At 44.9% G+C, this 576,716-nt stretch overlaps 6 protein-coding genes, 1 long non-coding RNA gene and 1 pseudogene across 10 annotated transcripts; 6 read left to right on the top strand and 2 right to left on the bottom strand.

The window, feature by feature from the left end:
• The first annotated feature begins 41,490 nt into the window (after nt 1-41,490).
• On the top strand, nt 41,491-58,724 carry LOC139057474 (uncharacterized). Its single transcript, XR_011512813.1, has 5 exons — nt 41,491-44,227; nt 45,138-45,243; nt 46,659-46,776; nt 49,165-49,277; nt 58,601-58,724. It is a non-coding gene; the product is annotated as an uncharacterized lncRNA (long non-coding RNA).
• Nucleotides 58,725-70,772: 12,048 nt separating this feature from the next.
• Nucleotides 70,773-74,828, bottom strand: LOC135908071 (uncharacterized). Its single transcript, XM_065439806.2, has 2 exons — nt 73,429-74,828; nt 70,773-72,329 (listed from the first exon to the last, which is right to left on the bottom strand). Exons 1-2 carry the CDS (start codon nt 74,371-74,373, stop codon nt 72,285-72,287), a joined length of 990 nt encoding a protein of 329 aa, XP_065295878.1. The 5' UTR covers nt 74,374-74,828; the 3' UTR covers nt 70,773-72,284.
• A 107,804-nt stretch (nt 74,829-182,632) lies between these two features.
• On the top strand, nt 182,633-369,999 carry LOC135902940 (uncharacterized). Of its 2 annotated transcripts, XM_070535798.1 has the most exons (5): nt 182,633-182,798; nt 241,139-241,188; nt 360,169-360,552; nt 362,704-363,077; nt 367,469-369,999. In XM_070535798.1, exons 3-5 carry the CDS (start codon nt 360,186-360,188, stop codon nt 369,410-369,412), a joined length of 2,685 nt encoding a protein of 894 aa, XP_070391899.1. In that variant the 5' UTR covers nt 182,633-182,798; nt 241,139-241,188; nt 360,169-360,185; the 3' UTR covers nt 369,413-369,999. The 2 variants fall into 2 exon arrangements, with proteins under 2 accessions (XP_070391899.1, XP_065289347.2); XM_065433275.2 differs by lacking the exons at nt 182,633-182,798; nt 241,139-241,188 and having other exon boundaries at nt 360,092-360,552.
• Nucleotides 370,000-375,922: 5,923 nt separating this feature from the next.
• On the top strand, nt 375,923-376,093 carry LOC135902968 (U2 spliceosomal RNA; annotated as a pseudogene).
• Nucleotides 376,094-378,481: 2,388 nt separating this feature from the next.
• Nucleotides 378,482-478,555, top strand: LOC135902942 (centromere protein I-like). 2 transcript variants are annotated; one of them, XM_065433279.2, is made up of 16 exons: nt 378,482-378,606; nt 408,512-408,643; nt 410,018-410,136; nt 414,962-415,066; nt 421,394-421,489; nt 422,870-422,962; nt 428,318-428,410; nt 440,215-440,277; nt 446,716-446,839; nt 449,635-449,708; nt 456,999-457,181; nt 457,778-457,854; nt 461,052-461,205; nt 466,382-466,506; nt 468,023-468,311; nt 478,352-478,555. In XM_065433279.2, the coding sequence occupies exons 2-16, from the start codon at nt 408,544-408,546 to the stop codon at nt 478,484-478,486; spliced, it is 1,830 nt and encodes a 609-aa protein (XP_065289351.2). In that variant the 5' UTR covers nt 378,482-378,606; nt 408,512-408,543; the 3' UTR covers nt 478,487-478,555. The 2 variants fall into 2 exon arrangements, with proteins under 2 accessions (XP_065289351.2, XP_065289349.2); XM_065433277.2 differs by lacking the exon at nt 378,482-378,606 and adding an exon at nt 404,249-404,420.
• LOC135902941 (neprilysin-like) lies at nt 383,688-391,547 on the top strand. The gene is made up of 3 exons (XM_065433276.2): nt 383,688-384,245; nt 385,587-386,011; nt 389,058-391,547. Exons 1-3 carry the CDS (start codon nt 383,948-383,950, stop codon nt 390,999-391,001), a joined length of 2,667 nt encoding a protein of 888 aa, XP_065289348.2. The 5' UTR covers nt 383,688-383,947; the 3' UTR covers nt 391,002-391,547.
• Nucleotides 396,920-400,857, bottom strand: LOC135902963 (endothelin-converting enzyme 2-like). Of its 2 annotated transcripts, none has more exons than XM_070536634.1 (2): nt 400,664-400,857; nt 396,920-399,567 (listed from the first exon to the last, which is right to left on the bottom strand). In XM_070536634.1, exon 2 carries the CDS (start codon nt 398,618-398,620, stop codon nt 397,412-397,414), a length of 1,209 nt encoding a protein of 402 aa, XP_070392735.1. In that variant the 5' UTR covers nt 398,621-399,567; nt 400,664-400,857; the 3' UTR covers nt 396,920-397,411. The 2 variants fall into 2 exon arrangements, with proteins under 2 accessions (XP_070392735.1, XP_065289374.2); XM_065433302.2 differs by having other exon boundaries at nt 396,921-399,567.
• Nucleotides 478,556-536,292: 57,737 nt separating the features above from the next.
• LOC135902943 (general transcription factor 3C polypeptide 3-like) lies at nt 536,293-539,856 on the top strand. The gene has a single exon (XM_065433280.2). The coding sequence runs from the start codon at nt 536,359-536,361 to the stop codon at nt 538,945-538,947; it is 2,589 nt and encodes an 862-aa protein (XP_065289352.2). The 5' UTR covers nt 536,293-536,358; the 3' UTR covers nt 538,948-539,856.
• Nucleotides 539,857-576,716: the final 36,860 nt, after the last annotated feature.

The raw sequence follows: 576,716 nt of genomic DNA, 5'->3' as shown, positions 1-576,716 counted from the left end.
ACTAGCTCTGAGTACTAAACTTACGCCAGAAATATTAATGAGAGCGTAGCGAATTTGCTCAGACTACACAAATCCGTATCTAAAGTACAGGCCAAAGGCACCTTGCAGCGATTTACGATCCTCCCATTTCACGAATCAGCCCAATCAACAGTAACTCTGCATATTTTCTTATCACATCACGCCAGTTTATCTGCCTTCCTACGTTCAGCCTCGCTTCCAGTTCACCGCTTTGTTACTCGTCTACTCTATTGGTCTGCGCAATACTTGTGCTCCGCATTTCCAGGTCTTGAGATAGACTCGAATTTATCTCGAATACATGCGGTTCAGTAGCTTTTTTTTTTAAACTAAACTTATCATTCTTCGTTAGACCAATCATTGCATTGTCTTCAGTTTATTCAGAAGTTTCCTTGCGGTCACCCAGGCAACGTAAATTTATACTGGTAGCGTGCACTGATTATCTACCTTGTTTGTCGAAAATAAGGGTGACATATTGTTGATTATGACTTGAAAATGCCTTCCGTGTATAATTTTTTTTTATTCACTTCTACACTCGCAGCTCCTCCTACGCCTCCATAGGCAATCGGTCAATACGTTTTCTGCAGATATCGCGTCGTCTAACGTGGACATTTGTTTGCTCCTTTTCTTTCAGTCACCCACCACGTTTGTTTATTATATACCTCACTTTTCGTGCGTCCTATAGATGATTACGTGTTCTATGTTTGTTTGTTTTTTTGCCAAAAAAGACAAGCCCGTACGCGGCCTAAAAAAGAAAAAAGAAAGAAATGTAAGCGAGAGCTCTTGCTGATAGAAACGTCGAACAGCACGACATTCTTCTCCTGGCTGCTTCTTCGGATTCTCGCATCTACATTCCTCTCGTCTCGAGACAGTACCAATGGAGATGCAATAACATTCTCGCGAAAATGCAACGGAACATAGCAGAGAAACGGAACAAGTGAAAACTCGAAATTAACACTGAATAACGTGTGCTTTCTTATTTGTGTGTGCTCTGTGTATTTTGCGTCCATGTTTATTGCTGCAAACTGCTGCCTTACTTTGGAAGCAGCGTTCATAGAATTTTCTTTTGATTTATTGTTCACCCATGTCTTCTTGATTCTCGTAATATATGGTCAATACAGGACGAATGGAAGAGAGCTTGAGAGGGTGTAGTGAACAGGTGTTCTCGGTTGACAGGGAAAAATAAATAAAGATAAGTTTGTTCGATAGCGCGCCTAAGCAACGCTTCCGGTGCTTACGCCCGGCGGCAGCATAGGAAGTTATTCGTAAACAAGCTTAACACACACAAGCCATCGGTGACGCGGAAAAACAACAGGCACGCTTGTTTGCTGGCTTTATGGCAGAGAGGCGTACGTCGCCTTACTCGTTACGACACACGTCGCGACAATGCATTCTGCCATATTCGCCCATGAGTGCATCGCGCAAGCCATAATTTATGCACTTTCGTTTTTATTTCCCCCCGATATCGCGTTCCGTTAAAAGACTGCATGAAGGTTTGACCTACATATACCGTACACTGCAGCCACTCGGTTCTTGAACAAAGAGGTCAGCTTGCAAACGAGATGAAGAAAAAAGTGTAATTTGTGTTAGCAGCAGTGCACGTACGAATAAAAATATTACAAGCCTTAACTAAAACAATGCCGCCCGCAATGATTTCAGCCCAGCTCCTCTTCGTTTCCCCTTATTAGGTAATATCAACTCCGTGGCGTCACGCGTAGTGCACGGTTCTAGTTGAACACAGTACGCCGATGCGCAAAGGAGTTATTGATCGCGCTTACGGTGGGGAACACAGGGGCGAAACCCGCATCGGCTTTTCCTTGCTCCGTAAAGCTGCCAAGCGTAGTTGAATAGGCGCAGCTGACTGAAGCTCCTTCGTACCGGCGCTTGATATCTTCCTCTGTTTAGAAACTACGGTCTTTTTCTTTCAGCGATAAACTGCGTTCTACGTTGACATAAAATTCATAACCGGCTATCGTGATGCGAAGTGCAGGTATGAACACTGGTGACGTCCTGCTTGTATAACTGTTGTTATTGTGCTGTATTTTTCTTTGTCTGAGTTTGCTCTGCGCTTCTGTACCGTGGCTGTCTCCTGAATAGCGAGTGCTGCATTGCTTGTAGAAATTTACTTCAGCGCTGCCGCTTCTGCTGCATCTTCTTGTTTTTATGTGACTTGTTTTCAGGATGTAAATTCTAGAGTGTTTTGAGCTAGCTAAGATATATTTCTTTAGTGCATATTCACTACGTGACAGGCATCTCATCATTCGTTACACTGGGTTGAAAGCAGGCGTCAGACCTATAGTTTTCCGACAGAAAATATTTTGTAAAATCTGATCCCTTCTGTGACCGACAGTTTTAATATTTCACAAATCATATCGCACCACCGCCTTTCTGGCCTTTATAAACAAGATGCAGGAGAAGAAGGCTGAAAGAAAAGTTGTTTGCTCTCCCGTAATTGAGAGTGGATGTAAGCCTGAAGTGGCAACAAGTAAAGCAGATTGATTGGAGATGATGCCAGCCACAAGCTTAAAATCGATGTAGTGCATGTTCGCAACGTCACACCCCACCACACCACACCGCACCTTGCCACACTGTGCACTGGCCCATACGGACGCTAACTAGCTAGAATAAAACCGGCTGACCACCGCATAACAGGCAGTGACAGACTCCAAGGAGAGCGAGCGCACTGCCTAGCGAAAATAATGAATTAAATTCTGGGGTTTTACATGGCAAAACCACGCTTTGATTATGAGGCACACCGTAGGAAAGGGTGCGGGGGTGCGAGGTTGGAATAATTGTGACCACCAGGGGATCACGAACGTGCCCCCAAGGCACGGGACACCAGTACTTCTGCATTTCGCCTCCGTTGATCTCGCGACTTCGTGCTTAGCAGCGCAACACCATAACGGCTAAGCCACCGCGGCGTGTTGAAGCGCCGGAATGAGGCGCCACGCACCGTGGCGCCATCTCTAGAGGTGACGAAAAACCCGCGCCGTGGAACTCGCGGGCCGGTGGCGTCAAAAGATGACATGGAAGTATATGGGGCCTTAATATGCCTTTTCGAATTTACCGCTTGAGCGATATTGGGAACAATCATAAGGAAGAACTCGGAAGCAATATCATTTGTAACTTGTTTGGCACTAACTAGCGTATGTAATGCGGTCCCGTACAAAGGGTTGTGGTCCAGAGACCACTCTTTTTGAAGTTTTGGTTGATTGCCCGAATGATCCCGTTTTGTTTTCACAAAATGATGTATTACATGCGCTATACCTTATATTGTACTTTAAGTTGATACCACAGTTGTAAGCGTGCCCACGGGTGCATAATTTCCTTGTGAACTTATCTAATTGGTTGGTGCATTTTTCTTCGTATGCCTGGGCACTGCGCATTGCGTCGTGGTTGCTTAGGTGAATCAGCTGTGGGCAAACCAGCTCCTATTCAACGCCCAATAGAAGCCCAGTGCTTTCTCTTTGATGTATGCGTTTCTACGCCGGTTGAAGCCATTATCGACTCCATCGAAGAATTCATTGGCGCCGGAGGATTGCAGTATCTGCCATACCACGGCGGCAACAAGTTCTTGGCAGCTGTCCCCTACGCGGCTAAGCCAGCCAAGATGGCGGCAAAAGGCTCGCTGCGGCTTGCCAGCAAGGTCGTACCACTGGAACGCATGGGCACGCCAGTGGTTTTTGTGACTACGTATCGCCTTCCACCCTGTGTTTGTGATGACGCCCTAATTGCTGCACTTCCAGCGTATGGGAAGTGCCTAGGCATTTCCTACTTTGTTTTCAAGGACAGTACGGACGTCGGCAATGGCAGCCAACTGGTCAAGTTTGACATGGTAAACCCTCCACCGAATTTCATCATGGTGATTAGCTTTCGGGTAGTGCTCTGGAATATAAAGGAAGAGTGTGCACATCGTGCAGTGCAGGAACTCATTTTGGGGCCTCCTGCACATCATCTCGATGCGTCCAATGTGCCATTTTCGACTACGTTACTACAAAGTGTAATACGCGATGCAGTGTTACAATGGCGAGCACGCCACAGTTGACTGTGTGCTACCACCTTCGTATGCTGGTACAGTGAAAGCAGCATCGCCCAGCCAACCACCTCTTGAAGACAATACATCTGAGGAGGCAGCACAGACGCCAGCCACCGGTCAACCAGGAACCACAGGAGAAGAAAGTGCACCAGATGCGCCGACGCCAGCACCGCCCGATGCCAGCGATGCTGCGTCTTCTCTCGCCACTGATGAAGAGAGCAACGATACGCTACCTGCCACAGTTCCGTCATCTCCCACGGGAGACAATTAGGAGCCTGCGTTAGATGCCCAGTTTACGCTATCACAGCGGGAAGGGCTTCTTACGTGTGCTACATCACTGAATGCAGCGATGACGCAGATGTACGCCATCTCGGCATCCCCGAACTTTTGGCTGATCCATCGAGGATCACTCCGCTTTTCAATACCAGGACAGCGCGTGCAAGTGGTACCAGCACAGCGGTGAAATAAGAGACGGACCTACTCACAAGCGGCGTCTGAAGCCGCCAAGAGAATGCTGTCTTCAGAGAATTATACGTCATTGGAACAAACGGCGACACCCTCCCTGAAATGCAAGAAAATGCCATGAGACACCGCTAACACGGGCGTTGTCTCCTATTTGGAGACGTACTAACGATAGCGCTTTACATCACTTCTGCTACCCGTAAGCGCTACTTTTCTTCTGCTCCCCGCTACGAAGCTGAGGCAGCGTTGAAGGAACGATGTTTGGCGCACACATCGCGTTCCCATCCCGGCACGAGCTTCTTCAACTTTTATATTTTAGGAATCAGCTTGCTTCCAGCTAACCAGTGCGAAAAACACGAGCAGTGCCCGTTTCGCGTTGGCTGCTGTGATGCTATGTAACTTTTTTTTTTACTTTGCTTTGTTCTGGCTGTTGCAATGACGTATGATCCCGATTTAGTGCCCGACTTATCTGTGACATCATAACATCATCATTTCATCATAATGACACCTAACGCACAAGGGTTTCGTAGCAGAGATAAGCGGAGAGAAGCGATTCATTTCGCTCGCAAGAAAGAAGTCGATTTCCTCTTTCTTCAGGAGTGTAACTTAAGAAACAAGCGGGAAATTAAACTCATTTGTGGTGAATTTTCTGTAAAAGCATATTTTTCATATAGACTCTGGCAATGTTGCAGTGTAATAGCGGTCGTTTTTCGTAGGGCGCTTCTACATGGAAGTCATCGCTTATTTGGTTTAGAAGGTCGTGCAATAGCTTTTGAATTTTTCTGGGGTGAGAGGAAAGTTCGGTCATTGAAGCGCAGGATTGAGCTTGCCGTGCATAGTTACATTTGCTAAGCTGCTGTGCACTGAGAGTACATGTGATCTACCTGATGATGATGAGTACCCAGGTAGGCCACTGCTCCTTTATTGGCTGGGCAATCACCGTCGAACGCTTATGCCACAGAGTACAGGCAACTTGCTTCCGACAGTTGTAACGCTAGAACCACAGTATGCGACGGCTGCGCGCTTACAGAGTCAGCTTGTCCAACTAAGAAATGCAAAGCGGCGTGCGACACTAGTTTCCAAGCATTGTGAAATGTTGTGTGAGACAGCTGTATCTCCAGGGACAACTACTACACAAAAATTGACAGCCGTGATTTGCCGTCTCAAGTGAAGCATTTTCATTGGCAATATCAGTGGGGCATTCTACCTATCGAAGACAGGCTTGAACCCTGGCATTGGTAGCGAATGATAAATGCATACATTGCGCACGGGGACCAACCCGCGTGTAGTAAAGGAGTACGTTGTAGCACGCGCCTTCTGGAAGCTCGTTGCAAGATTGTTAAAAATATCCATCGTGCGGCCACCACAGCGGCGAGATCAGTTTGCGAGTCTCGTCTAATACAGCGCTAGCTACACCTTGTGGTGCTTTCGCAGCATTGCAGAACGAGCTCGGCAGATTCGTCACCTGAACAGGTGACACAAAGAACCTCGACTGGCCCGAGAACTCAACGTGCACAAGGCGTATAGAGTGAGGTAGATCTCACCTATATAATGAGCGTACACCTTTATAAGTGAACATGCTGGATGGACTCTGATCACCAAAAGTAGCCCGAGACTGTACTCAACGTCGTTACTGCGTATAAGTTCGCCGTGCACCTTTCGCAAACCGGTGAGTACGCTACTCAGAAACCTTTGCGCACGGTGGCACAGAACAAGCGTGCAAACGTTCGGAAGTGGTTGCGTAGACGGCATCGCCAACAGAGTGTCCCTTCTAGCGGGCTCTTTTGTCTAACTCTATAGTGCAGCAGACCATGTCTAGGCCACGAGAGTACAGTTGCGACGCATCTGCACCAAAGCTAGGTGGATGCTGTGTAGCCCATAAAGTGGAAATGAGCACCGCTGAAAATTTTACCTATGGTGATAAAGTGGTAGCATGACATTATTCTGCAAGGGAATGAGTTTGGGCGTACTGCAAACAGGCCACAGTAAAAAGAAAGAAAAAAAGATCGAAAGTCATCAAACATAGTGGGATGCTTGCAAAAGAGATGAACTGATTATGAGACACTCCATATAGTGGGCGTTCCGGATTATTTTCTTCATTGTACAGTCACCAACAAAAGTTTACGGTCAACGAGATCTCAGAAAACGTTGAGTTTCTGAACAACCTGTAACAGTACTCAGTAAAACCAAACATCACAATGTTGTTCACATATGATGCTAGATGCTGTAACTGCAAATGCTATAGGCTGCGTTGTGAGGCTGCGCAGATATTGAGCTTTTTTTTTCAGATCTCGTGTTCCACAAAATTTTGTGTTTTACTATACCTGAATGCAAGCACACGAGCGTTTTTTTTTTTTGCACTTTGCTTCATAGGAATGTAGCCGCCGTGGCCGGGATCAAACGCACGACATGGAGATCAGCAGCTCAACGCTATGTTCACTAAGCTACCGCGATGGGTCTCCCGCCACTGGTACAACGTGAATCATGCCATACACCTCATTGCCAAATTATTGAAAAGTGCCCTGGGGTGCGTTAGCAAAGCGTTTGGAATAGTTGGCGTGTTCCCAATGTAGTAAGTAGGAATTGAAAGCCATCTTCGGTACTGTGTAGTGTGTTGGAAACGAAATCCAACTGCCATTGAAATGTTTAAGTTTTGTGCTTTGGAACTGACGTAGTAAAGTCAGCAAAGGCGGCCACCACAAAACGTCGTTCTTTTGATGACATGACCATTGACTTGACCGTTGTACCCTACAGGTGTGGAACACGATGCGTAAACAAAGTGCACCGAAAGAAAGCGGTAGGTGTAGAGTATTTCTAAGGAGACAATAAGTAATATTCAAAAACAATGATATTGAAAAAAACGGTGGTTTTTTTCGGACACATTCTGTGAGAAGTGGCGACCATAACTGACGGGTCGCAGGAGGAAATTAGTCAGTAATTAACAAAAACCGAATAATTACTTTTAAAATATTTATTTTAGGTTGGCTCATCCTAAATGGGAAATTGAAGCAGACTCTCGGTTCAATAAGGCCATAATAACGTTTCGATATGGAAAAGTGCGTTTAGACGCGGAACTGTGACACGACGAATTTTGGCTATCAGAGCTCGCAGATCCGTAACTGGGAGGCTCCAGAGGGTTCAAAGCCACTCTTAATTAAATTACGGGGCTTCACATGCGATGCCACGGTCTGATTATAAGGCACGCCGTAGTGGTGGACTTCGGAAATCTGGACCACGTGGTGTTGTTTAACGTGCACCTTAATTTAAACACACGGGTGTTTTCGCATTTCACCCCAGCGAAATGGGGTCCGCCGTGGCCAGGATTCAATCCCGCGACCTCGTGCTTCGCAGCCCAGCATCGTAGCCACTAAGCGAGCATGGCGCGCGCAATGCCGGTCCCCTCGTAACGACTTTCTGCATACGTCACCAACGGGCAGCCAGCGCGTCGCGTATCCTTTCTCTAAGCTTTCGCAGCACGTTTGCTGCTCACCGTTGGGCGACGTATGACCTGTGAAGAATAGCGGAAGATGTGTTGTGCATGCATTATCGTATTAGCTGACGGGGCATGCTGAACTTGTATGAACTATGAATTTGTAGACAACTAGAAGTCTGCTAATGTTTTGCAGATGTGCTCTGCGGTGCTTTCCAATCAGAAATACAGGTGATCTCAAAGGCCATAACTGAAGGGGCTTCATGGTAAAAAAAATTAGAGATACGTGAATGTTGCCGTGTTTTGTGTGCTTTCGCCTATACGACAAGGAAAATTTGGCTCGTGATTATTTACTTTTGGGCAACGCGGCAACAATTTCTCCAAGAAAGCCCACCGTGTTACTCGTTACGCAACATCCCCAGGTCTGTCTCAGGCTTAAGCATGGAAAAATTCTGGTGTCTTCGTGCCTGTTCCTCGAAACTATTGCTTTTACATAGAAATGCATGTTAGTAACATCAGCCGGCAAGGTAATCACTTCTAGATAATGGTCTTTTCCTTCGGTCGAATTAATTGCGCCAAATGTACTTACTTTATATTTACCAGTGACCATCCTTAAACGGCTAACAAATATTCTATGTTAACTTCCAGGGGCAAGGCGCACACTTCCGTATTTGCAGTTTCTCGAAGTATACCGCTCGTTCTGTCCGTTGTCTGTTGACAGCTCAGCTGGTGTAATCACATTGTATGCGTGACACGAATTGTCACGCATACAATAATCAGAAGAATAAGAATGGGCTGGGGTGCGTATGGCAGGCATTTTCAGATCATGAACAGCAGGTTGCCATTATCCCTCAAGAGTAAAGTGTATAATAGCTGTGTCTTACCAGTACTCACCTACGGGGCAGATACCTGGAGACTTACGAAAAGGGTTCTACCTAAATTGAGCACGACGCAAGGAGCTATGGAAAGAAGAATGATGGGTGTAACGTTGTAACGATGGTGAAACGTGAGTTAATGACATCATGGTTAAAATCAAGAAAAAGAAATGGGCATGGGCAGGACATGTAATGAGGCGGGAAGATAACCGATGGTCATTAAGGGTTACGGACTGGATTCCAAGAGAAGGGAAGCGTAGCAGGGGGCGGCAGAAAGTTAGGTGGGCGGATGAGATTAAGAAGTTTGCAGGGACGACATGGTCATAATTAGTACATGACCGGGGTTGTTGGAGAAGTATGGGAGAGGCCTTTGCCCAGCAGTGGGCGTAACCAGGCTGATGATGATGTTAATGATGACGCGAATTGTATACTACTTTGTAGAAGGCACGTGGGCACCAGCAATTACGCTGGGATTAGCGACGAGTCATGCATAAAAGCGGAGGCAGTTGACCCACCGGTCAGGTTTTCGGCAATCGCCAACTGCGCTTGCCGCTATCGCTGTGCTTTGAGTGTAACGGGTCTTTTCTTATAACACATTCTTCCCAGTTAAGTGTTTCATGATTCACAGTTTTCGATTCATTGTCCCTCGCCTTCATTACAACGTGGCAATTGTTTCATTCAAAACACTTCCTTCTAAGCGCCACCACAAATTTTTTATGAAGGTTAGCTTCACCATTTATCGCCTGAAGGTCTTAAGCAGACAAAAGTAGCAGCAAATTTTAGACAACCACGCCTGAATGGCCAAGAAAAATTTTTTTATGTATTTCGACACAGCGTTCCTGAGATCTGGCATGATTACTACCTGATATTTCCTTGTCGACGTATTTGTGCATTACCATTACGCCGCTGGGAGCAAATAGCCATGTTTTATCTCGGGTTGCTCGATGACATTTTACTTGCTTACTAGGCAAGATGGCATGACAACATTTTCACGATCACGAGATCTCGCATTTTGCCAATAGCAGCTTCAAGGACTGCTTAAACTATTGGAAGAGCACCGGCCTCAAGGCTCGAGGTTTTAGGGGAATCACTGCGTTATGTCCTTGTTGTATATACGTATGGTTTGAAATGGTTATCGTCATCACCTGATAACATTCTTGATTGTGCTCTGCCCTTTTTTCCTCTCTGCATTGCAGTAGGCTCGAACATATTAGCTCAGGGCAACCTCTTAGCCATTTATTCTAATGAATTATGTCTACCTTTTGTCTCATGAGTGTAAGAGAACAAAGACTCACTCGTGGCACATGTAGAATAATTGGAAAGTAACAAAAAAAACGCAATATGCTTATGTGGTATTTTCAAGAAAAAAATACTTACCAGCAACATAGAACAAATAAAATTGAGCTCTCTCCATAACCGCAAAAAAGAAACATTCATTTATTAAAAATAGATTCATGTACCTATTTCGCTCTAATTGATTAGCCATAAGAAAAGTAATTTCAGGAAACTTTCAGCCTGACGTTGGTTTTACCAGTAACCGTTGTATACAAGATGTCGTCGGCGAAGCAAATGAATAAATAAATATATTGTTCTCACAGCAAATGTAGTAAATGTATGTTTAGCAGGTAAGTATAGATAAGAAACATAGCGAAATCTCCACATCAACAGAAAACAGTAAAAAAACAATTCATAGTTTAATTTCGCTCGCTCAGTGTGGCATTGTTATTGGCGCAATTGGTGTTACCATTGTGCTTGATAGCTGCCTTGGTTTTACTCTTCTAATATCTACTTCCTTATGGGGTTGCAGCCATATTTCGCACGGGCTGTTTCTCGATTCACGGCCAGATTCATAGTAGTGTTTTGGTGTACACGTATTTTGGGCCGATCCTGGAAGGATATGATTTTGGCAATAAGGAAATTGAATCTGTAGGTCATGGTAAAAAATCTTACTGCTTTTTGAGAACTTGAAGTGAAAATAGCTGTTTTAGCACTACTGCGTGAATGGAGTAGCTGAGCTTTTTCTGTGTCACTAAAAAGGAGGATGACGACACGCTCGTTATTTTTCGTTCTTTGCTGATTGACTTATCTAACTCTGAAAGAAAGTTCAATAACCTTTAATTTACCTCATTTGGGAGATTCTGCAGCATCCTTAACACTGAATGCAATTAACGTTTTTGCAAGGAAAGTAAATTGATACTATAATCTCCTAAAGTGTCAAACTACACCGCATGACTGCGCATAATGCTATTCAACTATTTTCAATGATTTTCTCATACATGGAAAGTTTGAAGAAAAGGCTGGTTAAGCTGAGTATAAGTGGAGCGCGTAGCTTTAACAACATTAATTTCAATGCCCTACGCACATGCTAGCGACAGTTAACGGAGCCGAAGAAAAAAAGTCTAGTCTTTCGCCTTCGACGAGAGCAGAATCGCGTTCAAACGCTCGACTACATCACTTTTACAAAGGCAGCGATATGCACCAGTGGGTTTGACGATTTCAGAGAAATCAATTGCGATATCGTGTCCGCTATTATTATCATGTCCGCTAAATAAGAAACGACAGAAAGGCAGAGAAGTGAATCAGGCAACTCAGGCAAAGAAAGAGACGCAATTAAAGAATAGAGAAAAAGAGAAAGAAGTACAATACGACAGTTAACCATGACAGAGAAGACATCGAGGGGAATAAAGGAAGTGCTGCAGTCAACAGAGCTCACACGACCGTTCGCAGACGCCGACTCCGAGTTATGTAAATAAACTCATCTACTTGCCGATTGCGCTGCTGTCACGACGGGTCACTCCCCTGTAGCTGGCTACAATAAGAAGCAGCGGGAATCCTTAATGTCTTTTCGGGTTCACTCGACTTCTATATTTGGCCTGACGTTTTTTTCTTCATTGCCCTCTTTGTATGTACTCTCGGTTGCACTGTTTTTCTCGCGTTCGTTCTAGTTTTCAGACGATGTCGTCAGTAGTTTATTTGTATGTTCTTGTTGTTTATCTCCCAGACTACTAACCCTAGCTTTCAACTCAGTCAGCACTGTCCAGGTGTGGAGCTGAAAGCGAGAACAAGTTAACATGAAGGTAAATGTCACGAAGTGTAGCAACCGGCTTTGTTTCTACACTATAAGAGCTTTGAGCTGAATCTTCCTTACTTCTCCCTTTGTAACCTTTGAAACGGTACAGATGACAGATCCGAATGCAGCATCAGCAGTATGCCATTAGAGAGAGCACACAATATGTCGTAGGCGCTTGCATTCAAGTAAAAAAAACATGGACAGGGTAAAGCTTCCGGCTGCAAACTGTGCTATAGAAACAAATGCAATGGCTCATTCAGCCCTCGACGCGGTATACGAATATGTCCTTTTCTCCTGCCGATTCCCCTTTCGTTCTTTTTTCCCATAAACCTTCCAGTGTAGTTTTTTTGTGTGTTTCGCTTTGCATTTCCGCTCGGCAGGCCTCATTACCAATCCCGCGACGAGCGATCATTATGGCGCACTGTCATTTCAGCCTACGCCCATAAGCGCACGTGCTGCCGTAACAAGAGCCATTGATTGACCGGAAACGTTTGAACCTGACGCCACCTGGTTCACTAGGGTCATGTGGCTGCCTTCCGGATGCCTTTTCGGTGTTTAGATGTTCTCTTTTGACCGCTCCGCGGCGCCTTATTTGCGTTTCTTCGGCCTGCAACGGCATGCACTTAGCACCACTTAGTAAATGTAAGGTCTGCAATTGCAAATCAATAGTGGCCGTCATCAGTAGGTCGATCGCACATCCAGTTGTCCCAAAATAAATTTCATAAATGGGAACTAGACAATACAATCAGGTATGCGCAGTACGCCGTAGCGATAAATTATTGACCTTTGTAATGTCCTTTCATATCTGAATTATAGTTTGGTTCACGCAATATTCCTCTTCTACTCTCGTCCTCAATTACTGGTCGCCGGCGCTCGCGCTGGAGTTGACAATATAAGCGCCCTCTTCGCTGCTTCTATTTCCTTTGTGTCAATTACTCATCTGCGCCTGTAACTTTTATGTGATCTTCCGCAAATATTTGTATTTCACTCCAAGTTCTTGGTGTTGAACCTCAGCTCAGGGGCCCCCAAGAGTACGGCGGTTGGCGCACAGTTAGTGAATTACAAGGTCTTGGAAACAGCTCATGGAATTTGCTCTGAAATTCCTGGATTCTAGCGAAAACACAAGAAAGATTGAAGGAATGCGAAGCTTGTAACCTAGTTTGGCCCAAATGGAATAGCCAGAAAGCGTCAAGGAAAAAGATCATGAACCATTTAACTATGTGACGGTCGTTGACTGGCAAAGCTGGTTAGCACACGACACGGAAGTGACACATAATTTTGAACAAAGGTTCGTGCTAGTTGATTATCTTTATGGGTGGTCATGTTGACGAAAGGTGCGCACACTCATTTATTGTCTTGATCTGTGGTCATTGTTTCACGCGCAACTGCAATAACATTCTTTGATAATGTCAAATCGATGCATGTACGCCGCTGGGTGGTCGGTTGGGCCGGATCGGTGTGGCATCGCAATGGATATGTCTGCAACACGGAAGTAAAGCGCTCCCTTTTAGGTACCGACACATCCACATTGAAATCACTGACAGTGACATCAGGGGCAGTGTCATCGCAGCTAATTCACGCAAAGTGAGTAGCCATGAACCTTACGGGGCTACAAGTCACTGCATTTTTTGCTTGCTTACGGGGTATGAGCCATTGATGATGACCGTATTCGACAAGCTGTTCTGTATGTTGTATGTGTGAGTAGAAAAAATCTAAGCACTGTTCGCTTCACTTTTCTGAGTGCTTGTAGCTTCTGCCTTATGGGGCCTATGAGCCGTTTCATTTCTTGCATGCTTACAGGGCATGGATGCTGACATGGGCATGAGCCATTGATGATGATAAATTTTGTTCGCGAAGAAGAAAAATGCATGGAACCCTAGCCATGTACGACTTCGCTGTAAAAAGTGAAACGTGCGCAGGCACTAGCGCTACTATAGTTCGAAGGGCACGTTTTCGAGAGCACTGTTCGAGCAGACATTTGGCGAGATACAGCTCTTCAGAGTTCTGTGGACTGGGCTGAAATACACTTACAACCATTTTCGGTGGCCCGTCGCTCGTAACGGATCCTAATTTGCAGGAAGAAACGCTGTGCTGCCATGCTGGCATGGAACAGGCACGTGCGGAGGTTGCCCTTTCTCAAAAGCAATATAGAGAAGGAGAAAAGGAAATGCGCAAGCAATCTTTCATGCCATTTTTGCGAATCTTGTTTGGAATACGTCTGCTAATTACTCCATACTTGTCGTTCCTACTCACACTGGGTGGTAGAACTTTTTTCTTCTAGTTGAGGAACGGGTCCACAGCAGAAAGCAAACATAACTCAATGATCCAGTGGAGGTTACGGAGCGTGTGACTTCTTAAAGCAACCACGAACCTACAGAAGATACAGGAAGTTTGCGTGAGTGAACAGTGTTGTGGTGCATCGCCTTTCTTTATCGCTCCGCTCCTCTCTCCGTAGGCTAGGCTAAACGTAGAGCCCGCAACAAATCTCGAAGTGGAGAATATGTGGACCCGCTAAATTTCATGCGTTAGATGACTATGTGGTACTTCCTACGTATTGTTGCCAACTTTCGATTGCCCTATCTGTCTGCCGTAATCTGAAACTGGTTTGCAATTATTTCCGAAAAGATTGATTTCTGTTATTTTTTCCTGCCTTTGAAGTCACTATTTGATCTGTTTTACAGTTGACTAAAACTATTTATCCGTGCTAGGTTACGTAAAATTCTGTTCAGGAGGACAATACCTGTACAACCTATCACTCCCTCCAATGGTGAGATCGGAGATGCGTTGGACACAGGTTGGGCCAATGATCCTGACTGTCTGCGTGCATTTTGTGCACGAATAAGAGAAGTTGTGATGTCGATAAAATTTCGTTGCCTTTAGGAACTTGTGCTTTCACTTGCTATGAACCTTCCCGAGGGCATTTTGCATTAAGCACTTATTGCGTATCTGTCCTCGCTACGACGTACAACGGCCCTCTCTGCGAACAACTTCGAACCGACCGGACTCGATACCGTTCACTGAGACAAAAATACTCGGACTATGGGACAACGGTCACCGGTCCACAAAAGCGATTCATGCGCTAGTACAGTTCTTGAAGTGCACCGGTTTGAGATACCGGTTATACTATCCCTGTGGATCTTCCACGTACCCATACATAAGCTCACTCCTCACACTCTTCCTCTTTTCCTCTTTCTATTCCCCCTTCCTTCAGCACCTCTGAAAAATAGCAAACCAGATGCATGTCATGTTAACCTCCCTCCCTTTCCTTTCCATAACCTTCGCGAAATGCGAAGGTTGTGGGTTTGGTTCCCACCTGCGGCAAGTTGTTTTTTCATCCACTTTAATTTCCATTACTTTATCATTTCTTTATTTCATTTATTGGGCACAAATAATTTATCCTATGTTGTCCTTGGTGTCAGTGTTTGTTGGCTTCTTATGATATGACTAATATATATATATATATATATATATATATATATATATAATTGTTGATTTATACAGCGTGCCCCAACTACCATGTACCAAGGTTTCAGAATATGCGCATGCAACGTAGCTGGACAGAGCTGGACAGAACCAAGGTAATGTCGTCCGTCGCTTGGAGTTAATCAGATAACTTTTTCCACTCCGCCAGAATACCTAATTAGTCTTAATTATTCAAATTCTCAAATATTGTAATCAGAGGAATAGTGGGAATGAGAAGATTGAAGATCAATATGAAAAACTCGCCGATACAACTGTCGGTTGCTCAATACGTGCTACATATAAGTGTTTGTCAGAGCGTGAAAGAAGCCCGGGAATACACGCCGAATCGCCGCGTGACTCGCCACTCGAGGTACGTGGCATCCGCATCTCAAATTACAAAAAAATAAAACTGAATTAGGGTGCATACGTTACGCTTTACCAAATCCGGAGTGGCAGCTTACCACTGTCCTTGAAAAGAAGAGTGTACAATCATTGCATTCTACCGCCGCTAGCATAGGGGGCAGTAACCTGGAGGCTAACAAAGAAGCTCGAAAACATTTTAAAGCCCATGCGAAAAGCGATGAAATGAAAAATGTTGTGTACAACGTTAAGAGACAGGAATAGAGCGGTGTAGATCCGAGAGAAGGTGGGAGCAGCGGATATTCTAGTTGGCAATAGGAGAAAAAGAATTGAGCTAGGCCGGCCATGTAATGCGCAGAGTAGATAACTGGTGGACCATTAGAGCTGCAAATTGGGTTGCAAGGAACGCGACGTGCGGTCTAGGATGGCAGAAAACTGGGTGTTTGTAGGATAGCAGAAAACTAGATGGATGAGCTAGCGCAAGAGAAGGGTAATTCGAGATCGAAGGGAGAGGCCTTCATCCTGCAGTGGACATAACAGGCTGATGATATTACTACTGCTGCTGCTGCTGCTGCTGCTGCTGCTGCTGCTGATGATGATGATGATGATGGTAGTAGTAGTTGTTAACGTGAATATATAACACAGTTCTCTTGTTTCAAATAACCGCTACACAGAAGTTACAAAACCCACTAGAAATGACGGCAAGCGAAGCTTCAATTCATACTTACGAAAAGTTTCAGTAGGTTAATGGCTTGGCCTGGTAGCAAGATGACTTCTCTAAGCCCAGCCTGCAAACTTCCTAGGCAACTAGACATCGCGCGCATTACGAAGCTCGAATTCTTCTTTCCAATGAGACTAGGAGGACGCTGGAGATGCAGAAAAAAATGAATGCCGAAACGCTATCTGCATTGCTTCACATGTGTATACATTAAATAATTACCTCAGTGCAGACTAAAACGCCTACCTACATCCAAACAGTCTACACAAATCGATAATAAGCCGGGCAAGCTGCAGAGGCTTCGAAGATGGCAGTTACGGGAGTGGCGTCATTGCATTCGGCCATCCTATACGAATGACTAAAAATGGCCAGGCTTAGCTTGGTTAGGCCAAGTATGCGTTGCATATTGCGCGGTCTTTTTTTTTTTTTTGAGGGCGAGGTATTGCTTGGCGGCACTCGATTTTCGCGTCACGCGCCGGCGCAGCACCCCTAGCGGGGCGAGCGGGAGTCAGGTGGTGGCTGCGGCCACGCGCGACCGCGCGAGTTGGGGTCCAGCTTTTCCTCCGGCTGTCGTGACGTCACGTCACATGGTTGCGCTCAAGGTCAATGGTGGCTGCCCGGCCGCGCCCAAGGGCTGAACTGAGTGATTTCAATATGCAACGCATAAAAAGCCCTCTTGAATCATTGGTTGACTCCACCGCGAAGTACGGTAACGCTCAGTCGATCTCGCGTGGTCTACTAGCTCACTGCGTCCGACGCTGCATCGCCTGTTCTCTGGTAGGACAGGAAGCCGGACGCGTTTCATGGGAATCACATAGACTCTGTCGAAGAATGTATGACAATTAGTGTATGGTATCAGTGTATGACAGTCATGGGATGACAATTAGTGTATGGCGACGAGGGCACGATGACGACGGAAGGACACTAACCACATGGCGAAGCTGGAATAACGACAATGGCACCAATACAACAGCATGTTGACGAGAGTGTGACAGCGATTTACTCACGATGACGCAGTGACTAAGATGTCATGACAAATGTGGCGTATTCGTGATTCAATGAAGTTAGCATCATTATTATATACTGACAAAGAAGGACTGACGTCGATGAATCGACGAAGGCTGTGTGATGGGCATGACGATGATCGGCCTAAGATGCTAGTTAGTTAGACGGACGGATGGACGGACGTGTGTAATACATGCCGATGCGCAATACATCAGCGGCTTCTATGTACGTAAGAAGAACGGGGACAAGACCTAGCTCTAACTCGATCGCCATCATTTACGCATTTCGGATTGCATGTTTTTAGCGTTACGGTTCTCTTTGCAGGCATTTCTTGGCCTCATAATTCATAATGTTTTCTAAAAAAGCTGTAAACGGAAGCTCACAGTCTGTGTCCAAGACAGCCACGAAATTCGCTATGGATGTTTCACTGACCATGCACATCAACAAATGCATCATTCTTGGCTTATTGGATCTCCACCAACTCTAAAACAACCGGAATCGCTTAAAGAAAACGTCGCTGTTTGGAAAGGACATGAGACGCCTCAGTTATATTGAGAAGCAAAAAAAGCCACTTCATCTTCTCGCGAGATAAACATATAGTACAGATACGGAACACTGGAGCACAGATTGTTTGGGTTAGGGAATAAATTTAAGTAATCACGTCGTTTACTGAGCAGTATAAACATCCATTTACCTTAAAGTTAGCCCGTGGAATAACAAAAGACTTTCGAATAAACAAAACAGTGCGTGAGAACGTTTCAAATGATGACATCATAAGAAACGTTCAAAAAGAAACCGTCTATGCCCCATCCGCTAATTCCCTAGGTATTCAGCAAAATTTGATATAATATTCACTCCCCACACATAGCACGATTATAAAAATATAAGTTTAGAAACAGATTATTGGAAGTTTAGGTTTGGGCTAGTTGGCACAGCACTTATACGAACAAATGAAAATGAAAAAAGGACGTAGTGATTTAAATTATTCGAGGTGCACATCAAAACAGCCCTTCAAGGGACACAACAATTTAACCCTGTAAAATAAAGGCAATACACAAATTACCCAAATCAAATGCAAGTAGGGAGTAACATGGGCACGATTCTATTGCTTCTATTGCTCAAGTAGCTTTAGTTTACTGCTCTTGGCACCATTATATTCTCTCTTGCATAGAGTATGAACGTAAGTGTGCAGTATTGCGTAGGAAGGCAAAAACGAAAGCTATAATTTCGGTCAGTAAAGGGATGTTCGTTCTTCTTCCTTTGGCCCACTGTTTTCGAGCCGTGCGGCCGAAGACCTAGGAAGCAGCCACGACACCAACGAGTAAATTTCAGGCACGTTTCTCGGACGCTATACAAACGCTTAGAGATAACCTTCCCGAAATGTATCGTCTCTCTGAGACGTTTCCAAGGGCATGCTATTGCCGGCGTGTAGAATTCAGACAAAGGCAAGAACAAGAAGAAACACCGGCAAACATCAAAGCACCAAAAAACACAATAACAAACTCTACAAAGGCGTTCGGTTAGTGCTCGCGGGCGAAACGTCGGCAATAAGTACGTAGGGTGTGCGTGATAATAAAGCCATAAAATGCACCCGACACGATGATCTACGCTTTTATGGAGTCTCTTGCTTTTTGACACATTTGGATGTTTTGGGCTGTTTTCTGGATCCTCTGGAGTGCACTCGGATCACGCGTAAATCATGTCGAGAAATTTGTTCACTGCTTTTAAGGTGTTTCCCGTGGTCCTTGAATATCTGCACGGGAAGTTCGCCTCTAGAAAAAGAATGAACAGAAATATGGTCATCGTGGTCATCTGTAAAAGTACTAAGCTTCTGTAAGGACATTCTCTAAGAGTAGGCGAAGACCTCGCTGGCTTCACAAGAACGTCGCTAAGAAAGCATGAATAAGTCCTACTTGTGCTACTCTGCTAGTGCTCATTTTATGACGTATGCGTTTGTTTAATGGGCGTAGTAAAGAACTCTTTCTGCTTTCTGGGGAAGAGGGACGACTTACCTAAAACTGAGAAGTAACGTGTCAACTAAGACATAGTGGTGATAATATGCAGAAAAGTTATAGTGCTTCAGTCCATAGGCTTTCAATGCAGGCGTGGAGCCCGTCTCCAATTCGTGCAAGCAACCTCTCTTTCTCAAACACCTTTCAGAACACAAATGATACGCGAAGGGGCGAGCATGCCAGCTAAAATCCGGGCATGCATGTTTCTGCGCGAATGAGCTGTGACTGACTTGTAAGTTGCGGTCTGACCTATTAACGAATGCCCAGCCTTTTTCTTGCTGAACGAGGCTTATCTGGAATCAGTTCGTCCCTAGCCAAGTGCGTAACAGCAAGCCACAAGTTTCAAGAAAAGTATACCAGTTCCACTGCTCGTAACCGCGCAGGCTCACAGGCGCAGTTTGTGTCTTTTTCTTTTTGCATTGGTGACTACTTATGCGATGAATAACTACTCAATAAAACTGTAGACGTTTTATCCCGCCAAATAATTGTTTTAACTGAAATAATGGGACAAGAAACGCAGCAGCTAGATGTTGTCTAAATAGCTGCTGCAGCTTACGTCCACTGGCCCTCCGAAGGGATCACATGGAGTTGCAAATGAATCTCACGAAGGTGCGCACTACTTCCAATGCCAATGTTACACGTGCTACAGGATATTATAACCCCTTCAGTCGGCGTCGCCCTCATTGGTGGGGTCAAGGGAGGCCGGGGGTTTTCGGGACAGTCGGGATTGCTGCTAATATATTTAAAGCAAACTATTGCCAATCAAGTGAAAGCCAGTAGGTAAAAAAAAAACCTGTGGGAAGAAAGGGAAGAAAGGCTGACACGAGAACGCACGTATGGGTTCCGCTCAATGATAAGTTACATGACAATACCACTGCCACGTGGTGCTATTTACTCTGAGGGACACTAAAGTTTATCTCTCTGCATTGTTTCCGTCAAGATACTCTGTTTCCAGCAGTAATCACGCTGCGATTTGACTTTCGCTAGGAGAGAGACATCGCACACACGCAAACATGAAAGTATCCTGGCAGGAAAATTGGCGCCATCATCCGTCTTATTCCACGCTAGCAGCAGAAATGGTGACGTCCGTATTCCTTGCGCAATGTCACCGAAAGCCTACAAACTACAAAACACTTCAAGTTGATGTACCTTGTAGGAGCACCATTATTAGTCTGGGGTGATCAGAACCTCCAAACTCCTATTCAAAATTATTTATACACAGTTCGTCATTCATGCTCTGCTGACGATACCAATGTTGAAGAATATAGCATAAACGGAAAGAAACGAAAATATAGTACGTATATTATACGCACTGTGACAATTAGCGTTACGCGAAAAGTATTGCAGGTATCTGGATATCCAGGCCCGCTTGGGGTGCTTTGCGATCGTTAAAAACTCGGAACTAATACGCGGTTTTACACTAAGTGGGCGAACGAGTTTGCGCAAGCCTAGCAATTGTGTTTGACGTGAGTCTGTGGACAGCGAAGGAAACAAGCAGACGATCACGACGTTGACGACAATCGTGTCACGGCGTCGTCATAACGACATCTTGTTTTTAGACCACCCGCCGTGGTTGCTCAGTGGCTATGGTGTTGGGCTGCTGAGCACGAGGTCGCGGGATCGAATCCCGGCCACGGCGGCCGCATTTCGATGGGGGCGAAATGCGAAAACACCCGTGTGCTTAGATTTAGGTGCACGTTAAAGAACCCCAGGTGGTCAAAATTTCCGGAGTCCTCCACTACGGCGTGCCTCATAATCAGAAAGTGGTTTTGGCACGCAAAACCCCAAGTATTATTATTATTATTGTTTTTAGACCGGGAGGAAGCGTTACAACTTGTTCCGGTGCGTCGTTGTAGCGTCTTCGTATCGTTCTGCTACGAGCACGGAGTTTCCTACAATTATGGCTACGAGGGAATGACTGGTGAACGTGTGCTCCTCTCGAAACCGGTGACCTACAGCAGAGCGTCTTAAAGCCCTAAGGTTAAACGTTGTTGCTTAAAGAGTTGGCTGCCACGGGGTCAGAATGGGCGAAGAAACAAACGGCTTCTAGGTGGCATATATATCCTAACAGTTTGGCATATGCAGACTACTATACAGCCAATGCACCTACGAGAAGCAAAATTTTCGTGAGAAAACTAATTAAATGCTATAACACTGTTCCTCTTATTTGCCATGATTTCCAGTATAGCGATCACGTGCCAACCCAGCAAGGCGGCATGGCTTGCAACGCTGCGTGATTTCGTAGAAAGCAGAGCCGGCCACTCTAAGGCATTTAGGACAAATGTATCTGCCTGTATATGTACAAGATGTATTCATTATGTCATCGCTGTCCTCTAAGTGAAGTGTTCGGAAGATAGCAGGAGCAGCAGCAGGCGCAGCAGACACGGTCAGCACAGATCGGGCGCGTTCCTAAAGAAAGCGTCACTTCATAGCGCTGTTTCACATGCCCCGGTTGCTAATTGAAAGAAAACCTGTCACGTGAACTCTTAAAAACGGTTGCACCCTTTGGGGTGTATATTTGGTCCACAACGGTAATCGTCATCCGCCATGCTTGCGTTTGCTTTTTTGAAAACTCTGCGCTTGCATCGTTCATGTCGAGAATGTTGCGTCACGCTGACAACGAGCAAGGCATTCGTAACTAGGAAGTACCGGGCTTACACCGCTAAACAAATTAAAAAAAATTATGGGGTTTTACGTGCCAAAACCACTATCTGATTATGAGACTCGCCATACGGTGGGACTCCGGAAATTTCGACCACCTGGGGTTCTTTAACGTGCACCTAATTCTAAGTACACGGGTGTTTTCGCATTTCGCCCCCATCAAAATACGGCGGCTGTGTCCGGGATGAGATCCCGCGATGTTAAAAAAATGTGGGCAAGACAAATGAGTATTATTATTGTGGGACAAGATAAACACAAAAAGGTGTAAATTAAAAAAAAAATTGTGTTTTATGTGCCAAGACCATGCTCCGATTATGAGGCACGTTGTAGTGGGGGACTCCGGAACACCTGGGGTTCCTTAACGTGCACCTAAATCTAAGTGCACGAGTGATCTCGCATTTCAACCCCATCGAAATACGGCTATCGTGGCCGGGATTCAATCCACGACCTCATGCTTAGTAGCCCAACACCATAGCAAATAAGCAAGCACGGCATGTTAATATTTCTCTTATAGTGTATGCGTATTTTGGAACTGAAAGTGAGAGGATAAAGCAGTCATTCGCATCGCATTCTAAGGATGATAAAGCCGCAGTTCATTTGCCTTTCTTACTTACGGCTTCTCGCACGGGTGAGACAAAATCTGGCGGCAAATTTTCGAAAACGTTATACTTGTAGCCGAGAATGAAACCACAGTCATGCGTTTTTGCTAGCCAAAGACTTTCACACGGCAACAGTCCGGTCTTTCGATAGAAGGGTGTCCAGACGTCCCTGACTCGAACATCGACCGAGTTGGGAACTCGCCACGCATCAGCAACTCTCGCCGACGCCTCCAAGTCAGCGAATCGATTTTGAAATATCCTAGCCGTCTATTCAATAAATACGTGAGACAGATTCGCGAGTTCCATTCTATCAAAGCAAATTCACCAGCAGCAGGAAATCTGATGCATTATAGACAGACGATATGTATCTCGTATAAGTTAATGGAATTGTTCAACAATAGTCAACAAGATGATCCGCCATGCATAGTGGCGACCAGATTACATGAAGCAGAAAAATGGATAATTCAGTGATCCAGCGTTTCACTGCATGGTGCAACTCACACTGGGCTCTTATGCGACCCCTACGGCTACAGGGTGGCTTGCAACACAAGGCGCGCCGCACGTAATAAAGCTTTTGGCGCCGCCGGGGCGTTGCCATCTCGTCGCGTCATGAATTTCTTCGTCTTTTTTTCTGTTTACGGAGAACTGAATTTATGAGATTCAAAAAGCTTTCCCACTAATAGACCAAGATTTTATTCAGTCACCCCAAAACATGACGTAAATAAATATGTCCGGCCAATAGGTTCTAAACAATGTTGCCTATACTGAAGCCCCTCACGACTACACTTGTGCCGTATTGCGCAGGCAACCAGACATTTGGACAGTATTCGCAAAGGATAAGAGCTTTCTTTTCTCTTCCAGGAGGCGGGGCAGAGACAAGGATCCTTTCACACACCATTTGATAGCACCTGGTTGTGCTCAGTAGTGGCGCTATTTGCTGACCAATACGTGATGAATTTACCTTGTTGTAGGAATAGTCTATTATAAATATTATGCAGAAAACATCGTCACTTTAAGCTAACAACGCAAAGAACCAAACCACGGAGCGAGAGAGAGTGACAAAGGAAAATTGATTCGCCATAGCGGCCCTGCGAAAGTGGGATGTCCGGCGTAGCGGTTCAGGCCCGCCACTACAACTGCTGACGGGGACATGTAACGCAACGCCGGGTTTGTCGCTCGCACTGACTCTCTTGAGCAAGAACATTCGGTTCCTCCCAGGCTTGAAGCTTGCACAGAGATAATCAGTTTCGGCAGCACACCACCGCTGGTCGTATTGCCGTTTCTTTTCTCGTTGCCGCTCCTCGTATTGACGCAGCTCCTCGGGAGTCCTATCCGTTGCCTTCCCATAGCGGTGCTGCAAGAACAATGAAATCAGTTGCTAGGCTGATTCTCACGTATATATATGAAAGGCTAAAGACGTCACATCCCATGTCACAAGTGCCGTTGCCACGACGAACCTTTACGGGCAAACAGTATGCGGTGAGCGCTACGTGCTTCGCATTGTTAGCAGCAGTGCCTTGTGACTTTTCGCTTCAAGGGCTGAAGGTATTTTGTGTGCGTGTGCGTGCGTGCGTGTGTGTGTGTGTGTGTGTGTGTGTGTGTGTGTGTGTGTGTGTGTGTGTGTGTGTGTGTGTGTGTGTGTGTGTGCGTGCGTGCGTGCGTGCGTGCGTGCGTGCGTGCGTGCGTGCGTGCGTGCGTGCGTGCGTGCGTGCGTGCGTGCGTGCGTGCGTGTGTGTGTGTGTGTGTGTGTGTGTGTGTGTGTGTGTGTGTGTGTGTGTGTGTGTGTGTGTGTGTGTGTGTGTGAGAGAGAGAGAGAGAGAGAGAGAGAGAGCAATCCGTGAAGAAATCCCGACCACCTAGAGGCTGAAAGAGAGCCATAAAACAATGATTTGCATTCCCGAGTCCGAACACCGGCCATCAGCCAATCATCAAACAGCAGCCACCGACCACCAATCGACCTCAAGAACTACTGAAAGAGCCAAAGAAAGATTCCTTGGACGGGATATATCACTGACTTAGTTGAGGGCTTTTCTTTATAATAAATGTAGCAGTTACCATTAGACCGAACCTCCGTAGCCATATGCTTGTAATACTCTATATCCAAGTAGGCGCTTCATTTTTCTTCCCAAACTTTTCGTCATCGTCTGCCTGCATTCTACTGCCTGTGGCCTTCTTCTACGCAGTACTCGTGCAAGTGGCATAACAAACATTGCATATAATATAATATAAGGTGCGTACCAGCCCTGCAAAGATATATTTTCCTTTCACTTTCTTCTCTTTCTACAACAATGGGCCTGCCTGTCCAGATGAGGAAAACCACTGATGAAAATTTTTATCCTTTGAGGCCAAGTATGGCTCTCCTTTTTTGGACACTTTTTTGGGTATATTGTAGTTCCAATGATAAAATACCGGGTACTTCAGAACTGCGGCTTGCAGGCGTAAATTCAATTTATTCGCTTTAATGTCACTCCCATGCGTGCACGTCAGCGTCACTGTGGTTCACTTTATTTCCCTGGCTGCGTGGTAAGCATCTGATGTAGGAAATTAGGTGCGCTCAAATATCACAGGCTCAGTCGTCCGACCAAAAAATCAGCAAGGTCTTTCCTGACCGTCATCACATTAGATAGGTTGGATGAAAACTGTCATAGGCAATAAGAACTCAACGTGTACTGAATTGTGCATAAGCTGAAACGTATAAACTAAAGCTTTCCTAATGCGCTTCACAAGTATTTGAACAAGCAAGGTGGAGGTGATCATGAGTCGAATTATTCCCTTAAGACAAATCATGCAGCTAGCACACCATCTAGTAAATAGTCTATTGCCAATTCCTCGAATTGGAGGCATTTTTTATTAAGAGAGTATGGTCCAGAAATTAGACGTGCTATAAGACGATGCCAAATTTCATGCGCCACTTCTTCTGACAACAAACATTTTCGTAACAAGGAGCCACCAAGATCCAACATTTCTAAGTTTCCTCGTGAGAGTGACAACGCACGCACCAAGATTTCAGTTTAAGTGGTGAAGCAGCGCAGAAAAATGAACGCCTATTGTATCCGAGGTGCTCCAGAATATGTTGGAGTGAGCCTTTCACATATACAGAATTAATTGCACCTTCGGAGTGAACTGCTACAAATGGAGTCATGCGGTGCCGCTTGGAACGGTAGTTCGTGTGTTGCCTGAAACGTGTTTAAATTTGTTGCGCAGCTTTTCTAGCGTTTCACTTGGCATATGCAGGAACCTAGCGCTCGCACTTAGGTTCTCATAAAACTTTAATATTTCGCGGTGATTCTGTGTCATGCTGAAATTTAAAAATTTTATCTGCGGCATAACGATGTTAGGTAAACGGCTTAGCTTCAGTCATTTCTCTGAGCAGATAAATGAAAGAGGGAGACAAGCAATTATTTGATACCTTAAGCCAGTGCAACACTTGTTAGAGGCCAACATAAATCGTCTCGGTAACTCTCTCAATTGCATGAACAGCTCATTCTAGCCGCTACTTTGCCAAACACTACTTTGTTGACAGTTCGCTCAAACTCAATAAATTCAGTCCATGCAAATGGTTTCTTTCTTGTTGAACAGTTTAGACGACGACAACTAGGGGACTGTTTGCTTCGAAACCTTAAGACGCGAGTAGTGGAAGGACGCGCTCGGGGTCTTACGTGGTTGGCGTGGGATCCGATAATCCGGATTATGCCATGTCGTAGTTCTCTACTATTAACATGATGGAAATGTGCACTCATTCCTTCAAGGTACACTTAAACCGCTTATGGCTAAGACCGTGAGCCTTTCGGCCTAAATTGCACCTACTCTCCTAAGCCACATAATCCACAGGTAGGTTCAAACTCCGTAACACCCTCTTTTAGTGCGCCCTTGTCGTACAGACCCTTGGCGATCAATAAAAGCCGCTCTTCCCCGCAGCTTAGTCTTTCTTTTATTTTATTTGAAGACTTTTTTCGAGCAAGGCGTTTCTTATTTTTTTATGTACGCAAGGATTTTGGCTGTTTTCTATATACTATATTGTGCTCTATTTTCCTGTCTTTCACCGATGCTAATATGTAGCTTGCGACGTCAGAAGATAACTCATTTTACTAATCCACTCCACACATATATTGCCTAAACGACAATTGCTTTAACAGTTTAGAGCTCCCATATAGATGGTATATTGCATTAACTTATCTAGTTGTTCCGTCATCACCTATTCGAGTCCTTGCGCAGTGTTGACTTTCTTACCGAAAATTCACAAGAAATCCTTTCAATTTTGGTGAGCAAACAGATATTCACCCCAATATACTTAAAAAGCTGACATCCCGGGTCTACTAGAAATGCCTCACACCTGTTCCGATATGGGCTGGCTCAAACATAATTGCTCTATTACCATCATCATCACCAGTCTATTTTATAACCACTGCAGGACGAAGGCCTCACCCTGCGATCTCCAATTACCCCTGTCCTGCTCCAACCGATTCCAACTAGCACCCGCGAATTCCTTAATTTTATCGCCTGACCTAGTCTTCTGCCATCCTCGACTGCACTTCCCTTTCCTTGGCGCCTATTCTGCAACAATAATGGTCCACCGGTTGTCTAACCTGCGCATTACATCAACTCCCCAGCTCCATTCTTTTCTCTTAATATCGACTATACCCGTTTGCACTTGATAAAAACCACTCTCTTTCACTTAGCATTATGCCTAGCATTCTTAGTCCTCAGTCCGTAACTCGTTCTCAAGCTTCTTTGTCGATCTACAAGTTTCTGCCCCATATGTCAGCACCGGTAAAATGCTCTGCTTGTGCACCTTCCTTTTCAATGATAATGGTAAGCTTCCAGTCAGCAGCTGAATATGTGTGCCGTATGGGCTCCAACCCATTTTTCTTCTTCTTTAAATTTCCTCCTCGCCATTAGAGTTCCTTGTGAGTAATTGACCTAGGTCAACGTACTCCTTCAATTACTCTAGAGGCTGATTGGCGATCCTGAACTCTTGTTCCCTTGCCCGGCTATTCATTATTGCCTTTGTATTCTGCATATCAATCTTCAACCCCACTCTTACACTTGCTCTGTTAAGGTCCTCAATCAGTTGTTGTAACTCGTCTCCAGTGTTGCTGAACAGGACAATGTTATCTGCAAACCAAAGACTTCTGAGATATTCGCCGTTGTTTCTTACTCTTAAGCCCTCCAGTTTATTAGCTTGAATACTTCTTCCAAGCACGCAGTGAATAGCATTGGAGTGATTGTGTATCCTCGTCTGACTCCTTTCTGTATAGGTATCTTCCCACTTTTCTTTTGAAGAAGAAATGTTGTGGAATCTCTGCAGATATTTTTAAAGATATTTACGTAAGTGTTCTGTACTTATTGATTACGCAATGCCTTTATGACTCCTGGTATCTCCACTGATTAAAATGTCTTTTGCGATCTATGAAAGCCAGATAGAGAGGCTGATGGAACTCTACGGATTTCTCGATTACCTGGTTGATGAGAGGGATGTGATCCGGTCTAGAGTATCCCTTCCTGAAGCCAGCTAGTGCCCTTGGTTCACTGAAGTCCGGTGTTGTCCTTATTCTATTGCATATTACCTCGGTGAATATTTTGTATAAAACTGCGAGTAAGCTAATGGGCCCATAGTTCTTCAATTCTTTAACCTCTCCCTTTTTGTGGATTACTGTAATGGTGGCACTCTTCCAGTTCTCTGGGACCCTTGATGTCGATAGACAGTTCCTATAAAGGGCCGCCAGTTTTTCAAGCATTTTGTCTCCTCCATCTCTGAATAAATCGACTGTTATTCCGTCTTCACCTGCTGCTTTCCCCCTTTCATGGGGAAACCTAACCTCATCGCTAGTTATAGAAGCAATCTCTGCAACCTGTTCGTTACTGCTACGAATGAAGGTAACGTAGCTCCTCTGGTAAATGTACAGGTCAGTGTAGAATTCCTCGGCTGCTTTTAGTACGCCTTCTGGAGTGCTGATGATATTACCCTTCTTACCTTTCAATGAGTGCATGTTGGCTTGTCCTATGCCAAATTTCCTTCTCACTGATATTATGCTGCGTCCATTTGTTACTGCTTCCTCTGTTTTTCTCACATTATAATTTCATATATCCCTTATTTTCTCCTTGTTGATCAGTTTTGACAGTTCCACGAATTCTCTCTGATGTCTTGAGTTGAACAATTTCATTCTTTGTCATTTCTTCATTAAGTCTTTTGTTACTTGGAAGAGCTTACCTACTTGTTGCCTTCGGGCCTTACCTCCCACTTCAATTGCTGCCTCTGAAGCCAGCCTTGTTACGGCTTCATTCATTACCTCGATGTCATCTTCTCTCTGTCCTAAGGCTGCATGTTTGTTTGCGAGTACCACTGTGAATTTGTCTCCTTTTAACCTTACTGCGTCTAGGTTGGGCCCATTTCTTCTTCACTAAATTTACTTTTTCTCTCTCCAAATTGAGGGGAATGCTGGCTCTCACCAACCTATGATCACTGCACTTTACCCTACGTAACACTTCTACATCCTTCACTATGCTGGGATCGGCATAAAGTAGGGCATCAATTTCATTTCGTGTTTCACCATCAGGGCTTTTCCAGGTCTGCTTTCTTTCACCACGCTTCCTGAAGAAGGTGTTCGTTATTCGCAGCTTATTCCTTTCCGCGAATTTTACCAGCAGCTCTCCTCTAGCCTTCCTAGAATCGACGCCGTAGTTGCCAACTGCTTGTTCATCAGCCTGCTTTTTTCCCCACTTTTGCATTGAAGTTGCTCATTACTACAGTATGCTGAGTTTGCCCTTTTCTCATCGCTAATTCATCCTTTTCATAAAACCGATCTCCTTTATTGTTATATAAAAAGCTGTATTTCAATGCACAAGATATGACTACCTAGATGCACTTTCTTTTGGCAGTAGTATTTTAGTAAGTTGTCATATGATAGAAAGCATGAGTTACTAGTGCATACTTTTCCAATCTCGTGGTGGAAAAGTTGCGCAAAGAAGTGATTGATTTTTTTCGCCCTAATGTGACCTAATTGTTCCATATCTCACACCTAAATTCGTAATTTTTCCTTTATGAACATTTACATCTCCGTTTTGCGCACAACTAGTTATCTTATACTTGCCTTAAAATAAATTATTCGGCATATTGGCGTAAGCTAGGTTGATTAAATATGACTCATAATATAAGTAAATTCTGTTTAGTGTTGTATAAGAGCCAGATGCGCGATACGTAATCGTGATGATTCAGTTAGTGTACTTTTCGTTTCTCTTGTGGACAATGTCAATACACTTTTTCGGATAAGAGATTTACATTCATCCCCACCTCAGTGTAACTGTCAACACCACTCCGAAGAGAAACATGAGCGTGCTCCTGCGTGTTTCAAGTTCATCCTTATAAGAAGTCAACAGACACTACAGGAAATAATTAACATGTAGTGTAAGCGTATGACCCGCATTTGCCACAGTACAGCAAGTTTTTCAAAGTCCATGAGGGAAACGGCGAAACATTTCCTTTGCTGTCATAAACGATAGATCAGGTCGCGTTTTGTTTGAATTATTCGAAAGTCATTGGCCGAGTTTTTTTTTATTAATTCTGTAGCTGCGAAAATTGTTTCCTCTCTGTGGTAGCTGCGGTGTCTCCTAAGACGATAAACGCGGGAAGAATTTACTGGGACATGCTCAACACAGCTTGGCCGAGCTTTAGATGCGCGTAAGTACCTTAGCACATTTGAGCATTTACGAGGGGATTCAGCTTCTCGCTTTCAGTGTATAAGGGTAATTTCGCTCTTTGTTTATACTTTGCGCACTGCCTCTATGTGGGTGGGCTCTCCTCACAACTAGTGTTGTTTTGGCGAGTGTTTTTTTAATAATCTTGTAAACATGGGTGTGAAGCAAGCCGTTACCTATATTGGTGGATAAACAATGTACACAATGTAATAATACGAGAACGCTAGATAGCAAATAAAGTGCATTTAGGTAATAAATAAAACGCTGTTAGAAACTAACAAAAGATTTTGTCCACGGACACGACAAATGCATTTCGGGCAGAATTGCACAGTTGCAATTGTATAAAACAAAAGAAACAAAAATTGGGCCGCAGTGTCATGCACGAGTATGCTTCTATTACGCCAACGACAACTAGCTCTTTGAGATGATGTCACCTGTGTCGCATTGCGCAGCCTGGGTGCACGACAGCACAATGGCAGTTGCCAGTTTCTGTTGCGCTGCGGACACAATGAAATAGGCAAATTTATAACACTTGATTAACCAAGTCATGAGAGTTTCGCATCAGGTAGAATCACACATTTCGCAGGCGAACCAAACCTATATAATTTATTTGGTGGCCGCATCAAACTTCATGCTAAACGTTGTTTTCTTTTATTCGTGCTCGTCATTCTGAGAACCCGTTACTGGCCGCGTGTAACCTCCAAGTTTAGGAAAACAAGGCTGCCGATTAAGGAGCTTGGTGACCCATCACTCAGGAGGAGCATGAATAATTAGACGACGCTTGGATACAGCCACCAGCGGAGTGGTCGGAAGACTCGCTTTGTCCCAACGTCGCGAAGCATAATTGATTGATCAAATCAGCATTAGAAGCCGCTTTACAGGTTTCAGGCTTACCTGTTTTATTCTTCATGCGTTTCTTGTACCATTTGTTGTAGTGAAGAAGACGCGCTTTTTGCTTTGCATTCTAATTTTCCTCTTTCGCTGCCCTTACATTTTTCCGCGCTTCTTAGGGTGACCTACCTGACGCCTTATTCATTGCAATCTTTGTGAAGCGCCTGAAGGGGCACCTTTCTGAACATGAGGAAGAAAACGAGCGAGACTGGGGCTCCGCGAACAGATGAAGAGGAAGTTCACTAAAATGGCGGATTTACCAGACCGTGTGATTCTTATTTTCTTACAATCTTCTATATATTTGTTGATTAGTATACGATCCGCTGCGGTGGCTTAGCGGCTATTGTATTGCGTTGTTAAGCCCGAGGTCGCGGGGATGATATCTCGGCCGCGGCGGCCGCATTTCTTTGTGGGTGAAATGCAAAAACGCCCGCATCCCGTTCACTGGGGGCACGTTAAAGAACCCCTGGTGGTCAGAATTAATACGGAGTCTCTCACGATGGCGTTCCTCATAATTAAATCGTGGTTTTGGCATGTAAAACTCCAGAATTCAACTCAAATCCATTACGTAGAATGGCGTGATGTATGCATGACGTGGCGGCCATGGCAGCAGAACGGGGTACCGGAGCTCGAAGTGCTGAAAATGAAACTTTGGGAGGTAGGAGGCTGTCGCCGACATAGGATGCGCCACCCTCACGAAGTGTCCCGACTGCAATGTACAAAACATCAGTGAGGCCTGTGGGGCAGGGCGGCAGGCTGTCAGCCGCTCGAAGTTGCCACTTTATTTTTTTTTATTCTTCAACCGTACCTCTGGAAAGCGTCCTTCAGGGTGCACGTACACCCGTGCGTGCCTCGAGAGACGCTCTCTACCCAGATATGGAAAATGAGCCGGGGTGAAGCACTCTCGGGACGCGCGACGCCGCGCTCCCTGTTCTTCTTTATCTTTGTTTGCCACGAAATAATAAGCTGTCACTGATGAAGTGCACTTTGACGTTGACGAGCATCAAAAAACAAAGTTGGCCATGTCGAAGTGCAAACACTAAGCCAAATTGAACGCACACCTAGCGAGAAAGCTTCTTCAGTGCACAACAGTAAAGGCAGGCGCCACCGCCGGCTGACAACTTGCGCTGCTTCTGCAAGAGGCGTTGGCGGCGTCGGCTGTCATGGAGCTCATCTCACGCGTTGTTGTGCGCGTGCGTCGATAGCTGACGGATTCTTCATAGCCGGGCTCCAATTTCTCGCATGTGATCCTCGAATCGTGGAGTACCAAGATGAGGCGCTTGAAGGATGTCAATCCCAAGGCACCGAAAGATGTCTTCGCCGCCCGTCCTCAATGCTAATGACGTCAAGCCGTGTGTCGTCAGAGGTTGCCGGCAACACGTCAGTGCAACCGACGTTGCCACGCTGATCCGTCAAATAGCCTGGCCATTTATTTTGCTAATTTGGACGCTTTTCCTCTCTTTTTTTTTTACTTATTCTCTCTATGGCTTATATGTTTACATTATTTCTTTCTGCAGTACCTAGATCTACGCTCACATGAATTAATTTTCAGGACTTGATTTTCATGCGTCGGCATTTTACTTTGGCTCTTTTTTGTCGCCTTTGCTACTCTGTTGTGTTTACCTTTACATTTCTCTGAGCTTCTTTGTCGATTCTTTCACTGCAAGCTTGGCGCCCACAAAGATAGTGCTGGAGAAACGTGTCCAACTCAGATGAAAGAAACGAAGTGAACCATTCGTTCAAGCAAGGCAACTAATTAAGCCGGAGGAATTGTCTGTGTACACTTGCAGATAGCGTAGCTTTCTTGCACGAGTGTTCGCTCCGACTTGCTGTTTGCTCCTACTACTCGAATGCTTGCTCCTACGGCGGGTAGCTCCGACCTGCCGTATGACGGGGTCGTCGATGTTATTGTAATATTAAGCATCGCCACCCAAACCATTTGGAGTCTGCCTCTTCTCGGTTTTATTTGAGCCATGTTTTTTCCTTTGCTATTGCATATTGCAAGCGTATGCACGTCACGGTAAACATAAGCTGTCTATCGCGTAACAGACAGAGAGCAAAGTGGCATATCAATGCATTCATCTGTCGTTCTACCATATCGACTCAAGTATATTATTTGTATTTCTAGCACAGCGCAATAATTGAAAAAATAATGCATACAATGGAAAAAAGAAGAGCCTAACCACGTACTACAGTGCAGCGTTCAAGCTTCGAATTCTAGCATACGCCGAAAAGCATAGGGAACGGGAAGCCGTCTGCATCTTCGGTGATATCGACCTGCCGTGGTGCGACCAGAAAGATTTGAACATCACGTAGCTTTTGAGCTCATCTGCTCCTAGCCCTTTGAGGGTCGATTTTTTTCGCCATGTGCGACCACCCAGGGTCGATTTTTTTTTATTGCACATTTAAATTCTCCAGAGGGGCCTATTTCGAAAAAAATTCACCGTAATTTTGCTAGGGTGACCGTAAAGTGAGAAAAAAATGTTTTCCATTGGTATATATGTACTGTTTATTCATGAAAAACAACAAAAATAGCAAATAAAGTTATAAGAATTAAAAAAAATTGGCGCATAGTTATATACAATATCCACACGAGAAAAATACACAACAAGAATGCGCACACGAAAATTTTTCGCAAGTCTCAAATGTTCATCTTGCACTAATATTTGGTCAGCGTGTGGTAGTCCTTGAAGCATCGCTCCACACACAGCGATTTGTTGCACTCAGCGCACATGTACCTTGTCTCCTTGCGATATTTTTGCTGCCGAGTGGTGTTGGCGCATACGTGGCACCTCCTCTGGGTACTGCTTCCCTGAGCAGCCGTGGGAGGAAACTTCTGAATAAAGTGCCAAAAAAGGAAACGCATGCACGGTGGCATCCTTCATATGCGGGCCCCTGTGAGTAAAAAACGAGCAAGCAACAGGCGGTCACCGTTCGAGTGACAAGAACGAGATAGCCATCAGTTTTGCGTGCGAAAGAAGCCGAAACCGCATGCGGAACAAAACCAAAACTAACCGCCGCGCGCCCGCGAGGGCACCAATGCGCGAGCAGTAGCAGACGCTCCGGAGCAAAAAAAGAACTATACAACAAAAACCGAAAGAGAGAGACGCGAGAAAAAAATTCTATGTATTCCCACATAGTGGCAGCAGATGCCAGGCAAGAAAAAGTTAGGAAATTGGCGCGCGTTTTAAACGTACAGACGGCGTCGTAAATATACGGCATCGACCATTTTCAGACCTGTTCGCGGCGCCGTATATTTACGGCTTCGACCCTCAAAGGGCTAGATCTTGAACGCGTGGCCTAGCAGTGTTTTGAAACGTTTTCACCAAAGGCTCACGTACAGGCAGTTGTGATGCTTGGTATGATACTGAGGATGACTGCCGTTTTAGAGATGCGGACAAGCTGCGTGCTATAAGGGCCGATAGCGTTACGAATGAAGACTGCTATCAAGCGCTTTCGTTAACAGACGTCAGAAAGCATGCCGTTATGTTTACAGAAATAGATAACATTTTTCTTGCTAATGAAGACCGTAAATTGAACGGTAAATGACTCATTCGTGTATAGGGGCTGCCTGCTGGCGAAATCGTGAAGAAAAAATGTGGGACCAGCAAGAGTATGTACAGCACTTGGAGCGCCACGGAGGCGCTACCACTGGCGTACGTGTCAAGCGGACTCCAGTGTAGGCATTCGTACGCGGCGACTGTCAGCAACGCATCGTAGAGGACATCAAAAGTTGAGTTTTCTCCCAGCTTCCCCAGCTGCGAGCACCGTTTCTTTGCTCGGCGATAAATACCTACAACGAATAAATGCAAGTACCTAACGATCTTGGTCTAGAAACCTTATTTGAGCTAGCTTCTGTGCAAAGTTAAATATTGCTTTTATAGCCTTGTGAGTGTGAAATATAACTTGGCACCCAGACAAACGTTGAAATTCTCTGGCAACATTAAAACAGAACATCCCTATTAAAGAACGGAGGTAAACGAGAAGAGCGAGTTTTACGTGTTGCTTATTAGGCAACAGTACTTTAGGATACTTTTATATTTCGTTTGCACTATAAAAATAGAAGTGTGTCAGGCCCAATATTGACTGTAATGTTTTCGCTTGAAACCAGAGCTCAGAAAAACAATAAAACTATATTATAGGCGGTTCCCTAACGCGTTACTCGGGCTGACAACTCTTTACATATAAACGAATACGGCTACAATGTGCAGGTCATGGTGGTACTTTCATTAGGTCCTGTGCTCCATTTTCTAAATTTTGGCGTCGAATCAGAGTTCCATCGAAGACAAAAGACTATACTTGCCACCAGGGATCTTACATTATTCTATTTGAAGAATTTTCGTGAAGAAGCGGAAATAATCGCTGTGGGTGCAAACGTGGGGCTTACTCGGTGAGGCACATCACATTTTTTTTTTTTGATGAGGCATCTTTGAATTGAACCGGAAGTTAAAGGCCAGTGTTCGTGCGCAGCAGGCCTCTCCAAAAGGCGAAAGCACTTGATCCCTGATTTGCTTCACTGCTACGAGTATGAGATACTTGACAGTTTTCAACCTTCATAGGTAACTCCGCGCTGCGACTCGCGTTGTACTATACCACATGGCACCCCACAGTACTATAGCCTCTGTCGTCCTTTCGCAGCCAAAGTACACACATTGTGCAGTGATAAACAGACTAAAAAAATGAGCATGTTATGTCTCTTATGGGATAAAAGCAGATACCAGTTATGTATGCCGTGGACGTGTGAAACACAACCACCACCTTCAAGAACTGACAGCAGCGCTGTGCCATGGAGCTCACGGCAGATGAAGCCGGGCCGGTCCAACAAAGCTCCACGGCTGGGAATGGGTATGTTGACTTTGCATTTACGGCCCTAATTTGGCACAAAGGGATAGGGGCAAAGACTTTCTTATTCGCCCTCCTGTCTCTTAAAATTTTTGTGTCACCGATTTGATGCGCAAAGGCTCTAAAATAAAAGACTCATTTTGGCAAAAATGCTATTTTGGTCTATATTTAGATCTTGGTAATGAACTGGGGTTCTCTGTAGGAAAATTGGCAAAAAAGCGGATAAAATTGGGAACCATAACACCTTTCGCCATGCAAATGTTAACCGAAGTAATGTGCGTTTTCATCGCCAAAAACTATTTCAGTTCCACCACTGCAATATTTGGCTCGCTCTTCGATTTCGCCTCGTGGTATATTCGTGGGACATACAACCCTAATGAATTTTAAATAGATGGTGCATCCGCAGCTTATGTTCGACACAATGTAACAGGCGCAGTATCAATGTAAATGTCTCCACGCCATTTCAACGTAAAGAACATCATATAGCATTCTCTTGTATTGCGAATTCTATAACAATGATAGCTTGACCACGACTACTTGAAGACAATGGAAGGACGACGAGTGTGTAATGAAAATGACATGACGAATAAGGAGTGACGATGACTGCCGGAAGAAGGTGGCGTGACGACGATGTTCGGGACCACGACTGTAGGACGCCAACGAGTTGACGACGAATGTATGACAGTGACTGCATAAAATGGTGGAGTTATGTGACAATGATGGTGAGACCACGTCGGCATGACGATGACGGCACATGTCCGGTGACACACGCTCACCAGCAAATACCTACAGAATATGTAAACTGCACTATCTCCACGATCGGTCCACCACTGTGGAAGGCTCCAAAGGCGCAAACCTTGGCAACGTGTAAAAGAGCGAATGGTTTAAAATTTCGCTTCGTAGAAATCTTGAAGAGGCCTGGTAATATAGCACATTATAATTCCTAGATGCTGCTGAAACTAGCCACTGATTCTCTCTCCCATGGTGAGCTATGTTTTCTCGCTGCGTATTGGCCATTCTTCAAGCACACGATACCACCAGAGGCTATAGCGGCAGCGGACTTCAAACATTCAGGGCACGCATACACTTCGATTGAAGGGTCCCCGCCTAGAGGCTCCTATCTCGTACGCACCAGGCACTGCACCTACTCGCACGCAGTAGCACCGCTTTCGTTATTTCTTTTGCAATATCCTTGTTACTTTCTGCTCTATTTCCATCTGACTCGAACTCCACTCCGCCTTCTCTTTCCCTTTGCCCTCGCAGTGCCTTCCAGTCTCGGCCCATCTGAGGTAGCTATTCATCCGTAATCCGTCATGTCCAATAGCATTCGTGTTTACCTTCAGGTGGGAAGCTGACAGTGCCCTAGTTTCTTTTATGTAGCGCACCATGTTTGTTTCCTTGTGCACTGCTTTTTGGTTGGAGCGTTCTTCTAAAGAAATAATATGTAAGTGGAGAGGCTCCCCTCTTTGTCAGTGTGCAGAAGTAAAATGGAGGCTGAAATCTTCTGCGTTCTTTTTTGTATACGCATTTCTAAGACCTGCTTACCACGTCTCTCTGGCAAGATAGTGGCTAGAGTTTTCACCTGAATAAGCCTGTTCATAACTGTTTCGCCAATTTCGCATGATATTTCTGACAACTTAGAGAATTCCAGTATGGCTCATGAATACGGGCATGAACGAGGTGGCTTGGAGCTGCAAGTGCATCGCTGTGGTTTTCTTTTAAATAAGTAAATTTAATTAATAATTATTAATTATATAATTAGTAATATTATAAGAAGTAATTATAAATAATTATAAACAGAATAAATAAATGATGTATTAATGAAATAACATACATAAGTACTAAGTAATTATAAATAATTATTATTCCTAATAATTTTATAATTAATAATAAAATATTAACTAATATTTAGCTATTCAATAAATAATATTTAAAAATGGAATAATTGAAATAATTTGTAAATAATCGACCATTGCAACGAAGAAACACTGGTCTCTTTGACAGCATATTTTATTTTTTGATGCATCCTTGCTCGCCATCCAGAAAACAGCATGCATGACCAATGGATTAATAATGCCTAGATTAACCATAGCCTCTAGAAATTACTTTGTCGCTTATGTTTGCGCGTTAAAATATCTCTATGGAGCTTACGCCCCAGAGTGCGATATTATTTTTAAACTTACAGTGTTCGTCCGATGCTGTGGTCATGCCAGCAAGAACTATTACCATCAGCTTTAGGCCTGACCACCCAACTACATCGACATCTGCAGAACTAGCTGCTCTTCGCGCTGCGCTTTACTTCGTCAATCGGGAACCACTTCGACAATGGTCACTCTTCAATGACTCAAAGGCAGCCCTACAATCTGTACTATCAGCTCTACGTCGCGGGCTACTCGAACAGCTCGTATTCGATATTAGATGCCTACTCCACACATCACATAGGAAAGGACACCACGTGACGTTTCAGTGGCTGCCAAGTCACTGCGGCGTCATAGGATACGAAGACCTAGATAATGCCGCTCGGGCAGCTCTTGAAAACACACACGAAGAGGCCATATCACTTTCACGGTCCTACACAGCCAGCAGACTTCGAGCGCTTGTACAGGAGATCACGCTCTCTCTATGGTGCACACCAAGCAGCCAGACCAACCTGAGCAATCGTCGATACCACCTGCCCTGAATCTCTGTATGCCAACTGCACTCCGCCGAAGAGAGACCACTCTGCTTATGACTAGGGGTGGCTTTCACGGAATCTTACTCATTTCCCATTGGAATGGCCACCAACGCTATCTGCAATGCCTGTCCTTGCGAGGAGACGCTAGAACACATTCTGTGCGACTGTCCTGAATATAATGTTCAGAGACAGACCATGGCGTCCACTATAGCGCACCTTGACAGTAGCCCATTGTCATTTGAAATGATTTTCACATATCGTCGACAGAAGACATCGCAGCTGAAGGTGACCAAGGGACTACGGTTTTTGAAAGAGACGGGCTTGGACAAGCGGCCGTGACAGTGAGCTCACGTACCACGCAAGAGTGACGGAGTGTAACTATGTGTGTGATGTGCTATGTGCTCTCTCTCTCTCCTCCCCATCTTCATCCCACCATCCTGTTCCCATGTGTAGGGTAGAAAACCGGTTCAGCTAAACTTTTTAACCTCCCTTCCTTTCCTTTTCCACTTCCTCCTTCCTTCTTTTAAAGTACTTTCAAAGCGCTTCTTTCCCATTTTAACTGGTGCTAAGTTATCGCAGACAAAACATTTTTTACGGGTGGGTACATGGCGCAACCATCCGATCGTTTTTGCTTCTTTCTCAGTGAGGAAGAAGCAATACTTAAATTACTCGAACAATAGTTGCGCACAGTAAAGGAGCCATATTGCGTACGTTGAAACTGTGCAGACAGACAAGGAGAGGTAAAGAATTCCAAATGTGAACAAAATGTTTAAATAACGTGCCAGACCACCGCGCAGGATACCTAAGCAGTGCTTAGCCCACAGCCAATGACGCGAAAGAATAATTGAGAACGCCTGGAGAACGTAGAATCGCTGTGCTGCAATAGTTTGTACGCGAAGTCGGCGCGTTGTTTGTTCGAGCAAATGACACAGGGCAACGCAGCAAAAATTATTTCCTGCCAATGGAGGAAACGATCAAGAAATAACGTAATATGAGAACACTATTTCATTGACGCTCGTAAATAATTCTTGCGAAGATTAAAGCTCGAAACGTATAAGGTAGAGCTCGTTATTTTTCGCGCAAACTTCTGTTTCCTATTCAAATCCCAACACCACCAACGAAGCGACAGGCCATCAAGGCAGGCGCCGCTTATGACGGCATTGAACTTTCATTCGGCATTCCCTAGCTATGGGGGTCGTGTGCCGTCGGAGCACTTCGTACAGCGTGCCCTAGACGCTTCCTGCCGCATTCCTCTTCGTTCGAGAGGAACCATCATTCTGGCAGAACGGCATGCTAGACAGTTCGTAAAATAAACTGAAGAGATGGCGCCCAGTTGGCTTTAGCGAACCGAGCCGCTGGAAGCACCCACTGAGCCCAACTTCCGGTTACGGTTTCAGGTTCGCGCAGTTCAACGCTCGTACAAGTTACGCCCAGTTCTTGTAAATTTTAATTTCTTTTTTGTTTGCTCAAACTCCTCCGGTGAAGTACGGCTTTGGCCCCGAATTTACTAAACATTTGCGCAGAAACGTTGTTTGCGCCACAGGATTCCAAACCAGCGATTCATACTCAAAAAACAATTTGAAATGTGAGGTTAGATACAAGGAGAATATTTTTTTTAACTCCATCGGTTTAATGCGAGACAGCTTTACTGCAAGTACCTAAACTGAATAGTTTCGCTGAATATTGCCTTGGGATTCTAGGATGTCCCATGTCTCCTTTCATTTTTGTGTGTGTTTGTATATATTCGTGCATATGCGAGAATCATGCAGATCTAAAACGCTTGTCGTAATCTACTATTTGAAGCTGAGCTTCAGTGAGGCACTCAACGAAATACAATCTAGCTAATTTTTCTGTATATAATTGTTTTTGTTCATAACCAACATTTCTTCTCGTTGAATTCCAACATGTCTTCTCACTTCAGTAATAATATTCCATGCTTAAATGCAAACGGTGAAATACAGTCGGATGGCACAGTGTCAGAAGCCAAAGCTGTAATGCCACAAAACTGAATGTGGTTTATAAGGGCTATGGAAGGAAAAACAATAGGGAGGAGTGGATGTAGACTAAGGTGGGGCAGCTATGACAATAAGACAGGTATGAAGTACATTTAAAGGTTTTATATCCCTATTGAAAAATTTGTGTGAGAAATAGAACGAGATGTATGCATGTCGCACAGATTTGACGAGAAATAGAACGAGATGGATACATGTCGCACAGATTTGACGAGAAAAGAACGATATGAAATGCATATTGAACGAACTCGCAGAGAAAACGGGCGAGATCTGTGTGATGCGCTACGCAGACATTTACGAAGTGCACGAGATTTATGCGATGTGCGATATGAATGCATAGAGCTTGAGTGACATGTGTGCGATGAGTTGTGTAGACCTGACGAGATTATGTATGACGTGTGTGAGGTGGCATGTGATGTGTACGCACTGTAGTCGTATGAGCAACTTGATCTTTGAAGATGACTGAATTGTATAAAAAGTGTGTGCACTTAAGTCGTAGTGCATACAAAAGCTCATTAATGACAGTCAGATTTATGAGCTGTTCGTAGTAAATGCAAGAGTGTGATCAATGTGCTGTATGATCACATTGAATCATTCTGACGCATATATACCAGCATAAACTACAGAGGAAATAAGACGTTCAGAGCTCAACTTCTGGAATTTCATCCCCATCAAAGCTGGTGTCGGTACTTTTGATGCAATGATTTTCACTTGGGGACATATTCTCGGATGAACACTTATGGCGATACTACTGCCTTTGCATGACGCATTCCTCGACCAGCCAGTAAGCACTGGATAGCACAATGATATTGTCAAAAGCTATCAGCAGAGTTTGAATCCCTAGTACAGAGAGTAGATCTGCCTAAGATTTTATTGCAATATAGGAGTCAGGTACCATAAAAGTTTCATAATAAAATGTTACATGTTTGTTTGTGCACGCAATAAAATAATCTGGCAATGTGATTATAGCACTTTGGAGATGCTTCAAACAAGGACGAGTTGGCAAAGTTTATTGCAAGCAGTTTGATCAGTGATAAATTATGTATGCACTTTGTCACATCCTAATAATATTGCTTGCATCAGATATATCAGTCAGAGGTAGTATAAGGGCGAACTTGAACCTGCATATTTTCCAAATAGCCAAGTGCGTCAATCACAATAGTGTCAAATACTAATCTGCTAAGAGCATGTTAGTGCCTGTTTATGTCCAATTGTAGAAGGCAAGCGTGCGATTGGCCATGCATGCCCACATATAAAAATAAAAAGCAGAACCACAAGACAGTATAAATAGGTTGGTGAACAGATAGCCAAAATAGCAGTCAAAATCCATCGCACTTTGTCACAAATAAATTAAAAATATTGTAATTAAATAACAATCTCTAAAAATGTCATGTGATCAATTGTGGTAATGATCACAGTTACTGCTGTGAAAAATTATTTGCACTAAGTGTTTCACAACTTGCTGAGAGGGCTTGACCTAGTAAAAAATCCTCATATGTGCACAGCAGTGGCAAAAAACGAGATGAGCGTCGCATCTTGGTGACCATTATCTCCCTACATACTACACAAAACTGAATTTGAAATTAAAGGAGAAATAACAAAGCAGTTCGTGTGCCAATGATGGTTAAGCGCACTGCAATGCCTTGCCATGCGTTGAAAGCTGACCTCCAAGCAACCAAAATGTAAGTGACCCTACATTGAAGCAGCGTCTCTAAATGACGAACGTGTATCGCATCCTGGCATTCGCAGACGCAGTCACCAAATGAAAAACACCTTTGCAAATCGCAATAACGACGAATGTCACACGCGTGCGCACACAGACAGAATGCGAGCAGTTTCCGAAAGCACTCGCGAAAGACTGTACGGACGTTCCTACGCGTTCCACGCATATCAGAAGCGCGCGCGCGCGCGCACACACATACACACATACACACACGCACGCACAAAAGGCGAGCAGTTTCCGGAAGCACTCGACAAAGACGGCACGGACGTTTTTACAAAAAAGCAAATCCCACCGGCGTGGCACCATTTCCCGATGCACAAACAGCACCACTCATTAACAGTACACATCCGTAGAACGGCGCACAAGCCGGAACAAAGCGCACACCACTCGACGCCAAATCCGTCGTCGATTACGCCGCTGAGAAACGAACACCTTCTAACATTCACAAACCAAACGACGATGTGCTGCGAACTTCAAACAGATTTTACGGCCCTGTCCGGTTGATAGGGCTGCTCCACAGGCTGTCCTCACTGTTGAAAGCAATGTCAGCAAAGTTGTTGAAAAAGGCCGCCTAAAACACGCAAAAACATGGAAATAATACGCCTCTACTACCCACGCTACTCATGCGATCACAGTTACCGGAACCACAGACGGCGAAGTAAACAAACGACGTCATTTCCCTTCATTTCGGACCGAAGTAGTTTCTCAGTTGCGCGAGTCTTCCTTTCGAGCAGGGCGCGACTTGTTCCGGGGACTGTGAGGGCGCTGCGGTCGAGCTCTGCACCAAGTGAGCGGCGCTGCTCTGCTGACATGTGCACGTTACTTGCGGGTGTTTGCGCTTCTTGTGCTGTAGCCGATTTTATTTTCTCATTGCGTGTGCCTTGTAACTGTCCTCGGGCACGTGGCTGGCGGTCGAGGTCTTTTGCGTCCGGTCCAAGTTTTGCGCTCATGGAGACGCCAGTACCGGCGACGTGTGGGTCACCAAGCGTTAACATTGCGTGTGCACTTTGGTTTGTAGGCCCACCTTTTTTTCCATCTCACTTTCTTCGGACGTGCACTCTCAGGTATGGTGTCTGTAGAATATTATACTTCAGCTTAAACAACAACAGAAAGAAATAACGGCTGCTTTATTCAGCGAGCACCATGTAAATGCCGAGTGCCGCGACTAACAACCATAACTGTGCCAGGCTATAGCAGACGACGCTCGGATGCTTGGCGCGGAGGTCGATGGCAGTGCTGCGGTGGCGGGAACGGCAGCGGGCTGCATGGTGCGCATAGCCGAGGAATTGGGATACTTAAAGAGGACTATAGGCCATCGCTCCATAGGCGTTGTTGCGGCGGGCGGCCGATGTGGTGCTGATCGTTTGATCATATTTACGCGGTGCTTAGAGAACATGTGCTCCTTTTTTTTTGTGTGAATTAACGATCACTAAGCCCTGGGGCCTGTGCAACGCTATTAGCTCGCTGTATGTTTCTTGCGGTGCGCCGTTGTTGATTATCGTAGTGCGGTCAATTCGCGCTTCTTTGTCTCGCCGCTCCCGCATCGGGTCACAGTGCACGGAAGAATGTGTTGATAGTTGTGCTGTCGCGTGCTGTAGTTCACCGCAATTCAACACTACGCTGGACGGACTGTTGGTGCAGTCGATGCGGCGTGAACGGACACAAAGGAGCGCTCGCCTCAGACGGTAAGTCCGGCGCCTTGCGCCTTCTTATGGTTCATGTAGTGTACAGTGCTCACGGAATGAAACGCGTCAATTTAGGGCTTAGTAATGCGCATATATTCGTTTTCACCGGCTGTAGTTCGTGTCACATCGACGTAATTTTGGTGCGTACACGTACATCGGAGTCCTCGTCACCTTTGGTCACCAAATTCCTTGCGACATGACATGGTCCTCTCGCGTACTTTGCACGTTTGCAAGGCTTTACTAAATGCTCCGTGTCGCGTTTCATTCCGTGAGCACTGTACCTTGTCATGCGCAGCAGAAGATGATTAGTACAGCTACAAGAACAATAACAGTGATTTCCTAATGTTCGTTCGATATCGGAGTGCACATTTAGCAAAAAGTTTCACGAAAATTACCCCGAGGTTAATGTTCTAAGTGCTTCATCTATTGTTTATTTTCTTTTTGTTATGAAGTATGCTAGCGCCGGGTCATCGCTTCGTCTGAACGGGCAAAAAAATTCAAGCAGGAAATGTCACTGCTTCTATACGTAATTTCTCAGCAAGAAATCGTATAGACAATTCTAGAAGTACGTTGATGTGTTGCGCAAATGTTTTCACAGCTAACGTTAACGCGCGACGGCATCCAAATGATCTGACTCGTGAGAAGATTTTAGCTTGGATGCAAGCTTTGATGCTTATAGGTTGTCGCCAAGGCAACCTGTATTTCTTGTGTTTAGTGTTGTTTGTTTTCGTGCCTTTGACACGTTGAATAACCGCCTGTGATGTAAGAATGAAATATTTAATTTCTCTAAGCGGATGCAGCTTCATGTAGCTGGCTGTACGAGAGCTTTCCCCAATTTGACGCGATGTTGTCAAATCACAAGTTTGCAGTTTCAGCAGTGATTACAATAAACTGAACATTTATTGTTTAGGGATGTCACAATTTCCTGAGACGGAGGCATCTCTGCACCACATAGGCTGCGGCACTATGCAGCTTGAACAGCACGACAAAGCATCTGATCTGCCTGCTTTGACAAGGTACGTACTAAACGGTCACAGCCATTTATGTGTTCTAGGGTCTGTTCGTGTATTTGGCACCTGTCAACTTTTCTGAGTCTCTCATGCAATTTATAAATTCTTGCTATTCTACAATTTTACTAATGTTCCATTAAGTAATGAGAACGAAGTTTTATTAGTGAAGATGTTCTAAAGCTGCTGAGAAATGGGGTGGCATAGGATTGCGAAAATGCACGTAAAAAATAGTCCTGGCGCTTTGCTTTCTTAATTGCTAGCAATGAAAAATCCCTAATAAAATTAGCAAAGGGACACATGCTTTAGGTAAGTTCATTAAGATACGTTCCAGAAGCAGGCTAAGTTTGCAGCAACAAAAGCACTGAGAAAAACTCGCTGATCTAAAAACATGTTAGTTTCTGCTTTTCCAAGTGTGCTGCTTGTGTACAGTGTGTCAAGGTAAATAATGGTTAATAATGTATGCATAGAAAAGTGTGGATGCTGAGAGAAAGCTTTAGGAAAGTGCGTGCTGTCTTTCCAACACAGGATTTCTGTCTAGAATTTTTGTAAAATATGAAGTGCACAGGCTGGCAAACAATGTTCAACACTTTTGCTTTAGATTTTAATGTAGCCAGTTCATTATGTGTCCCTAGTATAGCTTAGCGTCAAGCTTCAAGCTGATCTCTGATGTCACATCAGTTGCAGGATGCAATAACGTGGTATCACATACTGCTTGTTACGCATGTCAGTAAACCTGGTGCAGTTGTCACAGGTGAGAGTATAACTGAAAGCTGCGCATTCTTTGCCCTTCTGCACATGATGTGGGATAGAGTTTGAACTATGCTATAGTGGCACCATCTCCCTCACCTTCTCTTCCTCATTATTCTGTCAACTTGCAATAATATGCACAACTTCTAGAGGCTTGATTATGGTGTTGTCTGCTGAACTTGGCTGATGTGAATTTCAGTAGTTTGGGGTACCCTCAAAGCTATGCTGTACTTTTCATGCATTTTAAAATGGTCAGTTTGACATATGTGATTGGCTGTGGCATTCTGAGAGAAACAAGGCCTCTTGTGAATAATGCATATATGCATTATTAGCATTTTCTAATACTCTTTCAAGAAGCAGCCTACAGGCTGCTCCCCGAAGAAGTGACCACCTTTGCTTACGCTACGTGGCAGTCTGGTCCAGTTTACTTAACCTGTCTGCCATCTATGCACGAAAACGAGGAGAGAAGCGAAAAAAGGGACCTTCGATTTATGTTTTTGCACAGATGGCTCATACATTGCACTTTTCTTATCTCGCATGCTTTGTTAACTCAAAGCTTTCTATGGGCGAATATCATTTCATTCCTATTTATACCTAATAAGAATTACTTAGTTCACAGTGTCACTTTTTATATTATACTTTTGTGAGACTAAGCTCACTTGTTTTAATGCAAGTGTGGCTGGGCCTGCAGAAAGAGTAAGCAGACTACTGTGTTGCTGATCAGTGCTGATCTCCACGTCCGAGCTGGTCCCACAACATCCAGGCACCACTGTGCTTTGCTTCATTGACAAGGTAATATGATATAGACACCTTGCACCTCAGTATCAGTTTTGAGAAATATGCTAAGACACAAGGGTTGGCCTTGGTGATAAATACACTCGTGTTCTTTTTTTTAAGCGTTCTTCTTGCAGTGTTCCTCATGTACATGTTTTCAGAGGATGCTTAAATGCAAACTGCCATGGAACTTGTTTATGCCTTAAAGTAGCACTCTTTCACCAAGAAAAAAGCCTTATTTAATGCACAATTCATAAGAAAGGTGAGGAGGTGACAGGACATAACAGTCTAACAGCCATCCAATTTTACTGCTTGCAGAGCAATATAAAGTGAGAGGTGAAAGGGCAAGAACAGATAAATCCACAATGTATGTTGCTCACACAACTGCGAAAAGAAGCATGGCTACTATGACACTTGTTTTACAATGATAAATAAGCAGTCTTGCTATCTGATAATCCACTGGAGGGCGAGCCAACTCGCAGATTCTCTGTAACACATGTAAGGAAAGGCTCACAAATCTTGCCAGCCCTATGCTCGTAACACATTGCCACAGTTGCATAGTTTTCAAACAAAATAATGCAAGTGAGCTTTGCACCACCAAATGACCTGAGCATTCAGTTGACATGGTTGCAGATCCAGTCATTTATACATTGGCCTGTTTTGTTGACGTGGTGTCTACTGCACGACAGTGGTATTTAATATCCATCAACACCCCTGTGCTCGACGTACTCTTTCTTTCATGCTTTTTTTTCACAGGTAGTGGAAGATTACTTGATTCCAGAACAATTAGGCTTGTTCTGCACATGATAGTGAACTTTCCAGTCTTATATTAAGCATGGAATTGGGTAGGAAGATGTGGTATTTTTTATAGTGCCCTGTTGCATTCAGATTGTGCAGAGGCTTCAAGCTTGTATTGACAAAAATTGGGATGAAGCCATAAGAGGAGAATTGTAAAAGTGTAACGAAAGCCTCCTGATAGATATGCTGAGTTGTGCTGCTGTGGACACTTATTGGTTATCCCTACTGGGTAACGCTGTTAAAGTTATGGATGCTTTGACACTGTAGGGCCTACAAGGTGGCTAGCATTACGGAACACATTAAAACAACTGTAGGGATGCATGTTGTGCTATTGTATCATAATTGGCCCAGAAAGTGACCACCTTTGCTTACACTATGTGGCAATCTGGTCCAGTTTACTTAACCTGACTGCCATCTATGCATGAGGAGGAGAAGGGACTAAAAAATGAAGGGACCTTTGATTAATGTTCTTGTACAGATGGCCCATACATTGCATTTTTCTTATCTTGCAGGCTTTGTTACTTAAAGCTTTCTACGGGCGAATATCAGCATTTCATACCTAATAAGTATTGCTTTGTTCACAGTGTCACTTTCTATATTTACCGTATTTACTCTCATAATGATCGCACTCACGTAATGATCGCAGCCCTGAATTTTGTCGTCCAAATTCGATTTTTTTTATTTCCTGTGTAATGATTGCACCCCTAACTTGCTGCAGCGATATGTCATGTGCCAAGTCTAGCTATTAATGATCGCGCTTACCATCTGTCGAATGCTACGCGAACAACTCTTCAAGATAAACCAAGTGGTCTGCACGCACCAAACATTTTTAAGCAGATGCTCGTTTTCATTCCTTTCATTACTTTCCGCACTTCCATGACAAAAAAGCTACAACCAAAATTGCCTTTATTATGTGTAGGCTTTGTAATGGTTGTGGTCAACAGCAACAAAAAAGATGCCTTTCGATTCTTCTCATCTGCACTCGTGGGCACGCAACAAATCACGAGCGGCAACAATAGCAGCCACGTTTACACTGATACGTTAGAAGTGTACCCTATCCATACGCCGACACTTGTAACACAGCTAAGATATTTGCCCACCCTTAGCACAAACGTGCTGTATTAGGATAGTAGTGAAGACAAATGCCGCAGTTTCTGCAGCATGCCCGCCGTGTCTTTCTATGTCACTGGCAGCTAAGCGTGCCCATCTGTTTCTGCCCCCTCATAGTGGACATGGCGACGTTATTGCCACAAACTTACCGATATTAACGACATTATTCATTACTGATATGGAAGAAACTTTCAATGCAAGTAATGTACTCGAGAGAAAAAAAATCGCGTTTGGCGCATTTGGTGTTTTCAGCTTGCTATGCTGGCCGCCACTTTTGTTTCGGTGTCCCGCACTACATACAGTGGCAGCCACTTATTTCTTGACCTATTGCCATCCCGCAGCAAACGCGGGATGAAAAAAATTCTTTTTGCGGGAAATTTAACCGGCATAATGATCACACACCTGAATTTGTGACCATTTTTTTTTTACAAGAAAATGCGATCATTATGCGAGTAAATACAGTACTTTGTGGCACCAAGCTCACTTGTTTTATTGCAGGTGTGGCTGGGCCTGCAGAAAAGCTGTAAGGAGACTGCAGTGTTGCTGATCAGTGCTGATCTCCACGTCCGAGCTGGTCCCACAACATCCAGGCACCACTGTGCTTTCACAAGGTAATATGTTGTGGACACCTTGCACCTCAGTACCAATTTTGAGTTTGACTTGATAAATATTTAAGAAGACACAAGGTTTGGCCTTGGGGATAAATACACTCGTGTTCTTTTTTTTGAAGTGCTCTTTCTGCAGTGTTCCTCATGTACATGTTTTCAGAGGATGGTTACACTCCTTAAATGCAAACTCCCTTGGAGCTTGTTTAGGCCTCAAACTAGAACTGTTTCACCAAGAAAAAATCCTCATTTAATGCACAATTCATAAGGAAGGTAAGGAGGTGACAGGCAGTGTCTAACTATCCAGTTTGACTGCTTGCCCAGCAATATCAAGCGAGAAGCGAAAGGGCAATGCTAACAGATAAATCGGCAATGCATGTTGCTTGCACAACTGCGAATGCGACACATGGCATGGCTACTATGAATGCTGATATGACGATAAAAATATTGTAGTTTTTACATTAGCCGGTAAGCTTATTAATATTTTGCACCAGCAAACAACCAGTTTGGTAGCTGTAGTTGTTGCACTGCTTCAGGAGTAAGATATTCTTTTTAATGAAAATTGAGTAGTGCTGCGGTTAGCGAAGCTATTTCTGCCTGTACAATAAATTAGGCATTTTTAAAGAGGCGGCATATAACAATTGTGTTGCTGTGCCACATAATTAGTAAAGTGAGGGGAGGTTTAAGTAAGCAAAAGAGGAAGATTAACCTTGTCGTACAAACAGATCCTTGTCTCAGCTGTCGTCACTGTGATGCAACGGCTCCCAGATAACTGGGGGGGGGGGGGGGGGGCTAAAATTAGCCTTAAAAAACTGACGCAATAATACAAAAAGCCATTGAAGAGTGTGGTTGCACCTATGTTTGACCAGTGCAGTATCGGGAGCAGGGCCAGACAGCAGCTGAAATGTTATGTAATAGAAGCTGGTCATATTGAGTGCTCTAACATGCTAACAAAAACTGTCATTTAGTTTCTATAGTGGTATTAAAGGTGCATTAATCTTTCCTATAAACAATTCTGCACTGGCATCTATGCAGTGTTTTCCATCTGCATATTCCGCAGTGCGGTAGCAAAAAGCTGTGAAATCTGTGTATTCACTTGCATGAGCTGGTTATGCTTCATGAATACTTTGTTTAGCGCAAAACGACACACACAAGACGACAGGACAAGGCGCTACTCTCAACTGACATAATTTTATTGCGTCACTCCTTTATAGACCGCTCAAACCAGAGGAACATGCGCAGTGAGCACAATGCGGTGAAGCCACCACCAACATCCGATCCAAAGAGCGCACTCATGTGACAGAATCCAAAAAACCAAATTCAGTGCTTTACTAGGTTAAGGAAGGCACACTAATGCACTGTGACTCCAGTGACTTAATGAAAAATGCTTCCGATAACTCTCGGGCGGTGGTGTCACGGCTCTTTTTCAAAATCGTGGTATCACGAAACATGGGTTTGCATTTGCATGTTTTACAATGCTGAGCCAAATGGGAACCTGTGCCTGTTGGTATGGATCGCTCATGTTCTCTAAGGCGCTCGTTAACACAGCGGCCTGGCTGCCCTACATACACTTTGCCACATGACAAGGGAATCTTATAAACGACACTGACGCTGCATTCTACAAACTTCACGTGGTTCTTTTCACAATCAGGTTTTTTACTTGTTTTAGAAATACGGCTGCACGACATTGACAGTTTCTGAGGAGCGGAAAACACTACCGGAATTTGGTATTTAGTGGCGACATTCTTTAGATTGTGAGCCACTCTGTGGCAATACGGCACAACTTCAGGCCTCTTCTTTTGTGTGATGCAGTTACTTTTGTGCCGCTTCCCTTTCAGTTTCTGAAGCAATACCTCCGAGACTGACGTCACCACCACATTTGGGTAACCAGCAGCCTGCAGCCTATTTAACTGTGCAATGAAACTCATGTTCGCAGAGTGATGACAAGATTGCATTAAGGAAGATTCTAAACACATCAAAGCAATGGCGCGTTTCACAGTCTTTGAGTGCGCAGACGCGTAAGGTAAAAGTTCCTTACGTGCGCGTGGCGAGTACATCTGACAGGCGTGGCCTGTTTGTAAGGATAGCTTCAAATCTAAAAACTGGAGTTTACCGTCCCTAGATAGCTCATGTGTGAAAGTTAAACCTTTGCCATTGTCATTGAAAAGTGTTAAAATATCAGCTACCGTCACGGAGCATTCGTTGTTAGTCTGTTTTATCACAACAAGAAAATCGTCAACATATCTAACAATTTGAACCGAGTCATTGTTTAAGGCACTCTTAAGAGCGCGGTCGACAAAAGATAAAAAAATATTACAAAGAGCAGGCGCCACACATGAACCAATACACACACCATTTTTCTGGATAAAAAGGTTATTTTCGAACAGGATAAAAGTTGCACTTAAATAAAATTCAAGAAGGGACATGAAACTTTCCGAAGATAACCCGGTGGCATTGCAAAAATCTACCTCGCCACTTTCTTCGATGCACATCATCACACTGCGAAATAGCTCATCATGCGGTATAGAATCGTAAAGATCTTCGACGTCAACAGAAAAAATGTTGGCTAATGAATGGTTGTCTTCCAGAAAGGAAACAACATCGAAAGAATCCTTTATGCCATAAGGATCGTCAATAGTTAAATGATTAAACTGTTTTTGCAAAAAGCGGCTAACCAAAACCTGCCAACAGTTGTTTTCACTGACTATTGTACGGAAAGGCACATCCAGTTTGTGCGTTTTTGCAGTGAAAAAACCTCTAAAGCAAGTAGCTTACATTGTTTTACATCTTTCACAATCTTGGTGAGGCCTATGACACAGACACACAAATATCAGGGCCCACTGATATTTGTCTCCTGATCCTGCTGTTCTGGTCAGTCACATAGCTTTTGCTGTGTGCCGTGCAAGGATGCTTACGTTCTGCATGAAGAATGGACATGTTCCTCAAGATGTGGCGAGTCTCTTCGGGAACGTCAGGCCTTCCGTCGGTCACGTGCGGCGAATGTGTCGGATTCTTCGTTCTGAAATTTGGGGGCAGGTACGCCTTCTGTACGACTGGTTGAGAGCTGTGTGCTACTCGCGCGATGCACCTATTGTGGCCTAGAAGAAGTTTCGTTTCTACAGACTTCTATTAACTTGGACTACAGAATTCTGGTGGACACAGCTGCTGCTACTCCTCCGGTCCAGACTACCGTGCAGAAAGGAAAAAACGCAACCGGTCACCGCTGGTTTCCAGGTACTCGGTGACGTCAGGCTTCCTGACGAAGTTGCTGCATTGCTAAAGAATGGGCCGAAGTACAGCACGGAACCAAGAATTCCTGCACATGAGCTACTGGCTTTGAACAGGCGCATCGCAAGGAAAGCAGAACTAGAAGACCAGGAGTGGTGCCTCCTCGATAGGGTGTACAACCTTCGTAGGACCGCCACTGGGAGCGCGCCACCTTCGACAGCTGTGATCAAAAGGACAGTATCTTTCTTTAGAGACAATGAACTGCGGCTGTTACTGAGTGACAAAGAGGGCGGGTTTGTGATAGCTCCGTCTGCTGTCTTCGACAAAAAAGCCATTGAGGCTGTCAACAAACACTTCATTCTGGCAAATGAGAAAGCTCAGAAGGTAAAACGCAAAGCCATTTCTTTGTTGGAAAATATAGGCCTCACCAAGATTGTGAAAGATGGTAAACAATGTAAGGTACTTGCTTTAGATGTTTTTTTTTCACTGCAAGAACACACAAACCGGATGTGCCTTTCCGTACAATAGTCAGTGAAAACAACTATTGGCAGGTTTTGGTTAGCCGCTTTTTGCAAAAACAGTTGAAGCATTTAACTATTGATGATCCTTATGGCATAAAGGATTCTTTCGATGTTGTTTCCTTTCTGGAAGACAACCATTCAGTAGCCGACATTTTTTCTGTTGATGTCGAAGATCTTTACTATTCAATACCGCATGATGAGCTATTTCGCAGTGTGATGACGTGCATCGAAGAAAGTGGCGAGGTAGATTTTTGCAATGCCACCGGGTTGTCTTCAGAAGGTTTCATGTCCCTTCTTGAATTTTATTTAAGTGCAACTTTTATCCTGTTCGAAAATAACCTTTTTATCCAGAAAAATGGTGTGTGTATTGGTTCATGTGTGGCGCCTGCTCTTTGTAATATTTTTTTATCTTTTGTCGACCGCACTCTTAAGAGTGCCTTAAACAATGACTCGGTTCAAATTTTTAGATATGTTGACGATTTTCTTGTTGTGATAAAACAGACCAACAACGAATGCTCCGTGACGGTAGCTGATATTTTAACACTTTTCAATGACAATGGCAAAGGTTTAACTTTCACACATGAGCTATCTAGGGACGGTAAACTCCAGTTTTTAGATTTGCAGCTATCCTTACAAACAGGCCACGCCTGTCGGATCTACTCGCCACGCGCACGTAAGGAACTTTTACCTTATGCGTCTGCGCACTCAAAGACTGTGAAACGCGCCATTGCTTTGATGTGTTTAGAATCTTCCTTAATGCAATCTTGTCATCACTCTGCGAACATGAGTTTCATTGCACAGTTAAGGGGGGACGCGGGTCTTGAAATCGCGAAAAATGGTCAAAAATGGCAATTTTCAAAAATTGCGTTTTTGAAGTCCTTAATGTCCCAACTATGCCTCTACAAAATATTATGGCGCAATTCCTACTCGAAGTATAAAATAAACGGTAATTTATAAACGTCGGTGAGCCGAAATTGAACGCCAAGCGCGAAGATTTGCCTCATTTTCAAGCTGCCGTAGCTCCGCGCGACGCGTACCGATCGGCGCCATCTTGGTCTCGTTTGAAAGCTGGTTTCCCGCTCTCCATTCTGGCGCCCCTCGGCACGCTGTAGACCCTCGTGCAGCGGAGGGATTGGCACCCGTTCTCAAGCGGGAAATCGTCGCGAGACAGCCGCTGATTGGGTGAACCGGGCGCCTCCTCGAGGCGCAGCCCTCTGATTGGCCGTGACGTATGCTTCGCCTTCCGCGGCCGCGTTGTCCGACTCCTTCACGTCGTCTGCTTTTGCCTGGACGCACGTCATTTTTCGAGCTCCTCTTTGTTTCCTAGTATTTTTCGTTCTGCCTTTTTCTTTATCGTTCTTCTAGATATTTTGGCTATTGGGTCGCTTCTTTTAACCACGAATTTCTTGCTTTTGCGTGCCTGGTGGCTTTGTTCCGCGTGTCACGATGGCGCGAGACGCGCGCTTGAAAGCAAGCACGCGAAAAGCAGTCGGCAAAAAGAGACGCGCATGGAATAAGAACAGCGCTACATCGTCGAGAACTACAGCTTCGGTGATGCCGCAAGCTGCTGTGCCCTTGGTGGATGCGGCAGGACTGAGCTCGCCAACAACAGCTTCGCCGGTGGACGCGGCTGAACAAACCCCGTCGACGCTAGCTTCGCCTGTGGACGCGGCTGGACAGTGCCGATCAGTGTCAACTTCGTTACCGCAAGTCTGTGCAGTGCCGGTGGATGCGCCTGGACTAAGCCCGTCGAAAATGCCAACTTTTGAGACGCTGCAAGTCGCTTCGGATTCCGTGTCGTCGGAAGCGGCCGAGCCGGCTGACCTAAGCCTAACGTTGACTTCGGCGTTTCCGCACGCCGCTTCGGTGCCGACGGACGCGGCTGAACCGAGCTTGCGTGCTCAACGCTTCGACACGGTGTTTTTCACGGAGGCGGAGTGCGCGGGGCGCGAAAATTACGCAGACAACGTTAAAACTTCATTGGCGAAGCAGTCCGCGACTTCCCGCAAGTTCGAGCTAATGAACGTCGGCACAGCAAGTGAAGATGACGATCGCGGCACAGAGTACATCATCGTTGATCTCTCAGTGCTAAAGAAGATGTTTGTGTCCACAAGCTGCAGCAAGTGTGGGATGACCACTCTCCAACTCGCAAAGTGCAGTGAGAGAGAATACGGCCTAGCAGTGAAGTTGGAGCTCACATGCTCAAATTGCGATTTCGCCGAGCGGCACTTCTCGTCGCCACGAGTGCCCGGGAAATCCAACATCACGCCCTTTGAAGTCAATTTGCGGGCAATGAAGGGAATTCAAAGTATAGGCAAGGGAGCGACTGCCCTAGCAGATTTTTGTGCCACCATGAACCTCTCTCACCGAGGACTTCACCACAAGACTTTCAGGGGGCATATGGACACCATGGTGAAAGCTTGCCAGGCAGTAGCTACTGCTACAGAAGCAGCAAGCGTCAAAGTGGTGAAGGACATGTACAAGAACTTCCTGAATCCACCAGGAAATGTAGATGTCATATTTGATGGCACATGGAAAACACGTGGTCACAATTCAAATATTGCAGTAGGCTGCATCATAGAGCTATACACTGGCCTAGTACTGGACCATGTTGTGCTCTCGAGGTACTGTCGTGGGTGCCAAGGGGCACCTGATCCCAGTGATGATGGGTACGGTGACTGGGCTATGAACCACAAGTGCATGAAAAACATCGACTGCAATGCCGGCCGGATGGAGACTGAAGCAGCTATCATTTTGTTCAACAGGTCTCTGGAAAAAAATGGGTTGCGGTACACAACTATACTTTCTGATGGTGATAGCCGCACCTTTCATGCATTGACCTCAGGAGAAGTGTATGGATATATATCCATTGAAAAGAAAGACTGCTTGAACCATGTCCACAAGCGGATGGGGACGGCTCTTCGCAACTTGGTGGAGAAGAAGAAGGCACAAGGAGAATCTCTTGGCGGAAAGGGCAACCTCACCCAAGATAAGATAAAGAAAATTACAAACTACTATGGGTATGCCTTGCGGAGCCACAGCCACGACGTTGCAGGCATGAAAAAGGCAGTGCATGCCACGCTGTTGCACATGACCTCGACAGATGAAGCCCCAGACCACAGTTGCTGTCCTCAAGGGGTTGATTCGTGGTGTGCCTTCAATCGTGCTTTGGCGAACCAAGTGGAGCCGTCACCACACAAAAACCCTCTGCCAGGCCACGTTCGCACTGCTCTTGAGCCAATCTTTGCAAGGCTGGGCGACGAGGCCCTCTTGGAGCGCTGCAAAGATGGCATGACACAGAACGCCATTGAGTGCCTACACTCTGTCATTTGGAGCCAAAGCTCCAAGAACACGCATGACTCTTTGCTGGCTGTTGAAAGAGCTGTTGCAGAAGCAGTTTCTCGCTTCAACCAAGGAATGGCAGCAACCAGCAGAGCTGTTGCAGCACAGCTTGGTTACAGTCCTGGGAGCTGCCTCATTCGTAGGAGCCTTGAGAAAGATAAGCAGAGGCTGTGCAGGTCTGATAAAAGTCACACCAACGCTGAAAAGGTGAAGAAGAGGATGGCCAAGAAACACAAGCCTGACAGAACCCAGGACTACTGCCCAGGACTTTTGTGAATGTGTGGCAGATTCATAGAAAATAGCAGGTGACTTTTTGAGCTTTTTTTTTTGTCAAAGGCCAACGCAATACAGAAGTTTTCACAATCTTTACATGAACAGATTTCTGTGAGTTTGGTGTTATTGTGTTCAGTAATGACTGGGCTGCATGCTAAAGCATTAAATTTTTCCATGTGATAGGTAAACAAAAGTGGCAGAGTAAGCAAAACTTTGAATGCAATTTTCTCAGCTTTGCTTTTTCGATCAAATGCCTTTGCCTTACGGAACTTTTCATAATGTTTGCATCAACTGATTTTATTGAATTAGGTATCATTTTTTTCAGTGAAACCTCAGCTGCATCCTAAAGCTTTCCATTTTTCATTAAACCAAATAGACTAGCAATTAGGTCAGGTGTAAGCTAATTACTCCTGCATTGTTTTTTTCTTCCTACTTTGATATTCATTCATGACCTATATGATGACTTTTAAAAAATTTCTTTAGCTTTAGGATGTGCAGTAGGTCCTTGGAAATGACAGCTATTCTTTAAAACTAGTTTTTTTAATTAAGAAATTACCATAATGGCCCGTAACAAAAGACCTATGTGGGATAAGTTATTTTGCGATATCTTCATTTCTAAATGAGATATATCAAATCTGAATATATATTTGGAATCAGCATTGAAAGATATATCTGCATGCGAATTTTCAGGAAGATACGTTAAGAAATAAAAAAAAAGTTTTCAAGACCCTCATCCCCCCTTAAATAGGCTGCAGACTGCTGGTTACCCAAGTGTGGTGGTAACATCAGTCTCGGAAGTATTGCTTCAGAAACTGAAAGGGAAGCGGCACAAAAGTAACTGCATCACACAAAAGAAGAGGCCTGAAGTTGTGCCGTATTGCCACAGACTGGCTCACAATCTAAATAATGTCGCCACTAAATACCAAATTCCGGTAGTGTTTTCCGCTCCTCAGAAACTGTCAATGTTGTGCTGCCGTATTTCTAAAATAAGTAAAAAACCTGATTGTGAAAAGAACTATGTGAAGTTTGTAGAATGCAGCGTCGGTGTCGTTTATATAAGATTCCCTTGTCATGTGGCAAAGTGTATGTAGGGCAGTCAGGCCGCTGTGTTAACGAGCGCCTTAGAGAACATAAGCCATACATGATCCATAGCAACAGGCAAAGGTTCCCATTTGGCTCAGCATTGTAAAACGTCCAAATGCAAACCCATGTTTTCTGATACCACGATCTTGAAAAAGAGCCGTGACACCACCGCCCGAGAGTTATCGGAAGCATTTTTCATTAAGTCATTGGAGTCGCAGTGCAGTAGTGTGCTTTCCTTAACTTTGTACAGCGCTGAATTTGGTTTTTTGGATTCTGTCACATGAGTGCGCTCTTTGGATCGGATGTTGTTGGTGGCTGCACCGCATGGTGCTCACTGCGCATGTTCCTTTGGTTCGAGCGGTCTATAAAGGAGTGACGCAATAAAATGCTGTCAGTTCAGAGTAGCGCCTTGTCCTGTCGTCTTTCTTGTGTGTGTCGTTTCGCGCTAAACAAAGTATTCATGGATTCGCACCAACTAGCCCGCCAACGCATTGTGCTGGTTATACTTGTTCATTTAATGTAAAATACTTGTGGAAAAGTATTAGACTATTTCAGTGGTCTTGTATTGCAATTCTGCAGCCATTTCTATTCTTTGTGAAACACGAACATTTAACAGAGACGAGAACAAGACAATGCGAGGACGAGCACTTGCTTTCAACTGCTGTGGTTAATCTTGAAATATCAATTTACGTAGGTAGAAAACTCATGAGCCTCCGTGTTCTCTTTTTCCTGTTTCTCTGTGAGATGTTCACGCTTTACACACAATATCATGCAAGAACCAGCCAACTCAGTTATGCAGTGGAGCTACCTATTGTGCATGTCAGTTCCAATGGCTTGTTGTAATCTAACAGGGCCGGCTGCTTTGTTTACATTTTTGTGCAGATGCATACGAGCACTGTTTCAAAAACGCCGAACACTGTGGATACGGAGGCAAGGAGGCTGAAGGACCTGAACAAGCACCTGGCCACGATGCTTCGGAATACAAAATAAAGATGGTTTGTGTTAATTGTGGGCCCTAAAAAGTGTCCTCTTTGTCTCTGAGCTGGCACATCGGCCGACTCACGTGATCGAAATTAATCGCTGCAATGTTGGCAGAATGTGTTACTGTGTGGAACTTCACCAAAAATATTGCATGAACAAAAGAACTCATTCAACACAAATGCGAACACTTGTAGAATGCAGCTAAACAAGAATGGTGTCATTTTGCATAGCTGAATGAGAACATTTTCATGTAGCATACACAAACGAGAACGATATCGTTTCGCATTGCCGTGCGAGAACTATCTCGTCAAGCACAGCTATGCGAGAATAATCTCGTTTAATATACCCACACGAGAACGATCTCGCTCATTGACGATGTCCACTCGTACACATGTGATGTACGACGTCGTCGAGTCTACGGAGCAATAATAGCGTACAGAAGTTCTCGTGAAATTCTCATACATATTTTTTCAATAGGGATGTGCTGTGCTGTACTCTCACATGCCCTTTCTCGAGCATTGCCACGAACGGACTGGTACCCAGTACCAGGGGCGTAGCCAGGGTGTTGTAGGGAGTTATGGGGATTCAGCGCCTCACCCCCCCCCCCCCCAACTTTCATGCTGTGATACACTTCCGACCAAAACAACCCCACCGCAGCAAATCATTCAGAATTTTCTCTAGAATGTCTTTTTCACAGTCGAAAAGACATTTGAGCGCGAACATTGCAAACTCGGTCTAGGTTTCGCGGCAACGCCCATGCACCGGGAGTCGCATCACGCAAGAAGTCCCACCCAAGCATAAAGTTTCAAGGGCGTTTTGATGGCAAGTGGGCTCGCCGTGGCATCTCGCAGAGGCAGCAGAATCTACGGGGCGCATGGATTTCAGTTTGGAAGCTTTATGGGTATAAAGTCCTCAAACTTTTGATGCGACAGATGCCTTGAGATTTCCAAAGATGTGCTTTTGATTTTCAATTCCGCAACTTTGTGGGTTTAATGTTGGTTTAAACATTTGACGCCAAAGGTGCATCAAGTTTTCTAAGGTCACATCCGAGCATACAACGAGGCAAGCCAAATCAATACACTATAAGACAAGTTGACAAAGCACGCAGCGAGGTCTGATGAGATGAAGCGTTGTGGTGGTTCATTTGATCCATGTCACAGAAAAGAAGATCAACATTTCACCTGAGCGGGAGCATCCGTCCAGACGCTAAAGCCAGCAAAAGTAGCTACATCCTTACATATTTTTCGCATTTGACTTTTATTCTCGTGGGCACATTAGGGCTCTTAAGTTTTCTTGTTCTCGCTACCCGCGGGCGGCCAGAGCCTGCCAGAGCGCAGGGGTTTTTTTCGTGTTGCTCTGATCACCGCGCGGTACACTTCGGTGCGCGTTCGTTTTTATCTGGCCCAATGGATTTTCGCCTGGCACAGATTTTGACGCTTTCTGGATAGCAGACAAGTAAAAGAAACAGTGGTCGCTCGATGGATTGCAACGCGTTCGCTTGAACGCAACCTCTCCGGAAAGCCTTGTCTCGCCGGTGTAGGATGCCGAGCAGTATGCGTATGCTTCTCTGTTGACCAAGCACCTCACGTTTTCTTTTATATTCCATTGGTGGCAACATTAGGTGCCAAAAGTAGGCATTCGATGGCGGCCAACGTGCTTTCCATAGCGTTTTTTTTTTATTTCGGTGCTCCGGCCCCAAAGAAGAAAAATAATGATTGTTGTGGCTCAGCGAATTACCACATGGTGAAAGTTCGATTTCGTTACTTCATCTTCTTTTGCGAAAAGTAATGGGCCACGGCACGCTCCAGTTGACGGATATTCTTTATATATTATTGCAATAGCAATTGTATGGACACTCCAGGCACATTCCTGCCGTCGCCGTCACCCTCATGTTCCGTATAAAGTCCAAGGACGATAACATAGTGACCGCGCGCCGCATGCTGCATGTGCGAATGAAAGCTAGGGGGTGGTATGGGTGAGCCGACGATGGGGGCTCAGTCTTGTGTGAGCAAGGGAGAAAAGCGGAGAGGAAGCGCGCCGCCTTCCGTCCCACGCGATTATCAAGGGAGAGTGGAAGGAGGGGGAGGGGCGGTCATTAGGATTCTGGGATCTGTGAATCTGTGATTGTCAATCATCTTTATTTGCCTTGTTTGACGCATTATATAAAGTATTTTTCTTAGATGTGTAGATTTATTGGAGATTTGGACGTATAATTAAATATCTTGTTGCGAGGTTTTGTGTATACATTCATAGAACTTTGTTTCCAGTGACACTTTTTTGCCCTTTATCAAGCTGTATCTTCGCATTTGTATATTCAATTGTATCGCCACATTTCTAATGTACGAGTGCGAGTCAAATGAAAGTGACCCAATCGATACTTCGCAATAATGAACGGATCATTATCTACGAGGCATGCGCATAGCACACAGGCATCTCTCATTTAGAAAAGTGACACGCAGATGTGAGGATAAATGTTCTTTAATACACTGCATGGGTTGAACATGGTTGCATGATATAATGGATGCTTCAAAAGTTCAACAGCGCGGTGTCGTTAGGTTTTTGACATCCCCCTCAAGCTCGCACCACCCCTCATCTTAACTCTTTCTTCGTTCAGGGCATTCATTGAAAATCTGATCTAAATATGCCAACCCTCATGTAAAACCCCAAATTGGGTATTTGGGGTAACAATAAATAAATAAATAAATATAGTTCTAAGGTTTGTGTGATATTTTCTGCACCTAATAAATAGACAAAAACATGGAAGCATTGATATCCGTTATTTCGGACACAATATTTGGGAGATACGAGTGTATTCTTTTATGAAAAGATATATATATGAATTCTCCTGTCAGTGCGTAGCATTCAAAAATTTTTCTGTGGCATCTTTGAGAATAGCAAACAGTTATTATTCATGTGTTTGATCCCTCGACAAATTTTATGAGGAGGTGGCCGTGCTGCTACGTGAGCCCCCCCCCCCACCCCCCACCCCCCCCTCCCCGAACAAAATTTGTGGCTCCACCCCTGCCTTATACCCCTTCACATTCACCCAAGGATGTGGTGTCGTAATGATAATATATTTGAGAAATTCAATGCAGATGTTGAATGTAATGTTCTATTCTAATAAATATATATGTACTTTAGGGACATCGATGGGAAGATAATATAATACGTAATATAATACGCAGAACATAGGCGCGCTCACGGCATTCCATTGCCAGTCTTGGGGCCCGGCTTGCTTTCTTATCGGGAAGGGACCGACCACTTAAAATTGCCGATCGATGACTGACACCAAATACCAGTGAGTTACGCTGAGTATGTTTTGCTTTGAAACTTTCCTATTCTTTTGTATGCCATGGTCTCTAAGCTGGAATAAAATCTATGTACATAAATAAGAGAGAGCGTTACGCCTGTTCGCGAACAATTCAGTTTACGAAGAACAGCGCTCACCCAATTGAACCTCGTTTCATGAACACCACCTCGGGTTATGAACAGGAGAGTAAGATGCTCCATAGAAATTCGGGTAATCTGCTGTCAGCTCAGCTATTTTTGTTGTCTTTCTGCAAGGCACCCTCAGGTGTATTTAGAAGCAGCGTTCGCACGACGTAGTTTGCGAGCTTGGGCAGGAAACAGGAAACAGGAAAAGACGACACTCGTCTTTTCCAGTTTGTCTTCACTGTGTCCGTGTCAGTGCGCTGATTCACCAGCAAGGTATGATGATCACTCAATAAATAGCCCAACTTTCCACTTTACTGAACGTTGTACCAGGCTCACGAACATCCTTCTAGTGACGCTGGAATGATGTAACGTATCCAGCGGCAAATAAACGAGACATAATTGTTGTGCAGTTTTTCCTCAAACTTAAATTCTTTTTGCTAAACATATTGCTTTGTATGTTGGGAGAGACGATGCAAGCCATTCAGATGCTATCTTAATCGATGCCTCTACAAGCCATCGGGAAGACCGGCACCCGACGTTGCTGCTCTGAGTTGTGCAAGGAAACGCATAGCGCACTTGTTTTAACCTCTTAATACAAAGCTTTCGTTTCGAACCCTCCCGGAAATTCCTGCCCGGTGCTGCAGTATTCCCTAATATCTCCAACTCAAAAAGTTCTTGCCTTCCCAACGGTGGTACGCAACCTCAGTTCCCCAGCACAGTATAGCCCTATGCTATTGCCATAAGGCCATACCCGAACAAATACACCTATCGTGTCAACGCCAACTAGATTTTTAAGATGATCGCTGCCTGTGTCACGTTCTCTAGCGCGGATGCGCAAGGGCCCGTGCGCGGGTGCCAATTTTCATTACACAATATACACGGGAAGGAAAGGGACAAATGCACGGATTTGATTAATCGCTTCGTGAAAGCTCCGCTTCACAGAAATCCGCTGTTATTTTTTTTTAGTTCTAACTATTTGGTTTGTTTGTTTTAATGATTGAACACGACAATCTACTCTGGTGCCCAGTTTGTTGCTTCCTGCTGGCTGCATGTTGACGGGTTTGCAGACATTTCCAGAACAGGTTTAAAAGTATCGTCAATAGTGTATGCATCGCGGCTACCCATTCTATATTTAAGACCTACAGCATGACAATTGTTCACCGTGACAAATGGTCCTCCAACTGCAAGAAAATAATGAAAATATTTTACTTTGAGTGGAAATAATGCTCTCTCTCTCTCAGAAGCTTTCGTTTCCTGTCTTACTAATGCTTCGTCAATATTTTTGGGAGGACGAACCTCTTAAGGAAAAGGGATATGGTGGCGCATTAAGCGTGTGGAAGTTAAAAAGCTCTACGTGAAGATCCGGAGATAATTAAACAGGACGAAATAGACAACGCGCTTTTGGCTACAACATCCTAAAATATGGCTACAAGATGTGTATGTAGAGGAAACCTAGAAGTAGCTGATGCCATATTATAACACGCATGTAATCTAGCTCTGTACTATCCACGCATTAAAGTCGTCTCAGCACTTAGTTACATGCATTAAGACCTACTGTAAAGCTTTGGTGAGCTGAGTTTCCAGTACTAACATGCTGCTTCACGAAACCTTTATTCATATGAGCGTTCAGAAAATTACGCTCTCCTCTTCGTTCCATTTTCATTCCTAAATTGAGGTATGATTTGATGGAGCTGGTGCGCTGAATATGCGGTAACCTGAAAAAGCGAAACAGCTTATGATAGTGGGCTTCTCCAAAAAGCAGCAGTTATTGCGATGAAACAAGCTTTCGGTACCAGTTTAGTACATTTGGCACATGCTAGGCTGACTGTCCGAGATTCAAGGACATCGATTAGGTGCACTGAGAGCACCTAACACACACGCTGTGTGCACAACATTACGTGTAGGCTGCCGGCTATACTCTCGTATGCAAAGCCTTTCTTTCACTGCTGAGCCGGTCTTTGTGCATATGTCGGAAAAGTCAATGTTTGCTTCCCGTAACGACGGAGAAACGCCGAGACGTACACACTCACAAAAAAAAAGGCTATAAAGGCTGAAAACATCATAATTTTGCATTACGCTGAAGGAAGTTCCTCCGGTTTACTAGGTGAACTAAAGTGACAAAAAAAAAAGACGAGGAAAAGTGGAGAAGGCAGGCTTTCCCCTGCTCCTATTTGGAGCAGATGCGAATCTTCTGACGTAGTCAGCATGAGTCAGCGAAATAAAATAAGGGCAAGGAACAGTGAAGGCGGCGCAAAAGCGACAATGATGACACTGACAAAACCAAACTATAGAGAGACAAAGAGTACCGTTAAGAAACGAAGCGCGTAGGTTTGTAAAATCTGGCACAGAATGAGACATTGGACAGGTTGGGTCTCTACTTCTCCCGTTGTTCTTAAACGTGTTTCAGCTTCTCGTACCGACGCATCCAAAGGCTGGAGTGACTTGTGCGGAAACGCGGGAGAATCGTGCATGTTAGGGAAGGACGATTTCCAAAGAAGGAGGTTAGCGGTGCATAGAAGGCGCGAAAACATGAACGGAAAAGTAAACCTACGGCGACAAATATGAAAATTTCTCGACAGTGCTACACACTCCGTAAGTTTTCTCTCCTCATGTGCTCGCTGAAGGCTTCTTCGAATTGCAGGGCTTAGTGATGTACTTCAGCGCCTTTGATGTTTATTCTTATTGCACTTTCTCTAATTTTGTTTTGTAGTTCGTTTCTTTATAGAGAGCTGTCTTTGTTAAAGAGACGCGGTCACGAAAGGAAGAGAAGATAAAAAACTATAACATTCTGTTTAAAACAATTAGAGGGTTTAGGTGCCAATACCATGATTTGATTATGAAGCACGTCTTAGTGGGGGGACTCAGGAATAATTTGGACCACCTGGGGTTCATCAATGTACAATGAACTCTAAGTACAAGGGTGTTTTAGCATTTTCCCCCTATTGAAATGACGCTGCCGTGCCGGAATTCGATCCCGAGACCGCGTACTTAGCAGCCCAATACCATGGCCACTAAGCAACCACGGCGGGTTTCAGATTTTCACCTTCTAATAGTCCTCTCCAATAAATATAAATAAATAAATTAAGTTTCAAGTTTTCCACCTTTAGTACTAGCGTTTCCTCAGATGGAAAAGTGTTTTTCTAAAGGGACTTTAATTTCTGAAGGGATGCTGAGATAACATTTCTGACAAACACTCGGGCCAAAGGTCCACTGAAAGTACTGTCGACATTTATGAAACATGTTCACAATGTGTACAAATGCTATTGAATCCGCCAAATGTATTACTTGCACTATTATCATTAGCCTGAATTGATGTTTATAGTGCTGCAAGTCCTACTGTGCTGTGCGGTGACAGTATGCGGCGACATTGACCGACTGTGATTGTATGTCTATGCTCCTTTCTTTCTTTATCTCTACTTTGTTATCACTTTACCTCCCTCTCCCCGGTCTCCCCAGCGTAAGGTAGCAAACCATACCTTCCCCTCTGGTTAACCTCCGCCCCTTTCCCCTCTCCTCTCTCTCTCTATCTCTCTCTATTACCGCAATGCATTGTAATAGTTGCGTTGACAATGATTAGAAATATTATTTCCTTTACATGTTCAAATTTGTTTTCTCTGTCTCTCTCACACACGCCCCCCCCCCCCTTTTTTTTAAGGGCAGAAGGCGCATACAAGAACGTGGATAGAGCAATGGTATAAGCGAAATCAGCAAAACATGTAGAATTCGACACAAAATCCTCGCGTAGCCGAGCTAAGAAGCATCAAGTATTGCATTGAGGAGTGAAACTTGAATGTGCCAGAACAAAGTCTACTTGCGGTTCTGTGGTAACGACTTCGTGTCAGACTAGCGCAAATAGCTGTTATATAGTAGGTCTCCGATTGCGTCAATAACTACTTATAGCTTGAACTTTGCGGCTACAAAATCTACTATAGAAGGACACTCAGGAATACTTTTGTGGGACATTGGAACATGAAAAATCAGTTTTGCAACATTTGCTACCCCTGGATGAAATTTATGGAACCATCATGAGAACTAATAAAATTGTTCGTTTTACTGTGTCGCAACTGCATAGTGGTTTATCGAGGAAGACATAGTGGAAGGCTGTAAATTGATTTTCACCAGCTGGGACTCTATACGGAACACTCAAAGCACTATACACGAGTGTAGTTCCAGCCTGCCGCCCCCGAAATTAAAGCTGCCGCGTACGGTACTCGAACGCACGACCATTTGCCGAGTGTGGCAACCCAAAAGCCACGAAGCCGTCGCGGCGAGTCGTTACGGGAAAATGGAGCGTCATCTTGCACAAAACAGCGTCCTATCAATCGCCTGACACTTGTAAGGTGTGTATTAAAATTAAATTCCTGGGTTTTACGTGCCAAAACTGCAATTTAATCATAAGGCACGCCGTAGGGATGGGCATTCGAATAGCCTTCACGCCCTGGGGTTGCCTAACGTGCATCCAATGTACGACAAAAGGGCGATCTTTTTTTTTTCATTTCACCCCTATGGAAATGCAGCCGCGGCGGCCGGCATTAAAACCCCACGCCCTCGGGCTTAGTTGCACAATGCCATAGCCACGGCGCCACCACGGCGTGGGTATCTGTTGCAGCTAGCGTCAGCGCAGAAACTTGGAGATCTTGATCGCGACCGATGCCTCAGCTTTCCAAACACTGCGTTGTAGAGAACGTGGGAAGAACGCAATAAACTCAAAACTTCTTAAGGTACTTTTCGATCCCTTTATCGCCGAGTGACTGCAGCTCAATATCGGGCAATGCAAAAAAAGAAAGAAAAACTCGACTATTGATCAGAGAAACAAGAAATGACTGGAGCAGCTCAACAGCGATAGCTGCTCACCCATGTCCAGGCGCTCGAAAGGTAGTTGTGATATGCTTGCGCCTTTCCTTACAACGACGAAGGAAAGATTGTAAGGCCAATCCACACCATGCCACGTTGTCCAGCGAGTGATGTACGACCAACCGTCGTGTGTTCCATCAGCAAAAACTTCCAAAATCGCTCCATTGCCGTTTTGAACAGACCGGAAGAAAAAAGACCGACGGGATGGCTGGATCGATCGACGTTTCGACCCCACCACGAGAGATGCCTTTTGTGACCGGAAGGACGTCGATCGTTGTCAGGCGCGTCTGCTCATTCGGCCGCAAACAGTTCCGGGATGTCGATCGAAAAGCGAGGATGCGGAGAATGGACACCACTAAAATACGTGTTCTGCATTTTATCCAAGCGGGCGTGCCGCGCTTGCTACGTTTGTGCGACTGTCGGGCAGATAAAAGCGATCGCAATTGGTTTCTTTATTGTCGCGTAGAATTTAGCCTCGTCTCCTTCGCTCGCCTTCTGCGCCGCCAGATCTGCAGCCATACTTCTAACCTAGTCGATGGCGCAACGATACCCTCTCGAATTCACCTAGCAGCCACAAACTTGCTTTTATTTCCGGGAAACAGCACCGTGCTCGTCACCCGAAGGCCTGACATGTGATTGTGGGAGAGCAACGGAAAACAAGTAAAATAAGACCCCGATGAACAGCCAATCCAATCGCAGTGATCAGGTCAATAGATTTCGCCCACCCTTCCATCACGGTTCACTTCAGCCAGCAGTTGTCCTTTCTTTCCGTTTGTTTTACCTGCGGTTCCCATTGAATATGCTTTAGAATGCGTGTTGGCTTTATCATGTCATTCGAATAACCACATCGGGAGTTTTTAAAGCAGATCTTAATTTGCGAACTATACCGGATATTCCTCTACGTGGGTGCTCGGTGCTGTTCACTGGCTGAATAGCACATTCATTAAAAATAACGATTGAACTACGTGCCTAATGGTGTGATCAAACTACGGTCTGTCAGCGCATCATCCGATGCTCCAGTGAGTGGTTCACATTCGCAAGTGTACGTCTATCATGCGAATGCCAACGAGCTTTTTAATACGCAAGCATTCTGAAGCTACTTCCCTCAGAAATCTGTCCGACCGTCTTTCCGTTATGCGCGGTGGGAGGCGCTTCATAGATATACAGGGGGTCCTTAGGGTGATATATGAGAGTGCCTTCTGAACACATGGGAATACCGAGATTTATGATTTTGATTATCTATACATGTGTACAGGGTGTCCCGCGTAACATGAACCAAACATTAAATTATCCAAATGCCACGTAGCTGGACAGAACCAAGGTAATGTTGTTTGCGGTCGCCTCGAGGTACTCAGATTATTTTTTTTATTCCGCTAAATTAGGTAATACGGTTTAATGATTTAATTAACGGCTCAGATATTACAGTTAGATGGAAAAGTGTCAACGAGAAAGTTGTAGAGCAACATAAAAAATGGCTGTGCCTTAGGTAAGGTTAAGCCCAGGATGCGAAGCATACTAGCCTTTATTTTAGTTGTTGAACCACTGTTTAGCTTGGTGAACTGCTGTTGCTTGGCTATATTTGGTTCGGCTAGACGAAGAAACAACTCATGCGTTACTCTGCTTCACCTTGGACGCCCCGCATTGGACGCGGTGAGCGTCGAGCAACGCAGCGTTCGGCGCGGCAACGAAATGTGCGCCTGAGCAAGCGACGCACGCCTGAGCCTTAGAAATAGCTCGTTTCTAAGGCAACACCGCATTCACTAGAGGCGCTTTTGTACCGCTTTGAAGCATCGTACTCGTGGCTCAGTGGTAGCGTCTCCGTCTCACACTCCGGAGACCCTGGTTCGATTCCCACCCAGCCCATCTTGCAAGAGTTGAGCCAAAGCCACTTCTCCTCTGTCGTGACGTCACGGTGTCACGTGGTATTCAAGGCGACACCGCCGCGCCTGAGGAGCTGGGTTGAGCTCTCGTAATATGCTTCGCATAAAATCCCTCGATGCAGCTTTCTGTTGCTCAATAGGTGCTACGTAAGTGTTTTCCCGACCCTGAAAGAAGCCCGAAAATACACACAAAATTGCCGCGCGACTGGCCACTCGAGGGACTTGTCGCTTTCCTTGTGTTCTGTGTCCCCTCTCACGCTGGTTACATCATCATGGAATACCAGCTAGCCCGGTGTCACACCTTGCTTCAGTTTTTCTTGGATGCTGCAAACTAACGCAAAGAAGACAAGGGCAGGGTAGGAGAAGTTGCGGGTTTCGCCACAATGAATGATGTGCCATTTAAACAAACGAAAAAGCTACAATGCACTAAATTAGGGGGAAAGAAAGAGCACACACTCTTTATGAAGGTGGCATCTAACCGTCAACAACACGACGTCAGTCGATTGTGGATGCATTTGGAGGCTTTTGTTTCTCTCCTCGGCGCCTAAAACAGCTGAAGGTGAGTTGGGTGGTGGAGAGCATGGCAAAAGTGTGACACAACAGTGATCTTCCTTTTTCTTGTATTTACGTACGAAGGTTGTTGAGCAGGGCAAAAGTGTGGCACAACAGTGATCTTCCTTTTTTTTTGTATTTGCCTATGAAGGTTGTTTCGTTCTAGATGCCCAGTTGCAGTTCCCGTAGTCTAGCTGTATGTGACCCGGTAGCACAACTATTAGGTTTATTAGTGTTCTTTGAATATGTTCTTTAGACACCTGCCTGATGGGCCCATATAACTTTTCCACCTAGTTCATGAAAACAAATTTACGACAGTGCTCGTGCACTGGAAAAATTGCTTACTATGTTACTGGGTGCATCCTTGGAAAACGCTGTCAGGATTTCATAAGTCCGCGCTTGTTGAGTGTTTTTTCGAAGGCCGAAAAAGCAACCTCAACACTAACGCACTTTTGTGCATCCACTGTGATGCATTTTTGTGTACCAGTGTGCGTGCGTGCGTGCGTGCAAGTGTGTGACCAAACGAAAGTGAGAAAATAATCAAAATAATCCAATTAGCCAAGTTAACACAACTGAGAATTGTCATTCAGGGCTCTGTATTTCTGAATTTTTCAGACAGTGCAGCATTTCGGTAACTAAGGAGCAACCTCACCGTGACTGAAGAGTTTATTGAGAGTTGGGAGAAGGGGAAGTTTCTTGTGGAACATCAACAGGATCCTTGGGAAAATGATTTGTTTGGCGGGCGCTGGTTGAAGTGCTCTTGCATTTCCCGTCAGTCGTTAATCCCCGAGATGACTTCTCCGAAATACACGCAGTGTAATTTCTGGCATGTGGAGAGCACTATCACTCGTTTGCGCATTGTTCCACAAAAGTCTATGGGCAAGGCACAGTCGTCCGCGCGGTGTTGAGAAGAAAGTAGCCTCCGTTCAAAACTGCACTTACTGAGCTAACCTCTTTGCGGTTGTAAATGTCACGTGTGTGCACAAACAACGGAGAAGCAAGGAAGACATCTTTGAAAAATGGTGTGTAATCACACCTAGACAGAACTCATGTGTTTGTGTGGCTCTGTGATGTCACTGGTATTGTAAGTGATGTATGGTGTTGTCGTATCCGAGATAGGACGTATGTGCATATCTGCGGGTCTATCACATCACTGATTACTTGCCTCGTATTGCCATATAAATTGGTCACATTAGTGCATTGTTGCTCTTTGACTTTATTGCACGATGCCATGAAGATGTGTTCGGAGAAGTCGGCTACTGCGTGTTTCGTGTTGTACACGTAAAGAATGCGATCGAGCCAAGTGTCAGTCAACACAGAGCCCCGTTGCTTTATTTGCTTCACTATATATACGTTGTGGGTAGGAGAGGGAACACGTTTAAGATAGCTTTCGAGGGCATGTTCGTTGGTTCGATCGTTAGTGGGCATGCGCAGTAATGCCGAGTTGAACATGATGTGCATGTCTTTATAAAACACGATACATCCTCTTTTCTGTAAAAACACGAAAGTGAAAATATTATCGAACGGTATTACGAGGGGTTACGAACATTGCTTAAAATTGCTGTCGTATTGGAGGCGCTGTGGCGGTCTTCTTTGCCGTGTTGATCTCCTCAAAAGTGGACTTGTCTCATTTGATATCGCCGGTGCACCTCCGTTTGACGACGTATGTTCGTTTACAATGCCGTCGTTGTCGCTTTCGTCGTCCGTGGAATCTCCGGTAGATGACTCCATGCTGAAAGGTTCGGCTGTCGCAAGAAGGTGCTGCCGGTTCCGACGTAGAATTTTGCCGTCTTCTGTCTCTACTCGGTAGGACCTTGGTTGCTCCGCTCGCATCACTCTGGCTTTGGTATCCCATCGGTCTCCGCGCACTCGCACGACTTGTCCTTTCCGTAAAGGAGCCAGGGAGCGTCTCGGCTGTTCCGTCTGTCGATGCTTCCTCACGGACGTGCTGGGTACTTCCGTAAAATCCGGCAATGGCGTTCGAAGCCGTCGACCAAATAGCAGTTCACCCGGCGATCTGCCGTCTTCCAGCGGACATGACCTGTAACTGAGCAATCCGAGCCAGAAGTCCTCTCTTCCTTCGGTTGTCTTTTTAAGGATTCTTTTTACCACCTGAACCCCTTTCTCGGCCAAGCCATTTGAGCGTGGAAACCGCGGGCTTGAAGTGACATGCTTGAAATCATATCTTTCTGAAAAGAGCAGAAACTCGCGGCTGGAGAATTGCGGTCCGTTGTCAGTGCACACTTCTTTTGGTATGCCGTGTCTAGCAAATATTGCGCTTAGTTTATCAATCACACCGGCTGCTGACGTGTCCTGCAACTGCTCAACCTCGGGAAAATTAGACAACGCATCATACGCACAAAGATACGATTTTCCAGCGTACTGGAAGATGTCAACACCAATCCTACACCAGGCATGCGCAGGCACTGGGCGGATAAGAAAGGGTTCGCTGTGTTGCTTGTAAGCGTGCTTCTGGCATACTGAGCATTTTTTAATCACATTTTCGACATCAGTGTTCATACCGGTCCAGAAAACCAAACGACGCGCACGTTCTTTGCACTTATTTAGTCCCATGTGGCCTTCATGGATTCTTCTTAACATCTCTTGGCGCATGCTGGTTGGCACCACGACCTTGCACCCTTTTAGTAGCACCCCGCTTACGGCTGACAGTTCACTGTCGAGATGCTTAAGCCGTCCCTGCACAGGTTGGTTCTTCTGAAGGCACGTGACGACACTATGCAAGTAGCTGTCATTTCGCGTTTCTTTTGATAGGTGCTCTAACGTGGCATCGCTTACAAGTGACGATACAACACCTACGGCGTGAATCTCGATGTCTTCTTCTGCTTCATCCTTTTGCGGTTTTCCTACAGAGGCACGCGACAGCAGGTCTGGCAGCACGAACTGCTTTCCTGGAACAAAATGCAGAGTGAAATTGTATTTCAGTAAACGTAGAAAGAAGCGCTGCAGTCTCGGGGGCATGTCAGCAATTGCCTTTTGCGAAATATTGATCAGGGGGCGGTGGTCTGTTTCGAGGATGACCGTGCGTCCATACACAAAATGGTGAAATTTCTCGCACCCGTATACCACAGCCAACGCCTCCTTCTCAATCTGTGAATATCGTTTTTGAGTTTCGGTAAGTACTCGCGAAGCATACGCAACAGGTTTCCAAGCGTCCCCGTAACGCTGTAGCAATGCTGAGCCGATGCCATTTTGCGATGCATCCGAAGCTATTTTAGTGTCACGCATCGGGCCGAAGATAGCCAGAACTGGCTGGCTACTTAAGGTTGCACAGATATGGTTCCATTCTGTGGCATGGTTATCGGTCCAATCGAAAACACTGTCTTTTCTTATCAGGTCTCGGAGTAACTTAGTTTTTTCTGCGAGGGCCGGTACAAACTTCGCGAAATAGTTGACGACACCTAGCATTCTATGAACTCCTTTCTTGTCCCTCGGTGGTGGTAGATGTAGAACCGATTCGACAGAATCAGGGCTTGGCCGTATGCAGTTTTCGGAAATAACATCGCCAAGAAAAGAAATTTCTGGCACGCCAATTTCACATTTTGAAGCATTGAATGTTAACCCCGCCTTACGCGCGGACTGAAGGACAGCTCGTAGCCTTTCGTCGTGCTCTTTTCTTGAAGAGCCACATACTAGGATGTCGTCGACGTACACACATACACCAGGAATTCCGTCAAAGATCTCGTTCATGTACCTTTGAAATACTTCGGATGCTGACGCTATGCCGAAAGGAAGCCTGAGGAAACGATAACGCCCAAACGGGGTCGAAAACGTGCAGATTCTGGATGTTTCTTCATGTAACGGTATTTGATGAAATCCAGATTTGGCGTCTAGTCGTGAAAAATATCGTGCTCCCGCAAGCTCGGCTTCTATGTCATCGCGACGAGGCATCTGTAAGTGCTCCCGCTTGAGACCTTCATTAATTTTCCTAGGATCCATGCATATACGTAGCTGACCGTCCTTCTTCTTCACGATAACTAACGGACTTACCCAGTCTGTTGGCTCTTCCACCTTGGCAATGATGCCTGCCTTGAGCATCCGGTCGAGTTCAGCCCGCAGTGGTTTCAGCAGCGCCAGGGGTACTCGTCTAGCCATCTGGACCGTAGGTACGGCGTCTTGTCGCAACACCATTTTGTGCAGCCGCTGAAGGCATCCGGTGCCGGTGAAGACGTCGTTGTATTCCTGCATGAACTCTGTAGTTCCCTTTGTCGTCATTGCATCAACCGACCTGACGAAGAGCCCCAGGCGCTCGCTTGCTTCGAGACCAATAATCGCGCGCCCCTTCTTTACAAGGAAGAAGTCGACTTCAGTCGCCGTCTTGCCAACTGTGACCTTCAATCTGGCTACCCCGAAGTGCTTGATGATTCCTCCCCCATAGGAGCGTAGCACTGCATTACTTTCTCTTATTTGTGCCGCGGGCTGTAATACGCGGTACATACCATACGGCAGAAGGTTCGCTTGTGCGCCGGTGTCCACTTTCAAGTTGATGCGCTTGCTGCCGACTAGTGCTTCTACTACCCAGTCACGATGGCTTTTGACAGTATCTACCGATACGTTGAGAATCGTGAAGTCTTCGTCGGCGTTGACTTCTGCCACTTGCCTGTTGCTCTTGCATTGCACCGCAAAATGGTTCTTGCCTCCGCATCGTCTACAGGTGCGTCCAAACGCCGGACAATTCCTCAAGCCGTGCTCCCGACCACACCTACTGCATTTAAATACTGGGGATGCAACAGTTTCCTTTGGCCTTGCTTGGATATGGTCAACTTGGCGCTGTTCGCGTGCCCAAAGTTGATTTTGTGCATCTGACAACTCGGCGGATTTGCATACCTGCTCAGCTTTCGTCAGTGTCAATTCCTTGTCTCTTAGCAGCTTCTGGCGCACTTTGTCGTCGCTCGTTCCAAATACAATTTGGTCACGGATCATTGAATTTTCCATTACGCCGAAGTTGCACGATTTCGCCAGGTGCCTCAGGTCCCTTGCGAATGGTTCAAAGGGCTCACCTTCTGCTTGGACTCGTCTTCAAAATAGGTACCGCTCATGTATTTCATTCACCTGCGCTGCGCAGTATTCATCGAATTTCTTGATGACGGTCGCATAGTCCATTCTTTCGGCGTCTTCAGTGAAAGTGAAGTTGTTGTAGATTTCCAACACATCTTCCCCTCCCAAACTGAGCAGTAGGGCAGTCTTCGTGCTATCATCCCGAGGCTTGTCTCTTGGCACCGAGGCTGCTAGGAAAAGCTCGAATTTTTGCTTAAAAAGCTTCCATTGTTTGGCAATGTCGCCACTCAGGCGTAACGGTTCAGGAGGCTTTAAGAATTCCATCACGGGTGGCGGCGCACTTCTGACACCATGTTTCGTGTTGTTCACGTAAAGAATGCGATCGAGCCAAGTGTCAGTCAACACAGAGCCCCGTTGCTTTATTTGCTCCACTATATATACGTTGTGGGTAGGAGAGGGAACACGTTTAAGATAGCTTTCGAGGGCATGTTCGTTGGTTCGATCGTTAGTGGGCATGCGCAGTAATGCCGAGTTGAACATGATGTGCATGTCTTTATAAAACACGATACACTGCGCTTCGAGAAATTACAACAAAAGAATGCTCGACAATGCATTTGTAATGAAGCTCAATATTGTCTTGGAAAGACGTGCACGTTGCTTGTCAAGCTTTGAAGTGAAAGTATGATAAGGAAACCGATGGGCATGACAATTTATAAGATTGCAACCGTTATTTAAAGTACATTCCCTACATCTTCAACAAATTAGGACAACATTGAAACAAGAAATCTGGGGTTTGACGTGGTGATACCACATTCTGATTATAAACAGTGCTGTAATGGGGAACTACTGATGAATTTTTACCGCCTGGGTTGTTAAGCGTGCACCTAATGCACTGTGTGTGAGCTTTTTTTCCATTTCAATCCTATTGAAATGCGGCCTTCACGGCCAGGCTACGATGACCTTGTGCTCTGCATTTCGTAGTCGTCATGAATGTCAGTTTCATTACAGCGCCGTTTAATGGTAATGTTTGTTTTCGGTTTCATCTGCAACGACGTTAATAAGAGATTAGAACATGCATGGCAAATATAGGTCTGTCATTTTTTCTAGACGATCCTGCAGGATATACCACAGCAGCACATCGTGTTTGCTGAGATGTCGCTTTCTCAAGGATATAATGTCAATAAAAAGAAAAACATAAATAGACGCACGGAGCATAGACATAAGTAGACACAGCCGCCTATGTCAAATCTCCGTTGATCTATGTTTCTAAAATCTGAAGCGTATGCAGCCTGTGTTGTTAATATGTGCAGCCCGCGCGGCGAGAGACCGAGGAAGCAGCAGCGGCCACCAAAGCTGGCAGGCGCGCGCTGCAGCTCAGGTCAGTGTCAGAGAGAGAGAGAGAGAGAGATACGTACTGCGCGCCGGCTTTAAAGAGCGAGAGTGAGGGTGATGTTCCGTCGCAGTGATGCCCGGTCCCCTCACGCAACACTTAGCGCGTTATTGAAGCTTCGTGAGTGGTCCGTTCCGCAACGCGCTGCATCGTCGAGGCGCACTCGTGATGTGACGACACAGCCAATGGGAATTAAAATGCTGTTTCTCTGCTCCAGAGGGCAGACGCTGGCTTTGTCGCTCAATGGGCCATTTGGCGCTTTATCTTCAATAAAAAAAGTGGCGCCTAGCGCTAACTTCCCGATCAGCTCATTTACTGCCACTGCGGCAAGTTCTCCCTGTTGTTGGCTCTACCATCTTCTGAAAAGCAACTTCTTGAGGGCAACACAACATCTATTTCTTTGGGACTACAGTGTTGCCAGAAGCGGCCTTCGAAATGCCCACAAACGCCATCGCTCTCCGAGTCTATGTAGTGCACCGAAGACTGTACAAGTTTAAAGTCCAAATTTTGCGGTGCAGCTCATTGATTGTTGTGTCCCGCATCCAAGTACACCTTGGACGAATAGATGTTTTCTTCACTGTTTGCTGATATGTTGAACACAAAGACGAGGATATGAACTTCTCAACATTATTACAACGACGGCAGCGCCATTATGATGACAGTGTGACAGAAAGGACTGATACATGCAGGAAGCCAACATTGGAGCCTCTAATTCTTGTGTGAGTAAAACCATTGTTGCCATGTCAGATTTATGTCTATTGCTGTCTGAAATGCGGTACCAAAAATGCTCAGTACTAATGCGAAGAGAGGTAAATCCCCATTGTGTGCGCCGGACCGGCCGTACTTCTGAACAAGAAAATTTTTGTCTGTGCATCGCAGCTCATTGCGGAACTAAGTTTTGCCTTTGGAGTGTTAGGTGCACTTGTAGACACAACTTTTTTTTTTACCAAACACATTGTGCTAATGACTAACCTAGAGATGCTTAAGCATGCCTTACCATGCTTCTAGAAGTATTGGGGTAATGATAGTGCGGGATTTCTCAAGCGAATTACCTGATTTACAAAATACATATATCGAAGCTTCTTGAAGCCGCGCGTGCGGCATAACGAAAAGCTATTGCTTGTTTACACTTTCTCGCAGTGGTAGCAAAAACACTGTCCGCTCATATTCTTTCCGTCATCCTACGCCGCGTTTCGCACTTCGCCATAGCGGAAGAGTGGGGAAATTACGAACAGAAGTAATTATTGCTAAAGGTAAATTACCGAAGTGTGTAGTACGTAAATTAATTACTGGCAGACATAAGCTGATTCCTTGAATGATACGGCTTTATGTCGTTACGTCCGGCCATTTTTTCCAGCTTAAACACATGACACCAGTAATTACGCTGCAGGTAGCTGCAAATTATCGCGATAATGGCAGCGGTAATTATACCCTCCACTGAAATATCTCTCACTTCGCATTATTCTTTGGGAAAGAGCAGCACCACATAAACAAAGAGAAATATTAAAGGGGCATTGGAATGCCGCTAACACCAGTCCATGATTGAAGCCCAGCTTCATTGCGTACAATGCAGTCCGCTCTTTTGCTGGTGGCAATTATTCTGGTTGCAATTATCTGGTTGCAATTATTCCTGGCAGGAACATTTGATAATCAATAATCACCACACTTCACGCTATATGGCTCGCTGGTTCATTTGATTACTTCCCGGCTGTCTCTTGTACTTTTTTTCACCCTGACACTATAGTCAAAACAAGTATTATCCTCCGACAAGGCTTTGTGTGCATAGGATTTGACAAGAGGCCCCGCTGTGTTAAATAACAGATGCGATAAATGTATCTAACACATGTGGGCATGCCACTATACATAGTCACATTTATGGCATCTCAGCAATCCCCGAATCCTTGGTTCACAGTTAACCCGCCGTGGTTGCTCAGTGGCTATGGTGTTAGGCTGCTGAGCACGAGGTCGCGGTATCGAATCCTGGCCACGGCGGCCGCATTTCGATGGGGGCGAAATGCGAAAACACCCGTGTACTTTGATTTAGGTGCACGTTAAAGAACCCCAGGTGGTCCAAATTTCCGGAGTCCCCCACTACGGCGTGCCTCATAATCGGAAAGTGGTTTTGGCACGTAAAACCCCATATATTATTATTATTTGGTTCACAGTTTTGGCTTTGCCGAAAAGCTTATCACACTCATACGCTTTTGTGCACTCATATATTTATTAATTTATATTTTTCCTGGTCTTTCAAAGCAGTGGCAATGAATACTAGCAGGAAGAACCAACATTGCTTGCAATCAGGCTAACAATATAATTTTGCTTGCACAGTGTAATAACTGCTCCACTTTAATTCAGGCAAATAAATGAATGAATAATTACCAGCGCATCTTTCTTGTTTTTGTTGAATGCCTGTAGTCGTTCCCGTACGATTAATTTCTGGCTGTGCTCAGGAAGTAAGACGACGCTTGTTATCATTTGCCTACCAGCACAATTTCTCTTTTTCCACCATCTCCTCTTGAACCTTAGATAATTTGCCTTTAATTAGGAAACTACCAACTGCCTATTAATATCCGGACATGTTTACCTGCGTATTTCCCTTCGCGTATTGACAGCATGGGCGATCATGAAACAGCGCTGTCTTTCTGCTGGAGAAAAGTAAATCCTAACAAAAAGTCTTTCGGATGTCTACTTGCTCTTCATAGAGATGTCTGTCAAGTTTGCTTGTCTTAAAGATAACTTTGTATGAAATAGAAAACGCTAGCTGTGGAACGACACTGTAACCTTCTGCGTAACAAAGTGAATCGTTCATCGTGACAACATTTTTATATCAACAGCTTTATGTAATGGCAAAATTTTTTCTTCGATAGTAAGATACGTTTCTTTGAATGCAATCCACCCCTCTTTGCTGGCATTTAATTATTCTTACTGCAAACATTCATTTGCTATCAGTTACTGTAACCGCAGGCTAAGAGAAAGGGCGAAAAAATATTACGGCTCATGGGTTGAACTTGTGGGCGCAATTCAAGAACAGCCATGCGATATTGACATCCGCGAACGCTGTTCCTGTTCGCCTCGCAGAATTACAAGGCCCGCATTCGTCGCCCACTTGCGCAGCACTCTCGTACGTTTTAGATGAAATGACAACTACCAAGGCAATCCCAGAAGCAAAATATTCTTCCACGTGGATTTATTACAGTGGTGCTGTTGTGCGCTAGATTCTGGCGGTTTGTGTGCATAGGCAAAAAAGATGGTGGCCACCCGAGAGCGAAAAGAGCTAAAACATAAAGCAAATGCGTATTGCCGGGTATTCCCCAGCTGCGTTTAATCGCGAGAAATGTCAAAACGTACTGTTATTAAAAAATATGGTAATAAAGAAAGTAAAATCGGAATAGACTTCGTTTATTAGAGATTGCGGTCTGACGTCATGGGCTCTATAGACAAACCACGTAACCTCATCTCACTTCACTTCCACCCATGCAGAGGGTAGGCAGCGTGCGGTGAGGACTGCGGAGGAACAGCGCGCCTACAAAGAACACCGTCGTGAACAGAAGCGGGAGTGTGCGCGGCGAGGGTGGGCGACACGTAACACGAACGGAGATAGTGCCGCAAACGCCAAGCGTATGCACCTTTAGTTGGATCACCCCCACCGACTCCACTCCCATCGTAATTATGGGGGCGTTCAACATAGACGCGTCTCGGCTGCAGACGGAAAAATTGGAGGACGCTTAAGCTTCGCCTTCAAGAGTGGAACGCGACAGCGTTCCCGTTGACCCGCCAAGGGGTGTAAGACATGGGGCTACGGCGCAGAGACTAGGCGCCCCGCATCGGACGCGGTGAGCGTCGAGCAATGCAGCGTTCGGCGCGGCAACGAAATGTGCGCCTGAGCAAGCGACGCACGCCTGAGCCTTAGAAACAGCTCGTTTCTAAGGTAACACCGCGTTCACTAGAGGCGCTTTTGTACCGTCTTGAAGCATCGAACTCGTGGCTCAGTATTCCTTCGTCGGCTCTCGTGCGCGTCGGACGCTGGGATCATGTGCTCTCTCCGAGCGGTGTCAGCGGCTTCAGGCCGTGGTTCTACTGTATCTGATGAGGATTACAAGGTTATTCTGCCCCAACTGCCAACTGGAAACGCTTCCCTGAACACTGTATTTCTTCATTGCGATGTGTCTGCCAGGCCCTACCGAATCAACGATTTCGAAGAAGAAATTGAGCGCCTACAAGTAGTCAAGGATGTAGCATCGATCGGTGCCTACCAGATGAATCACGTCTGGGCGCTAACGACACATTCCATGGCCGCAAAACAAGTGCTCGTAGATGCAAAGGAACTGCGCATCAAGGGTAAAAGATGCCTTGTCATCGACCCCAACGACAGTCAGGTGAGAGTCAAACTTCACTGGCTTCCTTACCATATCAGTGACGACGCCGTGCGAAAAGCATTGGAACCATATGGGAAAATTGAAGAAATGAGTAGAGAAACGTGGCTGACTGGAAAATTCAAGGGAGCGCAAACCTCATCTAGATCGGTGACTTTGAGACTGAAACACGGATTTACTGTCGAATCGCTTCCGCATCAGATTCGTATTCAGGGCAGCAACACTCTTGTAATTGTGCCTGGACGACCACTCCTGTGTCTGCGATGTAAAAAATCGGGCCATATAAGAAAGGATTGTCGTATCCCGCGGTGTTCTGCATGCCGCAAATTTGGTCACGAAGCTGACGACTGCAGGAAAACTTACGCTGCCATGACACGGGAAGACGGCGAGAACGACGACACAGATGCGCTCATGGACGAGGATGAAGCTGTAGAAACTTTACAGCCTCGTAACATCCATCTTTCCTCGTGGGTGCCTGAGCCTGCAACACCAACCACGAAAAAAGAAGCTGAGGCCGACTCTCCAGTGAAGCCTGTATCACCTGTTGTCGCTGTAACAACGGATAAAATCTCGGGGAAGCCCGAATAAAAGTGCAGTGTAGTGCTTCAAGTTGCGTGCCCTTCAGTGCCTGTGGAGACGCCGACGGCGTCTAAAGTGAGCTACCCAGCAGAACTAGAACGCCTCGAGACGCCCGTGGCGTCTGACGACGCAATATCTGCGACAGAAGCAGGGATTGCGGACTTAGGAGCGGAATGTCCCAAGACGCCAGAGGCGTCTGAAGCCCCGTACCTTCCAATGGAAGCGGAGACGCCAGAGGTGTACCATTCCCTGGAGTCTGAGCCGGAGGACGCAAGCAATAGGGCCACAAGGATGCCTGAGTTTGGTTCGGACGAGGATGAAGGCACATCAGGGAGCATTACAGAGATGAGAAGCATGGTGCAAAAAGTAAAATCGCAAGCGGCCATGAAGAGGAACCGTGTTACCACGGCTCCTCGGATACCGCCCGTGGAAAAACGTCACAAGCGCTCCTTGTGAGCCGGGAAGACCACGCCTCAAAGGTATGCATCATTGGCCGGAGTATCGGCAGTTTTATCACTATGGCTTACTTAAAGCTAGCAACCTTTAACTGCGTGAGCTTGGTCGCAAGCAGGAGGAAGCAGTGGTTTCTCAATCTTCTACTGCAAGAAAATGTTGACATTGCGTTTATTCAGGAGACAAAACTTTCATCGAGTGTGCAGTTGGAAGAGATGGACCACTTTGTTCGTAACCATTACTCGTTTTATTTTTCGCCTGCTTGTGGTTACAGCGGAGGGACGGCAGTTTTGGTAAAGAAACACTCAGCGGTACTAGTGTACCCCGAGTGGGACAAGGACCGAAACGGCCGTGTATGTAGTGTGGATTTGATATACCGGAATGAACCATACAAGCTTGTTTCCATTCATGCTCCGAATGACGCACCGCTACGAAAAGAATTCTTTTCAGGCCTGAGGCAGTATCTTGACTCACCATGCCGTACCATATTTGCCGGAGACTTTAATTGTGTTTTACGTGCTTCAAACTGTTCGAAAAAGCGATCGCCAGATACCAGCCTAGCAGAGCTCAGGAAGCTTTTGAGAGACTATGACTTGCAAGATGTTACCGAGATTGCGCCAGGAGATAATGATGGTTTTACACATTGGCAAGGGGACTGTCATTCAAGGCTTGATCGGTTTTACGTGTCTAGTGACCTCTCATCGTACAACGTGCGTTATACAGTGCAACCTGTTGCATTCTCAGATCATGCATTTGTCACAGCCGTATTTGAAGAAAAGAAAATAACAAGAAAGAGGCACAAAGAGTGGCAGTTGTGGAAGCTGAATGAGAGTCTGCTGGATGACAAAGAAATATTCGGCAGCATTAAGAATCTAATCAAGGAAAAAACGAAAGGAGGACAGGTAGATGCGATATTGTGGGAAGAGATAAAGGAAGAATGTAAGATGTTTCTACTTGCAAAAGGACAGGAAAAATCAGCACTGAAGAAGAGCGAAAAGCTGAGCTTGCTACGAACTCTCAAAAATCTAATCGAAGCCGAAAACTGTCACCCGGGTACCCTCACGGAGGATATCAAAGAGTGCAAAGGCCAGCTGCTGTCAATCTTGGAGAAAGAATATAAAGGCGCTATGATCAGGTCTAGGACGGAATCACAGCAAAGAGATGAGGAACCGCTCAAGATTTTCAAGACAAAAGAAAGACAGCGCGGCATGAAAAACAGAATAGAAGCAATACAGAGCGGGGACAGTATTCTCAAATCACAAAATGACATCGAGACTGCCTTCACTCAAGCATACAAAGGCCTCTTCGAATACGGAAGTTACACATGCGACCGTGAACTCTTGCAAAAGTATGCCTCAACGTTAAACTGCATAGATGACGAGACAAAACAGCAAACAGATGAGTGTATATCAGAAAGCGAAATAGAATGGGCCATACAGCAGCTAAAACCAAGAAAATCGCCAGGAGTAGATGGACTCAGCACTGCCTTTTACAAGAAATTTTCACCGGAATTAGTCCCAATATTACGAGATGTGTATGATGACATTTTGAAACGAGGATTACTGCCTCCATCTATGCGACGAGGTCTTACTGTCTTACTGCCAAAGAAGCATTCAAGGCAAGTGCCGACAGTGAGCGATTTCCGCCCCATTAGTCTTTTAACGACTGATTACAAAATACTTGCTAAAATTATAGCTAGACGGCTGGACTTTGCCCTCGGAGCAGTTATAGGCAACCATCAATCTTATGGCATCAAAGGCCGTCGCATCAGTGATAACCTGCACGCTATGAGGATACTGTGCGAAGCTACCTCCGTTGGTGGATCCAGGGCAGCGGTTTTGCAAGTGGATCTGAGCAAGGCTTTCGATAGAGTAACACATGACTTTCTCTTCAACTTGCTTAAGGCCTGCAACATTGGGGACCGACTCCTAAAATATATTGGTGTCTGCTACAGACAAGTGACGACGCGACTGGTAATCAACGGACAAACAACTCCCACCATACAGCTCAACAGATCCGTTAGGCAAGGATGCCCCATGTCACCAGTTCTTTTTGCTCTGTACTTAGAACCCTTGTGCCGAACAATTCTGAACGACAGCAACATAACAGGCTTCAGTTTCGCAGATACTTCTCTGAAAGTCCTCGCCTACGCCGACGACCTTACGCTTGTGGGTGCCTCCAGAGAGGAAATCCGCCAAGGTGTGCAGCATGTCATGGACTTTTGTAAAGTTTCTGGTGCTAAAGTGAATCGAGAAAAGTGCGCGGGTGCATGGCTAGGTGCCTGGGACTTAAAACCAACCACCTTCCTAGAGGTGAAGTGGAAGTCTGAAATCATCAGCTACCTCGGTGTGTGTTTTAATACTGCCAACCTACAGAATGGACAAAATACAATTCGAAGTGGTACCCTCGCGGCAAAAGTGCAACAGTGGCATGGGAGAACGGTCCCGCTTATGAACAGAGCTTTTGTGTGTAACACTGTGTTCTTTCCAGCTATATGGTACTCAGCGCAGGTGATGCCCTGTTTGCCGTCTCAGGTGAATCGAGTGCATAGATTTTGCGCAACATATATTTGGGAGTCGCGGTTTGAGCGCATGAGGCGCAGTAACTTATTCTTAAGTAAGGCAAAAGGAGGCTTAGGGCTGGTAAACGTAGAGGTAAACCTCAAAGTTCACAGGTACCTTTTTTTCAAAAACCAAACCCATCATATTATACGTCATTCTTTCAAACAATTAGGAGGGGGGTACTTAAGCGAGTGGATCGAAGGTGCCCAAGGAGTCCCACGAGCCCGCACCCTAAAATTCTACAGGGAGGTGGAGCAGGCAGCTCGCTTCTTCGAGCAGCGTTTTTCTCAAGAGTATCTAAAAAATGTAAAACGGAAGAGTCTGTACTGGAACACTATAGATATGCTATTCCCACCACCCCTATATCGGTCTCGAGTTGGAAGCCAGCTGGAGTCTGACGTTTTCAAGCGTCTACCAAAATATCCTGTAAAAACAGCGATTAAGGATTTCTTTGTTAGGTTACATGTCGAAGTTCTACCTGTAAAAACATGGCTACGTAACAAGGGTTTCTTCGTGCCGTGGTCAACGGACTGCCCTCTCTGTCCTTATCCAGAATCGTTGCAGCACGTATTTTTGTTTTGTACAAATGCAGTACTATTTTGGCACAACATACGAATTGTGTTTGACGTGCAGATATACCCAAATTGGGATAACGTTAAATATCTGACACTGGCAGATGACAAAAATAACAACAGTGCTGAAACCCTGTTATTGCTAGGTTTGTATGCAATTTGGAGATCCCGAACTGATTACGTCCTAGCACTAGAAAACGCAAAACCTGCGTGGACGCACTTTTGTGATGCTTTTGCGTATACAAGTTCGCTGCTGGGCGGCGAAGATGAGTTTAGCAAGCGATGGCAGGTGTGGCAGAAGCGCCTGCAGCAAAGATGAATACTCATATAGATGTGCAATTCGCAGTGTATGTGTGTGTGTGTGTGTGTTAGAAAAGCTGTGAAGAAAGAACGCTTCCGTGCATGGTACCTGCTATGGAAATAAAAAAAAACTCGTGGCTCAGTGGTAACGTCTCCGTCTCACGCTCCGGAGACCCTGGTTCGATTCCCACCCAGCCCATCTTGCAAGTTGTTTTTTATTCATGAAGTACCTGCTCGGATTTATCGCTCACGGCCAACGCCGCCGACACCGACGCCGACGACACCGGCTTTTCTGCGACACGAGCTCCTTAACGCTATCGCGTTAAAATGGTTCGTGGCGTTTCTCTTGAAAGTTTCGGCGTCCAGTCTTACACAAACATCAGCGTTCCCACGACGCAGCGTCGGTCATGTATAGACGTCACATTACCAAATAACATTTCTGGTGTCGCCGCCGAGCTACTGGCCGTATATCATAGTGATCATAAACCGATCGCCACATTGGTGGAAAAATAATAAATCCAGAAAAGCAAACAAAAGAAGGTTTAAAATAGAAAGCATTAGGTGCTCAATTTAATAAAACAACAACAAAAATGTGAAAACAGAACCGTACTTCATTGTGCTATGTGTCTTCTGTTTTCAATCAACATTTATTACCAGCATATTTATCACCCTATATACAGCTCCGCTGGTCATCCGCCGTCACAGATTGGAATGGTTCTGAATTTTTCTGCTATATTTCTGGTCCTTGTATCCTCGTTTTCTTTCTGCCGGTGCGCTGGAAATGCTGATGTCAAGTATTTATTTACCATAATTTTCACCATAAACGAAATGCAACCCACCGCCATGCCCTTGGCACGGCGAGTGGAGGAATGGAAACGTGCGAATGATTAGGGCACCACTAAGACAAAATACTTAAACGTGAAAACCTGAGAAAAAGAAATCGCAGTTCCACCCGAAAGGTGAAGCACCGATTATGATAGCAAATTAGAAGATAGCTGTACGAAGTAAGGATAGTAGTTTTATCGGCGGTATACACTTGAAAACATTTGCTTACTATTTAACAATGATAGAATGTGTAAGCGGGAGTCAACAAGGACGTAGCAAGAAAGACACCCAGACACAGCGCTGTCTTTGCGTGTTTGCTTTTTTCTACGTCCTTGTTCAGTAGCGCTTACCCATCCTATCATGGATTTACACCAACTAGGCCGTCAACTTGTTTTAACTAAATTACCAAGAACGGTGTCACACCCGCACAGGTAAAGGTAAACGCGTCTCGCTCAGTGAGGTGGAAACTGTCTGTGAAAATACTGGACTTAGGAGCCAATTCACCTCCGTGCATCTGTCGCTTCAACGCGAACTAAATGTCTAAAGCAGAGCGAATACGAAGCTACCGACACTATGCGCACTCTGCAAACATAGCAGATCGCTTTGAAGATGCGGCCCGCGAGGGCGCGCACTTTAGCCACGTCGCAGATTGCTTTCGAGACACACGAGCGCCAGCAACGCGCCCTACGGCGTCCGCCAAAGGCGTCTACTACGGCGTCAGCGATTCGCGTGGCCAACGCCGTAGCAGACGTCGCAACGTCTCCCCTCTGCACGGAGCGGCGGCGAGCAGGACATCCAGACACCCTGGCAGCCGCCGGAGAAGGACGCCCCTCCTCCCTCGCCTGACCTCCCTTGCCTCGCGCGCCACAGGGAAGGGCATGCATCCGGGACGCGTGAAGCTTTCACTCATATGCTTTCACTCATACGCTTTCACTCACACGGAACCTCACGGTGACGGCACCGCTGAAATGCGCCTGAAGTGTCCATATAAATGCTATCGCAATAAAACGCACATAAGTACTTATACTTCACATGGAAATAAATGAGTGCATCTGGTTTTCTTGGTCGTCTGTGGTATCTACAAGAAACAGCAGATTAAGGAAGAATGTTTTAATGATAACTGACTTCGACTCTGAACATGTTACCACTGACTAAAATACCTACAAATTCAAGGCAAGGCACATGTATACTTCATTTAAATCTTAAAGGTGAGCGACTTGCGTGACCATAGTAAATCAAGTGCGGGTCATAGGCAACTGCAAAAGTGGCATTATATATTGTCCTGTAGTGCGCCATTTATCTTTGTAGTCCACCTTGTTTCTGGTATTGTATGCGCCTGTTTCATAGAAAAATATGTGAAGGAAATCATTCAAAAGCAGTAACCTAGCACTGGTCTTCAAATAAAAATAAACATTAAAATATTCCTATGGGAGCTTTATATTTACGGCTATGTGCCCATTAAAAGAGACCCCAGGTAATAAACATTTACTCCACATCACCCTTTCACAGCGTCTTTCATTGCCAAGGTGTAGCATTGGACCCTTATATGCAATAAAACACTGGATCAAGCAATCGAACGAACAAATAAGCAACGAAGTTTAGATATTATCAGAAAAGATTCAAGACCTGCTGAAACTATGGATGGAGCGCCTCACGGTCCCTACCCACACACCACATTCGCAGTAACCGTTGTGTGGTGGCGTTATATATCGAACGGACACACACTTGTCAACTGACGTGCTCTCGCGACTCGATTCCAATATGGATCGCATTAAATCTGTGAACGCTTAGTTGAAATCGATCGGCAGCCACTGTTGAGCTTCAAAGTGCGGAAGTATACCTTAAGAATAGCGACCACAAAGTGGGAAAACGACTGCGTGCCGTAAGCTACCCCAAATCCCCAGGGCACCTTTTGTTGCCTTTCGTGTAATATTGCTTCTGAAAGGCAAACAATATGTTGTGCATGATGCCCGGCGCCTAAGCGCAAGCCACAGATGCGAACTCCCCTGTTCAGTACCGTATAGGCTAGCCACATCTCAAGGTATACTTATACGGCTGCTGGCATAGAACAAAGGGCTGGAGATCAAAGGTTTTTCGTGCGCCCCTATTCAGCAAGCCTCCTGTTCTCTTCTCGCCGCAGCGCAACATGGTGTTTCACAAGTCTATGCTTTGCTTTCTTCTATCTTGCTTTTTCCTTTTCTTGCTATAACAGCAAACGTTGTTCTGGTGCCAACTGTCGCATCTCGCTGTGATCTACACCAAACTGTGGCATTGTGATTCTTTCAGACTGGCCCTAGCAAACTCCTCAGAATGTATCATTCTTTCTTATTATTTTTTATTTATGTACATACTACAGACCATGGTTAGGTCAAGGTAGGAAGGGCAGAGTTATACAAAGGCAAAATCTCAGCAAAAAAAAGAATAACATTATATAGCACCAATATAACAACAGAGATGTATAGAGCAATTAAGTAATATAACAGGGAAATATAAATTATAGTAGGATGGAAAGTTTGTAAAAAATTATAGGTTGCATTCATTGGGGTAGTATAAACATGGTTAATGAATTCCAATCTTCTATGGTACGTGGAAAAAAAGCAAAATTCTGCAGATCGGTCTGTGCAAAAAGCGGTGATAATTAATATTTGTAATAGAATCCTGCATTTGTTGCTGGCATTGGGCAAAGATACGGTTAATGGTCCTGTCTGAATTTATTGCTACGAAGTAATGAAAGAAAATGTAAACGAGAATTTCGCATTATCCACTTAGGTTGATCAACGCCGTGGGCGCGCATAAATTCTGACGGGGAGTCAGTAAGTACAAATTTTGAATAAATAAATGTGACTGTTTTTCTTTGTCTGTTTTCGAGCTTCGTTACATTAGATTTGTTATATGACTCCAAAGTTATGCAAGCTTATTCGAGCTTCGGCCTAATTAGAATATTAAAGCTTAACAGCTTAACGTTAGCAAGGGCGTTACGAACATTATGCCTGAGATAACGCAGCTTACGGAAAGCGAGTGAACAAATGCCTATGTGAGTGTTCCAAGTCAGGCTATTAGTAACTCTTACTCCCAAATACATTACAGATGTTACTTGCAATACTGATGAGTCGAGTTAAAACGCATCCTCAAGTGGGTTTTTCCTGTTAGTTACTCGAAGAAAAACACTTTACTCCGTACTCAGTCATGTCCCACCACTTGCACCATTGCTCAATATTAGTAGTGCTATGGTGCAAGATACATTGATTGCTAGCAATAATAATTTCGTGGAATAAAACACAATCACCGGCGTACTATCAGATTTGTATAACCGGGCAAACTTCGGCTATAATGTAATTTATATATACTAGAAACAGCAGTGGCCCTACAACGCGCCCTTATGGCGCAACTGATGAAATTGGAAGACAAACTGACTGGTGCAGACCAAGCGCAACGCATTGTTTACGGTTAGTTAAATAATCTTGTACTCGTGAGTACCATTATCATTTGAAATCGTCTGTGACCCTTGACCTTTTGTAAAGGACCACATTACATAAACTAGTTACTTCGGAAACAAGTTAATAAAAGATATAGCTTCCGAGTTCTTCCTAATCTTTGTTCACAATATCACTCAAGCTGTAACTTCTAGTACACTGAAGCTTTATATGTCATTTCCAATTGCAACATGCAAAACGTACCTACAGGACACCACACAGTTAACTGTCACCTTTTGGTGGTGAGCCAGGGTTGCGTGTGCTCTTTTGAACGCTAGCGGTCCCTGAGTTCTGCGGCGTGGGTTTCGTGTGGCCTCGAGAGATGGCGCCACGCTGCGTGGCTCCTCCTTGAGGCGTTCTTCTTCTAGCTGGGCAGTGCGCTTTGTCTTCCTGGAGTCTTTCGTTGCTTGTCATGGTGCCTTTAACCCGTTTAGTTCTAGCTGGGTAGCATCTATATGGACCAGTTTACAACAACGGCGTGGTTCGGTGTAATGTTGCGTGGGGTGGTAGGGTGTGCCATTGCAAACGTGCACTACACTCATTTTACGATTGTGGCTAATATGATCCCCAACCAATCCGCTTTGCCGGTAGCAATTCCATGCTTACATCTACTATCGATTATGGACGAGACAGCAATATTTTGCATTCGATACGCAGCTGGCACAAACATATGTGCCGAGGTTTGAGGCGGCGAGAGCAACTCTAATCGTGCAGTGAATTGGAGGAAAAGATAATAGCGTAAGATTAAGTGCTATGTAAGATGAGGAAAACAAAAAGCAAGAGGGGAAGGACTAGGCAACACATAAACAATTGGGTCAAAATAATTTGTAAGAAAGAACTACGCAGGAAACATCGCGTGAGATAGCCGCAAAAGCAAAAATTTCGCCGACGATTACCATACTTCCTAATGCGAATTTCCTGCGTAGCTGTTTAGGTACTGAATTATCGATATATTGCGGGAAAAATCTTGATTCTGAACCACCGGGTCCTCTCGCCGGCAGCGCTAAGCCTCTGTTGGGGCAGCTCCTTTACTAGCTGTGGCAGACGAAGCACTTCCACCGGTTACGTGGCTTGTTGTGCAGAAAGACCTTGCGGGCACTATTTTGTATTTTTTATATTGTCACGTGTTAGTAACGGTGAAGAACGACAATGTTGAAAGAGTGAGTTACAAATCTAACTCTACTGGACGAAATTGTGCCCAGAATATCAAGTAGCACTCAAGCACCGTGATAGCGGCGAGCGGAGTGGACGATCGTCGAAAACCTGACCCGCGTGCCTAGCGTGTCGGCTTTAATACATTACTGTCCGAGGTTCCAGTGTAAACGCTGCTACCCGCGTGGCTTCTAAAAATTATTACACAATTCATGTCGCGCATACCATCAAATTACAAAACGCTTTGGTGACAACAGCGAATGGATAGAACTATCAATAACATTCGAGAAACTTGTTGTGCACGCAGGCGCTTCGTGCGTCCAGGCATAACGTTTAACAGTTGTTAGCCGGTGAAAAGCAGTAACCAATAAAGATGAAAGAGTGAACAGACGACGCTCGGTACTCTGGCGCCATCTCGTAGCGATCGTCGCGAAACACGTCTTGCGCGGCATAGAGTTTCCTACAATAATTACAAGAAGGAAATGTGACGCGGCATTCGTTCAGTAATTATGGGAATGATGGGAAGTACATGGATTTGTAAGATCTTCGTGCTTGTGGATTCAGACATCATAGCGGCTTTGATAGGCTTTATATGACTTCAGTGTCGTAAATTTCAGAGCAATCCATACTTTTCGAAGTGCTGTAGATGTTCGGAACACGCACAATCACTCCTTATTGCGACGATTGAGATTGTCGATGTGGCCAAATCGACACGCACCAAGCATCTCAAAGCACTTTCTTGCCCGTGATAAATTCATAAGGAAGCTTTGTCTGCTGTCGATGCAAGCGTCCGCGACGCGACGTAAAGGTTTCAATATCAGGCTTTTGTGCTGGAAATCCTGTGCTCGAATCCTGCCGTTCGACAATTATAATAATGTTTATCAATTATTTATTACACAGTACTTTGCTGAAAATTACCAGCAACAAAGTAACAAAGCCGTTTGAAGGACGACGTTCAGGCTAATGCATGTACTACCCATAGTTTCTACAGGGGCTCCCGTAGACACTAGTGCCACAGTTCCTTCTAGTTATTATTGTATGAAACTCTTAAGTTTTTTTTCTCCCTTTTTTTTCTCCTCTTCTTCTTCTTTATCCTTTTATTCCCTTTACCCCTTTCCCCAGCACAGGGTAGCCAGCCGGTACTTACACTGGCTAACCTCCCTGTCTTTCCTCCTCTTTGTCTCTCTCTCTCTATGTTGCGCAGCACTACGTTTTTCGTCTCACGCTTTAACAATACTCTTTTCCTTCTCCTTTCGCCTCATGGGCTCGGCTTTCCCCCTCCTGGCGTTCTCTTCACTTCATTCGCTATGGCAGCACATACAAAATCAAGGTTTCACCATCTACAATGACTTCACTCTTCCTACCCGGCTAGGAAATAGCGTCAGTAGGGATACATCCCCCGACCTCACCTTAACTCACCGCATCACTCAGGCGACGTGGCAAAACCTTCAAAACAACTTGAGAAGCGACCATTACATCCTTGAACTCCGTGTAGATTTTAAGCACAGACCGTTAGCCACGAAACCACTAAGGCTTACGAATTGGACAGAATTCAGAAAATCTCGCTGCAACACTAATGAAGAAACCATTATCGACATTGATCAATGGGCGAACGCCTTGCAAGCAGACGTAGAGGCCCATACCACCACTCTCCCGCTAGACACACCCTTGGCCACAATTGACTCCAAGCTACTACACATGTGGGAAGCGAAGCAAGCTTTACTTCGGAAATGGCTAACAGCACGTTACAATCGTAAACTCCGAATCCGAATCGCCAAATTAGACTATCAGATCCAACAATATGCTATCAAATTGGCGGCGCAGCAATGGACTCAGGTTTGCGAAGGAGCGCATGGTACTCTCAGCACTAAAAAGACCTGGCAACTGCTCCGGCACCTGCTTGACCCCACCATGTCTAGGACGCACAACAACCACCAGATGAATAAACTGCTGCATGAACATGCAGCCGACCTGCCGACCATGTTCAGCAACCTGGCTTCCAAACATATGCCCCCTTCTACGCAAATACCCATGCCTGACTGTGCTGGTGAACCCAATGAGGAGCTTTGCAGCCCCATCACAGAAGCGGAGGTTCGACATGCCCTCAACCAAGTGCGAACCACCACGGCACCAGGCCCAGACTCTGTGACTAATAAAACGCTTCGAAACCTCGATGAGCTATCCATAAGCAAACTCACCGAGTATTACAACCACTGTCTCGAAGAGGGAGAGATACCCCAACAATGGAAAGCAGCCAAAGTGATCTTCATTCCAAAGCCGAATAAGCCAATTCACATTGATAACTTCCGTCCAATTTCTCTGACTTCATGCATAGGGAAGATCTTGGAGCACGTAATCCACCTACGCCTCTCCAAATACATCGAACATAATCACTTGTTCCCTTCGGAAATGACAGGCTTCCGCAAATCTCTTTCTTGTCAGGATGTCATGTTAAGGCTCAAAGAAGACATTATCGAACCGAGCGACGCACGTGACACACAAGCGTTGCTCGGCCTCGACCTCCAAGGCGCCTTCAACAACGTGTCCCACTTGGCCATACTACGCGAACTTAGCAGTATAAACTGCGGGGAGCGAATCTACAGCTATATACGCAGCTTCCTCACGAAGCGCACTGCGACGCTACAATTAGGCAGCGAACAATCTGGCCAAATAAGTTTAGGAAGCACTGGCACGCCCCAAGGGGCAGTACATTCTCCCCTCCTCTTCAATTTGGCTATGCGACCTTTAGCTTTCACTCTCAAGAAGATTCCTGACCTCCGATTCACACTGTACGCGGATGATATTACGCTGTGGATGACCGGAGGTTCTGACGGGCACATCCAAGACACCCTCCAAGCCGCAATTGATCAGGTCGAGCAAGTGGGTCACGAGTTGAATCTCAGGTGCTCCCCCACCAAATCACAGCTTCTCCTTCTACGCCCCACAAGACGCTTCAGGAGTTCACCCCAGAATATCCAACTCACGATTGAAGGGCACCCTATACCCCAAGTAGACAGGATAAGGGTCCTAGGATTACACCTCCAATGCAACCGAGCAAATCAGCATACCTTGCAAACACTACAAACAACGGTAGATAATACGCTCCGCCTGATAGGGAGGATCTCCAACAAACACGGAGGGCTTCGAGAGAAGGAACTAATTCAGCTAATCAAGGCTTTTGTCTTAAGCAAAATCACCTTCGCACTACCGTATCTCTCACTCTCTAGGCAGGAAGAGGATACTGTGAATTGCTTGATTCGCAAGATACACAAAGTCGCTCTTGGTGTGCCAATTAGAGCATCCACACAAAGGGTGATGGCCACCGCCACACTAAATAACCTTCAAGAATTAACCAAAGCCCATCTATCATCACAATACCATAGACTCACCACAACTGAAGCTGGGCGCGAGATCCTGAGACAACTTCATCGTGCTCCACCATTCAACGAGAGCAGGCGACATCAACTTCCTCCGAACATACATGGCCAATACCACATCCAGCCCCTACCCAGAAACATGCACCCCGAATTTCACGTCAAACGCCGCAAACATCGAGCCAAGGCGCTACAACGCAGCTATGGACAGGCTGAAGGAGTGTACTATGTGGGCGCTGCAGCCTACACCCCTAACCATCGTTATGCTGTAGCGGTCGTAGACAACCAGGGCAACACTGTTTGTTCAGCATCAGTCAAGACCACCTCGGCGGGTGACGCGGAAGAGGCCGCCATTGCACTTGCCTCGGGGCTACCCGATTGCGACGTCATTATTAGTGACTCTAAGACTGCTATCCGGAACTTCAGTAGCGGCTACATTAACAACCTCGCGCACTCTCTGCTTGTAGCTCACCCACCAGAAAAGGACATCGCTCTCGTATGGGCTCCAGCACATCAAGGACTCCATGGCAACGAAATGGCACATGCCGCTGCTCGAGGATTCACGGACCGAGTGGCCGCAAATATGGGCCTAACTCTAAAACCCAATGACTCCCAACAACACAACAATAAAGACACACTCGTCACATTCCATGAAATTTGCACACATTACAGAAACCAACGCCTATTGTATCCACCTCTCTCTGTGTCTAGAACGCGCCAAAGAGAGATACTGTGGCGACAACTACAAACTCGCACTTTTCTTACCCCGCGCTCTTTGCACTTATTCTTTCCCGCCACATACCCGACACCCAAGTGTCGCTTTTGCCCTGTCCCCATAGCAGATCTCTCCCATATCATGTGGCAATGCCCCATCAAAACTCCCCCCCGCAAGCTCAAACCATTAATTAGTAGCGAGGAGCTGTGGGAGACTGCCCTACGCAGCTCCGATCCCACCCTACAGGACCGAGTCCTGAGGTGGGCTGAGGAGGTAGCGGAGGCCTACCACGACTGGTAGACGGACTTCTAGCCACATAATGTGGTGATGGACGCCTGCTGGGACTGGACTACTTAGACCTCCCTCTCTCCCCCCCCCGGCTCCTCCCCTTTCTTAAAAGGGGAATAAAGTTCATTCATTCATTCATTCGCTACTGCGCTCAGCGTTACACCTTTATCCTTTCCTGCAATGCTTGTTAGCTCAGCTATGCCGACGCTCGCAGGTGGAACGGGCGCCTAACCGCTGTGCTTTAAATGATCTATATTGTGCGTATGCAAATACGCTTGTTCGCAAGCAGTTCATCCTAAAACATTAAAAATATAAGGGACGAATTTGTTTCGACTTGATATAAAAAGTATTCCGCTTGGCTTGGTGCGTGTTAAGAAACAGCAACGTATCGACCTGGACAAATGAATAGGATAAACATAGCATAAAAGTTTTCAGGTCTTTATGCGTCCTTTGTGTAAAAGCCGTAAAACACTGAAACATTGGCTTCCGATTTCAAGCAAGTAGTGAGAGATATTGCGAAAGGGATCGCGATATTTATCTGACCTCGTTCACCCCTCGTCTGCGCGATTTTACTTATGAATGTACTATTGTTGATGGCATATACGATCATAAAGCGATTTTTATATTAATTTCTTGACCTGCAATGAAAGCCCGATATGTTTATTCTACTTTTCGCATGACGTACGTGCTTTGACCGAATTTTTCACTGATCTTCTTAAAATCTCCATTATGAGTTTTGTCTCGTTAAAAGCCCAGAAATTAAAATGCAGAGCTCCCTTCCGATATACGGAAAATTTTACATTTATATTACATTTACAGATTTACCGAAAGCATTCGATACTGTTTCACACTCTAAACTATTAGAAAAGCTCTTCGTTATTTTCTACTGCCATGCAGTAGGTAACTAGATTGCTCTTTTCTCTCAATCGGTCTGAATACGTACACTTCGAATCTTTCCAATCCTGTATTTCTAGCGTAACATCTGACCTGCCCAAGAAGCTCAATCTTGGATCTACTTCTCTATTTAATTTAGATGAATGAATTTCCACGTAATATTCCTGTTAAATCTGCATGTACGCTGATGATTCGAATCAAACTTCTAATGATGACGACATCCTTAACGATTCATTTGTATGACTTCACTCGTGATACGAGGCTTGTTAATTACCTAAACTGTATTTACCGTCTTCTTTCACTTATTAGTTTTAATTGTTCTCATCTAGAAGATGTGTAGCATGATAAACACTTCGACTTTATGTTCTTGAAGGATCGTTCTTGGTCACATCACATTGAACAGATGTGCATCGGCGCGCCAAGAAAGCTAAGATGTATACCTGCAACGTAGTGTACTTCTGACTCCTCTTAGCACAAGGCTCCTTGCTGATACAAGGCTACTTAGTCGAATACTCGAATATTGCCATTTAGATAAAAATTTGATATCGACAAAATTTATTCTATGTGTAAGAACGCTGTGCGCTTTATATATCGTTGCTACGACAGGAATATCTTACCTAATTCTCATCTTGCCACCCTCTCTCTCCATTATCACGTCGAATATTTGAGGTATTACCATACACTGATTGCCTTTTCAAAATTTTCTCTGCTTAGGAGTTGCACTACGCCCACAAAGGCCTACATCCACTAGACACAATCATGAGTTGACTATGTCTCATTTTGATCACCAGGCCAATGCGCTTAAATACAGTTCTTTTTGTCCATGCCATAGAAGTGTGGAGTGCCTCACCAAGTGATTTTCTATCTTCATCACTTGCTGAATTTCTCTAATACATTGTTGACCACTGATATATATCAGTGGTCAACAAACTATAACTATAAACAAAACTATACACAAAACTGTAAACAAAGGAAGACGCAATAAATCTTATTGCATCTTCTTTTGTTTGTAGTTTTTTCCTTGTTTGTGGACATCTGCATGTTCTACTCCCCACTCCTGCAGTATATCCTTGCGGCGCTGCACCATGTTGAAATAAATAAATAAAATAAATAAATAAATAAATGTAAATATTGACAAATACAATATAAATATGCACATAGCCTGTTTGAATCACATTTCATAATGTCAACTCCATCGCACGCCACCACACGAAAACGGCTGGTGAACTCCTGCAAATAGCATCGCTGTATAAATTCGCTAGCGCACGATTGGCATTGCGCGCCTGCCGTGTACGTGATAGGCCAGACCCATTACTTAATGCTGGCAAAATTTTCTACATTTAAGCAATATAGACTAGAGAGAGATAAGCACTTAACGTCGTAACGAACAGGTGCACCACAGCGCTTTCCGTCAAACTGAGAACGATCAAAACCCGTAGGACCGGAATGCGCACCAAGGCTCTGGTCTTGAAGTTGTGGACAACGAAGATTTTTATTCCGAGGCGCAACATCGCTAATCTATGAAAGCGCCGACTTTTCACTTTACTGCATACTTCTTTGAAAATTCACTCCAATCCGCGAGCACCAGGCAGTTCACATTTTTCAGCCTCACGTTTTTAGTGGTGGATTTAGTGAAGCACTGCCATGTAAGAGGAAACAGGAAATGAGAGCTGCGTTATCATTGTAGTTGTTGATCACTACAACTACCTGTTCTGCTCTTCTGAAATGCAAGTGCGCTTCCCGTTCTGATTTGTTTTCATGACTCTTTGATTTCTAAAGAAATTTATTACTATCGACTGCATGTGGCACAGGTAAAAAAATTATGTATCTTATGATAAACGTTCTAAAGATGCGGTATGGAGACTGCACCTCAGTCTGATGACATAGAGATGGCCATAAAATAGCGGGAAAAAATTGTAATCGGCCAGCAGAATCAAGTGTCCGTGGCCTACATGCCAATAAACTATATGCAGCTTGAGGTACTTCAGTTTATTGAGACTTTCTTTTGTTTTTCTGTGTTACGTTTTTTACAGTTTCACCCGCTAGGTATGAAAGAAATAAAATGGTTATGCTTCGATGTAGCGCTGTTATGTTTTCCACCTAATGTACGAGATAGGAGCATAATGCGATGTTAAATATTACAAAGTTGCCTACGTGAAGCATGTCGACCTACCTTGTGTGTTTGACTAAGAGAATGTTAGCTGGCCATATGCTAAAAATTGCGTTTTGAAAGTGATGGTCAAGTTTACGTGATCACAGTGTTATAGCCTCAATGGAGAAGCTGACTTCATTCCCTGTGATAACGTTTATACGATGCAGCTTCTATGTGTAAAGTGACTTCTTCTTTACCCCCAATCAGAAACGTATTCTGGGAACCAGATGTATCATTATAACTGCTGATTAAAAATTGCTCAGTAACAAATATTTTTATGCGTAGCTTATTATCTCAAGTTACATTTGCGTGTCTTCCTATTCATGCGCATATTTCACTCCCTTTCACCTGGCTTTCTTTAGTGTTCATATTCTTGTCTTTTTTCTTTTTTGAAGTGCACGCCTTAACACAGTCTTAAATCGCAGACCTTAACTAACTTTCTCCAGGAGATAAGATAGTAACTTCGAAGTGCTGAACTCGAGAAGTGAGGTCACAAGTCAGCGATGCGCTCCGTATATATTGAACTATTTCTCTAGAAAAGGACGCGTGTGGCCATTGCACCATAATGCTGCCAAATAAAAAGCATTTGAATCAGGTACTGACCACAGTAGCTTCCATCATGAACCATTCTTGTCAGGTTACTGTAGAATAATTACGTCTTGACTATCTCCATTATATATACGGAAACATATTGTGCAGTGAGTAATTGTCGGTTCTCTCTAAAGGTGTTCCACTTTTACTGAACATTGTGAATATCCTACACGTGTACCGCAGTCTAGTCATTCGTTACCCGCATAACAACAATCGACTCTCGCTTTGAGTTCTTTTCTTCTCTCTCACGTTCTTGTTCGTTTCACTTGGATTCTCCTCTCAAGAAGGTATAGAGCGCGCTCACGTTGTCATGTTTGAGTCTGGTCTCCATGGATACGTCAGTTTCAGTCAGGGCGTTTTTGATTATCTGAGTCGTGTTTGGTAACCAGTTCTCAACGTTAACTATCTCCGAGTACCACTCTCCTTTGGCGGCGTGAATAAATCAGCGGCTGCAGAGCTCCTTTCAGTTGTGTGTATATTTTTGTTTTCGTTTTCTTACCTGTTGGCTTTTCTTTTTCATTCCACGTGTATTCTTTAGGTGGTGCAGCCTTTTCTTTGACTACCTGTAATCTCCATGCACGGTCCCACGTTTACGGTAACAAAAGTTGAGGCGAAGTAAATCTCACTCGCGGAGTGTCGGCGCGAATGGCACTTTTATTCTCGAAGCATCGCGCTTTCAAAGGTTCTTCCTGGTTGTCGCATGATATTTGTCCCGCACACAAGAAAAAAAGACAAGGAGGGGGTGGGGGAGCCCAAATAAAAGCGATGTAAAGGCGGACGAAGGAAAACAAAACATTTAAAAAATATGGACTTATCTCTTCCGCGCTGCTGCCACAAATCGGGTTGTATGGGCACTTCATCCCCGCACTTGCTCCAGCTATACAAGTTTTTTTTTGTTTAGCTGCACCAAATTTCAAGATATTGCTGGTGCCAGTTAGCAAAGTTCTAACTTCTAGTTCTAAGTTACTGGATGAGGCGGCCGTTACTTTTACGAAAAATCAAAATGAATTAGTGAATAATTATCAAAATCACGCTAACAAGCCTTTTAATGAATTACTTTTCAGTACATATTTACAAATACGAGTTGCAGCTAGTGAGTATGCAAGGCCTATCCACTTAGAACGAGATCTTCAGGATTACGCCAGTTTCGATTTGTTAATTTCCAAATGTCCGATGAAATGCATTGGCGTTCCGGTTACTTTTGGGATCCAGTGCATAAAACAGTGCTTTCTTAAGAACGTAATTGAAGCAACAGTGCACATTTACCTCATCTTTGACAGCGCATATCCCAAAACCAGTGTCATGCTTATCATTCGTTCCAAGTCGATATGCCTTGCAAACTCGCCACCTAAATTTCGCAGATTTAAATACGGGCTGTAATGTAATTAGTAAAAAAGGTTGCTGGCGCGATTATGATAATTATTCGTTATTTCATTTTCATTTTTTCTAAATGTAATGGCCGCCTCATCGAGAAATTAGAGCAGAGTTTAGAATTGTGGTATCTGCGGCAGGCAATATTTTGAAATTTGGTTCATGCAAAAAGGAAAGCACCCAATATAATGCAGTGACATTTCTGAAGATTATCACTTTTTGGTGGAGATCTGCCTTTGAAATTTCCGATTTATTTATATGCATTCGGACTCTTTTGCTGCTGCTTGTAAAGGTGACAAAGAAACGTGATGATCGAAACATGATCCCATATTTGTATTGGTGGTTGCATATGGTAGCCCCTTCACCTCCCCTGGTTTTACTAAAGACATGCTTTTTGCTATCGTTGACGGCGACCTTCAAGTCACCTTGAAGCAGAAGCCAGATCCGTCGTGCGGGCATTCAAAGAAAAACATCAGTGAACTCAAACGAGAACATCAGGGCAAGTTGCCAGAACAGAACGAGATCCCCCTCCCACATGCCATCGTTTATACAAGACCGCATTACATACGCTAGGTACTCCCAAGCAAGTTCTAAAAATTTTTCCCCCGTGTTCTTCCTAATGTTGTTCACAATATCACTCAAGCTGTAACTTCTAGTACGCTCAAGTTTTATTTGTAATTTCAATAGCAACATTCAAAAGGCAGATACAAGGCACCCCATAAACTTCAATTCTGGGGAATAGAATTTGCTGTGGATCCAGTGCGCTCGCCGAGCTGCTGAGTGGCCTGTGCGCCGGAGCCGTCTGGAAGCGCTGTTTTAACTGCATGGAGCAAAAAAAAAAAAGTTAAAGTATTACGTCACGCAGCCAGCCTTGGCAAGCGAACGCCCGGTGAAGCGATCCCTACGCTCAGTGGCGGTGCAGCACGTGGCCTCTTGCGTGGAGAACACGGAGCAAGAATCGAGATTTGCGGAGAGGTTTGTTCGCGTCTCCTTCAGGCGCTTTTCTTATTCTAGCTGCGAAGTGCGCTTCGTCTCCCTGGTGTATTTCGCTGCCTGTCCTGCTGCCTTCAGACGGTTTTCTTCTTCTTTAAATCAGTGCACAATATAGCGTGGTGCGGTGTGGTGTGGTGGGGTGTGCGGTTGAGAACATGCACTATACCAGCTCTAAGATTGTGGCTAGTATCACCTCCAGCCAATCTGTTTTCCTGGTTGTCATTTTGTGGTTACATTGACCCTCTATTACCGCAGAGCCAATTTTTTTTTTTCAAACCGCTTGGCACGCGTTAGCTAGGACAGCTGGGGCACAAGGCATACATATTGTACCATGTCAAGTTACAGCCATTGCGACACCTCGTAACCAGCGTCGTTGTTTGAGTTGTTTTACTTGAGATAATAGTGCGCAATAAAGTCTGATAGGCTGAGGAGGCCATTCATCTGCTTATTGTGCTGAGCCGCAAAGCAACAAGTTCTTCAGCGAAATTTTCTGAAATGGCTTTACGTGGATTGTTAAAAGGATGTGGTGCTTTAACTGCACAGTATGGGTTAAATGATATGAAATGTGTTCTTCAAATGACGTTACTGTCACTTATAACTTGAAAAATACACCTCGTATTTCTTAGATTCCTGATTGCTTCATGATTTATACTGGTGCACATAACATAGTCAATAATGCGAAACGTCAGTACCCTTCGAAAAAAAAAGACAACACTATCACACTATCATATAGCCATCATTAATGATTTCCCTGAGTACGGATTCTCGTTCGCCGCTGACATCATTGCAGATTTGATATAAATGGTCATGTACGCGTCGATATTTGCAAGATATGCCTTCAGTCAACAATTCGGAATAAAGGCAAATTCCAATTATCCTAACTGCTAAACAAACTGCTAAACGAATGAAAAGAACTTGTGCTAGCAAACGTGAGAGATATTAATTAAGCAGCACAGACGCGTTCTTTATCAGAATATTTTCTGCTTTAATAGTTATTTTATCATTTCAAGAGCCATGTCTGGAAAGTATGTCAACGCTCTTTCTTTTTCTTTTCAATCATGCTTGAAACCAAATGAGCCATTCGTTGAATGTACATCATACTTGTACATAACGAATTACACGAGATTACTAACTTGTACTCAAGGGCATTTTTTATCCTTTTTAATTTATTGAATAATTTGATAACTCGGTAAAGCTCACTTTAATTAAATCACTTTTTCAGTAAGGAATTACATGCAGCCAATTACGTTTCTGACGATAGAAGCAATCAAAAGCGAAGGTGCTTTGAGCACACAATGGGGTTCTGAGACAAAAATCACAACTACAAACAACTGGCACTATTTATTGCATTGAGCTCACAGGTATGACATTTCAAGTATAAACAGCAAATCTAGCTTACAAAGAATTTTAATTCAATTTTGAAGTTCGTGCAAGAGATGAATCGGAAAGTGTAGCGCCAATCAAGGTAGTCTTCAGCGAAGGTCTTATTTGTGAAAATTGTTACTCCTCTAGTTTTCGCGAGGGATTTCGGTGACGTGCAACATTGGCTTGTCTCGCCGTTGGGAAGAAGTTTCAGCTCTGCTTGCACTGGATGTCTTGCACCGACAGCACACGACACGTACGGATTTGCGCACACGAAGACTACGTGCAAATGTATTTCTGTCTACGGATGACTAGGTTACCGCTGACGTGGCCGGCAGTCGCAAACCTGCATGGTGGAGACTGCTTGAGGCAACTTATCTAGGTACCATGCAATCGAATATTTTCTTTTTAAGCATGTTAGAATTCTTGGGGTATTTCACGCCCTTTCCACGTGACAACTATGTATGTTTGTAACTATCGATGCATTTATCTATGTTCGTATCTAACCATCTCTTTTTTTTCATGTCTTGGTCACTGAATTGTCCGTCGTGGAAAGGGTAGTGCATCGAGCTACTGTGCTGCGAGAACAGGGTTCGAAACCAACCATCAGACGAACTTGGGTCCCTAAGTATGTGGCAATGTGTATAAATTTGCCGCAGTTCAATGAACGCCTTTCACGCTGACATAAGTCACTATAGATGCCGGACTCGGTAGGTACCGCTGTCCGAGGAAACTCTTTGTCATCAACTTGGAACACTCGGTATATGCCACTCCGTCTTTGTCGGTCTTCAATGTACCTCTTCGATGTCAAGTTTGGTCAACGAGTATGTGCGAATACGTGTGTGCCGATCTTAAATAAACTTCTTTGATGACAACTAGGGCAACTAGATGTGTGCCACAGGAATGTTCCACTCTGCACTGAAGAAACAATATCTTAAACAGCTCGGATGCGGAGTGGTATCAAACCTACCTCGTAAGGGCTCCTCATAGACTGAAAAACTACGACGCTTTGATAGGCGGTGCCACAAATTCACTGGCTATGTGCCACTTTTCAATGGACATCTCTCACGACAAAGCTTTAACGAGCTGTGCTATGATTGCACTGGATATGTAGGGCTCTTCAAAGAACCTCTCGCCATCTCGTGTCACTGAGTATATGCCACTGAGTCTATGCAAAGCTAGAGAACAATTCTCCGCATTGGCAGGCATCGGTCCACCACATTTCTCGTCTCGGAGGTCACACGTCAGTTTCCCGGAAGTGCCAGCAGGTGGCGCAGCAAGTTGAAAAAAGCGCAAGAAAGAATCCCGGTTGCCGCATGTCACATTTCTCAGCGTTCGCACACCACGCATTTCGGAGACCATGCGCCGGCTTCGCAGTGGCGGGGGCGGTGTTATATGGCGTTGTTATATGACGCCAGAAACGGCATCAATAAATTGTATCGAATGGCTGTGAAACAAGAGACGAAGATCAAAAGAAACGCATATCAAAAAATAAACAACAGCCAGCTACAATGGCCTCCATGAGTGAACCCAGTAGCCTCAATAACTTTAGACCATTTGATTGCCTCGATCTGTGCCCGTACCTTTCTGAACTTTACTATTGCCGATATATAGATCAATTACGCAAAACCTAAGTATCGAGGAAACGTTGCAGCAGTACATTGATGTGGCTCACTTCATTGTTGGAAAGTCTGTTATCACGCCAAAGCAAAAACCACCCGTAAATGAGGTAGCGATGCCGTCAGTAGGCATGACGTAAAAAGAGCCTGGCTAGTTTTCTCGCCATACTCGAGGTCAGCACCGCCATCTTCCCTTGTGCAGTCGGTTTAGCCCCGTCAACTTGTGCACTTCTAGGATCCGCCTGTGGCGTCATTCTCCGGCAGGTTCAGAAGGCGTCAAAATCAATCTCCTCAAGAGGACGAGGAAAATGAAACGGCAGTTTGTAGTCTGTCCATGAGCACGATGCTTCAGAGCGGACAGATAAACCTCGCAAAACGTGTCAAACCTCTTGTCCTGGTCTGTCATTCCTGCTGGATAAAGAAAATGCATTTTCGGATTTTACGTGCTACTACCTTGGTCTGTATATGAAGCACGCCGTAAGGGGGCAGTCCCGATTTAGTTTGACCTTCTTCGGTTCTTTGACGTGCACCCATTATAGGGCATATACGGGTGTTTTTGCCTTTCTCCCTGTTCGGAATGTGGCCTCCACGGCCGGAAGTGATCCCGCGATAGTGTTCTTAGCAGCACAACACCCACACTGCTAAGGCACCCTGGTGGGCGTTACTGCAGGCTAATCGACACAAATATTGATAGTAGGTAAGGAGATGGGGCGCTGATTATTTTGCTTTGGAAAGGAGAGATTTCGAAGTAATCATTATGCAGATCGAATGCACATTTTGAAATCTGTTTGAAGAGAAGCTTTCGGAAAGCGTGTAATGATGCATATGTTCAATATTTGTCCGTTTTCTACCTCCTTCTATGGCGTAGAGAAAACTCGCGCATGTGCATGTGTCACGCCGCTTTTACATATGGTTTTGATTATGCTGGATTGGAGAACCTACAGAGAAATACACTTATTACATGCAATGAAATTACAAAACATTACTACATGGGAATGAGGGAGTTTCCACACCGTCACTATAGGCTAAACAGAGCACCAGCAGTTACACTTAGGCAATTACAAACAGTCTTCTTATTCACCTGCACAAATAAACGAATGGTATGACATTGCAGACATGAATATTATATGCAAAGCATGCAAAAAGAAGATATGCACGCTTGAACATCTGCTCTGGGAATGTGGGTCGTTCCGCCCTGGCATTTCCCGGAATCGGTTTTTAAGAATGATCAGATCTCCAGATTGTATCCCTCAAGTCCTGGCTGTCCAGTACGCTCGTGATAGGGCTAGGAGGCTGGATCTCCCACTCCCAACAAGGGACTAGCCAGGCAGGTGCCAACACCTTGTACAAGACCAGAATGAAGTTTTTTTCTCCTCCTCCTCCTTCTCCTCCTCCTTATCATGCACCCGTGCTTCGCTATTTCCCACACAAGGGGATCACCCCAGAAAGCTAGTTGGCGTAGGCATGACAAAACCGTGCGTGTGATTGTGGCCTAATGGGGAGGCAAAAGAACATCCTCCTAGTTAAGCTACAATCGTGCGTATATTTTTAGAGAAAGGCTTACTGTATATCATTTGTGCCGGTGAAGTGTTTGTTTTGTGCTTGTCTACGATTGCTTTGGCCGCTACGGGTATAAGGTATGCACGCGTGCGTTTTATATTTGCGAAAAAGACCACAAAGGAAAACAGTGGTTGTGGCCTAAAAATTTGCATCGGGGTGCTGTTATGGGGCACCGAGTTTCAATCCCCCTATCGGGTCGGTAATTCCTTTCTTTTTTAATTGTGGGCTTTTTCTAAAGACAAGTAACGCAAGGCTCATACTTTTCCATAATATAAACTATTCCTACATTAACATTCCACACGAAACATGTATCTGCAAACCATATTATGTATTATATTACCCTGCTCCATATTACCATAACCATATTACCATGCTCGAAAAGTGCGTGAATATCAATACAGGACGGCAGGATACAGCAACCTTTTCTTTTTCCTTGCGAAAACCATTCGCCAATGGAACCGTTTACCGGCTGGCATTACGGCTATCTCCTCTAATTAATAGTACTGTTTCGCTTTGAGCCTGGTCACATCATCTCATTGTTAGATTCGAAACTGTTATTCGTTCGCAGCTGCCATGCTTCGTGTGTTTCACAGTGTGCCCACTTTTCACCTATGTTTCCAAAGTGTTCTTGCGTGAAATACCCGTTTGGAGCGATGCACAATATTTCAGCGTTTACATGCGTACTGTGTTTGTTTTCGTTTTCGTTAAAACCACTTTTGGGTTTGAAAACATACTTGTGTACTGTGTCAATGTATGCTATTCTTTTTGCTAATTTTGTTGATGACTATGCTTTCTATTGTTTTACCGTATACTTGAATTTATGTGTTATGTTATATCTATCACCCCTCCCTCCCTCACTTAGTCTCTCTAAGACAGTTATTCAAAGCACATCTCGACTTACAGCTACATGGAGCCACCTCTTTCCTTAACTAGATGAGGCCAGCGCACGCATTGCACCAATGTCTAATTCACTGAGTATCCGTTATCCTAATGAAAAGGACCCTGCCGCGTTTTCCATCGCTTAAATGCAATCATAATGAAAAGCCGCAAGAAGGTTAATGGGGTCACACAAACGAAACTCCGCGAGCTGGGGCACCCACTCCCATCAAGGTAATTTCATTCTCATGATTTCCTCATCTCCGTAGCTTTTAATACTAGTCGCCCCGCAGGTCAGACATCATCCTTGTTGGTTATTTTATACAGCGCCACTTACATCCTGAATTTAAGCTTCATTTTTGCTATTGCCTTGTTTTAATGGACACAACATCAAAGTTCCTGAACCAATTCCCATCGAGGCTTATTGCAACAATTCATTGGGACTCAAGAGAATTAGAGGGGCTGCTAAAATTGTAAAATATTAAAATTAAATTGAGGAAATGATTTAGGGTTGAGTAATTTCGCACGTAATGTTGCGCTGGGCGCGAACATTGTCATGTGGTCCCATCTGAGTTAAGGTGCAACAGAAATCAATTAATATATCCTGTTATTGACAATGCAAGTGGTTTACTCGCTTGGTCAATTGACCAAGTATTCAGCAAGCGTACCGAAGAAACAAGTGGTAGGTGCTGTCATTGACCACATGGCTCCTTAGGTTATGCTAATGCCGTCGCATCAGCAACTTTTTCGTACGTTTGTCTGTGTGACTTACGATGAACGCTTACTTGCCAGCATCCGATTGCCTAAATGTAGTTCTCCTAGTTTTCATCAACTTTCTGTTGCATGAGAAGTAAATGACCAGCTTCACCGCACCACGCCAATGGGCAAGCACTACTCCTCCTCTGTCGCTATAATCGTTATTTATGCAGTTTATCGTCATCTGTCGCTTGTTTGTTTATTTTTGATAATTGATTTGAACATACTCGCCGCCAGCGAAGGGCAAAAATAGGGTTGGGTACAAGTCATAAACTACAGAAGAGGCAAATATGTTCATAAAAATGTAAATAAAACCCACCGTGGTTGCTTTGTGGTTATGTCGTTGGGCTGCTAAGCACGGGGTCACGGGATCGAATCCCGGCCACGGTTGCCGCATTTGGATGGGGGTAAAATGCGAAAACACCCATGTACTTAGATTTAGGTGCACGGTAAAGAGCCCCAAGTGGTCCAAATTTCCGGAGTCCCCCACTACGCCACGCCTTAATTAGGTCGGGATTTTGGCGCGTAAAGCCCACCATGTAATTATTATTATGGAAAAAGTATTAACATGGTATTAGGCTGTGTCGCCAGGCAGTGCGGCGAAAAATCTATTTGATGAGTGAACGCACATTGTCAGGTAAAAAATTCCACAGGTCAGTAGCACGTCCGGAAAAAAAACTATTTAAGCAGCTTCGTGCGAGCGAAAATCTTTTTCAGTTCGAGTTCATGGTATCTGCCTGTACGCGATTGCTTACAACCACATAAGTATTCGCTATATGAAAGCCGACATGAAGAATTAAGAATATTGTATACGTAGATCAATTTCATGACGGGCAGAAAGTTGTGATAAGTGTAATGAAGGGAGCGCAGATGACGGGGAGAAGTACCTATCGTGCGCACGGCATATAAAGCGCACAACTTTTTTTTGTACTGCATCAACTTCTTTTATATTACAATGGTTGAAGGCGAACCAGACAATTGAGTCATATTGTAGTATCGGCCGAATTAGCGACTTGTAAAATAGAAGATTAGTCTCTTATCTGGCATATGGCATTGTGCGCTTCACATGTGCCAGTTTTCTTTAGTATTTTGTTAGCGACCGTGTGAACATGGTGAGTCCGAGAAAAAGTGCTTCTGAACACGACACCTAGATATTTATAGCTGTATAAATGGTTTAGAATGGAGTTGTGCGAATAACAAAAGAAGAGAGGATGTAGTCCTGTTTCTAAATGACGTTGCAATAATCTTACACAAGTTAGTATTCATTTGCAAAGTCTCACATCAAGCTCAAAACTGCGAATGAATTGTCCAGGCGTAGGTGGTCCTCTGCCGTTTAAATTACGTCGTAAATGACACAATCGTCGGCGTACAGTTCTAATTAAGAGGGTAAATTATTTGCGATGCCGTTTATATATATGAGAAATGACAGAGGGGCTAAAATTTAGCCCGGGGGTACACCGGGGAAAATTGTAAATATAATATCAAATGAACATCAAGGGCAGTGTTACGCGTAACATCGCCTATATATATAGTCATAATATGCGATTAGGCACGTACGCATTTTATTTATTTATCTTCTGAAATAATTAAAGTGCTTAGTGATTAAGAGGCTTCAAATGTGATTCCGCTTCTGGAAATCACCACATAGCACACGACTTATCCTAATACGAGCCACATTTTAGGCCGCTTTTGAATGATGTACAAGCGGACACTGCGATGCTGAAAATGTGTTCTGTCAGTATTACTAGCCGCAGTATTTGCCACAATTCACAGTCTGTTTACGAGCCTGTCTCCATTCACATCGCGGAGCTGGTTCTTGGTTGGCCAGTCTTTCACGACATTCTCGGACAGATCCACTGCGAATTTTGCATAATAATCTAAGCTTATTCTGCAACGGTGCCATCCTGGTAAAATTGAAGAGAATGCTAAACGAGTGCAGAAACTTTAAATGTATGGACACACTCGTAGCTGTTGTAAATTAGTACAGGTAATCCAGAAACGCCCCTTCGAAGTAATTAAGTCGACTGATTGAAGTCGAATGAAGGAATATTCTGAAGAGAACTCTGCAGAAGCGCTCTTGCGCACCCCCCCCCCCATCGTAACTATGTATTTCATTCATTTTGTTTTATCATGCACTGCACCCAGTGGCTGATCCTAGCGATAATGGCTTGTGACAGAACGCGGTGCATAAGTCATGTCCGAGCCAACTACGAAAATAATTCCAGCAGAACTCATCTTGCAACGAGTGCAAGCGTTAATGTTAATGAGGTTAGTATTGAATCCATATAACGACACACTATATTGTTGAAGACAGTTTTCTTCAAAATAGGTAGTGGTCATTCTTCATTTCCAGTGTTTGCAGTTTTTTCTTACCGATTCTACAAATGGGGAGTCTCTGGATTATCTCGTATTTTGGCGTTCTTAAAGGCCGTACGTCGTCCTATGCACCCAAGGTCATTGACCCCTACTCTTGACGCTGTCGTTACAAAATATTTCAAGTCTCTTTAGAGTCCGAACGCCTCTTCAACTGACTCGGGAAGTCAGGCATCGGTGGGTCTCAATATATTGATATTAATGTACTTCCTAGGCAGCAGAGCAACATCAAAGGGCAGCAGTTCTGCTTCCTTTACGTTCTTCAAACTCGAAATATGATAAAGCCCTCTTAGATTGCAATTTCTTATGGCAAGGAAGGATCTGTAACCAGTTTCATATATTTTCGTGATTTACCTCGTAGCTGGGCAACGTGTCGCTGCTCTGTTTTGCATCTGATGACTCTGAGCACGCGCTTTTGTTTCGCTAGCGAGAACTATGTTTCAGGGGCTATAGAGCAGAATGCAGCAGCGCTCGAAAATTGTGCGTTAGAACAAGATTTAACGCTGCCGACTCCAAAATATAACTCTTCGCAGAGCTATCGGCCTGGAAACTAGTGGTACCCGCTGTCGGAAAGGTTTCCTTTTTATCTCACCAATAGCAATGGAGAAGCAAGAGTGATGTGTCAAGTGCTACATAGCATACTGCAGCAACCCTCCAAAGGGGGAGACTAGGCCAAGGATGATAATCCCATTTAAAGGAAAATAAGAAGGAAGGTTCAAAATTATGATATCGCTCATCAATATGAAGGTCGAGAAACTTATTTCGCTTACGGAAAAAGTGCAGAGTATAAGCCTATCGCATCAGTTTTGTCTCGCATTTTCACTAAAATGACGATGGTAGTAGGTGCACGTGAAAGTTAAATTAGGGCGATAGAAATGAATTTGCGGCAGGACGATCACAATTGATCCTTTTCATATCTGCAGTTCTTCAAACTGCTGATCGTTGAAATCCCAAAACATCTCAACACACACTTTAACGCGCTTTCCGGTAAAGAAAAGATAAAGGGAAAAAGTGACACCGAACGTGATGGAAATGCAATAGACATGTGGAGCGAGTTTTCAAGTGGTGACGGAAAGGGCGCGGGCCTGCTGTTTTCCGAAGAAAAAGCTATCGATGCGAGCAACAGTAAATGAAGGCGGGGTGGCGTCTCTGTCGAAGGCAGCTGACGCTCGGCATCCTCCACCAGTTGTCTTCGAGGGCAGCCAGGAAGCCGAACTCGCCCACGTTTTGTGGGCGTCGGGAAAGTGGCTGCTTGTTTCAAATTGGGTCGGAGTTCGTGAAGGAGGATCGCTGAACGGATGACAGTTGCAGGCAACGCAAGGCGTATCCCCAGCATCCCGGCACAACGCCGAGAGTGCGCCTCTTTTCTATATCTGTGTTGCTCAGGGAGTACACTACAGCAACGCTGCTGCATACACTGCGCAACATGCCATGCAACATTTCGGGTTGCTCCATCAAGCTCTATTCCACGTAGTTTCGCGCTGTTGGTTGAGTTAACGCCCCCATCCCCCATAGCATTTCCCCCCTAATAGATGACATGCTTCAACATATCGTGTTTTTCTTCCTTTGTCTTGGCTTTTCTTTCAGTTGTGTTCACCCCTTTTTTATTGACGATTGCTTTCTCAGACAACTGCGATCTGCATTTTCGCCCATTTCATGTTAATGACCTGACAACCATCGAAACTGAGTTCCGAAGTATTCACTATGACCAGCTCTGGGCTGTCCGGTTGGCGGAGGACGCAGCTACGGTTGAAGGCCTGGCCTGCGTCTGATGGAAAGTAGAGCTTTATGTGGCTAGCTTCCCAGCCTATCCATTCCCCTTTCGAATCCAGCAGTGACTTTTCAATAAAGATGTTTTATATATATATATATCTCTCTCTCTAGCTAAGAAAATGAACTGTGCCAACGCAATCATACCCCTTACATGTATTTGGTATTCTGATCGCGTATCGGGTGATATGTAAACACAAATTATTTGTGTGACGTATTACGTGCAAAGACTACCGAAGGTATAATATATGGAGCACAAATTCATTGACGTTTAGCAAGGCTCTGCTGTGCTCAGAACGATGCCTAACCTACTGGTTTCTAAGATAACTTAAACGAACAGTGAAAACAAGACAAACTCTTAAAGGAAGCTGGAGGCTTCAATTGATAAGTACTGTTCGAACAAGGAATGTTTAAAAGTCCCCTTGTTGAAACATTGGCTCCAGAACGTTCCTTGTTGGACAACTGCTCAATACTTTCAACTATGACGACATAAAAAAGGTAGAATATTGGCTAATCGGTGTCGAAGCTTGAGACATTAGGACTAGTATGGTTGATGCACGACGGCAGTTATAGCTGGACATCGGGTCTCTTGGAAGATTTGACCTATAAAAGATAGTTAGCTTTTTGGCAACTGGTCTTGTTAAGATGACAATGGTTGTTCTTAATGTCCATTACCTTCTGCACTAGAAGTACAAGCTGCAAGTCACATAATACTTTACCTTTTATTGATCTGCAACCATGCTTAAAAAACAAGCACTAGTTTGCGAGGACCAAAATTTATAGTTTTCATATTGGCTTAACAAGAGATATTTATAGAGCTGAAGTTTAAACAAGGGCACTTCTATTCATCAGGACCCGGACGAAGGCAAAGCCTCTCATCAAAACGTTGGCTCAAGAGATATATTTTGTTCGAACACTGTTAATCGCTCCAAATCTCCATCTTGCTGTAAATATCTTGTTTAAATATTAGGCATATATGTTCGAAGTGGCGTGCTTATCGAAAGAATTGCATTTAGTACAAATTGTATTCACGCTCGGAGTAATTTGAGAGGAGGAAAGCTTACGGGGGCTTAGTTCGGGGCATTCGAAATAATTGCTAGATACGTGCGGTCGAAAGCGATATTTCCACTCGCAATTGTGTTTGTGATTCTGCAAGGCCGAAGAAGCCGGCCGGATCAGTTAATCTTTGATCACTCAGTAATTCAACTTCTTTAAATGGTCGTGAAATAAATTCAGCAAAACGAGAGCGAGGTAAACGCGGCATCCGACATTTCGACAAGTGGACTTGCCTTTTTCTAGGCAGCATATGTTTTCCTTGGCACAGTATATTTATAGGCTGGGTTGCCCTAAAGGGTTCATGGAAACAGATAATGCCACCTCCTCCCTACCACCACCATCGCCTAGGCCCCTTCCTCTAAAAACACACGGACGGCTGATCACACGGCCGTGTGACTAGCCGTGGGAATAACATCCGTTTCTTTTCAATTCTGCTCCGTCGCCGCTAACACACCATCCGTAGTTTCATCACCCACCCGCTTTACCCCCTCTCCCCTTTAGAAGAACCCTATCTGCATATATTGTACCGAGAAAATCATATGTCGCCTTGAAAAAGATAAGTCCACTAGTCTAAATGTTGGCTCCCGCGTTTACCTTGCTCTTGTTTTGCTCAAAGTCTTGAACTCCCATCTCCAGCCTGCCCTGTTTAATGCGTGAAACAAATTGACATTGGGAGGAAGAGTCTCATGCCGACTGGCGCAATCCATACCTACAACATTTGCACTCTTCTTGCGTTCAATCACTCCAGCACAGGTCATGGTGTGTTCGATAATCCCGTAGCTCTGAAAAATATTTCTGCTTTCACACCCCACTATAGGCTTGCAGGTTCAAATCATAATTTTTCTTGTGTTCATCTGTAAAGCTTCTCTTCTTTCTGCGGCTGATGTTCATCTCAGTGCATCAGCGATACTAATGCATTGCGTGGAGTTATACGCAAGGTGCCCCAACGATATTTCGTAGTTTTTTTTTATAGTTTTCACCCATAGCAGTGTTATGTAATTAAAATGATTTCACTGGCACGCATACCACATTTCGTCATTAGTCTTCTCTATGGCTAAAATAAAAGGAATAAATTGCTACTACCATTCCGAAGGGACCTGTTTACCACATTAGCAAACTGGTCACGTTTGGTTTTTGCCGTTCTTCATGTGAAATAATATTTTATAATGAATACGCAACTCGTGTGTATAACGGAACACTAGAGCAAAAGCAGAATGCGAAAAGTGGTCACCTCGCGGTATTTCAGATTTCAAAGTGCACACACACCAACAGCTGTACTAGCACGCTTTCATAGTCTTCCCTAAGTGACGTAATCTAAAGGAAATGCCGTGAATCTGCGTTTAAATACCAAAACGCTTTGTAGAATGCAATTACACAGCGTCTACAAATCGCAGTGTCTGCTCGTTTCGAGTAAACGCTCTGTTCTACACCCAAGGCTTCCAGCCATAATTAAGCGATACTCGGTTCCCTGGTTTGTTTCTCGCCCACCGTACAAAGCATGCAACCCTACCTGCCGAGCTCGCACAGCCTTCCTCATAACTCAGACTGTGTTCAGGAACTCTGTATACTGTTGGCGACGCACGCAGGCTACGCACGCACATGATTACCGTATATTTTACGCGCTGCCGAATCAGGCCCCTTTTTTCGTTCCCAAATTGATCTGCACCCATGATCTCGAAGCGAGAAAATTTTTTTCCACTATTTTTTCCGCCTCCAGCTTGTACAGCCTGGAACAGCCTTCTTAACTGCGTCCAGAAAAGCAAGAGAAAGAAAAGGCATTTCAGGGTAAGGGTAAGCGAAGCCGAAGGCCGAGAGCCCTCTTGGAGGTTTCATTAATCACGAAACACTTCGGAGAAAACTTCCCAGGACCTATTAAATTAGGCCAGGTCTCCTTCTGAAGTGCTTTCGGCGTTATTTCTACTTTTCTTTTTTTTTTTTGCCCGGACTGGAATAGCCAGAAATCCCGTTGCCGTCTAGACATGCTATCCTAAATTTCTTTTTTTTATCGTCCCAGAAGGCACGAGACTCTTCGAAGAGCGTATAATTTATTGGCCTCTCTCTGGCATTCGCCGCTAGGAACGGTCTTCGCTGCTATCCCGTAACAGAAGAAGGTGGGACGCCGGCAAGCAAACCTGCAAAACTAAATTAGATCCCTCCAGGTACAAACCTTGGCTTTACTTTAAGTTATCTTCATATAAGTTATGCTGGCGTATGTGTCGCCGAAATGTTTGTGAAGAAAAAGCGGCGGTGAAGGAGTCCCTGCATCAGCAACTCTTCTGATAATGCTATATCTTGTTTCGAAATTCTTAGCACGGTAGCCGCAAACAAACTTCCAATTAAGGAAAAATTGATTGCTGCTAAGGACCATATTTTTGTAGTCTGAATGGAGCCTAGGTGTACATGATACTTCCGCTGATTTCGCCAATGTCTTCCCTTTTTGGAAGTTTTTTTTAGCTCTTAGTGCCATGTATTTTCTTTTGAACCACATTTGAAGGTTATATATATGTCTATATAGCAATAAAAGCAACAAACTTCTTAAGCTCCAAATACACAGCACAAAGTTCTATACAGATGAAAAAGGTGAAAGCAAGTTGCACCACACTGATTTTGCACAAATACGCGTATGCAGAGTCACAAACACACAAGAGGTCGTGGTGCAGTCTGTGATAAGCAGGTAAACAGATTAACAGTTCCGCAATGCATTCTCGAGATACAGTTCACGCACATAGATATAACAATCAAAAGTGAGCGTCAGCACAGAATACAAAATAGTATAAAACAGAATATACAAGTGCTCATAAATACAGATAATGGAAGCAAGTTGTAGTTACATTGTATTACTGTTCTTTGTTCTGTCGAGTACTCGTTAAGCATGCCTGTGTAATAAAAATTTTTTTTTCGAGTGCGTTCATTGAGTTCATTGCGTTACACTGTGTTACTTTCGATGGTCTCTAGGCTACAGTAATTTTGTGAGTGATAATATTCGGTTAGCATCAATGAAGTCTAGCGCTTGTTCTGTCTCCCGTCTATGCGTCGTATGCCTGGAGCATTCGAAGAGTAGATGGCGAACATCCTCACTGTCGTTGCCACAGGAGCAACCTGAAGATGAAGCCTATTTTGTGCTATATAGAAGATGATTTGTGTGGGGTGTCCCAAGACACACTCGCTGAATTACTGTCTTGGCACTTTTCGATAATTCTATATGCAGCTTGTATTTAGGTTTGAAGTTCACATTGTTAATGATCGATTCCTTCGTATTTTTATTAAACAGCGTCCACATAAAAAATTTGCTCTTTATTATTTTTATTGTGAGTCGCGTTTTCATTGGCGATAATTATTTACTCATTTTCTTGCCTCTGATTTGAATACTCCTGCCATTTGGGCGAAACATCAACCAATTTCTGCTTTCAGCCGGCCCTGGGCAGTTGTACCTTGTAGCCAACCGAACAAGCACACAAAAAAGCAGCATATTTGAGCAATTCCTCTAGCTCTTATTTGCATGACTGCAGAAGGCCCTCAAAGCGAACACTACCATATTAATGAAGACGATGATTATTTTGTCAATGAGAATGACGACGGTAATAATTATAATGATGTTTATGATATTGGTGATTGTTTAAAAGATGAAACATACTTGCAATTAGTCGTGCGTAGGCCAAGAAGCGGGTGGCTGTGCGCTTAGTTAATATCTTTAGAAATCGATCCCTAGAAGGCACATTCCCCGAGAACAATTTGTTTGTTGTAATCCACGCAGTGTCGTCTTTTTCTGGCCACAGTAATAAGTGCTGCAGCCCCACTAAATACACGCAGAGACGTCATCAAGCTCACAGTGTGTGCCGCGCGCAAAACTCCGCACAATATGCTAAGTTCCAATACTGCACGTTAGAACAGTGGTTGGAGTGCACGTTTGTCTTAGTTATTATTACGGCGGGGCCATAAGTTGAATCTCCTGTGGCGACTTGAGCGAGGCTTTGTTTTCCTTTGCCTTCAGGCGGGTTTGATTGAAAGGGTTGAGGAGATGGCCAAAAGGTGACGGCTTGGTGATGTGAACAATGGTGTAGCGGAAATGGCGGATGGACAGACACAGCCAATCACGTTTCGAGCTTCTAACTGTGGTTGGACTACAATTGCTTGCAAACACAGCCGTAATTTATGTACCTGGCTGTAGTTTAGAAACTTGCTCCTTGCTCCCCGTGGTGGGAACTGCAACGGGTACCTTAGGAGCTATTGATGGTTGTAAAGCTGACTGTTAGTCCATGTTGTCTTGTATAACTGAATTCAACCGAGCGTTGCACGTAGTACTGGCCTAGTGTTAACACATATTACCGTTTTCGGCCTAACTATATGAGAAAGTGTGATCGTTGCCTTAGCAGTACTACTGTTATTGTAATCTTTGTCCTATTGTTCTAAATGGGCAGGAGACTTTCGCTAGCTCACTTGTCTCTGAAAACACGGGCAAGCATCATAAGTTAACTGCAATAAGTATGCCGCAAGCAAAAGAAAATGTGTCGTGATGATTCAGGTGCTTGGAGCGTTATTATTAAGACATGAAATTTCTCGATATCGGTTGGGGCATATTGTTGTCATGGAATTTCTTATTATCACTTTGTAGCTGAAGAGATTGTAATCATTCCTTGTTGCGGATAGGACAGGAGAGCAGAAATTATGGAAAGAGCGCAGCATTATGACGCGTTCGCGAAGTACGTTTCATCGCCGGCATGACGGCATCTTGATGATAACATCGTGTTTTGAAAATCTGTTGCTAAGCTGGCCGCACTACGGCAGTGCCCAGACCTTGTGAAAGCTATTTTCCGGTTAATGTTTTGTTATGAATTTAGCGAGAACTGGCTAAACACGGCTATAGCTCTGGAACGGTTTTCTGCGAACGTATGACTAAGGATAAGAAGAATCAAAATATGGAGAACGCTTAAGCTTTGCCTTTAAGAGGGGAACGCGAAAACATTGAAAGGTCCCTGACTGCTTCTCACACTTCCCGGCAACTGCAGCCTACGTAACCACAATGTTTACCGGGAAACACTGGCACTGAACGATATGCACGGAGGGAGGCTTTCTGGCAGAAACATGGCTTTTTGTATGGGCCGCGGATTCGGAGAAGTCAGCCCCACCTTCATGGTATTGCAAGGAACCGGGCGTGCCGCTCTATACATGGTAGAAACGCTGGAAAAGGGGTTTGCGTTTGAGTTTCAGCGTAACCGAGTTATGTTTTCTCCTATATTCAAATTACAATCCTACGCTATCACATCTGTAGGTTTTGTTTTAGTCGTACTTTGCAGTTTTTCAGATGTATTTTATATTCAGGAATTCAGTCAGTTCTGTAATGTCTTCGCGCTACACAGAGGGCCAGCCTGGTTGGGTATGTGTAGTTCGGAATGATTTGTCGCTCACAAGATGGTCGACGCGGGACGAGGGACGCCAACGCCAAATTTTCTGCGACGCGGGCTCCTTAACCCTATCGCGTTAAAGAGTAAAGCAATCGTTACAAATGCAGCCCAAGCATGGCGTCATCAAGCCTCATCTGATGCTGACTTCAAAAAATCTGTTGCTCCTATACAGTGATGAAAGAACTTATCTTAGTGGAATCAAGGGATAATACCTTTACGAGTAATGCAGTAAAGCTGTTCATGTAAGGCTGTGAGGTACCACTGTTGAAACGCAATGTGTTATGTTCGATGTCAAAAATTTACAGACGGGAAGATCTCAGACATAGCTCAATACATCCATAGCCGTACTACGAAACAGCATATTCGAATGTGCACTTTGTACCAGCTACGCGCACAACATATTATTCTACGCTTTCACTTGCTCCAGTTACAAGACTCCTCAAAATTCAAAGGTTTTCTCAGATCCCAACGTAAGTAAATATTTATTAGAGAACAGGGTAGGCAAATTTTCCGAAAAAATCGATTTTTTGTTTTTGTGTAATTTAAAATCTCTATTCTTTCCTTAACATGGCCCAGTGTTTCATTTGCGCGTACGCGAAATATTTGCCTCAAAATCAACATTTTTGGAAACCTAGGCAGCATCCAGCCACGCCCCCTTTGACACATGCTCGGGATCTTTGCCTCTCCTAAACTGAAAAAAAAAATTTTCACCGCCTATTTTTTGTCACGTTTAGAGGAATGGCTATCACTCAACTGGCAACAGTGAAAACCTAGCTAGCATATTTCACTTAGCCAAACGAATCCTAAGACGCAGCTGGATCACTCGCAACGCGGGGTGTTTTGCTCGTGCTTTGGCGTGTTTTCGCGGACAATCGAATTTATTTACCCTTTGGTGCAGGTTATACAGCGGTAATGCAATGACGAAGCCAAAGAAGTGCTTTAAAAAACGTTTCTTCCGCAGAAACCGGCATAAGTGGAACTCCAATGAGGCCAATTCTCTACAACACAATCCAGGAGTGGGCGCCGCGGCCACCACGTGAGTGTCTGCATCGAAGCTTTCGCGCTCGGCGCAATGCTCGAAGCAGAACGCCGGTGTTTCAGCAGCTCTCGAAGCCTGAGCTTCTCCAGAAATGTCTCCATGGAAAAACGCAGAACGCGAATGAGGCGTTCAACAACATTGTATGGGAGCACGCTCCAAAGAATGTCTTTCTTGGCCTGGGGGCCGAATTAACGGGGCCTACGACAGATGATGCGGTGGCCAACGACACCAGAAAAAAGCTAAAGAGAATACAGGACATTGGGACAAATGTTGAAATCCTATGGACACCGGGGCACACCGGCGCGGATGGGGGAAACGCAGCCGCTCACGCTGCTGCCGCGCAAGCGGGTGGGCTTGATTACTCGTACAGCTCCCCACACTCCATTTCCTCGCCAAACCCCGTGGACCAAAATCCATACCTAAAGATATTGGCTGCAGGCTCTCCTAGCAGAGCACTCATGCATTACATTCGTACTAAAATAAAAGCAGACAGTAAACGGAGACTATTAGAAGCTACACCAGTACATGTGTTTGACGACAAGGGCGGGCTTACCCGCACGGAAGAGGTTTTCTTGAATAAGGTTATGGCCAACGCTGCATACACACCACACATACTTGAGAAATGGCACCAACCCAGACAAGCCACGATTGCGAAGACTTACACCCGATGTACACATTGCCAGGAGTCATGCAGAGCAGACTTGCAACACCTCATTTGGAGCTGTGCAGCTTTTTCACAAGGGAGATCCAACATTCAGCATCTACTACACGGAGACATTAGAACACTAGGAATTGCAATACAAACTAACCGTGAAACACAGAAAGCCATTGCGACATATGGCAGACAAAGTGGCCTGTTTCGAGTAGTGTAGAAGGGGTCGATCAGCCCATGTGAGAGCGGCGGAACTGAACATGCACCTGAGGCTGCATAAAGCGGAAGATCCCAGACTGAGATGAAGAAGTGTTTCAGCCAACAGTCTGGGTACCCATATTCCCTTCCCTCCTAATCCCCACCAGCGGCCTAGAGCCGTCCCCTTCCTTAAAATAAAGGCTTTATTCATTCATTCTTTCTTGGCCTCAAGACGCTGAAAAAAGCGACAGTGGATGCTGTGCTAACTTTTAATGACCGCAGCATTGGTCGAGCCAACATTTTGAGGTCATTCGGAGTTTCTCAAGGACGGTTCACAGTCCAGTGGTTGCGCGAAGTTGACCGGTGGCGACTGTACTTTGCAAAGAGGGCTACGTGACTGGTCACTAAGCAGGCCCGGAAAACAAGGCAGCTAGCACAGAAAAGAAGTGTTGACGACGGAGGGGTCTACCGGGCTAGTGGCTATTGAAAAAGTGCGCCAGAATTTGTTTCTATAGTCCTACATTGCAATAAAGCTCTTTCTTCCAATTCAAAGCCAATTATCTCAAAACACCAAATTTTGCTGCATTTGATCCTTTTTTTCAGAAACTACAAGCGCTAGGGCGATAACATTTTCCAGATATTGAGCAAACATTACAGAAAGTCTACTGAACCAGGATTTTAAATATTCTTGTAGGGGATTTTTGTTTACAGGCTATTTACTGAAGATTTTGGCTCCAAAATTTGGTGGGTCCAGTAAAAAAATGAAAACAAAAAATCTAATCTCTAAAAAAAGATAATCCTGGTTCAGTAACACTACCTAACATTGCTGATTACAATGCCACCAAGATTAATGTTCTAAACCCAGCAGATCACGAGAAAAAGGGTCCCGAACATAGCCTAATATGCATGGCTAGAATAGGACCTACCCTGTCCCCTTAATGGTACCATTCTTGATGATGTAGTGGTGTTATTGTTGCATATAGAATATGCTGCAAGACTAAATACAAAGCATCAAAACGATGTTGTGAGTGGTCGCAGTTGCATAGCAGTGACAATTCTATGAGCATGACAATTGCCTCAAAATAGGCGCAGATATCACAGTTGTTCTGCGAGCAGACAAAGCAGCATCATCTACTACAATGCTTTACTCCCAGTTTAGGGTAGCAAACAGGACACTCGTGTGGTTGACCTCCCTGCCTGTCCTCTTTTGCTTTCTATCTTTCTCTCTCTCTCTCTCTCTCTACACAAATGACCACGTGCTTCCTCTGCTGGCGTTAACCGTCGTGTGTGTGTGTGTGTGTGTTAAAATTTTAGTGGTTTACATAGTGTCGTCACGCACTCGTGGCGTTTATGATATGTCGGTTTCTTCTAGTGCAACTGACGGATCAAAACTCGCTAGTGTGCCGTGCCCATGGAATAGAGTGTTCTATGCCGCTTGCCGACACATGTGTCCATGACGTAATGATTTCAATATCAAGCTTGTGCGCTAGCGGTACTTCGTTAGAATTCTGCCATTGGACAAGGTTACTAATATTTGTTTAATTACTTATGACACTCTTCTTTATCGAAATGGCCGAGTTTGCAATGTCACCAAGCTGTTTGAGGCCTCAAGGATGAAGCTTATGCAAATTCACGCACCACCCACCATTCCCATCATGGCTGAATGCCCCTGCTTACAGCTCCCATAAGCACTAGGGTCACAGTTTCCTTTAGCAATTATAGTATGAGACTCGATGCTTAAAATGACGAACTCGTAAACTGCTTCTTCGCTGCACATTTCCTACATAGCGCCACCAATCTCTTAAACGCGTTCGGTGTTAGAGGCGAGATACCAACGTTAAAGTGCCTGGAACTCGGCAGGAGACCTTCCCTTTAATATATGAATGGCTAAATAGAACCTGAACACGTTATATCGGCCCATAAGCTTCTCTAAAACACACCAACCTGTTACTAGCATAACAAAATTTATTTAGGAGGTTTTTTGATATACTTTATTTTCTTTCACTTACACTCAACATTTAGACACTATTGATACGCGTCGCAGCTTTCTGTGCGTACGCATGTCCGCATTGTTGCCTCGATAATTAAGCATTACACACTCCTTTACTTATTGTGATATCACTGTATATATGTCGAATACTGTGCAGCCGGCTTACTTGGTGTTTGAATTTGGCACAGCTTTTGAGCAATCTAGTGCATAGACATCGAAATTGCATGTCACTAAAGTTCAGACATTTGTTGCGAAGAAATACAAACATTTCATGCAATTACATGTTGCGGTTCCTGAAAATAAACACGAGCATTTCATTAAGACTTCACTGAAGCTACGCTGCAGATAGGTTCGAAGAATTGCAGTGGATCTACTTATTTTTCTTATCTTTGGACTGTGCCATGTCGCATGTTTGAAATACGAGGCTCTCCAGGAATCCGACACTGGCAATGTACGAATGTTGCCACTGATAAAAATAAAGAAATGCAGAGGTGGCATCGAATGGGCCCTTAACCAGTTCGCAAACTTTGTAAGCCACTTCGCAAAATGTGATATTTACGTTTCTGTGCTGTTTGTCTTTCATTTTTTTTATTTCTTGCGTCGTAGTTTATTTTCCTGAAAACGTACTGTAGGTCTTCTTTGACGGCTCGTGTTGCACTAATACTTGTACACTTATTTTACTTGTACTTCTGCATCGTCTTCCATTGGACCTTGCCCATTTGCTTCCCTCTATATAGTGCTAAAGCCTTGAGATCCTAATATATAGAAGAAAAGGAAGATTTGTCTAGCGAAAGATCTATATAAAAAAGGCATCCATGAGTAGCATAGCTCACAATTTTGTGACGCAATGCCAAGTTTTCTTAAAATGTTGGGAGTTTTTCAACCCAAGAGAAAAGAAAGATACAACAGCGGAGCTCAACAAACGCTTGTGAGCGAAGGAGGCCGTGATAAGAGACAGAGCGGTGAGATGTCTGCGATACGTAGCCGCATCACACGCCACCAAAAGTGAGCGACATGTTGGCGGCCTATAAGTTCTATAAGCACAGGTAGGCCCATGATAACCGGTGGGAGACATCTTCACGGTGAGCCAGTCGGTGATGCTGAATTTGCGACGGGCGCTCTTGTATACTCGTGGCTTGTTATAAATTTCGCCAATTCTTGCCTGCAATTGTTGCACATATTCTCATTGTTGGTTCTAGCTCATGCTTCATGTTTATTAGCTCGGTCGCAGTATGAACTCGCTTCCATTTAATATATATATATATATATATATATATATATATATATATATATATATATATATATATATATATATATATATATATATATAACTTGAGTTCACATATTTACACAACGGGAAGACGTATGTCGAATGCCATGTAAACTACTAGCTCCACCCATAAGAAGAAAGAAAGAAAAAATTCACCGATGATTACAATAGTCCCTAATGCGAAGTCTGAGCGCAGCTATAACGTGTTTTCATTTCGCGATATATTGAGTCATCGCCCCGATCGCCGCACCGACTGGCAGACCCGCGACCTGCGGCGCTTTAAATAGACCGGCCACACAATTGCCGCTTCCCAGCAACTGCAGCTTATGCAGCCGCAACCTTTACCGGGAAACGCTTGTGGCAAACACTGCACGCGAAGGCGAGCTTTGTGGTTATTTTTTTATTTATTTATTTTTTTATTTATTTATTTACTTACTTATTTGTTTGTTTGTTTATTTATTTATTTTGCTTTCTCACGGACGGACGGCGCCGCCGCTGCCGTGGATGCGCGGACGTAAGCGCCCTCTTCTGGTGGTGCTTCAACGTGGCTTCCTCCGCTTATCTCCTCGCACGCTCTTCGCTATCGCCGTATTCTGCTTTTCTGTCCACTCTTTTGCCATACTCTCCTCTTCCGCTTTCCTGCTCACGTTTTCTTCGCTACCGCCTTCTTCCGTTCCCCGCTGCAGTCCGCGTTCACTCGGTTACGCCGACGCTCCATGGAGGAACGGGCACCCAGGAGCTGCGCTTTAATAATAATTAATGCTTTCCCATTCATCACAGAACGTGGTGCGTCAAAAATAACGCCAAACATAGCAATGCCCCCAGCAGATTGAACAGGTGTAGCAGAACGCAGCAATCCTAAGTGAACCAGAGCCACGCTGTATATACGGCTGGGTGACGAACCTACTCAGAGCTTATGTGGACGTTTTTGTTTGCTTGTTTGCTTTGCCTTGTTTTTCGATGCGACTACTGTGCAGAACCAAGAAACACATGTTCTCTGCTAAGAGAGAGAGAGAGAGAGAGAGAGAATGAAGAGGAAAGGCAGGGAGGTTAACCAGATTTCTCTGCTAAAATTTATGCACCGTCAATGAATGTGATAAGTTCTTCTCCATTACTAAACCAAGACTGCCTGACTCGCCGACACACCGCCTTCTCCTAGATGTTTTGTTTTCCTCTGAAACATACCCCACAGCGTAGAAAGCAAGCCCACACTTCCATCATTCTCGTTTTATGGACGTGCAGGCTTTCCTACGTGCATGTAAATAACTCTAGAGTGCATGAGTAAGAAAAAAAAACGAGAGAAAGATGTCCCGTTGAGAGGCGTCAGAGCCAGCAGAGGGAAGTTAAAGCCGTTTGTCGCAGTATACAGTCTGCGTAACCGAAACAAAATAGCAACGTGGCGTGCTTGCCCTTGGGTTATATATGCACGACGGCGACCTGGAGGCACAGTCGCGCGGAAAGTGGGAATTGAGGGAGAGAATAATATAAGGGACAGTGAAGGATTGAGAGAAGGGGACGTAAGTTAATTTACGCTCTGCACTGCTGGGGGTGCCAGCCAATGTGGGCAATTTGTTCGTCGCTGTTGTAATACTTTGCTCGTTAAGCATCGCGGCAGGACGAACTCGCTAGACTGAGCGACTGCGTCTATGGGTGCCCTGGCATACCCGAAAGGCGTTGGATAAAAAAAGAAAGTACAATGACAATAAAGCTTCAAACAATCAGTTCGGTCTTCACCCCTTTCTGCTCACCCTCCCACTTCTCCTACCTCCACCTTTCATCAGCCGATGCTACAGGGAGGTAAATGCTATGGTCAACATAATGGAGTGCGAAACTATGGTCATGCAAATGAAGGCGCCCTCAGTGCTTCGCAAGCCGTACTTAGAAAAAAACACACACGAAAAGAACAATGACAAAGGCGATTCGCAGCAATTTAATTATGACACCGGAGCTTCGTAAATCAAGCACCTCCTTTCCCTTGAACCCCTACATTACCAAGGCCTGCGGTGGAGCGTACGCGGCATGTTCTTTCTATTTTTTACGTGTTGTCGTGGTTACGATGTGCAGAATTTCGTCGGCGCGAGTGGTTCTAGATGACTATGCAGTCGTGCAGATGCCACCCGCCGGGCTTGACACTGCACAGGCAACAAAGTCATGTTTCTTTCACTCTGGTTTGGTACTATTTTAGTAGCTGGGCACTGGTAGACGCTAGTAGACAATGTACCCGTTAGCAGTTTATTAGTGTTTTTTTTTAACAGTTTGTCCCTCGGCACGAACTAGAGCCAGCCGTTGTTCAAAGCGGTTCCTGTGTTCATTCTAGTGGTCAATTTTGAATCGGTTTCAGATTCGGAAGATATGCCATGGAAGGGCTCAATGCAAAAGTTAAATAGACGCAACACCTCAAATGGGTGATACTTGGAAACAAGCTGAAATTCGTAAAAACGTTTTAGTTTGCCCCCTTATCGCTATTTCCAGTATATATTTCTTTGCTGAGCAAAACGTAAAAAACCTGCGAAATCCACGATGGATTAGATATGAGGAATCCAGAAGAAAAAATAAAGTGTGCGATTTGTATCTGACTGTACTTTTCTCTAAGTTCACGTGTTTTGTCCCTCCTGCTTGCTGTCGACCTCCAACTCCTTATTTTTCCCTCTCTCATTGTGTTCTGTTAGGAAACCTATAAGAAAATCAATAGCTTTATGTGCCTTTCTTTTCTTTTCTTTCTTTTCATATGAACTGATCCCATAGATTAAAAAAACGTGCAGAGATCCGCGAAAACATTGTTATCGGATTGTCGCATATTACTTGTCATTTCAGTAGGCATGGTATTTACTATGAAGAATTTTCATGGCCTTTGGGGCCCATGTTGTATTCCCACACTAGTTGTTTTCTATATTACGTGCATTTCCATTGTTTGCAATCTGTGCTTGCCACTTTCAAGTAAGGAACGTTATGCCACACTGGTACTGGCTGCCGTTTGAGACGTAGAAGGATCATGAGTGCTGTAAAAAAAAAAATAAAAATGCGCGGAAGAGCCTTCACGATCACCGCTCGAAACCGCTGCGTCGTGGTCAACACGATTTCTCAATTTTTCGAGGCATGTCGCTAAAGCAGGACGCAAAAGTGATTAACTTTCTACTAAATTTCTCTGCAACATCTTTAAAACTGTCGCGTGGATTATTCGCTACGTTTTGGGTAATGCAGGCATTTTGGACTACTTAATGTAAGTTAAAGTGGCATAAACCATTTAGCAAAACGTCTCCCGTATCTCTAGGTCCTATGCCTGTAAAGAATAAACTGCGAATGCACCAGCAGTGTGTAGTGGGCTTTTATTTTTGTAATATACTTTATAAGAATGAGCCATTACAACTGAAATTCTGCGTTTACCTTCATATCCAGAGCTGGTAAATGCAGCACGATTAAATAAGTGCTCGAGTAATGTGATCTTTGTAGCATTCAAATATCTACATTATCTACGTTATTATCGCTGCATATTTTCTAGGTCTCGGCGCTCTTGAAGTAAGAGCTAAGAGACGCACTTATAAGCATGTTAACCCGCTGATGGCAATTACGTGATTATTCTGCAGGTCAATTGCTACGCTTCCACCTTTTGGTCTATCTGAAAGCTACTACATACCTTATACATAACATAAACTTTAGGTGAATATGAGTATTTAGTAATAATTTTCAGAGTACACAAATAATCTACGCATTTTAAGCTTTCGGATACGTCGCCCATAAAGCGGCCCTTATTTCCTTACAATATGAAATTTGACGTCTCTGGTCACCTCAGACAGAGGAGAAAACTTTCAAGCGTTTCTTATAACGGCTTTGAACGGGCCGAAAAGGCGTGTTTAGCAATTTTTATTTACCTCCTAGCCGACACACGCACACTGCAAAATTTGGCTGCATATCGCCCCTGTTTCACAGCATTTTCTCAACCTATCAATTTGGTGAGTTACATATTTTATTCTACAGCATGAAAACTTGCGCATAGTTGTTTCGAAGGTATATATAGTCGCTTTCACAAATGCCATGTAAAAGCAAAAAGAAGAACAAAAACATGCATCTTGTGAGCCCACTAGAAATCCTACGAAGACCATTGTGCTGTGTACCAGTGTGACTGCGCCAACGTGAAGTACACCGTTTTGTCACTATGGTCACCGAACCTACTTGTCCTACAGGCCGTTTCGACCCGCTTACGTGTAGCTTTAAATAATTAGGTGCGTTCTCAAAAGGTAACTTTTAAAGCAACCTTTCAAACTTTAATGTCACTAAGTTGTCGCTAATTGTTCTGTCTTCTCGTTAAAAGAAAGTTGTCCGGTCGCTATCTGGAGCAATTTATCGCTAAACAGGCAAAACGGTCGATAAATGTAGCGACAAAATCGCTAAAATTGCAGCACTCGTTGTCAGCACGTCGAGCTCACTTAAGAAAGAAGAGTCTGTAGACAACACAGTTCACAGAACACCTGCGTCATGAGAAGGAAATTATACGAAACAGACGAAGCTAAAAGTGCAATATATTCGCGATTATTCCAGAAGCGAAGTTACCTGCCGATAATGCAAGTAACAGACTGGCAATAATATATAAACTAACATCATGTGGTAGAAATGTAACATATTTCAATTGCCCCAATAGGGCCCAATAAAGTCAGCTTGTTATTCTGAGTGTCTCACCCTAGCAAAACGAATGAGTTTGTAAGGTTTCATCTGACGTATGACAATGTGAGAAAACATAAGCCCCCATGATTGCATAAGCTCATTCTTGAAGAGCGTGATGAGCCACGCAGGCTACATGCGACTTACTGATGCTTGTCTATATTAGTGCGCTCGCCAACTTTCTCAACCAAAGGCCTAGCTGTTCCCATTGGAAGATTAAATTCTGCATTTTCGAGCAACCGGTGAGTGGGACGCTTTCCTAAAATATGCTTCATACTTCTAGTGTGACGCGTGATTCACCTGTAATAGTAGCTCAGTGGGATTCCTCTTACACGCTTAAGGTTGGAGAGAATTGAAGCAAGTTGAGAAGCTCAGAATACTTCTGTCTATGACACTTGTTTTTGTGCAGCGACAGTTAGAGAGGTTGAAGCAATGTACGTGAAATTTACCGAAATTGCCCATGGCATGACGTCTTAGTCGTTTTTGCGATTGAAAACCCATTTCGTGTGTGTGTGTGTGTGTGTGTGCGTGTGTGTGTGTGTGTGCGTGTGTGTGTGTGTGTGTGTGTGCGCGCGTGTGTGTGCGCGCGCGTGTGTGTGTGTGTGTGTGTGTGTGTGTGTGTGTGTGTGTGTGCGCGCGCGCGCGTGTGTGTGTGTGTGTGTGTGTGTGTGTGTGTGTGTGTGTGTGTGTGTGTGTGTGTGTGTGTGTGTGTGTGTGTGTACGTGTGTGTGCGCGCGTACACTGCCTCCATGCATTGATTGCTGGATGTCATTAGATCTCATTAGTTCACTGGGGCCATCGCGGAGAGAAACTTTACTGTGGATAAAGCTGACTGTTTTCCTTTGGCACCTTGCGACAGTGAAGATCTTAGTTTTAGTGCACGAGTTTCAAACGGTAAGTGTCTACTCAACTTTAGATCTGAATAGTGAGTAGTGTATTAGTAACTTCACGCCATGTGTCCCATTGCAGCGAGTTAGCAGACTCATCCAGACCTCCAACATCGCATTTTACGCACATTCTCTAGTATAGTTAAGACCTCCGTTAAGAAACTATGGTGGCATCGCGCAGGTTGCAGCAGATTGTAATATCGCAAGTGTGCTTCAGAATGCGAACATTACCTCTTCTAATCTGTTGTTTTTAGCGTACCACCTGAAGTATTGCAATGCAGCTGCGGGAGTCTGTATTTCTATGAATAACTTTTGACGACCAAAAGTTTGGCATGGTATGACACAAAACCCGCAAAATCACTGAGCAGCTGCCATTGACGGAGGACCAGCAAAATCATGACCTTTGGGCCGCCACTTATACTGCCTTGGTACTGCAGAGTCTTCAACATTTACCTTACATTTGCATTACTACGCATTATGTATGATAAAAATGAATCTCAATCATTTCTCCACTATTAGGCCCTGCGCAATATGCTCGTAGTAAATAAATAGCACCCACTACTTACAAATGGTTTGTAGCGCAGCTTTTCATGTGAGAAATGTTTCAGTTTTCTGACTCATGGCACCAAAAGTTGCATTACCGAATTAAAAGAGGAAAGATTGTGAGAAGCATTTGAGGTTTCTTGAATAAAATCCATTACCCGTACAGCTCCTGCGTTAGGTCATAATAACTTGGTCCCCTCATTCTTAGTAACTTTGCAATTAGCAGCGATTAGAGCAAAATTCAGAGCAGTCTTTAATGGCTAGATGCTCTTCAGCATCCTGCTCAGCTGGAAACCACTGCAAGAAACGTAGTTTCTCTTCATCATGGGGTACTATAGTGAACAATGGAAACTGAATTCTTAATTCGCTGTTTACACTTTGAAGAATAACTGAAAAAGATTGAATTGGTGATACTATTTATTCACAATTTGGTACTGCACTCTTCCTCTGACTTACGTAAAGCTAGGTGACGAATCACAGTTAGGGGACCATCTGGACAGCTACATGTTCTTTTCTTTAGCACGGGTTGTTGGGGATCAATGGAATTCATCGTCCCGGCACAAAGTATACTTGTAGATGTCTGACAGTTGTCTCATATTAGTCTTCATTTTTACCTTTCCACTGAGGAAGCACTTAGTAGAAGACGTACCTAACAAATACGAATGTCCTGCTTAGATGTCTGTACTACACGAAACGGAACACTTAATTTTGTAACTCGGGTATTTCTGGGAACAAATCTCAATAAACTCCACCATTTTAGTGCAACAGTCTTTACCTTTATGATATATATATATATATATATATATATATATATATATATATATATATATATATATATATATATATATATATATATATATATATATATATATATATATATATATATATATCCAGTTCTGGTGATATTCTATGGATTCGCGCACTTTATTTTTGTGGCGTAAATTCTCTGTTCATACTGTCTCTGTGCTCTCTGTGTTCATACTGTGTGAGACTTTCTTGACACCTAACTTACGCGTCCTTTGAACAAAGCTGGAAGGTCGAAGTACAGCATAAGTAATTGTCGTAAAATCATTTAAATTGTGTTTTCACAAAAAACCTGAGGTTGTGCAGCCAGAAATTAGTAGCTTAGTTTGCTGATACGCATTGTTCCACTATGATTGTTAAACCACACGTATGCTAAGAAATACAAACAGTGCAAAACATTCACGCGAAAGCAACGCCTCTTGTACAAGCTGCGTGCCCCCAGCGACAAAAGAAGCAGTGGCAGCCGAAAAAGCATGCAGTGTACATAACCAGAAATAAAGATAGATGAACGGGCCTGTGTGGCAGAGAGGCATTAGAGGAACTCGGCATGACGTTTGGCTTTGTACTCCTGTGTACTCGTAACGTCCTTGTTTCTTTCGTGCTACAGCTCTTCTTCTCAACTGATGCAGCTGAACAAGAAAATTTGTTATGCGAAGCATATTACGAGGGCTCAACCCAGCTCCTCAGGCGCGGCGGTGACCATGAAATCACGTGACACCGTGACGTCACGACAGAGGAGAAGTGGCTTTGGCTCAACTCTTGCAAGACGGGCTGGGTGGGAATCGAACCAGGGTCTCCGGAGTGTGGGACGGAGACGCTACCACTGCGCCACGAGTACAACGCTTCAAAGCGGTACAAAAGCGCCTCTAGTGAATGCGGTGTTGCCTTAGAAACGCGCTGTTTCTAAGGCGTGCGTCTCTTGCTCAGGCGCACATTTCGTTGCCGCGCCGAACGCTGCTTTGCTCGACGCTCACCGCGTCCAATGCGGGACGCGTAGTCGCTGCCCTGTAGCCCATTGTCTTACACCCCTTGGCGGGTCGACGGGAACGCTGTCGCGTTCCACTCTTGAAGGCGAAGAAGTAATGCATGAGTTGTTTCTTCGTCTAGCCGAACCAAATATAGCCAACCAACAGCAGTTCACCAGGCTAAACAGTGGTTCAACAACTAAAATAAAGGCTAGTATGCTTCGCATCCTGGGCTTAACCTTACCTAAGCCACAGCCATTTTTTGTACAGTAGGTGTCAACTACAGAAATGGCTGCACTGCCTGGAAATGTTATTTCCTAAGAGTAAACTTTCCCCTTCGGAAGATATATTTTAATATGAGATTTTCACTCCTTGACAAATTTTGGGCGAAATAGAAGAAGCTATTCTTCCACCACGGTCCATTAAAAGAAACAATGATAGCTATTTTTTCAATAAGAACCTTGACCAGCTCACGACCATGTTTCCTGTATATGTATAATATATGTTGGATGTTGGCATATTAGATACACGAAATATGTAGCAGCAGAAAGCAACTACAGGCAATTCTACAGTACTGCCTGATCTTTTTTGCAGGTCAAGAAAGGCCACTGTAGGCCTTCCTCTTCATCGACACCGTAGCGGATAATTTCTATATTACGGTACTGTTTATGGCATTCCTATTTGTAGTTATTTCAATCAATTAAAATCTACACTCGCCCAACAAAGGTAACTTGTCTCTCCAAAAAATAGTGTTCATATTGAACACACATAAGGGTGCACGCATTCTTTCGAGCATGAAAACACTGACAGGCCTAAATTTGCGAACATATTACGCAGCATATAAGCCGTCTACTATGCACACAGTAACATTGAAATATTCTCAGACTCACTCACTGATTTTCTCACCCATGCAAATGCCACATTGCAAATGTGGCGTACGAGTTCGTGCCAAATAAAGTGTATGATGGCGGCAAAGAAGTGTCGGAGTAATCCCTCAATGTGTTTCTCTTCTTTTAGTTTTCCTCATACGCATTCTCTAATTTACTTAGGAGTGGCTTGTCGGGCCGGTTGGTACGTGGTACTTAAGTACCAGAACCCTTCCTGTTCCTTTCCATATGTCCCACCTTGCAGTTTTTTTACTTATCCTTTCCGTTTTTTTACTTATCCTTACAAATATCTTTATGTGCGAGCAATCTTAGTTGTTGTAGACAAGAGCGCTGTCAAAGCGTCATTTATTCGGCCTACCGTGACATGAGTGATCTGCTGCGTTCCTCGGGATCACTAGATGAATCCAGTGGCTAAAAAACAACCGCTCCACACACAATTTTTTGCAAATCCTTTTTTTAGCGTGATTTATTTTCTGAGCAAGACAAAAAAAAAGCTAAGGGATTTGTCTTCGTGCCCACCGGGCTGTCGCAAACTTGAACTCAGAAACGCAGATACTTTTAAGTGTGCCGTCCGTCAAAATCAACACTGAGCTCCGTTAGAAAGAACTACTCAAGATCTCATTTGTTTTTCTTTATTTCCCTTGATATGGAGCCAGCGTCCGGGACCAAACATGGCCCTGCCTCGGGTTTACGCCTCATTGTACGAGGCTGGAGCATCTCAAAAATTCTCACGTGACAGCAATAACATTGTCAGGACAAGCTTAGTAATGAGACCTCCCCGTTTTTGAGACAAGCGATGCATATACTTTAAAAGCACCGGATTCGGTGTCGTGTATTCTGCATGAGGATGCTTTATTTCGCTCTTTGCTTTTCCTTCCCTGTCAAGTGGCTTCCTTCTGGTCCTTTGCGCCGGAAACTCTCCCAGTGGCATGATTGTTTACAAGCGTCAAGTACAAACGGCCTTTTTATCTGACAGCATGTAATGGCTGAGCGTCAGAATTCTGGCAGCTATCCGACATACGATCAAGACGGTCTTACTCAAGACAAGCCACAAGGGTGCTGTCGTCTTCGAAACATTTAAAGAACGTTCACAAGGTTATTAACTGAACTGTTAGAAACCGGATACGAAGAATTTCATCCCAACGTGCGCGAGCACCTAGGGAGGTGTAGTACCGTCTGTGTGCGCCAATACACTAAAGCATACGAGAGCTTCGGTTCTCCTGACGAAAGCATAAACTTTATGATTCGCACCAATTCCTCTTTTTTTTTAGATACCTGCATTTCACTAGCCTGGTGGACAGTGTGAATAGTGAGGAATGCGGTATTCCTGAGAAGACGGAACACCTCTTGTGAATCTTCCCGCGATTTAATGTACAGAGAAAATCGCTGACAGACATCTTGTCAAAATTTGCGTTGGACAATTAACTGAAAAGGTTATATGGGGACCTTCGCCTGATCCTCATCATTAGCCTGATAATCTGAAGGCTGTCAATGAATTTTTGGATGAGAGCGGACTGGACAAGAGACTTTGAAGAGTCTTGGAGCGTGCAAGATTTTCACCACCATCTTCATCCTTACAATCAACGTCTTCACTATTCTTTTTTTACACCCTTTCCCCTTCCCTCATCGAACGAGTAGCAGGCCAGGACATTGATTCAGGCCGACCTGTAAGCTTTTTCTCTTATAATAAATACATATCCCCTCTCTCTCCCCTCCCCTCCCTCTTCTTTTTTAGGCATCACACGATGTTTGTGAAACGAGTTCACTCCGCCTGTCGATACCGTTACTAATCCGTCTAGCTCCCCGACATTCTGACACCATTATGACCAGCCTGTCAGAAAAAAAGTCGTGGTCGCATATTGTTCAAGTCTCTCGGAATTAAAAAAGAAAAGATGATTCTGACCATCGTGTTTCTCTATGCGACTTCATTAGGACAAAAGTAGGCCTAAAATACTACCCCGTGATCATGGTTTGGCACAACAATAATCGCGGTGTGCTTTCTTTCATAAAAAACTGTCATAGATGCATTTCTAAGGCTTCTTTGAAGTAGATAGTTTGGTTCCATCACTTTGTTATGTCTCTCTTGTGCCAGGGTAATCCTTATGGAGCATCATAAACCTTCCCTTGCGCTGGAGCAAAGGACTTTGCGGTTCGGTTGGCATAGAATTTGCAGTGCTGTGCCTGAAAGTAGCGCAAGACTCTGGCTAGGAGGAAGCGCTGGGTGCACGTAAAAACTCTCACCGTAATGCGCGTGCTCATTTCTTATTAAAGGAGCACTTATTTAGCAGCAGGAATATAAAGCCACTTTTCGTAGTTCCTGCATATTACCGGCAGCGTATTCACTGGCCTCCCGAGGTCTCAAAATACATTATTCACCAAGGACAACGGTGCAGGCAGCGAGCTAATGGTTGTTCAGCGCTGGTTGGCGACGTTTATTAATTTATTTATACATACTGTCAGTCCCAATAGCGATTATAACAAGAGGGCAAGTACAAGGCAAAACTATAAATAATAAAAAATAAAACGTTATACAACCAAACCCTCCCAATTGCGACTGTAAGGCATACAACCAAATCTACAAAACTAAATTGCGCAGACAAATGGCATTGGCACTTCGCTTATATGAAGACAAAGGCAAAAACATAACACTGTTTCGAAATTGCGAGCCTAGCAGATCACTTTCAATTAGTTTAGAGAAACGAGCTAAGGATGTGCTACTGGTAATAGAGGGGGTCAGGTTATTCCATCCTCTGATAGCCAGGGGAAAAAACGAGAATTAGAGGGCATCTGTATAGAATTTGTAAGACGTAAGAGTATGGCAATGTTTCTGGCACTTAGTTCTTGCTTTGGATTGCTTAATATAACGGAACGAGTCTATATTTAGGTGGCTGTGTAATAGTTGGTACATTACCTTTGAGCATGCCAATTTCCCGCGGTTTTTTCTCGTTAGTGTTCTACCCTTCTTAAGCAGTTCTGTGGGAGAATCTATTGTATTAAATTTGTTAAAAATGACCCTGAGTGCTTTTCTTTGAACTCCTTCGAGCTTGTTGGTTACTTTTTTTTTCGTATGTACGGAAACCACGCAGTGTTTGCGTGTTTCAGGACGGGTCGGATAAGGGTATTATAGGCTTGTAAATTTCTGTCTGATGGTGCTAGCTGTAATCGACTATGCGTCGAATATGTTAATCCCATCGTAGACCTTGTGACAATATGACACCTGGGTACTTATGCTCCTTAACTTTAGTGAGGTTAGTTGAAATAATGATATAATTAAAGTTGGATGAACGGTTTTTCTAGTTATGGAAAACAAAGCCGACTTTTTTTTCTTAATGTGCATTTGTAAGTCAATACGTCACATTGAAACTGCCTCTAAAGCTGTATTTAAGGTTTTGTGGTCATCACGGGAATTGATTTATTTGTACAGAATGCAGTCGTCTGCAAACAAGCTGCATCCCACATTACCAGATGAAGGCAGCTCGCTTACAAAAGTAAGAATATATTCAATATACATTAACGCAGCGCCTATATTTGGACCTGAGCGAAGAGCGATCAAGGCGATAGGCTGAGATTTTTATCTTGTGGCAGCGTCGACGTCCAGGAAGATAAGGACAACGGCGGCTCGTTGGGGACAGGCCATTGCCTAAGAAGTGGAACGGGCGGTTGACTTAGATCACAAGCAACCTGCGAACTGGCACGGAGATCTTATCCATCGAGAAACGACCATCAGATAAGGCCTTCTGCTCCATAAAAATACACTCCTGTTTATTGTGGCTCATCGTCATCACTGATTTTTCACGCTAGAAGATAGGTGACACAGGCGTGAATCGAGCACAGAACTTTCTAATGATCAGCGCGGAACCACCGTCACAGAAAACGATAGAATAACCCCTGCACCACAGCGCGACGTGGCTGCTCTTTCGCTGAAATTGCCCCAAAACTGACTAGCAGACCCACAACTCTGGATCGTTCAAGTAAACAGCCAGTTCGCCATCCCGCGGCTCACGTCACCGACTCAAAAATTTAACCATCTTGTATCCTCGCTGCCACCCGAGATTGCCACCGAGCTTCGCGTACTGATCCTTCAACCCCCAGCGACAGACCCTTTCGATATCTTGACGAGCAAACTCCTCAAAAGCACGGCAATGTCGCAACAGCGACGGCTACAGCAGTTCCTCCAAACTCAAGTGCTCGGGAATCGCAAACCTTCGCAGCTCCTTCGTCGTTTTCAACAGCTCCTCGCAGACGAGGCAACCACCTTCGGCCAAGATTCGCTTCGAGAATTTCTCCTACAACGTTTGCCCAACTCCGTCCGCATGGTTCTAGTGACCGCTAGCAGTTTGCCCGTGTCCCAGCTAGCCGAACTTGCCGATTGCGTCATTACCGCTTCACGTCCCGCCGTTTTACTCGTGAAACGTTCAGATGCATCCATTCTTATGTTTTGATCTTTGTGAACTGAAACCAATTGATTTGCAGGTGGCCACAAGAAAAACGTTGGGTAGAGACAGTTTCATTTAGACAGCATGCCAAGAGTGAAAAAATAAAAAATAAAAATGCCACTGCTTTATCGAAATAAACTTCCTTCATGCTTTCAGTACCACTAAGTCATCCATTTACTCAACAATACCGCTGACTATAGATGAACAAGAAGGTTCATTTGTTATAGTTCCACAATGGTCCCTGCTTTTACGCTTAAAAAATTACGCTCTCCGGCTACATATATGAGCTGCAAGTTGCTCTAGAAATCTTCTCATTAGCCGTCACTTTCTAATCTTTACGTGTAATATCGGCAATGCTACGGTACCCAAGTGAGTCATTGCAACATGAATTTTATGAAAGAGAACAATACAACTCTGTTGTAAAAATTTGTGACCTGGAACAACCAAAATAACCGGCACGCACCTTCATGCAACTGATTTGTCGTCTGTTCCTCCATAATGAATGCTGCAAAAACAATGCTAGCAATTCGCAGGGTATCTTCGTGTAACGTTTACGATTATACGCTCTTGCTACAAGCTCCTTCATATCTACGTGGCACGTAGTCATGATATGAGACCATGGGATGATACGTGTCCATGGTATAATCCCCCGGACATCACCTTGAAAAAGGACTAGTCCCACCACCGGGTAGCTCCACTTGACCATAGTTTTACAAGAATATGAAGAAAAAAATTAGAAGAGAGAACTTTTCAGAGACAGGCGCCAGACAGATGGACGGACGGACGCATCGGCGAGCCATGTACAGCTTCTCTGTAAAAATTCTCCAACAAAATGTCGCCGCCACATTCGAATGCGATATGGAACAGGACGCAGTATGGTTTTTATCTACGTCGTTCATCACGCTATCAGCCTCGGCCTCATGTTTCTTCACTGGTCCAAAAAGAAAAAAAAAAGAAAGATGCCCGCTTTGCGTCAAAGGTTGCTTCCGGTCCCACATCGCGTTCGCACATTGCAGCCGCTTTTCATTGAAGATTTTTTTCTTAAAATGCCTTTTGTCACTTAGCCTTCATCGCAGTCACCGACAGCATGTGCGATTGATCTCTGGGCGCGGAACCAGCTTTTGGTAATCCATTCAACTTGCATTTGGAGCACTAAAAGCGCGGCACGTTAGCTAGCAAGTAACATGTTATCGTTTTTTTTATTCCACGCACTTTAAATAAAACCTGGAAAAAAATTAAACAGTGCAGTTGTGTTTGTACACATGAACTAATGTGATATTTCTGAACTAGCGTTACAACTTTTGTATTGACGATGTTTCTTTGGAGTTATTTAAAAAGGTCCTCAAGGAACGCTTGTTAAATACCCAACTTGGCAGATTGTAGAAATATCATGACGCGCTCCCTATGGATCAGAATACTGCGTCATTCGACAACACACGTAGCGGCTATATATATATATATATATATATATATATATATATATATATATACACACTCGGCACAAGTTAGCTGAAACGCCCTGTAGTGGCCACGAACAACTGTGGCGCCTTCGTTCTGGGGCACATAAATCTCATACGCGAGGCAAAATGCACAGAGGCGACAAACATAGTCGACATAACAATGTGACATAGGGAAATAGAAAACGTGTAGGTGAACGTAAACAGAAGTTCATCATACAGCATGATTATCTACATATACACAAAACACAGGAAGTGAGCTCTCCTCTGAAATATGTCAATACTGTTGAGGACTTATCACATGTTTTCTTTAGTTAAGTCAGAAGACATTATATAATGTCACAAGGCCACGTGCGAAACGCTGAATTCTGCCTCGTGTACCTTTGTGGCACAGGAAATTGACCATGGTAAAGAAGCTTTGTACAATACCGAACGCCATGGACCACCTTATAGGAGAACATAAGGCATGATTTATTGTGTCTGGATGTTAGACGTATGAGATGGCTGGATGGATGGATGGACGGATACAACTTTCTTTTACGTCCGGCATAATTTCACGCGACCCGAGCTCAGGTCTCCCACGGGGGAACGTCAAGGCGCTGCCTCAACGCCACCTCACGCGCTTGCTGGACTGCCCATGTCTGGATTCCGAGGTCTGAGCTGCGCAGAGTGGCGGCCCACCTCGACGACAGGGTCTCCGGAGTACCTGCCATCCCTCCTATAACTACATTGCACTCCCACAGCATGTGTTTGAGTGTCGCTGGTCGTACCTGGCACAAAATGAGGCATATTTTAAAAGCTTGGACTATGGTCAGTAGAAAAGCAAAAGCGGTGCTTGAAAATGTGTTCTAGACGCGTCGAATGAGGTCAGGATTAGACTTACACGTTCCGCCACAAACTACAGTGACATACGCTGGTTGTAAAACGCAGTCAGTAGAAAACAAATTAAGAAATACAACAGGAGAGTGGCAGTCATGGGATACACGACAAACAGTGCCAAGACTGCGAAGGGCACGTTGTTTCGCATATTTAGCGTGTGAAGAGAAATTTATCGTTTGGTTGAACTGCACACCAGTATCTTTCATTTCATTGACGCATGGCAATGCAGCACCGAAAAAGGTGCATGAAAATTGCGCGTCGTCTGTTTTCCGCGTATAACAAACTTGTACCGTAGTTTTGGAATCACTTAGTAGTAGCTTATTAACTCTGCACCAGTTTGAGACTGAAAAAAAACGTATTAGTCGTCAGTGCAGTCATGAACACTGTTGACAGTCCCGAAGTGGGTTAACTTGTCCCCATATAGAAGATATGACGAGAGCTCAATTGCTCACAAAATCTCATTTAGGAACAGTAGGAAGAGACGAGGAACAAGAACGGATCCCTGAGAAACTCTGCTATTGACCTAACAGAGCTCTGTCCAATAATGCAAACGAAGCACGATCAATTGGTTAGGGTAGGTTGAAGCAATGACGGAAGAAGTTATGTCCGTTTTTCTGAGTTTTTAAACGAGGAGCTCATGCCATACTATGTGAAATGCTTCACTTAGGCCAAAGTAAAGAACTTCTAATCGGCCCCTACCACGTACGACACAGTAGGCATGGGTCATAAATGCTACCAGTTCATTGTTATGGAGCGCCTTGAAACAAAGCCAAGCTGTTCATCTAAAAGATGTTTTAGCACTAACTGAGAGCAGGAAATGCTAGACATATTCAAAGCCTTTTGACGCAGTGCAGAGTATTAACATAGGCCGGTAGTGAGTAGGAACACTTCTAGCACCTGATTTGTGTACGGGTGTTACTCGCGCTACCTTCCAAGTGCTAGGAAACGCAACGCCACTACTACTCATGTCAACACAAATAATACTAATCAATAACGACAATAATAATTTTCATAATCATTATGTGGTTCTCTGCCTGCGGTTGCAGCCTTAGCATGTAATCACTGTCAAGAAAAATACATCACGCCGAACCGAACATTCAAGAAGGGGTATCAACTGGGTTAAAATAACACGCTATGATTACTGCGTGTGTAAAATAGAGCCCACCTAGTTGTGATTATATTCAGCATCCTATGTTTTATGGGAGGTAAGTCAACGATACTTGGACCGTAACCACACCCGTCACTCGCCCAAAAAGCTATTCGTGCATAAGTGCACTAATTGAGGTGCACCGCCTGAAGAGGAAGCTTTAGCTCGGGCCCAACTCAATCGCTGCCTACTTAAATGCATGTAGAACGGAGAAACGCTTTTATAACGCAATCCCAGGACCAATTTCAATGAAATGTGTTGCATTTGTGAGAGAAAGTAAAATTCTAGTGAATGTTGCAAGCGTGATTTTTGTTTCGGGCCTGAATTTTGTTAAAACAATATTTTTTAAATTCGAAACTTCGAAAAAATAGAAGCATGAAGTTTACAATTAAACAACTGTGCATCAAGAACAAATATTGCGGTTCTGTAAGAACGATCCATCAGATTATTCAAAGTTCTATATGTCAATTTGTATCTTACATGAATTCGTTACGTTGTGTACAAGGGTTCTGCAAAAGCTGTATTTCCATATCAAATAATGTTTGAGATTCATGTGTAACATCTCAATTTTGTCCGTTTTATATATTCTATTATATACCCTTCAGATAATTGTGATATCATCTTTCGTTGCTGAGTTAGAGTTGCAATCATGATAGTTTCGTTTTCTGGAAATTTAATAACTTTTCGAATTTTTAATAAAAAAATTTACGACCTAAATCAAGAGTTCTCAACTAACATTCACTAGATCTTACATTTCCTTTTAAATGCAACAAACCCCGTCAGATTTGGTGCAGTTGTTGCAGAGAAAAACAAATTCTCCTTTTACGTGTATTAAGATAGGAGCACCCAAGCTAAAGCTTCTTTTTATAGTGTCCCTGTGCATCCTCCCACGTGAACTCAGTGCTCACTGTCTTCCTCTGTTCCTCTTTGTAATCTGCTTTCCCTTACCCCCAGTGTAGCGTAGCAAGCCAGATGCTCATCTGGTTGACCTCCCTGCCTTTCCTGCCCTTGCTTGCTCTTCTTGTCGTCAAACGCGTGAGAGCATAGGGTAGCTTGAACTCCACTGCCGTAGTATTGCGGAACGACCAAGTGCTATTAAGACTGATCCTGGTGCAACCAAAAATTTGGCATTGAGACTCTTCTCTCGCTTATTCCACCATGTAGCTTAGGCGCAAATGTCACGATGTTCGGCGTCAATAGAAATTTATAACATTCGTCGCCTCCCGAAATGTTAAATTCAAGCAACATTGTAACCCGTTGCAGTGCGCGTGCCGTCAAGACATTTATTTTAACGTACACGAATGTACACACTCTAAAAAAAAAGTTTACACATTTTTGCGGCTTGTCTTTTCCCCAAACAATAATCGTCATCAGCCTTGCTTGCGTTTCCTCTCCGTGCTCCGTGCTCGCTACTGTCCTGTCGAGAACACTTTGTCAAGCTGATAACGCGCAAGCCGTTCAGGAAGTACCAGGCTCGCGGCATTAAAGAAAGGAAATGTGGGCAAGACAGCCGATGAATATTCTTTGGGGACAAAATAGAACCCGGAGGGTGTAAACACATTTTAGAGTGCGCGTAAAGAAGACATCTTAAGAAAGGCACCATCTTGTGATGTCTTGTTCGAAAGCGCTATTTCTTATCGGACTTGCGCATTATGACCATTGAGCTCGCCAATCAGTTTGCGTTGACATAGCGTACGTAAACCAGCGAAATCCAATAACGCACGAAGCATGCGCAGTGACGACAGTGCTACTTTTTTATGTACGTAATGCGTTAACGTTCAGTTGCAAACGCTGTTCTAAAGCTCTGTATACTACAAGCAAAAAACAGTAAAACAACGCTCATCGGCTACACTTTTTCATGAAACTATACATGTTGAAAACGCCGACTCATCAATGCATAAGTACTGGTGAATTTACACAATCCATACGCGTAGTAACCTGGAAAGAAGACCCACATTCACAGGGTACGCATAAATAAACCTTGCCCAAAAGCCTTTTCAGTAAAGTAAATACATACATAAACATTTTCGTTTATTTCGCACACAGTGCAAAGAATCAGGACTTGTATTTATAAAGCTTTTCTATTCTAAGAATTCTGTCATTGATCGGCCGCCTTTGCATCAGAATTGCCCGTCATTTTCTCTTAAGAACTCATATAACGTTAGAGCTTTTTTCTGAATACGGGCCCTATTTCTACCTGCTCATCAGCTTTGCCATAGCAAGCCAGGAAAACGCCAGAAATATCTGACTTCATTTAACCTTGCCACTCGCCGACGTAGTTGAGCGGCTATGGCACGGCACTACTGAGCTGGTTTGAATCCGGCCGCAACGGTCGCCTTTCACTGGAGGAGCATGCAAAATCGCTTGTGAATCGTACCTTTGGTGCACGTTAAGAAACACGACTTTGTCAAAATGATCCGTAGTTCGTCACTACGACATGCCTCATAATTGTATTGTTGTTTTACCACGAGTAAGTTGAGAATTTATTTTAAAGCACAAGCTGTTATGGGCTCAATCAATAGCTCTTTCGTCTGGTGGCCCTGTCCGCTGCAGTCATCGCATGTGTCCGTCACAGCTATGGCCAGGAAATAGAGAAAAAGAAAAGCATTTACCGCTGGGATCCAACCCAGGCCCCCTGCCCGGGAGTCTGCTACTCTGGCACTGCGCCACGCCAGCGATTACTAACTGCTGCGTAAACATGCCTTATAGCGGCGTCCCAGCGCCCGAAAAGTCACGGGATGTGAGATGCGCGCCACGTAACGTCGACAGCTGCACCCTTTGCATTGCAGTTGCATATTATTGCATGATGTGGCACACCACGCAACAGCTGCATCGTATTGTTTCACTGGTCACGCGATGTGAGAGGCGCGCCGCGTAGCGTTGATACAAGCAAGTTTTGTATTGCAGTTGCATTGCTTTACACCAGGTGCCGCGTCACATAGCAGTTACATCGTATTGTGCCACGTGTGAAGGTATGTGACATGTGTGCCGTGTAGTCTGAATAACTGTGTTTAATCTTTGGTGCCAGTTATGGCGCCTCTTCGTGAGGTACGAACCGCAGGTGAAGAAGCGAATCGTCGACGTACGCGTGCAGCTGCTACCAGACAACGTCAGCCTTAGAAGGCCACTGTGCAGAGAGCAGCACAAGGCTCAGCTCGTCGTTGAAGCCGGGCGAACTGTTCAATTCAGCGTCGTGAAAGCTACGGAGACTTCGCCATAAAGTTTACGATGGTCTTCTACGGGGCTTACGCATCTCCAGCTTACGACATGCTTCATGTGCCGTGCATTCAATTTTTAGTGCTACTCCTCCCATGTTTAGATTCTTCTGTATATATTTATTTCTGACTGATCATGCACATGTTTGTCACTTTAATTATTTGATAACACTTTTCTCTGTCCCAGCAACCCATATTATTCGTGCGAGTAGTTGGTTAAGTGTGCACCCTGTAATAAATTATCTCTTGTGCATCACGTCCAGAAGCAGCTTTCCGCGACACAATGTTTCAAGTCAGTACAAAGAACAAGTTATCAGGCCCAACACCAGAACCCCATCTATCCTAGACTCTATAGCAGATCCCTTACCGCCCTAGGCTTACCGCTGTTCTCCTGGCCTGTAACTCTGGCATTAAAATTCACAAGCTCTCATTTTATAGCAACCCTTCCATCAGTCGTTTTCCAAATGTCCTTACACGCGCAATGCAAGCAATTCGCCCTGGGGTCTTCCGCGTACTTAATGTGACTGGACTGTTTCGCACTTGCATTTTCACGGTTTTCGTTATTAGGCGCTTCCTGTAATGATACCCAGAGCATACGCGTTATGTTCTGCCTAGAGGAACTCGAAGTAGCATGTTCATCAGTCAGCCTTTGTTCGCAAATAAATAAAATATATGTTCCCCAGCCTCTGCTAGTCACATCTCTCTAAACGCCGCTAACTTCCGCTCTTCGCGCCAAGAACGGCATACGTGTTTGCCTAGAGGGAAACGGCGCTTGCATTTTTTTTCTCATGGCGGAGCTATTAGCCCTACCGTTTTCTCCTGCAGCAAGGCACTCTCGCCTACAGCCTTCAATTTGTGCGTTTTTGTCTCTTCTGTGCGCATCAGAATGTAATCTGCGTCTTCTATTATACACAGTCGGGCTTTCGCCCGCAAACATTCTTTTTCCATATATTTTGCCGTGGTGACACTTTACGCCATCAAAAAATGGTTTGAGTGCCATTTATATCTACGAGAGTTTCGAATTTCCATTATCGACTTTTGATGGGTATTTCAATTTAAATATACTGTCAGACAGGGCGCGGCTGTTGGTGCGTCTTGCTTAATTCATGTGACCGTTACTTCATTTTCTTTTTGCATTCGTTGATGACGATGATGGTGATGAACAAATGAATTTATTATTGTTTCTTAGCACAGCTCATAAATTATTTTGGTATCCGAACGCTTTTGACTACGGAAATGAGAAACATAAAAGATAGTGTTTATTCTTCGCCTACTAATAATGCAATAATGACTGCCGCAGTTATGATCTGCGTCCATGTTATACCAGTTCACTTTAGTTCAAAAGGCAGTTCGCGCATCTCCATGGGAACCGGCATATTCAACATAAACGAAAAATTCGGCAGAGGCGCTTAAGACTACTTTCGTACAGCACTGCGAAAGCATTATAGACCCGTTCGGGAAACGTTCATTTTTTTTTTTCGCCCGTTTCTCGTCCGCGCAAGCTGTGGCCTGCACTCTAATTGCACCTCTGTAAGGCCAAGTCAAAACGCACCAACCGTCTCCACGCTCTCGCCCACCCGCGAGGAGTTCCTTATTCGAAGGACCGATGAGCGGTTTTCAACTGGATATTATTGCTTTTATTGAGATAGCAATTATATGGACACCCCAGGCGCATTTCTGCCATCGCCGTCGGCGTAGCCGTTGCCGTGAGGTTCGGTATGAGTGAAACCATGTGAGGGTGAGCCGGCGAACGTGGTTCAATCTCTCGTGCGCGACCGAGGAACGCGGCCCGGATGCATGTCTTTCCTGTAGTGAGCGAAGCAGGGGGGTAAGGTGACGGAGGAGGGGCAACCGTCTCTGGCGGCTGCTACGGTGCCTCCATGTCCTACTCGCCCACCGCTCGGTACAGAATGGAAACAAGCGCGGTGACTACTATGGCGTTGGCCACGCGAATGGCTGACGCCGTAGGGACGCATTGCCGGCACTCGTGCGTCTTCAACGCAATCTGCCACGTGGCTAACATACACGCCACGTGGGCCTCATCTTCAATGCGATCTGCGATGTTTTCAGAGTGCGCGTAGTTCCCGTAGCTTTGTATGCACTGTGCTTTCGACGTTTCCTTCGCGGAAGTGATACATCCATGAAGGTCAGTTCACTTGCTGCTGCCGCAGTTCCTCACTCCAGAATTCCCACAGCGAGTTTCCCCGCTCGTCGAGCCAAATGTGTTCATGTTTACCTCTGCGCGCGTGATGCCGTGCTGGTTAATTTAGTTGAAACACGTTGATGGGCTAGTTGGTTTGAATCCAAGATAGAATGTGTAAACGCGACACAACAAGGACGTAGAAAGAAGCAGACACACAAAGACAGCGCTGGCTCGTTGAGTCTGTTTCTTTCTACGTTCTCGTTGATTCACACTTACACATTCTATCATTGTTAATTTAGTAAGTAAGTGAATGTTTACAAGTTTACATAGCCAATGAAGCTACTATCTTTACTTCGAAGAGCTATCGCAATTGGTGCTTCGCCTTTCGGGTGGCACGTTGATTTTTTTATTTTATACACTCAAGACATGGCGCAACCTCCACCCCATTCGCGTCGCATGCTCAGAGATTCACGCACTAGGTCCCGCCGTTTGATGTGACATGTGCAATGACGCACGTACTAGGCACGTTTTGTCAACCAGTAGCGTGGGGCTGCCATGGCGTCAAAGAAGCCTGCTCGTCTCGCACGCCAGAGACCTGGGATCAATCGCCACGCAGACCAAAATATCTAAAAAAAGTTTTTAGTCACTGATTTACTTTGTTTACAGGAACGTCCCTGAGAAATTTCCCTTCAATACGAAAAATTTGACGTGGTTGTAATTTTTTGCTTCATCAGCCATTTCCCAAGAATACCTAATTTTATAACACCTTTATATGCGAATACATTATATGTCCCATGAGGCCAAAAAATAGGCGTTTTTCGCAACAAGTGGTAACGAACGTCATCATCATCATCAGTGACGCCATCAGCGTCTTGTTTGGCGTCAGTAAATATCTAGATTTAAAGTTAGAACAAGTTAGAGTAAGGTGACTTGAGGTAGAACGAAGTAAATTAACGAGACGTAAAGCCGTGGACAAAAGTGGATTAAGGGGGATTAAGCTTGGTGTAAATTAGAGCAAGGCGGATTAAGCTGGATTAAGGCTAATACACATTATAACAAGGTGGATTAGAGTGGATCAAGGTGGAATAAGATAAAGTTCTGACGGACAAGCGACAACGTATGTCGCCACGTATCATGGACATAACCATTTAATTAGAGAATTAATTATGCTTTCACAATCAAATCACGTAAGAATATTTAGTTGTTCAAATGTGCATTGGATCTTCACGATTGGTGCCAGATGGTGTTTTGTAACTTCCTTAAAAAAATTATCATTTATTGATTACACCACCTTTCGACCTCGTGACTTCAGTGCATCAATCGTCCCAGAGGCCACGCCACGCGGAGGGAGTCCATATATATATTAGCACGTGTACTTCTTCACACACTTTCTTTGTACTTCTCTGATCAAAAATGAAAGCGATGTACCTTAGTGCAAACTTGTAATGTGTCCACCACCAAGGAAGCAAGTGCTATCGGGCTCATACACCCGATACTCAAGAAGTATGAAGTGTGGACCATAGCCACAGAAGTCCATTTGGTAGCACGCAATTCTATACATACCACGCTATTTCGGCCTATTCACCTCACTCTTCAAGCGCAAAGCCCCGCAGTGAAGCGCCCTTTCTTGAAGCGAGGTTGTTGCATACAACAAGCACGCACACGATATTTATAACCCTTGCATATATCATGGAATAAATAAGGTTGCCGCAGAATGTGTCTGTTCCGCGCCAGTGTCCTTATTTACAACGTCGATGAGGCAGGCGAACGACCGTAGAAAATTTATTGTTTCGAGAGTGTCTTTCTCAGCACAATAAGGCTTGTAAAGGTGATGCACGCTTTACAGAGCACAATGTGTATCCGAGTGTGCATGTGGAGCTCGCTTGGTGATAACGGAAAGGAACAACAATGTACCAATATTTAAAGGACACAGCCTCATTTGTATCGTATATTTAACAAAATCTAATTTTTATTTCGAATCTTTTGTATTTTTGTTAACTAAACATTGCGTATGTTACCTTGCGTATAATGCCAGCACTTTTTTTTTTTATTGAGATGAAATTTTAGGAGAGGTTGGCGCCTTTATGGTGGCACCGGCTACTCCTTGTCACTTGGCAAAGGAAAACAAGTTTGCGTAAAAAGGGAGAATAGCGACACGAAAGATGGCACTCAGTAGAACACTCAGTAGAACACTGGATGAATAAAAAATATACAGTCCAACAGTATATGAGTCGCAAAGTTCTGTGCATAAGTCCAGTCCACGTACGCATATATAAAGTCAGATATTTAGAACAGTCAGAACACTCAACACATGTAATGCACTGCAAGTACAGAACAGAATTATACGTATTGCATAAAAGTTGCGATCGCCTCATAAACCAATTATGAATCACAAACAACGTTTATGTTACTTATGTAGCGCATTCGGATCATCTGATGCCTAATATTTTCCCAAAATGTTGGTCTCCTCTAAAAACTTTTTCAGAGCAAGAAGCGCTCTTTTTTGAAGGCCCGCAGTTGGCCATGGGCCAAGTATTTTTTTTAGAGTGAAAGGTCTTCTGTCTAATATCAACAAATTTGCTTGCAGTACCCTTCTTTGTGGATTATATTTAGTGCACTCGAGGAGAAGATGATGCACATCTTCGTCTGTATGGCCACAAGAACACTGTGGACTAGAAACACGTTTTATCCTGTACAGGAAGTGTTTAGTGAATGCAGTACCAAGACGCAGGCGGTGTACCAATGTTTCAAATTTTCTGTTGTCTCCTAGATTTCCCGGCATTGTTAAGTTTATACATGGGTCTATGAAGTATAACTCAGAGTTTTTAGTTTGCTGATCAAACCAGGTAGTTTTGCTGAGGTGACAAGAAATCTGTCTCAGGAGCAGATGGACTTCACTACGCAATAGAGGAAGATTGGTTGTCTCCACGTTATTGTGCGCCCGATTCGCAGCTGCGTCCGCTGCAGTATTTCCAGGAATATTGCAGTGCCCAGGTATCCACTGGAATGCAATTACGTGGTTCAGTGCGCTTGCTTTTGTAAGTTCTTTGAGTGTCTCGTACAATAGCAAAGTGTTCAAAGAATTTTTCTTATTGCTCTGTAGTAATGTGAGAGCGGCTTGCGAATCGCTAAAGATAACCCATTTCTGCGAATCTTCTTTTGATGCTATGAACCGCAAAGCACACAGGATTGCAAACAGTTCTGCCACGGTGGAAGATGTCTCTCGGGATAATTTAAATGTTTGCTCTTGCGCTAAATGTGGAATGACGAATGCTGAAGTCGAGGAATTTTTATGACACGAACCATCTGTATAAACGTGTATGTACTGGGGATACAAGGAGTAAATTTGGAAGAGTGCCAGTTGTTGGGCGGCTACTATGAACATGTCTCTCTTAGATATAATCCCGTCAACCGATAATTCTATTTTAGGACATGTTAACATCCAGGGAGGGTAACAAACATCCACCTTGCATATTTCAAATCTTAGTAATAATGCTTTATGTTCTCGAATAACATCGTGAATTTTGCTTTTGTTTCTTTCGGTAAGAGCGAGGTTTAATGGATGATTCTCGTGTTGGGTTAAGATGCGATAAATATGTCGGCATGTTTCAACCGTTCGTATGACTGGAAATGGTGGGTGACGAGCTTCAGCAATTACTAAAGAACTCGAGGTAGCCTGCGGAACCCCAAGACACACTCGCAGCCCTCTTGCCAGTAAACGTTGAAGGCGTTCGTCAGAAGATTGCGATAAACCATGGAGAATAGGAGCCGAGTAAGCAATTTTTTGTTTTATGAGTGCGTTATGAACTTGTAGTAGCGAAGAGACTGATCCCCCCCACGTTGTACCTGCGAGTCGCCGAAGTACGTTTATTACTGCATTGGTCTGCTTTTCAATTGCGCGGATGTGTGAAGCCCATGTTAGCTGGCGGTCAAGAATAATTCCAAGAAATTTATGCTCTTTCACGCACATCAAAGTTTGTCCATTAAGCGTAAGTTGGAAATTATTCAGCTGTCGTCTAGTAAAAGGAAGTACGGCTGTCTTTGCGTATGAAAGACTCATGCCTCTTTCTTTTAAAAAGGTGTCGATAATGCCAAGTCCCTCTTGCAGCGTTGTTTGAATGTCTTGTATATGAGATCCAGAGGCCCATATGCAGATGTCATCTGCGTACAGCGAATACTGTAGACCAGACGGGAGCTTTAGTGGCAAGGCTGCCATGACGCAGTTGAATAAAAACGGACTGAGAACACTGCCCTGCGGAACGCCCTGTGTGATGCTGTGATAATTACTCGCGCCTTCGATTGTTTCCATAAATATTTTTCTGTCTTTCAAGAAATTTGATACCCATCGTAGTGCTCGACCGTGTAGGCCAAGCTCTAACATACCAGCAAGGATGTGTATGTGACTTACAGTGTCGAATGCTCTTTGAATGTCTAAAAATACTGCTACTGTCACATTTCCGCAACTTCGTTCATGTTCGACGCATGTGGCAATGTCTAATACTGAATCCATTGTACACCGATTTTGTCGAAAACCGGTCATGTAATTGGAAAACACATTTGTGTGTTCACACCACCACTGCAGTCGACAGTCTATCATCTTCTCCATTAGTTTGGAAAAACAGCTTGTGAGGCTGACGGGTCGATAGGAGTCAAGACTAAGGGGAGTCTTTCCTGGTTTTAGTACTGGAGTTACCCGGGCTAATTTCCATGAATCTGGCAGAGTCTCTCTTATCCAGATGTCATTAAATATCTCCAAAAGAGCCATTCTTCCTACAGGACCTAGGTTCTTTAACATCGTATACGTGACACCATCTGGGCCTGCGGTTGTCTTTGTACGGCATGACGAAAGAGCACATGTCAATTCATTTAGACTAAACTCACAGTCAAGTTGAGGATGTTGGGACATAAAGCACGCACGAACTTTCTGTTCTGCTAGTGTTATCGAACTTGTAAATTGTAGGCAAGTGAACGGAATTCCTGGTCTGGATATAAGTTGGCAGAATTCGTCAGCAACAGATGTTTCCGGAGTGCTTCGAGCTACGGCAAGGGCTCGGAAGGGATGGCTCTGGGTAACTGGAGCAGTAAAAGATCGGACAACTGACCATATTCTGGGAACTGGAGTAAAGGGAGACAACGACGCGCAGTATTCTCGCCACCTTCTCGTACCTAATTTTTGTAAGCGTCTGCGTAAAGTTGACCGAACTTTCTGTGCCATTTTGTAGTCATCCAGCTTTCCACTGCGGCGGTAAGCCCGTTCTGCTCGTCTTCTAATTGCTCTTAGATATTCATATTCCCCGTCGACTGCAGCGTATTCATTTGGAACGGTGACTTGCTTTGTGCAGATCTCGTAAGACTCACACAAGATATTTGCAAAACTTTGAAAGCTTGGATTTTCGCCCAATGAGTTACTCAAGTGGTGACGAAAACTTTGCCAATTAGTATATTTTGAGCAGCGCCGGGTCCCCTCCGTCCGTATGAGGCGATGTTTTACCAGGATCGGAAAATGATCACTACCATGCGTTTCTATGTCCGTTGACCATTCAACGCCATCAAGAAGGTCTTGTGAGCAGAGCGTGACGTCTATACAGCTTGAGTAACGAAACCCCCGCAAGAACGTTGGAGAGTTGTCATTTAACACGATAAGATTACTTTTTTCTGCAGCAGACTCTATTATGCTTCCACGGGAATCGTTATATTCACTGCCCCAGATGACGTTATGTGCGTTGAAGTCCCCACAAACCAGCACATGTGAGTTTGCGATATCAAACACATTCACCAAGCTGTCTACTGATATTTTGCTAGCACATTGTAGATAAAGACTGATCACTGTGATACTTGTATTTCTGAAAGATATCTTGCATGCTACGAACTCCGGTATGTTTAAATCGCTCGACTGTATTAAATAGGACGGCAGGTCCTTTCTCACACATAACATCGCTCTGCTACTTCCAGCGATGCGCGATGATTTATATATAACATAGTTTGAAAGACGAAAGTCATCTCTTACGCCTGCCTCCTGTATACATAAAACAGGAAAGTTATGTTGGGCTAGTAGTTTGCGAAAATCAGCTGACTTGTTTCGAAGGCTATTAGCATTCCACTGAAATACGAAAACATTGTTGTAACGATTATTCATCGTAAGCCTGCCGTGGGGCTGTTGGTGGTTGTGGAAGCACCAACGGTTCCATAGAAAGCAGTGCTTTTACCTCTGGTAGGTTGTTTGCTTGTGGAATGGCACTTAGAATTGCACGCAGAGCTGTGAATAGCATGGGCAGGATCATCTGGGCTACGGGTAAAGACGCGTAATCACCAAACGACGCTGAAGCTCCATGCGCGCTCGAAGCAGGTCGCTGAAGAATTGACTGAGATGGTCGCTGGGATGACTGTTTTGGTTGAGGCGAATGCTGAGGTAGTCGCTCAGATGTTAACTGAGGTTGCTGTGTCGATGGTTGAGGGCGTTGCTGAGAAGGTCGGCGAATTTCACTCGAAGCTTGGGCAAGGTGAGTAGCATTCTCTGAAGGTGGATCATGCCGCTCGCTGTCAGAACGTTGTCGACCTGAGTGCTTTAGGGCTGCAGAATAGCTCATATGGACCCCTTGCTCTTTTTCTTTGTTAGGAGTTGGAGGCGCACATCTTACAGCATCAAGGTTGGGTGGGGGCGCATTACGAGGAGGCAGCCTTCCATATTTTAACTCATGTCTGCGTAACCTTGAGGCAGCTCTGCTCTGAGGGCACCCGGAGTAGGAAGCTGTATGGTTTCCGCCACAGTTGGCACACTTTGGCTGACACACAGACTTGCACTCTGAATGGTTGTGGTCTTCTGAGCATATCTTGCAGCGACGCTGACTGCGGCAGTTCTTCGATAGATGTCCAAATCTCTGGCAGTTGTAGCATCTTAGAGCAGGGCCATGATATTCTTCTACGGGGTGGCTCGTGAAACCTAAATGCACTCGTTGCGGCATTGGTTTGTCTTCTCTGAAATGGAGGATGACGGTTCTCAGAGGGCGTGATTCTACCGCTCCGTCTTCTTGGCGATTGTAGCGTGCCTGACGACGGGCAGATGTCACTCCAAAATCCTTCAGGAAGTCAACCAGTTGTTCTTCTGTATACTCAATTGGCACATGACGTATCTTGCCAACATTCTTGGTATAAGACGCCGGAATGAATGGCTTGACTTCCAAACCAGCAACTTCGCTCATCGACAGTAGATGTCTTGCAGATGAGACTGAAGTGACGTTGACAGAGAAACTTCCATCTCTATTCACGCGGAAAGACTGCACTTTTTCTTTTGCCACAGAGACAATTTCCGACGCAGCGCGGTTTGGATTCACTTGCCAGAAGTTGCGTCCTTCCTGTGATGGTCGAAAGACAACTGGAATTCCCTCAGGCCGCTTCTTTTTATACGTTACCAAGGAGAACGGCGTTTCATCGCAGTCAATATCTTCATCGTCACTTAGATCATAGGTAGATGTTCTGTCGTCGTCAACCCGTGGTTTCTTGGCTTCGCTTTCGCTGGTCTCAGCCATATTCACTGAAGGTACGCTGGTAGGTAGGGTGGCGTTGAAAACTAGCGTCGCCGGCTTGATGACATTGGGCGCTTGTTGTGGCACTTCCGAATGCGGCGTCGATTCTGCGGCACTCATGCGCCTAGGAACGCGCTGTCGGACATATGGCTCGTGCCGGTGTTCTTTGCTGCCTACCGCCGTGGTAGGCGTAGATGCGCTGCGGAGCGCAGCCAAATCACGCGATATTGTGCGTGATCTGTAGCACACAGGAATCCCACGGGATGTCTGTTCTCCCTGGACAACAGTGAAGTCTCAACACAGCACTGATTCTTCGAAGAAAACAGAAAATAATATCTCACCGAAGAAGCAGCGGCCACTCGGAGGGACTTCTTCTTCTTCCCAGCACTTATGCCAGCACTTATGGGAATACTTGTTCTTGCCTAAAGCTGATCGATCCAGAAAAAACAGTGAGCAAAGAACGTATAATTATCCGCAAACCGATGCAGGTGTGGCCAGAAACAGCTATGGGGTTGGCATCCGGAATATTTCCACGTAATATAGTGAAGTTGTAAATTCTCTGAAGAGTTCATTTCTATAACTCTGCGGAACGTTTGATGTGTTTAATAAAACTACCGTTTATATGACGATACGTGCAAGGGGTCGCGCGGTTCCGTAAATATAATTTCGTAACTTCTCTTCAGAGAATTTGTGGAACTAGATAAACCAAAAAAAAACATTGTGACTATTGAATTCAAGGTTGCGCTACGCTTAATTTCTGCCTCCCAAGAAGAAGAAATTCTAGAAATGTACATCAGTTTATGCTAAAAGACACAAGATGTAACTGCACTTATCCATAACAAATGTTAGCACCTGTGTAATAAAATAATAAATACCATCGTAACAAGACAACCAGTAATTAGTGGCAGAATATGAAGAATCAGCGATAAGGGCGTAATTAACAATTTAGCTAAACATGGCGTGTTCGTTACCTTCTCTTCCCCACATATATCCTATTTATTGCGATAAAAACTACATGGACACTCCAGGCGCATTTTGCCGTCGGCGTCTCCACGATGTTCCGTATGATGTCCAAGGACCATAACGCTTTTGCCGGACGCCATATGCTGTATGTGCGAATTAATGCCTGCGAGGAGAGTTGACATTTTCGACTCAGTCTCGCACGCGCAAGGGAGGAAAGCGGGAAGAAAGCGTGCCGTCTTCCGTCGTGCGCTATGTTATGGTGGGAGGGCGGCGTTGTTCTGCGGCAGCAACTGCGCATTCCGCTGCTACGCACGCCATATCTTGAACGCGATCTGCGTTGAGGGCGCAGTCTGGGTGCTTCGACCGCTCATACCTTTGTGCGTGCTGCGTTGTCGGTGCTCAGTTAGCCTTTAAGTGGTAAACAGCACGAAGGTGACGTCCCTCGCTTCTACGCGGCAGAATTTAGGGGCGTCAACGACTCGTACCTCTGTGCATGCTGCGTTCTCGGCGCTCAGTTTGCGTTGAAGCGTTAGCCAGCACGAAAGTGACTTCGCTCGCGGCTTCTGCCACGCTTCCTCACGCCAGCGCATTGACAGCGCATGTCCGCGCTCATGGAGTGTGAGGTGTTCAAATTTGACTGTGCGTGCCGACACCACACTTTTTAACTTATTTAGTGAGTGAATTCAGCTAGTAAGCGACAAAACTGCCATTCTTACTTTGTGTAGCTGTCTATTAATTTTCTATCGCAACCGATGCTTGGTCTTTCGGGCGAAACTGTGACTTTTTTTTCTTGTTTTATTTTAGTCTCTGTCAGCTGCCGTGGTGAGAAAGAGGCCACCGCGTTGTGCTGTAAGCATCAGCTCGCAGGATAAAGTCCAAGTCTGGCGGCAACATTTTGCTTAGAGCAAAATTCAAAAACTTCCGCGTACCATGCATTAGGTGCACGTTAAAGAACCGCAGGTGGAAAAATTATTCCGGAGTCCTCTCTACCGCGTGCCTCATAATGCAATTAAGGTTTCAGCGCGTAATACCTCAGTATCGGCCTTTCTGTCTCGGTAATGTGTCATCTCATTCCACTTGATCTTATGCCTTACCTTCTACCTATATTGCATTTCTATGAGTTTATCCCCTATGTTTTGAAGAGTAGACCGGCATCACACCCCTTAGCATAGCACATGGCAGCCCGCTTCTTTCGTGCTCTTAATTGGAAAGCACTATATACCCCGTGAAGCGGAAAATCCGGTGTGTCGCGTTAAGATCCGATGGTACCGAAACCAACGTAACTAAAGGATGACGTCACGTTCCCAGCGCTGGACCTGCTGCAGCTCCCACTGCGAAATCCCTTGGTAAACAACCACCGTAGCCTGATGATGATGACGACGAAAAGTAATAAAGCAAAGCTTTCTTCGCGAACCCTACTGCACTTTCCCGGCCGTCAGCTTCAGCCTTGCCGAATAGCTCACACTTTGAAAAGAAAGCATTAAGTATGTGCCCAATGATGGTATCCAACATTGGTCCCTCAGCACAGCCGCAAGGTGTTCTAATCCTTAGGCCACAATCGTACAAATGCTTCGATCGTGCCAACTCCAACTTGTTCTTTGAGGTGACCACCACGTATGTCACATCGCTAGCATCGGCATGCGAGAATGCAAGCGCGTACGTCAGTTTCATTTACGCCAAAGACGCAATAATAGAATGGGAAAATATAGCATTTGATTAACCCTTTTCACGGAAGCTTCGCTTCGCAAAAATTCTAAGATGTGATATCGATCTTCATGATTTTTTTATTGTTGTCTCAAGTCAATTTTCTGCTTTTGTACGTCATTGCGTAAAGGAAACCTTCAGTGACCTGCACTCAGCATGTATCTACCATGAGAACGAGCAAGGTTCCTTCGAAGCACACGTACTTGAAGAAAACAAGTTGGAATTTCACCCATATTTAGAATAAGAGACGTGACTGCTGGCCTAATATTAAACGCAGGAAGTCCAGACTTTTTTAGGCGGGTGTCGGTCTCACTAAACATTCGAAGACGTGCGCAAGCAGCTTGCTTGCATGAAGAAGAAACATTTTTAATATCGCGACCCTCCCCTTCTCCCCTTCGGTTCCTTGTCTTCTTTCGTCTCTTTCTTATCCGCCTTTCGTTTGTTGCCTTTACTTTTAAACAAACCCTCTCAATTTAGTGCTGCTTTAAAATTCAGCTGCAGAGTGTGGCTTTAGCCAAACGTTCCTCTTCAGGCTTCAAAGTGTTGTTTACACTGGCTTTACTCAACAAAGTATAACAAAAACATAGACGTTTCGCCACCTATGCGGGTGGCATCGTCAGTACACAATGGCAACAAATGAGAAATACATCCTATTTATCTATGAAAGTGCCGTAAACATCCGGCAGGGGGCCACGGTTAGAGTTACATGAAGATTGATTACGACGGATGAACCATGATTCTACGAACTTTCTTGGGCCCCATCGGTGTTCCCGTGCTAGTGTGGTTACATTGTTAAAATCAAACATGTGTCCCTTTGATAAACAATGATCAACCAATTCTGTCTTGGCACGTGTAGCATGGGTGGCTTTCGTAGCATCTCTTAGATGTTCCTTGATGGCGAAACGTCTATGTTTTTGTTATACTTTGTTGAGTAAAGCCAGTGTAAACAACACTTTGAAACATGAGTTCCCCTGGCTTTTGGAACATTTTCTCACGTTCCTCTTCAGGTACAATATTCCATTCGGTTGTAACATTGACAAAAGGATATTATGCGTTGTAAGTCTCACATAGATTCAATGTAGTATCGGTTGGAGATAGAGAATTCTGAAGACAATGCCAAGTAGGCGGTCTTAGCAGAGTGCCGACAACGCGCTTACCCGTAGGGGTCGACGCGTCTGGTGGTTGTCGCATAGTTTCTTGTGAAAGTGAACGCAAGGTTCTTTACTACTTACTACGCATTTCTGTACGAAGTCCGTCGAACATTTCTTTTTCGTTGAAAAAAGCTCACGCTATCATTTAATGGGGCCCTGCCACTCAGCAAAGCAATCTGTATTTCAGGCACTTCCTTGATTCTTTTTATGAATGTTTCGCTGGCGTTCAGCCTACTCTGCGAAAATTGTTGCACAACCTAATTAATACCGCATTTGGTGCGAATGTTGCACTGGTTATAAAGTCTTCTGCATCCCTGCACAACGACGTTAAAGTAATGTTCACTGCACGCTCAGCACCAACATATGTTGGCATATATATACGTCTCGGTTTTATTTTTTTTTAATTCTGAAAGAAATGCAAACACTTAATGAGTTCAAATAAACTAAGCCACTGTGAATGACAACACGTTAGTTGTACTGCATAGTTGCATCACATGGCACTGTATTTATTGCAGCAGCACTAAAAGACTTGTCATTTAAGCACAAAGCTCTGCGCGTACCGTTACGCATAATCTTGCAGTTATTTGAGAGGCTCAGATCATTAGGTGTTTTAATTCAGCTACTAATGGCCGCTGTTTTCTGTCAAGCTCAAAACTCCACATTGAAGAGCGAAAGGAAATTAGAGTAACCACCTTTCAATTGAATCTGATGACGTTCGATAATTTATATTCTCGATTTCGCTACAAATATTTCGATCAAAGCCCTCGTCCTCTTCAGCTTGAGTAGAGTACCTGAAAGCAATTGTCTCAACGTAAATATTGGCTGACCACACAACCTTTTCTGTCGTGACGTGATTTCATTTCATTGACGCAGTTCGCGGGCATCATTGTCTCCTAGCTCTGAGACCTCACACTTCCCTGAATTGCATCCGTGAAAATAACTGGTGGCTTCTTGACTAGCACTTTTTATCTAAATGTTGTTCTTTTCCAATTTTATAACTGGTCCTATTCCTTAGCGAACTAACAAGTTTCTTTCTTCGGTGTGTTTTAAGGACACATAAACCTTGTATCTACACCATTCCCTTCACTTTCACTTCATTTCATCTTTGTCTTTTTCTTTTGTAACGTTTACCCTTGGTAACCTACAATTTCCTGAAATGGGACCTATTTATTGGAGGCGCCTGGCGGCTCGTCGCTCGAGAGGATTCTTGCCGAAATCACAAAATGGCGACACTGCACTCAGCGTTGACACCGCTTGTTTAGTCACCTCATCTCCCTCAAACTCTGCGGGTTTTATTATTTTGTACTTCGTGTGCATTTCTTTCTCCTTCAACTTTGTGGCTCTTTACATGAAAGTTTTCGTCTGTACATCAAGTGGGGCTAAGACTTGGGCCTTCTTTTCACCCTCTACAGCTCTTCATATTGTATTACTTACGCCTAAGTTTCTCAACTCTCTTATAATCTCGCCAGATTTGGATCCCTGCATAACGGCGTTCGGCCAATTTGATCCGGATATTTTCTTTTCATCTTGTTTTTTCCGTGATCGTGCCACTATATGCCATCTTACGGTAATAGTATTCAAACTTCACAAAGCTTTATAAGTCGGTCTGCTCGTCATAGGTCGACACCATTCTTAAACGTTCGGCAGTCAAATCGCTCCAATGTTACATGTTGAAATTTTCGCACGTATTTGTAGGTGGGAAAGCAGACCTGCGCAGTGTCCGCGAATGATCGGGGAAGCCGAGGAAGGGATAGGGGAGGGGGGGGGAGGGGTAAGAGCTACGTGTATTGGCGTCGTCTGCGCCTTATACAAAAGACGCAGCTTCTCGCCTCCGCCTACCAAAAGACGCAGATTCGATGTAGGAGCCAGGCTGCTCGGTCGAGTGACAACGTGATAAGTTTTCGCTCACTTCATGTCAGTGTTTTTTTTTTTTTTTTGCTCTTCTCACCTTGCGAGGCTCTTCATTTCCATCATTAATGATGGTGCGCGCCGAAGCACGCTTCTGCAAGAAGGCTTCACACACTATGACAGAAAACTAGGTGCTGCAAAACGAACATGAAATGTTGCATACCTCCCTCTCTTTCACCGCCAACGCTTCGCGATATTAACGACAACGAAGGCAACAGGACATTAAAGATGACGGAAAGTAAGGAATGAGCGTACCTAAATAAACAACACTCGGTGAAGAGAGATGCGTCCTACTTGCATTAGGACAACAGACGCGGTGTCAAAGAAGCGCAGGCAACTGTGCCGTGCCTCAGTCTGTAAAAACGACGCAGTGCCTCCTCTAGTGGCAGACGCGGTATGCTTATCCACTAATGAATGTAGCTGCCAGCGGCTTCAGCAGTTACATGGCTATCCATACGCTAAACGTGCGTACATAGGTGAGCCTGTGTGCTCGTCTGTTGGTATTCGCGAGCGTGTTCAAGGGCACTGCCGACTGACTGCTTACTGAAGACCGGGTTCAAATCGGGTCAAGCGTTGATGCTCACCTATCTCGTGTGACAGGGCACGTGGTAGCAGAGTGGCACTGACAGGCTTCGGAAGAGGGCGTCCTTGATGCCCCCTTTCCACGCCACCATTCTCGTGACATGTTCTTCCATGGGTTACCTACCGATGTATACCGTTACTACGGCGTTGCCGATGCCACGTTACGTCAACCCTTTTTATCGTGCCCTTCGTTACAAGAGTCAAGGCCTCACTTCATATAACTGTCTTTTTTTTTCTTTTCTTCATCATCTTAGCTCTCAGTTCTACTTTCTTTGCATCCACACAAATTTTTTGATGATATACCTCTTCGGAAGCACTTACGTCTCGATTCCAAGACTGTCATTTAACCGCTGTCTCTTCTCGTCTTTTGCTTTCCTCTATGCGCTATGTACGACACTTCTCTCGAGTTGCCTCTACATGCCTCTCTCCAGCGTCTCACTGTTGCCTGCCTTGCACGTTGCCATGTCCGAAAATATATTATCAAGAAAAAGCTCGCTGATAGTGTCCACGTCACTTCGAAACTACGAACCAAGCCAACCGTTCCCGACGTGTCCCGAGAACTCAGTGACCGGATGATTGGCTCACTCACTTGTGCAGTAGCAGACCCTGCGACAGCCTGCACAGATTTCTTTCGTGCCGACGCATTGCTTAGCGATGCAGAAGAGGGAGAGTGGCCGTGCTTCTTGGGTATTGCGCATCCGTGTGCATGAGAAGGCATGCCGTTTCGACAGGGCTCTCTTCACATCACTTTTTCGCGCCACATTTCCTGTCTCTTCTTACTCACAGTACGGCTTTCTGAAATCGTGCATTACTACATTGCTTCACTTATGCACCAAATAGTGTGCCTATTTGAGAAGGAAGAGCAGTATCTACAAGGCAGGCGACTTGCGCCTCTTTTGCTACATTAAGAAATGCGGCCAACGCCATTTATGAGAACACGTGCTTCACTTACCTACGTAACTGTGGTAGTATATTAAGTCCACTTTTGCAAGCAAATGCATACTTATCATATGCAAATGAGCTACATTCCTTTATTTTTCACGAGAGTTCCATATTCGACTGAGTCTGAGTGGGATAGAATGCTAAGCTACTGCGCTACACGAAATAGAGACGGGTTCATCTTTCGTAAACTATTTCTTATGCCCGCAACCAACGGCAGAGGCAGAAGGTGTGTTAGAAAAAACAATGACGTCAAATAGTAATGAAAAAGCAAGAAAATGTTTTCCTATATTGCAACAGGCAAACCCTGAGGAACACGAGTCGCATCCTCTAAATGGAGCTTTAGGAGGATGCGGTTTATGGCGTTCTACTCGTGGGTGTAGAGCGGCATTGCTACGAGTTTTCCGCCGAGGAGAACTACGTGGCACTCCCTGGAGTGTCCGTTGGTGGGAAATCTTTAGAGTATAAGTACTGTGGTGCTTTTTGAAGTGCTATGACATCTGGTGTTGAAGCGTTGTGATGGCTAGAAAATTCAGCCAGCATATTGAGCAGATTTTCGGGGACCGAGTTGAGCTGAGGCTTTTATTTGTTTTGTCCTTGCCCACCTGACGGCCGCAGATGGCTCCATGAATTACGTTGGTGATGTCCTGGTTGAGAGCTTGTCGCTGGCTATGAAGGTCTTCCTTCATAGCCTCGATATTTTTTTTTCTTCAGTGTGACTGCATCCGCGTTTCCTCTGGCTATGTGCTCCTTAAGGCTTTTCATGCCCTCTTTAGGATTGGCCACGTCAATAGTTGGTTGCTGTGAAGATTGAGTTGTCATAAGGCATTTCCGCTTCTGATGTTTCGCAAGCGGTGTCGGCGAGAGTGTGCGCTCGAAGAGCAGGCGTTCCGTTGTGATGATGTGCAACCGATAGTATTAAAGGGTGTTGTCGCAGTTCTGTATTGGCATGCAGTGGGATGAAGTGCTTATGGTGTAATGAATTGTGCAGGGAACAAATGAGTTTCTTCGTGATGCTAATGGACGCTAGGCGGAATCGCACCTACGTCCCAAGGGTTCCTTAAGGAAAGAAACCCGGCACTTTATCAGGCTGCGCCACAAAAGCAATGAAAACGTGTTGCTTTTGAGCGAACGTCTTTCACTACACACGCTTTATCGTTCTGCGCCATCAATGCATGGGGTACGTGCCGCTCTTAGATGTACATTTTGTCGACTTGGGTAAGTGAGTGTGTGCCAAAGGGTGTATGGAAAAGGACGATACAATTCTCCTGCTTCGCAAACAGCTGCACACCACGCTTGTTGTCTCAAAGGAAACGCGTTTGTTTTTCAACAGATGGCGCAGCGTGCCCAGAAAGAAACACGTAAAAGGAGCCCGCTTGCCGCATGATGCATTTCTCAGCATATGTACAGACGCCGGCACGCTATGCATCTTGGAAACCACCCGCAGGCTTCCTGGTGGCGCCAGTAGATGGCGCCGAGTGTCTCATTGCGGTGCATGCCCCACACATTACTCGTTCCGAGGGTGGCAATACGTTGTGTAGCTCTATTTACTCAAGCGCATATTCGTCAGCAGTCATCGTCAGAAGGGTTACACCGAATGTCTCTCTGGGCGCGGACTAACACCGTTAGTTTATGGTCGGTGTATTCTGATCCACCATCGAGGTACAATACCTTCAATGCCTCTGATGGCGTTGTTCATTACACCAGAGTTGTAAGACGCCTGGTACATGCGGAGAGGCTGTTCCTTCTGCCAAGCAGAAGATTCCTAGTGTGCTGCGTCGTGCCAACACATTGGATCCATGTGTAATTAGAATAGCATCCGAGGAGTTAAGAAGTCACGGTAAACATTTTTATCACTGTCAATGCTTCGTCTTTCAGGTGAAAACTACCTATTTTTTTATGTTACTAGTAGCACTGAGTTTGAACATGACATTAGATCACGCAACCTTATTTTGGACGCTAGAAAGCCGCAATCTTATCCCCTATGGCGAATAGCTGTTAGCCGGCGTGTTTCGTATTCTGCCTGTTGATGACCAGTAGTGGTCTAGTAGAGGATGGCCTGTTGATGACAAGTAGCAGGTTAGTGTGCGTTAGCTCAGGCCGACCTCTCTGGCTTCATTCAAATAAATTATCTCGCATGTTGATGACTGACTAATTTATTGAGCCAACTGACATGCAGAGGTGCTTGTATTATTATAAGTCATATTTACCTTGCCTCTGCAGCATACAGAAGAGATTTGCCGCAGTCTGCTTAGGGAAGTGTGATGTTTTGCCCAATATTTGTGTAACTTACCAGAAAGATGCAGTTTCCACTGGATACGAAACATTTCTGTCACATTCGTTGCTTAGAAAATATAACATGGAAACTTTCATGTAGCTGTGGCATAAACATTTTATATATGTCGGAATGCATTTTCTTTTTAATGGGTAGCATTTTTTCGCTAGCTACCGGTGGTAATTTTCTGGCCCGTTCCATTCGTCGTTCTGTTTCGTGTCCCAAAAAACCACCAGCGTCATCTAGGCTTGAATAGGTGAATTTCTGTGAACGCACATTTTTGCTACGCTTACCGCCACCTACTTGTGGGCGCACGAAGCTCTGACGCGATGTTTCGTCAGCCAGTAGGAGAATGATGGTTAATACATATCTTTGCCTAAACTTCGTCCTTCTGGCTTCAAACGGCTTCGTGACTATTGTAACCTCATAATTTTGAACCAAGTACTTCTCTAAAAATATTTTTTTTTATTTCGCCAGACACGCAAAAGATTGCTTACGTGTGGATATGCGAAAGCATTATAGTTCAATTGGTGAAGTGCTTTTTGCGCACGTCCCTTGTTGGCCCAAGCTGTCGCCAACGTTTTAACAGCGTCTCGGTAAGGCCAAATCAAAATGCTCTAAGCGTCTCAACCACCGTCTCAACGCACTCGCTTGCCCACCTGCAATGGGACGTATGCAATGACGCACGCACTGCAGATTTTCGCGCCTAATTTGTTCTGTGTGCCATTTAATTTAATTCAAGCGACATTCAAGTTCATCCAACTGCCAATCACTTTATTCCAAGCGCCACTCAATTTAATCTAAACACCACTGAATTTAGTCGAAACGTCAACCGAATCAACCCAAATGCTTGTGAATTAAATCCAAGCATAATGAAGTCAAGAGCCTTTGAATTTCAAAAGAAGTAAAATTTTGTGAAAATGTTAGGGTCTTACATTTTATTTCCAAATGAAAGGGCAAAGTGCGAGACCAATAGCGTTCCTCTCACGTTACTAATGATAACATTTGGACACACTTCCTTTTGTTGTCTTGAGAGCAATTTAGAATGCAGAAATTCTTGCACAGAAGGGTGAGGAAATATCAGCATTAGGTGGCTAAGAGAGTTAGTGATGCAGGTACCATGTCGTCATGGGTATCAACCGTAACACCAATAAGTGATTCAGAGATGATCCCTAGGCACTGGTAGGCCTTGGTCACTAGGTAATATGAATAGCTTTTCGACTCCCGTTCTCAGTAGCCTTCAATCGAATACTTCATCATTGACACCATTCAAATTATCATGAAATTAGCAATTAACTTGATGGCACACCCAACTGGCAAGGCCTAGTCACTAGCGAGCACAAGTTCTTTAGTATGCTCAGTTCAGTGTTATTGTTGATTTAATCGCTGTAACGCCATGGATATCAAATGAAAATTCATTTAAACGACGATTGAAATAGGATCATTCAAAGACACTGGAATTGAGTAATTGGTGATAATGAATCAATATCTTCCGAATGACATGGGTAGCTTTTATTCCTGCATATCGTCATTTGTATCGATCAAACTGTCATAAAATGAGCATTTTTGTATCATTATTAAATTATAACATCAGATCGTTAGGGGTAACAAATGATGTGCTTAGTCCGGTATTCCTCTACTTTTGTGCTTCATAGCATCGTGGATGCTGAATAAAATGATAGGTGAATGGGAGCTGCCATAACAGATTCGTTAAGTGAAGCGAACATATTCAATTTAACAGTAGGGAGACGTAGACTATTTTTGCAGCCTCTTTTTCTTCTGCAACCAGCTTCTGTTCACCACGTGGAATAAAGTGAGGAATAGGGAAGCCCTGATGAAAAATAGCTAAGTAAGCTGCTAACAATGCGGGACTAAATCACAACAGGTGCGATCGAGATAATTAGAATGCAAGCACGGACATCGTCGTAATGTATGGTGCTTATGCGAGTGAGCAATCGTAATCCTGAGTTACTATTGCAGATAAAGGGACTAGTCATATAACTATCACCATAATCCTGTTGCAGTTTAACGACTGCTTCCCAACAAAACGTAGAATGAATACATTGTTGCACCAAAAAAGGAAAATGAAGACTTGGGAAGGAAGAGTATGAAACGACAGATTGAGCGCTGACGTTTCGTACTCTTCCATCCCAAGTCTTTATTTTCCTTTTTTGGCGCAACAATCTATTCATTAGATCCAAACCAACTCGCCCAGCAACAAGTCCTACTCAAAACGTAGAATGTTTTCCAGTAACGCTTAACCAGACCGACATTTGAACGAAATGTAATTCACACGCATTTGCTGTTTCTGCGTGCAGTCAGATATTCCCTGCAGAGTGTCATATGGTATGGCAGGATCAGCAGGATTACAAAGAGAAACGCGCCATGGTTAGATGATTTTCGCTTGTTTATGGAAGTCCATTAGATGCATGTGGTTGATGAAACCGGAGAACCGCTGATTTGCAACCTTGCAAGTTCAGTGGTACCTTTCGTTCCCTTTCCCGGTTATGCAAGTCCCCAACGTAAAGTCGCCGGTAGTATAAATCGTGGGGGTGCCAATACTAATGAATAATCCTCGTAGTTCATCCTGCAGAATGTAAGCACGATTAGTTGATGTCTCACGGCGACGGTGCATACAGACACTTCAAAATTCTTCCTGTATTCACGAGGAGAAACGACTATAACTGCAAAGCGTGGGTGCAAGCCTAAGGTATGATTATGTACAAAATTCGTTGCCTCATAGCAGTCATTGTCTCGGGGCTGACTTCCGTTATTCCCAATTCCACTTGGTGTGAAAATCAGAAGCAGCAAAACAAAAATGTTTAGTGGCTTGACCTGTCAATTGCCAACGAAATGATATCTAGCTAAATGAATTAAAAGCGTGCGTTGGCGTTTTCAAATGCTCACTGATACGAGGCACTTGACGGAAATTGGCTGTCTTAGCAAGGTACGGGCATTGCAAGGCATTCATTATTAGCGATTCGGGCTAGAACTGAGGTGAAGAGAGAGCAAGAGGACAGCACTCGACTGCGTCCTAGCTTCGTTCCTGCATAACTTCGTCTTTTTAGCGTGCAAGTCATTTGAGAACGCAATGCGATAGTTCCTCACTCTAGGCCTTCAGCATGCCATATATTTCTCTTAGCACTGCGTTCTTTGAGAAGCACGCGGGTGGGCGCCGTAGGCATCAAGAAAAATATGCAGAAACGCTCTGATGGAAATGGGACTTATTGCTGAAAACAAGAAGACACTGAGTAGATCAACGTAAAGTGCTAGCATCGTTTGCAGTTTCCATGTTTTCCTTGGAGCTACTGCCTTCTCCATTTCTTTTCCCGTTACGACAGATGAGAAAGCACCCTGATCTCATTGTCAGAAACGGATGCGGTGTGGCACCTCGGTTCTTTTGCCCATATTATCACTCTAAGAAAATGGAATACGCTAGAGTTCCTCGACGGGCGCCTATAAGCTATGGACCGACATAACAAATTACAAATATTAAGCCCGTTTTGCTCGACGGAAAGACGTTACTGCGCCGCCTACGACTAGGAGTTTCTCTTACGAATGCCTGTTCATTCCTAATTGGAATGGCGGATCACGCCAATCGCTTGACACGTGGCGCAGAATATGCGATAAAGCATCTTCTGTGTGACTGCAAAAAAAAAACGAAGGCTAAACGATAGCCCTTAAGACAGCTTTACTCCACTTAGATGGGAGGCCTTTCACAACAGAGATTATGGGACCGTGGCCTCATGCGTCTGCGATGTATAAAGCCAAACAAGCGCTCCTTGAAATTCACCAGCCTCTATAGCCGCTTGTCATTTACAGAGCGCTGAACACTTGATTGCGTGCGTTCCAGTGCAAAGTGCGAACTTCTCTTTTTCTTATGATCTTTCTGTCCCTTTTCCCTCTTCCACAATGTAAGGTAGCCCACCGGACTCCGCCTTGTTAACCTCCCTGCCTTTCGCTTATGACTTCTCTGTCTGTTTTTAGCAGCGTCATTTTACCGGCCCACGAGGTCGCGGGATCGAATCCCGGCCACGGCGGCCGCATTTCGATGGGGGTGAAATGCGAAAACACGCGTGTACTTAGATTTAGGTGCACGTTAAAGAACCCCAGGTGGTCCAAATTTCCGGAGTCCCCCACTACGGCGTGCCTCATAATCAGAAAGTGGTTTTGGCACGTAAAACCCCATATATTAATTAAATTAATTTTACCAGCCGGTCTTTAGAAACAGGCCTGAATGGTGAGCACGCGTTCTTTTACAACAGTTAGGGAGCATTTTTTCTTTTTTTTTCTTTTTGTAGCCTTACACTGATGAAAATATTTTTTTAAGTGTAGCCTGTGGAATCTTACATGGTTTGTAAAAATGAAATGAATGCCGACCTGTGCGTCTTCCTTTCAACGTTAGACGTTGCTATTCTACCTACAAAGCCAACCATTACCAATGGCAGTTAGAGAGGAGCAATGATCTGAACAAGTTAGTTGAGGTAACACAGTCGGACCATCTATGTATATAATGCATTTCTAGTGGCGGTTCGCAGTGCAAAACCAACACATATTTAGAAAGTCAGTGGTTTGTGTTGTGCACAGTGTGACCCCCTAAACAAACACTCGTTTTCCGCGCAATAAAATAAAAATGAAAAGCAGTGCTTCCTAATAGCATAGGAGTGGGCTTGTTTACCAATGGCATGTACACACATATGGCACGGTTAAAAGGAAGGAAGAGAAGACATAAACAAACAAAAACTACAAAAAGGAACTGTGCAAGCAGTGATATCCCGAACGTTCAACAAAGGATTATTTACTTTCGTTCTCGAACGTGTTTTAGTATACAAATGCAAAAATAAAGAAACCAACCCGAGCAAACATTTATCAGTCCTGCACAACTTCCAGCGTCACCTGTACGGAAAGTTTGCCGCATTTTGTTTTTAAATTTCATTCTTATGGTTATATTTCATTCTACGTGTTCGAAGTCTGGCATCTACATCCCTCTAGCCTCTAACCAGTACAGAATCAGAGGAAAAAAGAACTTTCGAGTAAAATATGCAGTGGAATATCGTAAGGAAACGTTGTTGCTTTTAAATTACCTGTGACATTATATAGAAACAAAGCGAGCGACAATTGAAATAAAAAGACATAAGGTTTTTTGCTATGTGCCTGCTACATATATTTTGCGTTGAGCACGTGGCTAGCGGCTGCTTTATCTTGAGAAGAGCTTCCATTGAATTTTATTTCTCTCTTTTGAGTTACTTGCTAAAAAATACGGAGAAATTAAGTGAGCTTTTAAGGCGGTTCTAGACATTAGCACCCCCCCTCAGCTGACTGCGAAAAAGAAAGTTATTCAATAAATAGAGCCCTCAATGTTTCCAATGCTTGCGCCTAGCAGCAAGAGGAGAAAGAAATTCGTAAACATGGTTCAAAACGCCCAAGGCATCATCGACGCCGAAGAATAATAGGCACGTGTGTTTGCTCGCCGCAAGGCAAAGAAGCGTACGTCACTTCTCTTGTTACGACACGCTTCACGAAAGCGCTTTTCACCGCCTTCTCGAGGAACATGTTGCACGCTACACATCGCTTCTTTTGTTTTATCTTTCGTGCCAATACCTCATCCAGTTAAGCTGCAGTGCTGTCCATGCCATGCAGCTCATGCTTTTCGGTCACGTTGTTTTGTTACATAGCCCTTAGTAACAAGATATACATATTTATTGATCTGTGTGTTTGACGTAATGTCTGCTGTAGATATCTTTTATCCCATTATTGGTAGCGCTGAACAAATGCGTTTCCCAGTGCGCGCAACATTGACAACATGGCCCCTGGGTCTTACCGCTCAGGTAATGTCACACGTATCTTCCCGTGTTCTTCCCACCGGTGCGCAAAGGAGTTATCGACCGCTGTGGCGGTGGCGAAGACAGGTGCAAAGCGCGCATCAGCATCGCCTCGCTCCGTAAAGCTGTCAAGCCTAGTGTAGGAAGTGCAGGTGAATGACGCTGCCTGACGGAGCGCCTTGTGAGTACCTCATGGCAGTAGCTACGGCCTATTCCTTTTTTCTCTATTCGAATTTCGTACTTTCTATTCCCTTTCTTCTGCCACAGTGAGCTATAAATGCAAAGCTGGTTTGGCCAATCAGGACTCGGGCAAGAACATTTACGACGCCCTATTTGTTGAAGTGTGTCATCGGGTTGTAATCTTCTTTCGCTGTTTTTTCTTCTCTATTTTTAATTCAGGGCTGCGTCCTGCATAGAGAATGGTTTCTTTCTCTAGAAAATGTACGCCAACGCTCCCGCTGCTGCTGGTACTCGTTGTTTTTAGGCCGCTTTGCTTCAGGTTGAATATCCACAGTGTTTTCATTTTGCTGAGGCACAGTTATTTATCGTTGCCACAAGGCAAGTATTTCATTAATCGTGAAAAAGGGAATGTAACCACAGAGAAGGCAAGCGTATCTTCAAGTATCTGATAATCTCTTCCGTACCGTCCGATTCACCAATCAACATTCTTTGGCAGTTTTCATTAACTACATAACATTGGAGAGAAACAAGAAACGATAAGAAAGCGCAGTTCAATTTTATTTTAGGCACTTTCTCCTATGGTATCGGTCATAGCGCTTATGTTCTTTAGGCAAAATGTCATACTTTTTTAATTTTTTTTTGCTACCGCCAGAAAGAAAATCAACCAACAAAATTTGCTTTTGCAGAAATCGCAGCTAGCACTATATCCAAGTTCAATTGCCTTTCTATTGACATTCACCAAGTCTTTTTCAAAAATATCCCAATCGCTATACAAACTTTTCATAGCAAACTCGACAGCAGAAAAAAATTATGCCGAGGCAATTTTAAAAATTTAAGGTATTGCCCATGCCAAGTTAGAGCATTCTTAACTAAAGCAACGCAAAACGTTGAGCCCTGCAATACATTGTTACTTTCAAGACAGGTGAATTTTTCCTACTAGAGACCAGTCGGCGAAATATTTTCTGATATTTTGTGGTTACTTGACTGGCCCTTCTCTTACTGCCACTTGTTAAACATCTGCACTAGCAGAACATGCACTTACTTTCACCAAAACAGGGCCGCTCGTACTGACTAAAACTCTGACGCCCTAGAGATCCCAAAGCCCATTCGGATGAATGCAAAAATATATGCGCCTTTGTGACATCGGCCAATTCGATAAGACCGCTTCAGCAAACACTCTATGGAGACTCTTGCTTTGAGCGCACTTACAAAAGCATAAGGACGACTGAGTAAATGTATAATGGGGACAATCTTTGTACAGGTGCAATTTTCTCTTATGTATTTATTTGCCGCACTGAAATTTTCTGCATAAGAACCTGCTACCAAATCGACAGAAATTTAAACAAACAAACTCAGTGTCATTCCAAAAAAAAATATAAAGTTTGACGCAAGCTTCATCCTCCTCCCCATCACACACGAAAGCTGTTGCTCAAATTACTGTCCTGTCAGAAATACTCATTGTTACAACATAGCGAATAATCCAGATGTACCGGGTTAAATTGAATTACTTTTTATTGCGCGGAAATAAAGCAAAACAAACATACTCAGGCGGAGAAAATATACTCGGTGGAAGAAAATGTTCATTGAAGTTAATGTCCGGCCGTTTGTGAGAACTTTTTAAGTACGTAATATTCCGCGAAGAAATTCAGGTCAAAAGATCTAATCGCATAAAAAAATATACTTAGAAATGCGTGTGGAAGACAACCCGTCATTCCCGGTGTCCTTTTTTTTTGTACCTGCAAGGGGCTTAGCCGAGGAAAACACGGCCAAGCCGAAGGGTCGAACCTGAGAAGTGCTCTGTAGTGTTCTAATCACGTTCGCAATCCCTGTTCGCCCTTTCACATCCGCTGTATTAGTGCCATTAGCCCCGACAGCTTGTCTCATTACTTTTCATGCGGCGTTAGTGCCCCCCCCCCTCCAAACATCGTTGTTCTTTTCTTTTTTCTTTTTTTAAATATTCAGCTTCGCATATTTTGACGATATCTGACATGGCAAGCTTGCGTCAAAATGTGCACATCTCGCTTGAGTCGAGGCTCACAGAACGTGCTCGAAAGGTCTCTGATGGCACAAAGAAACGCTAGACGTAGCCATGTCTTCCACCACCGTTAAGCATGGGTTAAATACGTTACATTGATATTAAATTCCAATAGCAATGGCGGCTCTTCTAAAAAAATTGTAGCTGAATATTTGGGAGAACATTGATTTTAGACTTCAAGAATAAGTGCTTAAATTGGCAAGAAGTAGTATGCAGATCCTGTTCCGGTGCGCAGTGACGACCACCAGCATGGATGCAACAAGAACAAGAAGTGTTTTATTCGGGGATGCTTACAGGTATATATAGCTTTGGTTGACTGCCCGATAACAGACACGTGCTTCGTTGATCAGTCTGATCGGAAGGGGCCATTCCAGGAGCGCATGCGCGACCTGACGATACATCTTCCCCCGGGATAATGTTATAAGTTCAGAGTAAGATACGAGACTTGTTTAAAATCCCGGCCGTAATGCAGACGATTGGGTTGCTGTCTTTGCCGGGTGGATCGCCTTGGCACCGCTTGCGTGGGCAGCATTGTTGACTGTGAAGCAGCTGTCGTTGCTTGAAATGGCGTAGTTGCGGTTGATTCTGATGGCGACGCCCTCCTAGGCATCGTCGCCTGGAAAACCTCCTCGCTCTCGGATTCATCTTCTCCCAAGTCCGCGTGGAAAAGCTCACGTGTTGCTAGAAGGTGTTGCCGGTTGCGTCGGAGTATTTGGTTGTCCTCTGTAGCGACGCGATAGGACCTCGGCGCCACCAGGTCCATGACTCGAGCCTTGCGGTCCCACGTGTCTCCCCGTACTCTTACTACTGCATCTTTCTGGAGTTCGGGTAGGGGTTTCCTGCTTGCCAGTTATCGAGGTTGGCGCCTAAGTGCTTGTTTCCTGGGGCACGCCCAGAAGTCTGGCAGCCGCGTACGTAACCTTCTGCCCTGAAGCAGTTCTCCTGGGGAGCGGCCGTCGTCAAGAGGGGCCGAACGATAGGAGAGTAGACCCAGCCAGAAGTCCTCCCTCGTTTCACTTGTTTTCTTCATGATCCTTTTGACGATTTGGACACCCTTCTCGGCGAGACCATTGGATTGCGGGAACCGTGGACTTGACGTCACGTGTTTGAAGTCGTATCTGGATGCGAACAGGGCAAATTCATGGGATGAGAACTGCGGACCGTTATCGGTGCAGACTTCCATGGGAATTCCGTATCGTGCAAAAACTGCACTAAGTTTACTTATGACAGTTCTTGTTGTTGTGTCAGCTAGTTTCTCTACTTCCGGAAAATTTGAGAATGCATCAAACACACATAAGTAGGAGGCTGCGCCGTACATGAAGAGATCAACCCCAACACGGTACCAGGCATGTTCTGGGATCTGTCGAGGTAATATCGGTTCACTGGGCTGCTTATATGCGTATTTCTGACAAACGGCGCACGACTTGACTAAATTTTCGATGTCCCCGCTCAGTCCTGGCCAGAACAGCAAGCGTCGGGCAATTGCTTTGCACTTATTTATGCCTAAGTGTCCTTCGTGAATACGAGTGAGCATCTCAGCTCTCATGAGCTTTGGGATAACAACCTTTGATCCCTTCATCACCATGCCTTGTACTTCTGATAACTCAGGGGAAACCGGTTTCATCGCGCCACTAATTTCTTTGCCGTTCCTAAGGCAGCGCAACACAATTTGCAAGTCTGGGTCAGCGGCTGTTGCTTCTGCTAGTCTGTAACATTTTCTTGCTCACCAATTCTGAAGCCACGCCCACTGCATGTATGTCGACGTCATCTGTGAAGCTATCCACGCTGCGGGGAGAGAGAGGCGACGATCTGGATAGCATGTCAGCCAGGAGCAGTTCTTTCCCTGGGACATAGTGAAGGGCATAATCGTATCTTAATAAGCGCAAGAAAAAACGCTGTAATCTTGGAGGCATGTCTGCAATGGCTTTAGCCGCGATAGCTAGCAATGGTCTGTGGTCGGTTTCAACGATAAATTTGCGGCCATACACGAAGTGAAAAAATTTTTCGCACCCAAATGTTATAGCCATTGTTTCTTTTTCTATTTGGGCGTATCTTTGTTCCGCCTCGGACATTGTCCGGGAAGCGTAGGCTACTGGCCGCCAACTGTCACCATACCGCTGAAGTAGGGCGGAGCCGATCCCATTCCGTGATGCGTCAGAAGAGATTTTGGTTTCTCGGGTCGGATCAAATATGGCTAGCAGTGGCGCACTGCTTAGAATACGGCAGATAGCTTGCCACTCATTGCAATGGTTTTGAGACCACTCAAAGACCGTGTCCTTAATTAGGCTTCGCAGTAGCGTTCTTTCTGCCAAGTGAGGTATGTATTTACCGAAGTAGTTTAAGACCCCCAACATTCTTTGGACGCCTGCTTTGTCGCTTGGCTGAGGCATTTCGCTTAATGCTGACGTCATTGTTGGGTTCGGACTTATTCCGTGTTGGCTGATCACATCGCCCAAGAACTCAATTTTAGTCACTCCGAATCTACATTTTGCGGCATTAAACGTTAGGCCGGCCTTCCTTGCTAAATTCAGAACCGTACGGAGGCGGCTATCATGCTCTTCCCTCGTGCTCCCCCATACGAGTATGTCGTCGATATATATACGCACACCTGGGGCCTGGTCAAATATTTCATTCATGGCTTTTTGGAAGACTTCCGGTGCGGAAGCGATTCCGAAGGGCAGTCTCAAGAAGCGATAACGACCAAACGGCGTTCCTATTGTGCATATCCTTGAAGTGGCATCATCAAGAGGGATTTGATGAAAACCCGAGTACGCGTCGAGGCGCGTAAAAAATGTTGCTCCGGCCAGCTCTGCCTCAATATCTTCTCTTTTGGGCAATTGATAGTGCTCTCGCTTTATGCATGCGTTAATGCGCCTGGAATCAATGCATATGCGAAGTTTGCCATCCTTTTTCCTTGCCGCGACAAAAGGGCTTGTCACTTGACAAAAGGGCTGGCCAGGGGCACCCGTCGCACCGGCTGGACCACCGGCGTTGCTTCCTCCCGCAGGACCATGTGGTACGGGCGTGCCAGGCAGCCGATACCCTGAAACAACTCTGGGAATTCCTTCGTCATTTGGTCAGTACTGTTCATGTGAACAGAATCCACAGTACGCGACACCAGTCCCAAAATTTCGCTCGCCAACAGCCCAAGGATGGCTTGGTTGCTCTTCCTGACGATAAAAACGTCAAAGTACTGGCTCCGGTTGTTCACAGTCACTGGTAGCGTAGCCACGCCGATATGCTTGATGACGTTGCCACTGTATGAGCGCAGAACAGAGGGGCTTGTCTTCAAACATTGATTCACCTTGAGCCTTTGAAAAATGGTGTAAGGCAGCAAGTTGGCTTGCGAGCCCGTGTCTACCTTCAGAGACACCAGTTGGGACGCGACTTGGGCGTCGATAACCCAATCAGCTTTGTTGCCCACGCCAACTTCCAGGATTTCAAAATCTGCGTGCTCGTCCCTCACAGCGCTTATTTGAGGACCTTTCCTACAACAAGCCGAAAAGTGGTTAGCCCCACGGCACGAGAAACATGTTTTTCCAAAGGCTGGGCACCTCCCACGTTCGTGGATGCGGTTGCACTTGGAACATTTGAATTGCCTCTTTGTTTTGATCTGCGCTACTTCCGTTTCAGGTTGAGCGTAACTTTGCTCGGAGCCTGAGGCAAGTTCCTCGCGTGCGAGACATTTGCACTGCGCACACTGAACATTCGAACTGCGCATTTCGATTGGTGCGACTTGTTTTTCTGCTTGAAGCCATGCATTGTTTTGCTCTGCACATACTTCTTCCGCCTTGCAGATTTCTTCGGCTTTGCGCAGTGTAAGGTCCTTAACCTTCAGCAACTTCTTTCGCAATTCCGGGTTAACGGTGCCGAAAACAATCTGGTCCCTGACCATAGAATCACTTAGGTCCCCAAAATTGCAACTATGGGCTAGCTTCCTCAGGTCTCGAGCGAAATGCTCAAAAGGCTCCCCCACCGCTTGAGTCCTTGTACGGAAGACATACCGTTCATGCACCTCGTTTTGCTGTTGCCGACAATATTCTTCAAACTTTCCCGTCACTGTTCCATAATCCTCTTTACTTTCGTCGTCCGAAAACGAAAAATTGTTGAATACCTCTACGGCGTCCTCTCCGGCAATGGTGAGCAGGAGCGCAGTCTTGGCTGGCTCGGACCTCGGTGCTTTCGCCGTTTCTGTTGCTTGCAAGAACAGCTCGAATCTCTGCTTGAACAGGCACCAATTCCTTGCGGTGTTCCCGGACAGCACCAGCGGTTGCGGCGGCTTCACTAAATCCATCTTGTCGGTTTACTGAGACGCCCGTCTTTCGATGCGTTCCTGCTTGAGCAATTCTATCCCACTTCTGACACCATGTTCCGGTGCGCAGTGACGACCACCAGCATGGATGCAACAAGAACAAGAAGTGTTTTATTCGGGGATGCTTACAGGTATATATAGCTTTGGTTGACTGTCCGATAACAGACACGTGCTTCGTTGATCAGTCTGATCGGAAGGGGCCATTCCAGGAGCGCATGCGCGACCTGACGATACAGATCCCACGCACTGTGGGGATCGGTGGGCGCGAACCTTCTCGACAGCTTCGTTCTCACTCTCAATACTAAAACGCTGTTCGGTTTGCCGGCGCAGACACAACTGCAAGCACAATGGTTTTGTACTGAGAAGTAAGAAGCGTAACGTTTGACGTTAAATTCTTTTAAACTCTTTGTAAGCCTTTAGTGTTGAACTGGGATATATGAACGTCATTTGTGCCGTGTAAACTTGAGCGATTAAGCAAATACTACTCCAAACTCATTGACGCTAACGTCACGGTGCTTGCCGTCTTCATGCGTCGCTTTTGTGAGAGACACCCCAGCATACTTCTCTTCGGTGAGACAGCGACACCAAACATGGAGAAAGAGGTTACGTACCTAGGTAGTGTCCCAACGCAAGAAGATCAGAACATGTGAATACTGGCTGGAGTGACAAAGTCGCGGCACGCGGTGCTGTTGTGCCCTAGTGCCCCGATAGCGAGAGTGCCAGGCACATTCCATTTTCCAAAGCAGGGGTGGCTGGCAGAAATCGACCCATCCTAAAGTCTGCATTTGGAAAGTTATATGCCTCATTTTTCGACCAAGCTATACGCCAACGAGGATGCGCAACGAGGCTGCAATAAAGAAACTACCATCGCTAATAACACCCACGCATAAAAAAATTAATGGTTTGTTGAAATGAGGCACATATGTAGACATTGTAACATATTCAATGACTAAAGCTGGTCTTGGCACAGCAGGCCGATGCCCTAACTATTTGACCATGGAGTAGACAGTTGCCTAAGTTCGCAGGAAACCGTTAAATGCATACATACGTAAAAACATAGATAGATAGATAGATAGATAGATAGATAGATAGATAGATAGATAGATAGATAGATAGATAGATAGATAGATAGATAGATAGATAGATAGATAGATAGATAGATAGATAGATAGATAGATAGATAGATAGATAGATAGATAGATAGATAGATAGATAGATAGATAGATAGATAGATAGATAGATAGATAGATAGATAGATAGATAGATAGATAGATAGATAGATAGATAGATAGATAGATAGATCTTGAAGTACCCCGAGAATGATATCGCATTAAAAAAGACACCGGTGAAGATTAACGTTACCGGAAGGCGTACTTTCTCAAGAAGCTTTCACCGTACAGCACACAAGCCTGTGGCCACCAAAGTAAATGATGGGATTTCGCGGTATGCACGATCACAGTATGTCACGACCCTGATGTGGTCGCGCAAGTTCTCAGAAGTGATCTCTGAAGGCAGTGTTTGACATTGCTCATTTTGTTTTGCAGCATGGTTGCCGTTCTTATTGAAGATGCGGAAAAGGTATTGCAGCTGACAGTCAGCAATAGGCTGATAATATATGAGAACTTGAAGGCAGAAGAACAATGAAGACAAGTAGTCTGAACGCATATAGTGATCAAGAGGAATGTGGAGTAAATGTAAAGATAGGGAGGAAGAAAAGTTTGCTATTTTTGAGCTCTACTACTCTCCTCTCACATTAAAGTCCATACACCGACTTCGATCTCAGTTGCATTCTACTCAATATCAGCTCGCTCTTACTCCTGTTGAAATAAAAGTTTATGTTTTCTACTGATACCTACATATCATAGAAAGCTGTAGCGAAGATTCATTTCTAGTGGCGCATTATTTGAGCGCAGTCTTGATGGCCCACAATTTTCTTTCTAGTCTGAGTTCAGGGAATCTCGTATGCCTCTTCTGGTCATCAGCTTATCTGACTGGGGTCTCTGCTCTTGTCGGAGCACGGAAAATGTGTAATTTCTTCCCGATGAACATACTTTACCGTACTGTCCAAACATCCGGCCGAAGAGGAGTTGCGGAGTTTAAGCTATACTGCAAGCTGTTTGTGAGAAAGTAAGATATTCTTTATCAAGTCAATGTTCCTGCAATTCATGTTTTTTGAAGTGTTAAAGTATTTCTACGATAATAGGTGCGTGTTTTCGTGGTTTCCTGTCGAACTGTTGTGGTATTTGACCAGTCAAAAAGAAAGTAATAGGATCGAAAACAAAACAATGTTTTTAGACGTGACATTCAGCATGTTGCCGTAGCCATGCGTGCACTTTCGAATTCTGAAGCACACAATAAAGCGCGAGTATATATTAATATACCAACTGCATATTTAAGCAATAATTATGCTGTACTTGAAAACAGTCGACTCACGTATAGTAATATTATAGAATACATCCGGAGTACCAAGATTTCACCGTCACGCCTCGCCAATTACTGGTTCTTGAGTGTTTCTTTCCCAATATAAATTTATAATTCCTACTTCATTCAATATCACTATATAACTACAAATTATATCATTATAATTTCTATCACTATAAATCAAGGTCCTTTCATTTCCATAAATGTCTCACAACACATTCTGGCCAGTTGTGACCCTTTAATGTTAGCCTAACCAACAGTGTCTTGTGTGTACCGTGAACAGTAACTTATGTTCAGCCCGTAAGCCTGTGCTGCCGAGAATTAGGCGCACTTGTGCAAGCATCATGCACCTTTCAATATTCTGCAGGACTAAAAACTGTCGTCCCTTTCACTCTAGTTGCTTTTTCATCACTTTTTACTGTAAATATAGACGACATTTTACTTTTTTGACAACATTTTCTTTTCAAACTAATATCCCCGATAGTACATGATTTAGGTGTCAGTTCTACCACTGCCAGTGGAATGAAAGTAAATGTACCGTTTGAGCCGCCAATATTCCTTTGGTGCCAGGAGTGTGTTATTGACTCGTGTCCTCAAGATCTTTGACTATGTGAATGCAACGCAGGTATATGGCACCTCTCGTCTAAAATACAGGGTGAAAATTTACGCTGTTTCCGCGTTTCTATGTTACCGGCATTTCCTAGCAGCCATCGTAGTGTAATATGAAACTATTGCGCATTTAATAGCACTGCACAGTTTTACACCTCAAAGGCAAAGCCCTTGAAAGTTGGAACTATCGCATGGTGGTCTGGGCATGCAGAACAGCTGTGTTACTGTGTTTACTGTTGTTACCTGTTACTCCCATGCTACGGTTCTGGTATTATGCACTTGTTCTATTCTTATGATGATATGTACCTATGGCACATTTGCTCCCGCTGAAGTGATCGAGTACCGATCATGGTTGTGTTTCCGTTGTTCGTCGTTTTGTGCATAAAAGCAGTTGGTGTCTACGGGGATTTCCAAACAAGAGAGCGCCCAACTGCGGCACCTCATAAAGCCAGCAAAATGCATCAGCGGAAGTCAAAGTTCCCACTAAGCAATGTATTTCATCATGCTTCCTATTAACTACACCCAAGGTAATGCAATGCTCTAAAATTAACAATAATGAAAAAGCTCCAGATTTCCCGCGAGTGGGCTGGAAAAGAAATAGAAAAAGGAAATGAATTAAACACGACAAGCAAAAAGCAAGGCCGCGCATGCTCAGAGAAAAGAACCTTTAAGAAAACATAATGAGATAGCGAGAATACAACGGCTGGAGAAGTAACTCCAGCGAGAAACGTCAAAAAAGACAACGAAAAAAATTATGAAAGCAGACCAATAATTTCTTCCGCTATGAACTCCTTTATGGCGACAGGAGTATTGCCTTACTGTGAAGCTGATCAGCCTATTTTTTTGTTTGTGTTGGTTGTCTCCTTGTTCCTCAAGCAATATTGTTGAACCTACTCGGGAAACTGGATGAGAACCCTACGTTTATAGAACAGTTAGGAATGGGAAAGTAGTGTGGTTGAAAAAAACCTATAAAACAATGTCACAATATGTGTGCTTATCATGCATTTGAAATTAATTTTATTTGTGTGATAGTACAAAAAAGTACTTTGGATTAGCTAAGTTCTTACTTTCTTCTTTGTGATCTACGCAACTTCTTTCTCGTATTATATAGTAATACCTATTTCGGAATTAGAACTACATTCAAGGACAGACTTTAACACTGTCATACTCCTCTTTCCTAAATTGGCGATATTCATTTTGGTAAAATGCGTAGCTTTATAGAACACTTTATTCGCAATTCTTTGCCAAATGGTAATATTTCTTGTGTGCCTTGATTCAATAGATTACTAGACGAATATAGTCGATTCAGATAAAATTTGTGCCACATGTTTTGTCTTTTTTTAGGACAGTCTTAATTTTTCGCTTCCATCTCGAAGTAGGACAACGTCCAAACGCCTATTTGCAATACCTGACTGCAGTGTGGCATTGGCAAGACCTCCAAATTTAAAGCCTCCCTGAACTGTTATGGAAACTCAGTTGTTGTGTAAATAAATATCCAGTCCGCTGGTGAGAAGTCCGTTGCTCTGTTAACAGCTTCTTGCTTTTGAGGCCCGATCATTCCCTTTGGATGCCCCGCCTGATACCAGTGTGTACATCCGGAGGCCAAATATTTCCTACCACTGATGCCGCATGGCGCATTGCCTCTTTACGTGATTTCAGCAACTTCATTTTCTCTGTATTTGTGCAGTTTTCTTATATAAGGCACTTGACTCCTGTGGATACAGTGAGCTACTATGTAAACTTTGTGCCGTTGTCGTTGCAACGTCGCCGTTGGCTCTGACTTTGTCAGTGCTTTCGGCGTTGTTTTCTGCTGGCAACCTTGTCTCTGCGCATGCTCTTTAGTGAGTATGTGGCATGTTTGCGGCTTGTCATCATCGTTGTTGTGTAAGCGCCCTTTGTGCCAACGACGTTGGTTTCGTGATCATAACGAAGAATTCTACGACACCACCAATTTGTCAAGAACCATTTCTATGCAAAGTACATAACATATTCCTGGTCTAATACAGTAAAATTAATTCCGTTTGTTCAGTCGTACGCATTAAGCGCATTAAGAGCTTTCAGCGGCATCGTTTTTGTTCTTCCTCTGCAAACTTGCCATGGCAAACATGTCCCTTGTGGCGCCAGCATCCGCAGCGTGCCATTAAACGCAGTGCACAATGTTCCTTCGCGCCAATATTTAAAAAAAAGGAAAGGAAGTCGTGCAGGGCGATGCTCCAAGCTGTAGGAAATGTGCTTGATGGCGATGGTTTATACCAATGTCGGCAGAGAACGAACGTGTTCGTCCAGTTATGGTTTTTCCTTTCGCTGTTCCCCTCAGCCGCACCGCCCCATTTCGTTTCTTTTTTTCTTCTTTTTCTGATTCAGTTCTCCAGTATTCACGGCCTAACCTGCGAAAAGCAATCGTTATTGCGTGCCGCCATACCATAGTTCGGGCATAAACGCGCACGCCACCGTAACGAGCTGGGTTCGCTTGCCTGAAACAGTCAATCCATCCCGACATTGGCTCGTTCGGCGGCTTACAGGGGCTATAAATTGGAAGCATTGTCAGCGTTTGGATATTGTTTATTGTTGCCTCGGTGACGGGCTAAATCGTATTTTCTGCTCCTCATGTGGATGGAGCCCTGCACGGTATTTGAAAGTCTCTAGTCGCAAAGGCAAGGGTGGCCGGGATGAGTGGGTCAATTTTGATCCCTTTCTTTTGTTTTCCTACATGGCTCCATTAGGATGGCGTACGCGTCTCATATACATTGTCGCATATGGCATAAAATTTGTTGCCAGCATGCTTACCTGCGCCTACACAGGGCCATTAGGCTGCGTACATGATGACACAGTTTTGTACTTATAACGATAGAAGAAAATGTGATGCCCCTGTCATACTGTGCGTCAACTAGATGAATTTCTTTACTAAACTTAGTTCTGGTGGCTTTAGGAGGTATTCTGAGTCATATATCTACTTTCGAGAAGCTCATATACCAACGTAACTTTTAAGTGCGAATATGAGGAGTCTCAATTACCTGCTATTGCCAATGATTACGAGTGCCTCTACAAACATAAATGGTCAGATTATAGAACATAATTACGAAGGGTGGTCCTATTTTGCGAAAACTAATTTACATTTGGTGACACACAGGCTCGCACATGCCATAATTTCTTTCATTACCAGAAACGTCTAAAATAACATAGTTTTCAGCTCCCTGGTTCTATGAGCCATCTCACTCTTCTGCAGGTAACATTGCGACATTTTCATGAAGCACATCTTAAAATATACCAACATGAATTAGGAAGGTGCACTGTGCTCGTTGAAAAAGTAATGCGAAATCAAAGAGTATCTTCCCGTATTACCAATAATAAAATTATTTTATAATATCTTTTATCTATTGTATTTTATTCAGTTTACCCCCCTTCCGCAGCAGAGGGTAGTTATCCGGTCTGAGAATTGGCTAACTTCCCTGTATTCCCGTCTATTCCTTCTTCCTCCTCCTTCATCCTCCTGCATAACCAATGCAACGTCGCGTTTGCCTCAGTTAAGATCAGTAAATAACACTACATAATGTGCTTCTATTGCAACTATGCAAATGCAGAAAGTAATATCATACATAAAGAGAAAATCAGACATCCACCCGTTCGTAGCAATTGCTACAAAGGCAATTGCGTCAAACACTTGCCTTTGCTTCGTGTTGTCCACAAATTCGACTTCGCCCTGCCATCTGCTAGCCACGTGGTTAGCTCCGATGGTAGAGCGGCTGCACTGGAAAGGCAGTGGTCCCGGGTTCGAGTCCCGGACCAGGACGAATTCTTCTTCAACTGTGAGGCTTTTCTTTCGAGGAACCCGCATGGGTTTCCTTTGTAGCAATTGCTACGAACGGGTGTATATTTGATTTTGTCTTTATACGTCAAACACTTGCCTTTGCTTCGTGTTGTCGACGAATTCGACTTCGCCCTGCCATCTACTAGGCGCCTGGTTAGCTCAGATGATAGAGAGGCTGCCCCGGAAAGGCGGTGGTCCCTGGTTCGAGTCCCGGACGAGGACGAATTTTTCTTAAACTGTGAGGCTTTTCTTTCGAGGAACGAAAGAGAACAAGTCTGATTAAGAAGTATTAGCTGGCACGACCAGGCATGATCACTACACCGTAATGAGTGAGCAAGACCCTGTCTACCAGGCTGTGTTCATATCCTAGTTGGCACAATGTAGTCATACTGTTCTCGTCCTCGATTGCGAGGATATCAAACCACAGACTACATCAGTAAGCACACGCGCTCTTTGGCACTGCTGGATTATCTAGCTTCTAAGTCAGCTTCTGTAAATTTTCAGTAGCCTCACACAAATTGTAAGCGACGTCACCACGACCTGAAAAAATGAGTGATATTCTGTTTGGCGCTAGCGCTGTTGAACCTGATTTGAGGGCAGCCCCGACTGCAGCGGAGTGCGTAGTCTCCCTAAATTGCTGTTTACAAACCTTCCGGAAACAACTCGTAAGGTCCTCTCTCGAATGACCGTAAATACGTGTAAATCATATATCTCAACGTAAAAAATAACGGATTGCTCCGCGTGTAATCTTGTTCGGCCCTAATGTGCCGCTTGAAAACACTAAAAAAGTAAAGCGCGCAAATGTACACAACATAAAATGGGCTTTGAGCGGCGTATTTTTTGGGCGCGCCATTCTCAACGCACGTTTCAAGAGTTATGTGTACTGGGCAGAATTACGTTCACCGTTACTGGCGGTGGCTGTTCGCTCGCGACTGAGCTTAATTTCCGGGACGAAATGCCCTGCTGGAAGGAAGCGCGCACGTACGCATGAGATGTTTCCCCGAAGAAACGAAAATGCCGCAACATAGAAATGCGGAAACGGTCGGTCTTGGAATTTCACTGAATCTCGCTTCCTATACGTCCAGCTCTTACTCCGTCGTTATAGCTTACGAGGCCAGCTGGTAGAAGTTTGCTCTTACAGTTGGCCAATGGGTAAACAGCCTAAAAAGTAAGCCTTGACCAGAGGTGCCATGAAGGCTAGAGTACCTGCCCTCCTGAGGTGAGCACGAACTTCCAAAAGATAAAGTGAGTTAATGTGGCGGAATTGGTTGTAATGTGCCTTTTCCTTTATTGCTCCGTTTTTCCTTCTTTAGTGAAAATTAAGAACATTCAACAGAACCCTCAACAAGAACGCATGAGCACAGTAGGTTTCGCGTGGCAGAGTACAATGCACTTCCTGAATTCCACTGCCTGCGCCCCATTAACGTGCGTCTTTGCTGTCACCTGAGAGTTACTTACGGAAGTGAATAACTTTGGCGCTTTTGACCGTTTTGGGCGTCTGTCGGTGGTCGGTCGACGGTCAGTGGTCAGATTAGACAAGTAAAGCTTCCGCTCTCTATCTCTTTCCTTATGTGTATGTCTCTTTCTGTCTCTCATTCGCTTGCTCACTCCCTCGCCTAGTTCATTCGTTCATTCTCGTTCATTCGGGCTATTCGCTCATACTGACAATCGTGATCGATGGTTTCTGCAGAAACATTTTGTATACCTTCTACATTTACTCGCATTATTACTTTCCTACCATTACGGCACAATTACTGTGCTCGGCATTTCCGATTACGTTTTCGCCAGTGGATGGCACCGCATAAGGTTTTCTTCCGCAAGGCTAGCAGACTTCCAAATACTGCACGCCCCTGAAAAAGTAATTCGGTAATGATACTCCTTGAACTCGACTGATTTCACGGGTGAACAAGAGAAGAAAAAATGTTGATAAAAATCCTGGATGTATGTTTCTGCCTTGGCCAGATCCCACGCCACCAGCACTGACTCTGGATGAATCCAGCTACCGCGCCTGGCAACAAGGTATTGCTACCTCCTGCACCACAGGCGGCGGATAGAAAAGCCACCCAGACATCGGCGGCTTTGTGCACGGCACCGCATCTAAGATGAGGAATCCACGCAAGCTGCTTTTGCAGGTTAGTTACCTCTCTGGTGCTTCATATGTCAATACCAGCGATTGCTTGTTAAAGGTGTGGTGCCCTGCAGAGCTGCTAGCTGCACTTAAACGAGTACTGGCTACTTCATCTGGTTTATGTTGTGTATTGCTGGAACAGGTGCTCAAGCTTTCTGGTGATGTTGAGCCCGAGCCTGGTCCGATGACCAATACTGAGGCCGATGCTTTTGCTGGTGTCGCAGAATGAATTTCTAAATTAGAAAAAGGGCATGCAGCAGTTTCGCTGAACTCAAAAGCACTAAAAAGGGAGCGGCTAGTAAAAGTAACCAAGCTTGAGCAAGGCAATGCTCTGCTGCAAGGGTGACGCCAATAGAAGTAAACGCGCCGTCGGAGCGCTCGGCCGATTCAGCGACGGAAGCCGATGTTCTGCACGGTGTTTCTTATCAGCTTGTCACAATCACTTCTAGGTGCGATGAGGCGGAGAACAGGCTGCGACCATCTAACTTTCTTTTCTTTGGTATTCAAGATGACACATGCAGAAGATTGGGCAGCATCGGAGTTGACAATAATGATGTTTTGGACAGAAAAGCTGGAAATAAATACAACTGGTGCACAGTTTGAACGTGTACGTCGACTAGGCAAATAAAATCTGGAGTAGAGATGGTGCCCTCAAATTGAAACCGGCCGCAGCCATCTTACTAAGGGAATTGATTAAAAAGAATGTGGCGGAGTAGAGGAAGAGTTTTCTTTTCGCTGTCAGCGGTTTTGAAACGGCCAATTTTGCCATCTGTCTGTCGGTGTCACTCGTTTTAGGATCAAAATTGAACGTCTTCACAACTTGTTACCGGAGATCGCGATATGACGACTAAGCCAATGGTAATATTCAAGCCCGAAACAACAAGCTTTTATTTTTCAATCACGCCAGAATTGATTATCACAGAGCAAGAGCAGCTGCAGTACCACTATTCTCCGCCTAGTTCAACACGCTTTTAACGATGAAGTAAGGGAAAGTGCTGGCTGCACCTCTGCTTTTAAGAATCTGCGGCAGTTGCCAGAATTTTTCGTAAAATCTTCATGCCGACAAGCACCGGCTCACATAGCATAGCTCAAATTGTTTAAAGACAAAGAACAGGTTCTTGCAGCTGCACGTAAACAGAAGGGCTCATCATTTTCCTTATGGAAGACTTCTCTTTAACCTCCAGCCAAGCCAGCAGAAAACTGATAGACTTTGCTAAGACAAAAACAAACCCTATAGGTTATCTGCTGATGGGCTACACGTGGGTATAACGACATATGTGTATGACAATGGCACTCAAACTGTTGTGTGGTGCAATAGATAGCATAAGACGCGCACGTACACATGTGACCGTAAAGAATTACGATATTTTCCCATTAAAACACCAATATCATTCTCATTTACTAACATCCAAGACTAAAATCAAAGCATGAAACAGTTTCTTCCGTACTAGAAGATGCCGATTCTTTCATAGTCATTCTCACCGAAGCTTGACTGCATCCAGATATTTCCTATAATGAATATTTTTCACTCGCTAGCTTTACAATATATACCTGCCTGACCACTGTTACATGCCAGATTGTGTCGTTATCCTTGCAATTTAAAAAATCATTACATCGCATTACGTTGACTCAGACTCAAATCTCAAGATCGTTTGAGCCACCTGTCTAATCCGTTCTACGAAAGTACTCATAGGTGCTTGTTACCGTCCTCCTGATTCAAACCAAACATTTATCACTGACCTTCGCAACACTACTGCTAACGCAATTAAGGCCTGTCCAGCGGGCATATTTTATCCTTTAGAGGATTTTTATTTTCTGCACATCGACTGGGAGAGGCTAACTTCTATGTGTCGAATGTCATTAGAATTCAGTAATTTAACCCTGGACTTAAAGTTCACCCGGATTGTCAACCAAACCACTTCCGGTTCCAGCATCTTGGATTTAGTACTGGCAGCCAACCCGGAAACAGTTCAGCATACAACATACTTGGATTGTTTAGCGACCATAAACAACTTCAATTAACCCTTAATATTCCGCTATCATGTACGGCAAAGTAAAGTAAAACAATTTGAAACGATAACAAGGTTGACTATACTGCCAACAATGCTGACCCTAGAATTTTTTTTAAACAATGCGTTCCTTCCTTCCTTTTACAATTGAACGGTCGAGGAAAACTGAGTACTCTTTTGAGCCAAATTACGTTCAGTAGTAAACCAGCACATCTTAGTAATAAAAAAATCCAATGACAAACTGAAACCTTGATTCACCAATTTCCTTCGGCGACTTCGAGACAGAAAGAAACGCATATACAGAAGTGCTAATCAAGTGGACGCCCTATGGGCTTGGCAAAAATACAATTAATGTTTAAAAAATTACAACTTCGCTTTATGCGCTGCTAAACAAAAATTTTTCAGACGCCCTTCTCAAGTTCAATCTTAAAATGTTTTGGCAAATCATCTGTCGGAACCGCGACACTAATCACCTTTCTTTACATGAGAGCGACCACATGCACCTTCCAAACAACACGTGTCCTTCAAGCTTCGACACATATTTTTCATTTATATTTAGTACCGAAGATCACTCCAACCTACCCTATGTTCCTGACTAGGACTATCAGTGCATGACGCCCATCGACAATACTATTGACATCATTGTGTCCTTGGAAACAATCTTAAGTTATTTAATTCTTGTGGCATTGATGATATTAATTCCAAAACACCAAAGAACACCGTCATGACTTCTAGCAAAATATATCACAACTTCAGACAGTCACTAACTTCAGGAGCACTCCTGTTTGATTCGAAGACTGCAAAAGCAGTTCCCATATTCAAAAACGGAGACAGATGCTTACCAGATTACTACCGGCCAATCTCACTAACACATATTTGTTGTAAAATGCTCGAGCATATAATTGCCTCCGACTTATACAACCATCTAGAATCAAACAACTTTTTTTGGCTAATCAGCACGGTTTCAGGAAAGGTTTGTCATGTGAGACACAGCTTTCAAATTCATAACTGGCCTGCATTTAGAGATGAATCATAATCTACAGATTATTAGCATCTTCCTCTACTTTTCCAGGGCGTTAGATTGTGCAGTGTATTGTCGCCCTATTTCAGTTACACACACTAAGGTTAGATTCGCTGACACTAACATGGCTCCGGAACTTTCTTTCTAATCTGCGACAGCTTACAATCGTCAACATTTTTCCTTCAACCTTTGCCTTTGTCACTTCCAGCTCGCCGCAAGGTAGCATTCTGGGGCCGCTATTATATCAACATAAATTAACGACCTTCCCTATAACATAGCATCCTGAGTGCGATTGTACGCACACGACTGCATAATTTATCTGCCTATATCCAGCCCCGATGACCATCTCCTTTTTCAAAACGACCTTCAACTTATTTTGGATTGGTGTAACACTTCGTTATTCGCTCTAAATTCATCTAAATGCAATGTAATGTTTTGACTCGTAAACACTCAATAATAAGTTCGCATATCGCATAAATAATAAACTAATTTTTTCAGCTACTTCATACAAGTACTTAGGCATTGCGACGAGCCTTTCCTGAACTCATTTGTTACTACTATATGTGCTAATGTTTCATAATCACTAGAGTCCTCACGCCGAAACCTACGTTATTCGCCCTCCAACATCCTGAAGCTAGCTTTCAGACGTTTGCTCGCCCCCAGCTCAAATTTCTCTCTCCACTCTGGTCACCCCATCATAACAACCCAATCAGCTTATTAGAATCAGTTAAAAATGAGGCCGTTAGGGTTATCACACGTTAGGCTTATCACACGTAACTATACCTATAATTCAAGCATCTCGCAGATAAAACTTGATATTTCACTTCCGCCCCTAAGTGCTCGACGTGATTTTTCACTCATATAATTACTTCGCAAGTACGTTCATGGAGAAAAAAAAACAGATATGCTACAATAAAGTTGCGCAGCTGTGTTTTGTGTCACGTAATGTCTTGACTTTCAATTGTAACAGATAAAGTTTGCTTTCATAATAGCTCACACTGCAAGAATTTAATATGTTGATATTGAGATTTGTATCATCAGAGCACTTGAGTTATTTCCATCTATTTGACACTTGGACATGTCACAAGATGGTCGCACAAGATAGAAACTTATTTTTGTACCTTTCTTGTATGTACAAATAAACATTGAAGCCTACTTTTAACTTTTTGGGCGCGGACTCCTAGCGTTTCACAATAGTTGCGTTCACGCGGATAGCGGAATAAGAGGGTGAGTGTTTCGAGACGTTAAAGCAGTTTTAATGGGAGACATGGTTGTACAGAGCATAGGATGGCTCTCTTTCACTCCGTGGAAGCAATTCTTTCGGCTTTTGGTGTGCAACAAATTGTATAGCGATAAAGACGCCATTTAGTTTTACACAAAGTTAATATACTTTCTCTCGCATCAAAACGAACATTCTAAGGGCAGACATGCTCAATTTACGAGCTCAAAAGAATGTAATATCATCGGAACGCTTTCATTTATGCGTACTAACCCTGCTAAAAGACGATACTGAGGGAAAGAATGCGCATTTAAAAAGTGAGCTAAAGGGCGCTCAGGCTTAAGAGCAGACGTCACTCTATTGTGATACGTCAGGGGCGGGGAAACTGAAAGAGAGCGCAATACATAAAAACGAAAAGCGAGAAAGAAACGAGGACAAGTCCGTAAAGAAATGCTACCGCAAAGAAAAATAATAGCATTCGAAGTAATAGAAGTGGTGGGATGGGCGACGGTATTGCCACTTTGGTGGCAAGGATGCCGACATTATTTGTTTCATCATTTGGCTACTTCTTTCGAGTGAATTGCGATGTCGTCCGTTTTATGTTATTGCCGTCTTCACAGTACCGGCACTAGGTTTCACCACTTACCCTTCACTTCTGTTGTTCGCCTCTCTTTCATAACAATGCAGACTTTCATGCTAGACTTTCAACGATGCTACATTCGGGCCATAGCAGTAGTAATAGTCAAGACACTGCAACTACAAAATAAATACGCTTTCACTCTTTATGAGCCCAGTCAATATCTTTCATGTTAATGATTTCTGATGTGTACAAAACTGTTTGGACGTGACCGCCAATGCCTGTTGCCCTTTGGCTTTCCAGAATATTTGTAAGCTGGCCAGGCCGGCATCATTCGTTTACTAAGGTCTTGCGAAAAGAAAGCTTCAGTATCAGTGTATTATCCATTCCGCAAACAATTAGTAGGTACAGATAGTATGCAGATGAGGGTCCAAACTTCGACAACTGCAACGGAACCTTCGGTTAAAAAAGCATTGTTGCGAAAGACGTAGGTTTAACGCAGAATTTTTTTTAATATATAAGGTAAAGTAATGAACGAGCGAAATGCAATACCTTTGTAAGTGAGAATAAGCAAAGAAGTTAAGTATATCGAAACGCTTAACTATACAGCAGAGCACACTATGGGGTCTGAAGCCATTTGGCCGAATTAAAACATTTCAATTCATGTTTTCATAAATCAAAAGATAATGACACTTTACGTGAATGTGGTAAATTATTCCTCATTTTTATACTGAAAATGAGGACGTCGTATTTCCATACTGGAGCTCTTATGCCTAAAGCTGTTTTCGTTTTTCAAAAGTCATATGACTAATAAACTTCAAGTTACTACCCATTTTAAGCCAAGGGATGACAAACAGTACACTGGAAGAATAACTTGACTGTTGGGGATTACTTGGGTTATACACAGCAACAACATTTGAGTTGTTTTTAAAACGTTACCTGAGTTTTGACAGGATTTAACATAAAACGCTTCAACGGACACCATTCTACAACTTTTGCTATTTCCGTGATCAGTTTAAGGAGTTGGGTGATTAAGAAGTTTTCCGACATGAACGTAGTGGTATCATCAGAATGTATAACTATATTAAAAAGATTGAGACAATGATCTGAGTCGTTAAAGCAAATTCAAAACAACAATGGTCCAAGTATTGAGCTCTGTGTACCCCTTGCTGAACAACTTCGAACTCGGAATAAGCGTCTCTACACAGACTGTTTGCTCACGGTCAAGTAACTAAAAAGTAATTAAGCTACACCTGCTATGCGTAAATATTTTAGCCTGGTAAACGGAATGGTATGATTGACAGCGTCAAAAGCTTTAGCAAAATTTCAGAAATATTGCTCAGTCACCGAATTTGCCGCTATCAACATAATACCCTATGTAATTGATTATTGCTATAAGAGCTAAGGTGGTCTGACTGCCAGGACGGAAACCGAATGGGCAATATTTCAATTATTTACACTTGATAGGTAGGTGTTTATACGCTTCAGAAATAATTTCTGATTAAGGTTGCTAAATGTCAGCATCCATTCAATTATTGTAGATATCACAAACTCTTCAAATTTGGTTATTTTCAACATAATTTTATCAAGAATTGTGGAAACATTCTGTAAGAAATGAACAATAAATAAAGAATTGAATTCTTGGGTTTTACGTTCCAAAACCACTATTTGATTAAGGGGCGCGCCGTAGTCGGGGACTCCAGCTTATATTAATTCTTGACCACCAGGGGATCTATAAAGTGCCCCCAATGCACGAGACACGACCGTTTACAGGAATAGATGAAGATGGGGGGCGATAAATGAAACCAATGATCAGGCGATTGTGATTATATTAAGGTGGCAGATTAGTTCCGGTCCACACTGATGCACAATTGGATACACTTAAACATGGGTCCTGCCTACGTTCGTATATATACTTGATTTTTGATTATATGAAAAAAATTCGAACCACCACACCGATCAGAACTGTGGTGACAGTGTTCGGACTGGTATGACCGGAAACTATATAGATTGCCATAAGAAGAGCCAAGCCAAGTTTCAGAAAGGCAGAAAATGAAAAACAATGAAAAAGCGAGTCAATAAAGGCAGTAATGCTGTCTTCTTATAGCAGAAACAATAAACACTTATAAATAATTGACGTCAAATGTGCACCATCTGATTGTTATGCAGAAGAGTTACCATCACGTATGCAAATGTTTAGACCGATAAGAAAGTTAGAAGACCGAACGGTGGTTTGTTTCACGTCGGCAAATTGAAGATCTGTCCTTTTTTGCTTATAACTCAGCGCCCATCACTACGGCGCGACTGAATGTGACGCAACAAGTTTTTTTTTTCAAGCGTAATATACATGTGTTTAAGCTATAGACGTTCATTCTTGCTGGCTTCATACTTTCGCACAGCAACAATATACAAAAATTTTATTGGCAGAGTTTCGAGACATAATTGACACAAATATCGACCGAGTAAGGCGAAAGCTGTGCATCGGCCACTCTCGTCGGCACCTCCACAACAGCGAATCGATTTTGAAGCATTGCAACTGTCCAATCACTGATTACGCGAGTCAGGTTCGTCAGTTCCACTCCTCTTCCAAGAATTCAATAACAGAGGAGGTCTTCGGCACTATAGGCGCTCGCTATAGCAGGCTTAAATCAATATCAGCGTTTCACATTGATCAATAAATTGATTTACGAAGTATAGTGACGACGGAAATATTTCAAGAGGGAAACTTTAGAAGTAACTGATTCCATATATCTCTGTTGCCCAACCTGCACAAGCGTTTTAATCATCCTAGACAATACCTAAAGAAGCTTGCAACATGATGTCCGAAGCTTTTATTGAAGTTTTGGCACCACCGTGGCATCGCCGTCATTCGTGTCATTGGACTTTGCAACCACTTTGTTCCACAGGGAACAGCAGTTATAAGCCAGAAGATAGGTTAAGGAGGCTCGTTCATTTGTTCATTTGTTCCTTTTAGTTAAGGCAAGCACGGCGTAACATACGCAAATATATTTGACCTCGGGTTGCATTCTTTATATTCTTGACCTGCGCATTTGAAACACTGTACATGTTGACGACCTGTGTTCACAAACGAGGACAGGTTTCTCTCAGCCTTATCTTGTCAGCGGTACCGCAGCACGCGTTTATGCACGTATGTTGCGCTATGTCCTTATTGACACAGGATGAACTGATTCTGTTTGCGGCTTCTTTAAGGACTGAAGTGGTGTTTAACTATGGCAGAGGGAGACAACAAGTGAAAGGCTCGCTAAAGTAGATTTCCACACGAAGAAAATCTCTGATTTAGTCTGCTGGCGAAGAATGCCATAATTATGTGACCCCAATTCAATTGACGAGAATATTTTTTTCGCACCACTTCATGAAGTGGTTGATTCCCTGCCCATTAGGATGTTGGAATATCCGTTGGGCGAATGAATCAGTGTTTTGTACATTTTGTGAATTCGGGTGGTCGTATGTTTTGAGGATTTTAGCGTCTGCATAAAGATGAGGCAAATATCGCTGCGCGGTAACAAGCATTTCAAACAATGCCTCATTGACGTGAAGGCCGCATTGGACGCATTGTGACAGGGATAATGAGTTTCGGTCTGATCAGTCACAGCGCTGATGAAAGTAGTTCCGTACCTCTAGATTAATTCTTTGAACATTAGAAAATGCGGCACAATTGGTAAGTTGCACTCAACACCTAGTAGAAAGATATATTTTCACACGTTACTTTATTACTTTACGAATTTCCCTATGAATTAGCCATTCCCACATTTCACATAAGAGGGATTAGGAAAAAAGTTGAATAGAAGCCGTTAAAAGGAGTAGTTTACAGACATAAAATTACAAATACTGAAGCAGTGTTGACAGGAATAGAAAGCCACCTAGAATAATGCTTCAGTAATCCACTAAGCAGAAGCTTTGTGCGCATATTCTTATAATACTCTACATTAAAGTAGCCTTTTCGCATTTCCTAATACATTATTCTCTTTTGCCTTCCTCCCTTTTCACTTCCGTGGCCTCTGTCTTGAAAATGCTGCACGCACATTTGGCATAACATAACGCGGAACATAGCATAACCCACACAGCGTGAAATACGGTATAATAACACCGTAATACTGCCAAATCTTCCTTGCGCTCTCTTGTCTTTCTTTACTTTGATTTTTCGATGTTCCCCGTACTCTCGATAATCGTAGCGAATATCAGCTTGTTCGCCGAAGGTATCACCTTCTTTCTCCTTCTCTATTATCACACTTCCGCCCGATTCTTCCTTCTTTCAAATTATAGAAAAAAAGGAAGATCTATTTGAGGCACTTCCGGTGGGATGTCGATCGGCTCTAGACATCCAGCTGGAGGCGTGGAGGGCTTCTTCCGGCGCTGACAGGGCTCACAAGCGGCAACGTAGCGCCGCATGGAGCGGGCGAGACCCGGCCATAAGAATCGACAGCGTACACGGTCGTATGTGCGCGAGACGCCCAAGTGTCCAGCCAAAGGAGCGTCGTGAAGTTGTTGGAGGACAGTCGAACGCAGGTGCGATAGAATTACGAGCAGAAGGTCAAGACCATGTGGATCGGGATTGCGGCGGTATAATGTCCCCTCCCTAAGGGGAAACATACGGAGAGAGGCCTCGCTAGGCGTTGACTCCAGATGGTCGATGAGAGCTCGTAATGAAGAATCGCGGCGTTGCTCGTTGCCGATTTCAAGCAACTGGGACATAGAGAAAACGCAAGTGATGGCGTCCGCATCAGCCGGTGCGTCGACGGGGTAGCGGGAGAAACAATCGGCATCCTGGTGCAAGCGTCCCGTCTTATATACTACTGAGAAGGTATATTCTTGCAGGCGTAACGCCCAGCGAGCGAGTCGTCCCATGGGGTCCTTAAGCGAGGATAGCCAGCAGAGCGCGTGGTGATCAGTGATGGCACAGAAGGGGCGTCCGTACAAGTATGGACGAAACTTCGCAATAGCCCACACAAGAGCGAGGCACTCGCGCTCTGTCATTGAATAATTGCGCTCGGCGGGTGATAGAAGTCGGCTGGCATAGGCTATAACACGATCATGTCCACGCTGGCGTTGTGCTAACACTGCTCCTATGCCGTGACCACTGGCATCAGTTCAAGCTTCCGTTGAGGCAGACGGGTCAGAGTGGGCTAGAATTGGAGGCGTGGTAAGGAGAGTAGTGAGCTGCGAAAAAGACGCGGCATGGCAGGTCCCCAAGAAAATGGGGCGTCTTTCTTCAAGAGGTCGCTAAGGGGACGTGCGATGGTCACAAAATCCTTCACAAAGCGCCGGAAGTAAGAGCACATACCTAGGAAACTACGAACGTCCTTGGTGGACTTCGAAACAGGAAAGTTCGTAACGGCGCGAATTTTGTCCAGATCAGGTCGCACGCCTCTGGCGTCCACGAGGTGTCCAAGGACGGTGATTTGGCGGTGAGCGAAGTGACATTTTGACGAGTTCAACTGGAGACCTGCGCGGCGGAACACGTCAAGAATCGCTGCAAGACGGTCTAGATGCGTGTCAAATGTGGCGAATAAACGATGACGTCGTCCAGATAGCACAAACAGGTGGACCACTTCAACCCCTGAAGCAGAGTCCATCATTCGTTCGAAGGTGCCAGGCACGGAACAGAGACCGAAAGGCATCACCTTGAACTGATAAAGGCCATCAGGGGTAATAAATGCAGTCTTCTCTTGGTCCATGTCGTCGACGGATGTCTGCCAGTAGCCGGCCCGTAAGTCGATAGAAGAAAAATAGGTGGCACCGTACAGGCAGTCTAGAGCGTCATCAATACGTGGGAGAGGGTACACGATATTTGTGTGATTTTGTTCAGGTGGCGATAATCTACACAAAAATGCCATCTGCCATCCTTCTTTTTGACAAGTATGACGGGAGAAGCCCAGGGACTACAAGAAGGCTCGATAATGTCCTTTGCAAGCATCTTTTTGACTTCCTGTTCGATAACAGCTCGTTCGGACGCAGAAGCACGATATGGACGTCGGTTAATAGGGTTCGCATCGCCAGTGTTTGTGGATGGGTCACGACGGACTTTTGACCTAAGGGTCGATTGTCAAAGTCAAAAATGTCAAGATAGCCTTCAAGAACGCGGCAAAGAGCTTCAGCTTGAACAGGTGTAAGGTCAGAGGAACCATCTTCTCAATGTCGACGTCAGTACCATGCGATGACGTCACGGTATGGGCTGAGCTGTGACAATCTTCCACTGTGAATGGCTCGATCACACCATCCTGCAAAGCGCTAGTTATAGCCAATGAAATCCTCTGTAGCAGAACTTGCGCGGTTAGCGCGAAATTGACAAGGGGAAGGCAGGTGCGGTTACCACTAATTGTCAGCACAGTGTGTGGCACGGTAACACAATGTGTAAGTATAACTGCCGGAATTGGTGCGACCACGTAATTACCGTCAGGTACAGCTGGTGAGGACAAGTCAATGTGTGTCGCAGATTGAGGCGGTAGGCGAATAAAATCCATGCAGCTGACACAGCTTGGAAGCGGGTCCACATAGTCGGCAAGAAGAAGCAAGTCAAGGCGAAGTGAGCCGGCCGAACAGTCAATGAGGGCAGAATGATCGGCAAGGAAATCCAGACCGAGAATGAGTTCGTGAGGGCGATGCTCGATGACGGTGAAGAAAACGACGGTTTGCCTCTCAGCGATGGTGAGGAGGGCAGGGCACATGCCAACAATAGCGACAGTCCCTCCGTCGGCGGCTTGTACAACTCGGTCCGGGCGGGCGTCAGAACTTTCTTGAGCCGACGGTGAAGAGCAGCACTCATAATGAACACATGCGCCCTGGTGTCAATCAACGCGCACGCAGGAACATTGTCGACGAGAACGTCCAAAAGATTCTTGTTCGTGGGTAAAGTGAAGAGAGGATTTCGTGCCAATTTCGTCATTGCAGCTTCACTTCCAGAAGCTGCACTGTATAGTTTTCCGGTCGGGGTGCGGCGAGTAGGTCGGAGAAGAAGCATGGTGTGACGGGGGCGAACGAGATTGACGACGGGAGGGAGAAGGCGAGCTGGAGTAGCGGGGTCGTGTCAAAGGTGTCGTAGGGTCAGATGATGGAGCGGGCATAGAAGGGGCGAAGGAAAAGGACGCGCTAGAGGGGCGAGGGTGGTAATCAGGAGAGTAGCCCACCAGAGAAGTCCAGCGGCTGCGGCAGTGGCGAGCGACATGTCCTATGCTTCGGCAGTTAAAACAGATCGGCTTGTCGTCCATGGTTCGCCATTCAGAGGGTTTGCGCTGTCCATGAGAGGAGTAAGAAGGGCGCGGTGGGGACGTGCGTGGAGGAAGAGGTTCCGAGCCTAAGGAGCGAATGGATTGCAGGCCGACATTGGACAACTCTTGATGGACGACGGCCTGGATCAAGGAGATTGTCACCGGAGAATGATCAGGTGACGGGAATGAAGGGACCGCCGGTTGTGGCGCTTCGACTTCACGACGAATGATGCGGGTCAAGTTGTCACATCGCGACGGCTGGTGGAAGAGATCCCCACAGGATGACGTAGCAGCTGTGTTTGGAAGTCGCGTGATATGCTGGGATACCCGGCGGCTTTTAGCATGCTCAAGACGGTGGCACTCCTTGAGGATCGTATCGATGCTGGTGACGTTCGTAAACACCAGTAAGTCGAAGGTGTCGTCAGCAATGCCTTTGAGGACGTGATTAACCTTATCTTCATCAGACATGGTCGGGTAAGCCTTGACACAGAGGGCCAAGACGTCGAGAATGTAGGACACGTAGGACTCGCTCAGACGACTGTACACGTGTGGGAAGGGCTTTCTTGGCATTGACTCGACGACCGAAGGGATTGCCAAAAAGGTCGCGGAGCTTCTCTTTGAAGAGATCCCAGCTCGACATCTCCACATCGTGAGTCTGGAACCACGCAAGGGGAGCTCCGTCGATGTAGAAAAGAACGTTCGCAAGCATAATAGTCGGATCCCACCTGTGACTGGTGCTGACATGCTCGTATAAGTGGAGCCAGTCGTCAACATCAGAACTGCCGACTCCGTTGAAAACACCAGGATCCCGAGGGGGGAAACGGCGACGTAGGTCGGGGCTGCAGGCGGAGGTGGTTGCGTAGATGAATTGCCTCCAGCAGGAGCCGAAGTTGGAGTGTCGCCGTTGCGACCGCTGCGAAGCTCCATGACGGGTACGGGGACGTCCACCTCAACCAAATAATGTTACGTGTAGCTGATGTACAAGCCTATTTACAATACATTTACACGTAGACCAATGGTGGCAAAGATATCGACGCTGTATCAAGCGGGGCCACGTCGTCTTCTTTCTCCTCAGTGCAGCCACACTGTGGCGGCTGTTCCGTAGCAATATGGTTTGCCCCTCACCACCACTTGACATCGAACTCAAATTCCTGCGGCAATGTTTGGTTGGGATCACCACGTTCTATGAAGTGAGCTGTCGTGAAACATTTGCACTTGGCGCATTGTGCCTAGTTCAGGACTCCACGCATAGTTAGACTGGTGGCGTCTATGGGCACATGAAACAGCGCAGTGGAAGAAGACTACTTCGTGTGCCCCGCAAATAATCTCTGAAGACCTTTCTTTCATTCATTTGTGTACACACACACATATATATCTCTTTTTTTCTTGCGTTTCGTCCAACAAGCCAAATATTTACCACTTCCATCTTCCATTCTTGTTATGTACATTATTTGAGGCTCGTCGTCATGAATATGGTTGTGGCTGCTGTGAAAACTGGTGAAAACTGTATGTGTGAGCGAACATATACGTCAGATTGACGGCAACCCGGCCTATGATACGAAGTTTGACGTCAATACGATGACACATTAAAAAATGAAAGGGTGTATAAAACCACGTACGACCACTCAAATCAAATTCATCTGGACTGCTCCAACAAGCGTGATGATACGAAATGAAATACACCTGATAAACGGAGCGAATATTCATCGCATAAATTCTGTTGTAGCCAATCGTGTAAAGAAAAATGTACGAACTGTTCGGTGTAAGTACCGACTTTTAACAACACCTGTCAGATTGGTTCTAATGGACTACGACTCATGCCACCATCAAGCGTCGTGTAATAGGCCAGTAGTGTTGCGGCATAAAGTGGCCTGCGATCTAATCTGTAGAATGGGATATGATGCCAACTTTTCATTGCTCCAAATTTCATTCATGGTTCCATCTGCAGGATTAGAATTAAGCTACCTGCAACAAGCGATTTTCAGAAATGTTCTGTACCTAAGAATTGGTCACCCCGTATAATGCATCACATCAAAAAACATGTGTCGTATAACACCTGCCGACGGCATCTGTCATTGCTAAGCATTTGCTCTGGCTCTTGAAATGTGATCAGTCACTGAATTAAGGAATCGAAAAATTGATATATCAGTCAAGTATCCAATGAACATGTTTTTTATATTGAAGGAAGTTTCAAGATGTGCAGGAACATAATTGAGAGAAAGCGTGGTGAAGTTATGATCCAAACACCAGGGTCGCAGTAACTCTTATGTGGTACAGTGTTATTCGGAGGCAAGTTTGCCTCTACATGACGAAAAGATGGGTCTATCAATAGACGCGTCCTTGTCATTGAATTCAAATACCAACGGCAGAAAAATTTTGAACGCATAGGTCAAGTCAATCGGCAGCATTTGTCTGTCATGCTCCTTAAGCAGCTATCAACAAAGACGAGAGCAAGTGGTTGCTCGCTTTGAAGCTGTATCGTATCCAGGACATATTTACTCGTCGAGCTAGAAAGGTTCTGTCATTTTTCGTCATTTTGCAATCTTTGCTCTTCATTTATTTTGCTTGTTGTGTTTTCCTCTCTGTATGTTTGTTTCCTTGCACTTTATTCCTTTAGTTGCAGCATATTTTAAAATGCCAGCAGGCTGCTCGTTTCCTTCGGCAGCCTATGCGAAGAAGGCAGGCTTGGAAGGCCCTAGCTATATAAATTACTCTCGTAAGGATGTTTTTCTCTATGAAAACATAGACTGGAAAGGCAAGCGGAATGTTGTTTGTGATAGCCTAAAGTTTAGGCCGACCTCTCTGCCTTTCTGTAAATAAATTTCTCTCTCACAAACATGATACACTTCGTGTACAACGTAGCCTGCGTGCGCTCGTATGGGATTTGTACTTGTATTTACGGCGGCTGCCCAAGAACAAAGGGCGGGAGATCAAGGGCTGTTCGTCCATCCCTCTTGTGCTATCCTCTTACGCTCTGCTTGTCAATGTTCAATATGTGGTTCCAGAAGTACTTACTATGTACACTTTACTCTCTTTGACTATCTCGCTGTATTTGTAATAAAAACAAAGGTTTCATTGGTGCCAGCACTGATAGTGAATGAGGATATTGTAATGCTTTCAAAGAGTATCTAGTGACGACATAAAAGTAATATTATATATTCTACAGCCATTGTATTTCCGAAAACTTGAAACACGAAGTTTTGCACGCACGATTCACTTGCGCCCAGGGGAAACCTCAAGTGACCGCTGTGTTTCCACGGTGTAACTCTTCTGGCATTCTGTTTTTTTTTCTTTCTCGAAAGCAAATACCTCAAATGTCTATACAATACATCATCGCCGCTTCGCTTTTTGTGGATACGAAGCTTAGTGTGCTGCGAGAGCTAAAAATGAAAAACACCGCGTTGTAAGCAGTTCTCCTGTTGAACCTACTCTTGTGCAGCGAAATATTGTTTCTCTTCGGTGGGCACTGTTCTCTCTGTAGGCCTAAATGTGGTTGCTCGAGCGTCGATGTTTTTCACTCATTTGTTTTACGCAAAATAAATATTCCTTGAAGAACTCTTGCCCATCGATTCAATCCTGCGAGTTTTCAATCCTTATCTCTCCACCTACACGTTTCCTACCACCTTTCCCTTCCCATTTTCATTCGTATTATCCAACGCATCTCTATTGCGAGCAAGAAAACTATTCGACTTCAGGAACGACGTTCCCGGTACCGACCATTCGTTGAAAATATGGAAACTTATAAAGGAATAATGTTTTGCGTGCATTTTTCACCACGCGGCAATAACTGACCAGACAGAAACTGCAAAGGGTGCAATGGATAGAGGGAAGGTTAACTGCAGAAAAAAAAACTGGCATATCGCAGAAGGGAGGGCAATCACGAGCACACATATGAGAAGAAAATATCCATGTCTAAGCGGAACGTAGTGAAAAAGAGGACGGCATATGCGGGAGAGCAAGTATCCGGATATTTGCTGAAGCGGGCTTTGTGTGAATCGATAATAACAAGAGATATAAGAATGGGCCGAACAAAATAAGAAGAAGACATACAAGAATGACAAAAAAATAGAATACGTATTCGCATCGATAAGCGAGGTCTAAATTCCGAGGTCAGGAGCTGACGGAAAATACAGCTGCACAGAGAGGCGTAAGAAACTGCAAGAACAGTCACAAAGATCCTGTGGCGTGTTCTACAACGATAACTCGGCGATCAGCACGGTTTGGTGCCAAGAAAAGACATTCAGCAGACACCCTAGTACCCTTGAATCCTGCCGCCTTTAACAGACGTCTGACCATTTTTGCAGTCGACTTAATTTTTAATTCGTACTCCAAACGGCCTGAAATACATTCACATCCGAGTAAAGAGCTGCCAGAATGGAATTCGGAAATGTAGCGGCGGAAATAAAGGGCGGTGTGCCGTAACACCCACTGGTCGCTTCGAGCTGATCAATATGAATACGTAAGAAAAGTAATGGTCCAATGACGTATTGTCAGACAAGGCTGGAACGCGTGAGATCCAGAGTACACATGCTGCCGTTTGTATGCATTACGTTACAAATTATTAAATTCGGGTTCATGTTAAAAGTTATTTGAAAAAAGAAGCATTTGAATCCGTTGTAGAAGAGCAGTTTGTAGGCAATCGGTGATTACACATCGACCAAAATTTTCATTTTAGACCACAGTTTAACTACGCTTAATCACATCAAGTCTCAATCATCCTTTAACTTACCACTGTCCTGTTTAGGTTGCAGTGGTGTAATCTACGAGACAGCTGTCAACCGTAGCGTTTTTTTTACGCCTAGTCTAGTTTATCTAACACCAAAAGTGTTTTGGAGGCGCTTATAACTAAAAGCAGAGTGATGAGCTGGACTCATACTTATCCTGTAAACACCGTAAAATGCATTCCTTTCATAGAAACTGAGGAGCGTGCGTGACAGAACACGCCACTGTTGGGCGCCCGTGGTGTGCTTTTTTCACTCAGCACTCACGATGTGACCGAAAGAATAGGAGCATAAATGATACATGATAGTACTGAACAAATGTCAATTCGACTGCAATTCGACGCAGCCTTTAATCTCATCTTGATCGGAAAAAAACACTTTTTCATCATCACTATCATCATCATCAACAACCTATTTTAAGTCCACTGAGTGATGAAAGCCTCTCACTCTGATTTCCAATTTCCCCTGTGCTGCGCCAACCAATTCCAAATTGCGCCTGAGAATTTCTTAATTTCATCACCACACCTAGTTTATTGCTGTACTCTACTGCGTTTCCCTTCTCTTGGCAGCCATTCAGTAACCCTAATGGCCCCCCGTTTATCTAACCAACGCAATACATGACCTGCCCATCTACATTTCTTTCTCTTAATGTCAATTAGAATATCAGCTATGCCCGTTTCCTCTCTGATCCACACCACTTTCTTCCTGTCTCTTAACGTTACGCCTACCGTTCTTCGTTACATCGCTCCTTGTGCGGTCCTTAACTTGTTTTCGAGCTTCGATCAGTCTCCAAGTTTCTGCCCTATATGTAAGTACCGGTAGAATGCACTGGTTGTACGCCTTTCTTTTTAGTGATAATGGTAAGCTTACAGTAAGGATCTCAGTATGGCTCCAGCCAAATTTTATTCTTCTGTATATTTCCTTCTCATGATCAGGGTCCCCTGTCAGTAACTGACCTAGGTAAACGTACTTAATTGGCCGACTCTAGAGGCTGACTGGCGATCCTGAACTCTTGTTTCTTTGGCAGTCTATTGATCATAAACTTTGTCTTCTGCATATTAATCTTCAACTGCACTTTTACACTTTCTCTGCTAAGTTCCTCAATCATTTGTTGTAACTCGTCCCCAGTGTTGCTGAACAGGACAAGGTCATCTGCAAACCCAAAGTTGCTGAGATATTCCTCGTTGATACTTACTCCTAGGCATTCCCAGTTTCATAGCTTGAATATCTAAAGTTTGAATCAATAGCTTGAATCACCAAGTTTTATTATACAGCCTCAGATACTTGTCCAGATTTCATTACATTATGTCAGGGAATGGTCCCAGTTCACTCAGCCAGACAACCGTTTATGTAAAAAAAAAATGGAGGGGAGAGAGAACGGCAGCGTTGCCTTAACAGCTGGACTTATTTCTTACGCACTGCTATTAGGGTGATGTTCAGGTATTACAACTTAACGCTAAACGTTTTCGCTTGGCATGGGCAGACAGTCATGAAAGCGTTGATCGAAATGCAGCAGTGCTCTTTGAGACCTCTGTGCCGATCATTAGTTGTCATGATCAATTAGTAGTGGGAACTGTCAGCCGATATACCAAACTATTTGTGTGGCAGAGGAAGAAGCAATAACTGCAAAAGAGAATATTTAGCTTTTCAAGGAGGCCCTCCATATACCAAGCGTTCTGTTAGAGACAGGCTCCAGTTTCACGTGCGCTCCCTGGCACAGCATTTTGGCCAAACAAATTTATAGAAACCGGTTCGCTCGGATTAACTACAGCCGGCAGCGCAAGGAATGTTTGTATGGAACTGCCGAATTTGGAACTACTGTATTTATTCCAATGTTCAATTTGTTTCTGCACACTCCCTGTGGCTTTCGACGTTCGGCAGAAGCAGATAGAGATAAATTAATGGAGACCTGCAATTCAGTTATATTTACATATTCAAAAGAATATTCTAGGGGTTTCCTTGCCGGTCCTGCAAACATTTGTTGATCCAGGCAAGAAGGTTGCAGAAACTTTAGGAGGCAGCAAATGTGGGCCATTCTAGAATTCACCCTAAAACGAGAAAATGCACATTAGCGACAATGGCCGCTACGCATAAGGCCAATCAAAAATATTATATATTATTGGACGTATATATAAGAATAAATGAGCGTTCGGAGAGCGTCCAACGTAACAGGCATGTAAACCATATCCAATAAATGTAGCTTGTTTTATTATTTCAGTGGTGCGTGTCTGCAAATGTGCCCAGTCGCCGTGTTAACCTTAGCAGTATAAATCTTAGCAGTATTAACACTGCTAAGGTATTAACATATGAAGACGCTGCTCACTTCTGTACTAGCCACTTAGGTAGCATTACTACGCATACACTCGCTTAGGCGCAATTTGCAAGGAAGCGAAGCTTTTACTCTAACATATCTTATATTTGGAGATGCAGCCTTGATTTACTGAGAACTATTAAAACATGTAGTCTTAGGAACTCAGTTTAGTCTTCGAAGTTAGTTTGAACTAACAAACTTGTTTAACTCATTGCGTTAGACGATGGTTGCCAATTGCACTGGCCTTAATCGTGAAGCAGCATCTACCCTACGTCTAAGCTGATTTACTGCAATATCCTCCTCTTTACTAGCCTTTATGAGTTGTTATTCTTTGGACTGGTTTTCTACATTCTGATTTTAAGCTGGCTAGTAGCTCATATGTGTATTCCAAATATCAGTAAGCTTTTAAATTAAACAATTAAAGCAAGTTTTCGAGGTCACATGCTACGGTGCTCTGCTTCCTCATAAACAATAAACGTTTTTCAAGCCTGTAACAGGAAAACAAGTGACTAACTACACGGTTTCTTTAGAGAATAATACACGTAATAAGATTCCGCACTTTCTGGTTTGTTTTCATTCCATGAGACATGATGTGAACATGACAGACGTGTAGAAGCCCTAGCGTAGGGAATCGGCCCATGTGTGGGGAGTGCTTAACGCCTGCTTCACCTCCGCCGTGGTTCAGCCCGGCATTGTACTATCTTCGAGATTGGCCCACCTATGGGGAGTGCTTAACGCCTGCTTCACCTCTACCGTGGGTCGGCCCAGCATTGCACTATCGGCATCGGCCCCATACGGTGAGTGCTTAACGCCAGCTTCACCTCCGCTTCGGGTCGGCCCGGAATTCACTGTTTTGGTATCACCCCGCGTGTTAAAAACTTTTGGTCTTTGTCCATGGAGACGAGATCCGTTGGAACCTAGCCAAAAACAGCTTCGCTGTAAAATGCCTCACCCTGCTTGGGCTTTTATGTACTCCATTTTTGTTTCTTTGTATAACTTTTTGCGTTGGTTCCTAATCCGGATGGTTTGATTGAAGCTTGCCTCCCTTCCCTGAAGTTTCCGCCACTACCTCCTCGCCTCGTATTAGCGGAAAATAAATTTTGCCAACTAAATGCCTCATGTATGCCTTACCGTATACGGAACACACAGTAAAACGGGTGCCCTGCTACACAACGTGTTTGAGCTGTGCGATCGCTCCCAACTTCTTTTTTTTATCAAGCCACATCGCCACGCAACGTTCATGAAGGAGTACCCCTCCATTAGAATGAAGGCCCACCATTTTCAAAATTAGTCAGTCTTGCCAAATCACTCAATTCAGCGCGCGTTTTCTCCTAGTTTGTGGCGACTGCTCTTGGCTGCCCGTGAGCCTGCGGAATAATGCATATGCGGGCGGCGCACTTTATTTTGGAGGTAATCTGCGCCGGGTTCAAGCGTGAAATCCCAGATGGCAGGTGCCTACGCCTGTGCAATCTCTCCGCTTACATACTTTTAGGTTTTGGATGCATGGTCCTTCTACGTCAAAAAATACGCTTCCTTCTCAGCGCCAGACAGTGCCTGGCGAAGTATCGATAAGCGACATGCCCACTGTTGCCTTTGTCGTCGGTGCTCATGCTGTGTTTGCAGCCGGTGCACATTGCGACGTCCGCAGAAGCGAGCTCGACGCATGTTTTTTATTTCTCGTCTTATTTCTCGACGCCGCCGTGATGTTGCGTATAAAGTCCAAAAGCCGTGTGATTGAGCGGCCCATACATCGTGGATGCGAGAAAAAGCACATAAAAGTGAGCCGAAGAGGACGGCAGCTCCACGCGCTCCACATTCGGGTTAGTGGAAGGCCACGTGATCAGACGTGCTCGGAAAGGAGAGCGCGTGTCACCTCCTCTATCTCTGCCGTACCTCAGAGTGCCTGTGCGCGGCTGACGCTTATGCGGCCCGCGGGTCGTATCTAATTAGTGGTAATCATTGGTGGGTGCAATGATAAAGGGTGGCAGAGATTGCTGCTAGCTTCACGTGCGCTGTCTTCGTTCCCGGGCTGTCTTTCCGCGCCCCCAGTGCTGCAAATCACGTAGTCGGAGAGAGTGGCAATTGGAGATATCGCTGACCGCGACCGCATTGTAGTGGACATAAAAATGGGCAGGTGATGATGAATAATCTGATTTGCGGAGTGACGGTGAATCATGCGGATGTATAAACCATCGCCCCCACTGCCGGCGTTTTTAATAATGCCAGCTTCGTGACAGCGAGTGCTCGCGGTCATCCAGTGATATATTTACAGATTTGCATGGTCCGTGCATTAAACTAGGCTGGCTATTTTAATTAGTAAATTACAGTTTACCTCAACTTATACGGCCGATATTATGGTATACACTTGTGTAAGGGCCGCCATTTGCTGTCGCGATTTTGACGAGCCCTGCGCGGGACCGAGCTATTTAAACTAATTTTTCCACGTGTATGATTTCTGCCGTAAACCACCTAGATATCGCATCCTTTTCCCATCTCGCCATCTACTTTCTTTTTCCTTTCTTTTTCTACGAGTCGTTAGCATTACTTACTGGAACGAAAAGCCATACTGAGACACATATTATTTACTTGCATTCCGCATGCCGGGACTCTGCCATAGGGGTCCATGAAGTCTGCATGTTTATTTTTTTTTTCAGGCTTGAAAAAGCATGCAAAACAACTCGAAGCAATGACTGACGTTTTTTTTTTCTTTTCTGCTTCAGAATGGCTTCCATATGGAACAGCAAAGTAAAAAAGACCATGGAAAGGTATAATTGAAATATAACTTCTGTCGAGTGATTACGCAGTGCAAAAAGACAATGGCAGCGCGTAGAGATCGACAGAAGCAACTACGACCATTTTTTTTCAGTAAGTGTAAAAAACTAAGACCAAGAACGCGCCATCTACCGCTCTGATAAATATGTCAATAATTCGTTTATGTACCGCACTACAGGTCTTACTTGTTTCTTAAGATGTTTCATAATGAGACCTTTCTCTTTTTAACTCGATTTGTGACTTTGTAGAATAGGTAACATTTTACTTGTTCCTATGGGTTACTATTGAAAATACGCTGTACCAGCGCGTTCATCGTATTAGAAATTAACATTTATCACCCTTCAAGAACAGCTGGTGGCCAGCAATTTATTCTATATACTGCTTGAAAGAAAGAAAAGTGTGGGAAATCTAGATTATGCTCGCTACCATCTACTGAACGTCAATCCTTTGTGGTACTATATTTAGATAACTCATCTTACAAGTACACGTCACTAAGCAAAGTTCTCTAAAGAACTGTTGCTGACCTCTTTTATTCTCACGCGTAGAGGTTTCACTCACAGGCGCTGTAACTTTTTACTTACTCAAGATGATAACCTACTAGGATATGTGACGCACGAAACAGCTGGACACGTGATATGTTTCGCATATAAGTATCACTATAAAGAAATGCACTATTTTTCTCAATATGAAAGTCATGCTCACTTTGTTGAACGCCTCAAATGGTCGTATTTTCTCAAATCGTCCAGCTAGCCTCATTTCGTGCTGAATTGACGTGGCAGCGTTGGATCTCCGCTATCCTGGAGGATGTTTTGCAGAATCTTTCACTGCGTAGCAGTACGCACGCCGTTGACTAAAATAACGTTTGAATCGTCATTTGCAGCAAAATCGAGTCAGCTGTGGCTCGATACGGCTCAGCAGTTCTCCATGGTGCTTCAGCGTCCTTGAATCAATTTTGAAGAATAAGAGGCGTTCCATAGTACGTCTGGAAATGGTTTTAGTTTCTACGGTTTGTACGGTTTGTACGGTTTGAAACAATACGGTTTCGGAAACCCAAACTAGGCGATCACCACTCCACATCAAGCAAACGATTATTCGGCGTTATACGTTTTCGTATAACGTAAAGCTTGGGAGCAGAGACTCTCATTTGGGGCGTCAATTTGATGTATATTTTGATTGTTCCATAGATACAAAACACTACGGCGTCCCATTTATCAGAGTCTAGGGCTCGCGAGCAATAACATTTGCGTAGGTGAAAAAGCTAGCAATCAGAAAGCCACCATTCACTTAGCAGACATCATTTCCGCGTGCCGCGTTGAATTCAAGCAGTCAAGGTAGGAATTATTTTGTTGTGTCTGTGGCTCTCTGCCGCCTTTGCATGAATTACATGATTCTCTTCAAGCTTGACGCTTTCTGCTTTCATCAATATTTGAATGCGTGGCATTTCGGTTACTTATCTGCAGCATTCATCTACAATCTGAGCACATGTTAGCGTGTGTCCCGCCTCTTCGCGTGTGGACAATTTAACTACAACCACGTGCGTACATGCTCATCCATGGTCTTAATGTCACGCTGTATTCACCTAAGCAATTTTTTTATTGCGGAACACTTTTTCTAAGGATGTTCATTATTTGTATGTGTGTGAATATTAATTATCCTCTGACCATTCAAAGAATATAATGTCGGAGTGCTGTTTCAAGTTAGTCAGAACAAAAAACAATAACAGATTGGGAATGTCCTGAAAGGTCAACCGCAAGAAGGTACCGTTCACACCCTTGCATGTTAGCTAAGGGCGAGGAATTGCGAAAAATAAAGAGAGGAAATATTGCGCATACAGCGGATGATTCAGAGCTCAACATAAGGTGGCCACCGAGAAAAGTGCAGTTTCTTAGTCGCTAGTCGCGGATATGGTCATGCACGGTACGAGAAATTTCGCGTAGAAAGCATTTATGAAGCCCAGCTAGTTTGGCGTAGTTTAGATAAATATGTGTTGGGCAGTATAATGCAGCAGGACAAGCACCTTGACCTGTCGCTTTTTTGTGCCTCGTCTTTTGGTTGTGCTTTGAAGATTGCTTAAGAAGCGGGGCAATACTTCACCAGGGCAGGCGCATAAAAGGTATCGATGCGTTTCTAGTATTCAAACCAATAGCATATTCATCTATCGGGTAGAGCTCGGGGTTTTTCAGCTGGGCAGGCGGTCCTACACAGTATCGGCATGAAACTTAACACGAATTTTCATGCCGACTGAATATTAGTTTCCAAAGGGGATGCTTGTGCCATCAGAAAAATTTAAGATTTATAATGAAGCGACAAGGAATTGCGATGAGCACATGTAAGCTGCGAAAGTGTCAATGCTGATTGCAATAGCAGAATAATAGTAGCTTTCCAAAGAGCCAAACGTCGTACAGATATGAACGTTTTAAACGATTGTAGGGATGAGATTAATGGGTCGGTCATGTGACCAGCGGGGTTGTTTATTAATGCTTTGATACGTACTATCAAAATGTCTTTAACTACGCGACCATGTCATTTCAAAGCTCCAAAGAAGCTCCAGGCAAGGCCTACTTGGCGAAACGCGTACAGTCTTTTCTAAGAGTAAATAATACAACCGGTAAGGCATTATAACAAAATATAGCACCGCGAAATAATCAAATTTCCTTTTAGTGAAAAGGCAGCTATCGAAAAATACTGAAATGGAAGTTGCGATCGCATACATGGCGTTCTACAACGACCACTGTGCTATCACTGCTACTACAGAACTTGAACTGCCATCGTCTCCTTGCGAGTCGCCTCTTGAACGAGCCATCGCAATACCGTCTAGGAAACACCCACCCTAGAAGTTTTATAAATGGTGCTCATTTTGAAATTTTACTGCACCGTTAAATCTGCGTCAAATGCTTAACACAAATTTAGGCTCGATATGTAACGTCGAGGTACACGGGCACTGCTGCAATGAATTATCATTTGCAAACCGGAAACTTTCCTCACCCAAGACTAACTGACAAATGATATTAGTTTCAAAGTCCTTGGCGGTAATGCACGCACTTAATCGAGCGTGCTTCGTGCGTGCATGGAGCTGCCAAAGATGAATGGGTCGTTGCTGTCGAAGTTCACCAGCACGTGATTCTTGAAAGCGGGGAACGCCGGCTGGGTAGTATGGATAGAAATGGTGCATTGACCTAGCCAGGCAGCTTGCATGCGTGCGCATGCAAACTGCCTTCTACAAAATGCCTTCTACAGCACAAGTATAAAGCAAGAAAGGAATATTTTTTTATTTCATCATCTCTAAGGATTCACTCTGCTTTTGTCCAAACATGTCAGAAGATCCATGTTCACGGCAACCGCGCAGCGCAATATATTGATATGCGTTATAGTACTGCACTTATTCTACAGTAATAAATAGTGAAAAGCTTCAACGAACGCTTTTTTTATGAGCCTCCCTACCTTTCTCTTTTCATATTACTTTTAGCGCAATAGTATCGAAAACTAGTTGAATCTGTTGAACGCAATGTTCTATAATGCTCCTAAGGGAGTAAGAATTGGCTGAAATTTAAAATACTGCGTAGATTTACACGCAATTCATTTTTTAACACGCGTGACAATCATACAAAAAAATTCATGCAGAAACTCCTCTGGGAGTTGTCTGAGTACCCGTAAGTTTCAAGCCACTTGCTCATCTCACTTTGCTGTTGAAAAAGGAGTTCCACAGGGAGCACTCCTTAGCCCTTTACTATTCAACATCACTCTCGATCATTTGAAGAAGAGCTTACCAACTGAGGCTCATATCACGCTGTACGATGGTGTCATCTGTACATGGAGTGGGTCGCGATCTCGTCGAGTAACTCAGCCGCGACTACATCAACTGCTTATCAAAATGTCACCGTATCTTACATCGCGGGTCTACATCTATCACGAGAAAGGAGCGTTGCTATGGCCTTTACTCGCAAGCGCATGGATGGCTACCCGCTGATAATTCCTAGTCTAACCCTTCCCTACGCACGGACATATCGATTTTTCGGTGTCATTATCGATCGCAACCTCTCCTGGACACCAGAATTGAAGCTGTTAAGTGGTGGAATCTCCAGCGCATCCCAAAATATTAGTTTTCTTGCTGGACCCCGGTGGGGTAGCGACTGCCTTCTCCATCATGATGCTGCATAATGCTTATGTTGATGGCTTCCTGCGATATAGCCTTCCCATCCAGCAGCGACGGCCCCCAACTAATAGGAAAAGTTTCGGAGTGGCATGGAACAATAGCCTGCGTGTTTGTCTCTGTCTTCCGAAGTGGTCTTCTTGTATGGTGACAGTAGCTGAGGCCCACTGTTTTAAGTCTTGACTTGCAACGAATTCAGGAAACCACCCGCATACATATACGGCGAGTGATCCAAAACAAGAATATCAAAATAAAGTAATATCAAAATAAGTAATATCAAAATACAAAACAATTTCGGATTCTGGCAAGCTGTTAGCGAAATTTGACTCATTATCCCCAGACGTGCCACAGATCATGTCACTACAGATTCCTTGTGGATGCTGTCTCCTCTACGCATTCAAAATTACATGCCTGGAAAATAGACAAAGAAGATCATACTTCAAGCCGCTACTTTACCAACATACACATTCAAAAGTACATCCCTGGAATACAGACAAAGAACATGCATCAAGCCGGCACTGGCTACATGACAGCACTGGCCTACATGAGAGAAAAGTGCTTCACTAAGAAACACATATTTACTGTAGGTTCCTCTACGCAACATAGCTCTTCCTGTGCTATTTTGGTTCTTTCCACAGACCATACATGTTCATGGAGTTTACAGCGACTAACATCATCAACATTGTAGGAGATGTACGCGATGAAAGGGCGCTAACACACGTGCTACGGCAACTTCAGCAATATTCACTCTTCATAGACTCGAAAGCAGTACTGCAAAACCTTTGCACGAAAAGCAGTAAATCAAGCAACTACATTTTGGTCCAGGACGTGGTAGACCTACATCACTTTGGATCTAACGCTGGACGTGTGATACCATTTCAGTGGCTTCAAGGACTTTGCGGTATAATAGATAATGAAAAGGATGAGGCAGCCCGCAAAGGGCATGGTTACAAAACATTTATAAAAGTGTTTTTTACAAAACTTGCAGCTTCAGCTTTGGCGAAGCGATATGTACTCAGTGAATGGCGTAGATGAACTTCACCTCCATTCAACTGCAAGGTTTTGTTCAACATCGACTCAGAACTCCAGTCAAGGCTGCCACAATGTCTATCATGCCATCTGGAGATCCTCTATCACCGACTTCGACTGGACGTTGCATGCACAAAGTCTTCTCTGCAATGGACCGACCACAAATCCATGTTGTCACAATTGTGGCGCGGTAGAGTCCCTAAAGCACATTTTTCTCGAGTGCCCAGCTTGCAGAGACGAGCGACGTCAATATAAGACAAACATGGAAAAGCTCGACCAAGGCACCTTGACATTGACACGCATGCTGAGTCCCTGTCCTTGCCCATCGAAACAGTGCAAAGCCCTGGATTTCTTGTTCTTATATATTAAGTCAATTGGTTCATCGTCTAAACTACGACTCACGCACGTCGTCGCATCAAGACTGTGATTTTATTTTATTTTGCATTTTTCGTCTACGTACGTCGCATCCCACAATTACCCTACTCCTACTCCTACGGCCTGAAGTTTCTTTGTTTTGTTTTTTTTTTACTGCACTTTCCTCTTTTGTTCTGCCCACCTTCATCTAGGGCCTTTCTTCTCCTCCATCCCATTCCCTGCAGAGTAGCATGAAGGGGAAAATATGCTAGCTAAACACGGCATTTTCAATAAAAAGCTTTCTCTCTCTTCCTCTCTCTCTCTCTCTCTGCGAAGCCTGGTGTGATTATCAATGTTATGAAACTTGACCCGACCAATATACGTGACAGCGCTGCGGTGAAGCGAACTGCTGCGGACTGCGGTGCATGATGGATTGATATCAAAATACAAAACAATTTCGGATTCTGGCAAGCTGTTAGCGAAATTTGACTCATTATCCCCAGACGTGCCACAGATCATGTCACTACAGATTTCTTGTGGAAGCTGTCTCCTCTTGTGGATGCTGTCTCCTCTTTTATTATATCTTGTGTATTTGTGATGTATTTCATGAATAGCTGTTGTTTTCGTACTTTTTTGTGTTTTCGTTACACTTACTCATAGTTATCATGATTAATGTTTCGTAATTATTAGTGTGGAAATCCTATTTTTCCAATTACTATTGTATTTAAACATGCTAATCCTTTGTTGCATTTGTTGCTGCCTGTAAAACGGGGCCATGGACCACGTCAAGCCTTGCTGGCTTTTTGTCCATGGTCCTCAGCATCTGTTGTATGTTGAAATAAACTTGATTTGATTTGATTTGATTTGATAACACAAGCAAACTACTGCTGGTATCGGTGCCAGGGGCGCTAAGGACGTTCAGATCATTATGAGTGGTCATCGCTGTTCAGCGCCTTACCCATCCTCATCGAACCATTATCAACCATGATGAACCGTACACCGGCGGCTGCTACGCATGATGCGGCAGCGCAAGGGAGGAAAGCGGAGAGAGATTGTACAAAGCCCGCCCACAATAAAAATAATGTGGTAATGTTTCCTCAACAACTTATTTTAAGCATGCAGTTCGAATTGCCAGCGTTATCTGAAATGCATTCGGGGGTTTTACGTGCCACAACCCCGATTTAATTAAAACGCACGCCGTAGTGTGACACTCCGGAATAATTTAGACCACCAGAGGATCTTCATCGTGCCTCCAGTGCACGGGAAACAGGTGTTTTCACATGTCACCCTCATCGAAATGTGGCCGCCGCACCATGTTTTCGATCCCGCACCTGATGCTTAGCCGCTAAGCCACCGCGGCAGTTTTGTAGCGTTGCCCGACATTTAGATATTAGGATTACTTTTGCATTTTTAAATGTTATGATTACAGCAGCGCGCTAGTGTGCACAATAGGCATCTCATTTTGAATGGGCAAGAAATAAGCAAGATGTTATAACGAACAACATTCATTTAATCATCCTTATTCATGCCATCCCATACCCCTGTATGCCCTGAGGCATGTCGTCCTGTCGTCTTCTCTGTCTTTGTCCCTGCTATTTTTGCGCTAGTCTTTAGCATAATGATGACACACCAACTAGCCTAGGTTTTTGCCTTGATGCCCTGAGGCATTTACCCTAGCATTAAAGAAAAAATAACAACAAGCAAATCAATAAAAATAACCATGTCTTTCTTTTTTTCCGAGAAGCAACATTTAAATATTTTCTTTACGCAACCTGGCTGTACCGCTCTAGGCTCAATACTTTCAGCTAGCCTATGGCGTTTTGTAAGGTTAAGGCCGGCAGAACCAGCCTAGTGGCCATTGTATCCAGGCTTCGACGTGAACCATTCAAGACGAGGCTAGGGAAATGAGTTGCGTGCACGCATGCATTTTGCACAATGGAGAGGAAGACAATCTTCAAATAATCCCTAGGCGCTCTTTTCAAACAAACGCGTGCGCCTACGTTTTTTACCTTACCATAGAATCCCAACATCCTGCACGAATGCCCCGCGAAACAACTTGACCAGACCTTTGGAGACCGTGTTAAGCCGCTTATACCGGAAAGCTCTTCTCAGAAGACACGAATTCTTTTGTCAAGCGGAAGGTGTCCTTTGTCCGAAGTGCGCTAAACTTTGAAGATAGAGCTGCCCATTGGGAGCGCCTGAAGAAACGCGGCTGAATAGCCACTGGCGTCTCGTTGCAGCGCTTTTCACACTTTCTGCTTGTTTTGGCGTTTGGTACTCACGATGGCCATGGTAAACGTACTTAGCGCCCCTCAAGTTATTTCTGTAGCACAGCAAATGTTTTTACACGCAAAAGGGCACCAGTTTGCCTGATGGATTACGCCTTCATTCTTAAGGGGCACCATTAGAAATTTTAATCGGTACATATGTAATCCTCCTGTTTCCATTTCTTTTTTGAAATTATCATGATAATAGCTGCGATAGATGGCGTGAAATTGCAAGAGATATACGCTTTAATAGTTATGGTCGTCAAACTCTCGTTTGCGATATTTCAGTGCGTGGTAGTTGGTCAGGCTTAGTAATGTCTACGATTACGACTGGGGTCGTAGCAGGCGTACTTGAGAGCATGCTGTCGCGTACGGAAATTTTTGTCCAGAGGCTCCAGCGTAGGGGTCATCGGCATTGGGCAAACGAGCTCCCCTTAAAGAGGCACTGAACTACCATTTATCAAAGTACAGAAAGGTAATTAAAGTGAAAATAGGCCACTTGAGAAATACTGTGCAGCAAAAACTACTTCAATGCGTTCGGCAGAAGCGGAGTTATTGGCAATCAAGCACGGCCTCCGCTGCGTTCTAGGTCCTTCTTCAACGCCTTACACTGCGAAGGCTATGGCAGAGTGGGGCGTGCCCAGAACGCTCTGCCTTCTAAATGTCATCGTGGCACGCAGTTCAAGTGTCCTTTTAACGTATACGCCACGACTTCCGATTTTGGTGCCTACGACACGCTAAACGTTAGTCAGGCGGGGTTGTCCTCAGCAAGCTGGAGTGCGCTTAGCTAGTAGACTCGTAGCAGCACCCCGCGGCGGCCGCGATATCTACGCTGCGTAGCCTATCGCACCTATCAAATAGCAGCCGCGCCTGGGAACTAAAGAGAAGCTTACTATACCTCACTTATTCGTCCGGGAGCGCCAAAAACGCACTGCAGAAAGGCCAACTTACACATCTGCGTAGAACACTACAGTTTACATTCGCAGTACCGCACCAGCGTCGGCTGGCCGCCCGGTCAGTGCGTGATAACGGCGCGAAGCGACGAGCTCCGCAAGAGTAGGGCATACGCACAAAGTTACGTGGAAGCGCAAGTTGCATCTTCTCGGCATTACCCCATACACCTGTGGCGGTTAACTGAGCTTACTTGCCTATCGGACACAGTAGGTGCGCGTGAACACGGGCTCATCTTAAGATCTGGAAAAAGAAAATCAAAACCCTCTCGTAAAGAAAGGTGGCTGAACGCCACGCTACGCCGACGAACTGTACATCTCTGTATTGCATTACGCCCGTCACACCTCTGACCGCCTACCACAGTGATCACAAGGCAATACTGTGCGAGATAAGTGTACAGTCGCCTGTGAAAGTGCGTGTGTGTGTGTAATCAATGACCACATGATCTAAAATAAAGGGTATGCAACCTAACGAAATGTCTCTTCATTCAACTTAAGCGTTCAAAAATTATAATCCTAAACAAGCAATCAAATCACATATGCACTGCATTGGATCGCTCAGCGTTTATTGGGTTCGTTGCGTGGCCGTTGGCTTTAGACTTTGACTTCGATTCAGTTTGCATTGAGGGAAAGTTTTGCGCTCCAGCCTCTTTAAGAAAGGGCCTTCGATTTTGTACGAAATAATTACGAAATAAAGGGCCGAGATGAGAGTGGGAAGCAGGCTTTTGTTCGAAAAGAGAGCGTTTGAGAGAAAGGTGACTGCGCGCTCCGCTTGCGAGCTCCACGGGCCGCTTACGACATCAAAAAATGGCTGAGATCTTCACAGCAGTGTACGCTACCCGCGGACTTCACCAGGGCCCCTTCGATGACGCAGCAACGTCGACTGTTACGAGCGTGGGATGTTATGGTTTTATGATGCAATAAATAGACATGCTAGTTCAGTTTGTTCTGATAAGATAATCTGACAAAAGCTTATTCTCGTTCATTTCGCCTGGATAGTTTGAATATTAACAGTTCAGGTCGAAGTTTATTACGTTCAACTTCGCACCAAGAATCAGTGCCAATACGTCATTCGACGTCACGGATTTCAAAGCAACTTTTCCTATTTCTTCCTCCGTAACTCAATAAAGGTCCTTGAAACTTGTTGAGTACAGTCTGCGGGTATTTCAGAAAACAATGAAGTGTATCTTTACCGATAAGAAATTAGGTAAGCCATTGCAGACGTTGTCAATGCTCATGGCGTAAAGGGGCGCTGGCGCGGGAACTTCAAGGCGGCGTCTCCGTCCGTCTTTTGTTTTTGTGGCTTGTCTGGCTTGCCAAGGGTCTTGTCATGGTACGAGCTGCTCTTATTCAGCTACTATAGTTGAGTTCAGCGGAAATATAATTTATCTTTCAGCCTCTCCCTTAAAAGAAGGGCTAATTGGCAACCTACTCCGATTTTCCTATTTAAATGAAAACAACCGGCCGCAAAAGTTTGCGGCCCACGGGATCTCCGAAAGCGGTTAATTCCTGAGTAGCCTGTAGCAGTAGCCAGTAAAATTGTATACGAATGCGTTGCTAGCATATTCAAGTCGAGGCCCGAAATGCAAATACCAGGCTGTGTTTTCAGGTTGTAGAGAAATTCAGCCTTTTCTCTGATTGCATTCCTCATAATATTTTGTGGACGGGTGTACATGTAAAACGCAGAAATAGTTTTTGTGAGACACAGAGTTGAAATGTGGAGATTCAAAAACGGAATTTTTATTTATGCAAGCAGATTCTACCAAAATTGTAGAACTTATATGTTCAAATAAGTATACACTTAAAGTTGACAAATCTGCAGCTGTCTAGAAATTTTAGGCATTGACACTTTAGTAATCCGTTGAAGTTCATCGAAATGCGCCAGCGTAACTCAGCAGGCTAAGTTTTCAAAAAAAGTATATTTCAAAAGAGTGACAGAGCTTCAAAAAGTTTCAGATACGTCGAGAGCATGTACTTCTTCCTTAATACATACCCAATTACAGCATTTTGGCCTAAAATTGCTACCGCTTATATAGCACTTATATGGTCCTGGCCAAAGCACTGCTACAGCTCAGAACTAAGTGCCGATTAAGTGTCATAAATGCGTGTGCTATTACTACGATGTACCCTCTTCACGCCGCTAGCACAAACTTGTTCAAACTATGTCAATGTTTAAAATATAATTTTTGAAAATGCTGGCCATTCTGTTACGCTGGAGTGCTGCAGCAGATTACGACAGATTGCCAAAGGGGCAACGTGCAAATGCTTGGGTATGAACTCCGCACCAAAATTAAATATCGTCGCTTTCTTAACTGCATCTGTTACAGCATCCCAAGAGAACAAATATACATAAGTACAACTTATGTGAATTGCTAAAATGGTTCCAAGGGTTTTGCAAAAGTCCTACTCACAAACTGTAGGTATAAGGTAGAATTATAAGCTTTGGGTATTGCATCCGTTTTCACCACCTCTTATGCAATATTAGGTACAGTTTTCAGATTTGTTGTATCGTTTTTTATTGCTAAGATACAGTGTTTCATAACTGCCGCTATAGTGTGAACAAGCTGAGCGTGAATGAGGCCATCCCTAAGCTCGTCTGCCTCTCCCCTCCTTTTGTATCTCGCCTGCCAGCAATTTTCTGCAGGCTAGTGCAGCAAGTTTGTGCCGAGAACATTTTATCATACTCAGCACCGGAAGCCAACCTATTCTGGCTTCCTGGGCAACTTCGTTGCCGTTCTTCGTTCTACAGTGTTGTCCGGCTCTGTAACTCTGCCATGAAATATTCACGGCCTATCGTTTAGCAACTATTTCATCAACCACCTTCCAAATTTCGATACACGCGCGATGCGTGTGGTTTACCTTGTGGGGTTCAGTGTACTTCTTTAACTCTTACTGCTTCTTTGCATGCTCTTGTACATGTATATTTTTTGTGTGCTTCTGCTAATCTTTTGCACAATGTGACGAAATTCGGTGTAAGCGTTTTGCTGTGCCTGGAGGCACTCGGCGTAGCGTTTTCTTCAGCGAGCCTTCGTTCACATTTCGTAAAGGATTTATTTTTATTGTTTGCCAGCCGAGCGCTTGTCGTAGCTGACTAAACGGAGAGAGCTTCCGTTCTAAATGTTACGAAGCCACGCGTCTTCGCTTAGGCAAAGTGGAATTACCAGTCTTTTTCTTTTTTTTTCCTTATTGCTAGAAGGTTGAGACTTGATTTTTATGGCAGTGCACCACTCTGTATTTCAGTCGTATGTCTTTTCGTTGTCTTTCCTGCTTTCATGGAAACGCAATTTGCGTTGTTCTATACAAAGGAGTTTTCGCCTTCTAACTTTCTTGGTACATTCCATTATATTGTGAGACTGCGCACTGAAAAACCCGTTTGGTCATCCGTAAACTTCAAGGAAAGTGCTATATGCCATACATGGCATCTGATGAATACCTAAACTGGGCGATATATACCATCTGATAGCGGGTGGGCAGTGGAAGAGCTTGCTCAACTAATTTCTCGTTTGCTTTTCTTTAGAGCGCAGCTTTAGGCTCTCGTTCCAGCGGCGAGTGTCGGCACCCACGTAACCGAGCGAACAACCACAGCGAAGGATGACAGAGTGAACGCAGAGCACTGCGGCACATGAAAGACGGCTATAGCAAAGAAAGCGTGAGGGGGAAAGCGGAGGAGGAGGGTGCAGCTGTACCATGAGGTGGAAAGAGAATTAAGAGGGTATGGCGAAAGCGTGAGAAGTAAAACGTAGTGCCGCGCAAGACGGGCTCGGCAGAGCCTATGGCTACGAGATGGCGCCAGAGTAGCGCGCGTCGTCCGTGTGGAAACAAAGCGCTTCATGAGCGGAGGTCTGTCTGCGGTGGCTTCAGTGAATCGCGCCCACGAGTAACCCACGAGCTGCCTCTCGCGATATCCCGATTAGCGAGGCAGTCGCTCCACACTTTGCTCCGTTTGCAACGTGCCGCACGAGACAGATTGTCCGCATCAGCCAATATATCGCATTGCGCATTGTGGTGTCGTCTGCCTTCTGTCCATGTTCGCTGACGCTAAATATGCTTTCTATGTCAGTTTAACAACACACCCAACAAACGGCAGTGCTGAAATATATGGTGAAATGAAAGCACGTGTAGAGCGGTGCTGAAATTTCGCATTAGGGAGTGTCGTAATTGTCAGTTAAATTGTTTTCCCCAAGTGGCGTAAGTAGTTTCATTGCTCAGCCTAGCTCATGGGAGATTATGTTCTCAGAGTGCATGACGACATTTGCGTATTCGGCTTGGATCACCCTGTTGCCCACCGTTAATATTATGTTTTCACACATTTCAAGTAACAGACTATTCATAGAAATCGGTTCTATTCCTTCACATCTGGAACAAATGTTGTTCATAACCCGACTACCGGCTCGCGCACACTTAGCTGAATTAGATGCGTAGGACATCATTACTGAACCCTCGTTTTTTTCCCCTATTTTTGTGCCTCACACGATGTTCGTAGTTTATTTCACCGAAGTGCTCGGTAAGCTAAGCAATATACCTTGTTTATATTTCACGAGAAATAAGAAGCGCGTTTTGGCAATTTCTAAGCAAAGATCGAATTATATGGGACAATTGCGTATTTTTCAATATATTACTTTTAAAGTGATTCGATGCGTTTCACCACCAAAAACCACGAAGATAATATTTAGCGAACATGAGGGCAATGGTAAGTAAAATTTGTGTGTTAAAGTAAACTTATGCGGGATAAATTCCGCCTTTATAAAAAATTCCGCCAACAAGTACTATAGAGCAATACATGGTCATCTTACACTATGTTCCCCAGTCTCCCGCAGGAATTCTATGTTAGGGATAATTTATATACGCCTAAAATAAGGGGCGCGTTATGGGTTTCACGCAGCCGAAATTCAAAGTGTTTAGGGTAATTATGACCACAAACCGTCAGCGCCTTCGGAGAGGGAAGGGCAGTGCAGAACGCACGCATGACAGCATCGGAGCAATTCTATGGAAGAACAAGACGACGAACGCGCAAGAAGTGGCACGAGCGCGTTCGCGCGCTTACGCCGAGGGACGGCGATGCTTTACCAAAAAACCTAGCGCGTAAGACCTGCGCTCTAAAACATGCATGACATGCCTTATTAAATCTGTCAGGATAGGCAACTGTTTGCCACCATCCCGTTTCAAAGGCAGTGCCGTTAAATCAGCATTATCATTAGCATAGTATTGTGCCATTAGCCACTTGCCATTTGCCACTTACCATTTGTCATCTGTCATTTGTCACTTTGCATTGCAGTTGCTTTATCTCCCGCCAGGTCTGCCGACATGTAGCAGTTGCTTAGAGCAGTTGTATGCGGCATGTAGCTGGATCTGGTTAACTCAAGCTGGCTAATTTGCTATTCGTCACCATTCCGTTTTGAAGGGCTTGCCAGTAAACCATCGTCATCATCAACGGTATCGTATCATGCCACTGGTCGAGGTATGTGGCATATGCGCCACGTAGTCTGGATACCCGTGTCTACTCTTCGGTACAAGTTATGGTGTTTTCGGTACAGGTTCCATAGCCTGCGTATCTTCGCAAGGTACGAACCGCTGCTGAAGAAGCCAATCATAGAAACGAGACAATGTCGGGCTGATCAGAGAGCAGCATAAACCGCAGCTCGCCGTCGACACAGGGCAGGCAGTTCAGATCGTTGTCGTGAAAACGTAGCCAAGGGACTTCACTGCGAAGACCCTGTAGCGTGTGGTGCCGAAAATGGAGCGCCCATGGAGCCGCTCCTCCAGCTCAAGCTGTGACTGCTGCCTGTTCCGCGCAGGCCGGTGACATTCTTATTATTCTTGAGTCATACGCCATCCGCGGAAGATAGCGCACCTAATAAACTTTATCATATCATAAGAACCTAGGGTTCCATTAATTTTGCTTTCAGTGCATATTGGCTCTCAGACATATGGAAAGTCTTCCCGTCACGTTATCAGAAGATACCTCACGTTCACTACGAAACCATTCTGGCGGAAATAGAGTTATAGAGGTGGATCGGTGAACGATAGTCTGTTTGCCGCCAGCACGTGGTCGCTCGCGTAAAAGTAGCTTGAGGGCTCTCTTTGCTGTATCCGGGCTGCCGAATTTTCAAAGGTAACTGAAACTGAAGTAAACAGAGGCCGTGTTCGAAAATGTTGTCAGGAGAGACATTTTGCTAGACATCAAGACACGCCAATTGATGCTTTCACGTATGTTGTAAGGAGTGGACACTTTCAGCGCTCATGCCTTTCCTTTCTATTCTTTTGTTTTCTGTTCAAGCACTTTGGCTTCCTTTGATTAAACTGAAATAAATATGAGTCATTTGGGCGTCATGTGAAATGGCAAGTTTTGTTTTTGGCGTCCTATTTTCTTCGATTTTCTTCAACTTTTTCCTCGTGTATGTCGTTTTGTGTTTTGGATTACACAATTACACACAATAAATTTGTTATAGTGCCTTTTTTTTATTCTTACAAGGAGATGTTGTTCTCTGAACGCAACTTATTAGTTGATTTTACTTCTTAGTAATACATTTTTACTCTAAAATTAATCGTAAATCGAGAAGTCAGCACCCCATTTTTATTATTTTCAGGCAGGAACCGGGAGCCGAACATGTCCTTTTGAATGGAATTTCGGAAAGAAAGTCGCCTGCGAATTCCTGCGACAGCACTCATCGAGGCGCAGAACGCTAGATACCACCCGACGGCTTTAGCTGTTGTCATGGAAACCTCGAAACACGTTTCTGGCTGCCTTCTACTTTTCATGATTATGTCTTTGCGTGAGACTCGTTCATCTGTGGTTTTCCGTATTTGGTGCTTTTCAAGTTTGGTTTCTCTTGTCGACTTGCGCACTACAGTGTAACGTTGCGCCCTCGTTCCCAGTTCTTAATTATTTTTATTGCACCCTGCCTCTCCTCTTTCGCTTTTCTGGCATAGTTCTTCTATTGTCATGGTTTTTAAGCTTCTAGCTCAAATCCCGCAAACTGGGACAGGCAATGGCTACCCTAGGTTTACGCGGATTGTGACAGACGCAGCGAAAAACCATACTTGCCGGTGCAATGAAGGAACGTCGTACAGGTGTAACTGCTACTTCAAAAACACGTAGCCAAAGAAAAATGAAATAAAGAACATGAACGATGCCAGCAGGGACGTTCCGGAATTTGAACGTGCTCTAATTACTTACTGCGCAGCACCGGCACACTTTTTTATTACATTTCGAATATGTCGGTGTTGTTCAGAACCTCTGCGGCAACTCATCTATTCCGGAAACTCCTAGTTCTTTTGCTACGCCTTTCCGCATGCTGTCATTTATGTTTTTTTTTCTTCACTTAGTCTGGTGGCTTCCTGGCTGACTTCATTTTTGGTTTATATGAATTCTCTTTCTTTTCTCAATATATTGAGATGTGCGATGGTTTCCATTGTGTTTTCTCAATACCTTGCTGTAAACTTTGTGGTTGTTCTGATCGAGACTTTGTGGCGTCACTCTCGTTCCTTCCACCTATTCTCCTTTCCTCCTATCTTTTATTTCCGTACATCTGTCCTCTTTTTCCTGAAGCGCAGACATGCATTGTGTCCTTTCATGAGGCAGCTTCCGCAGCATGCTCTTTTCCTTTCTATGTGTCGGCACGCGGAAAACGTGGAGGAAATTGATAGGGTTGAGGTTCAGTTTTCTTGCTTTAGTTATTTTACCAACAGATACAAACAGAACTTCTCAATTCCCAAATACAATATTTCGCTATAAAAACTCGGAAGCCCTTCATTCAATATATTCGAGAAGCTTAGAAAAAAATTTGATTCCTTCCTATTTCCAAAAACATTCGTAATACCATGAAAGTGAAACGTCTCTTTTAAGAACCACCAGCAGCTTCGCTGCTCAGTCACGAATACAAGTGTAAAATTTGCCAGTTTTTTGTTAATAAGTTTGGTTCGAAGCGTGAATTGGCCTCAGTGGTTGTATACGTGCAAAGCCTTTGGTGCTGACCAGCGTAAACAGCACCCTGGAGGCTACAAGGCTTCATAGGCTCATCGGACAAGATGGTCAGTCCATATGTGGCGAGATCACGTCGTTAGAGATCCAGCGACATTGGACACTCGCTCATACACATGTTTAGAATTGAGCCGCAGCAGTGCCACCGAGCGGTGACGGTTGTCACCTACCGGGAACGCTGACTGAGCTGGACAGCAGGACATATACCAGCACTGCCACCTGTAAGACCCTTCAAAGCATCATGGCTGCCTTGAATATTGTCTAGGGAATTTACTCAGGGATAAAATAAAAGATAGATAACCATCATCATTGCAATAAATAGATGTCTTAAAGAGCATAATTCATTTCATAAGCCATGCCTTTATAACGCTTCCATGTCTACTATTTCTACCGTTTAGTCAGCAAGTTGTCGTTATCTCGAGAATTCCGGTGATGACTGCGTGATGTGCGTACTCCGGGCAGATTTTCAGTGTGGCTCGTACAAAAACACTATTGTTAGAAATAAATCGCAAACAACACAATCAGTCCCCATTTGACATTTCATTTAACAATAGTAGAACATATCACACTGGACGGACGGAAAATATACCATATGATCAGAAATGTTCGTGCGCATGACTTTCTATGCGAGTATATCCCGATCGAACACAACCAAGGTACTTTTACTTTTGGTTACCGCCACCAGCTATGGCTGTGGCTGCGTTCACATGGCGTATTTTCTTTGCATCACGCGTGCAGCCGTGTGGTTGGAAATGAAGAATTTCCCTATTTCTCGTCGTGTTTTTATGAAATTGGCAACTCTATCTATGCCATCAGTGCTATTGACCGTGCCCACAAAGTGGTACTCATCAAAATATGGAAAGTCGTACAATACTGAGGACATTTTTTTTTAGTTCTTCACTTGGTACCCCTTGAAAATCGGCTGTTGGGAGCTTCTGCGGCTTTTGTTAAAAAGGTTGTCAACATGTGACCACAAATCTCACCAACAAGGCATGTGGCTACAACACTTTTAAAGAGCCTCACATAGACAAGCCCAACACTGCCATACTTGCAAGACGACATCTTTCTGTTAAGTGGGACAAATTCAGCAGCACTGATATCTCCCACAGTTTCATCCAAGTTCCACCTCAGAGCCTCAAACAACTCACTCCATACGTGTTAAATGTTTATAGCCCTCCCAGTATTCGACAACACCACTCTGAGCACATGCTTGCTCAAGCCAAAATTAACGCCAATAAACAGCCGCTACTCGTAATGCGCGACATTCCACTAGTTACTGGTAACCCTTCTACCAGTCGTTTGGATAAAGCAACTACGTATGATCTTTGAAACGTGCGTAAACTGAAGGGCATGTCAACAGCTTGTTTATAAATTCCATTGTTTTAAATCAATATCACGTCTTAAATTGTGAACGATATGAGCGTTAGGTGTTTATTCAAGATGTTCTCAATGGTTTCAAACCTTTCTCGCGACTGCTGTATGAACGAAGGGGAATTCACATAATACAAAAGGCCCCATACCCAGCTGCAGGGCCGATACAAAAGATGCGAAGACAAAGACCAACGCTGACGGAGCTACTGGGACAACAGTGCACTGCGTGGAGCTGCAGTAACAGCGGCGAAGTGGATCTGCGCGTTATACCGGTCTATTGACTGGTTGGTGCATTAGATACAGTAATGACATATGCATGCATACCATCACTTTGCTGCAAGTCGACTGCACCACAGGTTCACATCGTTCATATGTATTGGGCAATATAATCACCCTACCACTGTATTATCCTTAACAAACCTAAAGGTTGAAGTTCTGCCTCATTAGATAAAAAAAACTTGGGAGCTACCACGGAAGTGAAGCTCATTACGCAGCTTGCTAACGACAGCATCAAAGGCAAGTGGAGCGTTTAAACACAGACCATGCTTCAGCGACCAGAAAGCCTGGCTTACAAGCTATGTTTCTAGACTAATTAGTGCTTCCCCGCAGCAGTGGGTAAACATAAGTTTTGGACAACCACCGCCGTAGTTTGTTTACTCGACCTTGCTGTCCTCCAGAAGCATGAGGTAAGAGTCCTCTCGGAGCTTGTGCCCCCCAGCAACAACCTTAGCCAACAATAACCTTTCCCTTCGGGGAAACATGCAGATATAGACGGCAACCACAAGCGGAAGGGTTTTTGTTCGCATCTTGCAAAACAGGACATAGGAGAGGGTGAAAGTTAAATAGTGCGGAAACAAATGTACAGTCATATTTAATCATGCCGCGTTCACGACACGCCTGGTTCCGGTTCTTTCCTATAGGGGCAAACAGAGCAGATGGGGAACCTGTTTGCATACATGCAATGTAATTGTGTCTATTTAGCTATATTGTTGTTTTCTTCACTTGCTAAATAGTGAGAATATTTCAATGCATATTGTTTTATAGGTCTGGTTGTATTCTTTTTTTCTTTTATTAGAGAACAGATAGCAAATGGATGAGTGTTAGCGTATAGTTTCAATAAACCCACCCTTTCAGCTTTGTCATACAGCAGAAAAGCTTTCTGCGCAATGCACTGAGATTCCTTATTCCGTATAACACCATGCAGACTACATTTGATAGCCAGTTCGCGAAGCTCGTTTCACGTGAGTACCCGAGCTCCGTTTTAGATCGGTCTCGTATACACTCCTCTTAAAGACCAATGGCCTTTAGGAAAAAGGGACCTGCTCCATCCAAAGACGCAAGCCGGCTGCGGTGTGTTTGAGACCACAAGTTACCGCACAACCTTAAAAAAGGCGCGAATAGGTATGGTGTGCCACCTGTTTTGCTGACGACATGCAAATTGGCTGGGCTGTGTCCGTGCAACAGCCACGTGGACAAGCTCAGTAGCCATAGGGACACACCAAATCTTACGTATAATGTGCGACTGGCGTTGTAATTAAAATACCGCTATCAAGGTCGAATACCTATGCAGGTTAAATGAAACGCTTGGCCACTGAGCGAGCACGGGAATATAAACTATCAATAAAGAACGAAGGCATTGAAACGTGCACTTTCCTGCACACTGCTTTGCCTGCAAGCGTAAGCCACTCATTTGTGAGAAAGATACTGGGCAGAAATAGTAATATGTTCGGACAATAATCAGTGGAGGCGTTCCACAATTACAAAGGTGGCTGTAACTGCATTAGCGATATTTATCATTCTCTTCGAGTGCAAATTCCAGCTGTTCGACTCATTGTTTTGACTTTTTTAACATGAATGCTGCATGTATGAGCATTGCGTTGTATCCTTGTGACGTCGCTTTAAGAATAAACAATTGAAGTGCAGCGCCCACTGCGTTTCTTCCTACACTTTCCTAATAAAGTATTTGTTCCCTCGTCATGCTAAAGCACTTCTTAGACTTAACCAACTCACCTAGCAGGATATTCTACTTATATTTTCCAAAATTCATGCGATTCCTGTGTAACACCAGTGTGTATCGTGCAAAAAGTAACGGGCACACAATCTAAAACTTGCACATTCTACTGCACACGTGCCTATTTTGACCCTTCGGAGATTCGTGCGTGGAGCAATGTTTTTAATTACGTAGCGCTCGGTCGGGTCCATTTGCTCTGCAGAGACGATCCAGACCACGAATATAGGTACTTTAGATGCCCAGTTCTTCTTCGAGGAGGATAGCCTAATAAGCGCTATATATGATTGTCATATAATTCCTTGTAAGAGGAAGATTTAGCTCGGACTCAACACCGACGCCGCCCCTTAAAATACATGTCTAACGCTGAAACGCTTTTCAGAGATAACTTCTGGGTTGCTAATACTGAAATGTCATGCATTTGATAGAGAATGCAATATTGAAATGACCGTTCGAAGCAGAATTTGCATTAAGGGCCTGAAGCAGCTTTTCACAACTATTACTAAACCTAGCTAAGTTTAACAAAACAAATTGACCACCCTTCTACTGTACTCTGGAGAGGGGTACAAGCGAAGCTCGGAATTCGCGGCTCTTCGTTGTCGTAACGCCTTGGCTTCGCACTCCCTCATGGTGACATCGGCATGTTGACGACGAGCGCTTTCTCGACTGAGTTCCCGGCGCCGTTCCTGAAACGGCGCCTGTTCTTGGGCAGAACGCACGACGCGCGGCCCACTCCAAAGCCACCTAGAAAAAAATGTAAGGCCACCGCATCGCCTCCTCTCCCCTGTCAATACGTCATGAGAGTCGGATGGTACAAAGCTTTGCCCACTCCCGCTGCAGTTCCTTCAACGCAGCCTGTTCTTCGGCAGAACGAACCGAACGCGGCCTCCCAATCTGACTGCCAAGCCGGAACTGGCGGGAAACGGGGGACGCGAGGCTAGTGAACACGACGCAATCACACCCTTACCCTCTTACAGAGGGAGGAGACGCTTGGGATTGGCTCACGCCTTGCGCTGCGTCTACTTCTTCATACAAATGAAACCTCACTTTAGAGGTTGCCTAAGATGAACTTGTCGACACTGTTTCATTCTTAAAACCCAGATTCACTCTAGAGTATTTGTTTACCGTTTATCGAACGTTCTAAATATGGCACTTATACATAACCTTTTCCCTGAACCCATGTATCGAAAGCTGTATATGTCTCAATTTGGTGAAGATATTTTTTGCCGTGTCTGTATAATGTGCATTACGCCAGGAGCGAAAACATCTTTCTTTAAGCTGCACGCCTCCACCGTGCCAGTCAAAACATGGCTTGAGGAAAAAGGACTATATGTGCCCTGGAATAAAAATTGTTGACTTTGCAATCGACCGGAGATGATAGAACATCGCTTTATTCCTTGTCGTGACGCATTTCATTTTTGGGACGTTTTAGAAAGAACTATCAAAAAAGACCTTTCGCTTACATATTATGGTACACGGTTCCTTCCTTTCAAAAACAAAGCCAACAATACACCTTTTTACTTCTTGATGCTATTAGGACGTCATTCGTTATGGAGAAGCCGAATGATCGACCGGCATTCCGAGCTACCTCGCTCGACAAGGTCTATCCTTCGACAAGAGCATGCTCAAGTGCGTAGTGTGGTTGTTGCCTTTGCTTCCTTTCTAGAACAGATTTCGCGTCTAGACGCTTGTGTTTCAACTTTCATTAAACTTTCATTGGACTGCGTACCATGCGCGTATTTCTTTTTCATGTATGCTCAAATGTAATGTAACAATTCTGGATTGACACTACTCATAGTTCCATGCAATAAAGAGAAAAACTAACCGACAGTGCTTGAATTGGTTAGAGTGGTGGTCTCCCAACCAGGAGGTAGATGGTTCAAATGCCTACCCCGACAAGCAATCTTGTGCGGCTTGAGCAATTTTTGTGCGGCTTGAGCTTTTTTTTTCGTACCGATATTATTTGTTACGTACTCCGCTTATTTGCCACCAGGGATGACTTTCCGCAGACCGTGGCGCTTACTTTTCCGTCGCAGACGCTTCAACCTATACTAGCAACTTAACTTGCTAACGGGCATTAAAAAAGACCTGTGTCTACGTGTTGCGCAAACTGATCACTGCAGATGACAGTTTCTCCCTCTGCGTGCTTTATTAGCTGTGCGCCGTCTGCCACAAGTACCACAAGGTTAAAGGGCTGTTAAAGTACCACACTGTTAAAGCTGACAAGCGCAGAGCATACATTGCGTGATAACAATCATGTCTGCAAAGTATTACGTCGCTACGCGCTGCGAAAAAATCTAAAATTTCAAAAAAAGCACCGTTTTCTCTTCTTTTCGGGGCCGCCGCGCTCCAGGGCGGAAGATGACGTACACGTGCTCGTGCGCCTACGTACACGTATTCGCGTTGTGTCGTCGCTCCTGGTGACACGTGACTTCGAGAATTATTCAATTCAACGTATATTGTTCCATTAATATGTTGCTAGAAAAGAGGAATTAAAGCTTAGAGGAATAATAAAACGCGCAAACCGAATCTCTGCATCTCTTTTTTTTTTTACTTCGAACCGCAGCAAGAGGGATGTAACTTCCGTTTCGTCTGTTTGTTCCAACGCCGTGCAGTCGCACGCGCAGACACCAAAACTATGTCATTTTCTTTCGTGTTGCAGCGCGGGATCATGGTCAGTGATCCGCTTGTGTCTGCCTCAGTATTCACGTAGCACATACTTATACCGCAAGCCATGTGTCCTGGTGTACAGCGCGCAAACTCGGGAGCTGCGCGAAAAAAGACAATCGCAACCGCTCGCGTGCGACGCCGTCATCGGAAGTGCACCGCGCCGCAAAAAAAAGCAAAAAAAGAAAAAAATTGAAGGCTAGGCCCGTTACGTATGCTTCACGCGATCATGGAGGTCTGGTATGGGAGAACGCAGGGAATGGACTTCGCTTGAGAAGGCTAGACGGGGCAAGTGGAGATGCTGTCTCGCATGGCAGTGGAGCTCGCCTCCAGAAATCATCGGTTCGCGACACTGGAATATTTTTATCCCGGCTATTAGAAAGCAGATTCGAAACATTTTTTGCGGTAGAACACTCCCTAGAGGACACGTAAGAACTTCCAGCATGTAATCAAAGTTTGCTGTGTGGCCTGGCGAGGGGCTTTTTAAAAAAGTCCTGTCATATTACAGTACAAAAACCTTCAAACTCTTGATGCCAGGAAGTTCCCGTAATTGTACATGACACTACTTCGGCCGTAGTTACCAACCAACATTACCACTGCAGTAACTCAAGAAACTGCTTTTGAAGTCGTAGGGCTCCTTAGCATTACCTATGCCGTACCACAAGCAACAACCTCTGAAGCCGTTCTTATTTACCAACATTACAAATGTCATGCCACAATAAACTACCATTGATGCTGTACACTCTTAAACAAGTGTACACCTTTTGGCATGTATATTTGCCACACAACAATAGTCGTCATCTGTCTTGCGTTTCCTTCCTTGAAAACGCTGGGCTCAATACTTTCCTATCGAGAACGTTCTGTCATGCTGATAACGGGCCTGGCGTTCGTGACTTGGAAGTACCGGGCTCGCCGCGTTAAATAAAGGAAATGCGGACAAGACAGATGACGATTATTGTTGTGTGACAAAACGGTGTAATTTTGCTTAAGAGTGTAGTACCTCTCAACATTGCCAATAGTGTACCACAAACGAGTACGTTTGAAGCCGTATTTACCTACAGACATTGTCAATGCCGTATCATGGGTAAATGGTTATATAATGTAACATGCAAGTTGAGGGTTGGAGCCGTAACTCGCGCATAAGAGATCTCACCTGGGAGGCATCGTGACTGTACTAATACCGTAATGAACTTGTTTGGTTACTGTGTTGTACCGCAGCTTTGATGAATGATGAAAAAATCATGAAGTAATGCAAGATAAATGCGCGGAATGACAAGAATCGCAACGCCAGTGATTGCTACAAGTGCTCGTGTGTGTGACTCCTTTCCTTCTGTGTTGTACAGCATTGATTCCCCAATGTTGTAGCCATCTGTTAGGTAGTCACAAATAAAGTGGAGCTCACACAGTCAAGAGTTCATTAGAAAAGAAATGTTAGCCAGAATAGCGCATAAGAACAATTTTTGACTCGTGTATGCTTATCAGGACCTCAACTTCTGTTGATGAGCTTTCTCTTTGTCTTTCTAACACCACCAAGTGTTTTTCATGCTCACATGTTTTTCAGTAAAAGTTACGTGAATGCTCAGGATAGTCCTCGAAAAAAAAACGCAAGGTCACTTTTCAGTTGTACTGTATTTAAAGAACATGAACAGACTGTCTTGTGTCATCAGAGGAGCAGAAAATGAAAGCCAAGAAATATACGTCGTTACTTGAAGTCAACCACGCAATAATGACAAAGAGTCACAGAGCTCCATCTCTTCTTGAAGATCACAATGCCTGCGCTAGCCACCAGAGCCTTTGAGCGGGCTCCTTTATTTCTATTCATTTCCTGGCGTGTGCCTTTTCTTGGCATATGCCAACGAGGTATCTGGAATTAACATCAGATAGACAGACGACAAATGCTATTAAAAACACCCATGAAAAAAACAATTGCGGCAACTAACATATAAACCCAGGTTTATTTCGCACCACCTACTAAGCTTGGTAGGTACTTTAAGCCCATACCATTATCATACCTTAATATCTTATTAAGATCTTAAGATCTTATTGCCATAAGAGCTTATTGACATGCTATTGGCAATGGTTTCTTGCAGCGCAAGCAGGCGGGCAGAAGTTGTGATCAAAGGAGTGCAACTCAGAGCAGCATAAAGGAAAATGTAAAGAACGATCTTGTATTTTTCGTGTTTTCCATGACACCTAGTAACGCACCTGGCTGTCGTTGCAAGCACACTTTCGTCAACATCTTTCAGGACCAGCGGCGCTTGGCCTATGAGCAATAGCTGGTGAACTTTGTTTGGGCACAGAAAAGTTTAAAACAAAGCAGCCCTCTGCTGGTCTCATGAAAATTTATAATTAGATTTACGCAAAACCTGAAAGAACACGGGCAGAGTTCACCGCTAATGCGCGATCCAAAATAACACCACTGAACGGCGGCGTAGCGCAAAGGAAGGAATGCTTGTAACATTCGCGTCTCGCGAAATAGCACGATGTAAATCAAACTTGCAAGATTTCGCCCGCTTGGAAAAAGTTCCCGTTACTGGTGCCATTCAAATGATGCCTTCTTCGTTGCGACGCACCACTGGCTTTTCCCTGATATGCGCCTGTTAACGGCACACCCCTGCAGTAGTGAAATGTGTTGAAGCGTTTGCCAGAAGCAGGAAACCGGGCCGAATTTCGCTCACATTGGCGACAACTTAACGAGCTGGTTCGCCTTTAAGAGTTCTTGCGCGCATTTTTAGCACATTCCTTCTTTGAGCATACGGCGACCAAACTTCTCGCGTGTAGTGTTTTGATTTGCCATTCGCGTGGAGCGAGCTCTCTGCGCCGGACGTCGCTAATGAGCCGCCGTTGTCATCGTTGTCGATGAGTCCCTGTCTACACACTTCTCGCTTTCTAATACTTTTCGCCATATGCGAGCTCATTACCCCAACATTTACTTCAAGTAGCCTGCTTCCTTCTCGCTTGTTTTCTGCCCGACAGCATATGCGCAAGGCTTTAGCATTGTAAACATTTGGTTTTCCGTCATCCTAACTATAAATATTCTTGTTTCTAGCATCTCCCGGGCATCTTGCAACAGTCATTTAATCTTGGTAAACGAAGATGGACCGATGCCGCATTGCAGTGCGTAATTCAAGACGTCATAAGCCTGCTGAATCGCCTTCGACGCTGAAATGTTATAGCTGTGTGATATTTGCGTTGTTTTCACGCGGGACAATAAACGCCGCTTTGAACGGTTCAGTGCACGGAAGCGAGGGTGCCGCATGCAAGTTTTCGACTGGAGCAAACGCCTGTTAATCTGGTGAGGGCAGTGTTTGCCCAGCATTAGTGGTTTGGCACGAGCGTTCGACTGAAGTTAAGCCGAGTCGGAAACACAAACTTTCCGAGGAAAAGCTCGACGTCTCGCGTGTTTAAAGTTGGAGTACGGTTACTTGTGAAGGAGCTCGCCCGTTACGCTGTTAACTACTTGTATATATGAATAAAGCACTATCGTTAAAGCACCATTAGCAAATTTAGGGTTGAGACCTGTTTTTCAGGGAGAGCATTCCAGTATTTTAGTGCTTCAAATACACATTCAGTTCTGCGTCATCATTAGATATCAGGTGACAGAGAACACCAATTAAAAGTACGTCACAGAGAAAGTCTCATCCCATTGTTACCTGAAGTAGCTCGGTTGGTAAATAAATTTTGTTTAATTGCGGCCCTGTTAAACTAGGTAGGCACGTTGTGCAAAAACAATACATTACCTAAATTGCGTTTTCATGAGAACGAATTAAGGAGCAGCCACCCACTAGTGCGCCTCTTATACCACGTGTGTTGTTTTCTAAAGTTAAAACCCAGCTTTCTTTCCATTTAGAGCTCTATCTGTGCACCATTAGTCCTTGTGTTGCTGAACCCATGAACAATACATGACAAACACCCATGACCATTACATGATAAAAAAGAAGTAGAATCATTTGAGAAAAATTATTACTTAAATACAGCTTTGGTTATTGTACTCCAAAGTTTCATACACCTCAGGCAGACGAGTAAAATAAACAGCTAATTCAGTGGAGCGCTTTAGAAGTACGTCTAGGCTTTTTTCGGTAGGCACATCAAACCAACAAATGATGACAAGCTTATTGTATTCGCTTTGCTATTACATAGCGTAACAGGAACATGTCAAAAAATTATATAGCCGTCAGTATCACTGTCTGAATATAACACTAAACAACCTGCCGAGAGGGGACTTAGAGATGCACAAAATACCGTACGTGCGCACCTAGCCTTAGGTAATTGTACCTAAGGCTTTCCCGTCGCCCGAGGCCTACAGACTTAACGCGTGACCCGGGCACCTTCAGGGCGACAGAGAAACACTTCTCTCACATGCGTTGGGCGTTCTGCTATTATCACCCGCCTTCTCAAGCGGCTTTCGTTAGATTCGGGAAGCACTCCCCACGGTTGCACCGGCAAGCGAAATTCTGTGGAAAAGTCGTGAAAGTGTGGCACTTCAGCGTAGGAGCTGGGAGGGGGGTTGGCGCAATAGTGCAAGTCTATCAATTCACCTAACTCGCAGCGATCCTCAATCAATCAATAAATCAATCAATCAATCAATCAATCAATCAATCAATCAATCAATCAATCAAATTTTGATTACACTGAGTAGGAACCACTTGTAGTCTTCATACCGGTGCACTTAAAAAGTAATACGTGAGGCAACATGTACAGAGAAGACAAACGTGGTAGAAAAACAAAAGAAACAAATAACGAAACAGAAAAGGAGGAGGTGGCATAAAAAGTAGTTAATTACACAACACGACTATACACATACGTGTAAAACACAGAAAATTATTTCTGAATTATATCAATGCAGGCTCAATATTTATTAAGTTTTCGGAGTCATGCCACGGGACAGGGTCTGAGCCACGCAGAAAGCGCTAAATGCGGCCTTATATACGTTGCTAGACTATATGCTAGACGTTTTAAATAATGTATAATGCCCTTGACCACCTTATAGAGGAATAGACGGTCTGATGTAATACGCCTTCATTTTAGAGGTATGAGTTGAGGTATATTTGAGAAGCATGGACTATGGTCGCCCGAATGACAGAAACAGTGCTTCAAAATATGTGTCAATTTATTCTGCACGTGGTCAAGAAGGTCAAAATTATATTTGCACGCTCCGGCCCGAACTGCAGAGGCGTACTCTAGCATAGTAGAAGGCACACAGTAAATATAATTTCAGAAATACAACGAAAGATTGAAATTCATGGGCTATATTATACACAACGCCAAGAGCACGAAATGCACGTTGTCCCGCATATTTACTGAGTGATGAGAACTTTAGCGTTTTGCAGAAGTACACACGCATATCTTTCATCCTATTTACCCGGGGCAATGGAGCATCCCGAAATGTCTATGAAAATTTCACATGGTGCGTTTTCGATGGGTCTCTTTTCGCGTATTATAGTTTTTGAGGCATTTCAGAGCACCTTAGTGTGTCTGTAAGAGGTTGAAAGCGGAAAAAACTATTCTTGGAGACCAATGCAGTCGAGAACACTGTTTAGAGTCGTAAATGGCTGATAAAAGGAATGAAGAGTTTTGAATTGCAGACGAGTATCGTTTGTGAACAATAGGAAGAGAAAAAAACCAAGAACGAATTCTTGCGAAACTCCGCTAGTGGACCCATAGCTAAGAAAGCCCTGTTCATTAGTGCCAGCGAAACACGATCTATTGCCAAGTAATTAGATACCTGGGCACTGATGGAAAAACATATGTTCATTTGTGTGAGCTTTGTAATGAGGAATTTATTTTTTGAGGCAGTGGTTGTGGCAAATAGACCCTGTACTGATTACTTCCTACTGGCTCTACAGTTATTTACGTGCATCTGGCTTCAAGAACTTTCTTCTCTGCGTTTTGAGAGAATTACCTATTTTAAACCAGTGACTAACGCGAAGTAAAACTGAAGAAGCCGGAGTCTGCTAAGAACCTTATAAGGGCGAAAGCTTTATTAGGGTAAATCTTTTTTATCGTCTTTTAACACTTTGTAACTGTGTGACGTTTATTTTTTCCTCGGCTAACTTCATTTGAGAACCGTGAAAATTTCAAGCAGATAATTTTTGGTACAACTAGATCGTAGCCCTCATTCTGCTGGTTCACCTTTTCATTTCTATTCTTCAGGCAGCTTCATATCATCATCAGCCTATTTTATGTCCACTGCAGGAAGAAGGCCTCTCCCTGCAATCTCCATTACCCCTGTCCTGCACCAACCAATTCCAACTAGCGCCTGCGAACTTCCTAATTTTATCGCCACACCTGGCCTTCTGTCGTCCTCGACTGCACTTCCCCTCTCATGACACCCATTCTATAAACCCAATGGTCCACTGGATATCTAACCTATGCATTACATGACCTACAAAGACCCATTTTTACATATTAATGTCAGTTAGAATACCGGCTCTCTGATCCAAGCCGCTGTCTTTCTTTCTCTTAACGTTATGCCTATCAATCTTCGTTCCATCGGTCTTTGCGCGGTCCTTCACTTGTTCTCAAGCTTCTTTGTCAGTCTCAAATTTTCTGCCCTATATGTTAGCACCGGTAAAATGCACTGATTATACACCTTCCTTTTCAATGATAATGGTAAGCTTCCAGCCAGAAGCTGACAAAGTCTGTCGTATGTGCTCCAACTCATTTTTATTCTTCTATAAATTTCGTTCTCATGATCAAGCTTCCTTGTGAGTAATTGACCTCGGTAAACGTACTCCTTCACAGACTCTAGAGACTGACTGGTGATCCTGGACTCTTGTTCCCTAGCTCAACCGTTCAGCATTATCATTGTTTTCTGAATATTGATCTTCAAACCCACTCTCACACGCTCCCTGTTAAGGTCCTCAATCATTGGTTCTAACTCGTCTCCAGTGTTGCTCAACAGGACGATATCATCTGCATAGAGAAGATTGCTGAGATATTCGCCTTTGATCTTTACTCCTAAGCGTTCCAGTTTAATAGCTTGAATACTTCTCCCGAGCACGCAGTGAATAATATTGGAGAGATTGTGTCTTCTTGTTTGACCCCTTTTTGATGATAGATATCTTCCTGCTTTTCCTGTGGATAATTAAGGTGGCTGTGGAATCTCTGTAGGTATTTTCCAAGCAATTTAAATAAGCGGCTTGTACTCCTTGATTACGTAATTCCTCTATGACAGCTGGCATCTCTACTGAATCAAATGCCTTTTCGTAATCTATGAAAGCCATATAGAGAGGCTGATTGCACTATGCGTATTTCACGATTACGTGGGAGGGACACCTTACACAATGACACTATAAGCGGTCTCTTAAGCCCGTGCACTTCAAGTACCGCACTAGTGTAGGGTAGCAAACCGGATGCTGTTCTGGTTGACCTCCCTACCTTCCCTACCCTTGCTTTCTCTCTCTCTCTCTCTCACGATTACGTGATTAATCACATGAAGGTGATTCATTGTAGAGTATCCCTTCCTGAAGCTAGCCTGTTCCCTTGGTTGACTAAAGTGCAATGTTGCCCTTAGTCTATTGGAAACCATCTTGGCGAATGTTTTTTATAATACTGGGAGTAAGTGAACGCGCCTATGATTTTCAAATTCTTTAACCTCTCCTTTTTCGTGAATTAGTATAATGTTTGCATTCTTCCAGTTCTCTGAAACCCTTGATCGCGATAGACACTTCGTATAAAGAGCCGCTAGTTTTTCAAGCAATATGCCTCCTCCACCTTTAATTAAATCGACTGTTATTGCATCTTCTCCCCCAGCTTTTTTCCATTTTATGTCTTGCAAGGTTCTTCTAACCTCATCGTTAGTTATAGAAGGAGTCTCTGCAACATGTTCATTACTGCTTCGAATGGAGGTATCGCGTCACCTCTGGATACTGTCCCGGTCAGTTTAGGATTCTTCCGCTGCTTTTACTATACCTTCGAGATGGCTGATGATATGACCCTGCTTATATTTCAGTGCATACATCTAGGTTTCTCCTGTGCCATGTTTCCTTCTGACTGATTTCATGCTACGTCCATATGTTACAGCTTCCTCAGCTTTTCTCACGTTAAAACTTCGAATATCCCTCATTTTCTTCTTGTTGATCAGTTTTGACAGTTTCGCGAATTCGCTCTCATCTCTTGAGTCAGACACTTTCATTCTTTGTCGCTTCTTTATCAGGTCCTTCGTTACTTGGGAAAGCTTGCCTACTGGTTTCCTTGGTGCATTGCCTCTCACTTCAGTTGCTGCCTCTAAAGCTAGCATAGTTACGCTTTTATTCATTACCGCTATGTCATATTCATCTCTCTGTTCTAAGGTTGCCTATTTGTTTGCAAGTACCAGCCTGAATTTGTCCGCGGGTACCCTTACTGCATCTAGGTTGTCCTGTTTCTTCTTGGCCAATTTCACACTTTATCTCATAAAGTTGTGGTGAACCCTAGCCCTCACTAACATATGATCACTGCACTTTACCATACCTAACACTTCTACATCCTGCACTATGCTGGGATCGGCAGAAAGTGTGAGATCAACTCAATGTCTTATTTCACAAGTAGGGGTTTTCCAGGTCCATTTCTTGTTGCTACGCTTCCTGAAGAAAGTGTGCATTATTTGCAGCTTATTCCTTTCCGCGAATTCTACCAGCATCTCTCCTCTAGTGTTCCTATAGAATCAACGCCGTAGCTGCCAAATGCTTGTTCACCTAACTTCTTTTTCCCCACTTGTGCACTGAAGTCACCCATTACTACCGTATACTGAATTTTCACTTTTCTCATCGCTAATTTAACATCTTCATAAAACTGATCTACTCATCATCATCATGACTGGATGTATTTGTATTCTATACCTCTTAAGTTTGATTACTACTGCTACCCTGTCATTCATGCTTTAGAATTCGGCATTGTTGCCCGCCGTCATGATGGGTTAGAAATCCTATCCTGTATTGCTTCTTATATGAGAGTCCTGTATAGTAGAGGTCGTGGCCATTAGTCAACACTGTATAAGCCTCGCCACTTCTTCTAATCTCACTAAGGCCAATGATATCGCAAACAATGGATGATAGTTCCTCAAAGGTTCCTGCTATGCTTGCTTCATTCGTGATGGTTCGTGTAATATACCTTGCCAGGGTCAGTTTCCAGCAGCAGCCTGCCCGTGTTCAGAGATTCTTCAGAGGGAGGGAGGTGAGTTCAGAGAGTGAGCTCAGAGGGAGGTAAACGGATGCGTGCATCAACCTTTTCGTGTATCCCTTCTGCAAAAAAGCGAGAAAAACACTGTTGACGTCCAGTTCCTACAAAGATCAATGTATAAGCGCGAAAGACTACGAAACTACGTTCTTCCATCTTTTTTTCGGTCTGCAGATGGTCCATAGTAGTGTTATACCCGCAACCGTTATCTTTTATTCTTCCTATCTGGCCTGCCGCAGTACAGCATGCCAAACCGCAACGCTACAAAAAACAAAGTTGCACTGACTGCTGAAACCTGAGAAGTAGACTGCTCTGTTCCAGTCACGTACGAAAGCGGTTTCTGCACACTCGTGGTGGCCGCTGTTGGCGCGCTGTCAGGAGCTTCCCTGTTGTTTTCCGTGCCGAGCATAAGTAATCCCATGTTTTCGTTTTCAAACTTTACACGGTCCTCTTTCGCACGCCATGATCCTGCCCTGACGTGAGCGAGCTTATCACCCGATTCGAACTTTGCAGGCACACTTCCTGCGATTCTTATTTTTTTAAATTTTAGTTATCTGTGGAAGTAGCCATTTTACCGGCTGTGTTCACTGACGGGAAAACGAAGCATGACATGTGAACGCACAGATGAAGACGGGATTTCGTATTCTCGTCCAAAATATTTCTTTTTTTTCCTCACATGTCAAGTACATCTATGACCAGTTTTTCTCTTGGTGTATCATAATTTTATTGCAATATTTGAAGTGAACTTTAACGTATATACTGTCATTTTCGTAGCACAAGTTTATTTCTCGTTCCCGAGAATAAAATGTTCTTACGCAAGAAAGTGTGTTCATATTGCAAGTCACTTCGTGATGCTCGACTGAAGCTTGTAAAAGGTAAACATATTATGGGTTCCGGAGACAACAGACAATAAATAAGGCGTCAGAGGAGAAGGCTCATGATAAACTTTGGCCATCCAGGCTTCTTTATTGCCCAAACAAGGCATGGTTCACGACAACTTCTTAAAGCGCAGATCTCAGGCACCCATTCCTGGGTTGCCGTGAGTTGCCGACGCAGGCATATAATGCCTGCGTCGAAGGCAGGCATTATATCCGGGCATTTCGCCCGCATATAATGCGGCCGCAGAAGCCGGGATTTCATCCCGCGACCTCGTGCTTAGCAGCGCAATGCCAAAGCGACTAAGCAACCGCGGCAGGTAGCTCTTATGTTCACGATAACGCGGTTGATTAGCGAAATAATAAAATAAACGACTTAGAAATTGCGTGAGCGTGTAGGCTATGTTAACAAAGGAATGATATCCTCCATGATAGGCAGGAAGTAGTTCCGATTGGTTACCCTGCATACAGGGGGAAAAAGCAGGGGGCTAAAAAAATTAAAAAGCCTTTACACACTGTGATGAAGGACGAGCAGCCAAGCTGCGATGTATTTTACCTCAATCAACGCATCTATGTGTATATAGCTATTGTTGTTCTTGTTGTTGTTGTTTAAGGACACCGACAACAGCTAGATCTTTTGAGTGTGGTTTGATTTATTATTACTTTATGAAGTAGCGTCATGTGCAGGTACCACTGCATGTGAGAAGGGAATTTCACAATATATAGAAATTCAGTGTGAACTACATAATTTCGAGAAGTAAATGAAACTCGGTGTAATGATAGAGCCATCTTATCGGCCGATTTTAGTGTGCTTTTTTTACAAGATGCCTACATTAAATTGAGAGCTGTGGAGCATTCGCCAGAAACTGGAAACGAAGATTTTTTTCGTGTCGACGCGACGCGTAGGCGGACGGACATCGCCCACAGCCGGAGGACAGTTATATACAGCTTCGCTGTAAAAAAAAAAAAGTCGCAATGTCGCCCGAAAGGCGAAGCATCGATGGCGGTAGCAAACTAATAGGCAGCTATAGAAAGTGAGGACAGTAGTAGTAAAGTAGTGGTATAAACGTGTAAACATTTGCTTACTAACCAAGTTGACAAACATAGTGCCACACGCGCACAAGCAAACATGGGCCCAGTTCACTCGATGCTTATATGCGACTCGCTTTCAAAACGCTGGAGTGAGGAAGCGCAGTAGCAGCAGCGAGCGAATTGACCTTCATGCTGCCCCTTGCTTCAACGCGAGCTAAGCGGCGAAAACACAGCGCACACGAAGCTATCAGCACTCAGCACACTTTTCCCATCGCAGATCGCTCTCAATATAGGGCACGTGCGGCCACGCGCGGTGCCCCATATGCTGCAGTTCGTCGAGCAGCACGTCTGCGCCCCTTCTCTTTCCTGCAGTTGGCGTTTTGCGTGCGAAGGAAGACAGTTCGCTTCCTCCCCATAGCCCTCCCGCCATCGTCGCCTCACCCTAGCACGCTTTCACTCGCACATGCATCATACGGCGCGTGGCAAAGGTGTTATTACCCTGCGACTTTGCATGGAATATCACGGCGACGGTGACGACGATGATGACGAAGACAACTGTAGAAATGCGCCTGAAGTGTCCATATACATGCTGTCGCAATAAAATAAAAACAGAACGGAAGGAGATAAGATCTAGAGATATAGAGATCAGCGGGAACAATGTAACCGCGCACACCGCAGAGAGGTATAGGGGGGCGATGCTATTAATGTATAGCATGAAGGCCCGTAGACCACAAGAACCTAAGTAGCGGGAAGAAAGCCTCCTGCGTGCCATTTCACTGGAAGCACTGGCCTAAAACCAATGAATACTGACATGGAAAGCAAAGCGAGGAAAGGCAAGGATATAAACAAGGCGAGCGTCCAGTTTGACACGCTAGACACTGGGGGTAAAGGAAAGAGAGAGTGAGAGAAGACTGGTGTACGCGCAAATGGATGCACATGAGGACTGGAATGATGACTCAGGCCGGAGCGCTTGAAGAACTGCATCACTGTAGGAACGTACATTTGCGCTGGCGATGGATGTGGCCATGGCTCGAGTACCATGGCTCGAAAAATGGTCTTGAGTCACATTACCACCTGTCATGTATTGGTCCTCGCTACAACGCTCAACGGAAGTGAACAAACTAGTGCGTGTAAGCAGACCTCTGAGGTGCGAAGGATTAATTATTCAAAAGTGCGTAAAGTGAATTGCAAAGTAAAGAAAAGAGGCAGAACATGTTTGCATGTGTTGACAGAACATGTGACTGTTCTTGTCAACGCAGGTGTGCTGTCGTTCTTCACTGCTTTCTCCTCTATGTGACGCACCTTCTTTGTAATAGGGTGATGGAAACTTGCCCAATTCATCACTCTTCTTTTGATCGACAAAATTATAGAATAACTGAATAACTAATCAGTTATTTCGACTTACTGAATAAGGAAAAGAGAGTCGGTCACTTGGGGAAGGAGGGATATGAAGCATTTTGTCAGGGAGTAGTTTCAGGGAGACGTACGGGAGCAATCAAATAGATTAGTGTGGACGCTAGTGCTCGTGATCAATGCAGTACACTGCTAAAGCCAATACACAACACCGTTTTGTCTGAAATGACACAGCGAGAACATATTTACAATATGGTTCTACCAGCTTTCCCCACACTGCGCCTGTTGGTTTAGTACTCCCTGCGCGCTTTGTATCGACGGAAAACTGGGCCTTAACAAAACAACGCTAAGAAGATCAGCAGCGGTTGCTCTGGATGTTACTTCTTTTGTCACACAACATTTAGAAATGAGGAAATGGTAGTCACATGCGGCGCTTCATCTACTAGAAGCTCCTGTGTTTAGGCCGAACCACGAATTTCAAGTGAGCCGGCGAACAGAAGTACTGAGAATTCAATTACCTCGAGCGCCGCGGGTGTTCCCGACAACGAGGTCCGAGAGAGTTTCCGCATAAATATTGGCGTAGTGGTGTACGCAGATATTAAAGGAACTTTCTGCATTTAATTTTACAATATTTCCCGTTCTCTGTACGTTTATGTACCACAGTATCAAATTACTTGCCTGAGTGTACGAGCAATGCTTGCCGAACAGAATGCACACTCCGAGGTATAACACACCTAGAAAGTTCTTGAAAGCGTTAGCTTGTTTTTGGCGTTGCACTTTCTAACTCTGTGAGTGCGACCGCAGCAGGATAATGAGCACACTTTAAATAATACCATACAGCGGCATTTCTGTATTTTTATGTGTACTTTCTCTTTTCAGAATAAGTTTATCTGTTTGCCTCGGTGAACTTATTTATAGCAACAACGGATATCAAGAGTGCATGTTGGTGTCATGGAAAGCACTTATTCTCGCTACAGTTGGATAAGCTATAGCTCTGGCATCTTAACCTTCTAACTTTGATGATTCAAGAGTAACTTTACATTCAAATTTTGCATAGAAAGCAATTTTTACCATTTAGTTAGTTAATTTTTTGTAATTACTTAAGCTAATACTAAGAAAAATACTCTGAGTTGCTCAATAGGACAGTCAACAATACTAAGTTGTTTGCATTCGTAAAGCACCTGAGAATTCTTAATTCATGGTACGTGTTACATGATACACCCTAGAACCCGTTGTCTTTTTTTAACATATTTGTGCTACCTAGTTTTATTACAAGGAAAGAATTGGTGCAGGTACGTCGCCGGGGCGACACTGTTCCCGAGCGAGCCTTCCTAAGCATTTGGTAAGTCACCGACGTGATGGCATCCAGGGCACCTTGAACATCTCTGTTTACTGCAGGCTGATTCGCAACAGGTTGTGGACTCTGAGGAGGCAATAATGGCGGCAGAGCTGCAGCGATACCGTTCCACTGCCCGTACAGCTCATCGCGTAGCCCTCGTGCTCAGCACATCGAGCTGGGGACCATACAGTGTGTCCCAATCTCGTGGTGCTTAGAAGGCTCACATCAGCGCCTATCACAACGTATATTTCAAATATAAGAATCTAAATATAACCTTAATAACCTTAATGCTTAATCTCACTTGCATATTGTACGATGTCCATTGTAGTCGAATATATTGACCCATTGCGTCTGCCACTAAGGGTGCTTAAAATCAAAAGCTGCAGTGACTATCGGAAGCAACGGAACATATGAAGCATATATGAAGCACACGAGGAAACCTTCTTTAAAGCCGACCGTTTTTAAATGAGAAGCCTCCTCACTCAAACTAGATATTTACCTGATGATTGCAAAGTTAATTATTCATACGCTTGAATTCTTATGCGCAAACGTAAATAGAATATGAATCGTTTTCCTCATTATTAAAACGTTGCTTCGAAGAAATTCTGTGAGGGCAATGCAGTGTTTCAATAAGTTCAAAGGGCGATCTTTGGGATGAGTGCCCATAAGGACTTATGTCTTCTATTGATTCAGATTTTGCTTGGTGAGAACTAAATGGTCTTTAGTAATTCGATTCAGCGGAGAAGCAGACGAGCTGTCATAATATTTTTTCTCATCAGACTAAGTCATCCGTAGTTATTTATGCAGAAGTATCACCAAAGCCACGAGGCATACACTCTAATCTTGGTAACCTATAAGTATACCTATAAACATGAGTAACGAATAAAATAACGGTTACTTCGCCCGTCCTTTTGATGTTTTCATTATATTGCTCATGCTAAGGGTTACAATGACGAAACTGAGTGAGACGGGTGCTGCTTATTAGTTACATTGATCTGCTGCCAGCATGTAACCTCTATATTGTAACCTATAGAATTTTAGTAACCTTTAACCGAGACCCCACGGAGACATTAAATAGGGAGGGGAAGTTCGCAATTTACACATTAACAAAGCGCAGGATAAGTTACCTGCGTGCACACATGGTTGATCCATTTGATAAGCACTTGTACGGGTGTAGAGTCGCAAATTTTGAGTGAGAGCAAATTACTCATTGAGCTGGCAGAGCCGCATATCGGAAGTAGGCCGCGGGAAAAGAACGTTCTGCAAGAATAATGACGATTCTTGCCGGAAGTACAACCATCGACTGAGCAAGTATTATATACAATTAGTGCTTTTCACAGACCCTACATGTGTCCTGCAGAAATCTGTGTCGTTGCCGTCGCATGCCGCTGCCGACACATGCCGCTGCAAGTGTTTTTGTTGTTTCTTATGGGTCTCACATTCACGGATTGGGGAGCCCTTTTGACATACGTTTAGCTTATAACATGATAAAATAATGCTCCTCTGGCACTTCTGCCTTCTTCATGAGGGGAGAAAAAGAAGCATGGTTATTATTATTATATGGTAGGAACGTGGAAGCGCCTTTTGCCGTGTTTACTCAGTGCGAATTTGGTTGGGTGCATTCATGGAGCAAGCTCAATCGCATACTGATGTACGAACATTTTCCTCATATTACAGCCATCCAGCGCAATGCGTCGTTGCCTAGAAAGCGTCCAAAGAATTTAATGAGTGTTGCCCCAACGGAAGATATATTAACTGAGCATTTTAGCAAACAATCTTTGCAGCCGTGGTGCGAATTCGGAGCAAACAAAATGCAATCAATTAAACGCTTGGCACGTTTCTCCCATTATTTTTTGTGCACTCAGCAATGGTACGAGTCAACGTCTGTAACACGCCACACTTCCCTATATTGTACAGCAGCAACACGGTTGATGCAACGCGCCAATGCATGTCAGCGCAGCAAACCCAGCACGGAAAAGCCGCATACAGCCGCTCCATTACCACGGAACCGTGTAGACAGATGAAAAGTACAGTTGGCTGAAGTTCTACCACCATGATAGCTATAAAGAATAATTCTGTTCAATGCAGCAGCATTGTTTCCAAGAGCGCACTATGTCCATAAGTTTGTGTTTTTGTTTTACCCTCAACGAACCTGTTTTCGTTTGAATATGTGCAGCCGAATAGTGCAAGTCTGAATCGTGCTTCGGTTACTGTACTTCAATACAGAAGCAGCGGCCATGTTTTTATGTCATCTCTCCGCGTTTCCGTATATAGCTTTAGCATTGCATGATGGGAAGTAGTTGTAAACATGGCGTTGTGAGCTGTGTATGTGTGTTGTGTTGCTAGTTTCGGCGCCAATTTTGTCAGTGGCAATGGCAGGGACGAACAGAGACTCTGTTTGGGATAATGCGCCGCCGCTGCAAAGAGCCATTTTGTGACTGTGAGCGCTTCAGTGTCCTCATTTCGGCGAACATTCGCTGTGACTACTGCGACCACAGCCCCGGATCTCATGGGAAAATAGACGAACTTGGTAAGTGTTCTTGCATTGTGTACTGGTTTGTCTGTATTCAGCATATAGCTAGGCTGCAGCTTTTATTTCATTATAGGTCAGGGAAGTGCAAAAAAAAAAAGAGAGAGAGAAAGCAAAGGGGTAAGCAGCGATTTGCGCGGAAATGCATCCGTGTTTCTTCCACGCTCAAAAACGACACTTTAGGGCTCGTCCACGTTACCGGCACGGCAGGCCGCCGCGCGCCGTTCGCGGGCCGCCGTTCGACGGCGGCTTTCCTCGCGAACGGCGAGATTTACTTGCCGTAGATAGGATGTGATCATATGATGTTACCGGGACCCATTTGTGTCGCATCCGTACAGTGAAGTAGCGACCGAGGAGTGGTCGTTCTGGCAACGTCGGCAGCCTTACCGCCGCTCATCGCTCGGCGGCGCCGATATCGTCGCTAGGCCTTTTCCGGTTCACGTCGAAGCGAAGGCTTATGGCGCTTCGGAATGAATCACCGACGCTCAGAAGCCGCAATATTTCATACCGTTGCTGTCGCTCTTCGCAATAATTATACACAATGCAGAAAATACGCTAATATAAGCGGCGCCGTCGGCAGTGATGCGAGTGCAGCTGAGCTGGACAGGTATCCGTGCTCTCGTTCGTGTTTAACGTTTGACAGTGGATATGGTTTTGCGTAAAGAGATGCGAACTTTTAAGAGAACAACGCAGGGAAACTGGCTCAACCTACACTAGGCTACAGATGCGAGTTTTGAGCGTTAGTTGTTTTCAGTGAGTTAGGAAATCCAAACTACTAAGGCACAGTCAATGCATGTTGACTGTGAGTAACACACCTGCCCGGTTTAGTAGTGCCAGCTTTCCTAGCTGACTTCTCTCCTTTTGCCCTTGTTCGTACATCTCTGTTTTATTATGTGGGAAAATGCGACATGCATGCCGTGCTCTAAACTACATAAATAAATTTCGGCCAGTGGTTTATGTCATCTTTAATTTCTTTTCATAGATGGCATTGCCAGCTGATGAGCTCCAAGTAACAGCACCTCACATTTACTGCGCTCCTGACAAGACATGTATTTTTGCTGGCAGCCAAGCCGAAGTCATCACTGTCTCCACGTCTGGAATACAACGGGCACTTATTTTTTGCCTTTTGGCATATTATGTTAAGAACCTAGAATATCCATTTGCATTTTACCAAATACTTGCTCTCGTGCAAAAAGTTGTGCTGCCAGGAGACAAGCTAGTGAAAGGACTGCTTTCTACCCGTCTGAAACGTCTCTTTGCGCTCCTGAGCAGTAAAAATGTAATCTAGGGAGTAGTGCTGTTCGCGCTGCTTTCCATGTTTTTCACCAACTCTGAAGTGAAAGAAAAAAAAACATAGTGTGGGATTTACTTCAATGCGGTTGGTTAGCTCCAAAGGTGGGAGAGGCTTACACCATAAGGAGCTGTTTTTTTCACGTGATACATTGTTTACTTCTACTCACAAGCAGTGCATTTACTTGCTCTAGTCATCTGTTCCTTTCCCTTGTGGTGAAAGCTGGTTAATTTTATTTCATTTGTGTATTCATAGGCCTCAGAATTTCTTATAAACATAGCTTAAGCATTTAATTCACCCACGTAGATGGTTGTTTTGCAAAATATAATGCACTCTATTTGCCCTTTGCTCAGTGAGCAGATCGGTATATATCTCTGTGCCTGTGCAGAAATCTAGTATTGCTGTTATTAAGTAGCATCAATTCTGATGTTTGTCATTTCACACAGTTGTGCTTCAATGACTGTATATGGGAGGCCTCATGGATGGTATTTTTGTATCAGACCTTGTTGAACAAAAAACTTGTAATAAAGAATTTCGTACCTGAGAGTACTCCAACTTATTTTTTGAGAACATTCACAGAATATTAAACGGAACAGCTTATTACAAAGGCTAGGTGCATAGTTAGGAAGTGAAATAATGACATTGCCTTCAACTACATTAAAGCAACTCATTGTCACAATATTGCCAGCAGCGCTTTGCAGCATGCTTTTGCTCACCTAAACTAAATTATTATGGCCAATCTACAATACTCATGCATATGTTGCTTCCCCAAGTGTTTTTCTTCATTGAGTGTACTTCAAGTAATTTTGTGCCTTTGGAAGATGGATTTTTAATAAATAGTGGCTTTTCTGCCCAAGTATGCAATACTCTAGGAACTGAAGGTATTTTTGGCTTCCACATATTTTAGAGGGACATTAACTTAGAGGCAGTATATGTTATAAACTTACAGCTGAGTTATATTAGCAGTCAAGCAGGAACTGTCTCCTAAAGGCTATGTTAAATTTAGGGGTTACTTCGGCTATTTATTCAGATGTCTTTATTGTGATTGCGCTGTATTGTTATAGCTAACCTATAATATCTATCATGGCGTCATGATTCAAAATGTTCTGCATCTCGAATGGGGCCAACATTGTGATGCCTGTCAGTTGCCTCTGATTTCTTTTCGCCACAGATTGTCATGTAGAAGTTTGAATTAAGGGACTGAAAGAAAAATGTTTGGGTCGATACCAATCCGAACAAATTACATGCTCTCTTTAAAGCTTTAATGAAATGCATTGACAGTGAAAGTCTCTTCTTTTATAGTCCCACAATTTAAACACCAGCATAACTATATAATCTGAGGTGAGAAGATAGCCAGCTGGCAGGCATGGCAATATCGCCCCAATTCGAGATGGCAATATCTTGTAGTGGAACAGTGCAAATTTTCTAGTTTGGCTATAAAAATAGGATGCAATCAAGAAGAAAATATCCGTATAAGTTACTGAAGTAACCCCTAAATTTAACACATCCTTTAGAGGTTACATTTGCTTTTAGAAAATAAAGGACTACAGCGTAACCTCTAAAGCTGCATATTTTTCAAGGGTAACAATGTACCTTTTATTTTATATTGGTTACAATGTACCTTATATTTTGTATTAGTTACAATGTAACTTATAATATATTAGTTACAATGTACCTTATAAATGCGAATTTGTGCACCTATACTAAGGGTTACCCAGCTAAGGGTGTATTGATCATGAAGTTGAACTTATAAAATACGTGAAATGACGCTGAGAAAAGTGGGCTGTCTTGTATCGCACAAGATATAGTTATACGTTCATTCTGAAAAGCAGTGACGACAATTACCCCGAACCGATGGAAGAAGCACAGATACGAGCGTTCAACTCCGAGCCCTGTGTTGCTTCTGTACATCTGTGTTCGAACTTACGCTTCTTTTTACAGTGAACGTAAACTAACTTAACCAACTTTCGGCCTTGCTACAGGTGATTCATACTGACCAATTCCTATATTCTTTCATTCCAATTCTTACTTTAGCTTTCTATTGTGGGTAGAAAGCGCGCGCTTACAAGAATTAAGGAACAAAAGATCTTATTCGTAAAGCCTAGATATTCCAGACAAGCAACTGCTGTAGACTATTTTGCTTGGTCGATAAATAGAACCTTTATTACCAACTAAATGAAAAGTATACGGCTATGACTAAGCGTGAGGCCTGTGTCATACGGTTTACATGATTAATAAGTCTGTGCGACGTTAAGCCTAACACCTTTCTGCAAAGAAATAACATTTTAAAACGACGAACGACGCAGGAAGAACATAAACTAACGAAAGTCAAGGCGAACAAAAGAATAAAATACAACCAGCAAAGCAAATAACAAATTTGGTTGATCCCTATTTCGAATGAATTGTTTATTACTTAAGAGTGAAACGTCTATCCAAGAGGCAGCGGCAGATTCACAAATAGAAGTGCGAAAATGAGCCCCGTCTTTCTTTTTCTTGAATTTAGTAATTACAGTTTTCCTAGAAGGGCGAAGCCCTGACAGCGATAGCAAGCATGCGAGGCCTGCGTGGTTGTATAGTGTAAAAGCACCATGGAGGCTACCAGGCGTCATAGTTATGTCCGGCACGATGGTGAGTGCATATGTGGCGAAACTGCGCTGTTAGAGCTCCGGAGGTGTCGTACGCGTGCGTCCATGCACATTTTCAATGTTGAGCAGAGCTACGAAAAAGGTATGAGATGCCGTGGCGCCACCGAGCTCTGACAGTTGTAAAGAACCACCTTAAAAAAAAAAAACGACAGTAACGTGCCAGGAAAACACCACCTTTTAGACTACCTAAATTGACACAGGCTTCCGCGGATTTTTACGAAGAAAGTGCTCAATGATAAAACAAATTATTACTAAATATTCTCAGAACCAGAAACATACGACCTCAAAAGCACAATTTCGTTAATAAAGCAAATCTTTCTAACTTTTATGTGCTTACTTTTCTAACCATTAGGTATGCGTAAAACGGGACAGTATCGCCATCTCGCGGATTGACATGATGATGGTGGCGTGAGGTACATAAATGGGACATATATTTGGCGCACACCGGCATAAAAAAACTCTTTCATGTTGAAAAAAAAAACAACGGAGGCCAAAATGAATACGTGCGGCAGGTTTCTAGCATTGTGGCTCGGTGCAGCATGGCAATAATGATTCTGGGCGAATGGCTGGCGGCTGGAATTTTCGCCACCAAGTCTCGGTCCCATCCGCTTCTGGTTGGTTGCATACATGCATGCACGTTAGCGCCTAAAGGACAGTGTCCACAAGTTCTTGGGTTGGTGGCGAGCGTGGTCCACGGCGGACTGCTGTGGCGCATACGCTAAACTGAATCACGTTGCCACCGTGATCGGTGCGGGAGTCATCTTGACTCTGTAAAAATAATTAAAGGCGGTGTGCCCCATGGGTGAATAAGCCAGGTTGTGCCTATTCGGGGCTGCATGCAGTGATGTAGCGTAGATTTCTTTGTTTTAGCATCATCGATGCGCTCTTTACGGGTTCCTTTGAAGTAGTCACCCTATTACCAAACGCATTCAAATATTTCGATATTTGAATGCTATGCTTCTCGTGAATGCTCATTATAGCGAGTAAAATATATTATATGGTGCCATGTAATTACACTGAGAAACAGAAATCCCGCAGTCCGCGCAATGGCTTTTCTGAATGTCTCATCCACAAATACAGGCCTGCAGCAAGGACTGTCCATCATTAAAGTGCATACCCGGATTAAAAAACAACATAAATTTCTGTCGGAACAACAGCAATTTTTGCCGGAAGCACAGGGATTCCTGTAGTCCGACAGAAGTGCCTGACGTCTTTGTAGTTGTGACAGACATTTTTTGACGTTACAACAGAAATTCTGACGTTGCGACAGAAACACTCTGTCACGACAACCAAGAGTTCTGGAGTCGCAACAGAAACATTCTGTCGCGACAACGATTCTGACATCGCAACAGGAACTCTCTGTCGCGACAACAGGTGCTTTCCGTCACGGTGTTAGAAATGTACCATATTCTATTGCAATGACATAAATCCTGACGTCGCGACAGAAGCGCTTCCCTTCGCCACGCTCTAAAATTTTATCTCTGTTTCACCTCGGCAGTGTGCGCTGTACTTTTTTCTTACGTGGTATTCCAAGGTATGTTAGTCGAATCCAGCAATGCTGATAGGACCGATACCGTTATTAGAGTCGACGTGGCCAATTGTAGTAATTGTGCCATGACGACATGACACAGTCACACTACCGGACTCCACAAAATCGGCTGCAGATCGAATTCATCGCATCTGCGGAAACGGCTGCGTATTCACATTTTATTATTTTGTAAGGTGTGACACACACACATGTTAGCCTGCATGTATCGTTACGCTAATACATTAGCAACTCACCCAGAAATATTGCATAAGCTTTTTCCAAGAGGAAAGGAAGTTTTGGCTTGTACCACGAAGCTGCGTAAAAGTCTGTCTTGCTCGGGTATCAGTATTCTCTCATAAGCGCTGCCGCGACAAACCGGTACCTGTTTAAATACGCCTTTGTCCACGAATGTTTATGTAGCTATTTTGCGATGAGCACACAAATTCTATGCGCGCCCAAAAGTGCAAAGAGCTAGGGACAGCTGTCGAAATTAGCAGTAACAACCCTTACACAGTCTCCAGTCGCCGATCGATTGGCCCGAAGTACTTCCTGACGATTGTCTATAGTCATGCACTGAGCGAAGTTAGCTACTTAAAATGGCTTTAGGGACCACTGGTGTCACAACACCAAGGCAAACAATCACTAAGTACTTTTCGTATTTTTCGAGGTACTTGCTCTGAACTTCCTCTATACTCCGAGAACTGTTCGCAACAGACAACCTTTTACGCTGTTGAAAACGACCGACAAGAGCAACAATCAACAAAGATTTGACCATTTAGGGGGTTTTACAAACAATCCTACATGGAAGATTCCAGGTAAGTTTCTATTTAGGTATATTTTATAGCTACCAAGTTTTATCTTGGAACGCCTGATGCATCAGAAATAGCACAAAATTAACTACATAAAACTGCTCCAAACCACAACAAAATTGGTTTCCTTGAACAACATGTTTAATTACTCCACCATTTCTAATTACGCGGACACTTCTCCCTTCACGTGAGAAAGAATACCCTCCCATTTTATTTGCACGAGCTGTAATAGTTTTTCCAATCCATTCTTTTTTTCTCATTTTGAGCCACTGACTGGATGGGAAATTTATTGCCGCCTCTAATTTGAGAATAGCTGTTCCGCTGAACAATTGGAAACTGAATAAAACCCGCAGAGTGAACGACCTCCTTTCAATTCCTCACTGTGTCCTCAACCATTGCCTCTGTTGAAAAGGGCCATTTTATTAACTACCTAATTTGCTGTATTCGTTTCCATTTAAATTGCACTAATTGCCGTCAGCGCAATTTCCCTAATTATTGTTATTTTATAGCGTTGCATTTGATTATTTGTAATAATCTCTTCTTTATGTTGCATAATACGTTCGAATCTTGGGCGTTTTTTGTGTTTTTTTTCCTTGCGAAAGCACGCCATTTTTACTTTTAAACAACTCTTAAAATAAACATAACAAATATTTTTCATATCAATGCTTTTATTAGACTACTATTTATTTTGCTATGCTCGTGATAGCTCTGTAGTAGTCATGGGCTAGCAAAACTATCAAGTGCTGCCATTACTATTAAAAATGCTTCTTAGTACTTTTCACTAAGTAACTACTAGGCCTCAACTACCTTGTCTGACCGTGGTCTAATACGCTGTGATTATGGCAGTCCTACGCAAAATTTAGAAAATCTGTAGTGTCGTTCATTATGTTGGATTGACAAGTAAGTGTGAGGTCATAGCATACATACATTCAGACAGTATACTACAGAAATTTGGGAGTGAAACTGATTATTTATCCAAATACGTAGCTGCTCCACGGTGCAATATGTACTGCCCTAAATTAGGGCTAAACATACTCTTAAAGTTGTATTAGATTACGCGTCGCGTAACACTTTTGCATTTGTTCGTATGAGTGCTTTTGGTTATCTTTGCTTGAAGTCGTTATCTAGCACACTCTTACCCGGAGTCATTCTGTCATAACTTCCTTGGTAAGAGAGAGAGGGGAAAGGCAGAGAGGTTAACAGAGGTGAGTGTCCGGTTTGCTTTCCTGCACTGAGGTGGTGGATATAGAGGTCGTAAACACAAAGAGCGAAAAGAAAAAAAAGTAACACGTAAAAAAATAGATAACAGAAAAGGTGTTCTACTCCCACGCGTTCACATACCTTGTAAGCGATATGTACAACCCTAATGATGCTGAATGTTTAGACCAAAAATATGCACTGTTTTTTTTACATGTCTTATTTTAGCTTGTTGTGCTTATTTAATACCATTGACTTAATGTGGCAATGTATGCAGCACTTATAAATTGAGTAGGCCCCACTGTATTGTTCGTAATTAAATTTCAGTTGCATTAGTAACTGCACTACCGAGGTAGTAAGTATCACGACAAATGACGACAGATGAATAGTGTACGGGTAGTGTTTAGTACTTAGTGATATTTACTAGCTTCAGCAGGCTGTGAAAAGTACTGTCAGTGATCACCAGCTCCACTTACTAAGAAGGCCATGATTTTTGTTTGTGCGTACTTATTTAGTGCAATATGACGACCATTTATTTCTAGGAGTAAATAGTTCATCATGCTTCCAGATTGGACGTGTATATTGAGCGATTTTTTATTGTTCTTTACGGTGGACGATTATGATGCTATGACGTCTACAGCCCAGCTAGGAAGGGTCAATTCTATGGAACTAGCTAACAACTCTCTGCAAGAACACAATTTTCCACTTGAAGCTATATCGCGTGTTCACCATCAAAGATGTAAACGCACGTTAAAATGGATTCAAGGTGTTCTCTGACAGAAGTTTCCAACGCTCCATTTGGACAACATTACAAGTGTGCTTTGAGGCGTCGTGGCTTCACAGCGTCTGTGTCATGAATGCATCCTGCGGAAGCATTAGAAAGGGGACACCCATTCTTCTCGTCGGCGAAACGGTGGCCGCAATGTCGTGGACGTTCGAGATAATAAACCTACAGGACGCATTCAAGAGAGCAGTCTGCACGTTTCGCAGCACTTGCAGTGTGACCCGCTTTACTACCGCCCCATCATTGTATACTCTTGCTTGCGACTGCCATTCACATTCCCGTATTCTCACCTTATAGTGCTTGGGCGCGCGAGAATAATGTGTTCCTCGGTTTCAGAGGGCCTAGATGTGCTACTTCAGGGGCGAATTTATGTTGGAACAAACTTCCATGAGAGGCTTATAGGAGTGCTATGCCAAGGCGTGGTACTTGTGGAAGAACTTTTGGTTCGCAAAAAAAATAATTTAGGGGTTTTACGTGCCAAAACCGCGATTTGATTATGAGAGAAAGACGTCGTACTGGGAGATCCGCATTAATTTGGACCACCTGGAGTTCTTTAACGTGCACCTAAATCGATATCACACTTACATGCTGTGCCAATGTGTTCTTTTGAACATAACAAGCAATGTGGAAGCAGTTATGCCACATTGTGGAAAAGGACACGCTTCGCTGTTCGATAGTCGGCGACAAACTGTGCGCGGTGAGAGAGTAGCCCAAGGCGAAACCAGTCGCACATCACACGTGCAAAACGTTTGAGCTCGAGAGATATAGCACTACACCTATTTTAGGTTTCATATATATATATATATATATATATATATATATATATATATATATATATATATATATATATATATATATATATATATATATATATATATATATATATAACATTTGACTGCAAGAGTGCGTATTATTCTTGTCATTTGAACATCCGGTACTTGTAAAGTCCATCACAGACCGTCTCCCGTTTTCTTTCTCTTGTGCTTTCAGAGTTTTGTTCTGGACATTGCCTTACTATAGACACTGATTAACCGCCAAGCAAACGCATGTCGCTGTAAATTCGATGAATATCATCTTCCTCAATATTATCTTCCTAATATTACCTCCACTCAATATTACCTTTTCAATAATATTGCATCCGTATGCGACCATCAATCAGTTCATGATCAGCTGTGTGAATACGTTTAAATAACATCATGATGGTTAACTTGCCTATTATGTAAGGTAGTCTTTTTCAGCTATTGTATTTTTTAAACTTCCGTTTTTTTCTCTTTAGCCTTGTATATGACATTTGTGCTGAATCTATATACTTCTTAATTGATAAATGTGTGGACCTTGCACTTATGCCTGATGCTGCTTTTTAATCCCAGCCCTGTGCAATACCTCCCCTTTGCCTTTTCTGTTCTGTACGTTTCGCATTTGCTTATAATATCCTTGTTCACCCCCCTTACGCAATGCCTTCTGGGTTGTGTAAGGTAATGTAAATGAATTAAAAAACTAAATAAAGTTCCAGCCTTCGTTTTATTTGTTTCGTTTACTTTCAGGGTAACACCGGCAGACGATATAGAAGCGCAGAGGCACAAGTGCTCAAAAGGAGGCGGCATCTCTACGCAAACCTATAGTAACAATCGCGTAGTACTGAGTGTGGGTGTACTGAGAGATCCGGTAGCTAGAGGCTTACTTGATGGCACTGGACAGTGATAGATATGTCGCTTCTCCTACAGTAGTGATTATTCTTCCCAGCCCTGCGATAAAAATGAGAAGAAAACTATCAGACACAACGTCCCTCGGGACGTGCTGTGCCAAGGTTCCGGGTAAATTCTTTGTTTTTTTTTTTCTTTTCTGTTCTTTTTGTGCTTTTTCTTTTTCTATTACAGTGTTTCTTCTTTACCGCTTAGTGGTTAGAATTCAACGTAGTTGGCAATATGGAGAGAGAGAGAGAATAGACGTGTTTATTACATAAATAAAGCTTTGGAGAGGCGTCATCATTCCAGAATACCTCGAGCTCAGGTCGCGCTAAAGCACTTGTTTTTTTTTTTTTAATCCTCTACCCAAACTAAAAAAAAAAAAACTCAGACACCTCTTCTCAGACCGATTTTGACTTCGAGGGTATAGCGCAAAGGAATCATGTAGCGGCAAAAGAGCGCTTCTCGAAAAAAAAAAAGATGCAATGCAGGAAGGGGAACAAACAGTGGCTATGTATACATTATGAACTAGGCTTTCAATTCCTTCAGGCTTTGCGTCTAGAATGGGAACAGTCATACATGCAAATGCGCATTTCTGAAATTGTAAGTGCAGGATCTAGGGAACGCGTTGAAGTAATCCATTCCACTCCAAAAAAGTGCCAAACCACGCAGTGACCGAATGCTTTGCGCTAGCGGATATCAGTTTTCGTTTACACGAACATGAACATGCTGGTTTAGTTCTGCCACCGGTCTGTATTTTTTTTTCGCCCCATCGTTAATTAAATTCAGCGAGTTGTTGAACACACAGATTGATGTTACTTTTCGCATCATATATATAATAAATTGGGAAGCCGTCGGTTAGTATTGGTGGACATGGCAATGTGCGGCATGTGAACAAACTCGTGAAATCGAACTTAGTGTTTAGCATTTCTCATATGTCCCCTGGCCAGGTCATCAGGCCATAGTAACAACTCTAGAAGGTGAAGCGTCAAACATGATTGTTTCAAAATGCATCTTATTATTCGAAAGTTTAGGACACTTAGGCAGTCGGAAAGTGCAGCATGGCAAACACGAGCAAAGTTGCAAAGATGGGCTCGCCACGAAATGCAGTCAAAATATGCTGCAGAAAAGCCTCCGTTACAAAAAAAAGTGGGGTGCTGTACGCTCACTGGGCGAGATATGTTGATGGAAAATGAAAGCAACCTGGACAAAAGAGCTAAACAGTTCTAACCATTAGTAAACGCATTAGACGGATGAAAGCGCAACTGACAAGGGGTGCTTCGCCTAACTTTCTGTAGAAACACTTTTCATGAGACTCCTGTCTGTGTGTGCGTCGATTTGCGTCACTCTTCCCATAAACACGACATACTTCTCAAAATTCTTCCATAGTGAAGACGTGGCACGCTGGCCGAGCATAGTCGGAAACAATACGCACGAGATTGTCGCTCGGTGTGGTGCTCCGGACTATAGCATTACGTTACTTACTCCCGGTAAATTACCCACCTAATAATGCGTTTTGATCCGTGGTACTTCCAAAACATATGCCTTAGAAATTTGATTCCGCTTGCTACGATCAACCAGATTATTATTTCTGGTTTGTATACGTATTGTTGCAAGCGCTAAAAGAAAAGTTCACAGAAAAACTACAGATTCTGCGATATATTCAAGTGAAATGAGATACAAGCTTCTCTCGTATCTTTGTTTGTGTATTTCTTCGTTCGCTCGCTCGCTCGCTCGCTCGTTCGTTCGTTCGTTCGTTCGTTCGTTCGTTCGTTCGTTCGTTCGTTCGTTCGTTCGTTCGTTCGTTCGTTCGTTCGTTCGTTCGTTCGTTCGTTCGTTCGTTCGTTCGTTCGTTCGTTCGTTCGTCCGTTCGTTCGTTCTCTCGTTCGTTCGTTCGTTCGTTCGTTCGTTCGTTCGTTCGTTCGTTTGTTCGTTTGTCTGTTTTTTTGTTTGTTTGTATGTTTGCTTGTTTGCTTGCTTGCTTGTTTGCTTGCTTGCTTGCTTGCTTGCTTGCTTGTTTGTTTGTTTGTTTGTTTGTTTGTTTGTTTGTTTGTTTGTTTGTTTGTTTGTTTGTTTGTTTGTTTGTTCGATCGATACGTTAACGCGTCGGCTGATTGCGCCACGCTTGTACTGCATATTCGCTTCACTGCATTAACTCTGCATATCCTAAATGTGTCTCATTGGCTCCTGCACAAGATCTCCACAATACTCCAAATGGGCCTTCTTTGAAAACCGACGCAATTTCACGCAAACCTTCCGCATGCTATGTAATGCAGTGACATTTGTAAAAAGGAACTCGTAAAATGGGTCGATAATAGCAGAATATTTATTAAAACTATTTCTCGATAGCACTAATCCAGGCGCACACCACCACCCAATACGAAAGACCCGCATAGAGCCCCACGAGGCGACACATCCTACGGAAACTAAACATTCGCTACGAAGTACGACATGGCACTAAGCTCAGCATTCCATTAGAGACGAGAAGGAACTTTAAAATTCCTCCACAGCCAAATAACATGCAGCCGGAGCACCACAAGGAGCGACAAGAGGCAAGAGCGCGCCACATTGAGCGTAAATGCCATGATGTAGAGGGCGTGTCCTACTTTGTTCTGTTCATGTTTATTGCGTGGCTTCTAAACTTTCCATTTTCATAGAATAAGAGGCACAAATATACTGATCGTGTGTAGCAAAACACGATCAGCACGTGGGGATTGTTCAAAATTTAAAATTTGAAGCTATGTAAATATACATTAATTTGGTATTTCCTGGTTTTGAGCTCTAAGCGCTGACTTTGAGATCACCACTGTCACGTCGGCTATCTTTTCCTTGGTACCTAAATTTTTAAAAAAATTATGGATATCGACGAAGATGGTACGCCTTAAAACCAAAACAGCAAGTTCTTCGAAAACATGTGACACCCCGTCTGTCGAAGACAATCCTTCAACTTCTAGCTAACCTCATCTCATACGTGACAGTCCTTTGTCCTTTTTATTTCTTACAATCTCAAGGAAACAAGAAGTTACGTAACTTATATCTGGTTCTTGAGAAACAGAGACTTTAACCAGCAACAGGCCTTTTCAACACACTTCATATCTTGCAATTTGAATGTTCAGCATCTTATAAATTTCTGTTAGAGATTATTTATAAGCACACACGTTCTTCGCGGGCGTTAAGATGTGCCTACAAAAACACACGACTCGTGGTAAGGACATTTTCTGAAGTATCAAAACACTAAATTCGTTTTATAGAGATTCTGTCGTGCTTTACGTAATCAAACTGCACCATCGTAGCAGACAGCAGGACATAAGTATGGGCTTTGAAAAGCTGAATAATAGAGGTACTAAATATTACGATGAACAACGTAAAGTTCTTTCATGTGGCAGCAACTTCATTTCATGCGTCAGCCGTCTTCTGAGTCAGCTTTTCTTAATGCCGCCCTTAATTCAGCCTTTCGTAGGCAGCAGCGTCAGGTGAAGCGTTCACTGTAGTTTTCTAAACTCATTTTCACTTGCCAATTGAAACAGCTTTAAAGTTGCACGGCAGCTCACTTTAGCGCTAACTATAACAAAGCGTCTATAGTTGAAAAAGGCAGAAAGATAAATTAACAAAAAGGCAACTAGTACCTTGATTTCAAATGCCCCAACTGCCGTTCCCCCACCGTCCCTATTACGTTTCCGTTTGGAAGTGCTCGTAATTCATCCATAAACTGCGGACACGCACTTTTCATCCGAAATCACGGGTGCATCGTTGTGTTAAAATTGCGTAATATGCAGCGCAAACGCTGATTGATTCAATATAAAGTACGCATGACTATGCTACAGCATGCTAACTGTTGAGAAAAAAACAATGGGTGAAGTTTTTGAAAATACTGAGTTGGAGTTTCCTGCACTGCGCATTTTCCTGAATATGACCCTCGTTATGCGCTCGCGTGCGTTGTATATCTGTGTTCACGTGTCCAGCGACTCATTTGTTGGATTTAGGTGAATTCGCAAGCCGGGCGGAGCAGAAGGAAAGCAGGATGACTGCAGTGCAAATGAGTTCACCAGCAGAGAAATGCTGCGAAGTAAATGAGCACTGTTTCAGCTAGCTGGAAGGCTGTTGTAGTGTTAAAACATGAACCATAATATCAGGAATGCAAAGTAAGCAATACCCATTTTCTTTTCCTCATTCTCAAATACATTAGCTGGAACCTACCTTCAGGAGGATGTACGTCTGTTTGCAACGTCTCCCCCGCTGTCTTCTTCACTCTGCATGTTATCCTCTTTTTTTTCCCTATTTATTTGTTATTTATTGCTTTCATGCATACACGATTGTAAGCGTAGTTGTTCTCGTGGTATATGTAGCGACGTTCTTTACCAGAGGCACACTATAATATCTCAATAAAATTAGAACTAAGATGTACCTTCAGAAGAAACGCTCGTCTGTAATTTAAAAAGACATTGTACACGTGCATACATTCTATAATTTTTGCCTGTTTCAAACACTAAAACAATGATGTCAGTTGCAAGCAGGAATACAGTGAGTTCAATGCAATATCGACGCTGATCATATATTTATTTTTCAGGCATGTTATAGGCTCGTTCTTCAAATAGCCTAAGATTTAAAGTTTTAATTTCTCAGCATTGACTCCAGGTGATACTGACAGCGCTGTGTAATTCTGTATACCAACCACACCGAAACAAAAAGCTGAAATAAGCTTTCCTTGATCAAAAAATTTGACGATACCCATCTCAAGTTGACTGCCGACGTTAAAGTGTTTTTTATTGACGCTTTGTAGTTCTCGTTACCGATGTATTCAAGAATCTTCTATTTTGTGCTGTGGAACCTGTATTACTGATCTGAATTCTGAACCCATTATTTTTCTTTTATATTACGTGCTAATCGATGTTTAATGTTATGTACTAAGTTCTGTTTAGTTTTTTGGTTCGTTGGGGTAAACAATGCTAGAATTTTCTTATTATTAATATTTTTGATGCGCCCGCACTGCAACTGTGTCCCGCTTAGTTGTAGCCGGCGCCTTAAATTGTGCGCCAACATCTCCTTATATCATATCAATTTTAAAAAAAAAAACGCGCTTTTTCAGTGTGGCCCGTTCGGAGGAGGTGAGAATTAAGCCTGTTAAAAGCTTTTTCTTTGCCCCCTCTCCCTAAACACCCTGTGACGTTAGAAAAAAAATCTTGATCTGGATAACTAAATTCACTCATTCCACAAATGTGTCGGCACATTTTTTTTTTAATTTTCATGCTGCCTTACTGACGTACTGACGTAAGATAGCTTCATGAATTTAACAAAAGACGATGCATATGGATCAAGCCACGCCAACAGGACTTTTAAACACAGGGCAATCCAGCTGCGACGATCGAGGCCGCATGACGCTGCAGCCCATCCGAGACTTTGCACACGAAGCAGAAATCAATCATCGTTTGTGATCAATCTTATTTACCTTCCATTTATCCAGCTCCCCATATAGGCCTGTCTACGCTATTACATAAAAAATAATTTTGTGCGGTTCGTAAGCACTGACGTGTGTCAGTACTTAATGAAAGCTCCTTCTGCTACATAAAACAGGCTTATAGGGGAATCTCATGTGTTACACGATGAAAACCACGAGCGTGTACTCGATTACTCTACTTCATTAGGTTAGCACTCTTTGTCTTGATCTACTTGTTGGCGTCGCTACTAAACATGTCTGCTGACATATTTCGTAGCGTAGACATACCAAATATTCTGCAGTGAAACACAAGCGCTAACCTTTAATTTTTATTGTATGCCCGCTGTAATGATTCAGCGGCTGATTGTGATTTTGCATGTGCAACTCCCAGTCACAGCGGCCTCGTTAGAATAGAGAATGTATGCCAGAGCGCTCGTCTACCTTGCTTTTGATGCACGGCAAACCCGCAACTAGTTGACATCATTCCCTAATATCTCGTTGCGGCGTTAGTAATTGCGTACTCTGCAGGTTTGGGACTTTAAGCCCAATATTTTTGTACGACTTGACCAAAACATCAGATTTTTTTTTCCGGTAAACTGATGCAACATCAGGATTTCTTGAAACGCCAAAAAAGAATTATTCTGAACATATGTTCCCTTTAACCGCAAGGGATTGAGTGCCCTGGGCAGTCATTTTGCAGCCGGTCTCTAAATGGTGTTGATCCGAATGCAAATTGGGAAGGATGAATCAAGCCACTCTTACAAATGCAGATGGAGCTGGAAACGTGATAACGAAGCCTCGTTGCTTTTCATTTATTCGCGTATTTGAATTTATGCTGATAGTTCATTGGACAGCTTTACTCATGGCACTAAAGAACCACTGTACGTTAGAGAATGCCGATAAAGTGCACTACTGCAGGTACAATTCCTGCAGCGTCAGAGAGTCGGTAGCCCGTGGCAAATCTTGAAGCCTAAGCTAAGATTGTGTAATGACTGATAAGCGACAACATATGCAACACTGTGTTGCTTCCGACACGCTGCTTCCTTCTTGAAGGTACGTCAGCTTGCCCAAATCGCTAAACCACTCGGGAGCTTCGGGCCAATGCCTCAGAGAAGCCGCGTTTTTGCTACATGAGATATGTGCCAGCATTTCTTATTTAATTATGCTATCGAACTTCGGCGGGTATGGAGCCAGCAACGTTTTCAACATTTCCGACGCTGATTCATTCATCTTCTTTAGACTACGAAGACTCTCTTTGCCGATGCGCGGTTAACAAGGCCAGGCAAGCACTTTCAGAATCCATGACACCGCGGCGATTTGTATTTGCTCTTTCACATTTCTTTGTCATAACAAGCTTCCACTCACAGTAAGAATGACAGTTTTAGTTTTACTACTTCATACCTGCAGTCCTCTACTACAACTTGTATAAATATTTTTCTATAACATCTTCAAGATGCAATATGCGTAAGTAAAAAAAAAAGAAATAAGGAAATGATGCGCAGCGGTGGATAAGTAATTCAACAAAACATAAGATCTAATACAAACGGCGATGTCGAGAATAGAATAGTGAGAAAAATTCTATCTTCATTGTTTTGCCATAGTGCTATCAAAGTAGAAGTCGAGCAGCCACCCCAATGTGATTGATTATGGCGGCCTCCTTCACTTTCCTAGTTGCCTGAATATGGTGCTATAGCGTAAACTGCAGAGCCTCTACACGCAGCAGCCAGACTCACGGATGCCAACCCTTATGCATAAGACGTACTGGTAAGCTAGTTGGTTTGTCATGATGGAATATGGAAGCGCACTTCGAAACAAGGCCGTCACACAGAATAAAAAATAACGAACGCTGTTCTTGTTCTTGAGCGTTACGTCATTGTTTCGTTGTGTTCTGCCATATTCCATCATGACCCTCATACGTTCTTTCACCAGTTAGTGCATTTATTATTCCTGCTCGTGGAACCTATCGTTGATTACCACCAAAAGCTCAGCGCAGCAGTGCCAGGCCTCTGTACAAAATTAGGCTGTAAGTCACATTCACAAGTCATTACGCTCAGTTAATGCGGCGCCCTGCGCCTACAGATTGCGAGCAGTGCATGAATGCCTGCGAAGCTCGACTTTGGCTAATAGCGCTGCCCTTCAATACTGTAGGCAATCTTTACCAACAGATTTTGTGTTGGGGCCTTAGCGTTATTGTAAATCTAGTTTTCGGGTCACCCAGACTTACCTGACTTGGCTCTGTGCTTTTTCGCCTCATTAAACTTTCTGCTCCTTCATTTTGGCAACAAGACACTGTCCTGTTTTTCTCGGATATTTTCATCCGCGCAAGAAGCGTATCGCGCAAAGCATATTTTGTTAAGCTCTAAACGGCTTTAAAACGGCTCTAAAATGCCTGCGATGTGCACCACAAGTTCCACTTAGGCGGATACGAGCGCTGCGCAGCGTTGCAGGACAGTGTCGTCCTATATGGTAAAATCCACTAAGCAGATTTTACATAATGTTTGCGTGACAAAGACACTCAATAACTGCGCAAAAGGAGAGGAGAAAATACTGCGCAAGATTTTGTACTTGCTTGAAGAAGTCGTTGGTATCGTTTTAGATGCAACTCAGGGCACAGCGAGCGGACTGCCCTTGACGATGTCGTAAGCATGCCTGTCGACACGGGTTCACGTTAACAAAAACCAACTCTGGCTTCTTTTCAGATCCGCCTCAATTTAGGCATGAGGCAAAGAGAGAGAGAAGAAACTTTATTAATGAATGGCCGGCAATTTCGTTGTGGTGGCCTCAGGTGGCGGCTCCAAGTCCTTGGACTCGGGCGGCATCCTTGGCTTGCCGGACGGCCCAGAGTTGGTCTGCCAACTCTGAACTTTTGAGAGCCGCCTCCCAGCGGCGGCGGCGCCGATGGAGAAGGTCTCCGGCGGGACCTATTTTATTAATACTGTGATACTTGCATTTACTTGTATTCACATTTTTGTTCCGCAATCTTTAAACACGGGCGTCGATGACGTACACACAACTTCAAAGGGCCCTGAACCACTGTTTATGGAATTCTAGAAAGGTATTTGACCATTTCAAAAATACTTTGCAGCAAAAAGCACTTCAATGAGTTCAAACAGAAGTGGCGGAGTTATTGACAATCATACATACCGTTAGCTGTGCTTCCGCCCCTTCTTCATTGACTCGCAATGCGAAAACTACAACGGAGTAAACGCTCTGCCAACTGAGTCACCGTGGTGCGCAGTTAAAATTGCATTTTGGATGTTCACGTAGATGCCACTATTTCCGATGTTGGCACCTACGTCGCGCCAAAAGCTCTTATCCTCAACGAGCCGCAGTGCACTCAGCCAGCGGACTTGTAGCGGCACCCCGCGGCGGCCGCGGTATCTACGCTGCGTAGCAGACCGCCTCTGTACATACAACTGCAGTGCGTATGCGAGGTGCTTGCTTTGCGCACAAGGCTTGGGTGCCCGCTCGCGCTCATATGCTCCAGTCTGGCCGTGCAACATCATGCTGCATGCTGACTGGCTTTGTTCCTGCATCATATTGACCGACGGATAGTAGCCACATCCAACTTGCGCACTTTGAAGCGCTATCAGTATACTCAATACGGGGCGAAGTCCGTCAAGGCGCCTAACCAGAAGCGGCCAGGAGTGATCGCGCACCCGGAAGCACGCGTGTGGTGTGACTTTAAGTTTCGCGGGGTTCTAAGCTAGTTGTTTGTTCAAAAGTAGTCGAAATTAGCGAGACCCGAAGCCTACGAAATCGATAAGCAAGTTGGCCACAGTTTATAGCCTATGCGGGTGGCCGCGGCCGAGAGTGAGTAGACCATAGTCGGCATCTTTAGGAAGTGCGTAATTATTGTCGAAAATCGAAGGCATACTTTCGCATACTCAGCCCGTTTATTAAACTGTGTCAACAAATATATTGAGTAACAGTAGGAAGATGCGCACTGGTGCAAGCACTTTTCTTGACTGACGTCAGTTATTGGTGAGTAGCAGCCGCGTATGGGAATCTGCTGTGCTACGAAGTAAATCGTCCAGAAAAGAGTAAGCAGCAGGTTTCTGCTGAAAAGAGAGCAATTGAGAAAAAGAAATCACCCAGAAACTCCTTTGGACGTTGTCTAAGCATGCGTATGCATTGTCCCACTTGCTCATCTCCGCGCAGCCCAGTGTTATTATTGGTGTTATGAAACTTGATCCTAACAGCCCAAACGACAGCGCTGCGGCGACAGTAACTGGTACGGACGGTGGCGCAAAGTGCATTGATAACGCAAGCAAATTATCGCAGGTGGAGGAGCCAGATGGGGGGCGTTGATGAGGTTTCAATCGTTACAAGCTGTTATCGCTCTTTAGTGCCTTATCCACGTCGAACCATTATCCACGTCGAACCACGTCGAACCATCCACGTCCACGTCGAACCACTACGTCGAACCATTATGAACCACATCGAATCATTATGAACCATGATCAAAGGTACTCCGGCGACAGCTGCGTATGACACGGCGGCGCGGACCGTATTTGAAACATCTGCGAAAGGTGCAGGGTGCGGCGTTTGCTGAGAGCTTCGGAAGCGCCATCTCTCGCCGCTTTGTCCGCGCTGAAGCGACAGGCAGTACGAAGGTAAAGTAGGTCGCTGTTGCGAACTCCACTTTGAAAGCGATCGTCTTACGAGATCAAAGGATGGCTGGACGGATGGTTTATTTTTCTTGTTGTGCATGCATAGAAAGGCTTGCGCATTCAAAACATGATTTCCTACTCCGCTTGCAAGCTGCATACACCGCAGATGACTGTACAATTTGGCTGAGATGCTCATAGCAGCGTGTGTTATCCGCGGACTGTGTTTTTTTCGCCAAACCCAAGGTATAGTACACAGCACCCCTTTTAATATTAAAGTGAAGACTGTAATCTAACGAAGAAATTACATACGTGCACTTTTTTTCATATCTGTCCCTAAAATTAGAAAGAAAGAAAAAGCTACAAGCAGCAAGGGTTTTGAAAAGTGAATGAAAAATAGAGGGGGGATTGACATTCTGATGACACAGTCTGAAATGAAATAAAATAAAAGACTCCAACTTATCTCCACACACCTCCAAATGAAAACAAGTGATAGTCTCGCCACAAAGGCGAGACAGCAGACGAATTCGCGAGCTTATTTGCATAATCCATACTCGTCATCTCCAAAGCCAAACAGTTTTTTTTTCTTTTCACTCATTGCCATTCTTCTCGTTCGCGTTGAGTTCGTACTGTCTGGCGAGCTCCTTTTTCTTTTGTAGTAGCTATATGAACGTGGCCTTTCTTGTACATTGAGCGTTGACAAATTTCGTTCTTCTCTTTCTTTACCTCTCTCTCTCTCTCTCTCTCTCTCTCTCTCTCTTTCTCCTTATTTTTTTTTTGGCTTTGTGGTACTCATTTTATTTGTGCTCAGCTTTCATTCCTAGTTCTATTCTCATTTTACTATTCATGACTGCTGGAGTGCAGATGTTGATTGACATTGACTAAAGCTAGCTAAATTTCTGCATACTTAACAATTGACAAAATTGTGCGCATTATTCAAAAGCTGGATGTTTAGAATAATATAGTTAATACCAGCGCATAAAACAAATCTTTTCCTGGCACTTCTTTTTTAAACCGAGTTCTGTACGCGATTGACGTCGGAAGCAAAGAAAAAAAAACTCAGACCTGGAAATTCCGCCACGGCATAAAAAAACCTTGCGCGCTCTTTCTCTTTTATGCGACGCATATTACGAGAGCTCAACCCAGCTCCTCAGGCACGGCGGTGTCGCCTTCAATGACCTTTGACCCCATGCCATACCACGTGACACCGTGACGTCACGACAGAGGAGAAACGGGGCTCCAACTCGCGCCGTCGCTCGCGGTGTCGCGGCGGTATATAAGCAGCTGCGCTTGTTTCTAGGTGGCTTTGGCTCAACTCTTGCAAGATGGGCTGGGTGGGAATCGAACCAGGGTCTCCGGAGTGTGAGACGGAGACGCTACCACTGAGCCTCGAGTACGACGCTTGAAAGCGGTACAAAAGCGCCTCTAGTGAATGCGGTGTTGCCTTAGAAACGAGCTGTTTCTAACGCTCAGGCGTGCGTCGCTTGCTCAGGCGCACATTTCGTTGCCGCGCCGAACGCTGCGTTGCTCGACGCTCACCGCGTCCAATGCGGGGGGCGTAGTCGCTGCGCCGTAGCCCATTGTCTCACACCCCTTGGCGGGTCGACGGGAACGCTGTCGCGTTCCACTCTTGAAGGCGAAGCAGAGTAACGCATGAGTTGTTTCTTCGTCTAGCCGAACCAAATATAGCCAAGCAACAGCAGTTCAACAGGCTAAACAGTGGTTCAACAACTAAAATAAAGGCTAGTATGCTTCGCATCCTGGGCTTAACCTTAGCTAAGCCACAGCCATTTTTTTTTCTCCCAAGAGAGGGTTGGACTTGTTCTTTGTTGCGTAATAAAAAAAATGGTAGTTTCGCCTGAAAGGCGAATTATTGACAGCTATAGCAACGTTGAACTTGCGTTTAAACTTCTCGGACGGTGTCCTGACAACGTGGGTGCAAAATGTTGGGGCGATGGTGTAACTGTTGGAGGGAATAATGAAGAGCACGTTTACTGCAATCAGATCTTACAATCAGGCATCTGCAATCAGGCATCTGCAATCAGGCATCTTACAAAGCAGGCGTGATAAGGCTTCGCTCCTTCTTTCTTGCTGTAAAACCTACGTCATGTCGCTAGAGACTCAACGCACTCTGCGCGACCGACGCATATGCCGCCGATAGCTAGAAACCACGATCCTAGCAACGCTAACGGCGACGGCTCAAGCGCATCTCGAGCTCAAACGTCCGTATAATTTGTATCGCAATTTTATTAATCAACAGCGCCTACGCGAAGAGGTACACAAGGAAAGATAGCATGTAACAAAGCCAAACGCGCTACTACAAACTACAGTTTATTTTAAGGCAGATGTCGTGTTTACTGTAACAAAGATTTATACTTTCAGTAATAAAAAGAAAGGGCAGGATAAAAATGCGTAATAAACCACAAAATCAAGAACCTAGTCAATGAAATGCAGTAAAGCCTTTCAAACATGTGTGAACAAAAACTGGCATATTTAAAGGTGCTCTGCAAGTACGGCCAGCGCACACACCATCCAGGCAACGCAACTTTTTATCGGTTAAGATCATCTCAGCAGCCTGTAAGCATGCTTAATTATTGGAATAGCAATTATATGCACCCTCCAGGCTAAATGCCGCCGTCGCAGTGATCTTCCGCATATGGTGTAAGCGCGATAGCATTGCGACATCGCGCCGTATGCTGTAGTTGCGAGCGAAAGCTTAGGAGGGTGAGCCAAGGATGATGGTGCTTGATGCGGCGGCACCTTCGCGCGCGCGCGAGGACGGAAAGCATGGAGGGTGCTCACCCTCCTGTCACGCGGTAGCATGTTTGTGCGCAGTGCCTCTTCTACACCAGAAGCGGTGGAAGAGCGCGGCTGCGCGCACCCTATCTTGTTGATATTCAAGATCAAAAATAACGTACAGCGCGAAGGACAAGGACAGCGATAGACGACATACACAGCGCTGCGCATACACACAGCGCATACACTTTCTGTCCACATCGCTGTCCTTGTCCTTCGCGCTGTACGTTATTTTTGATCATGAATTACCAACTAGCCCAAGCAACCACCCTAGTTGTAGATATTCCGCGGTGGGTTCGAATGCTATTGGTGGCTCGAGATTGTTGATGGCTTCGCATGCGCTATGATCTCGCGTGCCTAGTTCGTATTGAAGCGAGAGGCAGCACGAAGGGATATTCACTCGCCGCTACTGCCGCTCTTCACGCCAGCATTCCGATACCTAGTGCCCACGGTCACCGAGCGAGATGCCTTGATGCACGCAGGACAACGTGCTTGTAAATCTTCATTGTGACAGCAGTTAAATGTACACTCTAGGCGCATTTTTGCCGCTGCCGTCGCCGTGATGCTTAGAATGAATTCCAAGGGCGATAACACCATCGCCGTGGGCCATATGCTGTACGTGCGAGTGAACGCGTACGAGGGGGAGCCAATGATCATGGCTCAATCTTGTGTGCGCGAGGGAGGAAAGCGCGCCGTCTTCCGTCGCGTGCCGTCTTCAGTCACTCGTAAGGAACCGGGGGAGGGGGAGGTAGGAGGGGCGTGGTACATCGGGCAGCAACTGTGCATAGCAGGGCCGCACGTGGTCGTGCCGGCTTTATTTTGAAGGCAATCTACTTTGGCGAAAGTCTAATTGGGCCGATAGCTTGTAGCTTTGCGTGTGATGTGTTCTCGCCGTTCAGTTCGCACTGAAGTGACAGACAGCACGAAGGTCGCTGCTGCCGCGCTTGCTCACGTCAGCATTTTAGCAGCGAATGTCCGCGCTGTCTACAACTTTACAAGCGAGTCTTTACAAGTTTATACGGCCAATAAAACTACTATCCTTACTTATTATGACTGTCTGCTAAATTGCTATCGCAATTCATGTTTCGCCTTTCGGGCAAACCTGCGAGTTTTTTATGAAGCATGTTTTACGCAGTTTATGCAGCTGATAAAATTACAGCAGTTTATGCAGCTGTCAATACTTTGCCTTTCGGGCGAAACTGCGACTTTTTTAAGAGCGTTGAGTACGTTAGGTTTAACACTTCATAACATCATCACAGGCTATTGTATGACGCGAGTCTGAGGACAACCTCCGGTTAGTTGCAGACCAACGCCAGGCCGTTTGTCTTCTTCCTTTGTACCGCCCTTTTGAGCTCTTTTGACAACGATGTGTACCAGCCAGCGTCAACACTCTTGTGCTAGTATCTCCTGATCTCTAACAGGTCTTCTGAAGTTACTGGTTTTTTGCGTGTAAGCCATTACATTTCCCATGTTGTTTAATGGGAAGCGCAGTGTCTTTATTCTGTAAGATTTGCCAAGAGCTTTTAATACGAAAGCTTTAAGGAGCCCATGTGAGAGAAAATCTGGCGTCGACCATAAATAATCATTTCGGACCATACAGACCCAACCACGGATACCCAACCACGCAAGCCCTCCATGTAGCGCAAAGAAGTACTGAAATAATTAAATTTGTCAAAGTAAAATGCGTAAGAAAAATTGTAAAGTATGACATGCACACAACCTACAGAGTCGAATTCAATTTTAGTATACCAGAAAACATAATTCTTTTACGCTGAAACTTAAACACAAATCCCTTTTAACGCAATAGCGTTTACCAGCTTCCGTTTGAAGTCTGTCTTAGTAGGAGTGGCACAGTCCACTCGGTTCCTCGCACACGATGAAAAAAGCAAATTTCGAGGACGCTTAAGCTTCGCCTTTAAAAGTGCAACACGACTGCACTCAAAGATGCCCGTGTTTTTCTCACGCTTCCCGGCAACTGCAGCTTATATAACCGTAATGCTCATCGGGTAACGCTGGCGACGAACGCTATGCACGAAGGTGAGCTTTGTGGTTCTTTTCTTGATGTTGCGCAAGCAACCGAGGGGGCCGCGTCGCTCCTACTAAGACAGATCTCAAACAGCAGCTGGAAAACGCTATCGCGTTAAAATGGGTTTGTGGTTGAGTTCTCGCGTAGCAGAATTATGTTTTCTCATATATTCAAATTACAATCCTACGCTACCATGTCAGTAGATTGTGTGTAAGTCGTACATTACAATTTTTCTGACGGATTTTACTTCTAGAAATTCAATTAGATCAGTAACTTCATTTCACTACACGGAGGGCCTGCGTGGTTCCGAATGATTATTCCCGGAGCAACGTTCGATTGGAAAGCACGGGAGCTGCGTCGCCTCGTCTAGTGCTTTTCGTTGCTGGATACACATTGACTTTTTCATGGCTCTTCATTTGTCTGGACGAGCGACGCGGTACGTTGTCAAGCAGGTTTGACCATGCCTATGTGCCATGCAATTTAGCACAGTATGTCTCGCAATCTGATGTGATAACTTTGCCTTCATCTCATGTCTATGTTTCCGATCACAGACCAGTTATGCTTGAAGTTTGCTTCCTTTCTTCTTCATCAGGAAAACCTTGGCGCCTCGACATCCGCGTTCCACCCGACGCGTACTCGCACTCTTGTTTGTCAAGAGTCTTGCGCGCTCTCTTTCTAGATCTGACTCAGAGATATGGGACGCGCTCAAGGTGCAGTGGCGTCTGTATTGTTCAGTTGAAGGTCGTGCACTTAGACGACGCACGTCAGAACTGGCGGATACAGCCATGGAGCTCCGTATTGCCCTCCGGGTCAGTCTATTGACTCCGTTTATGCGGTCATAGCAGCTTGAACTACGGCGCCATTTACAACGTCACATCACAGCGTCGTCTTTGTCAGCTGCTGTTTGGCGATGCAGACGTAATCCGCGTGCACACCCTGACATTCTGCGCTTTGCAGAAAAACTCACTTTTTAGACAGTGCACCCTCGAAAAATCAGAACTGCTTATACTCAAGGCAAGTACCCAAGAAAGACCACCAGCCCACGCTGCCACCAACCTCAAACTCAATTAAATCGATATCCCTCAAGTTTGCTCCCTTCGCGTCCTTGGTCTCAAAATACATAAAAACGCCAGATTCACTTCCAAAGCATCAGAACACCCAAACACAAATCACTCATCTCTATTAGGCACATAACCACCCTAAAGAAAATGACTTAAATATCAAGGAACTATTCAAATATTCTAAGCCCTCCCTACACGTCGGATGATATATGGCTCCCTGTATTTATTTCTCAAGAAAGCTGAAATTTAATAATTCTACGTCATCATCAGAACAGCAATCGAGAGTGCAGTAGGAGTTCCCAGTATGACCTCAACCACGACGGTTCTCAAACTTGTCCTCTGTAACACCTGGGAAGAAATGAATGAAGCGCACAGGGCCAGCCAGCTCGAATGCCTTAAGCAGACTCAAACAGGCAGAGCAGTACTTCGGAAACTCGCATGAAGCGAAAACTTCGTAGTAGAATCAGACAGAAAAGCCCTATTACCACCACTTTTCCGAGGCCCTATACCAGTCGATCCAATACCTCGCAACTTGCATGCAACACACCACGAAGAAGGGAGACAAGCAAGTGTTCGAGCGATAAGCAAGAAACACTGAAAGAACTGTGGCACGTGATATACAGATGCGCCAAAGTACCCAGATAGAATTGCATACGCAATTAGCGTGGCTAACAACCAACGGAACGATCTACGCTGCCACCATACCGGCCAGATATCTAGAAACGGCGGAGGAAGTGGCCATCGTCCTCAACATCGCCACGTGCAAGGACATATCAATCATCTTGAGCGACTCACAAATCGCGTGTAGAACCCTACAAAAGGCTGAATCTCCGTGGAGTAGTCAAGATTCTAAAAGAAATAACAAGACACTAACAAGTCCCCGAAACCTACGTCATATAGACACCGGACCAGGAACACCTGGCAGGAAATGAAGCAGTGCATGCCCGAGAGCATACCAGCCGGGATTTCCTGTCGCATGGGCTCCGGAAAGCGGTAAGGTGGAGGACATTCCCATCAACTGTGTCCTAATATTGCAATATTATCGATTGTAAAGAAGACAATATCCACTGCTACATCCAAAATTAAGAATGGAACAAGCCACCGCCCTCCACAGATTACAAACGAATACATACGAGTATATCCACGGAATTATCATGCACGTAATGCACCCCACCGAATTCCAATACCTATGCCGACTTTTTTTGACATACCAGACACCCTCCAACATATGCTGCCATTCTGCCCGCATCACGAGAAACATAATCAAGATGAAGCTTCAGAACCACTACAAGCCATCGAAGAAACGTGGGAGGCAATGTTAACGGCACAGAGGCTGGAGAATCAGCGAAATCTGGGGTACCGGGCCCAGGTCGCGGCATTGCCCAGCGGCTTTCTGGACTGAGAGGGCCACCCACTTATGGCGAAGAATGAATACTTTCTCGCTGTTTCACATAATAAGTGTTTATGGCTGCTGCTCCTCAATTATTCAATCGCATTTGCATTATGCACTGGAGCGTGCTGAAAAGTAGTGAAATAAGAGGCTTCTGTGGACCCTCTCGTTTTCAGATTTTATTTATCACTTTTTTTTCGCTCCACTTGTCTTGCTCACTCAACCGAGTTCTCGTCTCTTGGACCAACTGAGTGAAAGGAAAATCTACAGAGATGTAGTGAGCAAGATTGTAGGATGAAAAGGTATACTCCATTCTATCTAGGTCACATCCCGAACTGTATGCTTGGTCTTCTCACACTTGAGGCAGAGCTGTCGAGAAAGTATGTGGCTCTCGACAAAATTGAATTTTGGAAACTTTCGCCCGCGGCTTGCACTGAATCTGTTTGAATGGCCATGGTCGAGAAAACTGGCGGCTCCTTACTGCATTCAGACCTTCGCACCTGGCGAAAGTTGAATGCGTGCCCCGAATAGCAGAATAACACGGGATAAAGCATCGCGAACATCTGCTGCACGCGTGTCACCTGGAAACTCAGCCACAAATATATAGTCCTTGGAGGCAGAAAGGTTTTTTTTTTATCAGCGGTAACCGCAAGTAGGGAGAATGAAAGAAGTTTTCGGGTGACACGCAGCATCATTATTTCGAGTGTAATTTCCCATTTCTTAACGAGTGCGCTGAGGTGTAGCGAGTTCCTATTTACGCCATGCCCGCTCGCTCATCCAATTTCTTCGCTGAATAGTTGTGTACTTCAACCAATATTGAGACGACCTATTTACTTTTTGATGTCGTTTTTTTATGCCGACCCACACTGATGACGTCACATCCCCGAGAGCCATTATGTATCGCCAGCAGCTTCATGCCGGGAAAAGTGATAACCTGGTGTGGTGTAAAGAAGGATTGCCGTAAACAGGCTGCAATCTATCGTCGAGCCAATGAGAGTCGAGCTGCACGTGTCCGGTTGTTGTAACCGTCGCAAAGCCGATGATACCCCGGCCAGTGTAGAGCAAATGCTTTGTCAGCGCCATGGTACTGTTGGGTCTACCGTGGCCAAAGCATCTGCATACTGCGCCTGCTAATATATCTTGCGAAGGAGCTTGCTAGCGGAAGAGCTACCTCAAAGACGATGGCAAACGCAGTGCTTTCCCGTTGTAACACTAGCTTTGACTTTATACGTTCACCAAGTTTACATACCCCCCCCCCCCTCCGTGATTTATTATGAATAAACGTTGCATTTTGTAACGTCTCTAATACACATTTGAATCTTTTCTTGGATGTAATGCTTTCGAACACCTCAGTGCGAACCTTACAAGAAAGGTCGTACTTTACCTTCATGCGCTTAACCCATCATGTACATCAGGCTTGGTGTTCGCCTATTTTGACCTAATTTTAACTCGGTGGGAGATATACATCTCCCAGGAAATGAGCAATGGTTTGGCCTGTTCGTAAAATACATGTATAACACTCCTGAACATGCCAACATATTATCATCATCATTATCATCATCATCAACCTGGCTAAGCCCACTTCTGGGCAAAGGCATCTCCCATGCTTCGCCAACTACCCCGGTCATCTGCTAATTGCGGCCGCGTTGTCAACACATATCTTACTACAAAGGACGTAGTTTATTCCATGCACTTAACACACCCCCACCCATCAGCAGTAACCACCGGGCTACTCCCACGAGAGCAAGCTGACTCGTCAATTTCACCAAGGACCCTGCGGGCGCCGCCTTTATTACACATGAAAATATGGAGAAGATGAGTGTTTACAAAATAATTGCAAAGCTCATCAATAAGCCAAAAACAGCAAATTTTCTGCGCACATATCACTGTTAACATGCCCCCTCCTCCACCCCTTGTGACGAAATTGAAATTCCGTTTGTATGCAGTCTTGCTAGGATGCTGGGCAGTATCGCGGATCACAACCGTATAACGCTTTAGACCGATCGCTGAAAGAAACCTTATCCCCCATCCCCAGTGTAGGGTAGCAAACCGGAGACTCATATCTGGTTAACCTCCCTGTCTTTCCTTTTCATTCTCTCTCTCTCTCTTTTCTTGCCGATAGCGATCAAATACGAACAATGAAGATTCACCTGGGTTCATATTTTGGTATCAACATGAAACGTTCGCTTTATGTATATCGACTTCTCGAGTAGGTAACCTCATTCTACATGGTACAATGGCGACCCACAAGAAACCCGGCATGTGGATTCTGGTTTATTGCAGAATATCATACGCCAATTCACCACAAACCTCACGTTATGGAAGTCAGACGCTTTTGTGCGACACCGTAATATCTTTAGAATGCAATTGTCAAAGCCAAAGGGATCGCGTTTCTGTTTGCATGCTTAAAGCAAAACTAATTCTATATGTTCCGCGTTTATGTTATGCGTAGTTTGATATTAGACATTGCCGAACACATTTTGGCGCATTATTACGAATAAAACCAAGCTTTGTGAGAGGATATTTGACTATAAAAAACCGGGGTGGCAAAAACCTTCTTCTAGAAGATATGACTAAGGTGTACTGCAGTTCTATTGATCGTCATATGCTCAATATTTGCTCACTGCTGACAGAATAAAAACAAGTCGCACGAGATCTACTTGATTCATCTACTGAACACCACACGAAAAGTGCGTAAGCATAACTGGCGCAAATTTGTAACCTTTAGCTGTTTTATTGCCGGAAAAACGTATTTGGGCATCTTTTTTTATCAGATTGGTGCATAATGTCTATCAACGATTCTCACATCCCTACTGAAAAAGAAAACTTAATTTCTCATAACTACTATATTCGATACCATCATACGGTATATGGGAAAAACAGGTTTTTAATGGAGTCCTACATATTACATACCAAATTGTTTCATATAATTTATGGGGAATATGAATTTTTGCAATAGGGACATTTTTCTAGAAGATGCTCTGCCATACATGTACGACAAAATCCTAATATCACACGTAAATAAGTTTGAGAAAGTTGCGGTACCTTATCAAAGGTTATAGAAAAACGGAAACCACTTTTTTACACCCATAGCTGTAAAGTTTGGAATCATTTCTCTTCGCATTTCTCAGCCGAAAAGGAGCTCGGCTAGCGTATACATAACTTCGGTGCAAAACATGGTCCGCATGTCAAGGCAGCGCGAATAATAGCTCAGAGAAACTTAGTAAGCAATCTTTTCAGGCTGGCAGCTGAAATATATGGGCCATAGATGAAAGAGGCAAAGAATGGCACGTTAGTTGAAAACAAAAAGCATCAGCACTTTGAATGAAAACGGGAGAAGAGGCATTACGCTTGTAATAAGACAAGACAGTGAGTGATACTCAAGTGCAAAAGACAGCAGCCGGTCTCACACCCAATGAGAACAAAAAAAAATGAATGACACATGCGCAGTAATATCAGAATACGAAGAGCAGGACAACCGCGCTTTGAAACACGCTTTGTTTTTTGGCTTTAGCTTTTTAGGCTAGGAAAAGACGGATTATTTAAATATATTTCTTCATCCATGTAAAATGAATGCTGGTGTTTCATTTATGCACTGAACATGGCGATTTCTTTATGGCGCTACTGTTTTATTAGAAAATAGAGTAAGTTGACGAATGAAAAAAAGAACTTCGGGACAAATTTTTGCTTTTCAACGTTTTCATCATTCCAGTGGCACTCTAAGAAAAGGCTCGAATTCCTGCCTCAACTAATAGAGAAATGTAATGACGACTGATAGGTAATAACACTTGCATGTGGTAAAATACTTATAAACATTGTGGCGTGCACACTCTTGTGGTCTGTCGTTTTCTGGAACACGCTCTAGAAGACTGAAATAAATATGCTGAAGTTCTGGAGAACTATACAGTACGTCCACTGATAATGGTTACCGATATTCGTTGTTCGGTTATTTGTTACTGCAATCATTGAGAGAGATGTAGCTTCTAAATTATTCCTACGACCCAACTCTGACTGCAGTTTCTTGGATAGCCAGTGTGTCAGTTCATCGTGGATGGATAACAGAGAGAGAGAGAGAGAGAGATGATGAAGAGGAAAGGCAGGGAAGTTGACCAGACATGAGTCTCCGGTTTGCCACCCTACACTGTGGATGGGAGATTGGGGTTAGAACGAGGACAGAGTGGGAAGCGTCAAAAAAACATGCACACATGGAGGCACACACACACAAGAGGCGTTCCAGTTAAAGACGTTCACAAAGGCAGGTAGATCGCAAAAAGCTCAATAGTGCTTGCACGGCCTTCTTCTGGGACGGTAGGTCCATTTGATGGTATAATATTCTTTTTCCCATAGCGGTTGTTCGCCCAGCTGGTCAAGTTCGTGGCGAAGGCATTCCCAGAAAATTGGGTTTAGCAGCAGTGATATTAGACATCATGACCGATGAGCTAGTTATCGCCAATTAGTTATTGCCAATTACTGCCGGTGGCCTCTCGGCTGTTGGCTACCACGACACCTCTTTCAGCAGTCGTTTACTTGAAGACTGACACTTGTAGTAAATATACACCTAAGGTGATAGTGAATTAAGTGCTCGCCATATTTAATCCTTTAACAAAGCCAACGCATGTGACTGACTGGCTGGTACCCTAATTGAGAAAAGAGCGATGTTGTCACACCTAGCACCACAAACTCCCTTCTCTCGCTTTTTCCCCTGGCCTTTATGCGCGAGGGGAGGGGGAGGAGAGATAGTCTAGAACTGCCTAACGCTTTATACCGTAGCTCCAGTTCCTGTCGAGCAGCTCCAAGAACTTTATTGCGAAAAACATAAATTCAACTGGGCGTATCATTACCTAGTAGGCATATGAAATATCCTGCAAGGAATGTGTCACTGAGATAACCGGGGAGGTTGAAGAATACTATCTAAATGACCAAAAATATTAAGTTATTGTTTTACATAATAAATGTTCACAAACAAATGGCACTAATTTTTGGTGCCACGCGCTTAATACAAATATAGTTATAGAGAAGGTGCGCTCTTAACTTGCATAGAAATGAAAACGACTGCCTTGTATTTTTACTCAATCAAGCTGTCCGGGTATGGAAGTCTATTAAGTTATTATAAGAAACTTTATAAAACTGCTAGCTTGGGATGAATTATTCATGACTGTTTAACATGGGTATACGCCCCGTGCACCTGCTATACGGACTTGTGTGACGTCACTCTCCTTTAGCGTGTACTTGAAGTGTTCTCGAGGGACCCACGCGTTTTCTAATTCTTGTATTACAAGAATCGTTCTCAGACACATGTTCAGGACTGGTTTTGGCGTAAACACGTATATCACAAAATACGTGGCTAGAAAGCACCTATACGGCATGCATTACGGCAGGAAAGTTAGAACAAAATAGGCAATAAATGGTGCAATGTACAGACTTTACTTGTACGGGACGAAGGGCAAAGACTTGGCCACACCAAAGCCATAAGCGTTACAGAAAAGACGAGAAAACGGGAAGGCGGCAATGGCCACTGAGGTTCACTCACATGATACGCTTGCTTGTCGTTAATTTACAGGCATATACAGTGGGAGGGGATGAAAGCCGACCAATTTTGGCTGCAGGTAAACAAGGATGTAAGTTATCACCGATTCGTTAGCTATTGGAGTGGTGATTTCGTAGAGACCGAGTAGCTTAGGAACACACACGTCAACTTGAATAGGGGCTTTCGGATAAATTACTGCCGAGTGGGGGGAAACAAGAGCCGAGAAGAGGGGAAAAGGAAGAGGGACGGTTGGCTTACGACGCGACACACGGGTGCTACTAGAGGGTCCTACGTTTATATATACTCTAGGCCACCAAACAAAAGAACCCGAATGCGCGACACCGTTAAGGGAGCGCTTCTGTCCTGCGGTACGTCCTCCTATCAAAGAGTAGCGTACTGCGATTCATGTGCATTGGGAGTTGTGCACTGGGATCCTTTGATCCTGCAGCATAGCCCCCACGTCCGCCGCGTTATTCTCCGGAGGGATGTCACTCGCAGCAGAACCGATGCTGAAGACCGGGACGAAACAAACACTAGCCGCGTGGTTGCGAAGAGTAGGCGAGCTACTGTCGTAGCTATGTCTTACGCCGCGCTGATGGAGGAGTAATGCGACAAGTAAACATTCCTTAGGCGATGCGAGAACGTGGACGATCACGCCAAGTTGCGACGGAGTGCAGTGCGGCCACATATTTTATGCGGCTCTGTTAGCATTGCAGTCATTATCTGACGATTCGTGATGTTTGCTGAGTTCGCTCTGTAAGACTCGACTGCGCTTGCCACTGGTTAACATGGGTAGAATTATGAAAGAAATTAGAATGTCGGGTACACCCGTAGTTAAAAGCGTCAAGCTGGCTTAACGATGTCATGGCGATCTTTCTACTTCTGGAGATTGACGTAGTCCCAAAATGTTTATCACATTCTGCTTGGAGAAGCTTCCCGTTTTGAAAGCTCGGGTGACGTCGGATTTGCATTCGCTTTGAACTCATTAAAGTGCACCAGTGTACAAGGTAGCTTAGTACACATTCTGGGAGAGCTACGAATTTTGCATCAAAAGCACTCAACACTGATGCCTAGATGCCATTCACATATGTAATCGCAGTATGTGCAATGCAATGCTGTGAGCCCCGATGCACTTTCCAATAGACGCGTGAATAAACTACTTGAACGTTCTTTTTTTTTCTTGGATATACGAACGCAAATTCGCCTTTCAAACTTTTGTGTGTACTTGTGCTGCAATATTGCTTAGATTTCCTCCACCTATATTTCAATGCGCAGCTATGCAAGCAGTAGTATTTGATGTCCTTACCGTTCAGAGTAGTACTTTGTAAAGCAAGGTTTCTGAAGTGTCCTTTTTTTGTCGACGGTGTTTGAAAATTATGCCAAATGCGATTTCACTACAAATATGATCATATTGATTAGGCAACAACGCAAGCTTCTGCGCTGTAACCGTCAAATTAAAACCTAATAATAAATAATAAACATAAGAATAAATTGGCTGGTTCTGGTCTTAAGAGACTGAAAATGTGGCAACTGCACAATATAAATGTGAAGCGATCGTTCTAACTGTGAACATTGTTACTCGCGTCGACACGCACAGTTAGTGGGCGCACTTTAAGTACCGCTTCCCACCTTTGCAAGACGACTGATCAAATTCAACACGAAGAATTTAGGCTGAGCGCCTGCGATCACAGGCGTGGCAGTGTCTACAAGAGAGCCCAGCTTCTTTTCTCAATTGAAATATAAGCGCAGCCTGGAGGCTTACCATTACTCTAGCCACACCAACCCCCTACCCTGCTTCCTTCCAGATGGCATTGCCGAGCGTACTAGAATAAAGGAGCGGCGCATGCGCACGGAGTACCATATAGTGGTAAGTACAAAAGTACACAGCGCTGACAATATCAGGGGGCAGGTTGCGCTAGATGTTACCAGGGAAGCAATATGAAAAATGAAACACGAACAAAGTGCACATTCCATTTCGTTTTCGTTTTCTTTAGCATTTGCGCAACAACAGAACAACCAAAATGAAAAGGCAAGGCAGCGTACTGTGTACTTGGTTGTCCCCGTGTATTTCTCCTAAAAAAATTTTTTGTATCAAGCCAATTAGCCCAAAAGTACATCCCTTCTGGTTAGCCAAACCCTCATTTCGGCATGAAAGCATAAGGAGCCTCCTTGCAAGCTTTCATCTACAATAACAATAAGCTAGCTCAACGTTCTATACTAACTTTGAAAGCACCCGTGCTTGTGGCGTGAATGCAGTTGCAACTAATGAGCAATTATGCGTTCGCCAGCCCAACTTCGTAGCACAGCTACTCCGAGTGAAAAGAATCGATCCTTCGCTGTTGTCTATTTTTCGTATAGCAACCATTCTGAACACGCTTGCTTGTGAAACCACTGAAAGAGAATGAGTGTGCGAGGAGTGCAAGACTCTGCTGAGGTGGCTTCTTCAGATAGCTTACGTTGCGCGTGTCATTAAAGGTTGAAAGTATGTATATATATATGTATATTCATCTCAGAGGCTGAAGACAACTCTGAGCCACTAGGGCACGTGGGCTATGCATGCATGTCATTTATGCACCGCAAACAACGTCCTCGGGAATTCGCTAGCAGAATACCGCGGCAATTCAATCGCTTCGTCGTGGTGAAAGCGCGATTCTTACGAATGTACGCATTCACATGATATGAGAAAACGAAGTAGTGGGGGAAGGTGCCCAGAGGGAGATTGCGTGGTAGTGTCGCCACTGAAATGCTCATGTCACTTGCGGTTACGGCACATTCATATGTTGACTCATGGTGATGTAATATTTTCTTGTTCCGCTTTTCCACTTCTTTTATATACCTTCCCTAATAGCAGTAATTAGCGAAACTTACGTTTGCGCCCATATCCATATCCATATATATATATATATATATATATATATATATATATATATATATATATATATATATATATATATGTATGTATGTATATATATAGTCATATAATGAGAAGCCAACAAACAAATATGCACGCGATATGCGAAGGTTGTGGGTTCGGTTCCCACCTGCGGCAAGTTGTTTTTTCATCCACTTTAATTTCCATTAATTAATCATTACTTTATTTCATTTATTAAGCACATGCAATTTCCCCTATGTTGTACTTGGTGTCAGTGTTTGTTGGCTTCTCATTATATGACTAATAAATATCGGGTCCCTCGGTTAACCCCCTTTCTTCTCGTTTATTACATAACGAGGGTCTCGATTCCGGCAACATTGATGCCTTCAGGTAGCATATGTGGGTTTATTGACCAGTTGCCTTCACCCGAAAAGATCACGTTCTCGTGACGCCTGCGGCAAAAAAGACGTTCCACGTCCGCCGCCAAGGTCTGTGAGTGGGGGCGCTGGCTAACACTCCCAGGGTTCTACTAGTACACATAAATACCCAAGAAAGTGGATGGGGAAACGCCGCCGCGGTAGCTCAATTGGTAGAGCATCGCACGCGACATGCGAAGGTTGTGGGTTCGGTTCCCAACTGCGGCAAGTTGTTTTTTCATCCACTTTAATTTCCATTAATTAATCATTACTTTATATCATTTATTAAGCACATGCAATTTCCCCTATGTTGTACTTGGTGTCAGTGTTTGTTGGCTTCTCATTATATGACTAATAAATATTGGGTCCCTCGGTTAACCCCCTTTCTTCTCGTATAACGAGGGTCTCGAATCCGGCAACATTGATGCCTTCAGGTAGCATATGTGGGTTTATTGACCAGTTGCCTTCACCCGAAAAGATCACGTTCTCGTGACGCCTGCGGCAAAAAAGACGTTCCACGTCCGCCGCCAAGGTCTGTGAGTGGGGGCGCTGGCTAACACTCCCAGGGTTCTACTAGTACACATAAATACCCAAGAAAGTGGATGGGGAAACGCCGCCGCGGTAGCTCAATTGGTAGAGCATCGCACGCGAAATGCGAAGGTTGTGGGTTCGGTTCCCACCTGCGACAAGTTGTTTTTTCATCCACTTTAATTTCCATCAATTAATCATTACTTTATTTCATTTATTAAGCACATGCAATTTCCCCTATGTTGTACTTGGTGTCTGTGTTTGTTGGCTTCTCATTATATGACTAATAAATATCGGGTCCCTCAGTTAACCCCCTTTCTTATCGTTTATATATATATATATATATATATATATACACACTCTCGCTTATGATTGCACATTTATGTGTTGATGAGTGCACAACAACACACATCACTCCGGTTATTCTTCGTTGAAAGGCTCAGGCATCAAGCGTGCACATAAATACAAATTAGCCACTACAAGATTAATTAAATAAACACATTTGTCACAATAAATACCCATAAATACAATATATAATGCTGCTCATGGGAACCGCACCTCAATTTGTGAAAAATTGCGATACACTTCAAGGCTAGTATGCAGATGAATTGTTAATTGTAAATGGGAAAGCGCACAGTTGACTCAAGGACGTTCAACAAATTGGATACGTAATCCGTAATCCGGATACGTAAAATTTACCATTTATTTTAATGCTTCTAGACAGGCTTCCCAACGTAGTCCTCAGAGCTTCTCTACAACAACGCCATACGTTATTTCACCTCTTATGGAATCTTGAATAGAAACAGACAAAGATAGTGGGCATTGGGAACCCTTTCTCATAGTCCCAGCGTAGGGTAGTAAACCGGGCGCCCGTTTGAGGTACCCACCTTGTTTTGCTCTCCTTGCTTTCTGGTCCTGGCGTTTCGAAGAAGAGCAGCTATATTGTAGGGAGAACAGAGTGCGATAGGGGATACCATAATAGAGTGTAGAAGCGTGACTGAACGAGAACGTAGAAAGAAACAGATACACAATGAGTGTTTAGGCTTTGTCCACTTAATCATGGAATCGAAACAACTAGCCCGCCAACGTGCAGCAGCAGATGATGATACCAAGTAGATACCAGAGAGGAAACACGGGTAACTGGTACTGTTGATGAGATTAGTGCCGGTTAATAGACGTGAAAAAAATAGACCACAGATAATCTGTAGCCAATACGAGTAACACATCGGGTTATAAAAAGAGAAACAGGGCCAGTATGGCCGAAGATTACGTAGTGTGGTATGGAAGTCTACGGGCGCAAAGTAGTGTCGATTTAGGCTATGCAGTGGTAACTGGAGATCTCTGTGACAAGTCTTCGTTCTCAAATGAGCACCAATGAGCTAATGGTGGTGACAGTGCTTACACGACCAATTCGCGTTTAGGCTAGTGGTGTAAAAATTAGATGATTTCTTTTTTTCAAAGTTGTCCACTGTGTGGAGGAATGTGAATACAGTCTCTGTGGTATGTGTGTGGTTTGACCCCATTTCCGGATTTAGCGGACACTGAAAACGAAGCGAACGAGTCGACTATGATGTATATTTGAACGGGATGAGCTTTCTCCTTCTGCATCATACGAGCAACGCCCGAACGAACTTTGCCAGGCGGTTAACCACCTAATTGTGACAGTTTAGTTCCAGCATGAAGTTTCCACTTCACGCATCTTTGGCCAATGCGGCACTTCTGCTCTGTACTTTATCGGAACATATTCACCAGTAATCATTGCCTGAAAAACTTGATAAATCAGTTTCAAGAAGGAAAGTTTGATTTTTTGGGCAACTAATTTCTCCTAATAACCCGACCAATGATCTGTTAGCGTGCTTGAAAAGGGTGTAATTTAAGGTTTAGTGTGCAAGCGTGCATCCATTTCAGTTATGTCAATTTGTGCTCAGGCTTTCAAAATGAAGCAAGGCCTTATCAACAGCCCTCCTTATCGTAGTACCAACGACTTCGGTATACAGCCCTTCGCAGTATGTACGGTGAGTATTCATTGGTAGCAGATCTTAGTCCACTGGTTGGTTCAATCAGCGTTTTTAATTAGCAGTCTCCTCGTGTTGTTTATTTCTGTTCTTCTCTTTTTCGTTTTTTTTAACTAAGCTTTTGGCAAACGGCCACCACAGAAAGCGACTGTTCGTACCGTAGATTCCTGTGGCGCCATTGAGGCATCGTGCGACTGTACTGAGCGGAGATTTCATGTGACCTTCTAAGCGCCTTTTGAGGCCACGAGGATAGACTTGCTAGACCTCTTGATAACACGAGAGCACATCATCGATGCATCATGACGCATCATGACTGCTGTCGATCATATCCCATGGTACACAGAGATCCCTCCTCAAAGCTTTGGCTTGGCGCCAAACGTTGCCACTTTTTTTTTCTGGAAGCCATCGTATTACGTCAAGGTGTACCTGGCGTTCTGTTGAGTCATCGCGGCGATATCTTTCTGTGAACCATTTTTGAAGAATCGCTTTGAACCTGTCGCATAGTTCCGAAAGAGACGCCAGCCCACCACCCATGCGCAAATGACGTTAATGGGTGATTTTGCAGTTTATTGAGTAGCTTTCTGTTTGGGTTGTTTACTAACTGCACGCCGACTTGCATGTTATACTTGTATATAGGACCAGACCTAAACAAATAGGATATCATTTTGCAATTTTTTGGACTGTCGCTTAACACTACTATAATAATATTAATAATAATAATAATACTTTTATTGCCACTAATCAAATCAGTACATTCATACAGGCCTGCCAAAGCCTGTATGAATGACAAATTGCTGTTTATTCGTCGTTGTTCCTCATTTACAGCTGTGCACTGTCGCTTCCCTTCGACGCCTCTATACACAACTTTCCTGTGAACTCTTCGGGTTCTGTATTCGAACCGTTCGTCTACAGACTGGATGAGTATTGACCACCTACTCGCCTTTACACGAAGGCCAGCGAATAGCCCAACTCCTCTTACTGACCCGTTTCATTTCGTTTAGCCCTTATGATATACTGCTGCCCTGAACACAATTTCGTACACCGAGCTTACGTGAGATGTTGCTCTCCCGTTTTATTAGTCTCTAAAATTGTAATTCAGCAATTATGTTTATTATTAATTAATTAATTATGGGGTTTTACGTGCCAAAACCACTTTCTGATTATGAGGCACGCCGTAGTGGATGACTCCGGAAATTTTGACACCTGGGGTTCTTTAACGTGCACCGAAATCTAAGTACACTGGTGTTTTCGCATTTCGCCCCCATCGAAATGCGGCCGCCGTGGCCGGGATTCAATCCCACGACCTCGTGCTCAGCAGCCCAACACCATAGCCACTGAACAACCACGACGGCTCAACAGTCAAGTTAAATATTAAGTGAACTGTCTTATCACTCCCGTTAAGGCTATGTCTGAGCGCAGTTGCCGTGGTTCAGTGGTCATGCACATTTCGTGTCTAGAGCCATTCCTCCGGCATTTCTTGCAAGGTTATGTTGTGGTCGCCTGGCCACTTCCAGGAATGGCGTAAATTATCAAAGGCACTGCAAGTGCCCATTATCTTTCTCACCTGCATATACGATTACATACTCATCATCACTGTACAATGCCTTGGTAAAGGGTGGCAGGCTCGACGGAAACAAGAACCCGGCGATCAAAGAGTGCGATCGCAACGTGTTAACTCAGAACCCGGAAAGTAAGTGTTTGTAAGTGTCACTCGCGTACGTAGCCGTGGAACGTAAAGATACCCTGAGTTGCAGCTGTACCACAGTATGCACGAACGCTTACAAATAAAGCACTTATGAAGATTATGTGGGCCTTTCATCTGTATTCGCACATATTGCATATGAAATTGCACTATTGAGAAGATTCTAGTATTACAGTAGTTTTTGTCGTTCGAAGAGAATAAGCTTCCCAATATTGTCATTGCTTTCTGGCAGGCCTGAAATGGGTGCTTCAGTATTTTCTACGTAGCATTTTTATTGAAAGGATGAATGCTAAAGCAGTAAGCTGAACACAAACATTTTGACCAAAGTATGCGCACATTTAGAAATAGTTGGTGGTTATGGAAGGAGCACAACTGGACCACGTTTTGGGCTCGCTCAATGACACTATAAAATGCGACTCCCTAGGACACTATCAGCAGAATTGCTATTTTATTTTGGTACTTCAGTAATTTAGTTGTTCTGATAAACTTGTAAGCTCTGTCCGCTGAACCAAGAGTGACATTGTGACCCATCATTGATGGCGAGGTTGCTCTGACTCAAACTATTTCGCATTCATCTCCCTTTTGACAATCTCGCCCCCAGATGTATTATGTACTACACGGGCTTATATAGAACAAAGACGCCTTCAAGGATCATGGCTGATTTTATCTCTGGCAATAAAGAAGGCAGCTAGCGGCTGTCACACAGTCGCTATTTTTTCTTTTTTTAATTTTTTCTTTTTATAAGGGAACATATAGCCGTAAATAGTTGGAAGTGGAAAGCCATCATTCGAAGTAGTCGGTTTATTGTGAGTCAGCTTCTACAAATGTCAGTATATTAACTGCTATTTTGAAATTTCCACGCACCCCTACAACTTTTCTGGGCTTGTAGCGCAGCTCAGAAAGAGCAAAAAGGGAGGTGGAAGGGGTAGTGAAAGGGAACGGAGAACAGAGTGAGTGCTGATCACTACACTGCAGACAACGGAAACCGTGTGCCGAGTCAGCGGCAGTCTGAAAATAAACGAAGCACTTCATTCAGTGTTACCAGATAGTGATGGGAAACATATTCACCCTTATAGTTAGTACAATATAACCCGGAATTCTTGCTGCATGAAGGTTTTTCATCGCTGTGATTTCCGGGCATGCACAATCCGCGCCCCCTCGAGGCAGTGGCCGCGCCCCCCACCGTAACATGACTGGGGAAAAGACGAAAAGCATATCTCACAAGGAAAATTATTTATCAAAGATGACTCGCGGTTATACATACTAGAGACCCAGTGTTAAATTTTCGTGAAATTCTAGTAGCTTGCCGCAGAGCCTGTAGGTTCCAAGGGCATTTGAATATTTCACTACTAGCCTTTGGGACTCTCCCATACGCTCTATAGGGAAATATTCAGGTGCCTTAGGAACGTAAATGCTTTGCAGCACGCTACTGTAATTTCACCAGAATGTCCCAGTGGGTATCTAGCATGTATAACTGTGAGTCAGTTTCCATAGCTAATTTTGTTTGTCAGACATAATGTTTTTCGTCTTTTCCCTATTCAGTTACTGGGGGGCGCGCGGCCACTGCCTCGAGAGGGCGCGGATTGTGCATGTCCCGAAATCCTGGGGATGCCGACTTAAAGTCTAGCCTTCCGGCCATAATTTTCAATTCTTGTGGGTTTGATGACCAAGCACAAAAGCGCAGTATGTATTGAAGGTGAGCTCGTTTTTCAAAGAGCCATAAAAAGGCCGTTCCTGGTACTATTACTATTTCAACATCTGTCATCTATAGATGATCAATGCAACGAGTGCTTTGTCTTCTCGGCTTAATTACTGCTCGCATTTCACATGCGGTATTGATACTCGCCAGACTTTGATCTCAGCAGATGACGAAACGATATACCGGGCTCGCCTCCGTTAACGCTGATTTTGAGCTCTCTCGATCACACCCATCCTTTTGAAAGGTGACGTTACCTTGAAGCTCACAAAAAAAATTGGCGACACTATTGCACAGTGTTACGAGTTTGGTAGCCCCGGCGGAAACTTAGGATTCATGCACTCGAAAGGGGCACATAATGGTTCTTCCTTTCTTACACCTTGATTTTACGTTTGTACATTTGAAAACGACACTGACCGGTCATGACTCGTGCCATTTAAGCGCCGTAGTCGGTAGGAACACAACTACTAATAAAATGCATGCAAAGCTACAGTATGAAGTGCAGTGTTTGATGGAAGCCCGTCTGGTCGGGATGAAACATGGTTAAAAGGTAAACAAAAACCCGGGGCACTTCGCCGACCAAATAAAGATTTAAAAGGAAAGAAGACGTTTCGGCTCCCACACGGGAGCCTTGTTCACAGGTAAGCTACAGTATACAGTATATATATATATATATATATATATATATATATATATATATATATATATATATATATGACATCTTAGTTGAAATAAAGAAAAAGAAATGGACATGGGCCGGACATGTAATGAGGAGGGGAGATAACCGATGGTCATTAAGGGTTCCGGACTGGATTCCAAGGGAAGGGAAGCGTAGCAGGGGGCGGCAGAAAGTTAGGTGGGCGGATGACATTAAGACGTTTGCAGGGACAACATGGCCACAATTAGTACATGACCGGGGTAGTTGGAGAAGTATGGGAGAGGCCTTTGCCCTGCAGTGGGCGTAAGTAGGCTGATGATCATGATGTATGTATATATATATATATATATATATATATATATATATATATATAAGCTACAGTATACGCAACATTTATAAAGGAGATAAGACACTACGGAAAGGGACAGTGACCCGACTGCTATCTTGTCTCGCACGGAGGCAAAAAAAAGGTGGAGTGATTCGAACAGCGCCTAAGTATGCGATTACCTACCATAATTTGAGTCAGTCGACGCAGAGAGCTCCTTGCTTGCAACTAGTCGAACCTGACGTGGTTAATGTGAGGCTCGGTGGCCGCGAATTCAAGGAACAATGTAGCCGTGTGCGAAGTGAACCTAATTCCGATGCCACCCCTAATCCCCATCACTTACGAGAAAAATTTTCCTTCCGTGTCCACAGCGCTTTCTCTATCATGTTAAGAGATATTAACCTTCCTCCCCCTCCATTTTCATTGGTAGATAACGACCCTACGTCTGGGTGATATGTCGCAGAAAAAAAAATCCGAATACTTTGTAGGTACATGGCAGATGTTTTTGCGCAATTCTGTTACAGCTAAACACTGCTAGTCGTCACTTTTTCCACGTGTGGCCATAGTCATTCATTAGAAGTATGTTCGAGATGGGCTATTTATTACGAGCCCCAATCCATGCTTAGCGTCCATTATAATATGCGGACACTGAAATTCAGGAACCCAACTTTAAACTTTCTGTGGGCTAGCCTTGCTTGAAAGCTGTGACTAACTGGAATAACCCCATTGCCTCCCAAAGTGAAATTCACGGTAACAGCTATTGGTCCCTGATTTCCACCTTGCAAATGGAGTGACAAATGAAGGCTATTGTTTTGCATTTGCGTTAATGCATGAGGCAAGACGAATGTGGTGCTGTGTGGACATGGTGCTGACGCACACGATGTGTCGGTACGGTGGTAGCCATCAACTTCTCAACGCTGTGTCTGCTATTCATTCCCAGCAGGCTCAGCTTATATCAAGCACTGTTTACGTTATAAACGAAATATTACCAGTAATTGAACATCAAAGTGCCCCGAGGTAGTTCATGTAGTTCATTCGTAAAGAATATGTACTGCTTTCAAGCCTCTTATTTTCAAGAAATGATGGAAGTGGGCAAATGAACGTACATATATTGAATAACACTGACATACATTGAATTAAAAAAAATCACCGGAGTTGCCATTTAGAAGCAGGATTTAGTCACGATATTTCCAGGTGTGGAGGTGAAGCAACTGTATAGTAATCATTCTAGAAAGCTGACTTTTTTTTTTCGCGATCTGGACCCATTAGACGTGTAAACTTGCCAGTACGGAATTTCTTCCTCTTCAGAATATCTCAATTCGTGACTGAAAGGAATACACTAATCTATGTCACATTCGTGGCTTTAAGCAGGACACCGCACATGATTGCGGTGTTGCTACGGGTGATAACGATATGGATGTGCGTCACCTGGTACGACCTTTACCTGTTATAGACGAGAACAACCAATATAAAACCAGCAATAGCCACGGATAAATACAAAGCAGTGTATAGAACAATCAACTCAGAGCTCAGAGGCAAGAGAGCAAGCTTCCATAAAACAGGCTTTCTCGGAAGACAAAAGACTGGAAGTGGCAAACGAACATCATGTGCTAAGTCACATTTGCTTAGTAGCACGGTGCCTAAGCCTTCAGCACGGAAGTGTTACTCGGAGTGCTAGGTTTCGCCTTGCTAAGGAAATTGAGTATACGAAACCGTAGGACAGAGCATGATTGAGACACAAGAGTTCGTGGGAAGTTAGTAGGGAAAGAAGAAAACGGGAATGAACCGGCAGCAGGTGGCGCTGACACATAATGGCTCGCCGCCAGTCATGGACAAAGTTGGCCCTCCCGTGGTTCGCTTCAGTGTGTGTCATGGCCAACGCACTTCCGCTCGAGTTCTGCACCTACGTGTCACGTGTGGCAACACCGCCCCGCCCCTTTGTCTGTCCTCTGTTCCGAGTATTTCAAAAGACAGTTGGATTTGTGCTTTTAACAATTTTTATTCGTTGCACAATGTTGTGCTCGCCACAGTGTTTTCACAGTTGGCCGAACGGGGAGTTCGACAACATCACGTCTTCAGAGAGACTCCTGAAGCTACTTGCTTTCATTGAAAGGTTGAAAGGTCTCGGGCATATTGCTGTGCGCACAGCTCCGTCACTTTTAGTTGTTTATTATAACAAGAACGCCTACAACATTTTTATTAATACCAGCAAATATATAACAGTTGTGTTGGGAAGGCATTGTTCAATATGCAACGTTAAATACCATGGTGATCAAAAATGCGGTGCGTCGCCCTATTGTAGTGATCAATATTCTAAGATATTAGCCTTTAATTAAATTAAAATTTAAAAGCTCTACTTTCGACAATGCTAAATACAATTCAAGCTCTTCAGCCATCGTTTGAAAGATCTAAATGTGTCGACATGCCGAAGGTGTTATTAATATGCTTCGTGCCTACGAAATTGCAACATGATTTCTGCTAAGACTTCTAAAAGTAGCTTCATGATGCTGTTAATGGTTATAAATATTTCAAAGCATATGGTAATACAGAGATTCCTAACCTTGTCTACTTGTTTATTGTTATTGTTTTTATCGTTCTTGTTTTTGTTTTCCCTAGTAACTTTTTGATACAGCCGCTTTTTCTCGTTGGAAACTTAACTCCTTAATCTCTTGAAGGGATTAATTATTCTGAGTTTGGGTGCCATCGACCAGCTAAATTCCGCTGCCATCGGCGGGTGAAATTGTGATACAGCTTTACAATTGTGACTCGTTTGTAAACGCCGATGCTATCCGCTAGTTCAGCTTGACTACATCTTTCCAAATGAAGCTGGTTAGCACCTAAGAAAACACGATTAGTTTTACCCCCACTCCTCCGTCCCCTTCCCACTCAGAAAGTCGAAGAGAGTGGGTAGGGTGGTTACGTTTGACCGACCAAGGCTGCGGGTACGGTCAGAATCATAAGAAAACTCCAGGAGGAAGTAGCCGAGTCAATGTAGTCATTCACATTAAATGATTATTAGTGGCTACTGCCCGGTAGTAGCAAAGCGTGAGGCCCCATCAAACTCGTGAATAAATAACATTGGTGCGCTGGAAAAGAGCAAGATTGTCCTTTAAGGCTGAGCATAATATTTTGAAAAGGTCAATAGATAATTTAATCTTCCATGTTCATGTAGTCATCCTATAAAAGGATCCTGGAGTTCACGTTTTTCTTAATTATAAGAAATCTCTAAAATGCGGACTGCTTGCTACAATGACACAGTTTTCCGGCGCGTCAGTACCAAAGCACCGGCGGCCATTTTTTGTGCAGTACACGCATTCACGCTTCCGACTTTGCCGTGTGTCTAAAAGTGAACGTTTGCTTACATCAAGAATTCGAGAAACTGAAAAGAAGTAAAATGCTATTAGCACTCATAATTACAGATAAAATGGCTTAGCCAGGTGCCATAAGTTGCTGCCATTAGATTATCATTAGTGAATAAAGAAAGCAATGACATGGTAGTTTAACCTACTTGTATTCGTTTGGAAATTCTTTTTTTTTTCAGAACTCAGATCTCCTATACCTATTTCCCAAGAGTAAACGCACTGTTCTAAAGCTTCAAAAGGTTGGATTCCAGCCACAAGCATTTCTTCCCATGCGATGCTATCGAAAATTACGTTGGCGTTTTCCCTACTACAATTCACAGCTACTGCAGGCGTCGAGTCCATTACATTTTCTTGAAAAATAATGAAGGAGAAAAGCTTCATCCAATAGATGTGAAAGAAAGAGAGACAGTCTTTATTGATACTGTTGATGACAATCGCACCAAACTAAATCTAATTTTTGCGCTTTTTACACTCTCTATCTCCAGCCGCAGTCTGCGGAAATCGTGATATAAAATATTATTCCAGTTCCTGAACTTTACATCGTTCGTTGTGCAAAATTGTTTGCTTGATTGTACGATGTCTGAACAGTTGTCTGAGTGATTGTTTGGTGGCTCCGTATGATATGCTCGAAATGACTTTCATTAGGCAAGGTTTTCCGTAAAAGCCAGCTTTCTGCAAATTCATTTGCAAAAAAAAAAGGGTAACCTTAAGAGATGACATGACATGACAAGAACTTTATTTGAGTCCTGAGGGACTGAGACCTCGGGGAGCCAAACCGAAGGCTCCCGAAGATCAAGTTGGTGGCTCCGCCCACGATGGAACCGGGAGATCAAGTCCCGCGGCAATGTCGTGGGCCCTCTGGACAGCCTGGAGTTGAATGCTGAGATTGCTGCTCTTGAGAGAGTCCTGCCATTGTTCTTTCGTGATGGGTGGAGAGGTGTTAAGGGCTGGGCACAGCCAGAGCATGTGGTCAAAGGAGCATGAGTCATGACCACATTTGGGGCACGACTGTGAATGTTCAGGATCTATCCTGTGAAGAGACCGAGGAGTGGGATATGTACGGGTTTGCAGGAGTCTTAGTGTGGTAGCCTGAGGTTTATTCAATTTGGGGTGAGGGGGTGGAAATGTCCTCCTGCCTAGTCGATAATGAGAAACAATTTCGTGGAATGTACTTAATGGATCTTTGTGGATGTTGACCTCGTTCCAAGCCTGGCTACCCGCGACAGCGCGGTGCGTGAAATCGCGCGCTCTCCGGTGGGCCTGCTCGTTAGGATTACATCCAAGCGGGTTAATTGAGCTGTCTAGATGGGCTGGGAACCACGAGATTTCGTATCCTCCTTCGGTACTCTCCCTAGTCCTTTGTAGTGCTTTGATCACAATACTGTACGCCTGTTCAGATATGAGGGCGGACGAGAACGATCTAACCGCGGTGCGCGAGTCCGAGAAGATGATAGCGGGAACTTTTGAGCTGTGAAAAGCCAGAGCGATCGCCGCTTCCTCCGCCACATGGGCAAACTTAGTATAAACAGAGGCTGCATTGACCAGGTTGCCCCCCACGTCTACCACCGTGACAGCGAACTTATCCCCACTGTCATATCTGGCAGCATCGACAAAGAGGGCATCTAGCTTCTGCTGATTGATCCTTTTAAGGATGGACTTTGCTCTCGCGAATCTTCTGCCTTGGCTATGCACTGGGTGGATGTTTCGCGGGACGGGGTCAACCATGATGTGAGCTCTGGTTTCCCGGGTCAAGCTAACTTTGGTCGCCGGTTCATGTCTGGGTTGGATTCCTGCTTCTTCTAAAATCTTAATCCCTGGCTTAGTGGATGAAAGTCTCATTATCTGAGCCGCTGTGTGAGCTTCTATTAGCTCATCGATGGTGTTATGGAGTCCTAGCTCCAGCAGCTTCTCAGTGCTTGTGGACTGCGGAAGGCCGAGCACGCGCTTGAGGCCGGTTCTGATTAGGGAGTCGAGCTTGGCCTTTTCCGCTTTACCCCAATTAAGGTACGGCGCGATGTAGGTGACATGACTCAGGAAGAATGCCTGATAAGCTCTGAGCAAATTATCCTCTTTAAGACCGCCTCTTCGATTTGAGACGCGGGCTACAAGTCTTAGGACATTACTAGCCTGTCCAGTGAGCCTGTTGAGGGCCATCGAGTTACAGCCCTTGGCATCAATGAGGAGACCTAGTATCTTGACCGAGTCCTTCCTCGGTATGGGATGCCCATTTTTAGCTCGAATTTCTACCGGCAGAGTTTCCAGAGGCGCAAGATTTCTCACCCCCTGTCTGGACTGGCGGTATAACAGTAGCTCTGATTTAGCGGGGGAGAGTTCAAGGCCTGTGTTTGAAAGAAAATCTTCGGTAGCCTCCAACGCGCTTTGTAACGACTGTTCGAGCATGGCTATCGATCCGCCCGGTGCCCAGATCGTAATATCGTCCGCATAAATGGCGTGACCCACGTTCGGAATTGCAGAACGTGGGAACCTGAGTTCCCACGAACCTGCGTTCCGAACTTGCGTTCGGAACCTTAAGAGATGGTCTTTCATTTTCGTTGTGACTTGGCGAAATCACATAGCCGGCCCTTCATATTGAGCACTTGCCATCATTAAAGGAATGATTGCGTATCGAATCTCACATTAAAATTTACCTTACGAGGAAAATGTGCCAGCTTCTTAAATTGCTCAAGTGTCTTGCGGACCTCAGAGGAAACACAGGAAACAAAACCTAAATAGTCTCGCAGTCTTCATTTCTTGTCCCCTGTTTGTCCACAAGGTAACCGTATAAAACTATGAAATACTCATCAATAAACCGTACCACCAACCGACCATGAAGGCCTGACATAACCTGCGTGAGATAAAAAACGCTCCATCCAATAGTTTGCGCGCAGTTCAAGCAGAACCCTTTGTTTAACAAAAGGACTAATAGTAAGGAAAGGAGAGTGAAGTGATCATGAAAGGATGGTGCTTTCCCTCTTAAAAAAAAGAATGCGCGGTTGATTTTGTCGTGGTGAAGGTGGTGCAGAGTGTAATAACCGGAGATAATAACTTTGGGCGACGCTTGGGTTTACACTTCTGCCAGCTGAAGAAATGGAAGCTGTCATCCAAATGTCGACGCTAAAGAGGAGAAGGTCGACGTACACGGTTGTTCAAATGACTTGATTAAATATTGATTATATGTCTGTATTGATATTTTTAATTCACCTAATTCATATCTTAATCGTATCATATTTTACGCGCAATTAAGATGATGCCCATCGTGCCTCCTTGGCTGTGCTCCAACGCACGGGACGCTCATTATATTCTTAGACAGTGTCGGAAGTTATGCGTCTCTTTCGGGCGACTCTCTTCCTCTGAGTCTCTTAAACGTTGCTCGACGTTCTGCGACTCCATGCGGGCACGACGCGAATCACGTATTTGGGTGTGACGAGCTTCGGCCGTCTTCTTGGCGTTGATGGAGCGTGCTTAACGCACGTCGGGGCTCTCATTTTCTAGTACTGCGCGCGCAGCCTCAACGCGCTTGGGTTTCCTTTCTTCAGCGTCGGCAGCTGTCTTTCGAAGCGGAGAAATGTGGCCTTTGTGAAGGCGTCATGGCCGATTTATAGTCTGTCACTTTCAGCGAGTCGGGCAGCTGCCGGCGAAGTCGGATACGTCGCGCCAGCGACGCCAGAATAGCCGAAGATTTGCCCGCTGTATGATTAGGAGTGTTGAACGGGGTCAACATCGGCGTGGCGATCAGCTGTTGCCACAGCGCATGCGCACAAGTGTGCCACAAGCGAGCGCTTGGTGGTAAGGTGAAGGCGCCTACTTAGCACGCTCTCTTCGGTGCATTCCAAATGTAGGCGAGCATGCCGCCGGCCAGCGAAACTAATGCGCGATGCACTCTGTCCTGACAGCTTCGGCGTGAGATAGGACACGTTCTATTCCCGCGGAGACCACGGCAAAGCGGGCCGAAAGCTACTGCTAACGCTGACTGCGCCAGTCGCTAGCCTGTATGAGCGACCAATTTTCGCCGGCATAGCGAAACTGCACCACGCTTGACGCCCATCCGAGCTATGCTGGAGTATAACTCAGCCTTCACACGATCTGAGATACTGCGCCGCGCTAGGGCATCGTCAAGGCCGGCCACTAAGTATAGATCAGCGAGGCCAGCATGCCGCTTTTGCCTCCACGCGCTTGCAGGGATGACCGCGCTCGTGCGCACTCAGACGCGCGCATCTCCGACCCATCTCTCCTCCCGCTCAAATTCTAGGGTGCCTCGATGCACGTGCCCTCGTTCCCGCCGTGAGCGACGGAGCGCGCGCTGCGAGGCACACCACAGATAATGACTATGATGGTTTATTAGGATCCCCTTTAAAACGGGGCAGTGACGAATTGTCACCCAGTCTGCTTGTGTTAAGCAGTTATGTCATACAAGCTTTTCCATCTAGCATTTTTGTATGCATTTGCTTGCTATATATTTATTTAAAAACTTCTATATCTGCCTTTTATCGATACCTATTTCTTTAACGGATCAGGTGGTATCAATCTCTTATCTACTTTTTTTGAAATTAAATTATGGGGTTTTACGTGCCAAAACCACTTTCTGATTATGAGGCACGCCGTGGTGGAGGACTCTGGAAATTTCGATCACCTGGCGTTCTTTAACGTGCGCGTAAATCTAAGTACACGGGTGTTTTCGCATTACGCTTCCATCGAAATGCGGCCGCCGTGGCCGGGATTCGATCCCGCGACCTCGTGCTCAACAGCCCAACACCATACCCACTGAACAACCGCGACTGGTACCTTTTAACGCGATAGCGTTAAGGAGCTCGTGTCGCAGAAAAGCCGGTGTCGTCGGCGTCGGTGTCGGTGTCGGCGTCGGGTGTCGGCGTCGGCCTTTTGCGGCGTTGACCGTGAGCGATAAATCACGGCAGGCACTCCATAAATAAAAAGCAACTTCCAAGATGGGCTGGGTGGGAATCGAACCAGGGTCTCCGGAGTGTGAGACGGAGACGCTACCACTCAGCCATGATTTCGATGCTTCCAAAAGGTACAAACGCGCCTCTAGTGAATGCGGTGTTGCCTTCGAAACGAGCCGTGGAAAGTTATACTGTGGTGTATATCGGTAATTATGAACATGTAACTTACAGAAGTCGCAATTACACGAGTAGCGAAGTGCGTTTCGCTGCATTTCTTCTGCGCTTTCCGCACACGGAGAGCCATCTTGCGGCAAACACAGAAGACCCCCTCCTCTCCATGTACGGCGCTGCCCCGACAGATGGCGCGCCACGCGCGCATTGGAGCTCTCCCCTGACAACGCTTCGCCTTGCTCCCTCTGTAGAATCAAGCGTCCTTCCTTTCTTTAGATCACTATCTCTCTATCTCTCTGCCCGTGCCGATCACGGCGTTTGGCTGGCGTGCATCATTTCCCCCTCCGGGATACCGAGTTCTTTGGTTCGCTCCGCTTGCTCAGGCGCACGTTTCGTTGCTGCGCCGAACGCCGCGTTGCTCGACCATATGGCTCGACGCTCACCGCGTCTGATGCGGGGCGCCTCGTAAGTGATGCCTGCCCTGTAGCCCATTGTCTTACACCCATTGGCGGGTCGACGGGAACGCTATCGCGTTCCACTCTTGAAGGCGAAGCTTAAGCGTCCTCCAATTTTTTTTTTCACCATTACTCTAGACATCTCTTGCTTATCTCCACTGCTGACCGGTTGATGCTCCCACCAACTTAAGATCCAAGCACTTCTGAAGGTGTACGTTACCTACGGGTCTCACCGGGTGAATAAATTCGCATTCTATTAGGATTTTCTTAATTGTTTACCAATTTTTGCTGCAGCAGACATGTCTCATCTTATTGCGAATATTTGCTCTGGTGTGTTTTCGTCTTTAGGGAACTAGCTTGCGCTTCAAATATCGAGGATCGGCCCTTTGTTGTATCGTACAGAATTTTCCTTCTAATTTCTTTCTTCCTACTTAAATATATATGCTCTCTTTTACATTTCCATTCTTTGCGTCCAATTTAGTGTCTCTGTTCCTCTAAGCCTATTTTTTTTTTGATGACTCATGGTTGTCTATTTACCCTTTTAATTACCCTGTACTTGGTTGTCGCCTTTCTTGACCTCTTCCTCCATTTCTGTGTCTACGCCCATTTATTTTCATCCATTTTTGTGAGTCTTTCTTCACAACTAAATTTGATCTGCGTTTCTCTGGCTTCGAAAGAGGCCCATCCCATGTTGCCTTGCAATTCCTCGTTTGTGCGTAAAAGTGGGCTCCCAAAGCCAACCGGCCTACCGATCTTTAGTTAACTTCCAACCTCCACAGAATATCCAATTTTAATCACAAAATGGCATTTGTGAGCGTTAGCGCTGGTACCCTTACTTCATTCCAGATTCCGCGCACCACCTCATACTTATCGTGACCGCAAATTATTGCTACGTTCTGACTCTCGTTATTTTCAGATTATCTATCTTCGTGGTTGCTTAAATAGTAGTTCCTTCATTTATGCGTAAACCCAGCAATATATATTGCTTGGCTATGGGCATGATTTCCTATATCTGTGATTATACAGGGTGTTTGAGCTAACTTCAGCCAGAGTTTAAAAATGCGCTGATGCATTCTAAGACGACGCGACCAAATGCAGGTTGCGCACATATGAATGCAGTGTTCACGAGGGTTGCAATGTGGGTTTGTTGGTAATGCATCTTTGTGCCCTTTGTGTCTTCTCTTGTCCCGTCTTTGAATCGCTCTACCATATTCCCCTTGAGGATGCAGTGTGTCACACTATATTTGTATTTTTCTTAATTATATGATCTGTCAAAGTTAACTGACCATGTTCTGAAGCAAAGAAGCTGGGAACAAAATTACAATTAGAAAGTTGCAGAGCGGTTTGCAAGATGTCCGAATAAACAGTTTCTGTCTGTCCATCTATTAAGTGTTAGTGCTTTTCAGCTTACTGCGGAATACAAAAAATACCGCGAAATACAAAAAAAACATCACATGACATGCCCGCTTGCGCGTCGTGATTGCACTGCTCCCAAGCGTTCCGCGCAAACGAGCATAGCATTTGCTAAATACCAAGTCGGCTAAGACCTTGGCTTCAAAAGCGAGTTCGCCTACGTCTTTCTTCTTGCGGAACTGCAACGTTTTCTCTTCAAGCCCTCTGCCTTAAACGGCAGCTCAAGACTTCATTGTGGTGAAGCAAAATTTTCTTCGTAGTGAAGGTATGTTAGACCAGCAAATGTACACAAGCACACGCGCTTATGTACCATGCATAGGGTGCACGTTCAGAAATGAAAGTGCTCAAAACTATTTCGGAGTTCCCCATAGCGGCGTGCCTCATTACCAGATCGTGCTTTTAGCACGTAAAACCCCATAATCTAATTTTTAAATTTCTTTTCTACACTGGTCGACTACATCCATTGCCCTATACTAGGCACTGAACTACTACAAACAAGTAAAGACTACCTCGGCGTCAACACAACGGAAAATTGTCCTCATAAACCCACTAAAAGAAGTGAAAAAGTAGTGCTTAGAATAAATGCTTTGCTAGAAGCTGCGCTTGGAGGGACTTTTGCGTCGCATACTGCCTATAGTGCAGGCCGCATATCCGGTCGTCGCCTTCGAAATTCGTACGCTCACCGCGCGTGCTTTAGAACCTTCATAAGGTGCCTAATGCGTAAACTGCGTAATATTACATCCGTTAACGTGCCTAGCTCCTAATTCTGTTATTGTAGTCGCAGTAATTGAATTTCCGGCAGACCTGTCATGGTAGGTCCGTGACTTTATGGAGTTCTGCTGCTGAGCACGACATTGCGAGTTCGACTACGAGCGGCAGCGACCGCAGTTTAAGAAAAACATATTACGAAATCGTTCGTGTACACTAGGTCCACCTCTCTAGTCACACGTTAAATAACTAGGTGTAGTTTTCATTATTTCAGAATTATGTGCTACAGCGTCCCTGGCACACAATTAGGCAGCTTTTTGTTATATCTATAAGAAAGTGATGGTGGTCGCCAAAGCTGTGTCTTACGTAACGATACGGAAAAGGTTCGGGCTGAGGTTAAGCATTTGGCGCGGCAACGACGACTCAAAGAGAACTGCGAATCGGGAAGAACCAACGGATGGCGGAGCAAACGCCAAGGACGCCCAATTGACTTCCCTCGTAACGAAAACTTTGTGGTGAGGTGAGTGAGAAATATTACGAAAGCGCCCAGAAAGCGGAAGAATTCTATGCTCTCATGACGTAGTTGTACGATGCGGGTGTACTTGGCGGAGTGAAAATAAGTAATGCTGTGTAAGAAAACCACACAAAGGAAAAAAAATCGTAACCACCATCCGCGGAAATTGCCTAGACAACTCTCGCTTTTCATTTGCGCAAAAAATGTGCCTCTGCAAGCGGCAACAAGTCTACGTTCGGTTTTTTTTTTCATTTCTTTTTTACCCGTGTTTCGAAATCGAGCAACTCATGACAGAGAACTACGAGCTTTCATTCCTCTTGCGGAAAAAGCCCACGGATTCGCCTAGGTTATCACGAACCGCTCTTCTTGGCTGCGAACCGAGCCATGATTATATGTTGGAAAGAGTATTTTCACATTTCTGTTTTTTCGGAAGTACTCCTTCCCTGGCATGCTATATGTAGATGTTTGCTTGGTAAACCTTCGGTATGGAGCATGGAATTTTTCCTTTGTTGTTTCTTTCTTCTTTGTTTTCATCATGCTATGTTTTCGTCTCTCGGCATTGCTTTTTCTTTATTTTGTCCGCCTATCCAGAAAGCGAGGACTCTTTCACCTGCCACTGTACAATTTTTTTTCATTTACCGGTTTTTTCTTCTGAAGATCCCTTTGTGTAGACTACCGGAATATCCTCGGCGCCTGCAAACTTCACAGGCAGAGGTATACAAGGAGCACAGGAAGTGACAGCAGTGCTGCCAATAGAAGGCTTTCAGCAACGCAATGAACGACAATCTGTCTCTATTTCGGCACTTCTGGTTGCGTTGCAACCCCTCAGAAAGGTGATCCCGTTTTTCTGCAGTAATTTTTTTCCATTCTCGTCAGTGAGAGCGAAACGCAATCATCTAACTGTGAATGCGGCTGTCATCACGAATTGTGGCTGACACAAAAATAATTAACCATGCACGTTTTTTAAAAGTGGTTATCCTGTGTCAGGCACAGAAAGCTTATACCTTATTATTTCTTACGCATTCTTTGCTTCCCGGATATAATTGCGCTTCCCGAAAAAGACTGCATCGTCGCCTACCACACCTTACTGGTAATTTGAGATTAGTGACGTTTTTTTCCTATTATCTTCGTTGTCTTAGAACCAAAATTATTGGAAGTTCTTAATAGTTAACTAAATTGACGCCATAGTTTCGATCTTAGAACATTTATCCACAATATTTTCTTTTATTCTCTGCCTCAGAAGTTGCATTCATCTTCTGCCTCAATAATAACTTGTATATATGTGTAGGCGTTATTATGAGACATGCGCTGTTTTATGAATACATATTTTATCGTTTATGGGACAGCTTGTATACCTTATGAATACGTAGTCATCGAAGGCTATCTGTATTTCTATAATTGATACTGATAATGTATGTATGGGTCCGACGACTTCATGCATATTTTGCGCATCGTACTGCTCCTTACTTATTTTCACAGGTGACACAGTGACTGTTATCGGTTTCCCTGTTTGCGAGAAACGGCTTGCACAGGCCTCCAGAAATATTGGTGATGACCAACATTTGCCAAACCGCTTTCACAATTTCTTGGCTTAGCAACACTGGGCGACACTCAAAGTTAATGACGCGTACATCCTGAGGGTGATTTAGACGCATCCGCGATTAATCCTATCACCCCTTTCTACGCCCCTTTCTATCACCCCTTTCTCCAGTTTACTTGCTGGCATCTCAGTTTAGACATTTTTTTTATCTTTTACTTCGCTAGCCTTTCGTGCCAAAAGCAATAAATATGACAAGGGCTGAAAAGTGCGCACTTGTTCCTTCTTGTCACTATCATCGAGTTTTCAGCCAAATGCCAGTGCAGTAAACAGAATGATCCCAACAAAAGAACAGCATAATGAGTTTTCAGGCTTGCTCTCCTTGTGCCAGTTCATCTGCCACACAACGGACACTGCAGACTTCAGCAGAAATATTAATAATTTGCTCTATGTTAAATAATGAAACAAATAAGTATAAACCTTAATTACACGAGAGTGAAATCTTCCTCCTCGCTTGTTTGGCCGGTCATCGCTACCTGTTCTGATAGCTGTGTGCACGCTTGACCCGAATTTCACTTCCGCCACGAACCACCCGTAATTGATACCGTAGGTATCAAACAAAGCTATAACCACATAAAGTTCTTTCGATTCATTGTATTGTCTCTTGATGAGCGTTTGCCAGACGCGGGCTGGAAACGTATTATACATCCAACGCGGTTCCGCTTGCGCCAGTCGACAGCAATGAGATCCGTGCTCCAGGCTTGGCCTCCAATACCGCTACCTCCCTATCTAACCTTTGCTCTTCCGCCCAGTTGAAATTGCTATCGACCAAAACCTTTCGAGCGGCCGACACTTACCGCGTCGCAGCCACGTCTCTTTAATGCGTTCCTGTTCGCTCGCTGTCCGTGGCGCGATTTTTTACAGCGCAGCTCATAGGTGCACGTTCCTGCGGCGAGCCTCGGCGTTGTCTCTCGTAACCGAAGAAACGAGCACAGCGAAGGAGGAAAGTGAACGCGGAGCGCAGCGGGAGGTGAATGAGGGCAAAAGCAAAGAGAGTGCAATGAAAGCGGAGGAGGAGAAGGGTATGGCGAAAGCGTGAGAAGAAAAGCGTAGTGCCGCGCAAGACGGGCTTTGCAGCGACCATGGCTACGAGATGGTACCAGGCCATGTGTGTGGAAACAAAGCGTTGCATGAGCAGAGAGTCTGTCTGTGGCGGCCGCTGTGAATCGCGCCCGCGCATCATCCACGCGCTGCCTTTCGCAATCTCCAATTAGCGAGGCCGTCGCGCCACACTTCACTTTGTTTGCAACGTACCGTACGAGAAAGATTGTCCGCGTCAGCAAATATATAACGAAATCAAAAGACTTGTAGAGCGGCGCCTAAATTTCGCATTGGGAAGTATGGTAATCGTCTTTTTTGGTTGCCTTCATGTTCGTGTTTCTTCTGTGCCCTCCACACTCAACCGGCGATGGTCATTTTGCTGAGCCACTCCAAAAGTTCTCTTCACAAGCCGCAACGTGTTACTTTCAGCATTCGGGCTTCATGCATGGCCCCTCCGTTTCCTGAAGCACTTCCTTGCTGGTGCAAAGGTGACTACTGGTCTGCGTATATACTTTCACGAGAGAAGAATGGCGAACCGGTCGATGGGTTCGCTTACGCCCACAGAAATTGCCAGACTTATTTGATGAAATTATATTGATCACCAGTGCAAGCCTTGTTCTTTCTTCGCACTCTCTTTCTAATTTGAATTATTTGTATCCCTAAGCAACCTCACGATTAAGTTGAACCTTTGTCTTAACATATACATACTTGTGTTTTTGTGGTGAAAGCTTTAAATACACTCGCATTATCTGGTGTTCTTGGTGCTCGTATCGGCAGGCCGCACTATGTAGTGTCTGTTGATAGACTTGCAGGTCAGACAAATATCATCTTCGTTACCAGTGTCCACATTTACGCACACTTTTTCTAAAGCTAAGCATTCGTTACCTGAAATTCCTAAGGCATTAAAATAACGTACATTTCTGTGCTTCCAAAGGAGGTTGGGTGAGGTGGCCGTTAAATATAAACAATAGCATAGCCGCCAGAAGCTCAAGACATGTTTCCGCAACTCATGTTCACGTTTGTGGACATAGATTCTTGGCTTCAGAGTCACTTTTATGTCTCCAATTTATTTTTGGCCAGCTTCTGCAACAGTGTAAAATCATACTTTAAGGACAGCTATTGACTTACTTACCTACATCTTTTTTCAGTATTGAAGAGGATAAGATAAATGGAAGCCTCAGTAGAACGATGCACTAAAGTTGAACTTTTACGTTGGACTTTTATTTTTGCAGCTGAAGCTTTGAACCACTAGAATATGATAGTTATGGAAGGGAAAGAGAATAGGATCGCGAGTACTAACAAATTGTGATGTGCAAAAAAAATATTTCCCAAGATTCTTCGTGTGGGACACAAGGCAGTTTAAGAGCCGACACGAAAGTAGACAAAGAAAGGTGAAGTCGGTGGTACGAAGTCTAATCCCAGGCCATAAGTGCACGCCCTGTAGAGCAGTCAAAAGCAAGAAATGAAGAAAACCGAAGGATGTGGAAAAGGGAGGTGCAAAAGTGAGTGCTTCTCGAAAGCTAAAAACAAAAAGAAAGAACATGGGCTCGTATTCGCAAAAGCTGTCCAACTGTACTTATTCTTCTCAAGCGCGAATTTTAGCCAACGGTGATGCTGAAGATATTATCAGCGAAGGTGACCATCTAACGACAAAATCTTTGTACAAAGGAAAGGCTTTGTGCATCCGGCCCATGGTTTCGTTTGCACGCAGCTGCAAATTAGACTAGCGCACTACCTACTACTGCGGCTTCTAGTTTTGAACGATAATACAGTATTTGGTAACCTCTTGACCCGACGAGGAGCTATGCTTGCTTCAGTCTTGCGTGTCAACATTTACCCTTGCCTGGTAATGTTTGCATGCAGCTTTTATCACTGCTGTCCTTTGAACCTCTCAAGTCTTGCATCGCCATCCTTCATATTCAAATGGCCATACAAAGCAGCGCATGACCGTATCAATATTTTCTTACATATCTTCTTCGACGTGTCATAACTTACTTATTAAACATTTGTCGCCGCTCGCAGAAGCTTTGTGAAATGTGAGAGTTGTTTGATGCTGTGACAATCTGCAGTCGATCAAGATTACTGTTCAACTTTATTTGACTATTTACGCTTTAATTACTGCACCTGCGTACGCTCACTACTTTCAGAGCTCTATTACGAGGCGACGCTGCAAAGCTCGTCCTCTTTCTTCCAGATTTTTTGTTTTGTGAGTCCTACTCTGTTTTAGTTGATGAAGCAGGGCCGTGTAGTAGGCCGGAAATGCACTAAAGAGCATGCTATCGCTTCCAACAGCCCAACTCTCATCTAAAAAAAAGACCAACTCAGTTAGGATGTGGTTTACTTATTAAGGAATATGCCTCGATTTTATGAAAACATCTTGCATTCAGCAGCATTCAGAACGCGAAAATGAGGATGACGCCGTTTGTAACGCGCCCTTTGTGTCACTTTGTGCAGATTAAGCAGTCAAAGTAACGTTTTAGTCATATCTTTATAGAAATGATAAGTGTTACGAACGTATGGTTTTGATATAATTTCTTGCGTGAATTATTTCCCCTACACGTCAAAATTAAACTTAAAAGAAATGTAGGTGTGTCAGCTGAAAACATTTGGCTAGACCATGTCGTGCTGGGGCATAAAAAAGAGTATTTAGTGATAATAATAAAATAAAATAGAGTTGCCTTTTCTTTACTGGTCACGCATATATAAAATTGATTAGGAATTTTATTTTCGTTGAATGAATCTAACAGCGTGTCGCTTTAATTAAAAAAAGCTTTTTTTTCTTTCTCAATGTTTTTTTCCCTCCCAACACGGTCGCGCTTCAATCAGTGCTCCCATAACCACCCTTGCTGATTTCAGTGGCAATTTATTCTGAGCCGCTTATCGCCCGAAGCTTCGCGACCTATTTGATTCGACATTGCCGGAAATGTAGACCAGCAAGGTACTGGCCACCCAAAGTAGCGCGCGATGCACTGTGGTCTAGCGACTCTGGCGTGATTATGTAAACGTCTTATTCTCGTGCTGTCTATGCCAAAGCCTGTCAAACGGCGTCAGTCCCGCTGCCTGCGGAGGCGTCCACTTTGCGCCGTCAACATCAACTCACCACTCTACCATTGCTCTAAACGCTGATGAACTTACACGTGACATATACATCACCGTCAATTGGCGGCAATCAACGCAAACAGCGCAGAAAGCTACAGCTTCGCTCGCATCGATTCACTCAGTATTCTATTCTCTTCAATATTCTTCTCCCTTCCGTCCATCTGCATCAATGGACCAATGACGCAATCTGCTCCAAAATAACACCCTGCTGCATGACAGGACACAGGAGCCCTGTTACGGGTCGCCATCATTCGTCGCGCTCCGGACGTCAAGAACTGTTGATAATCGAACCGGGTTGCACCCCCTGTTCCTCTGTATTTTCTGCCATTCCACCATTCTCAATATTCTCATTCTCATTCTCACCATTCTCAATGGACATTTTTCTTTCGTTGGTTCCAGCAAGAACGTGACCTTCTCAACCTATACTATGCCTCTCCGGCAGCAGCTAAAGCGACTTCGCCAGATAACTTCAAAACGTCTCTAGACCATTTCGGAGCAGTAGTGATACTAATCTTATCAAATTCTTATCTGTCGTTGGTACTAACTCATGTGCTTTTTCACTTGCTTTTTGTTTATCTCTGTCTAAAATACCTCATGGTGAAGGTGACCTTAGTTGTTATAATAAATTTTATTCAAATGACTAGTTCATTTTGAGAGTAAGAAAAAGACGCAAACGCTAGGCATACTCAGCTCCTCATCAACACACGATCTCTCCATGTGGCACCAGCCACCACCGCCTGTGTCATGCTTCTGAATTTACTGGCGTCATTTGTACAAACGTAATTGTAAACAGGTGTGAATCACGTGCTACCAAAGTAGATCATGACATCAATCAGCTTGACAGTTTCACTCTTACTTTTTTTCGGATGAGTCTCTTATAGGTGGAAGCATCTGGCCATTCCATGTTAAAATCAGCAGCTGGCACAAGTGTTGTGTTCAGATGTCTTATATAAAGAACAATGGGAATTTAAATCTATTATTATCTAAATCCGGCCAGTTCTTGCTCAGTCCTGTTCTGACATCGTTTATTCAATTTGAGAGCAACACTCATTGCGTGATAAAATAAATAGCAACGCAGTGAATATCGGCTACACGTTTTTGCAGAGGTAGAAGAAAGAAGAAACACGAGCCTCGGGTCCTTTATTGCTCAAGCAAGACAACATTCGCAAATGTGCCGTATTCGTGTAGAAAGCACCGCATCACCTTACTGGGGACCAATTTAGGCTTTGATAACAAACATTCCACCAGTAATGAATAGTGATTTGCCGCTTCCACTAGTGCAGAAATATTTACGCATTTCCGCAAATGGACGGTGCCACGTTCTCGCATCAGGAACCCGCAAATACCTTGCCGTCATATTACGCGAGAATAAAAAAAGGGGGAGAAAGCAAACAGAAAAACCTTCGACTTCGAAGTGCAAATGACAGGCGCTGCCTCGGCTGTCCACTTTTTGTCGACGTCAAGAGCCCTGTTAGCGTTTTTAGCAGAGCAGTCAGAGAGCGTAAGCAAGAGCGGGCTACCGTACACCTTCGTTCAAATTCGTTTCATTCAGCTTACTTCAATATCGTTTCAAACTTCTTTTAGCACATATAACAGTTTCCTGCGGCGCACACTCATAAAGCACATCAAGGTGTCTCTTTTGTTAGTGATTCCCTAGATTGCGTGCGTCCTGTTCTTTGAATGGACGTTCGTAAGCATAAAAGAGCGTTTAATAAAAATTCATGCTTTTCTTTACCTAACATAGCCGGTTTTTATTGTTTTTTTTTTCTTTCTGCCTTGAAGACACTTTCGCGCTATTTCGATTTTTCCCTTCGGTGCTTTCAAAAGGATGTCCGGAAGTTATTAGCGCAGACAGGGCCTGGCATGCTGCCATAAACGTTATTAAAGCGAATGCAGTTATATCCATGCAGCGTGCGTGTACTTTGCTGATTTACGTGAATGCCTGCTGGCTAATTAATTGAAAGTGCCTTCGTGCACTTGTTTCCTCTTGGAATGCCGGAAGAATGCGCTTCTTTCTCCGTTTTTTAACATTCCGCAGCAAACTATTTTATTTAGACTTCTGCGACAGAGCGTCGTTGATGCCCAAACACAAACGTTTTCCGCCCTTTGTGGTTAACATGCACATTTGCTTGCAACATGCGTATGCCAACCTCTACAGCACAGTCCTCAAGTTCGTGTCTATGTGTTTCGAGTTGACTGCATTCGATGCAGTATGACGATAGTACTATACCTCAGAACGATACCGTTCTTTGGTTGAAAGGGCAAGCCTTGTACGCAGCCATTAGAGGTCTCATGACTTAGCAGGTAACTTAACTAATACTAGACTTTGCCATTACTGTGCATTGCACTCTTAGAAAAAAAAAGAGGCAGAAAAAAGGAAGCAATGGGTGTAGTCCCTTTATTTGCCACCCATTACTGCAAATTTACAATTCTTGTACTACTTCCGATAAATCACCCTTACAGTAAGGACTGCTTTTACTTAGCTGTTAGTATATTTTACATATCAGCTTGTACGAGGTTATATAACACTGTCACCTCTATAGTACGTTGTGCTGTGTAGTGGCGATAATAATGCGATACTGAGATAAGCTATATCATTTACTATTATGTTCCATTAGTGGTTATGTGTTGCGATGTGTAGCAGATTGCACACTGCGCGGTATACAAATATAAGTTTAAATTTTGTTCATTTATGTAAGCACGTAAGTACACACCGATACAACCTGTGCTTCCAAAGGTTTTCGCTATATATTCTCATAAATTGATTCCCAGAAGCTTGTCGCGTATAGTATCACAACATTGTATTGTGCGGTACGTTGTTGTTCCTCTTTGTCCTTTGTTTCTTTCTGTACAGTGCACTTTACTACACGCAACCTGATGTCCTGTGACGACACTTACGTGCGGTTATTTGACATTATTTTAAATATCACTAAACTGTGTGGCAGTACGGTCCTCATTTCTCTTTTCTTTTGTTTCCGAATACGTATTTGGGGTACAGTTTAGGAATAGAAGCAACTTCATTGTTTCTTGACAATGGAAGCACCGCTTGTGAACCAAGAAGGCCCCCCTAAGTGATTGTGGTACAGTACCGGCCTTATTAGTATCTATGTATCTAACTTTTATACTGTTTACCTGAGCTATCCATATGCACCACCTCCTTTGGGTAGCAATGCAACTACCGGAGCCATTACTAGGATGTTAGTTACTTATTGTGATAAGCCGGTACTAGCGTTTTGTTAGTGTGGCCTTTTTTCTAAGAGTGTGCGCCCTCAAATCTGATCTTGCGAGATTTCTAACAGCAATATCAGCTCACTTACGCTTGCATCAAGTGTGGGAGCACCACCTTAATATGGACGCACGGAAAATTTTAGAAAAAAGAAGATTTGCGCGCCTTGCAGAATCACAACTCCCTTTCCAGCGAAGCTGTTATTTCGAGCAGTTGCAATACGAATTTCAGGTGCCTGTAAAAAGCATTGCCCATGTATGGCCTGTCCATTTCAAACCTTGCCCGCAAATAACGCTTTCGAACGCTCGCTAAAGAATTTTCATAAGGACCGTAAAAATACACTGCGAGAAAATTAACCATAGTGTTTACTGAATTTTCATTATATCTGATCCTGGTGCCATGTTTTAAGGTATGTTTAAGGTAAGGTAATTTGTCCTTCGCTTGCTAAAGAATTTTCATAAGGACCGTAATTTGTACACGCACATTTTACACTGCGAGAAAATTAACCATAGTGTGTACTGAATTTTCATTATATCTGATCCTGGTGCCATGTTTTAAGGTATGTTTAAGGTACGATAATTTGTCCTTCAGGGCAGGACAAATTCCGATTAGTTATTAAAACACACCTATTATTATTATTATTATTATTATTATTATTATTATTATTATTATTATTATTATTATTATTATTATTATTATTATTATTATTATTATTATTATTATTATTATTATTATTATTATTATTATTATTATTATTATTATTATTATTATTCGGGCTTTCTGTAAATGCCTCTATAAGCGGGGTCAAGGCTTATATAGTGCATTCTTGGAAAAGAACGCCTCTGACCGGCCGGCGTGATTTTGGAGGTACATCTGTAAATGCTATAATATACATGGAGAGTGTTTTCGCCTGCTTGATTCTAGAGGACTACAAATCCAAGCAGTCCCAGATTCTTTTCCTACCCATTTCTCATCATATAATCAACAACTCCTTGACAACTCCCACTTTTCCTCATGCAGATGTGGAAATCTGCTCGCGATTTTCCTGTATTTCATTCTGGCTGTAAAACCGATGTACCGAATCATCGCCAGATTTCTCTTCTCTGTGCCTCTTCTAAAATTTTTGATATCGCTCTTCACAAGTTTTGTCTTTTACTGTGAAGAACTCACTCATTCCGAATCAGTATCGATTTCTCACCGACCACTCCACTATCGCAAATATGGAAAGTTTCATGACACAGATCTGGGCACCGATACATCCAAAGGGGCAAGTTTACACCGTTTACTGCGACCTGAGCAAAGCCTTTGATGTATGATGCCACTCACTGCTTCTGATCAAGCTTATTTACTACTCTGATGTCGACTCGTCAATCGTCAATCTCTTGCGCAGTTATCTTCTTGATAGATCATGTTATGTTACCGTCAGTGACCAAACGTCTTTTTTACATGGGAACTAGCGTCGTCCCTAAAGGATTAGTATTAGGACCACTCCTCTTTTTAATTTTGTTAATGACATTCATTCCGTTATTCGGAACTCTTCTTTCCTTCTATGTGCCGATGACACCAAAAATTTTCAAGAAAATTCACACTGTTAACTACTGCCTCACCCCGCAGTTGGACCTGCTTTCCTTTTCTAAATGGTGCAAAGGTAATAACCTCACCTTCAATACAGCTAAGACCAATGTCATGACTTTCACACGCAAAACAGCAAGAATTTTCTTTTTTGCTCTGTAGATTCTGTAGCATTGTCTGTGCGATTAATGATCAAGGTATACTTTTTGATACAACCTTACACTTTTCTGCTCGCACTAAACACGTCGCGATGCGGGGCATGCACTCTCTGTGCTCTGTTTGCAGACTATCGAGGGAGTGCAAGTCTTCAAAGACACAGATTAAAGAGGCTATTTACACTGAAGACAGATCGCCAGGCCGACACTCGCTCGCGCCAAGAGCACAGACCCACTTCGTCGTCGTCCTCGCGGCGGCTCGTCCCTTGAGCATCGCTCGATGATATCATAATATTATTAATATTAGTATCGCTCTGGATAGCTCGCATGCGTGTTCTACTGCGGAAGCCATAATTGTTTTACGCATATTGAATTTCTTGTACACATTACCGACAAATATAAAAAATCTTTTTTTTTTTTTCTATATCACCCAGGACGCCACGGGGACGTATTACGTACCACGTTTAATGCATAAAGAAGAGGGGGAAATAGGGTTTAGTAATTATTTGCGACACTTCTAGTCAAGCTAGCAATGTTAAAGTTTCATTGTATACATAGCACTAACCATGATCACCATTTCCATTGAACGTAGACTTCGGGTAACGTGTAGTTATCTGAGAACATTGATAAACATAGCTGGTAGCAACCGTACAAAACTTTCAAGCATATGCGTAAGAAATGTTTTCAAAAGCAGTAACAAAGACACACTGATGTTTTCGCACACAGATTTGCCATAGTCTTTGCCCTCGCCTCTCTAAATCTTATATCGATGCCATCCCTAGTTCTGCCAGAGAAATGGGCTAAAATATTGTTTCGGAACAACCAAGAGTGACGCCAGTCAGAAGAACACGATTTGACGTGTAGAGGTGGTATTCGTCTCCACAGCCATCTTGTTTATATAAGCATCATCGTGCTCGCCAGTCTTGCTCCGTAACAATATCCACGCTTAAAACACTCATAACCCTCCTGCACGCCTTCATATTTGATTTATTGCAAAAGCCTCAATTACCTACCCACTTCGAATTTCGCGTACACACGACTGATTACCGGGCCCTTACTTTCATATATTGGGAACAAAGTATACCATTTAGTATTTCGAGCTCACCAGGCAAGCGACCTATACCGCATGAAAATACCGATAAACAGGGTCGTTCAAGAATTCTTTGTGCTGGCCATCCTAACTGCATCGTATTGTCGTAAGGTCATCGCACTTGTTCCTAATTAGGCCAGTAACACTATCGATTTCGTGACACATCTAAGTTCGGATGCCCCGAATTTTTATGAACTATAAATTTTGGAGGACGCATAGTCCTTTCTGGAGAATTAAAAACGTAGCTGACAATGGCAGAGTGACACTTTCGAACGACTATGTACGAAAAGTTTTGCAAAAGCTGCATTCGAGGTGCGCGCATTCATCTTCGCACATCGACTTCGATAGTGGTCAGGTAATTCTCGCTAAGTGGGAACTTGGTGCCATTTGTGGTTATGCCAGGGCAGCGTGCTATATTTTGCGCAGCTCGTAGAAGTCAATTACATACGCTTTGCAGCACTTCAATGCGTTATTTGGGGCACACAAAACTACATTAAATTTTCCCTACACATAGCCCATTGCCTGCTCGTTATTGTCACCAAATGTCACCGTTGTTTAGCGTGGGTTCTATTGGGATATTGGGAAAAACCGTAAACTTGGCATATAACGCTTCCGGGCACCTGGTGAAGGAAATACGTGCGAAAGCTCTACTTGACCCACATCTATTCAACTTCACCCATAAATTTGGCATGGCGTAGCCAAACATGTCTGCTAAACATAATCTTGCCACCATTTCTAGTTATCCACGGGCAGCCGACAAAATATTGCGCTGCTCGTAAAACGCACGCATAACTCTGCGAAGCATATTATTACAGTTTTTATTGCAAAAATCACATTAATTCCACACACGTTGAACTTTGCCTGCATATTACCTATAATGCGCCCTTTATCTACGGTAAATGTAAACAATAAGGCTTGTTTAGTTCACCGAGGACACCGAAAGAACTAACTACAAACCCCTTATAACGCATGAAAATACGAAAAAAGACGATTTTTCACTAATAACACTACAATTATACGCAACGCCTGTTGTCATTTCCGTATTCTAGATAAGTTAGAATTTGTTGTGGTACTCCACTTCAGATAGCAGTATGTGCATGTTGATAAGATAAGGACATAATAAAAAGAACGTCGTAAGCCTTATAACAGACGATAAGCATGCGACTGCATACTGTTCGTTCTCGAATGCACCTAAACGAGTTTCTTTTTTAGCGAGAGAAGCTAGAGCGGTTTCTGGCGAACATTTTTGTTTTCTTTTTGTTTTTATTCTTGCTTTTAACCCAAATTGACAAGGCCTCACAATTATTATTTTATTCTTGATGTTATTTCTTTTTCATTTTATTGTTTCCTGTTTATTAACAAATTATTTTTTTCCATTTGTTTATAATTCGGAACTTGTATTAGAAAATACATCAATACTGAAATTTTCATGTAGCTTAATGCGACATTTTTTCGCGAGATTTGTATTTATACGAAACTTTGGCAGCTTTGTGATAACGTGGTAAAGCATATGTTGTAAAGGTTAGCTTAATAATGTCGTTTAAGAAAGGCGCTGTCATATTATTCACGCATTTAGCTGGCCATAAAGCATATTTTACCGTTACTGAAAGCAAAAATATCCCCTCGCCAATTTCCGAAGACATAAGGTTATTACAATTTCAAAAGTGTGTGTTTGTCCCAACAACTAAGTATTTCTGAGTGTGTTCTTTTTTTTGTTGCTTATGCGAGCATGACAGTTATTTCACCTTGTCACACGCTTTCGTGGAAGCATAGAGTAAGCGGTGTTTTATATTGCACCGAAATGAGTTCAGGCATTCGCGCTACATCCAGTTTCAAAAGGCTTTCCAATTACTCCCGTTGACAAATTTTCAAAAGTGTGCTTGTCTTCTCTTGTTGCTTTCTAAATATTTCAGGCTCCTTCCCACCTCTTTATTTTATATTTATAAAGAAAAGCTAATGAAGGACATTCTTGATTTTTGAAGCTTTAACACGTTTCGAAATATTTCAAGGAGTTAGTGCCTATTGTGGTCGCCTTATAGGCTTTAATGCATAAAGCATTCATTAAACAGAAATATTTTTTTTCTGTAACTATGTTATATTCTTCTCCTGCATCTATAATGTCAAAAACACGTTTCCAGATTACATAAGAGAAACCGTAACAGAAGCATTCAAGAGTGATTTTATTTATTTGTTGGAAAGGGGACAAAATCAGCCTTACAGCGCTCTAACTGTGCAATTTAGAGCCCCGCGAGTGCATAGCCTCCGATGCTGTCGATGAGCGGCAGGTTATAAGCGGTGACAGCTAAAGGAGGGCATCACAAGAGTCTGAAGTTGAGTAAGTTCAGTTGGAGGCAACAAAAACGAGAAAGAGGCTATAAGGACGTGGGCCCTGCACCTGACTCGCCACGCTGTGTTGCGCAGCTCACCTCGCGTGCGACGGCATCAAAAGTGCCCTTCCCACTCTTGTTATGTGTGCATATGCGTTAGTGATTCTTTGCTTGTTGACGTCCCGCTTCCCAATTCTGTCGAGAAGCGTCGCGAAGGGGGGAGACGGCGGAACGATGTCGGTGACAGGCTCCGGAAGATGTCATTCTCCGCATCCTAGTCGACAGCGACGTGGCTGCCGTGTCCCGCGGAGAATTGCCAGAGTAGCGCGGAGCGGCGTCGACGGCGGTGACGACTGACGCCACGTCACTTCACGCCACGCGTCGGCCACTCAAGCAACGCCTCCCTCCTCCCCCTCCCTTTCAACGTCGTCGCTTAGTGTGTCTTCCGCATCCCCCTTCTCCTCTCGTTCCCAACGTATCCCTATCTTATCTTTCTTTTTTATTATTTCGAAGTGCTTTTTTACAGCGTCCACGTCTTTGCCATTCGGGTGTTATCTCTTTTTCCCCATCCACTCTTCGTCCATCCGTCAGGTCTTCGTCTCCGTATTCCTCTTTTCTTCAAGTTTGTTTATAGCTGAAACGGCCACGCTGAATGTCCACGTCACTCAAACACCGAACCCAGCCGACCGTTGCCGATGTGTCTTACGAGCACGTTCTCCTATTCGCTCGCGCTCGCCGCACATCGCAACACCCTTCAACCAGTCCTGACGTATGCACGAGTTCTTCTCAGACGCAGGAGAGTCAAGATGCCCGTCTAGCGTGTGCACCGCGAATCTCCATGCATAAGAAAACGTGTAGTCTCGGAAGCTCTCTTCGGCTAACCGTTGCGCGATGTTCATGATTCCCAAGCACGCCAACAAGACTGCTTTTTTGCATATTATGATTCGCTCACTGGCTGACGGTTCCTTTCTGCTAATTTATATGCACGAGCCAGAACGCGAGTGAGGTCCATTGGGCCGACATAAGTACGTGACAGCCTTCGGTAGCTTGTTCTCTTTCCGTTTTTACGAAGCGTTAAATCGTAAAATAAGTTGGTGTTTTTCAACGGCGAATTTCTTCGAGCATTTCATGATAATTTTCTGGGCTCAACGAGGGTCTACCGTACTATGAGGTTTCAACGGCACAGTTTAGGCTGAACTTAGCATAGATGTTGACAACCTTGGACATTAGTATGCCGGGACAGAATTGTTATGCCGCGCCTCCATCGTGCCTTTCCGTCCTTTGTCTGCTATCCTGCTGTGCACATCATGAATTATCAACTAGGCCAGTCTCGCACCTTGCCTACAAAATAAGCAAAACATTTGTCCCAGTTGTGCGAAAAGGCCTGCAAAATAAGGCGATCCGATGCGTAAGTAGCACAAAAAAGCTATTTTGTCCTCATCTGACGAATGTAAAGAACTGCTTCGAATATGCAGATTGTACAGTTCTTTATCATCACTCTCGTTCATATGCTTATTTCGCTAACTCTTAAGACGGCCTTTCAAACTGAAATATAGTGAACGTATGCGTTTCCTTCAATGATGCTGGCACGCTGATATTCAGAAATTTGAGTGCACCGCCTCTGCTCCTGACAAAAGCTTAACACGTTAAGTATCGCACTAGTTCAATATCAAGGCAGTTCTGCTTATCGATCCCATCAACCGCAGCGAATATCTAATAATCTGTACAGCATAAGCCTGTACTAGCGCTAGAGGTGACAAAAAAGCGAGATCTATGGGCTACAAGTAGAGCGATTTTCCACAAAAGACGTCTTTGATTTCGTAACGCAGGTCCAGATTTTGTTTCATTTCTTCTGGCTTGTTCACATTACTTGTTCATCATCAGGGCCCATGTTTATATATATTATATGACATTAGAAGCGAAAAAATATATGAGCAAATTCTAGCCTATCTTGATGCTGGAACAGAATCAGAGTTGGGCCTTGGGTCAACGTGTATAGCGCTCCGGCCTACCGATGGCCAAAACCAAGAAATAAAAAAGAAAAAATGTGAATATGGGTCCATCCGTCTTGCTCTACCTCCATTCCACAATTGAGGCCTCTCCGAGTAATATCCAATTGCCTTTGTAGTTGTCACTTCAACATATCTCACGCCTGTCTGCAAGTACCTAATTTCGTCACACTGCATATTCCTTCGCCGTGTTTCCCCCTTGACTCGGTACGTACGCTAATTATCTTATAGTCCGCTAGGCCGGTATTTCAAAAAATTGCTCATTCTAGAAATGTTCGTAAGGCCCGTTTCGCTCCAATGGTGATGCGGAACAGACTATTAGCGAAGGTGGCTGGCCAATGGGAAACAGCACTTGCTAAAGAAAATATTGGTGAAGTGGCCAGTGAGCCCGTAGTGACAAAGCTTTTCATTCGTAAGCGTTCGCAAATATACAACGTTGCTGAAGAGGACAATGTATTCCCGAAAGTGTAGGAAGTTTAGCTACTCCTTCATTATCACACCAAAATTTCCCGCACGAAGTTTTTTAATGTAGTTCTAACAAGCACCGAGTGAATAACTTTACAGGTACTGTGTACCCGTACCACCCATCATAATCTATGTTTTTTCTAAATTACTTGCGAGAAATTATTTTAGTGGTGGAATCTGTTCATTTGTTTTCTAGGATATAACCGCACGTGTGGAAATAACACTTTCGGCAAACATGGGGAGCGAGTGACTAAGCCCAAGAACAGCAGTTTAAGTAGCAGACTAAACAAATAACCGCGTACTCCTATTACATGAGCCAACTCCTTCCAAGAAAGTCAGTTTATTTTCAGATAATGACACACAAGGCTCATTGATCCATGCGCACTTTCCCGGCTTCATTTGCGCCCCTTCGACAGTAACCCGAGTACTAACGTCGCTGTGTCTATAAATTACCATTGTGTGTTCACACATTGTTGTAAAGCCGCATGTGTTACAATGTATAGCCAGAAAGCTGTCTTTTTTGTTCCATACATTGTTGGCATGTTCTGGAACAAAAAACGACGGCTCTTTGACTATACGGGGTGATAATTTTTTTCAGAAACATTAAAAATCGCCTAGAGCTCAGGCGATAATCCAGCTCATGCACCAAATTTATATTATCTGAAATAGGTGATTTTTAAAAATTCCGGAGAACACTAAAAAATATAAGAACACCTGAGCACTTCTTAAAGAGTTGTGAATGCGAAAGCATTAATGCGCAACTGAGCGCCTCTGAGTCGTTCTTGAGTTATGAACTCCTCACGGACAAGCGAGCGCGTTGAGAAGTTTGGCCACCCTTAGCGCATTTCGATTTTGCCTTACAGAGGCGCAGTTCGAACGCAGACAAGAGCTTGCATGGAGAAGGAACGCGCAGATAACGAAGGCTTCCGACAGCGAGGATGACGTGGCGTCGCGGCGGTGCCCTCTCCCCTCACGCAACGCCTGGCGCGCCAAGGCAGCAGCAGGTGTTCGCCTTCGCCTACTTGGTTCCGTCGTGGCGCGCTCGTCACGTGGCATCGCAACCAATGGTAATTTAGGTGTCGTTTTCCCTTGCACAGACGACAGACGCCGGCTTTTTTGATCAATAGGTCATTTGATGCTTTCGCATCGAAATGATCGCCGCGTACATTGTAATACTTGCGGCTGTACTCCTGCGTTGGAACAAACCGGGGCAAGCTCAAGGATGTTAGCACTCGGATCGCAGTCAACGCGGTACAAATGAAATGGAAAGAGTGTACATGTGTCGCTAAGCCTTGTGTGTCATTATCTGAAAAGGAACTGACTTTCTTGGGCGGTTTCCACTCGCGCGATACGCGTTCGCCGTCATGTGCCGAGTCTGTTATTTGAAGTGCTGTTTTCGGGTTAGCTTGCTCACGCCCCATATTTGGTGAAAGGGCTGTTTCCACTCCTGGCGGTTTCATCTCCGTTCTCGCGTGGTACTGCTTTCTATCAGCATGTATAAATCCATCGTTTTCTCCGCGTTAAACTCACTGGGTAGTAAAAGCATTTAAAGGTATCTTGTCGTCCTGTATTCTTTTCCGCTTGTACTCTTATTAAACTGTAGAACATTAACTGGCCCGAACTCCTAACCTTCTTAAGTTAACTCAACAAGGCACACTGAGCTTCAGCGACATTCTCCTTCGGCCAAATAAAAATTGTCCTACCTGCGCAGTATTTTTTCATAGTATATCCCTCATAAATATCAAAATTTGAGCCTTAAGAGAGTCGTAATCGTAGTGCGACATAATTCGCTTGACACTCAGCGCTCTTCTCTCTTTGAAATGTGAATGAATTGTGAATGTGAATTGTGGGACCACCGTTGACTATTGTTGCGCGTAACATCGCGTTACTGTGTGCATTTTTCTTGTTTTTTTTTCTTTCTTCCTTCTCCTTTTATTCCCTTTTATTCTCTTTACCCCTTTCCCCAGCACAGGGTAGCCAGCCGGTATTTACACTGGCTAACCTCCCTGTCTTTCCTTCCCTTTTGTCTCTCTCTCTGTGCCACGTTATTTCACGAGACGTATCCAGGGTAACCAGAAAGACAGAGTTCTAGATTTTACGTGACATTTTCATTGTATTCAGGAAACGGGAGCATTATTTTGTTGTCCTTACCAAACGGCGCATCAACGCAGGCCAAAAAGAAACAACGCAGGCCAAAAAGAAACTGCCGTACTCAGACAATTTAGGCGCGCAGAGTATGCCCGCAAAATTCACATAATGAAAACGAGCAGAAAAGTATTAAGGCAGGATTAGAACACCCGTTAATGATCGAAGTTGCGCTTGAACGTGAGAGCAAAAAAAAAACAACAAAAACAGCAAATGCATCTCCGCAGCGTGAACGTGGGAGCAAAACAGTTGCCTTGACGGGCTCTTTATCCTCGTCAAAAAATGACGTGATGGATGCGAATTCCAGGCATCGTTCCTCTATTTATCATCTGTATAGATGCTGAAACAAATAAAAAAAAGGTGGAAAGCACGACCTTTCCTGTCCTCATTACAGTGTGGTAAAAGGTGAGCTGCGTAGGAAGGCGCATTATACACGCAACAGAAATTAAGAGATACTTTTGAGTCTGTTTAAACATTTCTAAGCTGGCGGGGACTGATCCAAAGAAACACAGTAGCAAGCGTCGGCCCGTAATTGCCCGACGAACGCTTCCACTTCCATTCAGTACGCTTTCTGGCAAACGCGCTCTCGCGCTTTTCATCAGACAACTACAATCAATCTTTTTTTTTTTCGCAAACGCCCATTCTAAGCCGCGCAAGATAATGGGCCGATTAAATGGCGCACGCGTTACTACAGCCTCCGACAAGCCCTAGGGCCAACGTGTATATAATGATCGTTCCGCTTTTTTTTCTGCATGAAACGTCGAACTTTGTTGCGCGTTCTTCTATCATTATGGTTCAAGCTGCATCCGGCGCACATGAAAGCATTTTGCGAATGTGAACTACACAAGGATTTCGATGAAAACGAGAAAAAGAAATAATAAAAATCCACCTCCATTCCACCGTGTGAAAGTGAATGTAGAGCGAGGCTGTTGCCGACATTCGACAAGCACGACCGCCCCCAGCGATATACGTCACGTGCTCACGCGCGTGTGCGAAAGTGCAGCGTACATGCTCATCCCTCTAGACCATCCGCCAAGCGCAGGTGCGGTATTGGACTAATTACATTTTTCAAAGTAAATAGCGTCAGAAAATTCATAAGGTATGACTTACACACAAGCTGCAAAGGTCATAGCTTGGGATTGTAATTCGAATATGCGACAACCCGCCGTGGTTGCTCAGTGGCTATGGCGTTGGGCTGCTGAGCAGGAGGTCGCGGGCTCGAATCTAAGCCATGGCAGCCGCATTTCGATGGGGGCGAAATGCGAAAACACCCGTGTACTTAGACTTAGGTGCACGTTAACGAACCCCAGGTGGTCAAAATTTCCGGAGTCTCCCACTACGGCGTGCTTCATAATCAGATCGTGTTTTTTGCACGTAAAACCCCATAACTGTTGTTTCGAATATACGACAATAGCGACATCATCACGTAACGATAACGTCTGGTGACGTAATCTGATGAAGCCATCACCTCAAACGTGACGTCAAGCGATGACTTGTTCGTCTAGTGATGATGTCACCTGCTGACGTCGTGTGATGCCTCTTGGAAAAGCAGTCCACTGAGGGCTTCCCGCTTCCTCGCACTGTCTCCGGAATCGGCCCAGATGTTTGTGTGAGCCCCGCCCAAGCGGACACAAAAAATTGTGCCCAACTAGATGATAACAGCTTCACTGTAATAATAAGCGGGTATAAGTGATATATCTGCACATCGTGATCAGCGTGCGATTCATTTCTAAGAGCACCCATTTCGTACTGAAATACCCCGCCAACCCGCACGTCTTATGGAAAGCATCGAAAGCTCATGCGATTGAAGTGAGCACCGGTTTATTATAACGTTTCCTTTTGCTCGAGTTTATTTATTCTTTTATTACCAATAACTCACCCTGGCCAAACGTATAGTCAGAAGGTAGGCGGAGTGCAGCTCAACGTTGACGAAGAGCCGTAATTTAGAGGAATGTGGCTTGGGCCCAGGAGACGACACTAAACATATGTCGGTAAAGCGTAAGGAGATGACCACGATGGGCGAAACGTGTGCCATCTAGGTCGTTCACGCAGGCATACTTGTTGCCGCTGCGGCCATTTCACCTGCGTTAGAACTTGACAACGTATGTGTGCTCGGTTGCCAAAATTACCAAGTGCTGCACAAGAAAGAGCGGCCGGTATCCATAACATTTCAGGGCTAAATGACTGTCTCGTTCTCGCCTAAGTCTATTACACATGTGGAAATGGTGCAACTGAGATACTGTGAAGACGCTGTGAAGACGATGCATGTGCATGCCTTATGACAGAGACGACCACAGCTGCATATCGAGTTCCATGAAGCCGCAATCATTATGCACAAACAAGCGCCAAACCATGCATTGTCATTATCATTATCGTTTATCGTAATGTCCCCTTGTGCGGTGTTAACATATTGTTAGTTATTATTACATGTGCTGTAACTCTGCACACGTTTGCTATGCAATAGCAGAGGTAGCTTTTATAAGCATCCGCCAAAACAGTAAATTTTTTTGTATATCTTGCAAGAAGTAAATCTTCAGTCATGTCCTTAAGTACTCCAAATTGAATCGTTGTCCACCAACATTATCTCCATTTAGGTTCAATCTGAAAAACTCTAGATGGTCAAAATTAATATGGAGTCACCCACTATGACGGGCTTCATTATCAGATTGTTGTTCTGGCAGGTAACTTCAATTCAAAGAATTAGCACACCTAAAAGTACGTTCGTGTTAAACTAAAAAGTAAATTAAAGTTAGTGGCATTATTTGTTGCACATGGCATATATAGTATATTAGTGCAGTGCGTACCAAATGCTTGTATGTAAATGACTGTATGATTGTAAATGAAATTTCTGTAACCAGTAATTTCATCTGCATTCACATTCAATCGCTTCACCTAAGTTAATTACATGCCTTTGCTGCTATTTCTGAGCTGATAATCGCATTAGCGCTAGTATAGGTACCTTTCCCTGAAGGCCTGTTTTTCTTCTGTGAGATATAAATTCTAATATATCCATTAAACGGTAGCGTATGGGATACTTGGTTCTTCATCACGTATACGATGTTGCGTTGCATTTTTCTAACATGACAGACACAAAGAAAACACCACCACAGATTGTGCAAGTTGGATGGTATTTATGGTTAGACACAAAACACCGCGCTAAGCCAAGGCGCGAAGAAGTCCACGACGCGAGCACAATATCATAACTGTAATTTTTGTTTTGCAATCTATTCAGAATAAATGCACCTACAGAAGCGAAAAGTAAGCAAAATCTGCAGAAAGCAAGAAAACTAAACCACAACGCAGCGTAACAGTGAGTCACGTTGGTTTTATTTGTTTTTTCGCTGCATGGTGGCTAGTATTTATTTGTTGCTTTCCTTATTGGTGCTTTTTCTTTTGTTTTCATTGTTTCTTTCTCATTCCGGTTGTATATGCATATATTCTTTGTAGACCTCAATAAATATCTGAGTTGCGATACAGTGCTCGTGTCCCGCACTCCAATCTTCGTCGCTTGTCTTAGCGCTGAGTTTTTGTTTGTATACCAAACAAAACTCAGCGACATTTTGTTTTTCACAAAGAAAGTGACGCGCATCACGTTCCGATGTTTAATGTTTAACGCATGTAATGCATGTAAACATGCACATGATCATGCATGTTTAACGCATGACCGTGCGTGCGTGCGTGCGTGCGTGCGTGCGTGCGTGCGTGCGTGCGCGTGCATGCGTGCGCGTGTGTGTGCGTGTGTGTGCGTGCGTGCGTGTGTGCGTGCGTGCGTGCGTGCGTGTGTGTGCGTGCGTGCGTGCGTGCGTGCGTGCGTGCGTGCGTGCGTGCGTGCGTGCGTGCGTGCGTCCAGCCTCTTACGCCGAGCCAGTGGCCTGAGTGGTCATTTACTTGGATAAGTCCTCGGGGCGTGATGCCATCGAGGTCGTTTAATAGTCGTCGTTCGACATTCCTTATACGACTGTTGTCATGCCTTCGTCTTCACGCCTTCTACCCCTACCCAATGGGCCAAGTTGTCTAGTGGCTTGGACCACAGGGTATGTGCTCGTGATGCCATCGTGATTGTTCCACTATTGTCATTCCAGCTTTGTCATCCGACTTTCGTCATGCACTCGTCTTCATGTCGTCGTCATGCTATCGTGCCTGTAGCCGTCAGCTGGCTTGGTCTTGTGTTCTTTTGCTAAACGCATTGAATTTTCCCTCTGAGTATTTCAAATGATGAGTACAAGATGCTCTCAAATGTATTTAAGCTACAGAAAAAGAATTTTCTCCCTGGAAGTATTTCCAAGATACCAAAAATAATACGAAAAGTATCTGGGAAAGCGCAACCTGAGCGGAGTATTTGAGATACGCACAAATGTGCTTTCTTGTCGCCTGCTTGTCGTCTTTTAGGCGTCCCTCTTCGGCTGCGTTAGAGGGACTTCTCAAGTGGGCTGTGTAATGTTACATTTCTACGGACCGTGGCTCGCTGTACTTATACGAGCTTCCTAGAAATGAGGAGGAGGGGTGAAGCTTTAGCCAAGGCCTGTTGGGGAGAGGGTTAGCAGAAGACGCCGAGACCATGATGGCATGCTGCGCGCGCTGAAAGCGAGTGGGTTCGCTGCATCTTTAAGCGAACAGGACAAACGCATTGGTGAGTGCCAGATCCGGCTCTCCTGTACATCGTACTTCATGATTTCCGCACAGCAGACCCATTGCTCTAACCCTTCAGCCACGATCACATGAATTCTTCGCTTAAGTCGGTCTTTGAAATATCTGACGCATGCGTCACGCGCCAGTTTCTCGTATTCTTCCCTCGTGAAAGCTGATGCTTTGAGACCCTGTGATAGGCTGCACTGCCTTCAGGATACTGAACTGCCTTCAAAATCAGGCTATATATTCTGTTAGATACCTCCAATGTTAGCGAGTCCACTACAATGTTATAAAGAAACACGTGACCGATGCTTGGATCGAACATCTGTCTTCCAGAACAGCAAACCAATGCTCCAACCATTAGGCCACTATCGCACGCGTGATTCTGTTGCGCAAAAATCGCCCTTTGAAACATGTGGCGCTTGCGTCACGCGCCAGCATCGCGTTGCTCCCTCGTAACAGCTAGTGCTTTGACACAATACGTCAGACTGCACTACCTTGGCGATCAGCCGATATTTTCTGTTAGATACCTCCAAAGTTTGCGAAGATGCCTATTAATACGTTCCATTAAAATGTAAATGAAAGTGCATGAAGGGTCAACTTGCCACCAGAGAAAGCCAAACCCCCACCTCCTCATGTATGATGCGTAGAAGAAGTTTACTCTTCAGAAGTTGCAAAATGCAGCTTTGATTTCTATTCTCGCTCATTACAGATGGGGTCTACAACAAAGTTAGGCCTAAACCATAACAAGTTCTACTGATAAAAAAAAGAAACATTTTTTCCCTATGAGAACCCTGACCTCATTGTATGTTCTAGTACGCACCGCTGTAGCCATGTGGTTATGGCGTTGTGCTGCTAAGCAGATGGGGTTTGATCAAATCCCGGCAGTGGCGGTGGAATTTCGATGGGTCGAAATACGAAAATGACCATGTACCATGCATTGGGCGCCGTTATGGAACTCCAAGTGATCAAAATGACTCCGCAGTCCCCTTCTATGGTGTGCTTCATGATTATAGTGTGACTTTGGCACGTAACGAAACCTAGAATGTAACTTTAAATAAGTTTTCAATTTCGGTGAATGCGAGATGTGAAACTAATTTAAAAGCGAGACCGAGCTTAGATGAAAATCGCTGGAAGTCCTCAATTATTCCGGACTACCCTTTGCGACTTGCCTTTTAATTATATCGCCGTTGTGGTAGGTAAATCGCCAAAATTTAATTTCATGTTCGATGTATTATTTATGTGAGTGCCTGAACACTCTCATACTTCCGCAACTGCACCTCGTGTCTAATTCTCTCTGCTACGTTTCACGCGCTAACTTCATTTACTTGTTTTTCAATGGCCTTTGCATGTCTTGTCCCCCACGCGTTCGCACCGTTTCAGCTCGAAACCTCTGATTACGAATACTGTCTGCAGCAGCAATTTAAACTCGCGGGCAACCTGCATGCCGCTCTATAAATTGTGCTTGCCACTCCATTCTTCTTCCATGCTTCTGCTTGCTTCCTTTCATTTTCTTTTTCCTTCTGATATTTATTATGAGGCAACCCGTTCCCCCATGCAAATTTATACTAGCATTTCTGCTCGCTAAGAACGGCGTGAACTCTCGTTTACTGAAAATGCGCATCCTATTCTGTTGTCGCGTTTTTCCACGTTTTCGTTTGCTTCTTCATGCATTCATTTTTTTGTGTGTGCGTAATGCGATTTCAATTGTTCATTTATTTTATAATTTTATTCTGCTCTTCAATGAATGCTTATATCAGTGCTCTTTTTTTTAGCCCAACCATTCAACTGCACTTATTTGTAGTTTACAATGCCTTCACCACCCGCTAGCTTCAAGTAACCATTTCCTTTTTTTTCAGTCTTTGTTTTTTTCACCCTGCATTCACCTTTCATCCATGTCTCAGTATTGTGGGTGCTCGTTGCAGCTGATAGACTATACAACTTGATCTAATGTTGATGTTACTTTCTTTCTTTCTCTGTTTTTTCTTCTTTTTTTCGGCTTGGATTTTTAGCACGTATCCTACTGATTTACTACCTTGTTAAGTTTTTGTTTTGGAGGCACCGCACGCACTGCAATCACTGTGCATGCCAGATACATCACTGTCTTCTTCCGCCCATGTTCTCCCATACTCCCTTTTTTCTTGCATTTCGTTCATTCATTCTTCTTTCCTTTAGCGCCACATATAGTTCATAGCTTGCTCGCATTTACTTATCTTCCCAGCCGATTTCCGACCAATTTGTGTTTTGTGTTCTTCTGGAAAGCCGATCTTCTTCTTGCAGGGGAACAAAAAGCAACACAATAATTGCATAGGATGCCACCGGTGCAGATTGCGCTATTCTTCCTGTCTGGTGGCGCCTTCCTTCAGAACATTCAACGCAAGAACGCAAGTTTTCACGTCCCTCCACAAGGTGCCACACTGCGTTGCTGGATAAGGAAGAGTAGTGCTAAAACAGAATGAATGCCAAATAAATAGCAATTGAGAGATTCAGAACAAAGAAAGAGCGCAAAAATCCAAATTGTGTATTACCAACTTTTATTTTCTCTTGAGTCTTCCGCGCTGGTACCGCGGTGGTTTCCTAGGGTGTGTGCAATCCTCGAACAATACAGCCGCATTTTTCACGATGCCCGCTTCCTGCATCCTTTCTCTTCTCAACACGTCCACACTTGTTTTGTTGCCACTACCCCCCCCCCTTCATTTTTTTATTGTTCGCCATTTGGTTACATCTAACGACAGAGTACGGAAACGGAAATAACGGCATTTTTTTCATCGTGCGCATGTCCCGTACTTGCGGTTAGAAAACAGCAAACCGTTCAGTATTTTATTTTTGCGTACATACGGCGTCTGCATGAAGCGATGGTGGTTCTTTAGGAATACTCGCATGTTACATTTTTTCCGTCAGCATTATGCGAGTAAAGAATACAAAGAATACACGTCTGCCTTGGCGTGTATGTTGATCGCGCTCACCCGGCAGCAGTAGGCTCCTAGTTTGATCAACATTCAGAATCCTAAGCCCTCCCTACCCAATGCCACCTAGAGGACATGCAGGGCAACGACGTTGCTTAAATAGTGTCTGGCATGTACATAGCTACTTGAGCCATAGCTACTCAGCCGCGTGTCCTATTCACCTGAGCTCCGGGACAGGAGTAGGAAACAAAGCAAGTAATGAAAATTGTAAGGCAACATGCTCTTCATTGACATCGTGTTATATATATATATATATATATATATATATATATATATATATATATATATATATATATATATATATATATATATATATATATATACACGATGAGTAATCTGTCTGTTTGGTTGCTTTTGTTCTCGTTGTTATGCCCCTAGTCACCCGCAGGATCTTGGCATGAACTTATTTGTAGCGTCTCGGTCATATACGCATTTTTTTATTCACGCACTTGTTTCACATTTGATTTATGATTAGTGCTTTACAAATTTTAGGGTGCTAGTTCCTTTCTTATGCGTCCCAACGATTCTATTGTTTCAGTTTTCTGCAGAGTCAAAGTTCTCGTTAAATATAGTACTGGTGTTTCCTTGCCGGCTTAACTAAAAAAATTGCAGACCCCACGCACCATGGCAATCGATGTAAGCGAAGCTTTGTCTGCTGTTTACGTTCATCGACGTTATTTGGCCGTGATATTAGACAGCTTTAGTTTAGCGTTTGCAACCGAACGTGAAAGCATTACGTACGTAAATAAATAGCGTCGTCCTCACTGCGCATGCTCGGGACGTTATTGGGTTTCTGCTGTTTACGCGCGCTAGGATAACGTACGTTACTTGGCGAGCTTAACGTTCGTAATGTTCACGGACGCTAAGAAATAGCGTTGCCGAACATGGCGGCACCCATGGCTCCCGCTTCAGCGTGAATTCTCGTGATAACTACGCTGTCATTCACGTTGATCACCAGTAACTATTGTAATGAGCTTTCGCGTTCTCTAAACTTACCTGAATGGTTAGTTATGAGCGCATAGCACGTCCATTTTCTGAGATCATTCGGCAATTCTGGCACTAGTACGCTTAACGACACGCGTCCACATAGCAACAGGAGGATGGCTGCTAATGGACCGTTTTGGCTTGGATACGTTTGGCACGTGGCACCAGACAGGGCCCTGTATTGTAGTGTTTTCTTTGTTTTTCCGTAATGTAAACTAAAAGACTTGGAAGGACACGCACCGTAACATCCCGCAAAGGTTCTTACGTTTAACTTACGTAAGACGACAAACGATAATTTACATAAGGCGACAAACGTTTAACTTACGTAAGGCGACAAACGGCGACAATCAGGTAGTGTTGAACTTATATCAAACTTGCCGATTTAATCTAATCTAAGTGACACCACAACATCCATTGTCAGTAAAACTTATCAGTCATCCAGTGTGACGTTTTCCCCCGAATGTACACAGACACGCCTGTAGAGCAAAACATTCTTATTTCTTATTTTTTTTTTGGCAACCGTTCGCAAGGAGAGAACTCTTTTAACAGCACATTGTGAAAAGTGCATCTTAGCTTCTTATTGCTTGGTCAGATTTTGTTTGTATGAATGTAATTAGTGCTTTCTGACATTTTATTAGAATCTCATATCTGTTTCGAGTTATAGGATCCGTATAACGTAGTTTTTACTTAGCTGAGTACTTTTGGGCGCCGAACACTTGTTGTTCTCGAGTCGTTGTAGACAAAAGCGGAGTTATCAAATCAGGTTGCTTGGGGAAACCAATATACGGGGAAAATGCCGGGAGCAGTTTGCCTGTTTTCGATGGGCCAAAGGAATTTAGCTTTTGGTAGCCAATAAAAAACGGCGCAAAAGAATGAAGCTCAAACATTGTGCTCAATTCCTCAATACCACCCGATCTGTAAACTTGCTGGCATAAAGAAGAAGCAAGAGACCTGCCTAATGTGTGAATGCGAAATGTCTTCTTTCGTGGAATCTGAACAGTTAAGCGTTTTCTGAAGTCTAGGCTAACGCCATGTAATCTGTGAAAATTTCCTTTCCCTTTGTTAAACAGGCAATGAGCGATGGCTCAAGTGTTATTTTAAAAATAACTATTCGACAACATGTAAAAACAATATAAAAAGGGCTTATTTAGACCGCCGTCGCCATTTCCAAAAAAGGAAATTTTATCTTCATGTGTCCGGTTACCACGAAAGTAAGGGCTTGTCTTCCCTTGTTCTTCCATATCTCCTGCAAGAAGCAAATCATTCGCAGATCATTCAGGCGAAGCAAACATGATTTGTTATTTGGTTGCAGCATATATTCTTTTCTTTAACGTGTCTATTTTACATCAAGTTGCATCAGCCACATTCAACGTTCGATATTCTCTTGCGTAGACGTAAATGGAAAAAATAACATGGATCACTCCGCTCATTTCTATCGTTTTCCTTTACAGAATGTATTGAATATTTCGATTGATCCTTTTTTTTTTCCTTTATGGTTTACCACATTATGTTGTATGGTCAATGCGTATAGGCGACTTGTCCGTTCATGTTCTGATTTCTTCTTTTCTGAGCCACAACTGCAGCACTCGACGATGACCTCTCAAATTAAAGTTTGTAAGGAAAGTCTTTTCAACACCCTTCCATCACACACTCGGTACCAAGACACACTTGAAAAGACCCGATGCCGTGAATGTTCGTCGAGAAAGAAACCACTAGCGCACTTCGAGCAGCCCTCGACTTTGACTCACTCTGACTTTCTTTTGAGGCATTTGTTCATTTTGTTCTAATGGTTCCCTACTCAGCGTTATAATCAATAAAATATGGGACAGCGTATATGGCTTTACCAGGAATCGTTTTTGGTATCATTTTGTTCTTTTTCGCAGAAGTCCAAGGGTCTTGTTGGGTATGGAATCTTTTTTATTATTCTTTTCACCCTTCGCCATTGTATCTCACAAGGCCGCGCTCAGGTTTTCGTCAGGATCGACCACTCGATAGAATGCATTATTATATACGAGTAGTGTAGGATCAAAATTTTCCTTACGAAAAAAAAAGCTGTTCCTGTTTTTCTTTTCATTGTTTTTCAACGCAAGGTCATGATATGATTGTGGTCCTTAGAAATTCGTGCTGGCCACATTTATGCATGTTAACCCATAACGGGAATACTCTCACACTGTTGCAGCATCACGTACACTCCAGTCTGTTTCTAATAGTCTACCTCACCACCACATTCTTATAACCATGTTTTTTTTTCTGTGTTTCTTTTTTCCTTTTTTGAGCAAGGCGTTTGCTCGGGCTAGTTGGTAATTTATAATCGTTAGTGTTTCAGTGCAGGATCCACAAGAAAAAGACACTCAGAGACACCAACAAAACAGGCGCTACTTCGAACTAAGGTTTAATGCCAAATGTCCAAAGTATATATACAGAAAAACAGACGAAAAGAAAAAAAAGAAATAACACAACTAATGACTTGATCATACGAACACGTGTTCTTTTTCTCTTTTCTTTCTTTGCTTCACAAGTCGGTTTCTGGTTTTCCTGGCGTGTTCTCAGTGTGCGGTGACGTCAGACTTCAAGGTTCGATGTTAACGCTAGAACACAGAGGTCAGGTCCTTTGATAAACTTGAACACCCGTGCACTTAGATTCAGGTGCACGCTGAAGAACCTGTAGTGGTCCAAATTTTTCTGCAGTGCCAAAAACTAAGGTGTGCCACATAATCAAATGGTGGTTTTGGAACGTAAAACCACATAATTTATTTTTAGAGCAACGCTGTCTATGGCTAGGATCGGAAGGATGGCGTCCGCGCGTAGACCCACCATTTTTCATACGTGCGTCTATCCCGAAGACAGTGCCACACTCGGGAGTCACAATTACTAACAATCCATCATGGAACATTCATACTGGCAACGTATGCGCATCAGCCTTGCGTAAACTCTGTCTACTCAGACACAAATTAAGAACCGCCCCGGTTAGTGTAAAACTTCTCTTCTACTCATCCTTTAGTCGGCCGATACTTGAGTATGCATGCATATTGTGGGACCCCTATACCGAAGTTAACATTAAAAAATTCTAAAGAATAAAAGTAAAGGCAGGTTCTAAAGTTCTGTAGTATGATTTTTTCACGGCACTTATGGTAACAAGTGGTATACAGTCACTAGCTTTACGAAGAAAAAAAGTTGCGCCTTGCCTTTCTTTGAGCACTTATTAGTAATAAATTTATCAATGAGCCATAAATATACATTAAACCCTTAACAACTAGACACACAAGGCACCACCAACGTGACACTTTAACCCCACATTTTGCACGTACTGAAGTGTTCACGAATTCTTTTTTTCCACGAACTATTAAAGAGTGGAACTCGATGCCGTCCCCATTTGTACCTACTACTGATTGACATCTGTTACTTTCTTTTCTTGTGTCTATTGAAATGCTTCTGTACACACCCTGCTTGGACCTGTGCAAGGTCTGCAGCATTGTATAAATAAAAGCATCGTAAAAGAAACGTAGGCCGATCCCGAGGGTAGTGCGATTCTGGGCGGACCCGCGGCGGAGGTGCAGTTCGCCATTAAGGGGCCCACATACAAAGCTTTGCTGGTCAGCTTTCTTCACCGACTGGAAGGACAATGAGATTTTTGTAAATTGTCCCTTGGTATGGCTAATTTCCGCTCTGCATCGCTGCACTCAATTTTAACGCATTGCTTCATGCTACCATGCACGTGAGCGCAAAATGTCCATGAGAATGACACAATCCGAACGAATGACAGCACTCTCGCAACGCATCATAAAGCAGCCCCAGTTCCGTTCTTCGCTTTCTCTGGGTATCTGTTCAATTTACTGTTATCTATTGTGGGCCTCAAGCCAAGAAAAGCTGTTACTAATTGTTTGTTTGGGCTATTTCCTATTGCTCACACCTCCTCCGTCTTTCTCACAAGTTTGCATAATCTCTGCGCTTTGGATTTAGCAAATAGTTATCTTGTAGTTGTTATTGTTTTTGTTGTATCATCTTTCACCGCACTCAGTTCTCTCCTAACCGTAAACGGATGTCTGCGTCAAGCATCCTATAACGAGTGCATTTCAGTTTCTTGCTGAGTCGAGAAAAATGTGTTACTTTATGGTCTAATGCAAGAACAATCACTAAAGTAACAAAACAAATAGTTTCTTTGCCGTCTAACAGTGAAAATAAAAGGGAACGGAAACTAAATACCACAAGTCTGTAGAAGAAATGAACAGCTATTAAATATATCCCAGTAGAAGAAGAATATAACAGAGGGAAATCGAAAGAAGGCGCTGATGAACGCCATAATAATAAAAAGCACGCGTAAAAGAAAAATTGTGACAGGCTCATCGGAGATATGTAAATAAACTCTCCGTGTAGGTAATATCGTTGCCATACCTAAGGTTCGACTGTCAATGGCATATTTGAAAACAAGCATTTTGTAATTGTATTTCTCTTTTGCTTTCTTGATATTTTGTCCGCTGTAGCACGCACAATATAACATACTGGTACTTTTTTTTTGTTGAAGCACGAAATAACTTTCGCCCCATCAGCGATGGCGCACACTAGGTGAACGGCGCACAAACTACAAAAAACAATGGAAGATGAAAAAACGCTATGCTTTGCAAGGCAGGCGTACAAACGACAGAGCGAATGGTTCTGAAGAAATGTGTTTTCAGTTGACGTTTCTAAACTTCCCGAGGTCGACCCAATACCATGTTCTGCGTCGTTTCTTGCTTTTGTCTACCCTGTAAGTCTACCTATGGCTATTCTTTTATTATACCATACCATTCTGTGCTTGCAAGCAAGCGCACGTACGTAAAAACTGTCATTCACAGTCTGGAGACGGCTCAATAAAACTCAAAGCCGCCAAGTTAACGGCCTGCGACGTCTGACGCGCAGCGCTTGTCGGGCTATTGACAATCAATCTTTCCAAACTTGCGAGCGGGCACTCCGTTAACGTTTTTCCGCGTGGCAAGCTCAAGGTTAGGGGGCACGGAACTCGCAAGGTGAAAATCTCGCCTATCGGTCGATACGCCGGAGCCCTGAGTCAGCGTGCAAGCGCTAGTTCGTATATATATATATATATATATATATATATATATATATATATATATATATATATACCTCAGTGGGATACTTTTCCTGTGTGCCGTAAAGGTTGCCCAGTCATCGCACAACAGTTTTGATGGCCGCCAACTCGGCTGAGGAATTCACCGTTCCACGCGTTCTTTGGCGCACCCTTCCGCGTCGGGCACCTTGCATGCCTCACAAAAGCCTCTATTTGGTACGTGTCATATTTTTTTTTTCATTCCCCAGTAAAACGATGCCATTGGCCCTTCACGTCAAGCTTTGCGATATTTTTCCAATTTCTTGAACGAACGCGGGCATAAAATACAGGAAACGCGCTCTCAACCTTGCGAGCATAGATTGAACACCCCAGTCTGCCAAAATAGGAGGTTAATAGGAAGAGGAGGGGAGGTAACGGTGATGCATGGGCATTGTTGCAGGCGTGGAAATTAATTAATTTCGCTGTGGAAAATTACGTCCAATTCAGAGTTGCTTGCCATGCGGCACCCTCTCTGGGCTATACATTTAAGCGCTTTGAGAGAAATATTCGATTTATTGAACACAAACATTAAATCATTGCAATGTATACCTGCATACCGTCGAAATTTGATATTTCAAAGGGGACTGACAGAGCCACAATGCCGATAAATTCGTACGCTAAGGAAGGGTTTGTCACTGACCGATCATTCATTCAACATACAGACAAATTTGTTACCTTGAGCACATCACTCGGAAAAAGTAAAGTGGTGCAAGCTCTTCCGACAGCCAAATGCTTCACAAAACATTGATATTTATTTCAATTTCACATCACAAAACAAGTCCTCACTTCCCGCGCTTCGCCTGCACAATAATTCCATATGATTAGTCGGAACACGCGCATCTTTAAATGAACACGTCTCATTCGATGACCGCGAAAGTTCGCTATCAATACGCTGTAGTGAGGAAGTACGGTAGGAGGAGCGAGCGAACTTGCCTTCGTGCGGTCTCTCGCTTCGACGATGACTAAGCTACGAGAACACAGCGCACACGAAGCTACCAGCTCTCGGTAGGCCTAGACGCCTACAGTCTGGCCGCATCGCAGGTCGCTTTCAAAATAGGGCCCCCACGGCCGCACCATACGCAGCAGCAGCCGGAGTAGACCACCCCCACCCCATCCTCCTCTCCCCATGGTGCCTTGCGGGCGACGGAAATGGCGCGTTTCCTCCCTGCTTTCCGCCCTTGCGCGCATAATATTGAACTCCCATTGGCTTTCACCCTCACACGCTTTCACTCGCACATACAGCCTACGGTGCCCGGGGGCGACGTTATCACCCTTGGAATTTATACTGAACCTCACGCCGACGCCGACGCCGACTGCGGTGGCAGAAATGTGCCTGGTGTATCCATATACTTGAATAAAAAGACTAGTAGGAGGCACGTGATTCTGACCTGTCCACCTGATCCGCCAGCTAAACCTCTCTCCACAACTGTTTTAGTTAGGCTTCATTGCAATAATAACCTAATTGCGGCAGTGCAGCCTTTACAGGAAACTGCGTAGTTTAGTAATTCGGCGCGAAATGTGCACTGCCACATCGCTGACTAATCGAAGCACGACACTTTTTAGGCTTTCAGACCATCTAGTAACGGTGCATTTATAGATTCGTGATTTGAGAACGTAAGAGTGAGGAGAATGACACTAGAAAAGTAGGACACATTATCAGTGGGGATTTTGGGTTATTCTCGTGGATCGATTTCGTGCATTGATTGACTCTTGGGCATGAACGGGCTGGGCCATTGACCATTGACAGGATACCCATCGCAGCCAAGAACATTACCGGCAGAAAATGCGCAAACAGCAAGAAGTCCCGTCGGCTGCCTAACAACCATGAATGTTTACGTTCCAGCTCACAACGTTCCGTTGCGACAATACAACAACGAGGCCTTGAGTCTTCGTACACGTAATTAATTGTTTTGTTGGCAGTAAAACACACATCATTACATGAAAGATGCATGCTCACTATTGCTGAAATTTCAGGGACTCAAGTACACATGCTTCACGGATATGGAGTGCTCAGAGAAACTCCGCGCTGGCTGTAATCATGTTGCCATCTACTGGAAAGGGCGCCAACAACAAAGGAACTTGTTTTCTTTCGGCACCGTCAGGTGGCACAACCTGCTTTCCGCTTCGTGACAATTCTCCCCAGTGGACTTACCACGGAGGCTCGTCCCAGGAAACAGGAGCAAAGCTACTATGTATTCATCACTCAGCATGGAACAACATCCATGAGACGAGCACTTACGCAGGTACAGAAGCTCAAACAGAGTTAACCTAAACAAGAGTTTAGGAGAGCGGGTCCCGGCGTAAGTGAAACGAATTGCCGGCTCGCCCTGTCACGAGCCGCTTACCTAGTTAACTCCGGAGCCCTGTTCCTTAATTGGAACACTCGGACTACGTCGCCACGTCAACACATTAGTTCTCATTGTTTGTGGCAGCGAGCTGTTTCCCTTGTGGTTGCCATCAGAAAGAATAGATTTTGCCAACTTAACACAAAGCGCAACGAATCACCTTCTCGCGATAAAGTAAGCAGGGGTCATGAAGTGAGCTTTGGGCAAAGTTTCAAACCCGATGATGTTACTACGAAGTACGAATGGTCTCCTCAAAAAGCAGGCTTCGTAGTTTAAAATTTATCTTCACAAGGCAAATAAACTCGAAGCTAATGCCTGATGTCTGCACGCTGTAACGAATGACCATACCAGTATGCCAGTATACCGGAGCATAAGCACTAATTAAATAATTTATGATTCTAGGCAGAAGTACACTTGCGATAATAAACAAGCCAATTTTCCATGGCCATTTGCTAGAGTCACTGTGCCGAGAGCTATTTGGTACATAAAGTTTCAGATTTATATAGAGAGCTGACTTTATATAGTGAATGCTTCCGGCTTTCTCTTTGTCGAAAACATTATTTGATCCCGCAGATCTATGAGCGACATTTGCATTTAGATAACTCGGTTTGTCCACTTTGTGTCAGACGTGGTTCCCAATGCGGTTCTCGCACAGCGACAACTGTTTTCTCAAATGGGTGTTCTAAAGCTGCGACTTGCCTCTCCTTGTAACAACCTTCTGTTACGTCGATGTCACGAGGCTGACAGCTTTCGTTACAAAGAGCTGCTATTCAGCGGAAAGTGCGGATGAAAACGGCTCCTCCTGATTTTAGCGATTCTAAATGTAAGTTCATTTCTGTAGTTCTGAGCGACAAATTTCGTGAGGTTTTGTAAGTAGGCTGTGAGAGCACTTGCTTAACTGTTCTGATCTATAAGCAGCGTACCGGTAAAGTTAGATTACAAGGCAAAGTTGTGCAGGCCAACAAGGCCATTGCGTTGTCGCTCATTGCTGAATGGGAGAGAATAAAAAAAACGCAGAGCCCGTCCCCTGAAAACTGTTGACGATAATGCGTTAGCATTGAATCAATACATAGACACAACGTATTGTCGCCGTTGATGCGAGTTAAGTATAAAGTATGCGCTACAGCGGGACTACTCTTCCGCGCTTCGCAAAGAACACTCGGCGCCATTTACAACCGCCGCCGTGAAGCCTGCCTGTAGCTTTTAAAATGGATGACACGTCGGTGGCTGTGAACGCTTAAAAACGTGTCATGCGGCAAACATACTCCCCTCTCGTGCTTCTTTCTGGGCACGCTGTGCCATCTAGTGGCGCTACCGAGAAGCTCGCACGAGAAGCCGGATGGCGCACCACTGCCAGGGAAATAATGAAAATTTCTCCCTTGTCTGCGCTTACCCAGTGGCACCTCCTCAATGACCAAAGTTATGAGGTTCATTTAGGAAGGCCACATACCCATTCCATTCATGGTGAAGCTCGCTAAAGCGTTGGCGTGAAAGAAGTTCACTGAAAAGAGGCACATACCCAGTGTATTCGTGGCACTTCCCGCTAAAGCATCGGGTGGCTCACCTTGGGCAAACCTTCTGACGTGGGTTTGATTCTGCTCGGCATCGGATAAGTTTAAGGGAAATTTTCCGGCGTTGTACAGTGGCACATTCTCAGTAGTACATGGCTGGTTACCCAAGTTGGCGTCAGAGACGTTCGTTAAAGACGAACACAAACTGATTGGCACCTCCCTAGTGCTCCACATGAATGCGAAAGAGTTCCGTTGAAGAGCAGCACATGTGTACATATTGCCACATAATCAGCCACCCGAATCGCCCAGAGATTGGTTTAAAACCATATTCCGTCAGCACGGCAACCAGATAGGCTATCTATTTGACCACAGACAGCTCACTGACCCATGTTGGCGTGAAAACGCTTAGATAGAAACGTAAAAACATAGCCACTGGAAAGTACGTGAAGCACCCCAAGAATGCTGACGCATGAAAAGATAGAATACATGAGAAAATTGAGAGAAGAGTAATGTAAGGGGCACAAGCATGCATACAAAGGTTCGCTACACAAGTGGTCACGGATGCCGATATAATTTAATATATGCCTTGTAAATTAAAGCTGAGGAAGTTCACGAGGCTGATGCCTACTATTACGCTCTCTTATGCTCTCTACAAGTTCATAGCATATTCCATATCAAATGTCCGCACTGTTGCCGTCCTCCGCGAGGGTGTGAGTGGGTGTACATGTGATGTACACCGTTCTTTTGCAATTTCGACCTCCTGCAAGACGAATGCGTAGTGCCTCCGGGGAGATTCGGCCGTTGGCAAAGTTTCTCATTGCCGTCTGAGAGTCGCTGACTATGACGGTTGCGTTAGTCTGAGCTACTGCGAGCGCTATGGCTACTTCTTCCGCTGTCTCGTTACTTGTGGTTAAAATATAATTAGTGAGTGGCGGGCGACGTACAAGCTCTGAAATACGCGTGCCACTTTCTGACCAGTTCAGCAACGACGACGATGCATACGTACAATATCTCACTCTGGGAATATTAGTCATCGCCACTCATGGCCATGGCGGAGGATGTGGCACCATCTTTTGACCGCTGGCGTGACGTAGTATGTGACCTTTACAAGCAGGGGGATCGCCGATATACCATTGTGTGCTACTCGAGGACATAAAACCTGCCACAGTCGACGTCCTCATTATGCAATAAACGGGAAAAACTTGGCTGAACTGAGGGACCCTATTTTTGTTAGTGACAACCATATAAAGCGTAGTCAACAGATAATGAAGCCAAGAAAACCACCGCGTAAATAATTTTTTTCCTTTTTATTGAAATGCTGAAGTGATAAGCTTAAGAGAAAAGAAAGCAGACAAAAAAGCAACTTACCACCGGTGAGACTTCCAACTTTGTCTGCATACATTTTCCTCGCCTTTATGGTCTGTTGACTTCGCATGAATCTGACTAACGAAAATCCGGCCCTTCGGTAACCAGCTCCGCCTACCCTCTCCCCCCTTCCCTTGTTCTTGACCATAATTGATATATGGCACACGGATACACATTTGAATGAACGAAAGAATGCTACAGGAATTCTGGGAATTCTCTACCATTGCATCAGCATTCTTTCGCTCGGCTGCAACATCACTTTTGCTTACTTGCTCTTCCTAACTTATGCATGCTTACCCATCGCTTTTCCGATGCCAAAGAATCCTTACGCACTAGCAGACAATTCTCCGAAGTTTTGTAGAATTTGTGGCGCTTATTATGGCTGCCCTGCTTAGACCAAAACATAACGTTCCGAGCACAATTCTATGCCATACAATCACGGCATTACGTTCTTCTTTTACTGCTACGTTCTGATAAATTTTATTTTAACACTTAAGTGTTCCACGCAGGGGCCCATCATCAACTTCCTGTAACGGCTGTGACGTTGGCGCAAACGCGTGATATATGGAAGGAAGGAGGAAATAAGCTTTGTATGCTCTCTCTTGGGAGTGATGGTGCCACCATCTAGGAGCGGTGAAGCGAAGTGCTGCATCAAGACACCAACGAGTGCCGACGGTGAGCGCTTTAGTAGTGTCCGCGCAGCGAAGGTTTCTACGCGGTGTAGCCTGGTGTAGGCGGTGTAGCTTGGTGTAGGCGGTGTAAGCCTTCTGCTGAGGTAACGGTGCAGTCTCCTCATATGCTTTGTCATTCGTGTCCGATTAGCCTGTAACGCCTCGTCACCTACAGAGTACAGCTTCAACATACATCAGCAGCATACTTCACACCGCCTACTGCTTCGATGGCACCAACTAAGAAAAATGCTACTCAAATCCGTACAGAAACGCAACCACGTACACGGATGAATCTCGCTTTTGTCCGCCATAGACACGCCAGCGTGAAAAACGCCTTCATGCATTCGCGGCGCATGCTGCAACTAAGCTACTCTCAATCCTGAAGTTTGGCATGTCGCAACTCAAGTGGCTGCTCGAGACACTACAGAGCCGGACCAAAATGCTCGTACCTTCGCCGAAGTGACTCGACAGTTCGACGATGCTCACCAACAGGACGTGTCGCGCCAAGGAAACTTGCAACACGTTCTCTGATCCGCAAATTGTGCACCTGTCGATGCAGTGAACCGCGAGTTCACGATTATGAAAGAGGGATTAACCATATATTCTTGTTGCTTTTCCTTTTGTTTTATTTAGCTTTATTTTTTTTGTTACGACCTCAGCGTGGCGTCGTTGTCAATTTTTCCCCCTTTCTTTATTGTTACCAATCATCTACCATAGAATTATTATGAAATCTACCAAACAGTTTGTAATTTTTTATACTGCGCAATTCCAAAGGAGGCTTCTCTGCACGCACACGAGTAATGCGCAAAAGTAAGCTTCCAAGCGCGTCTGACGAGAATGGTTACCTCTTTTATTTATTTTTTCTTCATTTGCCATTTCTTCCTTATCGATTGTAAAGATACAAATGAGCTACATCTGTACTATTATAACGATTAAATGCCTTAACTTCCTGTATCATGCATTTATTTTGCAGATAAAGGATGTGACACTTTTCCCGTTACGAACAGATTCTACTGGGCTACTCGCCAAAGAATGCTTACGCATTAAAAAATTAACGAACAAAGGCAAAGAGACTAACCAGACGAGGGTGTCCGATTTTCTACCCTACATGAGAATGGGCAAACCGAGTTTGGAAAAAGGAAGCAGGGAGGGGAATATCAGGAAAGGGCAAAAAGAAAACCAGAAAGGCGCTCCCATTATGGGCGTTCACATAGCGAGGTGGCTCGCAAGATACATGCACAGTCTTCTGATTTGATAAGTCCCGTCAATGCCACGAGATTATCTCTACCGAAAGAGGCCACTGTGGTCTTATGCTGGAAAGTGCAGCATACGTTACCCAGAGTTGAGATATCGATTAGCGCAGTGTCGTATTTGTTAAATCCTCTTTGTGAAGAACGTGGGCCCTGCATGTGTGTTTTCTTGTTTTTGTTTCTTTCATGTCAACCATATAATCACAATCACCCTGTACATGTTGTTTGTAATTGCAATCACACGTTTTCTTGTAGTTTACTCACTACTTAGAGTGATTTACTCATTCATAGAGCACTTGCCGACATTTAAGAGAAAAAGAATGATGCGAAGTAAATTATTTCTATCTCTTCCCATAATGATCTTGTTAAACTTACGTATCGAATCTCGATGGCTATTACTAGCTGAGGTCAAAAGCGCGCTCAAAGTTCCACCAAAAACAAAAAAGAAATGTAATCATGTGACATTCACAACAACGCTAAATTTGGTACTCCACGCCGTATGCGCACCAAGTAGCAAAAAAAACCCTTCAAGTACGGACAAGTAAAGATGGTCGCCAACAAGCAGCCAATAAATTATTCGCTTCTAGAAAGGCAAGTCCAATGCTTTAAGCTGCTTTCGGTTCGTCTGTCATGTCTGCTCTCCCTAGGTTCTTTCCTTTCTGTTCTGGAAAAGCTGTACCCTAGCTCTCGACAAGCAACGAGGTGCAATCTTCCTGGCGTTCCTGCACTAATGAAGTCATTTAATCTGCACGCTGGCGCACCATCTTCCATCGCCTTGCCCTTCTTTTTTTTTTCACGTACACCCTTCCGGCTCGCGAAATTTTCTAGCATGCGAGTAATTTCTGACACGAAAGACTGGCGAATAGACGCAGCAAAAGAAATACGAGAGCGACGTGGATCAAAAGAAATTTCAAGAGCAAGTGATGAAAAGCTGCAAGTTCTGGCTCGTTAGGGAGAGTTTCCGTCTTTCCTTTATTCTTCGTCCGAAATTCCGCTTCATAATTTATTCATGCATATGAAGATGCCTGGCGGCGGAAGTTTTTTTGGCTTCTGGCGCTTATTTTTTTTCGGCAGCTAGCCGTAGGCATGCTCTTGCGCAGGCCGTGTACAGGTACGAAATTCCCTGCGGGAAGCGTTTCGCGCGCAATACATGAAAATACCTCGTCTTTCCCATGCAATCATAATTTCTCCCTTTTTCTCCTTTTGTGTGTGTGTGTGTTTACGTAACGATAATGACGAGTTCCCTGTTGAAGTGTTTTATTCTAAATTTATGACGGTATTTCCATTGGGAAGCGCTAGTCAAAGCACGAGAAAATATTAAAGAAGAAACATCGACGCACGGCTTTAGGCACGAAGTGCCGGAAGCGAAATTAGCGCCGACATTCACGAACGGCGCCGACGGGCTTAGAAATTTTATAACCTCCTATCGCGTGATGCAAGACGCAATTTTACGTCCTCCCCCCAAAAAATTAAGTAATTTAATTTGTCACAGAAAATGGTGTACTTCATGCTTCCCACCGCGAGACATGAAAAACACGCGTAGCACTGTACAACTTTGGATTTAATATTCCTACAGATTTCTTTCGTGGGCTTCAAACACCTTAACTAAACGAATTTCGCTACCAAAATCGGATAGTAAATGATATGCATTCATTACATTGATCAATATCAACATTGATCAATATCAATATCAATATCAACTATTGATCAACATTGATCAATAGCCCTGCTGTCAGAATGACTTCTCTCAAACACTAATCACATTCTCAATATCCAGTGAAGACATGAGTATGGTAACTTCACGAAAATTATTAACTTTCAGAATTGTTTTGAATCAACACGTTTTCAAATTACTTGATGAATAAAAGCAAGATGTGGGTTAACAATGTTGCTGGCAAAACGACCCAAAATTAGAAGTTCGAAAAAAAAAAGTACCTCTGGCAAAAGAACTTCGCAATGGCTTATGATTATATATGAGCACGAATAAAGTAGAAGGCTATCCACTCCCTTTTTTGCTTATGGGAAGTAAACGTGTTTTAGTATGTTGGACTTACAACACTACAGTTAACGCTGTGCAGTTCGATAACCAAGCTTGTGGTGAGATTACAAGAAGGGAGAGTGGGGGCATTTAAACAGGCGCGCTTCTTAAGCCATCCCGTCGTAGCATGCTGGTTTATACCAAGCAAGTTAGCTTGCTTCAAGTGTCCATGGTGTACGAACTCCCTCACATTAAAATAAAACCACCAGAAATGCAGTGATTACTGACTGAGGCAGAGTGTGAAAGGAAAAACACCTAACGAGCAGTTGTAACAAAGCCGAGTGTATTATTTAGGGGTCAATATAAAAGGAACACTAGAACTATTTTATCAACTCTTTGGCCTCTTCTTCATAACACGCATCGCAAGTATCTTTGTCGGAGAAATATTCCAAGGCTCTTATAAAGCGCAAGTACGAAATTACATCCTGAATTTCGGCAGGGCGTAATAATATATACATGGCAGGAGTTATGGCGTAAGTCTTGCTATCTGGAAACACTATTAATGGCTGCGGTCGAAAGGTTTTTTTTTCCTGTGGCATGAAGTTACCACTTTTTAATGTTCCTTATTGCGCCATACAGATGTAGTCAATATTTTAAAGAAAAAAAATCAGTAGACATCTACCTGTATTTTCCGATTGTAACCAATGCCGAATTGTAAATGTAATAATTCATTCAACCAAATGTATAGGGATCTCAAGTAGCATATTGGTAGTGACCACCAAGGTAGGCAATTGCAAAAATGTCAGAGTAAGGAATCGAGAAAAGTTTCGCAGCAACATAAAGAAGGGAAAGGCATGGTTTTGTTTCGTGTTGGCCGCTAGTTCGCTGTCAGTCATCGAAAAAAGAAGTGATACATAAAATAATGAATTATATGAAGAGAGGTCAACAAGAGTAACTGTTACGTTGGCTACGCTGCACCGGTGAGGAGAAAACAGGTATAAAACACTAGAAGAAATGAAGAAAATACAGTCAAAGAATCCACATAAACACAATGCAGGCACCTGACAGCTATTACTTTCTTTTGAGTACTCATACTTTTTATAAAATACGCGAGCGCTTCTAAAGCAACTCGAGCGGACCTCGACAGGAGCCACGTCACAAGAAATTTTGCTCTCCATAATGGGAAGATTGCCGAGATTGTCAACCGGTGGCATGGAGCGCAGTTATTCTGCGCATAGAAACTCGTATATTCACAAAGAAGGTGCCATCGGAGGCTACCGCATGCTGTGTATCAGGGGTGAACCACCATTGTACTTGCACACTATACGAACGTTCGTTGTTTTCAAAATCGCTTGTCGGCGCTGGCATGTCACTACGCTTTACTAAGGTGTGCTACCTTTTCTCATCAAAAGAGGAGTACACCGTAAAACTTTATTTTGTTAGTGCTTTAGAACAGGCAGCCGCTGAAATATTCTACGAATGTTACCGAAATACATTTCTATATCAAATGCACTACATCCCCAAAGAGGAGGCTTAGTCGAAAGGGAACTCTTACGTGCCGGAAAAAAGGCTCTCTCTACTCTCCCGGCCACCTCCTCCGTCCTAGGCGCTCAGGAACTTGACGATCCCAATGGGAAACGTGCGAGGCCGATAAGTGGACAGACGTCTGAGCAGAGCACCCACTTTTCCTGAAGGGTGCCGACGATGTCGCATAGGTCTCGTTTCATTTGGTCAGTCTATCTGAATTGCTAATAAGCCTTTCCGTCTGTTCAAGCACCTTGTCACAAAGGCCGCCGACGCTCATTGGATCACCCATTCTTGACTAAAGGAATCGGCGAGATGAGATGGTAATCTATCTGCCGCCAAGAGACTCCGAAAGCACAAGCAGTGGGTGAAAACGTACACATATGAGGACTAGAACACATAAAGTTAAAGAGTCCACACTTCCGTGTAGTTTTCGCCTAGACTCAGTGATGTGTCTCAACGTACGAGGTGAAGAGCGAAAATGCTCTTCTCTGTCTCTCTGTTCGCTTAGTGCCGTGCCTTTCGGCAGGGAGCGGTTCAAGCCATAGATTCTATCTGTGCAGTGTCCACGTAGCATGAACTTCCATACTAATTTCATGACAGGGCCAGTAGTCGTACAAAGGTGAGCACTATGACAGTGGTTTGTTGTTCATGCGTCGTTTCCTTCGCACGTGTGGCGTGCAGTTCAACAGTAACTTCGAGACCTTGCACAACTTGAAGGCAATCACGTCTGTATAAGAAAGCCTTCACTACAATCTACCCTGTTAGTGTGGACAGCCTTACCCGTTTTTCTTCATTTTATAGAGTGACAAGGCTTGCTTGTAGCGTCGGCGCGACAGCACGCCTGTGTGCTAGTGCAATCAAAGTTATATGCATGCATGTGACGATGTATTCGAATGCATGACTTCTGGGATGCCTGTAATACGTCACAATTTCAACAAAAGACACAGAATTTGCCTCGTGTTAGGCAGGTAATTCAGCAGTCCGAAGCATCGCCTGCGTATGACTTCGTGCAGTCCTCACGAGGTAAATCTGCGGGTCGGACAAGTCTGAGTTGAAAGAGAGAACAAGGAAAAAAGTGCTGCTTTCGCATTTCAGTGTGGGTTAGGCAAATGCAAATATTATATAAGATTTTTTTCACATACCAATTATTTGCTTAAGCGCAGCCAACCTCGATTCTCCTGTGAAGCCATGAAATATGTATTTTCCGCCATTAAGAAAACCATATTTGCTATCATGCACACACTTGCGCGCGCGTTCAGACCCGGCCTTCTTCTTGGCCAGGAGCCCGTTATCCCTCGTACTTCATACCTATGGATGCAATTTTGATACCTCGGCCACCTCGTTTTATAACGTCTTCCTTTGTGTCTCTTTTAGTCGCTGTTCTATGAGCCTTCTATAATGCTCTATCAAATTCATCATTCTGATGCAGAAACAAAAGCTGCGCCGTGAAAGCATAATCTAAGACCCACCCAAAACACAAAAGAGAAAGGGCATAGTGCTTCAGGCTAGGCTTCAATGCCTTCACAAAGAATAACCTGTTCATCGAGTTCACGTGGACCACAACTCAACGCATGTAGTCTAGCTTACCTTTACATTCAGTATAACGAAAAGATTAAAGAGACGGCGCGACGATATCGCAAAGATATCTGTGCGCTATGTGTCGGCTCAAGGTCTTTTCTTTTCACCGCCTTTTCTTCTTCTCAGTGAATAGATGAGTGCTAGTTGAGAGAAACGCCTCTCACAAGTTGTGTACTCTAGCATGAGAACGAAATCATGTCATACGAGAAAAGCATGTGATGCGAGGCTGGGGACAAATGACCAAGCTTGCACCACGGGGCCTCGAGGACAACTCTCCGCTGAAAGCGGTGACTTTCCCACCCCCGCACCCGGGACTGAGCCGAGCGGAGGCGGTGCTGTTCAGACAATTGCAAACTGGTTCCTTACCCACCCCAGTGTTAATGACTCATCTATACCCGAAATTATATGTGAGTGATGTGTGCCGCGTGTGCCAGCGCGAGAGGGCCACCCTGACGCACATCCTATGGGATTGCACCAAGTTCCCCGACGAAGCTTTGACAAGTACAACGATTCCGCCGCGACTCGCGGCTGCGGCGGAATACTACGACCACCAAAGCCAAACCTAGGCTATCCAGCAGGTCTCGGCGGCTCTTGAAAGATAAAGGCCGAGCGAAACCGACGGAACATTGCCCCTCAGGGCGACCGACCGCGGGAGTAACACGCGCTGGAGTTGAGTAGAGACCACCCACTGAGAAGACGTCAGGGCCCGCGTCACGGCGCCATTTAGTCATGGCGTCGTTCTGCAGGTGACTACATGAAGTTGTTTCTCTCTCTCTCTCTGCTGGAAGCAAGGGAGATGGCAGGAAACGTATATCTACTGTCATATTCTCGCGTGCGCAAGTAGCTTGAGAAATGAAACAGCGCTCGAAGATAGCGCTGGTGCGAGCCCGTGGATGCAGGAGCTGATGGCAAGGAAGGGGGCAATACTGGTGGTCGCTACGTCGTAGCCCTTGCCTTTTCACCATAGTTTTGGTACAACAACCCCCCCCCCCCCACCCCCCAATCTCTTATTAGCCTCATGTTTTATTGCATATACAAGTGCGGTCGAACACAGTAATAAAGAAGCTCGCAGGTTCTCTCTTTTTCTTGTGCGAATCTTTTTGTTCTAAGTTCTAGATTTACAGTAGGAGTAATTGAATGCTGTCTCCGTTAAAAGGGACCGAGTGCTGCAGAACAAGGCAAAGTAGTTACTGTGCTATAAAAAATAAGCTAAACTCGAAGAAAAGCAAAAATGAAAATCCACAGAAGAAATACGCTTAGACGTTGCTGAGGCAAGTCGACTGAATGGACGTCTTGATACGTTTTGAAATGGCCTTGTGTTACTGACTTTGCTCTATGCGGCATACATTGTCAATCACTTCACCCGGTATTTTCGCAACGGCTTCCTTTGTTTTCACCCATTCATCTTATCTATTTCTCAAAAGAACATCTTTAAACATCGTATGTGATGCCAAATAGGAGCTGAAGTTAAACTAACTCAATATGGGGATAAGAAATGCAATCGTATTTCCACTTCAGCTAGTTGGCTAATGTGTATTTTAAGGCAATCTGTAACATCAATTATAACATCAGCTTCAATCATTGACGATAAATGATGAAAAGGGGAAACTGGTGAAAGCGCCGTTTCGCCGTGCCTTTACTAAGCTCCGGCCACGCGAAACAACAGTAACAGTCTGGTGTTTATAATAAAAAAATATTAGGCACTTCATTGTACACAAATACAAACTAATCCAAGGACCAATAGTCAACGGCAAAAAGAAAAGTTTCAATTACATCAAAAAGCGTAGATAATTAGGCACAACACATGTAACTACAGCGCAATAACCGAATGCAATCGGAAATCGGTGTAAGACTCTCGTTAAGGTAACGTCTACTCTCAAGAGTGTGCATGAATCCACAATAAACAGGAGGCGCGATGTCTCTCCTGAGCTGAATTACAAGAGCGCCCAAAACGTAAGTTCGAGGACACTTGCAGTTTATGCGCCAAAATTCTGCTGAAGCTACCTAGCGACCAAAAGAGTGAACTCGCATTCAGAAAGATTATGTCAACAAACAACCCTGAAGAATAAAATATATCAATTACACGCTTTTCATTGTTCCAATAAATTTTTTTAACTCATTCGTGTCATTGGTGGGAGCGCCCCTCTTCAAATACAAGTGGCCTTGTCCACAAGAATCGGGGGGCTCTTTTGTAGCCTGTGACTTCTTTTTTTATCGATATCAACATTCAATCAAAACTTTTAAACAACTAAGGCACGCGTTGTGCTGCCGGTGCTTATAATGGGAAGGCGATAGCCAACACAATTCTAGACGCCGTGTGCTCTGCCACTGCGCGGAGTTTCAATGTCTTCGATCACCTTGTCGCTACTGTATGCTTGGTCTAGTCGGTCTCCTCGACAATTTTCAAATAGTCTTCCACAAAACTGAGACTGACTTTTAGATTTCCATAAACCTTAAAGTTGTCTTCATACGACCTTACGCGTGTTTTGTGCATCTACAATGTTTGCGGCGCGCTCCGTTTGTCACACCGCTACCTCGCAACAAAACTTCGCGATTATCATCACCAGGGCTCAGCTTGCGGCACCCACGTTGAACACTGTGTCGTGATACATTCACTTATTTTCTTGCTCACAGTAATCCGGTGCCCTGATGAATTTATTGGGTAGTCACTAATATCAAAAAGAAGGTGCCAGCTTTATTCTGGCTTACTGCTTCCTTTAACTCAAAGTGGCCGAACTCTTTGAGATGTTTTTTAGCCCTCTCACTCTCCAAGACCTCTCGCATGAGTGAGATTACAAAAATAGGCTTCAATGCACTATCCCCTCACCCAAACATTCAAATACCGCTGTTCAAATGGTAAAAATTGTCTCACCTTCGTAGGCTTCATCATCAGGCTCTTGTAACTTCGTCATCAAGCACAGCGATTTTTTTTTTTCGGAGAGACAATCACCCCCCCCCCCCATAATATCAGCTTAACGGCCTCCTCAACTTTCGTAAGCACTTTTGCATCGAATATGTGCAGTTCCCTCATTTACCCGAGTCGCGCGTATTCCACTCCAAGCATGATGTATACCTATTGTACTTTTGCCTGCGATGTACCTCGACAATTAGCGCAGTTTTGTTTTATTGACCCATACTGAAGTCAATAAGGCCCCCGGTACAAAATGTTTTTCGGAAGCTTTTTCTTTAATGTGAAGTATTCTTTTGCTTGTTCCAGGCACATTGCGTGTTGTTGGTAGGTAGCTAAATGGGCATTTCCAGTCTCGCCACTCTTCGGCCAAATCAAATAGCCATAAGCACGTACAATTGTATAACACGTAGTCACTGATGGCGTAACAATATCTGTTCGCTTACGATCATTCAGTACCCACGTAGAACTCAACAATCAGCTCGTCATAAGCTCGCAACAAACGGTTGGAGTAGAACTCATGCTGTTGGGGTCACACGATGTCCTTGGTCTTTTTTTTTTTTTGCTTCGTTTGTTCTCGTATCAAGCGCAGACAGGTTCGAATAGGTGTCTACATTTGGAAGTATGCAAAGTTCTAGAAAATGCGGCGTCAAGCATACAAAGAGCCGTGTTTAACATTTCCCTTAGTTTCATTCCGCGCACTGACGTCTCGTGTTTTAGTGCGGGTAAAATGAAGTAATTTCAAGACTGAACAGCGCAACACTGACGCAGTGGCCATCTTCTGCTTAACAAGGCTGTGCCAATGAAATGTAAAAGATGGCATAAACCAGAGATAAATGCTTTGTTTAGTGAGAGTAATGTTTTTATTTGCCGGAATATAAACGTAAAATTGGAATATGAAATTTGGCACAACTCGTCTTACCCCGTCACCGGCTCCATACAATTTTGCAACCTAAAAGCCGTGTCCACTAAAAATATTAACAGAGATATCACAATATATCATTCTACAATAACAAATAAATCAGTGTCATAGCGTCCACAAAGTATGCTTAATTCTAAAGATGATCACACTAACTCATTTCAGGGCAATCGAGTGCATAGATAAGCTGCATTGCTTCTAGCAAGATATCGTAAATTCATACGATGGACGCTGTCAAACCTATTTGTCATTTGGATCGAAATTCGTTCAAACATGATGCGCGTTCAGCAGTATTAAAGCCGATTTAATGCTAGCACTGATGATGCGAGCCGAGCAGTACCCCTTGTGTTCACTCCCTCTGCGGCTTGGCTACGGTGCGCGGAACTATTGCGATACCGTGTGACTCAGACCCAAGGCACCGGCATTCGCTGCCATGAAAGAGAGCTGCAGGCCTGAGACCAAACAAAGGGCGAGGCGGGATCCTAGTGGTAACACAAGTACGAACAACACACAGGGCATTCTGATCGTGGCACAAACTGGCTTTTGTTCGTGCCTTTTCCTTTTATAGCCCTACAACTCTGAGTTACACTTCTTTTTCTCGCGTTTTTCTTCTTCCCTTTGTCTAGCCTCATTCCTCTTGCCTGACTTCCATTCTTCTACTGCGGTGGCCCGGAACTTGTGGAGACAGCACGTAGCTGCTCAGTGTCAAACATTCATGAAACACAGAAGCCTGGCAACGCACTCTGCCTGTGATAACGTAACTTAGTTTCCCTTTGTGTCTGTACGTCCCCACATCCTCTTTCTCCGTCCTACGCTGAGCCTCACCCATGAGAAACTTTCAGCTGGCATTCACCAAACACTCGAGCACAAACTAGATATCTCAGCGTCCCCTGAATACGGGCTGGCCAGCTCTGTGCCCCCTCTTCTGTATCAAAATGTGTCAGGCGCGACCCAACACACTGTAATTCATGTGGGAACTCCCTACAATTGTGGAAATCAATGGCACTTTATTATTTCCACTTGTTCGTCGTAATGTACTTATTCACGAATTTCTGGCCGCCTTTCTGGCCACTGTCGCAAACATTATGCACACATTCATATGTGTCAGCTACTGTACGTTTTCATTACGATTGTGAGGTGTCAAACCACTTTACAAAGCGTAGGAAAACACACAGTAGAATAGGGTGTCCTGTCTTCAAGACCTAAAGAACATGGCTTACGCGTCCCTCAAATCGTTACGGTTACGCTATGGGAACGCGGGTTACGCGCAAGCGTATGGGAATAGCACCCATATGGGGGGCTTGCGGATAACCTGCGCTCGCGAACTGAAACGTCACTATAACTATTTGAAGGCTTGTCGAAGTAGCAGAATGGTATGCGCGTTGTTACGATGGACACTTGTTTCACAAATACTCATTGCAGCTAAACAACACTTAGTATGAAAGTGAGAATGCTGCAGTAAGGTCCCATTCGTGAAACAATTTTTCAGAAATACACAAATGATATACGAGGCTGATTGTAGGCTATTGGCTTCCAAGAGGGGTTGGAAGGTTCCTTTCTGAATGCCCGGTGCCTCTCTCCACCAGGTCGGTGTCCGTGTCCTCCAACGCTCTCCTGCCAGAGATGTTGAAGCGTGCCGAAAGAATGCTGACGCTCGAGGCGGGAAGATTAACTTGGTTTCATTTCACATCTTTGCAGGGGTTAGGCCAAGAAGTAAAAGAAATGCGAAAATAAACATAAACTGCTCACAAGAGAGCAACGTCAGCAAAACGTGCGCTGCTCTTGGCAAATCTCGAATCCTCTTTCACACATCCGCACTGCCGGTTTTGCGCACTTTCCCCGCCGAAGTGAAAGGGGGCTTTTAATCCTCAAGTCCCCTCCTCCACCTCCCCTGCGATGTCAGTCCAGCCATCATTCTCGCAATCCAACTTCCCTGTAGTCCTTGGAAGATCCCTTCCACGAATGGTGTCCAAGAACAACCTGAGAACGACTGAGGAGTTGGGTCAACGTTCAGGCCACTTGTCAAACGGCCCATGCACTTCGGGGGACGCAAACCCGATCAACCACATGCCCTCACTTTCCGTGTTCACGTTGCTTGAAGGTCATTGGTGCACAGTGCGAAGTCTTTAGATGAGCAATACTTTATATGTATAGCCACTTATAGCTTTTGTGCTGAAAAGCCTAAAACTACGTTTTGTTAATAAAGTAATTGGAACGTCAATGCATTTCTCCGCGATGTTCGGGAATTAATATCTCGAAACTCGTGTCACCCTAAGAATTCGTTCTAAGTGGATCCGCCTTGCGAAATCCACGGCTAGAATTCGTAAATTTCACATGTACCTTAAGGTAATTAGTTATACACTTAATTAGTTATCTTTATTAATTAGCCCATTATGCATTCCATTTTCTTCTGCAAGTAATGTTGGCCTCTCCAAGTAGACCAACTCATGAACTAGAATTGTGCTATCTGCCATAGGCAACCTTTTAAAAAATTTGGGAGTGTTCGCTGAGACACCCGGCATTATAGGCAACGTAGCAAAGATGAACCATTGCGAAAAGATATAAATATATATGATAGTCATATCATAAGCAGCCAACAAACAAAGACACCAAGGTCACCACAGGGTAAATTACTTGTACTTACTAACTGAAATAAAGAAATTATATATATAACGGAATTGAAAGAGGATAAAAAAACAACTTGCTGCCGATAAGGAACGATCCCACGTCTTTGCATTACGCGTGCGATGCTCTACCAAATCAATACTGTGTCATGGTTTTTCGGATAAGCAACAGCTGTGGAGACGCACCTGTTGCACTGGTGAACATATCTTAATACTTTTTCGTCTGAAAATCCTGTGACACGTTTGGATTGCAACAAATGTTCATTCACAGGCCTGTCAAGAACAGGGTTAAAGACATTATTAGCATTCAGGACAACAAAGGCTTAAAATGTCTTTTAACTTTTCGGACAGAATGTCATTCATATCACGCACCTGGGAAACTGTAAGAGGATTATTATGCAGACTGTCCCACAAAACTTCTAGTGAGGAGCTTTTTCGCGGAGTGAGCAACCTCTGCAGCCTTACCCATATATAAAGTGGACGACAACAAGCACACTCTTATAGATCACTCATGTTTCTTCTTAAAAAAGGGCTAATACACGGTCTATAAACTCTTGTAGCGCACGGCTTGCAGAGAGGATGTGTCCGCTGTGATTAACAATGCAATGCATAGGCTTTTGACTTGTATTTATATCAACGGTTTCAGCCTAGCCCCACACGAGCCTTACCACTCTCACCGCCACAAGCTCTCACCGCCAGCCCCTCGCTGCAGCCGACATATCGCTACGTAAAGGCATTTGAACTGATTAACTACTATGCCGAGTCGAAGAAAAAACATCATCACTCTATTCCCATCTCCCTGCCATCACGGGGAATGGCTAAGGTAACTCAGAGTGACTCGCAGCGTGATGGCATCTCGAAGAAGTTGATTCGTCTCGTCTTGGGGCCAACTAAATCCTGTTATCTTTATTCTTCGCTCTTGCCCGAAGTTTGCCGCTCGCGATAAGCTGAGCCAGCTAAGACATTCAGAGCAGCCCTCAGTGCACTTGGAAGCCAGTAATTATTGTGTTGCACTGAAGCACAAGACGCGCAGGTGCATGTCTGCTCCGGCAGTGACCTACGAGGAACGCAATTACGCCGACTTGATTTGATCCGACAGTTGCCCGAGTTGCTTGAAGAATGGCAGACCACAGATTTCCCCACCTGTTACGTATACGTATACGTAAGCTTGTGTGTGTGTGTGTGTGTGTGTGTGTGTGTGTGTGTGTGTGTGTGTGTGTGTGTGTGTGTGTGTGTGTGTGTGTGTGTGTGTGCGCGCGTGCGTGTGCGTGCGCGTGCGTGTGCGTGTGCCTGTGTGTGTGTGTGTGTGAGTGTGTGTGTGTGTGTGTGTGTGTGTGTGTGTGTGTGTGTGTGTGTGTGTGTGTGTGTGTGTGTGTGTGTGTGTGTGTGTGTGTGTGTGTGTGTGTGCGCGCAGACATAGGCACCTGCCACTTTGGCTATTACAAGCTTCTTTCGATATGGCTGAAAAATAAACTTCCTAATAAAAGAATCACGACCATTCCACTCTGAGAAGGTGGATGGCCAGCGGTGATGTAAACATGTTGTATGAAAACTTGTGGTAAACACTTTGGTGCGTCACTCATTGTCACTTAGTAACGACGGTCACAATGTGTTTGTGGTGGCTATGATATACACTGATCTGCTTACTAGCAATTGCAAACACATTTTTGGTAATATACGCCTCTGAGTGCTCGGGTCGGTGAGGCATCGCAAGCGATATGTGTGCAAAATGAAACGCGTAAACCCCTCCCTCTTCGGTCCCGACACATCCACGTCGAAATCGCCGACAACGACCACAAGGTTGGTGTCATCGCAGCTAACCCATGCAAAGTGAGTAGCGATGAACCTTACGATGCTATGAGCCATTGCACTTTTTGCATGCTTGCAAGGGTATGAGCCAATGTTTACGTGGTGTGACCCATTGATGATGACAGTTTTCGACCTGCTGTTCTGTATGTTGTATGCGCGATTAGGGCGAATGCAAGCACTGTTCACTTCATTTTCTTGACTGCTTGTGGCGTCTGCCTTACAAGCCTATGAGCCATTGTATCTTTTTAGCTTGCTTACAGGAATATGATTGCTCACGAAAGTTGATGATATGATAGCTTTTTGTGTGCGGACACCAAAATTTTGTAGTACCCTGGCCATACCAACTGCGTTGTAAAAAGCGAAGTGACATTTAGCATGATAGCTTTCTCGGACTCTGTCCCAATGCCTAGCTGTATGTAGCCTGTAAGAGACAAAATTGGACATGTGCCCATTGATCCTTAGTAGGCCACAAAATCTGCATGTATGCGACATCTGTTTACCACTATGTTGCGCACATGTAAATGATCCAGTTGGTATTCCGACGGCAGTGTTCGAGAGTCGCAGCGTTGTTTACTGCCTTACGGCGCACTCCAATCTCTTCTGTGGATTTGTCGTGTTGTTCCTCACAGAGTATTTAATGGTTTCGCATTACAGAAAACAAGTAGTTGAAAACCCTGCCACAACGTGCTTGTGCTTCGGTCATTGTTGTCGCGATGATAGCTACATGGGGGGGCAAGGGGGAGTAAAGCATGGAGTAATGCACTAGGTTGCCAGGAGGCAAATGATGAAGTATTATTCTTGCACTTATCGGCAAGGAGAAACGCTGCGCAAAATGCGATGAAGCTATATGCGAATAAACGACAAATAGATGTTGCCTTGGGTTGTAAGCTCTTCTTAGATGCAAGAGGCATTTTTCCGCGAAATGTGCACTTCATAACTGCGCTGGGTAGCGAGAAATTAAATCGGGAACTCCTTGTTCGCATGTATGCATACGCTGCCAAAAAATAGGGAGGGGGGGGGGGGGTAAGTGCAATCAGCCATCGGTGTCAACAATGCCACCGCATGCTGCCTACGTCAGCAACTTCAATGGATCTATAAAAGCATCAAGATAATTGTCAGCATACCACTGTGCCGATGTGCGTCTTTTACTTTGGCGGCATATCTTGCGCGTCCTCAAAGTGGAGCATTCGCTCAGTGGAAAGGGCTCTACACAGCCAAGGACAATTACACAGGCTCAGTTTTCGGCACTCTGATCAGGCCGACAGCAAAGCTGCTCGCAGAGCAAGTTTCCTCAGTAATACAAAGGACCACGTGTTGTTGAAGTTCGGATCCCCATGCGTCTCCGACTACGGCGTTATTGAATGGCCGATTACGTTTAAACCGTAAAATATGCAAGGTGTCACAACACATGTTAGCCAAGCTTTAAACAAAACTATTACAACATATGGTTATGATATGCTTACGGTGTTCGGTCATCTGTCCTTTCCGCCGCTTAAATAAATTTTGAGTTACAATTTTATGGCTAATTGGAAAAAAATAAGCAAACTAAGGAAACAACATATTTATAACGATAACTGTTACACCCTATATTTATTTTCCACTAGACGATTCACTACCTGCACTGCTGATTGTTTGCTGCCGTGTTCCTTCGTTTCGGCTGAATTGGAGCATTTATTACTGCCCGCAGTCGCTGCGGACCCTACTCGTCACAAAAGAAAGGAGGAGTCGCCGGCATGTATGGCCTCCGAAATTTTAGGCATGTTCGCCGCGAAGGCGTAGCCCAAGGAGCGTTTCAGGCCAGCCATACTATGCCACGTTTCCCCATTGCGACGAGAAGCGCCGCTAATACCGCTGCATTGCCCGTGTGTGCATGCTGCACTTCTGGTCTTGGCGACACAAATTTTATTTTTTCGCAATGCAGCTTGTCCGGTTTGCGAGCCTGAATGCACACGTAGCCCAGGCTCATCACAAGAACTGTGTAAAAGATAACGTTAAATAATGTATTGTGTGTGTAATACTCTTTATAAACGTGCGCACAAAATGAGCCCAAATGGAGCTGCAAAGTCGACCCTTGTGGTAATGGCGCTCCTCTTGAAACTAGAAACGCTTTTTTTTTTTTACGCAAAGCTTTACCGGCGCAATCAAAAGTGTGCCACATCTCTCCAGTGTGGGGTGGTGTGCAAACTTCCTGCCCCACTTTTTTGTGTTTACATCTTTAACCCAGGCATACCCGCCGTGGTTGCTCAGTGGCTATGGTGTTAGGCTGCTGAGCACGAGGTCGCGGGATCGAATCCCGGCCATGGCGGCCGCATTTCGATGGGGGCGAAATGCGAAAATACCCGTGTACTTAGATTTAGGTGCACGTTAAAGAACCCCAGGTGGTCAAAATTTCCGGAGTCCCCCACTACGGCGTGCCTCATAATCAGAAAGTGGTTTTGGCACGTAAAACCCCATATATTATTATTATTATTAACCCAGGCAGGCTGATGCCCGTCGTTGCACAATTTCACTCTCGACCAAGCCACTTGGAGTAACTGTTCTTACCCAGTGTAACCCAGGTACGGTAAAATTGCGCGGTGATGCACGACGCTGTATCAGAAGCGCTATCAGAGTCCTCGAAGAGCACTTTCATTGGATCAAAGCCAGCACTGTCACAATCAGATTACAGGAAACTAGAACCGAACGAAAATGTAAGGCTGTGCATTAAGCTCACTTGCCTGCGCCATCTCTCTAAAGGAAGAGAACTGCTTTACCAGATGTGTCGCCTCCGACACAACTGGGCGGCGGGTCGATGCTGGAGGCCAATTCAGTGGGGTCGAAGAATTCGGCGTTCTGTCGATAGATGGCGTACGCGCACTCAAGTCGATTGCGTTTCAGAAAAAAATCTGAGACAATCGCGAGTTTTGTGGCTATGACTGTTACATGTGGTTGCGTTCTGTTTAGGCACGATGCGAATCAGTGCTCGCATTTCTGTGCTTCACTTGAAACACCTCAGGAAACGCATTCGCCCCACGGAGGGCATGGACGTTCACATATCAAAACTATATGACGCTTGATTTTTATTGCAGAAGGGCGCTCCTTAGTACGGAAGTATTGAAAAAGGCAGATGTTAAATACGAACAATATAATTTTCAAGGCGCAGAATAACAACTGTATGCTCGGCCACTATAATGTAGAAATTAGTTTTTGCTCAATTATATTTCTTCGTAATCATGCATCACTAACGTTCGGCTGATTCCTGTAATAACATAGACATGTATGACGTTCCGGCCCCCGAAAAATGTGCGAAACAGGGACAAGGATATAATAGTTGTCTGACACTTAGATGGTATGTAATTCATTAAGCATAGCTGCATTAACAAAATGATGAATTCTATGTGTTAATTGACACTGCAGCAGAATTGCGCCTGAAATGCTTGGGCTACTGTTCGGTCCACGCGCGACGTCGAGCTCAGTCAGCACTTTTTTTTACCGATATAAAGAACCACGCGAGAAGTCTTCTTTCCAAAATGGCTTTCACTTTGGTACTAAGTCTGTACAAGTTTCACATTTCCTTGCGGTGTGGTTCCTTTCGTTGCTTGTTGTGGCATCGCTGTTAAATTGCTTCTGATGTGAATCCAATAAATGACCAAGTAAATTGTGTATATATGCTTGTAGGAACACGTAGTCTAGAAACCATTCCGTTGTCCTTTGAATGCAGATTCAAAGTTTTGTTTCATTTTTGTGGACGTAAAAAGTGACAGGCTTGTGCGGCACACGCAGCACAGTCGCTGCGTAAGCTGGAGGAGCGGCTCCGTAGGACTTCCATTTTCGGCACCTCGCACTGCCTGTTTCAATCATTGCACGTACGTAATAGCGTGCTTCGTAATTATTTTGATATGGAGAAATTCAACTGCTGATTAATGGCAACTAAAGTTTGGTGCACCATTCATTTCCGCGAACCTGAGTTGCATAGTTTTCATGCGAACGTGCGTTTTCTGTGCTAAACGACAGGGGACCGCTATTATTCATGTACGCACACAACAATGCACACAAGTCCTGCATTATTCATGCACGTATTCTTCAACAAACTGAAGAATGCGGAGCGGATGACATTGACATTTACTTCTCTTTCCTTTGTCTACCGCTAATAGTAACACCAAGAGTCCAGTCGAATACAAATACATTCCGGCAGAACACTGTACTGCGATCGCGCGAATGTTGCACATTTCTGGTAATGCTATTTCTCTAGAATACCAAGGAAACAAGCACGCCAAACAAACGGGAAACAGCAGGCAGGTAGATTGCCATAACACGACACAAAGCATTTTTGTATTTTTTTTCTTGAGGTATGAACACAGGCCTGCTTGTCTGCCAGCCGTCGCATGACTTTGGTAGCATTAACCAAAATGCAAACGAAGACGTGAAAGATGATGAGCTAAATTCAGATAAACCGCCAACTTCTTATGCACTTGCTTTTTTGCCACAATCCAAATATTCAGTGAAAGTTTGGTCGCTTTACCTATGACCACGAACGCTAAAAGTTTAGATTTGATACACGCACAACAATATTTACCTATGTGTAAAATGCCATACCGTACTACTAAGGTTACTTCGACTGCGCTATAATGTACTGATGCGTATAACTGTACGTACCCCTAAAGATGAGCTGCCGACCGGCTCTGTTCTCTATAGAATCTATTTTCTGGAGAAACAGGAAACAAGTTTCACCGAAATATCCTCGCTGCAACAGATACATGCGTTTAACAGCATAAGTTGTTTACTAAGACGAAGTTGCCTTTTTGCCTTCTTATCCGAGGGAATTGGGCCGATCGCGAAGCAATTACAATAGTAAACTGATCCATGAGGAAGTACAACCCGCAGTCGTGAGGGTGACGTTGTGGTATCACGGGGTCACTTTACTGCGCATAACGCCACACTCTTCGCGGGTGTCTAACGTTTGTCCTTGCTTTGTCCTTTAGCATTTTTTATATAAAATGGCGCTCCACGTAATTCCAGCCTCTTTCCGACGCTGTATTTGGTAACGCTGTATTACGCTGTATTTGGCAACCATTATCATCGGTTGCTGTATTTTTTTAGCCGTGTTTCTATTAGCTCGTTGCTCAGTTTTTCGCCGTTGACGCCGTCCGCAGATAGAGAGAGAGAGAGCAGTGCGAGGCGAGCGAAACGGGTGAGGGAGAAGCGTACGCGACGCCACGTTGCTCATTATTTTGGCGCCGTTGGTGCCGTTCGCAGACGCCGATTTTTGTCAGTACGCCGTCAAGTTCTTTCACTAGTTGAAGCGAACGCACATGGCGCGTGCGCTTCAACCAATGACAAAGGACAGTTGTCATTGGACAGTCAAAGGACAGGACATGGTGACGCAGAGCTCCGTTTCTCCTGTCGTCCCGTCGTCATGCTGTCGCCGTCATTGCGCCGTCATCATAGACACCACCGACGCCATATAGCCGTCTTCATTTCAGCTTCACAGGAGATTATTATTATTATTATTATTATTATTAGTAGTAGTAGTAGTAGTAGTAGTAGTAGTAGTAGTAGTAGTAGTAGTAGTAGTAGTAGTAGTAGTAGTAGTTGTAGTAGTAGTATAAAATTTCGTTATATGCTAATGACGCGAAACTTTTATAGGCGGCAAAAAATTTTCATGATTGTGCCGCTCTTCAGAAGGGCATTGCAAATTTTACGTCATGGTGCGCTGAAAACTAGCTGGTCATAAATGCATCAAAAACGAACGATGTGAGCTTCACGCGGAAGACAAACAGGACTTTATTTTCCTATAGCGTTAAACACGTTGTCATGCCAAGAGCTCAGGAAACGAAGGTCCTTGCAGTGCACTTCGATAGCTCTCCGAGTTTCTCGCCCTATGCTCAACAGATGAGGCAGCGTGCAACTTCGAACGCTCGGAGCAGCATGTCGCGTCATGAGAGATTTTTGATGGTTTGGGGCGGCACTTGTAGGTCAAATTATGAACTACACGAAGATGTGCAAAAAAAGTTCACATCTATATTGAAACATCGATTCCGACAAAAGCCTTCGATCTCCATAGAGCTAACACAGACACTCACGTTACCCACCCTCACCTGTAGACACAATAAATGGGATGTTCTTTTTCTTCACAACTTAATACTGTTGTGTACTCCAAAGTGTATAATAGCTGTGTCTTACCAGTACTCATCTACGGGGCAGAAACCTGGAGGCTTACGAAAAGGGTTCTACTTAAATTAAGGACGACGCAACGAGCTATGGAAAGAAGAATGATAGGTGTAACGTTAAGGGACAAGAAAAGAGAAGATTGGGTGAGGGAACAAACGCGAGTTAATGATATCCTAGTTGAAATCAAGAAAAAGAAATGGGCATGGGCAGGACACGTAATGAGGAGGGAAGATAACCGATGGTCATTAAGAGTTACAGAATGGATTCCAAGGGAAGGGAAGCGTAGCAGAGGGCGGCAGAAAGTTAAGTGGGCGGATGAGATTAAGAAGTTTGCAGGGACGGCATGGCCACAATTAGTACATGGCCGGGTTTATTGGAGAAATATGGGAGAGGCCTTTGCCCTGCAGTGGGCGTAACCAGGCTGATGATGATGATGTACTCCAGGGTAGCGTATCGTACTGCTGCCGAGTTGTAGCGACGCCTGCCTATCGAAGCTCGACCGACGTTACTGTTGGATAGCGTGGCGTTGTCGGGGGGCTGCAGGCATCCGGTAGACCATGGCGACTGGGCGAGGACGACACGATTTCTAGTGCGAAACTTGCACGGTTTATTCAAAGGTTGGTTAAAGATGAGAAGAGAATGAAGTGATTTAAAAAAGTACATTTCGGAGCCCCTTAAATAGGCTCTCTGCAATCGTGGGAGGGATCTTGCTTCCGTCGACGTCACGTGACCGGCACAGAGTCTGATTCGCGGAATGAGGGCCCGTCCTCCTCCGGTTATACTGAGCCTCTGGTTATACCGAGCCTGCTACAAGAAGGAGGGCGTCCCGCCTCCGATTATACCAAACCTCAGGTCCGGGAATTGCAGACGCTTGTCCTTCTCTTTTGGGCGTTGCGGCTTCGCGGAAGTTCCCCTGTAGAGCTTGACAATTCGAGGAAAGGGTCCCTCTAAAGTCGCACACACACACAAAAGAGGCCTGTAAACACTGCGGGGCTTCCGCCAGACGGTAGACACTCGAGATGACCACGGCGAATTAGGAAGTCACACTTCATTTCGACGAGGCATGGTGGGTGAAAGTCCTTTCTGCACGAGGTGCTAGATGCCACCCGTAGCAGGAGGAGTCACGCTTCATTTTGACGAGGCATGGTGGGGGAAAGTTTTTTCTGCACGAGGTGCTAGACGCCAACCGTAACAATACATGGAAAAATCTGCTGCTCGCATTTGCTTTCTAATATGTGCTTTTACGCCCCGCGGAAAGGGGCCTGCACTCTTTACCTAGAGTGCAGGCGACATAAAACGCCCATTAAGAGTGCCTTGATATCTTCATGCCTACGTTTAGTATTTTCGTTAAAGGACTTGCAGATGAATTTCGATACCTGAACAAAAACTTTCATATCTGTTGTGTGTTCCGTCATTCTGTAATCCTTTTTCTGTTTCTCCACTTTTCCTTTATAATATCTTTGTGTACAGATTTTATGCTCTGTTAAAATCTGTATTGGCAAAATTATTATTCTTTTTTATGTGTGCGTGCGTGTGTATGTGTGTGTGACCTTGCATTGTTCTTACAGTGCATTTTTTTGCCGAGTGCGCCAGCACCAAGGCCATCGAGGTTGTTCCTAGACACGTTAATAAATACATTTGATTGATTGATTGATTGATTGATTGATTGATTGATTGATTGATTGATTGATTGATTGATTGATTGATTGATTGATTGATTGATTGATTGATTGATTGATTGATTGATTGATTGATTGATTGATTGATTGATTGATTGATTGATTGATTGATTGATTGATTGATTGATTGATTGATTAAACCTTCAGAGCCTTTGCGGGCATTACATATGGGCCGAGGGAGGAGGAGGAAGTGGTGATTACAGTACAGTGAGGTTCGTTTACAAACTGCAACATGAACATGAATATACAATACAACATAATCTAATATAATATACTATGCTTATGTTAGTACAAGCGCTAGAAGGAGATGGTGTGACATGACATTGTACTCGTGCACTTGATAAAAACAAGGCATCAAATAACACAGCTCTTATATAAGTTGGACCAACGAGAAAAAAAATTCTTGCAACTCTACGTTGAACCAGTGCTTCAATGTAGTAAAATTAGTGCCGTTTGCGTACAGTTACAACAACGCTTGGCAGTTTGTTCAAATTATAAATTGCCAGAAACAGTGGTGAGTTACGAAGCAAGTTAGGACGTGCAAACATGGGCTGTCTGTTATATGCGCGATCTAAGCGTGAAAAACTGAGGTGGGGTGGTTTGATCTGCTAATGTAGAAGCGATGAGTCGCCTAATTAAGGCCTGTGAAAGTACGAGAGTAGCGCTATAAGATTCCATTTTTTCTAGTGCGGGTAGTTTTAATGAGACTCTGATAGCTTTCACACTATGGAAGCAGGAATATTTTTTTCCGTGGTAAAGCCGACTCCTTTATTTTGGATGGCTTCAAACTTCTTAATAAGGTGTAGCCGAGTATGGTTCCAAATAACGGCGTTATATTCTACCTTCGAGCGAACTAAGAGTACATATATGCAAGAATCTATCTATGCAGGAAGTCTATGAGGTTCGTGTGAACTACATAAATGCTGCTGCATTCGCCTTAGGAGAACTAGCCCATTAGTCGACTCTTCTTTCTCCTTCAAAGTTCGCTTGTTCTAATTTAAATCAAAGACCCCTGAAATTCTCTTTCAGTCCAATTCCTGACCGATTCCACTCAGTGAGATATGTGCCAGAATTTCTGATGTTACCATCATCATCTTCTTCTACACGCGCGGCACGCTCCCGATCGGCAAGCTCAGAGAAGAATGCGTCGGCCGCCATTGAAGGCCATTTCGGAATCCCTGCGATCCAAAACGAGCCCACTTCGATCCACACAGGCATCACAGAAGCCCGCATGGATCCGCGAAACCACGTGGTCACCTTACCGCCGTCGTCCTGTGCAACCGGCCAACCGGACGAGGTGCAGGAACAGCTGGAGAATGCGAACCCAGCCGAGGGGCCCCGGCCATTGTCACCGTCGGCGCAGCATAGACTTCAGCGCGGTCGCCACAGCTCTGTCTCGCCTTCCAAGCGCGGAAGCCGTTCAGAGAGTCCCAGGAAAAGCAAGGGCAAAGGCTCCCCGTCACCGCGCCCCATGTTCCAGCGCTTCCCAGGCAGAACCGCGAGCCGTTCGGAGCCGCTTGGGAGGAGCGATGGTGCTTCTCATCCGACCGACAAAACGTTCCCTGCACCCAAGCACTTGACTCAGCTAATTAACCAAGGTATCTTCCCATTCATTCCTAGCATGCTGGTCATCACAAATGACGAACATCTGCACGTTATATGGGCTCGCGTTAAGTGGGCCCGCGCGATTTTTCAGCTTTATTGATCGTAACGCCTGACGATCGTAATTTTGTACTTCCGACCAAACTGGCTGTGCTATGTTGTTGTTAACCTGGACAATGGCTATGCTTCGTGCTGCTGAATCTCATGGCAGCGTAGTTACAGAGAAAGGAAAAATTGTCATCAAGGAGCAACCTTCGAGTGCAGAAGTTGTAACGCTTATCTATATTTGGGAAATAGACTTTTTTCTTGTTTTGCACAGCTCTGTGCGGGGTTCACGGAACCATTCCAGCATGGTGAACGTTGAGAATACGGATATTCCTATTTCCTATCAAAAAGGGTATTTCTATTGTTCAAGAAAGCTATAATATTTGAGGTATTTTTAATTATTGGCTGCGATATTGTTACGTAGGAAGACGCAGACGAAAAGCTATATACAAGTATATTTACAAGAAAATATGCCGCACTTGGCCAAGAGGCAACAGCCCACGCTAGCCTCTAATCGTCGTCGTCGTCATCGTCGTCTTCACACTGCTCACCTCTTCGTCATTGCAAATACTGTTCCCTAGCAATATTGAGCATTATCGCTTTGTTTTGCCAGTAAACCAAAGAAAGCATTCTCTCGCATTTTAATGAAATCAGGTGGTTGCTGCGATATGTCAATACCGCGTTATGCGACTTGTCTCGATGAGTAGATCACTGTGTAATAGCTGATACTATGGAAGAATAACTAGGTGGCGCAAATATTACCGAGCACTAAAATATTATCGAGCACTCATTATCGCGTCATTCACTTTATATTACGATGACTGTATCATGACAATTGCAATAACTGCATAACTCTCGCTTAGTGGTTTCGCAGCGGTCTGAGGTGTTCCTGCATTGAATTTATTTCGCCTCGCGAGTAAATCATGCGCCTTCGTGCTTGGAGTCACTGCTACAGAGGCTACAATAGGTTATTAGCATCATGTGTGACAGCAGTGCCTAGATGCAGACACTGCGTAGGAAGTGGTTACTATAATTTCCTTTTTTTTTTCAATGTAGAGTTACTGGGCCGATGGAAAACAGTGACAATTATTAGCTGATGCGAAACATCTTATTAATTTTTGAGTTTCAAATAATTACACTTGTGCACATAACCACGCAAAGGCATCTCTGTGCTTAAATTACATGTTTGTAGTGTTAATACTACCAAAAATATTCTCGTCTTAAGGAACCTCGCGATCCTGTTATTGTGGTGTCACTCATAGTGACTTGGCTTGTTTAATTCAACTCATTAACTGTTTGCTTTTTGTGGCGAATATGCATGCCTCATATTGGTGATACAAAGTGCGTATTACCTTGCTATTTCAACTTCGTTGTACAAGGATGCTGACTGCTTTATGACCAGTTAGAGATTCGCAGAGAATGCGGTAGTAAGTAGGTTGCAGTACAATTTCAGCAGATCAGGCGGAACGCCAGCGAAACATGCAAAAAAGTTACGAGAAAGTGCTGAATACTAAATTGTTTGGCTGAATGCCAGTTCCCCGTCGAATGGCAGTTTTCGCTTCTTTCAAGTAAAAAGAATCGGCGCATTTCGTTCAAACAAATGTGACATTTCAGGGCAGTTTATATTCAGCTCACAGCCGTCTACGCGTCTCATTACAAAAAGGTCGGACCAAATCTTACAAAGCGAAGTGCCACCAATGCGTTCCTCGCAGCTCGCGGCGAATGCCAAGATGAAACGAAGGGTAGCAAGGGTCTACAGCGGCATTCAGTTCCCTTGAAAGGGCTAAACGGGGCAAAAATTGCTACCCGCCTCACCTGAACCGGGCAGGCTTGGCGCCGCGATGTCGCGCCATATCATAGTTTCCATTCCATCCTAGAACAGAAGTCTGTGGGAGACCTAGCGGTACACTTCTTCTACGGCAAAAATAATGTAAGGAAGGTAATACTGCACAAACAAATTGCCAGCACTGCATGCACTGTGTTTGGATCTTAGTATGCATGTCCATTTTTTCACACTCTGGTGCGGGGGCGTTTAGCGCCTTCAAACTCCGACGATATCTCTAAAAAAAATGAGCTATCGCAACATCTCTCTGCTTACACAGGCACCGACAGCCGGTACCTTCGTGAGCCGGTCGACCGCGTGGCCATGCCTACAGATAAGCCGGCCGACTTTGGTAGCGTACAACGAATCGGTGCTCCAGGTGATGCGGTTGTCCGGACAGCAGCAGAAGAGGCGGTCTCTGGTGGCAGAGGAAGTGCCGAGGAAGGCGTCTTCGCTTCTCAGCAGAAGAAGCACTCGACGATGCTCAATGAGATCCGCTCGAAGACTACTAGCCCGGCCTTTTCGGTTGCACCTGGCGGAAGCTCGAGCACCAGGAGCACCCCGGTTCGATTGCGAGACTCACCAAGCCGATCGCCGCAGGGTCTGGGCAGTGGATCAGCCCAAAAGCGCTCTCGGAGCACTGCGGCTGTCAGTGTAAGCGCTTTCCTTTCGTACACATCTTAACCATACATCCTGAAGCGTCATACGGGCATCTCATGTGGTTGTAATAAATCAAAGGTAATTATAGTACACGCACAACAGATAATAGACGTTAACACAAAACTAGAGCAAAAACTACAAACACAAATTTGGCAAAACCCATATTATACGATGACTGTCGACGGTAATGGGTTTACCATTGACTCAATATAGTCATGCAGCATATTGCCACCGTCGGAACGAGTAATGTATGAGGCGTGTACTGCATCGGAATTATTCTTCGGTATTTCCCTAAGAACACTCGGCGCCATCTAGCGCCGCCGCCACGTAGCATGCGCGTGGCGTCCGAATTGCATTGCGCACCGGTGCATGTGAACGCTGAAAAATGTGCCATGAGGAAAGCGGGCTTCGCTCTTGTGCTTCCTTCTACACACGCTGGGTCATCTATTAGCAATGCCGAGAAGTCCGCGCGTTGCGTCGGAAACGAGAACCGTGGCACCGGTGTCTGCGAACGCCGAGAATTGTTCCCTCGCTTACAGCACGCTAAGTGGCATTTGCTCAGTGACCCTAGTTGGTAGTTGGTGAGAGAAATATTAATTGCCGCGTACGTACGTACGTACGTACGCACGCGTACGTACCGTAGCTATCCTGCCGCAGTGGCATTAAGAACAGGTCTCACATCAATAGTATGTGTGTGTGTACGTGCGTACACAAACACTCTCGTAATGTACATACATACATACATACATACATACATTCATACATACATACATACATACATACATACATACATACATACATACATACATACATACATACATACATACATACATACATACATACATACATACATACATACATACATACATACATACATACATACATACATACATACATACATACATACATACATACATACATACATACATACATACATACATACATACATACATACATACATACATACATACATACATACATACATACATACATACATACATACATACATACATACATACATACATACATACTATAGATCTGAGACCAGTTCTTAATGCTATTGCGGCAGGATAGCTACGGTTGTTGCACATGGGCACCATTTCTTGAGCAAAGGGGTTAGATAACGTCTGCCGAGTACTTTCCACTCATTTAATAAGATTGACTCCGATTTATTATCTGGCCAGTCTTGCCATTCTTTATTCCCCACAAAACAATGTGCGGTGCTATAGAACTATGCTTCTATCCTTTAGCAAGCAATACTGTACGTCTAGTAACTTGATGTTCTCTTCTTTCACTGTGCTTTCCGCGGCATCGAATCCCGGCCGTGGCGGCCGCAATTCGATGGGGGCGAAATGCGAAAACACCCGTGTACTTAGATTTAGGTGCACGTTAAAGAACCCCAGGTGGTCGAAATATCCGGAGCCCTCCGCTAAAGCGTGCCTCATAATCAGAAAGTGGTTTTGGCACGTAAAACCTCATAAATTAATTTTTAATTTTCACTGTGCTTTCCATGATTTCCCAGATAATTGAAAGCAGTTTATCATTTACAGGCATCACAGTAGTCCAGATGTCCAATTACGAACACTATTGGATGCAAGTGTCACTGTATACAGACCTGATTTCATTTTTTACCAAACGGACTAGACGCAAACTCTGTATTTAATGTTACATTCGAATTTATAAAATATTAGATATTCAATTCGATATTCGGTTGGGATTTTTCTCGAACACTTGTATTTTATTTGATTCCAATATTTGACTATTCTATAAACCCTACTTATTTTATATTACTCTACGTATTCTTGCCTGATCCTGCACGTTTGTGAAATATTTAGCGGTTTTCGTGCTGGACAAAAGTGCTTAGTTGTAGATCAAGGCATGAAACAGAGAGCACAGGGCCCTTGTAACAATCGCTGTTGAGTATACGCTAATAACTCCTTCGAGCCCGTCGTATCCTAATACACAGAGTATTCTCACTTGCATGAGCAGAATATATGTAATGCGTGAAACAGGATGCGATGTCGGGCTAATTCTTTTTATGCCTTCTAAAACGCACAATTCAAAATTATAGAGGATAATGGGAAATGGGGAGCGGAGCTAACAGTGCGAAGAGTTTTGCTCTGCGAGACAATGACAGTCGAGCAAGTGACCCCCCATGGCGTGCTCTCTTTTTTCATTGTGATAACAGTCTCCAAAGTACCTTTCTTTCTTTCTTCTTTTTTTTTTGCTTGTAAGTGTAATCGCTGCGGCAACAGCGCTGTAGAGAAATATGCTCTATCCAGTAAAGTGCAACAATCAGAGATGTTCTTATAAACTGGTTGTAAATGTTAATCATAAGTGCTTTCGAAAATCGCGGAACCGGAGAAAGTAATTAACACGTGAGGTAATGCAGCTGGCGCTCTTCTGGCGCTAGCAGCGGGGAAATTTTTTTCAACACATATAAACGTACAATGCACCCCTCGTCGACTTGCGTGTATTCGAATGTCCGTTTGCTTTTTCCTGCGCTGATCTTGATTAGCCCTGCTGTAACTGTAAGCAAACACGTTTAAAGGCCAGAATACATGGAGCGAACTTTCACGACGAAGTTCGGGCGGCAGAAAATCTGCCGCTCCGCGACGCCGTCTGTTCGTCGGGCTGCGCTACATGGAGCGAAGACACGGCGGAGCCACCGGTGAGTCGCTGCGTTGTTATCGGTGTGGCTAGGCAGTTTGATTCGCGCTAAGCCACTACTTCAAATATAGACGAGGCAAATGCGCGGTAATGAAACACATGACACAAAAAAAAGAACTTTAACGACAACTATTAGCGCTTTTGAATTGCGGAACACTCTAAAAACGCGTAAATTTTGGTTTAGAAATGATTTCTAGTGTTTTTTATGTGTTTGAGAGATTCATGTGCGATGTAGTTTAAAGAAAGCGGCGATGCTGTGCGTTGTGGCAACACTTGGCGGGTAAAGAACTTTCGGCCCCTTCAACTCGGCGGCTCTGTTCTGTGGCTCAATGCGCGCGCGGCCGAAGCAAGCAGACCCGAAAGTAGCGCACGTGAGCTTGTCTAACAATAGCTGGTACGCTTTGGATGCCATGAGTACGAAAAGCAGGAGACCGGCGTGAACGGTAGAGCGGGATCGGGATACACGGACAAGCGGGGAAGCCTAGCCGGAAGTCGGGGCGGACAGTGAGACCTGATTGGCTCGCTTTAGGGCGCCGCTCGTTTGCCGCTTCCGGTATCGTCGCCGCCCGACGAACTTTTCTGCGCCAGCTGGATCGGCGGCGAACGACGTTTTCTCCGCCGCCGCGCGTCGCGCGTACGCCGCCGGGCGTCGAACGCCGACTATTCGTCGCATATTCGCTCCATGTATTCTGGCCTTAAGGCAATGCTTTCTTGGCAATGCTCCAGGACATTGCTGACTGTGGATGCTACCGCTGCTGCTGTTGTCTTGCAAATAGCTCACACGCTGAAAACCAAACAATATGTAATGGTGTTACCGAACCTACCACCACAACGGTCCCATGCTCTGACCATCAGGCCCCAACCGCAGGCGTACGCATCTCTCACGCTAACGCCAAGTAGCCCTGCGAGACGTTTGGCACGGGCGCCAAGTCTCGTAGCACGTACGCACGAGAGCACGTGCACGCAACATTTTATTAGATGCGCGCGCTCTTGCACGAGAGGTCTGCGCGCCATTTCAAGCTTTAGGTGATGTGGACGGTGGCGTCGCTGAGTCGCGTTACTCCGCCGCTGTGATTGACGGTTGCAGTGTCCGTTCGTCACTGAGGTCCACTGCGCATCTCCTATCGAGATGCGCCGTTTCTTCTTGCCGGTTTATCAAAGCTTCCGTAACACCAATTCCAACAGTGCGTAGGAGCTGCATAGTGTTCACTGCAATCAGCCGATTTCCAATGCTAATCGCAAGCGGGACTAAATAACGTTGCCTTGCTCGCGGTTATGTTACCTTAGAGAAACAGCATTATCCCTATTTGCAACTATCAAGGATCTTGCGGTACTCCCAAGAGTTTTGGCGCGCCTTGTGGGTTTGTGGGACATTGAAACACACTCCGCACAGTTGCTTATGGTGCAAAGTCAGCTCTCAACATAGGTACTCTCTTTATAGATCTATAGGGAAAGGCGCACACTAATACGAAGAAACGGGTGTGTAACTGCTGATTATTGGCAAAAAAAAAGATTTAATTGATAGCGTCCAGTTTTCGTCTTTATCACAGCTGCACAGTCTTGCTGAGAATTCTTAAAATACTCAGCCGACTAACGCGGCGCTACAAGATAGCAGAGAAGCTTGTTCTCGATAAATTGGAGATCTGTATTTCCCAGACTTTGTTAGGCATCTGATCAAAATTGCTTTTCTTTTTTTTTTTCACGCCTCAACAAAGAGCCCGCCAAGACTAGAACTCTCCGTGGCTGTAGTGTCTGGCACCTTGCTCTCGGTTCTGCTGCTGTTCGGGATCGTCAGAATCACTTGGCCACGGTCAAAGACTGTCGCGAACCTGTGCCTGACGCATGCCTGCCGCGCCTACTTCGACGGGCTAAATTCTTCCATCAACCACGAGGTGGACCCATGCCTCAACTTCACGCTGTTCGTCTGCGATGGCTGGCAACGTGTCCACAACTTGGACGTCTGGGAGGAGCAGTTCCAGCTCTTCCTCAGCAGGCTGGACGTGACACTCAAGAGCATCAAAGTTCCGGTATCAGGACAGAACGACGAACAGCGAGCCGCCGTCCTCTACCGAAGCTGCGAGGACGTCCTCCAGGGCAGGAGGGACGAGCTGGCCGTCGTCAAGGCTGCGCTGGACGAAGCAGGCATCGTCTGGCCGCAGATGACCCGAGACGCGGACGTTCTACGCACGTTGCTCTACAGTTCTGTCAAGCTTGGCTGGGACACCGTCCTCTCCTTTGACGTCGTCGGAGGTTTTGGCAAGGCAGCGGAAGAGATCGTCGTCGGTCCTGGTCGGTCTTTCCCATTCCTGCGGTCGGAATTCACGAGCAGAGACACGCCATCAGAGCAGCGAATCTACTTTGAAGTTCTAAGGAGCCACTTCCAACGCAAAGACGCAAATATCAGTAGCATCGTGACGCACGAGCAGACGCAGGACATTGCAGAGCCATCGATGAGAAACCTCTCATCCTATTACAGCTTCGGTGCCTGGCCGCCTCAGCTAGCCACCTGGTTGGTGAACGCAAGCGGCGCGGGTCTCACAGAATCTCGCTGGCTGAATGCCTTGCGCAGTGTCAACATTAGCCTGCGAGACGAAGTGCACATCTCAACCACAAATGTCGATTACGTTAAGGCGTTGCTGACTCTATGGGAGCAGCACGGCGAGGACGCGTTCCACCTGTTCGTCTCGTGGTGCACAGTTCAGGTCGCCGCCTTGTACGCAAACAAAGACTTGATTATCAACTATTACTACAAAAGTTTCGAGAAGGCGCAAGTCTACCACAGAGCCTTCTGCGTCAGCAGAACCCTGTTCTTTTCCAGACAAGCGCCCTTCGAGAGATATGTCAACGACACTCTCCAAGAGAACACTGCTGCCATTGCGAAAGGAATAGCTCTGTCCGTCCGGTTAGCCTTTTTCCAACGCCTCTCGAGCTGGGACCACTACGACGAAAACGTTATGGTGGTCGCGAAATGGAACTCCCTGGAGACCGCTTTCCGTAATTTCGAGTACGACAAGCACGGAAACACGGCCCTCGGTGGAGCAAGTGACAAAATTCCTGACATGACGAGCTCCTTCGTAAGCAATTGGCAACATTCAGGGTTGGTTACTGACCCGGATGAAGTTATAGACTTAGCGTACGCTATCTACCACCTGCGAATTTTCAAGCTTGACTGGAAGGAACGAGACTTCGAGGTGATGCCCTACTCCCTGTCATTTCCGCTTTTCGACCCGGACCTGCCCGCTACAGTCAACTACGGGGGCTTTGGAAGTGGAGTGGTCGGCGCCCTGGGCGCCCTCTTTCTCAATTCGTACTGGGACCAGGATAACGCGTCGCAGTCCCTGATCGCGTGCATGCAGAACAGTTTGCCCGGCAGAGAAAAATACGCGTATTACTATTTGCAGCAGGCTGTCGGATACCGGGCCCTTGTTGACGCGTATAGGCGAAACGGCCCTTCTTCAGCCTGGGTTCTGCGGGGACTGGAGCAGTTCAGCGACTTGCAGCTACTTTTCATTGCGACTTGTTTCGGCCTGTGTGTCGGAAGCCACCACGTGCACAATCAGTGCAATCTGCTGATGCTACATGTGCCCGAGTTCACGGAAGCTTTTCGGTGTGCTCGAAAGGACCATCGGGACTTTCCCCAGCAGTGTCAGCTGCTGTAAAAACTTCAGAGCGAGTGCATATGGAGAGCTGCTTGCCTTGGCTGCGCTTTATGGCGCATCGTGCTTATAGAGATGGTGACTTGCGGGTTCTGTTGTCGCCGACAGCTATAATGGGCTTATGGTAATGTGATTAGCCAGTGAAATTTGTAAATATGATCAATAGTTTCTTTCGTTCTTGGATTTTTGTTTTACAACGAAGCTGTACAATGCTTTCTACGAACAGTCTTAAACTGATTCAGCCATAGACAGTAACCGAGTCTGCGGTGATGCCGTGATTAACGATCTGATTGTAGTTTACGGTGTCTTGCATCTCCGTGTTTATGCTTTGCACCTGTCACTCTGGCATTCCCCCAGCTATGAGCATCTGTGTCACTAGTAGGACAATGCGTTTTCTTTTAAGAGCTACAAGAATTTATTATAACGCTACATCAAAAGCTCTAATTACGTGATCAAAGCAATAGCCTCTCTAACGTAAACTTGGACAAGACGCTAATGAACATCGCAGACAAGTTGACGCAGACGGCTAACGCAACGCATTTGGCAAATGTAAGCAAAACAAGACAACTTGCGTACAATAAAAATGCAGATCCAACCTATACGTATAGCTCAATGCATTTACCTAACCTACAGATAACACGCCAACATTTGGGCTGTTTACGTTCTCATTTATTCTTTATTTTTTCTAAGTCGTAGGATCCTAATTTTTGTTTCCCATGCGAAGTGGTTTGACTAGCAATGTAATGCGCCACTAGGGCACTTAGTGCGGTGCTGTGAGGATGTTTTTCCACTAAAACCGCTGAGTAAATGTGAAGTACCTATAAGCGACGCCTCGTACAGGGACCCGTGCCAAAGAAAATTCGGCGTCGTCGGAGCTGTCTGTGAGCGAAAATTGCCGTATATATTTAGGTGTGTGTATATGCCACGCACTGCTGTATGACATGCGGTATATGCGGGTTATATTACCACACCATTCTATCACTAAAGTTGCTCATACCTTGCCTTAAATTCTTGACAAATTTATTCCTCGGAATTTTGATAATGATAGCCCACAAAGAAATGTCATGAAACAAAACACTCATAGCGCATGACTTTTATTTGAATCTTATCAAGCCTAAATATTAAAATTGTGAAACAATAACAGCAACCTGAAAACGTAATTTTTTGGGCGCGGTTGTTCACTACCTGCGGGATCGGCTCACACAAGAAGCCGCCTTTCTACCAGAAAGATCGCCGTCGTGCATAGGGTTCGCCGCCAGCGTTGTCCTGTAAACGTTAGTTACATAAGCTGCAGCTGCCGTGAAGTGTGAGGAGCAGTCAGGTATCTTTGTATGCATCTCTTTCCACTCTTAAAGGCAAAGCTTAAGCGTCGTCAAAGTTTTTGAATTCCCATTTGTCCTCTATACGTTTGGAGTGGTTACGGTCTCATGACCTCTTTGTGTGCCCTTTAAGTGCGCTCTGTCTGCACTACAAGAATCGTGATGGGCTTCTTTTTCTTTTTTTCTTGTATTTTACGTGCGGCAACCATGGTTTCATTGAAGCACGCCGTATTGGGCGACTCCAAAATAACTTGACCCTCCGGGTTTCTTGAACCTGCACCTCATTCTGAGCACACAAGCTTATTTTTTGCATTCCGCCCCCACCCACCCCCATCCCCGCCATCAAAACGTGGTTGCCGCGGCCGGCTCTCACATCTTCGATGTAAGAGCACAATTACAATTTCAGGAGTTGTTCTATATCCACAAAGTTTTTTGACAGCTCTACGATGTTTTCGTTGATCATACCGAAGTGTCAGAGACATCGCCCCACCTTTAGCAGCTGCTCACCTGTCATCGTCACACAACACCTTTACGCAGCACGGGCCTTTCACGCTTTTCGAGAGGCGCACACTTCACTTCGCCGTCAGCTGATTCCCGAATTCCATGTTTGCAGCAAGTTCGACTCGATTACTGCTGCAGCACTCCGCAGCTGGCTCCATCTATAGGCGCCGTCCAAGCGACGCCGGGGTGTCCTCACCACTTTCTTTCTACCCTGTCAAGACACCATTTTCAATTCCATGGCACTTTCCTCTCCCGCAGCGCCGTTTTACCTCCCGTGCTGCACACCCCTTGGACTTGCCGGGGGGAGAAGGAATCGCCAGATCAACACGTATCTGCCGTGGTACATTGTCTAATACGTTTACCGCTTGAAAAGCAATTGTGTATTCGAGAAGGAGCCTTCAATATGGCGCCCGAACGATGCCGCTTTACTCAGGGCACCCAGAATCCATAACATTTGAGTGGCACAGGAAGCACATTCTCCTCGCTTCCTGCGTGTTCTATGAATACTTTGTTTAGCGCAAAACAACACTTGTGTGTGTTCTTGTGTGCGTTGTTTTGCGCTAAACAAAGTATTCATGGATTCGCACCAACTAGCCCGCCAACGCATTGTGCATGTTCTAACTCGGAACATTAGAGGTGGGAATCTTTCTGGAGGTGTGACATTGTGTTATAGGTTTTAAGTTAACAACGGAGTACTTTACCTACCAAAAACAAGTCTATGTTTTAAAACAGCAAAACATTTCCTCTATTAACACACTTTAGCTGCAGCATTTTTTCGTTTTTCACGTCAAAATAAGCAAGCATGTCGCCACAGATTCTCTGTGAGACACTGATACAGCTGCTGTTGCTTGAAAAAAAAAGTTTACCATTTTAGCCAAGAATGCGAACGAGCGACAACGATGCCTAATGTGACTCAGCTCTTGGAGATATGTCATTTATTTGTTCTTTTTGATTGTGAAACATAACTGACATGGGGTGCTATAACGTAAAGCTATTCCAAACTTTATATTCCAATTCTGCAATCATCCTTCCATGATTGGTCAAAAAATTCTCGGGCCACCCACACTTTGTCTGTTTCTCACGCGACGTCCTGAATACAGCGAAAACGCCACATCTGATATGATGTGCGCACAATGATTATGCATGAATAGACAGAACGAAAAAAAATATTTCTCGTACGACGTCATTTTCGCCATAATACTCGGCCATTGATCAAACCTTCTCTGGCTGCGCGCCCTTAGTCTGTCACACGACGTCAAAAACTGCGAAAACTTATAGCGTCAAAGTGACGTGTACGCGCTGAAGACGCATCAATATGCCGGACAAAACTGAATTTTTTTCTGAATGCCGGAGACTGCCCCGTTCCGAAAAGAATAGAATATGGCTGCCCACCGATTACTCTTGCACTAGCTACTGGAAGCGGCCGTGGAGCATGGATTTATTTGCGTAAAATAAACATTTTTCCGTGTCACTATAACGTTATGGAGGCCGTTATGCCGGCATTTTTAACGTTCCGATGCACGCCGACGTGATTTTCGACCATCCACGCAAGGGGAAGTGGATCAATCACAGACGCTGGCGCCACCCTCTTCAGCCGGTTATCTACTTTCACTGTTCTGGCTCGGCCCCATCGAATCCCCCTCCACTTGAGCGTGCTCCTGCGACAGGGCGGAGGACCACGATCTTCCGACCCCGACGTGGGTGCGGCCCGCGACGGCTACGGGGACTCCCTGAAAAGGGAGGTACCCTAACGCCGGTTCCTCAGGACCATTAATAAAGTTCTTTGTCTGTCTGTCCCCTCGCCTCTTGTCAGCCAATTAGATTAATTAGATAAGAGACCACCTATAAACGAGGAGCGCGTTTCATTGGGCTTTTCAAACAATGCTGCGGGCTACCGCCCGATGCTTGCGTCGGTGGTTGCGTATATTTGACGTCAGAAAATTGGAATAAAAAGAGATTGGAATAGTATTGCGTTATAGGGTCCATGATCTTTGTTAGTTGTTTGCTTTTTCATTCATTGCGACATTCATCGATGCTTTGTCATCGCACTTCGCTACGCCCTTGCCTGAATGAATGATATTTATCGCCCGTACAGCGATAAAAATTACAGACGCATGCTTCTCCGCACAAGTGATATTATTGTGAAGAAGTGACCTTTTAAGGTATTTTCTACATATGTGCAGAGACAATATGTCATTCCAGGCTCTCATACTATTCTCCCTACGAAAGTACAGAGCTCGTACTCGTACATTACTAGTACATGAGTACTGAGTACATGAGTAACAATGGAGTGCTTTACCTACCAAAAGTGAGTGTAGGTTTTAAAACAGCAAAACATTTCCTCGTTGAAGTTCACTTTGAAGTGAGTTTATGCTTTCTTTAAGAAAAACTTTTTTACTAAGCACCTACATTTGACAATGCAACCAAGCAGTGCCCAAGAGGCTTTATGTTCCCCATGTCTTCGCATTACGATCCCATGTCTTCGCTTTATGCGTGCGATGCGTAATGCGAAGACGTGGGATCGTTCCCCACCTATGGCAAGTTGTTTTTCATCCACTTTAGTTGCCATTTATTTATTATTCATTTAATTCAATTAGTAAGTACAAGTAATTTCCCCTATGTTTTCCGTGGTGTCTTTGTTTGTTGGCTTCTTATGATATGATTAACAGAAATCGGGCCCCTCTGTTAACATCCTTTCCTCTCGTTATATATATATATATATATATATATATATATATATATATATATATATATATATATATATATATATATATATATATATATATATATATATATATATATATATATATATATATATATATATATATATATATCTTTAGTAACAGTTACACTTCATACTTCCATGCGACCTGGATGAATTTTCCACTGAAGTGACGGTCTTATATGAGCGTGTATAAGACCTCATAGTAGAAGAAGACACTTCACTTTCACAGCGTGTCTCCTGACACCACCAAGAGGCTAGCGTCTCTCGGATGAGCCATGTGACAAGCGGATTCAATTAAACACGCTAGGTAAAAGTAGTGTTTTGTGCGCATTAGGACGCACAAATACACATCAATCAAAAAATTCATGTAACGCCTTGTGAAATTTTTAATGCAAAAAGATACAATCAAGAAATCTTTTCCTGACGAAAGGTCAGTTGAGAAAATAAAACAACATATTTAAAAATTACATGATATATAACAATTTATGAAAGCAACTTACGACTAGAAGTATGAGCATAATGCAATGGGACTCCATAACGCAATAGTTTAATTACTTGTCAAAGTATTCCTAATGCGATTGGTTTCATTTGTTTCCTGGAGTCAAAATTCCGGATTATAGAGTAACAAGATGCACAAATAAACAAGCATATTAACAAATAAACAAACAAACAAGACTCGGCGATATTTCAAAAGCACGAAAGGACACGAGAGCAAGTAGGAACAGCGTGGATTGCGTTATTTAGCAAACAGTGCCGAAAAATTAATAAAGAAAATGCGCAGCAGAGACTATGAAGTTTTACAAACTACGCAGTCAAGCGTTTTTGCGCACTCAAACGTTACACACACACACACACACACATATATATATATATATATATATATATATATATATATATATATATATATATATATATATATATATATATATATATATATATATATATAGAGAGAGAGAGAGAGAGAGAGAGAGAGAGAGAGATGTAGTATAATGTAGAGAATTCTAAGGAGGGGCTCCACTGGCCGCTGCCGTCAACCTGGTCTCGCTAATTAAGGACTTTTGCCTTACCAGGTCGGAGCTGTGCCTCCCACTGATCCGTTGTGCTACTGTTATTTGGCCTACGAGGGTGCCTAGTGCACTCCCGGGTTACATGTATTATGGTGGGCGTGCCACGACACCAAGGCCAGCTGGCCATGGCGTGCAGGATACATGGCGTTTAGCCATTCTATATGGGAGAATACGCCGGCCTGTATATTGCGCCATTCGGCGGCCTTTTCCCCGCTAAGTCATGGGTGAGGCTTTGGGCATTTTCCGAGGACTCCGCGCTGATGAGCGAGGATGTCATTGGCATTTAAAATGGTGGGATTTTGCGAAGGATGGCGCGAGTGTTTAGGGTTCTCATAATTGGCCTAAGCAAAAGCGCATGGGACCACCTCGTCAATACAAGCAAGTACAGTTAAGTTAATAAAGTCTCCGGCAACAAAAACAACAATAAAAAAGTGGGATTTGTTAAACGACGATTTGGGGCCACCTCGGCACCTTGCTATGTACGCTAGAACGGGAACGAGTTTTAGCACCCGAAGCCCTATTTTCCACATGCGTTCTTTCGTGCTTCTCTGTTGCGTTGTTTCGTACGCCAGACCGACAGCGACCCATAATTTTCGGTCCCTGCTGCTAAATCTTTCTTACGCCGTCCAGCAGTACTCCCTGGCGATTGATGTGAAATAATCAATTGAAGAAAATGTCAGAATAAAGTTATACAGAGCATCCCACTTACCATTCTGAAATCTCACTAGGCAGACACGCACAACACTTACGCACATTTCTATACCACTCCAAAAACTTTCAACAATACTCAACAAACCCTAAACGAACACGCACCTTCATGTCTGCTCAAGAACTAACGCCAAAATTGTAATTCTAGGTGTCTTCATGTAAATAAGTCTTTTTCAAAAAAATTCTACCGGAAATTCTTTCAGAAAACCTCTATTCTTGTCAGCTTAATATCTGATACGGGTCCTATTTGGATTCAATATATTAAACTTATTTTTTTAGTGTGGCGTATAGTGCTTGAAACTTGCTTCACCCCCGCTGCAGGTTGGGTAGATATTGCACTGCCTCCGGGATCAGTCCACTCACCCCTGCGGGGGAGGAAAAATACCTTGTTGAGTCAAAAATGCGACTTAAATACCATCACACTCTCTATGTCCAAAATCAAGAAAGGGGCTGACAGATGGAATAGCACACTGTGGTATAAAGTTTGTGAACAGAGATAAGGTGCCTCAGAAAGGCTGGCCAACGTTTCGATAGGAGGACCTATCTTCGTCAAAGGCGGCCTCGTCATCCTCGGCGTGTTAGTTTCAAAGGGTTAGTGCAGTGACATCACGTGCGGGTGTTGTCGCTGGCGGCTGGTTTTAAAGAGAGAGACTTCAGAGGTAATGATCGCTGTCGTCCGACGTCTGTGAGCTTCATTTCATTTCATTTGATTTATTTGTTGTTTGAGACATACAGCTGTCTCAGGTGCTGCAGCAAAATGCAGTATTCTTGCCTCACAAAGGCTGCAGCACCCAAAGCATGTTGACACTCTGCAGCAAACAACAGCACAACAACTGTTGCAATTTTAAAGATATGATAACATATCAAAATAATAAAGAATCCGAATCTTAATCAGAACATGTTAAAAAAGGAAAACAAAACAATAACATTGAGGTACATAAGGAAGTTATACAATAAAGCAGCGAAGAAAATACGTTTTAACAGATTTCTTGAACCTCAAGCTTGATTTAGAGGTTTGTAATTGTTCCAGGATTGTGGGATTATTGTTTAGTAACGTCGATATTTGGAAGTCTAATGCCTGTTTCCCGTAGTTCGTACGAGCAACCGGTATAAAGATTGGGTCATGTCTGAGATTATACGGAGTTTCTTTGGTGGCGAAGGTCTGATTAAGCTGCCTGTTATCAGCTTGACGGAGACGGAACGCCTCGAGCGATAGTTTATGCAAAAACAGGTGGTCTATATGGAGTATGCCAAGCTTATCAAAAAACGGTTTAGTATGTGCAAGGACAGGTAGGCTACAAACTGCCCTTAGGGCTCTTTCTTGCTGCCTATATGGCGACATAAGGTTAGTTTTGGTTGTAGTTCCCCAGACCAGAAGGGAATAGTGTAGACGAGAGTGTATTAGTGTGTAATATAGCTCTTCCTTTATATTCATTGAAATAAGATGCTTTAACACGTTAATCATTCCCGTCGCTCTACAAATGTCGGCTCTGACGGTCTCTACATGAATGGACCAATACAGGTTTTCGTTAAACCATACGCCTAAAAATTTTACGCACTTTGTATTTTCTATAATGCGCCGCCCAAACTTTACCTCGTAGTGGCCCATCAGCTGCTTTCCTTTAGGTCTAAATATGACATACTTTGTTTTTTCGCAGTTCAGTTGTATTCCACTTGAATTTAGCCAACAATTGAGGTCCCCCATCCATCTATTGGCAGCGTTAAACGCTTCTTGAATGTTATGATCAGAGAAGAAAACGCTGGTGTAATCTGCATACAAAGTTATGCACGATGTGTTTGGGATGTTAACAATATCATTAATATAGAGAAGAAACAAATTAGGGTCTAGGATTGAGCCCTCAGGAACACCGCAGTTTAAATCAAGGAGTTGGGATTTAGAATATTTTAGGCAACCAAACTGCTTACGGGAGCTGAGATAGTTCTTAATTAAAGCATATGCTTCACCTCTTATGGCATATCAGGGTAACTTTCGGAGCAAAATATCGTGATTAATTCGTTCTCAAGACGAGGGGACAAGAGCGGTAGAGTGGGAACTCGGGGAGAAAGGAAAAGAAAGAAAAGCAGAGAAAAAAAGAAAAGCCAGGGTGACACCAAGACAAAATAGAGAGAGAGAGAACAAGAAAGAAAAAAAATTAAAGAAAGACGAGGGCATGGGAGGGCGTTGCGGAGGCCAGAGGTTAGGAAATATTCAGGGGTGTCGTTGGCGACATGTTTTTGTGGCATTAGAAGAGCCGGTCAGGCGATCAGTGCGCGAGTAACACAAAAGACAAAAAAAAGCATGAGTTGAAAGAGTGACTTGAGTAGCATAGTAGCAATACATCGAGTAATTTTGAAGTAGTTAAGATGGCGACGAGGAGCCTGCGGTGCAATGTATGGGGTGACTGAAAGGCAGCGGCATGGTCTTTCAAGGGTCATTGCCCCAGTCGCTAAAAGTAGGTGTCGTTACGGCGGCATCCGGAAATGGTGATACCCTGGGTTGAGGCGCCGAAAAAGGACATATTGGCTTCGGAATGTGTTGGTGAGGGTTTTCAAAAAATATATAAACAAGAAAGGAGAGGAGGGAACCGAAACCAGAATGGGGAACTAGCGCTGGAGTTTTCACGACACCTGCAGCGCCGCCCTTCTGGTCAGAACGTGCAGAATGCAGCTGCTCCCGCGGCCGAAAATTGCTACTGGTAGTGGCGTTGCATGCGCTGAAAGTCGAAGGAAAACAAAAGGACGCCGACGATACTGCTGCGTATACAAGTGCCGCAACTACGTCGGGATGAGGGAGGACGTATCATTCTGCGTCTTTCCATCTAAACCATACGAACAAGAATGGAGGCGGCGTTGGATCCAAGCAGTCAGGCAAGCGGGGTAAGTTCCCGTCTTGTCGCCCTGTCAAGCGGTGGCGGCCTGGTTTCTAAATCGAATTTCGCATGTGTGCTTGGTTTATTCAGTGAAGACGGTCAGCCGTGGCAGTCATTACCAAAGAGCAGAATCTGCAGTCGGCATTTCGCCGGAAACAAAATGAGCAATAGTATGCACCATCCGCCATATGTATCAACCATTTTTCCTTCGCAATACCACCGCCAAGCCCCTTCCAATGCCACCGCACCAAGCGAACGATGCGAAAAGTAAATATTATCCATTCATTGCCAAGAATTATGTGGGAGGGAAGCTGCCTTGTAATACGAGCTGTGTGCGCGTACTGCCAGCGCACGCGCGACTAAGCCGCCTATGTGTTTTTCTTTTTTTTTTAATGCGCATGCGCATGAGGACTCAGCGCTGAGATGCATCCGGTAAATTTATGTGATTAGTGCTAAATGTAGCCAGGGTTGTTGCGGATCACGTAGCGGAGCACTCAAACGTTTGCTTGCGCGAGTCATCTGATGCAATAAAGCTTTCTTCTCCGTTGACTGCTCTGGCGAAGTAACATCAGAATTTTTTATGTCTAGCCAGAGAAGTATGAAATGTCTTCAGGCCAACTGGTACTTCCGAAACCATAGCGCAGCACGACCGGCACCATAACTGCTAGATTTGCGAGGCAGGCTGCCACACAAGCATGGCAACGGCGCACGGCGCAACCGTTAAAGAAACGTGCTCGCCGCGACACACTGTGAAAGATATATAAAGCTTGAAAAGCTTCTTTCATCATTTCTTCACTTGATGGCGCTATCTTCTTTACGAAAACTGTCCACTTGAAGCGGCGCGAAAACGGAAACATACGAACTATAAGAAGGCCGCGGACGTGTCGTCTGGTCGAGCGGCTGGAACATGCCGCTTTTCGTCGCCAGGGTGGCGTGCGACGCACTCTTTTCGGTAGTTCATGGTGTTTTTTTGTGTCTTTTTTTATTGTTTAACCTAGGTAGAATATTAGGCAGTATAGTAGCAAGAGCTTGGTGGTGCAACCCACCGCCCCGTTCCAAAGGGGACGCTCATAACATCCATCCATCCATCCATCGACACGCCGCCTATCCAGCGCTGGTTCCCCATAACAAATAGGAGGGTGACGTGCGCAGAAGCGGGTGGGGGCAAGTGTACATGGGAGAAGCGGGTCGTACAGTTGATATAAGCTTAAAAACCTGAAAGAGTATATTGAACTGAGTAGTAGGCAGGAAAATATTTTCGGAATGGAAGAGTAGGTGAGGTTAAGAATTAAGGTTAGCTGGTGGCGTAATGTGTTTTGTGTCTTGGTTGGTGATATGAGAATTTCAGATTTAGGTTACCGCTTTTAAAGATTCTAAGTGGCCGCGTGCCAAATTAATCCCATAGAAGAAACGTGTACCGCTCGTCACTCAGAACATTGCTTCGTACTTCGAATAAATATTAACAGCGTGCCCCGCATATTTTACCGAGGATACCGGAGCAGTGGCGTACCCAGAAATTTCGCTCGGGGAGGGGGGGGGGAGGAGGATGGGGGCAGCTTACGTTCCAGCCCGGCCTGCTCCTTATAGAATTTGTCGAGGGATCAAATACATCTATGTTAACTGCTTTGCCATTGCCAAAGATGCTGCAAACGAATTCTTGAGCGCTACTCAATGTCAAGACATGTAAAATATGTATTTTTTCATAAAATAATGTATTCGTATGTCCCAAAAAATCGTGCCAGAAATAACTGATACCAATGCTTCCACCTTTTCTGTTTTTTTAAAAGGAAATAGCGCACGATCTTTAGAACTATATAAGGTCGATACCAGCAAAGGAGTGCATGCAAGCCGCTGATATGAAAAAACGTGAAGGCCATGAAGTGAACAAGTTCGGGACAAACGCCTTAATAAAACTTTAGTCATATCATAAGAAGCCCCATAATCCCCTTTCTTCTCGTTAATGAAACTTTGTAATTCAGGAACATTATTTACATTTTTGTACATATGCAACGGCCAGGAAAAAATCTCAGTGACGCTGTCCTTCGTTCCAATGTATCGCGCAGGAACAGCTGTCACCAGTCGCGTATTGTGATTAATTGTACCAAAATTATAATCGCAACAGAGAGCACATATAAAAGCAAGCGTTATTCTGCAAAATATACCTTAGAAATGCGATGATACGATGGAATATACAAATGCAAAGATACAGCTTGATAAAGGGCAAAAATGTGTCACCGGAAGCAAAGTTCACTGTATGTATATATAAAAGCTCGCAGCAAGATATTTAAACATACGCATAATTTTCCAATAAATATAAGTATGTAAACAAAAGTCACTGTATATAATGCATCAAACAGGGCAAATAAACATATTCCGCAATCACCGATTCACAGATCACAGAATCCTCAGGAAGGCTCAGGACCAAGGCTCAGGACCGAGCGTTCCGCTTTGTCAGGCTTACAGGAAGGAAGATTGCGCATAGCCCCTCTTCTTAAAATGCGGGACGTACCGTTTCAGGATGTTCGCAGATTTCCAGCTTGGCATGGTGCATGACGTCGTTATTTCGTGTTCTCACACTTGCTTGAAAGTTAGCGTGTAGCTGCATTGAAGCAAATTCGGCAGGGCACAGGAACTCTAGTCGGCGACGGGCATAGAAGATATCATTTTCCACCATACGGACCTTAGCCTTACACTCCGATATTCTTGCTTCTAGTAGTAGTCGTTCAGCCCTTGAAATCACGCAGTCTTTTCGCGTTCATTATGCATGTATTTCTATGGCGAGACGGCCTGCCGTCAAACTTTCGATTTCAGCTCTTGGAGTTTACACAGAACATGACGGCGACGGCAGGAATCCGCCTGAAGTGTCCACGTAATTTCTATCGCAATAATATAACAAGAGTATCAGAGTCCCGTGGCCGGTCACTTTCTGCAAAAGAAAAAATAACAAAAGTGAACTTTCACCATGCGACGATTCACTGCGCCGCAACAATGTCTATCTTTTGTGGGGCGGCGGAAACGAAGCGAAAAAAAAAACGCAAAGGAAGATATGTTGGCCACAATCGAATGCCTACTTTGGGCACCTAATGTGGCTACCGAAGGAATATCCAAGAAAACATGAGACGCTTGGTCAACAGAGAACCATACGCATACTGCTCGGTACCCTACACTGGAGGGACAAAAGACTTTCCGGAAAGGTTGCAATAACATCAAATAAAAGTGAGTCCCTCAAGCGAGGGCGTTGCAGTTCATCGAGTCCCCAGAGTGGTGGCGGTGAGCGGCCATTGTTTCTTTTTCTCGTCTGCTTGCCAGAAAGCGTCCAAAACTGGCCGGCGAAATTCCACTCGGCCAGAGAAAAACGAACGCGAACCAAAGTGCGCCGCGCGGTGGTTGTTACAACACGAGAAAAACGCACGCCCTCTAGCTGGCTCTGGCAGCCCGTGAGTAGCGAGAACAAGAAAATTGAGAAGGCTGAATGTGTCTTCGCTAATAAAAGTCAAACTAGAAAAAAACAAATAATAACATAGTTACCTTTGCTGGCTTTACTGTCTTGACATCGATGCTTTGGCGCAGGTGAAAAAAATTTTGATATTCTTTTCTGCAACATGACGGCGCAAATGAACCACCACAACGCTTCGTCTCGTAGGACTTAGCTTCGTGCTTTGCCAACTTGTATGATTGTGTGTTCATTTGGCTTGTCTCGATATATGGCCCGATGTGCGACATTAGAAAAGTGAATGCACCTTTGGCGTCTAATGTTTATGACAATATTAAACCCACAAATTTCCGGAATTGTAAATCTAAAGCACGACTTAAGAAATGTCAATGCACCTTTCGCATCAAATGTTTATGAGAACTTAGTGCCCCTAAAATTTCGGAATTGAATTCCATGCGCTCCGTAGATTCCGCGGCGTCCGTGAGATGCACGACGAGCCCGCTCATCATCAAAACGCCCTTGAAACTTTGTGCTCGGATGGGGCTCCTTGCGTTATGTGACTTCAGGTGCATGGGAGTTGCCACGAAATCCAGCAGATCTAGTTCTCAATGTTTGCACCGCAATGTCTTTTCGAGCATAAAAATACATTCTAGACAAAATCCAGAATGATTTCGGCGCTGGAGTTGTTTTGGTTGGCGGTGCATGACAGCACGAAAAAATTTCGGGGAGGGGGGGATGGGGCTGAAGCCCTATAAGCCCTTACCCTGGCTACGCCCATGTACTGGAGGAAAAACAATTACGGCGTTGGAGTAATTTTTCTATCAGGAAGATTCAGAAAAAAAGCCCACTGTATGTTCGGAGCAAATGGGCGTACGAAAGTATTAATTAAAAGCCCTGAACGTCCGCGCCAACAATGAAGAAGTATGCTTTTAGTGACAATAAAATTTTAAGTGAAAAGGTAGAGGCAACTCGAAAGAAACGCCAAATATGGGTTGCAAAACTCTGGTAATGACACTTTAGGGGGGGAAGCTCTGACCCCCCCCCCCCCAGGGGAAAATTTTTGACGCTGCTTGGGCCCCGAAACCCACCTTCCCCCTCCCCCCGCCCTCGTAGTCGGCACCTATGGACGGTGACATCTGTTCCAACTGTAGACCTTAATTGACATGTGACGTTGATGCGTACTACCTGCTGTGGGTTTGCTCAGGCACAAAACGCATAACAGGCCTAATGACCTCAGCCCGTAGACTCAATAGAGCTTCCACTGCAGAATCCTATCCAAATCCCTGCACGTTGCGAGGTTCCACATGTTTACGTAATATTGGTAAGCTGGCACAAAAGAATGTTGGATATCTCCGGACATGGGCAAAAAATATCGTTCTCAATGTGACGAGAATGCGACGTACTTAGCCACCAAACCTTCTATCTCCCCATGCTGGCCAAGTAGCTGTCCCTTTTGAAGGATAAAAATAGCCACTTAATTCTTATGTAATTCTGAAGTCGTAAGCCAGTTCGGGCGATAAAATAAATACATCAACTGAATCTTTTGGCCTTTCTTCAACATACATTTACACTCTCCGTAACACCCTCCCCCCTCACCTTCCTACCACCCGATTTTTGGCTCCTTCCTGTAGTGGGTTGTAGCAGGTCACCTGGGACCGGCATTAACCTCGAGCAGCTCGTGAAGCCCGTGCTGCACGTTCTATATCAGCACATTCCAAGAAGAATCTGCCGGACGCCGTCGAAGGACTCTTACAAGGGCACGTCCAACTCTAAAGTTGATGTAGTTTGCATCCCCGGCTGTTTCCTGGCCGTGAGTCTGCGCGGAGGACAGCAACGTGGGTCGCAATCCCGCCGTCGTGACCGGCACGGTAGACTACGAGACTACGAGAAGGACATAGCACCGGTAAAACACAAGATGGCCACCGGTAGGGAGGGGACCGCACCCTCGACGGCTTCAACGCATGGCAGAACCAAGCGCGGCCCCCAAAGTCCTGCAGCTGCCACGTCGCCCGGGGAACGCGGCAGCCGTCCGGTGGCTCCCCAGAAAAGCGGGGATAAAGGTGCCGTGTCGCCGCTCGCCAAACTCAAGGGCACCGCTCCACTTTGCAGATGCGCGAGCTGCTCAGCCATAACGTTGAAAGGCGACCCGGCGTCCCGCACGACCGAGAAGGGGCCCCACAAGTCCTCGACGTCTCCTCGACCAACTACACAAGGTATCCAGCGAGTCTTTAGGTCTCAGCTATATAATCGTCTAGGATAGCTGGATAAACGTCTTGTTGTGTGTACTATGTGCTGCACTACTTTTATCTTTGACGGTGCTGCACCCAACTGGCCTGGATTTCAACGCTTCCATGAAGTTGGTTCATGGCAGGATACTGATGATGGAGAAGTGCCGCATAGCGAACCGATGCGGCCCAAGTACGCGTAGAGGTGCAGGAAAAGCTGAGAGGGGACGTGTACGCAAGTTGACACAAACCTATTCGATAGCTTTGAACCCGTCTGTCGGAAAAACATGGAACGGCACTAAATGTATGTCGTTATCAGTAGTACGGAAATCACGCCACAAACATAATTATCCCCATAAAAATCCCGAGACAAAGCGTTGCTTATGAGGAGCGTACCTCAGTCTGACGATAGCTATTTTTGTTCAACAAAATCATGCACCATAATGTTCAAACTACCTAACAAAGCTCTCAGCCGTCTGTGCGTAGCGCGAGGACATTCCGCTTAAGAACCCTCGGGTTACGTGCAGGTAATAACAGATAAGAAATGCGCTAAGCACTAAGTATTATATTTTGTCATAAGCGTGGACATACTGGCAAATACGTTATACGGGTATAGCTCTTTGTTCCGTGTATCCCTACATCTTCGAGAGTCTTTATCCCCACGAGGGAGCATCCAGTTGAGCACGAGTCGAATAAACCTATTTCATCGGAAAGTACGCGAATATTTGAAAATACTAGGACGTAAATAGGAAAAAAGCACTTCATACTGTCTGAAGTATTGGCGAGCACTCCATTGCTTTTGGATTATGCATCGCACCTTCAGCTCAACTGCTATGCTATTAACAGAATGAAAATTCAGGCCAACTAGCGCATGTTCAGGAATAAAAACAAAGTGCCTCCTCAAGCGATGAAAACTATGACGTGCTTTTTTTGGATTGTAGCGCGAAGTGACACAAACACAGACTAAAAGCAGACAGGACGAGCGCTAGTTCTCAACTAAATCTTCATTGAAACGATCAATATCTGTATAGGTGATTACAAATACCGCAGTATACGAACGTGACATGGTCTAAAGACTACCAGTTAAACATATCAAGAGGTAGGAAAACCAAAAAACCAAACAACAATAGCACTACTTGAGATTGACACACGTTCAGAGAAGACATTTAAATTCGCTAACAGAGATATTGATGCGTGGCTGCGTTGGTCTGCATGCCTCCTTGCCCTATCAATGAGGGTGGCTTTCTTTGTTTTCAAGTATAGACGCTTGTATTCCACCAGCACGTGCGTCTTGGAACATGGCATTCTCTCGCCTGTAATTGGCTGCAGGAGCCAACAGTGGCCTTGTACGTTCTCCGGTCGGCGCATCGCAGCCGGCGTCGCCGGAGCATGCGACTCCCTCGAATGCACCATCCGCAAAGGCAACACCCCCATGTCAGGTGGGCGAGTGGTTAAGCATCATACCGAGAAACGTTCCGGCTTCAGAGAGCATCGGAAAAGCCGCCGCGGGTGTTGCCGCAACGGTGCAAGCACGGGAACCGCCGCGATGGCGTGGCGGGGACCAAGGTGGCGGTGGCGCAGTGACGAACACGGCCAGCGCCGCCGCATCTTCCCGCGCGGGCCGCTCGGTTCTGCGCGACCTCGGATTGGCTGCACTTCGCCGGAGTCCGAGAATTTTTGGATTCCACGATTCGCCAAAGCAGTCCCCGCCGCTGAGTAAAACAGGCGAAACGTCTCATGGAGACGCTTGTCCGGTAAGTGATGGGGATTTCAAAAACAGGAGCGAATTGGCTTCAAATTTAGAGCGAGGGAAACTTAAGCAAGTTATTAAGGAATCGTGGCGAGGAAAGGCAGGGCACGCAAACATGGACACAAGTAGAACGAGAGAGGCTTTCTGCAATCATGCATCGACTGGTCATGCTAGAAGAATATGTGTCATTTTTGCTTCATAATTGTGGCGACAAGTTAGATTCTTGGTTAAAACATGATAGTGGGCTAGTTGGTTAGAATCCATGGTAGAGTGTATAAGCGCGACTGGACGAGGACGTAGAAGGAAGCGCTGTGTCTGTGTGTCTGTTTATTTCTACGTCCTCACCCAGTCGCGCTTATACACTCTACCATGGAAGTTAGACTCTACAGTGGCACAATAATAGCGCAATACAAATACAGGGACAATAGAGGCAAAACATTGTCCATGACTCGTATTTGTGCTATTCTGTCGCAGTGTATACAACAAGGGCGCTGTAATGTAAGGTATTCCAATATGTTCTCATTCCATTTCCTTCGTTAGCCCTCCGTGATTGGTCAAACATTTTTGTAGCGACGCCACATCGCCTGTCTGTCACAAGACGCCATGATATCCGCGAAAACTCCACATCTCAAGATGGCATGTACACACTGATCATGTGTGATTAGGCCCTTTTATTTATTTCTGATTCTACGCCTTTGTCTCCATTAACCTTCCTGAATTGGTAAAAAACGTATTCGGCCCACGCCTTGTCCACCTATCTGTAACACGACGTCAAACAAACCAAGGAAACTCACCACGTAAAAGTAAGGAGTACTCACTAAAGATGCCCTAAACAATCCTGAATTTTTTTTTTTTAATAGCCTTCAACAGTCCCGTTCTTAACGAAATGGAAGGTGGCTGTGCACTGATCGCTCCAGCGCTGTGTACGTGACGCTGAAAACGACAATACCTTTGTCCAATTTAAAAATTGTGCATGACAGTATAACGTTACCGATCCTATTAGCCACGTAACCGACGTCGCTATGCCAAAATCTTGTTCATTGAGTCTCCGTCCGTGGGGTGTTTTTAATGCCTCGTTGCACAAAACCACAATCGTCGACGAGCCACCGCAAGCTAAGCTAGGGTAAAGCGGCGGTGACGCGTGGAGGGAGAGGCTTTAAGCTAGGGGAAGCAGACCATTCGGAGACACCGACATCCCTCTACGGACCAAGCTCGGCGCTACTGAAACCATTTCTTTTTCTGGCCGTTCCTCACCTCTCATTCACAAATTAGATAAAAGAAATGCTGTCACGGTAGGCAATGTTATTAGCTTTGAAACCAAACTGAAGTAACCTAAATTACACGTCAGCAGATTGGAATTCAGTCAAAATTAGGTAACCTTACGTTATAGCGCCCCAACAGTGCCAGACTGCTCTGGTTATCTAGACTGTACGAGGCGTTCTTGACTATTTGCTACTAAACTAAGGGAGACGTTCGCCAACAGAATCGTATGTACACCGAATGGTGCACTACAGCTAACCACCTAGTTAATGTGGAAGATGAGCTGCGAGTAAGAGGAAAGTTCTTTCTAATTCTTCATCGTGTAACAACTTCACTAGTTCTTGGGGAAATGTCGTTGATGACAAGTATAAAAAATAACGTTCGTGTTGCCCTTCTCGTTCTATTTCTGTCGGTATTTTCCCCTGCCTTCCCTTACCATTAACAGGTTCCAGTTCTCAACTAAAATGGAAGCCGGAGTTAGTGCAGCACACTGCGTATTGAGGGACAAGTTTGCGAGCAGAGTAAAGCGTCATATGGGTGCAATAATCTTTACTTCAATGCTCCCGTTATTGTGCTGTCTGCTTCAACTCAGAAGGAAAGATTACAGAGCTCGTTTGAATACGCATTTGGTGGCGAAGTATTCGATCGTTGTATGCATAGCGAAGGGCGACATCAAACTATGGCAGTGGGACCTCGTGATCCATACGAGAGTGCTGCTGCTTATACATTGTTGGCTAAACGTGGGAAGGATGTTCCAAGTGTCCAGATTGATTGTTTCAGTAAATTTTACGACCCAAATCAAAACACGGGATTTTATAGACCCCGAAGTGAAGGTTTCTATAGATATTTTCGATCACCTGGAGAATTCAACAAACCTTCACTTACCGCAAGTTTTTACAAGTGTGGTGAATCTGACGTAGTTTTATTTTTATTTATATTTATCCTTGCGTTGAACTCTGCTTTGTACTCAGCAGTACATCACCATAGTCACTATCTATCGCGGTAGTTGGGACAGTCAACTACAAGTCCTGCAATTTAAGTGACGTGGGAAAAGAACCTGCCTGCTTGTTGAAGTGGTAGAGAGGTCAGAAATTAATTGAATGTGGAAGTGAATGGAAGAAATGGGTTAAATATAGCTCATTTAGTCACGAAGTTGCTTGCACACAAGGAAATAGGACGTCACGTTATGAAGAGCTGTCACAACGTACTGTCACACCTCTAAGTAGTTTCCAAGGAGTCGCTGGGGGCGGGGGGTTGGGGTGGGGTGTTGCCGTATACCTAAGCCAGCGACGTGTTGATTTGTGAGCACGCAGTTACGGGCTACACTGCTGAGGTGGATGTTCCGCTATACCATGACGTCTGTATAAAACGTAAATGCTGTCTTCACGATGCCGCGATGGAGGTGGTCCGAATGGCATGTACGCAGCAGAATTTAAATGTAAAGAGGCTCAATGGAAACATATACAAACTCCATGTTTGTACCGTTTTCACAGCCTTTTTTCAACTCGACACATTGATCCTCCGTTTCTTCTGATTTCTTGCACTGAATAGCCTTATAACGAAGAAAAACGTTGCAGGCAACCAGTGTTACAGAAGGGAAAAAAAGGACGTAAGACGAGCCGCCCTTCTCGCTGCGGCTGCAGTGTTTCAGTGGTACTTGAAATGCTCGTTATGCGTTAGCTTAAGCATGTGTGTTCCAACCGTTAGGTATCATTTCAAAGTCTGCATTTTCCTAGTATTTAGTGTGTTATATCTTTCACTCCCCCCTTTTTCTTTAATTATCTGTGCAGACAGTAAGTAATAGCCAAAGGATCGTGGGCCTAATCATGAGCATCGTCCTTGTGATCGTGGTACTCATCTTGCTCAAGATCGTGTGGTTCCAGTATTCGGGCTCCCCGAATGTGTGCCTGACGAGCGCCTGCGACGCCTACTCACACCGGCTTCTCCAGTCCATCAACATGTCAGTGGACCCGTGTCGTGACTTCACGCGGTTCGTCTGCGGCGGCTGGAAGCGAAGCCAGAACCTTGACGTCTGGGAGGATCAGTTCATCGGCTTCCTCGACAGGTTAGACGCGACGTTGAAGGACGCGGACATTCCTCTCACGGGACAAAATGACGAGCAGAGAGCCGCTGCTCTGTACCGCAGCTGTGACGACGTGCTACAAGGAAAGAAGGACGAGATGGCGGCTGTGAAGGCGGCGCTACGCGACGCTGGCATCGTCTGGCCGCAGCCCGCCCACGGAGCGGACGCTGTACACGCGCTGGTCTACAGCTCCATCAAGTTAGGCTGGGACGCAATTCTCTCTTTCGATGTCACTACGCACCAAGGCGAAACGGTGGACGAGCTTGTCGTCGATCCTGGAAGTTCATTCCACTTTTTGCTGTCGAGGTCCATGAGAGAACTGTCGCCGGCTTCGAAGCGCGCGTACTTTCAATTTCTCAGGAGCCTGTTCGAGCTCAGAGGCCCGAAGAACACCAGCGCAGTGACGTACGAGCAGATGCAGACCATCGCAGAACCGGCACTTGGCGACCTTTCGCTTCTTTACGACACCTGGGACAAGCCACGACTGCCAGCTGACTGGTTTTCAAACTTGTCAAGCGCAGGCGTGACAGAAGCTCGCTGGCTAGAAGCCCTGCAAAACGTCAGCATCAGCCTGCGCGGTGGTCTGCGGATCACGACCGGAAATCCCGGTTTTCTGGCCACGTTGTTGGGACTCTGGACGCGCATTGGCGAGGACTCCTTCCACCTCTTCGTCTCGTGGTGTACGGTCCAGGTCGCCGCGCTTTACGCTAACAAAGGCTCGATTCTCAACTATTATGGCCAGAGTTTCGAGAAGGCGCAAGTCTACCACAGAGCTTTCTGTCTCAGCAGAGCCGCAGTGTTCTTTCGGAAAGCATCCTTCGCAAGTTACATCGATGGCACCCTCCAAGAAAACAAGGTTTCCGTTGCGAAAGAAATTGCACTGTCGGCGCGGCTTGCTTTTTCCCGACGCCTCTCGAAGTGGGTTCACTTCGACGAAAACATAACGGTGCTCGCGAATTGGACCTCCCTGGACACTGCTTTTCGTAGCTTCAAGTATGACAAGGGCGAACACAAAACTTCTGGCGCAAAAAACGATGTAATGCCGGATATGTCAGATTCTTTCGTCAACAACTGGCAGCTTTCGACTCTCGCCAACAAGCCAGATGAAACGAAGCACTTAGAGTACGCGATCTGCCAACTGATGTTTTACGTGGTGCTCTGGGAAAGCCGAGACTTCCAGTTGATGCCTTATTCCCTGTCAGTCCCGTTTTTCGACCCGGACCTGCCCGCGTCTATAAACTACGGGGCCTTTGGAAGCGAGATCGTCGGCGCCATCAGCTCCATCTTTGCCGAATCTTACCGCGAGAAGGGAAACGTGTCGATGTACCTGATCAATTGTATGAAACTGGGGCCGTCGGGAAGCGAGAAGTACACCGATGGCAATGTGGCCCACGCTGTCGGTTTCAGCGCCCTTGTGGACGCATACAAAAGAACCAATCCTTCTTCATCGTGGGCCATTGAAGGACTCGAACACTACACAGGCCTGGAGCTGCTCTTCATGACTGCGTGCTTCAGCTTGTGTTCGGGAAGGATCAAAGCAAAGCGCCACGAGTGTGAGCTTCTGGCTCAACACGTGCCCGAGTTTGATGAGGCTTTTCGTTGCCCTCCAAGAGACCAACGAAACCAATCTTTTCAGTGTCAACTACTGTGAAAGCATCGATCAATTTATTGAAATGAATGTTTGTGGGTGCCATTTTCTCAAAAGACACTGAACGTGCGTTTTGTTTCAACACATAGCTCGAATATCCTGGTGCACTGATGAACTAATAATTGTTAGTCGTCCTTATTACTGTTATTGTGAGAAATTAGTCTTTGAAGGCCGAGTGCCGTAACAACATAACATTCAATACATAGCTAACAACTTCTTGAACTTCGTGAGAATGTGTGAACCTGAATATCACAAGCATCATTATCCAATGGCATTGCTGGCTACCAATTGTGCAGAGACCAATGAAATATTACGCGTTCTTCCCGAACGTTTGTGCATAATAGTGCTTGTTGCAGCTCAGTTTTTCTGCGATACATTGTGCCTTAACGATTTAATTGCCGGAGCATCATGTTGAGGAGTAAACCGAGACCAAACGTTTGTAATTGGCCATATGATCGTGCTCACGACCGTGTATTACTATGTGGGCTTATGAGCAGCTGTGCTCATGACGTACGTCTACTTGCGTGGTAAGCGCTAATACATTTTCGTCATCTCCACAGCGTTCGCCATTTTCAAGAGTCATTACATTATTTTGGCCGCTGTCTGCACCACTGCTTAATTTCATGGTGGAATAAAAACATTGGAAGAAAGATGCATCGATTCGGCATAGACTTCGCCCATAATGTGCAAAATGGGCCATCAAAAGCGAAAAAAAAAATGCATGCGTAACAAGATTTGTCCGCTTAACACACACATATACAGGGCGTCTCAGCTAATTCTTGGCAAGAGTTTAAAGATATGCAAATGCCACGTAGCTGGAGATAACAAAGGTAATGTTTGCTGTCTCTTGGAGATAAACTATATTTTTTCATTCCACCTAATTATATAATTTGTCTTAACTCAAATATTATAGTTCGATGAAAAGTGTCAATGAGAAAATTGTAGAGCGACATAAACTCCCGATAATAGCTTTCTTTTGCTCAATACATGCCACATAACTTTTTCCGTGCGTGAAAGTAGCCCGCAAATGCACGAAAAATTGCCGCGCTACTGGCCACTCGGGGCACTTTGCCTCTATTTGCGAGTTTCTTGGACACCGCCAGAAGGCAAGGACTGGCCGCCGTCTGAGGAAGATGGGGGGCGGGAGGACACTTGGGGTTAGTCTCCCAACCTCCGTCAGCCCTGGACCCCATCAAGGACACAATAACGTTATATATATATATATATATATATATATATATATATATATATATATATATATATATATATATATATATATATATATATATATATATATATATATATATATATATATATATATATATACATACATACATATATATATATATATATGTATACCACTTTCACGCTCGGACAAACACTTGTGTGTAGCTCGTACTGAGGAACAGAAATCTGTGTGGGCGTTTGTCATATCGCCCTCTAATTTTCTCATTGGTACTTTTCATCTAATTATAATATTTTAGAAGTTGAATAATTAAGGCTCATTATCCGATCAGGCGGAATGAGAAGATAGTTTGAATATCTCCGAGCGACGGCTAACAACATCACATTCGTTCTGGCTTCTTCTACCTGTTGATTTCGTAGTAGATGATTCGTGTTGATCTCACCTTACGCGAACCGAAAGAAAATAAATTATCGGGTTTTGCGTGTCAAAACCGCTATACGATCCTGAGGCATACCGTAATGGAAGACTCTGGATCAATATTCACCACCTGAGTTTTCTAACGTGTGCCTAAATCCAAATACACGAGCGTTGATGCATTTTGTCTCCATAAAACTGCGGCCACTACGTCCGGGTTCGAACCGGCGACCTCAGTAGCGTGATGCCACTCTCATTAGGCTAACGCGGCAGTTTACGTGGACATACAATTCGTAAATATTACGGCCATAGTTCCAAGAAGTCTATCGCAGAGTTATGATTCCTCAGAGCTGTGGGAATATAAAGGGGAAAAAGAAAGGCTCCATGGGAGGTTGGCTAGGCTTTATCTTGTTGACTACGTTGTCAACTAGTGCATTTCACACTAGCCTGCACTCTTTGTATATTCAATGACACGTAGAAAATACGGCAATACAACTCAAATGGGGTATATGTACATGCGCCAGTGAATTGCCTCGAAATCGCGACGTATTTACTTAAATATTCGTTAGACAATGTATCACTAACAGTTATTAATTTATGGTACACATTACAAGTGCGCCGAAGTTGCAGGCCCATGCATACGTACATAAAAGCCCTGGATTGACACTAGCTGCCACGACATGCATGGCTGTTGCAAGTGCTCATTGTCGGCTAATAATGCATGGAATGCCGATGCACTTCACTACAGGCCTTGCGAGCCGATATCTAAAAAAAAATTAATCCAGCACTTCACTATAAACAGACGTGCAACGAGCGCTTCTTTGCCTCAATTCCACAAGTGAGAGAGAGAGAGAGAAAACATTTATTTGAACCATCGAGGTCGTTGCTCTTGAGGTCGAGTGGGCGGTGTCCTCATTCCAGGACACCACTTGCCATGGCTGCTCGACGTACTTGCTGGACGAGAGCTTCTTGTCCCGCCAGGGTATCACCGGTCATCTGTACCTCCCACCGCTCAAATGGCGTGCTAGGCATCTTTAAGTGTTGAGGTTTGCCCCCGCACCCCCACGAGATGTGAAAGAGTGTAGGGCGTGTGTCGCCACACCAAGGCCATGATGCCGCGATATGTATGTGGGTACATTTTGCTGTACCTGTGTAGGTTTGGGAATGTGTTGGTCATAATAAGTAACTAAGTTTTTAAGGACATGCGAATTGTGCGATCGCCTTTGAGTGTTGTATCGCGTACTATCGCGTTACTGTGTGAATTGTCTGATTTCTCTTTTTTTTCTTCTTCTTTCTCCTTTTATTCCCTTTACCTCTTTCCCCAGTACAGGGTAGCCAGCCGGTACTTACACTGGCTAACCTCCCTGTCTTTCCTCCTCTTTGTCTGTCCTCCTCCTCCTTACCAACGGACGAACACCGCTGCTGGCGGCTCGGATTCTAGGCCCGAGGCTGCAGGAATCCCATCAAATCACGTGGACGCCGGGCCATGCGGGTCTGGAGGGGAACGAAAGGGCGAACGCCCTAGGCAGAGCGCTAATCAACCGAGGGTGGCAAAACCGATCGTCTCGTCAACCCCACCCTTTACCTTCGTGCCCCTGCCATCCAATCACTGCGATCAACTTCAGAACCAACGACTCAACCACAGGATTTATCCTCCACAAGTGAAAAATGTGCTGTAGATGACCGACGTCCGCAGGTACGAATATTGGGCTACAATATAACAAATAATAATAGAAGAAGACTAAGACCTCTGACATTTTTGGCTGGGCTTGTTGGTTTGCATTGAAGCGGCCTAGGTGACGGCGACACTCACTGTGTCATGTTCGTCTCGTATCCCTGTGCTTTAGTGCAGTATGGCATCAACAAGACCTGTGACTATATACAGTTAAAAGAAATTTTTCTTCGCCTACCTTCACGCGTTCGCGATGGCTGCTGCTGTCTGCTTCTGGGTCGGTCAGTGTGTCGGCGGATGTGTATGTTGATACAGCGAAGGTTACATGTGTGCCAACGGCAACTACCAGCGAACGTTGTGAACTCAAGACCGTCCTTATGACCCAGTGCCCATGGCTAGGGCTTATAATGTTAATGGTTATTTTTAATGAAATATTTTATGAGTTTTTTTTTAGTTTAACGTTCGTTATGTGCCACAGAATCGGTCGCCATTGCTTGCCAATTCTTCGGAGTGGGCATGTGCCACTGTGACACAAGACAACATAAAACTTACATGTGAATAAGTTCCAACTTAGATTATGCGTTGTGTATGATGAAACGAACAAGATTGTACGCATCGCCGTTAGTTGTAACGCATTTACCTGAACCATGATCTTGTCTAACACCAAACACCTGCATATTCTGCATCACCGCTGTCCAACTCTCACCCTGATTTCCACGACCCTGACCAAGTCCAGCGATCCCTTATAGGAAGCGACCACAGAAGCATCTGCGAGACGCTGTGCCTTCGGACCGCCACCAACTGCCTCCTGGTTTACCCCGGGCCGGACAAGTGCTTCTTTTCCAGCTGCAAATCTGTATTTGCCCTCACGTTAGACGTGTTAGAAAAGTGGCGTACTTACGCAAGACGTCGGGCCAATGCAAGTCGGCAAGACGTTCACGCTGACGACAACGCACGTGGTGCCCCCAAATGTGGCCATACCTGCCCCAACTGCTATCAAACTGTAGGACCCACCGCGAAACACCTAATGTGTAAATTGTGGTCGGTGGCCTAGAGGACCGCCGCGCCGCCTTGCAGTGCCTCCTGGCTTTTTCCATGGAATGCGGGACTTTACATTGGTTGTGGATCCCGCTCCTCACATTGCGCCTTCCACGCAAGGGAAGGTGGCAGAGACGGCGTCCGGATCTCACACGTTGTTTCCACTTGCAGAGCAAGGTGTGCCATCTTTGTTGGGTCTGGCTATTGCGAACGACACTTGCGAAATTCTTGCTATATTTGGGAAGGTCGTATTCATCTTTGAAGTTTTTCAATACCTTTTAAAATGTTTGCAACGTCGCGCGAGGGACATATCAGCGTTAGTAAATATTTGAAAATTATCCCCATATCTAAACACCTTTCTCACAGGTCCAGAAAGTCCATCCCTTCTGCGACGTTGTAAGCATTTTAAAAGATTTTATTAGAAGTTAAACTTTTTATGATCCCCACCATTGAACCTCACCCTGCTTAGGCTACTGAGTCATTTTTTTCACTAAAGTTCATTCTCTCTCTCTCTCTCTCTCTCTCTCTCTCTCTCTCTCTTGAGTTGCTCCATGATAACTACAACTCCTCGATCTCAGATTGGCCTTTCAACCACGTCCCGTCTGCTGACATATTACCGACACATATCTGTTAAACCTATCTTTGATTAGAGATATGGGCGTTTAAAACTGGTAAAAAGAGGAATCTTTAAAGCCAGTTTGAGCTATGCACTTAGAAAAAATTCTGCGAACACCGAATGACTTGGACTTTCCAATAACAGTTCAACAAATCGTAACAGGCTGGCTATTCACAGAATGGCATTACATCACTTTGGCTTACCTCTGTTAAAGGCATGAAAGGCGTCGAGCTAAAGGCACGCCGTCATAAGAAAAAAAAATGCAATTATTCCGTGCATGCATGAATTAAAGAACGTACGTAGGGGCCAGATATAAAGTGGAAGTCTGGTTTTCATGTTGGAAAAAATAGCTTCAACGTATTTTCTGCTGTGTACATAGAAAGACCCCTGAATGTACCATTAAACACAGCAAAAAGTTTGTGGAATGTATTTCAGGAATTGTATACGCGATTTTGGTTAACTGTGCCAAGGTATATGTGGGCCAATCTGTACGATGTATAATGTTGGTCTAAGGGAGCATCAGACGTCTCTAAAATCAAGTGGGCCGTTGCATACGGCAGGCCATTGCAGAGAGTGCGGATGCTATTCCGTGTTTAAGAAAACAGGCAGTTTTCAAAGCAATAATCAGCTCACGGCAGAACTTTGCAGAGGCCTTTCATATTATAAAAAAGAAAAGAAGGTTGTGTGAGCCATCCTTGTGTCTTGTTAAATGATAAGGAATTAGTGTTTCTCGATTGTTACCACACGTACATGTTTGGGTTTACCCTTTAAATTTCCTTGCCAATAACTATCGGTATGTCGTTTCGATTTGTTAATCCTGATTTCCGCCGCATGCACGATCACTTCTAGGCACATATATATATGTGAAGCTTTTTAAATAAATTCTTCAAATACGAGTAAGCGCCTTGTCTCTGTGGTTTAATTCTCTGTTTTTATTCGTTTCGTTGAGCTTTAAAAAATAGCCGAAGATCAAAGCCAGCCCAGCGTGAGGCGGCGCGCTGCCAATGGCGTATAGGGTTCCGCACATTGCAAGGAAAAGCGCAGGAAATTCCGAGTAGTGTCGGTAAATCGGCCGGTGCCCGGAAAGGCAACATCACTAACGACACATGGTTATGGAAAATTTGCTGATGCGGAGGCAAAATGCTCGTAAACGTTGCACATGACACGCACCTACCATATGGCAGCGCGTGCCTCTGTCTGCGTGTACATGTGTTTGCGTGTGTGTCGAAAGAGACATGCCTGTACTTATGAAACGGCATGCATGCTCGCATGCAGGCTTAGCTTGAGAAAGTAAGTAAAGGGCAAAGTAATGTCAAGGACAGATTGGTTGCTATCTTTCGCTAAGAAATGCTTTCGCGGCAGTACTAGAATGTACCGTAAGAACAATGTTCTATATTTCTATATACTGCCACGTGTATTGCAGGTGAGACTTCAGAAACCCATATAACACGAGAACAGTTCTGATAATTGTAACATAATTGATATGCTCAGAGATCACCCACACTATTACCCGCAAAGTCGCGAGGGCACTGATATTTGGGGCGCATGGGCGACCCCCGAAGACAGGCAAAAGCAGCGGCGAAATCGGCGTCATGTCTGAGAGGCAAATTGCACCTTGCCTCCGCCGTTTCTCTGGCCTCACCACACGTTAACAGGCATCCCAGGACGAAGAACAGCGCTGGCTCGGACAGACGAGGAAAATGTTCGAGCACGTTAGCGTTAGCCCTTGACCCCACGTGCGTTTCGAGGGCCTTCCAGAGCACAGTCCAGGACAGCAATGCAGCACGAACATCGTCAATGATTGCGCTGAAATTTCGAATATGACTTTCATGCGCGGTTGCGAGGCAGTCCATTGTGCCTTCAACTTCCGCGAGGAATGCCTTGTCGCAAGCGCGCCTCTTCGTTACCAGCTCGGATATTAGCCTCGAGACAAGGCGGGAACCTAGCCCGGCGAACTTGACAGCACGGGGCGCCCCCAGCGAGTACCACGGGGCGTCGAGGTAACTCGCTTCCAGAGGTCTACTCCAGGCGCGGCTGTAGTTGACGTACGCGGCGTCTCCGACGCTTCCCGGTGTGTCGCCGCTCGTGATGGAGAGGGGGCTAAATTCCGCAGTTCGCATCCAGTTCGTCACGGCGATGGGCGTCATGTCGAGAAAGTCTGCGTAATAGCCTTCGAAGTAGTCAGGCCTGGCACGACTGAACATCTCCGTGCGCACGCCCGTCAAAATCTCGTCGCTGTTGAGAGTGGATTTACTGTACGGCGACAGTGGACGCGTTCGCAGAACGAGCTTGCCGAACGACCGGCTGATCCGCCGCATTAGCGCGGTCACGTCGTCCCTGACCCTTTCGGAGACGATGTCGGCTAAGTAAGGGTATACCAGAGCATAATGGAAGACCCGCTCGGCGTTTTTGAAGCACTGCCACCTGTGTCTTTGCAGAACGGTGTTGGGGGAAAGCATGTGTTGCGCCAATACGATGCGTCTGCTAGTGAAAGGTACGAGCGCTTGTATGCACAGCCAAGCATAGAGCTCATTGAAATCGGCCTCCCCAAGCTTCTCGTAAAGGGCAAACAGTATCTGGAAGTAAGAACCGGTGTGCACAACGACGGGGGTGTCGCGTCCCTCTGGTATGCTCAAGAAAACTTCGAACGCCTTCAGCCAGCGGTCTCTTGGGATGGCTCGAGAAATTTTGTGCATCGAAGATGTGCTAGTGGACCAGGCACTGTCTTTGTATTCCTTGCTGCCACCAGTAGAAAAGCCCAGGGAGGACACCAATGCAAACTCTATAGGCGGGCTATTTTCTGTACTTCGAACCCCGACGAATTTTCGCCTCCCGAAAAACTGTCGTAAACGGCGCGAACATAGTCGTCGTATTTTTCGGAGGCCATGTCATTTAAGCGGCTCTTCATTTCTCCAAGAAATACTTCCGTGTTGTCTGGTCTCCGAATTACCACCCGCCGGTCCAAGCTGGGTTCCACTGACGCGTCCAGTAACACGGGAATCTTAACCACTTGTGACATGTAGAACATGGCCTTCAAGACGTCCGTCGGGGAACCATTCTTCATCGCAGACCTCCAGGCAATGCCGCCTTCGGCCAGAACCCGCTTGACGTCCGCAGACTGGTCGTCCGAAACGGCGACGATGTTGTCGCACGCGACCAGGTGCTTCGCAGCCTTCTGAAATGCCGTCTGGTTGCCGGCTGCATGCTTCAGTGGAATGTGGGCGTTCTTTCTAGCGTGTCGAGCGACACGACCGAGGAATGCCGAAGCAAGTACTTCTGCAACGCTCTTGCCTGGGTGTTTGTGCGACCAGGAGCCGCACACGTAAGCGTGGAAGTCGTCGCAGGGTTGCACTGTGTCGTCCAGGGCGTCCTTCAGCAGCGCCACGGTGCGGCTGCAAGCCTCATCGGGGCAAAGCCTGACTCGCAACGGACCACGAGCATTGGCCCGCGGGTGGAGCTTGCGTCCCTTTTTCCAAGAAACCACGCCGATCAAGAGTGTGACCGCGATGACGGCTACCAGGAGCATGGTGGAGTTCTCCCGAAGACAGGTCTTGCCGGGACTGTGCTGTACCGACCGGAGCAGGGACGTCGTGGCGTTGGTTCGCCGCAGTAAGTTGTAGCTCGCTTGCTCGTTGCAGGAGTTCTGTAAGCGGCAATCATCGAGCAATGTATTGTCGACCTCCGACCGCATCACCGGAAGGATGCGAAGACATATAATTAACCACGTGTATACTGTGCCGTTACGTAAGCACATAAACTATTAGAAACGTAAGAGCAAGTACGCTTCATTTCTTTTTAACGCAGGTGCCTTAATTTAGACCTTCCATCTTTATTTTTTACTAATGATACCTTAACCGATGGTCACTAAGGGTTACGGACTGGATTCCAAGGGAAGGGAAGCGTAGCAGGGGGCGGCAGAAAGTTAGGTGGGCGGATGACATTAAGACGTTTGCGGGGACAACATGGCCACAATTAGTACATGACCGGGGTAGTTGGAGAAGTATGGGAGAGGCCTTTGCCCTGCAGTGGGCGTAACTAGGCTGATGATGATGATGAATGATACCTTACGGATAAAGGAACACAAAAATACACGTAAAATTAATTAATTGAATTGAATTCTGTGGTTTTACATGCCAAAACCATGATTTCATTATGAGGCACGTCGTAGTGAGGGACTCCGGATTAATTTTGACCACCAGGGGATCTCTAACGTGCCCCCAATGCACGGGACGCGGACGTTGTTGCATTTCGCCCCCACTGAAACGTGGCCGCCGCGCCCGGGATTTCATCCCGCGACCCCGTGCTTATATTATAGCAGTGCAACACCACAGCTGCCAAGCAACTGCGGCGCGTAGACGGAAAATCACAATTCTAAAGCAAAATAAAATGTCAAGCCTGCTTATGAGACGAAGGCGAAGTTAACCTGTGAGCGTCAGGATGCGATTCTACACCATCCAAAACGGCAATCTTAATGTACAGATAGCAGTGTATAGATGCCTTGCGTGATACAAAAGGATGTGGCCAGATGAAAAATAGCGGCTTAATCGGGGTACTCATGGGCCGTGTCTGTTAGTACTATTCTTGCGCCATGGCTATGCCCATTTCTGCATTACAAGAACATGGGAATTGCTTGGTGTGACGCTCGGCCACAACCTGGAGACATAGTTTACCTGGCGATACTTCTATTAAGCCACCTTAAAGCGATCATGTCGAGAGAGCGAGCGCGGCCGCTATCTCACCGGCTTCTGGATGATGGCCGCCGACATAGTCTTCTTACGTATCTCGCCGTCAACGCCTTGCAAGGAACGACGCCGCTCCCAGGAGGACGCGGTATCTGCCCCCGTCGCCGCTACCACGCGACCACCACGCACGTCCGTCAGCGAGGTCGACATCTTTGGCCGGAGGAGTGGAAGTCCGTGCACCTCTCTGGAGGCGCCGCCCTGATGTTGATGATGATGATGATGCGTTTGGCGCATACTCATTCACGGGTATTGGCCAAGAGTCAGGCAGACTTTACATACGTGTTCAGGTAATAAATGGTTAAATCTATAATTTGATGAATAAATTAAAACGGGGAAATTTCAATGCGATTAAGTAGACAGTCATTCAGTCAAAAAAGAAAAAAAAAGGTATATATAATATAAATGAAGCCGCCCTTCTGCAATCGCTCAGTCATCACGGTAGCCTACAACCAGGCTGCAACGAACAGCGGGGAACGTGCTTCAGCAATTCTAAGATTCTCAGAAAGCAAGAGGCTTAAAGGCGACTTGCATGGGCACGCAGCCACGGCGGCAAGAAAACGCCTCGAAATGCACGATACTTATACTAACTGAGGAATAAACCAAAAGTCGCTAATTATAATATTAATTAGCAGAGCAAAGTAAAACAATATGGTTGCGGAATTAAGCCTGGCTACACGAACACAAATACAAAATAACGCACGCGTAAAGGACACAGATTCGGCACATTTCTTTCACAAGGAGTGGGCTTGCGTCATTTGCGCCGGCGCAATCGTGATAATATTTTCGAACGTTTCAAACCACGCGAGGCGTAGGACCTAAGTATCGTACCTCGGTAAGTACACAGAAAAGCGAGCTTCCAGCGGTGGATGATGATGATGATGATGATGATACGATGACGATGATGAGGAGGAGGAGGAGGAGGAGGAGGAGGAGGAGGAGGAGAAACCTCTGTCATGGCTCGCACCCACCTGGAATAGGCCAAGAACTGGGGGCAGCAGGAGGTAGCTAAAGGTAATTCTAATTTGAAAACAATAAACGCGAAGTAAACGAAATGCAAAATCAATAGATGTTGCAATAACCAGACTAGTATGCGAGCGAGCACTCAGACTAGCTAAAAGAGGCTACGGGTATGACCAGTCGGTATCACCTCACTTTTTATTCATCGATGTCGCGGAAGCCGTGCCAGATGTCCTTGCCGCCAGTGCCTTTTACTAGGAAAGAACAAGCCCACACCATATGTGGCGGACAGTTGCTACTGTATATGGTGGAGCTTCCCCGCCATACCCCTTTCTCCGTCGCCTTGGACGCCTTTGAGAACGTGTAGAACACACCATTCCCCTTCCCCCGTTTCCTGCTGTCGTCGCGATCCCGTGTTGCGCGCTTGTACCAGATTTGTGGGAAAGACGGAAGTACATATATTACCCCTATAGGCGAGGAGGATGACCCTCTTGCTGGATGAAGGTGGCAGGAATATACAAACACGACTCGCAGGGGGACAGGCTCACTCGCTGCAATTCACGCGGTCCTTTTTGCCCCATACTGGCTCAGCCAATACTGGCTGCGCCAGTATTGACGCCGTTGTTCGCCGTCGCAGTTGAGCGCTCGCTCTCGAGCTCCGAAATGTGTAGGCCACGCGTTATGCGTACTCCTGAGGAGCAGGTAGCTTTCGATCAGCAACGCCGTGAGCATAACCGGGAACAAGCTCGTTTACGCTGTCTTGATGCTGCAGCCAGGGTACAAGAACAGGCTCGTGCAGCCGAGCGCAAGCAGCAACTGCGTACCGAAGATCCGGCAGTCTACCTCACCGTCGTTTAATGAACCGCCGGCATTAACCCAATGATAAACAACTGGACCTAACGTTTCAGCTTCGCTGGTTAACCATCTTTACAGAGTGCTTGGGCAATGATTTCTTTTATTTATTTCCTTCAATTCGTTCTCGCTAACTCAGAAGGAGCCTGTTCGAAGGCATTGCTTTATGATGCAGGTGAGAGCGCGGCCACATATTCGCCATATTTCGCAGTGTTTATTTATCAGTCCGAAAAAAAAAAATAGTACGCAATTAGTACGTCGCTGAATATACCGCAGTTAGGTGTCCCTTGGCTGTGCCTGCAAATGCCTCATTGACACTTTGATAATTATGACAGTACGCCTCGATGATAATTATGACAGTACGCCTCGATATAGATCAATACAATTACCTAATTAAATCTCAGTAACTACAAATTTACTGGCAGCTACTCTACTGTGCTGGAAACAAAATGCGCTACGTTTTATTCGAGTAACGCATTATGATTTTTTTTTAAATTTTGGTGCATGATAGTTAATTTGGACACCCTGTATATATTTATGACCTCTGCATGCAAGTGACGATGTTTCCATTCCTAATAAATGTTGCAAATTATTAGAAGTGTTTTTTGAATGAGTCGTAAGCTTTTCTTACTGGAAAAGAAGCGATACTGAGACGCATATCATTCACGTGCATTTCACATGCCGTTGATAAAATACTCTGCCTAAGGGGCCACTAATGTCTACAGCTTTTTTGCAGAATCAAAAAAGCCCGCAGAGTATATTGAAGCCAGGTGAACATACAGCAACAATTACTTCTCTAGTCATAAGCTATCCATACCTTTAGAAATAATTTTTAATTGGCTGCCTCGTTTTCTTTACAAAATGTAATAAGCATTGTCCTGGTCCTGCGTATATATTTAAATACACTGTATATGTACATGGTGTTTACAGTGGAAATTTAAAACAATGTTGAAGTGAGAAAATACGGATGAGACAGCCGGCGCTGGTACTTATAATGCGCTTGTTCTCCTATTGTCAGGATTTGCAGAAATAAAGCAAATTAGAACAAATTAGAACTAGCGAGAGTAAAGTGTATTGCAGAAAGTGACTGACTACAAATAAACGTGGGTGTTCTTGTGTTATTGCATGATAAATTATTGTTAGCAGCCCAATCCAACAAACGTTTAGCACTCTAATGAGTCTTTAAACCCATGAAGTACTCTTATGACGGGAGTTAATGTCCCCGGCAAATATTATTTCTTTTCTACAGGACGTCATTTCTGAATCAAGAACACTAGTATTCTGAATAGCTGCCTGGAAATAAACATTATCTAATGTCAGTGGGATGCCGCCTGGAATAGAAGTGTCTATAGTTAGAACTTCACTTTCTGGAGTCATAAGCTGCTGGTATGCAATTTCAGCTCGGTGCGCAATTTGTGAATAAATAAACATAGTTAAGCTGCCAGTGCAAGAGGGATAGTATAAATGAAACGTACGGTAATATATAAGGTGAAATTTCTTTTCTGCTGACAGCCAACCTTTTTGCAACGCAACAATATCATGGGCGTGCTGTGTAAAGAGGTAAAATAAGTTTAAAATTCGCGCTTCTCAAACCGAACGTGGACTGCCTAATAATTTAGTTTAAGCCAACACTGCGTTCCTGCCATTAGTGAACGCTTGATATTTCGAAAATAGATGCATAATTTTTGTATATCTCTTTTGCAAACATCTGGACCATAACATTCCCTACCTTTCTGATGTTTGTAACCAATGCGCTTCCTCATCATCATCGCCATCAATCGCACGTATATGAAACTTATGATCGCACGTTTTAAATAGTGCTTCATGAGCGCAATCGTCCAGTAGGTGTTCTCTGCTAGTGGTTTGTTGATTCTATTTGAACTTGTCGCACAGCCTCGTGCAATGGCAGCGCACGCTGAGAGAGCTGTGCGTTGTGTGGCGTCCGGTGAGTGGCCGTAACGTTGAAACCTAGAACAGTGCTTTGTACAGAGTGAAACGAGGAGACATGAGACGCAGCGAGTAGTCGTGCGGTGTCCCTGCGTTTCACGTCGTTGAAAACATTGCATGTTGTTTCGCGCATAGTGGACATGTGTTCCTCTACACCTTCACAGGCGAATTTATTCGCATAGATGTTCGTCATTTGTCCTAGTTCCGGTACCTCTTGCAAAGGACAGCTCTTCTCCGCACGCGGCGTCCGCCTGAACGGTTGCGCTGAAGCGGCTGTCGGCGCCCTGGCACCAGCTAAGTTGTTTTTCTTTGGATGACCGAGGGTTGGGGAGCGTATGACAGTACACACGGGAACGCGTGCTGCTCGGTACAGGCAGAGCACTCTAATGAGAGGCTGGTGCGTCCTCGTAGCATAGTAATAGCACACGGTTGCGCTCTTTGTTTACTGTCACTGTACACCGGGCACGTGCTCATTGATATTTCACATGTGTAATCAACTTTAATTTTAAAGCGAAAGCTATACCGCCCGCGAACTTGCGATTTCACCGTGGCCGTGCTCCGAGGAGGCACATGACGGCACACCGCGTTCCTCGTCGTTGCGTTCACCTCCGCTTGTTTGACCAGGTGCGTCGCATGCATGATAACATGTCAGAGGATTAAAAAGAAGAGCTCGCGTGCGCCGAACCACAGCTGAGGCGGCAGTATGGACAGCGACAATTATGATAAGTAGGAGGAGGTCTTTAATTGACATTGGAACGAGATGAAGAGGAAACGAATCGCCCAGGAAACAGACGAACAGTGCGCCGAATGACTGGCTGAACGCCGCAACATGCCTAGACAACCAGACTAACCTGGACTTGCAATCAAGATTAACCAAGGCTAACCATGCTATGCCGTAGCTTTCGCTACGTATATCCTGGCATAGCCGAGCTAAGCCACTGCCAATTTTTTTCTCTGTCACGTCTCGTTAATTCAAGATGTGCTTGCAATGATACATTCATTTGTTTTATTTCAAGTGTACTATCAGCCTCTAGTCAGGTGTGGTTACATGTTGAGAAAATAACGTTTCACTGTATGCAACGCATCAAAGTGATGATGTTTGCAAAAAGAAAGCATTTAGTGCTCTCAGTGAGCTGTTCTTAAGGCTCAGTTTGCAAAAATGAAGGAAGAGAAAAGCGGAAACACCAGAAAAAAATATATGTATGCATGTGTCAACAGGTGTCGTGGAATATCTCGTTAGATTCCCTCGGTGAAATGGGCATGTGTAAAACGATGAAAAATTTCCAGAAGCACAAGAAAGCACATGTGTGATTTCACATAGAAGGGCAAGTTAAAAGCAAAGGAAGGAAGGCAGCCAATTTATCCCACACATTTGTTCCTTTTTTATCATTTAAAAATAAATGTATAGTGTCGCAGGCAACTGCCATGCCAGACATTATATTCGGTTCCCAATGGTTTGTGGAAAGAATGAAATTCTAAATGCTTCAGTTACGCAGTGGTACTCTTTAAGCTCTTAAGCACCGCTGAACCTAGTGAGAGGCTTAGTGTTTGTGTTCTTATGTATGCCCAGCTTTTCATGATAAAGTAGACACATGTACTTTAGTTTGCCTTTATTATTGCCATTTCATACTTTTACATAGCAAATTACATGTAATTGATTACTTGTAATTAATTACATTTTCACAAATTTTTCTTAAATTTAATGATTGCATTGTATCAATTACTTTTTCAGTAACCAATTGCATGTAACCAGTTGCATTTTTGACTAAACATGCTATAAGAAGCAATGCTTGTTTGGAGCACTTAAATTTATCGAGAACTACACTGTCCAAAGGGATGAAAACATGTACATAGGTTACTTCCTACCCGCTGTGGTTGCTCAGTGGCTATGGTGTTAGGCTGCCGAGCACGAGGTCGCGGGATCGAATCTTGGCCACGGTGGCCGTATTTCGGTGGGGGCGAAATACGAAAACACCCGTGTGCTTAGATTTAGGTGCACGTTAAAGAACCCCAGGTGATCAAAATTTCCGGAGTCCTCCACTACGGCGTGCCTCATAATCGGAATGTGGTTTTGGCACGTAAAACCCCATCAAGGAGGTTACTTCCTTCCCACAATGAGTGGCCTGTGGTTGTGTCTCAATCACCTGAACATGGCAGGCTTGCAGATTTGCACACCTCTCATCGAACTCTGGCCTTTGAACTTTGCTCTGATATCTCTCTTCTGGAAATCCAAAGTTAATAATGGAGCTGGTAGATGGAATAGCACACTGTGGTATAAAGGTTATAAACAGCGGTAAGGGTCAGCCTTTCTGAGGCACCTTATCGCTGCTTATAAACTTTCTTCTGGAAGTGCTTTTAAGCAACCTGCATAGGCAGAAAGAGCTGGTGCTCCAATCTTCTTCGCTTAGTGCCATTTATGAAATCTTTGATGTAGATGGAAGTTCTTTGTCATTGAACGTATATGTTACTGTCTGTTTGATATGACTTGTATGCATCTGCTTTTGTGATTGTAAGAGCAATATTTTAAGGCTGAATATCATGTAGATTTCTATTAAATTACATTACAGACTTGGTCACCTTTTCAAGGAACATGAATGTTTGCTCGCTTCCATTAGTATTGGTCATATTTATTCTAAATGGATAACACGAGTGGAAGGTGCTGGGAAGAGGTCCACCTGATGATGGCTGACAAATTGAAGCCACATTTGTATTACTCCATAGCAATGGCCAATTCGGTTGTTGATGCCAGGAAATCGCCCGTGTAAAATGTTTGTTTTTCACTGGACCTATCGGGAGCACCTTCTCCTAGTGCCAGTAACAATGAAGCGCTGCGCTTCATAGAGGACCCAGACCCGAGTATCCTGGCACTGCATAACCACAATCTTTCAAGCAAGATGCTCGTACGTTAGAACACAAACCTTCTCTGCTGTGCATATATCGAGCGAGTTTTCAGTGTGATGGCAGATGTCTTCACAAGAAAATGAGGGAAGATTACGGGAAAAATATTTTAAAGAGCAATTCTTAATGAAGATAATGTGTGAAGGACTGCTCAGGATACACTGGAAGAGCCAGGCCAGCTTGTTCTAGTTACTGTATTTTTGTCACGTTAAGAAAAATAAGGAGGAAAGTAACGTGTTACTGTTTAGTAATTGCTCGATTACATTTGTGGAGCAAAAATTGGTGACTGTAATCAATTAGATTTTTCTTAATGTCATTGTATTTGTAATCGGGGACTTTTTTTCTCTAACGTGTAAAAGTCTGCACATTTCCTGTAGGGCATCTAATTCTCGTATTGCCAGCATCGCAGTCAGTGATGACGCCTACAAAAGGAGTTGAATACAAAGCTTACCACCTTTCTGTTTATTTTCTCTGCACTCTTTATGTTAACATCACTGTGTGTGTCTCAGATGACTGATCCATAATCAAGAGTCATGCCGACAAAAGTCTGTGTGCCAGCAGCTTAATTTCGCGGGGTGAATTCCACAAGCATTACCTCAAGTGATTGAGTTGTCACATGGCTTTCTTTCCGATGTATGATACATGCTCGTTTCATTTTAAGTCTGAGTTAATAAGTGCACCCGAGTATTTGTAGCTTGTCACCAAATCTAAAATTTTCCCATCAGTTGAATATGGATAGTTTAAAGGGCATCATTTCCAGGTCAAGGTCATTACAGCAGTCTTTTTCACATTTAGTTTCGTTTCCCGTGGGCTGCACAATGATTGTACTGTAGATAATGATGATTCTGAAAATGTCTGGTTGTCAGGACTACGGATTTGTTGTTGTAGAATGCAGTCATCGGAAAGTAGTTTTATTTTAATTGGCACCTCCTGCACAGTATCATTGTTAAAAATTAAGAAAAGTAAGGGTCCCAGCACTCATCCTTGTGGAACTTCGTGTAGCACTAGTTTTGAATGTGGATGTGTTCCCCTTATGTTTACATTTTGTTGTCTTGAAGAAAGGTATGCCTGAATCCACAATAAAAGTGTATCATTTTCAAAGATTGGTTTAAGTTTTGTGATGACTTGACTTCTGATGCGTAAGCAGCTGAGCTCATTCTATTCAACAAATGATGTCATCTAACAATGTAGGAAATGAGCACCTTGAAAATTCGGAGCAAGCAATGGAACATGTTCGCATGCTGCGAACATTTGCCTTGGATACTGGTCTCTCAGCAGATCACATGCTGCAGATGAGTACAGTCGTCACTGCACCCAGAACAAGTAAGTTTTCTCTTTTCTCTCGAAAAAAGGAAAGGACACATGACTTCATGACAGTATGCTTTGCTGGCAATTTGTCCATCTGTCTGAATATGAGAGTCTAACATTCTGCCTTGGTACAGCCACTCAACAATGTGCTCGCTTGTCTTTGCTTTGAGGAGTACAAAATTGTGGTTTGTTGCGAAGCGCCTCATAAGTGACATTTGAGGTTCTGCTGTGCTGAGGAGGAATATGAAAGTTGTAGCACAAATGTTTTTGTTGCTTTGTGGTGTATTGCGGTATACTTCAACATTTTGTCTAATAGTGGCCTTTCTTAGAAGCTTCTTGTCCAATGCTGAGCTAAGGCGAGCAGAACTACAAAAATCGCAATAAAATATTAGTTTTTCTTAATTATGCTTATATATTTATTATATTATTTACACTGACCATCGATGATGTAATGGTCTTTCTTGGAGGCTTCTTGTGTCTTTTTCCAACTGATCATGCGTGTCTATTATTCACGACATGGCAGTGGTGCAATATCTGGTGACAATGCAAATGAACAGTAACCCCCTAAACTGGAAAACAAAAACAATCGTAATGTGTATTTGGTTAACACAACTCACGTGATGTATACCTCATGTAATCAACTTCCCATTGTGAAAGTAATTATCCCTGAGACTTGTTTCTGCTGCTTCCGTGGTTTATCTGGCCATCTCATTTGGGTGCGTAGCCATTGCGATAACTGCTATCACACCTGTCACTGTTTAGCACTCAACAAGGTCTCATTGGTTTGCATCATTCGATAGATCACGTGGTATTGTCGGTGTGAACTTTAATCATCAGTGGTAGCAAAACCATAATGCGTCTCTGCTGCAGCGCATTTGTCTGATGGAAGTGCACGTGCTGTGATGGTTTTTCTCTCCACAAACTGTAGTATATCTGTAACACAGTGTATATTGCTTGAAAAGCTGCTATGATTTTTGAGCCATTTAGGTAATGCTGGGCCATTTTTCTCATGTACTATGCTGCAAGTACTGCAGTATGATAGTTTAGCATGGTAGTTTCATTTACGCTTGATGGGACGAGTTAATGGGCTCTTGGTGCCTCGGTGAATTTGGTATTCCTGCTTCTGACCGCAGTAATGGTTTTTTTTTTTCCTGCTTGTAGAAGCTCGTGCAAGCTCTTGATCTATATCTTGGAATCTGAGGTAGTTGAAATTAAGACAGAGCTTTTCACTCGAGTGTCTCTCATAACCACTGTGTTGCCTTAGGACCAACTCTATCAATGAGCTAAATGCAGTCCATGAAGATGGGAGTAAAGCAAAAAAGTGGGCAGTTGAACCATCTTTGCTGTGGGTTTGTAGTCCTGTAGTCTCAACTGAGGTGTGGATTTCAGGATCTCCTATGTCAAAGTCCCTGCTCCACTGCATGGTACCAGCCGAGAATGTCACCAAGGGCGTCGTCCTCAATTTTTCTGGGGCACTATGCAGCGATTCGATACCTCCTGCTGTCAAGGTGGGCCTTGTTCATCTTGTCTGTGTTACAATGACAGCAGTTTCAGCTTTTTCAGCTCTTTACATGTCTGTAAGCTGTGCAACTAAGCTAGTTGCCTTACACAATTTGTGGTGTTGATCTCAATGTCTGGGTAGAGGTTGTAATAGTTGCCACAGGTACTGACAGTAGGGATATAGAGCTACAGTGCAAGAATTTTCCTTGGATCTATATTGCCAGTATTGCAAAGTTAGGTTCTGTATTTGACATTGCAAGCAGCATGATCATAGTAAAAGGTGGCACTAAACGGTCCTTGTGAGGTAGTGGATACTAAAGGCCATTTCAGTGTGCCCCCATACCACCATGGAAACGTATCTGGATAGCGCAACAAAACAAGGAAACAAGAATAAACAAAGACTGACAAGTGCTAACTATGCCCACTTCTGGAACATACTACTATTATATATAGGGAAGCGTGAGTATGTAAGATTAATAATAGAAACGGAGAAAATCCTCTTGGCCGTTGACCAATGCATCAGCAAACTATCGCTATCATTGTCCGCGAGGGCATTAGATTATTTGCGCTTGGCATGAAAGCTGTTTGTATGTGCAAAATATCATTTAGGTTTTCTTGTGTTTTCCTGGTGTACCAGTTTTCATGGATGATATCTTCATGATTGATATTACTGTGTACGTGGTTGTTTGCTCGATCCTGGAACCAAATTTTCGTTGTTGATGGTTAGCACTTGTCTTTGTCTTCGTTTCTTCTTGTGTCCTTGTTTTGTTGTGCTATACAGATACCTACCTTTCCATGATTACCCACCAAGAAAACCATATCGCCACTCTCCTTCATACCACTTCAGGAGAGTCTTTTGTTTGGCTATTTAACAGCGGTAACAGAGGAATCAAATTGTTATAAGAGCCAAGCTGGCAAACAGTAGCTGTAGTTAGCAGTGGTGCTGAAAACATGCATTGACTTCTTACACATTCTTTGACCTAACAAAGCCCAACATATAATTTTTGATACGCTCAGTTATTTGCCTCAAAAGGCTGATTTAAGTACAGCAAATCTAATGCAAAGTCCATGCAGTCGACTTCCATTAATTCGACCCTGATGGGACCGACGAAATTGATCGAATTGTCTGGCTGTTCGAATTAAACAAGATGCTTAAAAAAAACATCATAACCTACCGCTGATTCAATTGGCAGTATTTGCCCGATTCTAACATGCCCCTGAACCAAGCGGGTGCCCACTTTCCATGTGTCCAAATTAGAAAACAAACATGAAATAACATTAAAGCTCCTAAACAAAGCAGAAATATAATGTACCATCAAGCTTTATCAAGAAAAATGGGCAAGAGTCTAATATGTGCTGCACAGGGGCAGCCGGTTTCTTAAAGGGACACTAAAGGTTACTATTAAGTCAACGTGAACTGTTGAAATACCATCCCAGAAACCTCGAAACGCTTGTTTCGTGCCAAGGAGAGACTTATTTTAAGAGAAAATGCGTTCTGAAGTGTCCGCGTACCTCTAGCGCAGTTCAAATCGCCCGCCCTCCGATCGAGGAGTACTGACATCATGGTCTCATAGTGACGTTGCGCCATCGGTGAGTAGAACGGCGCTACGGCTTTTCTGCGCAAAACGCAAACGCGCGGCCAGAAACACAGCCAAGACAGAGCCGGCAGCAGAGCGAAAGTGGGAGTATGGTGGCTAGTGGAAGGAGAAACGCGCGACCATGGGGCTCTTGCATTGCCCACGGGGCGCTGCGAGAAAGGTGCTAAAAAGCGCCCTCTGTCCTAAAATGGGTCGTACCAAGCTCGGTCGTCTGCTTCGGAGAGCACGTTTACAATATGGACCCGCCACTTTCGGTTGTGTTGTAGCATGGCCTGCTGCGTATATCGGGCGCCGAAGATTTTTTCAGGGGCGGCACGCTGCGTAAAGGCAAGAAATTATGCAGTGCCGAATATGTGTACGCCGTTCAAGAATTAGGCGGCGAAGTTTTAGCACGGTGTCAATCGCAAGTGAAGCGAGTCGCGTACGAAGTGGAACTACAGGTAAGGTTTGCATGCTAGCTGCTAGATTCAGGTGCACAAACGCGAGGAAATGCGTGCTATAAATGAATCCTTAGCAGCGATAAGCAGACATCATGTGTACGGAACTGCTCGAGCACACGACGGTACGCGCCGCGATGTACAAACTGCTCGAGTGCACGATCGTACGCGCCGCGACGGCAGCGGCCTTTCGACATGCTGCCAAACGGCGGGCCTCCTGCAATCTTTGTTGACTGCATGCCGCTAAACTGATGCAATGGATGTGAGCTCGCACGTGCGTGCGAATTGCGCTGTAGCGCGAGCTTGTGCGCTGCTCGCTTGATGAAGCTTTTAATGACAGCATTCGAACATCGATGTGCTGCAATCAATAGTGCCTTGCTGCGCTGCCTCAACGTGCTGGCTTGAGATCAAGGATGAGCGCATTTAACTCTCTTAACCTGTGCTGCTCGTAGTGGAGTAGTGAATTGTCATCGAATGAGCCCGACCATTTGTGCTCATTTGCACACACTTCACAACTTCGCATCGGTCGAATTGTTGATTGTTGCTGTGGCCAGGTCTCGAATCGTGAATTACCAGCTATGCCTGCTGCTGTGTCGGTCTGCTGTCGGGACTGTAGGTGCAAAAGACAGAAATTTCGAACGCAGATAATCAAGCAAGCTTCAAGACAGGCGAAGCAGTCAGCATGGCCCGAAGTTTCGCTTACTCAGCGCGATGAACTGCAGCTATGCAGCGCGCCCGACGCTCCACTTCGTGAGGCCTTGAAGGAAAACGGTAGAATCTGATGTTGGGATTCAGGCCTTCTTGTTCATGGCAGCCCACGACGCAGAAGTAATGACGGTGACGCCTTTTCGAGGCTGGGCTAGGTCTCTCAGCATCGGCCTCACCGATTCCTTCTGCTCCCAGCATTACGTCCCACGGCACACGGAGAGTTCGTTTTCATTAAACTATAGGCTGCGGCGAGCTCGCAGCATGGTCGCCGTGGTCTGTGAGAAGTGACGAGTCTTTTCGCACTCGCAACAGGGCATAAAAAAGTGCGAATCGACGCAAAACATGGCCTAGAAACGTGCTTTGCCACAGCCAGGGCTCAATACGACCCAAGCTGGTATGACCCAGATGTCGTTTCCCGCACCGCCACCAGCCGCCTCTACTATACCTCAAACTCCAGTGCAAGACGCCCATAAGCTGGTACTTCATTCTATGACGCAAACTTGGACGCTCGTCGCAATGGACCCTGACACCGACAGATTGGCTCGCGATGGTGGGCTCAATTTCAGCGATTTGAGCACTGACGAGCATGACCTGCTGCTGAGGGCTCGCGCTGCCGGCGTCGTTGCGTACTACGACGGCGGCCTCGACACCGGCTCTGCGGAGCGGGAAAGCAGCGAGGGCTTCCCACGACATCACATGGACGTGGCATTCTCGCTGCTTGTTCCAAATGAAAGTTTCGCGAGCCAGCAGAACCCTTGCAGCACGACGCGATAACCAAACTACTGAAACTCCAAAGCGTGCGCGGCGCAGAGTCGAGCGTGCAGAGTCGAGTGAAAACGAAAAACCTTTCGAACACCCATATTACTGAAGGGTAACGTCAAAATGTTATTTTTTCTTAGGATCCGATAGACGTAGACAAGTAGCATTTTTTTCCGTCTTATAATCGAATGAAATGATATTTTTAATACGAGTAGTTGAGTATTAGTAACACAAATTATGAGGAGTGCTTTCGTCATCGGGCTAGTACCGGAATGTCACTGGGGGGTCTCAAATAGTGTCATGCATGTACCTCAATTTCTCGGTTACTAAAGCTCTGTTCACGATTATATTGATGCCTTAGACGTTCTAGAACATTGCTCTACCACTTTAACTTGAGTTTCTGGTAACCTTTAGTGTCCCTTCATAGTCAGCTTTGATGCATAGTTTTTCAGCCAGCTTCGCTGTAATACAGCCTTGTTATGTGGCAAAGCGTACAGATGCTGCAAATGCAGTTTTAGGTTTCATTTTCATTGAGGAAAAGAAAGGCACTCATTAAAAGCGGGTAAATACCGTAATCAGACTTTGTGAGCGACCGTTATGGCTTGAAAATCTTCCTAGGGCAGACTGAATATATGCGTTTTTGACGGGAGATGACATATTTTCAGTGCATTTAATGTCCCGTATGCTATGCCATGGCCGATTCTGTCAAAAAGGCGTTGCTGTTGGGGAAACAATAAAAATTTATGCCCATAGAAATGCGTGAGTACTGGCCGAGACCTTCGTTCGGGATCGAATTAACAGAAATTTACTGTAGTACTGTCTTGGTATTAAACGAACTGTCAGTTGTGGGTAGTTTAGAAAATCAATTAGTAATTAATTACTAGACTAAATAAGGTACTAATGTACTCTTTATGGCCATGAACAAGATGCATAGAGGTTCACTTTCCAAATAAGAGACAGTAACATGCTTATGATATGGCATTAGACAACTGCAAGATATGTTGGAATGTAGCTTTGTCTCACCCAAAGAGACAAGACAATGCATCGGTTAATAGATTTGTAGACTGCACTAGCTTCCTGTTCTAGAGAATTGGAAGTAACCATGAAAATCTGTCTTATGAAAAGCTTGCCTTAATTAGAAGTGGCTTGCTGAAATGAAATTCGAAGGGGCCAAAATTCGGATGTGTACATAGATATGCAGTTTGTTAAAGAACCCCAGTTAAAATTAATCTGAAGTCCCTCCACTACACCGTGCCTCCTAACCAGATTCTGCTTTTATCATGTAAAACTACATAACTATTTGCTTTACCGCCTGTTCTTATCTTTTACAGAGAGACATCATACAGTGGATGGCTGCTGCATACCACTTGTTTGACGGCAGCTGCAATATAGTGCTACTCTGCAGGTCTCTGCTAAGGCTTCTTGACACATCCCTGGTATGCTGCTTGCCATGTGCAGGCTTTAACATGCTCACACTTTAAGGCAACAACGAAGGAAAGGTGGACGCGGTACCAATACTAACTTTCAACTAAAGTTTATTCAGAGTAGACAGCATGCATATTTAAAGTGACATAGGTGCATAGAACCACATTTCTCTTAAGTGAAAAGAAGATCCACATTCATCCTGCAATCGAGCAATACAGCCAAATAGTATACCAGCAGTCTTTCTGTAAACTTATGCTCGCTGCTGTGCAGATGTGAGACGTCTTACAGATACAAGCCTTCCAATTTATATTTTTTTTATGAAGTAGTTGCATTAATTCCTGTGCATGTATGTCTCCAACCTTACCCAGAATCAGAGTACTAGAAATCAATTACTCACGGGTGCGGGACCAACGTTTTGTCAATAAATGGGATGCATCCTTATTCTTCACGCACAGCATTTATCCTCATGCCTGGTCATTGAAGCAGTGGCCTTTTTGTTCGATACAGACCCTGTGTCATGGGAGCATATCAATCTTCTAGCTTAATGCTGATTCTGTTTTTTTTTTTAAAGTTCTCATGCCCTGCACAATTGAATCTCGAGATTGTGAAGTGTGTGTACATTTTTTCAACATTGTTTTCATTTATAGTAAGTGAGTTCTGCAGAACTCTGCAAAGTAGAGGAAGTTTCATTAAAGGGAAGCCATAGCTGTAGTTTAAAATACAAAATATAAATAAAGTTGTAAGTTTGTCCATTTCTTTTGATAGTAAACAGACCCTTTTTCACCAAAGAAATGTAAACAGAGGAAAAATTGTCATCTGCCTGAAGGTTATTTGCATCTCACCCTGCCATCTGCTAGCCTCCTGGTTAGCTGAGATGGTAGCCACGGCGGCCGCATTTCGATGGGGGCGAAATGCGAAAACACCCGTGTACTTAGATTTAGGTGCACGTTAAAGAACCCCAGGTGGTCGAAATTTCCGGAGTCCCCCACTACGGCGTGCCTCATAATCAGAAAGTGGTTTTGGCACGTAAAACCCCATAATTTAATAAATTAAGCTGTGATGGTAGAGCAACTGCCTACGTGGCTATTGATCTCGAGTTTGATCACCAAACAGTACCATGATTTTTTCTTCAACTGTGAAGCTTTCTTACTGAGAAACCGATATTGAATTTCCTTTGTAACTTCATGTTGCACTCAGGTGGGTGACAAATTTTCCCCTTGATATATTTATTTATTTGAGAAAAAAAAGGTTTCTTTTTTTACTACCGTATTTACTCAATTGTAACGCGCACCCATTCTCCGTGACAAAGAAAAAAAAAAGAACCTCGATTGTAAGGCGCACCGTTTTTCCCTGACCCCCAAAAAAAACAGTTTAATATTGCACATCCCGTGCTTTTATATAGAAATACTATTTTCTCTCATTTGGAAAAAGCAGATTTATTCTCAATACACCAAAGTTGCGATGAATAAAAGCACAAATGGAAGCAGCGTACCTTCCCCCAAGATTTTCACTGTGCCGGTATGAGTCGCGTGGGTCAATAGATATCACTCAATGTCGCTATCAGACAACTCCTTATCACTATCAACAGACCAAACCATTTCATCCTCAGTGCTATCCATGGAATTCGAAATCCCACACTTTTTAATGGCCTTGTTGACCATGGCAGACAGGATCGTGCACCATGCATCTTTCACCCATCCAGCAAAGTCCTGCACCGAGGCACGGTTCGTTTTATTCGTGGGCGTGAATTCGTGGCAGCCACTGAGAAGCCATTTGGTGTAAAGTGCCCGAATTCTATCTTTCACTGGCTTGTTCAAACAAATATTGAGCGCCTGGAGCTGCAATGTCATGCCGCCGGGTTCACGAAAAGGTCTGTGTTGCATGCAGCCAGCTTCTCGATGCGCATGTCAGGATGGCACCTGAACGCATCGAGCACAAGCATCTCACACAGACCCAAACTGCCGCCGGGTCTCTTCCGCCAAACGTTATCAATCCAGTAAGCGACCAAGTCCGTGGTCATCCAACCTTTTTCATTTGCTCGCACAGTCACGCCACTCGAAAACACGATTCCTTTTGGGAGCGTCTTCCGTCTGAAGATAAGGGACGGGGGCAGCTTGTGCCTATCCACAGTGCAACAAAGCATTGCGGTGACTAGTTTTTCGTGGCCGAAAGACAAAATACGCACTTGCTTTGCCCCCTTCTTTTCTACGGTTGTGATGGCAGGCATGTCAAAGCAGAGTGGCGTCTGATTGGCATTTCCAATCTGTCCGAAGTGGTAGCAGTTTCTATTGCGCAACTTCACAACGTACTGCTGAAAACTGTGCAATTTCTTTTCATATCCTTTCGGCAATTTTGGCATATCCCTGTGCGCCTTCGAAGAGAAAAGCCTTTTCTTTTCATAAAATTTGGTAGCCAGTACCTGCTCACTTTGAAGTCACTCTACATTAGCCCTTTCTGTAGTGTTAACTGCATCACTCATAGTTTGAGCAGATCGGTCGTCACAGGCCGCTCGCTGCTCTTGCACGTATTCCGCAAGCAGCTCTTCTATTTCGGCGAAGCGGCCCTGCTTCAGTCCACTGAAACCCTTCCTTGTTGCTTTGCTGGCGAATATATTCTCCTTCTGTTTGCGTCAGTCCTGCACACAAATTTCGGGAACTTCGAACGCCCATGATGCGGCCCAATTTCCGTCCATCTCCGCGTACATGATAACTTTCCTTTTAAATGTGGCATCATGGTGGACTCGTCGTGTCTTCGCAGTCAGCGCTTCCATGCTGATTGAATAAACTCAGAAAACAGGAAGACAGGCAGCAGACTAGGTTACACCAGCGCCTGGTTACATGAACAACATGGAGGTGTGCATGTGGAGGAAGCTACGGCAGCTAGGCTAGAAGCGTGTACGAGGCGGCCATTTTTTGAATGCCGATGGTGGTATGGTAATGCGTATTTAGGGTCATACTCGATTCTAAAGCGAATGTAATTTTCGGACCCATCTTATTGTAAAAAAGTGCATGTTAGGTTCGACTAAATACAGTGCAGTCCACTTATAACGATACCACATATAACGATACATCAGTTATAATGATGGGTCGACATGAGAGTGTCATTTTATGCATTAGGTCTATGGGGAAAAAAACCATGTATATAACGATAGGTTATTCACCGCACATCAGATATAACGATCAAAATTTTGCCGTCTGGACGGCATTTTCCTTGCCAAATAATCGTAACATTTGCGTTGCTTAGTTCACTGAAACGAACAATGTCGAGACGAGGCGATGTTTACCTCCATAAGTTCGTATCTGCCGCCATTACCGTGCAGTGCGTCCCACCCCACCCATGCACCGGAGAATAGCCGAGTAGGCGCAGCGCGCCACAACATGGCGCCAGCTGCTTCATGCGCGTCGGCCACAGTCGCTCCGAAAGAGAGAGAAAGGAAAAAAAAGCAACAAACAAAGCGGCGCGGTGGCGCCCGTCCCGCGTCTCTCTCTCTCACTATAGCAGGCTGACACCACCGAAGCAGCGTGCAACCAACGGTTCAACCCAGTTCGAAGATGGCGCCGACAAAGCGCAAAGCTGTGTTACAGTGTACTAGAACGTATTCTAGTACACTGTAGCTGTGTCGCTTGACACGAAGACGGATATTTTGCAGGACTCTCGATGTGGCTCCAAGGTGAGCGCCCTTGTGAAGAAGTATGAGCTCACCCAGTTAACGATATCAACCATCTTGAAAACCGGGAGCACCGCGATTGTGAAGGCAGGAGCTATCAGCGGCCATGCCGATCAGTGGAAAAGGGTTAGAGACCTTTTGTACACCGATGTTGGAGGCGTTTTACCAGTGGTTCATCACCAATTGCTTCAGAAAGGGGGGCTTTGTGCATAAGGACGAACTTCCCCAACCCACTGAGACCAACATGGTGGAAGCCGCTGACAATACGGAGCTCTGGGAGCTTGTTCCTACTGGTGACACAGGTGGTGCATCGAAGGAGGAGTTTTTGACTGCAGACAGTGCTACCTCGTTCTGCGATGAGGTCACTGACGAGGCAATCGCCGAAGATATGCTGTCACGACAGACGGCAAAGTTGTGCAACAGTGGCGACGGCAGCAGCGACAGTGACAACAAGATTGACAGTGGCACCTTGACCCCGACCTCGATGTCCACGCAAAGTGCACTGTCGTCGATCGACTCCTTAATTGATTTTATGCATGCTAAAGGATTGCCGCCAGTGTTCGTGCAGCAGCTGGAATCCATGCACACCGCGGTTGTGAAGCTGAAGCTGCCACAAAAGCAACTGCAGATTTCTGACTATTTTGACGCACCTAACCCTTGACACGGTCATTGGCGCTAGAAATAAAGTGTTTTTCACGGCCTACTTTCTACATCATCTTTTCTTTAGAGCAAGTAGAGAATTCGAGTTCGGAGCTGCAAAGGTATATTCTGCGTTTTTTTTTAAATTTTTTTTAATAACTGCAGTCCAGATATAGCGATCATCGGTTATAACGATCATATTTTTCGTCCTTCTCGATATCGTTATAAGTGGACTGCACTGTATGGGAGTTGCAGAAAAATGAAGGCTGAAGCTCCATTTTATAAGTGTCAGGCATAAGCAACAGTGCTAGTAGGTCAGTGTCACATCGCTGATTTCAAGCTATCTTTTCGTCTTCTGGCCTTTTCTGTGTGGATGTGGCTCTAAAAACTCGCTAGATTTAATCTTTTGTTCTTTTAAAATGTATATAACCTTAGTTCATTAAAAAGTTGCAGCTTTTCTGAAAGGCGAAGCTATAAGAAGTAAGGTGAGTAGTTTTATCAGCCGTGTAAACTGCTGTAAACATTCCCCTGCTAACTAAATTAACTAGCATGGTGTCACACACATAGTACAGGCAAACATGAACACATCTTGCTCGATCACCTTGCTGTCGCATGCTGGGGACACGTGGGGACACTTGCTGTCAGAACACTCATGTAATGGAGCGGCAGCAATGGCAAACGAATTGTTCTTCATACTGCCTCTCGCTTCAGTGTGAACTAGGCGCACAAGGCTATCTTGGGTTGCCTACCTTTGGACCCAAGATAGGATGTGCGCGTGGCTGTGCTTAGCCACGCCATGTGCAGCCACGGCTGGAGTGAGTGAAGCGCACTAACTTGCCCCCCATCCCCTCCCCCACTCCTAGTCTGCACATATCTCTCCGCTCAGGTCCTTGCGCACGCGAGAAGATGGCATGCGTCCTCCCTGCCCTCCTCCCCTGTGCACGCAAGATCAGGGGTGCGATCTTGTACGCGTTCCAAAATAGAATGGAGGCGGTCCTTCCACCGAGCCGCACACAATTGGTCAATTTCAACCGTGACGAGTGCCATGACGTCAATTGTGACGTGATATCTGCTGTCAATTTCGTGTCGTCTGCTATCGGATGAAGGCAATGGAACAGACTGCCTATTTCGTGACGTAAAGAAAGGACCGCCTTCGTTCGATTTTGGGACGCGTACAAGATCGCACCCCAAGCCACCCTCCTGCTTAGCTCACCATTGCACGCTTTCCCTCGCATGTCCAGCATAGGGCATGCAGCTACGATTGTATGGTACTTCGACTATTTGGAACCTCATGGCGATGTCAATCGCGATCCCGGAAATGTGCCTGGAGTGTCCATATAATTGTTATCACAATAAAAAGTATATTAGGCTCTAGCAGATGATGTCAAAATTCATGATGTTATGGGCAGCTACTGTGGGAACTTCAAGCTGGCACGGCTAACCATCTTTGATTCTTGCACCTTTCCTGGCTCATGCACTCTTCATGCATAGTAAGACTAACGTTTTCTGTGTTCCAGAAGCGTAATTTACAAATATAGATAAACTTAGTACTACTAAGTAGTGCCCCTTTCACATTGTCTCTTGTGCTAAATCACAGAAATTATTTACAGAACAATCTAATATAATACAGTAAGTGGCAATATTACAGTGCAGTAATACCAGGCGATATTAGAAAGACTAGGCCGACTGGCCTGAGAGACTTCAAGACAGCATGGTATGATTAGCTATAGTCAGGCCATCCTTCCGTAGCGCAAGAGGACTTTCCTATATTATGCTTTAGAGAAGTCCAGCAACTATGAATGCACAGCTAAAGGTGCTGTACTTCGACAGGACTGGACCGAATATAGTATAATGTTAGAATGCACTTTCTCATTAGTCCTTGAAGCTTTTTAGCCTAAAAATATGAACACGCTGTCAGAGCCCAGATTCTACTGTGGTAAAGCATGCACTGTTGCATTCTCCTAACAACTTTTGAATGGAATGGTTTGTACTGTTAAGACTTTTCAATGTATGTGGTTCTGGTTTCCTGCAGTCCCGTGACGTTGTCAGTTTGATGCTTCTGCTGGCCTCAAAGAAGACTGCCACGCCGTTCACCATGTCCATGGTTTCTAAAGCATCAAAGAAAAAGGTGACAGTTTAGGTTGTCTTTCTTACATTGTTTCATTGGGTGACGGTCTGAATGACAGTTTCGTTGAACGGCTATGACTGAATGCACTGGCATCGATTAAAAATTGTAACCCGTATGGTCGTTTAATATATTAATTGGATTTGTGGATTTATGTACATAAGTGAAAGAAATCAAATCCAGTGATTTGTTACGATACATTCAATTTGAATAAAGAAAAGAAAATGTGTTATTTGAATCAGCAGTTGCCTTTATTATTACTTGAGACACACTGCAAATCGGCATTCAAGCATGTCAAACACAGTCAAAAAGTAAAAGGGGGTGGCATCTTTTTTTTGTTCTGCACCATGCCTGTGCCCTCATTCAAGCACTGAAGCAAAGGCATGTGTGTATGGCATATTTTCTTACCCTCCCCTCCCCACCCCCAGAAAAAGGCAAGATAATCAAAGTTATCTCCCCTATTTCTGGCCACGAAAACGCGCTGCTCATACGTATGCTAGAGAAACACTGAACATTTCGACAGATTTTGTCAAGTCTAGCACACATGAATGGGGGTGCAGGCAATTCAGTCCCACTTCCTTGCTGTTGAGCTGGTGAAGTGGGGCTGTCAACGACAGTGCTTGCCTGATTTTTGGACTAAAGAATTAGTAGCAATTCAACCTTCAATCAATTAATCAAGAGGTTAGTCCATCAGCTGCCCAGCCCTACTGGCATCATGTCCCAGCTTCTAGTGCCGAAAGGCAATGATAGCAGTCGCACTGCACATTGGCACACTCACCCCTCCCCCCATTTCCTACCAAACAAAGCCTGTTCTAGGTTATGGCATCCTCGAGCATTGGGCGTAGCGTAATGCCCTGGAAGGCAGTTGATGTGACAGACTGCTAGCTGCGCTTGCAACCAATGCTGAAGCTCAACCCCGGAGATGCCAAGACATGGCAGTGCGGGTACTTAGAAGGGTGATGGTTTGGGCTAGTTGGTTTTTCATTTTAGATTGTGTGGTGCAATGTGAAGGAGGGACAAGGGACGCTAGGGAAAAAACGATGTCACTTCTCGTTTTTTCCTTGCATCCCTTGTCCCTGCTGTACCACACAATCTAAAGTGTGGGTACACCAGTCTGAGGCAAAGTGAAAATGGCAACAAGGCTGCTCAGTTCCAAAACGGGAAATGGATGCACATTGTTGCCAGTGTTGGGACGCTGCAGTGCCCATACTTTGTCGTTTTAATAACTTTGATACTAGTACTGTGGATGCTTCATTGTTTCTTCTTCTTGTGTGCATTCTTCTTTGTGTGCAATTGACATTTTTTATTATTGCTATCTGCATTGTTCTGCAGCGCCATCTTTGCTCCTCTTACACTCTGATTGCCTGTGTTGCGACTTTTCAGCCTTCTGACGAGCTCCTGTACCTTGCCCATGTTCTTGAGAGGTGCGGCCCTGTTCAGGAAAGCCATGAGGCTGTCAAAGACGAGGTGAATGTGGTATGTCCTTTGCTTTTAAGCAAATCTTACGACGAGGGTACCACCATGAATATCCTCAGATACAGGATGTTCAGGGTAAATCTGACATATTTAGGTGAAAGACAAAAGGAGGCCATAAGCTCAGCAAAACAAAGTTGGTTGAATGCATAGAAAAGGGATATAAAGATGAAACAATGACAAAGTGACATCACTCAAAAAGGGCACCCTCAGCATCCACAACTGCCTTGAGGCAGCTCGAAAATCTGGCACATGCGACCTTCACGGTGTTCCGAGGGACAGCCGCAAAAGTTACCCGTATCTTATCAATCGACAGGTTCATGGTGCTACTGGCATTGCTGTTGGTTACCTGCTCAACTTCTCACCAGACATAATAATTTGTAGGGTTACAATCGGAGTAGTTCGGGGGCCAGATGTTGGGACCAGGGAAATCGTAAATGTTCTTGTCGTTTTCTCAGCAGTATGACAGGGAGCCAAGTCTTGTTGGTACATGTAAGTTCCTCTGGCAACTGCCCTTACCACCCAAGGTTTCACAACAGCGTACGGCGTCCTAGCATAGGTGCGTGTTCAAATTTAACTGTGAGTCCCCGAGGAAAGACATATGAAGCCACCACATTACCCTCTCTGGAGACTCATCCAAACACTATCACATTTTGGGGAAATTTGGTCTCCATGACATGTAGAACATAGAACTTTATCTTCAGCCACAGCTTCGTAGTCTCCATTGCACTTCTGCTGTTCATGTCGCATCGCTTTTGCAGCGTTCAAGGTGCACTGAAGGGCCACTCACCAGGCCCCATAGCAAATCTTTATTATATGCTGGAAGTTGTCACGCGTCCTCTATGGAGCGTTCTGCCACAAGAATGTTTAGAATTGGCTCATTAATAGCCGAGGTAGAAATATTTCAGTGTCGCGAACCCATGATTTCAGGAGATGAGCTTCACTGCAAACATAGACGCTCTCTCCACTTGCCCCGTCTACCCTCGGCAAGCGAAATTCCCTCCCTGTGTTCTCGCATACCGGACCTCGAGGATTGCGTGACGCATATGTCACGGGACCCGCCTTCATTTTTTTTTTCTCCTCGCTTTTTTGCAGCACGGCGCACTTCTGCTGAAGGCGTCGTGTGCGAGCTGTTGCGATTGTCTCGTTTCGTGCAGCACACGATTTTGCATGCGGTGCATGAGGACACTTGAATAGAGCTATAAGTCTTTGCTGTACGAATACTGAGGCAGACACAAGCGGATCACAGAGCATGATCCCTTGGTGGAACACGGTAAAAAATGACATAGTTTTGGTGTCTGCGCGTGTGAGTGCACGCTGTGGGAACAAGCAGACGAAATGGAAGTACATCTCTCTTGCTGCAGTGTGGAACAAAACAAAAACATGCAGACGTTCGGTTTGTGTGTTTTATTATTTCTAAGCTTTAATTCGTCTATGCTAGCAACATATTACACATATAACCAATGTTGGCTTGAATAATTCTCAGTCACTTGTCACCACGAACGATGTCGCAACACATGTATGTAGGTGTACTAGCATGTGTACGTGATCTCCCAGCTTGGAGTGCGGCAGCCGTGAAGAAAAGGGAAGATGGCGTTCGGTTTGAAATTTTCAGATCTTTACGCGGCGCGTAATGATATAGTACTTTGCAGACATGATCATTATCACGCACTGTGTGCTCTGTGCTTGTCAGCTCAAAATGACCAGACCTGGTGAGGGGCCGCCCTCTAAGCAACTGTTTTGATTGTGCAATTTGGCTGCCCGGCATGGATCATCATGATCTAGGTAACTCTTCTGTAATATTTTGGTGGCTTCTTTGCATCTATTGCAGTTACTTTTGATTTGATGGGCCTATCAGAAACAAAATAATAAAATTATGTGGGAATTAAAGCAATGTTGATATATGTGCCAGGCAGGGTAGGTATTCACCACAAGAATTGGGCAACAGGTTCTAGAAAAAATTAATTATAGTTCTTGCAAATGTCCACCAAACGAATGTACTTAGTGAATATACAATGTCTAGAGTGTTAAGATCCATTCAAATTGACTTGGTAAATAATCTTAGAAAAACATGCATTTTGTGCACACACATCAATCCTTTAAAGCACAATGTGAAGACCACCGATGCGAAGGCATCCATTGTTTCATCATGGTCGCAGGCCCAACATGTTGTACAACCAATTTCAGCCACTTACCTGTTGCTTTTAAGTATAGAAGTGCATTCTAGAAGGAGAAGGCCACTTTCAAAGAAACTTTCCTAACTTCAAAGTCGCTAAAATGTTGCCACTTGTTTTGTCACATTGCTAAAAAAGGGTTGCCAGTTGCTAAATAGAAAAATCAGTTGCTAAACACACAAGGAAGTTGCTAAATCTAGCGATAACATCTCTAAAATGGAAACACTGATCGTTTAGCCTTTGCTTAATGTTAGAACATCATTCGAGAAGTTCAGATGCAACACTAAACCTTGCTCTCACTTTCAATGTTTTGCCCTTAGGCAAAACTACCAATTTTTGTATTCTTTTGTTTTACAGTGAAAGCTCGTTAATTCGAACTTCAATAATTCGAATTTATGGATAATTCGAACTGTACGATTTGGTTCGGCCAAGCTCCACAGAAGTGTATGTATAAAAAAGTCCGTTAATTCGAACGCGAGAAGGTTCCCTCACGGATAATTCGAACTACGCTCGCCTGGCACACGGCCAGAGAAACGCGCCTACTGCCTACACACAAGGCTGTATTGCCTCCGAAACGGAGAGAACGGCGAGAGAAGGCAAAATCGGAAAAAAATCTAACCGACGCGGGGCCAGCCAGAAGGCAGCGGCAGCTGCCGCCTCTCCGTTCTAGGTAACCTCCGAGACTTCATGCCCGTTGCGAATCTCGGAGGCTTTGCAAATATTGTACAGCTGCTAATGTTGTGTGGAGATGGCACGGCAAGCGCCATCGTAACACAGTGAATCAAGTACGTCGCAGCTGCGCTTGCAATCAAGAACCAATGAATCAGGGCCTTCGCCACCTTCACATGTTCAGCGTCTTTGTCTTGGCAGTCTTCAGCGGTTCTGCACGTCTGTTTTCAGCTTAGGAGGTATCGGCCATCGCGATTCATTGTGATGGTGTTAAGCCTCGGCTAACGTTCGTTTCGGTGGACATCGGTAGTGTGGCACAGTCAGACCCAGAGCTTCGACTTCAAGATGGCGTGTGCCCGCGGCACACGCCATCTTTTTCTGACACGCCAAATTTCTGACATGCCCTACTGCTTCCAAATTGCAGTGTACTGTTGCTCTCCTTCACTTTCGTTAGTTCAAACTTTCGTTAATTCGAACTGAAGCGGCTTCCCCTTGCGGTTCGAATTAACGAGCTTTTACTGTACTATACAAACACTTAGCTGTGTCACATGGAGCCACGTGATTAAACCCCTTGCCTTTGCTTTTACTTCTCTTTCTCTCTCTCCCACTGTGCAGCAATTTAGGTTCATATGTATTGCAGTAAAGCCTCATTATTTCGTAAAATAAGATAACTTGGGCTCTTTTTCTGGTCCCTGTAGGCATATGCGTTATTTAATGCTATCAAACTCTCGTTAATATAGACGTGTCTGGCCGGCGAGCACTGCGAATTTGCAACACAAAAGAGCAATAACGGCTCTGGCATCCAACTGAAACGAAGCAGTGGAGTCCGAATTGCATAGTAATAAACAGAAATCGTACATTAATGACAGCCCCACCAAAACACTGTGCTCATTTATTTGTGCCCTTAAAGCCTTTATTCTTCCTTTCACCGCCACGCATAACCCCGCGCGATCGTGGATGGCGCAGCCGCCATCCACGATCGCGTCTGTAGCAACCAGTGTTTCGTCTGCAGCTGTTGTGGCTACATCGCAGTTAATAGACAATCTGTTGAACAGCTCACTGGCGAAAACTAATTGCTAATTGCACAGTAGTGATAGGCATGTCTCGGGTGAAGGCACATCCCACGGCTGCACTGCAAGAGCCAATCGGTCACGAGATGAGAATTGCAGCTTCGACATTGCTTCTGTAGAAAATATAAACAAGATTTGTTCGTTCACTCAACAAATAAAAGCATGTTGGCGAAGTAAGCACTTGTTTATTGTTTTCTTGATACCCTCGATAATTCGGCATTCACTTAGTTCAGACATGTTTTTCTGTCCTGTGAAATCCGAATTAATTAGATTTTACTTTAGCAGTGCCTGTTTCGTATGTTTATAATTCAGGAGCCGTGCAAATAACCATGTGGAATTTAAATCATGCACTTCATTCACATTATGATGTACTTCATGTGAATGTGCGCTTCATAGTCATGCATTTTCCTGAGTAATATACTTTGCATTTTTCTGCTAGTACCTTTGTTAACCCTTCGATAGGGGTGGCTGTATGTGTGCGGAAACAAAAATAGTATACACCGAATGGGGGTTGATGGAAACATACAGCGGGAATGGCACACTTCAAATTTCTACCGCATTGCAGGGAGGCAGAGTTCAGGAGATGTACCATTTCTTGTGTAGCGAAGAACGTTTAATCTTGCGTTTCTATCTGGTGCACAGAAAACATGTTTAAAAATCTCATTTCATGTTTGTTTACTTTTGGGACTGGGATGAGTGTGACGTTTCGTCATCTTGATATATGGCTGTGAAGTTTGTCTGTCAGCCATTCTCGAGGTCTGCAGAGAGTGACTTGTATCTCTTGTTGCATTTCACTAAAGAAGTAAAGCTGGGGTCTTACTAGCATTACTGCATTACTAGCATTACATAGTTTACTGCTAGGCGCTTGCATGCATGCAGCCATCTTGTAATGGCTGCACATGATGCCTGTTTTTCTACAAATTATTCCTGCATTGCTTCTTGAAAGTCAGTCTAGGAACTGAGAAGCTGACCAAGATTGCTGCACAAGAGCTCATTTTTGTTAAAGAACTACCTGTGACTGCCTTAATTTCAGAACCAGAATCTTGGTTCGAGATGGTGCTTGCTGGTTTCTGTTTTTAGCACTAAAACCACGAGTCTCTGATACAGCTGCTGCCTTCTTTTACACCTCAGAAATGGGTTTCCTGTGCGACTGAAGTATTGGCTAAATGCATTTTTTGTAGTTTATGACGAAATACGTAGGTTGTTTTGTAGCTCTCAAGTTAACAGTAAAAGAGCTGAAACCCCTGAGAGGTGTATTTCGCAGCAAGAATTAGGCTTTCATATGGCTGAAAACTTATTGTTTGATGTGCTGCGTACAAAAAGTGTAGTATGTTAATTTATTTTTTCCTATTTGAGTTTCACTTTGTGCTGGCGCTAGTGCACTACTGCCTCAGCTGACACGAGATACAATGACCTGCCTTGCATATTTGCTTTTCTCTGTTCAGAAGCTGGATGCTGTTGGGTCACAGTGGGAAGCACACATGCATAAGCTGCAACAGGAGCTGTTTGGAAGAGTCAGGCATCCCTACCATGCGAAGGTGTCACCTTTACGCTTCTTTTTATTTTGTTTTTGTTTTTTTAATTGTCCATCCTGCTGCATGAACTTTCTGCTTGATTTGCAGTTTGTTTGACGATGCCATGAGGCACATTTTTATGTGTAGACCTTAACAGGGTCGCAAAATTGACTTGTCTCATTTAGTCATGAATTATAGACTATGCAAATTAACAAAAATAATACAAAGGTAGATTTACATGCATCTGTGGGGAAAAAAAGTATTACAAAAAAAAAGAAACATTGCAGTAATAAGCGTTCAGCTCTCTTGAGCGATATTACTTAGTTTGTGGAGTGTAAATGCTTAGAGTTCAATCTGATTTTAGGTTTCTGTAAGGGGTGTACAAATACCAAATATTAGATTTCAAATCAAATATTGAATCAAATAAAGAAAGGATAGCCAAATATGGAATCGAATATTAAATATAAAAAAAATGTTACATCAAGCTTTATGCTTACAAATTTTGTGCAAGAAAACATGATGCTGCACCTGCTCAGGAGTTTACTCAGATTATGTGACAAGAATGTTGCTAGCTATCAGGAACTTGGGTATCTAGGAATGGAGATGTATTGTTTACTCTTATCAAAGGGAATACCAAGTTAGCATGCCAGTACTGATAACAACTCAGTTCATATGTGATGGTTTGGAAAAATATTTTTTTATCAATAGAATCTCTGTCAAATAGAATCAAGGGCATTTTTCCTTTTGAACGTGAAGAAATAGAGGGATATGTTGCCCTGAATACCAGTGAGGTTTTCACTTTAAGAGTGAGCCATAACCGGGCCTAATGACAATCTTCGATATCTTAAAAAGTTTCGCTTTTCAGTTTTCTTCCAGAAAACAAGGGTTTTTCCATCTTTATCGCGGGTGGTTTCATTAGGCTATTGTCAGCTCGTTAAGGCCAATCTGCAAGACAGATAAAAGCGGGGGCCGTGCATCACGTGACTCGCCACCGCATCACGCAGTCATTGTCATAGCATCGGTTGACTGTGGTCAGCACCAATGATTATGAGCATCGCATTTACACTTTCAGGTTCAGCATCATTTGCTGCCTGTTATATGTTCTCAAATCAAGAGGACCATGGCAAATCCTGGCAACACTCCGCACCCCTTCGTTCCATTTGCATCCATACATACCATTAATGCGCGTGATTTTCGATGGTCTCTGAAACCCGGCCACTAAAAGTGCCCTGCAGGTGCTTGCTGTGCTGGAGCTGCTTCTCGCAGCTCTTTACGTGCTGTAAAGCTTTTGTTTGGTGCTTGTGCTGCTCACGCAGCGGAGGCCCACACACTAGCTTCATCTTAGTGCCTTTATCTTTAGGTTCACTTGAATTGGTGACTGCAGACTAGATATGGAATCTGATAGTGGCTTCGTGAAAGAGGATGCACCGTTGCGCATCCCTCTTTCTATGTCATCATCATCCCTCATCACACCATTATGTCCTCATTCCCCCTCCCCCTGTGTAGAGTAGCAGGCTAGAGTGCGTTAGATCAGGCCGACCTCTCTGCCTTCTTTCAAATAAATTATCTCCCTCTCATCTACCGTCCGTGTAAACGGCGTCTGCAGCTGGGAAGTCAGTGCGCAAGTCATATGACATTTTCCAGCCCACCTTGTATATCCAATGCTAGTCTTGTTATGGGTTGCCGAGGGGCTGTCGTACATTGTCTTTGCAAAGATGGTGGCTGTGAACAACTGTCTGCCCACACACTCGCTTTCATCGGCGAGGCGGTTTGTTGGCTTTCTGAGTGCCGTATGACAGCCGCGAATAGATTTGCATTGAACCAATGTGAAACCCTAACTTTGGTTGCCGACGCTTGATGATGTGCCACTCTGATTGTGCCTAATGTACTAGACAATGGTGTGGCTGTGGTGAAAATTGGCTGTCGGCCAGTGTGATAATGGGTAGCAAGCCATTTCGGAAAGCTCGGTGCTAATACATTCCAATGGGTTGCTCATCAGTGATCGGCTGTGAGATCATGCATACGGCCTGGCTAGACTGACGGCCGTTAAGTGCCTGTGATGCAGGCTCTTTTTCTTTAATTGTTGCAGATGGTTCTCCGAGGCAGAGCCTCTGAGAACTCAATTGAGGACAATGCTATTTCTTCCAAAATGCGCACGACACTTTAATGCAACAAACGAAAATAAACACATAAAATAACTATAATAAACATAAAAAGTAAATAAATAACACATAAACACATAAAATAACCACTCAATGAAAAACTCATGACCAGAAATAAAATACAATAAGAAATATAAGAATAGCCGCAGCACTCGAGTTAGGGGCAGATTATGAGTGTGAGTGCATGCAACAGTTCGACACGGACAGGCGGAAATGAGGCGGCGAAGGAAGTGGCGTTGGTCTCGCCACAATGTCGATGTAGTTGACTGATGAGCCAACGACCAGAGCACAGTTCCAGCTTGGAGAGAGGGGACACAGGCGGCGTCTCAGCTGGGCAGCTGGGTGCAAACTCCGGCCCATAGCCCCACTGCTCACAGTCTGCGAGCGGGCACAGAAATTTGCCGGCCACGGGTAGCCATCCATGCTCAGTAGGAGTAGTGACGCCTGGGAACGGGATGGCTGGAGGCCTCGTTCATGTGAAGCCCTGAAGGCTCGGGTCCGGAAATACGGTGGTCTGTCTTCAGCTCCGGGTCTGGTGGACGATCTTCACCCCTGCGTCGCTTCCTCAAGCTCTCCCCCTCTTCCACCAGCACGCCTAGTTTTTCTGCCAATCTGGCGAATTTGCCTTTTCCTGATTGTCCCTTGGGAACTATGTGCACTTTCCCTATTGGGTCAGTTTCCTTTTTATCTTTTTGCACCACGCGTTCTTGTGCTTGACGCTCCTAGATGTCGTCTTCCATTAAGTACTGGATTTGCCTCCGAACGTACGCCCTTTGTCAGTCTCTTCTTTTCTTATCCTTCCACAACACTATATTCGTGCACTTCATACACCACAGCATCGTACGAGATAGTCTGCGTGCCTTACGGTGGCTAATAGAACCAATTTTCGCACATGCATTCGCGCTTTCCATGCGCACTGCTTTTGCTGTACCCTCTGTCGGCATTGCGTTAATCATTTCAAATGGTATTGTCGATCTGGGTGAACCTTGTAGCACTGATAAAAATTGTGTGTCATGGAAAAGATGTGCACGTCAAAGCACCAAGCATGGCTGAGTCTTTTATTGGCCATTTGAAAAATAGAAAAGTCGAATAGTAAATATTGAACTCGCAAATCGAATTATTCGGACATTTGCTATTCAATTCTAAATCGAATATTGAGTATTCACACACCCCTAGTTTTCGTGAATGCTTATCTCTTTCACAGAAATTGAAAACTGGTAAAAGTTGTTCATCTTTGTTGTCAGAAGTATTCACTGACAGTTATTTGTGATTTGTGTGAACTCGTGCAGAAAAAGCAGTTTCAATATTTCTTTCAGATTGTTGCAACTCATTTCTATAGTATCCTTCTTTTTCACTATTTTGGGGAGCCAATGTTGCCCTAAAAAATTTTTATTTCTACGGCAGTGCCGTACCTTGCAGAACAAGCTCAAAGGGATCCTGCATCACCTTTTCTATTGTTTCTCAAGATTTAGAACGTATTGTAGTGAGTGCTATGCATTGAAATGTATTCCCACAAAAATGTTTGAGAAGGACTTAGTAATAATGGAGCATGAAGACCACAATGTCCACGTTCCCCATAACTCCATAACATAATGTTTACTGTCTACTGGGGCAGCGCGAAAAGTAGAGCCCTTCCATGGCTCTGAGAAGAGGTTTATTGGCGGCTCCTTATGCAAAAGCGCAGCGATCGGGAACGGCGAGACAGCCTGAAGCACTGTCCAAAAAGGCGACAGTAATCAACAGCGCGAGTGGAGCCGAGCCGCGCGTTGGCGATGCGGCTGTGCCGCGAGGCGCGCCTTCTTCTTCACAATCTCCCCCCGGACAAAAAGAGCCGTCCTGGCGCCTTAAGAATCGGGAGGTAAAGGGTCGTGGTAGGGCTTGAGACGCGGGACGTGGACAATGTCACGTCCACGCCGGCGCAAGTCTTCAGGTGGTGACAGTGGTTCAATTAGAAAATTCACCAGAGATGTTTGCTCCAAGACTCGGTAAGGCTCTTCGAATTTCGGGATGAGTTTCGAGGAAAGCCCCGGAGTCTGGAAAGAGACAGACAACCACACAAGAACGCCTGGAGCGTAGGTGGTGTTTGGAAGCATGTCGGTGCGGTTTTCTTTCTGGCGCTGCTGTTGCTCTGCCGTAAAGGAGCGCGCTAGCTGGCGGCATTCTTCGGCTTGTCGGGCGACGTCGGACACAGGTAGACACTCGGAGGCGTTAGAACGGTATGGAAAGAGCGTGTCGATGGTATGCGTAGGGTCGCGGCCATACAGGAGGAAGAAAGGTGAAAATGCCGTAGCGGCCTGGATCGCGGTGTTGTACGCGAAAGTGATGAATGGAGGGATGCGGTCCCAGTTACCATGATCAGATGCCACGTACATCGACAGCATGTCGGCAAGTGTGCGGTTAAATCGCTCTGTGAGCCCGTTAGTCTGGGGATGGTATGCCGTGCTTGCCCAATGAATAATACGGCATTCCAAGAGCAAACTTTCGACGACTTCGAAGGGGAAGGCGCGACCTCGATCGCTGAGGAGTTCTCGAGGTGCGCCGTGTCGAAGCACGAAGCGATGTGGGACGAAAAAGGCTACATCCCGCACTGTAGCACTTGGTAACGCAGCAGTTTCGGCGTAGCGTGTCAAATGGTCAACAGCAACTACAATCCATCGATTGCCGTCTGGCGTCATAAGAAGCGGGCCGTATAAGTCAATGCCCACGCGATCGAAGGGTGTGGCAGGGCACGGGAGTGGCTGCAAGGCACCAGACGGGCGTAAAGGCGGCGGTTTGCAGCGTTGACAGTCAAGACAGCACCGAACAAACTTTTGTACAGAATTGTACATGTCGCGTCAGTAGTAGCGGTGGCGATTTCGTTCGTGCGTCTTGAAGACTCCGGCATGGCCACACTGTGGATCGTCGTGGAAAGCGGCACATATTTGTGATCTTAAGCTGCACTGAATCACCAGAAGCCACTGACGGCCTTCAGGAGAGTAATTGCGTTGGTGGAGCAGCTGGTCACGAATGGCAAAATGAACTGCTTGGCGTCGAAGGGTTCGGGATACAGGGATGGTCGATGATCCAGATAGATAGTGGACTAGAGGCGTTTCTTTCCCACTTTAGTAAAAGTGCTCACAACCGAACCGTTAATAGTAACTGGTTACTTTACAAGCAAAAAATACTTTCGCTCATGGAAACATATGTCCCGCTGATCTGTATTCGCGGAGATGCTGATAAGCACTGGTTTTCTAACGGCCTTCGACGGTTGTTAAGGAAAAAAAAACGACTTTTTCGGGCTGCCAAAAATTCTGCCTCTGCTTCAAAATGGGACAAGTACTTTGAATGCCTCCGGGATTATACAAATCTTTTGAGGCATTCCAAAAAGAAATTTTTCCATAAAGACTTGCAAAACATTATTCGGAATAACCCTAAAAAGTTCTGGAACATCCTGTTGCCAAACCGAAACTCGCCTCAAAATATAATCTTGCACGACCAAGATGGCTCGCACGTCGCCGCAGAAGACTGCGCAGATGTCATGAACACTTACTTTTCTTCAGTTTTTACACGGGAACCAGTGCTAAACGTACCCAGCTATCCCAGTCATAATTTCAGCCAGATGCCTCCAATTTCCATTTCAGTCGAAGGCATAGCTAAACTCATTGATAACTTGAAGCCATCAAGCGCTCCCGGGCCGGATGACATAACTACCAAGATACTAAAAGGTACAAGAGATATTTCATGCCAGATATTACAAATAATTTTCAGTCAATCACTTTCAAGTTCAGCAATTCCAAATGACTGGACAATAAGTAAGGTTGTCCCGGTTTTCAAGGCTGGTGACCGCTCTGATCCATCAAACTATCGACCAATTTCATTAACATGTATTGCTTGTAAAATGCTCGAACACATCATATACTCACAAGTCTCCTCTCACCTGGACAGGAACTCCTTCTTTTTTACCAAACAACATGGATTCCGCTCTGGATTTTCGTGCGATACCCAGCTTTTCGAGTTTACTACCGACCTTCACCTGAACTTAGATTCATCTTTTCAAACTGATGTCATCTACCTGGATTTCTCTAAGGCCTTTGACCGGGTTCCACATCAACGTCTTATTGCTAAACTCTCCTCTCTCTCTCTGGATCCCTTAATATTGTCATGGATTTCTTGCTTCCTCTCAGACCGCACCCAGTTTACTGTTATCGGCAACCACCGCTCCAAAACCTACAAAGTCATTTCAGGCGTACCGCAAGGCTCTGTCCTTGGACCACTCTTATTTTTAGTCTTTATCAACGACCTTCCTACAAATATCTCCTCCACAATTCGCCTTTTCGCTGACGATTGCGTTCTTTATCGTCGCATAACTACCGCCTCTGACCAGAGACTCCTCCAGAAAGACCTTGATATAATAGAAACTTGGTGCACCACCTGGCTGATGAATCTAAACATATCCAAATGCAAGAGCATGCAAGTATCTCGAAAGCTTTCCACCTTTAACTTTTCATACTCGTTAAACTCCACTGCCATATCACGTGTTGAATCGTACCGATACTTAGGTGTTGTTATCACTGACAAACTCAACTGGTCTGAACACATCACGAAATTAGTGGCAGAGACATCCAAAACACTTGGTTTCATTAAGCGTGCCCTTTCTTTATCCCCCAGTTATATCAGAAAACTCGCCTATGAGGCGTACGTTAGGCCGAAACTTGAATATGCCAGCTCAATATGGAGTCCTCACCAACAATATCTAATCGAATCACTCGAAAGCATTCAGAATCGGGCTGCTCGTTTCATCGTTTCTGAATATAATAGACGGGTTAGCATTAGTGCCATTAAATCATCCATTAATCTTGAATCGTTAGCTCATCGAAGGAAAATTTCACGGCTATGCCTGTTTCAAAATCTATACTATAATCGCCCTGACCTGAGAACCACCCTTTTAGTGCCACCCATACGGACATCACGACGTCTTTTCAATTCTATGAGTGTACAACGCATAACTGGTTCGACAAACACATTTAATAAGTCTTTCTTACCATTGGCGATTGAAGAATGGAACTCGATTCCAGAACCATTAGTCAATGAACGTGACAACTCAAAATTCAGGCAGCTCATATCGGCTCACTTTGCCAAATAATCTCATAATCGGTAAACATTTCCTGCTTTTCTCATATATCCAACGCGTATATCACTTTGTGGTTCTTCCTTAAGATGGGACATAACATATATGTCACATTTTCTGCTTTGACTTGTGTGTATATATATGTATATTGAATTGCATTTTTGTATTGAATTGAATATTGTATTGAATTGAATTTTATATTGAATTGTATTGCAACCTTTTTATTCAATTGCAAACATATGCGGAGCTCAACTGCTTGCGTGTTCTTTGCGTCTTTGCCTTCAACCACGGTTCCATAACAATGTATAACGTTACTTTGCCTGTCTGTCTTTTTATTTCGCTTTATAATTATATGACCACGTGAATACTTCTCTTGTTAACCCCCCCCTTATGTAATGCCCAATAGGGCCCTTAAGGGATAATAAATGATGATGATGATAAATGATGAAAAGAGAAGCGATCCATGGGTCACGACGTTGTGCGGTGGCAAAGGAGTCCATGTCGAGAGATGACATGGAGTGTGCGGAAGTTGTTCCGCAGGCCGAGTCTGGAGGTAAAGGTGAACGAGACAGGGCATCTGCGTCGGAGTGTGTTCGCCCACTGCGGTATACGACGCGAATATCGTACTCCTGGATGCGTAACGCCCAATGGGCTAGGCAGCCAGTGGGATCTTTCAAGTTGGCAAGCCAACAAAGCGCGTGGTCCCAACCGCACTTTTGCTGGTGTTCTTTGCGGCTAAAATAACCTTTCTCTTGAAAGCAGCCGAGTACTGTTTTTATCATCATCATCATCACCTATTATTCCCTTAAGGGTCCCTTCAGGGACATTACATAAGGGGGGGGAGACAGCGATGGGAAAGTGCCATACATCAGCTCAAAAAAAGAAAGCAAAGAAAAAATGCAAACAAAGGTAACAGAAAAATAAATAATAAACTGTAGAAAACATCAGGTATAAACAGAACAATCAAAATACCTCAAACAGAGTAGCAATAAATAAAAAGAAGAGTGTACACGTAAATGTAAAACACGCTAAACATAAGTGGCAAAAAAGAAGAGAAAGAAAAATAGGCGATGGCACAAGCAAGTCGGATTGCTGGGAGAGGAAACGTGAGGAAAAGTGGCTATTTTGGGTTGAAATGGTCTGATAGTAACTGTCTAAATTTGGAGGGATTTGACTCTAAAACCACGGCTTCGGGAAGATTGTTCCGTTCTTTTATGGCAATGGGGAGGAAGGATTTGTTGAAGGCGTTGGAAGAACCATGCAAACACTGTATGCTAAGGGAGTTAAACAAATGGTGAGATGAGCATAACGGAGCATGTAATAAGTTCTTGTGCAGTGCATAAAGTATAATTTATGAAAAAGACAGAGCATTGCAAGTTTCCGGCGGAGTGCTAGAGGTTCGAGTCCGAGAGACAATTTCATGTCAGTAACGCTGTTCCAGGGTGAGTACTGGGAAGCTATGAAGCAGGCTGCCCGGTTCTGAATGGCTTCGAGCGACTGAATCAAGTAAACCTGGTGAGGGTTCCATATGGCTGAGGCATATACTCCATTTTAGAGCGGACGTATGTTTCGTATGCTAGTTGCCTGATGGATGAAGGGGACATAGCCAGAGATCTTCGGATGAAATCAAATGTTTTGGAAATGTTAGCACAAAGTTTCGTGATATGGTCCACCTAAGTTAGCTTGTTAGTTACTTCGACTCCCAGGGACCTGTATGAGTTTGTTACTGATAACGCCGTGGAGTTCAGCGAGTACGGGAAAAGGGTAGTGGAACGTTTACGTGAGATGTGCATGCATCTACATTTTGAAATATTACGCTGCATAAGCCAGTCAGAACACCATTTCTGGATTTTGTTTAGGTCGTCTTGATATGAATCCTGGTCGGTATTATCGAAGATGCGGCGATAAATGACGCAATCGTCCGCAAAAAGAGGGACAGATGATGAAATCCCAGATGGCAGGTCATTGATGAAAATTGGGAAGAGAAGCGAAGCAAGAACGGAATTCTGGGGAACTCCAGAGATAACGTCGGTAGTTTCAGACGCATGACTGGCGATGACGGTGAACTGTAAGCGGTTAGTGAAAAAGCAGCAAATCCAGGATAAGATAAGATGGTCGAGTGATAAGCATGCAAGTTTACACAATAGACGTTAATGAGGAATGCGGTCAAATTCTTTTGAAAAATCTAAGTAAATGACGTCTGTTTGGAATGAAGAATCTAAATTAAGGTGAAGATTGGTTGTAAATTCGAAAAGTTGGGTTTCGCATGAGAAGCCTGCCCTGAAACCATGTTGTTTTGGAAAGAAGAAAGAATTGTGATCGAGGTGATTCGCAATATGGGAGTAGAGTATATGTTCGAAGAGCTTGCATGAGATGCATGGTAATGAAATGGGACTATAATTAGAGGGGTCAGCACTGTCGCCGCTCTTAAAAATTGGCACAACCTTGCTTGATTTCCAGTCATCCGGAATTTGACTGTTATTGAGGGACTGGGCGAAGACGAGTTGCAGGATTTGGCTTGTGAAATGTTTCGTGCCTTTAAGTATTTTAGCAGGAATGTTATCAGGTCCGGGTGAAGTGGACGGCTTGAGGTTATTTGAAATTCCCTCAGATGTGATGGTTACGGGTGGCATTGGAATAAAATTTAAGCTTGGTAAAGTACTAATGCTCCTATCCGCTGGCTCGTGGGTGAAAACTGAGGTGAAGTAGGAATTCATCGTGTCTGATCGCTCGTAAAGCGGAACGTCTGTGCCGTCTTGTCTTTTTAAGGATGTTATAGGAGCTGCTCTAGTTGGGCTGTAGCAAATTCCAAAATTTTTTGGGGTTAACATGCAATATTTCTAGAAGATTGTGACTGTAGAATTTTCTTTTTGGACGACAGCAATAATCTAGTGTATGCGCAAAGGATGCTGAAGTATTTTCCCCATTTTACGGGTGATCCAGAGTTCTTGGCATTACGGAAGAGGTGCTTCTTTTTTCGTGATAGCTTACGCAGCGAGTTAGAATACCATGGCTTTGTGGCATACCCGCGGATGCAGATGAGTGGGACGTAGGCGTCTATGAGCGATAATATTTTGTGCTTAAATAGACACCAATTTTAGTTCACGGATCTTGTAGCCACGGATGCATGAAAGGTGGTGAAAAAGTGTTCGAGGTCGGAGTTTATGCTCGCGAAGTCAGCTTTACTGTAATCACTGATGTATTTGATGGATGGTTGACGGGGGGGAGACTTCAATCATCATGTTAAAGAGCAAGAGATTGTGATCACTCAGCCCACTGCAACATGAAAAGGATTGAATTAGCTCAGGACTGGAAACAAGAATGAGGTCAAGAATATTTGATCCTTGTGTTGGCTTGTTTACTGCTTGGAAAAGGTTTGAAGTGAAAACCATTTCAAGGAAATCTTTAGATTGGCGAGATGACGCAGTAAGAGCCTCCCATTCGATGTCCGGGCAGTTAAAATCACCGCAAAGTATTAGATTGGCATGAGGAAATCGGGATTGCAAGTCTTGAACTACAGAGTGAAGGTCCGTAATAAAAGAATGATCCATGTCAGGTGCTCGATAACATACAATTAGTATATTGGTACAAGAGGGAAGGCAAATTTTCAGACACATTGTTTCACTGTGGCCGTTTATCTCGAGTAAAGTGGAGAATGAGTGGACAAGAGCAAGAATGCCGCCTCCCCGGCGATCTACTCGATCTCGCCTGTAGATATGAAAGGATCGGTTGCTGTGGAGCAATTCTGAATCGTTACTATCAGGTGTTAGCCAAGATTCAGTAAATAAAGCGATGTCAGTTCTATGATCTTTGAGGACGGCCTCAACTATTTCTTTTTTTGGCAGTTAGCTTCTTATATTTGTCAGTAGGACAGAAATTTTGTTAGTTTTAGCTGTGCGCAGGCATTCTGACAGCTGAACCTGTGCCAGGGAAGTGTCGCATGGTACTTGCGTTAACCGCTATGAATGAAGTTTTACAACGGAATCTGTTTCGGTGTTGTAAGTGAAAAGTTTTCCCCCGATAACCAACTTATCAAAGGGGATCTGAAATGAGGCGTTAGTTAGTTGGCCATAAGAAAAAAGCTTTTTTCGGGCTAGCCGAACTTTAGCTGAGTAATCCTCACGAACTGAGAATGGGGTTTTATGGTCCGGACATCTTGGTGCTTCAATGCAGGATAAACAAGATGCACTTCACGAAGCATGGTTTGCACGTGTGCTGCCAAGGTGCAAAGTCAACAATAAACAATGCTATAGTGACGCAGCAATAATGAAGCCAAGCCGTAGCAATGCAGCAATAACGAAGTCAAGCCATAGCCACGCAGCAATAATGAAACGAAAACTTCTAGCCCAAATTTCTGACTGAACTTTTTGTTCGGATCCGCATATAGTATGAGGCGAAACTTTGGGTCGCTAATAATAGTAAAAAAAACTCGTATTATATGTGGGTTATTATGGTAATTCATTATGTGGACGGGCTTGCTTTGCGAGGCATTCTTTCTGTGGGATAGAAACGGAGTATAGACAGGCAGTGCAAGTTTTTTTGTCTCATTGTTCTTGCAGGAGCTGGGAGTGCGGTGTGTTGGCATCAACACCAGCAGTAAGCAGCTTCTGGAAGCCTTCGAGGTATGCTTCTACTAAGATATTGCATACTACTCAATGAGTGGTTTTTAGTGATACTGGTGAAGTACCCCCCTCCTCCCTTCGTTTTTTTCCCTCGCATTTTAAACAACAGCTGCACTCGAGCAAAAATGCAGCGTTCTTGTTTCTGCATATAGGGTGTGTCTCCTCCCATATTGGGACCTAAGAGAAATACAGCTCCGTCATGATTTATGGTACTGGCGCAGCTTAATTTAAAAGTTATTCTAAGCAAGACAGAAGTTCATAAACATGTAACCTTAAAGGGAATAAGTATTTCTAAAACAAAAAAAATGTTCCAGCAGAATTTCTCATTCGACCACAGTTAATCACCTGAAAAGTAATATTCTGCAAGTTTAGCACATGTTTATTTGGGCTTTCAGCTTATTTGACTATGTTGATTTGCTCCTATGGTTGCCTGTAAATTTCTGTGTCAAAAATTGTTCTTGCTTCTTTTTTTTGCTTGTAGTGTAGATTGCAAGAGCACTTGTAAACAGCATGCAATGTAACATGCATCAACAGTGTCTTCATCTAGGTTCCTACTGCTGCTCATAACAACAGGCGTTGAGGGAGGGGGGAAGTGGTAGGGTATGTCTCACCTTTGCCTGTGTGCGTGCAAGCTCTGACGTTATGCAGGGTCGGGCCTCATATTATTTCCACACCAGTTTGCTTCATTCAATTGTGGAAAAATGTCCTACTGTGAACGCTTCTACACTTGCATAAAACTGTCTTTAAAGGGGCCCTGCAACACTTCTTTATCAATATCGAGAAATGCATTTGACATTAAAATATACCTGGTACAGTAAACCTTCAATAAATTCAATTCTGATAGGTATCTCAAAATATTGATTAGTTCATAACGTTTTTCAGCCATGGTTCCAACCTGTGTTTTCACCTCTATTCTCGAAAAGCTTTTGCAGCTGATTCTGGATATCACAAAATCTCAATTTCGAAATTACAATTAAAGCTAAATACATAACTAAGTCTGTAAAATCTGCAATTTGCTTCATTATATCAGAATTTTGTTCAATTGAAGTTTGATCTTTTATGCAAATAAGTGGTTGTCAATGACTTTTTCTTACATTGAAGGGGCTGCAAAATTTTCTGAATTATTGTGCAGTTGTAAAAAGGAAATATGAAGAAGAAAAAAATCATTTTGTTGAATTTGAGAGTCGGCGATAAAAGATACGGTTTCATGCTGCGTCGACGATACCGTATTTATTCGAATCTAGGCCGATAGTTTTTTTTATTCTAAACTCTAGGGTCTGCTTAGATTCGAGGATTTAAAAAAAACCACGCCAGTTTTTCATTGAAACTGCTAAATATGGTGCATAGCTAGCACCATCTAGAAAAATCAGTATCGCGGACGCTACTAGCCCTGCCAGTAGCCAACCGTACACAAGCAAGGTCGCCATTTTGACCTGTGTCGTGTCGGCCGTATCAGTGCAGTGTACTAGAATAGGGGCGGCGTGTTCACGAAGCGCTCTCCGTTGAGGCGCTTCATGTAGATAGCATGAGATGGCGCTGTAGGACCATGGACTGTTAAGAAGGCCATAAAGAAACGTCGAGAAGCCTCCAGGGAACACAGGTATTCCAAAAGTAAGGGAGAAACTGAAGCAGAAGTAGAGGGAAAATGGGTAAAACTACATAAAATGCAGAAGGGAAGCATCCTATTTGATCAACGAGAAAATCAAGATAAAAGGGTCCCAATGGCTGTCAGAAGTAAGCAATAAAAAAGGTAGACAGCTAGGAAATTCTGGCAACATCTGAACTCCTTGGGTAATGGGACAAGCCTAGAGCAGAGGCGTGTAATAACAGCTCAAGGTACTCGGTTAGAAGGAGAAGATGCAATGGAGCATATAGGCACCACGATGAGGGAAAAATTTACAGAACAGAGAAATGGTACATGCAGTATGTCAGAGAGAGATAGCCCGGTCAATTCACTGCTTTTGCTTGGACAAAGAGAGTGGGAAAGGGCCGAGAAGAGGGTACCAAGTAGCCTATTGACAGGCCTGGATGGTATTCCAATTATGGTAATAAAGAAATTGGGCCCGAAATCTAGGAAAGCATTAAGGGAGGTGGTGAGAAAAATTCAAATGGATGGTAAAGTACCTGATCATGATTAAATCAATAATTGAGGAATTGAAAAGTTATAATTGCCCTGCACAAGGTACTACTGGTAACAAAATCACTTCCAGTGCTTGTCGAATGGGTGTCGCAGTGCTACAGCTCTGTGCTCTCACTTAGAAAGCAATGGTTCTGACATCTTATTAACAGCAATTTGGCTTAACTCAGACGTTGCTGATCACAAAGTTTTATTTGACACTGAGGATTACATCATTCACTGGAATGATCGGACCAATAGAAGGGGTGGTGGCATCCTAGTTGCCATTAAAAAACAGATCGAACATTTTCATGTTAATGTTTCGTTCCCACTGGAAATCTTGTGGGTTTGTATTCCTTCACAGGCGCACAAGTGCCTACTTGGGGCATGTTACAAAGCGCCAGATCATACGAGCTCGTTCATTTCAGACTTGACCGATAACCTTAGTGCACTTAAATGGAAATTCCAAACAGCTCATATCTACCTTTTGGGCGACTTCAACTATCCTGACATCGACTGAAAAAACCTTAACGTCCTGTTCTACCGACTCTAATGAATTCATAGAGCTTATTCTAGATTTCTCATTTGTCCAGATAGTAAATCACTAGATAGATAGTAAATCAACCTACCTGCAGTGATAACATCTTGGATTTGATCCTTACGACTGCTCCCGAGTTTATCAGCCCAGTGTCTTTTAATGAAGGATTTAGTGACCATCTGCTTCTCGAATTCACAATTACTACGTCTTTTTATCAGCGCACCACAAGGCCCAAACAAATCTTAGATTATAAAAAAGGAGGCTACGATGCCATCAACCTCGGTTTAGAAAACTTTTGTCGCACATATATTCCTACTTTTTCTGGCAGACCGGTCAACAAAAACGGGACTTTATTTAAAGAAAAATGAACTGAGCTTGTTTACTTTTACATACTGCGAATTTCCTTCTGGGTTAATATATCAAAGCCTTGGTTTCACAGGTCATTGCACACGCTAAAGAACAAAAAGAAACGTTTATTTAGGAAAGCAAAACAATTAAGAACCCCACAACCATGGCTTACCCACAAAGCAGCTGAACAAAAATACTGTCAAGCTGTACTCAAAGCAATACACACATTCTATTCATGTGATCTTCAATCTGTTATCAAGAATAACCCGTCAAAATTCTGGAAGACCATATCACCGAAAAAATAAGGCTGCTCATATCTCACTACAAGACGACATCGGGGTGCCCATAAGTAAACAAGAGTGCCCGTTTGTTTTTAACACTTTCTTTAGATCTGTGTTTACTCAAGAAGGCCATTCCAGTATCCCACTGCTAACCGATGTCCACTATCAGTACATGGAACCTATAAACGTGATTGCTGCTGGAATTGCACCTTTAATTAATAACCTCAAGTTATCAACTTGCTGTGCATTGACGGCATAAATGCTAAAATCCTTAAGAACACCATAAATCATTCCAGCAATATCCTCTGTAACATATTTGGGCAATCATTGTCTGCCGGGGAAATACCCGATGATTGGAAAATCGCTAAAGTTATTCCCATTTTTAAATCCGGTGATAGAAATCATGTCAGTAACTATCGCCCTATATCTCAAACCTGTATCACATGCAAACTTCTTGAGCACATTGTCGCATCAGGCATCGCACATTACCTTGAATGCAATAACTTATCTTTCCCAAACCAGCATGGATTTAGGAAAGGATATTCATGTGACACATAGTTAATAGAATTCACCAGCGAACTTTTTCTAACATGGATAAAGGTTTCCAGACTGACTGTATTTTTCTTGACTACTCCTAGGCATTTGGTTGCATTCCACACTCCTGCCTAACAGCTCAACTATCGTCGTTGCACTTACATTCTTCAACGATCTCATTGTTGTGTAATTTCCTGTCATTTTGTGAGCAGTTCACCGTCATCGATGGATATTCATCCGATTTAACTGACGTCTCCTCTGGTGTTCTCCAGGGCAGCGTCTTGGGTCCATTACTGTTTTTAATCTACATCAATGACCTGCCGTCTAACACTACTTCAACCATTAGACTTTTCGCAGACAACTGCATAATATATAGGAAAATTAGCTCACCCTCTGAACACCTTGAACTTCAGAACGACTTAGATCAAATCACTAACTGGTGCACATCGTGGCAAATGTCACTGAATCCTGACAAATGCAGAACTGTGACTTTTACCCGCAAAAGATGCCTTCAGCCTTCCCATACTCACTAAATTTTAAACCTTGTGTGCATGCGACTTCATACAAGTACCTTGGCGTATATCTCACTATCAATCTTTGCTGGAAACTCAGATTAATAACATGACCGCCAAAGCATCGCATACTCTTGGCTATCTGAAACGTAATCTTCGAGATGCCCCACTAACCACTCGAAATCTAGCCTGTCAGACTTCTGTTTGGCCTGAACTTGTATTCGCCTCGCCCATATGGTCACTGCATCAGGCTTATCTAATACAATCACTTGGACGAATTCAGAACCGCGCGGTACATTTTATAACCAGGAAATTTGACCAACAGACTAGCGTTACTAACCTGAAGTTCTCGCTATCACTCCCGACACTAGAGCTGTGAAACGTGGTAGCTTTGCTCTGTCTCTTTCACAAAATAATTCATAGTCAGCATCCTACTACCCTTCCCCTTACCGAACCACATCGTACATCCCGTCTTTGTAATAGCCACAGATTGAGGCGCATATTTGGCCGAACCACGGCTTTTAATTCATCAGCACTTCTGCGTGCCATAAGCTACTGGAATGATTTTCCTGATCACATTGTTGCCGTTCATGACTCTGCAGCCTTCAAAGAGCAAGTACTGCTCTGGTTTTCTTAGCTGTTTCACTGCCTTGTACTTTGTTAGTCACCCTTTTAGCCGCCATTTCAATGTTCCTTCAGAGATTGCATATACTGTGCAATATTTTTCTGGTCTTATGTTTGTAACTTTATTATTTCTCTGTGTCCTGTGAAACTGTTACCCATTGTATAATGGTGCATGAGTGGCTTTTTTTGTATCCTTCATTTTTTGTACATGCCCCCCTCACACAATACTCTTATTTGGAGCCTGTAAGTATTTTGAATGAATGAATGAATGAATGAATGAATGAATAAATAAATAAATAAATAAATAAATAAATAAATAAATAAATAAATACAGTTGACTCTCCGGGGGGGGGGATGACTTAAATTATGGAGGGGGAGGGGGCAGGCTCTCCCAGTCCCCTCCCAGAGTTCAAGCACTGCGTATATATATCTTTTTGCACTTCTGTTTTTGTTTGAGGTTACCCTCTGATGACTGCTGTGGGCACTAAGCACGGTCAGCCATGACGGCCAAGATTTACGGCACTGCGCAACACAACATGTTAACTTGGGTGCCGTGAGCCATGCCGATGCATTGCGCTCTACCCCATCTGCACCGCATGTGCTGGCACTCATAACCACGCTATTGTGGCCCAACCTCCTTTTGATTTCTTTATAAGTGATTACTGACAAGATATCCACGAGCAGTGTTCTGGGAATTTGTGAATTCATTTTTACTGCTTAAACGAAAGTCGAGATTTGGTGAAGTTTTTCGCTGCAAGTGCAACTTCCATATGTCATCGCTACTATGATGTTGAAGTTGAAAGAAGCTATCTTTGACTTGCTGAAGAAAGGGACAAATTCCCAACGAAAGGAGCTTACAGATTGAAACTAACAGACTACTTTTACTATAGATAAATGTGTTTTCGAGGATTGACAAAGCTCCTGCAAAAGGTTTCGAATTTAAGTAGCCAACTGATTTTTCTCAGTTGCTTGCACTTACCTGTGGCACCACCACCTACTCCATAAAACTATGTAAATATTCTGTGATAAAACTGACTTGTACGACCTCTGTTGAACCAATTCATAACGGTGACCTAAATTTCTGGCACCATACAGGATCTTGCTCGATGTCTTGGACATGATGTTTAAGCGATTTCACAAAACAGAGAATGTGGCAGCTTCTGTAATTTAAGTTGTCACTTCACATCCATGCGATTTTAAAGCAAAGCTTTCTTGCGTCATTCAAAGGGTTTCTTTGTTGCATTGATTGCATTGCGTGGAGAGCAGTTCCACTCGGTGAACATAGCTTTCGATGTCATACCAACCTGGACTACAGCTGAGGTTAGGCTGGCAAGCATGGACATAAATGGACATGAAAGCTTTGCTCATTCTTATAATTGCAAGCTTCACATTGTTTAAGGCCTTCAGCTGTTGTGCCACCATGAAAAAAAAAAGAGAGAGAGAATGCTTGACCTGCTCACAGAATGTGTGTTTCTGGTCCCCAAGAGGCATCCCCTTGACCTGATGACCGTGCTTTTGAATCCGGAGATATTGAAGGCCATGGCCAGCGAGGAAAAGCATCGCCAGATGGACTACTTTCAGAGCCACTTGCGGATGGCACTCAATAATGGTGAGTTGTTTGACTGCTTGAATTGCTTCATTCCCTTGCAACGGTGCCTTGTGCCTTAAATATTAAGTTAGGTTGGTATGTGACGCTAAAAAATGCCAAGTATGTACATGTATACATCATTATCGATAAGCTGGAAGCTTGGTAAGCCAGGAAGGACTTAAAGATTAAAGATGACTGGCGAAGTCAACTGAACATTCCCACACGAGCTCTACATGTTCTCATGCACATTAAAAGGACCCTAAAATTATTTTGCCAATGGTGTAACAAGCTTACTAAATCGGCAGGGTAATTCATTCTGGTTAGGAAGGAGCCCTAACTTTGAACTATTTTTTATCCCTGAAACCTTTAACCCTGCAAGGGACTCTGAACCACATTTTATTGAAGTGTAGAAAGGCATTTGAGGCGAAAATATGCTATTTCATAAATACTTTGCTGCGAAAAGTACTTCAATGCGTTCAGCAGAAGCAAAGTTAATGGCAATCAAACATGGCCTCCGCTGTGTTCTCGTTCCTTCTCCAATGCCTTGCACTGCAAAGACTATGGCGGAATGGGGTATGCCCACAATGCTCCACCTTCTAAATTTCATCATGGCATGCAATTCAAATTTCATTTTGGATGTTAAAATAGTAGGCACCACAACTTACGATTTTGGTTCCTACGACACGCTAAACATAAGCCAAATCCGATTGTCCTCCGCGAGCTGCAGCGCACTTAGCCACTGGACTTGTGGCGGCACCGCATGGTGGCCGCAGTATCTACACTACATAGCTGACTACAGCTACCAATAGCAGCCACATGTGGGAATCTGCTTTATTATGAAATAAAGCGTCCACATGAGAATGAGGAACAGGCTTCTGTTGAAAAGAGCATTTGAGCGAAAGGTGACTTCACGCTCCACTTGTCACTCGGGCAAGCGATACGATCGGCTACCCATGTTGCGTGATCGGGAATGCTTGAAGCATACCGCTGCATTAAGCTTACTTTGAATAGCACACCTTTAGATAGTAATTTGTGTACCCTTAAAAGTAAGTACAGATATACACTAAATGTAGATGTTTCTTCAAACCAATGGCGTACTTCTGCCTGAGAATGCAGATCGTCTACTACAGCTTGATAGGATGCGGAGGGAGTTCTCACATGAGAATAGGAGCAGCGATGTCTTCTTTGATGGCAGGAACATGAACACTATATTATGCTCGTCTTGCACTGCAGGTGTGTGCAGGGAATAAGCTGCAGCAACTACATGCTGTAGATGACACGGGTGCTTCATGTCAATGTCAACACCTACTTCCTTGATCAGCACAGCGATCACCTGCAGTTTTGAAAAGAAAGGCGATTTTAGCTGTAACCGTAGGTTCAGCATTTGTCAGAGTGCAGGTTTCGTACATAATCTGCCTAGAATGGTAGCAGAAAAGTGCCCTAACTAGCTGAGATACAGAAAAAAAAAGTTGTGAAAGCAATTAAACATGCCTTACAATGCGTCAAAACTTCAGTCAATGAGCCGCCATCTTGACTTCGGTGTAGTGGTACCGTCTCCGCTTCCCATGCAGAAGGTGTGGGTTTGATTCCTTATGTCAGTGTACCTTTTTCTTTCTTTTTTATTCTAGAGTTAAGGAAACATTATATGTAGCCATTTCACCGCATTCACATGTTACAGCACCACTCAATATTAAGTAACAACTACAAAGAAATCTTACGAGCAATCGTAAACATATGTATTGTTAGATGTGTACATGTTATCAGGCGATTATCAAATTGAAATAGCGGAAACAGCTACTTTTGTAGTTTGTACACGTATATACGCCCGCAGCAGTGCGGTAGCAGTTGTCTTTTTCGTCTCATGCAGCGCAAACCAGAGAACACTGTGTGCAATGCTGCCTCGTGAAGTTTATCTTTAAATTTTGCACGATGTAGCCCACGCTTAACGAGAAAATCTGCATAGAAAGGAGACGTGGAAACCCACTCAGTTTAACTAGGCCGAAAGTAGACAACACTTGTGTCACTGCATAAAGGAGGTGGCACGTAGTGATGTCTGCATGGCGTAATATACGAGGGGGAATGCCGCGGCTTGAGGGGAGGGTAATACTTAAGCACTCGTACCTGTGTTATCGTAGGGCGCTGACATGAAATTCTTGTAAAAAAGTATTCCTTCAGAGATACCCTTGGTGTCTAGATGTACAACTAAAACAGTTTCAGGGACCCTCTAACAGCATTTGTCCAGGGCTGCCAATCATTTACCTACAGAAAAGAATAACCGCATTTGAAATTAAGCGTACATTCTTCCTGGCTACCTTTGCAGATGCTTATAAATAACGGACAAAGTAGAACGTAAAAATGCAATGAGATCTGTGACATTGGTGGGACTTCACAAGTGCAAAACTGAGAAATAGAACTAGTTTCGCCTTCAGTTTGTCTACTAGTAATCAACCTCTTTGTGTTGTAGAAATGCATATAAATTTTTGAAAGAATGCTCTATCAATATTAACATTTATGATCCATGTTATGTGCTGCCTTAAAGTTGAAGTTGTGCTACAATTATTTGGTAGTTAATACAATAGGCCTAATATACCATGCCCACAGGGTTGTGTAGTATGGATAATTAATATAGTTGGCATGTCATTATGTGTGTTCTGTTGGCACCACTCATTAACAGAAGCCACTGTAGTTTTCCCTCAAATTGCCGGAATATACAATGAAACCATGGTGGTGACTATGACGTTGCTTTAATATCGCAGTGATGTTGATGTGTGCTTGTACAGTTTGTCTTGCAACAATACCACGTTTTGACTGTGCAGTGTTCCGTAGCCCGGAAACTGATAAGGGCAGGCATTTCCTCAAGTCACTGGCAAGCATGGTCAGCATACTACAGGTGAGATTGAAGGCTCCTTTAGTACTAAAGGGAATTCGAGTCAATGAGTTACTGCATTTAACCCTTTGTGTGCCGGGTGCTTTTCCAAGTACAACAATTTCAATTTCTTTCCAAGTAGCACATTAGCAGGCTTTAAATTCAAATTCTATTTATTAGTGATATGCTGCTGAACATGTATAAAATAAATCTAGACCTTGGAGGGAAAAAATTTTGACTTGTAGTAGTAATTTATTATATTAGTTAATGCTACTCGGGCAGCAGATAGCCTCTTCATTGCTGTCATTGTTCCTTGAAGACATTGTGTAACAAACATGAACGTCTTCTGAATCAGAGTTCGTAAGAGACCCTTCAATTTCTGCATCAACAGAAGTTCTTGAATTCCTCCATCATTCAAAATATGCCAGTGTGCAGTGTTGGAAAGTAAGAGACATGAGCAACACTGACAGTCAGTAAGTTTTGTCATGTCACCTGTTGTTTAAAAGCAAAGCCTACCATACAAATTTTGTTTTTAACGTCCGAATATTAGGTGGGGCAACCAGTCTACGGATGTTCCACATTCTCAATTTATCTCTGGCATGACCAGGGCTGTGCGTTGGTGGCCAAGCGAGTACACTCGGTCATGGCACTTCAAGGTGGACGGCAACGAAAGTTCACGTCGGCTGCATAGTTAATAAAAGAGTAGCATGTACAGTGATCTCTCGTTAAGACGAACTCAGTTAAGCTGAATTCTCTCATATAACAAACAGCATGGGAATGTTTGTTTGGTTTTCCATAGACTGAATGCAAAAAAATCTGCTTAAGACGAACTGCCTCAGACATTCTCTTTGGTTAAGACAAACATACTGAGTGACCGCCTCCCCTACAAATCCAGGGGTGCGCGCATAGAGGCACCCTACTGGAGGCCTATGTGCAGTGGTGAAAACAAGAGGAGGAAATAAAAAAGTTACAGTGACATTTCACTTCGTGAATGCGGGTGACGCACAAGCGCATGGGTGCTATAGCGCACGCGAAGCTATCGGCCCTCGGTGCGCCTAGACGCCTACACTGTCTGCATCATAGATTGTATTCAAGACAGGGCTCGTGCAGCCATGTCATATGCAGCAGCCGCCAGAGTAGAACGCCCCCTTGTAAACGTTCCCTTACTAACTACATTAACATGCATAATGACAGCGCGCGTAGGTAAACATGAATACACCACACTCGATAACTGCGAATGGTCGCTGTCAAAATGCTGGCGTGAGGGATTGCTGCGGCAGCAGCGAGCGAGATGAGCTTTTTGCTGTCTCTCGCTTTAACAAAAAATGAGCAGCAAGAACGCAGTGCGCGGAAAGCTACGAGCCATTGGCTCACCTAGACTGTGCCCCTGAAGCAGATTGCTTTCAAGATAAAGCCCGCGCTTCCTCCCCCTTTTCCTTCCTTGCGCACATGAGATTAAGCTGCCTTTGTCGTCTCACCATTGCATGCTTTCACTCGCACACACAGCGTATGGTGTGTGAGGACTGTGTTATCACGAGACGAACCCGGTACGTCCATATCGCAAACAAAACCTGTAGCAACTGCTACTGGAGGTCAACGCAACGCGCCTCTGCCTACGTTCTTCCTCCACGACCTTTGCCTCGTTTCTCCTTCCACACTTTGCCCAACTTGACCTAGCCTTTCCTCTAGGTAGCGTTGCTTTGCTGCACATTCAGCACGCTCCTTCGTAGTTTCACTAGCTAGGAGCCGGCACCGATAACCTGTGAGGTGGCAGATGCCTTCTTGAACTCCTTAGTGCCCTAGGAAACTTCTTCCTGCAGCACAAAGGCATAGAAAGATTTTTTAAGCTTATTAGATGAGGTGACGTCGTTTGTCGCTGCTCGCCGATTTGCACAGAAGCGGCAAACATCCATCACGGACTAGATGAAACCAAGCTAGAGTGCCACTTGAACACAGTTTTTTATTGTGTTTAGCTGAATAAATGCTATTTATGTCGGTTTTTCCCCCATTGCAACTCTACTTCATTTGCCGTTTTGAAGTAAGATATTTAGATGCACCTGATCATGTTGCCATTTATTCTTCTGACAAGATGAACTTCTGATAAGATGAACAAATTTTCATGGTGCCTTCCGGTTCGTTTTAAAGGGAGTGTACTGCATACTACTGAAGTAACTTATTTAAAGCAACAGGGCGGGTAATTGTCTAAATTTCCTATTAGCAGTATTTAAATAACTGCTAAGCAAACAGTGCATGCGCCTTGTGGTAAGCGGAAGTGACGAATGTCGCCTCAGAGATTTTTCACTGTGCCATGGGCAGCCGTGGTCAGTGTCTGAACCTTGGAAGTCATGTCAATAAGTCAAGTGTCATGCATCATGCGTTACTTACGGAGAGCGGTAATGGTGGCATTCTTTTTTTCAGTTATAGTATCAATGCCTACTTTTGCAAGACCTTTGTAGTGTGTCAACTCGTATTTAAAACATAAATGTTTAAAAGGAGGCTGCTCTATATTTACACCATCTGAAATTGGGATTACTGTGCTGTTCAAAGTTTCGTTACACCTGGCCTTCTATTTGTTTCTTCGTTCATTTGTTTACCTATTACAAACACCCTCAATCGCCGAAGCTTTAAAGAGGGGTTGGAGTTGCAATTGAGAAACCAACCCAAAATTTAGAAAAAAATGTGGCATCATTATACAACTGTCAAAGATAAAAAATAAAAGAAAACACTGAACAACACTAGCTGTAACAAACAGTAAATATGGCATTACACTGAAAAAGAATAGTGCCTAGTAAAATAAAGGAGGAAAAAGAAAACAAAAACAACAAAAGCCACCAGCAGCTAATGGTACGCCAGATGCATACATATGTTACGTTGCATAAGTCACATATGAAGGTGTATTTACAATATTTACAAGCGAGGCAACGATGCATAAACAAGACGGCTGTTCAGACCGATTCTACCACTACATGTCAAATCGTCTTCTGACTGACGCCGCTCTTGGTTGCACCGTAACATAACCCCCGCCTGTAAAGGTGCCATCTCAGCACTAATTATAAGGGAGGTGAACACGCGTCAAAGTAAGGCTTCAGCCTGGACACATGCACAGTGTCCGTGAGGACATCGAGTCCAGCATAGTGATCTCGTAGTTCACATCACCAAGCTGACGCAGTATCGTGTAGGGCCCTGTGTAGTGCGGCAGCAGCTTTTCCGACAAGCCCAGATGGCGGAATGGTGCCCATAGGAGGACAACGGAGCCAAGAGTAAATCGAACATCCCGATGTCAGCTGTCATACCGGATTTTTTGCGCAGCCTCAGACTCAGTGAGCCGAGAGCTGGCAATCTGACGTGCCTTGTGAGCCCGGGCAAAGACTTCTTGACCATATTCAGAGGGAGTGTTCATCAAGAAAGGAAGCAGTGTGTCAAAGGGCAAGAAAGGGCGGCAGCCAAGCGGAAGTTAAAAGGGTGAAAAGCCAACGGTCTCGTGATGGGAAGAATTACAGGCAAAGGTCACGAAGGGTAACGTGCTGCCCCAATCACTGTGGTTGTCGGCAACGTACATAGACAGCATTTCTGTCAGCGTGTGATTGAGCCACTCCATCAGTCCGTTTGCCTGCGGATGGTAGGCGGTGGAAAGCTTGTGCGCGGCATAACAGGAGCGAAGTAGCTTTTGAACTACTTGGGACAAGAAGGTGCGGCCACAATCACTGAGGAGCTGCCGTGGTGTGCCATGATGGATGAACACGTCATATAAAAGGAAATCCGCCATCTCAGTTGCACAGGTTCTGTGCAACCGGGTCGTGTAATTGTGTACCGGGTCGCGTAATCAGTCGCTACAACAATCCAGTTATTGCCAGATTTCAACGTCTGAAAAGGGCCGAGAAGATCGAGACCGATGCGATAGAATGGCTCTGAGGGCACATCGATGGGATGAAGATGTCCAGTGGGCATCACAGCAATTTTTTTGCTTTGCTGACAGAGCGCACAGGCTGCAATGTAGCAATGCACAGAGCGGTACAGGCCTGGCCAGTGGAAGCGGCGCTGTGCACGGTCATAAGTGCGCGAAACACCAACGTGGCCCACAGTAGGGGCATCATGCTACTGCTCAAACACGGATGTCTGGAGATGGCATGGTACAACAAGTAAAAATTCGGGTCATTCAGGGCGTAAGCTGCAGCAGTAAACAACGTCATTGCGGAGCACGAACATGCTTGCATGCATGCTTCCATACATGCATAAACAGGCTCCGAATGTCCAGATTGAGATGATCAATGAGAACAAGTAAGCAGTCATCAGTCCATTGTTCAGTGCGTATGTCATGCAGATTAGAAATGGCCAGGACGCAAGAGTCGGTGTCCGCCTAATCGGAGGTCTAGCGACGAAAAGTACTTGACTCCGTGCAAGCAGTCCAAGGCGTCATCAATACGCGGCAAAGGGTAGACATCTTTGCGTGTGATTTTGTTGAGGTGCCTGTAATCCACACAAATGCGCCAACTGCCGTCCTTCTTCTTGACAGGGACAACAGGGGACGCCCACAGACAGCAAGACGGTTCAGTAACGCCTTTCGTCAAGATCTTATCGACTTCTTATTGTATCACTTGTCGTTCATCATACGAGACATGTTACGGCCAGCGGCATATTGTATCGGCATCTCCAGTGTAAATACAATGGGTAACTGCTGATGTCTGGGCTAAAGGGCGGCCGTCCGGGTAAAAAATGTCGCTGTAAGTTTCCAAGAAATGGCGGTGATCAGCAACTTGTGCTGGAAGATCAGGTGCAATTATCTTGCTAAGTTAATCTGTGAGAGTTGGTGAATCGGAGGTTCCTGCAGAGGGCGATGGAATTTTGGCGTCAAGAGCCAATATCTCGGAATCGTTCACAGGCGAGATGTCACCCAAAAACATGCCTCTGGAAAGAATTTGAGTCGAGCAGTTAGTTATGGAGAGGGAGCGAAGTATGATGGTCTGTAACAGTGAGCAGGGCATGGGGAATGGCCAAATTTCTTTCAAGCAGTATGTCAGCGCTGGGACATAGTACATAGACGCCATCAGGAACAGATAGGAATGACAGTAGGGTGACGTACGTAGTGGCTTGAGACGACGGGCAGATGTCTTCGGGAGAGCATAACCATGGTTGTGTGACTCGTGGACTATAGCAACCATGGGGCAGTTCAAGCTGAATGACACTAGTCGTGCAATCAAATAGGGCTAAATGGGACGATAAAAAGTCTAAGCTGAGTATAACGTAAGGGCATTACTCCAAAACAGCAAACAAAACGGTCGTTAGGTGCCCCGCAATGCCAATGCGAGTAGTGCACTTCCCAAGCAGGGTAGGCGTTTTTCCATTGGCGACGTGGAGGGTGCGTGATGTGGTGGGTGTGAGAGCTTTTTTCAGGTGTCGGCGCAGTTGGGCACTCAATACGGATACATGTGCGCCAGTGTCAGTGAGTGGTGGGACACTTGACGCGATCGACTAAAATGTCCATCAAGCTCTGGTCAGCAAAGTAGTGAGAGGGTTTTGCGGTCGAGTCGTCAATGCAGTGTCACTTCCAGGAGCTGCATCGTTTAGTTTTCTGAAGATGGGCGTCAGGGCTGCATCAGGAACAGTGGGCGACGAGCCTGCGCCAATAGGGACAATGGTCGACGAGCTGATGGCGAACGGGACTGGTGGCATCAAAATGATGACGTGGGACTGTTCTAAGGAGCATGAGCGTCATTGTTTGGCTGTTGCCCATGGAGGCTGGTAACGATGCTTGCTCTGTTCGTGGCGATAATAACTGGTGAATGGTGGTCGCAGAGGGGAGGAGACAGTATGGTTGTTACAATGGCAAGCAACATGACTAATATGCCGGCAGGTAAAACAGATTTCCCAATTGTCTGCGGTTTGTCACTCGGCTGGATGTCGGTAGCATGCAGGATACCATGGACCGGTCAGTGGACCTGGAGCATGAGATAGCTGTGAAGCAGTAATGGCACATACAGAATGAACTCCAAGATAAGCGAGTTCTTCGCAGACTATTGCCTGCACAAATAATGCTATAGCCAAGTTTGTTCGGTTCACTGAGACGAGAAAAAAGGCTGCAAGAGCCATGACTTTAAGTTCTCGCTGCACTATCCATGTCAGGCCATGTGGTGATGTTCGCTGCACTCCTAGCGTGTCATCGCAAGAGGATGTCGCAGCTGTGTTTGGCAGACGTGCAAACAGCGTCGCAGTGTGGCAGCTGGTGGCCTGTTCAAAGCGTTGACTCTCTTTGATAATGTCCTGTACTGTTTCACAATTTTTGCACATGAGCAGGTTGAAAGCACCATCAGCGATCCCCTTCAGTGCATGCCCAACCTTGTCTGACTCGGCCATATCGCTGTCGGCGGTACGGCACTGAGCCAGCACATCCTGGATGTAAGAGACGTATGATTCTGTGGACGTCTGGGCGAGGGTCACTAGTTCTTTCTTAACATCGCTCTTCCGCCCGGCGGGACGGCCGAATAAGTCCCTCATCTTCTGCTTGCATGTGTCTCAGTGATTAAGCTCTTCCTCGTGGTTGTCATACCACACCTTCGCCGTGCCTTGTAGGTAGGAGACCAAGTTACCCAACATAATCGTCAGATCCCCTTTGTTGTGGGCACTTATACACTCATACGTTGCGATCCAGTCTTCCACATCGAGGTGGTCGGTGCCAGAGGACATTCCTTGATCCTGCGGCTGAGCCAGCACAACCGTCAAGGTTATAGGCGTTAATGTAGGCCGTGCCATGTCAGGTCCTGTTCCGTGTGATGTTGTCCTGTACGAGGTGACGACCACTTTGGAGCTCCGTTGTTGCCACACTGTTGCCAGACAGCTCTTTATTTCAGGTAAAATTAGGAAAACTGTAGGTTTTTTGCAGAATAACGCTGAAACAAAGCTATGGAAACACAGCATGCGTAAAAAGGGGCGTGTCGCTGGTCGCTTTGCTTTCAGAATGTTTTCTTTTTTTATTGCTCGATATAAATTGCACAAAATGAAGTGTGATGCTGAAAAAGATGCAGGAAAGCATGTACTTTCATGTTTAAAAAAACAAAAAAATCACTTTTTTTATGATATTTGCTTACTCTGTCCCCTTAAATTTATAAAACAAACTTGGAAAAAAATTGACAGTGTAAATTTTCAATCGATTTGCATAACGAAAAAGTACACCTTTACATACATCATATTGAAGAACTGAACAAGTGCATCTTGCAACAATCTAATGAAATCTAGGGACTCTTTGTATACAATTTAGGGTAAAACTGGCTTAGGAGGTCGGTAGCATTGCTACTGATGACCTTCTGTTCCTGTGTTCAGGAGAACCCGCCTGCTGTAGAACAGTGGCTCATGGAGTGTGTGGGCCTGTGGGATGCGGATCACTACTGGGAGCCGATCTTGGCCCTCATATCCAGCTTTTCACTGACCTTGCCCAACCACTTCTTTCTTTGCATCTGGGAGCCGATTGCCCAGATTCTCTTCTACCAGAGCCTCGAAATGCAGGTAGGGCGGCAGTTGTTGTGTGCGGGTTGTCAAAAGATTGTAAATTGGGGCTTTTTGGCCATTCATCTTCATAACCTTCAGTGCAAAAAAAGACGGGCACAACTGAGAAGCACACATAGACAGCGCCGACTCCCAACTGAATCTGTATTGCTTGAAGCGTAAACATTCAAGGAAGATACGCATGTGCAACAGGGAACGCAAAGAATGACAGGAAAACCCTGAGGGCAGTTTGATGCTAAACCAATCGCACGAGGTAAGAGCCCCTTGGGTGGTCAAAATGATATGAAACTTTCCACGATGGTATCTTTCATAACCTTGCAGATCAGTCAGTCAATTAACCAGTCATCCAGTAGGCAATAAAGACACTTTGATACAACCTTTTATCTCAGTATCTGTTGCTTTGAATCTTTTATAACTTAATTATAATACTATAATGAGTCATGGGGCTAGGCTTCACATAATGTAGGAAAATATCTGGTGATTTGCTTGGCTCAGAGCACTTTGGAAGGGCACTTCAATGTTTGGGAGCTAGATGTGCCTTAAAAGAAGCCTCCGAACCACTCGCTGTCCTCATCATACATTGTGTTGTCTTACAGGTGAATATATTCCAGTGCTTCACGGAGCTGTGTCGCTTCTGGACTCTAGTGGAAGTGCCTCGCTCTCGAGGGCGCAGGTCTGTACTACCTTTGTTTCAGCATCTTTCAAGAAACGTCTTTAAAAATGCGTGGTTCTTTTTCTTTCTTTTTTTTCCATTTCACATGTCTCAATATTACCAAACAGTGGAGCATGCACATGGCTTTCAGTAAAGCACAGTGGGGCTCAGTGTGCCGTATTCTTGACCTAGTTGCTCGGTGGTTGAGTGTGGCCAGTGAAGCAGTGTTTGCAATAATGTGTTAAGGCCTTGTTCTTTTTTTCCGTAAACAATTGAAACTTGATCGTTATTGCAGCGTTGGTCACTGAATATAAAGTGAACGTAAATTTACGTGCTGGTCCTGTTCTGTTAAACCACTAATAAATTATGAATTCACCGCGAACAAATTCCAATGTGCTGGAAGCTATCTTGATTGCTTGGAATGCTCCCTATCGCCTTGGCAATCTTTGACGTACCCAGCAACCGCCACTTGTGTTGACAATTGCCAACTCAGTGGGAGTCATCTACAAGACTCTGTGCAGCATAGTGGCACATTCTTACTAGCAGTGCAAAAGATTTCCATTCACTGCATTACAACTGCATCAAGCTTATGTCAAGGTCCCAGGTGCCGGGATATTTCTTTGAACATAAGAACTACGAATGTGCTTTGGTACTGTGTACTGTTCCATGGCGCAGGAGGTTCGATAATTGAGTCAAGAGAAATGGTCTTTCATTCTGTGCATACTCCAGCTACTTGGTCATGCGGTCACTGTTCGCTAGGACATAAACACAGGCAATATTACACTAACTTTTGCTGTACGAATACGAACATACGAACTGTACGAACTTTTGCTGTACAATAACTGATCTAGTCGCTCATCTCGAAAGCTAGACCAGCGTTCTTTAGCATATAGAGTGTGTAGCCAGAAAGCAGCAAATGGCATCAAGGTCTGAAATTCATGTGTTTGACTGTCGTTAAGTGCCCCCATAGCTATTTTGTTTTATCAAGAAATTTCTTACCCAGAAAGCTTACTTCTTTATTGCTGATTGAAAATATACTTGTTATATAAAACATGTTTTTAATGCAAAAAAACATTACTCATAAAACAAATAGAAGGGGGTTACTGAACTTTATTTTTATTCTATTGCATATTATAAGTGCACCAACCACCTGCTGCTAATCAACAAAAATTATGGAAAGAATATATACAAACAATTCAGACAATTCAAATATCAAACAATTCAGCTGGCAAGCTTACAGTAAATATTTTACTGGATACAAAAAAAAGGAGACAGTGGTGGCTTTGACAGAATGTTATTCACATAAATTTTAGCCCACAAAAGTGCACTTGTGGTGTTGTCCTGCAAGCCTTCCTCCTTGTCTTCTCTGTTGTCTGCGGCGCTGCTGACCTCACTCGTCGTCACGTTTGTCTTCGATTCCTGAAACAGTATGATGATGGTGTCTGAACCATCATCTTCGAAAGAAGACAATGAAGAAATTCCTCCTGTTCCGGAAGACGGGCTGGCCCAACGTTACTAGACTGGCTTCAGTTGTAAAACTCCCCGCACGCGCGCTTACAGCCGCTGTCGCCACTTCTTTGACAGCCGCCAGAGGGCAGCGCTGTTCCATCGGGCTCCACTGCAGACGCCTCGTCACAGCCTTGAGCTCGTGCGCACGGGCAGTTTGTGCGTGTTTCACGCTCGCTGGCGCTCTTCCTTGTCCGAAATAGCGATACCACGAGAAAGCGGTATCCTCCTACAGCAATAAGATTTATCGCGCCAGTTCGTTAATACTGAAAGAAGGGTAAACTGCACGAAAGGAAGAAACGCATACAGCGAAGCACAGAAGCTGCGTTTCTAAAGGCCGTGTGTTTCTTCCTGTCGTCTTAACGTTTCGCGCAGTTTAGGCTCACGAGCCTGAATATCTGGCCAAAGTGCGTGATTGTAGGATGATCTTCATCCCCACCGAAGCTTCTCACCACGCCAAAGAAGCACTACAAAAAAAAAGATGAGGTCGGTCTTTGTACACACAAACAAAAAAAAAGTGGATTTTTCATTCCGTGAAGATGCTTAATCAGCGAAGCTGAAATGTGCGGCTCCTGTGTTTATCACTAGGTTAATCCCGAGGGTTCTTTAAAGTACACCATTACATGCCTGAGCTCTACAAGTCTTAATGCACCAATTGTGATACATCCCTTAACGTATATCATTTACTCTGGCCGTGCTCGCAAGCTCACATAAACTCCGAACCAGACAAGCGCAAGTTTGAAAAAGCAATCCGGAGCGAAGAACTCGCTCCCCAACTCTGGGCCGTAGAGCAGTGGCACGAGCGCGTGCCGTGGATTTCGCAGAAAGTTCCCAGTCGGCATGAGGAATCGCTCTGTTTCACGCCGACCGAAGCGTCGCATTGCTGGGAGCACAGGAAAAGTGATGCGCCGAACTGTCGACATCGTTCCGGTAGCGGCCTATGCAGCCAGGTACGCAGCACGTCGGCATCGTCTGCTGATACTCTTAAGAAACTCACCGGAGGCTACAGTTCCACAGATGACATGCTTGCTGAAATTCGCTGTCAACAACGAACCACAGAATAAATACACCAACGCTGCACCGCGTGCTTAGTCCGGCCCGCCCGCGTAGCCGGCTAGTGAGGAAGTGAAGCCGGGCGCGACTGCAGCGCCACGAAGGCCCGGGCCGGTGGCGGTTCCGCGCAACGGCGCCGAGTTTTAAAACTGAAGCTAGTCTAGTAACGTTGGGCTGGCCATACATGCATCGCCCCCATCAGACGCCATTTTGAAAACGTTAGTTGCCCCACGAGAAACGCACTCCAGATATACAAGAAAGAAAGAAATCAACTGGCACATATTGCCACCTGCCTACTGAAATGCCAGTTAAGCCACGGACAAGCGCCTCTTGACCAAAATGCTCAAGGAGAGAAGAAATACCGTAAAGATGAGCTTCACTCTTCCTAAACACTTTGGGGATGCAAGTGCTCTGATGAGGAGGGCTTGTCCAAAACAGTTAAGGGAATATATATGTCTGGCCGTGCCTGAAATATTGTGCAATGTTAAAACTTCCGAGTAGTTATGTTATTGCTTTTGAACTGTCTCTCAGTCCTGTGACTTGGTGGAATAGTCGCATTGGTGCAATAGCTGCACTACTATTTGTACCTTAATAAATGTTTTATAGTGACCCATTGTTGCTTCTTGTAAGGCTGTCTGTAGAACTGCACTTTTTTGCAGGCATTCCATATTCGTCAGGACCTATGGGAAGGAAATCATGAATGCATTGGAGCGCCTTATTACTGACCTTGGGCGTGTCGGCATGGCGCTCGTGCAACTTCACCCGAACAGGCTTGTCGAAGTCCTGCTGCCTGTTTTCGAGCTTTACTCCATGGTGAGCCTGTCTTCTGAGATGATCACTGCGCTTGTCCAGCGTGAGATCATGTCCTAAGGCTGACTGTGCAACTTTTTTGGTGCACAAACTTACAGTAATGTAGCTTATTGAGTCTTTTAATGACTGCTCCTTTGTAACACCAAAGGAGCAGTCTTTGTGGTGTTTAACGGGTTTAGGTACTGTTGTCAGCAATAGTGGTTCGATTGTGGAGAGGAAGAGAGGAAGTGTGTGGAGGAGGAAGCTTGGAGGAGAGGTTATAATGTGTGTTTATTGGTTAGCATGAGTGATGATTCAATATCCGCACATGCAATACTTCCAGCGATGCCCTTTTAATGCACCCAAAAGCGTCGTACAGCTAAACCTGCTAAACAACGCGCCCCAGCGCAGTCGATACTGTTGAAGCATGCTGGATCTATGCCACATGTGATTGTGACCCTGTAGGATATGGTGATAATGATGATGCAATCATTGGAGATGATAATAATGGCAACTTGTTAGCATACCCTTTGAAATGGGGCAGTGACAGTCACCTGCCTGCATGAGTTAATCAGATATGCTTTATACGTGCTTTTCTAACTACCAATAATGTGGCTGTTTGTCAGTGTTGGTAAGGAATGACAAAAATCTTTTAGTGCGCAACCAAACGAGGGTGATGAAAGAAAGCAGTGGACACCCAAGTGCTACAACAATTTATTGACACCCAGAAAGCAGTATGTAAAGGCTTTTTTGGCAGAACATCACGCAAGCACAGTGATGTTGCAGGTATTGTAATTCCTTTGAAGATAAAGCAATGGAGGACTTGGACACGCAGATATCTCCTAAATTATCAATAATCCATGCCTCGATAATTTCATGCGTCATTTGGCAGCTGCTTCTCATGGCAATAGTGCATTCTTGATAGATCAGCACGCAACTCAATTTTTACCAGAGTCTATGCTTAGGCCGTAACTGGAAACAGCGCTAAGATCATTACTACTTCGTGCTTCCTAAAATGCACATCAAGAAACCCTCCACACTTGTCCGCCACATTTCTACGATGTTCATGGAAGCAGTCATTTGCACACCTCCCATTCTGACCTATATAAGTCTTACCACAAGTAATTGGTATGGTGTATACAATTTATTCCGTACATTTCACGAATTCGTGTGCCTGCTGTCTTCTTTCACCATCCTCATCTTGTCGTGTGCTTAAGGTTTTTTTTGTCATGGTTCTTTCTACAATTTTTGTTTTCTGTTTTCTGGTAATCTGTTTTCTCTTCCTCAAAACTTCTCTATGTACCTTGTATTGCTACCTATACTTGTAACGGATCCAATTGTATCAATCTCTTACTTGCTTTTTTACCACTGATACTCTAAACCTCTCTTGCTAATCTCAGCTGCTGACCGGTTGATGCTTAAGTCCACTTTAAATCCATGTGCTTCTAGAACGTCTACCTCACCTATGGGTCTCACTGGCAGAATAGTCACATTCCATTAGGATGTGCTGACTTGTCTATGGATTTTTGCTGCAGCAGAGAAATGGCTCATCTTGTTGTGAATATTTGCTCCAGTATGTTTTTGTCTCTAGGCAACCAGCTCGAGCCACAAATAGCAAGGCACTGCCCTTTGTGCTACCATGCAGCTTTTCCCTTCTAATTTCTTGTCATTCTTGTAAAATGGCATGGTCTTTTTTGTTTCCACTCTTTGCATGCATTTAACATTGGAAGCATGAAATAGCATAGACAGAGGAAAAGAAAAGTGCATAATAAGCCCCCTCTGTTTCTCTCACTTTCTTTTTGATGACTCCTGTTTGTCTATTTACACTTTCAATTGCTTTCTACATGGCTGCCAACTTTCTTGACCTCTTCCTTTATTCTATGTTTACACTTTTTAGGTACAAATACTAGTGCACTTTAGCCGCCCATTTGTTGTCATCCATGATCTTGAGTGTTTCTTCAAAACTGATTTTGCTCTGCGCTTCTCTGGCTTCAGAAGTGGCCCAACCCATGCCACCCTGCCCTGCCTCATTTATAGTTTCGCCATGGGCTGTTAAAGTCATCCGGCCTATCAATCTTTACAGAATGGCATTTGCAAGCGCTAGTGCTAGTATCATTACTTCTTGCCGGGTTCCACACACCACCTCATAGTATTTATTGTAGCCCCAAAGTGCTCGATGTTTCATTATTGCTGCAGTCCACTCCCTCTTTATTTTTATGTTATCTTAGTGGGTGCTTGAGTAAGCTTTTTCTTTATTTATGTACACACTGAGGTATTTATATTGCTTCACTATAGGTACAACTTGCTGTTGAATTCATGCCACGGAATCACTTATATTCTCATTAATGTTCACGATTCCCAATTTCGCTGTGCTAAACCCAAGGCCTCGATTTTGTCGCTGAATTGCCACACATATTTGCAAGCATCTGTAGATCTCCTGCATTGTCTACTAGTAGTACCATGTCATCCATGTACATCAGACCTTCTGTTGTACCCTTTGCCCATTATAAATATAAGATAAATCAAACCTCAATTCACTGTGTTCCAGTTGTCCTTCTATGCTTAACATAAAGTGTGAATAACAATAGAGACAGAGGACACCCTTGCTTCAGTCCTTGATGAATTGCCACTACTTCATTACATTTTCGGCCTATCCCACACAATTTGTACTCAGCTTTCTCTATATAGTACATGTCCCTCAGCAGCTTCACAAAATCATCATCTATGCCTTTGTGCTTGAGAATATCCCATAACAATTTCCTGTCTACGTTGTTGTAGGCTCCCTTAATATCTAGAAATGCTATCCATAAAGGTCAATTCTGAGCTACTAAAATCTCTATGCCCCTAGTTAGTACAAACATATCCGCTAAGCGTCTGCCTGGCCTGAACTCATTCTGTAGTTCCCCCAGTACTATATCATTTTTCTCTACCCACTTCGGCAGTTCTAATTTTATGGTTTGCACTGCGATTCTATATATATGTAACCGATGTTACTGTAACTGGCCTGTATGAGCTTGTCTTAACCTTATTACTTTTGCCTTTGTGGTTGAGGTTCATCTTGCTTTCACGCCATCCAACTGGAATTTTCTTCTCGTGACTGGACACTAACCAGTACCATCTAGTAGCAGCTTGAAGAAATTAACCAGCACTCGAGTGTGGCCTCTGATATTGCAGTGGCATGCCAGTGCAATTTTGGTGTGATTCTATTGTTTTCAGCATGCTATGTCCTTGTATAACAAACCTCAATACAACAGAATTCTTGATATATAACGAAGTATTTAACTTTTTATAACTTCTTGTCCATAGAACACCGTGTATTTAGAAACTCTACATAACAAAGTACTTTAGACACAATTTCAACTTAATGAAATTTCACTACTGCCACGAAGAAATACCGAGACAATAAATGGAAACTTCCGCGGACACAGATGGTCAAATGGTTGAGTTGTTATTTAATGTTATTGCACATGGTGCTTCCGCACCACGTGTGTGCTGTCTGCAGCACAGAAATGGTCAGCAGCAGTGGAAACAACTAAGGGATTTCCAGCATGCACCACAAGGAAAGAAAGCACAGGAGACTAAACATAAGAGGCAGGGTTCGTAACAAAGGAAAAGGGGGGGGTATGTGGGTTCGTGGCTTAATACAGCTATACCTCAATGTCACTGACATAACAAATGATTGAGCTTAACGAAGTGAAGCCAATGTGTTTCTTGCCAATAGCAGCACATGACGAATACATGCTCATAATGAATACTAGATAGTATAACGTAGGTATTTTTGTGTCGTATGTGGCTTTGTTACAGTGAGGTTTGACTGTGCCATTCGGGTCATCAGTTGAGTCAACTAGATAGTGCTTCTGCAGGTAGCTCACTTTCTCACACCACCGCTTTACAACAATTTTTAAAGCAAAGCTGTCCTTGCAAGCCCTCCTGTACTTTCCTGATCGTGGCTACACTAGCTGGGTGCTGCTGCTTTCTTGCCGAATAGTTCACAACTTGGGTCACTATGTGTATCATTCTTGTGGGTTGGCGACCAGACCTGGGTATACGGGAGGTGCACAGAATAAATGCCCACTTTTCTTTCCTCGCAACCCTGTGCAGTGCATGCCTCGATACACTAGGAAGTCCACGGTTGAATGGGTGGAGCATTGAGCTGCTGTGCTGAGGTAATAGGATTTGAAAGTAACCATTGGGCCAACTTGGGTCACAGGATATGTAAAAAAAAAACAATAATTGAATTACATGCCTGATGCAGGGATTGTACCTTGGTTTCCCAGCACAGCAGCCTACTGCTCTAACCATCAGGCCACAATTGTATGTATGCTTCTAAACTGAGAATGCCAACTAGCTCTTTGAGATGGCTAGATAATCGTCACATGTTCGTAATGACGATGATGATTTCCATACTGTGGCCCACAACTTGGTTAAGAAGCAGGTGGTATGTTTAAAATACATAAGAAGATATGAAGAAAAAAAAAACCCGCCATGGTTGTTCAGTGGCTATGGTGTTGGGCTGCTGAGCACGAGGTCGCAGGATCGAATCCCAGCCACGGCGGCCGCATTTCGATGGGGACTAAATGCGAAAGCACCCGTGTACTTAGATTTAAGTGCACGTTAAAGAACCCCAGGTGGTCGAAATTTCCGGAGTCCTCCACTACGGTGTGCCTCATAATCAGAAAGTAGTTTTGGCACGTAAAACCCCCATAACTCTTTTTTTAAAGAAATGAAGAAATACGGGGCAATATAAAAGTTGTCAGATGTTGTGCACGGGTGTTCGAGAGCACATGCTCACGCTAGTTCCCTTTGCGCCAAGACGCAGGAATGAAACAGACAAATTTATAGCATTTCATTAACTGCTTCACGAAAGCTTGACTTCACATAGGTGCTAAAATGTGCATTGAATGTATATATACATATTTTTTTTACTTCTATCTCGGTTACTACTAACAATCACATTTAGAAATTCTTGCCGTAGAATGCTTTCTCAGTGGCACTTCTCAGCTCCTGGTGCATAACCAAAATTTTCGGCAGCGCCTGGTCTTTGCACGGAAAGCAATTTATTGATTGTGGATTTCTGTTTTCCTGACCAGCTTGAAATGGCCAAGCATGCCTACTGTCTCCCTCCTTGTGGTGGGTGAGTTCACAAGGGTAAAGCGTAGTGGAAAGGTTCACTTCGTTTTTTCCTGCTTCTATTTTTCAGAGACTGGAGGTGTTCAGGAAAGCAAGAGTCATAATGCTATGCCTACCCGAGTGGCCATTTGTAATGCTTCCAGTCTTCTCACGTAATCCACTACTCATCGATGGAGTCTGCAAAATGTACCTGAGGTAAGGAGGAAGTGGAGTAGTGAGCAGTTTCTGAAGGAAAGTGACACAAATGTGATCTGGCTCTGTGCATATATAGTATGAACATGCAAAGACACATTATAGTATTCATGGGAATGCAATAATATGCTCACAGTGTTCATTACTGAAAGGGAGCAATTGTCATCCACCTGAACAGTAGCGTAAAGAAGCAGTGTTTCTTTGGCGAACTCTCAGGCAGATGACAGTTCTTCTTTCATGAAACTTTAATTTCCACAGAGCTCATTTGGCAGTGTTCATTATTGTATTTGCCAAGTAAATCGTCTGTTGCCATTTGATTGGTCTATGATGATTACCACTCAATCAATTTTACTATGTAATGCTTGGAGTCATTGTTTTTTCTTCCACTTTCATTTTCTTTTACTTATTGCTCGCACATTTCAATTGACACAACAAATGATTTCCCTTATGCTATCCTTGGCTTCATTATCTGTTCTCTTCATATGGTTGTGACTAAAAAACATTGGGCCCCTTGGTTTCTGCCCCTTCTCATTGAAGTCTCCAAGATGCAGGGGCCTTTTCACACTTGTCCAAAACTGGTAGGGCCACTCATATCTAAAATTACTGGAGGTATGGTGCATGAAGAAATTTGCACTGGTAGTCCAACATTGCATGTGCAGCGAGTATTGAAAGATTGCACCGTAGCGAGTATTGCATGATTGTGCCACATGTTTTAAGAGCATGCCGGCAGCATACCGGTCACCATTTATGATTTCATTGTGAATTTCTAATTCTTGTAGCTTGTTTACAATTGTCATATTTACACCATTGATTTTTCATTTGCGTTCAATTTATGGCGAAAGTGATCTCAACAAAATGAAAATACAGTCGCCAACCAATTTTCCAAATCCAAATTTTTCAGACCTGCTCGATTGTTCATGCCTAGGTGCAGCAGTGCTGCCCACTCATAGGATAAATGTACTGCAACAGCAACTCAAATTTCAGCCGCCATTACGGGAATATTTTTGGAATGAACTTAAATCTATGTTTCAAAGTGGCGTTGTGAGGTACAGAAAATATCACGTGACCCAAGGAAGGCCAGAAGTGAACCAAAGCATATCCACCCATGTTTAAGAGATGATTAATGATTAGCAAAGTTAATTCATGATTGATTAGTGATTAGATTAAGGTGGATTAGCATGGACTGATGAGGATTAAGCATGATTAAGGTGAATTACAGTAGGCTTTACAAGGCTCTCGCCTCTGCGTTTCTTAGGCGATCACTATGGACACGTGGGAATTTTTTCTGTGGCACTTATCATTCTTGCTTTCACTATAGGCCTGAGATATTTCTTAGCATTTTTAGAGAACCCATTCTGAACTTTTTATTAAGAATAAAGATCCTAAAGTAATAAAACATTTTTCATCATTTTCACCAATCTTCAAGTTTTTGCTTCACTTCTAGTGCTTTTTAACTTTATAGGTTGACAGGTTTTTATCAATCATTCTCTTTTTTTTTCTTTGTTCATTTTTCTGGCAGCCTGTTGGACTTCTTGGAAGAAGCAAAAGAGCATCTTCCACTGACTTGGTTGAAGACAAAGATCAGCGAGTACAATAACCAGGCGGTCTGGCTGGGCTTGGCACTGAGCGGTGACTGGAAGGGCGCATGTGCTGTTGGCCCGCAGTTGTCTCCAAGCATCCTGGAGGCGCCAGAGGTTTCTTCCAGTGACAGTTATAGCCCCTTGGCACTGTGGTGGCAACCTGCGCTTCAAGAACGTGTTTCGGAACTTTGTCGTACTCACAACGTCGAGCCCCACGAGATTGTCCTGGTAAGTGGCTGGGATGCCAGCCCAGCATCCCATCGTAAAGCAGTGCGAATAGACAGCATCAGTGCATTCTTGCACAGGAAGATTCAGTAACATTGGCTTTCGTGTTGTGGTGCAGTTAACCCATTTGCTTTCTCAGCCAGCGATTTGCCAGCTCCTTAAAGAACGGTTGCTTCTGGCTATTGTTCATAGATGGCAGCACATTGCTGGCTATCTTATATAGTTGTTTTGGGTTTCACACACTAGATGGACATATTTGTTTACACTTTCAGGATTTGTTTGTAAAAAAATGGAAAGATGCCTGCTCACCAGACTCCGCTCTGTTATTGTAGCCGTGGCTACCAGAGTACCAGGCTCGAAGAAAACATACAGGCTTCCGAGTGGGCTTATTTTTTTCAGTACATGCCATCGAAAACTGTAAAGCAGAACCGTTTGATGCTGTGCTTAGTTTTTGAGGGCCAAGTTCAAAAGCCCAAAAGGCGTTCTGATTGCAAAAGAATGCAGGAGTGCCCTCCACATTCCCACTCATTCTAGGCTTTTATTTTGCTCACTTGCTAGTTGTTTAACGCATCTGACGCAGAAGTTGTTTGGGAAAAAAAATAAATTGGACATTTTGTAAATGCAATGTCTGCACCAGATTTTAAAGCAATTTTCTTACAATGTGGAACACCAAATACAGCGAAACGGGCGAAACCAAAGGGGTTAAACTTCATTATAACCAAGTCTGTAAAATTGGCAGTTTGCTTCATTTTATTGACACTTCGTTATATTGAAATTTGACCTTTTATGCATAACAGGTGCAGTTACTGATAGATTTTTCCTAAACGGAAGGGGCTGTAAAATTTTCAAAATTACTAGGCAATCAGAAAAAAAAAGGAATTAGATTTAGAAAAATATATTCTTGGATATGAGAGTCGGTGAGCAAAAGATACAGTTTCATGCTGTGTCTGCAGTATCTTACATCAGCGGTTGAAGCCTGTAAGCTTTCTCGTCTACTCCACCGCTGTGGCTGATGGTGTCGCTCACAGTGGGACGATGCTGTCATCTAGAGCGCACGCAGAGGGGAGCGAATGCTTCCTTTGTTGCCGCTTGCTTTCAGCTGGTCCCCGAAATCCGAGATTGCGCAGCCTCCAGCACTAATGGGCGGGAAGACGATACGCGTGAAGCCAAGGCCATCTCGGCTTGCCCATCCACCACAGATTGCCTCCAACATGGGGCGCGCAGGCCACATATGCACTCAGCCGTGCCCCACTGCCCTGCCCTGCCCCCACAACCCTGCTACACTACCGCACTACACCTGCCCCCACTACCCCTGCCCACTACACTGTGTAGGGGTTGAGGGACGGGACTTCGGGATGAAAACCCAAAAACTTGTGAGGGATTTATTCTACATTCTATACAGGGAGGTGAGCGTCAATTAACAGTCGTACAGTCATTACGGGCCGGCAGCAACTCGGACGCTGCGGCCCGCGGCAAGAAGTTCGAGAGAGGTGAATCAGGGAATCAGGGCATATCCCAGAATGCTCAGGTCTCTCTGGAAGGCTTCTTATAAACCCTTCGAGCACTGTAAGTCACGTCATGTTTGACCAATGGGAGAGTCCGCTCCGATGACGCCACTTTCAGCCAATGGTAGGCGCCCGTGTCGCGGTGTCGCACCTGGCGGCTCTCTGCGGTCTTGCCTCGCAGACTGGCAATCCACTTCTTCTAGGCTGGAGAAGGAGGGGGGGCGCTCATGCTTCATTGCACAAGGGCCCACCTGCACCCGGTGGCTCGGCTCCGCAGCGGTAGCAGATGCCTTCTTCAAAGCCGAAGGGGGACGATTGAGCTCCATTGTACGAGGCCCCCTTCTAATCCCGGCGGCGCACGAACTTGTTGGCACGTGAACTTGTTGCCTTAAACTTGTTTGCTCGGCCGCTTCTCTGGAATGCACTTTCCTGCTTCGGCATTCCTCAATTAGCTGTGCTGCGACTCGAAGTGGTTTGGGGAACTCGAAGTAGCCTCAGGAAACGGCGCCATATCTAACAGCTCGTCCTCGCCCCGGTAGTTCTGAATGGCCGGTGAACTCAATTCGCTGGCCATGAGGAACGCTGAAAGAAGCTGCAGGGCACTGGGGTCGAGCCTCGTTTGACGAACTTCGGGATCCTTGGCCCTGGAGAACAGACGTCAAACAAACAAAACAACACAGCGCTGCCCCACGTGTAAGCGCAGGCTCTTCACCCCTGACTCGCCAGGCTATTACTGAGTCAAAATCAACCCTGATCATTTAGTTCCCCAATTTTGACAAAACAGTTGTAACCACCTTTCCAAACAGCCATCCATTTCTCCTTGAATGCCGACAAGACCAGAGCACTATTGTTGTTGCAAAACAAAAGGGTCGTTGACGATGCAAACAACAAATGAAAACAGCCGACCATAACTTAAGTGGCCTAACTACATGAACAGCATGTTTCCAATCTATCGCAGTGGCGTACTTATCGGACGTAATGGTGCCACTGAACCATCTGGTCAACCTCACAAGTACGTAATCACAAGCGCACTAGCCTTGTGGTCACTAAACAAAACGCGTACTTGCGTTGTAGGCAAACTTTTCACTTACGCTTACTCACGTTTCTTCCCTGAAAGTCCTACAGGACACGTGACGTAAACGAACAATTAAACTCGCGGGACTTACACACTCCGCAGAACTCTTAAAATGATGCGTCTTCTACTAACTCTTTCCACGCACGTTCACTAAAGAAGTCAGAATACGGCTGCCCTCCACACACACTAGCAACCCAGTCATAAAGTCTGCTTCCTTCCGTCCACACAGGACACGCGCTAATGGAACTAAGAACGCTTCTCCGTGCAAATCATGCACTCACTGAAATTCTACGCGCTTAACCTTAGAAAATTCAACACTTAAAAAGAAAGAAGGTTAAATAAAACACACGCGCGTTACGATAGGCCTCTCAACAGTAACCTTGACCCTCAGGTTACTCACACACACAAAAAAAACCTATCTACTTATTAATGAGCATCTCGCGAGACTACATGTTTACTTAAAACGCATCTTTCAAATCTCGAGCTTCTCAAACGAAAACAAACAAAGCTCAAACCTTACACAGTGAAAGAAATCCTAGTCTCAATTCGCGAAAACTTTCCGATGCTCAAAATGAAAAAAACAAGACACTCCATTTCTAAGGAAGGGCTCTTCGCCTCCCTTTCCGAACGCTTATGTCTGACTCATACTCTGAGCCGTCCTCGCGGTGGTCGCGGCTTGAAAGCTACTCTGGCTGCCGAGAGACAACAAAAGGGCTGACTAACTATCAGCTCCCTCAAGACGTTACGGTCTCCTGCCAATTTGCGTCCTCGCGCCCCGCTTTCAACACAAACTCGTTTGACCGCGTCGCTACTCCCCACCTGGTCTCGTCCTGCCACCTTGCGTTTCTTCGAACTGCACGCTGAGCTAAGAAAAGAACTACGGAACGACGAGGAGCTTAACTGCCTCGTGCCCTTTGTCCGCGTCCGTGCAGAACATTCTTCGCGGTCCCCCTTTGACCGGTGGCTCGACCATTCTGGATGCGTCAACATCGTCCTTGACGACCGCACCTTTTTCCTCGCGCCCTGCCCTTTTGGGTTTCTGGCCATCTTTGGCGGCGCTACATAAGTTACCGTCTTTCGGTCTTTACCGCGCTTCTTTTTACGGCGCTTTCTCTTTGCACTCACTTTCATGTCGCCTTCTCGTGCCTCGTGCTGGCCAGTACACGTTTCGTCGGCCCGGATCGGTCTCTTACCCGCACAGTCTAATTGATATTCATTTAAATCAACATTCTCTCTGCCTCGACTGGCGGACAGCTCAACCGACTCTGGCACAATGCAGCAGGCTTTACTCGAGTAAGACAACTCGCACTCTTGCGAACTGCCCTCTACTACATTGTCCAGCTCACGCTGTGCATCGGCACACAGCCCGTCGGTATCGATCGCTGTCTCACGCGCACAGTCCGAATGATTCCTAATTAAATCATCCATCTCTAGGCTACCTAGACTGGCGGAGAGCCGCACCGATCCCTGAACAATGCAGTTGTTCTCTCGTGAGCTACGGAGCTCGCCACCCCGAGAGCTATTCTCAACTGCATCGTCCAGCTCGCACTTCACTTCTGCACGCAGATCTGGCTCTACATGGGTGCTCGCGTCTGTCGCGTCAACAGTACCCTTTTTCTCGCTAGCAACCTCGCTAACCTTACCAGCGACGCACACACGCGGTAACTGTGCCAATTTGTTCGCAGCTGGCCTAGCTGTCTCCACAGTCATCTGTTGGCACAGCACCTCGTCGCTCTCCTTGCGGCCTTTAACGGCCTCTGTTGCCACTAAGGCATCGTTAGCAGCTAGCCTTTTCCCTTCACTTATAATTCTGCAGCCACTCTCACAGGCACTACTCTTTTCGTCGGCTTCTGGCGAAAATCCGCTCGATGCTTCATTCTTTCGCTCTGTACTTCCTACAGAATTCTCAGACAGCCGTTGTCTCTGTGCCAATAACTGATCACAATACAGTATCTCTTTGATCAGTGCTGCCTTCTCTCTCTCATACTTTTGCTCACGCTCAAGCTTACGTTGATTCTCGCGGTCGTGAAGCTCACACCTAAGAGCAAATTCTTGAAGCTCCTGCTTCCGTTCATTCTCGCGTTCTTCACGCTGACGCTCACTCCTAAGTTCACGACGCTCTCGTAAACGTACACGACGCGCACGCTCCCGTGGCTCCTGTATCACCTCCCAAGCAAGCTTAATGCTTTCATCATCATTGCCACTATCATTAATCGCCTTTATGATAGCTGGCGTTTTCATCCGTTCGTCCGCCTCAACCCCCAAATCGTCGCACACCAACAACAAGTCTAACCTCGTCAACCTTCTAAGATCCATGGCAGCTGCCCCGACAGGTGGTTAAAACTGTTTTCCTTAATTAATTTGTGCAAACACACAATGCATCAAACTCCCGATTCCCAGAACTATCAAAATTGAACACACAACCTTTGAGTCTGGCGAATCATAAGGAAAAAAACCACGCGCTCACTCACGGTTGCAGCACTCTGCCATCCGGTTCATTCGTCCGATGCTCCCGGTTCCTCCGGACTCCCTGGGTCGAAGGCTCGCTCCTTCTTCGCTACTCCCAGTTTCTTCGGACCTCTTTCGACGAAGGCTCACTCTTCTTCGCTCTTTCCGGTTCCTTATGATCTCTCTCGACGAAGGTTGATTCGTAGCGCTGCCACCAGCTGATGCATTCGGAGGCGATCCCACCGCTGCCACCAGATGTAGGGGTTGAGGGACGGGACTTCGGGATGAAAACCCAAAAACTTGTGAGGGATTTATTCTACATTCTATACAGGGAGGTGAGCGTCAATTAACAGTCGTACAGTCATTACGGGCCGGCAGCAACTCGGACGCTGCGGCCCGCGGCAAGAAGTTCGAGGAGGTGAATCAGGGAATCAGGGCATATCCCAGAATGCTCAGGTCTCTCTGGAAGGCTTCTTATAAACCCTTCGAGCACTGTAAGTCACGTCATGTTTGACCAATGGGAGAGTCCGCTCCGATGACGCCACTTTCAGCCAATGGTAGGCGCCCGTGTCGCGGTGTCGCACCTGGCGGCTCTCTGCGGTCTTGCCTCGCAGACTGGCAATCCACTTCTTCTAGGCTGGAGAAGGAGGGGGGGCGCTCATGCTTCATTGCACAAGGGCCCACCTGCACCCGGTGGCTCGGCTCCGCAGCGGTAGCAGATGCCTTCTTCAAAGCCGAAGGGGGACGATTGAGCTCCATTGTACGAGGCCCCCTTCTAATCCCGGCGACGCACGAACTTGTTGGCACGTGAACTTGTTGCCTTAAACTTGTTTGCTCGGCCGCTTCTCTGGAATGCACTTTCCTGCTTCTGCATTCCTCAATTAGCTGTGCTGCCATCCGATGTGGTCTGGGGAACTCGAAGTAATCGCAGGAAACAGCTCCATATCTAACACCTGCTACACTACCCCACTACACCTGCCCCCACTACCCCTGCCCACTACCCCACTACCCCTGCACCCAGCAAATACCTCATCATGTTACAGCTTCCGCAGTCCCATGCCTTACTCTTGCTGGCACAAGTAGCAACATGCATGAAGCCACCATGCTTCTTCGCTCACCTTTGCATGCTTTTCCTCGCACTCACAGCACGGAGTGCACTATAGGATTTTATCACATTTGGACTTTACATGGAACATAATATAGCAAGAGGGCTTTGCTGCTATGCTGCTCCACTTTAGCAGCTGCTCTCTGTCGTGCGGCACGCTAATTGAGAAGTGCATTCTTAAGCAGCCACATGTAATATAAACATTTGACCCCAGTAGTTGTCATTTAGCATTTCCTCAACATTCCTTTGCAGCAGTGGTAAAATGTCATCATATTGAAATCATGTATAAACGCGCTTCTTTATATCGAGGTTCTAGTTACATTGTGCTGGTCTATGGACAGTAAACTATAAAATGTTAAATACTTTGTTATACCTAGAATTTTATTATATTGAAGTTTGTTATTGTGCTTCACCTGTATTTGTCTTTATTGACCACCTTAAATCTCCTTTGCTGTTGCCTTGTTATATTTTTAATCCTATCTTACTTTTTGTTAACACCAGAAAAACTGTTTGTCTTCTTGCTATGATATAGTCTTGGTCCTCTTATTATGCAGCCAGACTATCTCATTCTCTCCTCTTGAAACTTAGCTGTATGCTAGTGGCCTAAAAAGGTAGAGGTAATAGTCTGGGATTTCAACCTTGGGCCTGTTAAAGGTGGGCCGGGCACCCAGGACCATCAAGGTAGCATGGGCCTAGCAATCTGGAGCTTGACCAGTAGGGAAGGATGCGGGCAGAGATGCAAGACAATCCACGTAATGAGTAACAAAGAACTTTCAATTACATTGCTATGGAGCAGTCAGCTGTACAAGCTTCATGACTGAGAGTGACCCAAACTGTCTATTTTGTAGTCTGTCTTTTCGGCGTTGCGGCCTCCTAAGTGTTTATGAACGGCTGCAGGCAGCTTGGCATATTTCAAACATTCAGGCTTTTGCCGGAACTTTGACGGTGGGACACAAATTGTTTGTCACACAGGCTAGTTACAACAAGCCTCACAAGAATATTATAATATACTTAAATGTACATTTAAGAAAAACACTTAGGCAGTTTATAATGCTGAGGTATTCTTTTAATACGCTGCTTTCATTTCTTTGGTGCAAGAACACTGGTTACTAAAGAAGATGAAAGACAGACATCTCTATCTTGAATGGCATACCCGAGCTGCAGCGCCAGCACATGGGTGTGAGATCACGGATTTCAAAGTATCTTCTCTCGTATAGCACAACCTTTCAGCGCAAAAGAGGTTGTTCAAACTTCCTGTACGTATTCATTCTTTGGCCTACTTAGAATGTAATTTAATCTTTATTTGTAGGTAAACATTTAACTGAACTGAAGGAGGTGAGGTCAAAATGTGTGACGTCACGAGTAGCTCGTGCAAAAACTTGTATGGAGCGTTGCTACCCCTCTTCTAGCTTTTTATGTTTTCTGGCATACCAAGCCTCCACTAATTGTCAGAGTGAGTTTTTAGTGATCTTCAAGAGGTAACTTTCCAATATAGCCTAACTTAATACATTTCTCTTTTAGTGTTTCTTTAACCTCTTTGCTTTGGTCCAATCGGCACTCCACTGTTGGCACGCCACTGTGCACTCCACTGTGCCTCCACTGCGCATATTTCTGCTTCATTCTGCATCTTCCACTTTGTAAGAGAATTGCTCTAAAGCCTGCTTTAAATTTCTGGTTTGTGTTCTTGACAAAAGACTTCTGCATTAGATGCTGTAAAAGTGTATAAAAATTTTTTAAATATACAGGAACTTTGGAGTGCATCTTTGCCTTTTTTGCACTTAGAATGCCTCTTGGACATTTTGACTTATTCCTTGAAAAACTAAGAGCCATGGAGGGTCCTGCTGATCAGTGTTTGCCAGTATGTGCTGAAAAATTGCTTGCTTGGGAACCTGTACACTTTTTTCGAGCCTGGTTCTCTGGTTGCAGCAGCTGCAGCAACAGAGCGGAGCCCAGCGAGCGGGAAGGTTTGCATTGTTTTACTATCAACTCGTGCTGAAGATGTGGCCCAGTATGTCCATCTAGTGCGCAAAACCCAAAACAACTTAGTAGATAGCCTAAAGTGTGCTGCCATCTGTAAAAGACTAGTTAAAACATACTCTGAAGAGGCCAAATTTTAGGCAGCTGGTATACCACTGTCATCCTAAACTTTAGCATCTTCTGGCCTGCTCACCACCAGGCACGGAAGTGAATGGGTGAACATTTCCATGCTTTGTACTAAGGTAATTCTCTTAAATCATAAAGGACCAAGTTTCATTCTTCGATATTTCTTTATAAATATCCGTATTTGTTGCATCAAGGTGCATTTGTATATTCAACCTAGCTTTGGGAGTGTTAGCCAGTGGTCCTCATGACCGTGGCATTGTGTGGCTGCATCCAAAATGTGGGAAAGGAAGTAAATTGGTATTTTAGCTAATAGTTTTCCTGAAGCCTATTTCACGTGTAGCGAATACCGCATTTACTCATGTAAGACCTGAACTCCCAGTTTGCAGTAGGAAAATTTTGAAAAAGAAAAGTTTCGCTTAGTGTCACTCGCATACTCACATTCTCGTTAATTGCTGCAAGCGGCTAAAGGATGGCACTAGTCCGTGTCCGAAATATTGCCCGGGGACTGTAAATGTGTTTGTAGTCGGCCATCAGTGGTTGCACTTATTTGCATAGCAGTCCAAACATAGTTCAATGATTGAGCGAGTAAGTACATGCCTGTCTCGCGTAAGGTTGGCACCCGTTAAAAATTCAGTAAATTCAATTTAATTCCTGGTCAACTTCTGGAAGTCGACCTTAAAGGGTTGTACTGCTAGCACTACCTGTCAGTTTAGAAGAATCCTTTTCGAGTTAAAGAACAGGTAGCTCAGCAGCATTCAGATATTGATGCCGACAAGTTTCTTAATTTTGTTCTTGAAGAGCATTACAAAATAACGGGACCACAAGGACAAGTGCTAATATATCATTTACAATGGCATCCTTGAAGGAAGCCACAACAGATGGGGCGCAGATGTGCACATTATGGCAGGTAGACATAGCTTCAGGATTGTTCAAGACACAGAGGTCAACGTCTTCATTTGCAGCCTTCCTGTATAGCGGAGGAAGCTGTCTTCAACTTTGGGCAGTCTTGAACCTTACAGAACTGCACAAGAGAAAAATTAATGGTTTTATCAGTAAATTACTGTTATAAAATACCCAAAAAGCCGCTCTTACCATAATAAGATAATTTGCGAGCCAGAAAAGGCACAAGAACGAAAGGCTGGTGATGCCACTTTAATGTTGTCACACCAGATTGCCAAGCTGGCATGGATTTTGAGGGCATCTACTTGAGCCTAGTTTCACTGCAATGTATTGTAGAAGCGCCAAAGATTAAACATAGCAAGCTTCAAGATAACTTACTGAGATGTATTTCAATGGAATTTACTCGGGTCTAGTTAATTTGATATCACCAAAGGTTCACTACATTGTATTCTAAAAGAGAATTTAACCTAGCAAGTTTCAAGAACATTTACTTAGCTGCAATCAACCTATTTTCATAAAATTATTATTAAAAAAATGTTTGAAAGAATATTTAATCCTTCTAAACTGATTTAGTGTATCTCTTTAGTGGTCCCTTTATATGTAAGTTTCTGTCTGTATGGTCAAACATGGCAGGATTGCCAATGCGGTGGGCATCTTGATTTGAAAGAAGGTGGGTTATTCGAAAACTAGAGTTTCTAATTCAAAACAAGCAGAGTACGGATGAGAATTTTCATCCTGTTCAAGCTGCTGCGGTCGAAGGAAGTTCACAAGAAGGAAGCAGAAGCTGCACAGTGGTCGAGGTCCGTGCTTTTGTATCCTGCTCTTTAAGATAGCCCGACGAACTGTTGCCCTTCAATGTATGTTTAATTGTGAAATTCTCTATTTTGTCCCCCTTAATTTGTTGCAGATTGAAGACACCTGGCTTGCCTTTATCAACGCCTTGGCAGACTTTCAACCACACACGGCGGAGTTTATGCGCCGGATATCAAAGATTAATGAGCAGTCAAGGGCATCTGCAGCATCAAAGATATCTGCTCGATGACTGCACCTCCTACAGTTTTAGTATTTATTTTAGTATTTATTGTGCATAAAAGAGATATGCAAAGATTAACTCGTTACCCGCCGTGGTTGCTCAGTGGCTGTGGTGTTACGCTGCTGAGCACGAGGTCGCGGGATCGAATCCTGGCCACGGCGGCTGCATTTCGATAGGGGCGAAATGCGAAAATACCCGTGTACTTAGATTTAGGTGCACGTTAAAGAACCCCAGGTGGTCAAAATTTCTGGAGTCCCCCACTACGGCGTGCCTCATAATCAGAAAGTGGTTTTGGCACGTAAAACCCCATAAATAATAAGATTAACTCGTTTCCTCTGTGAATTTTCCATCTTATAGTCAGCACTTAAGTGTTGTGTCTATGCCTTCCTTCATCCTTATTTTCGATGTACTCTTATTAGCGAGGAATATTTTTCCAGTACGGTGCAAATTACGCTAACTGAGGGCACAAGTTACAGTGTTGTCTTGTTGTGATGGGGGACATTGTCATCACAATGCACGCCCACCTGTGTTTCAAGCCATCGAATCCAAACATGCATTCATTGTTTTTTACAGACAACAGCATCATAGTATACCCTGTCAAAGGTTCAGCGGGAAGTCATGTTATGCTGCCACAGATCTAAGATTTACTGCCATGGATTCCCAGCAAGGATTGCTTTCATGGAAGTTGGGAAGATGTTATCATATTGTCCATTATTGCCTCCTACATACCTATCTGTTATTGGTTATGGCACTCTGCAACTAAGACAATTTTCATATTACTTTATCTCTTGCTATGCAAGCTAGACGCATAGCACTTTTCTTAGTTGTGGAAAAATTGGAAAAGAGGAAATACATGACAGAACAAAACCAAAATAAACAATGTACGACAGTGCACAATGAGAAATGTGCCAGGATAAAACAAATTGCAACACAGTCTCACTTTAAAACCACTGATCCTTTCTTCTTTTAAAAAAAAATTGTATGGAAATTATTTCCTTTAGTAATGCAAAAAGAGGGGGATTGCTGCGCAAACTTGTTTGTAAAAGAACCACGTTCAGCATTAATTCAAGATCAACAGTGCAGCCAAAACACTAACCGTCACTGATGACAGGGCTGGTGAAAAATCGGACTTCATCTTGTTGCATTTCACTTCAGTGCATTGGAAACCAGTAATTGGTTGACACCGCATTTGTTGAAGGAATCTATGGTTGTATGGCTTATTGGTCCTCATGGCAGCCCCCGTACTCATTTGCAAAATGTAGTGTAAACCTGCAGTGTGCTGACGGCACCATTGCTGAAAGTGTGTTGAGCCTTTCTGCTTGCTCAATGCTGTCGCGTGCATGGTATGCTGTGGTGTTTACTCTGGTACTGTGGAGCTGGTCAAATCCAGAACATTGCACATCCAGAACCATCCAAAGCTCCCGGTTTTATCACTGCAGAGATGCTTTGTATATGTGTTTTTTTAAAGGCCAACTGCTACGTAATCTCCAGAATGGTGGCTAGCCCGGCTTGTTGGTACGAACACATTCTTTAGCAAACAGCGCAAATAACAGGACACCTTTCGGGACACCTGTCGTGTGCCCCTTTTCTGTGTCCCGTTATTCGCGCTGTTTGCTAAAGAATGCGTACGTAATCGCACATGAGTTCAATTTGTTAAATATGGGTAGTGAATGTCATCAAAGTTAATGTGGCAAAGGCGTATGGCTAGCAGCCGTACTCCTTTCATTCAGGTTGCCTTGTAGCCTATGGCTGTCGCAGAGCCCTTATCCACCTTATTGTATTGTAGCTGCATGGGACAGTGCCACACAGATATGCATTAATGTGGATTGTCGTCAATATCAGAGTCGTACATGGTGCACCGGGAGCTGTCCCAGTGGTATTGCTTCCCTCTAAAGTGCGCAATGTCCCAGACATGTGGCCATACGTAGCATGAGTATGCACCCAAAGCAGCGAGTCAACATCGGTTTGCAATTCATGTTCTGAGTAACTTTCAGCAATCTTTACAAGGGTGGTGCTTTTTCCGGTTTCAGTGGGAAAAACTGGCTTTTTGCTGGTTGTTTCAGATGCACTCATTTGTATTTCGGTCACAAATCCGCACAGTGGTACTTTCAGGCTTTGGCTCGAGGATCACATTGGCAGTTTTCTGTGACTAGGTCAAAGGTCAGTGAGACGCCAGCCAGCTATATCGGCGCAACCGGGAGTGTTTGAAAAGCACCCCTGGTAACAAACTGGATTTCGACCTGGTTGTGGTTCTTGTGTCTCGTGATGTGGTCAGCACTGTGGCAATTGAGCGATGCCAAACATGACATCCTGGTTGGAGACCTACTGTCCCTTCATGCAAGCAACATCTTGCTCCTTTTCGGGGGCATTCTGTTGTGCAGAGAGCTGCACCGCGTGGGCTGTGCAACATTCCGTTGATGCATAACATTGACTTTGCCCGTGTCTAGGGATGCCCAAGTGGCTCTGCAATGAACCTTCGAATGCCTTCGAAAAAGAAACGAAAAAAAAAACCTTCGAATTACCTGATGCTTTAGCAATCTTCATAGATCAGAGCAACATCTGAAGCAATGTCTTTCAATGCTTGCGCGTGTGATCTGTTGTATACAGCAGTGCAACGACTGAACCTAAAGCAGCATGAAGGACACCTGCCTTGACAGGCTGCTAGAGCAACATATGCATGCTTAACTCTTTTGGTGCTATGCTGCTTATGCAGATATTAGTGCGCCCCATAATTTGGATTGATCTAATGTCAGATTTTTCAATGCAGATTGGATTTTTATTTAGTGGAATGTGAGCTTCAAGAGCATTGTGCCCATCGTCGTATCACGATCATGGTCAGTCAGTGTGGTCACATGTAATATTTAATAGAGGACGGTGTAGGCCTTCCTATACACAATCGAGGCACTTCCTCACTTTGTGAAAATTGTCTCTGGTGATGAAGTAGTGAGCTTCTTTCCAGGTGTGGTTTACGAAATCCCGTGAGAGCGGAAGTTTTGTTTTAATCTGCTATGGTTGACAGGAAATCAAACCTCTTAAATATACTTAAATTTGCGGATGCTTGTTTCTGCGCTTATAAGAAGCGCACACTCTCTGCCCTCATGAAGCGTGTCGTGTGTCAGCATTGTGCCCTTATATAGAAGTGGCACTACCTATTAATTTTTAGCATTTAAGCTTGAATTTTTCTACCACGCCAAAGGATGTAGAAGTGAATTTTTGTGTGTGTAATGACAGGTCAAACGAACCCATGCAGATCCACTGCACATGTTGGGGCCTATGGGAAGTGAAGCTTCAGTAAATTGGTCAAACGCATTACGGCTAAAGGTGATGGATACAAGAATGAGACGTGTCGAGCAGCATTCAGAGATTCTGTACTCCTTGTGCCGCAATGGAACATGTCCATTCTGAAGGATTGGCCAAGAACAGGCACACCTTCAACGGCACATGTCGGAAAGCTACAAAAAAGAAGTAAAGTAATAAACTATTCGTGAATTATAATGAACCAATTTATTATTGGTAGATTTATGTGCTTTGGAGGTATGTGTGAGCTGACATTATATCCATCTTTTATGTAGGAAATGTACATTGCGGGACATGCCTGTTCTGGAGGATTGGCGAAAAAGCCAGTGGTACAGACTGAGTGATGATATCTAGGAAAATAAAGAACATGGCAAATATAATTCACCATTCCTTTAAATAAAAGAGTGGTGTGCTTTAGAAATGCCTGTGAGCCAGCATTATGTGACAGTTTTGTGGAGGAAGTTTTCTTTTTTGTAGTTGTTGTTGTTGGCATTATGCAGAACTTAGCTCGACATATGTGGTCAGCATAGGAAATTTATATCAGCCACTTTGTGGGTGCCATCATATGGCTTTTGTATATATATCCACAAATATATTTGGCAACCTAAACACAGCATGATGCAGCAAGATGAAAATAACAAAAAGGTAATAAATGAAACCGGATCTAGGCTGATTTCAGAAGCAGCAATTGGAGTGAGAGAGAAGGCATCAAGGCAACCAGTAGGTAAGCTCTCCGAAATAACAAAGAACCTAACAAAGAAACTACAAAGCTTGAAAGGGTGTAACTCAATAAATCGGGTAGAATTCACTGAACTGTCAAAGCTGATGCACAAGAAGTAAGCGATATTTGAAATTACAAAGTCAGAAATATTTAAGAAGCAGTAAAAAATGACAGCAGCATGACATAAGCGGGAAGAAAACTTGGCGTAGGGCAGGGCAAGATATATAAAGTGAAAGAGAAGTAGGGTAATGTGGTTAGTCATTTCGACAATGCAGTAAAAGTAGCCAAAGAATTTTATACTAACCTGTACAACACCCAGAGCAGCCATGCAATCCTCATTCGAAGTAGTGATGAACAGGATACAGTCTCTGCTATAACTAGCGAAGAAGCTAGAAGGGCCTTGCAAGACATGTTCCAGGAAAAAGTGGCAAAGATGGGATAACCGTCAGTTTAATCAAAGATGGCAGATATACTTAAAAAGCTTGCAGCCCTTTATATGCAATGACTCGCGACTTCAAATGTACTAGAGAGCCAGAAGAATGCCAACATTATACTAATCCATAGCAGAAGAGACGTTTAACAATTGTAGGCTGATGAGCTTTCAGCATACTGCATAAAATATTAACCAAGACAATTTCTAGTAGAATCAGAGCAACACTTCAGTTAACCAAGAAAACAGACTAGGATATTCTACATTTGATCACGTCCATGTCATCGATTGATTAATTGAGAAGTCTGTGCAGTACAGTGAATCTTTGTATATGGCTGTCATAAATTATAAAAGGCTTTTTATTCAGTAGAGATAGCAGTTACGGAGACATTGCATAATCAAGGAGTAGAGGAGACATCAGCGAATATCTTGGGAAATAGCCACAGAGATTTCAGAGCTGCCTTGCTTCCTCACAAGCAGAAAATTACCGATCAAGAAAGTGGTCTGACAAGGAGAAGCAATCACTTAAATTTACATTTGGTGATACCGCGCGCCGTCTTTTGAGAGCGAGACGGCGGCACCCACATGCGCATGTCGCGCGACTGCCTAGCCGACCGCAACCCTTCTCGCCCGCGGTGTCCCTTCGTCGCCGTATCTGCTCCGCCGAGATGCGCTGATGTGGCGTCGCGGCTAAAACCCCTCAATCTCCCAAAGTAGCGCCATTCACTTCCTTCCTCCTCCGCTCGGCGCGGCCTCGACGGTGGCGCCGCTGGTGGTGCGCCTGCCGTAGCAGACGACGGCTAACACGCTACGGGAGGAAATACGCGGAAAAGTTCGTTCAAGTCTTGCGTAGCAGTTTTTTCAACCTAGATCTTGCTTTGTCAGTCGGTAACTGGCGTTAAGAATGTCGTGTCGGATTTGCGGAAGAAATAGAGAAAAGCACCATTATTTAAGGCGTAAAGCGCGCGCACGTTGAAAGTTCGTGTTGCTGAAACGCGACACAAGCACTCGGTGTGCTCAGACACGCAAGTAATTACCAGAGTTTCAGGTTTTCACAGCGTGAAGGTATGTGCACGTGGTTTCGTAGGTTAATTTACGTACCTGCAGGATGCTTTTGTTCGGCCGGCGCGTGAGAGATTCCGACTGTCTGCGGTCAGCAATGCCTGGCAGCAGGGCCGTTTCTGTTCCGCGCCTTTTACAGATGTACGTAGCTCATGCACAGGTTGTGGTAGCCATGGGCAACGTTTTCACACATAGGCGGTATAGATAACTTGAACAACGTACCAGCATATGAAATCGTTATTTATTTATTACAGTGCAAATGGTTAGAATTTGATAGAAAAAAAAAGAAGGAACTTGATGGGACAACTGGAAAGAGGTTCAGAAAATAATTATCCCCCTCCCCTCATTGGCACCAGCAACACTTTTGTTGAAGTGCTAATTTCATCTCTGTATACTACGTGCGTCTGTATTCTTTTGCGTTGTAAGTTTTCACAAGGAAGCAGTGTTGCGTTAACTGGAACAGTCAAGGCACACAAGACAGACAAAAAAAGTTGATTCTTGGGTTTTACATCCCAACACCACGATCTCATAAGGCACGCTATAATGGGGGCTCCGGATTAATTTTTTTCCAGCTGGGGTTCTTTAACGCGCCCCCAATGCACTGGACACGGGCCCGTTTTGACACGGGCGTCAAAAGAAGAGGTTGGAGGAGCCGTGGCACTTACTTCACAAAGCCGCGCGTTCTTTGCCACTTGCTCGAAGTCAGCCCGCCCGATCTTGTGAATCCACACTTTTCTTCGTTTTGGTAAAGCAAACTGCTTTTTGCCGTCACTAGGTCTGTTGTGGCAACCGTAGGCGCAGCAGCACGGCATCGCAATTAAGCACTCGGCCCTAACACATTGTATAAAAGTACCGCGCTCCTTCAAACCGCCTGCCGTACTTTCGTCGCGCAGGCCCAAAAATGGGGGTCGCAGCGCGCTGGAAAGAAAAGATATACAAAAGCGCGGCGCCTGCTCTGCGCCGGAAAGGAAAAAATACACAAAAGCGCGGGGCCTGCTTTCACGTGACACAGATTGGCCAATGGGGGAGCGGAGGAGGCTGGGGCAACAGGAGGAGTGGAGGAGGAAGCGCCTGGGTGAGCGGGGTGGCGGAAAGATATAAGAATGGCGCTACTTTTGGAAAATTGAGGGGCTTTAGTCGCGGCGATGCCCCCACGCAACGCCGTTTCGCCCGCTTTGCTCCATCGAGGCGTGCTCTTCACGTGGCGTCGCAGCCAATGGGAATTCAGGTGCCGTTTCGCTGCTACAGACGCCGGCTTTTTCGCTCAATGGGTCATTTGATACTTTCTCATCAAAAATGGTGCTGGTTAGGCCGTATGTAATGCTTAGGGCAGATAACCGGTACACCGTTAGAGTTGCAGAACGGGTGCCAAGGGAAACGAAGCGCAGTTGAGGACGGCAGGAAATTAGGTGGCGTGATAAAATTAGGAAATTTGGAGGTGCAGGTTGGACTCTGCTAGCGCAAGACAGCGGTCATTGGAGACCGCTGGAAGAGGCCTTGTAGTCCTGCTATATTGGATTGTTAGTGTTGCATGGCAGGTAACTAGTTCTTGCGCTAAAAGGTACAGGCCTGCACAGAATAAGAAAGGAGACACACAAGCAACGCTACTATGAACAACAATGTTTATTTCGATCACAGACCGAACTATTGACGCATTTCACGGGGCAGTTTGCTTTTGAGGAACGAGATGGTGCTTCCGGCGGCACGCCGCACCTTGTCTCAGGAAAAGCGCGCGGATACGAAATCATTACTGCTCCTGCCCCGCTACGGTGCGATCAGGTGTCGCAAATGCGACTGGATTTTCGCTAAGGCACTGTGCTCGATTCATACGGCAAAATGTGGAAGGAAAGAGGGAAGACGTTGCGGTACTTGGCTGGAAAAATTGTGGCTGGAATGGAATCACTCTGTGGGGCCGTTGCTACGTAAGGACTGCCTTTCTTGCCGGCCCTTCGCGAAGCACGGCTTTCGTCGAGGATAAATCACTCCTCCGCCAGCGCTTGATCGCTAACCTCCAAACAAAGGGCTTCAACCCCGGAACGTCGGCAATTAAGAGTGAGTACCGCCCGTGTGAAAACCAAGTATGGCGCCACTTACTGGCATAGTACGTTTTTTGCGCGTTATCTACACACATCCACCCCCTACTCAAACGCAAACTTACGCCCACTCTATCGCCAACGTATCTATAAGTGAATGGCCGCACACTTGAATCAATGCTCCGAAGCACGTGACGGCAACTACGCCGACAACTCACGAATGTTGGAAGCAGCACGTTCCTGACGGTCCACAGAGTAAGGCGAATGACTAGCGATAACACGTCTTTGCTACAATTAAGTTATTCACAGAGTACGGAACGTTTGCGATATACAAGACTTGTGCGCAGCTAGAACAAACCTATCGCAACTGAGCACACTCGCGAGCGATGGTGACCGCACCAGTCTAACTTCACCGACTCACAAACATGATAAACCGCTGCTTCAGAAGGTTTGCCAAATCAAGTACGAAGAGACAGAACAGTCTGATTCTGATTTAATTCATAAGCGGAAAGATTGGGTAGCTTGGGATACATTTCTAGCACTGTTTTTAGTGCAAGCGCCATGCGTTTACGCTGCTCGCGCTGTTTGGACAAGGCGTAATGAGCTCTTAAAGCACTTACATGCACACGTCCTCTAACGCTGTAGCCGAAGCTTCGCTTCGTCGACAGAGTCACTGTCTGCGATAACCGTCGAAACGGAAGTTTGCTGCGCCGCACCGCCCTCATGCGCGTGCATTGCAAGCATGGAGGGAACGGAGGCAAGCAATGGACGCGTCATCACGTGATCAAACATGGCAGCGCCCAGGGGATCGCCGGGAATAGGGTTTATATGCCATATACGCAGTGGCGCACACTGGTCACGTTCCTCACGTGATCAGTGTGAGCCATTGCGTGGGTGGTATATAGTTCGGCCTGTGATCGAAACAAACATTGTTGTTGCGAGTAGCGCTCCCTTGTGGGCCTTGTTGCGACGCCAATTACTAGAAGCTCAAACGGGAAGCGTGACGTTGTCGGCAGCCGCAGGCGTCTGGGAGACCATCGTGACCAGGCAGGGGCGAGACGATTACTAGTGCAAAACTTTGCACTGTTCCATCGTAGGCAAGTAGGAAAGCAGAGAAAAGAAAATCACGTTTTATATATAAAGTTACATGAGGATGATTTACAAGAACGGTTTCATGCTTCTCAGAGCACGCTGCATGTCAAAGTCTTTCCATCCCCGACCACACACTTCAACACTCAAGCTCGCCTATTTAAACAGTTGATTTCCCTTTTGCGGTTGAAGACGGAATCCAATGTTCTCCTCGGTTAATTGGATCTGTCGCACAGTCTGCAAAATTTTACCCATGGTGTCGCACCCCTCGCCGGACTCCGCCTTTGGTGTCCAACCTTCGAGCCAGCCTCGATGCCATGAATATACGATTTCATGTTAAACTGGCACCGACGCTATTCCTACGATAAATTTTGTAAGCGCGGAGGTTGCCGGCATGTTTCAGAAAAAGTGAGGGGATAGTTGCATTGATAGAGCACATGGAACCCCTTGTAGCATAATCAGCACCACAAATGGAGCGCATAGAAACCAATTCTTCATAGATTTCCTACGCACGTTTTGAAGCGCGCTCATTCGCCGGTTCAAATCTGGCGCCACATGATAGGATGCTGCGACTCGCAGCAACACCACCTAGATGGTGCTGCTTGCAGCCCGTAAAAGGGGCGCGCAATTTAATACATACATAAACAGCAAGTAAGTAAGGATGCAGCAAACTACAGCCGAACTATTTCCTGTGGAGCAAGTACCTTCGTTCCCATAGCAGGCACTCAGCATATCAAGCAGGTGGCACTAATTGCGTACTATCAGCCACATGCTCAATTAACTGTACGGGCTTTAACTCATCACGACTATACGGAAGGTAAATATGTAGACGAAAAGAAATATCTGTAGTAATGCAAAGGGTACCTAACGCGTCCATGAAAAAAAAAAAATCACCGCCCAAGCACTCCGTACAGGTGATAAAGCAGCGAAGCTGAAACGTGCGCCCGCAGTGCTTATCGCTGAGTTAATCACGACGGTTCATTAAACGACGGCTTGTTAGGCTGCCGGATCCTCGGTACCCAGTTGCTGCTTGCGCTCGGCTGCACGAGCCTGTTCTTGTGCCCCCTGTTACGTTTCGCCTACGACGCGCGGTAAAGCCGGCGCGGATGCAACGTACGCCGGAGCTTCGTTCAAAGCGGCGGACATTTTGGCCCGTTCGGAGCGGCCGCGACGCATCCCCGCCGAGCGCGTCCCGGCATGTTCAGTGCCACGTGTCTTTGTGTGTGCGTGTGTGTGTGTGTGCCCACGCTTGTCAAAGCGCGGCAGCCGGGGAGAGGAGCTCCCCAAGTGTGAAGCGAGGAGGTCTGACCGGCGCCGGCCCGGCTGATGCGTCACTACACTCGTCTCTACATCTCTCTCAGTCCGTCCGTGCCTTGCTGTCACGTGGTGTCATCCCGTGACCTTCCTTCTTGCCCGCGACGCCAAGAGTATAAAATCAGCTGCTCCCGGACGCCAAGAGAGAGTCTCCGATTTCTTCTGTTGAGTAACGTGCTCTCCCGTCTCTCTACTTCGGTCGACCTGACCGCCCGCTCTTTGCGATGCTAGAATAAACAATATTTCTGTTCGCAGTCGACTCATGCTTTGCTGGGACCTTCGGATGCTTCCAGTGTGCCCCAGGCCGCCAGACCAACGCTACCCTTGGGGCTTGCGACCCATTTGCAACAACGGGCGCCGGCGGTGCGATTGCAATAACGGGTGTCTGTACTGAGGTTCCAACAGCTGGTGGCAGCGCTGAGATTCCAACAGCCGGTGCCATCGGTGAGGTTCCAACACCCCTGGCTGCAGCAGAGGCATGGTGTAGACGAGCTCATTCCCGGTTCTGCTCGCGGCTATGCTGATCGAAAGCTGCCTGCTCCTAAGGAGTACGTATGACGCGTGGCCTACAAGTTTCGGAGCCGGAGAGAAACTGCTGCGCGCACGCTCGGCTGCGACGGAGAGCAACGGCATCACTACGGGCGCAGCTAATCCAACACCATCTAGATAGCACAAGGCCTTTTAACTCCGATCCATGACGTCATGTTACCTGGCCTGACTGCCATAGAATCTAATGAGGATGCTCCCGAGATTTTGACGTCACCGCTTTCATCAGGCCAGCCTTGTCAATGGAAATTTAGGGCCAGGTAGCGGGACGTCATGGATCGGAGTAAACAGGCCTCGTGCAATGTAAGGTGGTGTTGGCTGATCGCACCCCTCTATTTCACTCTTCTTTTTTTTTTCGCGCATGCGCATGGGGTTGTGCCGGATGTGTTTTCGGTGTAGAGGCGACCGACAGACGGACGGACGAATCGGCTAGCCATATACAGCTTCGCTGTAAGAGCTGTACGCTGTTCAAAAAATGAGTTATGCATTAAAGTTGTTTTAAATAAGTGAAACAATGCAAGCATGAGAAAAGATTAGACAGCTTTACTCAAGCACAGCGCCTGTAGCGCAAGTGGTGTCACATGCAACAGCGCCGCTTCGCGCTCTTGCCGATTTTGAAACTTTCGACAGCCGTTGCGGCGGTTCGTTCGTGCTGTCGGCTTGCTTACAGTGGTATCAATTTTCGTGTGCGGAACTCGGGATCGTGTTTGCAAGAACGGCCGCAACAACGTCGCTTTATTTCGATTTGGTAAGTGTTTTTATTAAGTGATTGAAGGGTTCCCACTTTGCTAGAAATCATGTTGCACAGTTTGAACGGCACGAATGTCGGTTAACGTTTCGGATTGCTGCGTTCATGCACATATTGGCGGCGCCCGTTTCAGACTGCAAGTGTTTTTTTAGGTGTGTTAGGAGCATCTTTTTCTCTTCTGCCTCTTTGCAACATGGCATTCGCTTTCAGGCTACGACGGGAGGTGCGTAATTCCGTTGTCGACTCGATATGCGGTTGCAATACTATATTCATCACTATGTACTGTGAGCCGCCGTGGTTGCTCAGTGGCTATGGTGTTGGGCTGCTGAGCACGAGGTCGCGGGATCGAATCCCGGCCACGGCGGCCGCATTTCGATGGGGGCGAAATGCGAAAGCACCCGTGTACTTAGATTTAGGTGCACGTTAAAGAACCCCAGGTGGTCGAAATTTCCGGTGTCCTCCACTACGGCGTGCCTCATAATCAGAAAGTGGTTTTGGCACGTAAAACCCCATAATTTAATTTTAACTATGTACTGTAATTAGACATGATCGCGCAAAGAACACTCGCAGGCTGCGACGACAGATGAAAAATAAGCGAAGCCACAAGAATATCGCATGAAAGTCGCCTCAACACTGTACGTTGACTTTCCAAATCGGGGGAAAAAAGAACTGCTAATGGCCCCACATATAGAAACTTGAGAAAACCAGCAAGAAGGCTGAGACGGAAACAGACGGACAGCAGATACGCCACAACGCTGGAGTAGCAACTGACACATATCTGAAAAAAAAAAAAAAGAAACGGGTTAACCCTCGAACACCAAACCGCCGAAGCATGCGCAATGTTCTCAGCAAGGTACCAAATTCTTTAAATTGACGAGCGCACCATTCTGCCCTATTTATTTCTGCTTCCTTATGTTTGAGTGAACAACAAGGTGTGGTGCTCCCCCCGCCTTTAAATTTAATATTTATCTATAAAAGACAAAGGAAACGCATGCTCCAATGCCCAATAAATCACCACCTGCAACTCTCGGCATAAGTGGACACATATACAGGGTGTCCTAGCTAACTTAAGCCAGAAATTAAAAATAGGCGAATGCCGCGTAGCTGGACAGAACAAAGGTAATGTTGTTTGCCGTCGCTTTACATGCATAATTGCATTACATATCTCCACGGGGGAGCCGACTAATGACAGCGCGCATTGCCTTCAGAATTGTCCACGAAAACAGTTGAATACAAGGAAAGAAAACCGGTCTGATGAGTCGAAGAAAGCTATTCGCTTTAAAATATTTCGCGGTCTTTCGACGTCTTTCGGCGTCTTTCGGCGGTACGCAACGGACATCGGTTTACATAGCGGTGACTAACAGCACAGTCCCGCCTTTCCTGACGGCCAGCGTCAGCATTGAAGGTGAAGGATCGCGATAACTAATATATAACGAAGTAGGCCTTCTCCAACTTTGTTAAAGCGATGTTTCACTAAGCAAAAAAAAAGGTAAAATGAACTAATCGCATGCGCACTCCTTAGCGGCCACTCAAGGCTGAAGTGCGGGGGCGAAATTTAAAGAAATAACAGCGTTACAGCAACAACACTTTTGCGTGTGAAGGAAGACTGTGGTGTGTGACGATGACAACAACAGCAACAACCTTTGCATTTGGGTGTTGTGATCGGCCGTTCATCCCGCGGCAACCTCCGGTCACGGCTAGCGCGATTATGGGGAATGGGCCGACGGCCTCGTCAAAATGGTTCTCAAAACGGATTATTGATGACCAGCACGGGAGTAACTCGGTTAGGAGAGGTTTGGGCAATCAGCAAGGATACGGTCCATCACCTGTTAGTCGCCCAAATTGGAACGTCCACGCCGGAGACGGAGGCGAAGTCAGTGTACGATCCTCCTTCCCTTGTCTGCGCCCAGTGTTGTGCGTGTGTTTCCGTCAAAGCTCCCTTCGGAGGGAAAGGGCAACAGACCTCCAGATTGGTGGGACCTGATTTCATCAGTCCCCTGGTGCCGGATTGGGGGATTTGACTGAACGATAACCACGCAGAGCACAAAAAGAGCAATGGATGGCGGGAGTGATCGGCTGCTACAACTTATGAACTTTTTCTTTGTTGATTTCAACTGTCTTGTAAATATGTAAATATAATCTTGTTTGTAAAACGTCCTGGATATCGGACCCAGCCCCACGTTCCCTTACTCCTCCACGAGCAAAGTACATTCCGACATATTCGGACCCCCAGTTGCAAAAGTGTCTGTTGTGTTCTGTAGCTCTTGCATAAAAACTTCACCCCCTTATTCTTCTGCAGAGGCAGGCCTTGCGACCATGTTTAGGGCTACCTAAATTTGTAACGAATGAAGTTTTACATCTGGAAGGTAGGATATATTCTCTAGTTATGTACTTTCGATTGTTATCTGTACAAACATTTCTAAGGTATGTGAATCTCCTGTAAGGCGTTCACCAACAGTTTTGATCTCCCAGCCAGATTTATTTTTTGGCGTGTACTTACTGGGATTCCACACATCTCAAATTATTTTAGACGTCTAAATTCATGAGGTGATTCCTGTTTATAGCAACGCCAACTTTTTTAATGTTCGGTTTGATGATATTTTCCCTAAAAATGCAAACGGACTATTTCGCCGCATGCTGAGCTCTGTCTTGAACGGTGTAGATAGGTATGGAATTGGAATATTTTCTCGTGTTCTTGATTGGTCGTTTTTTCTTCGCCTTCCAGACTTCGTACCTATCTTCCTAGCATATTTTTCGGCTGTAATTCAAGCCCTCCGTAAACTAAATACATCAATACGTTCCACAGTGGTCGTGGCGGATTCCGTGTCTCTGTGCCTCTCCCTCACTACCTCTGATGACTCGCAGGTTTTGCGAGCTTTCAATTCGTTAGTGCCCCCTCATTTAGCTTTGACTATATTGGTTCGGGTACCAAGGTGTAAGGGTCTATTTCTAAATAAAATGGCAGATTCGCTGGCGGAAGCATCTCTGAATGGCCCACTCATTGAAGTCCTAACTGGCGCTAGCTTTCATGATAGGGGCCATATTTCGGAGGTAAATGATGCTGCGGGAATTTCACGTCGCTTATTTAACGAACTCCTCACACTTTCAGCACTTGTCGCATTATTGGAGAAGTAAACTCTGTATAACGCGACAACTTGAAGTCGGAATCACTCTGCTGCACTGCCGAATTCCAGAGCTGGTCTGGCTCCCTCACCGAACTGTCCCTCTTGCGGGGAACATGAAATAATAGGTCATTTTGTTATTGATTGTCAAAGTATTCTGAATTGCGAAATGAACACCAGAAACGCCGTTCCGCCTTCCTAAATTAGACTTAAATGTTCAAAATTTACTATCTTTAGGGGCCTCGAGCCTTAGGCACAGCGGCAGGAAAGTTGGCGATGCCGTCCAGGATATTATTGCAGGGTCAGAAAAATTTCGACTATAAAATCAGAACATTCGTTTTCGTTATATTCCTGCAAAATCAATTAGATTAGCCATATTTCTGTTTTCATTTATTCCTTCATTCTATTGAAATGGCAAGCTAGAATTTACTATTTCCCGTATGCCTATTCACAAATTTTGTTTGCATTATTTTATAATTCTTTATTATTGTTATATTGAACTACCCAGTTCACCCCCCATAGTGGGTATGTGCCACGAACATCTAGGTTCTACATCCACATCTACAACAATAAGGTGTGAAGCGCATTATGAACATAATTAAGGCCTGACTTCCAAACCCCCTTCCTACATGAAATAAAGCAAGATGGGCATGCCCTGAAAATTAGTTTTATTTTACCATTAAGAGGCCCAGAATAACTTGCTCTGACAACGCCTAGTAGTCGAAACGTGCAAGAGCAGCAATGTTGGTAGATCGTGCCGATATATTAATGGCGAACACGTGGTTTCAAGCAATTTCAAGCACATAAGGCAACTCATATTCTAAACACTCGGCGCGCCAGAGAAACTGCAGACAAAGAAGTGCAAACGCTACTTTATTTCTGCGGAAGGCTCTCATTGATGCGGCAAAAGCAAATGGCAACTTGATTAGCAAATCGCACGTCCGGTTTGCTATCCTGCACTGCGGGAAGGAGGTACAGTGTTGAAAAGAGAGATATAAAAAGAGAGTTAGAAGCTAGCTAGATAGATTGATAGATAGATATGATAGATAGATAGATAGATAGATAGATAGATAGATAGATAGATAGATAGATAGATAGATAGATAGATAGATAGATAGATAGATAGATAGATAGATAGATAGATAGATAGATAGATAGATAGATAGATAGATAGATAGATAGATAGATAGATAGATAGATAGATAGGCTCGAAATGCTTGAAATAGGCAAATAATGTTAATCGCATTAAAAATTGCGTTATGCCTGTAATGCATTCTGTTATCCTAGACGATGAGCAGAATGTGAACAAGATGAAAGCAGGAGCCAACGTTTCGACAAGTGGACTTGTCCACTTGTGGGACTTGTCTATTTATGTAATGCGCATCTCGACATGCTTCGACTATTCACGCTTCAGATATTTCTCTTCCAGTAATCAAAGTCACTGCATTATTTCCATGCCTTTATTATGACACGCTGAATGCTAAACGTGAATACGCCCACGTAAACAAGAAAAGAAGAGGGGAAAAGGAACACGCGTACTCAGAGGTCTGCGTCGTTTCGCGCAGTTTGAACTTAAACATGTCTCACCGGTGTGCGCAAACTGACAGTCTTGGTAATAAAGTGTTTTCAAACCATTCTCGATCCTCAAGCAATTGTCCGCCCCAAGGCACACATATCGAGGAACTGTAGTAGAGGAGAAAGAACGCTCTTGCAACGTGACGCGGCGGGAGAAAGTAGAAGATCTCCGGAACGCTGCGCCAGTGATCTGACGAGCTGCGCATTCCGCTTCATTGGGCGCTTGATCCACCGCACGAAGCCATCCTTGAATCAGGAACGTTCTAACACCATGGGCGGCGACCGAAAGAAGAAGCAGAGCTCCCGCTCTCGCTCTCGCTCTCAACAGCCACGCCTTTCTCTGCCAGATGACTCGGTCCGGACAGCAAGTTCTGTAAGCGAAGCGACAACCTCGACAAAAAAGGCGCGCGCGTCACGAGAACGATCTTCTAAGGGGTCAACAGAAAAGAAGTCGGTGCTCAAGCCGCTGAAAGGCGTTCGGCCAGTTAAACCCTCAAAATCCGTTGCGGATGCGCAGGCCCAAAAGGCCACCGAAGTGCCGTTGAATGCCCTGATTGCAGCAGCCAAGTTAAAGGCGCTGATAAACCGTAAAAAGAAGCCGGTAGTTCCACGTTTGCCGTCGCCATCGAGATCGTCAACAGACACGGCTGTGGCACAAGCGATGTCTGGTGCTGTGCACCAGGAGATCAGACCCCGCAAGACCAACGGACTCGGAGCGGCACCAGCCCTAGTGGGCTCTGCTTGCCTTGTCATCCTCGCAATTGTGTCCTTCCTGGCCATTAGGGAGGTGCTACACCAACTTAGAAACGGGCAAGATTTCACCTTCTGTTGCCCGAGTGACGTTCAAGCGCTCGCGCAGTACGTCAATGCCAGCGTCGACCCGTGCCACAGCTTCTTCGACTTTGTTTGCTCCAACATCGTAGAGCACCGCAGCCTGGCATCTCAACCGACGGTGCCCTACTCTTCCGCTCTGCCGCCTCGACTGAATCCTAGTTTCGAGCTCGATGTGCTGATGGCGGCCAACGGCACTAGAAGCGAGGTGAGCACGTTCCTGAGGTCCTTTTTCGACACGTGCCTGAACACGGACACCAATGAGAAAAGTATCATAAATGAGGTCAGAGACGCCCTCGTCGAAATAGCTGGAGTCCACCTGCAGGATATGAGACCCGTGAGTGCGTTCGCGTACCTGCTGTTGACGAACATCAAGTACGGTATTCCATCAGTTGTGCTGGTCGTTTTCAGAGGAGTGGACACAATTTTATTTGCACAGAATCAACGTGAGGGGTGTCAGATGTCCGATAACATGTTGAAACCAAGCTTAATCATCTCCGCTGAGAAGATGAACGCAATATTTAAAAAAGCGATAAGGCTTGAAGAAGTCACTGCTTATGCCATTTCGGTAGAGAAGATTTACCAGCAAGACGCCAGTCTGGAAAGCTACACAGGCAAGAACGCTACAGAATTGTTGCGACGGTGGCCCGTGACGGCCGCATTGAAGGCAATCTCTATCGGCCTCGGTAATATTACACGTGTTGACGTCAGTGGTGCGCACGAGATAGACGCCCTTATTGCAACCTTAAATACGACCAACAAAAACAACGATGCAGCGGCAGCGTACTTCCTCGCTGCGAGCACATGCAACGTCGTGATGGACTTGCAATGGAATCCAACGCAGTCGTCGCCGAACAAAAAAGATTTCTGTATGCGCTTGGTAGATCTCATGCCAAACGTGCGGAACGCGATGTACGCGGTAGAATTCATCACGCCGGAAAGAAGCCGGCAGGTCACACGCGTGGTCAATTCCGTCATAAAGACAGTGAAGTTGGAGTGCACATCGAGCTCAATATTTCAGCCCGAAGACGTTTCACTCTTAAAGACATTTTTCGATAGCATGACCCTGGTGCTGCCGCGGCCGTTGAGTCTCACAAGCATCGAAGACGTCCACTTCACACAGAGCTTCGTGCAGAAATTTCTCAGGGGCCACGCATCGGAACACGAGACTCGTCTGGCCTTGGCTGAGCATGGCTTGCCCTTCGAAAGCGCTGGCACTCCTGGACGGGGTTACAACTACGTAGCCCTTCAGAAGGGGGATAAGATCCTCATCTCACCGGCACTTTATTCTTCCATACGAATAGACCCGACACACACCGATATCTTCAACACTCCGGTCATCGCCCAAGCCTTGGCGGAATCCATTTGGAATTTCATTATACGGGAGTCGCAGCTGTGGTCCCACGCTGCGAGAGCCGGCATTGACAGCCTCGTGAAGTGCTTTCGAAGTAGTTACTTGACAGCAGAGAAAACAATGCGCAGTTGGGAGGATGAAATCGACACGGTCGCCGCATCGTTGGCTCTCTCGTCTGTAGTGAAAAGTTTCGAGGAGCGCGACTGGTACAAAGTAGAAGCGGCCTGGCCCCACTGGAGCATGTCCCACAGTCGGTTCTTTTACATGCGCGAGGCTTTCTACCGCTGTCCGATGTCTTCGAGGCCTGCGGTGAAAGACGCCGTGGATGTTCCTCTGATGTACGTCGACACCTTTTCCCGGGCATTTCAGTGCCAGGAGAACGATCGAATGGCGAAGACACGCGCATGTGCGTTCGTTCAAACGTGACACCGTCATTGATCTTGTGCCGTTCTTTTCCTTTTTCATTTTGTGATATTTTGTTTCAGTGACTTCCCGTGACCACTGATGGACTTGGACCGTGCGCGTAAATGTTTCGGCTCGCGTTTACTGCATGTGTCACGTGGGCCGTGACCGCTTTTAACTATCACGGTAAATTACTTGGTCCGCGTACCGTAGGTGCGACGTTTTTTGTAAATAGAAACGTGACCTCTTCAGAGTTCCCAGTGTGATTGACACTTGAGACGGTTGTGTGAAGCTGACTTGTAAATTTTGTTGCCGTGCTAATAATGAAATCAATGAAATATTGCCTCAGTGATTTAGACTATTGCAGGAGCTCACAATCATCTTTCGCGCACTTAATTGCATGTTATGGAGTAAACACGTAAATGACCTTAAAAGACAGTGGCATGGTGCTCTGTCTGCTTATAGAATTGGTGTTTTGTACAACGGATAAAGTTTTACAGCGAAGCTGTCTATGGCTAGGATCTGGAAAAAAAAATGCGTCCGAGGCGTTGACAAAAACAAATCATCATGTGGACCGATCCTGGTGGTAGTGCAGAATGGGTCCAAGCTCAATGGCACATGCTCCTGTGGGCTCGGGGACCTGTATCACGCCCTTGGACTACCCTTGTCGCATCTGGGACCCGAAGAGGTCCCAGGCACAAGGGTGAGAACAGATGTTTTTATAAAAAAAATGTTTCGTACAACTTTTTCAAAAAGGACTGTTAAAATTCTCAGCGCCAACCGTGCAAACATGCTAGTGCCACTGCTCGCGCGCTCGTCTTCTTCTTTCACAGCTGACTCCGTGGTGCAAAAACTATCATCATCAGCAATGACTCGAGCGTCGATTCCACGGCTGGCTCAGTTGCTGCTCATCATTCCAGCGTAGAATTTCACTTCTGTTGTCGTAACGGAGAGGCCGCGTTTACGGGGGTATCAGCCGTTGCTTAAAGTGGTATGATCCATTCATTGTCTTACATGACAGACACACTTAATAACAGAGGTGATACGCGAATCTGTATGCATATCTATATCGTCATGATGACCAAATGTTAGGATAAGTATGTTCGTATCTTCGTTCAATATTCTGGATCACCTATTATAAAAAAAAAGAAACACGAAACGACGTAGTTATGTGTTTGTGCCTTTATTAAACCAAAATAACATAACCACCAAATGGAACTTAATATAGCTATTGAGCAATACAGCTTCGCGGGTCTTCCATCTTCACATAGTGAAAGGGCTCTGAATTTTTTAAAGCGAAGCTTTCTTTGCGAGCCCTTCCAGGCTTTCCTGACCGTGGCTGCTGTCTGTAAACCGACATTATATCTCCATGCCGTTTGTAGAAACCGTACGTAGTGGGACATGCCCATTCTGGAGGAGCGATCAAGAACTCAGTGTGAAATACTGCGGGTGTAAATCGAATAAGATAGTGTAAATAATATAATCCCTTGTCATAAATCGCCATGCCATTAACATTCAGGTGTGCTTTAGAGATGTGGGTAGGTTTTATGCAGGAGTTACTTTTTCTTGCGCGGAACAGAGCTGGACCTACGTGATAAGCATACGAGGTCTAGAGTCATATTCTGGGTACGTTTGTGGATATATATATATATATATGATTTTATTCTGGGTTTACATGGGTGTATTCGGGTTGTAGAGCAGCAGCGACAAACGCAGCACCAGCAGGTGTACCTAGGGCACAGCCAGAGAGCCAACTGGGTGCGAGTCACACGATGGCAACGGGTTTGGTTTGGTTTGGTGCCTGTGGTTATAGCACAATCCACTACGGGGGATTGGCCATGAACCGGGCGGCAGTGGGTTGAAAAAGAATAAATACCTAAATAGGATTTTTCAGCGTGCCGATCTTCTTCCTCACAGTCACCCCCGGTATGGAAGAGTAGCCATCCTGGAGACCTAGGGACACGTAGCGGATCATAATATGGCTTGAGCCGGTCAATGTGCACAATATTTCACCCGCGACGACGGAGCTCGGAAGATGGCGATACGGATCGACCACGTAATTAACTGGTGATGGCGTAATTAACTCGTGCGATTACGTACGCATTCTTTAGCAAACAGCGCAAATAACAGGACACCTTTCGGGACACCTGTCATGTGCCTCTTTTCTGTGTCCCGTTATTCGCGCTGTTTGCTAAAGAATGCGTACGTAATCGCACGAGTTCAATTTGTTAAATATGGGTAGTGAATGTCATCAAAGTTAATGTGGCAAAGGCATATGGCTAGCAGCCGTACGCCTTTCATTCAGGTTGCCTTGTAGCCTATGGCTGTCGCAGAGCCCTTATCCACCTTATTGTATTGTAGCTGCATGGGACAGTGCCACACAGATATGCATTAATGTGGATTGTCGTCAATATCAGAGTCGTACATGGTGCTCCGGGAGCTGTCCCAGTGGTATTAATTGCTTCCCTCTAAAGTGTGCAATGTCCCAGACATGTGGCCATACGTAGCATGAGTATGCACCCAAAGCAGCGAGTCAACATCGGTTTGCAATTCATGTTCTGAGTAACTTTCAGCAATCTTTACAAGGGTGGTGCTTTTTCCAGTTTCGGTGGGAAAAACTGGCTTTTTGCGGGTTGTTTTAGATGCACTCATTTGTATTTTGGTCACAAATCCGCACTGTGGTACTTTCAGACTTTGGCTCGAGGATCACATTGGCAGTTTTCTGTGACTAGGTCAAAGGTCAGTGAGACGCCAGCCAGCTATATCGGCGCAACCGGGAGTGTTTGAAAAGTACCCCTGGTAACGAACTGGATTTCGACCTGGTTGTGGTTCTTGTGTCTCGTGATGTGGTCAGCACTGTGGCAATTGAGCGATGCCAAACATGACATCCTGGTCGGAGACCTACCGTCCCCTCACGCAAGCAACATCTTGCTCCTTTTCGGGGGCATTCTGTTGTGCAGAGAGCTGCACCGCGTGGGCTGTGCAACATTCCGTTGATGCATAACACTGACTTTGCCCGTGTCTAGGGATGCCCAAGTGGCTCTGCAATGAACCTTCGAATGCCTTCGAAAAAGAAACAAAAAAAAACCTTCGAATTACCTGATGCTTTAGCAACCTTCATAGATCAGAGCAACATCTGAAACAATGTCTTTCAATGCTTGCGCGTGTGATCTGTTGTATACAGCAGTGCAACGACTGAACCTAAAGCAGCATGAAGGACACCTGCCTTGACAGGCTGCTAGAGCAACATATGCATGCTTAACTCTTTTGGTGCTATGCTGCTTATGCAGATATTAGTGCGCCCCATAATTTGGATTGATCTAATGTCAGATTCTTTTATGCAGATTGGATTTTTATTTAGTGGAATGTGAGCTTCAAGAGCATTGTGCCCATCGTCATATCACGATCATGGTCAGTCAGTGTGGTCACATGTAATATTTAATCGAGGACGGTGTAGGCCTTCCTATACACAATCGAGGCACTTCCTCACTTTGTGAAAATTGTCTCTGGTGATGAAGTAGTGAGCTTCTTTCCAGGTGTGGTTTACGAAATCCCGTGAGAGCGGAAGTTTTGTTTTAATCTGCTATGGTTGACAGGAAATCAAACCTCTTAAAAATACTTAAATTTGCGGATGCTTGTTTCTGCGCTTATAAGAAGCGCACACTCTCTGCCCTCATGAAGCGTGTCGTGTGTCAGCATTGTGCCCTTATATAGAAGTGGCACTACCTATTAATTTTTAGCATTTAAGCTTGAATTTTTCTACCACGCCAAAGGATGTAGAAGTGAATTTTTGTGTGTGTAATGACAGGTCAAACGAACCCATGCAGATCCACTGCACATGTTGGGGCCTATGGGAAGTGAAGCTTCAGTAAATTGGTCAAACGCATTACGGCTGAAGGTGATGGATACAAGAATGAGAAGTGTCGAGCAGCATTCAGAGATTATGTACTCCTTGTGCCGCAGCGGAACATGTCCATTCTGAAGGATTGGCCAAGAACAGGCACACCTTCAGCGGCACATGTCGGAAGGCTACAAAAAGAAGTAAAGTAATAAACTATTCGTGAATTATAATGAACCAATTTATTATTAGTAGATTTATGTGCTTTGGAGGTATGTGTGAGCTGACATTATATCCATGTTTTATGTAGGAAATGTACATTGCGGGACATGCCTGTTTTGGAGGATTGGCCAAAAAGCCAGTGGTACAGACTGAGTGATGATATCTAGGAAAATAGAGAACATGGCAAATATAATTCACCATTCCTTTAAATAAAGGAGTGGTGCGCTTTAGAGATGCTTCTTTTTTGTAGTTGTTGTTGTTGGCATTATGCAGAACTTAGCTGGACATATGTGGTCAGCATAGGAAATCTATATCAGCCACTTCGTGGGTGCCATCATATGGCTTTTGTATATATATCCACAAATATATTTGGCAACCTAAACACAGCATGATGCAGCAAGATGAAAATAACAAAAAGGTAATAAATGAAACCGTAACTAGGCTGATTTCAGAAGCAGCAATTGGAGTGAGAGATAAGGCACCAAGGCAACCAGTAGGTAAGCTCTCCCAAATAAAGAACCTAACAAAGAAACTACAAAGCTTGAAAGGGTGTAACTCAATAAATCGGGTAGAGTTCACTGAACTGTCAAAGCTGATGCACAAGAAGTAAGCGATATTTGAAATTACAAAGTCAGAAATATTTAGGAAGCAGTAAAAAATGACAGCAGCATGACATAAGTGAGAAGAAAACTTGGCGTAGGACAGGGCAAGATGTATGCAGTGAAAGAGAAGTAGGGTAATGTGGTCAGTGATTTCGACAATGTAGTAAAAGTAGCCAAAGAATTTTATACTAACCTGTACAACACCCAGAGCAGCCATGCAATCCTCATTGGAAGTAGTGATGAACAGGATAGAGTCTCTGCTATAACTAGCAATGAAGTTAGAAGGGCCTTGCAAGACATGTCTCAGGGAAAAGTGGCAAAGATGGGATAACCGTCAGTTTAATCAAAGATGGCAGATATACTTAAAAAGCTTGCAGCCTTTTATATGCAATGACTCGCGACTTCAAATGTACTGGAGAGCCAGAAGAATGCCAACATTATACTAATCCATAATAGAAGAGACGTTAAAAAATTGTAGGCTGATGAGCTTTCAGCATACTGCATAAAATATTGACCAAGACAATTTCTAGTAGACTTAGGGCAACACTTCAGTTAACGAAGAAAACAGACTAGGATATTCTACGTTTGATCACGTCCATGTCATCAATTGATTAATTGAGAAGTCTGTGCAGTACAGTGAATCTTTGTATATGGCTGTGATAAATTATAAAAGGTATTTTATTCAGTAGAGAGAGCAGTTACGGAGACATTGCATAATCAAGGAGTAGAGGAGACGTCAGCGAATATCTTGGGAAATAACCACAGAGATTTCACAGCTGCCTTGCTTCCTCACAAGCAGAAACTTACCGATCAAGAAAGGGGTCTGACAAGGAGATGCAATCACTTATATTTACATTTGACGATACCGCGCGCCGTCTTCCGAGAGCGAGACGGCGGCACCCACATGCGCATGTCGCGCGACTGCCTAGCCGACCGCAACCCTTCTCGCCCGCGGTGTCCCTTCGTCGCCGTATCTGCTCCGCCGAGGTGCGCTGATGTGGCGTCGCGGCGATGCCCCCACGCAACGCCGTTTCGCCCGCTTTGCTCCGTCGAGGCGCGCTCTTGACACGGCGTCGCATCCAATGGTATTTCAGGGGCTGTTTCACTGCTACAGACGCCGGCTTTTTCGCCCAAAGGGTCATTTGATACATTCGCATGAAAAATGGAGCTGGTAAGGCCATATGTAATGCGTAGGGCAGATAACCGGTACACTGTTAGAGTTGCAGAACAGGTGCCAAGGGAAAGGAAGCGCAGTTGAGGACGGCAGAAAATTAGGTGGCGTGATAAAATTAGGAAATTTGCAGGAGCAGGTTGGACTCTGCTAGCGCAAGACGGGGGTCATTGGAGACCGCTGGAAGAGGCCTTGTAGTCCTGTTATATTGGCTTGTTAGTGTTGCATGGCAGGTAACTAGTTCTTGCGCTAAAAGGTACAGGCCTGCACAGAATAAGAAAGGAGACACAGAAGCAGCGCTACTATGAACAACAATGTTTATTTCGATCACAGACCGAACTATTGACGCATTTCACGGGGCAGTTTCCTTTTGAGGAACGAGATGGGGCTTCCGGTGGCACGCCGCGTCAGAAAAAGCGCGTGGATACGAAATCATTACTGCTCCTGCCCCGCTACGGTGCGATAAGCTGTCGCATATGCGACTGGATGTTCGCTAACGCACTGTGCTCGATTCACACGGCAAAATGTGGAACGAAAGAGGGAAGACGTTACGGTACTTGGCTGAAAAAAAATGTGACTGGAATGGAATCAATTTGTGGGGCCGTTGCTACGTAAGGACTGCCTTTCTTGCCGGCCCTTCGCGAAGCACGGCTTTCGTCGAGGATAAAAGATCACTCCTCCGCCAGCGCTGGATCGCTAACTTCCAAAGAAAGGGCTTCAGCCCCGGAACGTCGGCAATTAAGAGTGAGTACCGCTCGTGTGAAAATCAAGTATGGCGCCGCTTACTGGCATAGCACGTTCATTGCGCGTGATCTACACACATCCACCCCCTACTCAAATGCAAACTTACGCCCGCTCTATCGCCAGCGTATCAAGAATAAGTTAATGGGCGCACACTTGAATCAATGCTCCGAAGCACGTGACGGCAACTACACCGACAACTCGCGAATGTTGGAAGCTGCAAGTTCGTGACGGTCCAAAGAGTAAGCGAATGACTAGCGATAACACGTCTTTGCTGCAAGTTATTCACAGAGTACGGAACGTTTACGTTACAAGCTTTGTGCGCAGCTAGAACATACCTATCGCAACTGAGCACACCCGCGAACGATAGTGACCGCACCGTCTGACTTTACCGAGTCACAAACATGATAAGCCGCTGCTACAGAATGTTTGCCAAATCAAGGACGAAGAGACAGACTGATTCTGGTTTAATTTATAAGCGGAAAGTTTTGGTCGCTTGGGGGGTACATTTCTAGCCCTGCTTTTAGTGCAAGCGCCATGCGTTTACGCTGCTCACGCTGTTTGGACAAGGTGTAATGAACTCTTAAAGCACTTACATGCACACGTCCTCTAAAGCCGTGGCCGAAGCTTCGCTTCGTCCACACAGTCACTGTCTGCGATAACCGTCGAAACGAAGGTTTGCTGCGCCGCACCGGCCTCATGCGCGTGCATTGCAAGCATGGAGGGAACGGAGGCAAGCAATGGACACGTCATCACGTGATCAAACATGGCAGCGCCCAGGGGATCGCCGGGAATAGGGTTTATATGCCATATACGCAGTGGCGCACACTGACCACGTTCCTCACGTGATCAGTGTGAGCCATTGCGTGGGTGGTATATAGTTCGGCCTGTGATCGAAACAAACATTGTTGTTGCGAGTAGCGCTCCCTTGTGGGCCTTGTTGCGACGCCAATTACTAGAAGCTCAAACGGGTAGCGTGACGTTGTCGGCAGCCGCAGGCGTCTGGGAGACCATCGTGACCAGGCAGGGGTGAGACGATTACTAGTGCATAACTTTGCACTGTTCCATCGTAGGCAAGTAGGAAAGCAGAGAAAAGAAAATCACGTTTCATATATAAAGTTACATGAGGATGATTTTCAAGAACGGCTTCATGCTTCTCAGAGCACGCTGCATGTCAAAGTCTTTCCATCCCCGACCACACACTTCAATACTCAAGCTCCCCTATTTAAACAGTTGATTTCCCTTTTGCGGTTGAAGACGGAATCCAGTGTTCTCCTCGGTTAATTGGATCTGTCGCACAGTCTGCAAAATTCTACCCATGGTGTCGCACCCCTCGCCGGACTCCGCCTTTGATGTCCAACCTTCGACCCAGCCTCGATGCCATGAATATACGATTTCATGTTAAACTGGGACCGACGCTATTCCTACGATAAATTTTGTAAGCACGGAGGTTGCCGGCATGCTTCAGAAAAAGTGAGGGGATAGTTGCATTGATAGAGCACATGGAACCCCTTGTAGCATAATAAGCACCACAAATGGAGCGCATAGAAACCAATTCTTCATAGCTTTCCTACGCACGTTTTGAAGCGCGCTCATTCGCCGGTTCAAATCTGGCGCCACATTGATAGGATGCTGCGACTCGCAGCAACACCACCTAGATGGTGCTGCTTGCAGCCCGTAAAAGGGGCGCGCAATTTAATACATACATAAACAGCAAGTAAATAAGGATGCAGCAAACTACAGCCGAACTATTTCCTGTGGAGCAAGTACCTTCGTTCCCATAGCAGGCACTCAGCATGTCAAGCAGGTGGCACTAATTGCGTACTATCAGCCACATGCTCAATTAACTGTACGGGCTTTAACTCATCACGACTATACGGAAGGTAAATATGTAGATGAAAAGAAATATCTGTAGTAAGGCAAAGGGTACCTAGCGCGTCTATGAAAAAAAAAAAATCACCGCCCAAGCACTCCGTACAGGTGATAAAGCAGCGAAGCTGAAACGTGCGCCCCCAGTGCTTATCGCTGAGTTAATCACGACGGTTCATTAAACGACGGCTTGTTAGGCTGCCAGATCCTCGGTACCCAGTTGCTGCTTGCGCTCGGCTGCACGAGCCTGTTCTTGTGCCCCCTGGCTGCAGCATAGGCATGGTGTAGACGAGCTCATTCCCGGTTCTGCTCGGCGCTATGCTGATCGAAAGCTGCCTGCTCCTAAGGAGTACGTATGACGCGTGGCCTACACGTTTCGGAGCCGAAGAGAAACTGCTGCGCGCACGCTCGGCTGCAACGGAGAGCAACGGCATCACTACGGGCGCAGCTAATCCAACACCATCTAGATAGCACAAGGCCTTTTAACTCCGATCCATGACGTCATGTTACCTGGCCTGACTGCCACAGAATCGAATGGGGATGCTCCCGAGATTTTGACGTCACTGCTTTCATCAGGCCAGCCTTGTCAATGGAAATTTAGGGCCAGGTAGCGGGACGTCATGGATCGGAGTAAACAGGCCTCGTACAATGTAAGGTGGTGTTGGCTGATCGCACCCCTCTATTTCACTCTTCTTCTTTTTTTTTTCGCGCATGCGCATGGGGTTGTGCCGGAGGTGTTTTCGGTGTAGAGGCGACCGACAGACGGACGGACGAATCGGCTAGCCATATACAGCTTCGCTGTAAGAGCTGTATCCTGTTCAAAAAATGAGTTATGCATTAAAGCTGTTTTAAATAAGTGAAACAATGCAAGCATGAGAAAAGATTAGACAGCTTTACTCAAGCACAGCGCCTGTAGCGCAAGTGGCGTCACATGCAACAGCGCCGCTTCGCGCTCTTGCCGATTTTGAAACTTTCGACAGCCGTTGCGGCGGTTCGTTCGTGCTGTCGGCTTGCTTACAGTGGTATCAATTTTCGTGTGCGGAACTCGGGATCGTGTTTGCAAGAACGGCAGCAACAACGTCGCTTTATTTCGATTCGGTAAGTGTTTTTATTAAGTGATTGAAGGGTTGCCACTTTGCTAGAAATCATGTTGTACAGCTTGAACGGCACGAACGTCGGTTAACGTTTCGGATTGCTGCGTTCATGCACATATTGGCGGCGCCCGTTTCAGACTGCAAGTGTTTTTTTAGGTGTGTTAGGAGCATCTTTTTCTCTTTTGCCTCTTTGCATCATGGTATTCGCTTTCAGGCTACGACGGGAGGTGTGTAATTCCGTTGTGGACTCGATATGCGGTTGCGATGCTATATTCACCAATATGCACTGTAATTAGACGTGATTGCGCAAAGGACACTCGCAGGCTGCGACGACAGACGAAAAATAAGCGAAGCCACAAGAATATCGCATGAAAGTCGCCTCAACACTGTACGTTGACTTTCCAAATCGGGGGAAAAAAGAACTGCTAATGGCCCCACATATAGAAACTTGAGAAAACCAGCAAGAAGGCTGAGACGGAAACAGACGGACAGCAGATACGCCTCAACGCTGGAGTAGCAACTGACACATATCTGGAAAAAAAAAAAAAGAAACGGGTTAACCCTCGAACAGCAAACCGCCGAAGCATGCGCAATGTTCTTAGCAAGGTACAAAATTCTTTAAATTGACGAGCGCACCATTCTGCCCTATTTTTTTCCGCTTCCTTATGTTTAAGTGAACAACAAGGTGTGGTGCTCCCCCCGCCTTTAAATTTAATATTTATCTATAAAAGACAAAGGAAACGCATGCTCCAATGCCCAACAAAGCACCACCTGCAACTCTCGGCATAAGTGGACACATACACAGGGTGTGTCCTAGCTAGCTTAAGCCAGAAATTAAAAATAGGCGAATGCCACGTAGCTGGACAGAACAAAGGTAATGTTGTTTGCCGTCGCTTAGAGATACTCAAATTATTTGTTTCATTCCACCTAACGAGATTATTAGTCTCATTAATGAATTAACTGGTTAATTAATCAATCAAATAATTTTCATGTCGCTATACAAGTTCACCATTTACACTTTTCAGTGAATTATATTATTTGAGAAGTAAATAATTAATTAATTCACTTCTCAAATAATATAATTAATTAACTTCTCAAATAATATAATTCGCTGAAAAGTGTAAATGATAAACTTGTAGAGCGGCATGAAACAATCTCGATACAGTTTTCTGTTGCTCAATACGAGCTACATAAAAGTGTTATTGCGAGTGTGAAAGAAGCCTGCAAATGCACGCAAAATTGCGGCGCGACTGGCCGCTCGAGGCACTTTCGCAAGGAAATACTTAATTTCATTTGTATCCATATATAATGTCATCGGGTACCGCGCACTGCTACACGGCAGGAGATAATATAATTTGCAGGTGATGGGGACAAATAAGTTAGTGTATATGTGCAACATGTTCTGAAATATATGTATTTAAAAATAAATTTAGCTTAGCTTTTCTAATCGGAAATCTTGTTCTTTCTTTAAAAGAATATTCAAAAGTAAAGTGTACATAAGAAGATGAGACAAGATGAGCCAGGTAGCTAAGTATCTAATAATTGATCGAAATGCAATAGGGCCGACATGGCGGAGTGCGACGAAGGCAATGAATAGGTTGAACATTTTGTCCCAAAAAATATTGGAATGCATAAAAAAATAAAAACGCATTTATTGCTGCATTGTTTTGTTTGCTTTCGCAGATTTTATTTATTCGGGGCCATTATTCAGCGAAAGTGCTCACTGGGTACAGAAACACATTCGAATGAGGACCCATTCGTTTGCAGAAGTCGCTTTACATGCATAATTGCATTACATATCTCCACGGGGGAGCCGACTAATGACAGCGCGCATTGCCTTCAGAATTGTCCACGAAAACAGTTGAATACAAGGGATGAAAACCGGTCTGATGAGTCGAAGAAAGCTATTCGCTTTAAAATATTTCGCGCTCTTTCGGCGTCCTTCGGCGGTATACGCAACGGACATTGGTTTACATAGTGGTGACTAACAGCACAGTCCCGCCTTTCCTGACGGCCAGCGTCAGCACTGAAGGCGAAGGATCGCGATAACTAATATATAACGAAGTAGGCCTTCTCCAACTTTGTTAAAGCGATGTTTCACTAAGCAAAAAAAAAAAAGGTAAAATGAACTAATCGCATGCGCACTCCTTAGCGGCCACTCAAGGCTGCAGTGCGGGGGCGAAATTTAAAGAAAATAGCAGCGTTACAGCAACAACACTGTTGCGTGTGAAGGAAGACTGTGGTGTGTGACGATGACAACAACAGCAACAACCTTTGCATTTGGGTGTTGTGATCGGCCGTTCATTCCGCGACAACCTCCCGTCACGGCTAGCGCGATTATGGGGAACGGGCCGACAGCCTCGTCAAAATGGTTCTCAAAACGGATTCTTTATGGCCAGCACGAGAGTAACTCTGTTAGGAGAGGTTTGGGCAATCAGCAAGGATACGGTCCATCACCTGTTAGTCGCCCAAATTGGAACGTCCACGCCGGAGACGGAGACGAAGTCAGTGTACGATCCTCCTTCCCTTGTCTGTGCCCAGTGATGTGCGTGTGTTTCCGACAAAGCTCCCTTCGGAGGGAAAGGGCAACAGACCTCCGGATTGGTGGGACCTGATGTCATCAGTCGCCTGGTACCGGATTGGGGGATTTGACTGAACGATAACCACGCAGGGCACAAAAAAGTAATGGATGGCGGGAGTGATCGGCTGCTACAACTTATGAACTTTTTCTGGACTGATTTGAACTTTCTTGTAAATATGTAAATATAATCTTGTTTGTAAAACGTCGCGGATATCGGACCCAGCCCCACGTTCCCTTACTCCTCCACGAGCAAAGTACATTCCGACATATTTGGACCCCAAGTCGCAACAGTGTCGTTTGTGTTCTGGAGCTCTTGCATAAAAACTTCGCCCCCTTATTCTTCTGGAGAGGCAGGCCTTGCGACCATGTTTATGGCTACCTAAATTTGTAGCGAATGAAGTTTTACACCTGGAAGGTAGGATATATTCTCTGGTTACGTACTTTCGATTGTTAGCTGTACAAACATTTCTAAGGCATGTGAATCTCCTGTAAGGCGTTAACAAACACTTTTGATCTCCCAGCCAGATATATTTTTTGGCGTCTGGGATTCCACACATCTCAAATTATTTTATGATAGGGGCCATATTTCGGAGGTAAATGATGCTGCGTGAATTTCACGTCGCTTGTTTAACGAACTCCTCACACTTTCAGCACTTGTCGCATTATTGGAGAAGTAAACTCTGTATAACGCGACAACTTGAAGTCGCAATCACTCTGCTGCACTGCCGAATTCCAGAGCCTGTCTGGCTCCCTCACCGAACCTCACCTCTTGCGGGGAACATGAAATAATAGATCATTTTGTTATTAATCGTCAAAGTATTCTGAATTGCGAAATGAACACCAGAAACGCCGTTCCGCTTTCCTAAATTAGACTTAACTGTTCAAAATTTACTATCTTTAGGGGCCTCGAGCCTTAGGCACAGCGACAGGAAAGTTGGCGATGCCGTCCAGGATATTATTGCAGGGTCAGAAAAATTTCGACTATAAAATCAGAACATTCGTTTTCGTTATATTCCTACAAAATCAATTAGATTAGCTGTATTTCTGTTTTCATTTATTCCTTCATTCTATTCAAATGGCAAGCTAGAATTTACTATTTCCCGTATGCCTATTCACAAATTTTGTTTACATTATTTTATAATTCTGTATTCTTGTTATATTGAACTACCCAGTTCACTCCCCATATAGTGGGTATGTGCCACGAACATCTAGGTTCTACATCCACATCTACAACAATAAGGTGTGAAGCGCATTATGAACATAATTAAGGCCAGTCTTCCAAACCCCCTTCCTACATGAAATCAAGCAAGACGGGCATGCCCTGAAAATTAGTTTTATTTTACCATTAAGAGGCCCAGAATAACTTGCTCTGACAACGCCTAGTAGTCGAAACGTGCAAGAGCAGCAATGTTGGTAGATCGTGCCGATATATTAATGGCGAACACGTGGTTTCAAGCAATTTCAAGCACATAACGCAACTCATATTCTAAACACTCGGCGCGCCAGAGAAACTGCAGACAAAGAAGTGCAAACGCTACTTTATTTCTGCGGAAGGCTCTCATTGATGCGGCAAAAGCAAATGGCAACTTGATTAGCAAATCGCACGTCCGGTTTGCTATCCTGCACTGCGGGAAGGAGGTACAGTGTTGAAAAGAGAGAGATAAAAAGAGAGTTAGAAGCTAGCTAGCTAGATAGATAGATATGATAGATATGATAGATAGATAGATAGATAGATAGATAGATAGATAGATAGATAGATAGATAGATAGATAGATAGATAGATAGATAGATAGATAGATAGATAGATAGATAGATAGGCTCGAAATGCTTGAAATAGGTAAATAATGCTAATCGCATTAAAAATTGCGTTATGCCTGTAATGCATTCTGTTTTCCTAGACGATGAGCAGAATGTGAACAAGATGAAAGCAGGAGCCAACGTTTCGACAAGTGGACTTGTCCACTTGTGGGGCTTGTCTATTTATGTAATGCGCATCTCGACGTGCTTCGACTATTCACGCTTCAGATATTTCTCTTCCAGTAATCAAAGTCACTGCATTATTTCCATGCCTTTATTATTACACGCTAAATGCTAAACGTGAATAAGCACACGTAAGCAAGAATAGAAGAGGGGAAAAGGAACACGCGTACTCTTCAGGTATGCGTCGTTTCGCGCTGTTTGAACTTAAACATGTCTCACCGGTATGCGCAAACTGACAGTCTTGGTAATAAAGTGTCTTCAAACCATTCTCGATCCTCAAGCAATTGTCCGGCCCAAGACACACATATCGAGGAACCATAGTAGAGGAGAAAGAACGCTCTTGCAACGTGACGCGGCGGGAGAAAGTAGAAGATCTCCGGAACGCTGCGCCAGTGATCTGACGAGCTGCACATTCCGCTTCATTGGGCGCTTGATCCACCGCACGAAGCCATCCTTGAATCAGGAACGTTCTAACACCATGGGCGGCGACCGAAAGAAGAAGCAGAGCTCCCACTCTCGCTCTCGCTCTCAACAGTCACGCCTTTCTCTGCCAGATGACTCGGTCCGGACAGCAAGTTCTGTAAGCGAAGCGACAACCTCGACAAAAAAGGCGCGCGCGTCACGAGAACGATCTTCTAAGGGGTCAACAGAAAAGAAGCCGGTGCTCAAGCCGCTGAAAGGCGTTCGGCCAGTTAAACACTCAAAATCCGTTGCTGATGCGCAGGCCCAAAAGGCCACCGAAGTGCCGTTGAATGTCCTGATTGCAGCAGCCAAGTTAAAGGCGCTGATAAACCGTAAAAAGAAGCCGGTAGTTCCACGTTTGCCGTCGCCATCGAGATCGTCAACAGACACGGCTGTGGCACAAGCGATGTCTGGTGCGGTGCACCAGGAGATCAGACCCCGCAAGACCAACGGACTCGGAGCGGCACCAGCCCTAGTGGGCTCTGCTTGCCTTGTCATCTTCGCAATTGTGTCCTTCCTGGCCATTAGGGAGGTGCTACACCAACTTAGAAACGGGCAAGGTTTCACCTTCTGTTGCCCGAGTGACGTTCAGGCGCTCGCGCAGTACGTCAATGCCAGCGTCGACCCGTGCCACAGCTTCTTCGACTTTGTTTGCTCCAACATCGTAGAGCACCGCAGCCTGGCATCTCAACCGACGGTGCCCTACTCTTCCGCTCTGCCGCCTCGACTGAATCCTAGCTTCGAGCTCGATGTGCTGATGGCGGCCAACGGCACTAGAAGCGAGGTGAGCACGTTCCTGAGGTCCTTTTTTGACACGTGCCTGAACACGGACACCAATGAGAAAAGTATCATAAATGAGGTCAGAGACGCCCTCGTCGAAATAGCTGGAGTTCACCTGCAGAATATGAGACCCGTGAGTGCGTTCGCGTACCTGCTGTTGACGAACATCAAGTACGGTATTTCATCAGTTGTCCTGGTCGTTTTCAGAGGTGTGGACACAATTTTATTTGCACAGAATCAACGTGAGGGGTGTCAGATGTCCGATAACATGTTGAAACCAAGCTTAATTATCTCCGCTGAGAAGCTGAACGCAATATTTAAAAAAGCGATAAGGCTTGAAGAAGTCACTGCTTATGCCATTTCGGTAGAGAAGATTTACCAGCAAGACGCCATTCTGGAGAGCTACACAGGCAAGAATGCTACAGAATTGTTGCGACGGTGGCCCGTGACTGCCGCATTGAAGGCAATCTCTATCGGCCTCGATAAGATTACACGTGTTGACGTCAGTGGTGCGCACGAGATAGACGCCCTGATTGCAACCTTAAATACCACCAACAAAAACAACGATGCAGCGGCAGCGTACTTCCTCGCTGCGAGCACATGCAACGTCGTGATGGACTTACAATGGAGTCCAACGCAGTCGTCGCCGAACAAAAAAGATTTCTGTATGCGCTTGGTAGATCTCATTCCAAACGTGCGGAACGCGATGTACGCGGTAGAATTCATCACGCCGGAAAGAAGCCGGCAGGTCACACGCGTGGTAAATTCCGTCATAAAGACAGTGAAGTTGGAGTGCACATCGAGCTCGATATTTCAGCCCGAAGACGTTTCACTCTTAAAGACATTTTTCGATAGCATGACCCTGGTGCTGCCGCGGCCGTTGAGTCTGACAAGCATCGAAGACGTCCACTTCACACAGAGCTTCGTGCAGAAATTTATCAGGGGCCACGCGTCGGAACACGAGACTCGTCTGGCCTTGGCTGAGCATGGCTTGCCCTTCGAAAGCGCTGGCACTCCTGGACGGGGTTACAACTACGTAGCCCTTCAGAAGGGGGATAAGATCCTCATCTCACCGGCACTTTATTCTTCCATACGAATAGACCCGACACACACCGATATCTTCAACACTCCGGTCATCGCCCAAGCCTTGGCGGAATCCATGTGGAATTTCATTATACGGGAGTCGCAGCTGTGGTCCCACGCTGCGAGAGCCGGCATTGACAGCCTCGTGAAGTGCTTTCGAAGTAGTTACTTGACAGCAGAGAAAACAATGCGCAGTTGGGAGGATGAAATCGACACGATCGCCGCATCGTTGGCTCTCTCGTCTGTAGTGAAAAGTTTCGAGGAGCGCGACTGGTACAAAGTAGAAGCGGCCTGGCCCCACTGGAGCATGTCCCACAGTCGGTTCTTTTACATGCGCGAGGCTTTCTACCGCTGTCCGATGTCTTCGAGGCCTGCGGTGAAAGACGCCGTGGACGTTCCTCTGATGTACGTCGACACCTTTTCCCGGGCATTTCAGTGCCAGGAGAACGATCGAATGGCGAAGACACATGCATGTGCGTTCGTTCAAACGTGACACCGTCATTGATCTTGTGCCATTCTTTTCCTTTTTCATTTTGTGATATTTTGTTTCAGTGACTTCCCGTGACCACTGACGGACTTGAACCGTGCGCGTAAATGTTTCGGCTCGCGTTTACTGCATGTGTCACGTGGGCCGTGACCGCTTTTAACTATCACGGTAAATGACTTGGTCCGCGTACCGTAAGTGCGACGTCTTTGTAAATAGAAACGTGACCTCTTAAGAGTTCCCAGTGTGATTGTCACTTAAGACGGTTGTGTGAAGCTGACTTCTAAATTTTTTTGCCGTGCTAATAACGAAATCAATGAAATATTGCCTCAGTGATTTAGAATATTGCAGGAGCTCACAACCATCTTTCGCGCACTTAATTGCATGTTATTGAGTAAACACGTAAATGACCTTAAAATACAGTGGAATGGTGCTCTGTCTGCGTATAGAATTGGTGTTTTGTACAACGGATAAAGTTTTACAGCGAAGCTGTCTATGGCTAGGATCTGGAAAAAAAAATGCGTCCGAGGCGGTGACAAAAACAAATCATCATGTGGTCCGATCCTGGCGCTAGTGCCAGAATGGCTCCAAGCTCAATGGCACACACTCCTGTGGGCTCGGGGACCTGTATCGCGCCCTTGAACTACCCTTGTCGCACGTGGGAACCGAAAAGGTCCCAGGCACAAGGGTGAGAACAGATGTTTTTGAAAAAAAAATGTATCGTACAACATTTTCAAAAAGGGCTGTTAAAATTCTCAGCGCCAACCGCGCAAACACGCTAGCGCCAATGCTCGCGCGCTCGTCTTCTTTCACAGCTGACTCCGTGGTGCAAAAACTATCATCATCAGCAATGACTCGAGCATCGATTCCACGGCTGGCACAGTTGCCGCTCATCATGCCAGCGTAGAATTTCACTTCTGTTGTTGTAATGGAGAGGCCGCGTTTACGGGGGTATCAGCCGTTGCTTAAGGTGGTATGATCCATTCATTGTCTTACATGACAGACACACTTAATAACAGAGGTGATACGCGAATCTGTATGCATATCTATATCGTCATGATGACCACATGTTAGGATAAGTATGTTCGTATCTTCGTTCAATATTCTGGATCACCTATTATAAAAAAAAGCAACACGAAACGACGAAGTTATGTGTTTGTGCCTTTATTAAACCAAAATAACATAACCACCAAATGGAACTTAATATAGCTATTGAGCAATACAGCTTCGCGGGTCTTCCATCTTCACATAGTGAAAGGGCTCCGAATTTTTTAAAGCGAAGCTTTCTTTGCGAGCCCTTTCAGGCTTTCCTGACCGTGGCTGCTGTCTGTAAACCGACATTATATCTCCATGCCGTTTGTAGAAACCGTACGTAGTGGGACATGCCCATTCTGGAGGAGCGATCAAGAACTCAGTGTGAAATACTGCGGGTGTAAATCGAATAAGATAGTGTAAATAATATAATCCCTTGTCATAAATCGCCATGGCATTAACATTCAGGTGTGCTTTAGAGATGTGGGTAGGGTTTATGCAGGAGTTACTTTTTCTTGCGCGGAACAGAGCTGGACCTACGTGATAAGCATACGAGGTCTAGAGTCATATTCTGGGTACGTTTGTGGATATATATATATATATATATATATATATATATATATATATATATATATATATATATATATATATATATATATATATATATATATATATATATATATATATATATATATGATTTTATTCTGGGTTTACATGGGTTTATTCGGGTTGCAGAGCAGCAGCGACAAACGCAGCACCAGCAGGTAGCTAGGGCACAGCCAGAGAGCCAACTGGGTACGAGTCACACGATGGCAACGGGTTTGGTTTGGTTTGGTGCCTGTGGTTATAGCACAATCCACTACGGGGGATTGGCCATGAACCGGGCGGCAGTGGGTTGAAAAAGAATAAATACCTAAATAGGATTTTTCAGCGTGCCGATCTTCTTCCTCACAGTCACCCCCGGTATGGAAGAGTAGCCATCCTGGAGACCTAGGGACAGGTAGCGGATCATAATATGGTTTGAGCCGGTCAATGTGCACAATATCTCACCCGCGACGACGGAGCTCGGAAGATGGCGATACGGATCGACCACGTAATTAACTGGTGATGGCGTAATTAACTCGTGCGATTACGTACGCATTCTTTAGCAAACAGCGCAAATAACAGGACACCTTTCGGGACACCTGTCATGTGCCTCTTTTTTGTGTCCCGTTATTCGCGCTGTTTGCTAAAGAATGCGTACGTAATCGCACGAGTTCAATTTGGTAAATATGGGTAGTGAATGTCATCAAAGTTAATGTGGCAAAGGCATATGGCTAGCAGCCGTACGCCTTTCATTCAGGTTGCCTCGTAGCCTATGGTTGTCGCAGAGCCCTTATCCACCTTATTGTATTGTAGCTGCATGGGACAGTGCCACACAGATATGCATTAATGTGGATTGTCGTCAATATCAGAGTCGTACATGGTGCTCCGGGAGCTGTCCCAGTGGTATTGCTTCCCTCTAAAGTGTGCAATGTCCCAGACATGTGGCCATACGTAGCATGAGTATGCACCCAAAGCAGCGAGTCAACATCGGTTTGCAATTCATGTTCTGAGTAACTTTTAGCAATCTTTACAAGGGTGGTGCTTTTTCCAGTTTCGGTGGGAAAAACTGGCTTTTTGCGGGTTGTTTTAGATGCACTCATTTGTGTTTTGGTCACAAATCCGCACTGTGGTACTTTCAGGCTTTGGCTCGAGGATCACATTGGCAGTTTTCTGTGACTAGGTCAAAGGTCAGTGAGACGCCAGCCAGCTATATCGGCGCAACCGGGAGTGTTTGAAAAGCACCCCTGGTAACGAACTGGATTTCGACCTGGTTATGGTTCTTGTGTCTCGTGATGTGGTCAACACTGTGGCAATTGAGCGATGCCAAACATGACATCCTGGTCGGAGACCTACCGTCCCTTCACGCAAGCAACATCTTGCTCCTTTTCGGGGGCATTCTGTTGTGCAGAGAGCTGCACCGCGTGGGCTGTGCAACATTCCGTTGATGCATAACACTGACTTTGCCCGTGTCTAGGGATGCCCAAGTGGCTCTGCAATGAACCTTCGAATGCCTTCGAAAAAGAAACAAAAAAAAAACCTTCGAATTACCTGATGCTTTAGCAACCTTCATAGATCAGAGCAACATCTGAAACAATGTCTTTCAATGCTTGCGCGTGTGATCTGTTGTATACAGCAGTGCAACGACTGAACCTAAAGCAGCATGAAGGACACCTGCCTTGACAGGCTGCTAGAGCAACATATGCATGCTTAACTCTTTTGGTGCTATGCTGCTTATGCAGATATTAGTGCACCCCATAATTTGGATTGATCTAATGTCAGATTCTTTAATGCAGATTGGATTTTTATTTAGTGGTATGTGAGCTTCAAGAGTATTGTGCCCATCGTCATATCACGATCATGGTCAGTCAGTGTGGTCACATGTAATATTTAATCGAGGACGGTGTAGGCCTTCCTATACACAATCGAGGCACTTCCTCACTTTGTGAAAATTGTCTCTGGTGATGAAGTAGTGAGCTTCTTTCCAGGTGTGGTTTACGAAATCCCGTGAGAGCGGAAGTTTTGTTTTAATCTGCTATGGTTGACAGGAAATCAAACCTCTTAAAAATACTTAAATTTGCGGATGCTTGTTTCTGCGCTTATAAGAAGCGCACACTCTCTGCCCTCATGAAGCGTGTCGTGTGTCAGCATTGTGCCCTTATATAGAAGTGGCACTACCTATTAATTTTTAGCATTTAAGCTTGAATTTTTCTACCACGCCAAAGGATGTAGAAGTGAATTTTTGTGTGTGTAATGACAGGTCAAACGAACCCATGCAGATCCACTGCACATGTTGGGGCCTATGGGAAGTGAAGCTTCAGTAAATTGGTCAAACGCATTACGGCTGAAGGTGATGGATACAAGAATGAGAAGTGTCGAGCAGCATTCAGAGATTCTGTAATCCTTGTGCCGCAGCGGAACATGTCCATTCTGAAGGATTGGCCAAGAACAGGCACACCTTCAGCGGCACATGTCGGAAGGCTACAAAAAGAAGTAAAGTAATAAACTATTCGTGAATTATAATGAACCAATTTATTATTAGTAGATTTATGTGCTTTGGAGGAATGTGTGAGCTGACATTATATCCATGTTTTATCTAGGAAATGTACATTGCGTGACATGCCTGTTTTGGAGGATTGGCCAAAAAGCCAGTGGTACAGACTGAGTGATGATATCTAGGAAAATAGAGAACATGGCAAATATAATTCACCATTCCTTTAAATAAAGGAGTGGTGCGCTTTAGAGATGCTTCTTTTTGTAGTTGTTGTTGTTGGCATTATGCAGAACTTAGCTGGACATATGTGGTCAGCATAGGAAATCTATATCAGCCACTTCGTGGGTGCCATCATATGGCTTTTGTATATATATCCACAAATATATTTGGCAACCTAAACACAGCATGATGCAGCAAGATGAAAATAACAAAAAGGTAATAAATGAAACCGTAACTAGGCTGATTTCAGAAGCAGCAATTGGAGTGAGAGATAAGGCACCAAGGCAACCAGTAGGTAAGCTCTCCCAAATAAAGAACCTAACAAAGAAACTACAAAGCTTGAAAGGGTGTAACTCAATAAATCGGGTAGAATTCACTGAACTGTCAAAGCTGATGCACAAGAAGTAAGCGATATTTGAAATTACAAAGTCAGAAATATTTAGGAAGCAGTAAAAAATGACAGCAGCATGACATAAGTGAGAAGAAAACTTGGCATAGGACAGGGCAAGATGTATGCAGTGAAAGAGAAGTAGGGTAATGTGGTCAGTCATTTCGACAATGTAGTAAAATTAGCCAAAGAATTTTATACTAACCTGTAGAACACCCAGAGCAGCCATGCAATCCTCATTGGAAGTAGTGATGAACAGGATAGAGTCTCTGCTATAACTAGCAATGAAGTTAGAAGGGCCTTGCAAGACATGTCTCAGGGAAAAGTGGCAAAGATGGGATAACCGTCAGTTTAATCAAAGATGGCAGATATACTTAAAAAGCTTGCAGCCTTTTATATGCAATGACTCGCGACTTCAAATGTACTGGAGAGCCAGAAGAATGCCAACATTATACTAATCCATAATAGAAGAGACGTTAAAAAATTGTAGGCTGATGAGCTTTCAGCATACTGCATAAAATATTGACCAAGACAATTTCTAGTAGACTTAGGGCAACACTTCAGTTAACGAAGAAAACAGACTAGGATATTCTACGTTTGATCACGTCCATGTCATCAATTGATTAATTGAGAAGTCTGTGCAGTACAGTGAATCTTTGTATATGGCTGTGATAAATTATAAAAGGTATTTTATTCAGTAGAGAGAGCAGTTACGGAGACATTGCATAATCAAGGAGTAGAGGAGACGTCAGCGAATATCTTGGGAAATAACCACAGAGATTTCACAGCTGCCTTGCTTCCTCACAAGCAGAAACTTACCGATCAAGAAAGGGGTCTGACAAGGAGATGCAATCACTTATATTTACATTTGACGATACCGCGCGCCGTCTTCCGAGAGCGAGACGGCGGCACCCACATGCGCATGTCGCGCGACTGCCTAGCCGACCGCAACCCTTCTCGCCCGCGGTGTCCCTTCGTCGCCGTATCTGCTCCGCCGAGGTGCGCTGATGTGGCGTCGCGGCGATGCCCCCACGCAACGCCGTTTCGCCCGCTTTGCTCCGTCGAGGCGCGCTCTTGACACGGCGTCGCATCCAATGGTATTTCAGGGGCTGTTTCACTGCTACAGACGCCGGCTTTTTCGCCCAAAGGGTCATTTGATACATTCGCATGAAAAATGGAGCTGGTAAGGCCATATGTAATGCGTAGGGCAGATAACCGGTACACTGTTAGAGTTGCAGAACAGGTGCCAAGGGAAAGGAAGCGCAGTTGAGGACGGCAGAAAATTAGGTGGCGTGATAAAATTAGGAAATTTGCAGGAGCAGGTTGGACTCTGCTAGCGCAAGACGGGGGTCATTGGAGACCGCTGGAAGAGGCCTTGTAGTCCTGTTATATTGGCTTGTTAGTGTTGCGTGGCAGGTAACTAGTTCTTGCGCTAAAAGGTACAGGCCTGCACAGAATAAGAAAGGAGACACAGAAGCAGCGCTACTATGAACAACAATGTTTATTTCGATCACAGACCGAACTATTGACGCATTTCACGGGGCAGTTTCCTTTTGAGGAACGAGATGGGGCTTCCGGTGGCACGCCGCGTCAGAAAAAGCGCGTGGATACGAAATCATTACTGCTCCTGCCCCGCTACGGTGCGATAAGCTGTCGCATATGCGACTGGATGTTCGCTAACGCACTGTGCTCGATTCACACGGCAAAATGTGGAACGAAAGAGGGAAGACGTTACGGTACTTGGCTGAAAAAAAATGTGACTGGAATGGAATCAATTTGTGGGGCCGTTGCTACGTAAGGACTGCCTTTCTTGCCGGCCCTTCGCGAAGCACGGCTTTCGTCGAGGATAAAAGATCACTCCTCCGCCAGCGCTGGATCGCTAACTTCCAAAGAAAGGGCTTCAGCCCCGGAACGTCGGCAATTAAGAGTGAGTACCGCTCGTGTGAAAATCAAGTATGGCGCCGCTTACTGGCATAGCACGTTCATTGCGCGTGATCTACACACATCCACCCCCTACTCAAATGCAAACTTACGCCCGCTCTATCGCCAGCGTATCAAGAATAAGTTAATGGGCGCACACTTGAATCAATGCTCCGAAGCACGTGACGGCAACTACACCGACAACTCGCGAATGTTGGAAGCTGCAAGTTCGTGACGGTCCACAGAGTAAGGCGAATGACTAGCGATAACACGTCTTTGCTACAATTAAGTTATTCACAGAGTACGGAACGGTTGCGATATACAAGCCTTGTGCGCAGCTAGAACAAACCTATCGCAACTGAGCACACTTGCGAGCGATAGTGACCGCACCAGTCTAACTTCACCGACTCACAAACATGATAAACCGCTGCTTCAGAATGTTTGCCAAATCAACTACGAAGAGACAGAACAGACTGATTCTGATTTAATTCATAAGCGGAAAGATTGGGTAGCTTGGGATACATTTCTAGCACTGCTTTTAGTGCAAGCGCCATGCGTTTACGCTGCTCGCGCTGTTTGGACAAGGCGTAATGAGCTCTTAAAGCACTTACATGCTCACTTCCTCTAACGCTGTAGCCGAAGCTTCGCTTCGTCCACACAGTCACTGTCTGCGATAACCGTCGAAACGGAAGTTTGCTGCGCTGCACCGGCCTCATGCGCGTGCATTGCAAGCATGGAGGGAACGGAGGCAAGCAATGGACACGTCATCACGTGATCAAACATGGCAGCGCCCAGGGGATTGCCGCGAATAGGGTTTATATGCCATATACGCAGTGGCGCACACTGACCACGTTCCTCACGTGATCAGTGTGGGCCATTGCGTGGGTGGTATATAGTTCGGCCTGTGATCGAAACAAACATTGTTGTTGCGAGTAGCGCTCCCTTGTGGGCCTTGTTGCGACGCCAATTACTAGAAGCTCAAACGGGTAGCGTGACGTTGTCGGCAGCCGCAGGCGTCTGGGAGACCATCATGACCAGGCAGGGGTGAGACGATTACTAGTGCATAACTTTGCCCTGTTCCATCGTAGGCAAGTAGGAAAGCAGAGAAAAGAAAATCACGTTTTATATATAAAGTTACATGAGGATGATTTACAAGAACGGCTTCATGCTTCTCAGAGCACCCTGCATGTCAAAGTCTTTCCATCCCCGACCACACACTTGAACACTCAAGCTCCCCTATTTAAACAATTGATTTCCCTTTTGCGGTTGAAGACGGAATCCAGTGTTCTTCTCGGTTAATTGGATCTGTCGCACAGTCTGCGAAATTCTACCCATGGTGTCGCACCCCTCGCCGGACTCCGCCTTTGGTGTCCAACCTTCGACCCACCCGCGATGCCATGAATATACGATTTCATGTTAAACTGGAACCGACGCTGTTCCTACGATAAATTTTGTAAGCGCGGAGGTTGCCGGCATGCTTCAGAAAAAGTGAGGGGATAGTTGCGTTGATAGAGCATATGGAAACCCTTGTAGCATAATCAGCACTACAAATGTAGCGCAGAGAAACCAATTCTTCATAGATTTCCTACGCACGTTTTGAAGCGCGCACATTCGCCGGTTCAAATCTGGCGCCACATTGATAGGATGCTGCGACTCGCAGCAACACCACCTAGATGGTGCTGCTTGCAGCCCGTAAAAGGGGCGCGCAATTTAATACATACATAAAGAGCACGTAAATAAGTATGCAGCAAACTATAGCCGAACTATTTCCTGTGGAGCAAGCACCTTCGTTCCCATAGCAGGCACTCAGCATGTCCAGCAGGTGGCACTAATTGCGTACTATCAGCCACATGCTTGTCGCAGCTTTTCGCCTGGAGGACCCCTAACAAGTTTGTTGGAAATAAAACATTTGATTGATTGATTGATTGATTGATTGATTGATTGATTGATTGATTGATGCTCAATTAACTGTACAGGCTTTAACTGACCACGACTATACACAAGTTAAATATGTGGACGAAAAGAAATATCTGTAGTAAGGCAAAGGCTACCTAACGCGTCCATGAAGAAAAAAATCGCCGCCCAAGCACTCCGTACAGGTTATAAACCAGCGAAGCTGAAACGTGCGCCCCCAGTGCTTATCGCTGCGTTAATCCCGACGGTTCATTAAAAACGACGGCTCGTTAGGCTGCCGGATCCTCGGTACCCAGTTGCTGCTTGCGCCCGGCTGCACGAGCCTGTTCTTGTGCCCCCTGGCTGCAGCATAAGCATGGTGCAGACGAGCTCATTCCCGGTTCTGCGCGCGGTTATGCTGATCGAAAGCTGCCTGCTCCTAAGGAGTACGTATGACGCGTGGCCTACCCGTTTCGGAGCCGGAGAGAAACTGCTGCGCGCACGCTCGGCTGCGACGGAGAGCAACGGCATCACTACGGGCGCAGCTAATCCAACACCATCTAGATAGCACAAGGCCTTTTAACTCCGATCCATGACGTCATGTTACCTGGCCTGACTGCCATAGAATCTAATGGGGATGCTCCCGAGATTTTGACGTCACCGCTTTCATCAGGCCAGCCTTGTCAATGGAAATTTAGGGCCAGGTAGCGGGACGTCATGGATCGGAGTAAACAGGCCTCGTGCAATGTAAGGTGGTGTTGGCTGATCGCACCCCTCTATTTCACTCTTCTTTTTTTTTTCGCGCATGCGCATGGGGTTGTGCCGGATGTGTTTTCGGTGTAGAGGCGACCGACAGACGGACGGACGAATCGGCTAGCCATATATAGCTTCGCTGTAAAAGCTGTATGCTGTTCAAAAAATGAGTTATGCATTAAAGTTGCTTTAAGTAAGTGAAACTATGCAAGCATGAGAAAAGATCAGACAGCTTTACTCAAGCACAGCGCCTGTAGCGCAAGTGGCGTCACATGCAACAGCGCCGCTTCGCGCTCTTCTTGCCGATTTTGAAACTTTCGGCAGCCGTGGCGGCTGTAGGTTCGTGCTGTCGGCTTGCTTACAGTGGTATGAATTTTCGTGTGCAGAACTCGGGATCGTGTTTGCAAGAACGGCAGCAACAACGTCGCTTTATTTCGCTTCGGTAAGTGGTTTTATTATGTGATTGAAGGGTTCCCACTTTGCTAGAAATCATGTTGCACAGTTTGAACGGCACGAACGTCGGTTAACGTTTCGGGTTGCTGCGTTCATGCACATATTGACGGCGCCCGTTTCAGACTGCAAGTGTTTTTTTTATGTGTGTTAGGAGCATCTTTTTCTCTTTTGCCTCTTTGCAACATGGTATTCGCTTTCAGGCTACGACGGGAGGTGTGTAATTCCGCTGTCGACTCGATATGCGATTGCGATACTATATTCATCACTATGCACTGTAATTAGACATGATCGCGCAAAGAACACTCGCAGGCTGCGACGACAGAAGAAAAATAAGCGAAGCCACAAGAATATCGCATGAAAGTCGCCTCAACACTGTACGTTGACTTTCCAAATCGGGGGAAAAAAGAACTGCTAATGGCCCCACATATAGAAACTTGAGAAAACCAGCAAGAAGGCTGAGACGGAAACAGACGGACAGCAGATACGCCACAACGCTGGAGTAGCAACTGACACATATCTGAAAAAAAAAAAGAAAAAAAAGAAACGGGTTAACCCTCGAACACCAAACCGCCGAAGCATGCGCAATGTTCTTAGCAAGGTACAAAATTCTTTAAATTGACGAACGCACCATTTTGCCTTATTTATTTCTGCTTCCTTTTGTTTAAGTAAACAACAAGGTGTGGTGTACCACCCCCCCCCCCCCGCCTTTAAATTTAATATTTATCTGTAAAAGACAAAGGAAACGCATGCTCCAATGCCCAATAAAGCACCACCTGCAACTCTCGGCATAAGTGGACACATATACAGTGTGTCCTAGCTAACTTAAGCCAGTTACCCGCCATGGTTGCTCAGTGGCTATGGTGTTGGGCTGCTGAGCACGAGGTCGCGGGATCGAATCCCGGCCATGGCGGCCGCATTTCGATGGGGGCGAAATGCGCAAACACCCGTGTACTTAGATTTAGGTGCATGTTAAAGAACCCCTGGTGGTCGAAATTTCCGGAGTCCTCCACTACGGCGTGCCTCATAATCACAAAGTGGTTTTGGCACGTAAAACCCCATAATTTTTTTTAAACTTAAGCCAGAATTTAAAAATAGGCGAATGCCACGTAGCTGGACAGAACAAAGGTAATGTTGTTTGCCGTCGCTTGGAGATACTCAAATTATTTGTTTCATTCCACCTAACGAGATGATTAGTCTCAATAATTATTTACTGTTTAATTAATTAATTAATCAAATAATTTTCACGCCGCTCTACAAGTTTATCATTTACACTTTCAGCAAATTATATTGTCTGAGAAGTTAATTAATTAATTGATTAATTAATTAATTAATAATTAATTAATTAATTAATTAATTCCCTTCTCACATAATATAATTCGCTGAAAAGTGTAAATGATGAACTTGTAGAGCGGCATGAAACACTCTCGATACAGTTTTCTGTTGCTCAATACGTGCTACATAAAAGTGTTATTGCGAGTGTGAAAGAAGCCTGCAAATGCACGCAAAATTGCGGCGCGACTGGCCGCTCGAGGCACTTTCGCGAGGAAATACTTATGGCGTTTTTCACTGGTCGATCTGGAGTAATTAACTGGTGATGTTTGCGCAACCACGCGGTACGGCCAGTTGTACTCTGGAAGGGGCTTGGACGAAAGGCCAAGAGCAGCAACAGGCGGGACCCAAAGCCGCAATAGGGAGTCGATGGCGAAAGGGTGAGGAGATTGTTTGAAGCCATGACGCTGTTGCTTGTTGCGACTTTCTGTATCTATGACTGCCGTGAAACGAGCAAAAGGAAGTATTTCCCCATTATTCAGTTAGAATACGCGCATCAATGACTTGGTCATACAAGGGGGGCAAAAAAAACGAACATTTTCCGTTTTCTAGTCTATTCCGAAACCATGAGAACACGGTTGTCGAGCTATCAGACCACGCAAGCTTCCTATCTATGCCGTAGTGCGAAAGAAAACAAACTGATTTCAATGGAATACACCGTTTATTGCATTGTACACTGCCAAGCCATCTTTTTAGTGAGAGTTCAGTTATACTCTGCGATCCGTAATGCCCAATGTGATGCGCTTTGTTTCGGTGCAAATATGCATAACTCGTGAGGGACCACGCTGCGCGTTTCTGATACAACAAGAATAGCCTGGAGCTTGCAACAATGAGCAAGAGTTTTAACGTTTCTCTCAAAGCGCTCTGTGATTTTTTTCTGCGTTGCGGAGGGGAGCGCAGCTTTCTCTTAGCGTTTTTTAAGGAATCTGTGGCTTGATAGCCGGCGGCTACCAGCCGGCTGATTCACAATGCGATACGTTGATAGCAGGCGTACTCGTGGCCGTAAAGCCTTTGGCTCGCACACGTAGTTAGGATGCGACATCTGGAAAAATTGTCGGATGTGTAAGGAAGAGGATTGGCCCTGGAAAGACCTGTCACAATCACGTGTCTCGGAGCCAGAAGAAGATCGGCACGTTAGAAAGCGCTGTCGCCAGCACGTGTCCCGTGTCGCGTGGCCAGTTCATCAATCTAGCTGAGCTTTCGTTGTTGCGGCTGTGCTCCATGTACGGGACTTGTAGCTGGCCCGTCTATTTTGGCATGGGAAGACAAGATCTCAGTATCGTCATTGAATCCCTTTGTGTACCATTACTGGGTATATCGGCAATCCATGGCCCTTGAAGTCGTCAAATTCCTTGGTGTCATGAGCATTCCTGAGCCAACGGTTCATGCTGAACAGTTCCGTGATATCCATGCACTCCGAGATGAGTACACAATTCGCTTAAAGCTAGAAGCTGTACCGTTCTCACTGAGTGCCCCTCAATGGATACCATCCCGCTGCGTGAAGTTCGGCAAGAACTGGAGAAACTTGAAAGCTACGGCTACGGCGTCATTCGTCGTATTGATAGGCTTACTCCGTAGTGTGCAGGTCTGCTAGTGGCACCTATAGAGAATGTAAAGTATCGTCTGTGTGTTGACCTCACGAGTGAACGAAGTGGTTCTCAGAGAGCGTCACATTCAACAAGTTCTTGGTCTCCTCGGCGATGCAGCCATTTTTTCGAAGCCGGATACGAATGCAGGCTTTCACCAAGTCGAGCTGTCTGCGGACTCTCCAGAACTTACAACTTTCATTACACTTTTTGGTCGCTATTGTTCCTGCTGACTGCCCTTTGGTATCACGCCTGCCCCGGAGTATTTCCAAAAACACACGGTGCGGATTCTCGAAGCTAGGTCAGGATGTTGCTGCTATAATGATTGATGATGTTCTTGTGTGTGGACGTACCAAGCAGGAACTTGATGCAAGGCTTGAGCAAGTGTTGACTCGCCTTGCAACGGAAGGCATCACTTTAAACCAAGAGAAGTGTTGCTTTGGTGTCATCGAAGTGTCATTCCCAGGCGTCATTGTCTCAGCACAATGCATCAAGCCAGATCCAGGCAATATTGAAGCAGTCCATGCAATGATATCTCCCACAGACCACAGACGTCTACTCGCGACGGTAAGTCATCTTGCCAGGTTTATACCACATGTTTCGGAAACCACTGCACCGATGCGGGCCTTTTTAAACAAGACGACTAGCTGGCAGGCACGTACTCAGGATTTTTTCTCAGGGAGGGTGGGGGGAGCTACCCAAGGTCACTTTTCCATGCTAATGGTTGGGGGAGGGGGAGGCTACCATTACTAGTACAAATGTGAATAACGCCCATCATTCGCCATAAAGACGCGCAGGACCACAACAGAGAACTGAAATAAGGTGTATCTCACAGGTACACCTGTGAGATACACCTTATTTCATTCGCCTGTGAGATACACATCTCCTTTACTTGGCAAACCAGCAACCACATCAAATTGACTCGCGCAGTAAAGAAGCGCAGGAAGAACACTGCCAAGAACAAGTTAATAGGCGAAAGAGTAAAATAAAGATTTGTATTTTACAATGCAACTTTAAAAAATCGGCAATTAGTAACCAAGGCACATAAACCACGGGGGGGGGGGGGGGAGGTTGTGCTACTCCGCCAGCCAATCACAGAAGCAAACAAAATCGTCGTCATGTGGGCTTTTAGAAATGGGTCGTACTTAATACCTCCGGTGCGTCTGCTGTTCTTGAAGAGTGTTTTCATCGACGGAAGCCGTGAGGTGTGCAACAGACATGGACAAAGTGTATGGAGTCTGAGCACTTCACTCTTCAAAAGTCGACCTGCCGTGGTAGCTTAGTGGCTATCGTGTTGGGCTGCTGGGCACGAGATCGTGGGATCGAATGCCGGCCACGGCGGCCGCATTTTCGATGGGGGGAAATTCGAAAACACCCGTGTACTTAGATTTAGGTGCACGTTAAAGAACCCCAGGTGGTCCAAATTTCTTGAGTCCCCCACTACGGTGTGCCCCATGATCAGATCGTGGTTTCGTCATGTAAAACCCCATAATTAAAGCTTCAAAAGTCTGCAGTACGGTTCATTTCACTGCTGAGCCCTTTTTACTGATGTAACTTCACTGCCAACTAAAGTGGAACTTGACAATAAACAGTTGCAACGAAGCAAGCATTTTATTTTAGTTCAATAAAGAATTGCACTTTCGCCATTCCACTATAATAGGCGAATGACAACGTATAAAATTATGCGCTAATGATTTTATTTTTGTGATTACCACCTTATTTGGGTAACTGGAAAAGCTTGAAGTACGGATTGTTTGCAGCCTCGCGGAGAAACAGTGGCTAGCGGTTATGAGGGCGTGGGCGGGTCTTCACTGCAGACTGAAGTTGTGTCCGCCTATAGTTGCGTTTTTTGAATTGGCTCTGGAAGAATTATATATGTAAATATATATATAAATACATATATATATATATATATATATATATATATATATATATATATATATATATATATATATGCGGTACAATCATCGTACTTTTGGATCCCTCGTTTACTGCTCTACCGAGTGCCAAAACCTACACTCGTATTTTATTTGGGAAGATGCGTAGTGATGCGTAGCCGCCAGTCCCGTACAACCGCGTAGAGCGCAGGACGCTGCGGTTCTAGACGTACTGCGTCCACCGCGGAAGGCTGTAACAACACCTACATGAGCACAGCAGAGGAGCGGCTGTCAGGCGACTCGACTGATAACTGTAGAAGTGTCATTCAAAATACACAGAATTGTTCTGCACTTCCGGCAGCGTTTTCTCTACTTCCTTTTTAATAAAAAGACGTTGATATGATGATATGATGTGATATTTTCATAAACAATGGTTAAATTTCTTAATTTTCGCTTTTCCTTCCTGTTTGACTGTTGCCTCAACTCTTGGCGACTCTTGCTGTAGAAACTGATCACCTTCCTCTCGTGTCACTGTTTGGCAAGATGGAACTTGATGTGCTTCCTCCAAAGGTGCAAAAACTCAGGCTAAAGACAGTTCCCTATCAGTTCCAGATGATGTACGTACCTGGGAAATTGTTGGCTACAGCTGATGCATTGTCTTGCACCCCTCCCAAGGTGCGTTCAGTAGGCACTGTGGGATTTTTTCCTCCAGAAGTCGTAGCTTTCGCTTCAGATGTGCTTCTTGTTAACATACAGGATATCAGGAAAGCCCAAAGCTGTGATGGAGAGTGCAGCGTGCTGATTTCTTTCCGCCATCACGGGCTGGCCTAATAAGTCAAAGATGCCTTCTCACGCATCAGAGTGTGTATCAGTGAAGGATGAACTTTGCGTTTGTGATGATCTTTTCAAGGGCACTCGCTTCACTATCCCTTCATCACTGAGACCAGCAATCTTGATGATTCTACACAAAGGACATCAAGTCATAAGTCGCATAAAGGCCCTCGCTTGTGAATCTGTATAGTGGCCGGGCATAGCGGCTGAGATCACCTCTCTCGTCACCAGTTGCGAAGAATGCGCCCTTACGCGAGTGAATCCAGCGGAACCACACCTCCCTAGCAACCTACCCCGTCCCTGGGAATGTCTTGGCCTGGACTTGTTTCACCTTAACTGCCAAACCTTCATAATTGCAGTAGATTACTATTCCCGGTACCCGGAGGTGGTGCCACTAAAGAGCACAACAGCTCAAGTGGTCATTGACGTGCTTAAAAGCCTGTTTGCGCGACATGGGTGACAGCACCTGGTAAGGTCTGACAATGGTCCACCCTTCACGCGAATTCGCCGCATTTGCTGTCTCCTATGGCTTCCACCACATCACCAGTAGCCCCTATTACCCACAGTCTCATGGGGAGGCGGAAAGAATGATTTGCCCTGTGAAAGACCTCCTCCGTAAGGCGAAAGCTCCTTACATGGCCTTTCTAAGCTATAGAAACACAGCTGGGGTGAGTGACTTGAGCCGTGCTCAACTTCTCATGGCCAAGCGACTGAGAACTCGAGTCCTAAAGACGGACGAACAGCTTCGTCCACACTGGTCAGTTAGGGAGGAGGTAGCAGTCAGAGATGAACCTTAAAAAATAATGGCCAGGCTTAGCTTGGTTAAGCCAAGAATGCGTTGCATATTGCGCGAGTTGGGGCCCAGCTTTTCCTCCAGCTGTCGTGACGTCACGTCACGTGGTTGCGCTAATTAAAGGTCAATGGTGGCTGCCCGGCCGCGCCCAAGGGCTGAACTGAGTGATTGCAATACGCAACCCATAAAAATAGAAGCAACTTAATAACAAACATAGCAAACCTAAATGAGAATAGACCCACACATGAGACGCGCAGCAATGAAAAATGGCTCATACGCTCAATGGTGGCTGCCCGGCCGCGCCCAAGGGCTGAACTGAGTGATTGCAATATGCAACGCATGATGGCTCATACCCTCAATGGTGACTGCCCGGCCGCGCCCAAGGGCTGAACTGAGTGATTGCAATATGCAACGCCTGCCAGGGTTTGAGATAACTTTTCGTATTGCGCCGTGAGATTCGCCTCGACCATCTTGCCCAATGTGTTCTGGAGTCCTATAGAGCAAAGAGCTTGGCTGAGGGAGTCCGTACGGGGCGACCAGCAGCCGTCTTGTGCACTTTCCGCAGCAGCGTATCGACCCTGGTCCCCTCTGCCCGTATGAAGCGGAGGTATACGGTAGTATTTAAGTAGCTCTGCTAAGTACGAAGGCCTGAACCAGCCGAAGCAGGTTCAGCTCCTTCATGCCCGCATACTTATTGCTTATCCCGGTGGTGAGTCTAAGGGTTTGCAAGACTTTGCTCTCCAGTGGACTAAGTGTTTCCGCATTGCATCCGGTGTTTCGAATGTGAAGACCTAGAACCCTGGTCATCGGGACCTCGAGGATAGGCTGTTTGCTCAAGGGGATAGTGATATTGGGTGGGGGGTCCTTAATGTTCTGCCTGCCGCAAAATCCGCGCAGGAGGATCAACTCGGATTTATGCGGTGGACACGCGAGTCCCTTATCACTCACGTAGGATTTCACGGTGTGGACCGTTTCCTGTAACCTGAGTTTCAGGAGACTAATTAAAAAAAATGTGTTCAATAAATTTTCTCATAAAGCCTTGGTGGCAGCTGTCTGTATGGCAAACTTAGAGGCAGTCACATTTTACTGTACCACCTTTTTGTCCAAAGAAATTGCACCTAATTAGATATATTTATCGAATTTCTACGCTTGATCCAGGAAATATCAAAACCGAGCACCCCCCTCTGCTACGGCAAAGGGAAACGCCCCGTGACCAAGCGTGTGACAGTTTGAACTATGGCATTTCGCCGCAAAACTTTGATACAGCACGGGGTGATATTTGCTTGGGACGGTCGGTTTTTAACTTCGTCAGGCTTTTCGTCGCGGGTTTTTTTTCTTTCTTTCTGATGTAATAGCGGAGTGGTATTTTTCACGCTCCCGGTGGGATCTGTTTCAATATTGCCCGGATTGAGCGTCGAAATCATTGACGAATATCTCGAATTAGTTGCGATTCTTAAGATTAAAAAATAAGGTTGCATTAAAATGTGAGTGCCTCCAAGTTTGCCATATAAACAACCACTAACACGACTGTGAAAATAAAGTAAATAAAAAAATCTTTATTAGCTTTCGGAAACTCACGCTATTCGCGGCAAAGTTCGTCCGTCTCACCTAGAAAGACCTCTACAAGAACGCCATGTTAGTTACGCTCACAGCCTCTCTTTAAAAAAAGAAATATCTGCATAAAAAGAAACACATCTTCTGTAGTTGCGTACTTGTCGAGATTGAAGACAGAAGCACAAGAAAGAACGAAAGCTTTGATGACACAACTCCTCTGTTGAAAGACTGAAATGTATGTACAAAGTAGCGCCCGAGATGTTTGTTTGTCTTAGCTAAACACGCGCACTTTACTGAGCAAACAAGGAGATCAAAGCACAAGGGAGCTCGAAACCCTTTTTTGAATAACGCGAAAAGTGAGGATCGGGAAGGCACAAACGAGATTGCGACTTCTACTTTCAGAAAACAACCGCCGCCGCGTAAACAAGAGGAAGAACTAATGCGATGCCAGAGACAATCACTATGCAAGAGATTACAGCACACCCCCGTGCCGTGCTTCGAGGATGCTGCATTCTAAGCACGTCGCGCACGCAGTCCGGGATTGCATATCCGTATTCTAGACATGGATATGCTCTCGTGAGCTGCAGTCTGTATAAGCTTATTTGTTGTGAAGCAGTAATGCTTTCACTCATAAAGCGCGACCAAAGAAAGCGTCTCTTTTAATCTTCCTCCAGAGGAGGCATTGCTAAGCACTTAAATGTAAATGGAATAATTATGCTAGAACTCCTCTCGCGATGAATGCCGACGTTAATGCGATTAGCAATGAATCAATGCAGCCACCCACCGTAACGCCACCGCAGAGACGCGTCATTTATGAGGCGAGTGTGCAGCTGGGCTCCTCCCTCGCGTTTCCTGCTGGACACTCTGCACCATCTAGCGGTGCCGACGCGAAGTTCGCGCCTGGCGCGTGACACGTGTGGGAATTCAGGCAAGGTAGCCTAAATATATGAGACGTGGGTCCATCCCGCCCAGCACCGGATGAACTTTAAGTGATTTTTTTTCAATGAAGAGCGGCACATACCAACCGACACATATATACCCACTGACACATACCCAGAGACTGATGTTGGCGCCAAATAGGTTTGTTGAAGAGCGGCACACACATATATTGGCACACGCACAACGACCCAAGTTGGCATCAAGGAAGCTCATTGTAAAGCGGCGCATATTCACTGGCCCATACACAGTGACCCAAGTTGGCGTTAAAGAGTGGCATTAAAGAGCGGCAAATACCCAGCGGCCGAAGGTGGCGTCAAAGAAGTTCTATGAAGATTGGCTCATACCAAGTGCCACATACACAGTGATCCATGTTGTTCTGCGGATCAGCCCGAAGTGCTATACCCATTAGACCATGGAATATCCTATGACCCAAGTTGGCGTAATAACGGTGACAGACTACAGGCAGACCCACCGATCGACCCAGGAAAGTGCACAAAGTACCTCAAGAATGCTAATCGCATTGTTAGGCGGTTTTGTACAAGGCATTCGCGCGCATTGAAATTAATTGTCTTTTGGCATGCAAAACCAGTGATGAAGATGAGCAACAATAAATAGGAGCATATTTTTACTGAACAGAAGGCCCCATCGCTGACGGTCATTGCTTGGCGGATAGATCTCCCAGCCCTCTCGCCGGCTGCTTGTGGTCTAAGTCACCTGTCCGCTTCGCTTCCTAGGCGATGGCCGGTCCCTAGCCAGCCGCCGTTCTACTCATCTTCCTCGATGTCGATGTTGCTACAGTCTTTTAGAATGAGCATCCGCGAAAAGGTCAAGGGAGGCTGTGGCCGTAGACCTAATTTGCGCTGAAGCCCCTAATCGAGATTTTGGGCAGGCTACTTACACAGCGGAAAAATATCGCTGCATCCATAGATTCCACCTCTCTCAGAAAACACCATCGTCGCTATACTTTAGAAATAGTAAACCAGTCTTTGAAAATAAGCAGTTGGGTCTCACTAGTTTCCTATAATCAGGACCATAACGTGCTAGCGATGACCTATCACTATAGCTCAAACCATTTCTATACACCGTCAGACGGATTTAGGCCTAACGAGAGCTGTAGTGGAACTCGAGCGTCCGTAGTCATAATAGCGTCGTATGATTCTGAGGGCCCGGTGCATTTTCACTTCTGGAACACGCTTTACGCTCTCTTCCACTTGTGCATGCAATTTCACTTCACTCACAACTTCAATGTTTCCACTCACAATTTCTTCCACTCACAATTTCTATTCGGGAATTGTGTTAACACGTCATCGGTTGAACTGCGCTGAGAGAGAGAAAAAAAAACAAGCTTTTATGATATGCTGGAGATGTTAGCCTAGCTGAACTTTACACTTAGCAAATGTGCTCGTTGAATGTTCAAACAGCGAGCCGGATCGTTCTTGCACCTGACATGCCATTTGTGTGGAAGCCTATTTCGTGTCAGCGGTGTTGGTGGCCGACTTGTGGCCTTTAATTGCCGGTGCTGCGAAGATGAGGACGACGATGCGAACTGAGCCGCTGAGTGTGGTGGACGACGAATACCCGAATCGTTAACGAAAACAATGGTGTCGGCTTGACAGTCTATAGGCTTCCTTTTGAATAATATTATTAGTTGCTGCCGTAGTATAACGCGACAATACTATAGAAAACTATAGGGTCCGCTCACTTGACGCTGTACAAGAAAGTACATTAGATCCGGCAAGCTTATTAATATACGCAAGAATGTTGTTGGTTCTTCAAGGCGACCTCGTCTTTCCCCATCTAAGTTAAGTCATATCTTCATGATAAACGGGCGTCATATCTGAGGCCATCAAGCGCAACTACTGACAGAGGTTGCCTGTGTAATTGACAGTTCTTGTAAATGTAAATCGTGTGTTGTTGGCCTGTTTCCTTCTTACTAGCCGATAAACTGTGGGCCTCGGCACGCATACGTTCTGCTTAATGGGCATGCTGATTGAGAGGAGTGCTGGGTGATTCCAGTGCGCATTTAACCCTGACCCGCGGCTCGTGTCTGCGAGCAGTGCACGATACAGGGATCATGGCGCGCAGCACACTTTTCTGACAAATTTTTGTGGCACTATTCCGGATATCGTGAAATTCCCGCACATAGACAAATTCGCCATGCGGACTGCTTTGACTAGTTAGTAGGGTGGCTGCATTACCTGGCTTCAAAAGCAAGCAGCATGGAATTTGACAATATGGCGCAAAAGTGACGGCGTTCTGAATAGCGCCCTAGGTCTAACAGGCTTTCGCCACCATTACTAGGATGTAGTTAATGCCAAGCCATACCATGGTTACCAGGGAAAGGACCATGTGTAGCTGTGTATGGCCGAGCGTTGGCCGGGAGTACATTGCGCCTACAAGAAAGAAAAATGAGGATACGTGCCAGGTTTTCTACACAAGCGAGGTTTTCTTTTTTTGGCCTACCTTCCCTGCCGCTTGGCGGGGCTGCACCTGGGTTGCTCAGAATTTCGGCGGATATACTTGTCGATCTATATAGAAACCTTATATATGCTCCGAATGAAAGTACTTGCGAACGGTCTTATATATAGTGTAAGTATGCACACGTTTGTTCCGAGTAACAAAAAGAAAAATGCATTCCTACATTAAACCTGTACATAAAATGCCGGCTTACAGGTATCTCTAAAGCACACCGACCTGTTAAGGTAATGGTGAATTATATTGTTACGGTGTACAGGAAGCAGGAGACAGAGATGCTTCTCGCAGAAGTAGCCTGTCTAAGAGAAAGTATCATCGTTCTCTTTCTTCGGATATTGGACGCTATGAGACGGGTTTGGTTTGATTTAGTTTGTGACTATTGCTATGGCTCAACCCACCACGGGGGATGGGTCATGAATCGGGCGGCAGTAGGTAAAAAGGGAAGAAACCTTAAATTGAATTTTTAAAATTAAGGATGAGATATTACGTAGTCATATGCAAATATTAGAAGTGACAATAATTAACAGATTGATTTATTTTTATTTAGCCATTTGTTATGTACCACTGGGTGTGTGCCCGTTTTTGCCGATGCTGCAAAATGAGTATGTGCCACTGTGACATGACATAAACAGAATCCTTGAATGTAGCTAGATATTTGTCGTACTTCTCTGTGCATACACCTGTAATCACCGGCCATTCCCCCGACAGGCATCATACGTCGTCTGGCATCGACATATTTGCCAAAGAATTTAAGGTCGTCGTCGTCCTCGTCGTCGTCATCGTCATCATCATCATCATCACCACCACCACCACCACCACCACCACCACCACCACCACCACCACCACCACCACCACCACCACCATCATCATCATCATCATCACCACCACCACCACCACCACCACCACCACCATCATCATCATCATCATCATCTCGCAATGTGCACCCGTCTGAGTTAAGAGTTTTTATTTCGGCATAACTAATTGTGAGTGATGCAGTGCATAAATATAACTATAGGATAAGAATAGAGTTGTGACCTTTGAGTTAGATAAAATAAATATTGACATGTCATTACACGTAGCCTAGCATGAAAATAAACGACATTGTGGGCATCATCCTTATTTGCAAAATATTTATTTAACCCCTTTACTAAAGTTTCGCTTCAATTATTTTCTTACATGTGCGTTGGATCTGCATATTTTTGTTTTTCTTTAGATATATGGCTAGCCCGTCTCGAGGGTGCTTCCATGTGTGGGCACTGGAAGAGTAAGAAGAAGAGAACAGTTCGCCGGGGCTTTGTGATTTGAAACGTAGCTGGCAACCAGGCAGTGGCGATGGCAGACGAGACGGATCCGTTCAAGACCATCCTCGGTGAAATCACCGACGATCAGCGGGATGAATACAGGGCATTAGAGGTGAATCTGCAGCAAGGTGGCCTGCTTCACGATGACACGTCGTCGGAAAGCTCGGTTAGCTGCTGCACGACGCCAGACATATCGGAAGACAGTGACGCGACTGATACGGACGATATCGGAGGGCATAACGAAAGGCTCTACACTAATTGTACCGATGCAGAGATCCCGTTCGACAAGATGACAGGGACCGCGGACTCCTTCTTCGCGTCTGAGGACGAAGACTCCGAAGAGGATGACTCGCTGGAAAACGACGTCAGCGAGGATCAGCTCCCACAAAAACGGGACGTTCGCAAACTGCCACGCTATCTTCAGGGACTAATGGGCGAGGCGAACGTGTGCTTCGCGCGAGGCAGTCACGAGGATGCCGTCAAGATGTGCCTGGAAGTTGTGCGGCAGGCACCCACTTCGCCGCTTCCCTACCAGACGCTCGCCATTGTCTACGAGGAACTGCATGAGCCCAGCCGATCGCTGCAGTTCGCCCTGATCGCGGCATACTTGGGCCCACAGGACGCGTGCGAGTGGAGCCGGTTGGCGCAGCTTTGCCTGGAGCAGGGTCTTGTGCGTAAAGCAGCTTCGTGCCTCGTCAAGGCACTGCGCGCAGACCCGCGCGACTTGGAGCTGCGGCGCTGGCTATGTGCGCTGTACGAGCAGCTGGGAGACGAGCGCCGGGCCCTGGTTTCATGCGCAGCCCTCGCCCGCCGAATGGAGGAACCGGCCGAGTGCCTGCAGCTATCGCGACGCCTCGTGGCCGTCTACCGTAAGCGGGACAACCTGGCTGGAGCTGCGCGAGTGCTCCTAAACGTCGCCACTAAGTTCCCCACGCACGTCCCCACTGAATATATCACCACGCTGCTGGAGATACAACTGGCACTCAAAATGCACTCAGAGGCGCTGCTGCTGCTTCACAACCTCTGCGGAGTTGAGCTGCTGCCACTGCCCGAGGGGCACGAGACGATATCCGCAGAGCTACTCGCCGACTCCCTAGTCGCTTTCGACAGATGCCTAGTGCCAGTTGAGCTTCCCGTTGGCATTAGGACGAAGTTAGTGATGTGTCTAATACATCTGGGCGCTCGGCACCTCGTGATGGATCTGGTGGGGAAGCTGCAGCAAGAACTGAACCCCGAAGAAGAGGGTGGCTTTCTGCTGGACGTGGCGGAGGCCTTCATGGAAAAAGGCTTCGAGCACGATGCTCGAGCTCTTCTGCGCGTCCTTGTGCGCACTCGCAACTATGGGCGGGCGGCTGTTTGGTTCCGGTATGCAGAATGCCTGCAGCGACTGGGCGAATACGGGGAGGCAACCAGGGCGTACGAACGCACGTGCGAGCTGGCACCGCGCCATGCGCAGGCGCGCCTCTCCCTGGGCCAGTTGTTAGACGCGCAGGGGCACCGGCAGCGTGCCATCAGCTGCCTCGCCACAGACGCGCGACATCTGCAGGACACCAACAACAGCACACCGGAACAGCAGCAGGACTCGGCGTCCGTGCTGCTTTGTAGGGCGCACCTACTGTGGGAGTCTGGACCGCGCGAGGCTTTCATCGAGGCGGCTATGATGTTGGTGCAGGCTCACTGTTTGTCTGTCTGCACCGTCGAAGAATACGACGCAGTGTACCTTAACACTACTCACTTGGGTCGCATGAAGGCACTTCGCGATCTGCACGAGGAACGCGGATTCACAACAGGCTGGCTTCCAATGGAGAGCGGTGTTTCTTTCGACGAACTGCAGGCGTGTTTCCTCGAGCTGTACCGAGCGCTGTACGAAAGTGGCCGCATGGACGATCTCAGGCAGGTTGCCACGGAAGTCCTTGTGTCGCCCCTGTTCAACAGGGACGCGACGAGCACTGAGGAGCTGGAGTTCCTAAGTTTTCTTGCCCATTACCAGGACCCGTACCATGTAGAGCACAGCTTCCCCCTCGTCCGTGCCATGGTGCTCAAGCATCCGGAGCAAGTACGCGCGTGGAACTTGCTGGGCCTCGTGGCGGAGCAAATGCCGGCGTACCGCAAGAAGGGCTTCTACCTCCGGCTACTCTACAAGCACGAGAACAGCGTGCCGCTGAAGCTTCTCAACGGACACAATGCTTTTCTCTCGGCAAACTATAGGCACGCTCTGGCGGAATATACGGAACTGCTGAAACAGGTTGGAGAGGAGGAACCAATGCTGCTGCTTTGCGCCGGCATCTCCCTGGTGCACCTGGCAAACCAGAGGGTTTCAGAGAACCATCACTGGCTGGCCACTCAGGGGATGGCTTTCCTGGGCCGCTACCTGGTCGCACGGGGCAGCGGTTGCCAGGAGGCTCTCTATAACGTAGGCCGCGCTCTTCACGAGCTGGGCGTCCTGCACCTGGCGCTCCACATGTACCAACGGGCGCTCGCCGCACCACCGGCTGTGCAGGAGGTGCCAGAGGTGTTCGATCTGCGGCGGGAGATAGCCTTTAACATGAGCCAGCTGTACCTACTCGGAGGCAACGTTGAACTGGCCCGGTGGTACACCGACCGCTACTGCGTCGTTTGAATCGGACAGCCCTGTACGGGCTAGAATTGCTTGCATTCACAAAATTCGTACTACCATCTGCTTTGAGCACTGAGATTTTTGCACTTCCTACATGATCACACTATGTGATATTGCCATCGATATGTAAGATTTCAGCGGGTCGTGATTAAGCCCGTTAACCAATTTATTCGGAAAGCAAAAGCATGACCGGCAAAATTTTCAATTGCTATTAACAGTACGCATTTCGCAGCTTCAGTTCAAGTTCGTGTAACGCAAGCGTTGATCCTTAAATTGTGCTTTTTGTACAAGCTTCAATTCCATTACCGTTACGTTTTTTTCCCTCAAACAATTTGTTCTCGCTAGACATGAGTCCATTGATGAAAAAAATATGGATGGCTCTCGTGCCCAGTAGCCACTCGAAGTACGTAGCTGTTGCTCCGGAAATTACTCAAATGCAGGTTAGCCTCGCTACGTTACCTGATCACCAAACTTTGTTATGAAAGTGCTGTATACCATTTCTCGTAGTTTTGCAGGTTGCGGAAACATTTCGGCTATTACGCTTGACCTATTCGTATAATTTTGTAAGGAAGAAACCTTACTTTTCTCATTGACGTTTTTATCACTTGAGCGCTGAGTAGATTTTGGGCTGAACAATGAAGCGGAAAGCCTGGATTTGCCACTGCTCCTAAATTATGTAAAAGGTGATTTGGACGTTGGATAATCCAAGTGATTTCGTTGCCTTTCACTGTATATTGGCCCTATTATTCATTTGGAACAGGAGCGCCACACAAAGTACGATTGCAAGCGCGGAAGATAAGCGGAACTCGGAACTTCATTTACCGAAGGAACGACTTTTTTTCTTCTGTATTTGCCAAGTGTGTCATATGTGCATTCGAGAAAAGAACGCGTGCCCATTTCTGGAAACTGCAATCCACAGTTCACGCTCACTGTTCATTTGGGGGCGGGAGAAAATGAAAGGCGGCGAATGAGGTCGAACGCAGTCAAGCCACAATCTCCGGAACGACCTATTCAAAATGTGCGGATGTGATTTCTCGCGTTCTTTTTTTCCGACTGTTGTTGAATTGGCTAGGGCACCTTCAAGTTTATTTTATCAGTCTGGAAAGTGTAAAAAGAGAAGCATTTCATTCGCGGGAACGAACTCTTGAGCCCCCCTTTTCTCCCTTACGATGTTTAATGAGCCTCGGTGAATAGAATGCATCCTGTCGATTGCATTCTTAGGTAAAGCGACTCTTGGAATATGCTTGCGCTACGCTTACGTAGACTCCCGACGCAATTGTGCGAGCGTGTGCGTGCCTTTTTTTATTTTGTGCTTATTTGCGTGTGAGAGTATGTGGGAGGACGGGGCAGGTTGGCTTTCTGTTCCCAAGCTCTGTTTCCGGTTTTATAAAGCACAAACAAGTCCAGCTAAGCGGAATGCACATGGGGCGACAAACGCGCGTGAAGGAACGTTTCCTCTTTACGGTATAGAATTGTCAAAAATACATTGTTAGATGTTTTGTTAGAACAGTAGGTTGTTACAACAGCAACAAACTCCTATTCAAGCATGTAACGTTGGGTGATCACATTCCAGTATTACCTTTTATACTCCTCAAAGGTATTAATTCGTATGACGAGGGTGCTGCCTTTATTTACACTGAACAGGCTTTATCTTTTGCGTCGGCAGACAAAGAAAGGGCATGCTTAGCCACGTAAATTTTGCGTAAGTTTCAGCGCACGTTCTTGAAAAAAAAGATAAGTGGGTTCCAGGCAGGGCTCCGAACGCGGAGTGCAGCGCCAGCTTCCCCTGGCACCCCCGCCGTCGATTTCTCCCGGGAGCGACGCATGCACGGAGAGTTATCTCCTCAAGAATTTGCATACGCTTAGACGACCGAGGTTATAGGGAGAAAACTTTTTTTCTTCTGTTACTGTGACTTGCTGGCGCTAGGAACCGAGATTGGGCCGTCGACATTTAAGTTTCATTCGCTCGCTATGCCCGTCACAACGGCCGAATCTCTCTCCCAGATCACGACGGGTGTAAAAATGGCCAACCGTATAAAATGGCGCTAGAAAGCGAGTTCCACATTCGGCGGACGCCGGAGATTGTATCACTGAGAGTATGGCTTTATTACTCTTGAACTGTTGAGCTGAGACACACTGAGAGAAGCCGAGCCGACGCATAGCGATGGTCTTATCTAGAATGTATTTCGTGAGGCGTTAAAACCAAGCTAAATGTGTGACACATTCGGCAGACACTGTTACTGGAAAGGCTGCAAAGTCGATGATGATCTACCAAAAGAGCAATAGTACGCAAGAGGAAACGTAAATAAACGAAAAATAAACGATCATAACTGGTAATTTCATTTGCAGCCGTTACATTATGGACACAACCATCTCATCGAGTATAGTATTGCGAAACAGCTATGGTTGCACTTTTCTGCATCGTTCATTGATTGGTTACTTCAGTGATTTGCTTGACGTCGCGAGTACTGCTTGTCTCTATCGCTCGAAGTCATCTTTTTTTATTTTGTTATAGCGCAAGTTTGACACGGACAACAAAAGGCACATCTGACACACACAGCGCTGTGTGTGCCAGATGTGCCATCTGTTGTCCGTGTCAAGCTTGCGCTATAACAAAATAAGATATGCCATACCAACAAGCCCCTATTGCTATCCTCATCGACGTCATCTCTTTCTCGCGCTTATTTCAGTCCATTCGATGGGCACTGACAACGACAATATCCTTTCCCTTTGAGACAATGTCAGCGTTTCACATGACGGCTGTCTCACGGCATCATAATTTTAGTGCGGTCGCTTGACATTTATGTGTCTTTGTATACGTTGTTGCTATTGGGAAAGTCGTTAGAAACAAGGCGTATACGCAAAACGATTAAGCCTTAGCTATGCACTTGTTCAGTGATGCCTAAAGAAATAGGAATACACATCGACAGTTTTTCGCTTGCAACTAGTATTCTAGCTAGGATGAAAGCTGGGGGAAATACATATCTTACAGGCCGTTGGGCATAACCAGCTTCATTCCCGAAGAAGTACTAGTCCTTGCTATAAATACCTGCAGTAAACTGAAGGAGAATTATTTTCATTGAATGCAAATGCCGCAAGGTGAGCAGAAACCTCAATATTTTACCTCGAGGACAGGGCCGATATTCGGCAGAAGAAAATAGTTATGATAAAGCTGTGAAAACAAAATACGGATATTGTTTAAAGGCTACGGAACGCTCAAAATATTTATTCGCTATTGGTCCTAGATCGAGTCTTGCATGAGTGTTATGCGTGAATATTAGTAGTTTAACAATGATTTGCGTTCCTTGTACATTTCATTAAAGCGTATATGCGGAGAGTGCGGATAGCTGCGTGAAATGAGAACGATGGGAAGCCAGGCATTGAAAAGGAAGGGATCCCGTCTCCGGAGAAACGACTGTACCTGCGTACTACCTTCACATTCGCTTGAGATTTCTCAAACGTGATCACGTGATGCTAAGAATGCGCTGGAGCGCATACTGAGTAAATGGCAATCGCTCTGTATAACGGATCGAAGGATAAGGGATGAAGAGAATTCAAGCACCAGAGCGGAATGATCCGTTTTCGTGAATAAAATACTGTGATTATACAAACGGAGCGACTCGCGGTGGTCCCAGCAGGGCTGCGAAGGAAACTCGTATGCAAATTTTCTATTTATACTAAGATATGCAGGCAGCACCTGCACTTCCATGTCCAAGTTCTGGTACAACGCTTCGAGTTTGTCGTGTATTTGCGTGCTCGTTTTTTTTGCTAGAACCACGGCGAATACCACTGTGGTATTTTGGGGAAAGTGTGTAAAGTATAAGACTTATTTCTTGTTGTGTAACTTCATATAAGCTTATTAAAATGAACTATTAACGTTGAAGTTGTGCTTACTTGATGAAATAAGCCGGCGATACGGAGATACGGTCAGCCAAGTTGAGGTTCAAAGCAGAAATTAGTGTTATGTAGTAGGGGGCAAACGGCAGGTCAAGATTACTACGTGAACAGCATGCGAAACAACCCAAAAAGCTTTGGTTATGTAGATAGTTGTGTCGTAGGGTGGATCACGATTAAGTGGTGCATGCCTCAGATTTACATATCGCTTTGTTTCAGTAAGGATATATCAGTTTCTACGGAAATGCTGCTGATGTACTCGTGCTATTTGAAATAGTGGGCTGAAGGTACAATGAGCTGATTACAAAATGAAGAGTTTATCAGGGGGAGTAATGTTTGAGAAGCTTCCATGCAATTTTGTTTATTTTTCTTGACGCCTCCAGTCAGCAGCAGACAATGTCTTTACGGCACACAAAGGAGAACATGAATATAAATAACAAATGTCGACAAAATTGAGAGCGCGAAGAGAGCTGTCATGAAAATGAGAAAAAAAGTTTGGTTTGTAAGCGCCCTTTGCCAGATAAAACACAAAGAGAAGCAAAACATTCACGGTATTTCTTCCCGGGCACTTGTCTCACTTTCGCTACCTTCAGAGCTTGTACTTGACTCTGAGCCAAGCTCTATTATCAGGCTATGAATATTGTAGTCAATTTCGCCATCCCTGTCCCATGATAAGCTTTCGATTCTTTCCACATGAGCGCTATTCGGCCTGTAGTTTTCGTCGCTGACTAAGTCAATTCCTGCATGCAAAGTTGTACGTTGTCAAGCTTAAATGTTGCGTTATTTGGGGCCACGAACCCTTTCACTTGGCTCCAAAGTAGCTTTATTGGATTGAATTTGCAGCTATACGGCGGCAACCTTAAAACACCATGACCGTCTGCTTTGGAGAGGGTGTCAATTTTGTACCCAATATACTTTTGCTTATGCTCATTTACAAGCTCCAGCAGCTCCGCATTTATATGGTCAGTGTAAAAAGTAATGTTCTTGCTTCTCAACCACGACTGAATATGACCTTTCCTAGTGGATCTACATGGCACCTTTTCAAGCTGAACGCTATGGTCAAGCTGCTAGTTCAAACTGAACTAGCATTGTCCATGACAATGTTGCCAGCGGGTTCAATGTTCAGCAATAATGATTGTTCTATAAACCACTTGTCAAGATAGTGACCGTCCATCTTTTAATTGTAGTCACCAACACTCGTCTTTGCACGAAAGTCGAGGCGCGCTCCCTTTACGAGACCCTTCTCGCTGCATGCGTGGAGCACAATGAGGTGACCAGCCTTGCCAGATGGAGCTCGAAGACCCTTCGTTATTCCTTGTCGGAATGCGCCTTGCCGTGTCACAACATGGTTGTCTTCCCACACGTCTTTTTTTTTTTGTCCTGCAGTTATCCATGTCCCGTTTACGAAGTGCACAATCCTGCCATGAAAATGGTACGCACACTTGGTATAACTATTCATTATATAGCGTACTCGTCAGCGAATGTCTCCCAATCCACAAAAATTGGCAGCGTCGCAAGACGAAAAAAGCACACAATTTAAAGCAACAACGAGCGTTTAAGCGTTGCTTTTTAAGAAGCTATGCTCTAAGCTACTTCAGCCCCTCCATATTCCCCAGAGTGACGCGTAATGAACGAGCGCTTGGTTAACATACCTTTCTTGCTTCCATATCTCCCGCATGGACCGCAGGTATATTCTGCGCCACACGATAATGTACTGCCTTTCCAAGAGAGGGGAGTTCCATTTACTCTTCCGCAAAGCGTAGCCTTGCAATGTCGTTTAGCAGTCTGCGCGCAGACCTTTCGCTCACACCAGGCATCTGCATATCGGAACCAGCTGACACATCATTAGCGATTTTCACCAACGTAGGTAGCTCGTTACGCCTGAGAGTTGAGGCACCTTGCGTCCCAAGGCACCGAGTGTGAAGCTGTCATGCAGTTGCATTCTCGTCCTTCCAGTTTTCTCGGTGCTTGTTCCCCGCGTAAAGTCAGGTCTTCTCCACTTTGGAGATAGCCGCGAACCTCGAAGGGCCTCTGCTTTCATCCTACTCGGGAAACGCACACTCACAGCGGTCACCTGGCTCATTCTTTTATGCATGGCGACGGTGGTGAACTCCGCATGGGCACGCGTGGTCGCAGCATAAATGTTGCATACCATTTGTTGCATAAACGTTGCATACCGTACGTTGCCAGCCATTTGTGGGTGAAATTCGTCATAAGCTTCCGTGGCGAGCCGACGGAAGAGCCCGAAGGTGAAGAACGCTCACGTGAAGACGGAGACGCCCTTTTGTCTTTTATGTGGGCGTAAACTGTGCGATGTTCTCATACGTGCAAGAACGCGAAATGTCATATATATATATATATATATATATATATATATATATATATATATATATATATATATCACTCGTGTACTGCGTCTTCTTTTAACTGGCTTCCTGTAGAAAATGAAGCCATGTTTTTAAAAAAATTTTCGCGCATAAAGCACTGGCGCAATTGTGGGACTACATTCTTTAACAGAAGTACTCACGTAATTTCGCTCTGTAGCCTTCGCTTCATTGCCCAGAAAACTTCTCCGCATGTATAGTGTTGAATTTTCTACCCTGATTGTTCGTAATTGAAAGTCGTCAAGTCTGAAATTCTGACGTCAAAAATTCGTTGTATATGCCTCTCCGGTGTTTCAATGATGTCAGTGATACAGTCACGAGTGTGTCCTGTGTGATGCATGCTTAATACTGCGGAAATTACAAATTTCACTTTGTATTTTCGGAAATAGGTGTGCTTGTATCGAAAAAAAATGCTCTTTAGAACATTTTCAGCAAAAGAGAAAGAAAGAAAGAAAGAAAGAAAGAGAGAGAGAAAGAAAGAAAGAAAGAAAGAAAGAAAGAAAGAAAGAAAGAAAGAAAGAAAGAAAGCCATCTGAAATGGCTCCTCAAAATGTAGTTTCCCGAAGAATTCTGTGGTGCCCAGGAGATCCTAGGTGCCAATTACTTTTTTTTTTCATGAAGTGGTGAGCAAATTGAATCCCCTAGACAATAAGTCAGAGAGTGATTGTATATTCTTCCAACTTCCTGCTTGTTTTATACAACTGCATTTCTTTAAGTGCTGGCCAGAAAGAATATGGCCGCTGGCAATGCCATAGCACTGGAATAACAGGCGACAACTGTATAAGTACAGCTCTCAAGCATCGTGGACATGGAAGAGCGCGTTTATTCAGAGCAAAACTAGAAGGCTTTGTGGAGCCGCACACGCGCTCAGTGACTCGAGGCCAGCTGGAACAGTACGGTAAATCAAACTTGCACAATGCGACCTGAAAGTGGCTTGGAACGGCGCATTCATTCGCAATCTATCAAATGTCAATGCATCGCGCAGGACCACACAAAATGCATTAGGGATTTTTCTTGCACGATTTTTTTATGTTCATTTTAACACTAACTTTCTTTGTGGATCTTGAGTATGTAGCTCCAAAAAATTGAAGAAGTGGTGCAAGAACTTCCGCCGATCTTCGCCGGTGAAAGAAAAGTCCAAGCACTTTGCTTGGGTTCATGGTTTTTAATGCAAGTTTTATCAGACATATTTTTCTAAAGTAACATTCACTGAGACTTGTTCTCATGGGAAAGTTAGGAAAGATACAAATATAAGAGTTGGAAGAGAGAGAGAGTAGGTGAATTGTAAATGAGAGTGGCCGAATTTCAATGTCGCCGGGTCCTTGGCAGTGTCGTAATTATTTGCCTGTAAAGACACAGATTCAGACATCTTTGGTCAGGTATAGGCGTGGTGGTTCTCAGCGCGGCTTTTAGCTCAGCAGTTATTCTCAACCTCTCTCTCATTGGTTTCAGTCAACGAAATGTCGTTTCCATGCCGTCTTTGTCGTCCATGTCATCGTCATATTACGTCGGCATCGTTTCTGTTCCATCGTCATCGCCGTCGTGGTCGTTTTGTCGCCGTCGTGCGTTGATGACTGCTTTGCTTTGTAAGTGACTTAACAATGTCAAAAATGCCTCACCCACCACTGTAGCTTATTGGCTATGACGTTGCGCTACTGAGCTCCTCGAGGTCGTAGGTTCGATCCCGACCTTGGTGGCCGCATTACAATGAAGGGCGGAATGAAAAAAAAAAGAAAAAAAAAGACATCTCGTGTGATGTGCACTGGGTGCCCGTTAAAGAACCGCAAGTGCATATTGTCACGTGGTAGTGACGGTGAAGAAAGAACACAGTAGCAGTACTGGGAAAGACAAAACTAGCTTTTATTGGGCGAACCTGTGCCCACAAAACAGGCTACACTTAAAGCACAACGATAGCGGCGAACACAGTCGGCGATCGTCGAAAATCTGATCAGCGAGTCAAGCGCGTCGGCTTTTATAGATCAGTCGTCGAATGTTCCAGATTAACTGATGGTACCCGCGTGTCTTCCATAAAGTTCTACACCATTCGTGTCACGCGATGAAATCTGATAGCACAAGGTTCGGCGACAACAGACACGCGGATAGAAGCGTCGATAACTTTCCAGAAACGTCGGATACATGCAGGCGCGTCCCTCGCTCTGCAATTACAGTTGTTAAGCGGCGAAACGTGGTTGCCCGATAAACATAAGTACACGTGTCATTACCCCCCTCTTAAAAAGCATCGACCCGATGCTTCAAACAAACGAAAGTAACAAAGAAAAGCACTCGTAGCAAAGAAAACAATAAACTAAGGAAGTTCATCAGCGTCCGTAAAATGGTTTAAGGCGCACCACGTGGACCACTTCAGATCGTGCGCGGCGCCGCTGTGAGTGCGAAATACCGTCTGGCGCGACCTCATAGTCTAGTGTGCCAATACGTCGGATGACCTTGTAGGGTCCGAAATAGCGTCGCAGCAGCTTCTCACTGAGTCCTCGCCGGCGTATCGGGGTCCATACCCAAACACGGTCGCCGGGCTGGTACTCAACAAAGCGTCGTCGGAGGTTGTAGTGTCGGCTGTCGGTCCTCTGTTGGTTCTTGATCCGTAGGCGGGCGAGCTGTCGGGCTTCTTCGGCGCGCTGGAGATAGCTAGCGACGTCAACATTCTCTTCGTCAGTGACGTGGGGCAGCATGGCGTCGAGCGTCGTCGTCGGGTTCCTGCCGTAAACCAGCTTAAACGGCGTGATCTGTGTTGTTTCTTGCACCGCCGTGTTGTAAGCAAATGTTACGTATGGCAGGACGGCATCCCAGGTCTTGTGTTCGACGTCGACGTAGATCGCTAGCATGTCGGCGAGGGTCTTATTCAGCCGCTCCGTAAGGCCATTCGTCTGCGGGTGGTAGGCCGTGGTCCTCCTGTGCCTTGTCTGACTGTATCTCAGAATGGCTTGGGTGAGCTCCGCTGTAAAGGCCGTTCCTCTGTCGGTGATGAGGACTTCTGGGGCGCCATGTCGAAGCAGGATGTTTTCGACAAAAAATTTCGCCACTTCGGCTGCGCTACCTTTCGGCAGTGCTTTAGTTTCAGCGAAGCGGGTGAGGTAGTCTGTCGCCACGACGATCCGCTTATTTCCGGTTGTTGACGTCGGAAAGGGTCCCAGCAAGTCCATCCCGATCTGCTGGAATGGTCGGCAAGGAGGTTCGATTGGCTGTAGTAATCCGGCTGGCCTTGTCGGCGGTGTCTTACGTCGCTGACAGTCTCGGCATGTTCTGACATAATGGGCGACGTCGGCGGTCAGGCACGGCCAATAATACTTTTGTTGTATCCTCGAGAGTGTCCGGGAAAAACCGAGGTGTCCAGCGGTCGGATCGTCATGTAGGGCGTGCAATACTTCTGGACGAAGTCCTGTCGGGACAACAAGAAGGTAGTTGGCGCGGACTGGTGAAAAGTTCTTCTTCACGAGGAGATTGTTTTGAAGCGTGAAGGAAGATAGTCCGCGCTTAAATGCCCTGGGGACAACGTCGGTGTGCCCTTCCAAATATTCCACCAGGCCTTTTAGCTCCGGGTCTGCCCGTTGCTGCTCAGCGAAGTCTTCTGCGCTTATCATGCCAAGGAAGGCGTCGTCATCTTCGTCATCTTGCGGCGGTGGGTCAATGGGGGCACGTGATAGGCAATCGGCATCGGAGTGTTTTCGTCCGGACTTGTAGGTTACAGTGATGTCGTATTCTTGTAGTCTGAGGCTCCACCGCGCCAGTCGTCCTGAAGGATCCTTTATACTCGCTAGCCAACACAAAGCGTGATGGTCACTGACGACTTTGAATGGCCTGCCATAAAGATAAGGGCGAAATTTAGCTGTAGCCCAAACGATGGCGAGGCATTCCTTTTCGGTCGTAGAATAGTTGCCTTCCGCTTTTGACAGCGACCGGCTAGCGTAAGATATCACCTGTTCGACTCCGTTTTTCCTCTGGACTAGAACGGCACCGAGGCCTAGGCTACTGGCGTCAGTATGGATTTCTGTATCGGCGTACTCGTCGAAGTGCGCAAGTACCGGCGGCGACTGCATGCGTCGTTTGAGTTCTTCAAATGCGTCGGCCTGCGGCGTTTCCCACTTGAACTCAACATCACATTTAGTTAGACGTGTCAACGGCTCGGCGATGCGTGAAAAGTCCTTGACAAAGCGCCTGTAGTAGGCACACATGCCAAGGAATCTACGCACTGTCTTCTTGTCGGTGGGCTGCGGGAACTTTGCGATGGCAGCTGTTTTCTGCGGGTCGGGGCGTACTCCGGATTTACTGATGACGTGGCCTAGGAACAGAAGCTCGTCGTAAGCGAAGCGGCATTTTTCTGACTTCAGAGTGAGCCCTGATGACTTGATGGCCTCGAGTACTGTGGCAAGCCGCTTAAGGTGATCGTCGAAATTTCCGGCGAATACAACGACGTCATCCAAGTAAACGAGACAGGTCTGCCATTTCAATCCTGCTAAAACCGTGTCCATGACGCGCTGGAACGTTGCAGGCGCCGAGCACAGTCCAAATGGCATAACCTTGAACTCGTAGAGGCCGTCTGGGGTGATGAAGGCGGTCTTTTCGCGATCTCTTTCGTCGACTTCTATTTGCCAATAGCCAGACTTGAGGTCCATCGAGGAGAAGTACTTAGCGTTGCAGAGCCGATCCAATGCGTCGTCTATCCGTGGAAGGGGGTATAAGTCCTTCTTCGTGATCTTGTTCAGACGACGATAATCGACGCAGAAACGTAGGGTTCCGTCCTTTTTCTTCACCAGGACAACAGGGGATGCCCACGGGCTTTTCGACGGCTGGATGATGTCGTCGCGCAGCATTTCGTCGACTTGTTCTCTTATAGCTTCGCGTTCTCGCGGCGAAACTCGGTAAGGGCTTTGGCGGAGTGGTCGAGCGTACTCCTCGGTGATTATGCGATGCTTGGCGACTGGTGTTTGTCGAATCCTCGATGTCGTCGAAAAGCAGTCTTTGTATCGTCGGAGCAGACTTCTGAGCTGCTGTTGCTTAATCACTGGGAGACTTGGATTAATGTCGTAGTCTGGTTCGGGAACCGTGGTCGTCGGGGTAGATGTGGCGGAATCCGAGAGGACAAACGCATTACTGGTTTCCACAATTTCCTCGATGTACGCGATCGTCGTGCCCTTGTTGATGTGCTTGAACTCCGGGCTGAAGTTTGTCAGCAACACTTGAGTTTTCCCTCCATGCAGTCGAGCGATCCCTCTTGCGACGCAAATTTCACGGTCTAGCAGGAGGTGTTGGTCGCCTTCGATGACACCTTCTACGTCAGCGGGTATTTCGGTGCCGACTGAAATAACAATGCTGGAGCGGGTCGGGATGCTCACTTGGTCTTCGAGCACACTCAAGGCGTGGTGACTACGAGGGCTCTCCGGCGGTATCGCTTTATCTTCCGACAGCGTTATTGACTTCGACTTCAGGTCGATGACTGCGCCGTGTTGGTTCAGGAAGTCCATACCGAGAATGACGTCTCGAGAACACTGTTGGAGGATAACGAAGGTGGCAGGGTAAGTCCGGTCATGAATGGTTATCCTTGCCGTGCAGATTCCAGTCGGCGTAATCAGGTGTCCTCCAGCGGTGCGAATTTGAGGGCCTTCCCATGCAGTCTTAACCTTCTTCAACAGGGCGGCGATGTGTCCACTCATGACGGAGTAATCAGCACCGGTGTCCACTAAGGCGGTAACTGCGTGGCCGTCGAGAAGCACGTCGAGGTCGGTGGTTCTTTGTCTGGCGTTGCAGTTAGGTCTTCGCGTCGGATCACGGCTGCGTCGTGTTGAACTGAAACTGGAACGTCGCGTCGTCAAGTCGTCTTTCTTCGGTGTAGTCTTGGCTTGCTGACTTCGTCGGGACGGCGGCGTGTCGTCATTAGGTCGTCGAGATGGTTTCTTCATCGACTTCGTCGGCGGCGGAGGATCTTCGTCAGTTCGACGAACAGCAACCGCACCTCCATCGGTTGCTGCTTTTAGTTTTCCGGATATGGGCTCGCAGAGCGGCCCCGAGCTGGACCAGTGTACGGTCGGCGCTGCGGTGACAGGTAGCGGCCTGGTGACGGTGAACGGGATGGTCGTCGAGAGTTCCGCTGAGTGGCGGCTAGGTAATCGGCGATTTCACGTGGGCGCTCGCCAAGCTGTGGACGCGGCGCGTTGACGGCGAACCCTCTCAGTCCCAGGTCGCGGTATGGGCATCGGCGGTACACATGGCCGGCTTCTCCGCAGTGATAGCAGAGCGGGCGGTGGTCGGGGGCTCGCCAAATGTCCGTCTTCCTCGCGTAGGTGCGCTGGGCGACGTATTGGCGTGCTGGCTGCGGCGGCGGCGGCGGACGACGGAATTGCGGCGTTACAGGACCCTGGCGCGGTCGCGCAGGTGGGCCTTGACGGCGGGCGACGGCGGCGGCGTAGGTCATTGCCTCCGGCTGCGGTGATTCTAGTTCCACCTCAGGAACTCCAAGGGATCGGCGCACCTCTTCTTTCACGATGTCGGCGATCGAGGCCACTTGAGGCTGCGACGAAGGCAAGACCTTGCGCAGTTCTTCGCGCACAATGGCCCTGATGGACTCGCGCAGATCGTCTGTGGCCAGTGATTGAATTCCTGCGTAGTGGGTAGAGCTCGTACGGCGGTTGAATTGCCGGTTCCGCATTTCGAGTGTCTTCTCAATGCTGGTTGCCTCGCGAAGGAACTCTTCTACGGTCTTCGGTGGGCTTCGTACCATTGCGCCGAAAAGTTCTTCCTTCACACCACGCATGAGAAGGCGGACTTTCTTCTCTTCGGGCATATCCGGGTCGGCGTGGCGGAAGAGACGTTTCATTTCTTCCGTGAAGATAGCAACGTTCTCGTTCGGTAGCTGCACTCGGGCGTCCAGCATGGCTTCGGCCCTTTCCTTGCGCACGACGCTCGTAAAGGTGCGCAGGAAGCCGCTACGGAAGAGGTCCCATGTCGTTAAGGTCGACTCCCGGTTCTCAAACCACGTTCTGGCGGCGTCTTCTAAGGCGAAGTAGACATGCCGCAGCTTGTCGTCGGAGTCCCAGTTGTTGAATGTCGCGATTCGCTCGTAGGTCTCCAGCCAGGATTCCGGGTCTTCAGTCGCTGCTCCATGGAAGGTCGGTGGGTCCCGGGGTTGTTGTAAGATAACGGGGGACGCTGGGGCAGCCATTGAGGTTGTCTTGACCACGATCTTCTTTGTCGCTTCAGGTAGAAGTCCGTGCTCTGGGGGCAGTCCTTGCAGTCTGCGGCTAGCACGCACCTCCACCAGATGTCACGTGGTAGTGACGGTGAAGAAAGAACACAGTAGCAGTACTGGGAAAGACAAAACTAGCTTTTATTGGGCGAACCTGTGCCCACAAAACAGGCTACACTTAAAGCACAACGATAGCGGCGAACACAGTCGGCGATCGTCGAAAATCTGATCAGCGAGTCAAGCGCGTCGGCTTTTATAGATCAGTTGTCGAATGTTCCAGATTAACTGATGGTACCCGCGTGTCTTCCACAAAGTTCTACACCATTCGTGTCACGCGATGAAATCTGATAGCACAAGGTTCGGCGACAACAGACACGCGGATAGAAGCGTCGATAACTTTCCAGAAACGTCGGATACATGCAGGCGCGTCCCTCGCTCTGCAATTACAGTTGTTAAGCGGCGAAACGTGGTTGCCCGATAAACATAAGTACACGTGTCAATATGTTGAAAGCTCGCTTCTCCACAATAAAGATTTCTTCGAGGATAAAAGTGCCTCAGGCTCTTTTTCTTTAATTTTAATGCCATAGCTTGTTGCCTCATATCTAAAATTTTGGGCATGTTCAACTCATAGCGCGAGGATCTGCCATGGTCCCACGAACTACTGCTGCGTGTTGCAATGGCAAAGCCCGCAGTGTAGTTTCAGGGCTAATGAAAATACAACGTGTTCAGAAGTGGTCAGAAGTCCAGCGTGCCATCAACTTTTGCAGACAATGTGAAATCGTCGGCATTCCTGGGCTCGTAAGCGAGCAGGTCAGAATGACAATGTTGTTGCCTTATAGCTAAAAAAAATAAATGAAATTACATGAGCTCGAATCGAACGTGGGTACGCCTCATTCTGACATATAGGTTCAGCCAATTATACGCTTAGTACACTAGGCATCTGCACCCTCTAAGGCGACCCAATCGGCGGTGACGAAGCGTGCGGTGCCTATCAGCCATCTAAATTATGACAACGTGGTGCAGTGCTCGCGTTGAAAGAGAGGACAGAGCGAAGGAAAGCGTCATGCACTTCTCATGCAGTATCGCGAAGCCTTTCGCTAGCATCGCCGGTGACTTCTTCTGGAAATGCATTGCGGTGAAGGTGAAGACAAGATCCTTGCAACTACCAGCAAATAATAAATGCTTCGGTATTCCAGAAATGAGTGCTTTGGATGCAACTAGAGCACTTGCAGCTAGCAAGCTACAAAGGCTCTTTATCAATCAAGAATACCCCGGTAGACAGTTCTCTATTACTGGATCCGTTTAACGTAAAACTATTCGATTCTGATTTTAGTGCAATTTCCTTAGGTCCAATATATTTTGCCGCCGGCGCAAGCGACGAGCGGTCACCTGCAGCAGTGTTTTAACAGCCCAATCAAAGGCTCTCCTCGTTTATATAGGAAGACCTTCTTGTGTACTTTCAAAACGAAGAGCATAACCTACCTTGCCCGTCTTTTTTTTTATCGAATTGGCTGACAAGAGGCGAGGAGTGCGTAGAGGTGGAGACGGTTTCGGTGTGTCCCAGTTAGAGCAGTGAATGTAGATAAGCCGTGGAGAAGGGCGGAGCCGGCGTCGGTGATTTGTCCGCTTCCCGTTGCTTGGCTCGCAGTACCTGATCAAAATCGCGACGGTGTGCAACGGAAATTACAAAGTGCCACTAAAATGAATCCTCAGCGAATAATAGTTGGCAGAGCGAGGTCGTACATCCGCCGGAAAGGCTTGGAAGCGTCTTAGTGGCACACAAAATGTTTATTATATAGGCAGTAAAATTCATTCTCCCCGCTAGGTCAGAGTGGCCAGTGCCAGAGCGATTGGTGGACAGCCCTCTTTTATTTCTTTCTAAACGGGCAGTCTCCGAGTATTCCGTAAAACATTCCACATGTTCGGCATGATAATGCATCTTTAGCGCATACACGTCACATTGGCGTGGCGAGATTTCGCAGTTTTTGTGACATCACGTGACAGACAGGCGAAGCGCGCGCAGCCCCCAGAAAAGTTTGACCAATAGCGGAGGGCTAATGACGAAAAACCGTAGCATATGAAATAATTATTTTTCTTTTGTTGGGCTTAATCATGGGCATAGCCACGATGTACACGTGATTTATCAGACGGGGAGTTGTCGGGGTTTTCATGACGTCGCGTAACAGACAGACCAAGTGAGGGCGGCTCGAAAAATGTTTGACCAATTGTGGAGTGATTAGAAAGACGGCGCCGATTAAAACAACACACGAAGAAGGGGGACACGAGACAGCACGTAGGCGCACTAACAACTGAGTGTTTTATTTCTTGACATAGTAATATACAGCTGCTGTCAAGGATCAAAACAACAAGAATAAACAGGGCAGTCATCTGCATCGCACAAGGAAGCCAAGATACAGAATAACTTTTAAGTGTCGCTCTCCAGATACGCCAGTTCCTTTGTCGAAAGAGAAATTGAGGCTTCACTGATACAATCAACACCACGCTTTTGATCTCAAGCGCTTACGATATCTCCCTTGTCAGTTGATGATCAGCTCTGTAAAGAACACTGGTTCTATCAAAATCTGGGATGCACTTGTGAGCCTTACAATTCGCACTTATATGACCGGAGAGCTGGTTTCCTTGTGCGATGCAGATGACTGCCCTGTTTATTCTTGTGGTTTTGATCCTTGACAGGAGCTATATATTACTATGTGAAGAAATAAAACACTCAGTTGTTAGTGCGCCTACTTGCTGTCTCGTGTCCCCCTTCTTCGTGAGTTGTTTTAATCGGCGCCGCCTTTGTAATCATGCTTAACCAACTAGCCCACCTGCACATGCTCAATTGTGGAGGTCTAGTTTCACAATTAGAATAAAAACAGATTGGAATAGATTTACGTTATGGCGCCCCTCGTGTGGCACTCTAAGAAAGTACCTCAAAGTGATACTGTACGGGCCCCAAGCTGAGGCATCACTTGCTCTACAATGCAATCAGTGGACTAAGAACAAGTTGGCAGAGCATATATGCGGGATAATTCATCCGATGAACTTACGCCTCGAGTCGATCCGGTGCTAACGGAAGCCAAAATAGGTAAAAAAAAAAGGACAAGGTGTGTGTGTGTGGGGGGGGGGGGCGAAAAATGTAACAAAGACGGGAACAACTGCACAAAAATGGGGTGTTGTATTTCATGTATCTGTCTTGAGCTAGACAGTGCGATTTCCGCGGGAAGTGTGCCCACGTATAAATTAACACAATTTCTTAGCCATGCAGCGCTACTAACTGCGCGGAGTTAGCATCATTGCCACCAACAAACAAAACGTGTATGCAACTTCACGTTCCGCTTGGCGATCTCTATGATGGCGTCGAGGTAACAACATTCGACCTTTCCACTCGAAAAGTGAGCGTTTTCCGCACGCGAGTTAGCGCTCTTGGTTATGGCTGGGTTGAAAGCAGTGTAACTTCTCAGATAACAGTTTGGAACAGTTGGTACACCAAATGAGGACACCACTGCGTTGTTGAGAAAGTAAGTAAGCAGTCTGCGACATTTGTGGCAGAAAATGTCGTCTCCGCCCTTGTGCCCGTTCGGCTGGGTCGTGCGCCCCTTCCGGACCAAATGATTGCGGCCTGGGAATACGGGTCGGTAGATGCGCTGGTGGCCGCGACCCAGCCGTGTGATGAATGACCATGCCAGTGAGCCTTGTAATCATGGCTCTAGTCACGTAGCTTAGTGAGCACGCCAAAGGAGGATGGAGGCGCATTAATCAGGAAAAGCTTCTTTGCTGTCATGGCTTCTGCCTTGAGGTGTCGAGAAAGAACAGAGCACCATCGTTGATTAGCGGTTTCGGTGGAGAACGATGAGTGACAAGTTGGTAGGGACACACGTAAAGTATTTCCATCGTAATCACGACCATAATAAGCTTACGTTCTTCTATTGTGCTATGATGTCTAAAGAAAAGGTGCGTCTTTTAAAATTTGACAACGGAGATTGCGTTCATTAACTATTGTTAAGGTTACGGCAGCCGTCAAAAAGCGCGAAAGTCAGAGCATGGAACATGGTGTGACCATGCCAAAGCAGAGGACGAGCCACTGCTCTAATTACTTTTGCACTAAGCAGAGAAAGAGTCAGGTCGCAATTAGGCGGCAGCTCTCTTCTTAGAGCGTAATAGTATTGTTTTCATTATCTTAACTGCCAACGTCGCTTAGTGTTTATTTCTTTCCTTATTTTCTTTTCTTTCTCTTGGCGACGACCATGTTTTTCTGGCTATATGTTCCTTTCTTATTTCGGTGGGTAATTGCGCGCATATCCATCTAATTAGTTCTCGCGCCAAAGAAAGCAAACAAACAATATGTCGCTTTTTCAAACAGAAAGAAGACAGAGAGAAGTGAGCATTATTCAGAAATGTCATCCACGCTGCTTCAGTGCTGCTTTTCGGGATTTTCGTTTACCTTTTGCTTGCTTCAGACCGACTTTTGTTTTCCTCTTGATGGCCTCAGCATTGCTGTGAATTGGCCTGAGATCATGCCTTTATTGTCCTGACCACTTTTGGTATGCTTCCACACTCGCTCCCATGCGCATGCTTTATCTTCAGTGCCTCAAAAGCGCCGCGTTTATCATTAAACTGCGCTGCTGCTAGAAGATGCAGTTAAGATCAGCGTTCACGATGCGGCGCATGCGTCGTGGTCGCTGATGTTAACTGCATCTTCTAGCAGCAGCGCAGTTTAGTGATAACCGCGGCGCTTTTGAGGCACTGAAGTTGAAGCATGCGCATGGAAGCGAGTGTGCATAGCCGAGAACGGTGACATTCTCGGCTATGCGCACGTAAATACAATGGATTCCTGTTAAGATGAAAAAACTTGGAGGGCGCTTAAGAATCTTTAGTGATAGAATGGTGTGGCAATATAAGCCGCATATACTGCATTTCATATAGCAAGGCGTGGCATATTCATGTACCTAAATGTGTGCGGAAATTTTCATGCTCGGACAACTCCGCCAACACGGGATTTTATGCGCCACGGGGCCCTTAACGCTGTTTCGCTAAAATGTTGAGCCCAATCTTCTGGTTTGAGAAACAGTGCCTGAATGTTTGGATATTTTTCTATGGATACAATGCAAAAAAAAAATACTATGGGGGCACCTAAGCAATTCCTATGATGTGTAAATGCGATAGCATTACTTATCGCGGAGATATGTCGCTGAGTTTAGTGTTGCAGCGAAATGTTGCTGAGTGTTGTCTCGCTGCAGCCGCTGGAGCTCGCCGTGCCCGCTCCGCAGCCGCTCGCTCTGCCTTTCACGTTGCCGGAAACTTGGGGGGGGAACGTTGTTTCGCTGCGTTGCGGTGGTCCCGTACTTCGTGAGCAGAGAACTGGCGCCTCCGGCCGCGCTTTGCTGTCTCGCCTGATGATGCAGACGAGAGCGATTCCACTTCGGACAATGAATACTCCACAGCGCCGACATTGGCGCCATTCCTATCATGCGCCATCTAGTGAACCGCCTGCCAGACAGAGCCAAACCCCGTTGCACAGGCTAGAATATACTCTTCGCTGCCACCTATAGCAACGGTGGCGCAGTAGTTAGCGCGCTCGGCTACGAAGCGGTAGCAAGGGGAATGGGGCAGCGGATATAATCCTCACCATGACCATCTTCCTTAGATGAAGGTGGCGTAATTTGTGCGCCGTTTTCCTGCCGCGGTTTTATGCCAGGGCTTTCTGATGACGGCGAGGTTGCACGACGGGCCAAGTAATACGCTCGCATTATATATATATATATATATACATATATAGCGGACCGCCTAGAACAAACTGCGAATTTGCTTAAGCCGAACTTCTGATGTCACTTACGCCTGTAGTTTGGCTCAGTCGCATACCGTACTGGCAAGCGGAGAGGGCGCGACTGCGCTGGCTATCATAAGAAGGAAAATGTGTTTTCATAGACGCACACAACTGCGCTATTGTTGACGATGATGTAGAAACTAGCAAAGCTAGCAGCAAAGAAACAGCAATTGAGGAGGTTTTCGAAGTGCGTGCGCAGGCTGATACTGATGGTAAGGACAGTACCCCGTTAGAGCCAAGAAAGAGCGGTGTTCACACGTGAGACAAATGATAACTCCCTGAATATTTTGGTGAATTTTTTTCAGTGACATGGGGTGCAATGGAAAATTTTCCAGAAAGCTGGAGGAAATGTCAGCATTTGTGACAGCGCGCAGGTTTGCAGAGAGTCGGCAAGCAACAGCTACTCAATACTTTAAACAAGAGATCATGAAGGAACATTTTGTGCCATGAAAATAAAATACATATCTAATTTGTCTACACGTCTGAAATGCATCTTTGCTTCATTGATCTTTAATAAATTATGGTCGCGAAGTTTTCGTTGCACCAGGAATAGCAGATGTACTTTAGAAATGGATATACTTTTCAGGAGTAATAATGGCCACCAATGGCTGCGCTAAAAATTGCCGCTCCTATCCTCCTCTCCGACCGCCATTTTACATGTTAGGACACCTAGCACATTTTGCAGGTTTTGCTCACGTTATTTTAGTGAACAGCGTTTCAGGCTGAATGTGGGCAAACTTTTTTGTAATGCATCCTTATCTTGAGGGGATGCTTTGCTTCTGAGCAAACTGCAACTTTGGTATTTCTAATTCAAGCGTAACGCAGAAATTCTCCTATCATAAGGAGCAGCCAATAGGAGGACATCATAAGAGTACGCCTTTGTCAGCCTCTGGTGCGAGGGTCGCTGAAGTCAGCATTCTAGAACTATCTCTTCTGAAAGCGGCTTATTATCAACGCTAGTTGTTGCAGTCACCAGCTCTTGTCTCTAAGCACTACATCCAGGACAGTAAAAAGAATGTGCACAAGGATGTTATCGCGAACACAGTTATCATAGGAGGTATTGCTGGCCCATAAGTGCAGAAGGGAGGAGACGTCGTACAGGCTGTAGGTCTTAGCGTACTGCCATTAGCTGCCGTTGCATATGTGCACCCTGCTTCTATATGAAGCTGCTCTTTGTTTTAGAATGTGCAGCAAGTCATACTGAAGTGCTAAAATAATGATGACGTAGTTTAGACGGGGAGCGCAATTATTTATTTATTTGCTGAGTTGAACATCCCATAGCAACACGGAGGCGTTGAGAGATCTCGTAGTAGAGCGCTTCAGATTAAGTAGAGCTCGTGGTGTTGAACGCGCACGTAAATCTAAGTAGATGAGCCCTTTTGCATTCCACCTCCATCAGAATACAGACAACAAAGTCGCTAGGAGCGTAGTCGATCGTCTCTATTAACATTTATGGGCGCCTTCTGAAGATGGAAGTGTTTCTTTCTCTCTCCTCTCTCTCTCATTCTCTCTTAAACGGCCTCAGAAAATTTGACAGTGGTAACGACCCGTATGGACCTTGGAACTGTATTATGCTACAAACAGTGACCTAAATCTTCACGCTGTGTATCGTGGCACTTTTATTCGTGTATTCACCGTAACTGTGGAATAAGAGCAGGTGCTGACAGCAGAGTTCGCGAAGTGTAATTCGGCCTGCTAATGATGAACCGTGATCGGCTTATAGCTCTCCGCTAGGGGAGAAGGGGATCGATTTTTGCTGCAGCCCACGTGTGTGTATACGTGGCCTTACCTGAGCAGTACCTGACATAAGCACCGGCCGCGCAGCTTCGCCTGCAGTGCACCGACAGCATTAAGCTACTCTGGACCGAGAGCAGCCTTAATAAATAAGAGGATTAGGCGCTGCTTAATCCCGTTTCCCGAACGTGGTGGGTTGTGCCTCGCCGAATGCTTGCGCATTTTTGATTATCATGCATTCCGTTGAGCATGCCTGTTTTCGTAGATGCAGTGGACAGCTGGACCGTAAGATGAACACTCGTAGGGCATGCCTGTGAAACCAGGTGAATAAAATGGAAGTTTAGTTTGCTCCAACCAATGCCGCTGAGTTCCCTCGCTTTATTTCAGCTTTGAAAGATTTAGTTCACAATGGCATCAGAGGATTATCGTACGTAACGAAATATTTACTGGGTGCAAACGCAGGCGACGATGGAAATTTATGCTCACTGGCTCGAACTAGAGCACCCGCGATTTAATTGCTGGAAATTAAATGAACTGTTTCTCTGGCATGCGGGGTGGTAAATGCAAATAGTTTTCACAACTTAAAAATATATAATTGCGTGCACACTGGTACAATATATGAAAAAGAAGAAAAGGAGTATGCTGGCTTGTTGGGGAAGATGTTTATTACAGGAGGTGTTAACCTGACAACCTGATACTTTACGTCAATGACTGAAATCAAATGCTGAAGTTAAAATGTAGCGTTCGTACTATAGAAATGATTTTATGAAGCACGATGTAGCGATAAAAGATATGCGTTAGTATATGAGTTACGCTTCGCCAGGAGGGCATGGAATAACAATCTATCGGAGGAAGCATGGCTGAAATATTACACTCAAAAAGTTTGCGACCCATTATGCGCAACAAAGACATGGAAGAACACTAACATAGTAGTAGTCCATAAGAAAGATACGTTAAAAATTGACTAAATATAGGCCAATGAGCTAGCATTCGGTACGATAGATAATAGTCTTTAAACTGACCACGAATAGATTCACGGCAACACTTGATTTCAGTCAATATAGAGGGAAGGTTGGTTTTATAAACGCACATTAAACAATAAAACATATCCCTGTCATCAATCGGGTAACTGAGATTTTTGCGAAATATAACGGACCTATATATGCGACATCTATAAATTATGGAAAACCGTTTATTTCTGTTGGGATACTAGCACTAACGGAGCCATTGCGATGTGAAGGATTGGAGTAAGCATTTTTGAGTAGCTTCGAAAATGTCTACACAGATTTAACTGCTACCATTATTCGTAAAAGAAAGCGCGATACATAACTAATAAGGGTTTCGAGACAATCTCCCAAATTCTATTCGCTGCATGCTTAGAAGCATGCAAAATGGTATACTGCGAAGAATTATGGTGCAAAGACCAGTGGGCATTATTTCAGGAGCCTGCGGTTTTCTGGAGACATTGTCTCTTCCAAAAATGCGTGAGATGGCTTAGTAGAATTGTTTTTATTGATTAAAAACGTAGTACTTCAAAATTCTCTTAACAATAAAAGAACACCGCATATAGTTCTCCTATTCGTATTAAGGCTCTCTACTTTTTCCTTCGTAAAAATAATTTATTACATGGGAATTACGCATTGTCACGATTATATTTAGGAACTTATGTTTGACGGTGAACAATCCTCGGTAAGGAATTCCTCTTCGCCACCACTGGCAAGAGTGCTGTCTTATATTGTGTCGAAACTTGTTTCCTTAGTGTGTGTCACGGATGTACTATTGCCGCAAAAAGCACAAACACCTGACCTCCTGGTGTTTCCGGCTCCGAAAACAAAACAAGGCCGCAGCCAGCTTTTGTTCTTGACGTGACAAAAGAAAAGCGCGCAATCAGCAGAAAATTCAGGAAGGCGGGGCGACGATAGCGATATCACAGCTTCTTTCGATGTTATCAAAGCATCTGAAAGAAAAGTAGGCCGGTTCGAATTGCCCCTTCTTCAGTCTTGCCAGTTCTAACTGGCAAGATTGCCAATTAGTGCGAACTCTAACTAAATCAGTGAAATGCTTTGCTCTTTTTTCTCGATGCTCTTTTCACCTGTTCTGCTCTCTTTGGTGTTTCCATGCCTTCATCAAATACACGCGGCGCGACTTTCATTTCCTTCCGTCCACTCGTCGCAAGCTGCAAGGCAAGGAAAACGGCACGAAAAACGAAGCAGAGGTATTCTTAACAATGTTCGCAGGAAACAGACAAGCACAGAAACTCAAAGCCGGTGTTTTTTGCTTCCTTACCCTTCTTCCTTTTTAAGGCGAACCGCAAAAGCAATTCAGGTTACGCCAAAAAAGGAGCAGGAAGAGCAAATGTCGAAGCGCAGAGTTGACGTGATGTAGGACTGGAATAGATACCGAAGCCGCTAGTTTTTCGGGAGAGCGAGCACCGCTGAGACAACGGTTCTTACCGAAGTTTTGTGCTGTGCAGGCCTTTCTCCGACACGTCTAACTCATTGTGGCGGCGAAATTACGAAAAACCGCCCCTGAAGCACCTGCAGGTTTGTTGTTGTCATGGTTGTCGTGCTTGTCGTTGTTGTTGATGGATGGATGGAAAAACTTTATTTTCGTCAGAACGCACGTGTGGACGATCGTTGTTGTTGATGTTTTTTGGCAGGAAGCCGGTGACCTATGAGTACCTTCGTTCAACTTCTGTAACCCTGTCTAACGTGTACAAAATGGAGGGAATAGTAGAAAAAAAGTGCATACGTGCCTTTGGCGCAATAAGAAAGAAGTCAGGGGTTTCAACACTATGTTATTGATCCCATTGAATATTCTTAGGTTTGGGGGGGGGATGGAAATACGATCTTGGCTTGTTGCAGTGCTAACCCAGAAGCCCGCTGGCATTTAGTGGGGGTCACACCGAAGCGACGACCGCTTCGCAACTCCGTCGTCTGGCGAAGTTATCCCGTACCTCCGCAAATGTGTGACGGGGTGCCACATAGATGAGATATGGGCAAAGTTTCTCATACAGGCTATTTTGAGGTAGTAAGACGGCCGCGATGAGTAATATTCGATGTTCACCCACCATCCTGTTCACCCACTTCATTGAAGCGGTTCACAACTATGTTGATCCTCAAAAAGACGTTACTGGTTAAAATCTTCAATCATCAATTATTGAGTAAGATTACTTTCCGAAGCGGACATTATTTGCACGGGAGATGAAAATTACTATTTGAATAATTACGAAATTGTGCTAGCATAATTAACTTTCGAACGAATTACTTTATTGCACATACTGCAATTTTACTCTTCGCAGCCGGTGACTTCGGAAGTCATAGCCACTTGGAACGAATTATGAGGGTGACACCAGTTTTGAAATATGCGTTCCTAAAGTTCGCAACAAAATGCATGTGTATTTCAGTAACTTGTGTCCTTGCAGTGCATTAAAGGTAGTTTCTTAAACATGTATGTGGAATAATAGCGCACTTTTACTGGAGCGTTTATCTCAAAACTGGTCCTAGCTTCCAAAACTGTTCCAGGTGGATGTGCCTAGTGAAATCACTGGCTTCAATTATTATATTGTAATATGTGCGCTACTATATTTAGGTAAAGACTGCATTAGTTAAATTTGGTTGATTAGACAATTATCATTTTAATTTCTAGTATAAGTAAAGTCCATCGCCTCGAGTAATCGAGCTCAATAGGTCGCCTTGCGGTATATGCTACGGTCGATTTTTTTTCTAAAAAAGTGTTAACATTAAACAGCAGCAGCAACAACAACAACAAAAAATACCTGGCGTAGTACATGAACAAACTCCTCACGCACAACATTTAATGCTTTTTAATAACATAAATTTAATTAAGGAATCTGTCTCGTCAATCCAACTGAGCAACGCGGTCGTTATTAAAAGCAATCACCAGGCGTTTTTGCCAAAAGCTCAAGTGCACCTCTAGCTTACAAGAAAGAAAGAAATAATTGAAAAAAAAGCGGAGGCGTTCAGTGTTTCCCTGTACGTGGTACTGTTCTTTAAAAACATGTGTGGAGGAGGAGGAATAAACTTTATTAGTAGAAATGAGCCGACGGTAAAATCGTCCGAGGTGGGCGGCTTCCCTAGTCCAGGATGCCGTGGGCCTGAGCTGATAACTTGGCCCTGCTCACCAGGCGATGCTGGTCTTCAGGGCTCGAGCTTGTCAGCTGGGCCTCCCACTGCTCGATGGTTGGTCCGGTGATGGGCGGTGTCGATGCGTTTTGTTGACATTCCCATACCATGTGGTAGAGGGTATTGGACCTAGAGCAGAAAGCGCATTTGTGGGTATAGCTCGTAGGGTACATCGCGTGTAGCAGGGTGCCGTGCGGGAATGTGCCGGTCTGTAGCTTCCGGAAGATCACCGCCTCTTCTCTTGTCAGCTGGGGATGCGGGGGTGGATAGATCCTCCTACCCAGCCTGTAGTGGCTCAGGATATCGGCGTATCTTTTCGGGACGCTATCTTGTTGGTCTACCGGGGCTCGTGAACCTGGTGGGATAGACCGGAGAATGTGATCTCGGGCAGTGGCATTAGCCGCTACATTACCCGCCAGGGACTCGTGTCCCGGGGTCCAGACAATGTACAGTTCAGGAAAATTGTCTCGTTTTTCGAGGATGCTCAGGGCTTGTTTGGAAATGCGGCCCTTTTGGTAATTTCTACATGCTGTTTGCGAGTCGGTGATGATTGTGATTAGATCTTCCTCTCGCTGGCCCGTAGTGGCCGCCAGGGCTATCGCCGTTTCTTCCGCGCAGTCGATGTCTGGAGTGTTTACCGAGGCCGCAGCTACCTCTTGTCCTTGGCCGTTGATCACGCTGATAGCGTGGGCCGCTCTGTTCTTGTACTTTGCCGCGTCGGTGTATCGGACTTCTCCTTGTTTTGGTCCTTCGTAGGCCTTACGTAGAGCTTTCACTCTCGCTCGCCTCCTTTCTCTGTGGTATTCAGGGTGCATGTTTCTCGGGATGCTGGCCACCGTGATCTTCTCCCTCAGGGGTAGAGGAACCCGCTGTTTTGTAGACTCATATTCGACTGGGTAGCCCAGTCTTATTAGCATGTCCCTACCCGTGCTGGTGAGCTTGAGTCGCTCTATCTGGCTGGTCTTGTGGGCCTCTACAAGTTCCTCCCAAGTATTGTGTATGCCCAGGCTGAGTAGCTTCTCCGTCGACGTCGTCGGTGGAAGCCCCAGTGCCAGCTTGTAGGTTTTTCGTATTAGGGTGTTCAATTTGTCTCTCTCGCTGTTCTTGAGACCCAGGTACGGGGTGCCGTAAGTGACTCTGCTGATTATCAGGGCTTGTATTAATCTGATTGTGTCCTGCTCTTTCAGGCCGTGCTTTTTGTTTGTCACTCTTCGCACCAAGTGCGCGACTTGGATAACTGTCGCTTGCAGTTTTTTAATGGCGGCGAGACCGGCACCGTCCTTCTGGAAAGTGAGGCCCAGAATACGAAGTGTGTCCACCTTGGGTATGTTGACTCCATTTAGTGTCAACGTTGGGTCAGGTGTGTCCTGCGGAGGCCGCCCTCTTGTCCTCTTTTTGAGGATCAGGAGCTCCGACTTTTCCGGCGCGCATGAAAGACCGCAGGAGTGTAGATAATGCTCGGTCCTGTCGATGGCTTCCTGCAGGGCGTCTTGTTGTTCGCCCGCCGATCCCGTGCACGTCCACATGGTCAGGTCGTCTGCATACATTGCGTGACGGATACCCCTGATGTTCTCCAAGAGGTTCGGCAATCCCCTCATCGCTATATTGAACAGCAACGGGGAGATCACCGACCCCTGGGGGGTTCCTTTCTGCGGTACTGGGAACTTCTCGGTCCTGAGATTCCCCAGGCCTATGGTCGCCGTTCTACCCGTCAGGAAGTCCCGGACGTAGTTGTATGTCCGCCGTCCGCAGTTGGTATGTTGTAGGCTGTTTAGCACTGCTTCGTGTGAGACGTTGTCGAAGGCTCCCTTCACGTCGAGTGCCAGGATGGCACTCTTGTGGCATGTGCTGAGGCCGTCGATGACTTCTTCTTTAAGCTGAAGTAGAATGTCCTGGGTGGAGAGGTTAGGCCGGAAACCGAACATAGTGTTCGGCAGGTGCCCACCTTCTTCCAGGTAGGGCGAGAGACGATTGTGGACCATGTGCTCGAAGAGTTTTCCCGCGCATGACGTAAGAGAGATCGGACGCAGGTTCTGTAGGTTGATGGGCTTGCCGGGTTTCGGGATCATCGTTACGTACGCGTGCTTCCAGGAAGCCGGTATACTGCCCGTCTCCCAGCTTTCATTGATATACTTTAGCAAACTCTCCGTCGCCCCGTCGTCCAGGTTACGGAGGGTCTTGTTGTTAATTTTATCCCTGCCGGGCGTCGTGTTTCTTGTGAGATTTCTTAAGGCTGCCACGATCTCCGACTTGGTGAAAGGTTGGTCTAAATCCGGATTGGGTTCCCCCTCGTACTCCGGGTGAATGACTGGCTGCGTCTTCCGTTGTTGCTCGTCTCCGATGTATTTCGCAGTGATGGCTTCGAGCGCTTCTTCTTCGTTTCCCTGGAAGTTCTGTATAAGTCTTTGTATGTGTTGCCCCGTGACAGTTTTTGATTCCGTCTTCGCCAGAAGGGTCTTTAAAATGGCCCAGGTCTTTCGGTTGCTGAGGGTTCCCTGTAACTGGTCGCACACTTGATTCCAGTTCTGACGTCCGAGTTTTTCAGCATACTCCTCCGCCTGCCGCGAGACTGCGGCAATGCGGATCTTGAGTTTGCGGTTTCTCTTCTGCTTCTTCCATCTCTTCAAAAGTCCTCGCCTGGCCTCCCAGAGGTTAAGTAGGTGTGGGTCGACTTCGGGATTGTCCGCAGTAAAAACATGTGTGAAAAATTTTTTTCTTTCTCCGTGAAACAGCGCCCATAGTACATTCCACAACTCACGCGCACAAAACGCGGTTTAAAAAAATAAATAGGACAAGTGCAAATGGCCGCAGTGTTTACTTTGCAGACCTCCGTGCTCAATAAATTCTGTAAAGTGCAAGGAATGTTTGTTATCGACAATTATTTATTTATTTTTATTTATTCATAACGTAAGCCTTCTCAGGCTCACACAGGAAGTGAGTATTGGTACGGATACAGCAAGTTGGTACAAGTACTGTGTCAGCATATTGCAAAAATAGTACAGATTGTAAAGAAAAGGAAAGGAGCATAAGAAAAGAGGGAAAGATAGTGCTGCAGACGCGAGCAGGTCCATACAATAATAGTTATGTAAATCAAGCGCTCTATGAATCCAATATCATCAATTAAGACGTGATTCAAGAAATAGTTCAGCTTCGCGAGCATTAGCAGAATTCACAATAGTATTTGATAGTCTATTCCACAAGGCTATCGCTTCGGGAAAGAAAGAATTTTCAAGTGTTACACCGCTGCGATAAATGGTCGAATGCACTTATCGGTGTTGTTTCTACCAGAATTCGGGTACGTTGACCACAGGTAATCTTTGTTGTCAATCGTAACGTTTCCGTGATAAAGTAAAAATGAAAAATAAAAAAAATAAATAAGTAAAAGGAAATAAAGGCTTCATTGCAGCTATATTCCGCCGAAGGCAGAAAATCGGGATACATGCCGTAACACGTAAAGCAACTACACTAAAGTGACGACAGTATTTACTGTCGTTAAATCCGAGTGCTTTATTTTGTAGTTTTTTTAGCCTTTCCATAATATATAGCTTCGCTGGGATCGCTATTTGCACTTGCATGTTCAAGAACAGACCTTAATAAACTTTGGTAAGCTGTGTAAGCTGATGAAATGTGATTTTGAATGATCACATAGACGTGGCGTCTATGTGATGATGTGATGTCTATGTGATGTACTTCTGATTTTTGCGCCAAACTCGGAGGCTGTCCCTCAGTTTACGGTTGAGTTCACGGTGTGTCATCCTTTTGCTGTGTTACACTGCACTAGACAGCCATGTGAGGCTGTCCTCGCGCCGAGTGGCGTGAGTAGAACATTTCATTTCGCACTTATCTCTAGGACAGTAACATAATTCCTAACGTAACAAGCTTCCAGTGATTTCGCTACACAACTCATAGGGGTGGGAAGGGGGGGGGAGGAGGAAAGGATGCACAGTCCTTGTTTTCCTGAAGGCACCCCCTAATATCTCTCCTTACACACAATGGCGAATTTTGTTCAATAGAATTACGGTGCTTTGGTGTCACCTTCTGGGCAATGCTGTCGATTAAGAAAGAATAAGGTCCCCATTTTTCGCCTTCTTTGCACCAGTGCTGTTAAACGGTGCGACCTAATAATACTAAGAAGAAATTATGTAGTGCCCTATTCACACCCGTATTGTATTGTTACGGAAGGATAAAAGAAGTGGAAGGAAGAAAAAGATAGCGAGACGCTGGCTACTGCGTGTTGTTGCTGGTCAGCCATTTTTAACTACACTGACTCTATTTGTCTATATGTTGTAAATACAGTCTTTCTATATACTCCCAACATCCCCGTAACGATATTAATAAATGAACTTCGTATGAGCAGGCAGACGACCCATCTTTTTATCCACCGCAACAGGGAGTTCCACCAAACCTTCCTGTATTTTTACTGCGACATAAATTTAATGCTCGAAATTAGGTTTGCTTTGTTCGTTCATTTGTTATGTTACGCTGACGACGACCGTTCTCGTTACCGACGATACGCAATCACGACTTTCATCGTCGTTGGTCCACCTTGTCCTTTCCAGCTTCGCCTTGCTATATCGTGAAGAAAACGAGCACAGCCTCCAGCGAGATTCAACCCATGTCAGCGAATCAATGTGCATTTAGTAGTCGAGTGCACTCACCCTTGAGCTATCGCGCAACGCTTTTTTCTTTATTACACAGAAATAATGTTAGTGACATAGGACAACAACCATGCTGGGCTAATAGTGCAAGACTTGGAGCTTCACACGGTCTCTGAGATCGGTGGCGTCTGTACATCTACTACAGCCACCAGAACGAGTAGTACTGTATCAAGACGGCAAGCTGGGCCAGTTAATTAGGATTCATTGTAATCATCGTCCCTTAGCACTACTGTAGCGGACGAGGATTACATTTCGTGGCATCGCATAGAAATTGTTCTTGACAAGGTGGTGGTGTATTTGCCTGCAATTCTTCCTTGTCACGCTCGCGAAAACAGCGTCAGCGCCACAACGAAGGCGTGCATAACCATGACAATGGTAAACTTCGAGCGTGGAAGATATCCACAATAGAGGATGTGCCGAGAATTAGGTGGCCAATGGAAAACAACTTCGAAAGCATCGACAACGTCACCGTCAACAGTGACGTCGCAGCGACAGCGCCACGTAATTTACACAGTCACCCAGAGGATTAACAGCATCCGAATACGCTGTATAGCAGCACTGCATAGGTACAGGGAAAATGGTGGCACTGTGTGGCTCGTAGGTGGCACTGTGTTATCTCGCTTGTGACATCAGTTGTATAGAGTCGATGTTTTGGCGTCAGAATTTATCAATCACCAGCTGGAACCTTCAAAACGAGTAATCGAGCTTGAAAAACAAGAACACACAACGAGCTTGAAACACATCACATCGAGCTTGAAAAACAAGAACACACACACACACACACACGTGTGTGTGTGTGTGTGTGTGTTTGTGTGTGTGTGTGTGTGTGTGTGTGTGTGTGTGTGTGTGTGTTTGTGTGTTTGTGTGTTTGTGTGTGTGTGTGTGTGTGTGTGTGTGTGTGTGTGTGTGTGTGTGTGTGTGTGTGTGTGTGTGTGTGTTACATGACTGCAGGTCGGCATTTGAAATCAACTTCAAATTTAATGTCTTCATATAGTCATTTTTAAGCTAAGTCCTTGTGTAAATCAGTATTTAGGCCGCAGGAGAGACGGCAGTGACTGTGTTTAGTGCTTCTTGTTTTTCAAGCTCGATTACTCGTTTTGAAGGTTCCAGCTGGTGATTGATAAATTCTGACGCCAAAACATCGACTCTATACAACTGATGTGTGTGTGTGTGTGTGTGTGTGTGTGTGTGAGAGAGAGAGTGAGAGAGAGACATGGCTGCAGCTATATATATATATATATATATATATATATACATATATATAGTTTGGAGATATGCGACATCAAACGTGCTGTAAAGATGCAGTGTTGTTACACTTAGCTGACTAAACACGCATTGATGCAATGATGCACGAATGTAACTGGAACGCCCATGCATTTAGTTGCACACTTTGGGAAATATACGAAACTGCCTTCTCACATAAAACCTGAACATACGATGTCGGTTCAAGTGCGCCTCTAATAGCACGCCGATCGTGTCTGCTAAGTGTTAGATTGCTACGCGCCGCGGAAAGATCTGAAATTTCAAACCGAACGCCGTTTTTCCCTCTCCTTGCGGCCACCGCGCTCCAATCCGGAGGATGACGTACTTGCGTCCCTGCGCCTAGTACCGCGCTACGTCCGCTGTGTGACGTCGCTCAGGGTGACACGTGACTTCGAGAGGTATTCAAGACAACATCTGTTATCTGTACGATCAGGTGCTTGAATTGACGAATTTAAGTTTAGAGAAATAATAAAACACACAAACGGAATGCTTGCGTGTTTTTGCTTCGCACCGAAGCAAGAGAGATGCACTTCCGCTTCGTCTGCTTGCTCCCACGGTCGTGCGGTCACGTGCGCAGGTACCGAAACACTGCCATTTTCTACCGTGTTCCAGCGTGTGATCATGCTCTGCGACCTGCTTGTTCTGTTTGAGTATTTGTGTAGCACTGAATTATACCGTTAGTCATGTGCCCTTGTGCACAGCGCGCGATATCGTGCGCTGCGCGAAACGATAACAGCTCTCGCGTAACGCCTTCAGCGGAAGTGCGCACCGCCGAAAGAAAAACCGAGGAGAAAAAAAAGTGGAGGCGGGGCCCGTGACGTGATGACGTGACGTGTGTCACGTGATGCTCGTGGTCCGGCATGCAAAACGCAGGGAAATAATTTCGCTTGCAAAGGCTAGATGGGGTGAGTGGAGAGGGAGTCTCACTATGCAGTGGAGCCCACCTGCTGAAATCATGGGTTCGCGGCACTGAAATATTTCTATCTCGGCTATTAATGAGCCCACTTGAAAAATGTTTGCGGCAGAGGACACGTAACAATTTCCAGCGTATGACCGAAATTTGCTTTGGGGCCTGATGAGGGGCGCTTTATAGGAATGGTGATTTGCATTTAACGGATTCCTTGATTTACTTGGGTTTCTCTAATTGGGGCACTCAGTCTATGCCAGTGGGTTCTTATCCAGTCTTCCACAATGGGCACACCTCACTACGATTCCTATTATATAGTTGAACATGTAATGTATACTCAGAGATATATCGAAAGCACACCAATCTGTTAATAGAACGGCGAATTATATTTCACACCCTTTGATCTACTTTATTTTCTTTCGTTTAGCCAGTCTGTATGCGCCACCAGGGTTGTGCCCATTCTTGGCCAGACCTCTAGACGGCGCGTGTCCCACTGTGACGCAAGAGGTACGGAATCCATATATATATATATATATATATATATATATATATATATATATATATATATATATATATATATATATATATATATATATATCAATCAATATGGGCCGCCATTGGCCCATCAATATGTGGCCGCCATGGCCGGAATTCGATCCCGCGACCTCGTGCTTAGCAGCCCAAAATCAGACCCCCTAAGCTACCACGGGCGGGTTCAGGAATGTACGGCACGCATCAAGCAACATTTAGGGATTTACAGCACGTTTGACATCGCCTATCTCCAAGGTATATACATATATATATATATATATATATATATATATATATATATATATATATATATATATATATATATATATAATATATGCTACTATATATGTATGTATGCTACCATATATATATATATGTATATATATATATATATATATATATATATATATATATATATATATATATATATATATATATATATATATATATATATATATATATATATATGTATATACCTTGGAGATAGGCGATGTCAAACGTGCTGTAAATCCCTAAATGTTGCTTGATGCGTGCCGTACATTCCTGAACCCGCCCGTGGTAACTTAGGGGGTCTGATTTTGGGCTGCTAAGCACGAGGTCGCGGGATCGAATTCCGGCCATGGCGGCCACATATTGATGGGCGCGAAAACACCTTTCTGTTTAAATTTTTGTGCGCGATAAAGAACCCCATATGGTCCAAATTATTCTGGAGTCCCCAACTACGACGTACCTCATAATCAGGTCGTAGTTTCAGGGCGTAAAAGCTCCTAATGTAATTTAAAATTTTTCTCTTTTCTGAGCATAGACTTGTCATAACCATTCTTCCCTTAAGAAGCATCATACGTCGCGTTTGTCTTTGCGGCATCGCGGCGTATATACATCACATGCTGTGCATAAGCCCGACTTGGAGTTTGCATTTCCGCATAGCTTGTGAAGGATCACTAGGGTTGAGGATTGGGCGAGTTGTCATTGCCAACTCGCCAACGGTGTGACTCTTTGTGAAGTGTTGTGACGACATGTCTTGATGCTTTCTTGTAGCTATATATTTCGTGCAACTTGCCAATAAAACAATTCGAAGTCGGAGCTCTGTTCCTTTATCTGGCCGGCTCGGCTTGTTTCTTCCTTTCTAAGTTGCGCTGTACCAGCTTTAGATTGTGAACGGTGCGGTGCTTAAACAAAAGGAATTGCATGACAATAATGTTGTGACCGTTGTGGTGCGTAAACATGAACATCCTATGAGATTACACATTGCATAGGTTGAATGCAAACTTAGCTGTATTTTTAAAGCAACAAACAAATGAAAGTGAACAATATCGGCGTTAGTTGTAAATAATTTATTTAACAACATTACGTAAGTTTCGTTTCACTTAGGTTACAACATGTGTGTTGGTTGTGCATATTTTTTTTAGGGCTTTGCACTTTGCTTTTCTTTTTAAGAATGATAACACGAAAAAGCAGGATCTAATAATGTACAGTTCAATAAAATATCGCCAGAAAATGTTCCCAGAAGCTCAGTAATGTATTCCAGTAGCCCGGAAATGAGCCGCGTTATATCACATTTGCTTTAGATCCTGAATGTTAAAGTCATCAGTATCATGTAAAATTAACCATAAAATTACTGAAGGTAATATTAAGATTATTTACGGCGCATTACTTAAATTGAAACTATTTTAGTTTTAAAAGGTATTTGAAATTTGTGCGCTTGCGCTTATGGCACTCGGCTTCTAAACTGAGATTTTGCGCGTTTATGGCGGCAATAAAGCGCCATCAGCTCTCCTTACGAGAACCAGCGATGTGTGATACTAGTGGGCGTTTTCCGCATAAGAAATGCTCGTAAAACATGATGCACTCATTTTTCCTTTAGCGGTTATTATACAGGGTACTCTTTCTTACTATAAAAATATTAAAGAGGCTATGAGCGTAGTGAATTTGGTGTTCTTTCAGGTACATGCCTAGGAAAAGCGGGTACAGTTTATTCTATTAACGTGAGCTTTAGAAGAATTATTAAGAAAATAGTTTAACGAATTTTTCCTGTAGGGAGTTGGAGGCAGTCCTTTATATGGCAAATTTGGAGACCATCACATTTTATTGCATGCCCGTTTGTGTAAAAATATTGAAAAATGTGCCTACATTGAGATTGAATCGAATTTGAAAGTTCGATCCAGGCAGTATCGAAACCAAGTGACCCGCCGTGGTTGCTAAGTGGCTATGGTTTTGGGCGGCTAAGCACGAGGTCGCAGGGTTGAATTTCGGCCGCGGCGACGGCATTTCGATGGGGGCGAAATGTTAAAACACCCGTGCACTGAGATTTAGGTGCACGTAGAAGAACTCCAGGTGGTCCAAATTTCTGGAGTCCCCCCACTATACGGCGTGCCTCATAATCAGATCGTAGTTTTGGCACGTAAAGCGCCCTAATTGAATTTAACTAAAATCGAGGCTGCCGGGAGTGCAGAAAAGGCGCTGTCATATTCGATGAAACGCCATGTGACAAGAAACTCGACGAATTTTAAAACTTAGCGTCGTTGCCAGTCATGGCAGATACTGGTACGGCAAGTATCTGCCGCGACTTTCCATGCGTTTCAATCTTTGCCGTGAAATGCCTTGATTCAAACTCCGTAACACACGTCGTTATGGATGTTTCCAGGTGGCGTAGTAGGGTATGCGTTCAGTATTGATATTGCTGGATTGAGCATTAAAGTTCGACGAGGAATATCTTGAAGTAGGTGGAGTTCTATAGATTGTTTTTTTTTTTTTGATGGGGGTGCTCTAAAATTTGACTATCTCCAAATTCGCCATATAAAGAAACGCCTCAAAGTTCTAATACCATAATTATTAACGAATATTTGACAACTCACCTTCCCTAGGAAGCCCTCGCCACGTACGCTACGGTCAGGTTTTTTATAAAAGACACAAAAAACTTTTTTTTTTATGAAAGGGAAGGCAACCCCGTATGTGCAGCGCGTGCTTTTGGTAATAGTTGAGCAATAAAACTGAGATTTTTCGCCATTAAGTTTTTCTCCAACTATTGCAAAGCTAGATAAAGAATAAAGGGTTAAAAAAAGGGGGGCAGGGGCCACGCACTTTAGGGTATGCAGTCATGCAAAATGTGGAGATTATGGAACAGCAGCAGCAGTAGCAAAACGAGGGCGCCTCTGAGCGGCAATGCAGCAATTTCTATGCGTGTCAGTGCATGGCCGATATGAGAATGGCAAATGCTTAACCTCCTTCATAGGCCATTACAGCCGCAATCAAAGTGGCACGTGCTATTTCAGCTTCGCGAGTGAAAAGTGGTATTTAAATGCTGGCCCACTTAACAGTAACGTCAGAGTCGTCTTCTCAGCGCGCCAAATACGGGTGTGTTCCATCGAGGCTGCTTAAAGATGCTCAACCAGCACGTGATCTAGCACTGTCACTTCAATTCGAAGCATTCTTGACAAGTCGAACCGAACCCAGTTTTCGGTAATGGCAAACTGTCTGGTAGGTGGCCTCTTTCGTGAAATACGAAAACTCTTTACATGTGCGGCCGACGTTAACTTCCCTGATAATCTACGCATTGAGATGTTTTGTATAAAGAATCGGTACACACGAATTGCTCCTGCCGGTCGGCTGAAACAAGGGTATTCGTTGAAGCATAAATATTGACTGACATTCAAGCACTCTGGCTCTAGCACTCAGAGTCTGCCTTGGTTTGCCCAGATGCACCTCAACAGAGGCAACTCTTGCGATTGCTCGGGACCATCCAATGCGAACTCACATTACGGCGGAAGCCCTGAGAACGCACATCAAACATTTTGCACGTGCCACCTATCACCACCTTGCAGCACTACCTTCAGACAGGCACCAATCATCATTCGCTAAAACTATCATCAAATACAACGACAAACTTCCATCGGGCTTCACCGCTGCATCTAAACCATCGATACCCCCTTGGTGTCTTATCAGCCCTACAGTCCATCTCAGTGTACCAGGAATCGGAAAAAAGTCTGAACTGTCGTCGCCTGTGCTGAAACAACTGTCTCTGCTTCTTCTGCACGAGAGGTACGCGGACAGGGAACACATTTATACCGATGGTTCCACAAACATCCAGTGTTCGTCCGGTGCTGTGGTTGTCCCAGCAAAAGCTATTACCATCAGCTTTAAGACTGACCACCCAACAACATCGACATCTGCTGAACTAGCTGCTCTTCGCGCTGCACTTCGTGTCATCAATCGGGAGCCACCTCGACAATGGTCAATCTTCAGCGATTCAAAGGCAGCCCTACAATCTGTACTATCAGCTCTGCATCGCGGGCCATTCGAACAGCTCGTATTCGATATTAGATGCCTACTCCATACATCACAGGAGAAAGGACACCACGTGACGTTTCAGTGGCTGCCAAGTCACTGCGGCGTCAGTGGAAATGAAGACGCCGATAATGCCGCTCGGGCAGCTCTTGAAGACGCACAAGAAGAGGCCATACCGCTTTCACGATCCGACGCAGCTAGCAGACTTCGAGTGCTTGCACATGAGATCACGCTATCTCTATGGTGCACACCAAACAGCCAGACCACCCAGAGCAACCGTCAATACCACCTGCCCTCTTTGATGCATCTCTATATGCCAACTGGACTGCGTCGAAGAGAGGCGACTCTGCTTTATCGCTTATGGCTGGGGGTGGCTTTCACTAAATCTTACTCCTTCCGCATTGGAATGGCCGACAACGATCTCTGTAATGCCTGTCTTTGCGAGGAGACGCTGGAACATGTTCTGTGCGACTGTCCTGAATATAATGTTCAGCGACAGTCCCTGGCATCTGTTCTAGCGCGCCTTGACAGTAGACCATTGTCCCTCGACACGATTTTCACATGCCGCCGACAGAAGATATCGCAGGTGAAGGCGACAAAGGGACTGCTTCGGTTTTTGAAAGAGACGGGATTGGACAAGCGGCTGTGAGAGTGACGTCGCGTACCATGCCAGATTGATGGACTTCAACGGACGACGTGTGTGTGCTGTGCTATGTGCTCTCTCTCCCTCTCCCCCTTCCCCATCTTTAATCTCCCCCATCCCTCTCCCATGTGTAGGGTAGCAAACCGGTTAAGCCAAACTGGTTAACCTCCCTACCTTTCCTTCTCCACTTTTTCCTTCCTTCCTTCCTTCCTTGACTGACATTGAAACAAAGATATTGGCAGACTCAACGGTAGTTGATATCTACGTAAATGGGAAGCATTGCGCAGTATCAAGAAAATCCTGAAGT

The sequence above is a fragment of the Dermacentor albipictus genome, chromosome 3, assembly GCF_038994185.2.
Source record: "Dermacentor albipictus isolate Rhodes 1998 colony chromosome 3, USDA_Dalb.pri_finalv2, whole genome shotgun sequence".
Classification (NCBI taxonomy): Eukaryota; Metazoa; Arthropoda; class Arachnida; order Ixodida; family Ixodidae; genus Dermacentor; species Dermacentor albipictus.
This window is presented reverse-complemented; position numbering and strand designations above follow the sequence as displayed.

Coding starts and splice junctions, on each gene's coding strand:
- LOC135908071 (XM_065439806.2), bottom strand. CDS start 74,373: ATGGAAAATTCAATGATCCGTGACCAAATTGTATTTGGAACGAGCGAC. Junction 72,330..73,428: donor TGGAAGAGCCAACAGACTGG/GTAAGTCCGTTA, acceptor ATTTTGTTCCAG/GAAAGCAGTTCGTGCTGCCA.
- LOC135902940 (XM_070535798.1), top strand. CDS start 360,186: ATGGATCCGCGAAACCACGTGGTCACCTTACCGCCGTCGTCCTGTGCA. Junction 360,553..362,703: donor GACTCAGCTAATTAACCAAG/GTATCTTCCCAT, acceptor CTGCTTACACAG/GCACCGACAGCCGGTACCTT. Junction 363,078..367,468: donor GGAGCACTGCGGCTGTCAGT/GTAAGCGCTTTC, acceptor GCCTCAACAAAG/AGCCCGCCAAGACTAGAACT.
- LOC135902941 (XM_065433276.2), top strand. CDS start 383,948: ATGGCCACCGGTAGGGAGGGGACCGCACCCTCGACGGCTTCAACGCAT. Junction 384,246..385,586: donor TCCTCGACCAACTACACAAG/GTATCCAGCGAG, acceptor AATTGGCTGCAG/GAGCCAACAGTGGCCTTGTA. Junction 386,012..389,057: donor CTCATGGAGACGCTTGTCCG/GTAAGTGATGGG, acceptor TTATCTGTGCAG/ACAGTAAGTAATAGCCAAAG.
- LOC135902963 (XM_070536634.1), bottom strand. CDS start 398,620: ATGCACAAAATTTCTCGAGCCATCCCAAGAGACCGCTGGCTGAAGGCG.
- LOC135902942 (XM_065433277.2), top strand. CDS start 404,378: ATGGCAGCGCACGCTGAGAGAGCTGTGCGTTGTGTGGCGTCCG. Junction 457,855..461,051: donor CCTCGCTCTCGAGGGCGCAG/GTCTGTACTACC, acceptor ACTTTTTTGCAG/GCATTCCATATTCGTCAGGA. Junction 466,507..468,022: donor GTCTGCAAAATGTACCTGAG/GTAAGGAGGAAG, acceptor TTTTTCTGGCAG/CCTGTTGGACTTCTTGGAAG.
- LOC135902943 (XM_065433280.2), top strand. CDS start 536,359: ATGGCAGACGAGACGGATCCGTTCAAGACCATCCTCGGTGAAATCACC.